Consider the following 576716-nt stretch of genomic DNA (forward strand, 5'->3'; position numbering starts at 1 on the left):
TGCTGGCATGATACTTGCCCTCCAACATATCCTTGTAAAAGGATTTAAAGTGTATTCATTCAAATTAGAGAGACAATTGAAATTAAAAAGCTTAGACCTGCCTCCACCACAGGGGGGCTCGCTCGACCCACCAGCGGACAGGCACCAGTATTGGGAGATGGGGGCTGGCCGTCAGGGTCCACCGCAGCTTTGGCACAAAGCCGGCGACACGGAGGTCGCACGGGCAGGAACGGACTGGCCGTGTCGGCTTCGCACTTTTTTGGTTTTACAAGGGCATGACATGCCTATATCTGTGTCTCCCCCTCCTTTTACTCCTCCACCTCTTTTCTTTTCGCATGACTATATGTACTTGTCACTTTTCCATGTGTTAGTTGTGTCTTCTGAGCAGTTTGTCAGCTTTTGGACACCTTTGAAGGTGTTTTCTATGTGTTTCTATGTGTTTTTGTTTGCCTGCCATTGGTTTTAACAGTGTTCGAAGGTGTTCGACGAACAGTTCGATGAACAGTTCGGTGAACATACGGGTGTTCGACGATCCGAACCGAACTCGAACACTACGGGGGTGGCTCAACACTAATTATAACCAACAAAGATTTGTCAATTACACCAAAGATGCCTTGCAAGGGATAGCTGACCAACTAGAACCCCCATCTACCATGGCTTTCCAAAACAGAATAGCTCTGGATATGTTACTTGCAGAGAAGGAGGGGTATGCAAAATGATAGGTGAGCATTGTTGTACGTATATCCTAGAAAATACCGGCCCCACAGGGAAAATTACTAAGGCTCTCAAAATCTATGAACAAACAGTTGGGAAGTAAATGAGTTTGTAAAGTTAATATCCATATTTCTGTGTTAGGGGTGTCCCTCGATTACCCAGTTATTAGATCTTTTAGGGTCTCCATCCCTTTCCTGTAGGTCTTCGTATGAGTTAGATTTAGGAACGTCGGTGGGTCCGTCTAAAAGGGATGGGGCGCCCGTCACATCGTAGGGTTCCAGATTAGCCTTAACATAGGGTCAATTCTTTTCCCCCTCTGATTTTTAGCATATGGATATTAAAAGCAAATAATTGATTTTAGGGGGGTCTGTCAAGGAAAAATATATATATTATTGAAAATCAATTAGTTTCTTTTAATAGATTACCTAATCAGTGTGAATCAATATAGCGATGATGGAATAATCTATGTGTATGTATGTATGCAAATGTGTATATGCACATGGATTATGTTAATAGTAAATGAATATATAACTAATAGCTTCTATTCTTATTGTAGATTCGAACAACTAAATGATTTCCAGGGAATGACGTATGCATGTGCACGGCTGATAACAGAGAGATTCATGTCGAGTTGGCAAAGATGGCGCTGAGAGACAAACTCACCCCTCCCATCGGAATTCCTAAAGCGTTACAGAGGTCAAAAGATACTTGGACGAACAAATTACTGCGTGCCGAGTTATCAGAAAAGAGCAATAAATTTTACTAATCCCACCTAGAAGGAGAATGCTATTTAACCCCATGTCTACGTAATAAAGTATGCCATTTGCGTGGTTCAGTCTCTGAGTGAAGTTTTTCAACCAGATGAGCAGATTTGGTTAATTAGCTTCTCTGCATGCACTCGGACATCTTTAATTTGGAGGAGAGCAGTTACCTAGTGTATCTTAAATTGGTGAAACCTTCACACGCTCATCTCTAGCGCTAACACATAAACAAGATGGAGCAGGATTATCAGGGTGGGCAGGAGATTTATCAGGTTAGCATAAGTTATTATTTTATCTCGCCTTTAGTCTTTTTCTTTTGTAAATAATGGACAATCCCTTTAAAGAATGGGATAGGTGCATGATACCTGCCGATTGCGCACGCCTTCTTCCTGCTGTCAGTAGACCTGACATCATCTGCACCTCTCACATCATAACATCATTAGGCACAACTGAGACAAGCAAGAATACATTTTTTATGGCATTATGATTTACTCAAGACTTGTCAGAGAACTATTTGTACATAACAATGTAATAGTTTACTACTACCCAAGGAATTTATACCACTTGCCAACTGTCCCGGAACATGAGGAAGGTCACTGGAGTATGAGGATATCTCCCTGTCTCAAAGAAGAGTTTACAAATTGCTTTCCCCAGACTAATTTTGCATTAAATATCTTGGTAACTGATATTCTTGGTGGTTTCTTCATTCAATTTAATGAGGAATTGAGCATTGAGAGATGGGCAATTGGTAGAGATAATAGAACCTGCCGAGATTCAAATTCGGCAAATCACTCAGATTGGATAGGGAAATTTGATTTGCAGTGATGTTATTCTCTGTGAATTGAATGTTCCTCATTATATTCAAGAGTCTTTAAAGACCCTTAAGCATAGTAGAAGTATAATGTAAGAAAAAAATTATAAATCAATGCTCAGCTCACAGCTCCCCTTTTCTGTTATATTCGCAGCCCACTGTCCAGTCCTCCAACAACTTCTTGGTATTAGACCTCACTAATCCCAACATCGTCACTCGGTTGACACGCGTCATGACGAAACAACATGTACTACGATGGCACAGCGCACAGTGACATCAGAGGTCTAGTTGAGCTGGAAGTAAGGACCTAGAGTGAGGCAGGTCGAAGAGGACAGGGGAAGAAAAAAAGAAGAGACACAAAGGACCAAATGGCGGGCAGTAAGGACGGCGGAATGGCGGGATAGTGACGTGGAAAGTGAATATTATTTTTTTGTTTTAACTGTTTGCCTAACTTCCTCTGGTCCAGTGAAATGGTGGCCACAGCTGGCTGCCATTTTGCTAAATTTGCGTTGGGCAAAGTGCAAAACATTCGTATTCTGGAGAAATCCAAATGTTTGCAAAATTCTAGAAGAATTCACTTCCATTGAAATAAATTTGCTCATATCTAGTACTAGTTCAGGGAAAATTTGCCTGCTTAATACTACAAATGGATACAACTCTTTGATGAAAGATGGCAGTTATGGTTTAGAGGAACTGGAACCCCAACCATTGTGCTTCAATGTTTGGAGCATATAATCCTGGTAGATTGAGCAGTTGGTACCTACTAAGATCAATTTTGTGACAATTTCCTGGAGCTTCTGATAATCCTCTCCTGGATGTCTCCAACAGTGAAGTATATCTAAACCCGTGGTGTCAATTGTTTGGGCATTTGCCACTTCCATGCTTCTGACGTGCCCAGGGGATGGGGACGACTCGGCGCCCGGGCCTTGCTGTTAGTTTTGGGGGATGCGGCGGTGGCCGGCTCCCGGGCCCGTACCCTGGGGTCACTCATAAAAAGGGGGGAAAGGTTATTTGGGATAGGGAAATGTTCGTGGCGCCACCCGTGGTGTCTGGTGAGAATCACCAGCGCTGCTGCAGTCCTCTGAGGCCGGTGGTCAGGCAGCTTAGCTGGTGCGGCTCCCCACAGGTGGAGCGGGGCCTCAGGGTAGCGTAAGGAGGAGAGATGCAGGACAGAGAGGACCCAGCCGTGTCAGGAGAAGAACAGGCACACTCACAACAGTTCACTTCAGTACCTTTACTGGTGGTGTTTTCAGGCATGATCCAGGGCACTGTAGGGTGAAGGGTGCATTTCAGGACTCTTCCCAGTGAGCGGGTGTGGGGCCTCCTGTTTCTTGCCTTTTCCTGGTAAGTTTATGACCTGCCTGGAGCTAGGCCTAACTTGGTCTCTGTCTGGCACCTGCTGACCTGGTGGTAGGGCCTTCTGTTTGAGATCACACTCCCTGGTCTCTTGGGCTTCTGTGATTCCTGTCCCTGGGATAACGGTAATCTTCTGGTATTCCTGGGACATGTAGTTTGCCAGGGGTTCCGGTTGTTTCTGCTGGTCCTAGAGATTCTTGCAGACATGGACCCGGTGTCCGGTATATGGTCTTGGGGTGAGTTGGCTAAGCTCCTCTGTCCCCTATGTAGCTCGCTTACTCCACTCGCCTTCGGCCACGCTCAGGGCCCTCACTAGGCTTCACACTGGCAGTAGGCCTCGCTACTCTTCACCGCTCTTATGGCATCGGCACGCCTTGGGCTCACTAACTTGAGCTCCACTCTAGGCTTTCTCACTAGAGGAACTGAACTGAGAACTCTGTCCCTCTCTGGCTCTGAGCAGGAACTCTGTTCTCTAGACTGAGCTCGACTCTGTATTCAGACCTGTACTTGCTGAACTCTCCAGAGGAACTGCCTGCCTAACTCAACCCTCCGTATATATAACCCTATCCGGGCTCCCTCTGGTGGTCTGAGGTGGTAGGGTGGAGGTGTGTCAATGCTATGAGGGCCTCTTGTGGAGAAATCCGTCCATGCACCCATCTAGGATCTGTGGCTCCAATGTGCAGCAGGGCGCCACATTCCCCCCTAGCAAAGCTCAGTACTCCTGGACTGAATTACTTTTTATAACAACAATAACAACTCTTCCCTTTACGGGAGGCACTTTGCTTGAACGTTACATATAAAACATTATAAATAATAAATAGATCTGTACATATAATAAGCAACCCCAGAATTCAAGTCTCTTCCGTCGAGGTTCCTCAACAGAATGTCCATCTCACAGGGTAGAGTACTTGGTAGCTTGAGGGACCTGTCCCAAACCCTCCACGTAGGCCCTGGGGTGGCTGCAGGGCATGGCAATCCTGAGTTGGACCTCTGTTAGTGCCACACCAGACAGGTTTTTCTTCTGAGGTCACCTAAAGGGGCATTCCAGGGAGTGCAATTATTTACAAGAAGCAGTTTTTGGGCTGCACATAGTCCTCAGCTACAAAGTTCTTTATGTACCCTAAGAGGCAAACAAGAAAAGTGTCCATTTCACTTAGATTGTCCATTAGTAAGGCAAAGCACAAGTTAAGAAATTCATATATGAAAATACACAATATAATACCCCAGGGACAACTATCTACACTGTCAGAGTTTCTTCCTTTACTCTCTGTATCTGACTGGGGCCTGACCTCGTGTGCTATGTGTCGATCTGCGTAGTGCGGGGGTCTGGGTGGTATCAATGTCTGCATTGTCAGTTACCCTACCAGTTCTACGTGTGGGTAGGTTGTAAAACTGCCTTAACCTCTCTATGGGACTGGCAAGTGTACCATTGGCTGGGCCTTCTTGCTCTGCTCCAACCGGGCATCCTTCTTCCGGGGATTCTTCTTGAGCAGGCACTTCTGAAGCACTTACAGGTTCTACTTGCTGTGGAGGGTCTTCTGGCTGTTGAAAGAAGTGGATCACAGGTATTATTACTGCTCCTCCTAGTTGAGGCCAATCTGCCGGGAAATCTCCTAAGTCAGTATGGAGTACTGCTTCTTTAAGCTCCTCCGGTACGGTGAGAGGCACTTCTTCTTGGGGCTTTAGCAGGTCTGGACACAACTTCAGATGGTCTCTAGATACCGTTGCAGTCGTTATTCCTCCGTCTTTACTAATCAAACAGGTCTTCTTGTTATCAAATCTTGAGTTTAACACAGTGTAGGGTTCTCTCTCCCACTGGTCATCAAGTTTGTGGTTTCTCCTCTTCCTCTTTAACACCACTTCTCCTGGTGTGAAGGGTTCTGCAGACGCACTTTTATTGTAGTGGGCTTCCTGCTTGTCTCTCACCCGAGTGAGACTGTCTTCCACACAGGCCTGTACTCTTCTGCACTGCTCCTGTCTGGTCGTGTCCCAGTCCTCAGTGGACATATCTGCTTCTGGTTCTATTACACCAAGCTCCAGGTCCATGGGTAACTTCCCGGGTCTGGCTCGCATGAGATATGCTGGACTACAATTGGTGGAACTCACAGGTATATGGTTGTACAGATCTACCAGGTCAGGTAGTAGGTCTGGCCACTGATTTCTCTCCTCTAGTGGTAAGGTCTTCAGCAGGTCGATGACGATGTTGTTCATCTTTTCACAGAGACCGTTGGTTTGGGGGTGGTACGGTGTAGTCCTGATCTTTTTACACCCGTACAGATGGCAGAACTCTTTGAACAGTTCGGCCTCAAACGCTGGGCCTTGGTCCGTCAGCACCTGCTCCAGGTATCCATGGGGTCTGCAGAAGTACGCTTGGAATGTCTTTGCTGCTGTCTCTGCCATCAGATCTTTGACGGGGGCGACCACCAGGAAACAGAAGTAGTGATCCACCATGGTCAGGGCATAGGAGTATCCTGACCTGCTAGGTGACAGCTTGACATGGTCCAGGGCCACGATCTCCAAGGTTTGAGTCGTCTTGATAGGTTGTAGGGGTGCCTTCTGGCTGCTGTATTCATTTCTTCTGAGGATACAGGGTCCACAGTTTCGGCACCACCTCTCAATGGAGCTGCGTATTCCCACCCAGTAGAATCGACACTTCAGCAGGGTCTCTAGCTTTTTCCAGCCAAAGTGTCCCGCCTGATTGTGATAGGCCTCCAACACCATCTGGATGTCTGTCTTGGGCACTACGATCTGCCATACCATCTCATGGGTTTTGGGGTTGATGTACCTCCGGCACAGCTTCTCTCTATAGATGAACAGCCGACTCTTCTCATTCCACAGCTGCTTGGCTTGGAGAGACGCTTCCTTCTCCAGGGAGGAATCTTCCTGGGTTATCAGTTCTTTGATACGGCTGACAACCGGGTCGCTGTCCTGGGTCTCCTTCCAGCTGTGGTGAGGCAGGGGGTTTAACGTCTTTCCGAGAGGCCTCCTGGAGGCTCGTTGCTCGTGGACCATTCTATTCCGATGAAAGGCAGGTAGCTCAATCTCCTCCAGGTCATCCACTTCTTCTTCAGTGTCCAATTGGTGAGGCATCCGGGACAGGGCATCGGCGTTGGCGTTCTTGCGGCCTGCCCGGTACTTAATAGTGAATTGGTAGTTTGACAGCCGAGCCATCCATCGCTGTTCCATGGCTCCTAGCTTGGCTGTCTCCAGATGAGTCAAGGGGTTATTATCAGTGAAGGCAGTGAACTTACTGGAGGCAAGGTAGTGCTTGAACCGCTCGGTGATGGCCCAGACCAGGGCCAGGAACTCCAACTAGAAGCTGCTATAGTTCTCCTGGTTCCTCTCGGTCGGGCGGAGCTTCCTGCTTGCATAAGCGATCACCTTCTCTTTGCCATTCTGCTTCTGACTCAGTACAGCCCCTAATCCTTCGTTGCTGGCATCAGTGTACAGCAGGAACGGTTGGCTGTAGTCAGGGAAGGCTAGGATCTCTTCGCCGGTCAGGACCTCCTTCATCACATTAAAGGATTCAGCTTGCTCCTTACTCCACTGGAACGGGGGGTTTCTGCCTCTCCCAGACTGTCCTACCAGGAGATCTTGCAAAGGCGCCGCTTTCTTGGTATAGTCCTTCACAAACCTCCGTTAATACCCGACTAGTCCCAGGAACTGACGTACCTCCTTGAGGTTCTTCGGCTCCGGCCATTTCTGGATGGCAGTGACCTTCGCCGGGTCAGGTGCTACTCCCTCTGGACTAACAATGTGCCCCAGGTACTGTACCTTTCTCTTGAGCAGGTGGCACTTTGAGGGCTTCAGCTTCATCCCATACCGGGACAGCGACTCAAATACCTCCGCCTGGTGCTTCAAGTGGTCCTCATACGTTTTGGAGTACACTATCACGTCGTCCAGGTATAATAGCACAGTCTCGAAGTTGCGGTGTCCCAGGCAGCACTCCATCAATCTTTGGAACGTTCCGAGGGCGTTGCAGAGTCCAAACGGCATACTATTGAACTCGTAGAGTCCCATCGAGGTGGTGAAGGCCGTCTTCTCCCGATCCTCCTCAGCAACAGCTATTTGCCAGTGCCCACTAGTGAGGTCAAGGGTGGAGAAGTAATTTGCAGACTTTAAGGCAGCCAGGGATAACTCTATACGTGGTAAAGGGTATAAGATAAGATAAGATAAGATATACTTTATTTATCCCGGAGGAAATTGCGGTATCACAGCAGCAGAACACAGATCTCGAACATGACACATATGATAACAAAACATTTGGAATGCTTTAGACATTGCTTTTCAGACATTTGTTAAACACCCCCATAGCTGTTGGAACAAACGATCTCCTGTATTTTTCCTTTTTACACCTTAGTTGTATTAGGCGATTGCTGAATGTGCTCTTCTGTTTCGCAAACAGTTCATAAAGCGGGTGTGTGTTGTTGCCCATTATAGCTCTGCACTTCTTCTTAATCCTATCCTCTACCACCTCTTCAAAAGTCCCAAGCTGTAGGCCCACCGTCGCGCTAGCCTTCTTTATAAGTTTGTTGAGCTTGTTGGCGTCAGCAACACGCACACTGTTACCCCAGCAAATTATTGCCGCAAAGGTGGCACTAGCCACAATGGATTGGTAGAACACCTCAAGCATTTTGCCACACACATTAAAAGACCTTAACTTCCTTAGGAAGTACAATCTACTCATCCCCTTCTTGTAGACCTTCTCCATGTGGCACTTCCAGTCTAGCTTGCTATCCAGGTAAACCCCCAAATATTTGAAACTGTCCACCATCTCCACATCCTGACCGTCAATGGTAACAGGTAGGCATACCTTCTTGCACCTTCCATAGCTCATCACCAACTCCCTGGTTTTCTTAACATTTAGTTCTAGATGGTTAGCCTGGCACCATACTACAAAGTCCGCAACCACCCTTCTATATTCCTCTTCGTCCTGGTCCTTCCCAATACCGCCAACTATCACAGAGTCATCCGAGTACTTCTGGAGGTGACAACGGTCTGATTTATACTGAAAGTCAGCTGTGTACAATGTAAAGAGGAATGGCGACAGCACTGTTCCCTGCGGGGCTCCGACACTGCTCAGTACACTATCTGATGTAGCCGTCCCCCACCTAACAAACTGTGGCCTATCCGACAGGTAGTCAATTATCCAATTCACAAGTCCCTCATCCACCGCCATTTTAATCAACTTTCCTCGCAGTAAGAGTGGCTGTAATGTGTTGAACGCACTAGAGAAATCAAAGAACAAAGCACGCACTGTGGTTCCATCATTGTCCAAAAAGGAATGTACTGTTTGTAGCAGAGACGCTACAGCATCGTCCACACCCAGTCCCTGCCGGTACGCAAACTGAAGAGCATCAGTATGCGCCATCACCCTCGGACACAAGTGAGCAAGTACTATTCTCTCCAAGGACTTCATCGCATGCGATGTTAAGGCCACCGGTCTATAGTCCCCCGGGGAAGCCGGGAAGGTAGTCTTGGGAATCGGCACCAGGCAGGAAGTCTTCCATAGCACTGGTACTCTCTTTGATTGTAAGCTCTGGTTAAAGAGATGCTGGAAGACAGTACATAACTCATTTGCACACACTCTGAGGACACGTGGACTGAGACCGTCAGGCCCTGCTGCTTTGCCAATGGCCAGCTTACTAAACTGGTCCCTCACGTCATTTTTGGAGACCGAGAAATGATCTATTTCACCCCCTGTTAATTTAGCTAGTTGTTCCCCGGCCTCCTCCCCCTTCCCTGCTGCTACCGCACCTTTATTGCTGAATCTATTGAAGAACTGATTCATTTCATTAGCCATTGTAAGTCCACCACCCCCCTGCTCCGACCTTGCCTTAAACCCAGTCACTAGCTTCATTCCAGCCCACACCTCTCTGGAGCTTTTTTGTGCAAATTGATTTTCTAATTTAACTCTGAATGCCTCACGGGCAATCTTAATTTTCCCCTTTAGGTCTCGCTGTATAATTTTCAATGCCTCCTTGTCCTTCCTTTTAAAAGCCAGTTTTTTCATGTTTAGTAAATGTTTCAACTCTTTTGTAATCCATGGCTTATTGTTTGCATAACACCGAATCTCTTGAACAGGTACTACAATGTCCATACAGAAGTTGATGTAATCAGTAACTCTGCCAGTAATCTCATTAACATTACATTTCTCTTTCATGGTACACAACACCTCCCAGTCTGTACAGTCAAAGCAGTCTTGTAACGCCTCCTCTGCTGCTGGACACCACTTCCTTATCTTTTTAATTGTCACTGGTTGTTTGCGGACGTCTGGTTGGTAAGCAGGAGACAATAGTATGAGGTTGTGGTCAGATTTCCCCAGGGGGGGTAATGCAGCCGATGAATAAGCATTCTTAACATTAGCAAAGAGGAGATCCAGTGTGTTGTTGTCCCGTGTAGGACATTTGACATATTGATAGAACTTTGGTATTGCAGATGAGATCTTTACTCGATTGAAATCCCCAGAAATTACAGTTAGAGAGTTTGGGTGTTTAGTCTGAAGCCGGGCCATCACCCCTGACAACACATCCCCAGCAGCCTCTGGGTTCGCAGATGGTGGTATATACATCACAACTACAATAACAAGAGTGAATTCTCTAGGCAGATAGTAAGGCCTGAGGCCCACTGCTAACAGTTCAATATTTGGACAGCAATGTTTCTCCTTAACAGTTACATGCCCCTGATTGCACCATCTGTTGTTAATGTAGAGTATCACTCCTCCACCTTTTTTCTTGCCGCATCTAACTCTCTCTCTATCAGCCCGAACCATTTGAAACCCTGGTACCGAGACACATGAATCTGGGACCTCCTCATGCAGCCAGGTTTCTGTAAAGCACATGAGACTGCATTCCCTAAACTCCTTCTGGGTCTTACTCAGAGCCAGCAGTTCATCCGACTTATTTCCCAGCGATCGTACGTTACCCATGATAATGGATGGGACCACTGGTTTAAACCTTCTCCTCCAGGACTTGATCTTCTTGCCTGCTCTGCAGCCTCTGAAAGGTCTCCTTATTTCCCGTGGAACATTCAGTATTGCCACTGCTGGAGAAGACTTTATCCTGCGCAGTTCCAGAAGACGATCCCTAGAATACACTGCTCGTTTAGCAACAGACCTAGGGTCCACCATCCCGTCATTATTTCCACCCGTCACACCAGTCCTCTCCATGGCAAATCGTATACAGTGACCTCCACCGCTCACATATGGCTGTATCCCTGTCACAGGCTGTGGGTAGCAGCATGCATCCTTCAGTAGCATTAGCTGAGATGGTCCGTATTGCGTGCCCCAGAGTGTCTGTACCTGCAGGAGACTTGTAAGTGGTGGAAGAAGATCCAGGTGCAGATCTCGTGCTGTGTGCCCAGCAGCAGTTGATAGTGTGGGAAGTGTTGTATCTTCCATCCCCAATAGACGAGTATACAGGAACGTTGCAATCCAGAGAAGGTAATAAAATAATAAAATAAAATAACTGTAACAAAACTGTAACTAAAATAAAGTAGAAGCTTCTGCTGCTGCAATGGGCTGCCAGTAGTCCGGCGCCGTATTGTCTCCACAATCTAGCAGAGAGGCAGACAGGCATGTCCACACCCTCCGGAGTCAGAAAGTGAATGGTTAAATGAAAAAGTGGCACATTTAGTACCATTACACATAAAGTGAATGGTATGCATCTTTATGTGTAATGCGATTTACTTGTTTGTAATCTACACACATTCTCATGCTTCCGTCCTTTTTCCTGACTAGAACTAGGGGAGCTGCCCAGGGACTACAACTATTCCTTACTACCCCTGCCTTTTTCATGTTTTTCCTTCGCCTTCTGGTAGTGTGCTGGTGGTATAGGCCTGTAACGTTCTTTGATGGGTGAATGGTCACCTGTGGGGATATGGTGTTGAACCCCCTTAATCCTCCCGAAGTCAAGTGGGTGCTTACTGAATACTTGCTCATATTCCTGAACCACCCGGTGTACACCCTGCTTCTGATGGGCAGGAGTGGTGTCTGTCCCAACATGGAGCTGTTGACACCAATCCTCCACCTGGGTTGCCGGGTCATTATCCTCCACTTCTTCTGGTGAGGTTAAGGACTCCGCCGTGTGTATGGAGTTGTTATTTACTGTGTACAGTTTGGCAACAGTGGCATAGCGTGGTAATCTAACCTCGTCCTCCCCATAGTTTAGGAGGCGTACGGGCACCCTCCCATTGCGTACATCCACTACCCCTTTGGCAGTTAAGAGTGTAGGTCTATGCTCTGAGCTAAGGGGCTCTACTACCGCCTGGTATCTCCGTCCTTTGAGACCTATTGCTGCTCTACACCAAATTAGCATTTCACTCAACGGGGGAATCACAATGGGTACCGGGTCTGTCACCCGTACATTACCAATTTCACCGCCTGTTAGCTTTACCTGTTGCTTGTTCATAAGGGCTCGGATCTCTTTCTGCAGCGCCCTTCTCTGCCCTGGTCTGGCAGTGTCAGCTATCTGTTGGAGCAAGAACAACACTTCTCCCAAACAGTTACTAACAATATTTGTGCCAAGTACCATATACAAGTCTGTATCATCAGGATTAGTCTCTACTACAATTAATCCCTGGTCCTTCAGTTCCACTCCTCCCACCTTTACTGCCACATCCTTAACCCCAATTAGGTTAAGGGGGAGGCCGTTTGAGGCATAGACGGAAAGATTTGGATCTGGTAGGTGAAGTTCGTCTATGGACCAAAACCTCTTGTAGAGGACATCAGGCATGATGGTTACCTGAGATCCTGTGTCCAGCAGAGCGGGTGTCGCGATGCCGTCCAGTACAATGGACAGGAAAGGTCTTTCTCCCACAACCTGCGGTACCAGTTGGATGGGCCTGAGGGGTCTACTCCTGGGTGTCAGCCCTCGGCACCAGGGTTTTCTCATTTAAAGGACAGTTCTGGACGGCGTGACCTGTCTTGTGGCAGCGGTGGCAGACGGGGTCCCTCGGCGGGCAGCGTTGGTCGCTGGTCCTCCCAGGGGGTGGCGTTGTCCTCCTCCTCCTTCTCATCCAGGGGACATTCTCAGAGCTGTCGGCTAGCAGGATCCTTCCTTCTGCCTTGGGCTCCGTCCGCAGCTGCAGGGCACTCAGTACAGTGGTCAGGGTTTTGCTCAACTGACGCACTTCAGAGCGCAGGCTGTCAAGCTAACTAGGGGACGTTGCTTGCACCTTGGCTTCAGTAGCTACCGGGGAAAAGGTGGACACTGCAGGCACTGGGGTGGCCCCACCCTGGTAACATTGGATAGCAGTTGTTTCCAGGGGCTGCAGCCCTTTTATAGCCATGTCCTTAAGGGTGTCAAAGGTGGCATCTGGATGATCCAGGGACCACCAACGTACAGTCCTGCTCTCCTCTTGAGACCTCAGTCCCCGGATAAACTGTTCCTTCAGCATTTTATTTTCACTATCGATGTTGGTTGGACTAACCTGTTTCAGAGCTCGCAGGGCCCCTTGTAAACGCCAGGCATAGTCCCGAACACTGTCGTCCGGTTGCTGAGAGCAGTTGTAGAACCTCATCCGGAGGTCTGTCTCAGAACGATTATCAAAGACAGTCTGTAACTTTTTAAAGATTGCGGACACTGACTCCTGGTCTGCGGCCGCCCAGGTTTCTACTTCTCGCTCCGCAGCACCAGTCAATTGTCCTAATACCACAGCGGCTCTTTGCTTGCCTGTCATAGAGTACATGTCCAGTATACCGCATATTTTCCTTTTAAATCCAGACAGGGTATCTGGTTTGCCGCTGTACTGGGGGAGCCACTTCGCTCCAAGGATGTACGGTAGGGCCATGGGTATGACAGGGTTTACAAGCCCTGCTGGTGGAGCGGCTGCTCCAGCCTGCTCGGGGTCGAGCGTGGGTTGATCATCAGGGTGGCTAACCGGTACTCCGGCGTTGTGCTGCTCTTCAGACATTCTGGCGCCCCCCTAGCGAACCGTGGCCTACCTTCTTTTCTTTTCTTCCGGTAGGCCGCAGCTCCGCAGGCGACGGTCTTCTTCAGGACCTTGTGTCGCTTGCGTCCTACGTCAGAGCGTTCACCGGCGCTCCTTCCAGGACCTGGCGCTTTCTGGTTTGATGTCGAGGCGTGGGGCGTGTCCGAGGCTTCGCGCGCTTCAGCAGGTATGCCTCTCAGTTTTCCCGCGGTTACGCCCTTCTTCCCGCTCGGCGGCCCAACAATGGCGGCAATCTTCGACACAGTTAAATACACAGTTTTTGATTAAAGCCAGACAGTACCCGGTGGCAACGGGCATAACACTCCGTCATTGCAGCGGGCAAAGAATCCTATTCGTGACGCCAGGAAGAGATGACGCGCCCAGGGGATGGGGACGACTCGGCGCCCGGGCCTTGCTGTTAGTTTTGGGGGATGCCGCGGTTGCCGGCTCCTGGGCCCGTACCCTGGGGTCACTCTTAAAAAGGGGAGAAAGGTTATTTGGGATAGGGAAATGTTCGTGACGCCACCCGTGGTGTCTGGTGAGGATCACCAGCGCTGCTGCAGTCCTCTGAGGCCGGTGGTCAGGCAGCTTAGTTGGTGTGGCTCCCCACAGGTGGAGTGGGGCCTCAGGGCAGCGTAAGGAGGAGAGATGCAGGATAGAGAGGACCCAGCCAGGTCAGGAGAAGAACAGGCACGCTCACAACAGTTCACTTCAGTACCTTTACTGGTGGTGTTTTCAGGCATGATCCAGGGCACTGTAGGGTGAAGGGTGCATTTCAGGACTCTTCCCAGTGAGCGGGTGTGGGGTCTCCTGTTTCTTGCCTTTTCCTGGTAAGTTTATGACCTGCCTGGAGCTAGGCCTAACTTGGTCTCTGTCTGGCACCTGCTGACCTGGTGGTAGGGCCTTCTGTTGGAGATCACACTCCCTGGTCTCTTGGGCCTCTGTGATTCCTGACCCTGGGATAACGGTCAGCTTCTTGTATTCCTGGGACATGTAGTTCGCCAGGGGTTCCGGTTGTTTCTGCTGGTCCTAGAGATCCTTGCAGACACGGACCCGGTGTCCGGTATATGGTTTTAGGGTGAGTTGGCTAAGCTCCTCTGCCCCCTATGTAGCTCGTTTACTCCACTCGCCTTTGGCCACGCTCGGGGCCCTCGCTAGGCTTCACACTGGCAGTAGGCCTCGCTGCTCTTCACCGCTCTTATGGCGTCAGCACGCCTTGGGCTCACTAACTTGAGCTCCACTCTAGGCTTTCTCACTAGAGGAACTGAACTGAGAACTCTGTCCCTCTCTGGCTCTGAGCAGGAACTCTGCTCTCTAGACTGAGCTCGACTCTGTATTCAGACCTGTACTTGCTGAACTCTCCAGAGGAACTGCCTGCCTAACTCCACCCTCCGTATATATAACCCTATCCGGGCTCCCTCTGGTGGTCTGAGGTGGTAGGGTGGAGGTGTGTGAATGCTATGAGGGCCTCTTGTGGGGAAATCCGTCCATGCACCCCTCTAGGATCTGTGGCACCAATGCGCAGCAGGGAGCCACACTTCTCATAATCTTCACCTGGATGTCTCCAATAAAGACAGGTGACCGAATATGAGGTGCTTTTTCTTTTTTTTGCCACCGGCTACAGATCCTGTATTTAGCCACTTCCACACAACACCATGTATGCTGTTTTTCATTGGAACAGGAACGTCTGGAAATTGGCCAGCAGAACGCCATGTAAGTATCAGCTGACCGCCCGGGAAGGATATGATGGGCGTCATTCATTCTTTACACTGCTCTGGTAAAAAGCTGAGCTCTGATTTGCTGCTTTGGACAGGAAATATATATATATGTAATGTGCATGTATGTATGTACTGTATGTATATACCGGTGTGTATATATATATATATATATATATATATATATATATATATATATATATCAGACAAAAGGAAATGTTTACTACAATTAATGCATAAAATATCACAGAACACTTGAATAATTTCTCATTTTTGGTGGAGACATTCCAATTTTGCCGCGCACTCTGCATTCATTATCGGCTTTAGCCAGAGAGATCTGCTCAGCGCTGATAATATGAATGTGTTATCAGAGGTGGTTGATTGCTGATTTTGGCTTCGGTACATATTCAGCATCTTATAATAACTTAAGGGCTGATTTACAATATAAAATTGCTGTAAAAATATACTGAATGCAGCGAGTGGAACAACTGCAGACACCAGTATGTCTGTACGGCTGAGGATGCGGGTGCATATAGATTTGTCTGCTTTTTAGGCTCTTCGGGCTCGCTCACACTGGCAAGTAGCCAGCGTGTAACTCGGGCGAGTGCTATCCAATGTTACACTATGGAGTAGTGCCGACTAGCATTTATATTCTCATGCCGGGTTGGCATGAGCAAAAAATTGCTGCATGCTGCAAATGGCAGCGTATATCGGATGGCGCATATCCATGCGAGTCTATGGGTGCGTGCAAAACATTGGACTGTACTCGGATGTCATATATCCGATATGCGCAGACTCACACAACGGAGAAGATGGAGAAATTAAGTTCTCCATCTTCTCCGCACCTGTAATCCAATTGTCACATGTGAGAATCAGATCACAGTAAAATGACACTGGGCTTATGATCAGAGCAGAGTTGGTGCCGAGAAACATTTGCATATAGCATCCGATTCTGTCGCATGAGAGAATCATTGGATGTTACTCGCCGGTGTGAGCGAGCAATTAAATAAAGACTTGGAAGGCTGAGAATGAAACGGTAATGAAAAAGGGACATTAAGAAAAGCAGGTGTTCACATACTTACTCCTCATGCACCCAGCTTTGTGGAACCACTCTGTAATCTACATGCAAGATAGGCATGCGTGTGCTGCTGTACCCTGCTAATCACAAGAAGAAGGGTTGATACTTAAAGGGCTTGTCCAGTGAAATGATCACCTATCAACAGGATCAGAGGGGTCTGACCGCTGGGATCCACAACAAGGAGCAAAATGGGGCACTTTTATCCCTGTTAGAATAGAGAGACAGAGCACATTCTCAACCTCGGCTGCATTCATTTTCAATGGGGCTGTCAAGTGTCATGTTCAGCTTTTTTTGGCAACCCCATAGAGAATGGACGTACTGGGAGTCGGGCATTTGACCTGCCACTCTATTTTGTATCAAGGATAAACGTTCTCTGTTCTGCCTATCTGTGCGAGTCCCATCGGTTGGATCCTCACCGATGGGTTGTCATTAGTGATGAGCGAGCATGCTTGCTACTGCTCGAGATGCTCGGCGCTCGCAGAGTATTTCTGGGGTAGCTCGGCGGGAGCTCGGATCCCTTCATTGCATGTTTGGCGCTCTTTAGCGCCATCCTGTCTTCCACACGGTCAAGTCTCAGTAGCCATGAGTCTGGACCGCATATTCCTCACCCTGATCCTCCTTTCTCCCACCATGTCGAGTACCCAGAGACAACTGATCCCACACTTCGACACTCTGAAGAGCTGTTCACTTTTCCATTCATAGATTCGGGCCACACGCCCGGTCCACTTGGAGCAGGGCAAGAGGAGATCGCAAGTAGCGATGCCCAAATATTTGAGCAGCCACGGTCACACGAAGGTGACGATGGGAAAGTGTCACAAGAGGTGGACAATGATGGAACACAATTGCCAGAAAGGCAGGAGGAGGACCAGAGTGCGGAAGTGGAGGACGAGGTGGTGGATGATATAGTAACTGACCCAACCTGGCAGGAGGAAATGCAGAGCGAGGACAGCAGCACACAGGGGCATGTAGGCAGAGGACCCCAACAGGCCGGAAGAAGCAGTGTGATGGCCACAGACAGAAGGCAGGCAACCGTTCCCCGTAATACCAACACGAAGGAAGTTGCCAGTACAACTGTTAGGTCTTCCCGAGTCTGGTTGTTTTTTTAACCCCTTTCTGACCCAGGGCGTATTAGTACGTATCTGTGCCCTGGGCTTTATGGGCCTGATACGTATTAATACGCCCTGGCGATTTCGCCCGCACACAAGCGGTGCGGGCAAGATCGCCGCCGGGTGTCAGCTGATTGTTACAGCTGACACCCGGTACTATGTGCAGGGAGCGGTCCCGCACCGCTCCCGGCACATTAACCCTGAAATGCTGCAGCATTCCGGTGGCAAGAGGAGGTAAGCGCGATACTTACCTTCTCTGCCGGCGTCCAGCGGCGTCTGAATCCGGTCCCGGATGTTGCCGTGGTGACCCGACGTCATCATGACAACATCCAGGACATCAGGAGACAGGAAGTTGCTTTGGTCATGCGCAGTGCACGACCAAAGTAACTTCTCCCTGTGCAGCGCTGACAGGCTGCATGGCATAGGGAGCTGCTGCTCTCTATGCCATGCAGGCGATCAGGCTGCAAAAAGTGAAAGTCCCATAGTGGGACAATGTGAACAAGTAATAAAAATGTCAGAAAGTGAAAAAAAAATTGTAAAAATATTTTTTTAAAAAATGAAAATAATAATAATAAAAAAATATATATATTATACCCATAAATAGATAATCTTATGGAAAAAAAATAAACAGATAAAAGTACACATATTTGGTATCGCCGCATCCGGAATGACCTGACTTATAAAACTGTCCCACTAGTTAACCCCTTTAGTGAACACGGTAAAAAAAAACAGCAAAAAAAAAAAAAACGAAACATAAAACGATGTTTTATCATCATACCGCCAAACAAAAAATGGAATAAAATGAAATCAAAAAGACGAATGTAAATAAAAATGGTACTGCTGAAAACGTCATCTTGTCCCGCAAAAAACAAGCCGCCATACAGCTCCAACAACAGAAAAATAAAAAAGTTATAGCTCTCAGAATAAAGCGATGCAAAAACAATTCTTTATTCTATAAAATAGTTTTTATTGTGTAAAAGCGCCAAAATATATAGAAAAAAAATAAAAATGCGGTACCACTGTAAACGTACTGACCCGAAGAATAAAGCTACCTTATCAATTTTATCACACGCAGAACGGCATAAAAAGCAAAAAAAAATAACAATTCCTGAATTGTTGGCTTTTGTTTATTCTGCCTCCCAAAAATCGGAATAGAAAGCGATCAAAAAATGTAATTTGCCCGAAAATGATACCGATAAAAACGTCAACTTGTCCCGCAAAAAACAAGCCATGACATGACACTGTCAGCCGAAATATGGCAAAATTATAGCTCTCAAAATATGGCGATACAAAAACTAGTCTTTGCAAAAAAATGCGTCTTTAGTGTGTGACAGCTGTTAATCATAACAACCCGATATGAATCTGGCATCGCTGTAATTGCACCGTCCCGAAGAATAACATCGTCTAACCACACGAGGAACGGCGTAAAAAATAAACTTTAGGGTTAGGGTTGTGCTAGGGTTTGGGTTAACGTTGGACTAGGGTTAAGGTTGGGCTAGGGTTGGGGTTAGGGCTTGGGTTAGGGTTGGGCTAGTGTTGGGGTTAGGGTTGGGCTAGGGTTGGGCTAGGGTTAGGGTTGGGCTAGGGTTAGGGTTGGGCTAAGGTTAGGCTAAGGTTAGGGTTAGGCTAGGGTTAGGGTTGGGCTAAAGTTCGGGTTGGGATTTTTTCAGAAGTAAAGAAAAAAAAATGACGACGATATGGCGACTAGTGAGCGCAAGTACTCGCTACTTGAGTTTGCATTGGGTGCTTGGGTATACACCGAGTAAGGCGGGTGCTCGAGTGACATGCTCGAGTCTCCTCCCCAAATGTTTTGCAGCTGTTATACTGCCAAAAAACCATGCGGGGATTGCCTGCCATGCATGAGCGATCCCCGCATGCTTTTTTTTGGGTGTATAATAAAAAAAAGATGCGGGGCAGGGACTCGAGCATGTCACTTGAGCACCCGCGATACTTGGTGCATACCCTAGTACCTGATGTAAGCTCAAATAGCGAGCACTTGCACTCAAGACTAATGACAACTTATTCAATATGATGACCTAATGTTATCAAATTCTGTGTCATACCTCTGGGTTCAAAATGTTCACTATACCCCTTGATAAAATCCCGGAGGGGTCTAGTTTCCAAAATGGTGTCACTTGTGGGGGGTTTCCACTGTTTAGGCACATCAGAGGCACATCCGCTAATTATTCAAGCAAATTTTACATTCAAAAAGTCAAATGGTGCTCCTACCCTTCCGAACTCTGCCGTGCGTCCAAACAGCGGTTTTCCCCCACATATGGGGTATCGGCTTATTCAGGAGAAATTGCACAACAAATTGCATGGTGCAATTTCTACTGTTACCCTTATGAAAATGCAAAATTGGGCGCTGAAAAACATTTTTGTTGGAAAAATGAGAAAATTTTATTTTTACGGCTCAATGTTATAAACTTCTGTGAAGCACCTGGGGGTTCAAGGTGCTCACCACACATCTAGATAAGTTCCCTAAGGGGTCTAGTTTCCTAAACGGGGTCATTTGCTGGGGGTTCCACTGTTTAGGCACATCAGGGGCTCCTCAAACGCAACATGGTGTCTGTCCGCTAATTATTCAAGCAAATTTTACATTCAGAAAGTCAAATGGCGCTCCTTCCCTTCCAAACCCTGTCTTGCGCCCAAACAGTGGTTTTTCCTCACATATGGGGTATATGCGTGCTCACGGGAAATTGCACATCAAATTTTGTGGTCCATTTTTTCCTGTTACCCCTGCAAAAATGAAAAAATTTGGGTCTAAAGTAACATTTTTGTGAAAAAAGTTAAATGTTCATTTTTTTCTTCCACATTCCAAAAATTCTTGTGAAGCATGTGAAGGGTTAATAAACTTTTTGAATGTGGCTTTGAGCACCTTGAGGGGTGCAGTTTTTAGAATGGTGTCACTTTTGGGTATTTCTGTCATAAAGTCCCCTCAAAGTCACGTCAAATGTAATGTGGTCTCTAAAAAATGGTTTTGTAAATTTTGTTGTTAAAATGAGATATCGCTGGTCAACTTTTAACCCTTATAGCTCCCTACTAAAAAAAAATTTTGGTCCAAAATTGTGCTGTAAAGTAGACATGTGGGAAATGTTATTTATTAACTATTTTGTGTGACATATCTCTTCGATTTAAGGGCATAAAAATTTAAATTTTGAAAATTGCAAAATTTTCAAAATTTTCGCCAAATTTCCGATTTTTTCACAAATAAACGCAAGTGATATCGAAGAAATTTTACCACTATCATGAAGTACAGTATGTCATGAAAAAACATTCTCAGAATCATGGGGATCCGTTGAAGCGTTCCAGAGTAATTACCTCATAAAGTGACAGTGGTCAGAATTGTAAAAATTGGCCTGGTCATTAACGTGCAAACCACCCTCGGGGGTAAAGGGGTTAAAGACTCTGTCGATAACCCCAAAAAGCCATTTGCACCACCTGCCAGGCCAGCATCAGCATGGGTGGCAAAACTAGCAGCCTGACCACCACCAGCATGATCAGGCACATGGTAGCAAAGCACCCGACTTTTTGGGCCGAACCCCAGGGTCCAGGAACAGTGTCTGCGGGTGGCACCATTCCTTCTTCCACTGTTGTGCTGGCAAGCCAATCCCCTATCCATGGTGCATGCGAAGATGCCTCCTGCCCTGCACCTGTCGTTGCACACTCTCAAGTAGCAGCATCAGGAAGCACGTCCATGTCCTTGTCCTAGTGCAGCGTTCAATTGTCCATACCCCAGTCAGCAACTATTTCTCCCGGTGTGCTGTCCTCGCATTACACAAGCACGTGTCCCAAAACATTAGCCGTGCCCTCAACAACGCAGTTACCGGAAAGTTCCCCTAGCCACGGACAAATGGACAAGTGCTTGTGGGCAGGGACGGTACATCTCGCTGACGGCACACTGAGTTAACATAGTGGAAGCCGGGACTCAGTCGGACCTTGGGATGGAACACGTCATCCCGACGACAAGGATTGCAGCCCTAGGTCAATCAGGGTTGCCGCCACCGACTACAGCTCCTGCACCTCATCCTCCTCAGCCTCCTCCTCCTCTTCAGCCTCCATCTCCAAAATGACCACATCAGTCACAAGCTGGAACCACTGCAGCACTGCCTAGGCCAAGCGGCAACAGGCTGTGCTGAAGCTGATATGCTTAGGTGACAAACCGCACAATGCTGGAGAGTTGTGGATAGCTCTGAAAGAGCAGGCAGATCTGTGGCTCACACCACTGAACCTACAGCCAGGCATGGTCGTGTGTGACATTGGCCGGAACCTGGTGGTGGCTCTGAGGCGAGGCGAGCTCACACAAGTACCATGCCTGGCCCATGTGCTTAACCTTGTGGTTCAGCGGTTTCTCAAATCCTACCCAGAGCTGCCGGATCTGCTTGTTAAAGAACGGCGCCTGTGTGCCCATTTTAGAAAGTCAGCTATAGCTTCCGCCACCCTAGCCGTGTTTCAGCAGCGTCTGCAGCTTCCGGCTCACAGACTGGTGTGTGATGTCCCCACGCGTTGGAACTCTACACTGCAGATGATGGGAAGGATTTGTGAGCAGAAGAGGGCAGTTGTTGAGTACCAGCATCAACAAGGCTGTTGGTATTCAGTTCAGACTCCACACATAAGACCTCTAGAGTGGACATGGATGTCACACATATGTACCATCCTCCAAAACTTTGAGGACACCACCAAGATGGTGAGCAGCGTAGATGTCATAATTAGCGTCACCATCCCGCTTCTCTGTCTTCAGAAACGCTCTCTGCTCACAATCAAAGAGGATGCATTGCAGACGGAGCACAATGAGATGGAGCAAGGAACCATATAAGGTGATTACACACAGCCCAGCCTCATCTCATCCCAACATGGATTGGGTGACAATGAGGAAGAGGAGGAGGAAGAGGAAGGACAGGAGCTAGTTTCATGTGCTATAGACGGTACTACCTGCACAGTTGTCATACCGTCTTTTCAGCGTGGATGGCAGAGGACAGAGAGGAGGAGGAGGAGAACATGGTTAGTCATCTTCTTGGTGAGGACACGGAAGTCTTGCCTGTTAGTAGTCTGGCACGCATGGCTGAGTTTATGTTACGCTGCCTTTCCCATGACCCTCGCGTTCTCAAAATTTTGGGTGACAGTCATTACTGGTTGGTGACACTTCTAGACCCACGCTACAAGGAGAACTTTATATCTCTTATTCCTGAGCCGGACAGGCCCTTGTTGGGTAACTATTGAAAAAATTCCCATCTGAAAATGCTGACGGCAGAGGGCACACTTTGTTGGACAACCAAGGAGTACAGGCGAGAGAGACACAACTTCAATCCAGCAGAGGCAGGGGAACACTGTCAAAGTTCTGGGAGAGTTTTCTCAGCCCCTCCCATCGCACAGGCACTGAGGCACGGGGTACTCTCACAAGGAGTGAAAAGTTTGGGAAGATGATGAGGCAGTACCTTGCCGACCGTACCAACGTCCTCCGTGATTCCTCTGTGACTTATAATTATTGGGTGTCCAAGCTGGATACGTGGAATGAACTGGCTCTCTACGCCTTGGAGGTCCTGGCCTGCCCTGCCACCAGCGTTTTATCAGAGCGGGTTTTTAGTGCCACTGGTGGAATTATAACTGATAAGCACATCCGCCTGTCAACTGAAAATGCTGACAGGCTGACTCTTATAAAAATGAACAAGGTTTGTATTGGGCCAGACTTCTCAACACCACCGAATGATAGCAGCGTAACATAAACTCAAATCCAGTGTCTTTTCTGGGGAGGTGTATTCCCATGCACCTTTTCACACCCAGACATGGGTATACTCTTCATTATTTTGGCTATTTGCTCTTGTCCTCCTCCTTCTCCTCATCCTCCACCACCATATCACCAGGGTAACCGTGGTCCGTGATGCAACACCCTCATAATCTTGGGTGTTTATGATGCCCGTGAAAAAAATTTTTTATACAGTATGTTCATGTATACCTTCAGTGGTAAATGTTTGTCAGCTCATACACTTAGTGCATGGGCATTACAAGTATAGGAAGCTCGCTCCTTTCTATTGGGAACATTTTTGCAAGGGTTGCCTCCAAATATTTGGCAACCCTTGCATTCACTGCATAGGCCAACACTATGGGAGACCCACTTCCTAATAATGGGAACATTGTTTTCAGGAGGCCCTCTGACCTCCATGTCTCTTCCAATTGGCATTGAAGTGCCTCGAAATTTTTGGCAGCCCTTGCATTCACTGCATAGGCCAACACTATGGGAGACTCTCTCTTTTCTAACAGCAATTTGTCGTTACTGTGGCCCTTCTCTATGTCTCTTTAAATTGTTAGTGGGGTTTTTCCTAAATTTGGTCAGCCGTCGGACTCACTGCATACCCTATAACTGTATAGCAGACCCTCTCCTTCCTAATGGGAACATGTCGTACTTGTCACTGTGGCCCTACTCTATGTGTCATTCAGAGTCCCTCCATCATCAATGAAACAGGATGTGTCTGATAATGTGTCACACACCACATTGCCAGATAAGGTTGTAAAATGTTAAAATGACATTTCCCGGTCCTTCCCAGTAAGTGTACTGGGGAGGGCACGGGTAATGTTCTGCACCCGTGCTTGTGCAAGGCGGAGACGATACCGGGAGAAACAGTGGCGTCTGGGGACCGAGTATGGACACCCGGCCGCCGCCGGCATGAGGTTATGAAAAGCTTCCGCCTCCACGAGCCTAAAAGGCCACATTTCAAGTGAAAGCAGCTTTAGAGGACTTCCTGGGAGAAATGACAGCTGGGTAGATATGGTTTCCCAAGTCCTTTCACCAAGCTAAAGAATATGGCTGTGGTGAAATACAACTCAGCAAAAAAAGCTGTGGACTGGCTCCGTACCGTCCCTGGCCACATTCACCTGTCCACGTGTTTGTGGTTAGGTGGTCCTTCCCAGTAAGTGCTCTAGGGAGGGCACGGGTAATGTTGTGGGACCCGCGCTTGTGGAAGGCAGAGATGACACCGGGACAAATAGTGGCAGCTGGGGGCTAAGTATGGATACCCGGTCGCCGCCGCCATAAGATTGTGGACAGCTTCCGCCTCCACGAGCCTAAAAGGCCACATTTCAAGTGCAAGCAGCTGTCAAAAATTTGGCAGTATAGTATTGCAGTCTGTGGGTGGGTGGCTGGCTGCATACTTGCGCTTGCAATGCAAGGAATGGGATAGGGACAACTGAACGCTGCACTGGGACAAGGACATGGACAGTGATTGTTACAAGTCTGCAATGACAGGTGCATGGCGGGAGGCCTCTTCGCATGTACCAAGGATCACTTATGATGGGCTCACTTTTAGGCAGTGACCTGGGAGTCAGAGATGCTTCCAGAGGTCTTCCCCATGCTGTTCCCATGTCTTTTCAGCACTGTATGCATGTGTCTGATGATGGGTCATACACCACATGGCCAGATAAGGTTGTAAAATGTTATAATGACATTTCCTGGTGAATGCATTTGTCTTGGTTGAAAGCCATGCAAAAGTGCAAAACGCATCAAAAACGCTACGTGTGAACATAGCCCAAGGTTGTTGACAGCAGTGACCTGGGAGTCAGAGATGCTTCCAGGGGTCTTCCCCATGCTGTTCCCATTTCATTTGAGCACTGTTCCCATCGATTTGGGCAATTTTTAGGCCCTCTGCAGACCGCCGGGTGGAGCCACCTGAAAAATGCTTGAGTTTCCCATAGACTTACATTGGGCTCGTTGCTCGTGTCGAGAACCTGAGTATTACAATGTTCTCGACCCGAGCAACAAGTACCCGAGCATTTTAGTGCTCGCTCATCACTAGTTGTCATCTATATATTGAATAGGTGATAACTTATTTTAACCACACGACCCCTTTAAGAGTGTTTTCAAAAAGTAAATAAAATCTGTGGTAATGCAAACTCAAGCCTTCTCTTTGGAATTAAAAACTAAAGAGAGAATTCTCAGTCTCAACCCATGTGCAGAACAAATGAGGGGAATGAAGCCTTTGTAGCATCAGGGCTACAGGACACAAGTTTCCAGGTGCAATTGCAACTTCAATACCACCTTTGTATGATTGCCAACATCCTGGAGGCTCCTGGAAAAAGGTGAGATCTCTGGGACTCCTCGAAGAGTTGGCAGATTTCCCAGACACCACAGAGGCCTCTCGAAAACTGCCAGTAAGCAGTTCAGTGGTGTTGTGTAGTGAGACACAACCTCAGTATAACTTACAGGATGGACCCGGCTGAGGATTTCCTTCTCTGGATGTCAGAGGCTTGGACACAGCAGAGTCTCATTTAATAGCAGTAACAAAGAACTTTACCCAGATGAGGTACTTGGATTTAAGTACATGTATTTTAATGTGTCTGCAATCCTCCTCCAAAACTCAAGTAGTCTCTTGGCCAAACGACAGCAGGACATGCTTATGTATTTGTCCACTCACGGTCTCCTTGGGAAACTCTTTTGCTGATTTAGCTTCTGGCGCATATCTTCTTCAGCAGGTTCATTAATACACTTGTTCAGCATTCCTCATGGTGGAAACTCCTCACTGGCCACTTACTTCACGATCTCAATGGCTACTCCTCTCCATCCACATACTACACAATCTAAGTAGCTACTCCTCCCCATCCACGTAGTTAACAATCTTAGTGGCTACTCCTTAATGGTCATGTACTTCAACATTCTTCATGATCATGGTGGAAACTCCTCTCTGGCCACTTACTTCACGATCTCAATGGCTACTCCTTTCCATCCACATATTACACAATCTCAGTGGCTAGTCCTCCCCATCCACGTAGTTAACGATCTTAGTGGCTACTCCTCTCCATCCACATACTACACAATCTCAGAGGCTACTCCTCTCCATCCACATACTACAGAATCTCAGTGTCTACTCCTCCCCATCCACAAACTTCACAATCTAAGTGGCTACTCCTTAATGACCATGTACTTCATGATTTGAGTGTCTACTCCTCCCTATCCACATACTTCTATCTATCCACATACTACACAATCTCAGGGGCTACTTCTCTCCATCCACATACTACACAATCTCAGGGGCTACTCCTCTCCATCCACATAATACATAATCTCAGGGGCTACTCCTCTCCATCCACATACTACACAATCTCAGGGGCTACTCCTCTCCATCCACATACTACAGAATCTCAGTGTCTACTCCTCTCCATCCACATACTACACAATCTCAGTGGCTACTCCTATCCATCCACATACTACACAATCTCAGGGGCTACTTCTCTCCATCCACATACTACACAATCTCAGGGGCTACTTCTCTCCATCCACATACTACACAATCTCAGGGGCTACTCCTCTCCATCCACATACTACAGAATCTCAGTGTCTACTCCTCCCCTTTCACAAACTTCACAATCTAAGTGGCTATTCCTTAATGGCCATGTACTTCATGATTTGAGTGTCTACTCCTACCTATCCACATACTTCATAATCTCAGAGGCTACTTCTATCTATCCATGTACTTCAAGATCTCAGTGACATACTCCTCACTGTCCACGAACAGACAGGCCTCTCGGGTGATGCAGCCTAAGATAGTCTCTCTTTACTTCTGACGGAATCCTTTTTTTGTTTTCACACTTATCTCCTCACCCTCTCTCTTTCTCTGGGTGGTCTCTTCATCCTTTCCTTATAAGCAGAATCCGCTTTCTTAACCAGGGTCAGTTACAGAGGCAATCTTTTTCTCCATAACCTGGTGAGACCCACCACTTCAGACGTGGCCTCTTCCCAGTTACAAGTCGTGGAATCTAACAGGCAGAGTAACTCCTGGTAACACGTTAGTTGCCATCTCACCCACACCAGCCTGCAGTCTGCCGGAGCACGGATCCGCTCCACTGCTGAAGATGGAAAACACATGAGGAGAAGGAGGTAGTGACTTTCTTTCATTTAAGGCTGAAAAATTGATTTTTTTAACCATTTAGATGCTGAAGGAACTTGCAAAACAAATGATGGCTAAAAATAAATGGCCCAATAAGCCCGCAACGTCCTTTTAACTCCAGGTTGGGTTTAAATCTTGGTCTGGTAGTCGTACGGAGAGCGGGAAAAAAAACACAGATTCTTTACACTTTGCAATATCTTTTATTGATCTCACATAAACATGATCGAAGGCTGTTGTTTCCCGGGTCCGTTTAAGACCCCATAAGTCTCTTTTATAGGACATAATCACAAGGGGGAAAAAAAAAAGAAGGGCCGTCCAAAGAATTCAGTAACACAAAGGCGCTTTCACAGCGAGGATAACTCAGAAAGGTATATGAGTGTATTTTAGGTTCTGGAGATTTTATCTCTGCTTCACATATTGTGCTGTTTTAAGTAATGGAAGCTGACACTAAACTTCCTTTACAAAACGAGAACTTACAAGCTGCCCGGCGGGCTGTACCCACCACCGGCCCACCACTGGGAATTGGCATGAACGCTGCAAAATAAAGCAGTCTGCTTGTTCTCCGTCTTATCATGTCATCCAACATCATCAGTGTCTGTGGCACCGGGATCCTACAAGGCTTCACCATCTGGCAGAAGGAATTATTCTTAACAAGGGTGGCTGATGAAGCAGCGGTAGATTTGGTTCTGTACCAACTGGTGAAGAGGAGACGTGAGTGGGTGAAGGCAATTATCTGTAATTTCATTCATCGGGTTGTGTGTTCCAGCTAATGTGCTGTTTACACAATATTGTTTCCTTCGCTCAAATATGTATTTTTAATGTTTGATATGATTGAGTGGAGATAATAAATACGGATCGGTATTATACAAGCAAGGTTTTGTTAAAGGGGTTGTCCAGGGGAAATAATAAATAGACTGCATTGCTTACACGGTGACCACTGGCTTCCACTTTTTGGTTCCGTCTCGACACAAAGTTGCAGGAAATATCTGATCAACCAATCACAACCCAGGAAAGGTCACTGCTAAAGCCGATCATTGGCTGAATGGGTATTTCTAATTTCGAATGTATAGAGACGGGACGTAGAAGGAGCAGGAAAGTGGCGAAACAGGGATCGACAAGGGTATTAATTTTGAGCGAACCATTCAGGATTCATACCGGACAGTTAGTGTCCGGTGCGAAGTGCCGAACACAGACTTCTCTCGGAAGTCTGTTGCAATGTTCAGTGTTCCGGGAGAAGAAAAAGAGAGAGATTTGCAGCTCAAAAGTTTGGGTCACCATTGTTTTCAAAGGGGTTCGGGTTCTGGTTTAAGTTCAGGTACAGTTCTGGTACACTAATGGAACTTTGGAATAAAGTTCAGGTCAGGTACCCAAACCTAACTTCCACGGGTCCGCTCATCCCTTGTAAGTATTCTTCTATTTTTTGGCTTTTTAAAAAAATATTTGTATTCCCTGCACATCCTCTTTAAATTTTTCATCACTAGACCAAGCAAGTCTGGTACAATAAGGCAACGTGCACACAGCGTCCGATAAAATGAACATAATGCACAGTAATGTAAAGACGATATTGCTGTGCACATGTTCCATTTTTTGTTACTTTTTTTAAACCTCTTCAGGGTTCGGAATCTGTGAAGCGGTTAAAAGAGGTGACATATTCATTCTTCAGTCGGCTTCCCCTGGAAAGTCGCCAGTTTTTTTTTATTTCACAGCATTATCTCCTGTGTGAATATGTGGCTACTGCTCCATTCACTTCTCTAGGACTGGTGGAGATCACTGATCCATTGGTCCCATAGAAATGAATGTTGAAGTGGTCATGCAAGCACACTTCTGCTCCATTCCCACAGGTGACCTCATTCTTGTGGGGTTCCCAATGATAAGCCCCCCGGTGGTCTTACAATAACTATTACTTAACATGTTGGTATATGAAAATGTATTTAGTGGTGCAACCCCTTTAAGATTCTTTACCTCATTCCTTACCTTTATTCTTGACTTTTCCTTTATTCTTTCCTATATTTTTCTTCTTTATCTTTTTTCTTGACTTGTCATATCCCAAAATAATAGGAGTGAGATGACCAACTTTAAAAGAAAACATGATTTTGCAAAATCAGAGAATGTTTATTCAGTGTGTGACCCAAAAAATTAGCTTAAAGGGTTATTTTCATTGACATAGATGGATACTTTTGGATACTGCTTGTAAAAACAAGCAACTCCGCAATTGACTGTTCATTAAAATTTGAATCTGTTCTCGAAATATTAACACTTTTCTTTTCTTTACAACTTTTTTCCTAGGAGACCGACCACCGCTGCTGTCTAGCAGCAGTGACCGAACATGCACAGTGCTTACAAGCTAATTTCTATTGACCTAGTAAGCACTGCTTTGAAGCCGATGGGATCTCTGGAGCGTGCTGTTGCCTAATAATCACTGCCAGCTTCAGTACTTACAAGCTAGACAGCAGCGGTGGTCGGTCTCCAAGACAACAAACTTATTAAAAGAAAAACGGCTGCAAATTTAAAGAAAAAGTAAATTGCAAAAGTGCTTGTTTTTACAAGCACAATCTAACATCACCAACCATTAATAAAAAAAAAATTGCTCCCTGTGTTCCCCTTTCTACAAAATTAAAGGTTGTGAGATATGCTTACATCCTCTATTCCAAAAATATATTAAGAGGTTAATTGGCATCCTATCCAACTAATAGTGTGATTTTGTGTCTAGAAAATAGGAAAGATAGACTGTGAGTGAGAGAAAGGAAGTTCTGGCACCTATAGTGCACTAAAGAAATTAATTATTGGAAAAAGAATAATAATTAGATAGATAGATAGATAGATAGATAGATAGATAGATAGATAGATAGATAGATAGATAGATACAGTTGTGCTCAAAAGTTTACATACCCCGGCATAATTTTTCCTTTCTTGGCCTTGTTTCAGAGAATATGAATGATTAAAAAAAATCTTTTTCTCCACTCATGGTTATTGGTTGGGTGAAGCCATTTATTGTCAAACTACTGTGTTTTCTCTTTTTAAATCTTAATGACAACCAAAAACATCCAAATGACCCTGATCAAAAGTTCACATACTCCAGTTCTCAATACCTTGTATTGCCCCCTCTAACATCAATGACAGCTTGAAGTCTTTTGTGGTAGTTGTGGATGAGGTTCTTTATTTTCTCGGATGGTAAAGCTGCCCATTCTTCTTGGCAAAAAGCCTCCAGTAGAGATGAGCGTTGTTCTACTCGAACTGTTCGCCAATCTCAAATTCGAGCTGTTTTGGGCGGTGTTCGAGCCGTTCGGCGAACACGAACAATTTGAGAAAAATTCGGCTGTTCGAGGTTATGTTCGATAACTGTTCGTGCACCAAAATCATAACTGGATTTTTTCTCAGTAATGATGAAAATTAATGTTAATACGCAGTTTGAGTGTACAGCGGGGCGGGGGGAGGGGCAGGGGATGGATCTCTGCAGGAACAATGAAGAAATCCATTTTTTTTTCTCTTTCCCGCATTTCCAGTGGGGAGGTGCAATCTGTCAGCCTATCAGCAGCACACACACGGAGCGAAGTGCTTTTTTCACACAAGCAAGGGCATGAGTGATTGGCAGTGTATGTCACATGTCCTTGCCCTATAAGACCAAGCCATTTTCCCCGTCGCCACCATTTTCTCACTGCTGCAGCTGCGTGTTAGACGGCACCGCTGTTGCTGCGTGCGCTATACCTTGTTAATTTCAAGCCAATTTTCGCACAAATCTACAGATAGCTTGGGAGTAGGGAATAGTTGTGATTGCAGTCCTTTTAAGGACTAGGTTACAGCATTTCCTACGACTTTTATCAGGCAGGTCTGTGCTCTTAAATACATAGATTGTGGGAGTAAAGACTAATTGTAATTGGAGTCCTTTTCAGGACTAGGTTACATCAGTTCCTATCAGTTTTTGCCAGGCAGGTCTGTGCCAGTGCTGTGCAAGTTTTTTTCACAGCATTTGGCTGAATCTAGCAAAGCTAATCCTTTTTGGCCTATTGCAGAGTGTGTTAGTCAGTGGAGTAGCCTATCTGTGTTGCAAGATATACCACCTGTGTATAGAATACCAATTTTTTTACTGCACCTAGTGAAGTAAAATCTTTTGGGCATAGCATCATTCTATTAGTCCATCTATACTGACCTCCATCAGGTTGCAAATTGAATATAATTTTTTTCTGCATCTAGCTCTGCAAAAATATTGGGCTTCTAGCTGTGTGTGGGACTTGTATTAGTCCATCTATACTGACCTCCATCAGGTTGCAAACTGCATATATTTTTTTCTTCATCTACCTCTGAAAAAATATTGGGCTTCTAGCTGTGTGTGGGACTTGTTCTATTAATCCATCTATACAGACCTCCATCAGGTTGCAAACTGAATATATTTTTTTCTGCATCTACCTCTGAAAAAATATTGGGCTTCTAGCTGTGTGTGGGACTTGTTCTATTAATCCATCTATACAGACCTCCATCAGGTTGCAAACTGAATATATTTTTTTCTGCATCTACCTCTGAAAAAATATTGGGCTTCTAGCTGTGTGTGGGACTTGTTGTATTAGTCCATCTATACTGACCTCCATCAGGTTGCAAACTGAATATATTTTTTTCTGCATCTACCTCTGAAAAAATATTGGGCTTCTAGCTGTGTGTGGGACTTGTATTAGTCCATCTATACTGACCTCCATCAGGTTGCAAACTGAATATATTTTTTTCTGCATCTACCTCTGAAAAAATATTGGGCTTCTAGCTGTGTGTGGGACTTGTTCTATTAATCCATCTATACAGACCTCCATCAGGTTGCAAACTGAATATATTTTTTTCTGCATCTAGCTCTGAAAAAATATTTGGCCTTCTAGCAGTGTGTGGGACTTTCTCTATTAGTCCATCTATACTGACCTCCATCAGGTTGCAAATTGAATATAATTTTTTTCTGCATCTAACCCAGCCAATAGTTTTGGCCTAATACCACAGTTTGGCCACTCAGCTCTGCTCGGTTCCCATCCATTGTTTTTTTGTGCAAACAACTCCAGAGTTGTTAATTAGTTAACCACCAAAATGAGTGGAAAAAGGCCTGCTGCTGGTGGAAAGGGGAATAGGCGTGTTGGGAAGGGGAAAAAAGGTTGTGTCCGTGGGGTAGGTGTTAAACAACAGTAACATCTGCAGAAGAAAGACCATCTTCCAGCCAAACTAAAATGTCTACTTCTTTTAGCGGACAATGTGATAAGATCCCTTTCTTACGGCCACGCCAATCGCTACAAATTCCAGATGAGGCACAAAAACAGCAGGTGCTTCAACGGATATCAAGTGCTCCTTTAAGTGGGCTCTCCTCCACATCAACTTCAACATCACAAATACTCCAGTCCTCAAAGGTGTCACCCCAATCGCACTTGCTTCCTCACAGCTCCCAAATCTCCAGCTGCCCGTCTGAGTATGAGGTAGAACAGATGGTTGAGTCTGCAGAGCTGTTTACTCCTACTATAGCCTGGGAATCAGAGGTCGACTCCAGCGCTTCTGTGAATCCAGACGAGGAAATGATCTGCACTGATGCCCAGAATCTTTATGAGTCGGATCCAGGACCAGACGCAGAAGGTTCTGACCATAATGTAGACCCTCATTCCCAAACTGTAACTCCTGTTGATGGAGACAATGAGGAAGACGATGATAAGACTCAAATACCTGATTGGAGCGACAACTTTAGTTTTTTGTCAGGGCAGGAACAGGTTGGCTCTGAGGACGACGGGTGTGATAACGCACAGGGTGATGATGATGAGGTTGGAGATCCCACTTACTGTCAACCCACAGTCAGCCAAGAGATGAGGTCAGCAGAGGAGGTGGAGGAAGATGCTAGTGACGACGAGGTCAGGTTGCGCCTTCCTGGACAGAGACGTAGTACTGGAAGCACGTCAACAACTGCATCCTCAAACACAACTCTGCCTCTCACCACAAGTCGTGGTGGCTCTTCAGGTCGCATGGGTGCTAAGCCTTGCATAGCCTGGGCATTTTTTCAGATCGATAAAGATGACCCAACTCGTGTTATCTGTAACATTTGTCAGCAAAAGCTAAGTAGAGGCCAAAAAATACATAGTTTGAGTACTTCATGCATGAACCGGCACATGGACATGAAGCATAAGTTGCAGTGGGAAGCTCAGTGTGCTACAATGCGGCCTAGCCGGCCGGGCCAACCACCGTCTGCCATATCTTGTGCATCCGCGGCCTCTTCATCCTCTGTGACTGGGGGGACAGCAGTCACACCTGTTTTGGGGCGCAGACCTGCCAACCTCTTTACCCGCAACAGCCAGCGTGATTGGCAGGTCATCATTTTCTTTGGAGGTGGTAACACCAGCTGGTGTTGAGCGCTGTCCGACATCGATAGCACCACCTTTGGATCAAGGCAACCTAACATGTTCGCCTGCATCTTCCTCACAGACCGGCAGTTTGCCGGGGACACCCTTATCAACCCCGTCTAAGCACAATAGCCAGCCCTCGGTCCCTCAGATGTGGACAAGTAAAAGACCATTTCCTCCTAGCCATGAGAAAGCTAAGAGGCTGAATTTCACCATCTGCAAGTTCTTGGCTACAGAAATGCTGCCTTTCCGCCTGGTGGACACAGAGGATTTTCGAGACCTTATGTCCGTCGCAGTGCCCCAGTACCAGATGCCCAATCGGTACTACTTCTCAAAGAAAGGTGTGCCTGCGCTCCACCAGCATGTCGCACACAACATCACCGCTTCTTTGAGAAACTCTGTGTGTGACAGGGTGCATTTCACCACAGACACTTGGACGAGTAGGCATGGACAGGGGCGTTACATGTCGCTGACTGGGCACTGGGTAACTATGATGACAGCAGGACAAGGGGCTGCTGTCCAAGTCTTGCCGTCCCCACGAGTTGTGCGTCAATCCTCTTTATGTCAAAGTTCCTCCACTGCTTCTGCCTCCTCAACCTCCTCTCGGTCTTCCACCTGCACCCAAAGCCTGTCTGGTCATGCCACAAGCTTTCTAACTGCGCAGAAGGGATCCTGCACACCTCCTTACTATGCTGGCAGTAGGGCTCAACGTCATCAGGCGGTTTTTACATTGAAATGTCTGGGAAATGTGAGTCACACAGCTGAGGAGTTGTGGTCAGCTCTGGAGAACCAATTTCATGAATGGTTGTCTCCACTGGACCTTAAACCAGGGAAGGCCGTGTGCGACAATGCTGCAAACCTGGGTGCGGCCCTTCGCCGGGGCAATGTCACACACGTTCCTTGTATGGCTCACGTGTTGAACCTGGTTGTCCAGCAATTTTTAGCCCACTATCCCAGACTAGATGGCCTTCTGCAGAGGGCACGGTCGTTGTGTGCTCACTTTCGCCGTTCGCATCCCGCAGCTCAGCGACTTACATCTCTACAGAAGTCGTTGGGCCTGCCACTTCACCGGCTAAAATGCGATGTGCCTACCCGGTGGAATTCAACTCTGCACATGTTGCAGCGACTGTGGCAGCACCGACAAGCCCTGGTGCAATACGTTCTGACGTATAGCCTGGGCCAACGAGATCCAGAGGTGGGGCAAATCACGCTGGAGGAGTGGTCTCAGATCAGGGACCTATGCACCCTTCTGCACAGTTTTGAAATGGCGACGAAGATGTTTAGTGCTGACGATGCCATTATCAGCATGACTATTCCGGTGATTTACATGCTGGAGCACATGTTAAACAGAATTCGGAGTCAGGTGGTGGCACAAGAGGAGGTGGAGGAAGTAGAGGAGGAGGAGTTGTATGCGGAAGGGCTAACATCTGCAAGGTCCAGACGGTCGGCAGCACCAAGGCGGCAGGCATGTGAGGGTGGGGGAGATGGTTTTACCAGGGCGCATGGTAGCAGCCAAACTAGTGAGGAAGGTGCAGGAGCCCAGGAAGAAGTGGAGGACGAACTGATGGAAGACTCATCAGATGAGGGAGACCTTGATCACATTTCTGTTGTGCGAGGTTGGGGGGAGAGGACAGAGGAAGGAAGCATGATTGTTACCTCGCCACCAACACAACAGGGACTTGGTGCTCCTGGATGCGCAACACACATGAGTGCCTTCTTGCTGCACTACCTGCAACATGACCCTCGAATTGTGAGAATTAGAAATAATCCTGACTACTGGGTTGCCACACTGTTAGATCCCCGGTACAAAAGTAAATTTGCAGAAATTATTCCTGCCATAGAAAGGGATGCACGCATGCAGGAGTATCAGCAGAGACTGTTGCAGAATCTTACATGTGCTTTTCCACAAAATACCAGTGGTGCACGTAGTGAATCTCACAGTTCCAACTTGCCAACCGTGGGACCGTCAAGTGTTCAGCACTCAAACCGTAACAGAACCACAGTATCTGCTGGTAACATCAATTTTGCGGAATCATTTCACCACTTTTTTAGCCCATCCTTTGCAAGGCCACAGGAGACAAGAAGTCTGACACATAGTCAACGCCTAGAGACGATGGTACAGGAGTATCTCCAAGTAAACATTGAAGCCATGACTGTGTCACTGGACCCTTGCTCTTTTTGGGCTTCCAATCTGGATAAATGGCCGGAGCTAGCCACTTACGCCTTGGAGATCTTGTCATGCCCCGCAGCCAGCGTTCTGTCTGAACGTGTGTTCAGCGCTGCTGGTGGTGTGCTGACAGATAAGCGCACGCGGCTCTCCACTGATAATGTAGACAGACTCACGTTCATAAAGATGAACAAATCATGGATCCGAAACGACTTTTCTACCCCTGTGTCATCCTGGGGAGAGTAAAAGCTTGATGATTGGTTAAAATCACCCTACCAACCGTTTTAAGCTTTCAAATTACTAATCATGTTTATCTGTATCTTGACTGGAAAATAATTTGGGCTTTGTAGCAGTGTGCAGCACTGATCCTATTAGGCCATCTATAATAATCTTCACCAGATTTAAAATTAAAAATAATTTTTAGCTGCATCTATCCCGGAAAATAATTTTGGGGCTCCGAGATGCGCAAGACACATAAGTGCCTTCTTGCTGCACTACCTGCAGCATGACCCTCATATTGTCAGAATTCGAAGTAATCATGACTACTGGGTTGCCACACTCTTAGATCCCCCAAACTTTTCGATCAACCTTTTCATTTTAATAAAGACCAAAAAAATGATCATTTTTGAAATTATAAGCATTAGCAGGTTGTTAGAAACCGAAATCAAACAGTTTTCAACTCAAAACTTTATTCTAGGTGATGTTACATTTTCACATAGGACCCCTTGTTCGAAAGGAGCTTCTGAACTCTCTCGTCCATTGAATTTGTCAGGTTTTGGATGGTTTCTGCTTCAATTGTTTTGCATGAGGACAGAATACCCTCCCAGAGCTGTTGCTTAGATGTGAACTGCCTCCCGCCATCATAGACACTCCTTTTAATGATGCTCCAAAGGTTCTGAATGGGGTAGAGGTCAGGGGATCATGGGGGTCACACCATAAGTTTGTCCCCTTTTATGCCCATATCAGCCAGAGATGCAGATGTTTTATGTGCAGCATGAGATGGTGCATTATCATGCAGAAAAATGATCTTGCTGTGAAATACACGGTTCTTCTTCTTGAACCATGGCAGGAAGTGCTGTTTGAGAAAATCCACATACATTATGGAGTTCATCTTTAGCGCCTTCAGGGATCCTAAAGGGGCCGACAATCTCTCTCCCCATGATTCCAGCCCAAAACATTACTCCACCTCCTCCTTGTTGGCGCTGTAGCCGTGTTTGCGTGGGGTGTCCATCAACCAGCCATCCTCCACTCCATCCATCTGGACCATCGAGCGCTGCACGGCACTCATCCGTGAACAAAACAGTTTTGAAATCAGTCTTCATGTAATGTTTGGCCCACTGGAGCCGTTTCTGCTTGTGTGAAGTGGATAGAGGAGGTCGACAGGATGGCGTATGCACAGCTGCAAACCTCTGAAGGACCCTGCATCTTGTTGTTCGGGGGACGTTGGAGGCACAAGCAGCTTCAAAAACTTGTCTGCTGCTATGACAAGGCTTTTTTGCCGCTGCTCTTTCAACCTGACGTAATTGCCTGTAGGAAAGAGTCCTCAATTTGCCCTTATCAGCACGCACACGTGTGTACTGTGAATCAGCTACATACTTCTTGATTGCCAAAACACTTCATCCTGATCATCGCACAATGTTGATTGTAGTCATGCCTTGACCTAAACACTCCACAATTTGTTGCTTCTCAGCAGCCGACACATCCTTTTTCTTTCCCATTTTGGCAGAAAATGTAGGCTGCTTAATAATGTGAGAGAGCCTTCTTAAGTAGTCTTGCCTTTCATTGGACACACCTGCCAAACTAATTAGCACAGGTGTCTGCAATTGCTTACAGTGATATAAAGAGCCCTGACACACATCACCATCAATGAGTTTAACTGACAAACAAACAAATTCTTCCCTTATCACTCCTAAACACTTTTTGCATAATAATTTGGAACACAGTGTACATGTGCTTTTCCACAAAACACCAGTGGTTCACGTAGTGAATCTTACAGTTCTAACTTGCCAACCGTGGTCTGCATGGAGTTGTTCAATAAAGGGCCCAAAATTAAGATAACATAGATGGGAGAGGTCTCTATGAATAGGAATTCCTAAGTATTTGATACCCTGTGAGGGCCAGGCAAAGGGAAAGTTGGACTGGATGGAATCCTATATGGATTTGGGGAGGGAGACATCGAGGGCCTCAGACTTCGCTGCATTGATTTTAAAATTTGACCATGTAACAAAGTGATCTATTTCAGCCATAACAGCAGGGATGGATATATGTGATTGAGTGATATATACTAGGACATCATCAGCAAATAGAGAGCACTTGTACTCGGTGCCTCCCACCTCAATCCACCTAATATTGGGGTTATGGCGAATTGATGAGAGCAGGTGCTCCGTCACTAGGATGTATAAGAGAGGGGACAGAGAACATCCCTGCCTTGTCCCATTGGTGATTGTGAAAGGTGATAAAAATGTTCTGACGCGCCCCCTGGGCCTTGGGACACCCGGAGCCGGACCCTTTTTGGTGGATGCTGGTGGTTGTAGTCTCCGTGGCGGCAACCCGGTTCCGTGGCTCAGGGCGGTCAAACCAGTGGCGGAACTATTTATGTGGTTTTGATGTTTAAATGTCTGACTACTCCACCCGTGGATTGCGGTCAGAGTGAACCGCTGCTCCAGGGCAGACCGCTGAGACTGGTGTTGTGGGTGCAGCAGAGCGTAGCATAACTCCCCACGGGAGGAGTATAGCCTCAGGGCAGTGTATGCGGAGGATGGGGGTGATGGTGCAGGGCAGCAGCAGTAATGACACGGAGTCAGTGATGCAGTCCAGGGCCTTTACTCACAGTTCTTATTATCCAGACCACGTCTGCAGGTAACGGCTGCCCACGTCGTACTGTGCTCACCAGGTGAGGGGCTCAGACAACTCCCAGATAACTTTGGAGTGCTTCACAGGACCCCCTTTGTGTGTCCTTTGTCTGGCCTTTCTTACCAACCCTTCTGTCCGGCTGCCTCGGGCCTCCTCTTGGTAAACTTGGCGCCAGTTTCCCTGACCCTATGTGGTGCCTTCCTAGCGGGTGTAGTGAGGGGCTGCGCCACATAAAATGTCACAGCCTCCTGTTTCTAGCTGAGGGTCGTTTCCTGCCTCCACTAGTTTCGGGGACCGGTCTCCCCCTTTGGCCTGACCCCTCCACGCAGGTGGATTCGGGCGTGCGGTGGCGACTCGCCCGTCCGCACCCCTGAGATCCCTTCGTTTCTCGTTCCTGGAGCCTTCTCCGCTCCTCTTCCTTCCTTCTCCCTCTTCCAGGCCTGGGCCTCTGTTACTAGGCCCGCCTCCGGAGCAGAGCTCATGCAGAGCCCCTGCTCCCTGCCACTTCTGCTCAGACTTTTCTGCACTGAACTAAGATGGTGCCCACCTTTTATACTCCCTTCTCAATGCACCCAGGAACTGCTTACTCTCTGCTCCTGCACTACAGGGTTCCCCTTCCTCAGTGTTCCCTCCCCCCACTCCAGCCAGGGACAGGGACTGTCGTGCCCATCTCAGGGGCATATTGGTCGCCCTGCCCCACGGCAATGTGGTGTAATGCATGCAGGTGTCGGGTCCTGATCCACACTACATCCTTACCTGAGAGTGAGATATCACACCTCTGGGTGAGGTGCAATACCTCTGTAGCAACCGAGCCCTCAGGGTGCTACAGTTCCATTTATCTTCAGCCTAGGTGACGTATTGCGATACAGGGCCGTGATTTTGGCTATAAAAGGGTCCCCTAGACCCCTACCCCAAGCTTTTTAAGAGAATCATATATGGCGTGCCAGGAGACTCTATGGAATGCTTTCTCAGCATCCAACACGAGTATCTAATTACAAATTTTTAACTGCATCTAGCCCAGGAAATACTTTGTGCCTAGTAGCAGTGTCTGCTAGTCAGCGGATTATCCCGGCTGTTAAGCAAGCTACACCACCTGTAGTTTGGACACTTAATTTTTTCAAAGGAAATGCTTCAGGACCACGGGATACTCAGTGAAGAGCATCAGGAGGCACCCCAAGGCATAGGGGCTCGGACTGGCAGTAGGATGCCTTGCGGTGGACAGCCGAGCTCGATCCTTATAAAAGCTTTTCAACTGCAGCAGCTTTAGTGGACGCTACTGGAGCTGGAATTACGCGGCTGCTGGCATGAGACTTGCCCTCCAATAGATCCTTGTAAATGGATTTAAAGTGTATTTATTCAAATTAGAGAGACAATTTAAATTAAAAAGCTTAGAGCTGCCTCCACCACAGGGGGGCTCGCTCGACCCACCAGCGGACAGGCGCCAGTATTGGGAGAGGGGGGCTGGCCGTCAGGGTTCACCGCGGCTCTGGCACAAACCCGGCGACACGGAGGTGGCACGGGCAGGAGCGGACTGAACGTGTCGGCTTCTCACTTTTTGGATTTTAGAAGGGCATGACATGCCTATATCTGTGTCTCCCCCTCCTTTTACTCCTCCACCTCTTTTTTTTTCGCATGACTATATGTACTTGTCACTTTTCCATGTGTTAGTTGTGTCTTCTGAGCAGTTTGTCAGCTTTTGGACACCTTTGAAGGTGTTTTCTATGTGTTTCTATGTGTTTTTGTTTGCCTGCCATTGGTTTTAACGGTGTTCGAAGGTGTTCGACGAACAGTTCGACGAACAGTTCGGCGAACACACTGGTGTTCGACGAACCGAACCGAACTCGAACACTACGGGGGTGGCTCAACACTAGCCTCCAGTTTCTGTAAATTCCTGGGCTGTCTAGCATGAACTGCGTGCTTGAGATCTCCCCAGAGTGGCTCAATGATATTGAGGTCAGGAGACTGAGATGGCCACTCCAGAACCTTCACTTTGTTCTGCTGTAACCAATGATAGGTCGACTTGTGTTTTGGATCGTTGTCATGTTGGAACGTCCAAGTACGTCCCATGCGCAGCTTCCGGGCTGAAGACTGCAAATTTGCCTCCAGTATTTGCTGATATCATGCTGCATTCATCTTTCCTTCAACTTTTACCAAGTTTCTTGTGCCTTTGTAGCTCACACATCCCCAAAACATCAGCGATTTACCTCCGTGCTTTACTGTAGGAATGGTGTTCCTTTCATCATAGGCCTTGCGGACCTCTCTCCAAATGTAACGCTTATGGTTATGGCCAAAAAGTTCAATTTTGGTCTCATCACTCCAAATTACCTTGTTCCAGAAGTTTTGAGACTTGTCTCTGTGCTGTTTGGCGTATTGTAGACGAGATACTTTGCGGCATTTGCGCAGAATGGCTTTTTTCTGGCGACTCGACCACGCAGCCCATTTTTCTTCAAGTGCCTCCTTATTGTGCATCTTGAAACAGCCACACCACTAGTTTTCAGAGAGTCCTGAATTTCAGCTGATGTTATTTGTGGGTTTTTCTTTGCATCCCAAGCAATGTTCCTGGCAGTTGTGGCTGAAGTCTTTGCTGGTCTCCCTGACCGTGGTTTGGTTTTTACAGAGACCCTGATTTTCCATTTGTTAAAACGCTGCTGACTGGAATTATCAATTCCTTGGATATGTTTTTGTATCCCTTTCTTGTGCTATACAGTTCAACTACCTTTTCCCTTAGATCCATTGACAATTCTTTTGCTTTCCCCATGACTCACAATCCAGAAATGTCAGTGGCTGGATGAAAGATGCAAGAGTCTGTCTGGATCCCAGAAACTCACTCAGCTTTTATGCACACACACTGATTACAAACAAACAGGTCACAGGTGAGGATGTTACCTTTAGTAGCCATTCAAACCCATTTGTGTCAAATTCTGTGCATGTTATCAGGCCAAAATCACCAGGGTATGTGAACTTTTGATCAGGGTCATTTGGATGTTTTTGGTTGTCATTAAGATTTAAAAAGAGAAAACACAGAAGTTTGACAATAAATGGCTTCACCCAACTAATAACAATGAGTGGAGAAAAACTTTTTTTATCATTCATATTCTCTGAAACAAGGCCAAGAAAGGAAAAATTCTGCCGGGGTATGTAAACTTTTGCGCACAACTGTATATAGATATATATAGATATATATGCATAAAGCAGAAATATATAAAGTGAGAAAATTAAATAGAAAGCCGTTAGATAGCAATGTATATCCTCATATACGATACATCTCCATATACCGGATGAGCATCACTTATAAATCCAGTATAAATCTGTTGTTTGTAAGAGCTTAAAGGGTTTTTGAAGGATGTGATTTAAGTCATGTAAGTGGCTGTTTTGCAGATAAATTGCAGCTAATACTTTACAACAGCTTGACTTGTCATCTTTGACTCTGAATCCAAATGACATTTTCTTGACACATTTACTTTGCAAAGCAACATGCTTTTTCCATTAGTATTTATATCTGGAAAGTCTAGATGAAAAGACGGTACAAACAGAACCTCCTGCAAACCTTGCTCTAGTGCTTCAAATGACAGCATCGCGAGCCTAATTGTTATGTCTAAAAACCACAAATATGCGACTTATATGTACAAGCAAAGGATTGCCGGAAGAGTTCTTTATGAAAGTGTCGAGGAGACGGACGATGGTTATTGACAAGTGAAAGACCTTGCTCAACCTGTCGATTCTACTTGCACATTTTTGGGCAAAATTGACAAAAATGTGCAGCAAAGTGAATCTCAATAACTGGACATGATATATTTTCTTTTTTTCTCTTTGCCTAAATAGGTTCAAGGTTTTCTAATACAGAGCTCAAAGCTAGACATAGAATTGAATGATAACATTCTGACTACCTTCAGCCACCACTAGAGGGAGCACACTGCGTACTGGTTATACATTCGACTCCATTATAATCCAATATGCAGAATATTTCTAAGCTCCTTTTTTTAGGTCAAGGGTAGATAGTAGTTATGTCTATTTAAGGAATTTGGAGCTATTTATAAGGAATATGATCAGGAATCCCTGGATAGAGGGGCATCATGATGGGGGTAATGAGATGATAGGATTAAAGCTTAGTCTTGTTGATTCATGCATTTTGGAGAGGTCCAGGAACTGTCCCAATTCTCAAGTTCTTTAAATTTCCATGCAGTATTACAGTGTGGGTGATTCCCCTTCATTAGTATTCTACCAGAACTTTATGTGCTGGTGCATCCTTTCTTACAATTTTCAGAGTCAGTGGAGAGTAAGTCAGAAGGCTCACCCAGTGGTCGGTACTTTGGAATAATTTTTGTGGTATTTTGTGGCATGGTTATATGTTCCTTCACTGTTATTTTTTTAGACTTTCTTGGGCTTCTTCCTTGTCACAGTTGCAAGGAAAAGGTCTTAGCCACCAAAATACAATAGTTTATGCCATATTTGTTGAAAAAAACTGAATTATGACCGCAATGCACGAATAGTGTGCTCAGACTAACATCCCAAGGGTAGATGAGTTTTGGTTATAATGTGGAGCTGAGCAGCAGCTAGGGACTTGATTTTTGCTGCGACCTATGCTTTCGGATTAAACTGTGTTCATATTTATGCTATTTCAGGTATTTTTGCACTGATGGCACCATAAATTAAGGTAAATAGAAGTAAATGAAAAAGCCTTCGTCCCAATGTCAAGAAAAACTGTGATTATAAGCCTTAATGGCAACCAGTCCGCACTTTTTTACATATAGAAGCAGTATTATACACAGTATTGTGAAAAAGTGTTTGCCCCCTTCCTGATTTCTTATTCTTTTGCATGTTTGTTACACTTAAATATTTCAGATCAGAAAACTAATTTAAATATTATACAAAGATAACACAAGTAAACACAAAATGCAGTTTTTAATTGAAGGTCTTTATTATTAAGGAAAAAAGAAATCCAAACCTACAGGGCCCTGTGGGAAAAAGTGATTGCCCCCACCCCCTTAAAACATAAATTAACTGTGGTTTATCACATCTTTGGGAAGCTGAGTTCAATTTCCCTAGCCACACACAGGCCTGATTACTGCCACACCTGTTCTCAGTCAAGAAATAACTTAAATAGGACCTGCCTGACAAAGTGAAGTAGATGAAAAAATCCTCAAAAGCTAGACATACTGTAATGCTGCGATCCAAAAAAATCAGGAACAAATAAGAAACAAAGTAATTGAGATCTATCAGTCTGGAAAACGTTATAAAGCCATTTCTAATGCTTTGGGACTCCAGGGAACCACAGTGAGAGCCATTATCCACAAATGACAAAATCATGGAACAGTGGTGAACCTTCCCAGGAGTGGCCGGCCGACCAAAATTACCCCAAAAGCGCAGTGACGACTCATCCAAAAGATCACAAAAGATCCCACAACAACATCCAAAGAACTGCAGGCCTCACTTGCCTCAGTTAAGGTCAGTGTTCATGTCTCCACCATGAAAAACAGACTGGGCAAAAATGGTATGCATGGCAGATTTCCAAGACGAAAACCACTGCTGAGCAAAAAGAACATAAAGGCTTGTCTCAGTTTTGCTGGAAAACATCTTGATGATCGCCAAAACTTTTGGGAAAATACTCTGTGAACTGACGAGATAAAAGTTGAACTTTTTGGAAGATGTATGTCCCATTACATCTGGTGTAGAAGTAACACAGCATTGCAGAAAAGGAACATCATACTAACAGTAAAATATGGTGGTGGTAGTGTGATGGTCTGGGGCTGTTTTGCTGATTCAGGACCTTGAAGACTTAATGTGATAAATGGAACCATGAATTCTGCTGTCTACCAAAAAATCCTGAAGGAGAATGTCCAGGCATCTGTTCATGAGCTCAAGCTGAAGCGCACTTGGGTTATGCAGTAGGACAATGATTCAAAACACACCAGCAAGTCCACCTCTGAATGGCTTTAAAAAAGCAAAATTTAGACCTTAGTGTGGCCTAGTTAAAGTTCTGACCTTAATTCGATTGAGATGCTGTGGCATAACCTTAAAAAGGTGGTTCATGCTTGGAAACACTCCAATGTGGCTGAATTACAACAATTTTGCAAAGACGAGTGGCCAAAATTCCTCCAGAGCGTTGTAGAAGACTCATTGCCAGTTATCACAAACGCTTGAATGCAGTTGTTGCTGCTAAGGGTGGCCCAACCAGTTATTAGGTTTAGGGGGCAATCCATTTTTCACACAGGGCCCTGTAGGTTTGGATTTCTTTTTCCCTTAATAATAAAGACCTTGATTTAAAAACTGAATTTTCTGCTTAATTGTGTTATCGTTGTCTATTATTTAAACTTGTTTTGTGATCTGAATCATTTAAGTGTGACAAGCAACATGCAATAGAATAAGAAATCAGGAAGGGGCAAACACTTTTTCACACCACTGTATACCTTATACTTGTATACAGACATTTTAACTTTAACCTTAGCAAAATTATATATTTTTGTAAAGCTCCAATGTACCCATTTTGAGAAATCTAGTGTAGAAGGCATATGCAAATCAGGCAGAAAGTGCACTGTGGGAGTGCAAATGCACTTGAAAGAAGCAGTATAAGTACACCGACACACCCTCAATTCACTTACAGCCTGACTTTTATATGACTTCTACAGGAGATGTATTCTACATCGGATTTCTTCTGAAAACGTATCTTTTTTATATGGGAAAAAGCACCTATTCAACTATACAACTACTCTCTATGTAAAGAACATACTGACTGGTTCCCTTTAATATTTCCATATAAAGAATAAAGCTATGAAACTGCATTAGGTCATCTGTGAGATTTTACTCTATAGGTAGGAATTGATGTAGCAAGATGGTAAGCCCCATTGTGATAGAGATCATACTATAAAATTACATTGGTATAACCTTCAGCACTACTGGAATGTTTTTTATCCCCATGTTCTGGTGCTGTAAGCCTGTATGATCTACTACTTCAGAAGTGCCTGGTGCTCTTAGAAGCTTCCCCCATAGCAGCTCTGATACAAAGTCTCGGAATTTTAGCCAAAATCTCAAGAATTCACTTTAATATTGTGCTATCCTATGGAATACCTTAAGTCTTTCCATAGGACAGAATTATTGTAATGCTGGGTAACCAGTGCTGACAATACTGTAGGTTATTAAGGTTACTGTCATTTCAGTGTAAGCTCATCTGACAACCAATGCAATGACAACAACATTTCATATTGTTTTGTTCACCCACATTTATATTTTTAGCTTGACAACCCACTTCAAAGTGCTGGTGTTGCTCACCTATCTTGGCTGCGCTGTCCTCTGCTCCCTTCTTCAAAGATTGCTGTGCTCCATGTCGGATTTTACAAGGTGTCGTAGTGACATCATCTCCTTAGGCTGCTTAAAGACACATCCCTATGTCTAAACGTTAAGACTATGAAGCTATATCTAGCTTCTACTATTGCTAATATTTTCTCAGAATTTTGTGGTTCTTCATCTTGCACCTACAGCTTTACAAGACCAGCTGGTTAACCCATCATTTGCAGTAAGCATTACGAACTGACATTTAGAGACCACTCACTACGCTGTATTTATTTGTGCAAAAGCCAGTGATATTTTCAAACCCTCTAACCTGCTGGTTAACCCTCAGCTAGCTCTCTTTGGATTTACCCATCATTTGCTGTGGACATCACAAACTACTATTAGAGACTACATGTTTAGCGATTCTGCCACTTACATCTGTGTATTGCTTCTGACCCACCATTATCCTTGTCATCTGCCATCCTGGGTCTGAGACTTCCAGTTTCCTTCCTCACCTTTCTCTCTGCCACCCAGCATAATCAGTTCTCCTGGTCCTGTTATTCCACATACCTTCCAGTCTGCTGTGCCAACGCCCTGGGTCTTTGTGTCCAACCAAACCTGTGGCTTGGTGAATCTGCCTCACTAGGTGGGCCTAACAGCTGGCCACTAGATATCTTCCTTTTGTTTAATTTGCTGAGCACTGTCTGTATTGCATTGTATTTGTTTTGGAACATGAAGGCCGAGATGCTATAACAGATTACAGGAAATGGGGAGGGTCTTTGTCTTTCTATAGGAAGTGGAAGAATCTTTGTCTTTCTACAGGAAGTGGGGAGGGTTTTGCCTTTGCTCAGGAAGAAGGAGGATATTTGTATTTGTACAGGAAGTGACGAGGGTCTCTGCCTTTGTACAGGAAGTGGGAAAATCTTTGTCTTTCTACAGGAAATGGGAGGATCTTTGTCTTTCTGCAGGAAGTGGTAAGGGTCTTTGTCTTTCTATAGGAAATGGGAGGTTCTTTGTCTTTTTACAGGAAGTGAGGAGGGTCTATGTCTTTTTACAGGAAGTGAGGAGGACCTTTTTCTTTGTACAGGAAGTGAGGAGGGTCTTTGTCTTTGTGCAGGAAGTGAGGAGGATCTTTTTCTTTGTACAGGAAGTGAGGGGGTTCTTTGCATTTGTACAGGAAGTGAGGAGGGTCTTTGTCTTTGTACAGGAAGTGAGGAGGATCTTTGTCTTTGTACAGGAAGTGAGGAGGGTCTTTGCATTTGTACAGGAAGTGAGGAGGGTCTTTGCATTTGTACAGGAAGTGAGGAGGTTCTTTGTCTTTGTACAGGAAGTGGAGAGAGTCTGTGTGTTTCTGTTCCTATGCTCCTTTCTGTTAAACTGCATACAGGCATAACAGACAGGCGGATTTTCAGTTTGAGACAAGGTTTTGGACAATGACTGGAGCAATGCATGTTGGAAAAGAAGTTCTAGCTCCTAAAGTGCTGGCAGAATGCTGAAAATATTGGCTGACAAATTACAGAGCATGAGAATCTATACAGCTCCTGCACACATTAGACTGATATATGCACCAAAATAACTTTTTATTTATTGTGGAGAATAGGGGACCACACTTTTAATCTAGATTTGGGTGAAATTGCTGGTACACTTAAATCGATGTATAGTGTTATATAATATTATATTTAATCTTATTACTAGATTTTCAATAATACAATTTTGAAGTTTGATAGCAGCTATATGGAAATTTGTCTGATGGTTTCCTTTCAATTGCCCTTACAGATGGACAGTACATTTCATGGATGGTATACAGCTGATCTGTGTATTACCAAAGAGTCACAGAAACGAGAACACACAAAGGAGCAGAAATCCGCGGTGCAGCATTTCTCCCAGTAACCACCTGATACATAGACAGCGAGGAGGAAACCTCTTTTTATCAGCAAATTAAGAAGTAGTGAACTATAAAATTGCTTAATTATTTGCAAGAAATGACTTTTGAATAAGTTCAGACATCAATCACAGACTTATTAGCTTCTATTAGCAGGCGGCATTTATTCCCTTGGCCTGGATTCATCGTCGAGGACTTGCAGAGCATTGCGGGAGAGTGAAGAGACTGATTTCCATGACCCTGAGTAGATGTACAGGACAATTATAAGTAGGGCAAATTGAATAAATCAGTTTTTTTTTTTTTTGGCATTAAAAACTAAAAAAGGAGAGAAAATTACATGAATTTACAGTGTTACTAAAAAAAAAAAAGGCTAGGGCTCCACGGTGGAAAGTTCAGCAAAATGGAGAACACTGTAGATGTGTCCACCCTTATCTTTCCTTGGGGCCTCCATGCAAAAAAAATCCAATTCATCCTCTCGAGATGCTAGGACTACAATGATGGGCTACAGTTCATATCACAAACCTCACTTATTGACACATAAAGAATAAACATCTCCCGGCAGAGTACCGTTGTAGCATTTCTTATCCTAGCACACAAACTGTGATGCAGAACCTCTGAGTTAACATGTTCAATTGCTTTTTCTATGTTAAGCGTCCGTTTTCTGCAACATGATACTTTTTTTGTGATGTGTTGTGTTATGTTAAGAAATATTATATGTGTATTGCAAAATATTGCCACTTGTCTAGGAATATTTAGCATTCTTTGTCTAACCGTTCAGATGCCACAGTTGCTATGACCATAGCATCTAAAGGGCTATGTTGCCATAGACATGTGGTCAAAATTGTTGGTACCCCTTGTTTAATGAAAGAAAAACCCACAATGGTCACAGAAATAACTTGAATCTGACAAAAGTATTAATAAATTAAAAATCTATGAAAATGAACAAATGAAAGTCAGACATTGCTTTTCAAACCTGCTTCCACAGAATTTCAAAAATAATTAAACTCATGAAATAGGCCTGGACAGAAATGATGGTACCCCTGAAAATAATGTGACAAAGGGGACATGTTAAATCAAGTTGTGTCCACTAATTAGCATCACAGGTGTCTACAATCTTGTAATCAGTCAGTGGCCTGTATATAGGGCTACAGATACTCACTGTGCTGTTTGGTGACATGGTGTGTAGCACACTCAACATGGACCAGAGGAAGCAAAGGAAAGAGTTGTCTCAGGAGATTAGAAAGAAAATTATAGACAAGCATGTTAAAGGTAAAGGTTATATGATGTTCCTGTGACTACAGTTGCACATATTATTCAGAAATTTAAGATCCATGGGACTGTAGCCAACCTCCCTGGACCTGGCCCAAGAGGAAAATTTATGACAAATCAAAAAGACGGATAATACGAATGGTAACAAAATAGCCCAGGAAAACTTTTAAAGAGATTAAAGGTGAACTTCAAGCTCAAAGAACATCAGTGTCAGATTGCACCATCCATCGTAGTTTGATCCAAAGTGAAATTCATGGGACATGACCAAGGAGAACACCATTGTTAAAAAAAAAATCATAAAAAAACAGACTGGAATTTGGCAAACTACATGTTGACAAGCCACAAAGCTTCTGGGAGAATGTCCTATGGACAGATGAGACAAAAATGGAAGTTTTTAGAAAGGCACATGAGCTCTATGTTCACAGACGGAAAAATGATGAATATCAAGAAAAGAACACTGTCCCTACTGTGAAACATGGAGGAGGCTCTGTTATGTTCTGGGGCTGCTTTGCTGCATCTGGCACAGGGTGTCTTGAATCTGTGCAGGGCACAATGAAATCTCAAGACTATCAAGGGATTCTAGAGAGAAATGTGCTGCCCAGTGTCAGAAAGCTTGGTCTCAGTCCAGGTCATGGGTCTTGCAACAGGATAATGACCCAAAACACACAGCTAAAAACACCCAAAAATGGCTAAGAGGAAAACATTGGACTATTCTGAAATGGCTTCTATGAGCTCTGACCTAAATCCTATTGAGCACCTTTGGAAAGAGCTGAAACATGCCATCTGAAAAAGGCAACCTTCAAACACGAGACAACTGGAGCAGTTTGCTCATGAGGAGTTGGCCAAAATACCTGTCGAGAGGTGCAGAAGTCTCATTGACAGTTACAGGAATCGTTTGATTGCAGTGATTGCCTCCAAAGGTTGTTCAACAAAATATTAAGTTAAGAGTGCCAGCATTTCTGTCCAGGCCGATTTCATGAGTTTAATTTTTTTTTTAATTCTGTGGCAGCAGAAAAGCAATGTCTGACTTTCATGTGTTTATTTTCATAGATTTTTAATTTATTATTACTTTTGTCAGATTCAAGTTATTTCTGTGACCATTGTGGGTTTTTCTTTCATTAAACGAGGGGTACCAACAATTTTGACCACGTGTGTATACAAAGTCATCTTTTACCATGGCAGTTAAAGGTGGTTGTCAGCTGTTTAACACAGTTTGCATCCAGATAGCGTCAATCACTCCCACCTGACATGTGTATCATGCATGTCTAGTAGGGATTGGCAGACCGGTGATAGTTCAAGTTCTGGTACCTGATCCAAAAATTGTCAAATGTTCGGTTTGGGTACCCAAACTTCAGCCAAAACCCGAACCCCATTGAAAATAATAGAGACCCAAAACAGTAAGTAGAAAAATTCTCCCTCTCTCTAACCGGACTTACCCCAGAACTCCGAAAATTTCACTTCCGGGAAAGTCCATGTTTGGTGTTTTGCACTGGACAGTTACGTACAGGTATGAGCGTCGAACTTACAAGTTTGGGTTCGCCCATCTCTAATGTCTAGGAATGAGAAGACCGGTGGAAGCTCGGGTTCTGGTACTCAACCCGAATTTTAGTCCAAAGTTTGGGTCGGTGCCAGAACAGTACTCAAACTTCAACCAGGACCCGAAACCCATTGAAAATCTCTCTCTGTGCAACGGACTTACCCCGGAACTCTGAACATTGCAATGTACAGTACAGACCAAAAGTTTGGACACACCTTCTCATTTAAAGATTTTTCTGTATTTTCATGACTATGAAAATTGTACATTCACACTGAAGGCATCAAAACTATGAATTAACACATGTGGAATTATATACTTAACAAAAAATTGTGAAACAACTGAAAATATGTCTTATATTCTAGGTTCTTCAAAGTAGCCACCTTTTGCTTTGATGACAGCTTTGCACACTCTTGGCATTCTCTTGATGAGTCACAAGAGGTAGTCTGTGTTTGGCATTTAGCACCGGACACTAACTGTCCGGTACGAACGCCGAACACTTATGTTCAGGTTCACCCATCTCTATGCATGACACATGTTGAGAAGAACTTTATGTTTTTTTTTATTATTATTATAAATAAAACTGTATGCACCATCAGGCAGTAACATACTGCCAATAATGGCAGATCATGAGATAGCTATGGGGTCCATCATCAGGGCCTGCTTGGTGATGAATGGTCTTACCCTCTACCTAGTGTCCACCAATTTTTCCCAACATACGTAGTAGATGCTGGCTCTGTTACATAGCCCACATCTGCCTCTAACTGCAGCAAGCAGAGCTCCAATCACTGCTGCTATACATTTATCCCCTGCCTGGTGTCCGTCAATTGCTCCCAACATACGTGGTAGAGGCTGGCTGTGTTACATAGACGGCATCTGCCTCTAACAGCTGCGAGCTGAGCTCCTACCACTACTGTTAATCTCCGATAGCGGCAGTGCAATGAAGCAGTTGTGGGGAATAGATGAGCTTCCTGCGGAAGGTCCCCATGGCTTTCATCTTGGTACTCCTCAGAAGCTCATCCACAGGCAGAGATAAACATAAGTTTATAAACATATAACATAAGTGATTAGATGATTGCAGGTATAAGTTCCCTAAAGGAAATAAAAACTAAAGTACCAAAAGTTGGAAAAAGTTTTGAAGCATATAAAAAAATAGAAAAAACATAAAAATGCACATCATCCCCCTTTTTCCACATTAAAAATAAAGAAATTAAAAAAGAAATGTATTTCTTATCGCCACATCAGTAAACGCCCGTCTATCAAATCATTAAATTTATTAACCCAAACAGTAATCGCTTTAAAGAGAAAAGAAAGGATTAAACATTAGAATTATGAGCGAATCTCCCAAAATTTGATTTGGGCAGATTCGCTAAATTTAGGGTGTAAGAAGAGTAGATTGGATTTGCATTGAATAAGTCTGGTGCAATTAAATTCTTCCGGGATGTGGTTAAAAATAATAGTCTCTTCTCTTCTATTCACTCCTTGTGGCCATTCCCTGCCAAATCCTCTGATCAGCTCCTCTTTGGTCTTCTTCTCCTTCGGGCTCTTCTTCTAGCAGGTGCGGCTGTTCACAAGGCCCCATGTAGTCACATGAAGTGTGGCACATGCCATTGACGTGCGTTAGTTCTCCCATGTGACTGTGTGAGGCTAAATCAGTAGTGATGCCCCCTAGGAGCCATGAAAGAAGAAAACCAAAGAGGAGATAATTGGAGGACCAGGCAGGTGGTGGCAGCGGCGGGACAGGTAAGGGTAGGGCCTAGGAGAGTATAAGAAATTATTGTTTCTTTATCCCTTGGGTAAAATTCACAGCAAATTTAATCCGTGCAGAATTGATTTGCTCATCTCTAGTTTTAATAAAATTGCAGGGCCTAATTCAGACGTCCAATTTTTTTGTGTACGAGAAGATCGGGCCGATTAATCTGATCAGGCTTTGATCAGAGTGTGTTACGAGTGTCATCCAATTTTCTCATATGTGGAGAAACTGAAAAAATAAAATTTCTCCATATTTTCCATTCTGACAGTCCATGAAAATTAGACCACACTCGGATGTCATGCCAGTGCAGCCCGATTTTTTTCACGAACCCATTGACTTTCATCGCTGATTTTGATCCGACCCTTGAATCAAAATCAAATTTGTCTTCAACATTTTACGATTACCAGTCAGTCCGAAGAAAAAATTGGACATCTGAATGGCCCCATGGACTATCACAGGTGCGAGCGCTATCCATGAAAAACACGGACTGCACTCGTACGTGAAAATTGGATGCCTGAATGAGGCCTAAGGGTGAATATATGAGTACTTTATATACTGTAGTCATGTGACCTAGAGATTAGGGATGAGCAGACCCATTGAAGTTCAGATTGCTTGAGTTCGGTCGAACTTTAGTCCAAAGAACTTTATCCTGGACCTGAACCCCATGTAAGTCAATGGGGACCTGAACTTTGGTGCTGTAAAGTGGCTGTAAAATGGTCGAATTAAGGGCTAGAGGGCTGAAAAAGGAAACAAAATGGGGGTAAGAGCAGGACAATTGCCCTGAAAACAAATGTGGATAGGTAAATTACTTAAAGTAACAGAATAAAAAAAATATAAAAAATATTAATTTTGAATCAGGATGCGGAGGTCCTAGTGGAGGCGTGGAGCAGTGCCTTGCGTGTGTATTTTGCTGTACTTGTTAATAAATAAATAAAAAAAAACAACGTGGGGTCCCCCTTATATTTAATAATCAGCCAAGGTAAAGCAAACAGCTGTGAGCTGGTCTTATTATGCTGGGAAGGGGCCACTATCTATGAACCTTCCCAGCCTATTAATATCAGCCCCCAGCTGTCTGCTTTGCCTTTGCTGGTTACTAAAAATGGGTACAAAAATATGAGTTAGTGACTACATTTAGATATAATAATACAATTGTGAACGACCATGGCGAGAAAAAAAACATCATTTTTTTTTTGCTTTTGGCCCAAATTTGACAGCAACGTTACACAACATCAGCCCTTTAATATGAACATATTACACTTGTTTTTTTTTTCATACAAGAGTGACTAAATCTCCGAAATAATGCATGCAGCGAATGAAGCTCATTAATAAGATGGGTCGGCTTCATCCCCTGCAGTCCGCAGCTCAGCCTGGAGATGCTGGGCTTTAACTACTGTCGTCGAAGATTACAAGATGATCTATGCCTGTGGCATCTCTTTAAATCTGGCGTCACTCAGTTCTTTACTGCACAATACCCCGATAGCGGCGCACTAACTTCCTAGTCATTACTACAAATAATCAGCTCCTCTCAACAGGCTCCCAGAATGTGAGATGTAACCACTGTGTATAGAAATCTTTGAAAATCAATAAGCACATCCAGTGTCTGAAAATAACTTTTATTTATACAGGATTTTTTTTTTTCTTCCTCCTCAATAAATAGCAATGTTTTATGTGAAAGCGGGTTATGGGTTTTGCTTTCAGTAAGCAGAGCAGCACATGGACAGCTCGAAATAAAAATACAAAACAGAAGCCGTTGTAATCAATACCGCGCCGGGCCGGGGGGGACGGCAATGTTTTTGTCCACATAAATATTTCAAAGGGCTTCTTTCCTTCAGATGCTTCTAGTTTAGAGCCCTACTGCACCATTTATTAGTGCTATGATGTTTGTTTTTTTCCCTCTATAGGGCGTCGTGCACACAGTCATATTGTCTTGTATGGATCTGTAAGTTTTTATGGGTCAACCGTACCTTCCTGTGCCTAGTAGAGGCATCGTAAAGTTACATAGGGAGCAGAGATGAGCAAAGCGGTTGATTCAGATTCACTTCAATTACCATACAAAAAATCAGATTGGTAGGAACCCAAACTTTACGCAATTTGATTCGCTCAAATCAAGCAAAAAGGAGACCTAAATAGATGATAAAAAAGTAGTAAACCGCAGCCTGTTCTTCACACACTGATCTTCACTGCTGCGCTGTCACACACTATCTGTACTGTTTGTTCAGTGTTTTATGGCTTTCTCTCCCAATCTTTATGGCTAAGCTGTGACGTCTTCTCACTATTCTAAATCACTAGAGATGAGCGAACCCAAACGTAAAAGTTCAGGGTTCTACGTCTGGTGCTAAACTCCGAACACGGACTTCTCCCGGAAGTAGACTGCAATGTTCAGAGTTCTGGGGATTTACAGGAGAAAAGAGAGAAAGAGAGATGGAGAATTTTCCAGTTCCAAAGTTCGGGTCCCTATTGTTTTCAATGGGATTCGGGTTTAGGTTCAAGTTCGAGTACAGTTCTGGTACCCTAACCGAACTTTGGACTACAGTTCAGGTTTGGTACCAGGACCCTCTACTCATCCTTATAAATCACCTTAAACTGGATGCTTCATTCCTTGCCTCGACTTTTATAGAGGCTCTGATAGTTCTCTTCTGATTGGCTGTGCTATACCATGTGATGGTTATTGTGGGGAAGATTGCTTTGGTGAATACAAGGTCATGTGAACCTTCTCTGGCTGTTGTAATCTTTGGCAGTATATAAAGAGTAGCCATTTTAGACAAATCACACAAAACACAAATTTTTCGAATTCCTAAAACTTCAATGCACATTTGATTCACATTGTGCCGATCTGCTCATATCCAGGGATGAGTTCGGGTTCTGGTACCGAGCCTAACTTTAGTCCAAAGTTTGGTTGGGGTACCTGAACTGTACCTGAACTTGAACCAGGACTCGAACCCTATTGAAAACAATGGAGACCCGAACTTTCTGAAAAAAAAATTCTCTCTCTTGGACTTTCCCCGGAACTCCGAACACTGCAAAGGACTTCCGGGAAAAGTCTGTGTTCAGCGCTTAACACTGGACACTAAATGTCTGGTATGTACCCCAAAATTTTAAGTTTGAGTTCGCTCATCTCTACTCATATCCAATGATTAAAAAAGTGCATACATAGAAGTAGATACTTTTACCTCTTTGTTAAAGATAGATGATAACTTTCCCATCGCTGGGGGTCTGACTACCGAGGCCCCCAATGACCTCAGGAATCAGGGCTACCCTGCTAAATGGAGCCGTGGTCCATCATGCACACAGCTGCTCCATTCACTCTTAAAGGGACTGCCAGAGATTGCAAAGCATAATAGTATAATCATCTCCTGACAGAATATCAGAAAATCTGTTTTTTTTAAAGTTAAGCATTTTGCAGCACTAAGCTCGAATATGTCTAAGAAATAAGGAGGGCAAAGAAGGACACATTTGTACTATTGGATCAGTTGCAATTTATCCGGAGGATTGGAAGCTGCTGTTTGTTCAAGAGAGAACAAAAATATCTCTAAGCATTGTAGTTCAGAGAGGAGTTCTACATTGTGTTGTACTTAGTATACATCTCTTAGGCTCTCTTTGAAAAGAATGTGTTATTTAAACAATAGGTTACTATTTTTTAACAAGTGGGGTTTTTTATTCATTTTTTTTCTTTATCTCTTGATTGTGTTGACATCAAGACTTGCGCTGCGACACTACTATGTGCACGCTAGGCCAGGACTTCCGCCCCAACAAGACGCAGAAAGTCCCAGGCCGCAGCCGGAAGTCTCAGTCTATTGTGAAAATTCCCTGGGTTTAAGCACGTGGTGGCGGTAAGAAAAAATGTCGAGAAATGTGCGGCATTTGAGCAATGAGATGAATATTATTTTTTTCTACTTCTTATGTTTATTATGCCAGACCCCAGGATATAATAAGGGAAATTCAATATTTAGAGAATAAATTTGCTGTGAATTTAAATTTTTTGGGTAAAATTTGGAGATTTCAATCTCATCAGATCGGCTCAGTGTGGCGGTGAAACCGAGCAGTCATGTGATGTGATATGCATACTTCCGGCCACATTCCGACTAGACGTGCATGTCTAGTATGCATGTGTGCTCGGTCACAAGTCTGCAGTCACGTAGAGTGACAGCAGATTTTCATGATAAGCGTATATAACCTTTTTAACATTCCCTTGAAAAGCAAATGCCACAATGAATATGTATTGGAGTATTCTGCTAACTCATACCTATAGCTGGCCAAAGTCGATGAAATTGACACCTCCCATATTTCACAGCAAGCTGATGGTCAACTAGTAAATACGGCTACTGCATTGACATCATCTCTTGGTCTGAAACATTCACAGGATCTCAAAATAAATAAAAAAATATATACATATATATATATTTTTTGAGGGGGCGACGTGTTGGCACAAAATACAGCGCAGCTCTGCACAATGAAGGCTGAATACGTCAGGACTTCCTCCATCAGAAATGGTCTCTGCGGAGAGAGTACATAAGCCGGCGTTGGAACTTTTCCATTTAATTACTATAGCACAATGGCAATTTCTTGCTACATAATATGAAGAGGCAGAATTCCAGCACACTATTGGAGTTTGACAAATTAATTAACTTGTCACCAGTTATCTTGCAATCTCTACCACACAGGGAGGAGATGCGCCTTTGGCTTTCGCTGATTTACTACTGCAAGGCGCAGCAATTAATGATCAAGCAGTTTGTTGTAATATACTGTGACGGAGAAAGAATTACCAAAAAATATCATGTTCTAGGCTCGGAAAAAAAAAAAAACATCTAACCTTTCCTGACTGGCAGGGTATGATGAGGGGTGTAGTCAGAATGCAAAATAAAAGAGCAAAAGCAGAGAATTTTGGAAGATTTTTCATCACATATGACACCGACCCAATGATGGTGGACATCCTTAATTGGGGTTCAGTGAGTTATCTCATAGGGGAAAAAAAGTCTCAGTTTTTCTCATACGCAAAAAGTAAAAAAATGTAGACTTTTAAAGTTTCTTTTATCAAGCAGTGAGATGGCAGCCGAGCGCTGTCCGATTATTTTCACGGACCCCATAGGGCCTACGGCCACTAGTAACCAACTCGAGGACCCCAGTCTTCACCTACATGCAAATGTGACATTATCCTCAATCACAAATTTATATGAACTGGGTAGATTGTTGCATGAATAAGATGCTGCCTTTGTCTGTACATAGTGATTCAAATACAGTATATTGTACTCAAAAGACATACTAATAGGGAATTTAGATTGTGAGCCCCCATGGGGATATTGCCCAAAATGTCTGTAAAGAGCTGTGAAATTAATGGCGCTATATAAGTGAGTGAAATAAATAAATAAATAAAAAATATAAGAGAGTGGTGGCCCACCAGAGGATTCTCCTGCTCTCCTGTGGGCCAGTCCGAGCCTGAGTAAATGTTTCATTGAAAGGATTGTAGGATATGAGAAAAAATATGGCTGCAATTGTCATGAAAGAGCTGAGCAGATTGAATTGTTTTGTTTGAAAAGATTCAGTAGAACTTGTGTTTTATTCATTTTGAATCCTTAATTTTTCTCATTTTAAGAGTCCAGTGGGTGGTCCTACTTAGTGATTGACATCTCTGTCATGTCATACATATAGATCTATCTCAGAAAGCATGTTATAGAGCAGACAAAGTTGAGTAGATAGTTTGATGGGAAAAGATTCATTGATTTTTTTCTAAGCTTAAGGCTACATTCACACATTGCTTTCTTGCTGCTTTTTTTTCGGCAGCCGAAACCTGTAAAGAAAGCTGCAGACACAATAAAGGCTTTTGCTGCTTTTTTGCTGCTTTTCTTGCTTCGTTTTTGCTGCGTTTTTTCAGAATCCCAAAGGTCAGCTTTGCTTCCACCATACAAGCATGAACAATGCACGGTGTTAGGCCACCAACACAAGATGTCTGTGAAACCATAAAATATTTTTGGAAAAAAAAAGGACAATTTGATCGAAATTAAAACAAATTAGGAAGCATTTTGCAAATTAATGAAATTAAATTCTGGCAAAATAAAAAAAAAATCTGTTTTTTGATCTCAGTTATAATACAGCAACATAAGTCTTGCAAATGTGATACCCCGGGTAACAAAATAAAAATTCAACCCCAGCTCTGAAGATTCACCAATGTTTTAAGCCATATGAATCACTGACTGTCCATACTACTGGAAATTATTCTCCTCCTCATCATCTGCTGCTATTACAAAAAATAAAACAGTGCCACACCTGTCTTCAGGTTGTGCCTGGTATTGCAGCTCAATATTATAAAAAGTGTATGTTCCTGAGCTGCAATACCACAGGCAGCCTTTGGACAGATCTGGCGCTATTTGGGGAGAGAATAGCCATAATATAATTCTGTAAACCTTTTATGACTTTCTAATGCCCAAACTTTATTTTCTTTGGATTGTTGTGTTGCATTAATAAATTAATATAATTTTGTTCTTTTTTGTTGTTGTTTTTTTTAATACTATATTGCACAAACGGCACAGTAAGGTATCTTTTTTTCCAATAAATCTTGATACATAGTGATGAAAATAAAATATACAATAAATATCTGTGCTTCCTCATTGTCTCTGCTGGATAGAACTTTTTTGGCAATACCTTTTTACCCAACCCAAAAAAATAACAAAAATAGTTCAATTTTCTCCTATATTTCCGACAGATATCCTTCCTCTGCCAGGGTTCATGATATATTTCTGTTATTTAGGTGCTTTCAGAACTACATATACAGTAGATAAGGTGGCGTTAACCTGCTTTATAACCTCTATGCCTTAATTTGTAGCAACTGATCACATATTATTTGTGATTAGTCTAGTGCAAGTTCCCTAATTGAAAGGGGGTAAGTGATCTGCTGCTACATTGTACAGCCAAAAAGTGATATTCGCAGGTATCATTCCCCATACAGGTGAGACCTCATGCATACGGCAATATTAAGGCTCTGTGCAAGTTCCAAGTTGGATGGAGATGTAAAACTACACTCATAATGTCTATGGACTAAAGTTATGTCCACCCTTAACTTTTCTTAAAGGGAATCTGTCAGCAGGATTTTGCTACCTCATCTGAGAGCTGCATGATGTCGGCAAAGAGAAGCTGAATCCAACGATGTATCACTTAGAATACTGGGTGCAGCCGTTCCCACACAATCAGAGCTTTTAAATTGAGAATGAAAGCTAACCCCGCCCACACCAGGCTCTCTGTGTACAAAGTCCACAGACAGTGAGCTGCTTATCACAGGAGGGGGCGGAGCTGGACTAGTGATAAATCCTTCACATTTAGTAAACAACAGTAAGCACTTTGAAAAGTGACACATCCCTGAATTCTGTGTTTCGGCCTCTATCTCTTGCTGTCTTCAGATTACATAACCAAAATCTGCTCACAGATTCCCTTTAAATTACGTTCGAAAGCTTGTCCAGACTTTTTTTAGACAACCAGGTCCAGTGTAATCTACTAATAAAGTAAAATGCTCACCTACTGACCCCCACCACTGCTCCATATCACTGCCCAGGTCTGCCACTGGTTTACTTGCTTACTTCTCCTGCAGGAATGGCAAGTGTCCTCTACAGCCAATCACTGGTAACTGCGGTAGTCATTGATTGTCTGCAGCAGTCACTCTCCATTTCACTGGTAGAAAAAGTAAAAATAAAAGCCAGGGACCCAGACAGTGGTAAAAATAATCTAAAAGGGATTGGTGTTAATATACATTTAGATACAGATAGATAGATAGCTAGATAGCTAGATAGATAGATAGATAGATAGATAGATAGATAGATAGATAGATAGATAGATAGATATAGATAATAGATAGATAGATAGATAGATAGATAGATAGATAGGTAGATAGATAGATAGATAGATAGATATAGATAATAGATAGATAGATAGATAGATAGATAGAGATAATAGATAGATAGATAGATAGATAGATAGATAGATATAGATAATAGATAGATAGATAGATAGATAGAGATGATAGATAGATAGATAAATAGATAGATAGAGATAATAGATAGATAGATAGATAGATAATAGATAGATATAGATAATAGATAGATAGATAATAGATAGATAGATAATATATAGATAGATAGATAATATAAGTGTATGTTTTCTTGTTTTTTTTTTCTTTAGATCATGCTGGAGGCGTTTGCATAAGAAAAAACTTCTGGATAACCCCAAGGGCTCGTGCAGACGAACATATTATCGATCTGAGCGCAGTCTGACAAAACATTGGATCGCATCCGGAACAATGTTATTCTATGGGGCTGTGCACATGTCAGATTTTTTTGGCTCAGTCCGAGAAAAAAAATTGCTGCATGACCGAGCTTTAAACAATATTTGGATTGCACTTGGCCATGTAAGTCAATGAGTGTATGGAAATCATTGGATGACATCTGAGTGCAGTCCAATTTCCACACACCGACAGAATGGAGAAGATGGAGAAATTGTTTTTTTCATCTTCTCCTCATCTATGAGTTTGATCAGAGTGTGATTTGCATAATCAATTTGATTTACTTGGATAAGAAAACATATGGCCGTCTGCACCAAGCCAAAAGTTGGTAATCTAGATCAACATATCCCAGTATACGTTGAGCCAAGAGAAAAGGTAAGGAAGGACACATCTGTATGTTCCAAAACACACCGTATTACAGAAATGTTATCTCTTACGAGTGTTGCTTCTAGTAGAGGATATCCTCGTAATACAGAGCCACATAGAGGCCCCATAAGGTGGCACCTTATGGAAGCCGACAGCTTCTAAGAAGCATGGGAATTCCGAGTAGGACCACAAAGGTTCTGAGCCCATAAATGTGCCATATACATGAGCTCTTAACACCTCCCTGCATGTATCATAGTAGACTTTACTGCTCATTATTTTTATAGAAATAATTATTTAATCTTTTCTTCAATTTTTATCTTTTTTTCTGTTATTTGTTGGCAAAATGTTAAATATTCTCTGTACACTGATAAATCTGTCCATAGAGAAGTATATTTTCCGTTAGGGTACACATCCATCCAATGTGTCCATTTTAACTGTCCAGTTCCTCCTTCTCCCATTGAAAATCCTGACCTGTCATTTGATAGAACATAGCATTAAAAGGTTTGTAAAACTTTCTCAGACGCTGGATAACATCAGGGTCAATTTTTGGATGAGTTCGACCCTTGGACTTTCCCAGACATCTGGGTGCCCCTGTGTCTTCAGGCTTCTTCAAACATGGAAAACCTTTAGTTTTATTAAAATAAAAATGCTTATCTGTGATAATCCGTTGGAGACCCAAAAAATCTTGAACTTTGGCCAGTTCTTCCGCAGGGTTACTTATGAGGTGTTCTCCGCTAACAAAAAGGATTTGGGATAGAGGAAAGTACTGCATCCAACTTTCTAAATGAAGAGCGTAGATACCTATCCGCAGCGCACTCCAAGAGGCATCGATCAGTCCTAGGGTCCTGTTTTTGAAGGCAAGGACCTCAAAAGTTGGAATTTCTGGTTTCTTGGAGAGAGTTTGTGTGTAATCAGATATGGCACGTGTGACTGGGTTCCTCACCACCACAATGAGCTTGGTGTCTTTGGCCATTGAATGGATCCTTTGTGGAGCTTCATTTGTAACAAAGTAACTCGGTGTCTTCTCCATGGTTATTTGTCCTTCTACTGTCCGTGGCATCAGATCTCTAGACAAAAGAAAAAGCAAAATGTTAATAGATGGAATTTTGTATAATGAAAATTACAGTTTGTCTACAACCTGTTATTAAACCATGGATTGAGGTCTAAACTATAAGGTAACATTGTGTAGATCCTAAAGGAAAAGGAGATTGCCTAGCTGGGAAGAGGGGGGAGGGATGTTAGTGGGTCGCCACTGGCCTTAGTATTTTTTATTATCCATAAAGCTGTATGATAGTTATTCAAGGGAACAGATTGCTTCAATACATTGTGAACAGAATTGCTCTTTAATGTATGAAGATCAAAGACTGGCATAATAAACCTGAAATAGCTGATGTGATTGCAAGTCACTAAGCCAGTCAAGCATGCTGTGCGTCCTATAACTATGCAAAAAACTGACATTTAAAACCAAAAATGTTTTCTTTATCCCGGTAGGAGAAAAATAGTTCCACAAAGAAAAGTTAGTTGAAGAATGTACAGTGCATGTCATTACTACTTTTCCAAAAATGACTACTGTTTTTCTTCTTACAACATTTTCACTTCATTAATCATAAAAGGGTATAAGAGATCCATTAAAATTTCAAACAAATTCCAAAAGCTCAAAGAGCTATGTGTGTCATGACCATTATATGATTTTGCCCTGGTAAATTAATAAACCTTTTTCCCTTTCCCCTTTTTGCACAGCATTCCCTTTGTCATTCATATTGCATTAACCAGTTATAAGGAACAATAAGTTCCTGTTACAGGACCTGCAGGTTCTCTATTCTGTTCTAAGTAAGCAAAGTTTCATTCATTTATTCATTAAAAAGAAAAGATCTTTGCTGCTCGACCTAGGATTTGCCTTGACCATCCATTTGCCTAGCCCTTTTGTCGTGTTCCTCTACCTTCTTGGAATATTGACCTTGGACTTTTTCCTGCCTACGTCTTCGTCTCACCCCTCTGTCTATGATGTATTCTCTTGGCATTTGACCTCGGACCTCTTGACTACTCAGACTCACAAATTATCCCTGAGTAGTGACTAGCATCATGCCATGTTTAACCTCTTGTTTTCCCAAACAAACACTTTTTTAACTTGCCCCTTTTTGCATAGATTTCCCCATACTATTTTGTCACTCGTGCTGCATTAACACGTCATAAGGCAAAATAAATGTCTGGTACAAGACCCACAAGTTCTGTATCCTACTTCCTACTAGCAAAGCTTCAGTCATTTATTATAATGAATCTTGATCTTATACAAATCTTACACCAAAAAGGGAGCACAATGACACAATAAAAAATACTTTGTGTTACACTACAGATTTTATAGTCCGGTTTCACCTCTTGTTTTTATTCAAAAATTATTCTTCACTTCCTCCTTTTTGCCCTGATTTATTCCTTGTACCCTGTCACTCATGTTGTATTAACCACTCATAATTGGCTGCTACAGGACCTGCAGGTTCTATATCCTGCTTCCATTGCACAAAGCTCAATTCAGTTATACTTTAGAGGTATGATAAATCTTAATATTTTTCACATTTTGTACAAAAAGAAAGCACAATGACATAATAAAGAGATTGTTCATACAAGACTAAAGCTTTTACAGTAAACCATTCATGTTTCACGATGTTTTTCAAAAAAAAAACTTTGTTCGCTTGCCCCTTTTTGCACTGATTTCCCCCTACTATTTTGTCACTCGTGCTGCATTAATTCATCATGCGGTAGAACAAATGCCTGTTACAGGACCTGCAGGTTTTGAATCCTGCTTCCTATTACCAAAGCTTCAGTCATTTATTAAAGAGATAAAAAATCTTGATATTAGCCAATTTTTGCACCAAAACGGTAGCACAATCACATAATGAAAAAAACTGCTACACTGTAGATTATAAAGAAAACCTTTCAGATTTCACCTCTTGTTTTATTTTTCAAAAAACATTCCTTACTACTTCCTTTTTGCCCTGATTTATTCCTACTTTCTTGTCACTCATGTTGTATTATCCAGTCATAAGGCACAAATGCCTGTTCAAGGTCCTTCAGGTTCTGTATCCTACAGGCTCCGTATCCTGCAGGTTCTGTATCCTGCATGCTCTGTATCCTGCAGGTTCTGTATTCCGCAGGCTCTGTATCCTTCAAGTTATGCATGTAACACCTGCACATGGAACTGTCAGGGCAGCTACCAGTATACTGGAACTTACAGCCACTAAGAAGAGCTTTGCCGCTGCTGTTAAACAGGGACCTACAGACATTAACCGTTTTTCCCCTGAGCTGCAGTGGACTACAATTCCCAGGGACCCTTGTTTCAGTCAGATGACACAGCCTGGAAGGATAGAAGGAGAGAGTGGATTGGAGGAGGAGGGACTTGGGGGAGGGAGCTGGGCAGGAAGTGAAAGTTCAGAGGAGAAGGAGCGTGGCAGCTTGCTGTGAAAGACAGAGCGGTGTGGATCTGCATTCCTCTACGCTGCAGAGTGTGGCGGCAAACCCTGAGATACCCGCGCTGCTGGTGAGAGCGCGGTCCTGTCACCCTCTGAAGCAAGTTACATCAAGGACTCGGAGAGTTCTGCCGGCACTCCCACTGTATAAAGGCCTGAATCCTGCCGCCCCCAGCTGGTGTCCAGAGACCCATCCAACTGTTTGAGACACACAGTGAGTGCCCTTCTGAGACTTGTGGTTCTACCAGCGCTTTACAGTGAGTACACTACAACTCAGACTATTGACATTAATATTCATCTAAGTGCACCAACGGTTCTAATTTGCGCTCCAACATCCGCGGCAACTGGGCCCCAACATTTGGACTGAGTTAATTCAAAAAGGGAAAACCTGCTACTTTATATTTGCAGGGTCGGAGTAGAAGTAGATTGTGATGTGTATATGGCTTTTGTAGAGCACCGTTACTTGTATTGTATGTTATTCCTTTACACCCACCTCAATTCTGCTGCATAGTAATAAACCTGTTAAACGGTTTTACTCCTGTTCCATGTGTGTGTACTGAGCTGTGGCAAGGGCTTCCCAAATCAGCCCCTGGCAGAAGATAACCGTCCTTCTGCAGTCCCAGAGAGAGAGCTCCAATCAAGATTTGGGTGGAGGCACTGCGCCCTAGAGAGGTGAGACCCCCCATAACACCCAGTGTACCGTGGTAGCCCTAAAGGGGCGTTACATGTATACTGCAGGTTCTGTATCCTGCAGGCTCTATATTCTGCAATTTCTGTTTCCTGCAGGCTCTGTATCCTGCAAATTCTGAATACTGCAGGTTCTGTATTCTGCAGGCTCTATATCCTGCAGGTTCTGTATCCTGCAGGTACTGTATCCTGCAAGCTCTGAATCCTGCAGGTTCTGTATTCTGCAGGCTATGTATACTGCAGGTTCTGTATCCTGCAGTCTCTGTATCCTGCAAGTTATGTATAGTGCAGGTTCTGTATCCTGCAAGTTCTGTATCCTGGAAGTTCTATATCCTTCAGGTTCTGTATCCTGCAAGTTCTCTCTCCTGCAGGTTCTGTACTCTGCTTTCTTCAGGCAAAACTTTATTCAGCATTTCATGAGAGAGATTAGAAATATTAATATGTTTCTAATTTTGTACAACAAAAGGGTCATAATTAGTGTTGAGCATTCCGATACTGAAATATCGGGTATCGGCCGATATTCGCGGTAGTGTGTGTTTTCTTTTTAACACTTTGTAGGTTAGTAATGGGGGTGTCTTATAGACGCCCATCATTACTAACCTGGGCTTCATTGCAGCTGGCGCTGACATGAACCCCAGCCCCATTACCCCCTGCCACCGCACCAGGGCAGCGTGGAAGAGCGAGGCTGAGTGCCAGAGTTGGCGCATCCTATGGATGCGCCATTTCTGGGGCAGCTGATGGCTGGTGTTTCTACCCTGGGAGGGGGCCAATATTCATGGCACCCTTCCTGGGCTATTAATATCAGCCCCCAGCTGTCTGCCTAGCCTTTGCTAGCTATTAAAATAGGGGGGACCCCACGTCATTTTTTTGGGGGGTCCCCCATTTTAATAGCTAGTAAAGGCTATGTATTCAGCTGGGGGCTGATATTAGTAGCCTGGGAAGCTCCGTGGGTATTACCCCCTTCCCAGGCTTCAAACATCTGCCCCAGCCGTCTGCTTAACCTCCGCTAGAGACTAAAATTAAGGGGAACCCCACGCCAATTTTTTTTTTAAATAAATCCTTTATTTTAACACTAAATGACAAGTACAGTAAGCAACACAGTCACTGTACTTCATATATATGTGACTGACATGTTTCTATCTATCTAATCTATGTATGATTCTCTATTCCTTCTATTCTAAATTGTCGGGTACAGATGCTGAATTGCCGGCCGGCTTTCTTAAAGAGACGGTGCATTAAAAAACTATTATTTTTTTAAATAAATCCTTTACACTAAATGACAAGTACAGTAAGCAACACTGTCACTGTACTTCATATATATGTGACTGACATGTTTCTATCTATCTAATCTATGTGTAAAGCTCTGTTCTGTCTGTTATAAATTGTCGGGTACCGCTGCTGAATTGCCGGCCGGCTTTTTTAAAGAGACGGTGCATGAAAACACTAATATTTTTTTTAATAAATCCTTTGCACTAAATGACAAGTACATTAAGCAACACTGTCACTGTACTTCATATATATGTGACTGACATGTTTCTATCTATCTAATCTATGTGTGAAGCTCTATTCTGTCTGTTATAAATTGTCGGGTACTGCTGCTGAATTGCCGGCCGGCTTTTTTAAAGAGACGGTGCATGAAAACACTAATATTTTTTTTAATAAATCCTTTGCACTAAATGACAAGTACAGCAATCAACACTGTCACTGTACTTCATATATATGTGACTGACATGTTTCTATCTATCTAATCTATGTGTGAAGCTCTATTCTTTCTGTTCTAAATTGTCGGGTACCGGTGTATGCCACTGATAAATTGCCGGCTTTTCGCATAATACATTCTACATTATTCTTAGTTGTTTTACTTCATGTAGAATTAACCTACAAGGAAAGAAAGGGTTTATTTTCATTCCGATATTTCTGTCCCATTGACTTGCATTGGTTTCCGGTATCGGAATCGGCGATATCCGATACTTTTTGAGTATCGGTCCGATCCAATCCGATACGATATTTCCTGATATCGGAAGGTATCGCTCAACACTAGTCATAATCACATCACAAACAGATTGTTACACTGCAGCTTGTAGTATACAAAAGCTCACCCTCCCACAGGTGGGGATATGCAGTTTCCATTTCCAGCAAGTACAGGGATTGGAAACATAGACACTAATTTATCATGTACTTCAGCACAGTGATGAACTTCAGCTATTCAATCAGTGTGTCTAGAATCCTTCTCTGAGTTAGAAACATACTTTCTAAAAGTCTCTCCAATGAGCTATACTAGGTCTGAAAGCTTTTACGTCTAGTAGATAAATTTTATTGATAAGAACCCTATAAAGCCTTGCATTGCCTTCTGACACTGGGTCTAATTGTCTCTTTCCAATAAGACATAGTCTCTGAGTTCAATTTTCCTAAATTGTCCATTTTTTATGACCACAAATGAGAAAAGTTATTTTTTCTGGAATTGAACTTACCGCAGTCCATTTGATTTCAAGCGTAATATTGCAGAGCGGCAACCGTCAAATGTTCTAAATTGGTTTTACCCACTAAACTGCACAACCCCCCCAGACTTCATTGAGAGGGAATCAGGAGTAGTGTAAAATTGTCCCATCAGTGGTCACATCTCAGGTTCCTCTAATCACCACGTGAATAAAAGCAAGTCTATTCAGATGACGAGATGGAGACCAAATGGATCATTGTCTGACAGCGTCTTGCGAATAAACTCTCCCTATCATCAGGCTTATAATACTTTTACAGATATTATGTTTGTGCCTCTGAAAGCATTTTTATATTCTTGATCATAAAAAGTCATATCCATTTATAGGCAGTTAGAGAAAAACACACCGTCTGAGTAGTATATAAATGGTGTCCTGAGCAGAAAGGTCACTCATGAAAGATCCAAATATCAAGCTTTGTAGATGGTTTCATTTTATTCTTTTTTTTACCTTATTTTGTTTCCAACCTGGAATCGGCAGCTACTGGAAAACTACGAGTCACAGCATGTTGTGACAACTTCTACTTCCTTGGGTATTCTGGGGGTTGTATTCTAATGTGTGGAGAGCCATTGAATGGAGACCATTACTCTAATAAACATGTATTGAATAATCTCACCTATGTCTCCACTTACAAGTCTCGGATTAGAGGTGATTTAGAGACCTGACCATTTCTTCACTCATTTTTAAAGGTGAGCTTGGCCACTACATTCATTTTTATGACTGGTATCAATTAACTTGTCTAAGCTCTGCAAAATAACTCTCCATCGTATGGTAAAAAAGTCCTTCTTGTGCTTGTGCCCCATATACAGTGGGGAAAAAAAGTCAGCCACCAATTGTTCAAGTTCTCCCACTTAAAAAGATGAGAGAGGCCTGTAATTGACATCATAGGTCGACCTCAACTATGAGAGACAAAAGGAGAAAACAAATCCTGAAAATCACATTGTCTGATTTGGAAAGAATTTTTTTTCAAATTTTGGTGGAAAATAAGTATTTGGTCAATTACAAACAAGCAAGATTTCTGGCTCTCACAGACCTGTAACTTCTTCTTTAAGAGGCTCCTCTGTCCTCCACTCATTACCTGTAGTACTGGCACCTGTTTGAACTTGTTATCAGTACAAAAAGACACCTGTCCGCAACCTCAAACAAGTCACACTCCAAACTCCACTATGAAGACCAAAGAGCTGTCGAAGGACACCAGAAACAAAATTGTAGCCCTGCTGTGAAGACTGAATCTGCAATAGGCAAGCAGATTTGTGTGAAGAAATCAACTGTGGGAGCAATAATTAGAAAATAGAAGACATACAAGACCACTGATAATCTCTCTAAATCTGGGGCTCCACACAAGATCTCACCACATGGGGTCAAAATGATCTCAAGAACGGTGAGCAAAAATCCCATAACCACACCGGGGGACCTAGTGAATGACCTGCAGAGAGCTGGGACCAACGTTACACAGGCTACCATCAGTAACACACTACGCTGCCAGGGACTCAGATCCTGCAGTGCCAGACGTGTCCACCTGCTTAAGCCATTACATGTCTGGGCCCGTCTGAAGTTTGCTAGAGAGCATTTGAATGATCCAGAAGAGTATTGGGAGAATGTTGTATGGTCAGATGAAACCAAAGTAGAACTGTGTGGTAGAAACACAACTCGTCGTGTTTGGAGGAGAAAGAATGCTGAGTTGCATCCAAAGAACACCATACCTACTGTGAAGCATGGGGGTGGCAACATCATGCTTTGGAACTGTTTCTCTGCCAAGGGACCAGGACGACTGATCTGTGTACATGAAAGAATGAATGGGGCCCCATGTATCGTGAGATTTTGAGTGCAAACCTCCTTCCATCAGCAAGGGCATTGAAGATGAAACGTGGCTGGGTCTTTCAGCATGACAATGATCCCAAGCACACCACCAGGGCAGCAAAGGATTGGCTTCGTAAGAAGCATTTCAAGGTCCTCGAGTGGCCTAGCTAGTCTCCAGATCTAAACCCTATAGAAAACCTTTGGAGGGAGTTGAAAGCCCGAGTTGCCTGGCGACAGCCCCAAAACATCACTGCTCTAGAGGAGATCTGCATGGAGGAATGGGCCAACATACCAGCAACAGTGTGTGCCAACCTTGTGAAGACTTACAGAAAACGTTTGACCTCTGTCATTGCCAACAAAGGATATATAACAAAGTATTGAGATGAACTTTTGTAATTGACCAAATACTTATTTTCCACCAATGTGAAAAAAAATTCTTTCCAAATCAGACAATGTGATTTTCAGGATTTGTTTTCTCATTTTGTCTCTCATAGTTGAGGTCTACCTATGATGTCAATTACAGGCCTCTCTCATCTTTTTAAGTGGGAGAACTTGCACAATTGGTGGCTGACTAAATACTTTTTTTCCCCACTGTAGGTTGTTGGTCTTTACAGAGGGATTAATCTCAAACAGGTAAAACATGAACCCTACACTCTGCATGACGAGGAACAAAAATTCTGATACAGCAATGTCTACTCATTGGTGTCTTTGTTTGGTTTATATGTAGTGGAGAAAAAAATGGGTTAATTCTGTGCTGCCATAAAAGAAAGAATGAAGGATGCCAATCCGAGAAGAAGTGGTTTATTCGTCAACGCGTTTCGAAGTTGTCCTGATGAAGGATGCCAATCCAAGAATAAGTGGTTTATTCGTCAACACGTTTTGAAGCTGTCCTGATGAAGAAGTTGTATACTTCGAAATGCATTGACAAATAAGTCACTTTTACTTGGACTGGCATCCTTCATCCTTTCTTTTACGGCAGCATAGAATTAACCCATTTGTTTCTCCACTACTTATGAATTCATCTTCTTGTGGGTCTACAGCAGCCTTAAGCTTTATCACAGATTGTGTGCACACAACCCGACCAGTTGAGCGCAATTGTGCAATTCTTTTAACATTGTTACCCAGATAAGACCCTATTTTGAACTTTGTTTCTCTCCAGTCTTTCTCTCCCCTGGAATGTCTGGTTTATAGCCACTATTCAAAGCTCTTTGAATGGTTGATATACAGATATGTCCTTCCTTAACACTCCTCTTATCTAAAAATATCTGAAGATAACCAACGTTGGAAAAAAACAGAATACTCTGTCAGGAGATGTTTATGCTAGTGGTGCCTATATTAGGCCATCCAGTGGTTGTGATGTGAATTGCAGCTTGTTGAGAGTTTGGATTGCAAATTTTGATAATATATTAAATTGGAGTTTTTTTATTAAAAATTTACAAAAAGGTAAGGCTGGACACATATAAACAGGTAGACCATCTATTGGTGGCACTAAGAAAACGTTTTGGCCCAAAATCAAAGCTTTATCAAAGAGATTATTCAGTATTCAGGCATAAATAGTTTTGAAAAGTCACAAAATGCACAATGCAAAGTTGCAAATCAATTATGCAACTTTTGCTGGTTTAACACCAGTTTCACCCAGCTCCACCAAAATAGGCAGAACAAGGGAGGGACGGGACATCGCTTCGTAACATTACAGCTTGACTAATTCATGACGATCTCTGGTGTTCATCATGATAAAAATGTAAAAATGGGAGAAACAACAAAATAAAAAGAGATTGAATTCTCAGGATTAGACTGCACAATCTACATAATAGATGATCCTCCAGAGGATAAACCAAACTTCCAGCAAATTATATCCTATTTAAAGGTAACTTTGGAACCAATGATTTGCCACATGTGTCCTACAGAGCATAATCCAAAGCTCCAATAGAAGAAAATTCTTTTGAGGTTGTTTTTAGAGCTAATCATTTGCCACAGGGGTCTGCCAAAGAAAAGCTTCTAACAAAATGCAACTTCATTTTGAGCCATTTATTTGCTAGCAAGGTCCTCCAGAGAATACTACAAAGGTCTAGAAGAAGACAACCAATTTGGAGGTGCCAATCATTTGCCAAGTTGGTTCACCAGAGAAAAGTTTAACAAAAGGAAACCCCACTTAGAGCCAATCATTTTGCCAATAAGTTCCCCCAGAGATTACTCCAAAAGTCCAGCAAAAGACAACTCCTTTTTGGAGATGACTTAAGAGTCAATTATTTGTCAATATGATCCTCGAGGGGACACACCAAAGTTTCATCAGAAGACAACCGATTTGAAGGTAACTTTGAACTCAATAATTTGTCACTTGCGTCCTCAAGAGGATACTCTAATGGTCCAACGGAAGACAATCCATTTGGAGGTGTCTTTGAAGACAATAATTTGCCCATAGGGTCTTCCAAAGAGTGCTCCAGAGGTCAAACAGGAAAAAAACGCATTTTGGTACAATTTTAGGGCTAATTGTTTGACGCTCGTGTCTATTTCTCATGGGATCATTCACAAATAACCTACAGATGCAGCATGTGGCATCCTAACTATGCTACTTATGTACCATGCCATATGAATTTAAGCCATTTGTGCAGCATGACCATTCTTTAATAATGTGTATGAACCCTTTCCCACCCAAACAAATGCATAGAGTTACTAAAGTTATGTCATAATGTGAGCGAGTGATTAGGATGGCACGTGCTACATCTGCACTAGACCTCATGTCCTGTGTGTAGAGGGCAATCAAAAGAATGGAGGTTGGATCCTCGGAGTCATGTCAAAGCACTTTGGCTCATTGTAGAAAAACAGGGATGCAGTACTGCTTTCAATGACACTATGTGCATTGAAACAGCAAAGATAAAACAATCTAGGTTCAGCAGTTGGTCAACCGTTTCGATGGTGCTCACCAGGAAAAAGTCCAAGTAGTAACGTAAGGAGAAAATGGGGCACCACTGCCCATTAAAATAAGCATTATTTATAGTTCCAAATAGAGAATGTGTAGGCAATTCGGCTTATAGCCGTTTCACATGTAAGTCACGCTTCATCTGAGCCAATCTATGTTCAGCAGCTGACCAACCATCTCGATGGTTCCCACCAGGAAAAAGCCCAAATAGTAATGTAAGGAGAAAATAGGGCACTCACCACTGCTTGTTAAAATAAGCTTTATTTGCAGTTCCGAACAGAGATTGTGGAGGCAGTGCAGCTGATAGCCGTTTCGCATGTAAGTCACGCTTCATCTGAGCCAAGCGTAACTTACACGTGAAACGGTTATCAGCCATACTGCCTCCACAATCTTTTTGGAACCACAAATATAGCTTATTTTTTCAGGCATTGGTGGGTGCCCCATCTTTTCCTTGCATTACCAAAGCACTTTAATCTGATGCTCAAATTTCCCCTTTTACATAAAGCATTGTTCATAATATTTTTTTTACAGTTTTCTATGACCATCCTTTTTCATGGTAAAATACCCTTGTAGCAACAAATCTGAAACAGCTAATTTTAATATTCAGAATTTCCATACCGGAAAGTGGGAAGAGTCTCCTAATGCCTGCTGTAACTTCAGTAACAGACGGCGAGATATTTGATACAGATCCAAGATGTCAAGCCATTTACTCAACTATGATTAAAAAAAAAATAAGCAAGCAAGCACCTTGCACCGCACCATATGTATTATAATCCCTGACCCTGGCGCCGAGTCCTTTATAGAGATTGTATGGCTCTGCTTGCTTTAGCAGAATCCTCCATGTTCATCTGCACTTTGCCTAATAGGCTGAGTCTGACGGACAGGGTACAGATGGGATGTGCTAGGCCGCCATTCGGGAACAGTCACTTGAGCAGCGATTCTCTGCCGTGTCCAATGAGCTGCCTATTAGGTATAGGGTGATTGGGAATTTCTCTGTGTATATTTGGCCATGGGATGAGGTAGGACAGTGTTGTGTATGGATGATGGATGGGGTTTGGCAACGGCCCTTGCAGTAGTTTCAAAAGCATCATTTCCAGTCCCTTTAGTATTGGCCGGCGTAGAAAATAACGGCATTAAAGCAAAACTTTCAAGTCAGAGTGATTGATGGGGCCGAGAAACATTGCTGTTTAGCACATATCTGTAAATAAAATTCTAGCCCGCGTCTTTTATAGCTGGTGCCCCAACCTGACCTGTCTGCGGCATGTCTCTCCCTCCGAGTGCCCATCAATTAGAAAGCACAAATGGAATAAAGATTTATATACAGTGCAGGGCATAAAAGGGAAATGTTCTTGATTTTTAACTTTGCAATTCACTATATATCAGCTTTATTAAAAATAAAAGTAAAATTGATGGTACGATTTATTTCCATAAGTATTCAACCTTTCTTTCACGTAAGCTTCAAGTTTATGGAATAACATATACATAGTATAATAATAACATGTTATCATAAGTATTTTCTTGGATTTTTTCTGTGAACATACAGATTGTCCAGATTACCAGATTATCTGCAGTAACATACTCTATCTATCTATCTATCTATTATCTATCTATCTATCTATCTATCTATCTATCTATCTATCTATTATCTATCTATCTATTATCTATCTCAGGGATGTCAAACTTAAAAACACAAAGGGCCAAAATTATACATTTGAACAAAGTTACGGGCCAACCAGTATACATTATAATGAGCGACACATAGTCCTCCGTACAGTATACTGGGCCACACATAGTCCTCAATACAGAATAAGGTCCCCATATAGTCTTCCATCCAGTATAATGGCCCCACATAGTCCTCCATACAGAATAATGGCCCCACATAGTCCTCCATATAGTATAATGGGCACCACATAGTCCTCCATACAGAATAATGGGCCTCACATAGTCCTCCATACAGTATAATGACCCCACATAGTCCTCCATACAGAATAAAGGCCGCACATAGTCCTCCATACAGTAGAATGAGCCCCACATAGTCCTCCATACAGAATAATGGGCCCCACATAGTCCTCCATACAGTATAATGGGCCTCACATAGTCCTCCATATATTATAATGGGCCTCACATAGTGCTCCATACAGTATTATGGCCACCACATAGTCCTCCATATAGAATAATGGCCCCACATAGTCCTCCATACAGTATAATGGGCCCCACATAGTCCTCCATACAGAATAATGGCCGCACATAGTCCTCCATACAGTATAATGAGCCCCACATAGTCCTCCATGGAGTATAATAGGCCCCCCATAGTCCTCCATACAGTATAATGAGCCCCACATAGTCCTCTATAGAGTATAATAGGCCCCCATAGTCCTCCATACAGTATAATGGCCCCCGCATAGTCCTCCATACAGTATAATGGGCCACACATAGTACTCCATACAGAATAATGTCCCCATATAGACCTCCATACAGTATAATGGCCCCCACATAGTCCTCCATATAGTATAATGGCCCCACATAGTCCTCCATACAGAATAATGGGCCCCACATAGTGCCCCATACAGAATAATGGACCCCACATAGTCCTCCATTCAGAATGATGGGTTCCACATAGTCCTCCAAACAGTATAATGGACCCCACATAGTCCTCCATACAGAATAATGACCCCACATAGTCCTCCATACAGTATTATGGGTCCCACATAGTCCTCCATACAGTATAATGGACCCAGCATAGTCCTCCTTACAGTATAATGGACCCCACATAGTCCTCCATACAGAACAATGACCTCACATAGTCCTCCGTACAGTATAATGGGCCCCACATAGTCCTCCATACAGTATAATGGGCCCCACATAGTCCTCCATACAGGATAATGGGCCCCATATACTCCTCCATATAGTATAATGGGTCCAATATAGTCCTCCATACAGAATAATAGCCCCGCATAGTCCTCCATACAGTATAATGGACCCGACATAGTCCCCATACAGTATAATGGACTCCACATAGTCATCCATACAGAATAATGGCCCCACATAGTCCTACACAGAACAAAGGGCCCGACATAGTCCTCAATACAGAATAATGGGCCCCACCTAGTCCTCCATACATAATAATGGGCCCCACATAGTCCTACACACAATAATGGGCCCCACATACTCCTCTATACAGTATAACGGGTCCCACATAGTCCTTCATACAGTATAATGGACCCAGCATAGTCCTCCATACACTATAATGGACCCCACATAGTCCTCCATACAGAATAATGACCCCACATAGTCCTCCATACAGTATAATGGGCCCCACATAGTCCTCCATATAGAATAATGGGCCCCACACAGTTCTCCATATAGTATAATGGGTCCCACATAGTCCTCCATACAGAAAAATGGCCCCACGTAGACCTCCATATAGTATAATGGATCCGACATAGTCCTCCATACAGTATAATGGACTGTACATAGTCATCCATACAGAATAATGGCCCCACATAGTCCTACACAGAATAATGGACCCAATATAGTCCTCCATACAAAGTAATGGGCCCCACATAGTCCTACACAGAATAATGGGCTCCACATAGTCCTCCATACAGTATAATCTGTCCCACATAGTCCTCCATACAGTATAATGGACCCAGGATAGACCTACATACAGTATAATGGACCCCACATAGTCCTTCATACAGAATAATGACCCCACATAGTCCTCCATACAGTATTATGGGTCCCACATAGTCCTCCATACAGTATAATGGGCCTCATATAGTCCTCCATATAGAATAATGGGCCCCACATAGTCCTCCATATAGTATAATGGGTCCCACATAGTCCTCTATACAGAATAATGGCCCCACGTAGTCCTCCATACAGTATAATGGACCCGACATAGTCCTCCATACAGTATAATGGACTCTACATAGTCATCCATACAGAATAATGCCCCACATAGTCCTACGCAGAATATTGGGCCCAACATAGTCCTCAATACAGAATAATGGGCCCACACATAGTCCTCCATACATAATAATGGGCCACACATAGTCCTACAAACAATAATGGGCCCTACATAGTCCTGCATACAGAATAAAGCCCCCCACATAGTTCTCCATACAGAATAATGGGCCCCACATAGTCCTCCATACAGAATAATTGGCCCCACATAGTCCTCCATACAGAATAATGGGCCCCACATAGTCCTCCATACATAATAATGGGCCACACATAGTCCTACAAAGAATAATGGGCCCCACATAGTCCTGCATACAGAATGAAGCCCCCCACAAAGTTCTCCATACAGAATAATGGGCCCCACATAGTCCTCCATATAGAATAATGGGCCCCACATAGTCCTCCATATAGTATAATGGGTCCCACATAGTCCTCCATACAGAATAATGGCACGAGGTAGTCCTCCATACAGTATAATGGACCCGAAATAGTCCTGCATACAGTATAATGGACTCCACATAGTCATTCATACAGAATAATGGCCCCACATATTCCTAAACAGAATAATGGGCCCAACATAGTCCTCAATACAGAATAATGGGCCCCACATAGTCCTCCAAACATAATAATGGGCCCCACACAGTCCTCCATACATAATAATGGGCCCAAAATAGTCCTCCCATACAGAATAATGGGCCAAACATAGTCCTCCATACAGAATAAAGGCCCCCACATAGTTCTCCACACAAAATAATGGGCCCCACATAGTCCTACATACAGTATAATGGCCCCACATAGCCCTCCAAACAGAATAATGGGCCCCACATAGTCCTCCATACAGAATAATGGGCCCCATATAGTCCTCCATACAGAATAATGGCTCCACATAGTCCTCCATACAGAATAATGGCACCACGTAGTCCTGCATACAGAATAAAGCCCCCCACATAGTTCTCCATACAGAATAATGGGCCCCACATAGTCCTCCATACAGAATAATTGGCCCCACATAGTCCTCCATACAGAATAATGGGCCCCACATAGTCCTCCATACATAATAATGGGCCACACATAGTCCTACAAAGAATAATGGGCCCCACATAGTCCTGCATACAGAATAAAGCCCCCCACATAGTTCTCCATACAGAATAATGGGCCCCACATAGTCCTCCATATAGAATAATGGGCCCCACATAGTCCTCCATATAGTATAATGGGTCCCACATAGTCCTCCATACAGAATAATGGCACCACCTAGTCCTCCATACAATATAATGGACCAGAAATAGTCCTGCATACAGTATAATGGACTCCACATAGTCATTCATACAGAATAATGGCCCCACATATTCCTACACAGAACAATGGGCCCAACATAGTCCTCAATACAGAATAATGGGCCCCACATAGTCCTCCAAACATAATAATGGGCCCCACACAGTCCTCCATACATAATAATGGGCCCAAAATAGTCCTCCCATACAGAATAATGGGCCAAACAGAGTCCTCCATACAGAATAAAGGCCCCCACATAGTTCTCCACACAAAATAATGGGCCCCACATAGTCCTCCATACAGTATAATGGCCCCACATAGCCCTCAAAACAGAATAATGGGCCCACATAGTCCTCCATACAGAATAATGGGACCCTTATAGTCCTCCATACAGAAAAATGGCTCCACATAGTCCTCCATACAGAATAATGGCCCCACATAGTCCTCCATACAGTATACAGGGCCCCACAAAGTCCTCCATACAGTATAATGGGCCCCACATAGTCCTCCATACATAATAATGGGCCCCACACAGTCCTCCATACATAATAATGGGCCCAAAATAGTTCTCCTATACAGAATAATGGGCCCCACATAGTCCTCCATACAGAATAAAGGCCCCCACATAGTTCTCCACACAAAATAATGGGCCCAACATAGTCCTCCATACAGTATAATGGCCCCACATAGCCCTCCAAACAGAATAATGGGCCCCACATAGTCCTCCATACAGAATAATGGGCCCCATAAAGTCCTCCATACAGAATAATGGCTCCACATAGTCCTCCATACAGAATAATGGCCACACATAGTCCTCCATACAGTATATAGGGCCCCACATAGTCCTCCATACAGGATAATAGGCCCCACATAGTCCTCCATACAGAATAATGGGCCCCAAATAGTCCTCCATATAGAATAATGGGCCCAACATAGTTCTCCATATATTATAATGGGTCACATATAGTCCTCCATACAGAATAATTGGCCCCCACATAGTCCTCCATACAGTATAATGGACCCAGCATAGTCCTCCTTACAGTATAATGGACCCCACATAGTCCTCCATACAGAACAATGACCTCACATAGTCCTCCGTACAGTATAATGGGCCCCACATAGTCCTCCATACAGTATAACGGGCCCCACATAGTCCTCCATACAGGATAATGGGCCCCACATACTCCTCCATATAGTATAATGGGTCCAATATAGTCCTCAATACAGAATAATGGACCCACATAGTCCTCCATACAGTATAATGGATCAGACTTAGTCCTTCATACAGTAAAATGGATTCCACATAGTCATCTATACAGAATAATGGCCCCACATAGTCCTACACAGAATAATGGGCCCAATATAGTCCTCAATACAGAATAATGGGCCCCACATAGTCCTACACAGAATAATGGGCCCCACATAGTCCTACATACAGAATAAAGGCCCCCACATAGTTCTCCATACAGAATAATGGGCCCCACATAGTCCTCCATACAGTATAATGGGCCCAACATAGTCCTCCATACAGAATAATGGGACCCACATAGTCCTTCATACAGAATAATGGGCCCCATATAGTCCTCCATACAGAATAATGGCCCCACATAGTCCTCCATACAGAATAATGGCCCCACACAGTCCTCCATACAGTATGCAGGGCCCCACATAGTCCTCCATACAGAATAATGGGCCCCACATAGTCCTCCATACAGAATAATGGGCCCCACATAGTCCTCCATACAGAATAATGGCCGCACAAGGTCCTCCATATAGTATAATTGGTCCAATATAGTCCTCCATACAGAATAATAGCCCCACATAGTCCTCCATACAGTATAATGGACCCGACATAGTCCTCCATACAGTATTATGGCCACCACATAGTCCTCCATATAGAATAATGGCCCCACATAGTCCTCCATACAGTATAATGGGCCCCACATAGTCCTCCATACAGAATAATGGCCGCACATAGTCCTCCATACAGTATAATGAGCCCCACATAGTCCTCCATGGAGTATAATAGGCCCCCCATAGTCCTCCATACAGTATAATGAGCCCCACATAGTCCTCTATAGAGTATAATAGGCCCCCCATAGTCCTCCATACAGTATAATGGCCCCCGCATAGTCCTCCATACAGTATAATGGGCCACACATAGTACTCCATACAGAATAATGTCCCCATATAGACCTCCATACAGTATAATGGCCCCCACATAGTCCTCCATATAGTATAATGGCCCCACATAGTCCTCCATACAGAATAATGGGCCCCACATAGTGCCCCATACAGAATAATGGACCCCACATAGTCCTCCATTCAGAATGATGGGTTCCACATAGTCCTCCAAACAGTATAATGGACCCCACATAGTCCTCCATACAGAATAATGACCCCACATAGTCCTCCATACAGTATTATGGGTCCCACATAGTCCTCCATACAGTATAATGGACCCAGCATAGTCCTCCTTACAGTATAATGGACCCCACATAGTCCTCCATACAGAACAATGACCTCACATAGTCCTCCGTACAGTATAATGGGCCCCACATAGTCCTCCATACAGTATAATGGGCCCCACATAGTCCTCCATACAGGATAATGGGCCCCATATACTCCTCCATATAGTATAATGGGTCCAATATAGTCCTCCATACAGAATAATAGCCCGCATAGTCCTCCATACAGTATAATGGACCCGACATAGTCCCCATACAGTATAATGGACTCCACATAGTCATCCATACAGAATAATGGCCCCACATAGTCCTACACAGAATAAAGGGCCCGACATAGTCCTCAATACAGAATAATGGGCCCCACCTAGTCCTCCATACATAATAATGGGCCCCACATAGTCCTACACACAATAATGGGCCCCACATACTCCTCTATACAGTATAACGGGTCCCACATAGTCCTTCATACAGTATAATGGACCCAGCATAGTCCTCCATACACTATAATGGACCCCACATAGTCCTCCATACAGAATAATGACCCCACATAGTCCTCCATACAGTATAATGGGCCCCACATAGTCCTCCATATAGAATAATGGGCCCCACACAGTTCTCCATATAGTATAATGGGTCCCACATAGTCCTCCATACAGAAAAATGGCCCCACGTAGACCTCCATATAGTATAATGGATCCGACATAGTCCTCCATACAGTATAATGGACTGTACATAGTCATCCATACAGAATAATGGCCCCACATAGTCCTACACAGAATAATGGACCCAATATAGTCCTCCATACAAAGTAATGGGCCCCACATAGTCCTACACAGAATAATGGGCTCCACATAGTCCTCCATACAGTATAATCTGTCCCACATAGTCCTCCATACAGTATAATGGACCCAGGATAGACCTACATACAGTATAATGGACCCCACATAGTCCTTCATACAGAATAATGACCCCACATAGTCCTCCATACAGTATTATGGGTCCCACATAGTCCTCCATACAGTATAATGGGCCTCATATAGTCCTCCATATAGAATAATGGGCCCCACATAGTCCTCCATATAGTATAATGGGTCCCACATAGTCCTCTATACAGAATAATGGCCCCACGTAGTCCTCCATACAGTATAATGGACCCGACATAGTCCTCCATACAGTATAATGGACTCTACATAGTCATCCATACAGAATAATGCCCCACATAGTCCTACGCAGAATATTGGGCCCAACATAGTCCTCAATACAGAATAATGGGCCCACACATAGTCCTCCATACATAATAATGGGCCACACATAGTCCTACAAACAATAATGGGCCCTACATAGTCCTGCATACAGAATAAAGCCCCCCACATAGTTCTCCATACAGAATAATGGGCCCCACATAGTCCTCCATACAGAATAATTGGCCCCACATAGTCCTCCATACAGAATAATGGGCCCCACATAGTCCTCCATACATAATAATGGGCCACACATAGTCCTACAAAGAATAATGGGCCCCACATAGTCCTGCATACAGAATAAAGCCCCCCACATAGTTCTCCATACAGAATAATGGGCCCCACATAGTCCTCCATATAGAATAATGGGCCCCACATAGTCCTCCATATAGTATAATGGGTCCCACATAGTCCTCCATACAGAATAATGGCACGAGGTAGTCCTCCATACAGTATAATGGACCCGAAATAGTCCTGCATACAGTATAATGGACTCCACATAGTCATTCATACAGAATAATGGCCCCACATATTCCTAAACAGAATAATGGGCCCAACATAGTCCTCAATACAGAATAATGGGCCCCACATAGTCCTCCAAACATAATAATGGGCCCCACACAGTCCTCCATACATAATAATGGGCCCAAAATAGTCCTCCCATACAGAATAATGGGCCAAACATAGTCCTCCATACAGAATAAAGGCCCCCACATAGTTCTCCACACAAAATAATGGGCCCCACATAGTCCTACATACAGTATAATGGCCCCACATAGCCCTCCAAACAGAATAATGGGCCCCACATAGTCCTCCATACAGAATAATGGGCCCCATATAGTCCTCCATACAGAATAATGGCTCCACATAGTCCTCCATACAGAATAATGGCACCACGTAGTCCTGCATACAGAATAAAGCCCCCCACATAGTTCTCCATACAGAATAATGGGCCCCACATAGTCCTCCATACAGAATAATTGGCCCCACATAGTCCTCCATACAGAATAATGGGCCCCACATAGTCCTCCATACATAATAATGGGCCACACATAGTCCTACAAAGAATAATGGGCCCCACATAGTCCTGCATACAGAATAAAGCCCCCCACATAGTTCTCCATACAGAATAATGGGCCCCACATAGTCCTCCATATAGAATAATGGGCCCCACATAGTCCTCCATATAGTATAATGGGTCCCACATAGTCCTCCATACAGAATAATGGCACCACCTAGTCCTCCATACAATATAATGGACCAGAAATAGTCCTGCATACAGTATAATGGACTCCACATAGTCATTCATACAGAATAATGGCCCCACATATTCCTACACAGAACAATGGGCCCAACATAGTCCTCAATACAGAATAATGGGCCCCACATAGTCCTCCAAACATAATAATGGGCCCCACACAGTCCTCCATACATAATAATGGGCCCAAAATAGTCCTCCCATACAGAATAATGGGCCAAACAGAGTCCTCCATACAGAATAAAGGCCCCCACATAGTTCTCCACACAAAATAATGGGCCCCACATAGTCCTCCATACAGTATAATGGCCCCACATAGCCCTCAAAACAGAATAATGGGCCCACATAGTCCTCCATACAGAATAATGGGACCCTTATAGTCCTCCATACAGAAAAATGGCTCCACATAGTCCTCCATACAGAATAATGGCCCCACATAGTCCTCCATACAGTATACAGGGCCCCACATAGTCCTCCATACAGTATAATGGGCCCCACATAGTCCTCCATACATAATAATGGGCCCCACACAGTCCTCCATACATAATAATGGGCCCAAAATAGTTCTCCTATACAGAATAATGGGCCCCACATAGTCCTCCATACAGAATAAAGGCCCCCACATAGTTCTCCACACAAAATAATGGGCCCAACATAGTCCTCCATACAGTATAATGGCCCCACATAGCCCTCCAAACAGAATAATGGGCCCCACATAGTCCTCCATACAGAATAATGGGCCCCATAAAGTCCTCCATACAGAATAATGGCTCCACATAGTCCTCCATACAGAATAATGGCCACACATAGTCCTCCATACAGTATATAGGGCCCCACATAGTCCTCCATACAGGATAATAGGCCCCACATAGTCCTCCATACAGAATAATGGGCCCCAAATAGTCCTCCATATAGAATAATGGGCCCAACATAGTTCTCCATATATTATAATGGGTCACATATAGTCCTCCATACAGAATAATTGGCCCCACATAGTACTCCAAAGAGTATAATAGGCCCCCCATAGTCCTCCATACAGTATAATGGCCCCCACATAGTCCTCCATACAGTATAATGGACCCAGCATAGTCCTCCTTACAGTATAATGGACCCCACATAGTCCTCCATACAGAACAATGACCTCACATAGTCCTCCGTACAGTATAATGGGCCCCACATAGTCCTCCATACAGTATAACGGGCCCCACATAGTCCTCCATACAGGATAATGGGCCCCACATACTCCTCCATATAGTATAATGGGTCCAATATAGTCCTCAATACAGAATAATGGACCCACATAGTCCTCCATACAGTATAATGGATCAGACTTAGTCCTTCATACAGTAAAATGGATTCCACATAGTCATCTATACAGAATAATGGCCCCACATAGTCCTACACAGAATAATGGGCCCAATATAGTCCTCAATACAGAATAATGGGCCCCACATAGTCCTACACAGAATAATGGGCCCCACATAGTCCTACATACAGAATAAAGGCCCCCACATAGTTCTCCATACAGAATAATGGGCCCCACATAGTCCTCCATACAGTATAATGGGCCCAACATAGTCCTCCATACAGAATAATGGGACCCACATAGTCCTTCATACAGAATAATGGGCCCCATATAGTCCTCCATACAGAATAATGGCCCCACATAGTCCTCCATACAGAATAATGGCCCCACACAGTCCTCCATACAGTATGCAGGGCCCCACATAGTCCTCCATACAGAATAATGGGCCCCACATAGTCCTCCATACAGAATAATGGGCCCCACATAGTCCTCCATACAGAATAATGGCCGCACAAGGTCCTCCATATAGTATAATTGGTCCAATATAGTCCTCCATACAGAATAATAGCCCCACATAGTCCTCCATACAGTATAATGGACCCGACATAGTCCTCCATACAGTATAATGGACTCCACATAGTCATCCATACAGAATAATGGCCCCACATAGTCCTACACAGAATAAAGGGCCCGACATAGTCCTCAATACAGAATAATGGGCCCCATATAGTCCTCCATACATAATAATGGGCCCAACATAGTCCTACACACAAAAATGGGCCCCACATAGTCACTATACAGTATAATGGGTACCACATAGTCCTTCATACAGTATAATGGACCCAGCATAGTCCTCCATACAGTATAATGGACCCCACATAGTCCTCCAGACAGAATAATGACCCCACATAGTCCTCCATACAGTATAATGGGCCCCACATAGTCCTCCATATAGAATAATGGGCCCCACACAGTTCCCCATATAGTATAATGGGTCCCACATAGTCCTCCATACAGAATAATGGCCCCACGTAGACCTCCATACAGTATAGTGGACCCGACATAGTCCTCCATACAGTATAATGGACTCTATATAGTCATCCATACAGAATAATGCCCCACATAGTCCTACACAGAATATTGGGCCCAACATAGTCCTCAATACAGAATAATGGGCCCCACATAGTCCTCCACACATAATAATGGGCCACACATAGTCCTACAAAGAATAATGGGCCCCACAAAGTCCTCCATACAGTATAATTGGCCCCACATAGTCCTCCATACAGAATAATAGGCCCCACATAGTCCTCCATATAGAATAATGGGCCCCACATAGTCCTTCATATAGTATAATGGGTCCCACATAGTCCTCCATACAGAATAATGGCCCCACGTAGTCCTCCATACAGTATAATGGACCAGAAATAGTCCTCATTACAGTATAATGGACTCCACATAGTCATTCATTCAGAATAATGGCCCCACATATTCCTACACAGAATAATAGCCCCAACATAGTCCTCCATACATAATAATGGGCCCCACACAGTAATCCATACATAATAATGGGCCCAAAACAGTCTTCCCATACAGAATAATGGGCCCCACATAGTCCTCCATACAGAATAAAGGCCCCCACATAGCTCTCCACACAAAATAATGGGCCCCACATAGTCCTCCATACAGTATAATGGCCCCACATAGCCCACCAAACAGAATAATGGGCCGCACATAGTCCTCCATACAGAATAATGGGCCCCATATAGTCCTCCATACAGAATAATGGCTCCACATAGTCCTCCATACAGAATAATGGCCCCACAAAGTCCTCCATACAGTATACAGTGCCCCACATAGTCCTCCATACAGGATAATGGGCCCCACATAGTCTCCATACAGTATAATGGGCCCCGCATAGTCCTCATACATAATAATGGGCCCCACACAGTCCTCCATACATACTAATGGGCCCAAAATCGTCCTCCCATACAGAATAATGGGCCCCACATAGTCCTCCATACAGAATAAAGGCCCCCACATAGTTCTCCACACAAAATAATGGGCCCCACATAGACCTCCATACAGTATAATGGCCCCACATAGCCCTCCAAACAGAATAATGGGCCCCACATAGTCCTCCATACAGAATAATGGGCCCCATATAGTCCTCCATACAGAATAACGGCTCCACATAGTCCTCCATACAGAATAATGGCCCCACATAGTCCTCCATACAGTATATAGGGCCCCACATAGTCCTCCATACAGGATAATGGGCCCCACATTGTCCTCCATACAGTATAATGGGCCCCACATAGTCCTCCATACATAATAATGGGCCCCACACAGTCCTCCATACATAATAATGGGCCCAAAATAGTCCTCCCATACAGAATAATGGGCCCCACATAGTCCTCCATACAGAATAAAGACCCCCACATAGCTCTCCACACAAAATAATGGGCCCAACATAGTCCTCCATACAGTATAATGGCCCCACATAGCACTCCAAACAGAATAATGGGCCCCACATAGTCCTCCATACAGAATAATGGGCCCCATATAGTCCTCCATACAGAATAATGGCTCCACATAGTCCTCCATACAGAATAATGGCCACACATAGTCCTCCATACAGTATATAGGGCCCCACATAGTCCTCCATACAGGATAATGGGCCCCACATAGTCCTCCATACAGAATAATGGGCCCCAAATAGTCCTCCATATAGAATAATGGGCCCAACATAGTTCTCCATATATTATAATGGGTCACATATAGTCCTCCATACAGAATAATGGGCCCCACATAGTACTCCAAGGAGTATAATAGGCCCCCATAGTCCTCCATACAGAATAATGGCCCCCACATAGTCCTCCATACAGTATAATGGACCCAGCATAGTCCTCCTTACAGTATAATGGACCCCACATAGTCCTCCATACAGAACAATGACCTCACATAGTCCTCCGTACAGTATAATGGGCCCCACATAGTCCTCCATACAGTATAACGGGCCCCACATAGTCCTCCATACAGGATAATGGGCCCCACATACTCTTCCATATAGTATAATGGGTCCAATATAGTCCTTAATACAGAATAATGGCCCCACATAGTCCTCCATACAGTATAATGGATCAGAATTAGTCCTTCATACAGTATAATGGATTCCACATAGTCATCTATACAGAATAATGGCCCCACATAGTCCTACACAGAATAATGGGCCCAACATAGTCCTCAATACAGAATAATGGGCCCCACATAGTCCTACACAGAATAATGGGCCCCACATAGTCCTCCATACAGAATAAAGGCCCCCACATAGTTCTCCATACAGAATAATGGGCCCCACATAGTCCTCCATACAGTATAATGGGCCCAACATAGTCCTCCATACAGAATAATGGGCCCCACATAATCCTTCATACAGAATAATGGGCCCCATATAGTCCTCCATACAGAATAATGGCCCCACATAGTCCTCCATACAGAATAATGGCCCCACACAGTCCTCCATACAGTATGCAGGGCCCCACATAGTCCTCCATACAGAATAGTGGGTCCTACATAGTCCTCCATACAGAATAATGGGCCCCACATAGTCCTCCATACAGAATAATGGCCGCACAAGGTCCTCCATATAATATAATTGGTCCAATATAGTCCTCCATACAGAATAATAGCCCCACATAGTCCTCCATACTGTATAATGGACCCGACATAGTCCTCCATACAGTATAATGGACTCCACATAGTCATCCATACAGAATAATGGCCCCACATAGTCCTCCATACATAATAATGGGCCCAACGAAGTCCTACACACAAAAATGGGCCCCACATAGTCCTCTATACAGTATAATGGGTACCACATAGTCCTCCATACAGTATAATGGACCCCACATAGTCCTCCAGACAGAATACTGACCCCACATAGTCCTCCATACAGTATAATGGGCCCCACATAGTCCTCCATATAGAATAATGGGCCCCACACAGTTCTCCATATAGTATAATGGGTCCCACATAGTCCTCCATATAGAATAATGGCCCCACGTAGACCTCCATACAGTATAGTGGACCCGACATAGTCCTCCATACAGTATAATGGACTCTACATAGTCATCCATACAGAATAATGCCCCACATAGTCCTACACAGAATATTGGGCCCAACATAGTCCTCAATACAGAATAATGGGCCCCACATAGTCCTCCACACATAATAATGGGCCACACATAGTCTTACAAAGAATAATGGGCCCCACAAAGTCCTCCATACAGTATAAATGGCCCCACATAGTCCTCCATACAGAATAATAGGCCCCACATAGTCCTCCATATAGAATAATGGGCCCCACATAGTCCTTCATATAGTATAATGGGTCCCACATAGTCCTCCATACAGAATAATGGCCCCACGTAGTCCTCCATACAGTATAATGGACCCGAAATAGTCCTCATTACAGTATAATGGACTCCACATAGTCATTCATTCAGAATAATGGCCCCACATATTCCTACACAGAATAATGGGCCCAACATAGTCCTCCATACATAATAATGGGCCCCACACAGTACTCCATACATAATAATGGGCCCAAAATAGTCCTCCCATACAGAATAATGGGCCCCACATAGTCCTCCATACAGAATAAAGGCCCCCACATAGCTCTCCACACAAAATAATGGGCCCCACATAGTCCTCCATACAGTATAATGGCCCCACATAGCCCACCAAACAGAATAATGGGCCGCACATAGTCCTCCATACAGAATAATGGGCCGCACATAGTCCTCCATACAGAATAATGGGCCCCATATAGTCCTCCATACAGAATAATGGCTCCACATAGTCCTCCATACAGGATAATGGGCCCCACATAGTCTCCATACAGTATAATGGGCCCCGCATAGTCCTCATACATAATAATGGGCCCCACACAGTCCTCCATACATACTAATGGGCCCAAAATCGTCCTCCCATACAGAATAATGGGCCCCACATAGTCCTCCATACAGAATAAAGGCCCCCACATAGTTCTCCACACAAAATAATGGGCCCCACATAGACCTCCATACAGTATAATGGCCCCACATAGCCCTCCAAACAGAATAATGGGCCCCACATAGTCCTCCATACAGAATAATGGGCCCCATATAGTCCTCCATACAGAATAACGGCTCCACATAGTCCTCCATACAGAATAATGGCCCCACATAGTCCTCCATACAGTATATAGGGCCCCACATAGTCGTCCATACAGGATAATGGGCCCCACATAGTCCTCCATACAGAATAATGGGCCCCAAATAGTCCTCCATATAGAATAATGGGCCCCACATAGTTCTCCATATAGTATAATGGGTCACATATAGTCCTCCATACAGAATAATGGCCCCACATAGTCCTCCATACAGTATAATGGACCCGACATAGTCCTCCTTACAGTATAATGGTCTCCACATAGTCATCCATAAAGAATAATGGCCACACATAGTTCTACACAGAATAATGGGCCCCATATGGTCCTCCATACAGAATAATGGCCGCACATAGTCCTCCATACCGAATAATGGCCCCACATAGTCCTCCATACAGAATAATGGGCCCCACATAGTCCTCCATATAGAATAATGGACCCCACATAGTCCTCCATACAGAATAATAGCCGCACATAGTCCTCCATAGAGAATAATGACCTCACATAGTCCTCCATACAGTATAATGGGCCCCACATAGTCCTGCATACAGTATAATGGGCCCCACATAGTCCTCCATATAGAAAAATGGGCCCCACATAGTCCTCCATTCAGAATAATGGACCCCACATAGTCCTCCATACAGAATAATGGGCCCCACATAGTCCTCCATACAGAATAATGGGCCCCATATAGTCCTCCATACAGAATAATGGGCCCCACATAGTCCTCCATACAGAATAATGGCCGCACAAGGTCCTCCATATAGTATAATGGGTCCAATATAGTCCTCAATACAGAATAATAGCCCCGCATAGTCCTCCATAGAGTATAATGGACCCCACATAGTCCTCCTTATAGTATAATGGACTCCACATAGTCATCCATACAGAATAATGGCCCCACATAGTCCTACACAGAATAAAGGGCCCGACATAGTCCTCAATACAGAATAATGGGCCCCACAAAGTCCTCCATACATAATAATGGGCCCCACATAGTCCTACACACAATAATGGGCCCCACATAGTCCTCTATACAGTATAATGGGTCCCACATAGTCCTTCATACAGTATAATGGACCCAGCATAGTCCTCAATACAGTATAATGGACCCCACATAGTCCTCCATACATAATATTGACCCCACATAGTCCTCCGTACAGTATAATGGGCCCCACATAGTCCTCCATATAGAATAATGGGCCCCACACAGTTCTCCATATGGTATAATGGGACCCACATAGTCCTCCATACAGAACAATGGCCCCACATAGACCTTCATACAGTATAATGGACCCGACATAGTCCTCCATACAGTATAATGGACTCTACATAGTCATGCATACAGAATAATGGCCCCACATAGTCCTACACAGAATAATGGGCCCGACATAGTCCTCCAGACAGAGTAATGGGCCCCACATAGTCCTCCGTACATTATAATGGGCCCCCCAGAGTCCTACACAGAATAATGGGCTCCATATAGTCCTCCATACAGTATAATCGGCCCCACATAGTCCTCCATACAGTATAATGGACCCAGCATAGACCTCCACACAGTATAATGGACCCCACTTAGTCCTCCATACAGAATAATGACCCCACATAGTCCTCCATACAGTATTATGAGTCCCACATAGTCCTCCATACAGTATAATTGGCCCCACATAGTCCTCCATATAGAATAATGGGCCCCACATAGTCCTCCATATAGTATAATGGGTCCCACATAGTCCTCTATACAGAATAATGGCCCCACGTAGGCCTCCATACAGTATAATGGACCCGACATAGTCCTCCATACAGTATAATGGACTCTATATAGTCATCCATACAGAATAATGCCCCACATAGTCCTACACAGAATATTGGGCCCAACATAGTCCTCAATACAGAATAATGGGCCCCACATAGTCCTCCATACATAATAATGGGCCCCACATAGTCCTACAAAGAATAATGGGCCCCACATAGTCCTCCATACAGAATAAAGGCCCCCACATAGTTCTCCATACAGAATAATGGGCCCCACATAGTCCTCCATACAGTATAATTGGCCCCACATAGTCCTCCATACAGAATAATAGGCCCCACATAGTCCTCCATATAGAATAATGGGCCCCACATAGTCCTCCATATAGTATAATGGGTCCCACATAGTCCTCCATACATAATAATGGCCCCACGTAGTCCTCCATACAGTATAATGGACCCGAAATAGTCCTCCATACAGTATAATGGACTCCACATAGTCATTCATGCAGAATAATGGACCCACATATTCCTACACAGAATAATAGGCCCAACAAAGTCCACAATACAGAATAATGGGCCCCACATAGTCCTCCATACATAATAATGGGCCCAAAATAGTCCTCCCATACAGAATAATGGGCCCCACATAGTCCTCCATACAGAATAAAGGCCCCCACATAGTTCTCCACACAAAATAATGGGCCCCACATAGTCCTCCATACAGTATAATGGCCCCACATAGCCCTCCAAACAGAATAATGGGTCCCACATAGTCCTCCATACAGAATAATGGGCCCCATAGAGTCCTCCATACAAAATAATGGCTCCACATAGTCCTCCATACAGAATAATGGCCCCACATAGTCCTCCATACAGTATACAGGGCCCCACATAGTCCTCCATACAGGATAATGGGCCCCACATAGTCCTCCATACAGTATAATGGGCCACACATAGTCCTCCATACAGAATAATGGGCCCCAAATAGTCCTCCATATAGAATAATGTGCCCCACATAGTTCTCCATATAGCATAATGGGTCACATGTAGTCCTCCATATAGTATAATGGGTCCCACATAGTCCTCCATACAGAATAATGGCCCCACGTAGTCCTCCATACAGTATAATGGACCCGAAATAGTCCTCCATACAGTATAATGGACTCCACATAGTCATTCATACAGAATAATGGACCCACATATTCCTACACAGAATAATGGGCCCAACATAGTCCTCAATACAGAATAATGGGCCCCACATAGTCCTCCATACATAATAATGGGCCCCACACAGTCCTCCATAAATAATAATGGGCCCAAAATAGTCCTCCCATACAGAATAATGGGCCCCACATAGTCCTCCATACAGTATACAGGGCCCCACATAGTCCTCCATACAGGATAATGGGCCCCACATAGTCCTCCATACAGTATAATGGGCCCCACATAGTCCTCCATACATAATAATGGGCCCCACACAGTCCTCCATATATAATAATGGGCCCAAAATAGTCCTCCCATACAGAATAATGGGCACCACATAGTCCTCCATACAGAATAAAGGCCCCCACATAGTTCTCTACACAAAATAATGGGCCCCACATAGTCCTCCATACAGTATAATGGTCCCACATAGCCCTCCAAACAGAATAATGGGCCCCACATAGTCCTCCATACAGAATAATGGGCCCCATGTAGTCCTCCATACAGAATAATGGCTCCACATAGTCCTCCATACAGAATAATGGCCCCACATAGTCCTCCATACAGTATACAGGGCCCCACATAGTCCTCCATACAGGATCATGGGCCCCACATAGTCCTCCATACAGTATAATGGGTCCCACATAGTCCTCCATACAGAATAATGGGCCCCAAATAGTCCTCCATATAGAATAATGGGCCCCACATAGTTCTCCATATAGCATAATGGGTCACATATAGTCCTCCATACAGAATAATGGCCCCACATAGTCCTCCATACAGTATAATTGACCCGACATAGTCCTCCTTACAGTATAATGGACTCCACATAGTCATCCATACAGAATAATGGCCCCACATATTCCTACACAGTATAATGGGCCCCATATCGTCCTCCATATAGAATAATGGCCACACATAGTCCTCCATACCGAATAATGGCCCCACATAGTCCTCCATACAGTATACAGGGCCCCACATAGTCCTCCATACAGAATAATGGGCCCCACATAGTCCTCCATATAGAATAATGGACCCCACATAGTCATCCATACAGAATAATGGCCGCACATAGTCCTCCATAGAGAATAATGACCTCACATAGTCCTACATACAGTATAATGGGCCCCACATAGTCCGCCATACAGTATAATGGGCCCCACATAGTCCTCCATATAGTATAATGGGTTCCACATAGTCCTCCATACAGAATAATGGCCCCACGTAGTCCTTCATGCAGTATAATGGACCCGAAATAGTCCTCCATACAGTATAATGGACTCCACTTAGTCATTCATACAGAATAATGGACCCACATATTCCTACACAGAATAATGGGCCCAACATAGTCCTCAATTCAGAATAATGGGCCCCACATAGTCCTCCATACAAAAAATGGGCACCACACAGTCCTCCATAAATAATAATGGGCCCAAAATAGTCCTCCCATACAGAATAATGGGCCCCACATAGTCCTCCATACAGTATACAGGGCCCCACATAGTCCTCCATACAGGATAATGGGCCCCACATAGTCCTCCATACAGGATAATGGGCCCCACATAGTCCTCCATACATAAAAATGGGCCCCACACAGTCCTCCATACATAATAATGGGCCCAAAATAGTCCTCCCATACAGAATAATGGGCCCCACATAGTCCTCCATTCAGAATAAAGGCCCCCACCTAGTTCTCCACACAAAATAATGGGCCCCACATAGTCCTCCATACAGTATAATGGTCCCACATAGCCCTCCAAACAGAATAATGGGCCCCACATAGTCCTCCATACAGAATAATGGGCCCCATATAGTCCTCCATACAGAATAATGGCTCCACATAGTCCTCCATACAGAATAATGGCCCCACATAGTCCTCCATACAGTATACAGGGCCCCACATAGTCCTCCATAAAGGATAATGGGCCCCACATAGTCCTCCATTCAGTTTAATGGGCCCCACATAGTCCTCCATACAGAATAATGGGCCCCAAATAGTCCTCCATATAGAATAATGGGCCCCACATAGTTCTCCATATAGCATAATGGGTCACATATAGTCCTCCATACAGAATAATGGCCCCACATAGTCCTCCATACAGTATAATTGACCCGACATAGTCCTCCTTACAGTATAATGGACTCCACATAGTCATCCATACAGAATAATTGCCCCACATAGTCCTACACAGAATAATGGGCCCCATATAGTCCTCCATACAGAATAATGGCCACACATAGTCCTCCATACCGAATAATGGCCCCACATAGTCCTCCATACAGTATACAGGGCCCCACATAGTCCTCCATACAGAATAATGGGCCCCACATAGTCCTCCATATAGAATAATGGACCCCACATAGTCCTCCATACAGAATAATGGCCGCACATAGTCCTCCATAGAGAATAATGACCTCACATAGTCCTACATACAGTATAATGGGCCCCACATAGTCCTCTATACAGTATAGTGGGCCCCACATAGTCCTCCATACAGAATAATGGGCCCCACATAGTCCTCCATTCAGAATAATGGACCCCACATAGTCCTCCATACAGAATAATGGGCCCCACATTGTCCTCCATTCAGAATAATGGACCCCACATAGTCCTCCATACAGAATAATGGACCCCACATAGTCCTGCATACAGAATAATGACCTCACATAGGGGTTGTTGTTCTGGTGTCGAGGGCCAAATATAATCACCCTGAGGGCCAGAGTTATATATGTATCATCTGTCTTATAGTGGGTATGGAAAGTATTCAGACCCCTTTAAATGTTTCACTCTTTGTTTCATTGCAGCCATTTGGTAAATTCTAAAAAGTTCATTTTTTCTCATTTAAGTACACTCTGCACCCCATCTTGACTGAAAAACACAAATGTAGAAATTTTTGCAAATTTATGGAAAAAGAAAAACTGAAATATGACATGGTCATAAGTATTCAGACCCTTTGCTCAGTATTGAGTAGAAGCCCCCTTTTGAGCTAGTACAGCCATGAGTCTTCTTGGGATTGATGCAACATGTTTTTCACACCTGGATTTGGGGATCCTCTGCCATTCTTCCTTGCAGATCCTCTCCAGTTCCGTCAGGTTGGATGGTGAACGTTGGTGGACAGCCATTTTCAGGTCTCTCCAGAGATGCTCAATTGGGTTTAGGTCAGGGCTCTGGCTGGGCCAGTCAAGAATGGTCACAGAGTTGTTCTGAATCCATTCCTTTATTATTTTAGCTGTGTGCTTAGGGTCATTGTCTTGTTGGAAGGTGAACCTTCGGCCAAGTCTGAGGTCCAGAGCACTCTGAAAGAGGTTTTCATCCAGTATATCTCTGTACTTGGCCGCATTCATTTTTCTTTCAATTGCAACCAGTCGTCCTGTCCCTGAAGCTGAAAAACACCCCCATAGCATGATGCTGCCACCACCATGTTTCACTGTTGGGATTGTATTGGGCAGGTGATGAGCAGTGCCTGGTTTTCTCCACACATACCGCTTAGAATTATCACCAAAAAGTTCTATCTTCGTCTCATCAGACTAGAGAATCTAATTTCTTATAGTCTGGGAGTCCTTCATGTGTTTTTGAGCAAACTCTATGCCGGCTTTCATATGTCTTGCACTGAGGAGAGGCTTCCATCGGGCCACTCTGCCATAAAAGCCCGACTGGTGGAGGGCTGTAGTGATAGTTGACTTTGTGGAACTTTCTCCCATCTCCCTACTGCATCTCTGGAGCTCAGCCACAGTAATCTTGGGGTTCTTCTTTACCTCTCTCACCAAGGCTCTTCTCCTACGATTGCTCAGTTTGGATGGACGGCCAGGTCTAGGAAGACTTCTGGTGGTCCCAAACTTCTTCCATTCAAGGATTATGGAGGCCATTGTGCTCTTAGGAGCCTTGAGTAATGCAGAAATTCTTTTGTAACCTTGGCCAGATCTGTGCCTTGCCACAATTCTGTCTCTGAGCTCCTTGGGCAGTTCCTTTGAGCTCATGATTCTCATTTGGTCTGACATGCACTGTGAGCTGTGAGGTCTTATATAGACAGGTGTGTGCCTTTCCAAATCAAGTCCTATCAGTTTAATTAAACACAGCTGGACTCCAATGATGGATTAGAACCATCTCAAGGAGGATCACAAGGAAATGGACAGCATGTGACTTAAATATGAGTGTCTGAGCAAAGGGTCTGAATACTTATGACTATGTGATATTTCAGTTTTTCTTTTTTAAAAAATTTGCAAAAATTTCTACATTTCTGTTTTTTTCAGTCAAGATGGGGTGCAGAGTGTACTTTAATGAGAAAAAAAAGAACTTTTTAGAATTTACCAAATGGCTGCAATGAAATAAAGAGTGAAAAATTTAAAGGGGTCTGAATACTTTCCGTACCCACTGTATTATAAAATGAGATATATGTTGCCTTTATGCTTTTACTATTAAAAAAGTGTTATAAAAATGTCAATAATACAATTTTTACTAATAATAGTCTTATTTTTTCCCATCACTTACTGTATCATTGGTGTTTGTTCCAATGTAAGGAGATACATTTCTATTATGAAACATTCATTGGATGGAAACTACTGAGAGATAAACAATGGGAAGGATGCGAGCGAGGTCTGTATTCTGATTAATGCAAAAATACGAGTATCAAATGCGACAGCAGAAGTGACTGTGATTATTCTAGAAACTGTATGAAAGCTAAATAGCATTGCTTGGGTAATTCCAGGCCCTAGACAAGAAGAAGGATTAGACAGATTATAAATAGCAGAGAAATGAAAACAATTAGAAAGAGGGAAGGCAGGCAAGTTAAAATAACTGTGTGCCGCCACTGAGAAAGCCTTTTTGTCAATCACATTTAGAGTGGAAATATAATGAAAGAATAGATTTCCCCGAAGGATGTTCCACTGGATCGGACATGGAGGAGAGAAGCGTGTGATAGATCTGCAGGTTTATACCTCGGCCGGAACCAAAGGGAAGGGAGGACGGCTGTAATGAAGCCGGCTGACGGCTTGTCTGGAGCGTGGTTTTTACAAGCTTGGGAAATAATCAGAAACCCGCGGTCACTGCTGTCAGTCATCGTGGAGGGACGTATGGATGGAAGCAGGGGGATGCCTATGAATTTAAAAACAGTAATATGACAGTGGATTTAGTAGAGATGAGTACACGGTGACAGGCAGCCCAAGCCAGGGGGATTACCAATGCCAAAATATATACATTAATTGGAAACCAATATAAAGTTTCTCAGGTGTAATTTAAAGGGTCGTTCCTGTTATTCAGAGGATAGAAAAAAACTTACTGGGGGTCCCACTGCTGGTACCCCACCAATCTGGAGAATGGGGCTTGTAAGTGCCTCGTCTGGATAGAGCAATGGCCGCACATGTGCACCATCGCTCCATTCATTGTCTATAGAACTGCTGGAGATAGCTGAGCACAACACATGTGCGCCACTGCTCCATTAATTATCTATAGGACTGCTGGAAATAGCCATGAACAGCATATGTGCACCACCGCTGCATTCATTGTCTATAAGACTGCTGGAGATAGCTGAGTACAACATATATGTACCACCGCTCCATTCATTGTCTATAGGACTGCAGGAGATAGCTGAGTATAACACATATGCACCACAGCTCCAATCATTATCTATAGGACGGCTTCAGATAGCTGAGTACAACATATATGCACCACCGCTCAATTCATTGTCTATGAGACTGCTGAAGATAGCTGACTACAACACATATGCACCACCACTCCATTCATTGTCTATAGGACTGCTGGAGATAGCTGAGTACAACACATATGTACCACCACTCCATTCATTGTCTATAGGACTGCTGAAGATAGCTGATTGCAACATATATGCACCACCGCTCCATTCATCGTCTATAGGATGGCTGGAGATAGCTGATTACAACATATATGCACCATTGCTCCATTCATTGTCTATAGGACTGCTGGAGATAGCTGAGTACAACACATATGTACCACCACTCCATTCATTGTCTATAGGACTTCTGGAGATAGCTGAGTACAACATATATGCACCACCGCTTCATACATTGTTGTTAAGACTGCTGGAGATAGCTGACTACAACACATATGCACCACCACTCCATTCATTGTCTATAGGACTGCTGGAGATAGCTGAGTACAACACATATGTACCACCACTCCATCCATTGTCTATAGGACTGCTGAAGATAGCTCATTACAACATATATGCACCACCGCTCCATTCATCGTCTATAGGACTGCTGGAGATAGCTGATTACAACATATATGCACCATTGCTCCATTCATTGTCTATAGGACTGCTGGAGATAGCTGAGTACAACACATATGTACCACCACTCCATTCATTGTCTATAGGACTGCTGGCGATAGCTGAGTACAACATATATGCACCACCGCTTCATACATTGTCTATAAGACTGCTGGAGATAGCTGACTACAGAACATATGTACCACTGCTCCATTCATTGTCTATAGGACTGCTGGAGATAGCTGAGCACAACACATATGTACCACCACTCCATTCATTGTCTATAGGACTGCTGGAGATAGCTGAGTACAACACATGTGTACCACCAATCCATTCATTGTCTATAAGTCTGATGGAAATAGCTGAGTACAACTCATATGCACCATTGCTCCATTCATTGTCTATAAGACTGCTTGAGATGGCTGAGTACAACATATATGCACCACCGCTCAATTCATTGTCTATAAGTCTTCTGGAGATAGCGGAGTACAACTCATATGCACCATCGCTCCATTCATTGTATATAAGACTGCTGGAGACAGCTGACTACAACATATATGCACCACCGCTCAATTCATTGTGTAGAGGACTGCTGGAGATAGCCATGTACAGTGCATGCGCACCACCGCATTGTCTAAGGGAAAGCTAGAGATATCTGAGTATAACACATGCGCACCACCTGTGATGACACATTATCAATCTGGCCACTGGTGTAGGAGTGAATTATTCTTAATTATGCCAGATGAACTGTTCCTTTGTTCAGTAGGTCAAGGAACATAAGCCTTTGTTTCATGTGAGACTGTCCATTGACCACTGTTGTATATTAATTTGTTGAATGCCTGCTGATTACCCATTGAATCAGCCCCCTGCGATGTAATAGTCTGCACAACTTGGATGACAAATATGCAGTCTAACTGAACAATCGAACAATGAGGGATTACCTACCCCCCACTTCCTTCCAATCCTGTGGGATATTATAGGGGCCTGCCCCTTTCAATAATATGATTCTACAGGACATCAGCCCAGGAACCACAGCTCCAGCTGGTGGTATACAGATCTGCTGTACTGCCCGTCACTGAGCCCATGGAGTCACTTGGAGAACCCAGGTTGGGGCAATCAGGTCACCTGCCCACATACCCGCTCCATATGCTCGGTCAGCTTCCTAAGCTTGACGCTACCTCTTCTCTGTGGGTGCCAGCCAAAAGAGAGTTTCTACGGGTTGGAGTAGTTGGCCCTGGTAGCCCCGAAGTTGCGGAGGTTCTAATCCCCGACATGCCAGCAGAAGGCTGAGATTCTGTCATTTACACCATCTTGTGTACTTGCTGGGAATTTACTATATGTTGTTGACTGTTGGTGATCCATTAAAGTCTTACCGGAGTGTGGTACCCTCACCTTGTGTCGTCGGAGTAGTGTTCTGCCCACGGGAATGAGTATGGGCATTCAGTGATATGAGCCCTCTCCTATGCGATCTTTCTAAAGACAGCAAGGCCAGTGGACGAGAGCACCCACTGACCCTTGTGTCTCCAAACCACCGCTCCATTGATTGTCTATAGGACTGCTGGAGATAACCAACCACAATATGACTAGACTGTTTCCGGCCTCACTCAATACACTTGCATTGAATGAGGCCACTTCCATCTAGTTGGATTGGGCCGGGAGTATGCATATCTCATACTTGCAGTCACATTATTGCTGTTCCTGGTGCTGACACCGGAGGATCCTCACAGGTTCCTCGAAAATTTTCAGCCACATAGTAGCACTGCAGACTTGTCGTTTTAGACAAACCCCTTTAGAGACCAACATAAAATGTCATATTTGCGGTCACTAAAGAGGTAAATGTCTCTTAAAAATCTTAGAGCCTTTCTTAGTTTCTAGCCATCTTTCTAAACAAAGTCTCATATAATTAATTTTGGATGTTTGCTGCTTTTAAACCTTGATGTATTTGTCATGTGTTAATTTGCCTTTACGATGATCAAAGGCCATTGCAATCAAGGGTTAAGGCTCATTCAGACATCCATTCAAATCAGCCTAAGATCGGACCACAATGCAGTGACTGGCCGCGGCTCTCCCGACTCTGGTGGGACAGTTTCATAGAAATACATGAATCTGTGACCCTCAGCTTGGGAGACTCGCGACCAGTCCTTGCATTAGCAGTCCGATCTCGGAATAATGTGCATGAATGTCTAAATGAGTCCTTACAGCGGTCTACCAAAAGTCCTCCTATGACACAACAATAGGCCCCTCAAATACTTGGGTTCAAAGGTGCAGAAGAAGACAACCCTATATGTAGTAGACATTTTCTGGAGCTTGTCAACAGTCATGGATCCAAAAAAAGCCAAAATTGTTGATGGACTTGCTCCAAACCATTCAAGGCCAACGTTGACCTCCAAGCTTTCCTGCATCATTAGTGCAACATGTAATTTGATTGATTTTCCATCTGTTTCGGCACGTTGTGATAAGATAGACGCGGCCACCGTGTATTTGATGACGGACCAAAACAACTGATCTGCCAAGCCCATGCAAAAAAAAAAACAGAACAGATTGGGATTAGACCACACATGCTGTTCTACCGACTGCCCCGGTAAGACTTCCTTTCTACTTACACTCGTAGAATTGTTTGAACTATCATGAAATAGACGACCTCGTTCTTTCAGCTTTCCCAGATGTTTTTTCTTTCCCTCATTGTCCATCGTACAAAGCTTTCGTAATACTTCAAACCAACCCTACCGAGAGATTCAAAGCGACCTCCTCCAGGCGGCGGCGTACCCAGCCAAAAAAAAACCTCACCTCAATCCTTTTCGAAAGGGAAGTGTTTGGATAATTGTTCCTTTACACAAGTACAATATAACCGGGGTCCATTGGTGGGTTTTCTTGCCAAAGACCTCTGCGGATTATATAAATCCAGATTATAATGTTTATTTGAGGAATCACAGCTGTCATTTATCTGTGTGTAGTCAGAGCACTTGTTAATTTGATAAGATTTTGCCGCTCTTGAGTCGATTATCCTCTAAAAACAGATCTGTTTTTTTTTCCGGGGAGCCTTTGTGGAGCTACAAAAACCGAGCTCCTTTGGTGTGAAATGAACGGGTTTGAAGTACTTTATATAGTCTTAAATCAACATTAACATAATTATACGGTTTTATTTGTGCGCGGCTATGACTGCCTAATGTACAAAGTAATCCACACACAAAGGCCAAAAATTCATAAACTAATCTGGCAGTGAAGCACAGCACTTAGTGATACAGAAAAATACACTCAATTCTCGAGGCTCCGGTAGGCTGTATTTTACGGTTGCCCTATAATAATAGTATAATATAAGACTTTACAAAAATTATAGGGCAGCAAAAAGAAGATATGTTAAAGTCAATGTCCACTTTTTGACACCCTTTTTTTATTATCTAAAAAAGCCTAACTGAATAAATACATAAAGTAATGACTGCATCATACAAGCAAAGTCATGGTCAGGGTTTACCCGTACCCATGTGTCCAGTATAAGTTGACTTTTATTCATAGGTGAGTAATTGCAACGTACCCACCACCCACCTAGAGCGGAGCTGTCACTACTCTTGACATACATAAGTGGGTGTAAAACCTTTAGAGAGTGTGCAGATTCTATTGTATCCTCCTCCATCAGATCCTTCAAGATGTCAATCATCAGTCATCGTTGGTGCATTACAATAGGTTACTATGTAAAGCATTAGGATGATGATCAGTGCAGTCACTCATCCCTTGATGATTCCATCACCGCAGTTATCACACACGCCATGCTGCCACTCTACTACATGAATCAGCCAACTTTAAACAAAGTTTGTCAGATTATTAAAAAAATAAATAAAAAAAATGCCGCACACTGTCCGCAGGTACTATATGTTATTCCAGCTTAGCCCCAATGGAGTTGAGGTGTAATACCAAGTCCAACCCATGTACAGGTATGGCGCTGTTTCTGTAAGAAAGTAGCCATTTTTCTAATCTTCCATAACACTTACAGTGTGGAAAATAAGTATTTGATACGTTTTCGATTTTCAAGTTTTCCCACTTACAAAGAATGAAGAGGTCTGTAATTTTTATCGTAGGTACACTTCAACTGTGAGAGACAGAATCTAAAAATAAAAAACATAAAATCACATTGTATGATTTTTAAATAATAAAATTGCATATTATTGCATGAAATAAGTATTTGATCAGCTATCAACCAGCAAGAATTCTGGCTCTCACAGACCTGTTAGTTTTTCTTTAAGAAGCCCTCCTACTCGGCACTCATTACCTGCATTAATTGCACCTGTTCTAGTTACCTGTATAAAAAAACACCTGTCCACACACTCAATCAATCACACTCCAACCTCTCCACCATGGACAAGGCCAAAGAGATGTCTGAGGACACCAGGGACAAATTTGTAGACCTGCACAAGGCTGGAATTGGCTACAGGACAATAGGCAAGCAGCTTAATGAGAAGGCAAGAACTGTTGGTGCAATTATTAGAAAATGGAAGAAACACAAGGTGACTGTCAATCTTCCTCGGTCTGGGGCTCCATGCAAGGTCTCACCTCGTGGGGTAAGGATGATTCTGAGAAAGGTCAGGAATCAGCCCAGAACTACATGGGATGACCTGGTCAATAACCTGAAGAAAGCTGGGGCCACAGTCTCAAACATTACCTTTATTACTTTATTAACACACTACACCGTCATGGACTAAAATTCTACAGGGCACGCAAGGTCCCCCTGCTCAGGCCAGAATATGCCGAGGCCCATTTGAAGTTCGCCAATGATCATCTGGATGATCGAGAGAAGGCATGGGAGAAGGTCATGTGGTCAGATGAGATCAAAATACAACTTTTTGATATCAACTCCACTCACCGTGTTTGGAGGAAGAACAAGGATGAGTACAACCCCAAGAACACCGTCCCAATTGTGAAGCATGGTGGGGGAAACAACAAAGTTTGGGGGTGCTTTTCTGCAAAGGGGGCAGGATGTTGCACCATATTGAAGGGAGGATGGATGGGGTCATGTATCGCGAGATTTTGGCCAACAACTTCCTTCCCTCATGTCATCCAGCATGACAATGACCCAAAACACACAGCCAGGGCAACTAAGGAGTGGCTCCATAAGAAGCATTTCAAGGTCCTGGAGTGGTCTAGCCAGTGTCCAGACCTGAACCCATTAGAAAATCTTTGGAGGGAGCTGAAACTCAATGTTGCCCAGCGACAGCCCCGAAACCTTATAGATCTGGAGAAGATCTGTTTGGAGGAGTGGGGAGTGGGCCAAAATCCCTGCTGCAGTGTGTACAAATTTAAGGAAACTACATGAAACGTCTGACCTCTGTAATTGCAAACAAAGGTTTCTGTACCAAATATTAACTTCAGTTTCTCTACTGTATCAAATACTTATTTCATGCAATAAAATGGAAATTAATTATGTAAAAATCATACAATGAGATTTTTTGGTTTTTATTTTTAGATTCTGTCTCTCACAGGTGAAGTGTAACTACTAGTGTTGAGCTCGCATGCTCGACACTGCTCGGTACTTGCCCGAGCATCTCACTACTCGGGATGTTCGGCGAGCACCGAGCATTTTCGGGTTACTCGAGCGGGAGCTCGCATCTCCGCCCAGCATGTTTGGCGCTGTTTACAGAGCCAATGAACATGCAGGGATTGCCAGCCAGTCACTGTAATTCCGCAGCCATGTTGGTTGTGGGCATTACAGTGATTGGCTGGCCGCACACGTCGCCTCGAGTATTTAAAACCGGGCGCCGCCATCTTGGACACAGTCGCTCCGGATCAGACAGTGTAGGGAGAGTGCTGCTGAGCTAGGGAGATATTTATACTGCAAAATATGTAGTGTAGGGTCTCTAAAGCCTGCAAAATCAAACAAGCAGTCCTTCTGAGGACTAATATCCATCCCAGATATCAGGCAGGCAGTCAGGCTGTATAGGAGACGCAGTGGTTATACCAACAAACACTACATTACAGTCCTGTGTGCTGCTGCTGCTCAAATTGCTAGACTTATCCCCAGGTCTCAGGGGCCAGGAAAAATCCTTTTTTTTTCATCTAAATCCTCTTTTTTTTTTTTTCCTCAGTCAGACTGTACAAATACGCGTCTTATTAACCTTTCTGTTTCAGTTTCGTTTTTGAACGTTTTATTTTGAGCCCGTAAAAGTGGCTTAATACCTCTGACCACGTTGTTGACAGCAGTGACCTGGGGGTCAGAAATGCTTCCTGGGGCGATCCCAATGCTGTCCCCATGTCATTTGAGCACTGTAACTATCGTTTTGGGCACTTTTTAGGCTTTCTACAGACTGCCGGGGGTGCCGCCGCACAAATGCTCGAGCACCCGAGTATCACGGTGAGCTCGGGCCGAGCTTCGAGCACCCGAGCATTTTAGTGCTCGCTCAACACTAGTAACTACAATAAAAATTACAGATCTCTCCATTCTTGGTAGGTCGGAAAACTTGCAGCGTCAGTGTATCAAATACTTAGTTATTTTTCCCACTGTATATAATGACAGGCACTATACAGCACTGTTCTGCATTTCCGTTGTCCTGATGCCGATTTTCTACCCAACTGACTCTGACTGCCTGCATCAGCGACCACACTGTCTACACGCAGTAGTGGAAATGGCTGCGGACAACAGTAGAGACGAGCAAGTCGATTCATAAAGAATCTAATATGTTACAAATTTCACAGGAAAATTAGGATTCACCTGATTCTGAACTTTTTGAGATTTGATGAGCTCTAATTACAGCAAAATAGTGGCCCGCCAAACTCCATTTTGCTGACTTCTAAAAGGGTCAAAAAAAATCCTTTACTCATCTCTCGTCCGCCCTCCTTATACCTTTCCCGCTACTGCTCATCATCCCAATTTGTCTTCTATCCTCTGTCTTCCATCGTCTTCTGTTTCTAGACCTCCGGTGCTGCCATTCTTCCACTTCTTTTGCATTTTTATGTGTGTTGTGCCCCATGTTTTTTTTACTCCATCCCGGCAGATTCAATTTGCACTAAATTTATTTGATATGAATCAAATTTTCTGACTGAATTCCATTGAATTTAACATATTTTAATTTTGGGAGATTAGCTCATCCTTAGAGGTCAGTAAAAGAGTTAAGCAAAAAGATTAGCAGGGCCCAGGTCTAGCCGCTGTCTCGGTAGTCCGTGGCCGCTGGATCAGAGCACTGCAAACCTTCCTACCTTCCAGACTCCCTGAAGCCTCTTCTAATTAGCTGACATGGCAGGACATCATGTGTGCCGAAACGCGCATTAGGGGGTTACACCATTCCAGCAGGAGGAGGACACATGGATAATTGTTACTTTCATCTACGCATTACCATCCTGACACCTGGTTTATTACTATTAATAATTTATTCCAGATGTCTGCAATTCAGCCCTGATGATCTGTTGTTATACTTACCTATGTTGAGTTATTCTGCATAATTACCATCTTATTTATTAATACCATTTTACTTGTACTTATTCCTGCTGGGTATGTCACCCTATGTGTGTTCCCCCATTTTAAACCTCTTTTTATAACTTTATATTAATTAAAGATTATTTATACCATCCATCAGACTTTGTACTATTTTTGTAGGTTTTCCAATAGCTGTATAAGAACAAGTACAAAGTGCTACTGAGTGCGTGGAAGAGAAAACAAGGGATAGTTAGTTAGTTAGACTAGTGAGGTAATGTGATAGTGCTAGTCTAAAGAAATGCATTTTTAAAGCACGCTTGAAGCTGTGGATACTCGGAATTAACTGAATTGCCAAGGGTAGCGCATTCCAGAAAACTGGTGCAGCATGAGAGAAGTCCTGGTTGGATTATAGGGGATGTTAGGCTTTGACTAAGCAGAAGAGATGCAAGTAGGAGGAGGTTTACATGGATCTGATCTGGTTGTCAAGTGGCTGCAGGATCAAGCACCTGAATTTTGGTTTTCTCAAGTTTCATCACTAGTAGTTATTCTGTGTATGACATATAACCTGTCCATTACTCAAACAGAGGTGGGTGCCCGGTAATGAGATACCATCTATGAAACCATAAGGAACACAGGGGCCAGTAGTTCATTTGGGAAGGGTGTACTTACATATTAAAGTGTCTTCCAGGGTTCTATTGAATGGTTTATAGGGACTGATGCAACCTGAATGGGCTGATAGAGTGTCTCTTTGGCTTCCATCAGGCCGGTACTTTTTTTTTATTAACTGTGTAGGAAAACACAGACTTATGTAAAAAGAGTAGAGTACATGGTATAAATTTGATATTTTTAGCACAGGTGACAGATGTCACAGTTATCCCCATGAGCAGGTTATAGTGCATTGATTTAGTGAATGCAGTATAGACTGGAATATTGGGGAAATGTTCTTTTTTATCAAAAATCAAATGTTCCGAAAAGTTTTTTTTTAGCAGAATCTTTTCAAGTGCACAATATCCTTAAGTAGCTTTCCTCATTTCCTATTTGCATTAAGCAGCATTTCTAAGACTAATTCCATTCTGTTCTCGAGATCAAAGAATCGCAGTATATCTGGATAATACAGAAGAGCTGCGAGAAATGTGTTCTCATCTAAGATTTGGGACTAGTTCGTGCCCTTTTACTTTGACAGCAAAGGATCAAACTAAGGTCAATGTCTAAAATCCTAGGACATTGTTATTCAAGAGCCAGATGAACAAGAAGAGCGGATGTTGGGTGATTTTCTGCTTTGTATTTTAATGTGGCTCTTGGACGTTCTCCACTGAAATGGCAGCTTATCGGCTCAAACATTCAGAGGATTTCCGAGCTATCCAGTCCCTTTCCATCAGAAAGGGTTTTATAAAAATCATGTATGAGTGTAAGTCAGTTATGAGACTCCTGCCTGTCTAGAATTTATGGGAGAACACACATAGTGACCGCACAGCCACCCGGACTTGTCTCCACTCACATTTCAGGACTGATATTTTCTTATTATAATCATCATTCTTTGGGGAATATATAGGGGTACATGAAATGTATAAATTTTTGTGTAACACATAACCAGTAGGAAAGAAATGTGTGGGAGGAGAAAGAATGGCGGAACATCGGCGGGTCAGTGTGTCATAGCAGGCACAGTGTCATGCTAGGTATGGGAAGGACCCAGTGAATGATGAAGGGAAAAGGGGGGAAGCCCAACAACTAGGGAAAGGGAGAGTGGAGACCCCTAGGCAAATCTAACAACAACCCGACTCCCCTATCATTCCTAAATAGGATCCGCACCTATCGCCGAGCAGGATACCGAATCCCTGGCTGACCCTACAGCTAAGCCGTAGGTAGGAAGGGGAAGGGTTGAGCACTAGTCAGTCCCACTGCAACTAAAGACAAAAAGGGAGCCAGACTGTTACGTTCACGCCCGGACAGACTGGCGTGAGCGTGATTAGTGATCCCACTGTACCATGAACCGAGTAGTGCCTGGAGGTGCGTAACTAAGTATCAACCCGATCCGACTAAGGTCGCACGGAGGCTCAGTCGACTCCATGAACCAAGGAGGAACTGAGCAGAGGGACCAGGTGCTACTCCAGGTCAGACTCCAGTCACAGCTGTTGGCCCACACCGGGGAATGCAGGAACAGGCAGGTTAGACTGGCATACAGGCAGGTGGGTATTGGCAAGTACGGCTAGTATGCAGACAGGTGGATACAGGTAAGCATGGCTGGTATGCAGACAGGTGGGTACTGGCAAGCACGGCTGGTATGCAGACAGGTGGGGATTGGCAAGCACGGCTGGTATGCAGACAGGTGGGCACTGGCAAGCACGGCTGGTATGCAGACAGGTTTGTACTGGCAAGCACGGCTGGAGTGCAGTCAGGGAGATACTGGAAAGCACGGCTGGAGTGCAGACAGGGAGGTACTAGCAGGTTGGAGCGCAGGCTGGATAGGATCCAGTACAGACTGGGAGACAGGAACAGAGCCGCAGATGCGGTAGACAAGCAGAGCAAAGCGAAACTGCCGGAGCGGAGGACAAGGCAAAGCAGAGCGAAACCGCCGGAGCGGTGGACAAGGCAAAGCAGAGAGGAACCGCTGGAGCGGTGAGCAAGCAGAGGACAGTGAAACCGCAGGTGCGGTGGACAAGGCAGAGCAGAGCGAAACAGCCGGAGCGGTGAACAAGGCAGAGCAGAGAGGAACCGCTGATGCGGTGAGCAAGCAGAGCGGAGAGAAACTGCATGTGCGGTGGACAAGGCAGAGCAGAGCAAAACCGGAGGTGCGGTAAGCAAGCAGAGCAGAGTGAAACCGCAGGTGCGGTGGACAAGGCAGAGCAGAGAGGAACCGCCAGAGCGGTGGGCAAGGCAGAGCAGAGATGAACTGCCGGAGCGGTGGGCAAGACAGGGCAGAGAGAAACCGCTGACGCGGTGAGCAAGCAGAGCGGAGCGAAACCGCAGGTGCGGTGGACAACGCAGAGCAGAACAGGGCTGAAGGTGCAGGCAGAGAGGACAGGGCTCTGTTCACATGGAAAAGACTGGAAAATGCAGGAAGATGGCTAGAACACAGAAGGTAGATACGGAGAAGGGAAAAGGGACAAGCAGAACCAGATATACACAAGGTACTTTCTATGAAGTAGCGAGTGGACACAAAACTCACAAACTGAAGTACAGAGACAACGAGTTTGAGTTAGGTGCAGGTTCAGATACTGCAGGAAGGGGGAAGGTACGGACATAGAGACAAACAGGTAACAGGCTAGGATTCAGTTTAGAAAGGAACTGCTACTGCAACGAGATACAAGAACGAGCCTGGGTATACAGCCCCCAGAGTGGCAGAAACAGACTAGAAGTCAGAAATAACAGGCCTGGGTATACAGCCCCCAGAGTAGCGGAACAGATTAGAAGTCAGAGATAACAGGTCTGGGTATGCAGCCCCCAGAGTGGCGGAAACAGACTAGAAGTCAGAGATAACAGGTCTGGCTATGCAGCCCCCAGAGTGGTGGAAACAGACTAGAAGTCAAAGATAACAGGCCTGGGTATGCAGCTGAGTGAAGGTGTTGCTCAGGCACCTCCTTCTGGGTGGAGGGGGTTTAAATATCCAGTGACTCACAGCAATAGGCTGGGGACGCATTAGGAGCGTGCCCACAGCAGCTATAAGAATCAGGAAGTAACCGGGTCGCCGCACTAAGCAATCAGACAAGAGACATGCACACAGCATGAACTGGAGCAAGGTTTGCAGGCTGGACTGACAGGTAAGATTGCGGTCTTGCATAGTGGGAGGTGGTGAACTATGCAAGCATGCCACCAGGGATGTTACAGTTTGCAGGCTGGACTGATGGGTAAGATTGCGGTCTTGCACAGTGGGAGGTGGTGCACTATGCAAGCACACCTCCAAGGATGTTACAGTACCCCCCTCTTTACGCCCCCTCTTCTTCAAGCCTGCAAGGGTCATCTGCAGAGAATTTGGAGGCCAATCCTTCTCTTCAAGAGGAATACTTCTTCTGTCCACTAGAGGAAACGAAACTGGTCTCATCATCTTGGTGACCAGGATGCTTCCTCCTATCAACCCATCCTCAGCAACAGATGAAGTGGGTGAAGTACCAGAAACAGCACACAGAAAAGTCTCTCTCCATTTGTTATCAGGTAGCACCCTGGTGGGTTCAGGAGACAACTGGAGGTCCTCCGCCTGGTGGGAGGGGTGCAGAGACTCGGGGGTAACCACCGCCTTGACGTACACTTTGCCGAGCTTACTGGAAGAAGTGGGCGGCATACCAAGTACCGGGTGTAGGAAAGTCTCTCTCCGTTTATCAGGTAGCACCCCGGGGAATTCAGGAGACAACTGGAGGTCCTCCGCCTGGTTGGAGGGGTGCAGAGACTCGGGAGGAATCACTGCTTCGAAGTACACTTTGCCAGACTTACTGGATGAAGTGGGCGAAGTACCAGGTACAGGGTGTAGGAAAGTCTCTCTCCATTTGTTATCAGGTAGCACCCCAGAGGATTCAGGAGACAACTGGAGGTCCTCCGCCTGCTTGGAGGGGTGCAGAGACTCGGGGGTAACCATCACCTTGACGTACACTTTGCCAAGCTTACTGGATGAAGTGGGCAGCGTACCAGGTACCGGGTGCAGGAAAGTCTCTCTCTGTTTATCAGGTAGCACCCCGGGGAATTCAGGAGACAACTGGAGGTCCTCTGCCTGGTTGGAGGATTCAGGAGACAACTGGAGGTCCTCCGCCTGGTTGGAGGGGTGCAGAGACTCGGGGGTAAACACCGCCTTGATGGACGTAAGACCAGATTTATTAGAGACGGAGGGTCCTTGCTTTGGGACCATCTTCAATCTGGTTTCAGAGATGACATGTCTGTGAGGCGGGACGGTACCTGAAGCCAGATCATTGGTACAATCGTCGAGACTGTGTGGGGACATCGCCTCCGCTTCTCTTCCTTTGGAGACTTCAGCGCACAGCGAGTCAGCGACTAGCAGATCTGGTGAAGAAGAAGAAGAAACTGCTGACTGTCCTGAAGATATGGGGACTGGACACCCCTTGTACCTTAGCAGTCCCCCAGGATACACCATGCAGGATCTCCAGACCTGAGTGGGCACTAGATTTCTCGGCTCTGGATGACCTGTGGGTAAGCCAGTCAGCACCTGGAATGTGAACTTCTTCATGTGTAATGCTCCCATCTGAAGCTTAATTTGTACAGACATATTTTGACTGTTTCTGAGTAGGGCTCGTCCTTCTGCCGACAGTGCCCAAACCAGTTTCTGGAGTTGTCGGACAGGAATCAGACACCGACTCTTCAAGGCTTTAAGCCCGAAACTTCCGGTTAATCCGAGGCCTTCACTTGCCACGGAGACAGTCATGGTCATCTGTGGAGAGGAAACACTAACGCAAAGGGCAGCCTCTCCTACAGGCCTAATATCTTGGGATTCTCCAACCTTCGCTGGACAAAGACCGTCAGGGGGTCCCAAACCACCGCAGTGGGACCGCAATCCGATTTTGTGACTGAGTTCTGGCCTCTGCTTTTCCTGGCGAACATAGTCATCCTTCATGGATTCTGTGTGGAAAGCTCTCTCTACAGGCTGGGGAACAGGAGGTCTTTGGGAGGACAGAACCTGGTGTGACCGTTTACCTCTACGCCTTGCACGTCTGGACTGCCTCTTGAGGTTGGGAAGAGAAGTATTCTGTGGAGCATAGTCATCCTGTGTGGACTCTGGGTGGGCAGCAGTCTCTTCGGGCTGGAGGACTGATAGGTTACCTAAACACATTACCCATCGGGGCTGCTCCGGGATATTGGGAAGGGAAGCTTTAGCAGAGGCTTCAGGATTAGGGTCATCGAAGACCATTAGAAAGGCCACCAGGAAGGCCTGCAGGTCAAAGACGATAGGATCCCATGCTTCCCATAGGGGGGTGATCCATTTCAAGGCATCATCCGCTAGGTAGGACATCATGAATGCTACTTTAACCCGATCAGTAGGAAAATAGTGAGCATAGAACTTGAAATGCAGCATGCATTGCTCCACAAATGCACGACTTCGTTTTGGATCCCCATAGTACTGTGGTGGATCCGCAGGAACGAGTGCTGATAGATCCATTTCGGCTGGTGCGTAAATCGCCTGGGCCAAATCTTGAGAAAAAAATTTTTCTTGGTGCACGTATTCGCTAAACAAGGAATCAAAATGTCTCTGAGAGCGAAAGGCCGTGGGGCTCAACGGGAACCATGGCCTGAGCAAACTGTTACGCTCACGCCCGGACTGACTGGCGTGAGCGTGATTAGTGATCCCACTGTACCATGAACTGAGGAGTGCCTGGAGGGGCATAACTATGTATCAACCCGATCCGACCAAGGTTGCACGGCGGCTCAGTCGACTCTGTGAACCAAGGAGGAACCAAGCAGAGGGACCAGGTGCTACTCCAGGTCAGACCCCGGTCACAGCTGTTGGCCCACACCGGGGAATGCAGGAACAGGCAGGTTAGACTGGCATACAGGCAGGTGGGTATTGGCAAGTACGACTGCTATGCAGACAGGTGGATACAGGTAAGCAGGGCTGGTATGCAGACAGGTGGGTACTGGCAAGCACAGCTGGTATGCAGACAGGTGGGTAATGGCAAGCACGGCTGGTATGCACACAGGTGGGCACTGGCAAGCACGGCTGGTATGAAGACAGGTGGGTACTGGCAAGCACAGCTGGAGTGCAGACAGGGAGATACTGGCAAGCATGGCTGGAGTGCAGACAGGAAGGTACTAGCAGGTTGGAGCGCAGGCTGGATAGGGTCCAGTACAGACTGGGAGACAGGAACAGAGCCGCAGATGTGGTAGACAAGCAGAGCAAAGCGAAACCGCCGGAGCAGAGGACAAGGCAGAGTAGAGCGAAACCGCCGGAGAGGTGGACAAGGCAAAGCAGAGAGGAACCGCTGGAGCGGTGAGCAAGCAGAGCAGAGCGAAACCGCAGGTGCGGTGGACAAGGCAGAGCAGAGCGAAACCGCCGGAGCGATGAGCAAGGCAGAGCAGAGAGGAACCGCCGGAGCGGTAAACAAGGCAGAGCAGCGAGGAACCGCTGGTGCAGTGAGCAAGCAGAGCGGAGAGAAACCGCATGTCCGGTGGACAAGGCAGAGCAGAGAGGAACCGCCAGAGTGGTGGGCAAGGCAGAGCAGAGAGGAACCACCGGAGCGGTGGGCTAGACAGGGCAGAGAGAAACCGCTGACGAGGTGAGCAAGCAGAGCGGAGCGAAAATGCAGATGCGGTGGACAACGCAGAGCAGAACAGGGCTGAAGGTGCAGGCAGAGAGGACTGGGCTCTGTTCACATGGAAAAGACTGGAAAATGCAGGAAGATGGCTAGAACACAGGAGGTAGATACGGAGGAAGGGAAAAGGGACAAGCAGAACCAGATATACACAAGGTACTAACTATGAAGTAGCGAGTGGACACAAAACTCACAAACAGAAGTACAGAGACAACGAGTTTGAGTTAGGTGCAGGTTCAGATACTGCAGGAAGGGGGAAGGTACGGACATAGAGACAAACAGGTAACAGGCTAGGATTCAGTCAAGAAAGGAACTGCTACTGCAACGAGATACAAGAACGAGCCTGGGTATACAGCCCCCAGAGTGGCAGAAACAGACTAGAAGTCAGAGATAACAGGCCTGGGTATACAGCCGCCAGAGTGGTGGAACAGACTAGAAGTCAGAGATAACAGGTCTGGCTAAGCAGCCCCCAGAGTGGCGGAAACAGACTAGAAGTCAGAGATAACAGGTCTGGGTATGCAGCCCCCAGAGTGGCGGAAACAGACTAGAAGTCAGAGATAACAGTTCTGGGTATGCAGCTCCCAGAGTGGCGGAAACAGACTAGAAGTCAAAGATAACAGGCCTGGGTATGCAGCTGAGTGAAGGTGTTGCTCACGTACCTCCTTCTGGGTGGAAGGGGTTTAAATATCCAGCGACTCACAGCAATAGGCTGGGGACGCATTAGGAGCACGCTCACAGCAGCTATAAGAATCAGGAAGTAACCAGGCCGCTGCCCTAAGCAATCAGACAAGAGACATGCACACAGCATGAACTGGAGCAAGGTTTACAGGCTGGACTGACAGGTAAGATTGCGGTCTTGCATAGTGGGAGGTGGTGCACTATGCAAGCACACCACCAGGGATGTTACAGTTTGCAGGCTGGACTGATGGGTAAGATTGCGGTCTTGCATAGTGGGAGGTGGTGCACTACAAGCACACCACCAAGGATGTTACATTACCCCCCTCTTTACGCCCCCTCTTCTTCAAGCCTGCAAGGGTCGTCTGCAGAGAATTTGGAGGCCAATCCTTCTCTTCAAGAGGAATACCTCTTCTGTCCAATAGAGGAAACGAAACTGGTCTCATCATCTTGGTGACGAGGATGCTTCCTCCTATCAAGCCATCCTCAGCAACAGATGAAGTGGGTGAAGTACCAGAAACAGCACACAGAAAAGTCTCTCTCCATTTGTTAGCAGGTAGCACCCTGGTGGGTTCAGGAGACAACTGGAGGTCCTCCGCCTGGTTGGAGGGGTGCAGAGACTCGGGGGTAACCACCGCCTTGACGTACACTTTGCCAAGCTTACTGGATGAAGTGGGCGGCGTACCAGGTACCGGGTGTAGGAAAGTCTCTCTCCGTTTATCAGGTAGCACCCCGGGGAATTCAGGAGACAACTGAAGGTCCTCCGCCTGGTTGGAGGGGTGCAGAGACTCGGGAGGAATCACTGCTTCGAAGTACACTTTGCCAGACTTACTGGATGAAGTGGGCGAAGTACCAGGTACAGGGTGTAGGAAAGTCTCTCTCCATTTGTTATCAGGTAACACCCCGGAGGATTCAGGAGTCAACTGGAGGTCCTCCGCCTGGTTGGAGGGGTGCAGAGACTCGGGGGTAACCATCGCCTTGACGTACACTTTGCCAAGCTTACTGGATGAAGTGGGCGGCGTACTAGGTACCGGGTGTAGGAAAGTCTCTCTCTGTTTATCAGGTAGCACCCCGGGGAATTCAGGAGACAACTGGATGTCCTTCGCCTGGTTGGAGGATTCAGGAGAAAACTGGAGGTCCTCCGCCTGGTTGGAGGGGTGCAGAGACTCGGGAGTAAACTCCGCCTTGACGGACATAAGACCAGATTAATTAGAGACGGAGGGTCCTTGGTTTGGGACCATCTTCAATCTGATTTCAGAGATGACATGTCTGTGAGGCGGGACGGTACCTGAAGCCAGATCATTGGTACAATCGTCGAGACTGTGTGGGGACATCGCCTCCGCTTCTCTTCCTTTGGAGACTTCAGCGCACAGCGAGTCAGCAACTAGCAGATCTGGTGAAGAAGAAGAAGAAACTGCTGACTGTCCTGAACATATGGGGACTGGACACCCCTTGTACCTTAGCAGTCCCCCAGGATACACCATGCAGGATCTCCAGACCTGAGTGGGCACTAGATTTCTCGGCTCTGGACGACCTGTGGGTAAGCCAGTCAGCACCTGGAATGTGAACTTCTTCATGTGTAATGCTCCCATCTGAAGCTTAATTTGTACAGACATATTTTGACTGTTTCTGAGTAGGGCTCGTCCTTCTGCTGACAATGCCCAAACCGGCTTCTGGAGTTGTCGGATGGGAATCAGACACCGACTCTTCAAGGCTTTAAGCCCGAAACTTCCGGTTAATCCGAGGCCTTCACTTGCCACGGAGACAGTCATGGTCATCTGTGGAGAGGAAACACTAACGCAAAGGGCAGCCTCTCCTACAGGCCCAATGTCTTGGGATTCTCCAGCCTTCGCTGGACAAAGACCATCAGGGGGTCCCAAACCACCGCAGCGGGACCGCAATCCGATTTTGTGACTGAGTTCTGGCCTCTGCTTTGCCTGACGAACATAGTCATCCTTCATGGATTCTGTGTGGAAAGCTGTCTCTACAGGCTGGGGAACAGGAGGTCTTTGGGAGGACAGAACCTGGCGTGACGGTTTACCTCTATGCCTTGCACGTCTGGACTGCCTCTTGAGGTTGGGAAGAGAAGTATTCTGTGGAGCATAGTCATCCTGTGTGGACTCTGGGTGGGCAGCAGTCTCTTCGGGCTGGAGGACTGGTAGGCTACCTACACACATTACCCATCAGGGCTGCTCTGGGATATTGGGAAGGGAAGCTTTACCAGAGGCTTCAGGATTAGGGTCATTGAAGACCATTAGAAAGGCCACCAGGAAGGCCTGCAGGTCAAAGACGATAGGATCCCATGCTTCCCATAGGGGGGTAATCCATTTCAAGGCATCATCCGCTAGGTAGAACATCATGAATGCTACTTTAACCCGATCAGTAGGAAAATAGTGAGCATAGAACTTGAAATGCAGCATGCAATGCTCCACAAATGCACGACTTCATTTCGGATCCCCATAGTACTGTGGTGGATCCGCAGGAACGAGTGCTTATGGATTCATTTGGGCTGGTGCGTAAATCGCCTGGGCCATAGCTTGAGAAAAAAACTTTCCTTAGTGCACGTATTCGCTAGACAAGGATTTAAAATGTCTCTGAGAGCGAAAGGCCGAGGAACCAAGCAGAGGGACCAGGTGCTACTCCAGGTCAGACCCCGGTCACAGCTGTTGACCCACACCGGGGAATGCAGGAACAGGCAGGTTAGACTGGCACACAGGCAGGTGGGTATTGGCAAGTACGACTGGCATGCAGACAGGTGGATACAGGTAAGCACGGCTGGTATGCAGACAGGTGGGTACTGGCAAGCACGCCTAGTATGCAGACAGGTGGGTACTGGCAAGCACGGCTGGTATGCAGACAGGTGGGCACTGGCAAGCACGGCTGGTATGAAGACAGGTGGGCACTGGCAAGCACGGCTGGAGTGCAGACAGGGAGGTAATAGCAGGTTGGAGCGCAGGCTGGATAGGTTCCAGTACAGACTGGGAGACAGGAACAGAGCCGCAGATGTGGTAGACAAGCAGAGCAAAGCGAAACTGCCGGAGCAGAGGACAAGGCAGAGCAGAGAGGAACCGCTGGTGCAGTGAGCAAGCAGAGCGGAGAGAAACCGCATGTCCGGTGGACAAGGCAGAGTAGAGAGTAACTGCCAGAGCGGTGGGCAAGGCAGAGCAGAGAGGAACCGCCGGAGCGGTGGGCAAGACAGGGCAGAGAGAAACCGCTGACGAGGTGAGCAAGCAGAGCGGAGCGAAACCGCAGGTGGTGCGGTGGATAAGGCAGAGCAGAACAGGGCTGAAGGTGCAGGCAGAGAGGACAGGGCTCTGTTCACATGGAAAAGACTGGAAAATGCAGGAAGATGGCTAGAACACAGGAGGTAGATACGGAGGAAGGGAAAAGGGACAAGCAGAACCAGATATACACAAGGTACTTACTATGAAGTAGCGAGTGGACACAAAACTCACAAACAGAAGTACAGAGACAACGAGTTTGAGTTAGGTGCAGGTTCAGATACTGCAGGAAGGGGGAAGGTAAGGACATAGAGACAAACAGGTAACAGGCTAGGATTCAGTTCAGAAAGGAACTGCTACTGCAACGAGATACAAGAACGAGCCTGGGTATACAGCCCCCAGAGTGGTAGAAACAGACTAGAAGTCAGAGATAACAGGCCTGGGTATACAGCCCCCAGAGTGGTGGAACAGACTAGAAATCAGAGATAACAGGTCTGGGTATGCAGCCCCCAGAGTGGCGGAAACAGACTAGAAGTCAGAGATAACAGGTCTGGGTATGCAGCCCCCAGAGTGGCGGAAACAGACTAAAAGTCAGAGATAACAGCCTGGGTATGCAGCCAGAATCAGACAAGATACAGGACAGGACCTGGCAATTCAGTTGCAAAGACAAACTGAGTGAAGGTGTTGCTCAGGCACCTCCTTCTGGGTGGAGGGGGTTTAAATATCCAATGACTCACAGCAATAGGCTGGGGACCCATTAGGAGCGCGCTCACAGCAGCTATAAGAATCAGGAAGTAACCAGGATGCCGCCCTAAGCAATCAGACAAGAGACATGCACACAGCATGAACTGGAGCAAGGTTTGCAGGCTGGACTGACAGGTAAGATTGCGGTCTTGCATAATGGGAGGTGGTGCACTATGCAAGCACGTCGCCAGGGATGTTACAGTTTGCAGGCTGGACTGATGGGTAAGATGGCGGTCTTGCATAGTGGGAGGTGGTGCACTATGCAAGCACACCGCCAGGGATGTTACACAGACAAGGGGATACACTTAGCTTTGAGAGGACACCAGAGAGAACACGACAACAATCCACCAAGGAACTCCAAGAATAAACTAGCCGACCGATAGAACTCAAGTCCTGAACAGAGGAAAATACTTCTATCACCGGCGACTCTCTGGAGACACTGAGGTATTTAAACATCAAACAAGGGTGTGTTAATTAGCAGCAAAATGTGGAGATCACTGCTGGGTCTTAGCAAGAGAAGGATATCAGTACACTACAGAGATGAAGGGATCAAGGTGTCTGGAATGCCAAGAGCAGCAACCTTCTACAGCTGGATCCAGAACAACTGTCTGTCAAACCTGATACCCCCGTGACAGACTGTGACAGCAATGATCACCTTGACCTGTTGTGTTGAGATAGGCACAACACTATGAAGCAGGAAAAATAGTGGAAAACACTGCCGGTCCTGTGATCCCACCAGTACAGGCTGTCAACATTACTATGGGTGGAAAATGTAGAGATGAACCATCTGCTACAAACAGGAGCCGACAGGACAACTGGTACCACCCTGATCCACATGGAACAGAACTTTTTTTTCTTGGAAGTAGTTCTTTATTCTTTTTTCAGCGCTTACAAAAAAAACAACGCGTTTTAGTGATCAAAGTCCCATTTAGCAAGTTTACAATGAGCTGAATAAGACATAATACTCATAGCTGATGTTTAAAGTGAAAAAAAGGCCCCATAAACTATCCCTCACCCAACTTATCAGTCAGTGGGAGAGTTAGAGGATGTGAAATAAGACATTCATTCATAAAAACATATTATATATATATTTATTTAATTCACTTATATAGAGCCATTAATTTTACAGTACTGGCATCACAAAATTTACATTATGTGTGGTGTTACATAGGACTGCAGGTCACATCTACTACATTATTTATACTCAAAGAGTTATCACTGTGTTATCTTTGTTGCTGCAAAGGATTGCAGGTCCCATCTAGTATATTATCTGTACTCAAAGAGTTATCACTGGGTTATATGTGGTGTTACATAGGACTGCAGGTGACATCTACTATATTATCAGTACTCAGAGTTATTGATCTGTGTTTTCCGTGGTGTTACATAGGACTGTATTTAACAACTACTACAATATCTGTATTCAGAGAGTTATTACTGTGTTATCTATGGTGTTACATAGGACTGTGTGTGACATCTACTCCATTATCTGTACTCCAACAGTTATCATTGTATTATGCGTGATGTTACATAGGACTGCAGGTGACATCTACTACATTATCTGTACTCAGAGTTATCACTGTTATTTGTTACATAGGACTGCAGATTACATATATTACATTATCTATAATTAGAAAGTTATCACTATGTTTCCTATAGTGTTACATAGGACTGCAGGTGACATCTGCTGCATTATCCATACTTATAGTTATTACTTTCACATGTGATGTTACATAGGACTGCAGGTGACATATGCTACTGTTCTCAGAGAGTTATCACTGTGCTATCTGTCGTGTTACATAGGACTGCAGATGTCAGGGCAACATGCCTCTAATTTTGGTGATTGTTGCTTTATATTATGAGGAATGAATGTGGTTTATAAAAATTGTATTAAGGTGGGTGCAACGTTTATAAAAATGGGACATGGTTTATGTCTATTAAAAAATTAGGTCTATCCGTGATTTTAGGACCGATTGTCAAAAAAACAAAGCTGATGAGCGGGTGGGAAACACTGGTTAGATGCCCACCCATTTGATATTGATGGGCTGTCCTAGGAAAAGGACAACCCCAGTATGAACAGAGGTGTAAATCTATATCAGGTCCCGACATTTAACATATGTGAATTTGGGGGTGCTTGTGGCCCCTTCATCCATCAGGGTCGGGATCTGATTGCTATTTCTGCACTTTTATAGCTTTTTATTCGCATGTAATAAAATAATAAAAACGATATAAAAATATTGTATCCTGGAAATGAAAACCTCCCACCCAGACTGAGGCCGGCTGAGCATTTTTAGCCTGTTATTTCCCTTAGAAGACAAAAAGCAATATGTTGTTTGCTGGGCTGGAACATTCACCTTGAGGATAATGAGGAGTTGCGTCCTGGTGCTTATTTCAGCTGTCAGTTCCGTCCAAGTTTTTATTTTTTTACAAAAATCTGGAAGTTCATAGAGCCGGACTTCAAACAGGTCATTAATACACAATGAATCCATTTTGTCCACTGCGTGAATTTCCATGTTACCGGGGACCCCAGATGGATTATAGAAATCCAGATTATTCTGTTTATTTCGCATCCACAGCTGCCATTTATCTGTGTGTGGCCAGGACGCTCATTAACATGATCAGTCAGTAACCATCCGCTGACTGCGCCGCGCCGCCTGCAATAAACACAATAATAACAATAATCATCGTAATTAGAATCATCACTGATAATATTATTGATTTCCTGAACATGGCTTCTTTCTCACTGCCGCTTTTATGTTAATGCCACGAGCCCAGAGCAATATCCTCGACCAAAAACCCATATATTACACATTGATGTATATAAACTATGCAAAAAAGCAGCATAAAACGACAAAAAATGTAATGCATAGGAGGCGAAGGGCCAAGAGTCTCATGTCTATCGGAAAAATGACTTTAATTATCCCAATTCCCAGCTTCACATTATTACTGTTTTCTTATTTTTTCTGCTGATTAACCCTTTTGATCCGGGGGGGTTTAAAAAAAAAATAAAAAAATTTACAATTACAGTTTTTTTTCTCCAAGAGCCGCCACAACTTTTTTTTTATTTTTCCGTCGTACGCGCGCTTGTTTCTTTTTCAAGATGATTCATAGTTTCATTTGTTTCATTTTACCATAGATTGTACTGTAAAAAGGGGAAAAACAAAACTTGGAGATGACTCAGGTGAGGTGAAGTTATAACTTCAAGCTAATGATTCTACAATTGTTCTTGAGGTTTTATTCTTACGGTGTTCGTTATGTTGCAAAAATGACCTCACAAATACAGATGAGAGATCCCGAACTTAAAAGTTGGGCGTTCGTACCAGACAGTTAGTGTCCAGGTGCTAAACGGCGGACATGGACTTTCCACGGAAGTCCATTGCAAGGTACAGAGTTCTGGGAAAGTCTATTGCAATGTTCATAGTTTTAGGAGTAGTCCGTTGCAATGTTCATAGTTCGGGGGAAGTCCATTGCAATGTTCATAGTTCTGGGGAAGTCCGTTGCAATGTTCATAGTTCTGGGGAAGTCCATTGCACTGTTCATAGTTCTAGGAGAAGTCCATTGCAATGTTCATAGTTCTGGGGAAGTCCGTTGCAATGTTCATAGTTCTGGGGAAGTCCGTTGAAATGTTCATAGTTCTGGGGAAGTCCATTGTAATGTTCAGAGTTCCGGGGGAAGTCCATTGCAATGTTCATAGCTCCAGGGGAAATCCGTTGCAATGTTCATAGTTCCAGGGGAAGTCCATTGCATTGTTCATAGTTCTAGGGGAAGTCCATTGCAATGTTGATAGCTCCAGGGGAAGTTCGTTGCAATGTACAGAGTTCTGGGGGAAGTCCATTGCAATGCTCATAGTTCCAGGGGAAGTCCATTGCAATGTTCATAGTTCCAGGGGAAATCCGTTGCAATGTTCATAGCTCCAGGGGAAGTCTGTTACAATGTTCATAGTTCCAGGGGAAGTCCATTGCAATATTCATAGCTCCAGGGGAAATTCGTTGCAATGTTCAGAGTTCTGAGGGAAGTCCATTGCAAAGCTCGTAGTTCCAGGGGAAGTCCGTTGCAATGTTCATAGTTCTGGGGAAGTCCGTTGCAATGTTCATAGCTCCAGGGGAAGTCTGTTACAATGTTCATAGTTCCAGGGGAAGTCCGTTGCAATTTTCATAGTTCCAGGGGAAGTCCATTGCAATGTTCATAGTTCTGGGGAAGTCCGTTGCAATGTTCATAGCTCCAGGGGAAGTCTGTTACAATGTTCATAGTTCCAGGGGAAGTCCGTTGCAATTTTCATAGTTCCAGGGGAAGTCTGTTACAATGTTCATAGTTCCAGGGAAAGTCCGTTGCAATTTTCATAGTTCCAGGGGAAGTCCATTGCAATGTTCATAGTTCCAGGGGAAGTCCATTGCAATGTTCATAGTTCCAGGGGAAGTCCATTGCAATGTTCAGAGTTCCAGGGGAAGTCTGTTGCAATGTTCATAGTTCCAGGGGAAGTCTGTTGCAATGTTCACAGTTCCAGGGGAAGTACATTGCAATGTTCAGAGTTCCAGGGGAAGTCCGTTGCAATGTTCATAGTTCCAGGGGAAGTCCATTACAAGGTTCAGAGTTGCAGGGAAAGTTTGTTGCAATGTTCATAGTTCTGGGGAAGTCCATTGCAATGTTCATAGTTCCAGGGGAAGTCCATTGCAATGTTCATAGTTCTGGGGAAGTCAATTGCAATGTTCATAGTTCTAGGAGAAGTCCGTTGCATTGTTCATAGTTCTGGGGAAGTCCATTGTAATGTTCAGAGTTCCAGGGGAAGTCCGTTACAATGATCATAGTTCTGGGGAAGTCCATTGCAATGTTCATAGTTCTAGGAGAAATCCGTTGCAATGTTCATAGTTCTGGGGAAGTCCGTTGCAATGTTCATAGTTCTGGGGAAGTCCATTGTAATGTTCATAGTTCCAGGGGAAGTCCGTTGCAATGTTCATAGTTCCAGGGGAAGTCCGTTGCAATGTTCATAGTTCCAGGGGAAGTCCGTTGCAATGTTCATAATTCCAGGGGAAGTCCGTTGCAATGTTCAGAGTTCTGGGGAAGTCCATTGCAATATTCATAGTTCCAGGGGAAGTCCATTGCAATGTTCAGAGTTCCGGGGGAAGTCCGTTGCAATGTTCATAGCTCCAGTTGAAGTCCGTTGCAATGTTCAGAGTTCTGGGGGAAGTCCATTGCAATGTTCACAGTTCCAGGGGAAGTCCATTGCAATTTTCATAGTTCCAGGGGAAGTCCGTTGCAATGTTCATAGCTCCAGGGGAAGTCCGTTGCAATGTTCAGAGATCTGGGGGAAGTCCATTGCAATGTTCATATTTCCAGGGGAAGTCCGTTGCAATGTTCATAGTTCTGGGAAAGTCCGTTGCAATGTTCATAGCTCTAGGTGAAATCTGTTGCAATGTTCATAGTTCCAGGGGAAGTCCATTGCAATGTTCATAGTTCCAGGGGAAATATGTTGCAATGTTTATAGTTGTAGGGGAAGTCCGTTGCAATGTTCATAGCTTCAGGGGAAGTCCATTGCAATGTTCATAGTTCCAGGGGAAATCTGTTGCAATATTTATAGTTCTAGGGGAAGTCCGTTGCAATGTTTATAGTTCCAAGGGAAGTCTGTTACAATGTTCAGAGTTCCAGGGGAAGTCCGTTGCAATGTTCATAGCTTCAGTGGAAGTCCGTTGCAATGTTCAGAGTTCCGGGGAAAGTCCGCTGCAATGGTCATAGTTCCAGGGGAAGTCCGTTGCAATGTTCATAGTTCTAGGGGAAGTCCATTGCAATGTTTATAGTTCTGGGGAAGTCCGTTGCAATGTTTATAGTTCCAGGGGAAGTCCATTGCAATGTTCAGAGTTCCAGGGGAAGTCCGTTGCAATGTTCATAGTTCCAGGGGAAGTCCATTGCAATGTTCAGAGTTCCAGGGGAAGTCTTTTGCAATGTACAGAGTTCCGAGGAAGTCAGTTGCAATGTTTAGAGTTCCGAGGAAGTCCTTTGCAGTGTTCAGAGTTCTGGGGAAGTCCATTGCAATGTTTATAGTTCCAGGGGATGTCCGTTGCAATGTTCAGAGTTCCGTGGGAAGTTTATTGCAATATTCAGAGTTCCAGGGGAAGTCTGTTACAGTGTTCAGAGTTCCAGGGGAAGTCCATTGCAATGTTCAGAGTTCCGGGGGAAGTCCGTTGCAATGTTCAGAGTTCCAGGGGAAGTCCATTGCAATGTTCAGAGTTCCGGGGGAAGTCCGTTGCAATGTTCAGAGTTCCGGGGGAAGTCCATTGCAATGTTCAGAGTACCGGGGGAAGTCCGTTGCAATGTTCAGAGTTCCGGGGGAAGTCCGTTGCAATGTTCAGAGTTCCGGGGGAAGTCCATTGCAATGTTCAGAGTTCCGGGGGAAGTCCGTTGCAATGTTCAGAGTTCCAGGGGAAGTCCATTGCAATGTTCAGAGTTCCGGGGGAAGTCCGTTGCAATGTTCAGAGTTCCGGGGGAAGTCCATTGCAATGTTCAGAGTTCCGGGGGAAGTCTGTTGCAATGTTCAGAGTTCCAGGGGAAGTCCGTTGTAAGAGAGAGAGAATTTTACGGTTCAAATGTCCAGGTCTCAAGTGTTTTCAATGGGGTTTGGGTTCTGGTTCAAGTTTGCCGAGCTTTGGACCAGAACCCGAACTTCCACGGGTCCTTTCATCCCTACTGACTACATGATTCTCCATCTCATTACATTTAGTATGCAAATAGACTCTTAAGAGAGGAAGAGCACTTGAACTCTAGCTCCACCTATTGGAAGTAGCGATCCTAAAACTCAGTTTCCCAGAGGACTATTGCATGGCGTATAAAACTCCTTACACTGACATGTCAGGCATGTCACTCTCCATAAGGAGAAACGTTACCCCTTAAATCCCAGTATATTTAGCCTGATACCAAACACGTACACTTTTTTTTTCTACATAAAGGAGTTGTCCAGGACTATTTTAGTTTTCTTTTATGGTTCTACAAACGCACAGGCAGGTTGTTAACTACCTGCCTGTTGTGTCCAGCACCGATCTCTCCTTGCTCAGTGACCTGCCGGCGATTCTGCTGCTTAAGTCCATAGAGCAGCCCTTCTCTTTTGCTCTGCTCTATTGACAGGATGTGACTGCCGACGTCATGCTGATTGACAGCTGCTTTAGCCTAGACCAGCAGGGAGCCAGCTGTCAATCACCATGACATCAGCAGTCACACCCCGGAAGTCAGCGACCCGGAAGAGCTGCACTGTTGACCAGAAGCAGCAAAATCGCCGGCAATAGAGATCAGCGACTGCTGTGTGCCGGCACCAGATTAAATCGAGCCTATCAGTTTTTATCCTCATGAGAAAAAAATAAAACAGGCCAAGTGCTGAAAAAAGTCAGAATTTTATCAACAAACAAACAAAAAAATTGATCGCCATTTTCTGTGATCGGTAACTTTTTAATCCATTCCCCTCCGTTTATTGTGCATTGGGGTCGGGTTGTACCTCAAAGCATAATAAATGTGTTTTTCGGAGCACCAAATCAAATTTGTTAGCCAAATTGCGTGAATCTTCTGAAAACAACTAAAGACTGGAAAATCTCCCAAAAGTACATTACCCATTTTCACTAAGCCAATGGGACCCCCAACGGTCGCTAATATGGTAGCTCCTACTCCTATGTATAAATTGAGCAAAAGTCAATTATAACTCAGCAATGCCCCATCAGTCTGACCCCATTGATCTATAAGTTATATCCTACAGTATCCAGTAAGTTTGAGAAAATTAGTATTTTTTTCACTAGTGGGATTCCCAATTAATTCTTTACAACTTTCCCACCCGCCTATGTCATCCACAGACCACTGGATAGTTCAGGTTTGCACAGGTCATCAGAGAATCAGCACATGCACTTTATAAGTTCTGTGGGTCTGAGTATTCATTTTCTTTTTGGCAGGCACAGATCCACATGATAACCAGACCGAGCCCAGCAATAAAGTGTTTTTCTTCTGCCTAAAGTGAAGAAGTCACAATGCGCATGCGCCAGATCGATGCTAACCCACACATAGGGAGATCTGTAGCAGCTGGCGGATGACGAGGCAACATCCACTTTCATCAATGATATATGAACAAATTATGGCTAATTTCACATGGGCGTTGCTTTTTTTCAGAGCAGTCATGTCTATAAATTTGTAAGTCGGATGAGATTAGCGCATGTGGCATTTTTTTCAATGCAGACCAGGTCCGGGGGCAGAACAGCCTACATGCACTAGCACATGGTTTATCACTAGAGATGAGCGGACCTGTTGATGTTCCGGTATGTCAGGTTTGATCAAACTTTTGTCCAAAGTTTGGTTCAGATACCAAAACTCTACTGAAGCTTGAACCCGAACCCCAAATCCCATAGAAGGCAATGGGGACCCGAACTGTGGTGCTGTAAAATGGTCGCAGAAAGGGCTAGGAGGGGTCAATCTCTCTCTCTTCTCTCGGAACTCTGAAACTAAAATGGACTTCCGGGAGAAGTCCATGTTTAGAGTTCAGCACCCTACACTAGATGTGCACATAAAGGCTTTATTATTATATAAAATATTAATACATAATTCCAAAATACAATACAAAAGGTGCAAACATGCGGAACAGATGGCCCCACTAAATACCTGAGCCTAAAAATGGAAAAAGAGGCAAGAGAAAATATATAAAAGTCGAATGAAGAGATAGAAAATAGATATCCACTCCCCAGGGAGCCCCAGAGAGCACTATACAAAAGGAAGTGTAGTTTAGAATCGAGTGAACCTATGTCTCAAGTATAATAATAGACTATCATAGACCGTTTCATATTGAGACAGAGTCAACTCACCCAAGAGGTAAGGAAGTGACGCTCAGAGAGGGGACCAGCAGGAGGGCAGGAAGCTGTGGCAAGAGACAGGCCTCGACGCGCGTTTTGCGGGTATGTGTTGCTTTTTCAAGAGGCACTACACTAGATGTCCGGTACGAACCCAGAACTTTACAGTTCGGATTCGCTCATTTCTATTTATCACTGGTCCATGTGCTGACCATGTATTGTCCATTGGACACACAAACAATACATGGACCAAAAATACGCCCATGTGTGAACTTTGCCTTAGGGTTATCGGTTTGCTGGACACTTGGAAAGACTGGGAACGCCCAGCAGACACTTTGTGGTAAGTTACCATAAGTTTTTAGGTGTATAGCATAAAATTTGGTGACAGGTTTCCTATAAAAAGATACGAGCAAACACAACTCAACACAATAATTAAGGACAGGAAAAAATGATAGCTTTTAATAGATTACAATGATATTCATGAAATCTTTAAATCATAGTGTAAACCCAAGCACATTGATCAGAGATAGATCATTCTTTACATCCAAACCTGCAGCCTAAACGCTGACATTTGACCTATTCGTCAAGTGACCTTACGAAAATGTTAATTTACACACAAGCAAAGCAATATAAATTCTATTTTTCATATCTTAATAAGTAAAGCTGCCTTTAATATTGATTTCTTATATTTATTTACCGGTCATTGCGACTCAGTCATTGACATATGAGAATTTACTACATGAAGATAAAGCCTTTCTAATACTGGTAGATCTGAGATGAGTAAAAAAAAATACAATGCGATGTCGATTGTAGGTCCCTAGTATTTCAGAGACCTGGCAATGAAAGGGTGCGACTCTGGATCATCGCCATTTTAGAGTGACATTTATGAACTTCAAGCTGCAGATTGCCAGCGAAAATGTGACATTTAGAAATGTCGAGGCTTGAGAAAGGGTTAAAAAAAAAAATTGAAAATAATAGTTAAATTCTGTGGAATCGCAGCAGTTAAGTATAATAAAACATAAAAGGCGATTCATTGTGTTTGGTTCAAGCAGAATTGTACGGGTGTCCAAAAATATTTGGTAGAAATTTGGTAATCTGTGCTACCATAAAAATGGACATCAAGATCCAGCAGGAACATTTACTACATTTAGAGGATAATGTTTCTTGGGTTCCATGGTTCCGAGGGTTTTTGCTGCATTCGGGTCCGGAGATCTGCGGCCGCTCCTTGCATCATGGTCCATCCTTGGACTATGACAAAAGGATATGGGGCTCTAACCTAAGTGCTACATTGATGACCTTTTTGGCTGTTAATGAAATCCTCCTAGGACTTTCCAAAGGGGTTGCCCACCATTGGAGACATATTTTTTTTACTTAAATGCATATAATTGGGGCTCAAAAACATTTTTGCAATTGGGTTTCTTTAAAAATTTTGCACAATTTTTCTACTCTAGTCTCTGTTGCATTCTCCATTCCTTGCTGCAGAATTAGCTAGCAGAGGATCCATCAGTTGGAGTTGTACGATGGTCGGAGGGGAGACTTTGCAGCTCTTTTATGTGTCTTTCTCTCACCTCCTTTCAGCCAATATATGACAACAGACATCAAAGCAGAAGGTGCAAAGAAACAAAAAAACTTGTAAAAGCCAAAAGGTGAAAAACTTTTAATGAAACCCAACTGCAAAAATTATTTATGACCCCAAATACATGCATTTAAGTAAAAAAAAATTGTCTTGTCCCTAAATATGGACAATCCGTCTAAGCTGCCCTCACTCTTTAGAGCTGATGGCTGAATTGCTATTCCTTCCCATCATAAGTTTCCAAGAATTTTGACAAAGAACGACTCAAAATGCTAATTCATGCTAGCAAAATTACCGAAAAGTCTACAGTCCACCTCAAAACCACTGTGAGGCAACATACAGTATAGAAACATATAGCGTACACATCTCCCGACAGAGTAACAAGAAATCATGTTTTTTTTTTGTTTGTTTTTTCACAGCTTGTCATATCATGATATGTTGAGCTAAAAAGAAAGGTATGGAAGTGCAAATCTGTATGCACATAATCAGCCAAGAGTGAATGTGATTTCAATATGGATATGCAATGAAGCCAAATTGAAGACTGGCAGCAGCAGCGAGCATGTGCTATGTAAACAAAGGATGAGGCATGCTGAAACCCAACATGCCTGATCCTTCCAACCCCCAACATTTGGACAGTCAGAAGACAACTATACATATGAGATATATAGATAGTTGCTTCAAAATTATGGAGTTATGCTATGCCACACTAGCTGCTGTAAAACCCAACGGCTGCAGAACCTCTTTGAAAGACACAAAGTCGTTTTCGTACTTAGGTAATGCTATATCTATGGGATTCCACTGGTTCCAACTGCTGGGAACTCTAAAGAGATTATTAGGGCTGCTGCACTCACATATTGCTAATAATAGGCCATTGAGGATTTTAAGAATAGAAGACTTTTGAAGATATGACATCTTGGGGTATTGACTGATTTAAAGGGCTTAGTTCATCAATGATATAAGCACTCCTCCTCCCATCAAAGTTTTCATCTTCTTAATATATTGCAGTCATCATAATATATAGATTGCACTGTGTACTTACAATTGCTCATTTTACCTTTCTACCCAGCTAATTCTTCTCTTTTTCAGTAAGTCTATGACATCTTGTGATTAAAAACTGACTAACTTAATTCTTCTAAGCTCTATGTAGAAACAGGACGTCTCTTTTTTCCAGCATGAGTCATCATTAAAACTACAATTCTACATCACTGCAAAGTCCCTGGCAGCCCAGCTTCACCTCCTCTTCAACTCCTGACCTAGCTGATCCACCCCTCTCCCCTGCTAGAGACATTGAAGTGGTGTAGAATTATGGTTATAATGATGACTCATGCAGGGAAAAGAGACTTCCTGCTTCTACATAGAGCTTAGAAGCTAGTCAGTTTTTAATCATGTGATGTCATAAGACCTAATGAAAAGGAGAAGAATTAAATGGGTAGAAAGGCAAAATGAGCAATTGTAAGTACACAGTGCTGTATAACATAATGATGTCAACATATTTAGAGGATAAAAACTTTGATGGGAGGAGGAGGAGGAGTGCTTCTTTGATTTTATGATGTATCCAAAGGATAAATGTTTGATCATTGGGCTCCATTACTGGACTTATCAGGCTTGACTAGCGGTCCATTTTCCATCCTTCTCCGTGAGGTTTTGTGGACCTGGGACTTCTGATCTAGTGCTGATCCCAGTGGTGGAAATACAAGAGTTCAAACATTTATCACTTATCCTGAATTATTGGTGGAAAACCCTTTAAAATGTACTGGATGTCTATTTCACATAATTCAATGCAAAGTAGCAATATCCTCAACGTTCACCACATTGTAGTGATGACCCATGAAATCACTCCCCAGGCTACATGGACCATTTCACAAATACTAGCACTGATCAATTATTGACCTCAACCCCAAGGTGATCCCAACCTCTTCATCCTCTCCTCGTAAAGCCCTTCCATGTGTGTTTAGCACTGGTTCCTGTCATTGCTACCTGTCCCCCTAAACTCCCCAGGGTATAAGCTGGACTATAAGCTGTAGGATAGTGAAATACACTGTTATCTGAAGCCACAGAAGTGCCTGACAGTTCTCCGGACATTAAATCACGGCTCGTGGAAGTGATGGGAATCAGTCAGGCAGCTCCGATTCAGCCTCTATGAAAGGCAACAGCATCTCTGGCCTCGGCAGAATGAAAATCATAAATCTTTATTATACGCTGTCCTAGTTGATTTCAACCAAACTTGTTCCACTGGAGATAGTGTATTTTTTTGTCCTTTTACTCGTGTAGAAAAATCTATAATTTTTATGTGTGAACAGAATAACATCGGATTTCATAAAATTATCCGCCACATTCATCCATTCACCGTTAATCAGCTGCTACCTCGAAGAACTTATCATCAAATAATTTTTATTAGTAAAAATATATATTTTACTGGATTTTTTTTAAAATTGGAATAAACCATGAAAAATACTATATGCCTTTAAGTTAGGTAAGTAATTGATGTTTTTGCAAAAAATAATTGGGAAATTAGGCATTTGTCTAATCATTTAGTTCTCATCTTCCTAAGTCAAGGGAATTTAATTAATCTGAATTTTGTGATGACTATAGCCTTTATGTCAGTTTTACCAAACAAAAAGAAAAGTGAAGCAGTCCAAAGGTCATGATACACTTCTCATGTACAATTGATGGATGAATATGAAGACCAAGAAGCATCACAACACCATTCTTTTCTTCTAGAAGACTGACAAGCATAATGTCACCATTTCTTGTAATGGTGGATGAAACAATGTGAGGACCAATTCAACATCATTTTCTTCTACAAATGAAGAACAGGCGTGGAACCCAAATACGAACATTTCACCACACTCTTCAAAAAAAGTTGAGAACTCATCAAGACCAAAAGTCACCATAGCACCCATGACTCCTACAAGAGAGTCATGTTGATTAAATCAAGGACTATTTGTCACGCAAGGTGTGGAAAAGACTTAGTGCAACACAAAGGGAAGAGGGAAAGGGAGCCTAGACTCTAGGGTAAGGGGGAGTGGAGACCTACTGGCTGATAGAATATCACCCTGTCTCCCCTAACGTCCCTATATTGGCTCTTCACCAATCGCTGCACTCGTTCCTCGCCCTGTCTTTCCTTGGCATTTGGCCCTGGCTAGAGGGAAGGAAGAAGAAGAGAACTAGTCGATCCCCACAGAACACTAAAGACAACAAGGGAGGACAAACAAGGGACAACTGCTTAGCTTTAGACTACTGCAGACAAATGCGCACACGTACTCAAGCACCAGAGAGGAAAAAGTGCTGCTGTCGCTCAAGCCTTCACATGGAGTAATGAGTATCGCCGGCACCTCCCTCTGACACTCAGCAAGTATTTATACACCCAGGCCAGGGTGTTAATTAGCCAGAGGAAGGTAGCCGCTGGGTCCTAGAGACAGCCTCTAAGAAGGTGTCTGTAATGCCAAATGTAGAGATCTCCTGCAACCAACTGCAGGGCGACTGTCACTTCTGACACACCCGTGACACTATTGCAACATCCATTCTTTCTACAAAAGTTGAAAAGGTATGGAAATCAAAGACTTTTGCAACATCCTTCTCTTCTAAAAGAGGCAAATGTGTATTTAACCACTAGATAGCACTGTACTCTACTCTTCTACCTGAGATGATACTTTTGTATCCTTGTCGCCTACAAAGATAAGAAGGTATAGAGACCAACAATCATCAAGGCACAAATCTCTCCTACAAAAGATTAAAACACATGCAGAACACACCACTCACCTCTTCCACAAAGATAAAATGTATTAAAACCACCAAGCACACAACACACTTTTGTTCTGCGGGTGCGGAAACCAAATATCATAATTTTGTACTTTAACAAAAGATAAAAGGTTGTGAAGACCAAGAACCATTGAAACACCATTTGGCCTAAAAGAGATGAAATGGTGTGGATGCCAAGAACCTTCAATTCTACAAAGGTCACAGATCGTGAATGCATCTTCTCTCCTATCAAAGATGAGAAGGTGAGAATACCAAGAAATGTTCTAGCAATCATCATTACTCAAAGGATAGAAAGGTGTAATATCAAAGAACTACCACTACACCCCTCTTGCAAAAAGAGATGAGAAGGTATGCCAAGACAACCATAACACTTTTTTCTCCTACAAATATGTGGAAACCACAGAACATCACTGCATCTTCTCTGCTATCAAAGATGAGAAGGTGTGAATGCTAAGAAACATTTCAGCATTCATCTTTACACAAAAGATAGAAAGGTGTGATGACCAAGAACCATGAGAAGACCCTTCTCTTTTATAAAAGAGAAGAAGGTGTGGAAATCAAGGACTTTGCAAACATCTTTCTATTCTCTTCTACAAGAAATGAAAAGGTATGTAAACCTCCAAGCCTCTATATACCTTTCTGAGTTACCAAAGATGAAAAACTGTGGACACCAAGAACCCTTATGATACTGTTCTCTCCTACTAAAGAAGAGAAGGTGTCAAGGCCAAAAATGATCATGATACTTTTCTTTCTTATAAGAGATGAGAAGGTGTGGAGACCAAGAATAATCATGATATTCTTTCTTTCCACAAGATTTTAAAATGAGTGGGTTATGCAAAATACCACTGGCCCATTTCCTTCTTACTAGAGAGGTATAAGGACCAACAAACATTTCTGCATACTTCTCTCTTACGAAAGGTAATCACGTGTAGAGATCAAAATGCAGAGTATACAGAGACAATGGACAGTACGTGAATGAAGGGATGGAAACTTGATGGAACCTCACTCACTTTTGGATACAACAACCCGTTTTGGATGTAGTGCAATGACTGTCAATCATTCGGCAAGATAGACTCTTTTGGTGAAGATATGTAGAGTGAAATGCTCAAATTGTGCTGCCCTGTGAGAAAAGGGTGGTACCAATACAGTACTTTTCTCAAATGTTGTGATATCCTTCTCTTCGACAAGAGATGAAGATCAACAAGCCTCAAGTCCTCTCGATAGAAGATGTGGTGGTGATGCAAACCATCACTAACAGAGGTCTCATTTCGCAATTTGGGAATGCATACCTCCTGAAAACAAGCGAAAAGATTTACAGGTTCATATCTTTGCTGATCAGCCATGTGTTGAATATTTTTTGCTCTGATTAGTGACCATCCTGCCAAATTTCGTGTCCCTGTAGATTGGAAGTTGGCAGCCAGTGACTCTACAGTACTTGCTAAAGTACATTACAGGTTGTCCAAAGCCGTTCCAGAGGGTTAAGATTGCAGGTTTCTGCCAGAGCGACACAGTTTATGCAATCAAAATTCTGCAATCTCTTTCCAAAGCGTTCGCTACATAAAACAGTAATTATGAAAAACACTTAATTAAGGGGTGATGTTTTAAATAAAAAGAATGCGGCATGCGGGAAGGGAAATTAAAAAGCCTGAATCTTATTTGCATGCATAATGTTCAAAAAAAAAAAAGCATGCAGCTAATTACAACCACAAACTGATAAGGAATAAGTCACACTGCTATCTGCAGCCCCCCCAGACTATGTTGGGAGGACAGATAAGAACTCAATACTTACGGCACAAACAATCCCAGAAACACAATCATTTCTAATATATACAATTATATCTATGGCATCCCGATCAGTGCTATTACTCGTTACTAAGGGGATATTGTATTGGGTGCATTCTTCTATAATCATAAAAATGATTTATTGCTACGAAACTGTGTTTGCAAGAAATGTGCTGTAACCATGGTAACAACTTTGTAAAAAAAAATTATATACGGTATATATATATGTGTGTATATACTTACAGAATTTTGTACTAATCTTCAAAGTATATGGTGACTGGAGAAAGAAGAAATGAAGATAGAGGAACAAATGTGATATTAACACTAAGTGCCCTCACTCAAATAGACCCGCTCCCTGCCAACCATATAAACCAGGTCAGCACTAACGTTCAAAATAACCATGCGACACCCCAGGGGTCTGGTTGCCGCAGTAATAGAGATATTATGTCTGAGAGCAAGTGGGAGGTTTCTCTGGTCAGGATCCCTAAACATGCAACACGGCCCACCCAGACCTGGGAGGGGAGGAATCTGCCCTTTTTAAACTGGGTCTGGGGCGGGATTAGAGCAGTCAGAGTGGAGCTGCAGACAGTTCCAGACACAGGGAAAGCAAGAACAGGAGCTCTGTAGGAGTAGTAGCAGAAGTCCAGGGGCTGGAGCTGAGCAGAGTTCGCCCTGGACGAAGATACTAAAGCCGGACACAGGAGTCCGAGGCTGTGGGGACTGATATACACCCAGCAGCAGAAACCAGCCGGCAGGGGATTCCAGGTCCTCTGGCCATAGAAGCCCGGAGGCTCAGTCACAGAGAAGGGACCAGCGCCGCCATCCAGGAGCGGAGGCTAACAGAAGGCCCCAAGTCACCAGCCATACGGGTGAGCACCACACGGTATACTCAGGGACGTGGGCTACTTGTAACCGCTGACAGCAAGGTAGCCAGGAAGAGTGCAGATAGACGGGGAGGCCTACAACTCCACCTGGCCAGGGGAATTCCTGCTTGCTCGCAGACTGACCAGGCCCCTTATACTAGCCAGTACTCCCGGGAGGGTCTGCCTTGTACCATCAGTAAAGACCCTGAACTGCACCACACGTCTCTGTGATTCCTTGCCGCTCCAGCACCATTAGTACTGGGACCCTCACACCATCACTCCCATCATCTTCCACATTAGCTGCCCTGAGGCAATACTTCTCCCGTGGGGAGTCATCCCATACTCGGCTGCGCAAACAACATCAGCCTCAGTGGTCTGCAGCGCAGCGGCGGTCCCCACTGACCGCAATCCACGGGTGGCGTAGTCGGACACTTATTACAACGTTTAGACTGCCACTGGTTTGACCGCCCTGGGCACGGACCGGGTCACCGCCACGGAGAACTACAACCCCCAGCGATCCGGCTCCGGGTATTCCCCCTGCACAGCAGCAGCACAGGCCCAGGGGGCGCGTCAACCACACTAGCCGATTTTTGCTGGCCGGTGTCCTTTGGCTGGCCGATGAAGTTCACAGCTTACTGCAATCTAAGGGGCAATGTTTCTCCATGTGGAGAGTGACAAGCAAGGCCTGGCATGGCAGAGTGAGGATACTTATACACCATGCATGCTCCTCTGGGAAATTAAATATGCAAATTGCCTCTTCAGAAAGGAAGAGGTCTAGAACTTTAGTGCCACCTATTGGAAGCATTGATCCTAAAAGTCACTATTGACCCTTTACCAAGCCTTGCCTTATGAGTTAGGGTAAAAGCTAAATCAGAATCTCAGTTTGTAGATGCAGTGTTTCAGGGTATTGCCCCTCACCAGGGCAAAGCATGAGATATGATTTGGCTAGGTGAGAGGATTAAGACTGAGATCCAAGGGGCAACATTTCTCCTTTTGGAGAGTGCCAAGCCAGGCCTGGCATGGCAGAGTGAGGAGACTTAAATACGCCATTCATGCTCCTCTGGGAAATTAAATATGCAAATTGCCTCTTCATATAGGAAGAGGACTAGAACTCTAGTGCCACCAATTGGAAGCATCGATCCTAAAAGTCACTAATGACCCTTTACCGAGCCTTGCCTTATGAGTTAGGGTAAAAGCCAAATCAGAATCTCAGTTTGTAGACACAGTGTTTCGGGGTATTGCCCCTCATCAGGGCAAAGCATGAGATATGATTTGGCTAGGTGAGAGGCTTAAGACTGAGATCCAAGGGGCAACGTTTCTCCATTTGCAGAGTGCCAAGCGAGAACTGACATGTCAGAGTGAGGAGACTTAAATACGCCATGCATGCTCCTCGGGAAATTAAATATGTAAATTGTCTCTTCATATAGGAAGAGCACTAGAACTCTAGTGCCACCTATTGGAAACAGCGATCCTAAAAGTCACTATTGACCCTTTAACGAGCCTTGCTTTATGACTTAGGATAAAAGCCAAATCAGAATCTCAGTTTGTAGACACAGTGTTTCAGGATATTGCCCCTCATCAGGGCAAAGAATGAGACCTGATTTGGCAGAAATTTTAATAGAAGCCATACCCCTTGTTATGTATACCACCACCCTCTCCTCATCTTGGTCTATGCCTCCTCATGACTCCAGAGAACAAAAAACAAGCCTAAATCACATATTTTTACGAGTTTTCAATCGGTTTCAGTAGAGCTCAGAAGATTTGCCAACTCTTCTACAATATGAAGATTTATACTTCATACTTTCCAATTATCCCAGGCTCTCATAGAAAGAAGCGACCTCCTAGATTACCAGAGGAGTTTTTAGAAGTTGTTCCGTGCCTGATACGGGATGCTTCATATTGCACATTGCAAATTTGAGGACCTATCACCAGATTAAATGTGTTCAATTTTTGCTCTTATTTTACTACTGATCCCCTAAATAATCCATTTTTTATTTTATTTTTCATATATCACCATATGGTTCCAGAAATATGGGCCGTTTTATTTACTGCTAATTGTTATGGCCTTTAAAAAGAGACATTGCTCGCAGGGTAATTAGGCGGAACAGCTAAATGATAAAGACACTCCCTAGAGGATCCTAAACCACACCCCCTTAATAAAGACCATAAAAATTAGCTCTAAACAAAAATCCGTTTTTTTTTATAAATCCACCATACTGATCCAGAGATATTGCTCTCTGGATCAGTATGGTGGATTTATAAAGAAAAAAGATGACTCAGAAGAGCAGCAGGAATAAAACGAGAGCAAAAACTTGCGAAATTTTGACCTGGTGATAGATCCTCTTTAAAAGCAGCATAGCTTCACAGAGGACTCAAACTTTTGAGCAGTCAACTCAAAAACTTGTCAAGTATGCCTTACTTCTAAGTCTTGTGCATAGGCACGATGGTGATATAGCTCTGTAAAGGTCCCAGGTTGTACTGAAATGTAATTTGGTGCCTTTCGGAAGATCCTAGACCCGAAATATACCATTGCATGTCACTAATTTACATTTTTTTCTTTCTATGGCTGCGCTCACATCTATGTCGAAGGTTTTGTTCTGAGTCTTTACCATAAATTCCATCAGATCTGCTGAATCCGTTAATATTCTTCAGCTCATCAAAATAAAAAGGCACCAGAACAGAACCTGACCTATCTCCATGGTAGGTCAATAAAGTCCGTCTGGCACTGATGGTACCTATTTTATGACCGATCTGGCATAGTGGTTTCGCCTCCATGATACAAAGAAACCACAATGACAACATGGTCTTGACCTAATTTATACAGAGCCCAGTAATAAAGGACATCCATGTGTCGTTGGGTGCTGCGGCTCCATCCATAGGGATCCTCTGTGCCGCCATACCGGCTTCGTCCGTGCAGCACTGCCAAGTAAATGAGGTCTTGTATGTGCTGTAGAAAAATAATTCTTGCAATTATTATGTTGGAAATGATCAACACATTTTTATTGATTTTTCTGTCGTGCAGAATACATTGCCCTTCGTACCTGACTGTATTCGATTAATTAACTGCAGAGTTAATAATTATGCTGTAATTTATTAATTGGACCAAAGTTTGCAGAATTAAATGAGAAAATTCATGTTACAACAACTTCTAATAGCTTCCCTTTTCTTAACTCATTCCCTGCTGTATCATTCAGTGACTTGCTCTAGATGTTCCTGCTCAAGTTGGGTGGATTGAGTGACCCGAATATTCAGTATATAATAGAGGTGTTGCCTTATTACATAAAACCCTTTGCTTTGACCAGTTGATCGGTGTGGACTTCTGAGACCTCAGACATACAGCTGTTCCTTCCAAAGGAAATATTGCATAACTTGGCTGCCGTTCAGATGAATGAAAAATATTTTGATTTGAGAGTTTTCAGTGGTCATCCATATAACGCACGGACGCTTGAGTCTACCAAAAAAAAACCTTATATGTTGTTTTTCTTCTTAATTAGGACCTAAAGAAGTTATTATGCATTTTTCAACTCCGCATCAGGAGGTGGGAGGCGCTGCTGATGTGGCATTCATTCACAGATATCTTGTACATATCATATACTAATTAATTGAACCAATAGGTGATAACCACTAGAAGTGCATGAGACTTGACAAGTGGCAACCTGTTAGTCAGTAAAGCTGGATACTCCCTTTAAAGAAGACTTTTCACTCGGTTTTCTGACTTAAATTGAGTAAATTCTCCAACTGCTGCTGCTCCACTGATTCTGGAACAGTTTTTCTTTCTTTTCTGTGCCCATTCATTCCAAAGTTATATCCTTTGGTAATAAAGATGCAAATTTTGCTGTCAATCAACTTAGTATCTCCAACACAACCTTTCTGTAGATACAGCTGTGATTTGAATGGCCAGCATCAGAGAAGAAAAAGTAAGGCCCACAGAGAAGTTTTGTGGTGTACGCCCAGATTGTTGAAGGAAAAATGTGTTATTTACCTGGGGGTATAACTGTGTAATGGAGAAGCACTAAAGAAAAATTGTTCCAAAATCAGTGAAACAGCAGAAATTGGAGGAGGTACTAAGTTTAAGTTAACAAATCTAGTGAAAGGACTTCTTTAAAGCTAATCATACATTTGTTGGGGCATAAGATTATCTGGCTGAAAGCTCTTTCCCTATCACTAATAGGATTGCATGCTCGGCTGAGCGTCCATGTGTTCTCAGTGGGATAAGGCTACTAAATTGCTGCAAGACCACTCGGGTGGCAACTAGAAATGAGCAATTAAATTCGAGTGGTGTCATCACATTTCGTACTTGCGCAGAAACCTCTTAAGCCTCATCAGAGCAAGAAGTCTGGCTCAATGTGAGAGGCCTGGGAATTTTAGCGCGAGCATTGAAAATTAGAAGATGTCACCGGACGGGTGACAATGAGGGGCATAGTGCCCAGAGAGGTGAGCGGTAAGGTGAGTATACAGATTTTTTGTTTTTATTTTATATGTATTATCTCGAGAGACCCCAGAGCATAATAGCAGACATTACACTCCAGATACAATTTCCCAGATAACAGAGTGCGAAAAGGCGAATTCAGATTTTGCCTGATTGAGTCGTCTCTCTAGTGGCAACTTATTTCCTCTGAGATTAGACATATTAAAAAATCCAACATGCCTGATCATTGTGTTCTCCTAATTCCGGTATCAGGGGAAAGTCATGATATAAATTATTGATCAGCGCGTTAGCCAATATTAATCTAATGTGAAAAAAGGAGCAAAGAGCTCACCTTTCCAGGTGCATGGCAAAATACTCCAGTAAAATCAACAGTCCAAATGATAGCCGGCACTCACATCATCTTAAAAGAATTGTTTAATTGATCCAGTAGTGTAAAAGGCACAAAAAATAGTTGAACACAGCAGAACAAAAATTAAAAAGGCATAAAATATATATCCACTGTGCTCCCAGGCAACATGTTTCAGACCTACACGGTCAAGCCAAAGGACTATGTAGGTGTGAAACATGTTGCCTGGAAGCACAGCGGATATTTCTTTTCTGCCTTTTTAAATTTTGTGATGTTGTGTTCAACCATTTTTTGTGCCTTTTATACTACTTAATCAATAAAGCAATTGTTTTAGGAAGATGTGAATGTCAAGGGTGTGTCAGATGTGACTGACAGTCTCCATGCAGTTGGTTTCAGAAGATCTCTTCATTTGGCATTACAGACGCCTTCTTAGATCTGTATCACTCTAGGACCCAGCGGCTACCTCCCTTCTGCTAATTGACACCCAGGCCTGGGTGTTGAAATACTTTCTGTTTGCTACAGGGAAGTGCCATTGATATTCACATTTTCTCTTGTGAAGGCTTGGAGCTATTGCAGTCTGCTTACTTCCTCTCTGGTTTCTTGGAGGATGTTTGGTTTAATCTCTCTGAAGTTGGTTCAAGCTAAGTTACTTTCCCATGTCTTCGTCTCTCTTGTTGTCTTTAGTTGTTAGTGGGAACTAAATAATGATCACCCCCACTTCCCTATCCAGGGTCAAGCTCTAGAGAAATACAGGGTTTAGGTTCCTGTGTGACAATTGGTGAGGAACCAATATAGGGACTTTAGGGGAGACAGGGCTATATCAGATCAGCCTAGGAGGTCTCCACTCTCCCTTTCTCTAGTGTCTGGGCTCCTTTCCCCTCATCCCTTCGTGTTGAACTTAGTCTTTCCTACACCTTGCGTGACAGTGAATGCCGGCTATCGTTTGGACTGTTGCTATTAATCCAATGTGTTTGTCCGTGTACGTCCAGCTGTATCCACAAGGGTTGTCGTAATGACACAACCACATTGACTGTGTGCATTAAAAGAGGGTGTTTATATGAGGTTCGTCTTTATGAGTTTTTTTTTTTTACCAAGCTGGTAATTAACTCCATCCATGAGCGCGGAGCTTTCATTCCATCAATAGTTCAGACTCTGCTCGGGGTTTGTATATACAGATTTACTAGGGTTGGACGGCTCCAGGTCTTGAATTTCCTGATTAGTGTAAATATCACACACAGACCAATTAACAAGCCCTAAGCCTGCTTATCACTTGTCATTTAGTGCCAGAATCCAGCCAGCACTAAACACACAAGTATTGATTTAACATTAACAGACAGAGATCCACTCCAAATAAAATGCAGCACAATGTACGAGGTACAAAGGAGCCTGCGTCTAATGGGCCACACAAGCTGCTCACAGTTATAATTGCTGCGGGTAATGGAGATGAATGCAGGGCGAAGCACAGGGACACAGCCAGTAAAGAAATGATTCTATCCTATTGTGTTCAGGGATATTTTATTGTATCTGCCGTGTGAGCTGATTCCTGTGGGATCACAAAGAAAGTTTTATTTTATTTTTTTATTTCTTTTCTTTTCTTTTCAATCCCGTAAAAGTCATCGTTTAAAAAAAGAAAAAAAAATTGTTGTTTCCTGAAAAAGGCAAAATCTATGATAAAGATTCGAGAACAATCTCCACTGGTTTTATGACCCCTCTATCTTCTTACCGAATCTTAGGAACATCCATAACAGTTATAGACCAGATTAGCAAATTATTATGTGTTATTATGTATTAGCAGCATCTTCGCTACATAATTGTTCTTACCAACATTTGCACCCCCATTCGCAGGCAAAAAGAAAAATTGCAAGAAACACCCACTTATTGTGCGAGAAGGCGAGGAGGTGAGCTATGACATCACTTATTGTGTATGGTGGATCCTGTGTTATCTACTATATATACAGTTAGGTCCATATATATTTGGACAGAGACAACATTTTTCTAATTTTGGTTCTAGACATTACCACAATGAATTTTAAACAAAACAATTCAGAGGCAGTTGAAGTTCAGACTTTCAGCTTTCATTTGATGGTATCCATATTAAAATTGGATGAAGGGTTTAGGAGTTTCTGCTCCTTAACATGTGCCACCCTATTTTTTAAGGGACCAAAAGTAATTGGACAGATTAAATAATTGTAAATTAAATGTTCATTTCTAGTACTTGGTTGAAAACCCTTTGTTGGCAATGACTGCCTGAAGTCTTGAACTCATGGACATCACCAGACGCTGTGTTTCCTCCTTTTTGATGCTCTGCCAGGCCTTCACTGCGGTGGTTTTCAGTTGCTGTTTGTTTGTGGGTCTTTCTATCTGAAGTTTAGTCTTTAACAAGTGAAATGCATGCTCAATTGGGTTGAGATCAGATGACTGACTTGGCCATTCAAGAATATTCCACTTCTTTGCTTTAATAAACTCCTGGGTTGCTTTGGCTTTATGTTTTGGATCATTGTCCATCTGTAGTATGAAACGACGACCAATCAGTTTGGCTGCACTTGGCTGGATCTGAGCACACAGTATGGCTCTGAAGACATCAGAATTCATTCGGCTGCTTCTGTCCTGTGTCACATCATCAATAAACACTAGTGACCCAGTGTCACTGGCAGCCATGCATGCCCAACCCATCAAGCCCAAGCTTTGGATCATGAGCTGTACCACGCCTTCGTCATACTTTTCTCTTTCCATCATTCTGGTAGAGGTTGATCTTGGTTTCATCTGTCCAAAGAATGTTGTTACAGAACTGTGCTGGCTTTTTTAGATGTTTTTTAGCAAAGTCCAGTCTAGGCTTTTTATTCTTGATGCTTATGAGTGGCTTGCACAATGCAGTGAACCCTCTGTATTTACTTTTGTAGCGCCCCAATGGTTCGGCCGCTACAGGGGTATTGTACCTCTGCCAGAGGTGTGATATTCCACTCCCGGGTAAGGATGGAGTATGGACCAGGGCTCAGTTAGCTGCATACAGCACACACACCCGATTTCCGAGGGACAGTTCAACGGTGCTCCCATTAGACACCAATGCAGGCACGACAGAATCTGTCCCTGGTTGGAGTGGGGAGGGGGGAGGAAAACCCAGTGATGTAGGAGCAGAAGGGGACGGTTCCTGAGTGTAGACAGGAGCCCATTGGTTGCTGGTCACCTGGGCTCATGCTTTAGAGGGAGGTATAAAAGGTGGGCACCATCTTAGATCAGGGTCGAGTTCAGTCAGAGAAGACAGGGAGCAGAGGCTCTGTAGGAGCTCTGCTCAGAGGCAGGCCTAGAGAAAAGGCCGGGGCCTGAGAAGAGAAGGAACAGGAAAGAAGGAGAAGAGAGAGAGAGAAACAGAAGGGCTCAGGAACAAGAAGGTGGAAGGGACGCTAAGAACCCATGAGAATACAGAATGAAGGGTCAGGCAGATTAAGGGTACCGGATCCCAAGTTGGTGGAGGAGAAACTACCCTCAGCCAAAGACCGGTCGTCGTGATCATTTATTGGTGCGACACCTCATCAAACCTGCTAGGAAGGCACCATATAGGACAGCGGGGAACGGGGCCCACGTTAACCCGTGCAGATCCGCAGCAGCTGGACAAAAGTGGGTCACTGGTGAGGCAGGCCAGAGAAAGGACAAAAGGGGGTCCTGAGCCAGACTTCTAAACTGCCTGGGAGTTGACTGAGCCCCACACCTGGTGGACGCAGCACGGCTCGGGCGGTCACTACCTGTACAGAAGTGACCCGGAGCACATGAACTGTGAGTAAAAGACATTTGACTGCAGTACGTTGTCTGAGTATTCCTTGCTCCTTCAGCACTAACGGTACTGGGACTCTCGTCACTATCACCTCCACCATCTCCTGCACTGCCCTGGGGTTACACTCTTCCCCTGGGGAGTTACACTACCTCAGCTGCATATACCATCAGCCCCAGCGGACTGCCTTGCAGCGGCGGTTCATAATAACCGCAATCCACGGGTGGCGTAGTCGGACAACATGGACAGCACATAGCAGACAACCATTGGCCTGACCACCCTGAGCCACAGAACCGGGTTGCCACTACTACCCCCATCGTTTCCCGATTGCCTGGCTCCGAGTGCCCCACGGCCCAGGGGGCGAGTCACTTTCATGCAGTCTTCTCTTTATGATAGATTTGGATATTGATACGCCTACCTCCTGGAGAGTGTTGTTCACTTGGTTGGCTGTTGTGAAGGGGTTTCTCTTCACCATGGAGATTATTCTGCGATCATCAACCACTGTTGTCTTCCGTGGGCACCCAGGTCTTTTTGCATTGATGAGTTCACCAGTGCTTTCTTTATTTCTCAGGATGTACCAAACTGTAGACTTTGCCACTCCTAATATTGTAGCAATTTCTCGGATGGGTTTTTCTGTTTTTGCAGCTTAAGGCTGGCTTGTTTCACCTGCATGGAGAGCTCCTTTGACCGCATGTTTACTTCACAGCAAAATCCTTCCAAATGCAAGCACCACACCTCAAATCAACTCCAAGCCTTTTATCTGCTTAACTGAGAATGACATAGCGAAGGGATTGCCCACACCTGTCCATGAAATAGCCTTGGAGTCAATTGTCCAATTACTTTTGGTCCCTTTAAAAACAGGGTGGCACATGGTAAGGAGCTGAAACTCCTAAACCCTTCATCCAATTTTAATGTGGATACCCTCAAATGAAAGCTGAAAGTCTGAACTTCAACTGCATCTGAATTGTTTTGTTTAAAATTCATTGTCGTAATGTCTAGAACCAAAATTAGAAAAATGTTGTCTCTGTCCAAATATATATGGACCTAACTGTAGACATGTTATCAGTCATTGTACAGGAGGAGGAGGTGAGCTGTGACATCATCTATTGTGAATGGTGGACCCTGTATTATCCTCTGTATATAGAGGTGTTATCAGTCATTGTACAGGTGGAGGAGGTGATCTGTAACATCACCTATTGTGAATGGTGGACCCGGTGTTATCTACTGTACATAGAGGTGTTATCAGTCATTGTACAGAAGGAGGAGGAGGAGAGCTGTGACATCACTTATTGTGAATGGTGGATCCTGTGTTATCTACTATATACAGAGGTGTATCCATTGTGCAGGGGGAGAAGAGGTGAGTGTTGATATCACCTAATGTGAATGGTAGATCTTGATATTGTTTTGTCTACTATATATAGAGGTGCTATCAGTCACTGTACAGGAGGTGGAGGAGGTGAGCTGTGATATCACAAATTGATGTTATTTACTGGATATAAAGGTGTTATCAGTCATTGAACTACTGTTTGGGAGACTGCTGAAAAGTGATCTGTATAGGACAGGAAGAATGAGTCAAATATTAGGCTCAAGTTGCCAGTTTGAAAACTGAAAGATTTCATAATGATAAAAAATGTTTAAAAAAATACAATTAAAGAAGCCCTCCTCCGCCTCCTCTTCCCATCAAAGTTTTTATCCTCTTAATATATTGCAATCATCATATTATATAGAACTGTGCACTTACAATTACTCATTTTGCCTTTCTACCCAGCTAATTCTTCTCTTTTCCTTTAGGTCTATGACATCAGGTGATTAAAAACTGACCAGCTGAATCCTTCTAACTCTATGTAGAAACAGGAGGTCAATTTTCCCTGTATGAGTCATAGTCAGGAAGTGAAGAGGGGAATGATTTCTGCAGGGACAAGAGACTTCCTGTTTCTACATAGAGTAAAGAAAAGAGAAGAATGAGCTGGGTAGAAAGGCAAAATGAGCAATTGTAAGTGCACAGTGCTATATAATATGATGGCTGCAATATATTAAGAGGATAAAAATATTGATGGGAGGAGGAGGAGGAGGAGTGCTTCTTTAACACAAAAATCTGATTTAAAAAACAGGACTTTTCTGATGACATATTAAGTCTTTGAATGGAAAATTTGGCTCGCCTATGAAGTTGAAGTCAGATTGATGTAAAAAGGGTTGTCTCCATGGGAAAATCTCTTAAAGTTATGAACATTTTTAGAGAATCTAGTTGGATCAGGGATTATTTAAAAAAAACATAAAATTGAAATATTTTATTTTGTCTACTTATTACTCACGTAAAAGAAAATGTTCATAAAATGAATGAAAACCCAATGCATGTGGTCGTGGTGGAAAAATATCAACATCCATGTGAGCTGATATGTGACGTCCGTCAGCTCTCCTTAATGACTTCCCTTTTTAAAGCCAATTTTATATATATTCACCGTTTTTTTGTAATGTGCATCATTGTAGGAAAAGTTTGGAAAAGTTTTCCAGATATTTCAATTAATTTATCAATTGCGACGTGTTAAAAAGTTACATTTCTCCCCTTTTCCAATATCTCCCTTCCCACCTGCAACGTTTTAGCAGAACATGAAACTTTTTTTTTTTGCAGTTAAAAGTCTCAAAAGAGGTTAAAGACAAAAATAAGGAGATTTTTTTATTTTTGTGAAAAATTTATGAACCGCATGCACCATTTTGAAGAATTTGGGGAGAAAAACATCAACGAATACCGCAAGACAAAAAAAAAAAGGAAAGTGATTTAAAAAACTAATGAATCAGGCCCCTAAGTATTTAGTAAAAACAAAATAATGAAAAAAAAATAACTAAAAAATATTGATGGGTTTTCATCTTGGCAATTATGGAAGTCCCATAGAAATAAATAGAGAGTATTGCACATAAGTGTCGCCCCTCCAATCCACCTACACCTATCAGACTATGGATAAGTCATAAAGGATCAAGATGAGTTGAGATGAGCAAACCCGAACTTAAAAGTTCAGGGTTCATACCGGACAGTTAGCGTCCGATGGTAAATGCAGAACACGGACTTCTACCGGAATGTTCGGAGTTCCGTAGGAAGTTGGTTGCAGAGAGAGAGAGAGAGAGAGCTTTTTTCCCAGCTCAAAAGTTCGGGTCCTCATTATTTTCAATTGTGTTCTGGCTCAAGTTTGGGTAAAGTTCTGGCACCCGAACCAAACTTTAAAGTAAAGTTTGGGTTGGGTACCAGTACCCAAATTTCCACAGGTCTGCTCATCATGAAATTAGGAAAAAAAATGGTGGGGCTATGGACAATAAATTGCAGTATATAGAAGCTATGGGGTGGACATTTTTGGATTTAGTCACGTGATTTCTTTTTGCACTCATAGACTTTAAATAGACCAGTGATGTGACATCTGAGTAACCCAATTAAATAATAATTGTTACGAGTGTTGTCCATGTGAAGTCATTGTTTGTATGGGCAGCACTCATACAGACCCTACAAGTAAGGTGCAAAAATGTTTATCGTTCTACTATTGCATCATGTCTATTAAGGAGATCCAGGCAATATGGGGACCTGTTTCCTCCGAGGAATTGTATCATTACATCCCCATTGACCTGACCATAATATACATTGTTGCCATTGTTTAGTCAACTGGAGCCAATGTTGAACCGTAAAAGAATCTGGCACTCAGAGGTGAGTATGATGAAGTCAAAGGAATTTAAGAGTGGGGTCCACAAACTTTTGGTCACAATTTACCTTTCTCAAACATACACTGTAAAAATTAACAAAAATACCAGTAAATTGTTAAGAAAAAAAGACAAGAAAATTTAAGGAAAAAAAATCAAAATAAATCAACATGACAAACTGAAAGAGATAACAATAAACTAAAAAGTGTTACATATCAAGGCAAGTGACTGGAGAGAAATGGGCTTCTATAGGGTGTACTGAGGCTGTAGGCCATAAGAGCAAATAGAAAAACCCTTTAAGGGTAACAAACTGGTGCTTTACTAGCAAAATATATAGTGTACAAAGAGAAAAATATATACACATAAGAGGAAATTACAATATGGGATCGGCCTTAAATGGATAGCACATTAGATGGTCAACTTTGACCGAAATCATTGGATTTGACCAATATTTAGATTAAAAGTTACCCCCTATTTATATGGATAGGGAAAAAGTTATTAATTGCTTGTGGTCCAACTGATTGATCCCCACCGGCACAGAGAACAGGGCTCTGCAGAGCGGCATCTGAATGGAGGACTGCACCCTGCTCTATTCCTTGTCTATAAAGCTATCGAAATAGCCAAGCGTAATAACCGTCTGAACGTGGGGTCTTGGTAGTCAGAACTCCAGAAATTAGAAAAAATGTCTGAACGTGGGGGTCTTGATAGTCAGACCTCCAGAGATTAGAAAAAATATCTCAATGTGGGGGCTTGGTAGTCAGACCTCCAGAGATTAGGAAAACCGTATGAATGTTGAGTTCTTGGTAGTCAGACCTCCAGAGTTTACAAAAATCATCTGAACGTTGGGGGTCTTGGTAGTAAAACCTCTAGAGATTAGAAAAACCATCTGAACGTGGGGGCTGGGTAGTCAGACCTCTAGAGATCAGAAAAACTGTCTGAACAGGGGGTCTTGGTAGTCAGACCTCCAGAGATTAGAAAAACCAAGTGGGGGCTTGGTAGTCAGACCTCCAGAGATTAGAAAAACCATCTGAATGTTGTGTTATTGGTAGTTAGATCTCCAGAGATTAGAAAAACCATTTGAACGCTGGGGGTCGTGGTAGTCAGATCTCCAGAGATCAGAAAGTTATCTCCTATCCTATGGATAGTGGTAGTTACGTAACTTGAAGCTTGAGGACCCCAATGCAAAAACTTCAATGGGGCCCCCAAGTAGCACAGGTTTTTAAAATTAATAGTCTTTTCATATGGGGTGGGGCAAAGGGACCTTTGGGGGTACCTAGTCTACAGGGTCTGGGTGCGATTGCAACCCCTGCACCTATTTTAGTTACGCTCCAGGATAGGGGCTAATCATCAGTCTCAGTAAAACCTCTTTGAGTCCCAGTAGGCTTGGCTCACAAAATTAGCCTTGCGTCCAGGTCCGCAGCCCTTCACACCCTGCTCACATCCATCGCTTTGCAGCAAACCACTTTGTACGCCGCCTCATGGCTACCCGTGCAGTAGAGGACGTGTATTGCTTTCACCGAGGACACTGTACATTATTGGAAAAATCCCCAAGGATCTGAACACTCTTCGTGTTATAGGAACAATTCTCGTACAATGTCTGAGCTGTATTGGATGGAAGCGACCATCGCTGCTTCATCTCCGCAGAAAAAAAGGAAAGATCTGTCCAGCTAATCCCAATTCGCACCCCATTTTCGCCATCTCATGTAGACGTTGCCCCGACTCCATTCTTCTCCTACAGCCGTCAGATCTAAAGGGTTACTGACTCAATGTCCCAACCCCAGATTTGTCATCAAATCCATTTCTTCTCGGTGCCGCCGGAGGTTACAAACAGCAAATCATCCGAGATACAATCTTTTCCTTGAAACTAATCTTTATTGAAGAACTCATAACCTCTTGTAACCTTCCTCCGCTGCCTCCCAGCTCCTGTCCCGCTTACTGTAAGCCTGACAGCTTTTGGGAAGCATGCCCACAGTGGGATCAGATAAGAGCAGGTCCTCCTCCTCCCAACAAGGTGTCACCAGGCTTCTGTGTGATTTAAGCCCTCCGTTTCTCGCCCACAAGCAGCAGGTAATGTTTGTCCCCTGAAGTTCTTTTAACCACAAATGAACCGTGAACATCAGCAGAGATATAACCCGTGTTGATGTGTTAAAGCAGAGTGGTAATAAAAGGAGATCAAGCCGGTAATGATTTCACTGCAGTTTACAAGCCGCTGCCACCCTTCTGCTATTGACAGTTCAAGGTCCTCCATTGTACTGAAATATCCATGGCTGGCAGGAGAACATTGCTGGAAGCTTTACATTAATACCCGCATCCTGAGTAATGCTAATAGACTGCATGTGATATAAGTGCAGATATTAGGGGATAAGAGGAGCAGTGGGTAAGTGCTCCAGGTAAGATGTGACCCTGAGGAAAATGGATGGGTGGATAGGAAAGAAAGAAAGAAAGAAATAGTGATTTATTTACCGTTTTTATAGATAGATAGATAGATAGATAGATAGATAGATAGATAATGGAGATATGTATAGATAGATAGATAGATAGATAGATAGATAGATAGATAATAGAGATAGATAGAGATAGATAGATAGATAGATAGATAGATAGATAATAGATAGATAGATAGCTAATGGAGATATGGATAGATAGATAATAGATAGCTAGATAGATAGATAGATAATAGAAAGATAGATAGATAGATAAATAGATAATAGATAGATAGATAGATAGATAGATACAGATATATAGATAATAGAGATATAGATAGATAGATGATAGATAGATAGATAGATAGATAGATAGATAGATAGATAGATAGATAGATAGATAGATAATAGCGTTATGGATAGATAGATGAGAGATAGATAGATAATAGATAGATAGATAGATAGATAGATATATAGATAATAGAGATATAGATAGATAGATGAGAGATAGATAGATAATAGATAGATAGATAGATAATAGAGATAGATAGATAATAGATAGATAGATAATAGATTATAGAGAGATAGATAATAGATAGATAGATAGATAGATAGATAGATAGATAATAGCAATATGGATAGATAGATAATAGATAGATAGATAATAGATAGATAATAGATAGAAAGATAGATAGATAATAGATAGATAGATGATAGATAGATAGATAGAAAGATAGAGAGATAGATAATAGATAATAGATAGATAGATACTAGATAGATAGATAATAGATAGATAGATAGATAGATAATAGAGATATAGATAGATAGATAGATAGATAGATAATAGCAATATGGATAGATAGATAGATAATAGATAAATAATAGATAGATAGATAATAGATTATAGAGAGATAGATAATAGAGATATAGATAGATAGATAGATAGATAGATAGATAGATAATAGCAATATGGATAGATAGATAGATAATAGATAGATAGATAATAGATAGATAATAGATAGAAAGATAGATAGATAGATAATAGATAGATAGATACTAGATAGATAGATAATAGATAATAGATAGATAGATACTAGATAGATAGATAATAGATAGATAGATAATAGATAGATAGATAGATATATGGATAGATAGAAGGATAGATAGATAGATAGATAGATAGATAATAGATAGATAGATAGATAGATAGATAGATAGATAGATAGATTACTTGTGTATTGATGTAAAATCTTTAGACTTTTTAGAACTTCTTCATTGTTACCAGTCTTATCCGTAAACCACTGAATATTGCTTTGTCTTGTAAATCCACATGCCGGCTCTTCCTTTCGTTGTGAGTCACAGATACACTTCTAGCTCCTAATATACGGTGTTGTGTCTCGGAGCAGATGTTGATATCTCCGTATCACTGATACAATGTGATCATACACTTATCTTACATTTATAAGTGGCTGCGCTTATTGAAGAGTTGGGTTTCCACAGACGAGCTCATTATTTATAAGATCTGCCTTCGAGTCTTATCTCTTTATCATTTAGTCAACGCAATAGCAGTGTCTTATTTTACGCATAAAATTGTTATTGTCAAAATGAATGGGTGAGTCCTAGTAAGGGGTCAAACTGGGTCATAGAGGTCTCGATTTTCAGCAAATTGTTAGAGCTGGTTGGAAATAAGTAAAGAAAAAGTCTACAGTCAGTCAATATGGTGCCAGGTATAGAAGAAGAAGTAGCCAGAATCCAAGTATTTTTGGTGGAAAATACAAATACTTCAAAAAGTAATTTTCCAGGATGCAGCGAGATGTGTTTGTATCCAAGTTGACTCTCTGAGTAAAAACTGAAAATAAAGTTGTTGTCCATATGGAAGGCAATGCGGGATGCTAGACTGCACAGAGAGCAGCTTGTCCCTTTAGTGGTACTTTACTTTTTTTGGAAAAAGGTATTAAGATCAGTGGATTGGATGGTCAGATGTGGATGACCACTTACACCCAAATTATATTTACTTGTCCTCTACTAAGTTATAAAGTCATATGCGTTTTCATGTAGGTCATTCCTGCTAAATCTCTCATGTTGCTGTATGTACAGAGGGTTATATCTGATACAGGTATTATTATTATTTATTTATATAGCACCATTGATTCCATGGTGCTGTACATGAGAAGGGGTTACATACCAAATACAGATATCACTTACAGTAACAAATAAACAATGATAGACTGACACAGGGGGAAGAAGACCCTGCCCTTGCGGGCTTACATTCTACAGGATGGGGAGGGAGACAGTGGGTTGGGGGGTTGCAGAGCTATGGTGGTGGTGAGGCGCAGGTCTGGTGTTTGTAGGGCAGCAGCTCCAGTGGAGTTGAGGAGGCAGCATGGTCAATGCAGGTTGTAAGCTTTCTTGAAGAGATGGCTTTTCAGGTTCCATCTGAAGGATCCGAATGTGGTGGATAGTCAGACGTGTTGAGGCACAGAATTGCAGAGGATAGGGGATATTCGTGAGATATTCGGGAGGTTCCTGGATATGTCATCACAACTTCGGACCTTCAAATGCTGTTAGGTAAGAAGAGTCCTACCGATTGCTAGATCAGCGAGATCAAACTAGAATGATAGATAGATTGAGACTGATAGATGTCCACTTTTGGGTGGCTTGACACCTCCACTCAGGGGGTCCCTTTGTCTAAATAGATAAACGTTAGATGTCCACTTTTGGGTGGCTTGACACCTCCACTTAGTAGGTCTTTTTGCCTAGATAGATAGACTGATAGATGTCTACTTTTAGGTGGATTGACATCTTCGCTTAGGGGGTCACTTTGTCTAAATAGATAGACTGATAGATGTCCACTTTTGGGTGGCTTGACACCTCCACTTAGTAGGTCTTTTTGCCTAGATAGATAGACTGATAGATGTCCACGTTTGGGTAGCTTGATACCTCCGCCTAGGAGGTCCCTTTGCCTAGATAGATAGACTGATATCCACTTTTTCATGGCTTGATACCTCAACTCAGGGGTCCCTTTGACTAGTGCTTTATCTTGGGCAGTATAAAGACTAGGACTAGAAATTAAATGCTGTATTACCTACAGAGTTATCCTTCCTTCGGTTTCCTCTTGGCTGGATATATCCTGAGGTTAGAGGCATGAAATGACCAACTTTGGGAAAAAAAATGATTTAATGATACCGTGTTGGGAGACGTGTGCACCACATGTGCCTATATGTGTCTGTCCAATGGATGTGATGGGTGTTACTTCCTGCCAAGGATTTTGTTATATTGTGTGACATTTGTATCATGAGAAATTCAAGTCCTATTATTTGCTGAAAGGCAGGCCTGGATACATCTGTACCACCAGTGTCCACGAGACGTCTCACCATGTGTAACCAGATTCATAATACAGTTATGAAAGCACCATGAGCAATTTATCATCCTTATTATCTACAAACCATGCCATAGTCATCTAGTTAGGTTGCTATAGGTTTCTTCGCGTTTTTGTTTCTTTTTTTTTAATCTTCTGAAGAGGTTTTATATAATGGGGTCATTAATGGGGACAACAATTATTCTTCCTTTTCGTGTATATATAAATCCAGACTGCAATTTTTCATCAATTTAATTGGATGCATTAGTGTCCCTAATATTAAGCTCCCACAGGGGACAACATCTGATGATGGTTCCTCCATGAACAACAATAAGCAGAATCTCATAAGTGATATTTTATCCAATTTTTAATTACTGTACAACTCATGCAGTGACTGGATCATATTTCCTCAGTTCCTGTCTACAGGAGTTCACTCGTATTTCATCATCTAAGACCTAAAAGCAGGATCCATGACAGCTATTTTGCCAGAGGCAGGTTTCCTTGCGTCTTCTGCTTGGCAGACCCCTTGCTTTTGTTGGAGAGCAGAGTAGAATTGTTGATTCTGTGAGATTCTTGCTGTGATCTCTGATGAATCGATACTGAAGAGGCTCATTTATCACTGCTACGTCCTCCTGCTCTGTGCAGCCCCTACAGGAACATATCCCTGCAGGAAGGTGGGCAGCTTCCAAATCTATGGTGAAGACCGGTTGTAGATTATTCAGGATTGCTGGTGGTGAAGGTTCCTTGAGCATAATGGGACATTTATAATTCAAGAAAGTCAACTCTGCAGGAAAATGAAAGCTTCAGAATGTCTGCACGATGGTATAAAAGCCTGAACTGATAAAGTAAAAGACTTAAGCCCTCGTCACACTAAGCGAGATCGCTAGCGAGATCGCTGCTGTGTCACGGTTTTGGCGACGCAACAGCGACCTCACCAGCGATGTCGCTATGTGTGACACTTTGCAGCGATCAGGCCCCTGCTGTGAGGTCGCTGATCGCTGCAGAATGTCCTGGACATTTTTTTGGTCGTTGCCCTCCTGCTGGTCAGCAGACATCGCTGTGTGTGACCAGCGGGAGCAGCGATCAGGCTGGTAACCATGATAAACAGCGGGTTACTAGGGGCACACGCGCACCTAGTAACCCGTTGTTTATCATGGTTACGAGCCTGCTAAAGTGAGCGGTAACCTCCCGCTCACCGTAGCAGCGTGGTAACCATGATAAACAGCAGGTTACTAGGTACGCGTGTGCCCCTAGTAACCTGATGTTTACCATAGTTACCAGCCTGCTCCTGCTTCAGCAGGCTGGTAACCAGGAGCAGGACATCGTGGAAAGATTCTTTCCACGATGTCGCTGCTCCCCTGATCGTTGGTGAGCCTGCCTGTTTGACAGCTCACCAGCGATCACATAGCGACGCAGCAGCGATCCCTGACAGGTTGTATTGTTGTCGGGATTGCTGCAGCGTCGCTAAGTGTGACGGGGCCTTAAGGATGCTGGAAGTTGTAGTTGTGCAACAGCTAGAGAGCCTCATTTTGGAGGTCACAGGGTTGTTCCATCCATCTGGGACATTTATGACATATTCACAGAATGTACACCACTAGAGTTAAGCAAAAAGATTCACAGGATTCACACGCCGCAACATCATGATGTCCTGGCGGCATACTTATCAGAAGAGTTGTCAAGGATGTCACAGGAAGGAAAATGTTTGGTTATGTCTTGGAGTCATGTACAATGTGCATGTAAGGAGCGCTATGCCATCCATTAATGTCTGGGTTCAGTATTCTCTTTTGTGACTCTTTACATTTGTCATTATTACCTTCCATTTAGCCTGACCAGCCCCCTGTATCTCTGGCGCCCTTGTTACTACTACTGTGCTAGCCCTCCTACACACATAAAAGTTTTGTATTGTTGATTTTTCATGTATTTAATAAAGTTATTTCATTTTATAAAAAAACCTCAAAACTCCTTATCTGTTGTTTTTTCCATATATATATTAGTTGCATATTATGCAGCTTAGGTTTTCGGACATCATCTTTTGGTGGCGTATTAAAAATATGAACTGGCAGTCCTCACCTGGGCTCAATGATGGAAGGTACCACAGCAATGTCAACCACTTTACTTACGATGGGCTTGTTGCCAGGCAACAGCTGTCTAGCAAAAGCAGAATACATCATGGAGAGTATTCATTAAGGAGCATGAAGGTCACCATCATGATTAAAGGTGGAATTTCACATTTTTCCTAGATTCCATTTAGAATATAGAGCCCTACGGAGAGACATCGGTTACATATCTGGCTGTTTTTTTTTTTGTGTTTTTGGTCTGCCAGTCAAAAAGTCTATGGTTAGTTGGTTGGTACCTTAAGGGGGTGCCCTTGTTAGTTAAATTTGCACAATGAGGACATACAGTATACATTCTTTAAAAAGTTCTAAAAGAAAATGAGCAGAAAAATTAAATGGCCGGACTCTATTTCATATACAAAAACTAGCAAGATCTACAGAATCTTCATAAATTAATAGAATCATAGAATCATAGAATCATAGAATGGTAGAGTTGGAAGGGACCTCCTGGGTCATCTGGTCCAACCCCCTGCTCAAAGCAGGATTCACTAAATCATCTCAGACAGATGTCTGTCCAGCCTCTGTTTGAAGACGTCCATTGAAGGGGAACTCACCACCTCTCGTGGCAGCCTGTTCCACTCATTAATCACCCTAACTGTCAAAAAGTTTTTTCTAATATCTAATCTGTGTCTCCTCCCATTTAGTTTCATCCCATTGCTTCTAGTCTTTCCTTGTGCAAATGAGAATAAAGATGATCCTTCTACAATGTGACAGCCCTTGACATATTTGTAGACAGCTATTAAGTCTCCTCTCAGTCTTCTTTTTTGCAAGCTAAACATTCCCAAATCCTGCAACCGTTCCTCATAGGACATGGTTTGCAGACCAGTCACCATTCTGGTCGCTCTTCTCTGAACTTGCTCCAGTTTGTCTATGTCTTTTTTAAAATGTGGTGCCCAAAACTGTACACAGTATTCCAGATGAGGTCTGACCAAAGAGGAGTAAAGACCGATAATGACTTCACGTGATCTAGACTGTATGCTTCTGTTAATACATCCCAGAATTGTATTTGCCTTTTTTGCTGCTGCATCACACTGTTGACTCATGTTCAGTCTATGATCTATTAGTATACCTAAGTCTTTTTCACATGTACTGTTGCTTAGCTCTATTCCTCCCATTCTGTATATGCTTTTTTCATTTTTATTGCCCAGATGTAGTACTTTGCATTTTTCCCTGTTAAAAAACATTCTGTTGGTTGCTGCCCACTGCTCCAGTTTATTTAGGTCTTTTTGAATCCTCTCTCTCTCTTCTCTAGTATTAGCTATCCCTCCTAGCTTTGTGTCATCAGCAAATTTAATCAGTTTACCCTCAATTCCTTCATCTAAATCATTGATAAAGATGTTGAACAATACAGGTCCCAGGACGGAGCCCTGTGGTACCCCACTTGAGACATTCATCCAGCTGGATGTGAAGCCATTTACAACCACCCTTTGAGTCCGATCACTAAGCCAGTTATGAATCCACCTAACAGTTGCCTGGTCCATTGCATACTTGGTCATTTTTTCAATAAGGATGGTGTGAGATACTTTGTCAAATGCTTTGCTGAAGTCAAGATATACTATATCTACAGCATTTCCCTGATCCACCCAGTCAGTGATTCTGTCATAGAAGGAAATTAAGTTAGTCTGACATGACTTGTTAGTTACAAACCCATGCTGACTCTGGTTAATCACTTCATTCTTATCCACGTACTTACATACATGTTGTTTAATAATTTGTTCAAAGATCTTTCCTGGTATAGAAGTCAGACTCACCGGCCTATAGTTCCCTGGGTCCACCTTCTTCCCCTTTTTGAAGATAGGAACAACATTTGCTCTTCTCCAGATTTCGCAACTTTTCCTCCAACAGGGACACAAGCTTGCATTTCTGGCATGTGAAGTTTGGCTTTTCCACTGGCAAGTCTGTGAACATGTAGCAGGATATGCAGCTCACCAAATGGCTCCTGGACTCTTCCATGTTCTTACTGTTAATGTTCTGAAAACAGTGAAAAAAGCTTAAAAAAAAAAAAAGCTTCAAAATGCGCGCGCCGGTAGGCGCGCGGTTTACCGATGTCCTCTTTTCAGCTCCAACAGCCAAAATCCAGTGTTCTTTGAGCTCGCGGAGACTCTTCACTTACCCCAAAATGCAGTGGGAATATGCAAATTATCTCCTCAGGACTCCTCCCCTGAGGAGTCCTGAGTACACACAAAAATAAGAAACTTTGTAATATATGTAATTAGAGAAATCAGCTTCTTTCTCCTCCTCATCATTCATTCTGAAAATTCTCAATTCACGTGTAAAATGTGTCTTCAGTGAAGACAGATTTTCCCCATTACTGAGATTGGAGATGACAGTTGGTGCTCATAAAGTTCTACGGAAATGGCAGAGAGCGGGTGGACATTCTTTCATGGGGGAACGAACACATCAGTGCAAAGTATGAGATCTGAATTGTAAAGGTGGGAGGGGCACTAGCTCGAAACATTGTGTCTGCAAATTGAGAGTCTGGTTTGGCTTTTATCTTATGTCATATCACAAGGCTCGATAAAGAGTTGATATTGACTTTTAGGATTCCTACTTCCAACAGGTGGCACTATAGAATTATAGTCGCCTTCCTCTCTGAAGAGGCAATTTGCATATTTATTTCCCAGAAAAGCATTTCATGGCCTATAAGTCTCCTCACTCTGACATGCCAGGCCTGGCTTGTCACTCTCCACAAGGAGAAATGTTACCCCTTAGATTTATACGATCTAGAACACTACAAGGGCCCATACATCTGACCAAGATGAATGTGGGGACCCAGGTCCAAATTTTGCACTGAGGAAGAGTAAACTCTAGTTACGCCACAAAGTACAGAAACACGAAAAAGGCCTAAAAAAGGAATAGTAAAGCACCACTCCAGCATTTTTTTACTGCAGCCCTGCAGTGGTGCTAATAATGTAATGTTCCTGCTGCCGTCTTCAGCTGTTCTCAGCGCCACATCGGGCAGCTCTAGCAGTTTGTGACCTGCCGGATTGATCTTCTCTTTGATGGGCAAGTCAGAATTCACTTCTCAATGTAAGTCTATGAGAGCCAGAACGAGGCCAGAACAAGGATCTCATAGACTAGCAATGAGAGCTTGTGACTAAAGATGAGCGAACCCAAACTTAAAAGTTCAAGGTTTGTACTGAACACTCAGAGTCCATGGCTAAACTCCAAATATGGACTTCACCCGGATCCCTTTTCAATGTTTGGAGTTTCGGAGAAAGTCCAGGAAGGGAGAGAGAAAGAAAGGGTTTTTTCCAGCTCCAAAGTCTGGGTCCCCATTGTTTTCAATGGGATTTGGGTTCTGGTTCAAGTTCGGGTACAGTTCTGGTACCCAAACAGAACTTTGGTCTAAAGTTCGGATTGGTACCAGAACCCAAACATCCAGGGGTCCGCTCATCCCTACTTGTGACCATTACCTCTGACTTCTAGGCAGTCAGAAGTTGCAGTCAAAAGATGACTGTGCGGCACTGGGAAGAGCTGAAGACAGCAGCTGGTAAATATAAGACTAAGGTCAGGGAACTTAGATTAGTTGCACAACTCCAGCACTGAAATAAAAGTAACATTAAAAAAAGCTGGAATGGTGCATTAAAGTACGGAAACTAAAAAGGAAAATATGGAAAAGTTAATGAAATCTTAAAATATAGAAGTGTGAATGAGGCCTAACTTTAGATTCCGCTATTCGTTCCATCGAAACTACTAGAAACTCAGATGAATAAAAATATATGGTAGCGCGAATGTAGCATAGAGTCTGTGATCCGGCTCAATGTTTATCTGATTCACATTTGGTTGAACCTTACTTGGTGACAAATTGATGATCAATTTTTATTAGGCCTAAACACTTGGTCTTAAAGGAAAACCTGATTGCATATTAATCCTAATTAAAACTAGGTAATTAAGTCTATTAGGAACATTGGACTTCTTTCCCAATTAACCTCACAGTTCCTTATGATGGATGTTTTGAAAAATGGAGAAAGGTCTCACAGTAACTCATTAATAAGCTAATTACAGAGTGTCCCTCAATTGAGATATCCGGCGATCAGTTGTCATCCGGCGATCAGTTGTCATCCAATGACAGCATGTGTTCAATTCATCTACAGCGCCACCACAGGTCAAGTGAAGGATTACACTTTTCCAACTGAAATCAATGGGCTGTACATGTAATGTGTAGACATGCCAGGTCCTCCAAAGAGCGAGATCATCTTTGTAGCCACTCTTTGAACTCTAATAGCCCTTCTTGATTCAACCATGTAACCCTGTATTTAACGAGTAATGAAGACTCAAACTGACATCATGGAGTTAATGCAAATATTATGGCGTTGAGAAGTAATAGAGCATAATTTTACCGGTAATCTTTGTAAAGTCAATTAATAATCATGAACCTGCGTTTGCCAAGCTCATAAACATTGTATTCATAGTCCCCTGTGATATGCCACAAGGGAATGAAAGGCAGAAAAATGGCTGCTACTGCAAATTATATCACATATATCACAGCAATCAACACGAAGACTTTGTCTAGTCAGCGGATATTGACTTTTAGAACCTTCCAACAATATATCTACCTATGACATCTATATAGTGTACAATGCTGAACATTGACTCCTAATGAATATCAATTGAATTCCCAGCCTTTGAGCGTCTCCATGTTTTTCAATGCTCACTATATTTGTAGTAATGACCTGGGCCTTTCTCTTTAAAGTAAGAATTTGAGAAATCAGAAATCAAAAATATTGTTAAAAAATTACAAATTATCTGATCAATTCGTTAGTGAAAGATACAAAGGGGGGAGGTTTGTGTGCTACATCCTTGCTTCGTCTTGAAGGATTATGGATCTGAGATGAATCTACATAATGTACAACAGACTGATGACTATGGATGTGCCACCCAAAAAGCCCAACAAGAAGGGTAAAATGGACAACTGCCCAGATACCTCCAACAAGTTCCCCCAAGCCATTTCCAGAGTGAAGAAAAAATGACTGTAGCATTAACCAGGTGTCCAGAGATGGAGTACCTGATGAAGGAGTTGGACCAACTTCGAAATGCGTAGTTCCAATAAAACTTTTCCTTCACATCGTCTCTGGCCTTATATTCACTAGCGATGCCCGGTTAATGCTGCAGTCATTTTTTCTTTACTCTGGGATATCTCTTTCGTTCCAGCATTCACGAGCCTCAGAACCAGTGGTCGGAGCAACAGCCATTTACGGTGGATCCACCCTTCCTTCTCACAGTGTTGTGCCTGCCCTGCACAACTGGATCCGGTGAGCAGTGCATGAGCATTCGCAAATATCTAAATTTTCTGATCCACACGTGGAGCGCATTTCTTTTCTCTATATTCCAAGCCATTCAAGATACAATACTGATAACTTAAATTAAATACTAAAAGGGTCCCTAAAACATTGAACAAAATTCGTCTGAACCCACTGATTCGACAATATATGTCCTCTCTTAATTTCCCAAGAATTTCGATAAGTATTCCAACACACTACCATGACATGTTAACAAAACCCTAAAAAGCTGCAATTAGCATCACAATTTCTAACTGGCCACATATGGATACCTATAGCATAAATCTCTCCCGACAGAGTATCATGAAGATTAGTGATGAGCGAGCATGCTCGCTACTGCTCGGTGCTCGCCAGAGCATCTCACTGCTCGAGATGCTCGGCGTTCGCCGAGTATTTCTGGGTTGCTCGGGCTGGAACTCTGGTCCCCTCCCTGCATGTTTGGCGCTCTTTAGAGAGCCAGTGAACATGCAGGGATTGCCTGCCATGCACTGTAATGCCGTAGCCATGTTGGTTGTGGACATTACAGTGATTAGCTGGCTGCATAGAGTCATCAGGTCTATATCAGACCTGGCGCCGCCATGCTCGTCACAGTCACTCTGGAATCAGGCAGAGTAAGGAGAGGTGCTGCTGTGTCAGGGAGAGATTTGATCGTGTATTAGGTAGTGTAGGGAGAAAAACCCAACACATATCCATCTTAACAAACAGTCCTTCTGAGGACTAATCCATCTGCAGAGATATCAGGCAGACAGGGTGTATAGGCAGGCGGTGTATATAGCAGACTGCAGTGCACATAGGACAAGAGGCTCAATTCCAATTCTGCCTTCTGCTGCTGTTAGATATTTCTATACAAAGGCTAAGGTCTCAGGGGTCAGGAATATTTTTCTTTGGATCTTAATCCTCATTATTTACTTAAAAAGCAATCCAGAGAACACCGTTTTTTCTGCGCCATTTGCTTGTTGGCGCTGCAGAATACAGCCAGGTCCTTTCCATATTAGAGCCCTAGAAATCCAGCTATTCAAAACTCTGTTTTCTCCATCACACGGATCACATATACGTTGTCAGAAAATACTGCCATTTCTGGCCTCCATTAAAAATTTCCTTTAGTGTGTCAGTGAAGCAATTCACAGCAGTTTGCTGTTCAAACTACTTACCTGCAGGCCAGGTATTTAAAACTCTGTTTTCTCTGTCACACGGATCACATATAAGTTCGCTCCAAACTCAGTCATTTGTAGTGAGCGTGGAAGATACTGTCCTCCATTTAAAATGGGCAGGGCACGTGGCAAGCGACGGGGAACTGGACGTGATGGTAATGGTGCATGCAGAGGCCGAAGACAAGGCCGTGGGCAAGCCGAAATTGTGCCACAACAAACACACATCTTCTCACCTGACCTTCCTGTCCCAATTTCTAGGGGACCGCAGCACACCACTATTGTACCCAGAGCAGTGTCAAAAGGTTGTTGGTTGGATAGCAGATAATGCTTCCAGTCACTTAGCCACCACCACCACCACCCTGACTCCCACACAGTCAAGTCTCAGGAGCCGTGAGTCTGGACCGCATATTCCTCACCCTGATCCTCCTTCCTACCACCATGCCGAGTACCCAGAGACAACTGATCCCACACTTGGACACTCTGAAGAGCTGTTCACTTTTCCATTTATAGATTCGGGCCTCTCGCCCGGTCCACTTGAAGCGGGGCAAGAGGAGATTGAGTGTAGCGATGCCCAAATATTTGAGCAGCCACGGTCACACGAAGGCGACGGTGGGAAAGTGTCACAAGAGGTGGACGATGATGAGACACAATTTCCAGAAAGTCAGGAGGAGGACCACGGTGCGGAACTGGAAGACGAGGTGGTGGATGATATAGTAACTGACCCAACCTGGCAGGAGGATATGCAGAGCGAGGACAGCAGCACACAGGGGGAGGGAGGCAGAGCACCCCAACAGGCAGGAAGAAGCACCGTGGTGGCCGCAGACAGAAGGCAGGCAACCGTTCCCCGTAACACCAACACGAAGGAAGTTGACAGTACAATTGTTAGGTCTTCCCGAGTCTGGTTGTTTTTTAAAGACTCTGCAGATAACCCCAAAAAGGCCATTTGCACCACCTGCCAGGCCAGCATCAGCAGGGGTGGCAAAACGACCAGCCTGACCACCACCAGCATGATCAGGCATATGGCAGCAAAGCACCCAACTTTGTGGGTGGAACCCCAGGGTCCAGGAACAGTGTCTGCGGGTGGCACCATTGCTTCTTCTGCTGTTGTGCATGCAAGCCAATCCCCGGTCCATGGTGCATGCGAAGACGCCTCCTGCCCTGCACCTGTCGTTGCACACTCTCAAGTAGCAGCATCAGGAAGCACATCCATGTCCTTGTCCCAGCGCAGTTGTCCATACCCCAGTCCTTGGAACGCAAGCGCAAATATGCAGCCAACGCCCCACAGGCCACACTACTAAATTCTTACATTTCACGACTGCTTGCGCTCGAAATGTTGCCTTTTAGGCTCGTGGAGATGGAAGCATTCCGCAACCTGATGGCGGCGGCCGTCCCTCGGTACTCGGTCCCAAGCCCCCACTATTTCTCCCGGTGTGCCGTCCCCGCATTACACAAGCACGTGTCCCAAAACATTAGCCGTGCTCTAAACAACGCAGTTACCGGTAAAGTCCAGCTAACCACGGACACGTGGACAAGTGCTTGTGGGCAGGGACGGTACATCTCGCTGACGGCACACTGGTTAACATAGTGGAAGCCGGGACCCAGTCTGACCTTGGGATGGAACACGTCCTCCCGACGCGAAGGATTGCGGGCCCTAGGTCAATCAGGGTTGCCCTCATGGTCTACAGCACCTTCACCTCATCCTCCTCTTCAGCCTCCATCTCCGAAATGACCACATCAGTCACAAGCTGGAAGCACTGCAGCACTGCCTCAGCCAAGCGGCAACAGGCTATGCTGAAGCTAATATGCTTAGGTGAAAAACCACACAATGCTGAAGAGTTGTGGACAGCTCTGAAAGAGCAGGCAGATCTGTGGCTCACACCGCTGAACCTACAGCTACACCTACAAAAGACAAAAAATATATCTCATACCCTACCAGCTAGGCATGGTCGTGTGTGACAATGGCCGGAACCTGGTGGCGGCTCTGAGGAGAGGCGAGCTCACACACGTACCATGTCTGGCCCATTTCTCAAATCCTACCTGGAGCTGCCGGATCTGCTTGTTAAAGTACGCCGCCTGTGTGCCCATTTTAGAAAGTCAGCTACAGCTTCCACCACCCTTGCAGTGTTTCAGCAGCGTTTGCAGCTTCCGGCTCACAGACTGGTGTGTGATGTCCCCACGCATTGGAACTCTACACTGCAGATGTTGGGAAGGATTTGTGAGCAGAAGAGGTCAGTTCTTGAGAACCAGCATCAACAAGGCCGTCGGTATTCAGTTCAGACTCCACACATAAGACCTCAGGAGTGGACATGGATGTCAGACATATGTACCATCCTCCAAAACTTTGAGGACTCCACCAAGATGGTGAGCGGCGATGACGCCATAATTAGCGTCACCATCCCGCTTCTCTGTCTTCTGAAACGCTCTCTGCTCACAATCAAAGAGGATGCATTGCAGGCGGAGCACGATGAGATGGAGCAAGAAACCATACAGGGTGATTACACACAGCCAAGCCTCATCTCATCCCAACGTGGATTGGGTGATAATGAGGAAGAGGAGGAGGAGGAAGGACAGGAGCTAGTTTCATTCACTATAGACGGTACTACCAGCACAGCTGTCATACAGTCACTTCAGCGTGGATGGCCAGAGGACAGAGAGGAGGAGGAGAACATGGTCAGTCATCCTCTTGGTGAGGACACGGAAGACTTGACCAGTTAGTAGTCTGGCACGCATGGCTGAGTTTATGTTACGCTGCCTTTCCCATGACCCTTGCGTTCTCAAAATTTTGGGTGACAGTCATTACTGGTTGGTGATACTTCTAGACCCACGCTACAAGGAGAACTTTATATCTCTTATTCCTGAGGTGGACAGGTCTAAAAAAATGGGGCAGTACCAGAAGGCCCTTGTTGCGGAACTATTAAAAAAATTCCCAACTGAAAACGCTGGTGGCAGAGGGCACACTTCGTTGGACAACCAAGGAGTACAGGCAAGAGAGACACAACTTCAATCCCGCAGAGGCAGGGGAACACTGTCAAAGTTCTGGGAGAGTTTTCTCAGACCCTCCCATTGCACAGGCCCTGAGGCGTGGGGTACTCTCACAAGGAGTGCAAAGTTTGGGAAGATGCTGAGGGAGTACCTTGCCGACCGTACCAACGTCCTCCGTGATTCCTCTTTGCCTAATAATTATTGGATATCCAAGCTGGATACCTGGAATGAACTTTCTCTCTATGCCTTGGAGGTCCTGGCCTGCCCTGCCGCTAGCGTTTTATCAGAGCGGGTTTTTAGTGCCGCTTGTGGAATTATAACTGATAAGCGCAAACGCCTGTCAACTGAAAATGCTGACAGGCTGACTCTTATAAAAATGAACAAGGGCTGGATTGGGCCAGACATCTCAACACCACCGAATGATAGCAGCGTAACATAAACTCAAATCCAGTGTCTTTTCTTGGGAGGTGTATTCCCATGCACCTTTTCACACCCACACATGGGCATACGCTTCCTGATTTTGTCTATTTGCTCTTGTCCTCCTCCATCTCCTCATCCTCCACCACCATATCACCAGGGTGACCGTGGTCCATGATTCAACACTCACATAATTTTTTTAAAGGGTGTTTATGATGCCAGTGAAAAATTTTTTTTATACAGTATGTTCATGTATACCCCCCAGGGGTAAATGTTTGTCAGCCCATACACTTAGTGCATGGGCATTACAAGTATACAAGTTTCTAATGGGAACATTTTTTTATGAGGCCCTCCTCCATGTCTCTTCCAAGGGGCATTGAAGTGTCTCCAAATTTTGGGCAGCCCTTGCATTCACTGCATAGGCAAACACTATGGGAGACTCTCTCCTTTCTAATGGGAACATGTCGTACCTTGTTACTGTGGCCCTGCTCTGTATGTCTTTAAATTCTTAGTGGGGTTTTTCCTAAAATTGGTCAGCCGTTGGACTCACTGCATACCCTATAACTGTATAGCAGACCCTCTCCTTTCTAATGGGAACATGTCGTACCTTGTTACTGTGGCCCTGCTGTATGTGTCTTTAAATTCTTAGCGGGGTTTTTCCCAATTTTGGTAGCCCTTGCAGTCATAGCATGGGCATTACCACTATAGGAGACCCGCTCCTTTATAATGGGAACATTTTTTTACTGAGACCCTCCTCTATGTCTCTTCAAAGGGGTATTGGGTTGCGTCCAAATTTTTGGCAGCCCTTGCAGTCACTGGATACGCAATAACAGTATAGGAGACCCACTTGTTAATAATGGGAACAACAAAGCATAGCCAGCTGATGGGTCTCTAACAATAGCTAGGGCCGACTGCTGGCCTTTTAAGAATAGTAAGGGCCGTCTGATGTCCCTGTAAAAATAGGCTTTATGACTTTCAGAGTCCCTCCATCATAAATGAAAAAGGATGTGTCTGATGATGTGTCACACACCACATTGCCAGATAAGGTTATAAAATGTTAAAATGACATTTCCAGGTGAATGCATTTGTCTTAAAAAATAACGTAAAACAAACAAAACAATAGGATCTTTCTTTAGTATAAAAAACAGCGTCACCAATTTAATCTCAATGTAATCACATTGTTCAGCTCATGCACCTCCTGCTCCATCTCCGAAATGATCACATCAGTCACAAGCTGACAGCACGGTAGCACTACGTTGGCCAAGCGGCAACAGGCTGTGCTTAAGATAACATGCTTAATGCTTAATTGACAAACAGCCCAGCGCTGCAGAGTTGTTGAAAGCTGTAGCACAGCAGCCTGATCTGTGGCTCTCACCGCTGAACATACAGCCAGGCATGGTCGTGTGTGACAATGGGCAGAACCTGGTGACGGAGAAATGACAGCCGGGGTAGATGTGGTTTCCCTCTATGCCAGTCCTTTCACTGAGCTAAAAAATATGGCTGTGGTGAAATACAACTCCCACTGAGAAGCTGTTTCAGATTGAAAAACATTGTGCTCACCAGAGGATTTGATTCTGTGGGCTAACCTTTCTCACTCGCTCAAGAGCCCCATAGCAGCTGCAAAGTTAGCGCTATAATGAACTCTCCTGAGGTAGAATCCAAGGCACACCAGAGGATTCTCTGGTGGGAACGTCCAAAGCTGCCGAGAATCAGTCCTGGCTAAGAAAAGTGTGTGGGAAGGTTCCGGGACCCTCTACGGCTGTTTTTTTACTGAGGAGGAAACACACACAAACACAGGGAGAACATACAAAGTCCTTGCAGATGTCTTCCTTGCTGGTATTTGAACCCAGGACCCCAGCGCTGCAAGGCCTCAGTGTTAACCACTGATCCAATGTGCTGCCGTTCACCCTCTAATATCTAACAGGCTGGAAAAACTTGCACCTACTGCCACTCTATCTTCAGCTCCTTTGTGAGAAAATGTATTTTGGCAGCCACTCAGTCTACCAAATAAAATTCCTGAGAAGGAAATTGGGGATGGCTTCGCTATTGGTACTGGGGGCAGTGCTAATACCATGGAGTCGTACCATAGTTTGCTGGAAATATTCCAGGCTGGTAGGAGGCAAGCAAATTCCCACAGAAAAGTACCAGCAGTAATGTTCAGGCCACATTTCAAGTGAAAGCAGCTTTAGAGGACTTCCTGGGAGAAATGACACACAGGGTAGATACGGTTTCCCTCTATGCCAGTCCTTTCACCGAGCTAAATACAACTCTCAGCAAAAAAAGTTGTGGATTGGCTCTGTACCATCCCTGGCCACATTCACCTGTTTGTGGTTGGGCGGTCCTTTCCAGTAGGTGCACTGGGGAGGGCACGGGTAATGTTGTGGGACCCGTGCTTGTGGAAGGTAGAGGTGATACTGGGAAATATAGTGGCGGCTGGGGACCAAGTATGGACACCCAGCCGCCGCCGGCATGAGGTTGTGAAAAGCTTCCGCCTCCACGAGCTTAAAAGGCCATATTTCAAGTGCAAAGAGCTGCCCAGAAATCTGGCAGTTTAGTGTTGCTGCCTGTGGGTGGGTGGGTGGGTGGGTGGCTGGCTGCATACTTGCACTTGCATTCCAAATAACAGAAAACTAAGCAGATGGTGTCCTCTATCATCATCGTGGCCTCACCTCGGCACTATGAACTCTCCTGAAGGAGAAGCCAGGGCCCGCCAGAGGAGTCTCCGGTTCTCTGGTGAGCCCGTCCAACCCTGCCAAAAATCAGCCCTGGCTAAGACAAGTGTGGGGGAAGGTTCCCGGACACTCTATGGCTGCTTTTTTAATGTGGATCGGCTATGCTTATGCATGTTATTTCTCAAAACGCATTACAGATCAGGCCATTGTCCAACTCTGTATTCAAGAATTAAATGCGCAAAGAAAGATGTTTGTGTGTGTCAAAGCACCACCGACAAGTGCGAGTTGATGTTGGACGGGCTGCCATTGCTTCTGCAACAAGCTCAATTACAGGACTTCCTGGGAGAAATGACACGCAGGGTTGATAGGGTTTCCCTCTATGCCAGTCCTTTCACCGAGCTAAATACAACTCTCAGCAAAAAAAGTTGTGGACTGGCTCCGTACCGTCCCTGGCCACATTCACCTGTCCACATGTTTGTCGTTAGGCGGTCCTTCCCAGTAAGTGCACTGGGGAGGGCACGGGTAATGTTGTGGGACCTGTGCTTGTGGAAGGCGGAGGCAATACGTGGAAATAAAGTGGCGGCTGGGGACCGAGTATGGACACCCGGCCGCCGCCAGCATGAGGTTGTGAAAAGCTTCCGCCTCCACGAGCCTAAAAGGCCACATTTCAAGTGCAAGCAGCTGTCAACAATTTGGCAGTATAGTATTGCAGCCTGTGGGTGGGTGGCTGGCTGCATACTTGCGCTTGCATTCCAAGGAATGGGGTAGGTACAACTGAACGCTGCAGTGGGACAAGGACGTAGACGGTGATTGTTGCAAGTCTGCAATGACAGGTGCATGGCAGGAGGCATCTTCGCATGCGCCAAGGATCACTTATGATGGGCACACTTTTAGGCAGTGACCTGGGAGTCAGAGATGCTTCCAGAGGTCTTCCCAATGCTGTTCCCATGTCTTTTCAGCACTGTATGCATGTGTCTGATGATGTGTCACACACCACACGGCCAGATAAGGTTGTAAAATGTTAAAATGACATTTCCTGGTGAATGCATTTGTCTTGGTTGAAAGCAATGCAAAAGTGCAAAAACGCATCACAAATGCTACGTGTGAACATAGCCCAAGTTGTGGAGGAGTATTTTTGTTTTTGGTTATTTATTTTGCCTCATGTACATGTCATTACCCTGGAAAGGATGTTCCTTAACATATTTCCCAGGAAAATCGATTTTGTTTTTGTTTTTGTATGTTTTATTGTGAGTCCGTAAAAGTGGTGTAATACTCTGACAATGTTGCTGACAGCAGTGATCTGGGAGACAGAAATGCTTCCAGGGGTCTTCCCCATGCTGTTCCCATGTCATTTGAGCACTGTTCCCATCGATTTGGACAATTTTTAGGCCCTCTGCAGACCGCCGGGAGGAGCTGCCTGAAAAATGCTTGAGTTTCCCATAGACTTACATTGGGCTCGTTGCCTGGGTCAAGCACCCGAGTATTCCAATGTGCTCGACCCGAGCAACGAGTACCCAAGCATTTTAGTGCTCGCTCATCACTAATGAAGATATCTGTCAGCCTGGAAAAACAGGATTGGCAAAAAGCCACCGAGAACATGCCTTCAGATAGTCTTCTAAAATGCTTCATCGCCGACTAGTTTTTGCAGGATTTCAGAGTAAAATATACGGAGTGAGTGTCTAGTTCATGCTGCCTGTTATTCAGTTAGCATAAATCTAATGTCGGACTCACTTTAAGCAAGAAATGAAAGAAATTTAAGGAGTCTGTGAATAATGTGATATGATTATTATTTTATGGAACTACACATATTGGAGGAAAACAACTTTTATTCAACACCTCTCTGTATGAAGGAACCAGGACTAGCCCGGTGAAGTGGTTACTCGCTGAGACTAGTCCGCGTTCAGACGCTACAGCCATGCCCTCTGGATGTGATTGACAGTCCCTGCATTTTCACAGTGTCTCTTCCAGGCACCTTTATTCCCTCCCGACTCCTCCCGGCATCTTTATTCCCCTGACACAGCTCTACTCTGCAGCGAGTTTGCCGAAGCATCTACTTTTGGTTGGACAAGTTATTAGTAGAGATGTGACAAGAGAAGAGAGATGCCAGGAGGAGCGTAAACAGTGAAGACCTGAGCATTGTGGAAACTGTCAATCATATGCAGGGGGTGTGACTGCCGCTACTGAATCCGGACTAGTCTCAGTGAGTAAACGCCTCTACGGATTAGTCCTGGTCCAATAGCATCCAGAGGGTTACAAGGAACAAAATCTAAAAAGCAATGGAATATGGAAATTGTCTCTTCAGAGAGGAAGAGGGCTAGAACTGTAGTGCTACCTATTGGAAGTCAATATCGACTCTTTAACGAGCATTATAATATGACTTAGGATAAAAGCCAAATCACAATCTCAATTTACAGACACGGTGTTTCAGGGCCCCTCATCAGTGCAAAGTATGATATCTGATTTGGCTGGGTGAGAGGCTAAGACTGGGATCTAAGGGGTAAGTTTTCTTCTTATGGAGGGTGACATGCCAGGTCTGGCACGCCAGCATGAGGAGGCTTAAAGAGGTTTTCCCACGAACAAAAGTTAATTTAAAAAATTGTCTGTCTGACCATGTACGGAATATACCACAGCTCCTGGGCAGGGTTTAAGTCTCCTCATAGTGGCGTGCCAGACCTGGCATGTCACTCTCCATAAGGAAAAAACGTACCCCTTAGAAAAAGGCAATGGAGTAACTTGAAGCTCATGGGCCCTAATGCAAAAGATGCAATGGAGCCCCTAATTATTGCAAGTCTTTAATACAAACAGCTTCACTTATGCGCCCCTAGGTGAAAATATAGCTATATGTGCCATGGACAGCTGACTTCACCTGATCTGGCTGGCATGCTCAATCAGCAGACAAAATGTCCATATACATCTAATATCACTGTAAGGGGATAAATGACCTTTAATAACACATCCAGAACCGGAGAAGGTCAGAAGTTGATTGAAAAATCAATTTATTGGAAAAATGTTAAATAAACTTTGCAGAGATTGTTGCTCCATCAACAGACCACTCTATCACATAAACACATTAGATGGATATCACGCAAGCAGCGAAAGGCTTTATCGTGTATCTGCTAAGAAAAAAAAAGTGCCCCCCCTCCCCCGGGGGGCTAAACTTCTGAATGATGACTCAAATTCTGAAACGTATTTTTATGGCAATTTAACTTTATAGGAAATTTTCTCTTATTTCACCACGGGTAATTAAATTATAAATGAACGAAATATTGAATTAATTACTCGATTCATTCTCACATTTGGTATGTTTACACGATAAACAAATTCTCTCCGAAATCATTTACGGCTTTGATGCAATATTAATTATGTTTTGTTTGGCGAAAGGGATCGTAATGATGTGAGAAGGATCGTAAAGTGTATCCAGAGATGGGTTAATAATATTGCGTCTGTGCTGTATTTTATTATGGTGTTTTTTAGTTAACGTGAAGGTTTCCAGTCCACAGCTCCCATGCTGTTATCAAAAAGCCAAGGATCTTGGGAAATATATTGTATTCCTGTCATCGTTCTGGAAGCTAGATATAGTATTTCACTCCATTTCAAGTCTGAGCACATCATCAAGAGATAAGCTACCCTTATCATAGCAGATATTGCACTGATGGTCTATGTAGACTAGACTTTGCCCTCTGTTGATCTCCTCATGGGTGGGGTTATTCTGTAGAGATGCCACCTTAATATAGGTCAAAGATAAAAGCAGTGCTGAAGTCACACCCATGGCCTAGTGGCTCTTCCACAGCATTACAAATTGCATATAATCATTGAAGTATTTTGTTATGGGATTTTTTTAGCACAGGGACATCAAGGGAGGCTTTTGGGTTCAGGCGCAAATAAAGAAAGGAGGTATCAATGCAAAAATGAAAAGCCTTCAAAAGACCAATTTTGCATCAACACCTTAGTTTCTCCTTATGGAGAGTGACATGTCAAGTCTGGCACGCCAGTATGAGGAGGCTTAAATACCTTGCATGCAAGGCGTTTAAGCCTCCTCATACTGGCATGCCAGACCTGACATGTCACTCTCCATAAGAAGAAAACTTATCCTTAGAAAAAGGCAATGGAGTAAATTGAAGCTCATGGGAAACCTTTTTTCTACCAAGGGCCATTTGGATATGTATACCATCCTTTGAGGGACATACAAACCGTGCCCTAACTCCACTTACAAAGTACGTCTTGACCCTGGCACCATAATCTTTCTGTAACGGGTCTGGGAGGCGGAACCTCTGGGCTACTATACAAGGGAGCGGTCCTTGTAAGGGAGCGGGTGGCGACCAGGCAGGCAGTCACAGCAGGTGACCGGGACAGTCTCTGGGTGTACGGGCAGGAGGTCACGGCAAGTGATCAGGGCAGTCTCTGGAAGAACGGGCTGGAGGTCACGGCAAGTGACCGGGGCAGTCTCTGGAAGAACGGGCTGGAGGTCACGGCAAGTGACCGGGGCAGTCTCTAGGTAAAGAGTAGGTACGACCTGTGATGGCTGAACCTCCAGGTAGGCTAGCAAGGCAGATGGAGGATGTGTGCTCCCAGGTGAGCAAGCGAGAGTCTCTGGAATAGCAGGTGGTCACAGCACGTGACGGCGGAGCCTCCAGGTAGGCAAGCAGGCAGGTAGCGGAGAAGCGCTCCCAGGTGAGCGGGCAAGAGTCTCTGGAATAGCTGGTGGTCCCAGCACGTGACAGCGGAACCCCCGGGCAGGCAAGCAGGCAGGTAGCGGAGAAGCGCTCCCAGGTGAGCGGGCAAGAGTCTGGAATAGCTGGTGGTCACAGCACGTGACAGCGGAGCCTCCGGGCAGGCAAGCAGGCAGGTAGCGGAGAAGCGCTCCCAGGTGAGCGGGCAAGAGTCTGGAATAGCTGGTGGTCACAGCACGTGACAGCGGAGCCTCCGGGCAGGCAAGCAGGCAGGTAGCGGAGAAGCGCTCCCAGGTGAGCGGGCAAGCTGGTCCATAGACAGACTGACCGGAGTTGTAAGGCAGACCGTCGGACCTCAGGCAAGCAGGCAGGTAGCTGATGTGCGCTCCCAGGTGAGCGGGCAAGTTGGTCCTTAGACAGACTGACCGGAGTTGTAAGGCAGACCGTCGGACCTCAGGCAGGCAGGCAGGTAACAGGAAATCAGGCAGGATTAGGACAGCAAGCTGGCAGGAATCTGGCAGGTATCTGGCAGGTAACTGGCAACGGGACCTGAGGGCTGAAGCAGAGTAGAACGGTGCAACAACATTGCTCGGGCACCTCCATTTTGGAGGAGGTGCCTTATATATGGTAAAGTCCTCCGGCCATTGGCCGGGGACTCCTTAGGACGGCGCGCGCGGCCCCTTTAAGAGGGAGGGAGGGCGCGCGCGCGCGCCCTAAGCACAGTGGCCGGGAAGGAGCGCGCGCTGCCAGCAGAGCGGGAGAGGGACGCCGGGCACGGAGCAGAGCGGTGAGGGGAACAGCGTCCCTGCCTAGCAGAGGGCAGGGACGCCGGCACTACACTTTCATTGCATGTGACTCAGCGTTCAGTAGTGAAAACTCTGTGTATGTGCTCACAGACCAAGAAGAAATTGAAAGGCCAATTGCTGTCAAAACATAGCTGCCGACCCAAGCACTACTGCCCCCGGAAATTTGTCCAGGGGCTGGGGAAAAGGTCATCGTAGACCGTAAATGACCTGCGGGACTGAGGTTCCCCACCCCTGCCTTAGTCCATTCTTAGGCAATATGGCAAGACCCATGGAGAATGAACTCCAGTGTCAGGACCATCTTGGGCTGTTCTTTTTTATTTCTGGTGGCTTTTTAGCACCAGAGCCATTATGGTTCTTACGCCCTTGGGCATAAACAAGCCCTACTGCAAAAATGGAAAGGCTCCTCTTGTGGAATTAGTTTACAGAACCGGATCTGAAAGACAATTCTTGCCCCAATAACTTAGTCCCATCTTAGGCAATATGGCAAGACCCAGTACTGGCAAGGGACCAACCTGGGCTCGTTATTTTTAATTTCTAAGGGCCCTGTAACACTACTGCCACTATGACGCATACACCCTTGGGTTTATTAAATGCCAGAAATAACCTCAGATCATTATTTATTCTCTAAACAACATGAACTGGCTTGACTGGAAGAGGTATGGGAGGTAAGGGGGAAAGACTTCACAGGAAGAGACATGGCTGTAAGCTGGTAAGGAAGGGCTTGAGATGTACCAATTTGCAGCAAAATATTGGCTCAAAAAATTGGCCTAAAATGAAGGGTATGTTCACACAGTTTTTTTTAAGTTGAGTTCTTTGGTTGAAAAAATAGCCTGCTTCCAAAAGCTAAGTTGTTGGTGTGACCATGTGCATTATATGTATGTTTTGGTACTAATAGGAATAGAAAGCCTAAATCTGTTCAAATGTCCATGCGAAAGAAAGTCCATGTGAACATACCCTACACCAACCAAGAGGTGACGTAAAGTTATAAAAGAAATACAGTGCAACAATAAAACAAGTTTTTGACAGCATTTCTTGCTGGGTTATTTTTTCGCGCACAGACATACCGTGAATTAACACATTTGGGTATATTCGTCCAGTTTTTTAGGAGGATTTGGAAGGGTTTGTGCTGTAAAATTCAAATAAAGAATGGTTCAGATACCCTTTGAATAAAGATGAGTGAACCGGACTTAAAAATTTGGGGTTCGTACCGGAAACTCAGTGTTTGATGCAAAACACCGAACATGGGTTTCACCAAGAAGTCTGTTTTAATGTTCGGAGTTCTTGCGGAGAGAGAGAGAGAATTTTCTAGTTCCAAAGTTCGGGTCCCCATTGTTTTCAATTGGGTTCGGGTTCTGGTTCAAGTTTGAACTAAAGTTCAGGTCGGGTACCAGAACCCAAACTTCCACAGGTCTGCTCATCCCTATATTTAAATACGCTTTTTTTTTTTTAATTTTAGTGGAAAATCCATGCTTTTTGATTATTTTTTCCAACAAGGAAAAAAAAGTGCATTTCTCATGGGATTTTCTTTAAACTTGACACCCCTAAGTCAAAAAAGTTGGAAAACAAAATGTGAAAAAAATATAAAATGCTTCAAAAACGGCTTTAAAACTATTTAAAAAATGCTTTGTAGCCTTCCTCTCTCTTACCCCCCAAAAATTCCCGATGTTAATTCTTCTTGAAAAACTTGTCTAATTTTTCCACCTCCAAAAAAGTTTATGTGAAACTAAACTAAGATGACCAAACTTGTCATTCAGCATAGACATAAACCAAAGGATGAAAGTTTAAAAAAAAGTCCAAAAAGTCCCACATACGAAGGGATGTCCACATATTTTTTGTCCACGAAGGGCAGATATTTTTTGAAAGTATCTATGTAGTCAAACTGCAATTTTCCCTAAAGTCTACGACCTTGCTTTTAACCTGTTCCCTGTAGCTGTCACCCCCAGGGCTGAAGATATTTCTATTTTAATCATTGGTTGACATTTGCATTATATAGTCTGGTGAATAAGACTTCTCCGCTCGCTTGGTAAAGAGAAGTATTGAATGAGTGGCCTCTGTGAAATGAGTCAGACGTTGCTCTCCCCGGCTGTCACTCAGCATAACACCAGGACTCCTGCGCCTGTCACACTATTGTGTTATCACAGAGACGGGTAATGTTTACAGATTAGATCCTTTCAAAGGATCACCTGGAAATATCTATTTTCAGGAGTCGTTGAAGTTTCCTCTGTCCGAAAATGAAAATCTTTATATCTAAGGAGCACTTTTCATCACTCGGCAAGAAGATGAGGAGATGAGATTGTTCTTTGATCTGTGCTCTAATCCTGACATATAAGAGATGTCCGTATACTCAATTACTGTGAATATATGGCTATGAAAATTACATAAGATATCACGACTAGTTAAAGAGAGTCTACTCTACTGGACACTGCCGGTGGGGGGTATGAACAGGACTCCCAAATATGGCTAAATCAGTGACCACCAGAGGAGCACACACCCAGATCCTGGTGCCCCTTTAGAACAATCAAAAACATTAGAATTAGAAATGTCATGGCCTGTTGTTTTAGAGTTTGTATTGGGGTCCAAATCAGGCCAGTATGGAGACCCTGAAATGAGATCCGAGGGGGCTGAGATAGATGCTTGTTTGGTGCACTATCTCCCTTTTATAATTCCTTCTGACTAGACATCAAAACCTAGATCGTTCTGTCTCGAAATGCACACAAGGCTGAAAAAAACGGTGGACCTCCAAGACTTTCAGAAAAGTTCTCAGATCTTTCAGTTGATGTCAAACCATCCTAAAAAGCAATGCATCCTGAAGGTTTCTTGTACTTGACGTCATGGTGTCCAATAGCACGTTAAGGATACATTCCCAAGGTGAGTTTTTGGTGAGTTTTTGATTTTTTTATTCTAGTATCACAATCTGTATTAAAAAAAAAGAAAAATCTTGCTATTTTCAAACTGGCCAATGCTAACTTTTGGCTTCAGGAAGCAACACATTTACATTGGCAGCAATGTCCAGACTCCAACCCTTTATTTTGTATTGAAGCATCTCATGAGCGGGTGCAAAGGTCATTGTGAAGGGAGAGGGAGCAAGGTCGGCTGTGACATCATCTATTGTGATTGGTGGCTCCTGTGTTATCAGCTGTATATAGAGGTATTGGCTGTCATTGTAAACCTGCCTCTGATGCTAATGAGACTGCTGAAAACTCTTCCTGGAAGTATTAGTGTAGAGCAGCCCCATGTCACGCAAGGTGTGGGAAAGACTAAGTGCAACTCGAAGGGAAGAGGGGGAGGAAGCCCAAACACAAGGGAAAGGGGAAATGGAGACCCCTAGGCAGATGTAATATCACCCTGTCTACCCTACCATCCTTATATAGGTTCTACACCTATCGCCGAGCAGGACCTTAAACCCAGTATGTCCCTAGAGCTTGGCCCTAGATAGGGAGGGGTTGTGCACTGGTCAAGCCCCACTTCACGCTAAAGACAACAAGGAAGACAAACAAAGGGGATTAACTTAGTTTGAGCAGACACCAAAGGAGTAATGCCAACTGTCCTCCAAGGGCACCAGAGAAGAAGCTAGCCGACTGCTAAAAAGGTATATAGAATTATCACCGGTGATTCCCTGAAGCAAACTGAGTGTTTTTAACTCCCAGGCAAGGGTGTGTTAATCAGTAGAAGGAGGGATGTCGCTGCTGGGTCCTAAAGGAAGGATTAAGAAGGTGTCTGCAATGCCAAGCGAAGTGACCTTCTACAGCCAGATCCAGAGCGACTGTCTATTACACCTGACACACCCGTGACACCCCAGTGGCCAGTATGAAAATTGTAGGATTTCTTAAAAAAAATAATGTAAAATTCTGATTCAGTGAGGCAGAGAATGGCAGTGTGCAAGGGTAGGAATACACTTGGAAAGGGCATGGATACTGAAATAAAAAACAGTTGGGCAATTGGGAATTTCTTACAGTTCCTAGTGGCCAAAAGTTGTAGCCATAAAACATTCTCTACAATCAGGCAAAGTTTAGACTCTGCTGACAGCGATCCTCATGTGCTGTCTCATGAACAATAATACGATAGTAAAGCTTCCGACAATACTTGTTGCTCGGGTCATGAATCCTTTGCTTATGTATTCTGCAGTGATACAAATACCCGTAAATATAAAAGTGGATTTCACAGTTACAGTTTGGGATGAAATGAAGCCAATTACATCCCGCTGTGTGCCGCCAGATTGGATTCATTAAATGTTAGATAAGAAGTACATAGAATAATTAATTCTCCTATACTTCTGGTAATCCTTTTCTTTTTTTTACTCTTTTTCCTAACTCCCAACAGAAGTTTATTAGAACAATAACATTTTACGAGGAGTAAAACATTTTCACATTACAGTAAAATGCGGAATAGGAAGTGAAATTCATGTTGCTTCATTGCAACCAGAATTGGATAAATTAAATTTGCAATTCTGGAACCAGCCAAGAAATTTTAATAATTAATTGCAAACTAAAGCTCCTGGTTTATTGTAGACTATAATGTATTATTGACTGAGCCATGTTTCTTCATGCTTACTAGTCCCAACCAGCAGTCACCCAGCTATTACTTATCTACAGCTGTCACCGGCTCCGACAGCACAACACTAGTTCACGGGCCGTGCTGGAAAATGCGGCCCAGTCCTGTCTGTGTGAATGGGAACAAGAACATAACAAGGAAACATTGGGCCTCACAGTAAGACTTGGAAAAGGGGCTCGCTCCATCATGACCACCTTCAGCAGCAAGTTAAGGTCATGAAAGGCTTATGATCAGTTTAGTTTTCATAACGCACAGAGATAATGCACATAGTGATATCACAGTATTGGGATAATACACATAGTGATATCACAGTACATGAATAATACACATAGTGATTTCATAGTACAGATATAATACTCACAGTAATGTCACAGTATAGGGATAATGAGCATTGCGATGTCATAGTACAGGAATACTGCACATAGTGATGTCATTATACAGGGATAATGCACATAGTGACATCACAGTACATGGATAATAAGCACAGATATGCCATAGTACAAAGATAATGCACACAGTGATGTCACAGTACAGGGATAATACACACAGTGATGTCACAGTACAGGGATAATACACACAGTGATGTCACAGTACAGGGATAATACACACAGTGATGTCATAGTACAAGAATAATAAACACAGTGATGTCAAAGTACAGGGATAATACACACAGTGACGTCACAGTACAGGGATAATACACACAGCGATGTCACAGTACAGGGATAATACACACAGTTGTATCACAGTACAGGGATAATACACACAGTGATGTCACAGTACAGGGATAATACACACAGTGATGTCACAGTACAGGGATAATACACACAGTGATGTCACATTACAGGGATAATAGACACAGTGATGTCACAATACAGATAATACAGACAGTGATGTCACAGTACAGGGATAATACACACAATGATGTCACAGTACAGGGATAATACACACAGTATTGTCACAGTACAGGGATAATATACACAGTGATGTCACAGTACAAGGATAATTCACATAGTGATATCACAGTACAGGATAATGAGCATTGCGATTTCATAGTACAGGAATAATACACATAGTGATGTCACAGTACAGAGATAATACACAGTGATGTCACAGTACAGAGATAATACACAGTGATGTCACAGTACAGGGATAATAAACACAGTGATGTCACAGTACAGAGATAATATACACAGTGATGTCACAGTACAGGGATGATACACACAGTGATGTCACAGTACAGGGAAAATACATACAGTGATGTCACAGTTCAGAGATAATATACACAGTGATGTCACAGTACAGGGATAATAAACACAGTGATGTCACAGTACAGAGATAATATACACAGTGATGTCACAGTACAGGGATAATAAACACAGTGATGTCACAGTACAGGGATAATGCACACAGTGATGTCACAGTACAGGAATAATAAACACAGTGATGTCACAGTACAGGGAAAATGGCACAATTTCTTCATTCTATCATTTGGAAATGCTCAAGGGGACAAGAGTTTAATAAACAACCAAATAATTTCTGTAATGTTTTAATTGGACAAATATCACTAAACTGAATTCATGTTTTGTAACCTTGGAATTAATTTGGACGATTGGAAACAACATGAATACAAGTCATTTTGCTGCCAGGCACAACGTATTGTACTAGTCCCCCGAGACCCGGGTGACACAACATCTCCTCTTTATATAGTTTGAATCATTCATGTTTTTTAAAGGCTCTTTTATATATTTGGAGGGCACAGTTCTGCTTAAAATGTTTGTGGTGGCTTATAGCCTGGATTCTTGCCTGTCTATTGGGCCAATGATTTTAATGGGAGAAATTCAACAGATAAACACAACCACATGTTCTTTTCTATCATTAACTGTTCTACTAAGAAAACTTTTCTGTAAAGTTTTTTCTCCCCAATAATAAAAGTTATCACCCATTCATTGGATTGCGGATCAATGGGAGATCAACTACTGGGATCACCACTGACCCAAAAATTGGGCTTTGATATACCTTCCCTCCCCCCCAATGCCTCTTGAGAAAGCCAGCATTAGCAGTGGCAAAACGCGCGTCGGGGTGCCAATTCCTTCTGCTGCGGCTCTCCACGCTACCTCCCATTGTATCTAGTGGTAAGCATTACTTAGTGCGATTTGCCATTTGAATTAATGGACCTAATGTTAGGCCAAGCATACTTTTTTGACCTTATTCAGGGCCTCTATTTAATATGATACATGATGTTGCGATGTGGCAATTATTTGGGGGGTGAATGGTAGGGTGCAGCAGTTGTTTCTCCCAGCACAATGCACTTTTTGTCTATTATAATTCCTTGATCACATATCTTGAATTTTATATTTGATTTAAATAAAAAATCTGTTTTATGCCATATCTACTCTCTGTTTCTCCTGGGTTTTTTTTGGAGATACCCCTGTAGAAATGGAGAAGTGGCCAAACGTGCACCACCGCTCCATCCATAGTGTAAGAGCTTCCTAAGTACGGCACTCTGCTTATTCCGGCAGTCTCATAGAAAAGGAATTGAGCAGTGGCTCAGCTTTCCAATGGGGCATATCACTTTAGTGGCAAGTGACTGTCTCCAAAGTCAGCTCTAAATTAGGTAATTTTCTGCATTACTGTTCTAGAACCTCGGCCAGAAGATTCTCTGAGGCTTTTGTGGGCCAATTAAAGAGGTTGCCCAGCACTAAGACATTGATGGACTATCCTAAAGGCTCATGCTGACGACTGTATTTTCAGTCTAAAGGCCCCGTCACACTAAGCGATGCAGCAGCGATCCCGACAACGATACGACCTGTCAGGGATCGTTGCTGCATCGCTAATACATCGCTGGTGAGCTGTCAAACAGGCAGGCTCACCAGCGATCAGGGGAGCAACGATATCGTGGAAAGAATCGTTCCACGATGTCCTGCTCCCGTTACCAGCCTGCTGCAAGCAGGAGCAGGCTGGTAACTATGGTAAACATCGGGTTACTAAGTGCGCGTGTGCCCCTAGTAACCCGCTGTTTACCATGGATACCACTCTGCTACCGTGAGCTGGAGCCTCCGCTCACCGTAGCAGAGTGGTATCTATGGTAAACAGCGGGTTACTAAGTGCGCGCGTGCCCCTAGTAACCCGATGTTTACCATGGTTACCAGCCAGATCGTTGGTCCCGCTGGTCACACACAGCGATGTGTGCTGGCCAGCGGGAGGCCAACGACCAAAAAATGGTCCAGGACACTTTGCAACGATCAGCGACCTCACAGCAGGGGCCTGATCGTTGCAAAGTGTCACACATAGCGACATCGCTGGTGAGGTCGCTGGTGAGTCACCAAAACCGTGACACAGCAGCGATCTCGCTAGCGATATCGCTTAGTGTGACGGGGCCTTTAGTGCTATCCAACAAAATATTGGATCACACTCAGACCAATGTTATTCTATGAGGCTGTGCACAAGTCCTATTTTTTCCTCAGACCGAGTTCAAATGGGGTACCACAAGGCTCTGTCTTGGCCCCAGTGTTGTTCAACAGTTTTGTAAATGATCTAGATAAGGGAACTGAAGGTAAACTAATCAAATTTGCAGACAATGCAAAGCTAGGAGAGATGGCTAAAGGCCCCGTCACACTAGCAGCAGCGATCCCGACAACGATACGACCTGTCAGGGATCGTTGCTGCATCGCTAATACATCGCTGGTGAGCTGTCAAACAGGCAGGCTCACCAACGATCAGGGGAGCAGCGACATCGTGGAAAGAATCGTTCCACGATGTCCTGCTCCCGGTTACCAGCCTGCTGAAGCAGGAGCAGGCTGGTAACTATGATAAACATCGGGTTACTAAGTGCGCGTGTGCCCCTAGTAACCCGCTGTTTACCATGGATACCACTCTGCTACCATGCGTGGGAGGTTACCGTTCACCTTAGCAGAGTCGTATCCATGATAAACATCGGGTTACTAGGGGCACACGCGCACTTAGTAACCCGATGTTTATCATGGATACGACTCTGCTAAGGTGAGCGGTAACTCGGGTTACTAGGGGCACACGCGCACTTAGTAACCCGATGTTTATCATGGATACGACTCTGCTAAGGTGAGCGGTAACCTCCCGTGCACCGTAGCAGAGTGGTATCCATGGTAAACAGCGGGTTACTAAGTGCGCGCGTGCCCCTAGTAACCCGATGTTTATCATGGTTACCAGCCTGATCGCTGCTCCCGCTGGTCACACACAGCGATGTGTGCTAGCCAGCAGGAGGCCAACGACCAAAAAATGGTCCAGGACACTTTGCAGCGATCAGCGACCTCACAGCAGGGGCCTGATCGTTGCAAAGTGTCACACATAGCGACATCGCTGGTGAGGTCGCTGTTGCGTCACCAAAACCTTGACTCAGCAGCGATCTCGCTAGCGAGATCGCTATGTGAGACGGGGGCTTAACACTAGAGAAGACAGAGAAAGTATCTAGATAAGTTTGAACAAAAGGCAGCGACTAATAGAATGGTATTTAACAGAAAGAAATGCAAGATTCTACATCTGGGCAAGAAAAACGAAAATGATATCTACAGAATGGGAGGAATAGAGCTAAGTAACAGTATGTGTGATAAAGACTTAGGTATACTAATAGATCATAGACTGAACATGAGTCAACAGTGTGATGCAGCAGCAAAAAAGGCAAATACAATTCTGGGATGTATTAAGAAAAGCATACAGTCTAGATCATGTGAAGTAATTATCCCCCTCTACTACTCCTTGGTCAGACCTCATCTGGAATATTGTGTCCAGTTCTGGGCATCACATTTTAAAAAAGACATTGAAAAACTGGAGTAAGTTCAGAGAAGAGCTACCAGGATGGTGAGTGGACTGTAAACTATGTCCTACGAGGAACGGTTGCAGGATTTGGGAATGTTTAGCTTGCAAAAGAGAAGACTGAGAGGAGACTTAATAGCTGTCTACAAATATCTGAAGGGATGTCAGTGTAGAGGGATCATCCTTATTCTTATTTGCACATGGAAACCCGAGAAGCAATGGGATGAAACTGAATGGGAGGAGACACAGATTAGATATTAGAAGAAAACTTTTTGACAGGGAGGGTGATCAATGAGTGGAACAGGCGGCCACGAGAGGTGGTGAGTTCTCCTTCAATGGAAGTCTTCAAACAGGGGCTGAACAGACATCTGTCTGAGATGGTTTAGTGACTCCTGCATTGAGCAGGGGGATGGACACAATGACCCTGGAGGTCCCTTCCATCTCTAACATTCTATGATTCTATGTCAGAGGAAAAAAATTGCAGCATGCATGTTTTGCATCGGTAAATCAGATCACGCTCAGCCATGCAAATCAATAAGTCTGTCAAAAAAATTGGATCGTACTCGGATGGTATCTGAGTGCAGTTCAATTTTCACGGATTGACAGAATGGATAAGATGGAGATTTGTATTTTTTTCCATCTCCTCACATCCAAGAAAATTGTATCACACTCTGATCAAACTCTAAACAGTGTGATTAGCGTAATCGGACCAATTTTCTTGCATGAAGCCTTAGGATAGGTCATCAATATAAGATCGGTGGGGTTCGGGTACCTTCCAACAATCAATTGTTACCCGCAGCTGCTAGAAATACACAGTGTATGGAATCGGGGCACCATGGCTCCGTACACTGTTGTGGCCATTTTGGATACAACAGCTCAGCTCCTATTGAAGTGAATAAAAACTTGGCCAAAGTACCCAAAACTGGCCACTATTCTATGTATGTATCTGTAGTATTTCATCTCTATACACTGAGCACTTACGACCTCCAAAACTTGGCAACCTGGGGAGAGTCGGATGTCAAACCTTCACTACTCAAATATTAATGCCTGATATTAACATCATAGTCTAGGACAATCCCTTTAAAATAACTTCTTAGACCCTGCTTCCAGCAAAGAATGTAATACAAGGAAAAAAATATAGAAAGTGACAACATCTTAAATTTTAGGGGGCCTGCAGAAAAAAAAAGATGGCGATAAAAGGGGCTCATAATGACCCAATAATGGCACAATAAAGGAGAGAAAAAATATGTATAAATATACAGTCAGACAAAATCCTAAATCTGTTATTGTAGTGGCAGGGTGATGATCGAGGGTGATGATCGAGAGTGATGATCGAGGGTGATGATCAAGGGTGATGATCGAGGGTGATGATCGAGGGTGATGATCGAGGGTGATGATCGAGGGTGATGATCGAGGGTGATGATCGAGAGTGATGATCGAGAGTGATGATCGAGGGTGATGATCGAGGGTGATGATCGAGTGTGCTCCCTTTCGGAGGTATGGCACCCGTGACCAGGTTTCTGGCTGCTGAGCTGACAGATTAAATAAGTAATGAACAATTTTGAATATGTCGTTGGTTTACTTAAGAATAGATTTATTTTCTCAGGCTTTGTTTTCACTTATCCCTTGCTATAATTTGTAAAATGCCAGCAGGATGAGATTACCAATAAATAATGTTGATTTTATGCAGCTGGTAGGTGCCCCCTGAAACGTAAAAAGCATATTTCACTAATCTGTAAGAGGTTTAATTCTCTGCCATCCTGCTGGACACGAGAGGTTTTGGTAGAAGAACTAATCCAATGGAATGGAGTGTTCATGTAGCGGGAGGGAAGGAGCGATCGGCTCTGTTTGCCCAGAAGATTCTCGCTAATGGTTTGTGAAATGCGGTAGTGTTTTTTCCATTATACAGTGAGTGATCAAAGCATAAACTGGATTCAGATTGATGATATTTGGCCTTGGAATTAATGATTAAGTAATCGGAATACACAGAGAGGTCGCATGCGGAAATTAAGAACATCTTCTAGAAGTCACATCTTATGGGCCACATGGATGAATCTCATCAAACTGGTTAAACTGAATAATAAGAAGGCTGTTTGCTGTCAATAAATCATTAAACAACCCCTGTATGGTCTCTGTGCCTCGTATGTTCTGGTGGTGGATACTTGAAATCCTGTTAAGAAGTCAAGATAGGCAAGGGGAGAATGATGGGAGACCAACTGAGACCTTCACCATTGATCCAGACCCAAGGGTAAACTCAAGAGTAACTTTTTTGTTATACTCTACTTTTAGGATTATTTCAATCTCAGCTTTTTATGAGTGAAATGGGAATAACTCCATTTAGCTCCGACAACGGAAAAGGAGCAATGGAATAAGCCAAGAGTATATAAGTGAAAAGGAGTTTCAGAAACAGTGCAGCTCAGCCGTTCTTGGCTGATTGAGTTACTCCACTTCCAGAGATCACAACTGGACTGGTTGGAGTATGCCTATCTTATTACTTTTGTACTTCAATGCATGCATAATGGTCTAAAAATCATTTTTACAATTTAATTTGCATTAAAAATGACGTTTTTTTATAGCCTGTGCGTTTCGTTGTTCCTTGCTCACTGCAGAATAAGTTAACGGGGTATCCATCAGCAAGTTTGTTATGATGGGAGACTTTGTAATTTTTATCATCCTTCTCCTGACCTCCTCTCAGCTCAATTATGACCAGGTGTAAGTTGAGATGAACTTTGTGGTCATAAATAAGCTAAGGGAAGCTCAGAAGGTTTGGCGACTGCCGCTCGTAAAACTCCACGAATGGAGTAGAATTTGTGGTGAGGAGCACATGGAGATGCACAATACCTGTCTGACGCTCCTGATTCATCAATCAGGAGTGCCGGATGAGTATTGAGCATCTCTGTGCACCTCTGGATCACGAGACGTACACCTCTTCATGCATCGGGAGCATCTTACTTCATTCAGCGCAACTACTCATCAATGTCAGTCTTGATGTATCGGGCCCATACAGTGTCCAGGAAAAAGCTGCAGACCAGAGAGTGACGGGTGAGTAGTATACAGAATTATATCTCTGTGCATACTATCACTAAACAGCCATGTTTAGGCCTACATCAGTACGACAGATTTATTGCCTGTCCTCTGCCGTCTCTGTCCCAGTCTGTACAGCAAATCTGACATGTGAGCTGCAGAAAACATACAATGTCAATCTATTGTGTGTTCTCAGTGTGAAAACTGGAAAACTCCTACATTTCTCTCTGTGGCCACCGAAACGCTGCCTCATTGTCCTACACTCATTTACAGAAGAAAATAATCCTAAAGAAACAACCGAGGCGGAAATGTGGTAATCTCCTACAACAAATCCCAGGGCCTGAAGCATTTTTGTAGTCTATGTTCTCGTGTTTAAAGATTTTCTCCACTCAAAGCTGAACATATTTTTATTTTTTTTTTTATTTTTTATTTTTTTCTATTCGGATCAGAATATGCTCTGAACAGCATGCAGAAGACTCACGAGAGGCAGGTTGGGAAGAAGCTGAATAATAAATAGGATTACTGCCATTTTATGTTAAGCATTCTCGGAGAATAGGAGATGAATGCAAGTCGAAGGAAGGAAAGGGGCCAAGATTTAATCTGTATAGGTTTGATATTGGTGAGTTTTTGGGGGATGGGGAATTTTGAGATTAGAAGGCAAATAAATATAGATGTAGAACAATGGGACAAACATAGGCATTTTCCTACCGGTCCCATAGAGAAGTCTCCTAATGTGCAGGAGTCTGAGTGGGCTGCCGAAGACTTATTTTAGAAGCTGTAGGTGCTGCCGCAGCTGCCGGTGGTGCAGAGAATGTTCTTACTAGCGTGGTTTAACTGTTTAAGAACCGAAGATCACATATGAAAAAAAACAATCGAAAAAAAGTATGTTGGAAGATAAAATGTCCTTTGTCTTATATTATAAGACAGTGGTACAAATGTTAAGTGACGATTGGGAGATGGATCAAGGTCTAGGGGCAGATTGACCATTGGTGTAGTCATTGAAGACCCATGCTCAGAGAGGAGCTAAAGACCTTTTCTTGGTTGCAGCCCTGCCTAAATTAAGTAAAGAAGTGCAAGAAATGCATACAGAGTGTTAATATATCCTGATAGTAGATAAGGGGTTTGTATGCAGTGGCGTAAATAGGGTCCAACAGGCCCCAGAACAAAAACTTCAACTCTCAGTGCCGTGCTCTTTCATTCTTCACCAGCACTCAACACTTCCTGTATTCGTCAGATGTCACAGGCAGTCAGCATACTTTAAAGAGGTTGTCAACTACTTTAACATTGATGAACTATCCTTTGGATAGGTCATCAATGTCTGATTGGTCAGGGTGCAATACTCAGCACTCCGGCCGATCAGCTGTTCTCGGCATTGGCAGCCGCCCGGAAGTGCTCAGCTGCAGAGCGGCTTCATCCACTGATAGTGGCCACAACCAGGTACTGCACATTCACTCCCTATTCAAATTAATAGGGGGTGGGTGTGCTATACCCAGTCACGGCCACTATCAGAAGACGGAGCAGCTCCATAACTGAGCACTTCCGGCAGCTGCCAATGCCGAGAACAGCTGATTGGCGGGGTGCTGGGTGTCACACCTCCACCATCAGACATTGATGACCTATCCTAAGGATAGTTCATCAATGTTAAAGTAGTGGACAACCTCTTTAAGCAACACAGCCACGGGAGCTGGTCAGCTCACATGCACACAACCCTGTAGTCCAGAGTACAGCGCCAGCTCTTATGAGTCGGGTAACCCAACCTGCCCTACTTTTAGCTCATAAACTAGGTCTTTAATTGCATGCATGATACTGCGCTTAACTCCTGCACTGTGCATGCAAGACTAAAGGCACTTGTCTGTCAGTGGGCATGTGGCTCTGTCCCCCTGGTTCTGGTCTTGGTTACAGTCCCCGGATCGCAATCATTACACCCCTGCTCTCATGACCCATGTTGCGAAGACATTTTGACCACTCTTAAATGATCATTCTGCTAACTGCTATCTCTCACGACAACCCCAATATGCAGAGATCTCCTCTGTTCTCTATGAGAGAGATGATAGCTTCTTATATATGTTTTTTTTTACTCCTTCCTGGTACCAATGAGTATATTTCATTGGTTCTATATTTGTTATCATATCTAGTACAATGGATCTCAAGGGTTTTTAGTATACAGATACACTTATACCGTGCTACAAAAATACAGACATGTAAATTAGCCAAACTCCAAAAGGGAAAAAAAACGTACTATTTGGGTATCTATTCCTTTTAGAGACAACTTAGATTTGGCTAAATGTCCAATCAGTCATGTTGCAAGACTTGTTAATAAGTAGAAAACTGACTTTTAGGGTAGCTCTGCTAGAGAGACAACTTCCAAGTTCCTTCCTCCTGGAGAGGAGCTAATCTGCTTCTCTTTTTCCCAGTCGGCATTGCCCCATCGATAAGTCTTCTTTTTCTAGCTTAAAGGTTTCCACAAGGAGAAACAGTCCACTCTAGACTGACAATGTGAAAGTACAACTGTAGTAAAATTTTGTCTAGTTATTATTGTAGTTTTTATAAGCAGCGTAGATTTGTAACAATAGTTCAAAAATGAGCAGAGTGAAGTGAACCATCATGTAAAAAGAGCCAAGTAAGGTTGGGAAGGGAATCCTTGATGGTAATGGAGTTCTGGATATCCGCACCCTCACGTGGACCTCTTTTCTGTGCAATCGTGTTTGTTGGACTCTGAAAGTAAAGAGAGTATCTTTCGGCGGGTTTATCTTTCCCTTATTCCTCTACGGGAGGTTGGACAGCTCCTACCTTTACAACTGGATAACTCTCTGGTTCTATGGGACTGTTGTTCTATTTGTGAGAATGTGCCAAATGGAGTGACTTAGAAGGACTCTGTCAACACGGTATGAATGTTCAAACCAAGTACAGATGTTTGATTGGCTACACCTTTGTGCCATGAGGGGCATTACTTAGTTTGAACAGTCATTCTGTGCTGACAGAGTCCCTTTAAGCCCGGTTTATGGATAACCAAGACCATCTACAAGCTCATCAGAGCCAAGCACTTAATGGATACTACTCCAAAGCTCCCTGGTGACACAATACAGACTAATATGACTCATGAAATGTTGACCAAAGGGCATCATGGATGACAGGGCGGACTGGCTGTCCGATTATTTATGCGCGCCTGGAACCTGTGCAAAACCCTTTACTGATTAAGAAGCACCTTAGTAGAGGAAACACCTATGAAGGTCATTAGGGATTGCTGCTTTACACAGGACTTGTTGGACACCCTACAGCTTGACTTTAAAGATCCTTTTCTCAGTAGGAGCCTATCATATCACTTAGTACTTTACAGACTATTCCCCAGGGTTCATTCTGTTGGAACCATATGAACCATTTGGCTTCACAGGAACTGACTTAATTTGCAGAGGGACAGTTTGTCCATTTGGGACTGATCCACAGCCGGCTCAGAGACTATTTCATCTTGGACTGGACAGTCCGGGTGTGATTCCCCATCTCTATCCCCTCAAACTGCCTCTCTCTAGTTATTTGAAAACTGTAACTTCCAATATCCTTGATGGTTTGGGGCTGTTGAGGAATATTGGCTCCTTATTAATAATAATTTAATGGCCTTCGGCTCGATTTCGGGCCATGGCGACTTGATGGATGAACGCTCTGTAGGAAGATCGATCTTGTACAAGCCGAAATAGGTCCACCAGGGTCTTCTCCACTCTTATCTTAATAGCATCAAGCCATTGGGTTGCTGGTCTTCCTCTTCGCCTTGTTCCTTCTATTCTTCCGACCATGATGTCCTTCTCCAGTGATTGCTTTCTTCCGATGTCAAGTCTAAAGTGGGCAAGTCGTAGCTTGGTGATCTTTGCTTCAAGTGACATGTCTGGATTGATTTGTTCCAAAATTGATTTGTTTGTTCTTCTTGCCATCCATGGTATTGAGAACATCCTTCTCCAGCACCACATTTCGATTCTTCTTCTGTCTTGTTTCTTTATCATCCAGGTTACACATCCGTACGTTACTACAGAAAAGACCAAACTACCGTATATTTGAGCCGTATCTTCGTCGCCAGTGAAATGGTCCTTGATTCAGCACTGAACATATCTATTTTTATAATTTTTGTTGCGATGGTTCGTGGTGTCTAACTAGCGATTTTCCAGATTTTCAAAACTACATCTCCCAGGGCTTAGTACAATGGGAGCTGTAGTTTTGTGACAACAAGGGAGTCACAGGTTAGAAGGCCGTGTTACAAATGAAGATGGTCATGGTCAAAAAGGCAACAATGTCAGACATTGGGTTCCTGCTTCTAATAAGTTGCATACAAGCATCTGCAGTTGCAGGGAATACTTCAATTTATATTTTATTTAACAAGTAGCAGATTTGCTGGCTGTAAATGTTGAGATAATCAAGATCAATATACAAGGCAGCACGTTCATTTTCACTAGAATATGAAATGCCTTTTTAAATAAAATCCAAGGTTGTACAATGATTTCTATTCAGCAGCCCCTCGCTTTGCACACAAGGTCACTCTGTACCATCATATGTACTGATCTCCTTTTGTTTTTTTTAGATTTGTTGCTGAACTGAACTGTCATTTTTTTTCTATTTTATTGTAATGTAGGGATTTACATCTTAAAGGGATTCATTCTTTTGTCTCTGCTCAAAAATATCAGCCATTTTAACACTCTTTCTTCTACCAAACCTCTTTCTAGCTGTAAGGCAACTGGCTGATGCAGTAGCCCTCCCCCACTGCTTAGCTTTAGAATATTGAAGGTTTATCTCTTCAGGTGGGAATATCTGCATCTATGTGCCCGCTACAAGTGGTCGGATCTACTGAAACAACCAAAGGGCTACACTACGCTGCGTCTGTAACTTCCATATACCATAAGTGAAGGGGAGTTACGGAAACAATGTAGCACATCGAGCTACAATGTTTCCAGAAATCCCAATGGGGCCAATACAAAAACACAGATATTCCCATTTCAGCCATGAATGGCTGAGATGTGAATAAATCTTTAAAGCCTACTTAATCCCATCCCTCAGTAAAAAATGGAAGCTATGCGAAAGAAATCAGCACTCGTACTCTTTGCATGATTATTACAAGACTGAAACTGCAGAAAAGCCGAAAAAAACTTTTGCAATATATTTTATTACCGATATTTAGGAACTGTCAACTGGAAGGATAAATTCTATTAATTCATCTTATTAGTGAATATCTATGCTTCTATGACTAGTACTTTGAGTACACAAGGGTGCAATGTTCTAAACGGACAGCTGGCATTATTGACAACAATATAAAACAATGTTTGATTTTATATTTCTTTAGTGTTTGGATCTGTTGTTTAAATAAAAGGTAAAGGTGTGATCTATGAGATTCTACTACGAAAATTTGATTCACGGTGAATAGAATGGTGGCTCAGTGGTCAGCGCTGGGGTCCTGGGTTCAAATCCCACCAAGGACAACATCTGCAAAGAGTTTGTATGTTCTCCCCTTTTTTGCGTGGGTTTCCTCCGGGTTCTCCGGTTTCCTCCCACACTCCAAAGACATACTGATAGGGAATATAGATTGTGAGCCCCAATGGGGACAGTGATTATATGTATGTTAAACATTGTGGAATTAATGGCGCTATATAAGTGAGTAAAATAAATGAATATAAATAAATAAATTTGTGAGCATACTGATAAATACGACCCTCAAGTACAGCTAGTGTGTAGATTTGCAGGACCCGGTCCATCGGCCACCTCGGTAATTTATGGTTGCTTGATGCCAGCCCTGAGAAACATCTCTTACCTGATGGTATATGTCTCCTTTTTTGATTAGTCAGCCAGCCTGGTGGGATGTCATCATTGTGGCGGTACACCAGGCTGGCTAATCAAAAGAAGAACCATGGATGCCAGTAAGTAGGAGGTAGTTCTCAGGACTCTCGTTCAGCAACCACAGATTATTGACTTGGCCAAAAGACTGGATCCTGCTCGATTTGCACCAACTCTACCCTAAAGTAAGTAACATTTCAATGAAAATATCATTGGTCAACAAAGCAGCTCTGTTGGTGCCCAAAGCAGTGGTTCCAAGAAACATCTTGACATCTTCTGTTCTTGAAATTCAATATGATAGATGGTCAATCAAGTAGTCTTCTGTTGTAAACCTATAAATTGCCCTCATGCCGCAATAAAGACATCCTAGTGGCCAAATCTTCATCCAATGCCCAACCAATGGATCAAAGTCACCCTAAAGAGAGGGGTTGCATATTGGTGTTTGACAACTTTCTGACCAATATTGGGGACTTTTGGTCCAATATTGTCAGAACAAAAGTAGACATTGTAGAAGACAGGTCTCCTTTATTATGCTGTAAATCTAGGAATTAATTGACAACTTGGCATTGCCATCCCCACTGGCAATATGAGTTGTCCCTAACTGTGGTGTAGTTTGGAAGAACAGGGGTAGATGTCTCATGTGCCAAAGTCCACAAGAGTGGAAAATGTTACCCCCAATGTTAAGTGATTGGTGCTGGCAAGTAGAGATGAGCGTTGTTCTACTCGAACTGTTCGCCAATCTCAAATTCGAGCTGTTTTGGGCGGTGTTCGAGCCGGTCGGCGAACACGAACAATTTGAGAAAAATTCGGCTGTTCGAGGTTATGTTCGATAACTGTTCGTGCACCAAAATCATAACTGGATTTTTTCTCAGTAATGATGAAAATTAATGTTAATACGCAGTTTGAGTGTACAGCGGGGCGGGGGGAGGGGCAGGGGATGGATCTCTGCAGGAACAATGAAGATCTCCATTTTTTTTTCTCTTTCCCGCATTTGCAGTGGGGAGGTGCAATCTGTCAGCCTATCAGCAGCGCACACACGGAGCGAAGTGCTTTTTTTCACACAAGCAAGGGCATGTGTGATTGGCAGTGTATGTCACATGTCCTTGCCCTATAAGACCAAGCCATTTTCCCCGTCGCCACCATTTTCTCACTGCTGCAGCTGCGTGTTAGACGGCACCGCTGTTGCTGTGTGCGCTATACCTTGTTAATTTCAAGCCAATTTTCGCACAAATCTACAGATAGCTTGGGAGTAGGGAATAGTTGTGATTGCAGTCCTTTTAAGGACTAGGTTACAGCATTTCCTACGACTTTTATCAGGCAGGTCTGTGCTCTTAAATAGATAGGTTGTGGGAGTAAAGACTAATTGTAATTGGAGTCCTTTTCAGGACTAGGTTACATCAGTTCCTATCAGTTTTTGCCAGGCAGGTCTGTGCCAGTGCTGTGCAAGTTTTTTTCACAGCATTTGGCTGAATCTAGCAAAGCTAATCCTTTTTGGCCTATTGCAGAGTGTGTTAGTCAGTGGAGTAGCCTATCTGTGTTGCAAGATATACCACCTGCGTATAGAATACCAATTTTTTTACTGCACCTAGTGAAGTAAAATCTTTTGGGCATAGCATCATTCTATTAGTCCATCTATACTGACCTCCATCAGGTTGCAAACTGAATATAATTTTTTTCTGCATCTAGCTCTGAAAAAATATTTGGGCTTCTAGCAGTGTGTGGGACTTGGTCTATTAGTCCATCTATACTGACCTCCATCAGGTTGCAAATTAAAAATAATTTTTTTCTTCATTTAGCTCTGAAAAAATATTTGGGCTTCTAGCTGTGTGTGGGACTTGTTCTATTAGTCCTTCTATACTGACCTCCAGCAGGTTGCAAACTGAATATAATTTTTTTCTGCATCTAGCTCTGAAAAAATATTTGGGCTTCTAGCGGTGTGTGGGACTTGGTCTATTAGTCCATCTATACTGACCTCCATCAGGTTGCAAATTAAAAATAATTTTTTTCTGCATCTAGCTCTGAAAAAATATTTGGGCTTCTAGCAGTGTGTGGGACTTGGTCTATTAGTCCATCTATACTGACCTCCATCAGGTTGCAAATTAAAAATAATTTTTTTCTTCATTTATCTCTGAAAAAATATTTGGGCTTCTAGCAGCGTGTGGGACTTGTTCTATTAGTCCATCTATACTGACCTCCATCAGGTTGCAAATTAAAAATAATTTTTTTCTGCATCTAGCTCTGAAAAAATATTTGGGCTTCTAGCAGTGTGTGGGACTTGGTCTATTAGTCCATCTATACTGACCTCCATCAGGTTGCAAATTAAAAATAATTTTTTTCTGCATTTAGCTCTGAAAAAATATTTGGGCTTCTAGCAGTGTGTGGGACTTGGTCTATTAGTCCATCTATACTGACCTCCATCAGGTTGCAAATTGAATAAAAAAAATTTCTGCATCTAGCTCTGAAAAAATATTTGGGCTTCTAGCGGTGTGTGGGACTTGGTCTATTAGTCCATCTATACTGACCTCCATCAGGTTGCAAATTAAAAATAATTTTTTTCTGCATCTAACCCAGCCAATAGTTTTGGCCTAATACCACAGTTTGGCCACTCAGCTCTGCTCGGTTACCATCCATTGTTTTTTTGTGCAAACAACTCCAGAGTTGTGAATTAGTTAACCACCAAAATGAGTGGAAAAAGGCCTGCTGCTGGTGGAAAGGGGAATAGGCGTGTTGGGAAGGGGAAAAAAGGTTGTGTCCGTGGGGTAGGTGCAGAAGAAAGACCATCTTCCAGCCAAACTAAAATGTCTACTTCTTTTAGCGGACAATGTGATAAGATCCCTTTCTTACGGCCACGCCAATCGCTACAAATTCCAGATGAGGCACAAAAACAGCAGGTGCTTCAACGGATATCAAGTGCTCCTTTAAGTGGGCTCTCCTCCACATCAACTTCAACATCACAAATACTCCAGTCCTCAAAGGTGTCACCCAAATCGCACTTGCTTCCTCACAGCTCCCAAATCTCCAGCTGCCCGTCTGAGTATGAGGTAGAACAGATGGTTGAGTCTACAGAGCTGTTTACTCATACTATAGCCTGGGAATCAGAGGTCGACTCCAGCGCTTCTGTGAATCCAGACGAGGAAATGATCTGCACTGATGCCCAGAATCTTTATGAGTCGGATCCAGGACCAGACGCAGAAGGTTCTGACCATAATGTAGACCCTCATTCCCAAACTGTAACTCCTGTTGGTGGAGACAATGAGGAAGACGATGATAAGACTCAAATACCTGATTGGAGCGACAACTTTAGTTTTTTGTCAGGGCAGGAACAGGTTGGCTCTGAGGACGACGGGTGTGATAACGCACAGGGTGATGATGATGAGGTCGGAGATCCCACTTACTGTCAACCCACAGTCAGCCAAGAGATGAGGTCAGCAGAGGATGTGGAGGAAGATGCTAGTGACGACGAGGTCAGGTTGCGCCTTCCTGGACAGAGACGTAGTACTGGAAGCACGTCAACAACTGCATCCTCAAACACAACTCTGCCTCTCACCACAAGTCGTGGTGGCTCTTCAGGTCGCATGGGTGCTAAGCCTTGCATAGCCTGGGCATTTTTTCAGATCGATAAAGATGACCCAACTCGTGTTATCTGTAACATTTGTCAGCAAAAGCTAAGTAGAGGCCAAAAAATACATAGTTTGAGTACTTCATGCATGAACCGGCACATGGACATGAAGCATAAGTTGCAGTGGGAAGCTCAGTGTGCTACAATGCGGTCTAGCCGGCCGGGCCAACCACCGTCTGCCATATCTTGTGCATCCGCGGCCTCTTCATCCTCTGTGACTGGGGGGACAGCAGTCACACCTGTTTTGGGGCGCAGACCTGCCACCTCTTTACCCGCAACAGCCAGCGTGATTGGCAGGTCATCATTTTCTTTGGAGGTGGTAACACCAGCTGGTCTTGAGCGCTGTCCGACATCGATAGCACCACCTTTGGATCAAGGCAACCTAACATGTCCGCCTGCATCTTCCTCACAGACCGGCAGTTTGCCGGGGACACCCTTATCAACCCCGTCTAAGCACAATAGCCAGCCCTCGGTCCCTCAGATGTGGACAAGTAAAAGACCATTTCCTCCTAGCCATGAGAAAGCTAAGAGGTTGAATTTCACCATCTGCAAGCTCTTGGCTACAGAAATGCTGCCTTTCCGCCTGGTGGACACAGAGGATTTTCGAGACCTTATGTCCGTCGCAGTGCCCCAGTACCAGATGCCCAGTCGGCACTACTTCTCAAAGAAAGGTGTGCCTGCGCTCCACCAGCATGTCGCACACAACATCACCGCTTCTTTGAGAAACTCTGTGTGTGACAGGGTGCATTTCACCACAGACACTTGGACGAGTAGGCATGGACAGGGGCGTTACATGTCGCTGACTGGGCACTGGGTAACTATGGTGACAGCAGGACAAGGGGTTGCTGTCCAAGTCTTGCCGTCCCCACGAGTTGTGCGTCAATCCTCTTTATGTCATTTTTCCTCCACTGCTTCTGCCTCCTCAACCTCCTCTCGGTCTTCCACCTGCACCCAAAGCCTGTCTGGTCATGCCACAAGCTTTCTAACTGCGCATAAGGGATCCTGCACACCTCCTTACTATGCTGGCAGTAGGGCTCAACGTCATCAGGCGGTTTTTACATTGAAATGTCTGGGAAATGTGAGTCACACAGCTGAGGAGTTGTGGTCAGCTCTGGAGAACCAATTTCATGAATGGTTGTCTCCACTGGACCTGAAACCAGGGAAGGCCGTGTGCGACAATGCTGCAAACCTGGGTGCGGCCCTTCGCCGGGGCAATGTCACACACGTGCCTTGTATGGCTCACGTGTTGAACCTGGTTGTCCAGCAATTTTTAGCCCACTATCCCAGACTAGATGGCCTTCTGCAGAGGGCACGGTCGCTGTGTGCTCACTTCCGCCGTTCGCATCCCGCAGCTCAGCGACTTACATCTCTACAGAAGTCGTTGGGCCTGCCACTTCACCGGCTAAAATGCGATGTGCCTACCCGGTGGAATTCAACTCTGCACATGTTGCAGCGACTGTGGCAGCACCGACAAGCCCTGGTGCAATACGTTCTGACGTATAGCCTGGGCCAACGAGATTCAGAGGTGGGGCAAATCACGCTGGAGGAGTGGTCTCAGATCAGGGACCTATGCACCCTTCTGCACAGTTTTGAAATGGCGACGAAGATGTTTAGTGCTGACGATGCCATTATCAGCATGACTATTCCGGTGATTTACATGCTGGAGCACATGTTAAACATAATTCGGAGTCAGGTGGTGGCACAAGAGGAGGTGGAGGAAGTAGAGGAGGAGGAGTTGTATGCGGAAGGGCTAACATCTGCAAGGTCCAGACGGTCGGCAGCACCAAGGCGGCAGGCATGTGAGGGTGGGGGAGATGATTTTACCAGGGCGCATGGTAGCAGCCAAACTAGTGAGGAAGGTGCAGGAGCCCAGGAAGAAGTGGAGGACGAACTGATGGAAGACTCATCAGATGAGGGAGACCTTGATCACATTTCTGTTGTGCGAGGTTGGGGGGAGAGGACAGAGGAAGGAAGCATGATTGCTACCTCGCCACCAACACAACAGGGACTTGGTGCTCCTGGATGCGCAACACACATGAGTGCCTTCTTGCTGCACTACCTGCAACATGACCCTCGAATTGTGAGAATTAGAAATAATCCTGACTACTGGGTTGCCACACTGTTAGATCCCCGGTACAAAAGTAAATTTGCAGAAATTATTCCTGCCATAGAAAGGGATGCACGCATGCAGGAGTATCAGCAGAGACTGTTGCAGAATCTTACATGTGCTTTTCCACAAAATACCAGTGGTGCACGTAGTGAATCTCACAGTTCCAACTTGCCAACCGTGGGACCGTCAAGTGTTCAGCACTCAAACCGTAACAGAACCACAGTATCTGCTGGTAACATCAATTTTGCGGAATCATTTCACCACTTTTTTAGCCCATCCTTTGCAAGGCCACAGGAGACAAGAAGTCTGACACATAGTCAACGCCTAGAGACGATGGTACAGGAGTATCTCCAAGTAAACATTGAAGCCACGACTGTGTCACTGGACCCTTGCTCTTTTTGGGCTTCCAATCTGGATAAATGGCCGGAGCTAGCCACTTACGCCTTGGAGATCTTGTCATGCCCCGCAGCCAGCGTTCTGTCTGAACGTGTGTTCAGCGCTGCTGGTGGTGTGCTGACAGATAAGCGCACGCGGCTCTCCACTGATAATGTAGACAGACTCACGTTCATAAAGATGAACAAATCATGGATCCGAAACGACTTTTCTACCCCTGTGTCATCCTGGGGAGAGTAAAAGCTTGATGATTGGTTAAAATCACCCTACCAACCGTTTTAAGCTTTCAAATTACTAATCATGTTTATCTGTATCTTGACTGGAAAATAATTTGGGCTTTGTAGCAGTGTGCAGCACCGATCCTATTAGGCGATCTATAATAAGCTTCACCAGATTTAAAATTAAAAATAATTTTTAGCTGCATCTAGCCCGGAAAATAATTTTGGGGCTCCGAGATGCGCAAGACACGTAAGTGCCTTCTTGCTGCACTACCTGCAGCATGACCCTCATATTGTCAGAATTCGAAGTAATCATGACTACTGGGTTGCCACACTCTTAGATCCCCCAAACTTTTCGATCAACCTTTTCATTTTAATAAAGACCAAAAAAATGGTCATTTTTGAAATTATAAGCATTAGCAGGTTGTTAGAAACTGAAATCAAACAGTTTTCAACTCAAAACTTTATTCTAGGTGATGTTACATTTTCACATAGGACCCCTTGTTCGAAAGGAGCTTCTGAACTCTCTCGTCCATTGAATTTGTCAGGTTTTGGATGGTTTCTGCTTCAATTGTTTTGCATGAGGACAGAATACCCTCCCAGAGCTGTTGCTTAGATGTGAACTGCCTCCCGCCATCATAGACACTCCTTTTAATGATGCTCCAAAGGTTCTGAATGGGGTAGAGGTCAGGGGAGCATGGAGGTCACACCATAAGTTTGTCCCCTTTTATGCCCATATCAGCCAGAGATGCAGATGTTTTATGTGCAGCATGAGATGGTGCATTATCATGCAGAAAAATGATCTTGCTGTGAAATACACGGTTCTTCTTCTTGAACCATGGCAGGAAGTGCTGTTTGAGAAAATCCACATACATTATGGAGTTCATCTTTAGCGCCTTCAGGGATCCTAAAGGGGCCGACAATCTCTCTCCCCATGATTCCAGCCCAAAACATTACTCCACCTCCTCCTTGTTGGCGCTGTAGCCGTGTTTGCGTGGGGTGTCCATCAACCAGCCATCCTCCACTCCATTCATCTGGACCATCGAGCGCTGCACGGCACTCATCCGTGAACAAAACAGTTTTGAAATCAGTCTTCATGTAATGTTTGGCCCACTGGAGCCGTTTCTGCTTGTGTGAAGTGGATAGAGGAGGTCGACAGGATGGCATATGCACAGCTGCAAACCTCTGAAGGACCCTGCATCTTGTTGTTCGGGGGACGTTGGAGGCACAAGCAGCTTCAAAAACTTGTCTGCTGCTATGACAAGGCTTTTTTGCCGCTGCTGTTTCAACCTGACGTAATTGCCTGTAGGAAAGAGTCCTCAATTTGCCCTTATCAGCACGCACACGTGTGTACTGTGAATCAGCTACATACTTCTTGATTGCCAAGACACTTCATCCTGATCATCGCACAATGTTGATTGTAGTCATGCCTTGACCTAAACACTCCACAATTTGTTGCTTCTCAGCAGCCGACACATCCTTTTTCTTTCCCATTTTGGCAGAAAATGTAGGCTGCTTAATAATGTGAGAGAGCCTTCTTAAGTAGTCTTGCCTTTCATTGGACACACCTGCCAAACTAATTAGCACAGGTGTCTGCAATTGCTTACAGTGATATAAAGAGCCCTGACACACATCACCATCAATGAGTTTTACTGACAAACAAACAAATTCTTCCCTTATCACTCCTAAACACTTTTTGCATAATAATTTGGAACACAGTGTACATGTGCTTTTCCACAAAACACCAGTGGTTCACGTAGTGAATCTTACAGTTCTAACTTGCCAACCGTGGTCTGTATGGAATTGTTCAATAAAGGGCCCAAAATTAAGATAACATAGATGGGAGAGGTCTCTATGAATAGGAATTCCTAAGTATTTGATATCCTGTGAGGGCCAGGCAAAGGGAAAGTTGGACTGGATGGAATCCTATATGGATTTAGGGAGGGAGACATCGAGGGCCTCAGACTTCGCTGCATTGATTTTAAAATTTTACCATGTAACAAAGTGATCTATTTCAGCCATAACAGCAGGGATGGATATATGTGATTGAGTGATATATACTAGGACATCATCAGCAAATAGAGAGCACTTGTACTCGGTGCCTCCCACCTCAATCCACCTAATATTGGGGTTATGGCAAATTGATGAGAGCAGGTGCTCCGTCACTAGGATGTATAAGAGAGGGGACAGAGGACATCCCTGCCTTGTCCCATTGGTGATTGTGAAAGGTGATGAAAATGTTCTGACGCACCCCCTGGGCCTTGGGACACCCGGAGCCGGACCCTTTTTGGTGGATGCTGGTGGTTGTAGTCTTCGTGGCGGCGATCCGGTTCCGTGGCTCAGGGCGGTCAAACCAGTGGCGGAACTATTTATGTGGTTTTGATGTTTAAATGTCCGACTACGCCACCCGTGGATTGCGGTCAGAGTGAACCGCCGCTACAGGGCAGACCGCTAAGGCTGGTGTTGTGGGTGCAGCAGAGCGTAGCATAACTCCCCACGGGAGGAGTATAGCCTCAGGGCAGTGTATGCGGAGGATGGGGGTGATGGTGCAGGGCAGCAGCAGTAACGACACGGAGTCAGTGATGCAGTTCAGGGCCTTTACTCACAGTTCTTATTATCCAGACCACGTCTGCAGGTAACGGCTGCCCACGTCGTACTGTGCTCACCAGGTGAGGGGCTCAGACAACTCCCAGATAACTTTGGAGCGCTTCACAGGACCCCCTTTGTGTGTCCTTTGTCTGGCCTTTCTTACCAACACTTCTGTCCGGCTGCCTCGGGCCTCCTCTTGGTAAACTTGGCGCCAGTTTCCCTGACCCTATGTGGTGCCTTCCTAGCGGGTGGAGCAAGGGGCTGCACCACATAAAATGTCAGAGCCTCCGGTTTCTAGCTGAGGGTCGTTTCCTGCCTCCACTAGTTCGGGGACCGGTCTCCCCCTTTGGCCTGACCCCTCCACGCAGGTGGATTCGGGCGTGCGGTGGCGACTCGCCCGTCCGCACCCCTGGGATCCCTTCATTCCTCGTTCCTGGAGCCTTCTCCGCTCCTCTTCCTTCCTTCTCCCTCTTGCAGGCCTGGGCCTCTGTTACTAGGCCCGCCTCCGGAGCAGAGCTCATGCAGAGCCCCTGCTCCCTGCCACTTCTGCTCAGACTTCTCTGCACTGAACTAAGATGGTGCCCACCTTTTATACTCCCTTCTCAATGCACCCAGGAACTGCTTCCTCCCTGCTCCTGCACTGCAGGGTTCCCCTTCCTCAGTGTTCCCTCCCCCCACTCCAGCCAGGGACAGGGACTGTCGTGCCCATCTCAGGGGCATATTGGTCGCCCTGCCCCACGGCAATGTGGTGTAATGCATGCAGGTGTCGGGTCCTGATCCACACTCCATCCTTATCTGAGAGTGAGATATCACACCTCTGGGTGAGGTGCAATACGTCTGTAGCAACCGAGCCCTCGGTGCTACAGTTCCATTTATCTTCAGCCTAGGTGACGTATTGTGATACAGGGCCGTGATTTTGGCTATAAAAGGGTCCCCTAGACCCCTACCCCAAGCTTTTTAAGAGAATCATATATGGCGTGCCAGGAGACTCTATGGAATGCTTTCTCAGCATCCAACGAGAGTATCTACTTACAAATTTTTAACTGCATCTAACCCAGGAAATACTTTGTGCCTAGTAGCAGTGTCTGCTAGTCAGCGGATTATCCCAGCTGTTAAGCAAGCTACACCACCTGTAGTTTGGACACTTAATTTTTTCAAAGGAAATGCTTCGGGACCACGGGATACTTAGTGAAGAGCATCAGGAGGCACCCCAAGGCATAGGGGCTGGGACTGGCACTAGGATGCCTTGCGGTGGACAGCCGAGCTCGATCCTTATAAAAGCTTTTTAACTGCAGCAGCTTTAGTGGACGCTACTGGAGCTGGAATTACGCGGCTGCTGGCATGAGACTTGCCCTCCAATAGATCCTTGTAAATGGATTTAAAGTGTATTCATTCAAATTAGAGGGACAATTTAAATTAAAAAGCTTAGAGCTGCCTCCACCACAGGGGGGCTCGCTCGACCCACCAGCGGACAGGCACCAGTATTGGGAGAGGGGGGCTGGCCGTCAGGGTTCACCGCGGCTCTGGCACAAACCCGGCGACACGGAGGTGGCACGGGCAGGAGCGGACTGGCCGTCTCGGCTTCTCACTTTTTGGATTTTAGAAGGGCATAACATGCCTATATCTGTGTCTCCCCCTCCTTTTACTCCTCCACCTCTTTTCTTTTCGCATGACTATATGTACTTGTCACTTTTCCATGTGTTAGTTGTGTCTTCTGAGCAGTTTGTCAGCTTTTGGACACCTTTGAAGGTGTTTTCTATGTGTTTCTATGTGTTTTTGTTTGCCTGCCATTGGTTTTAACGGTGTTCGAAGGTGTTCGACGAACAGTTCGACGAACAGTTCGGCGAACACACGGGTGTTCGACGAACCGAACCGAACTCGAACACTACGGGGGTGGCTCAACACTACTGGCAAGTTCTGCTTCTCCTCTGAGCATTGCAGCAAGTTCCTTCCCAATACAGCAATGGAGATGTGTTTGTTATAGGCTGCTCTGCATAGGAAGCGACCTAAGTGACACGGCTCACTTCATTGTACTGACAGTTTTGCAATTTGGTCGCTATGTCGAGCAGCCTCTGACAAAGACATCTCTAGCAACTGAGATATGATTAGAAACTAATGAATGAAGACAGCATTTAATCATGAGCACTGCACCTGATTTAATACTGATTTCATTCATTACTACGAGCTGCTTTTATCCTTTTAGATTTTTTCGAACTCTAACTAGGGTTATGTTCAGGGTTAGACTCTTAGGGTTAGGGTTAGAGACAGGCATAGGTTTAGGCTTAAGCATATTCCTCGGGTTAGAAATAGTCTTAGTGTGATAATAAGTGTAATAAAAGATGTAAAAAATATATAATGTGTACATTTGAATCTCAATACTGAAAAGCTTGTAATATACATGGGAAGGATGAGAGAGAGAACCGTGTTGACCATTAGCGCTCGCACTCTACAGGAGAGAAAGAGAGAGGACCCCACTGACCCCACTGACAATAAGAGCTTACACTCTACAGGAAGGAGAGAGGACCCCACTGACAATAAGAGCTTACACTCTACTGGAGAGAGAGAGGACCCCACTGATCGTAAGAGCTTACACTCTACTGGAGAGAGAGAGGACCCCACTGATCGTAAGAGCTTACACTCTAGTGGAGAGAGAGAGGACCCCACTGATCGTAAGAGCTTACACTCTACAGGAGAGAGAGAGAGGACCCCACTGACCGTAAGAGTTTACACTCTACAGACGAGATGACCCCACTGATCGTAAGAGCTTACTCTCTACAAGAGAGAGAGAGAGGACCTCAGTGACCCTAAGAGCTTACACTCTACAGGAGAGAGAGGACCACGTTGATCATAAGAGTTTACACTTCACAAGAGAGATCGGACCCTACTGATCATAAGAGCTTACACTCTACAGGAGAGAGAGGACCCCACTGACTATAAGAGCTTACACTCTACAGGATAGAGAGGACCCCACTGATTGTAAGAGCTTACTCTCTACAGGAGAGAGAGAGAGGAACTCAGTGACCCTAAGAGCTTGCACTCTACAGGAGTGAGAGGACCACGTTGATCATAAGAGCTTACACTCCACAGGAGAGATCGGACCCTACTGATCATAAGAGCTTACACTCTATAGGAGAGAGAGGACCCCACTGATCATAACAGCTTGCACTCTACAGGAGAGAGAGGACCCCACTGATCATAAGAGCTTACACTCTACAGGAGAGAGAAAGGACCCCACTGACCATAAGAGATTACACACTACAGGAGAGAGAGGACCCCACTGATCATAAGAGCTTACACTCTACAGGAGAGAGAGGACCCCACTGATCATAAGAGCTTACACTCTACTGGAGAGAGAGAGGACCCCACTGATCGTAAGAGCTTACACTCTAGTGGAGAGAGAGAGGACCCCACTGATCGTAAGAGCTTACACTCTACAGGAGAGAGAGAGAGGACCCCACTGACCGTAAGAGTTTACACTCTACAGACGAGATGACCCCACTGATCGTAAGAGCTTACTCTATACAAGAGAGAGAGAGAGAGGACCTCAGTGACCCTAAGAGCTTACACTCTACAGGAGAGAGAGGACCAGGTTGATCATAAGAGTTTACACTCCACAAGAGAGATCGGACCCTACTGATCATAAGAGCTTACACTCTACAGGAGAGAGAGGACCCCACTGATCCTAAGAGCTTACACTCTACAGGATAGAGAGGACCCCACTGATTGTAAGAGCTTACTCTCTACAGGAGAGAGAGAGAGGAACTCAGTGACCCTAAGAGCTTACACTCTACAGGAGAGAGAGGACCACGTTGATCATAAGAGCTTACACTCCACAGGAGAGATCGGACCCTACTGATCATAAGAGCTTACACTTTACAGGAGAGAGAGGACCCCACTGATCATAAGAGCTTATACTCTACAGGAGAGAGAACCCCACTGATCATAAGAGCTTACACTCTACAGGAGAGAGAAAGGACCCCACTGACCATAAGAGATTACACACTACAGGAGAGAGAGGACCCCACTGATCATAAGAGCTTACACTCTACAGGAGAGAGAGGACCCCACTGATCATAAGAGCTTACACTCTACAGGAGAGAGAGGACCCCACTGACCATAAGAGCTGACACTCTACAGGAGAGAGAGGACCCCACTGATCATAAGAGCTTACACTCTACAGGAGAGAGAGGACCCCACTGATCATAAGAGCTTACACTCTACAGGAGAGAGAGGACCCCACTAATCATAAGAGCTTACACTCTACAGGAGAGAGAGGACCCCACTGATCATAAGAGCTTACACTCTACTGGAGAGAGAGAGGACCCCACTGATCGTAAGAGCTTACACTCTAGTGGAGAGAGAGAGGACCCCACTGATCGTAAGAGCTTACACTCTACAGGAGAGAGAGAGAGGACCCCACTGACCGTAAGAGTTTACACTCTACAGACGAGATGACCCCACTGATCGTAAGAGCTTACTCTATACAAGAGAGAGAGAGAGAGGACCTCAGTGACCCTAAGAGCTTACACTCTACAGGAGAGAGAGGACCATGTTTATCATAAGAGTTTACACTTCACAAGAGAGATCGGACCCTACTGATCATAAGAGCTTACACTCTACAGGAGAGAGAGGACCCCACTGACTATAAGAGCTTACACTCTACAGGATAGAGAGGACCCCACTGATTGTAAGAGCTTACTCTCTACAGGAGAGAGAGAGAGGAACTCAGTGACCCTAAGAGCTTACACTCTACAGGAGAGAGAGGACCATGTTGATCATAAGAGCTTACACTCCACAGGAGAGATCGGACACTACTGATCATAAGAGCTTACACTCTATAGGAGAGAGAGGACCCCACTGATCATAACAGCTTGCACTCTACAGGAGAGAGAGGACCCCACTGATCATAAGAGCTTACACTCTACAGGAGAGAGCAAGGACCCCACTGACCATAAGAGATTACACACTACAGGAGAGAGAGGACCCCACTAATCATAAGAGCTTACACTCTACAGGAAGGAGAGAGGAACCCACTGATCGTAAGAGCTTACACTCTACTGGAGAGAGAGAGGACCCCACTGATCGTAAGAGCTTACACTCTAGTGGCGAGAGAGAGGACCCCACTGATCGTAAGAGCTTACACTCTACAGGAGAGAGAGAGAGGACCCCACTGACCGTAAGAGTTTACACTCTACAGACGAGATGACCCCACTGATCGTAAGAGCTTACTCTCTACAAGAGAGAGAGAGAGAGGACCTCAGTGACCATAAGAGCTTACACTCTACAGGAGAGAGAGGACCACGTTGACCATAAGAGCTTACACTCCACAGGAGAGATCGGACCCTACAGATCATAAGAGCTTACACTGTACAGGAGAGAGAGGACCCCACTGATCATAAGAGCTTATACTCTACAGGAGAGAGAGGATCCCACTGATCATAAGAGCTTACACTCTACAGGAGAAAGAATGGACCCCACTGACCATAAGAGATTACACACTACAGGAGAGAGAGGACCCCACTGATCATAAGAGCTTACACTCTACAGGAGAGAGAGGACCCCACTGATCATAAGAGCTTACACTCTACAGGAGAGAGAGGACCCCACTGACCATAAGAGCTTACACTCTACAGGAGAGAGAGGACCCCACTGATCATAAGAGCTTACACTCTACAGGAGAGAGAGGACCCCACTGATCATAAGAGCTTACACTCTACAGGAGAGAGAGGACCCCACTGATCATAAGAGCTTACACTCTACAGGAGAGAGAGGACCCCACTGATCATAAGAGCTTACACTCTACTGGAGAGAGAGAGGACCCCACTGATCGTAAGAGCTTACACTCTAGTGGAGAGAGAGAGGACCCCACTGATCGTAAGAGCTTACACTCTACAGACGAGATGACCCCATTGATCATAAGAGCTTACTCTCTACAAGAGAGAGAGAGAGAGGACCTCAGTGACCCTAAGAGATTACACTCTACAGGAGAGAGAGGACCACGTTGATCATAAGAGTTTACACTCCACAAGAGAGATCGGACCTTACTGGTCATAAGAGCTTACACTCTACAGGAGAGAGAGGACCCCACTGATCCTAAGAGCTTACACTCTACAGGATAGAGAGGACCCCACTGATTGTAAGAGCTTACTCTCTACAGGAGAGAGAGAGAGGAACTCAGTGACCCTAAGAGCTTACACTCTAGAGGAGAGAGAGGACCACGTTGATCATAAGAGCTTACACTCCACAGGAGAGATCGGACCCTACAGATCATAAGAGCTTACACTCTACAGGAGAGAGAGAACCCCACTGATCATAAGAGCTTATACTCTACAGGAGAGAGAGGACCCCACTGATCATAAGAGCTTACACTCTACAAGAAAGAGAAAGAACCCCACTGACCATAAGAGATTACACACTACAGGAGAGAGAGGACCCCACTGATCATAAGAGCTTACACTCTACAGGAGAGAGAGGACCCCACTGATCATAAGAGCTTACACTCTACAGGAGAGAGAGGACCCCACTGACCATAAGAGCTTACACTCTACAGGAGAGAGAGGACCCCACTGATCATAAGAGCTTACACTCTACAGCAGAGAGAGGACCCCACTGATCATAAGAGCTTACACTCTACAGGAGAGAGAGGACCCCACTGATCGTAAGAGCTTAGTCTCTACAGGAGAGAGAGAGAGGATCTCAGTGACCCTAAAAGCTTACACTCTACAGGAGAGAGAAGACCACATTGATCATAAGAACTTACACTCTACAAGATAGAGAGGACCCCACTGACCATAAGAGCTTACACTCTACTGGATAGAGAGGACCCCACTGATTGTAAGAGCTTACTCTCTACAGGAGAGAGAGAGAGGAACTCAGTGACCCTAAGAGCTTACACTCTACAGGAGAGAGAGGACCACGCTGATCATAAGAGCTTACACTCCTCAGGAGAGATCGGACCCTACTGATCATAGGAGCTTACACTCTACAGGAGAGAGAGGACCACGTTGATCATAAGAGTTTACACTCCACAAGAGAGATCGGACCCTACTGATCATAAGAGCTTACACTCTACAGGAGAGAGAGGACCCCACTGATCAAAAGAGCTTACACTCTACAGGATAGAGAGGACCCCACTGATTGTAAGAGCTTACTCTCTACAGGAGAGAGAGAGAGGAACTCAGTGACCTTAAGAGCTTACACTCTACAGGAGAGAGAGGACCACGTTAATCATAAGAGCTTACACTCCACAGGAGAGATCGGACTCTACAGATCATAAGAGCTTACACTCTACAGGAGAGAGAGGACCCCACTGATCATAAGAGCTTACACTCTACAGGAGAGAGAGGACCCCACTGATCATAAGAGCTTACACTCTACAGGAGAGAGAAAGGACCCCACTGACCATAAGAGATTACACACTACAGGAGAGAGAGGACCCTACTGATCATAAGAGCTTACACTCTACAGGAGAGAGAGGACCCCACTGATCATAAGAGCTTACACTCTACAGGAGAGAGAGGACTCCACTGACCATAAGAGCTTACACTCTACAGGAGAGAGAGGACCCCACTGATCATAAGAGCTTACACTCTACAGGAGAGAGAGGACCCCACTGATCGTAAGAGCTTACACTCTACAGGAGAGAGAGGACCCCACTGATCGTAAGAGCTTAGTCTCTACAGGAGAGAGAGAGAGGATCTCAGTGACCCTAAGAGCTTACACTCTACAGGAGAGAGAGGACCACATTGATCATAAGAACTTACACTCTACAAGAGAGAGAGGACCCCACTGACCATAAGAGCTTACACTCTACTGGATAGAGAGGACCCCACTGATTGTAAGAGCTTACTCTCTACAGGAGAGAGAGAGGAACTCAGTGACCCTAAGAGCTTACATTCTACAGGAGAGAGAGGACCACGCTGATCATAAGAGCTTACACTCCACAGGAGAGAGAGGACCCCACTGATCATAAGAGCTTACACTCTACAGGAGAGAGAGGACCCCACTGATCATAAGAGCTTACACTCTACAGGAGAGAGAGGACCCCACTGATCATAAGAGCTTACACTCTACTGGAGAGAGAGGACCCCACTGATCATAAAAGCTTACACTCTACAGGAGAGAGAGGACCCCACTGATCATAAGAGCTTACACTCTACAGGAGAGAGAGGACCCCACTGATCATAAGAGCTTACACTCTACTGGAGAGAGAGGACCCCACTGATCATAAGAGCTTACACTCTACAGGAGAGAGAGGACCCCACTGATCATAAGAGCTTACACTCTACTGGAGAGAGAGGACCCCACTGATCATAAGAGCTTACACTCTACAGGAGAGAGAGGACCCCACTGATCTTAAGAGCTTACACTCTACAGGAGAGAGAGGACCCCACTGATCATAAGAGCTTACACTCTACAGGAGAGAGAGGACCCCACTGATCTTAAGAGCTTACACTCTACAGGAGAGAGAGGACCACGCTGATCATAAGAGCTTACACTCCACAGGAGAGATCGGACCCTACTGATCATAGGAGCTTACACTCTACAGGAGAGAGAGGACCACGTTGATCATAAGAGTTTACACTCCACAAGAGAGATCGGACCCTACTGATCATAAGAGCTTACACTCTACAGGAGAGAGAGGACCCCACTGATCATAAGAGCTTACACTCTACAGGATAGAGAGGACCCCACTGATTGTAAGAGCTTACTCTCTACAGGAGAGAGAGAGAGGAACTCAGTGACCCTAAGAGCTTACACTCTACAGGAGAGAGTGGACCACGTTGATCATAAGAGCTTACACTCCACAGGAGAGAGAGGACCCCACTGATCATAAGAGCTTACACTCTACAGGAGAGAGAGGACCCCACTGATCATAAGAGCTTACACTCTACAGGAGAGAGAAAGGACCCCACTGACCATAAGAGATTACACACTACAGGAGAGAGAGGACCCCACTGATCATAAGAGCTTACACTCTACAGGAGAGAGAGGACCCCACTGATCATAAGAGCTTACAATCTACAGGAGAGAGAGGACTCCACTGACCATAAGAGCTTACACTCTACAGGAGAGAGAGGACCCCACTGATCATAAGAGCTTACACTCTACAGGAGAGAGAGGACCCCACTGATCGTAAGAGCTTACACTCTACAGGAGAGAGAGGACCCCACTGATCGTAAGAGCTTAGTCTCTACAGGAGAGAGAGAGAGGATCTCAGTGACCCTAAGAGCTTACACTCTACAGGAGAGAGAGGACCACATTGATCATAAGAACTTACACTCTACAAGAGAGAGAGGACCCCACTGACCATAAGAGCTTACACTCTACTGGATAGAGAGGACCCCACTGATTGTAAGAGCTTACTCTCTACAGGAGAGAGAGAGGAACTCAGTGACCCTAAGAGCTTACACTCTACAGGAGAGAGAGGACCACGCTGATTATTATTATTATTATTATTATTTATTATTATAGCGCCATTTATTCCATGGCGCTTTACATGTGATAGGGATATACATAACAAAAGCATTTACATAATCTTAACAAAACGAGTCAGCGACTGGTACAGGAGGAGCGAGGACCCTGCCCGCGAGGGCTCACAGTCTACGAGGGATGGGTGAGGATACAGTAGGTGAGGGTAGAGCTGGTCGTGCAGTGGTGTTTACTGCAGGTTGTAGGCTTGTCGGAAGAGGTGGGTCTTCAGGTTCCTTTTGAAGGTTTCCACGGTCGGCGAGAGTCTGATATGTTGGGGTAGAGAGTTCCAGAGTAGGGGGGAAGCACGGGAGAAATCTTGTATACGAGTGTGGGAGGAGGAGATAAGAGGAGAGTAGAGCAGGAGATCTTGTGAGGATCGGAGGTTGCGTGCAGGTAAGTACCGGGAGACTAGGTCACAGATGTATGGGGGAGACAGGTTGTGGATGGCTTTGTATGCCATGGTTAGAGTTTTGAACTGAATTCTCTGGGCAATAGGGAGCCAGTGAAGGGATTGACAGAGAGGAGAGGCCGGGGAATAGCGGGGGGACAGGTGGATTAGTCGAGCAGCAGAGTTTAGGATAGATTGGAGAGGTGCAAGAGTGTTGGAAGGGATGCCACGGAGCAGGAGGTTGCAGTAGTCGAGGCGGGATATGATGAGGGCATGCACTAGTGTTTTTGCAGAGTCTTTGCTGAGGAATGCACGGATCCGGGAGATGTTTTTGAGTTGGAGTCGGCAGGAGGTGGAAAGGGCTTGAATATGTGGTTTGAAGGAGAGATCAGAGTCCAGGGTTACCCCAAGGCAGCGAGCTTGTGGGACTGGGGAGAGTGAACAGCCATTGATGTTGATGGATAGGTCAGATGGGGGATGTGAATGAGAGGGTGGAAAGATGATGAACTCTGTTTTATCCATGTTGAGTTTTAGAAACCTGTCGGAGAAGAAGGATGAGATGGCGGACAGACATTGTGGGATTCTGGTTAGTAGGGAGGAGATATCGGGTCCAGAGAGGTAGATCTGTGTGTCGTCAGCATAGAGGTGATACTGAAAGCCGTGAGACTCTATGAGCTGTCCCAGGCCGAAGGTGTAGATGGAGAAGAGCAGGGGTCCTAGAACTGAACCTTGGGGGACACCGACAGATAGGGGGCGAGATGAGGAGGTGGTGCGTGAGTGGGAGACGCTGAATGTCCTGTCTGTTAAGTATGAGGAGATCCAAGATAGAGCCAAGTCCGTGATGCCAAGAGATGAGAGAATCTGGAGTAAGAGGGAATGGTCCACTGTGTCAAAGGCAGATGACAGGTCCAGAAGGAGGAGGATGGAGTAGTGTCGCTTGGATTTGGCATTTAGTAGGTCGTTTGTGACTTTGGTCAGGGCAGTTTCAGTCGAGTGATGCGGTCGGAAGCCAGATTGTAGACGGTCGAAGAGGGAGCAGGAGGAGAGGTGGGAGGACAGTTCAAGGTGGACATGTTGTTCTAGAAGTTTTGAGGCAAAGGGGAGAAGTGATATGGGGCGGTAGCTGGTCAGAGAGGAAGGGTCAAGGGAGGGCTTTTTGAGGATGGGTGTGATTGCGGCATGTTTGAAACATGAGGGGAAGACTCCGGTTGTTAGTGATAGATTGAAGAGGTGGGTTAGGGTTGGGATGAAGACTGAGGTGAGGTTAGTGATGAGGTGGGATGGGATTGGGTCAAGTTCGCAGGTGGTGAGGTGTGATTTGGAGAGTAAAGAGGAGACTTGACCTTCTGTAATGGTGGAGAAGTGGGGTTTGGAGGAGGATGGTTGAGTAGATATGAGGAGGGGTTGTGTGGACTTTAGGCCAAAGTTTTGTCTGATGGTGTCAATCTTCTGTTTGAAGAATGAGGCAAAGTCGTCGGCTGAGATGAGGGAAGAGGGAGGAGGTGCTGGGGGACGAAGGAGAGAGTTGAAAGTGTTAGATAGCTGTTTAGGGTTGTGAGATAGGGAGGATATGAGAGATGAGAAGTAGGTTTGTTTTGCTGTAGTGAGTGCGGACTTGAAATTAGTGAGGGATTGCTTGAATGCCATGAAGTGCTCGATGGAGTGAGACCTTTTCCATCTCCGCTCCGCAACCCTGGAGGCCCGGCGCAGTTCTTTGGTAAGTTTAGTGTGCCAGGGTTGCCTGTTGAATGTGCGAGGTGTGGTGTGTGTGAGAGGGGCGATCGAGTCTAGAGCTGCAGCTATTGTGGTGTTATATGAAGCAGCAGCAACGTCTGCATCGTGCAAGGAATTTATGTCTGTGAGAGGAAGGAGGGATTCAGAGAGAGAGTGTAGGTCAAGGTGTTTGAGATTTCTGCGAGGGTGTGTGAGTTTGTGGAGTGGGGATTGTGCACCCGGAGAGGAGAGGGTAGAGAATGTGAGGAGGTTATGGTCAGAGAGAGGGAGTGGTGAGTTAGAGAGGTTAGATAGGGAACAGAGGCGGGTGAAGATGAGGTCCAGTGTGTGGCCATCTTTGTGGGTGGGTGTGGAAGACCATTGAGTGAGTCCAAAGGAGGAGGTGAGGGATAGGAGCTTAGAGACAGACGAGTGGGGAGTGTCAATGGGGATGTTGAAGTCACCCATTATGATAGTGGGGATGTCAGTGGAAAGGAAGTGAAGCAGCCAGGTAGTGAAATGGTCTAAGAAGGTGGTGGCTTGCCCTGGGGGTCGGTAAACGACGGCCAGTTGGAGGTTGGAGGGGGAATAGATGCGCACACAGTGCACCTCAAAAGAGGGGAGTGTAACGGAGGGTGGCAGTGGGATTTTGGTGAAAGCGCAGAGTTCCGATAGGAGGAAACCTACGCCTCCACCATGTTTGCCATTGGGGCGGGGGGTGTGGGAAAGGTGGAATCCGCCATATGAAAGGGCAGCTGGGGAGGCTGTGTCAGAGGGGGTGAGCCAGGTTTCAGTGATGGCGAGGAAGGAGAGTTTGTTTGTAATGAAAAGATCGTGGATGAAGGAAAGTTTGTTGCAGACAGAGCGAGCGTTCCATAGAGCTCCTGTTAGTATAGCTGAGGAGGTGGGTATTAGTTGGATGGGTATGAGGTTAGAAGGGTTGCGACAGTTTGAGGAAGGTCGTGGATAGGAGGTAGAAGTGACTGTGGGGATATGGCGAGGAGGACCAGGATTTGGAGAGATATCTCCAGCAGTGAGGAGGAGCAGAGAAAGTGTTAGCAGGTGGGAGCAAGAGAGAGCATGAGGTGGTTGTCTGTGTTTGGAGATCCAGGATTGAATGCTGAGGAATAAGAGCTTACACTCCACAGGAGAGAGAGGACCCCACTGATCATAAGAGCTTACACTCTACAGGAGAGAGAGAACACCACTGATCATAAGAGCTTACACTCTACAGGAGAGAGAGGACCCCACTGATCATAAGAGCTTACACTCTACTGGAGAGAGAGGACCCTACTGATCATAAGAGCTTACACTCTACAGGAGAGAGAGGACCCCACTGATCATAAGAGCTTACACTCTACAGGAGAGAGAGGACCCCACTGATCATAAGAGCTTACACTCTACTGGAGAGAGAGGACCCCACTGATCATAAGAGCTTACACTCTACAGGAGAGAGAGGACCCCACTGATCTTAAGAGCTTACACTCTACAGGAGAGAGAGGACCCCACTGATCGTAAGAGCTTAGTCTCTACAGGAGAGAGAGAGAGGATCTCAGTGACCCTAAGAGCTTACACTCTACAGGAGAGAGAGGACCACATTGATCATAAGAACTTACACTCTACAAGAGAGAGAGGACCCCACTGATCATAAGAGCTTACACTCTACTTGAGACAGAGGACCACGTTGATCATAAGAGCTTACTCTCCCCAGATGACAATTTATTCTTAAATTTCGAAGTCAATCAGCACAACACAAACTTTTAAGAAAAAATGATCCAGAATTGTTGTTTTATATGAAAAAATAAATGATTTGTCCTGAGTTATAAGATGTATAAGCATCCGAGAGCGTGACAGGAATACATCGGAAAGAAAAAGGGGATTTGGATGCACATCTGTAATAAGAGTTGGAGACGCCATTAGATTATCCCCGTCCCTTCACACACAATATTGCAATAAAATGCTTGAAAATCACTATCCACTAATGTACGGGAAGGGCTGCAGGTTTTCCTAGATGACAGGATTGCATGGCTGTGACTCAATTATCATTTTTTATGGCAAATTAAAAAGAAAATGCAAATCCCAAAATAAAATATTTTTTTCACAGCATCATAAGAAATGAAAGCTGAATTGTGATTGGTTGCTATGGGAAACACGTACAGTTTTAATAAATCTGCCCCAAATATATACCACTCTTACATGTGTTATATACTACACCTGTGTATGTTATATCCTGCACCTAAACCCTCCTGTATATATTGTGTACTACACATATACAACACCTGTGTATATTATATACTACACCTGTATATGTTATATACTACACATATACTACACCTGTATAGATTACAGTATATACTACACGTATTCTACACCAGTATATGTTATATAGTATACGTATACTACACCTGTGTATATTATATACTACACCTGTATATGTTATATACTACACATATACTATACCTGTGTATATTATATACTATACCTGTGTATATTATATACTACACCTGCATATGTTATATACTACACATATACTATACCTGTGTATATTATATACTATACCTGTGTATATTATATACTACACCTGTATATGTTACATACTACACATATTCTACACCTGTGTATATTATATACTACACCTGTATATGTTATATACTACACATATACTATACCTGTGTATATTATATACTATACCTGTGTATATTATATACTACACCTGTATATGTTACATACTACACATATTCTACACCTGTGTATATTATATACTACACCTGTATGTGTTATATACTACACATATACTACACCTGTATATGTTATATACTACACCTGTATATGTTATATACTACACATATACTATACCTGTGTATATTATATACTACACCTGTGTATATTATATACTACACCTGTATATGTTATATACTACACATATACTATAACTGTGTATATTATATACTACACCTGTGTATATTATAAACTACACCTGTATATGTTATATACTACACATATACTATACCTGTGTATATTATATACTACACCTGTGTATATTATATACTACACTGGTATATGTTATATACTACACATATACTACACCTGTGTATATTATATACTACACCTGTGTATTTTATATACTACACCTGTATATGTTATATACTACACATATACTATACCTGTGTATATTATATACTACACCTGTGTATATTATAAACTACACCTGTATATGTTATATACTACACATATACTACACCTGTGTATATTATAAACTACACCTGTATATGTTATATACTACACATATACTACACCTGTGTATATTATATACTATACCTGTGTATTTTATATACTACACCTGTGTATATTATATACTACACCTGTGTATTTTATATACTACACCTGTATATGTTATATACTACACATATACTATACCTGTGTATATTATATACTACACCTGTGTATATTATAAACTACACCTGTATATGTTATATACTACACATATACTACACCTGTGTATATTATAAACTACACCTGTATATGTTATATACTACACATATGCTACACCTGTGTATATTATATACTATACCTGTGTATGTTATATAAAACACATATATTACATCTGTATATATTATATACTACACCTGAATATGTTATATACTACACATATAATACACCAGTATATATTACACATATACTACATATGTTTATATTATATACTACACATATACTAAACCTGTGTGTTATGTACTACACCTGTATAATATATGTATTATATTACATGTATGCTGAACCTGTGTATGTTACGTACTACACCTGTATATGTTGTGTATTGCACATATAAAACACCTGAGAATTGTAATATACCACACATATACTACACCTGAGTATGTTTTATACTACATGTATACTGCACCTATATATGTTATATACTACATGTATACCGCACCTGTATATTATATTACCTGATTCATCAAGACTTGCATTTTGCACACTACATCGGGGACTTTTGGGATGAATTCTGAATCTTTGGGCTGAGCTCACTGACTTCCCCTCACAGGTAGACTCTACCTACTTTTCATGGAGTTAATGGCACTCGTTGGCATTGGAGTTAAATGCCAAAACTTGCAAACATTTCTGAACAATCTCGATTTCTACAAAAATTGTGCAACATTTCAATAAGTTTTCCATTGTTATCTTGGGAAGAATCGCTTGGTGAACCGGGTGTAACTGAGTCCTCTGCCTGTTTCCTCTCTACACCTAATACTCCTGAATATTCTACATGGGATCAACTTCATTATTACATTTTGTTTTCTTATTTTTTATTGAAAAAAAAAAAAAAACTTTTGAAATTGAATCTGTGAAAAGGAAACAAGAGTAAAAAAAAAAAAAAACCTGTCAAAGAAACAGACACTTCATTTCTCCGAAATATAGAGGCAACCCTCGCTCCAAAAATATCCGCTCTTATTTCAGAAAGTAAAGGGAGACGACATAAACCTGTAATAATCATCCGCCAGACACAAAGCAGCCGATACACACAGCGCCACTGACATCTCTTTTATTTGTGCTCTCTCCTCCGTTTGCCGGGAGAGCGACTTTTGGAAAGATGAAAATCATTTGACATCATTCTCTATAGCTCTCTGACAAAAGGCAGCGCTCGGCGTAAAGTCACAACTCATTGAAAATTATTCTCTGCTTTCATCAGAATTTCCAAAATGTTTCTTTTGTTCTAGAAAAAGACAAAATTTATATTGGCTCGGATCCTACAGAAGAGCTCTGTTGTGGTTTTATCATCCCTGAAAACAAAAGGATTGGGCATGTTGAAATCCATCAGCCCAATCCTTATCTTATAAACGATTAACTTCCATCAGTTGATCCTGCAAACAAGATATGGTACGTTATAAATTATTGCACCACTAGTCCCTTCGGTTTCAGCATTTGTCAAATGCGCAGTTGTAAAAATCTTAAAGTGACATACTACCCCCAGTAATAGCTAGAGAATCCATCTTACCATTTACAATGACCCTTCGGCCACACTATCCTCATTAGTCCGACTTCTTATCAACTAGCAACCATGGACGCCCGCTTGCCATTTTTAGTGATTTTATGTTTTTAATTGTAATTTCAGCACATTCTATATAATACCGCCATATAGTTGCAAGATATTACTGCCACATATGGCTAAATATTACTCCATATAGTGCAGAAATAATGTGTAAAATAAAATATACAGTGCCTACAAGTAGTATTCAACCCCCTGCAGATTTTGCTGGTTGACACATGCGGAATTAACTTGGCATTGTGACATTTGTACTGTAGATCAGCCTGGAAGTGGGAAATGCACTGCAGCAAATTTTGTTTTTGTTTTTTTTTTTTTTTTTTTTTAAAACGTAAAAAGTTAATTCAGAGTGTCATTTATTAATCAACCCCTCAAACCACAAGAATTCTGTTTGGTCCCCCTAAAGTATTAAGAAGTAGTTCAGGCACCAAGAATAATGAGCTTCACATGTGTGGATTAAAGATCTCTTTTGCCAGCCTTTTCTGACTATTTAAGACCCTCCCCAAACTTGTGAACAGCACTCAGACATGGTCAACATGGGAATGACAAAGGAGCATTCCAAGGCCATCAGAGACAAGATCGTGGAGGGTCACAAGGCTGGCAAGGGGTACAAAACCCTTTCCAAGGAGTTGGGCCTACCTGTCTCCACTGTTGGGAGCATCATCCGTAAGTGGAAGGCTTATGGAACTACTGTTAGCCTTCCACGGCCAGGACAGCCTTTGAAAGTGTCCTCCCGTGCCGAGGCCAGGCTTGTCCGAAGAGTCAAGGCTATCCCAAGGACAACAAGGAAGGAGCTCCGGGAAGATCTCATGGCAGTGGGGACATTGGTTTCAGTCAATACCATAAGTAACGTACTCCACCGCAATGGTCTCCGTTCCAGACGAGCCCGTAAGGTACCTTTACTTTCAAAGGGTCATGTCAAGGCTCGTCTACAGTTTGCTCATGATCACTTGGACGACTCTGAGACAGACTGGTTCAAGGTTCTATGGTCTGATGAGACCAAGATCGAGATCTTTGGTGCCAACCACACACGTGACGTTTGGAGACTGGATGGCACTGCATACGACCCCAAGAATACCATCCCTACAGTCAAGCATGGTGGTGGCAGCATCATGCTGTGGGGCTGTTTCTCTGCCAAGGGGCCTGGCCATCTGGTCCGCATCCATGGGAAGATGGATAGCACGGCCTACCTGGAGATTTTGGCCAAGAACCTCCGCTCCTCCATCAAGGATCTTAAGATGGGTCGTAATTTCATCTTCCAACAAGACAACGACCCAAAGCACACAGCCAAGAAAACCAAGGCCTGGTTCAAGAGGGAAAAATTCAAGGTGTTGGAGTGGCCTAGTCAGTCTCCTGACCTTAACCCAATTGAAAACTTGTGGAAGGAGCTCAAGAATAAAGTCCACATGAGACACCCAAAGAACCTAGATAACTTGGAGAAGATCTGCATGGAGGAGTGGGCCAAGATAACTCCACAGACCTGTGCCGGCCTGATCAGGTCTTATAAAAGACGATTATTAGCTGTAATTGCAAACAAGGGTTATTCCACAAAATATTAAACAAAGGGGTTGTATAATAATTGACCCACACTTTTATGTTTAAAATTTAATAAAATTCAACTGAGCAACATAACTTTTTGGTTTGTAAGATTTATGCTTCTGTTCATAAAACCTACTCTCGTTTGCAGTTTGAAGGCTCGAACTTATTTGCATCTTATCAAACCAGCTAAATCTGCAGGGGGTTGAATACTACTTGTAGGCACTGTATCTTCCTTTAAGATACAACCGAATATTGCAGATTTACTCCCAAATAATACCACTTTTCATTTTACATTTAATGTCACCAATATATTGCTAAATAATACCGAGTTTTATTTCTGCTGCTGATTCCTGTCCCTGGAAGCACCTATGGAAAGCATCCACTCTTTAAAAAGAATCTGTCACCAGGTTTTTCCCACCAAATCTGAAAGCAGCATGATGTAAGGACAGAGACCCTGATTCCACCGATGTGTCACTTACTGGGCTGCTTGCTGTAGTTTTTATTAAATCACTGTTTTTATCAGCAAGAAAGTATTACTAGAGGACTAGTAAACCTGCTACCAGGTGGTCCAACCCCGCCTCCAGCACTGAATGGCAGTGTGCACAGAAAGCTGCCAATCAGAAGTGAGGGCGGGGTTATACAGAGCTCAGCATTTTGAGCTCTGCAAAATCTGCAGCAGATAAAACTATGATTTTATCAAAACTACAGCTAGCAGCCCAGTAAGTGACACATCGCTGGAATCAGGATTTCTGCCTCTACATGCTTTCAGATGGTGTAGCAAAAACCTGTTGATAGATTTTTTTTTAAACCAGCCTTATCCAGTGTCTGTCCAGTACTTGTTACAATGATATTAGTATTAGCCAAAGTGTCTCGTATCACTTACTTCAACCCTAGCATTACAAAGAGCGCCCCCATTCACACTGCCCTTTAAGTACCTGGTGCAGAGTCTCCAGTACCTGCCACCATACACTTATCATCAGCAACAGTGTCCCCAGTATCACACACAGGGTCCATAGGACCAGGAACAACAGTGCCCTTAGTATCAACTATCGTGCCCCAATCACCTGTAGCACCCCACTGACCGCCACTGCGTCAGACCCTAGTGTCGCTCTGAAGGTTCCTTTGGCCCAGATAAGAAGACCAATTCTATTAAAGACCCATGATAGTTGGGGGGCACAATGGAGATTGATGCTCTGGGGCATAAACCTTATTCTGGTCAGCAGGAGACAACACTTCTCCATGTTCTTCTTTAATATGACCCAAAAAAAGAAGTTACCATACAACGTCATATAACTTTCCCAATCGTAAAAGGTTTAGATAAAGAGATCCGTAATGTATTACTTCTGCTGGGACCAAAGATCGAAGTCCTTCAACAGGTCATTTCTTCATCAAGAATCATCCGTCTTAGGCCCCCTTGTTTTGGATCAGTGTGTCATCAGTGTTTTGGATCAGTGTGCCATTAGTGTTTTAGATCACTGTGTCATCAGTGTTTTGGATCAGTGTGCCATTAGTGTTTTGGATCAGTGTGCCATCAGTGTTTTGGATCAGTGTGTCATCAGTGTTTTGGATCAGTGTGCCATCAGTGTTTTGGATCAGTGTGTCATCAGTGTTTTGGATCAGTGTGTCATCAGTGTTTGGATCAGTGTGTCATCAGTGTTTTGGATCAGTGTGCCATTAGTGTTTAGATCAGTGTGCCATCAGTGTTTTGGATCAGTGTGCCATTAGTGTTTTGGATCAGTGTGCCATCAGTGTTTTGGATCAGTGTGTCATCAGTGTTTTGGATCAGTGTGCCATCAGTGTTTTGGATCAGTGTGTCATCAGTGTTTTGGATCAGTGTGTCATCAGTGTTTTAGATCAGTGTGTCATCAGTGTTTTGGATCAGTGTGTCATCAGTGTTTTGGATCAGTGTGTCATCAGTGTTTTGGATCAGTGTGCCATTAGTGTTTTAGATCAGTGTGTCATCAGTGTTTTGGATCAGTGTGTCATCAGTGTTTTGGATCAGTGTGTCATCAGTGTTTTAGATCAGTGTGTCATCAGTGTTTTGGATCAGTGTGCCATTAGTGTTTTAGATCAGTGTGTCATCAGTGTTTTGGATCAGTGTGTCATCAGTGTTTTGGATCAGTGTGTCATCAGTGTTTTAGATCAGTGTGTCATCAGTGTTTTGGATCAGTGTGTCATCAGTGTTTTGGATCAGTGTGTCATCAGTGTTTTGGATCAGTGTGCCATTAGTGTTTTGGATCAGTGTGCCATTAGTGTTTTAGATCAGTGTGCCATCAGTGTTTTAAATCAGTGTGTCATCAGTGTTTTGGATCAGTGTGCCATCAGTGTTTTGGATCAGTGTGTCATCAGTGTTTTGGATCAGTGTGCCATTAGTGTTTTAGATCAGTGTGCCATCAGTGTTTTAGATCAGTGTGCTATCAGTGTTTTGGATCAGTGTGCCATTAGTGTTTTAGATCAGTGTGCCATCAGTGTTTTGGATCAGTGTGTCATCAGTGTTTTAGATCAGTGTTTCATCAGTGTTTTGGATCAGTGTGCAATTAGTGTTTTAGATCAGTGTGTCATCAGTGTTTTGGATCAGTGTGCCATCAGTGTTTTGGATCAGTGTGTCATCAGTGTTTTCGATCAGTGTGCCATTAGTGTTTTAGATCAGTGTGCCATCAGTGTTTTAGATCAGTGTGTCATCAGTGTTTTGGATCAGTGTGCCATTAGTGTTTTAGATCAGTGTGCCATCAGTGTTTTGGATCAGTGTGTCATCAGTGTTTTGGATCAGTGTGTCATCAGTGTTTTAGATCAGTGTGCCATCAGTGTTTTGGATCAGTGTGCCATTAGTGTTTTAGATCAGTGTGCCATTAGTGTTTTAGATCAGTGTGCCATCAGTGTTTTGGATCAGTGTGCCATTAGTGTTTTGGATCAGTGTGCCATCAGTGTTTTGGATCAGTGTGTCATCAGTGTTTTGGATCAGTGTGTCATCAGTGTTTTGGATCAGTGTGTCATCAGTGTTTTGGATCAGTGTGCCATTAGTGTTTTAGATCAGTGTGTCATCAGTGTTTTGGATCAGTGTGTCATCAGTGTTTTGGATCAGTGTGCCATTAGTGTTTTAGATCAGTGTGCCATCAGTGTTTTAGATCAGTGTGTCATCAGTGTTTTGGATCAGTGTGTCATCAGTGTTTTGGATCAGTATGTCATCAGTGTTTTAGATCAGTGTGTCATCAGTGTTTTGGATCAGTGTGCCATTAGTGTTTTAGATCAGTGTGTCATCAGTGTTTTGGATCAGTGTGTCATCAGTGTTTTGGATCAGTGTGTCATCAGTGTTTTAGATCAGTGTGTCATCAGTGTTTTGGATCAGTGTGTCATCAGTGTTTTGGATCAGTGTGTCATCAGTGTTTTGGATCAGTGTGCCATTAGTGTTTTGGATCAGTGTGCCATTAGTGTTTTAGATCAGTGTGCCATCAGTGTTTTAGATCAGTGTGTCATCAGTGTTTTGGATCAGTGTGCCATCAGTGTTTTGGATCAGTGTGTCATCAGTGTTTTGGATCAGTGTGCCATTAGTGTTTTAGATCAGTGTGCCATCAGTGTTTTGGATCAGTGTGCCATTAGTGTTTTAGATCAGTGTGCCATCAGTGTTTTGGATCAGTGTGTCATCAGTGTTTTAGATCAGTGTGTCATCAGTGTTTTGGATCAGTGTGCAATTAGTGTTTTAGATCAGTGTGTCATCAGTGTTTTGGATCAGTGTGCCATCAGTGTTTTGGATCAGTGTGTCATCAGTGTTTTCGATCAGTGTGCCATTAGTGTTTTAGATCAGTGTGCCATCAGTGTTTTAGATCAGTGTGTCATCAGTGTTTTGGATCAGTGTGCCATTAGTGTTTTAGATCAGTGTGCCATCAGTGTTTTGGATCAGTGTGTCATCAGTGTTTTGGATCAGTGTGTCATCAGTGTTTTAGATCAGTGTGCCATCAGTGTTTTGGATCAGTGTGCCATTAGTGTTTTAGATCAGTGTGCCATTAGTGTTTTAGATCAGTGTGCCATCAGTGTTTTGGATCAGTGTGCCATTAGTGTTTTGGATCAGTGTGCCATCAGTGTTTTGGATCAGTGTGTCATCAGTGTTTTGGATCAGTGTGTCATCAGTGTTTTGGATCAGTGTGTCATCAGTGTTTTGGATCAGTGTGCCATTAGTGTTTTAGATCAGTGTGTCATCAGTGTTTTGGATCAGTGTGTCATCAGTGTTTTGGATCAGTGTGCCATTAGTGTTTTAGATCAGTGTGCCATCAGTGTTTTAGATCAGTGTGTCATCAGTGTTTTGGATCAGTGTGTCATCAGTGTTTTAGATCAGTGTGCCATCAGTGTTTTGGATCCGTGTGTCATCAGTGTTTTGGATCAGTGTCCCATCAGTGTTTTGGATCAGTGTGCCATTAGTGTTTTAGATCAGTGTGCCATCAGTGTCTTAGATCAGTGTGTCATCAGTGTAATGGATCAGTGTGTCATCAGTGTTTTAGATCATTGTGCCATCAGTGTTTTGGATCAGTGTGTCATCAGTGTTTTGGATCAGTGTGCCATCAGTGTTTTGGATCAGTGTGTCATCAGTGTTTTGGATCAGTGTGTCATCAGTGTTTTGGATCAGTGTGCCATTAGTGTTTTAGATCAGTGTGCCATCAGTGTTTTGGATCAGTGTGTCATGAGTGTTTTAGATCAGTGTGTCATCAGTGTTTTGGATCAGTGTGTCATCAGTGTTTTGGATCAGTGTGTCATCAGTGTTTTGGATCAGTGTGCCATTAGTGTTTTAGATCAGTGTGTCATCAGTGTTTTGGATCAGTGTGTCATCAGTGTTTTGGATCAGTGTGTCATCAGTGTTTTAGATCAGTGTGTCATCAGTGTTTTGGATCAGTGTGCCATTAGTGTTTTAGATCAGTGTGTCATCAGTGTTTTGGATCAGTGTGTCATCAGTGTTTTAGATCAGTGTGTCATCAGTGTTTTGAATCAGTGTGTCATCAGTGTTTTGGATCAGTGTGTCATCAGTGTTTTGGATCAGTGTGCCATTAGTGTTTTGGATCAGTGTGCCATTAGTGTTTTAGATCAGTGTGCCATCAGTGTTTTAGATCAGTGTGTCATCAGTGTTTTGGATCAGTGTGCCATCAGTGTTTTGGATCAGTGTGTCATCAGTGTTTTGGATCAGTGTGCCATTAGTGTTTTAGATCAGTGTGCCATCAGTGTTTTAGATCAGTGTGCTATCAGTGTTTTGGATCAGTGTGCCATTAGTGTTTTAGATCAGTGTGCCATCAGTGTTTTGGATCAGTGTGTCATCAGTGTTTTAGATCAGTGTGTCATCAGTGTTTTGGATCAGTGTGCAATCAGTGTTTTAGATCAGTGTGTCATCAGTGTTTTGGATCAGTGTGCCATCAGTGTTTTGGATCAGTGTGTCATCAGTGTTTTCGATCAGTGTGCCATTAGTGTTTTAGATCAGTGTGCCATCAGTGTTTTAGATCAGTGTGTCATCAGTGTTTTGGATCAGTGTGCCATTAGTGTTTTAGATCAGTGTGCCATCAGTGTTTTGGATCAGTGTGTCATCAGTGTTTTGGATCAGTGTGTCATCAGTGTTTTAGATCAGTGTGCCATCAGTGTTTTGGATCAGTGTGCCATTAGTGTTTTAGATCAGTGTGCCATTAGTGTTTTAGATCAGTGTGCCATCAGTGTTTTGGATCAGTGTGCCATTAGTGTTTAGGATCAGTGTGCCATCAGTGTTTTGGATCAGTGTGTCATCAGTGTTTTGGATCAGTGTGTCATCAGTGTCTTGGATCAGTGTGTCATCAGTGTTTTGAAACAGTGTGCCATTAGTGTTTTAGATCAGTGTGTCATCAGTGTTTTGGATCAGTGTGTCATCAGTGTTTTGGATCAGTGTGCCATTAGTGTTTTAGATCAGTGTGCCATCAGTGTTTTAGATCAGTGTGTCATCAGTGTTTTGGATCAGTGTGTCATCAGTGTTTTAGATCAGTGTGCCATCAGTGTTTTGGATCCGTGTGTCATCAGTGTTTTGGATCAGTGTCCCATCAGTGTTTTGGATCAGTGTGCCATTAGTGTTTTAGATCAGTGTGCCATCAGTGTCTTAGATCAGTGTGTCATCAGTGTATTGGATCAGTGTGTCATCAGCGTTTTAGATCCTTGTGCCATCAGTGTTTTGGATCAGTGTGCCATTAGTGTTTTAGATCAGTGTGCCATTAGTGTTTTAAATCAATGTGTCATCAGTGTTTTGGATCAGTGTGTCATCAGTGTTTTAGATCAGTGTGTCATCAGTGTTTTGGATCAGTGTGTCATCAGTGTTTTGGATCAGTGTGCCATTAGTGTTTTGGATCAGTGTGCCATCAGTGTTTTAGATCAGTGTGCCATCAGTGTTTTAGATCAGTGTGTCATCAGTGTTTTGGATCAGTGTGCCATCAGTGTTTTGGATCAGTGTGTCATCAGTGTTTTGCATCAGTGTGCCATTAGTGTTTTAGATCAGTGTGCCATCAGTGTTTTAGATCAGTGTGCTATCAGTGTTTTGGATCAGTGTGCCATTAGTGTTTTAGATCAGTGTGCCATCAGTGTTTTGGATCAGTGTGTCATCAGTGTTTTGGATCAGTGTGTCATCAGTGTTTTAGATCAGTGTGCAATTAGTGTTTTGGATCAGTGTGCCATTAGTGTTTTAGATCAGTGTGCCATTAGTGTTTTAGATCAGTGCGCCATTAGTGTTTTAGATCAGTGTGCCATCAGTGTTTTGGATCAGTGTGCCATTAGTGTTTTGGATCAGTGTGCCATCAGTGTTTTGGATCAGTGTGTCATCAGTGTTTTGGATCAGTGTGCCATCAGTGTTTTGGATCAGTGTGTCATCAGTGTTTTGGATCAGTGTGTCATCAGTGTTTTGGATCAGTGTGTCATCAGTGTTTTAGATCAGTGTGCCATTAGTGTTTTAGATCAGTGTGCTATCAGTGTTTTGGATCAGTGTGCCATCAGTGTTTTGGATCAGTGTGTCATCAGTGTTTTGGATCAGTGTGCCATCAGTGTTTTGGATCAGTGTGTCATCAGTGTTTTGGATCAGTGTGCCATCAGTGTTTTGGATCAGTGTGCCATTAGTGTTTTGGATCAGTGTGCCATCAGTGTTTTGAATCAGTGTGTCATCAGTGTTTTGGATCAGTGTGTCATCAGTGTCTTGGATCAGTGTGTCATCAGTGTTTTGGATCAGTGTGCCATTAGTGTTTTAGATCAGTGTGTCATCAGTGTTTTGGATCAGTGTGTCATCAGTGTTTTGGATCAGTGTGCCATTAGTGTTTTAGATCAGTGTGCCATCAGTGTTTTAGATCAGTGTGTCATCAGTGTTTTGGATCAGTGTGTCATCAGTGTTTTAGATCAGTGTGCCATCAGTGTTTTGGATCCGTGTGTCATCAGTGTTTTGGATCAGTGTCCCATCAGTGTTTTGGATCAGTGTGCCATTAGTGTTTTAGATCAGTGTGCCATCAGTGTCTTAGATCAGTGTGTCATCAGTGTATTGGATCAGTGTGTCATCAGCGTTTTAGATCATTGTGCCATCAGTGTTTTGGATCAGTGTGCCATTAGTGTTTTAGATCAGTGTGCCATTAGTATTTTAAATCAATGTGTCATCAGTGTTTTGGATCAGTGTGTCATCAGTGTTTTAGATCTGTGTGTCATCAGTGTTTTGGATCAGTGTGTCATCAGTGTTTTGGATCAGTGTGCCATTAGTGTTTTGGATCAGTGTGCCATCAGTGTTTTAGATCAGTGTGCCATCAGTGTTTTAGATCAGTGTGTCATCAGTGTTTTGGATCAGTGTGCCATCAGTGTTTTGGATCAGTGTGTCATCAGTGTTTTGCATCAGTGTGCCATTAGTGTTTTAGATCAGTGTGCCATCAGTGTTTTAGATCAGTGTGCTATCAGTGTTTTGGATCAGTGTGCCATTAGTGTTTTAGATCAGTGTGCCATCAGTGTTTTGGATCAGTGTGTCATCAGTGTTTTGGATCAGTGTGTCATCAGTGTTTTAGATCAGTGTGCAATTAGTGTTTTGGATCAGTGTGCCATTAGTGTTTTAGATCAGTGTGCCATTAGTGTTTTAGATCAGTGCGCCATTAGTGTTTTAGATCAGTGTGCCATCAGTGTTTTGGATCAGTGTGCCATTAGTGTTTTGGATCAGTGTGCCATCAGTGTTTTGGATCAGTGTGTCATCAGTGTTTTGGATCAGTGTGCCATCAGTGTTTTGGATCAGTGTGTCATCAGTGTTTTGGATCAGTGTGTCATCAGTGTTTTGGATCAGTGTGTCATCAGTGTTTTAGATCAGTGTGCCATTAGTGTTTTAGATCAGTGTGCTATCAGTGTTTTGGATCAGTGTGCTATCAGTGTTTTGGATCAGTGTGTCATCAGTGTTTTGGATCAGTGTGTCATCAGTGTTTTGGATCAGTGTGCCATCAGTGTTTTGGATCAGTGTGTCATCAGTGTTTTGGATCAGTGTGCCATCAGTGTTTTGGATCAGTGTGTCATCAGTGTTTTGGATCAGTGTGCCATCAGTGTTTTGGATCAGTGTGTCATCAGTGTTTTGGATCAGTGTGCCATCAGTGTTTTGGATCAGTGTGTCATCAGTGTTTTGGATCAGTGTGCCATTAGTGTTTTAGATCAGTGTGCCATCAGTGTTTTAGATCAGTGTGCTATCAGTGTTTTGGATCAGTGTGCCATTAGTGTTTTAGATCAGTGTGCCATCAGTGTTTTGGATCAGTGTGTCATCAGTGTTTTGGATCAGTGTGCCATCAGTGTTTTGGATCAGTGTGTCATCAGTGTTTTGGATCAGTGTGTCATCAGTGTTTTGGATCAGTGTGCCATCAGTGTTTTGGATCAGTGTGTCATCAGTGTTTTGGACCAGTGTGTCATCAGTGTTTTGGATCAGTGTGTCATCAGTGTTTTAGATCAGTGTGCCATTAGTGTTTTGGATCCGTGTGTCATCAGTGTTTTGGATCAGTGTGCCATCAGTGTTTTGGATCAGTGTGCCATTAGTGTTTTAGATCAGTGTGCCATCAGTGTCTTAGATCAGTGTGTCATCAGTGTATTGGATCAGTGTGTCATCAGTGTTTTAGATCATTGTGCCATCAGTGTTTTGGATCAGTGTGTCATCAGTGTTTTGGATCAGTGTGCCATCAGTGTTTGGATCAGTGTGTCATCAGTGTTTTGGATCAGTGTGTCATCAGTGTTTTGGATCAGTGTGCCATCAGTGTTTTGGATCAGTGTGTCATCAGTGTTTTGGATCAGTGTGTCATCAGTGTTTTGGATCAGTGTGCCATTAGTGTTTTAGATCAGTGTGCCATCAGTGTTTTAGATCAGTGTGCTATCAGTGTTTTGGATCAGTGTGCCATTAGTGTTTTAGATCAGTGTGCCATCAGTGTTTTGGATCAGTGTGTCATCAGTGTTTTGGATCAGTGTGCCATCAGTGTTTTGGATCAGTGTGTCATCAGTGTTTTGGATCAGTGTGTCATCAGTGTTTTGGATCAGTGTGTCATCAGTGTTTTGGATCAGTGTGCCATTAGTGTTTTAGATCAGTGTGCTATCAGTGTTTTGGATCAGTGTACTATCAGTGTTTTGGATCAGTGTGTCATCAGTGTTTTGGATCAGTGTGTCATCAGTGTTTTGGATCAGTGTGTCATCAGTGTTTTAGATCAGTGTGCTATCAGTGTTTTGGATCAGTGTGCCATTAGTGTTTTAGATCAGTGTGCCATCAGTGTTTTGGATCAGTGTGCCATTAGTGTTTTAGATCAGTGTGCCATTAGTGTTTTAGATCAGTGTGTCATCAGTGTTTTGGATCAGTGTGTCATCAGTGTTTTAGATCAGTGTGTCATCAGTGTTTTGGATCAGTGTGTCATCAGTGTTTTGGATCAGTGTGCCATTAGTGTTTTGGATCAGTGTGCCATTAGTGTTTTAGATCAGTGTGCCATCAGTGTTTTAGATCAGTGTGTCATCAGTGTTTTGGATCAGTGTGCCATCAGTGTTTTGGATCAGTGTGTCATCAGTGTTTTGGATCAGTGTGCCATTAGTGTTTTAGATCAGTGTGCCATCAGTGTTTTAGATCAGTGTGCTATCAGTGTTTTGGATCAGTGTGCCATTAGTGTTTTAGATCAGTGTGCCATCAGTGTTTTGGATCAGTGTGCCATTAGTGTTTTAGATCAGTGTGCCATCAGTGTCTTAGATCAGTGTGTCATCAGTGTATTGGATCAGTGTGTCATCAGTGTTTTAGATCATTGTGCCATCAGTGTTTTGGATCAGTGTGTCATCAGTGTTTTGGATCAGAGTGTCATCATTGTTTTGGATCAGTGTGTCATCAGTGTTTTAGATCAGTGTGTCATCAGTGTTTTGGATCAGTGTGTCATCAGTGTTTTGGATCAGTGTGTCATCAGTGTTTTGGATCAGTGTGTCATCAGTGTTTTGGATCAGTGTGCCATTAGTGTTTTAGATCAGTGTGCCATTAGTGTTTTAGATCAGTGCGCCATTAGTGTTTTAGATCAGTGTGCCATCAGTGTTTTGGATCAGTGTGTCATCAGTGTTTTAGATCAGTGTGTCATCAGTGTTTTGGATCAGTGTGCCATTAGTGTTTTAGATCAGTGTGCCATCAGTGTCTTAGATCAGTGTGCCATCAGTGTTTTGGATCAGTGTGCCATTAGTGTTTTGGATCAGTGTGCCATCAGTGTTTTGGATCAGTGTGTCATCAGTGTTTTGGATCAGTGTGTCATCAGTGTTTTGGATCAGTGTGTCATCAGTGTTTTGGATCAGTGTGCCATTAGTGTTTTAGATCAGTGTGTCATCAGTGTTTTGGATCAGTGTGTCATCAGTGTTTTGGATCAGTGTGCCATTAGTGTTTTAGATCAGTGTGCCATCAGTGTTTTAGATCAGTGTGTCATCAGTGTTTTGGATCAGTGTGTCATCAGTGTTTTGGATCAGTGTGTCATCAGTGTTTTAGATCAGTGTGCCATCAGTGTTTTGGGTCCGTGTGTCATCAGTGTTTTGGATCAGTGTGCCATTAGTGTTTTGGATCAGTGTGCCATTAGTGTTTTAGATCAGTGTGCCATCAGTGTTTTAGATCAGTGTGTCATCAGTGTTTTAGATCCGTGTGTCATCAGTGTTTTGGATCAGTGTGCCATTAGTGTTTTAGATCAGTGTGCCATCAGAGTTTTAGATCAGTGTGTCATCAGTGTTTTGGATCAGTGTGTCATCAGTGTTTTGGATCAGTGTGTCATCAGTGTTTTAGATCAGTGTGCCATCAGTGTTTTGGGTCCGTGTGTCATCAGTGTTTTGGATCAGTGTGCCATTAGTGTTTTGGATCAGTGTGCCATTAGTGTTTTAGATCAGTGTGCCATCAGTGTTTTAGATCAGTGTGTCATCAGTGTTTTAGATCAGTGTGCCATCAGTGTTTTGGATCCGTGTGTCATCAGTGTTTTGGATCAGTGTCCCATCAGTGTTTTGGATCAGTGTGCCATTAGTGTTTTAGATCAGTGTGCCATCAGTGTCTTAGATCAGTGTGTCATCATTGTATTGGATCAGTGTGTCATCAGTGTTTTAGATCATTGTGCCATCAGTGTTTTGGATCAGTGTGTCATCAGTGTTTTGGATCAGTGTGCCATCAGTGTTTTGGATCAGTGTGTCATCAGTGTTTTGGATCAGTGTGCCATCAGTGTTTTGGATCAGTGTGTCATCAGTGTTTTGGATCAGTGTGTCATCAGTGTTTTGGATCAGTGTGCCATTAGTGTTTTAGATCAGTGTGCCATCAGTGTTTTAGATCAGTGTGCTATCAATGTTTTGGATCAGTGTGCCATTAGTGTTTTAGATCAGTGTGCCATCAGTGTTTTGGATCAGTGTGTCATCAGTGTTTTGGATCAGTGTGCCATCAGTGTTTTGGATCAGTGTGTCATCAGTGTTTTGGATCAGTGTGTTATCAGTGTTTTGGATCAGTGTGTCATCAGTGTTTTGGATCAGTGTGCCATTAGTGTTTTAGATCAGTGTGCTATCAGTGTTTTGGATCAGTGTGCTATCAGTGTTTTGGATCAGTGTGTCATCAGTGTTTTGGATCAGTGTGTCATCAGTGTTTTGGATCAGTGTGTCATCAGTGTTTTAGATCAGTGTGCTATCAGTGTTTTGGATCAGTGTGCCATTAGTGTTTTAGATCAGTGTGCCATCAGTGTTTTGGATCAGTGTGCCATTAGTGTTTTAGATCAGTGTGCCATTAGTGTTTTAGATCAGTGTGTCATCAGTGTTTTGGATCAGTGTGTCATCAGTGTTTGAGATCAGTGTGCCATCAGTGTTTTAGATCAGTGTGTCATTAGTGTTTTGGATCAGTGTGCCATCAGTGTTTTGGATCAGTGTGCCATTAGTGTTTTAGATCAGTGTGCCATTAGTGTTTTAGATCAGTGTGTCATCAGTGTTTTGGATCAGTGTGCCATCAGTGTTTTAGATCAGTGTGCCATCAGTGTTTTAGATCAGTGTGTCATTAGTGTTTTGGATCAGTGTGCCATCAGTGTTTTGGATCAGTGTGTCATCAGTGTTTTGGATCAGTGTGCCATTAGTGTTTTAGATCAGTGTGCCATCAGTGTTTTAGATCAGTGTGCTATCAGTGTTTTGGATCAGTGTGCCATTAGAGTTTTAGATCAGTGTGCCATCAGTGTTTTGGACCAGTGTGTCAACAGTGTTTTGGATCAGTGTGTCATCAGTGTTTTAGATCAGTGTGCCATCAGTGTTTTGGATCAGTGTGCCATTAGTGTTTTAGATCAGTGTGCCATTATTGTTTTAGATCAGTGTGCCATCAGTGTTTTGGATCAGTGTGCCATTATTGTTTTGGATCAGTGTGCCATCAGTGTTTTGGATCAGTGTGTCATCAGTGTTTTAGATCAGTGTGTCATCAGTGTTTTGGATCAGTGTGTCATCAGTGTTTTGGATCAGTGTGCCATTAGTGTTTTAGATCAGTGTGCCATCAGTGTTTTAGATCAGTGTGTCATCAGTGTTTTGGATTAGTGTGTCATCAGTGTTTTAGATCAGTGTGCCATCAGTGTTTTGGATCCGTGTGTCATCAGTGTTTTGGATCAGTGTCCCATCAGTATTTTGGATCAGTGTGCCATTAGTGTTTTAGATCAGTGTGCCATCAGTGTCTTAGATCACTGTGTCATCAGTGTATTGGATCAGTGTGTCATCAGTGTTTTAGATCATTGAGCCATCAGTGTTTTGGATCAGTGTGTCATCAGTGTTTTGGATCAGTGTGCCATCAGTGTTTTGGATCAGTGTGTCATCAGTGTTTTGGATCAGTGTGTCATCAGTGTTTTGGATCAGTGTGCCATCAGTGTTTTGGATCAGTGTGTCATCAGTGTTTTGGATCAGTGTGTCATCAGTGTTTTGGATCAGTGTGCCGTTAGTGTTTTAGATCAGTGTGCCATCAGTGTTTTAGATCAGTGTGCTATCAGTGTTTTGGATCAGTGTGCCATTAGTGTTTTAGATCAGTGTACCATCAGTGTTTTGGATCAGTGTGCCATCAGTGTTTTGGATCAGTGTGCCATTAGTGTTTTGGATCAGTGTGCCATCAGTGTTTTGGATCAGTGTGCCATCAGTGTTTTGGATCAGTGTGTCATCAGTGTTTTGGATCAGTGTGTCATCAGTGTTTTGGATCAGTGTGCCATTATTGTTTTAGATCAGTGTGTCATCAGTGTTTTGGATCAGCGTGTCATCAGTGTTTTGGATCAGTGTGCCATTAGTGTTTTGGATCAGTGTGCCATTAGTGTTTTAGATCAGTGTGCCATCAGTGTTTTAGATCAGTGTGTCATCAGTGTTTTGGATCAGTGTGCCATCAGTGTTTTGGATCAGTGTGTCATCAGTGTTTTGGATCAGTGTGCCATTAGTGTTTTAGATCAGTGTGCCATCAGTGTTTTAGATCAGTGTGCTATCAGTGTTTTGGATCAGTGTGCCATTAGTGTTTTAGATCAGTGTGCCATCAGTGTTTTGGATCAGTGTGCCATTAGTGTTTTAGATCAGTGTGCCATCAGTGTCTTAGATCAGTGTGTCATCAGTGTATTGGATCAGTGTGCCATCAGTGTTTTAGATCATTGTGCCATCAGTGTTTTGGATCAGTGTGTCATCAGTGTTTTGGATCAGAGTGTCATCATTGTTTTGGATCAGTGTGTCATCAGTGTTTTAGATCAGTGTGTCATCAGTGTTTTGGATCAGTGTGTCATCAGTGTTTTGGATCAGTGTGTCATCAGTGTTTTGGATCAGTGTGTCATCAGTGTTTTGGATCAGTGTGCCATTAGTGTTTTAGATCAGTGTGCCATTAGTGTTTTAGATCAGTGTGCCATTAGTGTTTTAGATCAGTGTGCCATCAGTGTTTTGGATCAGTGTGTCATCAGTGTTTTGGATCAGTGTGTCATCAGTGTTTTGGATCAGTGTGCCATTAGTGTTTTAGATCAGTGTGCCATCAGTGTCTTAGATCAGTGTGCCATCAGTGTTTTGGATCAGTGTGCCATTAGTGTTTTGGATCAGTGTGCCATCAGTGTTTTGGATCAGTGTGTCATCAGTGTTTTGGATCAGTGTGTCATCAGTGTTTTGGATCAGTGTGTCATCAGTGTTTTGGATCAGTGTGCCATTAGTGTTTTAGATCAGTGTGTCATCAGTGTTTTGGATCAGTGTGTCATCAGTGTTTTGGATCAGTGTGCCATTAGTGTTTTAGATCAGTGTGCCATCAGTGTTTTAGATCAGTGTGTCATCAGTGTTTTCGATCAGTGTGTCATCAGTGTTTTAGATCAGTGTGCCATCAGTGTTTTGGATCCGTGTGTCATCAGTGTTTTGGATCAGTGTGCCATCAGTGTTTTGGATCAGCGTGTCATCAGTGTTTTGGATCAGTGTGCCATCAGTGTTTTGGATCAGTGTGTCATCAGTGTTTTGGATCAGTGTGTCATCAGTGTTTTGGATCAGTGTGCCATCAGTGTTTTGGATCAGTGTGTCATCAGTGTTTTGGATCAGTGTGTCATCAGTGTTTTGGATCAGTGTGTCATCAGTGTTTTGGATCAGTGTGCTATTAGTGTTTTAGATCAGTGTGCCATCAGTGTTTTAGATCAGTGTGCTCTCAGTGTTTTGGATCAGTGTGCCATTAGTGTTTTAGATCAGTGTGCCATCAGTGTTTTGGATCAGTGTGTCATCAGTGTTTTGGATCAGTGTGCCATCATTGTTTTGGATCAGTGTGTCATCAGTGTTTTGGATCAGTGTGTCATCAGTGTTTTGGATCAGTGTGCCATTAGTGTTTTAGATCAGTGTGCTATCAGTGTTTTGGATCAGTGTGCTATCAGTGTTTTGGATCAGTGTGTCATCAGTGTTTTGGATCAGTGTGTCATCAGTGTTTTGGATGAGTGTGTCATCAGTGTTTTAGATCCGTGTGCCATCAGTGTTTTGGATCCGTGTGTCATCAGTGTTTTGGATCAGTGTGCCATTAGTGTTTTAGATCACTGTGCCATCAGAGTTTTAGATCAGTGTGTCATCAGTGTTTTGGATCAGTGTGTCATCAGTGTTTTGGATCAGTGTGTCATCAGTGTTTTAGATCAGTGTGCCATCAGTGTTTTGGGTCCGTGTGTCATCAGTGTTTTGGATCAGTGTGCCATTAGTGTTTTGGATCAGTGTGCCATTAGTGTTTTAGATCAGTGTGCCATCAGTGTTTTAGATCAGTGTGTCATCAGTGTTTTAGATCAGTGTGCCATCAGTGTTTTGGATCCGTGTGTCATCAGTGTTTTGGATCAGTGTCCCATCAGTGTTTTGGATCAGTGTGCCATTAGTGTTTTAGATCAGTGTGCCATCAGTGTCTTAGATCAGTGTGTCATCATTGTATTGGATCAGTGTGTCATCAGTGTTTTAGATCATTGTGCCATCAGTGTTTTGGATCAGTGTGTCATCAGTGTTTTGGATCAGTGTGCCATCAGTGTTTTGGATCAGTGTGTCATCAGTGTTTTGGATCAGTGTGTCATCAGTGTTTTGGATCAGTGTGCCATCAGTGTTTTGGATCAGTGTGTCATCAGTGTTTTGGATCAGTGTGTCATCAGTGTTTTGGATCAGTGTGCTATCAGTGTTTTGGATCAGTGTGTCATCAGTGTTTTGGATCAGTGTGTCATCAGTGTTTTGGATCAGTGTGCCATCAGTGTTTTGGATCAGTGTGTCATCAGTGTTTTGGATCAGTGTGTCATCAGTGTTTTGGATCAGTGTGCTATTAGTGTTTTAGATCAGTGTGCCATCAGTGTTTTAGATCAGTGTGCTCTCAGTGTTTTGGATCAGTGTGCCATTAGTGTTTTAGATCAGTGTGCCATCAGTGTTTTGGATCAGTGTGTCATCAGTGTTTTGGATCAGTGTGCCATCATTGTTTTGGATCAGTGTGTCATCAGTGTTTTGGATCAGTGTGTCATCAGTGTTTTGGATCAGTGTGCCATTAGTGTTTTAGATCAGTGTGCTATCAGTGTTTTGGATCAGTGTGCTATCAGTGTTTTGGATCAGTGTGTCATCAGTGTTTTGGATCAGTGTGTCATCAGTGTTTTGGATGAGTGTGTCATCAGTGTTTTAGATCAGTGTGCCATCAGTGTTTTGGATCCGTGTGTCATCAGTGTTTTGGATCAGTGTGCCATTAGTGTTTTAGATCACTGTGCCATCAGAGTTTTAGATCAGTGTGTCATCAGTGTTTTGGATCAGTGTGTCATCAGTGTTTTGGATCAGTGTGTCATCAGTGTTTTAGATCAGTGTGCCATCAGTGTTTTGGGTCCGTGTGTCATCAGTGTTTTGGATCAGTGTGCCATTAGTGTTTTGGATCAGTGTGCCATTAGTGTTTTAGATCAGTGTGCCATCAGTGTTTTAGATCAGTGTGTCATCAGTGTTTTAGATCAGTGTGCCATCAGTGTTTTGGATCCGTGTGTCATCAGTGTTTTGGATCAGTGTCCCATCAGTGTTTTGGATCAGTGTGCCATTAGTGTTTTAGATCAGTGTGCCATCAGTGTCTTAGATCAGTGTGTCATCATTGTATTGGATCAGTGTGTCATCAGTGTTTTAGATCATTGTGCCATCAGTGTTTTGGATCAGTGTGTCATCAGTGTTTTGGATCAGTGTGCCATCAGTGTTTTGGATCAGTGTGTCATCAGTGTTTTGGATCAGTGTGTCATCAGTGTTTTGGATCAGTGTGCCATCAGTGTTTTGGATCAGTGTGTCATCAGTGTTTTGGATCAGTGTGTCATCAGTGTTTTGGATCAGTGTGCCATTAGTGTTTTAGATCAGTGTGCCATCAGTGTTTTAGATCAGTGTGCTATCAATGTTTTGGATCAGTGTGCCATTAGTGTTTTGGATCAGTGTGCCATCAGTGTTTTAGATCAGTGTGCCATTAGTGTTTTGGATCAGTGTGTCATCAGTGTTTTAGATCAGTGTGCCATTAGTGTTTTGGATCAGTGTGCCAATAGTGTTTTAGATCAGTGTGCCATTAGTGTTTTGGATCAGTGTGCCATTAGTGTTTTGGATCAGTGTGTCATCAGTGTTTTAGATCAGTGTGTCATCAGTGTTTTGGATCAGTGTGTCATCAGTGTTTTGGATCAGTGTGCCATTAGTGTTTTGGATCAGTGTGCCATTAGTGTTTTAGATCAGTGTGCCATCAGTGTTTTAGATCAGTGTGTCATCAGTGTTTTGGATCAGTGTGCCATCAGTGTTTTGGATCAGTGTGTCATCAGTGTTTTGGATCAGTGTGCCATTAGTGTTTTAGATCAGTGTGCCATCAGTGTTTTAGATCAGTGTGCTATCAGTGTTTTGGATCAGTGTGCCATTAGTGTTTTAGATCAGTGTGCCATCAGTGTTTTGGATCAGTGTGCCATTAGTGTTTTAGATCAGTGTGCCATCAGTGTCTTAGATCAGTGTGTCATCAGTGTATTGGATCAGTGTGTCATCAGTGTTTTAGATCATTGTGCCATCAGTGTTTTGGATCAGTGTGTCATCAGTGTTTTGGATCAGAGTGTCATCATTGTTTTGGATCAGTGTGTCATCAGTGTTTTAGATCAGTGTGTCATCAGTGTTTTGGATCAGTGTGTCATCAGTGTTTTGGATCAGTGTGTCATCAGTGTTTTGGATCAGTGTGTCATCAGTGTTTTGGATCAGTGTGCCATTAGTGTTTTAGATCAGTGTGCCATTAGTGTTTTAGATCAGTGTGCCATTAGTGTTTTAGATCAGTGTGCCATCAGTGTTTTGGATCAGTGTGTCATCAGTGTTTTGGATCAGTGTGTCATCAGTGTTTTGGATCAGTGTGCCATTAGTGTTTTAGATCAGTGTGCCATCAGTGTCTTAGATCAGTGTGCCATCAGTGTTTTGGATCAGTGTGCCATTAGTGTTTTGGATCAGTGTGCCATCAGTGTTTTGGATCAGTGTGTCATCAGTGTTTTGGATCAGTGTGTCATCAGTGTTTTGGATCAGTGTGTCATCAGTGTTTTGGATCAGTGTGCCATTAGTGTTTTAGATCAGTGTGTCATCAGTGTTTTGGATCAGTGTGTCATCAGTGTTTTGGATCAGTGTGCCATTAGTGTTTTAGATCAGTGTGCCATCAGTGTTTTAGATCAGTGTGTCATCAGTGTTTTCGATCAGTGTGTCATCAGTGTTTTAGATCAGTGTGCCATCAGTGTTTTGGATCCGCGTGTCATCAGTGTTTTGGATCAGTGTGCCATCAGTGTTTTGGATCAGCGTGTCATCAGTGTTTTGGATCAGTGTGCCATCAGTGTTTTGGATCAGTGTGTCATCAGTGTTTTGGATCAGTGTGTCATCAGTGTTTTGGATCAGTGTGCCATCAGTGTTTTGGATCAGTGTGTCATCAGTGTTTTGGATCAGTGTGTCATCAGTGTTTTGGATCAGTGTGCTATTAGTGTTTTAGATCAGTGTGCCATCAGTGTTTTAGATCAGTGTGTTCTCAGTGTTTTGGATCAGTGTGCCATTAGTGTTTTAGATCAGTGTGCCATCAGTGTTTTGGATCAGTGTGTCATCAGTGTTTTGGATCAGTGTGCCATCATTGTTTTGGATCAGTGTGTCATCAGTGTTTTGGATCAGTGTGTCATCAGTGTTTTGGATCAGTGTGTCATTAGTGTTTTAGATCAGTGTGCTATCAGTGTTTTGGATCAGTGTGCTATCAGTGTTTTGGATCAGTGTGTCATCAGTGTTTTGGATCAGTGTGTCATCAGTGTTTTGGATGAGTGTGTCATCAGTGTTTTAGATCAGTGTGCCATCAGTGTTTTGGATCCGTGTGTCATCAGTGTTTTGGATCAGTGTGCCATTAGTGTTTTAGATCAGTGTGCCGTCAGAGTTTTAGATCAGTGTGTCTTCAGTGTTTTGGATCAGTGTGTCATCAGTGTTTTGGATCAGTGTGTCATCAGTGTTTTAGATCAGTGTGCCATCAGTGTTTTGGGTCCGTGTGTCATCAGTGTTTTGGATCATTGTGCCATTAGTGTTTTGGATCAGTGTGCCATTAGTGTTTTAGATCAGTGTGCCATCAGTGTTTTAGATCAGTGTGTCATCAGTGTTTTAGATCAGTGTGCCATCAGTGTTTTGGATCCGTGTGTCATCAGTGTTTTGGATCAGTGTCCCATCAGTGTTTTGGATCAGTGTGCCATTAGTGTTTTAGATCAGTGTGCCATCAGTGTCTTAGATCAGTGTGTCATCATTGTATTGGATCAGTGTGTCATCAGTGTTTTAGATCATTGTGCCATCAGTGTTTTGGATCAGTGTGTCATCAGTGTTTTGGATCAGTGTGCCATCAGTGTTTTGGATCCGTGTGTCATCAGTGTTTTGGATCAGTGTGTCATCAGTGTTTTGGATCAGTGTGCCATCAGTGTTTTGGATCAGTGTGTCATCAGTGTTTTGGATCAGTGTGTCATCAGTGTTTTGGATCAGTGTGCCATTAGTGTTTTAGATCAGTGTGCCATCAGTGTTTTAGATCAGTGTGCTATCAATGTTTTGGATCAGTGTGCCATTAGTGTTTTAGATCAGTGTGCCATCAGTGTTTTGGATCAGTGTGTCATCAGTGTTTTGGATCAGTGTGCCATCAGTGTTTTGGATCAGTGTGTCATCAGTGTTTTGGATCAGTGTGTCATCAGTGTTTTGGATCAGTGTGCCATTAGTGTTTTAGATCAGTGTGCTATCAGTGTTTTGGATCAGTGTGCTATCAGTGTTTTGGATCAGTGTGTCATCAGTGTTTTGGATCAGTGTGTCATCAGTGTTTTGGATCAGTGTGTCATCAGTGTTTTAGATCAGTGTGCTATCAGTGTTTTGGATCAGTGTGCCATTAGTGTTTTAGATCAGTGTGCCATCAGTGTTTTGGATCAGTGTGCCATTAGTGTTTTAGATCAGTGTGCCATTAGTGTTTTAGATCAGTGTGTCATCAGTGTTTTGGATCAGTGTGTCATCAGTGTTTTAGATCAGTGTGTCATCAGTGTTTTGGATCAGTGTGTCATCAGTGTTTTGGATCAGTGTGTAATCAGTGTTTTGGATCAGTGTGCCATTAGTGTTTTGGATCAGTGTGCCATCAGTGTTTTAGATCAGTGTGCCATCAGTGTTTTAGATCAGTGTGTCATTAGTGTTTTGGATCAGTGTGTCATCAGTGTTTTGGATCAGTGTGTCATCAGTGTTTTAGATCAGTGTGTCATCAGTGTTTTGGATCAGTGTGTCATCAGTGTTTTGGATCAGTGTGTAATCAGTGTTTTGGATCAGTGTGCCATTAGTGTTTTGGATCAGTGTGCCATCAGTGTTTTAGATCAGTGTGCCATCAGTGTTTTAGATCAGTGTGTCATTAGTGTTTTGGATCAGTGTGTCATCAGTGTTTTGGATCAGTGTGCCATCAGTGTTTTGGATCAGTGTGTCATCAGTGTTTTGGATCAGTGTGCCATTAGTGTTTTAGATCAGTGTGCCATCAGTGTTTTAGATCAGTGTGCTATCAGTGTTTTGGATCAGTGTGCCATTAGTGTTTTAGATCAGTGTGCCATCAGTGTTTTGGATCAGTGTGTCATCAGTGTTTTGGATCAGTGTGTCATCAGTGTTTTAGATCAGTGTGTCATCAGTGTTTTGGATCAGTGTGCCATTATTGTTTTGGATCAGTGTGCCATCAGTGTTTTGGATCAGTGTGTCATCAGTGTTTTGGATCAGTGTGTCATCAGTGTTTTGGATCAGTGTGTCATCAGTGTTTTGGATCAGTGTGCCATTAGTGTTTTAGATCAGTGTGTCATCAGTGTTTTGGATCAGTGTGTCATCAGTGTTTTGGATCAGTGTGCCATTAGTGTTTTAGATCAGTGTGCCATCAGTGTTTTAGATCAGTGTGTCATCAGTGTTTTAGATCAGTGTGCCATCAGTGTTTTGGATCCGTGTGTCATCAGTGTTTTGGATCAGTGTCCCATCAGTATTTTGGATCAGTGTGCCATTAGTGTTTTAGATCAGTGTGCCATCAGTGTCTTAGATCACTGTGTCATCAGTGTATTGGATCAGTGTGTCATCAGTGTTTTAGATCATTGAGCCATCAGTGTTTTGGATCAGTGTGTCATCAGTGTTTTGGATCAGTGTGCCATCAGTGTTTTGGATCAGTGTGTCATCAGTGTTTTGGATCAGTGTGTCATCAGTGTTTTGGATCAGTGTGCCATCAGTGTTTTGGATCAGTGTGTCATCAGTGTTTTGGATCAGTGTCCCATCAGTATTTTGGATCAGTGTGTCATCAGTGTTTTGGATCAGTGTGTCATCAGTGTTTTAGATCAGTGTGCCATCAGTGTTTTGGATCCGTGTGTCATCAGTGTTTTGGATCAGTGTCCCATCAGTATTTTGGATCAGTGTGCCATTAGTGTTTTAGATCAGTGTGCCATCAGTGTCTTAGATCACTGTGTCATCAGTGTATTGGATCAGTGTGTCATCAGTGTTTTAGATCATTGAGCCATCAGTGTTTTGGATCAGTGTGTCATCAGTGTTTTGGATCAGTGTGCCATCAGTGTTTTGGATCAGTGTGTCATCAGTGTTTTGGATCAGTGTGTCATCAGTGTTTTGGATCAGTGTGCCATCAGTGTTTTGGATCAGTGTGTCATCAGTGTTTTGGATCAGTGTGTCATCAGTGTTTTGGATCAGTGTGCCATTAGTGTTTTAGATCAGTGTGCCATCAGTGTTTTAGATCAGTGTGCTATCAGTGTTTTGGATCAGTGTGCCATTAGTGTTTTAGATCAGTGTGCCATCAGTGTTTTGGATCAGTGTGCCATCAGTGTTTTGGATCAGTGTGCCATTAGTGTTTTGGATCAGTGTGCCATCAGTGTTTTGGATCAGTGTGTCATCAGTGTTTTGGATCAGTGTGTCATCAGTGTTTTGGATCAGTGTGCCATTAGTGTTTTAGATCAGTGTGTCATCAGTGTTTTGGATCAGTGTGTCATCAGTGTTTTGGATCAGTGTGCCATTAGTGTTTTAGATCAGTGTGCCATTAGTGTTTTAGATCAGTGTGCCATCAGTGTTTTAGATCAGTGTGCTATCAATGTTTTGGATCAGTGTGCCATTAGTGTTTTAGATCAGTGTGCCATCAGTGTTTTGGATCAGTGTGTCATCAGTGTTTTGGATCAGTGTGCCATCAGTGTTTTGGATCAGTGTGTCATCAGTGTTTTGGATCAGTGTGCCATTAGTGTTTTAGATCAGTGTGCTATCAGTGTTTTGGATCAGTGTGCTATCAGTGTTTTGGATCAGTGTGTCATCAGTGTTTTGGATCAGTGTGTCATCAGTGTTTTGGATCAGTGTGTCATCAGTGTTTTAGATCAGTGTGCTATCAGTGTTTTGGATCAGTGTGCCATTAGTGTTTTAGATCAGTGTGCCATCAGTGTTTTGGATCAGTGTGCCATTAGTGTTTTAGATCAGTGTGCCATTAGTGTTTTAGATCAGTGTGTCATCAGTGTTTTGGATCAGTGTGTCATCAGTGTTTTAGATCAGTGTGTCATCAGTGTTTTGGATCAGTGTGTCATCAGTGTTTTGGATCAGTGTGTAATCAGTGTTTTGGATCAGTGTGCCATTAGTGTTTTGGATCAGTGTGCCATCAGTGTTTTAGATCAGTGTGCCATCAGTGTTTTAGATCAGTGTGTCATTAGTGTTTTGGATCAGTGTGTCATCAGTGTTTTGGATCAGTGTGTCATCAGTGTTTTAGATCAGTGTGTCATCAGTGTTTTGGATCAGTGTGTCATCAGTGTTTTGGATCAGTGTGTAATCAGTGTTTTGGATCAGTGTGCCATTAGTGTTTTGGATCAGTGTGCCATCAGTGTTTTAGATCAGTGTGCCATCAGTGTTTTAGATCAGTGTGTCATTAGTGTTTTGGATCAGTGTGTCATCAGTGTTTTGGATCAGTGTGCCATCAGTGTTTTGGATCAGTGTGTCATCAGTGTTTTGGATCAGTGTGCCATTAGTGTTTTAGATCAGTGTGCCATCAGTGTTTTAGATCAGTGTGCTATCAGTGTTTTGGATCAGTGTGCCATTAGTGTTTTAGATCAGTGTGCCATCAGTGTTTTGGATCAGTGTGTCATCAGTGTTTTGGATCAGTGTGTCATCAGTGTTTTAGATCAGTGTGTCATCAGTGTTTTGGATCAGTGTGCCATTATTGTTTTGGATCAGTGTGCCATCAGTGTTTTGGATCAGTGTGTCATCAGTGTTTTGGATCAGTGTGCCATTAGTGTTTTAGATCAGTGTGTCATCAGTGTTTTGGATCAGTGTGTCATCAGTGTTTTGGATCAGTGTGCCATTAGTGTTTTAGATCAGTGTGCCATCAGTGTTTTAGATCAGTGTGTCATCAGTGTTTTGGATCAGTGTGTCATCAGTGTTTTAGATCAGTGTGCCATCAGTGTTTTGGATCCGTGTGTCATCAGTGTTTTGGATCAGTGTCCCATCAGTATTTTGGATCAGTGTGCCATTAGTGTTTTAGATCAGTGTGCCATCAGTGTCTTAGATCACTGTGTCATCAGTGTATTGGATCAGTGTGTCATCAGTGTTTTAGATCATTGAGCCATCAGTGTTTTGGATCAGTGTGTCATCAGTGTTTTGGATCAGTGTGCCATCAGTGTTTTGGATCAGTGTGTCATCAGTGTTTTGGATCAGTGTGTCATCAGTGTTTTGGATCAGTGTGTCATCAGTGTTTTAGATCAGTGTGCTATCAGTGTTTTGGATCAGTGTGCCATTAGTGTTTTAGATCAGTGTGCCATCAGTGTTTTGGATCAGTGTGCCATTAGTGTTTTAGATCAGTGTGCCATTAGTGTTTTAGATCAGTGTGTCATCAGTGTTTTGGATCAGTGTGTCATCAGTGTTTTAGATCAGTGTGTCATCAGTGTTTTGGATCAGTGTGTCATCAGTGTTTTGGATCAGTGTGTAATCAGTGTTTTGGATCAGTGTGCCATTAGTGTTTTGGATCAGTGTGCCATCAGTGTTTTAGATCAGTGTGCCATCAGTGTTTTAGATCAGTGTGTCATTAGTGTTTTGGATCAGTGTGTCATCAGTGTTTTGGATCAGTGTGTCATCAGTGTTTTAGATCAGTGTGTCATCAGTGTTTTGGATCAGTGTGTCATCAGTGTTTTGGATCAGTGTGTAATCAGTGTTTTGGATCAGTGTGCCATTAGTGTTTTGGATCAGTGTGCCATCAGTGTTTTAGATCAGTGTGCCATCAGTGTTTTAGATCAGTGTGTCATTAGTGTTTTGGATCAGTGTGTCATCAGTGTTTTGGATCAGTGTGCCATCAGTGTTTTGGATCAGTGTGTCATCAGTGTTTTGGATCAGTGTGCCATTAGTGTTTTAGATCAGTGTGCCATCAGTGTTTTAGATCAGTGTGCTATCAGTGTTTTGGATCAGTGTGCCATTAGTGTTTTAGATCAGTGTGCCATCAGTGTTTTGGATCAGTGTGTCATCAGTGTTTTGGATCAGTGTGTCATCAGTGTTTTAGATCAGTGTGTCATCAGTGTTTTGGATCAGTGTGCCATTATTGTTTTGGATCAGTGTGCCATCAGTGTTTTGGATCAGTGTGTCATCAGTGTTTTGGATCAGTGTGCCATTAGTGTTTTAGATCAGTGTGTCATCAGTGTTTTGGATCAGTGTGTCATCAGTGTTTTGGATCAGTGTGCCATTAGTGTTTTAGATCAGTGTGCCATCAGTGTTTTAGATCAGTGTGTCATCAGTGTTTTGGATCAGTGTGTCATCAGTGTTTTAGATCAGTGTGCCATCAGTGTTTTGGATCCGTGTGTCATCAGTGTTTTGGATCAGTGTCCCATCAGTATTTTGGATCAGTGTGCCATTAGTGTTTTAGATCAGTGTGCCATCAGTGTCTTAGATCACTGTGTCATCAGTGTATTGGATCAGTGTGTCATCAGTGTTTTAGATCATTGAGCCATCAGTGTTTTGGATCAGTGTGTCATCAGTGTTTTGGATCAGTGTGCCATCAGTGTTTTGGATCAGTGTGTCATCAGTGTTTTGGATCAGTGTGTCATCAGTGTTTTGGATCAGTGTGCCATCAGTGTTTTGGATCAGTGTGTCATCAGTGTTTTGGATCAGTGTGTCATCAGTGTTTTGGATCAGTGTGCCATTAGTGTTTTAGATCAGTGTGCCATCAGTGTTTTAGATCAGTGTGCTATCAGTGTTTTGGATCAGTGTGCCATTAGTGTTTTAGATCAGTGTGCCATCAGTGTTTTGGATCAGTGTGCCATCAGTGTTTTGGATCAGTGTGCCATTAGTGTTTTGGATCAGTGTGCCATCAGTGTTTTGGATCAGTGTGTCATCAGTGTTTTGGATCAGTGTGTCATCAGTGTTTTGGATCAGTGTGCCATTAGTGTTTTAGATCAGTGTGTCATCAGTGTTTTGGATCAGTGTGTCATCAGTGTTTTGGATCAGTGTGCCATTAGTGTTTTAGATCAGTGTGCCATCAGTGTTTTAGATCAGTGTGTCATCAGTGTTTTGGATCAGTGTGTCATCAGTGTTTTAGATCAGTGTGCCATCAGTGTTTTGGATCTGTGTGTCATCAGTGTTTTGGATCAGTGTCCCATCAGTGTTTTGGATCAGTGTGTCATCAGTGTTTTAGATCAGTGTGCCATCAGTGTCTTAGATCACTGTGTCATCAGTGTATTGGATCAGTGTGTCATCAGTGTTTTAGATCATTGAGCCATCAGTGTTTTGGATCAGTGTGTCATCAGTGTTTTGGATCAGTGTGCCATCAGTGTTTTGGATTAGTGTGTCATCAGTGTTTTGGATCAGTGTGTCATCAGTGTTTTGGATCAGTGTGCCATCAGTGTTTTGGATCAGTGTGTCATCAGTGTTTTGGATCAGTGTGTCATCAGTGTTTTGGATCAGTGTGCCATTAGTGTTTTAGATCAGTGTGCCATCAGTGTTTTAGATCAGTGTGCTATCAGTGTTTTGGATCAGTGTGCCATTAGTGTTTTAGATCAGTGTGCCATCAGTGTTTTGGATCAGTGTGTCATCAGTGTTTTGGATCAGTGTGCCTCAGTGTTTTGGATCAGTGTGTCATCAGTGTTTTGGATCAGTGTGTCATCAGTGTTTTGGATCAGTGTGCCATTAGTGTTTTAGATCAGTGTGCAATCAGTGTTTTGGATCAGTGTGCTATCAGTGTTTTGGATCAGTGTGTCATCAGTGTTTTGGATCAGTGTGCCATTAGTGTTTTAGATCAGTGTGCCATTAGTGTTTTAGATCAGTGTGTCATCAGTGTTTTGGATCAGTGTGTCATCAGTGTTTTAGATCAGTGTGCTATCAGTGTTTTGGATCAGTGTGCCATTAGTGTTTTAGATCAGTGTGCCATCAGTGTTTTGGATCAGTGTGCCATTAGTGTTTTAGATCAGTGTGCCATTAGTGTTTTAGATCAGTGTGTCATCAGTGTTTTGGATCAGTGTGTCATCAGTGTTTTAGATCAGTGTGTTATCAGTGTTTTGGATCAGTGTGTCATCAGTGTTTTAGATCAGTGTGTCATCAGTGTTTTGGATCAGTGTGTCATCAGTGTTTTAGATCAGTGTGTCATCAGTGTTTTTGATCAGTGCGTCATCAGTGTTTTAGATCAGTGTGCTATCAGTGTTTTGGATCAGTGTGCCATTAGTGTTTTAGATCAGTGTGCCATCAGTGTTTTGGATCAGTGTGCCATTAGTGTTTTAGATCAGTGTGTCATCAGTGTTTTGGATCAGTGCGTCATCAGTGTTTTAGATCAGTGTGTCATCAGTGTTTTGGATCAGTGTGTCATCAGTGTTTTAGATCAGTGTGTCATCAGTGTTTTGGATCAGTGCGTCATCAGTGTTTTAGATCAGTGTGCTATCAGTGTTTTGGATCAGTGTGCCATTAGTGTTTTAGATCAGTGTGCCATCAGTGTTTTGGATCAGTGTGCCATTAGTGTTATAGATCAGTGTGCCATTAGTGTTTTAGATCAGTGTGTCATCAGTGTTTTGGATCAGTGTGTCATCAGTGTTTTAGATCAGTGTGTCATCAGTGTTTTGGATCAGTGTGTCATCAGTGTTTTGGATCAGTGTGCCATTAGTGTTTTAGATCAGTGTGCCATCATTGTTTTGGATCAGTGTGCCATTAGTGTTTTGGATCAGTGTGCCATCAGTGTTTTAGATCAGTGTGTCATCAGTGTTTTGGATCAGTGTGTCATCAGTGTTTTGGATCAGTGTGCCATCAGTGTTTTGGATCAGTGTGCCATCAGTGTTTTGGATCTGTGTGCCATTAGTGTTTTAGATCAGTGTGCCATCAGTGTTTTGGATCAGTGTGCCATTAGTGTTTTGGATCAGTGTGCCATTAGTGTTTTGGATCAGTGTGCCATCAGTGTTTTGGATCAGTGTGTCATCAGTGTTTTGGATCAGTGTGTCATCAGTGTTTTGGATCAGTGTGCCATTAGTGTTTTAAATCAGTGTGCCATCAGTGTTTTGGATCAGTGTGCCATTAGTGTTTTGGATCAGTGTGCCATCAGTGTTTTAGATCAGTGTGTCATCAGTGTTTTGGATCAGTGTGTCATCAGTGTTTTGGATCAGTGTGCCATCAGTGTTTTGGATCTGTGTGCCATTAGTGTTTTAGATCAGTGTGCCATCAGTGTTTTGGATCAGTGTGCCATTAGTGTTTTGGATCAGTGTGCCATCAGTGTTTTAGATCAGTGTGCCATTAGTGTTTTGGATCAGTGTGTCATCAGTGTTTTAGATCAGTGTGCCATTAGTGTTTTGGATCAGTGTGCCAATAGTGTTTTAGATCAGTGTGCCATTAGTGTTTTGGATCAGTGTGCCATTAGTGTTTTGGATCAGTGTGTCATCAGTGTTTTGGATCAGTGTGTCATCAGTGTCTTAGATCAGTGTGTCATCACTGTTTTGGATCAGTGTGTCATCAGTGTTTTGGATCAGTGTGTCATCAGTGTTTTGGATCAGTGTGCCATCAGTGTTTTAGATCAGTGTGCTATCAATGTTTTGGATCAGTGTGCCATTAGTGTTTTAGATCAGTGTGCCATCAGTGTTTTGGATCAGTGTGTCATCAGTGTTTTGGATCAGTGTGCCATCAGTGTTTTGGATCAGTGTGTCATCAGTGTTTTGGATCAGTGTGTTATCAGTGTTTTGGATCAGTGTGTCATCAGTGTTTTGGATCAGTGTGCCATTAGTGTTTTAGATCAGTGTGCTATCAGTGTTTTGGATCAGTGTGCTATCAGTGTTTTGGATCAGTGTGTCATCAGTGTTTTGGATCAGTGTGTCATCAGTGTTTTGTATCAGTGTGTCATCAGTGTTTTAGATCAGTGTGCTATCAGTGTTTTGGATCAGTGTGCCATTAGTGTTTTAGATCAGTGTGCCATCAGTGTTTTGGATCCGTGTGTCATCAGTGTTTTGGATCAGTGTCCCATCAGTGTTTTGGATCAGTGTGCCATTAGTGTTTTAGATCAGTGTGCCATCAGTGTCTTAGATCAGTGTGTCATCATTGTATTGGATCAGTGTGTCATCAGTGTTTTAGATCATTGTGCCATCAGTGTTTTGGATCAGTGTGTCATCAGTGTTTTGGATCAGTGTGCCATCAGTGTTTTGGATCAGTGTGTCATCAGTGTTTTGGATCAGTGTGTCATCAGTGTTTTGGATCAGTGTGCCATCAGTGTTTTGGATCAGTGTGTCATCAGTGTTTTGGATCAGTGTGTCATCAGTGTTTTGGATCAGTGTGCCATTAGTGTTTTAGATCAGTGTGCCATCAGTGTTTTAGATCAGTGTGCTATCAATGTTTTGGATCAGTGTACCATTAGTGTTTTGGATCAGTGTGCCATCAGTGTTTTAGATCAGTGTGCCATTAGTGTTTTGGATCAGTGTGTCATCAGTGTTTTAGATCAGTGTGCCATTAGTGTTTTGGATCAGTGTGCCAATAGTGTTTTAGATCAGTGTGTCATCAGTGTTTTGGATCAGTGTGCCATTAGTGTTTTGGATCAGTGTGCCATTAGTGTTTTGGATCAGTGTGCCATTAGTGTTTTGGATCAGTGTGCCATTAGTGTTTTGGATCAGTGTGTCATCAGTGTTTTAGATCAGTGTGTCATCAGTGTTTTGGATCAGTGTGTCATCAGTGTTTTGGATCAGTGTGCCATTAGTGTTTTGGATCAGTGTGCCATTAGTGTTTTAGATCAGTGTGCCATCAGTGTTTTAGATCAGTGTGTCATCAGTGTTTTGGATCAGTGTGCCATCAGTGTTTTGGATCAGTGTGTCATCAGTGTTTTGGATCAGTGTGCCATTAGTGTTTTAGATCAGTGTGCCATCAGTGTTTTAGATCAGTGTGCTATCAGTGTTTTGGATCAGTGTGCCATTAGTGTTTTAGATCAGTGTGCCATCAGTGTTTTGGATCCGCGTGTCATCAGTGTTTTGGATCAGTGTGCCATCAGTGTTTTGGATCAGCGTGTCATCAGTGTTTTGGATCAGTGTGCCATCAGTGTTTTGGATCAGTGTGTCATCAGTGTTTTGGATCAGTATGTCATCAGTGTTTTGGATCAGTGTGCCATCAGTGTTTTGGATCAGTGTGTCATCAGTGTTTTGGATCAGTGTGTCATCAGTGTTTTGGATCAGTGTGCTATTAGTGTTTTAGATCAGTGTGCCATCAGTGTTTTAGATCAGTGTGCTCTCAGTGTTTTGGATCAGTGTGCCATTAGTGTTTTAGATCAGTGTGCCATCAGTGTTTTGGATCAGTGTGTCATCAGTGTTTTGGATCAGTGTGCCATCATTGTTTTGGATCAGTGTGTCATCAGTGTTTTGGATCAGTGTGTCATCAGTGTTTTGGATCAGTGTGTCATTAGTGTTTTAGATCAGTGTGCTATCAGTGTTTTGGATCAGTGTGCTATCAGTGTTTTGGATCAGTGTGTCATCAGTGTTTTGGATCAGTGTGTCATCAGTGTTTTGGATGAGTGTGTCATCAGTGTTTTAGATCAGTGTGCCATCAGTGTTTTGGATCCGTGTGTCATCAGTGTTTTGGATCAGTGTGCCATTAGTGTTTTAGATCAGTGTGCCATCAGAGTTTTAGATCAGTGTGTCATCAGTGTTTTGGATCAGTGTGTCATCAGTGTTTTGGATCAGTGTGTCATCAGTGTTTTAGATCAGTGTGCCATCAGTGTTTTGGGTCCGTGTGTCATCAGTGTTTTGGATCATTGTGCCATTAGTGTTTTGGATCAGTGTGCCATTAGTGTTTTAGATCAGTGTGCCATCAGTGTTTTAGATCAGTGTGTCATCAGTGTTTTAGATCAGTGTGCCATCAGTGTTTTGGATCCGTGTGTCATCAGTGTTTTGGATCAGTGTCCCATCAGTGTTTTGGATCAGTGTGCCATTAGTGTTTTAGATCAGTGTGCCATCAGTGTCTTAGATCAGTGTGTCATCATTGTATTGGATCAGTGTGTCATCAGTGTTTTAGATCATTGTGCCATCAGTGTTTTGGATCAGTGTGTCATCAGTGTTTTGGATCAGTGTGCCATCAGTGTTTTGGATCCGTGTGTCATCAGTGTTTTGGATCAGTGTGTCATCAGTGTTTTGGATCAGTGTGCCATCAGTGTTTTGGATCAGTGTGTCATCAGTGTTTTGGATCAGTGTGTCATCAGTGTTTTGGATCAGTGTGCCATTAGTGTTTTAGATCAGTGTGCCATCAGTGTTTTAGATCAGTGTGCTATCAATGTTTTGGATCAGTGTGCCATTAGTGTTTTAGATCAGTGTGCCATCAGTGTTTTGGATCAGTGTGTCATCAGTGTTTTGGATCAGTGTGCCATCAGTGTTTTGGATCAGTGTGTCATCAGTGTTTTGGATCAGTGTGTCATCAGTGTTTTGGATCAGTGTGCCATTAGTGTTTTAGATCAGTGTGCTATCAGTGTTTTGGATCAGTGTGCTATCAGTGTTTTGGATCAGTGTGTCATCAGTGTTTTGGATCAGTGTGTCATCAGTGTTTTGGATCAGTGTGTCATCAGTGTTTTAGATCAGTGTGCTATCAGTGTTTTGGATCAGTGTGCCATTAGTGTTTTAGATCAGTGTGCCATCAGTGTTTTGGATCAGTGTGCCATTAGTGTTTTAGATCAGTGTGTCATCAGTGTTTTGGATCAGTGTGTCATCAGTGTTTTAGATCAGTGTGTCATCAGTGTTTTGGATCAGTGTGTCATCAGTGTTTTGGATCAGTGTGTAATCAGTGTTTTGGATCAGTGTGCCATTAGTGTTTTGGATCAGTGTGCCATCAGTGTTTTAGATCAGTGTGCCATCAGTGTTTTAGATCAGTGTGTCATTAGTGTTTTGGATCAGTGTGTCATCAGTGTTTTGGATCAGTGTGTCATCAGTGTTTTAGATCAGTGTGTCATCAGTGTTTTGGATCAGTGTGTCATCAGTGTTTTGGATCAGTGTGTAATCAGTGTTTTGGATCAGTGTGCCATTAGTGTTTTGGATCAGTGTGCCATCAGTGTTTTAGATCAGTGTGCCATCAGTGTTTTAGATCAGTGTGTCATTAGTGTTTTGGATCAGTGTGTCATCAGTGTTTTGGATCAGTGTGCCATCAGTGTTTTGGATCAGTGTGTCATCAGTGTTTTGGATCAGTGTGCCATTAGTGTTTTAGATCAGTGTGCCATCAGTGTTTTAGATCAGTGTGCTATCAGTGTTTTGGATCAGTGTGCCATTAGTCTTTTAGATCAGTGTGCCATCAGTGTTTTGGATCAGTGTGTCATCAGTGTTTTGGATCAGTGTGTCATCAGTGTTTTAGATCAGTGTGTCATCAGTGTTTTGGATCAGTGTGCCATTATTGTTTTGGATCAGTGTGCCATCAGTGTTTTGGATCAGTGTGTCATCAGTGTTTTGGATCAGTGTGTCATCAGTGTTTTGGATCAGTGTGTCATCAGTGTTTTGGATCAGTGTGCCATTAGTGTTTTAGATCAGTGTGTCATCAGTGTTTTGGATCAGTGTGTCATCAGTGTTTTGGATCAGTGTGCCATTAGTGTTTTAGATCAGTGTGCCATCAGTGTTTTAGATCAGTGTGTCATCAGTGTTTTGGATCAGTGTGTCATCAGTGTTTTAGATCAGTGTGCCATCAGTGTTTTGGATCCGTGTGTCATCAGTGTTTTGGATCAGTGTCCCATCAGTATTTTGGATCAGTGTGCCATTAGTGTTTTAGATCAGTGTGCCATCAGTGTCTTAGATCACTGTGTCATCAGTGTATTGGATCAGTGTGTCATCAGTGTTTTAGATCATTGAGCCATCAGTGTTTTGGATCAGTGTGTCATCAGTGTTTTGGATCAGTGTGCCATCAGTGTTTTGGATCAGTGTGTCATCAGTGTTTTGGATCAGTGTGTCATCAGTGTTTTGGATCAGTGTGCCATCAGTGTTTTGGATCAGTGTGTCATCAGTGTTTTGGATCAGTGTGTCATCAGTGTTTTGGATCAGTGTGCCATTAGTGTTTTAGATCAGTGTGCCATCAGTGTTTTAGATCAGTGTGCTATCAGTGTTTTGGATCAGTGTGCCATTAGTGTTTTAGATCAGTGTGCCATCAGTGTTTTGGATCAGTGTGCCATCAGTGTTTTGGATCAGTGTGCCATTAGTGTTTTGGATCAGTGTGCCATCAGTGTTTTGGATCAGTGTGTCATCAGTGTTTTGGATCAGTGTGTCATCAGTGTTTTGGATCAGTGTGCCATTAGTGTTTTAGATCAGTGTGTCATCAGTGTTTTGGATCAGTGTGTCATCAGTGTTTTGGATCAGTGTGCCATTAGTGTTTTAGATCAGTGTGCCATCAGTGTTTTAGATCAGTGTGTCATCAGTGTTTTGGATCAGTGTGTCATCAGTGTTTTAGATCAGTGTGCCATCAGTGTTTTGGATCTGTGTGTCATCAGTGTTTTGGATCAGTGTCCCATCAGTGTTTTGGATCAGTGTGTCATCAGTGTTTTAGATCAGTGTGCCATCAGTGTCTTAGATCACTGTGTCATCAGTGTATTGGATCAGTGTGTCATCAGTGTTTTAGATCATTGAGCCATCAGTGTTTTGGATCAGTGTGTCATCAGTGTTTTGGATCAGTGTGCCATCAGTGTTTTGGATTAGTGTGTCATCAGTGTTTTGGATCAGTGTGTCATCAGTGTTTTGGATCAGTGTGCCATCAGTGTTTTGGATCAGTGTGTCATCAGTGTTTTGGATCAGTGTGTCATCAGTGTTTTGGATCAGTGTGCCATTAGTGTTTTAGATCAGTGTGCCATCAGTGTTTTAGATCAGTGTGCTATCAGTGTTTTGGATCAGTGTGCCATTAGTGTTTTAGATCAGTGTGCCATCAGTGTTTTGGATCAGTGTGTCATCAGTGTTTTGGATCAGTGTGCCATCAGTGTTTTGGATCAGTGTGTCATCAGTGTTTTGGATCAGTGTGTCATCAGTGTTTTGGATCAGTGTGCCATTAGTGTTTTAGATCAGTGTGCAATCAGTGTTTTGGATCAGTGTGCTATCAGTGTTTTGGATCAGTGTGTCATCAGTGTTTTGGATCAGTGTGCCATTAGTGTTTTAGATCAGTGTGCCATTAGTGTTTTAGATCAGTGTGTCATCAGTGTTTTGGATCAGTGTGTCATCAGTGTTTTAGATCAGTGTGCTATCAGTGTTTTGGATCAGTGTGCCATTAGTGTTTTAGATCAGTGTGCCATCAGTGTTTTGGATCAGTGTGCCATTAGTGTTTTAGATCAGTGTGCCATTAGTGTTTTAGATCAGTGTGTCATCAGTGTTTTGGATCAGTGTGTCATCAGTGTTTTAGATCAGTGTGTTATCAGTGTTTTGGATCAGTGTGTCATCAGTGTTTTAGATCAGTGTGTCATCAGTGTTTTGGATCAGTGTGTCATCAGTGTTTTAGATCAGTGTGTCATCAGTGTTTTGGATCAGTGCGTCATCAGTGTTTTAGATCAGTGTGCTATCAGTGTTTTGGATCAGTGTGCCATTAGTGTTTTAGATCAGTGTGCCATCAGTGTTTTGGATCAGTGTGCCATTAGTGTTTTAGATCAGTGTGTCATCAGTGTTTTGGATCAGTGCGTCATCAGTGTTTTAGATCAGTGTGTCATCAGTGTTTTGGATCAGTGTGTCATCAGTGTTTTAGATCAGTGTGTCATCAGTGTTTTGGATCAGTGCGTCATCAGTGTTTTAGATCAGTGTGCTATCAGTGTTTTGGATCAGTGTGCCATTAGTGTTTTAGATCAGTGTGCCATCAGTGTTTTGGATCAGTGTGCCATTAGTGTTATAGATCAGTGTGCCATTAGTGTTTTAGATCAGTGTGTCATCAGTGTTTTGGATCAGTGTGTCATCAGTGTTTTAGATCAGTGTGTCATCAGTGTTTTGGATCAGTGTGTCATCAGTGTTTTGGATCAGTGTGCCATTAGTGTTTTAGATCAGTGTGCCATCATTGTTTTGGATCAGTGTGCCATTAGTGTTTTGGATCAGTGTGCCATCAGTGTTTTAGATCAGTGTGTCATCAGTGTTTTGGATCAGTGTGTCATCAGTGTTTTGGATCAGTGTGCCATCAGTGTTTTGGATCAGTGTGCCATCAGTGTTTTGGATCTGTGTGCCATTAGTGTTTTAGATCAGTGTGCCATCAGTGTTTTGGATCAGTGTGCCATTAGTGTTTTGGATCAGTGTGCCATTAGTGTTTTGGATCAGTGTGCCATCAGTGTTTTGGATCAGTGTGTCATCAGTGTTTTGGATCAGTGTGTCATCAGTGTTTTGGATCAGTGTGCCATTAGTGTTTTAAATCAGTGTGCCATCAGTGTTTTGGATCAGTGTGCCATTAGTGTTTTGGATCAGTGTGCCATCAGTGTTTTAGATCAGTGTGTCATCAGTGTTTTGGATCAGTGTGTCATCAGTGTTTTGGATCAGTGTGCCATCAGTGTTTTGGATCTGTGTGCCATTAGTGTTTTAGATCAGTGTGCCATCAGTGTTTTGGATCAGTGTGCCATTAGTGTTTTGGATCAGTGTGCCATCAGTGTTTTAGATCAGTGTGCCATTAGTGTTTTGGATCAGTGTGTCATCAGTGTTTTAGATCAGTGTGCCATTAGTGTTTTGGATCAGTGTGCCAATAGTGTTTTAGATCAGTGTGCCATTAGTGTTTTGGATCAGTGTGCCATTAGTGTTTTGGATCAGTGTGTCATCAGTGTTTTGGATCAGTGTGTCATCAGTGTCTTAGATCAGTGTGTCATCACTGTTTTGGATCAGTGTGTCATCAGTGTTTTGGATCAGTGTGTCATCAGTGTTTTGGATCAGTGTGCCATCAGTGTTTTAGATCAGTGTGCTATCAATGTTTTGGATCAGTGTGCCATTAGTGTTTTAGATCAGTGTGCCATCAGTGTTTTGGATCAGTGTGTCATCAGTGTTTTGGATCAGTGTGCCATCAGTGTTTTGGATCAGTGTGTCATCAGTGTTTTGGATCAGTGTGTTATCAGTGTTTTGGATCAGTGTGTCATCAGTGTTTTGGATCAGTGTGCCATTAGTGTTTTAGATCAGTGTGCTATCAGTGTTTTGGATCAGTGTGCTATCAGTGTTTTGGATCAGTGTGTCATCAGTGTTTTGGATCAGTGTGTCATCAGTGTTTTGTATCAGTGTGTCATCAGTGTTTTAGATCAGTGTGCTATCAGTGTTTTGGATCAGTGTGCCATTAGTGTTTTAGATCAGTGTGCCATCAGTGTTTTGGATCCGTGTGTCATCAGTGTTTTGGATCAGTGTCCCATCAGTGTTTTGGATCAGTGTGCCATTAGTGTTTTAGATCAGTGTGCCATCAGTGTCTTAGATCAGTGTGTCATCATTGTATTGGATCAGTGTGTCATCAGTGTTTTAGATCATTGTGCCATCAGTGTTTTGGATCAGTGTGTCATCAGTGTTTTGGATCAGTGTGCCATCAGTGTTTTGGATCAGTGTGTCATCAGTGTTTTGGATCAGTGTGTCATCAGTGTTTTGGATCAGTGTGCCATCAGTGTTTTGGATCAGTGTGTCATCAGTGTTTTGGATCAGTGTGTCATCAGTGTTTTGGATCAGTGTGCCATTAGTGTTTTAGATCAGTGTGCCATCAGTGTTTTAGATCAGTGTGCTATCAATGTTTTGGATCAGTGTGCCATTAGTGTTTTGGATCAGTGTGCCATCAGTGTTTTAGATCAGTGTGCCATTAGTGTTTTGGATCAGTGTGTCATCAGTGTTTTAGATCAGTGTGCCATTAGTGTTTTGGATCAGTGTGCCAATAGTGTTTTAGATCAGTGTGTCATCAGTGTTTTGGATCAGTGTGCCATTAGTGTTTTGGATCAGTGTGCCATTAGTGTTTTGGATCAGTGTGCCATTAGTGTTTTGGATCAGTGTGCCATTAGTGTTTTGGATCAGTGTGTCATCAGTGTTTTAGATCAGTGTGTCATCAGTGTTTTGGATCAGTGTGTCATCAGTGTTTTGGATCAGTGTGCCATTAGTGTTTTGGATCAGTGTGCCATTAGTGTTTTAGATCAGTGTGCCATCAGTGTTTTAGATCAGTGTGTCATCAGTGTTTTGGATCAGTGTGCCATCAGTGTTTTGGATCAGTGTGTCATCAGTGTTTTGGATCAGTGTGCCATTAGTGTTTTAGATCAGTGTGCCATCAGTGTTTTAGATCAGTGTGCTATCAGTGTTTTGGATCAGTGTGCCATTAGTGTTTTAGATCAGTGTGCCATCAGTGTTTTGGATCAGTGTGCCATTAGTGTTTTAGATCAGTGTGCCATCAGTGTCTTAGATCAGTGTGTCATCAGTGTATTGGATCAGTGTGTCATCAGTGTTTTAGATCATTGTGCCATCAGTGTTTTGGATCAGTGTGTCATCAGTGTTTTGGATCAGAGTGTCATCATTGTTTTGGATCAGTGTGTCATCAGTGTTTTAGATCAGTGTGTCATCAGTGTTTTGGATCAGTGTGTCATCAGTGTTTTGGATCAGTGTGCCATTAGTGTTTTAGATCAGTGTGCCATTAGTGTTTTAGATCAGTGTGCCATTAGTGTTTTAGATCAGTGTGCCATCAGTGTTTTGGATCAGTGTGTCATCAGTGTTTTGGATCAGTGTGTCATCAGTGTTTTGGATCAGTGTGCCATTAGTGTTTTAGATCAGTGTGCCATCAGTGTCTTAGATCAGTGTGCCATCAGTGTTTTGGATCAGTGTGCCATTAGTGTTTTGGATCAGTGTGCCATCAGTGTTTTGGATCAGTGTGTCATCAGTGTTTTGGATCAGTGTGTCATCAGTGTTTTGGATCAGTGTGTCATCAGTGTTTTGGATCAGTGTGCCATTAGTGTTTTAGATCAGTGTGTCATCAGTGTTTTGGATCAGTGTGTCATCAGTGTTTTGGATCAGTGTGCCATTAGTGTTTTAGATCAGTGTGCCATCAGTGTTTTAGATCAGTGTGTCATCAGTGTTTTCGATCAGTGTGTCATCAGTGTTTTAGATCAGTGTGCCATCAGTGTTTTGGATCCGCGTGTCATCAGTGTTTTGGATCAGTGTGCCATCAGTGTTTTGGATCAGCGTGTCATCAGTGTTTTGGATCAGTGTGCCATCAGTGTTTTGGATCAGTGTGTCATCAGTGTTTTGGATCAGTGTGTCATCAGTGTTTTGGATCAGTGTGCCATCAGTGTTTTGGATCAGTGTGTCATCAGTGTTTTGGATCAGTGTGTCATCAGTGTTTTGGATCAGTGTGCTATTAGTGTTTTAGATCAGTGTGCCATCAGTGTTTTAGATCAGTGTGCTCTCAGTGTTTTGGATCAGTGTGCCATTAGTGTTTTAGATCAGTGTGCCATCAGTGTTTTGGATCAGTGTGTCATCAGTGTTTTGGATCAGTGTGCCATCATTGTTTTGGATCAGTGTGTCATCAGTGTTTTGGATCAGTGTGTCATCAGTGTTTTGGATCAGTGTGCCATTAGTGTTTTAGATCAGTGTGCTATCAGTGTTTTGGATCAGTGTGCTATCAGTGTTTTGGATCAGTGTGTCATCAGTGTTTTGGATCAGTGTGTCATCAGTGTTTTGGATGAGTGTGTCATCAGTGTTTTAGATCAGTGTGCCATCAGTGTTCTGGATCCGTGTGTCATCAGTGTTTTGGATCAGTGTGCCATTAGTGTTTTAGATCAGTGTGCCATCAGAGTTTTAGATCAGTGTGTCATCAGTGTTTTGGATCAGTGTGTCATCAGTGTTTTGGATCAGTGTGTCATCAGTGTTTTAGATCAGTGTGCCATCAGTGTTTTGGGTCCGTGTGTCATCAGTGTTTTGGATCAGTGTGCCATTAGTGTTTTGGATCAGTGTGCCATTAGTGTTTTAGATCAGTGTGCCATCAGTGTTTTGGATCAGTGTGCCATCAGTGTTTTGGATTAGTGTGTCATCAGTGTTTTGGATCAGTGTGTCATCAGTGTTTTGGATCAGTGTGCCATCAGTGTTTTGGATCAGTGTGTCATCAGTGTTTTGGATCAGTGTGTCATCAGTGTTTTGGATCAGTGTGCCATTAGTGTTTTAGATCAGTGTGCCATCAGTGTTTTAGATCAGTGTGCTATCAGTGTTTTGGATCAGTGTGCCATTAGTGTTTTAGATCAGTGTGCCATCAGTGTTTTGGATCAGTGTGTCATCAGTGTTTTGGATCAGTGTGCCTCAGTGTTTTGGATCAGTGTGTCATCAGTGTTTTGGATCAGTGTGTCATCAGTGTTTTGGATCAGTGTGCCATTAGTGTTTTAGATCAGTGTGCAATCAGTGTTTTGGATCAGTGTGCTATCAGTGTTTTGGATCAGTGTGTCATCAGTGTTTTGGATCAGTGTGCCATTAGTGTTTTAGATCAGTGTGCCATTAGTGTTTTAGATCAGTGTGTCATCAGTGTTTTGGATCAGTGTGTCATCAGTGTTTTAGATCAGTGTGCTATCAGTGTTTTGGATCAGTGTGCCATTAGTGTTTTAGATCAGTGTGCCATCAGTGTTTTGGATCAGTGTGCCATTAGTGTTTTAGATCAGTGTGCCATTAGTGTTTTAGATCAGTGTGTCATCAGTGTTTTGGATCAGTGTGTCATCAGTGTTTTAGATCAGTGTGTTATCAGTGTTTTGGATCAGTGTGTCATCAGTGTTTTAGATCAGTGTGTCATCAGTGTTTTGGATCAGTGTGTCATCAGTGTTTTAGATCAGTGTGTCATCAGTGTTTTGGATCAGTGCGTCATCAGTGTTTTAGATCAGTGTGCTATCAGTGTTTTGGATCAGTGTGCCATTAGTGTTTTAGATCAGTGTGCCATCAGTGTTTTGGATCAGTGTGCCATTAGTGTTTTAGATCAGTGTGTCATCAGTGTTTTGGATCAGTGCGTCATCAGTGTTTTAGATCAGTGTGTCATCAGTGTTTTGGATCAGTGTGTCATCAGTGTTTTAGATCAGTGTGTCATCAGTGTTTTGGATCAGTGCGTCATCAGTGTTTTAGATCAGTGTGCTATCAGTGTTTTGGATCAGTGTGCCATTAGTGTTTTAGATCAGTGTGCCATCAGTGTTTTGGATCAGTGTGCCATTAGTGTTATAGATCAGTGTGCCATTAGTGTTTTAGATCAGTGTGTCATCAGTGTTTTGGATCAGTGTGTCATCAGTGTTTTAGATCAGTGTGTCATCAGTGTTTTGGATCAGTGTGTCATCAGTGTTTTGGATCAGTGTGCCATTAGTGTTTTAGATCAGTATGCCATCATTGTTTTGGATCAGTGTGCCATTAGTGTTTTGGATCAGTGTGCCATCAGTGTTTTAGATCAGTGTGTCATCAGTGTTTTGGATCAGTGTGTCATCAGTGTTTTGGATCAGTGTGCCATCAGTGTTTTGGATCAGTGTGCCATCAGTGTTTTGGATCTGTGTGCCATTAGTGTTTTAGATCAGTGTGCCATCAGTGTTTTGGATCAGTGTGCCATTAGTGTTTTGGATCAGTGTGCCATTAGTGTTTTGGATCAGTGTGCCATCAGTGTTTTGGATCAGTGTGTCATCAGTGTTTTGGATCAGTGTGTCATCAGTGTTTTGGATCAGTGTGCCATTAGTGTTTTAAATCAGTGTGCCATCAGTGTTTTGGATCAGTGTGCCATTAGTGTTTTGGATCAGTGTGCCATCAGTGTTTTAGATCAGTGTGTCATCAGTGTTTTGGATCAGTGTGTCATCAGTGTTTTGGATCAGTGTGCCATCAGTGTTTTGGATCTGTGTGCCATTAGTGTTTTAGATCAGTGTGCCATCAGTGTTTTGGATCAGTGTGCCATTAGTGTTTTGGATCAGTGTGCCATCAGTGTTTTAGATCAGTGTGCCATTAGTGTTTTGGATCAGTGTGTCATCAGTGTTTTAGATCAGTGTGCCATTAGTGTTTTGGATCAGTGTGCCAATAGTGTTTTAGATCAGTGTGCCATTAGTGTTTTGGATCAGTGTGCCATTAGTGTTTTGGATCAGTGTGTCATCAGTGTTTTGGATCAGTGTGTCATCAGTGTCTTAGATCAGTGTGTCATCACTGTTTTGGATCAGTGTGTCATCAGTGTTTTGGATCAGTGTGTCATCAGTGTTTTGGATCAGTGTGCCATCAGTGTTTTAGATCAGTGTGCTATCAATGTTTTGGATCAGTGTGCCATTAGTGTTTTAGATCAGTGTGCCATCAGTGTTTTGGATCAGTGTGTCATCAGTGTTTTGGATCAGTGTGCCATCAGTGTTTTGGATCAGTGTGTCATCAGTGTTTTGGATCAGTGTGTTATCAGTGTTTTGGATCAGTGTGTCATCAGTGTTTTGGATCAGTGTGCCATTAGTGTTTTAGATCAGTGTGCTATCAGTGTTTTGGATCAGTGTGCTATCAGTGTTTTGGATCAGTGTGTCATCAGTGTTTTGGATCAGTGTGTCATCAGTGTTTTGTATCAGTGTGTCATCAGTGTTTTAGATCAGTGTGCTATCAGTGTTTTGGATCAGTGTGCCATTAGTGTTTTAGATCAGTGTGCCATCAGTGTTTTGGATCCGTGTGTCATCAGTGTTTTGGATCAGTGTCCCATCAGTGTTTTGGATCAGTGTGCCATTAGTGTTTTAGATCAGTGTGCCATCAGTGTCTTAGATCAGTGTGTCATCATTGTATTGGATCAGTGTGTCATCAGTGTTTTAGATCATTGTGCCATCAGTGTTTTGGATCAGTGTGTCATCAGTGTTTTGGATCAGTGTGCCATCAGTGTTTTGGATCAGTGTGTCATCAGTGTTTTGGATCAGTGTGTCATCAGTGTTTTGGATCAGTGTGCCATCAGTGTTTTGGATCAGTGTGTCATCAGTGTTTTGGATCAGTGTGTCATCAGTGTTTTGGATCAGTGTGCCATTAGTGTTTTAGATCAGTGTGCCATCAGTGTTTTAGATCAGTGTGCTATCAATGTTTTGGATCAGTGTACCATTAGTGTTTTGGATCAGTGTGCCATCAGTGTTTTAGATCAGTGTGCCATTAGTGTTTTGGATCAGTGTGTCATCAGTGTTTTAGATCAGTGTGCCATTAGTGTTTTGGATCAGTGTGCCAATAGTGTTTTAGATCAGTGTGTCATCAGTGTTTTGGATCAGTGTGCCATTAGTGTTTTGGATCAGTGTGCCATTAGTGTTTTGGATCAGTGTGCCATTAGTGTTTTGGATCAGTGTGCCATTAGTGTTTTGGATCAGTGTGTCATCAGTGTTTTAGATCAGTGTGTCATCAGTGTTTTGGATCAGTGTGTCATCAGTGTTTTGGATCAGTGTGCCATTAGTGTTTTGGATCAGTGTGCCATTAGTGTTTTAGATCAGTGTGCCATCAGTGTTTTAGATCAGTGTGTCATCAGTGTTTTGGATCAGTGTGCCATCAGTGTTTTGGATCAGTGTGTCATCAGTGTTTTGGATCAGTGTGCCATTAGTGTTTTAGATCAGTGTGCCATCAGTGTTTTAGATCAGTGTGCTATCAGTGTTTTGGATCAGTGTGCCATTAGTGTTTTAGATCAGTGTGCCATCAGTGTTTTGGATCCGCGTGTCATCAGTGTTTTGGATCAGTGTGCCATCAGTGTTTTGGATCAGCGTGTCATCAGTGTTTTGGATCAGTGTGCCATCAGTGTTTTGGATCAGTGTGTCATCAGTGTTTTGGATCAGTGTGTCATCAGTGTTTTGGATCAGTGTGCCATCAGTGTTTTGGATCAGTGTGTCATCAGTGTTTTGGATCAGTGTGTCATCAGTGTTTTGGATCAGTGTGCTATTAGTGTTTTAGATCAGTGTGCCATCAGTGTTTTAGATCAGTGTGCTCTCAGTGTTTTGGATCAGTGTGCCATTAGTGTTTTAGATCAGTGTGCCATCAGTGTTTTGGATCAGTGTGTCATCAGTGTTTTGGATCAGTGTGCCATCATTGTTTTGGATCAGTGTGTCATCAGTGTTTTGGATCAGTGTGTCATCAGTGTTTTGGATCAGTGTGTCATTAGTGTTTTAGATCAGTGTGCTATCAGTGTTTTGGATCAGTGTGCTATCAGTGTTTTGGATCAGTGTGTCATCAGTGTTTTGGATCAGTGTGTCATCAGTGTTTTGGATGAGTGTGTCATCAGTGTTTTAGATCAGTGTGCCATCAGTGTTTTGGATCCGTGTGTCATCAGTGTTTTGGATCAGTGTGCCATTAGTGTTTTAGATCAGTGTGCCATCAGAGTTTTAGATCAGTGTGTCATCAGTGTTTTGGATCAGTGTGTCATCAGTGTTTTGGATCAGTGTGTCATCAGTGTTTTAGATCAGTGTGCCATCAGTGTTTTGGGTCCGTGTGTCATCAGTGTTTTGGATCATTGTGCCATTAGTGTTTTGGATCAGTGTGCCATTAGTGTTTTAGATCAGTGTGCCATCAGTGTTTTAGATCAGTGTGTCATCAGTGTTTTAGATCAGTGTGCCATCAGTGTTTTGGATCCGTGTGTCATCAGTGTTTTGGATCAGTGTCCCATCAGTGTTTTGGATCAGTGTGCCATTAGTGTTTTAGATCAGTGTGCCATCAGTGTCTTAGATCAGTGTGTCATCATTGTATTGGATCAGTGTGTCATCAGTGTTTTAGATCATTGTGCCATCAGTGTTTTGGATCAGTGTGTCATCAGTGTTTTGGATCAGTGTGCCATCAGTGTTTTGGATCCGTGTGTCATCAGTGTTTTGGATCAGTGTGTCATCAGTGTTTTGGATCAGTGTGCCATCAGTGTTTTGGATCAGTGTGTCATCAGTGTTTTGGATCAGTGTGTCATCAGTGTTTTGGATCAGTGTGCCATTAGTGTTTTAGATCAGTGTGCCATCAGTGTTTTAGATCAGTGTGCTATCAATGTTTTGGATCAGTGTGCCATTAGTGTTTTAGATCAGTGTGCCATCAGTGTTTTGGATCAGTGTGTCATCAGTGTTTTGGATCAGTGTGCCATCAGTGTTTTGGATCAGTGTGTCATCAGTGTTTTGGATCAGTGTGTCATCAGTGTTTTGGATCAGTGTGCCATTAGTGTTTTAGATCAGTGTGCTATCAGTGTTTTGGATCAGTGTGCTATCAGTGTTTTGGATCAGTGTGTCATCAGTGTTTTGGATCAGTGTGTCATCAGTGTTTTGGATCAGTGTGTCATCAGTGTTTTAGATCAGTGTGCTATCAGTGTTTTGGATCAGTGTGCCATTAGTGTTTTAGATCAGTGTGCCATCAGTGTTTTGGATCAGTGTGCCATTAGTGTTTTAGATCAGTGTGCCATTAGTGTTTTAGATCAGTGTGTCATCAGTGTTTTGGATCAGTGTGTCATCAGTGTTTTAGATCAGTGTGTCATCAGTGTTTTGGATCAGTGTGTCATCAGTGTTTTGGATCAGTGTGTAATCAGTGTTTTGGATCAGTGTGCCATTAGTGTTTTGGATCAGTGTGCCATCAGTGTTTTAGATCAGTGTGCCATCAGTGTTTTAGATCAGTGTGTCATTAGTGTTTTGGATCAGTGTGTCATCAGTGTTTTGGATCAGTGTGTCATCAGTGTTTTAGATCAGTGTGTCATCAGTGTTTTGGATCAGTGTGTCATCAGTGTTTTGGATCAGTGTGTAATCAGTGTTTTGGATCAGTGTGCCATTAGTGTTTTGGATCAGTGTGCCATCAGTGTTTTAGATCAGTGTGCCATCAGTGTTTTAGATCAGTGTGTCATTAGTGTTTTGGATCAGTGTGTCATCAGTGTTTTGGATCAGTGTGCCATCAGTGTTTTGGATCAGTGTGTCATCAGTGTTTTGGATCAGTGTGCCATTAGTGTTTTAGATCAGTGTGCCATCAGTGTTTTAGATCAGTGTGCTATCAGTGTTTTGGATCAGTGTGCCATTAGTCTTTTAGATCAGTGTGCCATCAGTGTTTTGGATCAGTGTGTCATCAGTGTTTTGGATCAGTGTGTCATCAGTGTTTTAGATCAGTGTGTCATCAGTGTTTTGGATCAGTGTGCCATTATTGTTTTGGATCAGTGTGCCATCAGTGTTTTGGATCAGTGTGTCATCAGTGTTTTGGATCAGTGTGTCATCAGTGTTTTGGATCAGTGTGTCATCAGTGTTTTGGATCAGTGTGCCATTAGTGTTTTAGATCAGTGTGTCATCAGTGTTTTGGATCAGTGTGTCATCAGTGTTTTGGATCAGTGTGCCATTAGTGTTTTAGATCAGTGTGCCATCAGTGTTTTAGATCAGTGTGTCATCAGTGTTTTGGATCAGTGTGTCATCAGTGTTTTAGATCAGTGTGCCATCAGTGTTTTGGATCCGTGTGTCATCAGTGTTTTGGATCAGTGTCCCATCAGTATTTTGGATCAGTGTGCCATTAGTGTTTTAGATCAGTGTGCCATCAGTGTCTTAGATCACTGTGTCATCAGTGTATTGGATCAGTGTGTCATCAGTGTTTTAGATCATTGAGCCATCAGTGTTTTGGATCAGTGTGTCATCAGTGTTTTGGATCAGTGTGCCATCAGTGTTTTGGATCAGTGTGTCATCAGTGTTTTGGATCAGTGTGTCATCAGTGTTTTGGATCAGTGTGCCATCAGTGTTTTGGATCAGTGTGTCATCAGTGTTTTGGATCAGTGTGTCATCAGTGTTTTGGATCAGTGTGCCATTAGTGTTTTAGATCAGTGTGCCATCAGTGTTTTAGATCAGTGTGCTATCAGTGTTTTGGATCAGTGTGCCATTAGTGTTTTAGATCAGTGTGCCATCAGTGTTTTGGATCAGTGTGCCATCAGTGTTTTGGATCAGTGTGCCATTAGTGTTTTGGATCAGTGTGCCATCAGTGTTTTGGATCAGTGTGTCATCAGTGTTTTGGATCAGTGTGTCATCAGTGTTTTGGATCAGTGTGCCATTAGTGTTTTAGATCAGTGTGTCATCAGTGTTTTGGATCAGTGTGTCATCAGTGTTTTGGATCAGTGTGCCATTAGTGTTTTAGATCAGTGTGCCATCAGTGTTTTAGATCAGTGTGTCATCAGTGTTTTGGATCAGTGTGTCATCAGTGTTTTAGATCAGTGTGCCATCAGTGTTTTGGATCTGTGTGTCATCAGTGTTTTGGATCAGTGTCCCATCAGTGTTTTGGATCAGTGTGTCATCAGTGTTTTAGATCAGTGTGCCATCAGTGTCTTAGATCACTGTGTCATCAGTGTATTGGATCAGTGTGTCATCAGTGTTTTAGATCATTGAGCCATCAGTGTTTTGGATCAGTGTGTCATCAGTGTTTTGGATCAGTGTGCCATCAGTGTTTTGGATTAGTGTGTCATCAGTGTTTTGGATCAGTGTGTCATCAGTGTTTTGGATCAGTGTGCCATCAGTGTTTTGGATCAGTGTGTCATCAGTGTTTTAGATCAGTGTGCTATCAGTGTTTTGGATCAGTGTGCCATTAGTGTTTTAGATCAGTGTGCCATCAGTGTTTTGGATCCGCGTGTCATCAGTGTTTTGGATCAGTGTGCCATCAGTGTTTTGGATCAGCGTGTCATCAGTGTTTTGGATCAGTGTGCCATCAGTGTTTTGGATCAGTGTGTCATCAGTGTTTTGGATCAGTGTGTCATCAGTGTTTTGGATCAGTGTGCCATCAGTGTTTTGGATCAGTGTGTCATCAGTGTTTTGGATCAGTGTGTCATCAGTGTTTTGGATCAGTGTGCTATTAGTGTTTTAGATCAGTGTGCCATCAGTGTTTTAGATCAGTGTGCTCTCAGTGTTTTGGATCAGTGTGCCATTAGTGTTTTAGATCAGTGTGCCATCAGTGTTTTGGATCAGTGTGTCATCAGTGTTTTGGATCAGTGTGCCATCATTGTTTTGGATCAGTGTGTCATCAGTGTTTTGGATCAGTGTGTCATCAGTGTTTTGGATCAGTGTGTCATTAGTGTTTTAGATCAGTGTGCTATCAGTGTTTTGGATCAGTGTGCTATCAGTGTTTTGGATCAGTGTGTCATCAGTGTTTTGGATCAGTGTGTCATCAGTGTTTTGGATGAGTGTGTCATCAGTGTTTTAGATCAGTGTGCCATCAGTGTTTTGGATCCGTGTGTCATCAGTGTTTTGGATCAGTGTGCCATTAGTGTTTTAGATCAGTGTGCCATCAGAGTTTTAGATCAGTGTGTCATCAGTGTTTTGGATCAGTGTGTCATCAGTGTTTTGGATCAGTGTGTCATCAGTGTTTTAGATCAGTGTGCCATCAGTGTTTTGGGTCCGTGTGTCATCAGTGTTTTGGATCATTGTGCCATTAGTGTTTTGGATCAGTGTGCCATTAGTGTTTTAGATCAGTGTGCCATCAGTGTTTTAGATCAGTGTGTCATCAGTGTTTTAGATCAGTGTGCCATCAGTGTTTTGGATCCGTGTGTCATCAGTGTTTTGGATCAGTGTCCCATCAGTGTTTTGGATCAGTGTGCCATTAGTGTTTTAGATCAGTGTGCCATCAGTGTCTTAGATCAGTGTGTCATCATTGTATTGGATCAGTGTGTCATCAGTGTTTTAGATCATTGTGCCATCAGTGTTTTGGATCAGTGTGTCATCAGTGTTTTGGATCAGTGTGCCATCAGTGTTTTGGATCCGTGTGTCATCAGTGTTTTGGATCAGTGTGTCATCAGTGTTTTGGATCAGTGTGCCATCAGTGTTTTGGATCAGTGTGTCATCAGTGTTTTGGATCAGTGTGTCATCAGTGTTTTGGATCAGTGTGCCATTAGTGTTTTAGATCAGTGTGCCATCAGTGTTTTAGATCAGTGTGCTATCAATGTTTTGGATCAGTGTGCCATTAGTGTTTTAGATCAGTGTGCCATCAGTGTTTTGGATCAGTGTGTCATCAGTGTTTTGGATCAGTGTGCCATCAGTGTTTTGGATCAGTGTGTCATCAGTGTTTTGGATCAGTGTGTCATCAGTGTTTTGGATCAGTGTGCCATTAGTGTTTTAGATCAGTGTGCTATCAGTGTTTTGGATCAGTGTGCTATCAGTGTTTTGGATCAGTGTGTCATCAGTGTTTTGGATCAGTGTGTCATCAGTGTTTTGGATCAGTGTGTCATCAGTGTTTTAGATCAGTGTGCTATCAGTGTTTTGGATCAGTGTGCCATTAGTGTTTTAGATCAGTGTGCCATCAGTGTTTTGGATCAGTGTGCCATTAGTGTTTTAGATCAGTGTGCCATTAGTGTTTTAGATCAGTGTGTCATCAGTGTTTTGGATCAGTGTGTCATCAGTGTTTTAGATCAGTGTGTCATCAGTGTTTTGGATCAGTGTGTCATCAGTGTTTTGGATCAGTGTGTAATCAGTGTTTTGGATCAGTGTGCCATTAGTGTTTTGGATCAGTGTGCCATCAGTGTTTTAGATCAGTGTGCCATCAGTGTTTTAGATCAGTGTGTCATTAGTGTTTTGGATCAGTGTGTCATCAGTGTTTTGGATCAGTGTGTCATCAGTGTTTTAGATCAGTGTGTCATCAGTGTTTTGGATCAGTGTGTCATCAGTGTTTTGGATCAGTGTGTAATCAGTGTTTTGGATCAGTGTGCCATTAGTGTTTTGGATCAGTGTGCCATCAGTGTTTTAGATCAGTGTGCCATCAGTGTTTTAGATCAGTGTGTCATTAGTGTTTTGGATCAGTGTGTCATCAGTGTTTTGGATCAGTGTGCCATCAGTGTTTTGGATCAGTGTGTCATCAGTGTTTTGGATCAGTGTGCCATTAGTGTTTTAGATCAGTGTGCCATCAGTGTTTTAGATCAGTGTGCTATCAGTGTTTTGGATCAGTGTGCCATTAGTCTTTTAGATCAGTGTGCCATCAGTGTTTTGGATCAGTGTGTCATCAGTGTTTTGGATCAGTGTGTCATCAGTGTTTTAGATCAGTGTGTCATCAGTGTTTTGGATCAGTGTGCCATTATTGTTTTGGATCAGTGTGCCATCAGTGTTTTGGATCAGTGTGTCATCAGTGTTTTGGATCAGTGTGTCATCAGTGTTTTGGATCAGTGTGTCATCAGTGTTTTGGATCAGTGTGCCATTAGTGTTTTAGATCAGTGTGTCATCAGTGTTTTGGATCAGTGTGTCATCAGTGTTTTGGATCAGTGTGCCATTAGTGTTTTAGATCAGTGTGCCATCAGTGTTTTAGATCAGTGTGTCATCAGTGTTTTGGATCAGTGTGTCATCAGTGTTTTAGATCAGTGTGCCATCAGTGTTTTGGATCCGTGTGTCATCAGTGTTTTGGATCAGTGTCCCATCAGTATTTTGGATCAGTGTGCCATTAGTGTTTTAGATCAGTGTGCCATCAGTGTCTTAGATCACTGTGTCATCAGTGTATTGGATCAGTGTGTCATCAGTGTTTTAGATCATTGAGCCATCAGTGTTTTGGATCAGTGTGTCATCAGTGTTTTGGATCAGTGTGCCATCAGTGTTTTGGATCAGTGTGTCATCAGTGTTTTGGATCAGTGTGTCATCAGTGTTTTGGATCAGTGTGCCATCAGTGTTTTGGATCAGTGTGTCATCAGTGTTTTGGATCAGTGTGTCATCAGTGTTTTGGATCAGTGTGCCATTAGTGTTTTAGATCAGTGTGCCATCAGTGTTTTAGATCAGTGTGCTATCAGTGTTTTGGATCAGTGTGCCATTAGTGTTTTAGATCAGTGTGCCATCAGTGTTTTGGATCAGTGTGCCATCAGTGTTTTGGATCAGTGTGCCATTAGTGTTTTGGATCAGTGTGCCATCAGTGTTTTGGATCAGTGTGTCATCAGTGTTTTGGATCAGTGTGTCATCAGTGTTTTGGATCAGTGTGCCATTAGTGTTTTAGATCAGTGTGTCATCAGTGTTTTGGATCAGTGTGTCATCAGTGTTTTGGATCAGTGTGCCATTAGTGTTTTAGATCAGTGTGCCATCAGTGTTTTAGATCAGTGTGTCATCAGTGTTTTGGATCAGTGTGTCATCAGTGTTTTAGATCAGTGTGCCATCAGTGTTTTGGATCTGTGTGTCATCAGTGTTTTGGATCAGTGTCCCATCAGTGTTTTGGATCAGTGTGTCATCAGTGTTTTAGATCAGTGTGCCATCAGTGTCTTAGATCACTGTGTCATCAGTGTATTGGATCAGTGTGTCATCAGTGTTTTAGATCATTGAGCCATCAGTGTTTTGGATCAGTGTGTCATCAGTGTTTTGGATCAGTGTGCCATCAGTGTTTTGGATTAGTGTGTCATCAGTGTTTTGGATCAGTGTGTCATCAGTGTTTTGGATCAGTGTGCCATCAGTGTTTTGGATCAGTGTGTCATCAGTGTTTTGGATCAGTGTGTCATCAGTGTTTTGGATCAGTGTGCCATTAGTGTTTTAGATCAGTGTGCCATCAGTGTTTTAGATCAGTGTGCTATCAGTGTTTTGGATCAGTGTGCCATTAGTGTTTTAGATCAGTGTGCCATCAGTGTTTTGGATCAGTGTGTCATCAGTGTTTTGGATCAGTGTGCCATCAGTGTTTTGGATCAGTGTGTCATCAGTGTTTTGGATCAGTGTGTCATCAGTGTTTTGGATCAGTGTGCCATTAGTGTTTTAGATCAGTGTGCAATCAGTGTTTTGGATCAGTGTGCTATCAGTGTTTTGGATCAGTGTGTCATCAGTGTTTTGGATCAGTGTGCCATTAGTGTTTTAGATCAGTGTGCCATTAGTGTTTTAGATCAGTGTGTCATCAGTGTTTTGGATCAGTGTGTCATCAGTGTTTTAGATCAGTGTGCTATCAGTGTTTTGGATCAGTGTGCCATTAGTGTTTTAGATCAGTGTGCCATCAGTGTTTTGGATCAGTGTGCCATTAGTGTTTTAGATCAGTGTGCCATTAGTGTTTTAGATCAGTGTGTCATCAGTGTTTTGGATCAGTGTGTCATCAGTGTTTTAGATCAGTGTGTTATCAGTGTTTTGGATCAGTGTGTCATCAGTGTTTTAGATCAGTGTGTCATCAGTGTTTTGGATCAGTGTGTCATCAGTGTTTTAGATCAGTGTGTCATCAGTGTTTTGGATCAGTGCGTCATCAGTGTTTTAGATCAGTGTGCTATCAGTGTTTTGGATCAGTGTGCCATTAGTGTTTTAGATCAGTGTGCCATCAGTGTTTTGGATCAGTGTGCCATTAGTGTTTTAGATCAGTGTGTCATCAGTGTTTTGGATCAGTGCGTCATCAGTGTTTTAGATCAGTGTGTCATCAGTGTTTTGGATCAGTGTGTCATCAGTGTTTTAGATCAGTGTGTCATCAGTGTTTTGGATCAGTGCGTCATCAGTGTTTTAGATCAGTGTGCTATCAGTGTTTTGGATCAGTGTGCCATTAGTGTTTTAGATCAGTGTGCCATCAGTGTTTTGGATCAGTGTGCCATTAGTGTTATAGATCAGTGTGCCATTAGTGTTTTAGATCAGTGTGTCATCAGTGTTTTGGATCAGTGTGTCATCAGTGTTTTAGATCAGTGTGTCATCAGTGTTTTGGATCAGTGTGTCATCAGTGTTTTGGATCAGTGTGCCATTAGTGTTTTAGATCAGTGTGCCATCATTGTTTTGGATCAGTGTGCCATTAGTGTTTTGGATCAGTGTGCCATCAGTGTTTTAGATCAGTGTGTCATCAGTGTTTTGGATCAGTGTGTCATCAGTGTTTTGGATCAGTGTGCCATCAGTGTTTTGGATCAGTGTGCCATCAGTGTTTTGGATCTGTGTGCCATTAGTGTTTTGGATCAGTGTGCCATTAGTGTTTTGGATCAGTGTGCCATCAGTGTTTTGGATCAGTGTGTCATCAGTGTTTTGGATCAGTGTGTCATCAGTGTTTTGGATCAGTGTGCCATTAGTGTTTTAAATCAGTGTGCCATCAGTGTTTTGGATCAGTGTGCCATTAGTGTTTTGGATCAGTGTGCCATCAGTGTTTTAGATCAGTGTGTCATCAGTGTTTTGGATCAGTGTGTCATCAGTGTTTTGGATCAGTGTGCCATCAGTGTTTTGGATCTGTGTGCCATTAGTGTTTTAGATCAGTGTGCCATCAGTGTTTTGGATCAGTGTGCCATTAGTGTTTTGGATCAGTGTGCCATCAGTGTTTTAGATCAGTGTGCCATTAGTGTTTTGGATCAGTGTGTCATCAGTGTTTTAGATCAGTGTGCCATTAGTGTTTTGGATCAGTGTGCCAATAGTGTTTTAGATCAGTGTGCCATTAGTGTTTTGGATCAGTGTGCCATTAGTGTTTTGGATCAGTGTGTCATCAGTGTTTTGGATCAGTGTGTCATCAGTGTCTTAGATCAGTGTGTCATCACTGTTTTGGATCAGTGTGTCATCAGTGTTTTGGATCAGTGTGTCATCAGTGTTTTGGATCAGTGTGCCATCAGTGTTTTAGATCAGTGTGCTATCAATGTTTTGGATCAGTGTGCCATTAGTGTTTTAGATCAGTGTGCCATCAGTGTTTTGGATCAGTGTGTCATCAGTGTTTTGGATCAGTGTGCCATCAGTGTTTTGGATCAGTGTGTCATCAGTGTTTTGGATCAGTGTGTTATCAGTGTTTTGGATCAGTGTGTCATCAGTGTTTTGGATCAGTGTGCCATTAGTGTTTTAGATCAGTGTGCTATCAGTGTTTTGGATCAGTGTGCTATCAGTGTTTTGGATCAGTGTGTCATCAGTGTTTTGGATCAGTGTGTCATCAGTGTTTTGTATCAGTGTGTCATCAGTGTTTTAGATCAGTGTGCTATCAGTGTTTTGGATCAGTGTGCCATTAGTGTTTTAGATCAGTGTGCCATCAGTGTTTTGGATCCGTGTGTCATCAGTGTTTTGGATCAGTGTCCCATCAGTGTTTTGGATCAGTGTGCCATTAGTGTTTTAGATCAGTGTGCCATCAGTGTCTTAGATCAGTGTGTCATCATTGTATTGGATCAGTGTGTCATCAGTGTTTTAGATCATTGTGCCATCAGTGTTTTGGATCAGTGTGTCATCAGTGTTTTGGATCAGTGTGCCATCAGTGTTTTGGATCAGTGTGTCATCAGTGTTTTGGATCAGTGTGTCATCAGTGTTTTGGATCAGTGTGCCATCAGTGTTTTGGATCAGTGTGTCATCAGTGTTTTGGATCAGTGTGTCATCAGTGTTTTGGATCAGTGTGCCATTAGTGTTTTAGATCAGTGTGCCATCAGTGTTTTAGATCAGTGTGCTATCAATGTTTTGGATCAGTGTGCCATTAGTGTTTTGGATCAGTGTGCCATCAGTGTTTTAGATCAGTGTGCCATTAGTGTTTTGGATCAGTGTGTCATCAGTGTTTTAGATCAGTGTGCCATTAGTGTTTTGGATCAGTGTGCCAATAGTGTTTTAGATCAGTGTGTCATCAGTGTTTTGGATCAGTGTGCCATTAGTGTTTTGGATCAGTGTGCCATTAGTGTTTTGGATCAGTGTGCCATTAGTGTTTTGGATCAGTGTGCCATTAGTGTTTTGGATCAGTGTGTCATCAGTGTTTTAGATCAGTGTGTCATCAGTGTTTTGGATCAGTGTGTCATCAGTGTTTTGGATCAGTGTGCCATTAGTGTTTTGGATCAGTGTGCCATTAGTGTTTTAGATCAGTGTGCCATCAGTGTTTTAGATCAGTGTGTCATCAGTGTTTTGGATCAGTGTGCCATCAGTGTTTTGGATCAGTGTGTCATCAGTGTTTTGGATCAGTGTGCCATTAGTGTTTTAGATCAGTGTGCCATCAGTGTTTTAGATCAGTGTGCTATCAGTGTTTTGGATCAGTGTGCCATTAGTGTTTTAGATCAGTGTGCCATCAGTGTTTTGGATCAGTGTGCCATTAGTGTTTTAGATCAGTGTGCCATCAGTGTCTTAGATCAGTGTGTCATCAGTGTATTGGATCAGTGTGTCATCAGTGTTTTAGATCATTGTGCCATCAGTGTTTTGGATCAGTGTGTCATCAGTGTTTTGGATCAGAGTGTCATCATTGTTTTGGATCAGTGTGTCATCAGTGTTTTAGATCAGTGTGTCATCAGTGTTTTGGATCAGTGTGTCATCAGTGTTTTGGATCAGTGTGCCATTAGTGTTTTAGATCAGTGTGCCATTAGTGTTTTAGATCAGTGTGCCATTAGTGTTTTAGATCAGTGTGCCATCAGTGTTTTGGATCAGTGTGTCATCAGTGTTTTGGATCAGTGTGTCATCAGTGTTTTGGATCAGTGTGCCATTAGTGTTTTAGATCAGTGTGCCATCAGTGTCTTAGATCAGTGTGCCATCAGTGTTTTGGATCAGTGTGCCATTAGTGTTTTGGATCAGTGTGCCATCAGTGTTTTGGATCAGTGTGTCATCAGTGTTTTGGATCAGTGTGTCATCAGTGTTTTGGATCAGTGTGTCATCAGTGTTTTGGATCAGTGTGCCATTAGTGTTTTAGATCAGTGTGTCATCAGTGTTTTGGATCAGTGTGTCATCAGTGTTTTGGATCAGTGTGCCATTAGTGTTTTAGATCAGTGTGCCATCAGTGTTTTAGATCAGTGTGTCATCAGTGTTTTCGATCAGTGTGTCATCAGTGTTTTAGATCAGTGTGCCATCAGTGTTTTGGATCCGCGTGTCATCAGTGTTTTGGATCAGTGTGCCATCAGTGTTTTGGATCAGCGTGTCATCAGTGTTTTGGATCAGTGTGCCATCAGTGTTTTGGATCAGTGTGTCATCAGTGTTTTGGATCAGTGTGTCATCAGTGTTTTGGATCAGTGTGCCATCAGTGTTTTGGATCAGTGTGTCATCAGTGTTTTGGATCAGTGTGTCATCAGTGTTTTGGATCAGTGTGCTATTAGTGTTTTAGATCAGTGTGCCATCAGTGTTTTAGATCAGTGTGCTCTCAGTGTTTTGGATCAGTGTGCCATTAGTGTTTTAGATCAGTGTGCCATCAGTGTTTTGGATCAGTGTGTCATCAGTGTTTTGGATCAGTGTGCCATCATTGTTTTGGATCAGTGTGTCATCAGTGTTTTGGATCAGTGTGTCATCAGTGTTTTGGATCAGTGTGCCATTAGTGTTTTAGATCAGTGTGCTATCAGTGTTTTGGATCAGTGTGCTATCAGTGTTTTGGATCAGTGTGTCATCAGTGTTTTGGATCAGTGTGTCATCAGTGTTTTGGATGAGTGTGTCATCAGTGTTTTAGATCAGTGTGCCATCAGTGTTCTGGATCCGTGTGTCATCAGTGTTTTGGATCAGTGTGCCATTAGTGTTTTAGATCAGTGTGCCATCAGAGTTTTAGATCAGTGTGTCATCAGTGTTTTGGATCAGTGTGTCATCAGTGTTTTGGATCAGTGTGTCATCAGTGTTTTAGATCAGTGTGCCATCAGTGTTTTGGGTCCGTGTGTCATCAGTGTTTTGGATCAGTGTGCCATTAGTGTTTTGGATCAGTGTGCCATTAGTGTTTTAGATCAGTGTGCCATCAGTGTTTTAGATCAGTGTGTCATCAGTGTTTTAGATCAGTGTGCCATCAGTGTTTTGGATCCGTGTGTCATCAGTGTTTTGGATCAGTGTCCCATCAGTGTTTTGGATCAGTGTGCCATTAGTGTTTTAGATCAGTGTGCCATCAGTGTCTTAGATCAGTGTGTCATCATTGTATTGGATCAGTGTGTCATCAGTGTTTTAGATCATTGTGCCATCAGTGTTTTGGATCAGTGTGTCATCAGTGTTTTGGATCAGTGTGCCATCAGTGTTTTGGATCCGTGTGTCATCAGTGTTTTGGATCAGTGTGTCATCAGTGTTTTGGATCAGTGTGCCATCAGTGTTTTGGATCAGTGTGTCATCAGTGTTTTGGATCAGTGTGTCATCAGTGTTTTGGATCAGTGTGCCATTAGTGTTTTAGATCAGTGTGCCATCAGTGTTTTAGATCAGTGTGCTATCAATGTTTTGGATCAGTGTGCCATTAGTGTTTTAGATCAGTGTGCCATCAGTGTTTTGGATCAGTGTGTCATCAGTGTTTTGGATCAGTGTGCCATCAGTGTTTTGGATCAGTGTGTCATCAGTGTTTTGGATCAGTGTGTTATCAGTGTTTTGGATCAGTGTGTCATCAGTGTTTTGGATCAGTGTGCCATTAGTGTTTTAGATCAGTGTGCTATCAGTGTTTTGGATCAGTGTGCTATCAGTGTTTTGGATCAGTGTGTCATCAGTGTTTTGGATCAGTGTGTCATCAGTGTTTTGGATCAGTGTGTCATCAGTGTTTTAGATCAGTGTGCTATCAGTGTTTTGGATCAGTGTGCCATTAGTGTTTTAGATCAGTGTGCCATCAGTGTTTTGGATCAGTGTGCCATTAGTGTTTTAGATCAGTGTGCCATTAGTGTTTTAGATCAGTGTGTCATCAGTGTTTTGGATCAGTGTGTCATCAGTGTTTTAGATCAGTGTGTCATCAGTGTTTTGGATCAGTGTGTCATCAGTGTTTTGGATCAGTGTGTAATCAGTGTTTTGGATCAGTGTGCCATTAGTGTTTTGGATCAGTGTGCCATCAGTGTTTTAGATCAGTGTGCCATCAGTGTTTTAGATCAGTGTGTCATTAGTGTTTTGGATCAGTGTGCCATCAGTGTTTTGGATCAGTGTGTCATCAGTGTTTTGGATCAGTGTGCCATTAGTGTTTTAGATCAGTGTGCCATCAGTGTTTTAGATCAGTGTGCTATCAGTGTTTTGGATCAGTGTGCCATTAGTTTTTTAGATCAGTGTGCCATCAGTGTTTTGGATCAGTGTGTCATCAGTGTTTTGGATCAGTGTGTCATCAGTGTTTTAGATCAGTGTGTCATCAGTGTTTTGGATCAGTGTGCCATTATTGTTTTGGATCAGTGTGCCATCAGTGTTTTGGATCAGTGTGTCATCAGTGTTTTGGATCAGTGTGTCATCAGTGTTTTGGATCAGTGTGTCATCAGTGTTTTGGATCAGTGTGCCATTAGTGTTTTAGATCAGTGTGTCATCAGTGTTTTGGATCAGTGTGTCATCAGTGTTTTGGATCAGTGTGCCATTAGTGTTTTAGATCAGTGTGCCATCAGTGTTTTAGATCAGTGTGTCATCAGTGTTTTGGATCAGTGTGTCATCAGTGTTTTAGATCAGTGTGCCATCAGTGTTTTGGATCCGTGTGTCATCAGTGTTTTGGATCAGTGTCCCATCAGTATTTTGGATCAGTGTGCCATTAGTGTTTTAGATCAGTGTGCCATCAGTGTCTTAGATCACTGTGTCATCAGTGTATTGGATCAGTGTGTCATCAGTGTTTTAGATCATTGAGCCATCAGTGTTTTGGATCAGTGTGTCATCAGTGTTTTGGATCAGTGTGCCATCAGTGTTTTGGATCAGTGTGTCATCAGTGTTTTGGATCAGTGTGTCATCAGTGTTTTGGATCAGTGTGCCATCAGTGTTTTGGATCAGTGTGTCATCAGTGTTTTGGATCAGTGTGTCATCAGTGTTTTGGATCAGTGTGCCATTAGTGTTTTAGATCAGTGTGCCATCAGTGTTTTAGATCAGTGTGCTATCAGTGTTTTGGATCAGTGTGCCATTAGTGTTTTAGATCAGTGTGCCATCAGTGTTTTGGATCAGTGTGCCATCAGTGTTTTGGATCAGTGTGCCATTAGTGTTTTGGATCAGTGTGCCATCAGTGTTTTGGATCAGTGTGTCATCAGTGTTTTGGATCAGTGTGTCATCAGTGTTTTGGATCAGTGTGCCATTAGTGTTTTAGATCAGTGTGTCATCAGTGTTTTGGATCAGTGTGTCATCAGTGTTTTGGATCAGTGTGCCATTAGTGTTTTAGATCAGTGTGCCATCAGTGTTTTAGATCAGTGTGTCATCAGTGTTTTGGATCAGTGTGTCATCAGTGTTTTAGATCAGTGTGCCATCAGTGTTTTGGATCTGTGTGTCATCAGTGTTTTGGATCAGTGTCCCATCAGTGTTTTGGATCAGTGTGTCATCAGTGTTTTAGATCAGTGTGCCATCAGTGTCTTAGATCACTGTGTCATCAGTGTATTGGATCAGTGTGTCATCAGTGTTTTAGATCATTGAGCCATCAGTGTTTTGGATCAGTGTGTCATCAGTGTTTTGGATCAGTGTGCCATCAGTGTTTTGGATTAGTGTGTCATCAGTGTTTTGGATCAGTGTGTCATCAGTGTTTTGGATCAGTGTGCCATCAGTGTTTTGGATCAGTGTGTCATCAGTGTTTTGGATCAGTGTGTCATCAGTGTTTTGGATCAGTGTGCCATTAGTGTTTTAGATCAGTGTGCCATCAGTGTTTTAGATCAGTGTGCTATCAGTGTTTTGGATCAGTGTGCCATTAGTGTTTTAGATCAGTGTGCCATCAGTGTTTTGGATCAGTGTGTCATCAGTGTTTTGGATCAGTGTGCCATCAGTGTTTTGGATCAGTGTGTCATCAGTGTTTTGGATCAGTGTGTCATCAGTGTTTTGGATCCGTGTGCCATTAGTGTTTTAGATCAGTGTGCAATCAGTGTTTTGGATCAGTGTGCTATCAGTGTTTTGGATCAGTGTGTCATCAGTGTTTTGGATCAGTGTGCCATTAGTGTTTTAGATCAGTGTGTCATCAATGTTTTGGATCAGTGCGTCATCAGTGTTTTAGATCAGTGTGCTATCAGTGTTTTGGATCAGTGTGCCATTAGTGTTTTAGATCAGTGTGCCATCAGTGTTTTGGATCAGTGTGCCATTAGTGTTTTAGATCAGTGTGCCATTAGTGTTTTAGATCAGTGTGTCATCAGTGTTTTGGATCAGTGTGTCATCAGTGTTTTAGATCAGTGTGTTATCAGTGTTTTGGATCAGTGTGTCATCAGTGTTTTAGATCAGTGTGTCATCAGTGTTTTGGATCAGTGTGTCATCAGTGTTTTAGATCAGTGTGTCATCAGTGTTTTGGATCAGTGCGTCATCAGTGTTTTAGATCAGTGTGCTATCAGTGTTTTGGATCAGTGTGCCATTAGTGTTTTAGATCAGTGTGCCATCAGTGTTTTGGATCAGTGTGCCATTAGTGTTTTAGATCAGTGTGTCATCAGTGTTTTGGATCAGTGCGTCATCAGTGTTTTAGATCAGTGTGTCATCAGTGTTTTGGATCAGTGTGTCATCAGTGTTTTAGATCAGTGTGTCATCAGTGTTTTGGATCAGTGCGTCATCAGTGTTTTAGATCAGTGTGCTATCAGTGTTTTGGATCAGTGTGCCATTAGTGTTTTAGATCAGTGTGCCATCAGTGTTTTGGATCAGTGTGCCATTAGTGTTTTAGATCAGTGTGCCATTAGTGTTTTAGATCAGTGTGTCATCAGTGTTTTGGATCAGTGTGTCATCAGTGTTTTAGATCAGTGTGTCATCAGTGTTTTGGATCAGTGTGTCATCAGTGTTTTGGATCAGTGTGCCATTAGTGTTTTAGATCAGTGTGCCATCATTGTTTTGGATCAGTGTGCCATTAGTGTTTTGGATCAGTGTGCCATCAGTGTTTTAGATCAGTGTGTCATCAGTGTTTTGGATCAGTGTGTCATCAGTGTTTTGGATCAGTGTGTCATCAGTGTTTTAGATCAGTGTGCCATCAGTGTTTTGGATCAGTGTGCCATCAGTGTTTTGGATCTGTGTGCCATTAGTGTTTTAGATCAGTGTGCCATCAGTGTTTTGGATCAGTGTGCCATTAGTGTTTTGGATCAGTGTGCCATTAGTGTTTTAGATCAGTGTGCCATCAGTGTTTTGGATCAGTGTGCCATCAGTGTTTTGGATCTGTGTGCCATTAGTGTTTTAGATCAGTGTGCCATCAGTGTTTTGGATCAGTGTGCCATTAGTGTTTTGGATCAGTGTGCCATTAGTGTTTTGGATCAGTGTGCCATCAGTGTTTTGGATCAGTGTGTCATCAGTGTTTTGGATCAGTGTGTCATCAGTGTTTTGGATCAGTGTGCCATTAGTGTTTTAAATCAGTGTGCCATCAGTGTTTTGGATCAGTGTGCCATTAGTGTTTTGGATCAGTGTGCCATCAGTGTTTTAGATCAGTGTGCCATCAGTGTTTTGGATCAGTGTGCCATCAGTGTTTTGGATCTGTGTGCCATTAGTGTTTTAGATCAGTGTGCCATCAGTGTTTTGGATCAGTGTGCCATTAGTGTTTTGGATCAGTGTGCCATTAGTGTTTTGGATCAGTGTGCCATCAGTGTTTTGGATCAGTGTGTCATCAGTGTTTTGGATCAGTGTGTCATCAGTGTTTTGGATCAGTGTGCCATTAGTGTTTTAAATCAGTGTGCCATCAGTGTTTTGGATCAGTGTGCCATTAGTGTTTTGGATCAGTGTGCCATCAGTGTTTTAGATCAGTGTGTCATCAGTGTTTTGGATCAGTGTGTCATCAGTGTTTTGGATCAGTGTGCCATCAGTATTTTGGATCTGTGTGCCATTAGTGTTTTAGATCAGTGTGCCATCAGTGTTTTGGATCAGTGTGCCATTAGTGTTTTGGATCAGTGTGCCATCAGTGTTTTAGATCAGTGTGCCATTAGTGTTTTGGATCAGTGTGTCATCAGTGTTTTAGATCAGTGTGCCATTAGTGTTTTGGATCAGTGTGCCAATAGTGTTTTAGATCAGTGTGCCATTAGTGTTTTGGATCAGTGTGCCATTAGTGTTTTGGATCAGTGTGTCATCAGTGTTTTGGATCAGTGTGTCATCAGTGTCTTAGATCAGTGTGTCATCAGTGTTTTGGATCAGTGTGTCATCAGTGTTTTGGATCAGTGTGTCATCAGTGTTTTGGATCAGTGTGCCATCAGTGTTTTAGATCAGTGTGCTATCAATGTTTTGGATCAGTGTGCCATTAGTGTTTTAGATCAGTGTGCCATCAGTGTTTTGGATCAGTGTGTCATCAGTGTTTTGGATCAGTGTGCCATCAGTGTTTTGGATCAGTGTGTCATCAGTGTTTTGGATCAGTGTGTTATCAGTGTTTTGGATCAGTGTGTCATCAGTGTTTTGGATCAGTGTGCCATTAGTGTTTTAGATCAGTGTGCTATCAGTGTTTTGGATCAGTGTGCTATCAGTGTTTTGGATCAGTGTGTCATCAGTGTTTTGGATCAGTGTGTCATCAGTGTTTTGTATCAGTGTGTCATCAGTGTTTTAGATCAGTGTGCTATCAGTGTTTTGGATCAGTGTGCCATTAGTGTTTTAGATCAGTGTGCCATCAGTGTTTTGGATCAGTGTGCCATTAGTGTTTTAGATCAGTGTGCCATTAGTGTTTTAGATCAGTGTGTCATCAGTGTTTTGGATCAGTGTGTCATCAGTGTTTTAGATCAGTGTGTCATCAGTGTTTTGGATCAGTGTGTCATCAGTGTTTTGGATCAGTGTGTAATCAGTGTTTTGGATCAGTGTGCCATTAGTGTTTTGGATCAGTGTGCCATCAGTGTTTTAGATCAGTGTGCCATCAGTGTTTTAGATCAGTGTGTCATTAGTGTTTTGGATCAGTGTGCCATCAGTGTTTTGGATCAGTGTGTCATCAGTGTTTTGGATCAGTGTGCCATTAGTGTTTTAGATCAGTGTGCCATCAGTGTTTTAGATCAGTGTGCTATCAGTGTTTTGGATCAGTGTGCCATTAGTGTTTTAGATCAGTGTGCCATCAGTGTTTTGGATCAGTGTGTCATCAGTGTTTTGGATCAGTGTGTCATCAGTGTTTTAGATCAGTGTGTCATCAGTGTTTTGGATCAGTGTGCCATTATTGTTTTGGATCAGTGTGCCATCAGTGTTTTGGATCAGTGTGTCATCAGTGTTTTGGATCAGTGTGTCATCAGTGTTTTGGATCAGTGTGTCATCAGTGTTTTGGATCAGTGTGCCATTAGTGTTTTAGATCAGTGTGTCATCAGTGTTTTGGATCAGTGTGTCATCAGTGTTTTGGATCAGTGTGCCATTAGTGTTTTAGATCAGTGTGCCATCAGTGTTTTAGATCAGTGTGTCATCAGTGTTTTGGATCAGTGTGTCATCAGTGTTTTAGATCAGTGTGCCATCAGTGTTTTGGATCCGTGTGTCATCAGTGTTTTGGATCAGTGTCCCATCAGTATTTTGGATCAGTGTGCCATTAGTGTTTTAGATCAGTGTGCCATCAGTGTCTTAGATCACTGTGTCATCAGTGTATTGGATCAGTGTGTCATCAGTGTTTTAGATCATTGAGCCATCAGTGTTTTGGATCAGTGTGTCATCAGTGTTTTGGATCAGTGTGCCATCAGTGTTTTGGATCAGTGTGTCATCAGTGTTTTGGATCAGTGTGTCATCAGTGTTTTGGATCAGTGTGCCATCAGTGTTTTGGATCAGTGTGTCATCAGTGTTTTGGATCAGTGTGTCATCAGTGTTTTGGATCAGTGTGCCATTAGTGTTTTAGATCAGTGTGCCATCAGTGTTTTAGATCAGTGTGCTATCAGTGTTTTGGATCAGTGTGCCATTAGTGTTTTAGATCAGTGTGCCATCAGTGTTTTGGATCAGTGTGCCATCAGTGTTTTGGATCAGTGTGCCATTAGTGTTTTGGATCAGTGTGCCATCAGTGTTTTGGATCAGTGTGTCATCAGTGTTTTGGATCAGTGTGTCATCAGTGTTTTGGATCAGTGTGCCATTAGTGTTTTAGATCAGTGTGTCATCAGTGTTTTGGATCAGTGTGTCATCAGTGTTTTGGATCAGTGTGCCATTAGTGTTTTAGATCAGTGTGCCATCAGTGTTTTAGATCACTGTGTCATCAGTGTTTTGGATCAGTGTGTCATCAGTGTTTTAGATCAGTGTGCCATCAGTGTTTTGGATCTGTGTGTCATCAGTGTTTTGGATCAGTGTCCCATCAGTGTTTTGGATCAGTGTGTCATCAGTGTTTTAGATCAGTGTGCCATCAGTGTCTTAGATCACTGTGTCATCAGTGTATTGGATCAGTGTGTCATCAGTGTTTTAGATCATTGAGCCATCAGTGTTTTGGAACAGTGTGTCATCAGTGTTTTGGATCAGTGTGCCATCAGTGTTTTGGATTAGTGTGTCATCAGTGTTTTGGATCAGTGTGTCATCAGTGTTTTGGATCAGTGTGCCATCAGTGTTTTGGATCAGTGTGTCATCAGTGTTTTGGATCAGTGTGTCATCAGTGTTTTGGATCAGTGTGCCATTAGTGTTTTAGATCAGTGTGCCATCAGTGTTTTAGATCAGTGTGCTATCAGTGTTTTGGATCAGTGTGCCATTAGTGTTTTAGATCAGTGTGCCATCAGTGTTTTGGATCAGTGTGTCATCAGTGTTTTGGATCAGTGTGCCATCAGTGTTTTGGATCAGTGTGTCATCAGTGTTTTGGATCAGTGTGTCATCAGTGTTTTGGATCAGTGTGCCATTAGTGTTTTAGATCAGTGTGCAATCAGTGTTTTGGATCAGTGTGCTATCAGTGTTTTGGATCAGTGTGTCATCAGTGTTTTGGATCAGTGTGCCATTAGTGTTTTAGATCAGTGTGTCATCAGTGTTTTGGATCAGTGCGTCATCAGTGTTTTAGATCAGTGTGCTATCAGTGTTTTGGATCAGTGTGCCATTAGTGTTTTAGATCAGTGTGCCATCAGTGTTTTGGATCAGTGTGCCATTAGTGTTTTAGATCAGTGTGCCATTAGTGTTTTAGATCAGTGTGTCATCAGTGTTTTGGATCAGTGTGTCATCAGTGTTTTAGATCAGTGTGTCATCAGTGTTTTGGATCAGTGTGTCATCAGTGTTTTAGATCAGTGTGTCATCAGTGTTTTGGATCAGTGTGTCATCAGTGTTTTAGATCAGTGTGTCATCAGTGTTTTGGATCAGTGCGTCATCAGTGTTTTAGATCAGTGTGCTATCATTGTTTTGGATCAGTGTGCCATTAGTGTTTTAGATCAGTGTGCCATCAGTGTTTTGGATCAGTGTGCCATTAGTGTTTTAGATCAGTGTGTCATCAGTGTTTTGGATCAGTGCGTCATCAGTGTTTTAGATCAGTGTGTCATCAGTGTTTTGGATCAGTGTGTCATCAGTGTTTTAGATCAGTGTGTCATCAGTGTTTTGGATCAGTGCGTCATCAGTGTTTTAGATCAGTGTGCTATCAGTGTTTTGGATCAGTGTGCCATTAGTGTTTTAGATCAGTGTGCCATCAGTGTTTTGGATCAGTGTGCCATTAGTGTTTTAGATCAGTGTGCCATTAGTGTTTTAGATCAGTGTGTCATCAGTGTTTTGGATCAGTGTGTCATCAGTGTTTTAGATCAGTGTTTCATCAGTGTTTTGGATCAGTGTGTCATCAGTGTTTTGGATCAGTGTGCCATTAGTGTTTTAGATCAGTGTGCCATCATTGTTTTGGATCAGTGTGCCATTAGTGTTTTGGATCAGTGTGCCATCAGTGTTTTAGATCAGTGTGTCATCAGTGTTTTGGATCAGTGTGTCATCAGTGTTTTGGATCAGTGTGCCATCAGTGTTTTGGATCAGTGTGCCATCAGTGTTTTGGATCTGTGTGCCATTAGTGTTTTAGATCAGTGTGCCATCAGTGTTTTGGATCAGTGTGCCATTAGTGTTTTGGATCAGTGTGCCATTAGTGTTTTGGATCAGTGTGCCATCAGTGTTTTGGATCAGTGTGTCATCAGTGTTTTGGATCAGTGTGTCATCAGTGTTTTGGATCAGTGTGCCATTAGTGTTTTAGATCAGTGTGCCATCAGTGTTTTGGATCAGTGTGCCATTAGTGTTTTGGATCAGTGTGCCATCAGTGTTTTAGATCAGTGTGTCATCAGTGTTTTGGATCAGTTTGTCATCAGTGTTTTGGATCAGTGTGCCATCAGTGTTTTGGATCTGTGTGCCATTAGTGTTTTAGATCAGTGTGCCATCAGTGTTTTGGATCAGTGTGCCATTAGTGTTTTGGATCAGTGTGCCATCAGGGTTTTAGATCAGTGTGCCATTAGTGTTTTGGATCAGTGTGTCATCAGTGTTTTAGATCAGTGTGCCATTAGTGTTTTGGATCAGTGTGCCAATAGTGTTTTAGATCAGTGTGCCATTAGTGTTTTGGATCAGTGTGCCATTAGTGTTTTGGATCAGTGTGTCATCAGTGTTTTGGATCAGTGTGTCATCAGTGTCTTAGATCAGTGTGTCATCAGTGTTTTGGATCAGTGTGTCATCAGTGTTTTGGATCAGTGTGTCATCAGTGTTTTGGATCAGTGTGTCATCAGTGTTTTGGATCAGTGTGCCATTAGTGTTTTGGATCAGTGTGTCATCAGTGTTTTGGATCAGTGTGCCATCAGTGTTTTAGATCAGTGTGTCATGAGTGTTTTGGATCAGTGTGTCATCAGTGTTTTGGATCAGTGTGCCATTAGTGTTTTAGATCAGTGTGTCATCAGTGTTTTGGATCAGTGTGTCATCAGTGTTTTGGATCAGTGTGTCATCAGTGTTTTGGATCAGTGTGTCATCAGTGTTTTGGATCAGTGTGCCATTAGTGTTTTGGATCAGTGTGTCATCAGTGTTTTGGATCAGTGTGCCATCAGTGTTTTAGATCAGTGTGTCATCAGTGTTTTGGATCAGTGTGTCATCAGTGTTTTGGATCAGTGTGCCATCAGTGTTTTAGATCAGTGTGCCATTAGTGTTTTGGATCAGTGTGTCATCAGTGTTTTAGATCAGTGTGCCATTAGTGTTTTGGATCAGTGTTCCAATAGTGTTTTAGATCAGTGTGCCATTAGTGTTTTGGATCAGTGTGCCATTAGTGTTTTGAATGAGTGTGTCATCAGTGTTTTGGATCAGTGTGTCATCAGTGTCTTAGATCAGTGTGTCATCAGTGTTTTGGATCAGTGTGTCATCAGTGTTTTGGATCAGTGTGTCATCAGTGTTTTGGATCAGTGTGTCATCAGTGTTTTGGATCAGTGTGCCATTAGTGTTTTGGATCAGTGTGTCATCAGTGTTTTGGATCAGTGTGCCATCAGTGTTTTAGATCAGTGTGTCATCAGTGTTTTGGATCAGTGTGTCATCAGTGTTTTGGATCAGTGTGCCATTAGTGTTTTAGATCAGTGGGTCATCAGTGTTTTGGATCAGTGTGTCATCAGTGTTTTGGATCAGTGTGTCATCAGTGTTTTGGATCAGTGTGTCATCAGTGTTTTGGATCAGTGTGCCATTAGTGTTTTGGATCAGTGTGTCATCAGTGTTTTGGATCAGTGTGCCATCAGTGTTTTAGATCAGTGTATCATCAGTGTTTTGGATCAGTGTGTCATCAGTGTTTTGGATCAGTGTGCCATTAGTGTTTTAGATCAGTGTGTCATCAGTGTTTTGGATCAGTGTGCCATTAGTGTTTTGGATCAGTGTGCCATCAGTGTTTTAGATCAGTGTGCCATCAGTGTTTTGGATCAGTGTGTCATCAGTGTTTTAGATCAGTGTGTCATCAGTGTTTTGGATCAGTGTGTCATCAGTGTTTTAGATCAGTGTGTCATCAGTGTTTTGGATCAGTGCGTCATCAGTGTTTTAGATCAGTGTGCTATCAGTGTTTTGGATCAGTGTGCCATTAGTGTTTTAGATCAGTGTGCCATCAGTGTTTTGGATCAGTGTGCCATTAGTGTTTTAGATCAGTGTGTCATCAGTGTTTTGGATCAGTGTGTCATCAGTGTTTTAGATCAGTGTGTCATCAGTGTTTTGGATCAGTGTGTCATCAGTGTTTTAGATCAGTGTGTCATCAGTGTTTTGGATCAGTGCGTCATCAGTGTTTTAGATCAGTGTGCTATCAGTGTTTTGGATCAGTGTGCCATTAGTGTTTTAGATCAGTGTGCCATCCGTGTTTTGGATCAGTGTGCCATTAGTGTTTTAGATCAGTGTGCCATTAGTGTTTTAGATCAGTGTGTCATCAGTGTTTTGGATCAGTGTGTCATCAGTGTTTTAGATCAGTGTGTCATCAGTGTTTTGGATCAGTGTGTCATCAGTGTTTTGGATCAGTGTGCCATTAGTGTTTTAGATAAGTGTGCCATCATTGTTTTGGATCAGTGTGCCATTAGTGTTTTGGATCAGTGTGCCATCAGTGTTTTAGATCAGTGTGTCATCAGTGTTTTGGATCAGTGTGTCATCAGTGTTTTGGATCAGTGTGCCATCAGTGTTTTGGATCAGTGTGCCATCAGTGTTTTGGATCTGTGTGCCATTAGTGTTTTAGATCAGTGTGCCATCAGTGTTTTGGATCAGTGTGCCATTAGTGTTTTGGATCAGTGTGCCATTAGTGTTTTGGATCAGTGTGCCATCAGTGTTTTGGATCAGTGTGTCATCAGTGTTTTGGATCAGTGTGTCATCAGTGTTTTGGATCAGTGTGCCATTAGTGTTTTAGATCAGTGTGCCATCAGTGTTTTGGATCAGTGTGCCATTAGTGTTTTGGATCAGTGTGCCATCAGTGTTTTAGATCAGTGTGTCATCAGTGTTTTGGATCAGTGTGTCATCAGTGTTTTGGATCAGTGTGCCATCAGTGTTTTGGATCTGTGTGCCATTAGTGTTTTAGATCAGTGTGCCATCAGTGTTTTGGATCAGTGTGCCATTAGTGTTTTGGATCAGTGTGCCATCAGTGTTTTAGATCAGTGTGCCATTAGTGTTTTGGATCAGTGTGTCATCAGTGTTTTAGATCAGTGTGCCATTAGTGTTTTGGATCAGTGTGCCAATAGTGTTTTAGATCAGTGTGCCATTAGTGTTTTGGATCAGTGTGCCATTAGTGTTTTGGATCAGTGTGTCATCAGTGTTTTGGATCAGTGTGTCATCAGTGTCTTAGATCAGTGTGTCATCAGTGTTTTGGATCAGTGTGTCATCAGTGTTTTGGATCAGTGTGTCATCAGTGTTTTGGATCAGTGTGTCATCAGTGTTTTGGATCAGTGTGCCATTAGTGTTTTGGATCAGTGTGTCATCAGTGTTTTGGATCAGTGTGCCATCAGTGTTTTAGATCAGTGTGTCATCAGTGTTTTGGATCAGTGTGTCATCAGTGTTTTGGATCAGTGTGCCATTAGTGTTTTAGATCAGTGTGTCATCAGTGTTTTGGATCAGTGTGTCATCAGTGTTTTGGATCAGTGTGTCATCAGTGTTTTGGATCAGTGTGTCATCAGTGTTTTGGATCAGTGTGCCATTAGTGTTTTGGATCAGTGTGTCATCAGTGTTTTGGATCAGTGTGCCATCAGTGTTTTAGATCAGTGTGTCATCAGTGTTTTGGATCAGTGTGTCATCAGTGTTTTGGATCAGTGTGCCATCAGTGTTTTAGATCAGTGTGCCATTAGTGTTTTGGATCAGTGTGTCATCAGTGTTTTAGATCAGTGTGCCATTAGTGTTTTGGATCAGTGTTCCAATAGTGTTTTAGATCAGTGTGCCATTAGTGTTTTGGATCAGTGTGCCATTAGTGTTTTGAATGAGTGTGTCATCAGTGTTTTGGATCAGTGTGTCATCAGTGTCTTAGATCAGTGTGTCATCAGTGTTTTGGATCAGTGTGTCATCAGTGTTTTGGATCAGTGTGTCATCAGTGTTTTGGATCAGTGTGTCATCAGTGTTTTGGATCAGTGTGCCATTAGTGTTTTGGATCAGTGTGTCATCAGTGTTTTGGATCAGTGTGCCATCAGTGTTTTAGATCAGTGTGTCATCAGTGTTTTGGATCAGTGTGTCATCAGTGTTTTGGATCAGTGTGCCATTAGTGTTTTAGATCAGTGTGTCATCAGTGTTTTGGATCAGTGTGTCATCAGTGTTTTGGATCAGTGTGTCATCAGTGTTTTGGATCAGTGTGTCATCAGTGTTTTGGATCAGTGTGCCATTAGTGTTTTGGATCAGTGTGTCATCAGTGTTTTGGATCAGTGTGCCATCAGTGTTTTAGATCAGTGTATCATCAGTGTTTTGGATCAGTGTGTCATCAATGTTTTGGATCAGTGTGCCATTAGTGTTTTAGATCAGTGTGTCATCAGTGTTTTGGATCAGTGTGCCATTAGTGTTTTGGATCAGTGTGCCATCAGTGTTTTAGATCAATGTGCCATCAGTGTTTTGGATCAGTGTGTCATCAGTGTCTTAGATCAGTGTGCCATCAGTGTTTTGGATCAGTGTGTCATCAGTGTTTTAGATCAGTGTGCCATTAGTGTTTTGGATCAGTGTGTCATCAGTGTTTTGGATCAGTGTGCCATTAGTGTTTTAGATCAGTGTGCCATTAGTGTTTTGGATCAGTGTGCCATTAGTGTTTTGGATCAGTGTGTCATCAGTGTTTTGGATCAGTGTGTCATCAGTGTCTTAGATCAGTGTGTCATCAGTGTTTTGGATCAGTGTGTCATCAGTGTTTTGGATTAGTGTGTCATCAGTGTTTTGGATCAGTATGCCATTAGTGTTTTGGATCAGTGTGTCATCAGTGTTTTGGATCAGTGTGTCATCAGTGTTTTGGATCAGTGTGCCATCAGTGTTTTAGATCAGTGTGTCATCAGTGTTTTGGATCAGTGTGTCATCAGTGTTTTGGATAAGTGTGCCATTAGTGTTTTAGATCAGTGTGTCATCAGTGTTTTGGATCAGTGTGCCATCAGTGTTTTAGATCAGTGTGCCATCACTGTTTTGGATCAGTGTGCCATTAGTGTTTTAGATCAGTGTGTCATCAGTGTTTTGGATCAGTGTGCCATTAGTGTTTTGGATCAGTGTGCCATCAGTGTTTTAGATCAGTGTGCCATCAGTGTTTTGGATCAGTGTGTCATCAGTGTCTTAGATCAGTGTGCCATTAGTGTTTTGGATCAGTGTGTCATCAGTGTTTTAGATCAGTGTGCCATTAGTGTTTTGGATCAGTGTGTCATCAGTGTTTTGGATCAGTGTGTCATCAGTGTTTTAGATCAGTGTGCCATTAGTGTTTTGGATCAGTGTGTCATCGGTGTTTTAGATCAGTGTGCCATTAGTGTTTTGGATCAGTGTGCCATTAGTGTTTTGGATCAGTGTGTCATCAGTGTTTTGGATCAGTGTGTCATCAGTGTCTTAGATCAGTGTGTCATCAGTGTTTTGGATCAGTGTGTCATCAGTGTTTTGGATTAGTGTGTCATCAGTGTTTTGGATCAGTATGCCATTAGTGTTTTGGATCAGTGTGTCATCAGTGTTTTGGATCAGTGTGCCATCAGTGTTTTGGATCTGTGTGCCATTAGTGTTTTAGATCAGTGTGCCATCAGTGTTTTGGATCAGTGTGCCATTAGTGTTTTGGATCAGTGTGCCATTAGTGTTTTGGATCAGTGTGTCATCAGTGTTTTGGATCAGTGTGTCATCAGTGTTTTGGATCAGTGTGTCATCAGTGTTTTGGATCAGTGTGTCATCAGTGTTTTGGATCAGTGTGCCATCAGTGTTTTAGATCAGTGTGTCATCAGTGTTTTGGATCAGTGTGTCATCAGTGTTTTGGATAAGTGTGCCATTAGTGTTTTAGATCAGTGTGTCATCAGTGTTTTGTATCAGTGTGTCATCAGTGTTTTGGATCAGTGTGCCATTAGTGTTTTAGATCAGTGTGTCATCAGTGTTTTGGATCAGTGTGTCATCAGTGTTTTAGATCAGTGTGTCATCAGTGTTTTGGATAAGTGTGCCATTAGTGTTTTAGATCAGTGTGCCATCAGTGTCTTGGATCAGTGTGTCATCAGTGTCTTAGATCAGTGTGCCATTAGTGTTTTGGATCAGTGTGTCATCAGTGTTTTAGATCAGTGTGCCATTAGTGTTTTGGATCAGTGTGTCATCAGTGTTTTGGATCAGTGTGTCATCAGTGTTTTAGATCAGTGTGCCATTAGTGTTTTGGATCAGTGTGTCATCAGTGTTTTAGATCAGTGTGCCATTAGTGTTTTGGATCAGTGTGCCATTAGTGTTTTGGATCAGTGTGTCATCAGTGTTTTGGATCAGTGTGTCATCAGTGTCTTAGATCAGTGTGTCATCAGTGTTTTGGATCAGTGTGTCATCAGTGTTTTGGATTAGTGTGTCATCAGTGTTTTGGATCAGTATGCCATTAGTGTTTTGGATCAGTGTGTCATCAGTGTTTTGGATCAGTGTGTCATCAGTGTTTTGGATCAGTGTGTCATCAGTGTTTTGGATCAGTGTGTCATCAGTGTTTTGGATCAGTGTGCCATCAGTGTTTTAGATCAGTGTGTCATCAGTGTTTTGGATCAGTGTGTCATCAGTGTTTTGGATAAGTGTGCCATTAGTGTTTTAGATCAGTGTGTCATCAGTGTTTTGTATCAGTGTGTCATCAGTGTTTTGGATCAGTGTGCCATTAGTGTTTTAGATCAGTGTGTCATCAGTGTTTTGGATCAGTGAGCCATCAGTGTTTTGGATCAGTGTGCCATCAGTGTTTTAGATCAGTGTGCCATCACTGTTTTGGATCAGTGTGTCATCAGTGTCTTAGATCAGTGTGCCATTAGTGTTTTGGATCAGTGTGTCATCAGTGTTTTAGATCAGTGTGCCATTAGTGTTTTGGATCAGTGTGTCATCAGTGTTTTGGATCAGTGTGTCATCAGTGTTTTAGATCAGTGTGCCATTAGTGTTTTGGATCAGTGTGCCATTAGTGTTTTGGATCAGTGTGTCATCAGTATTTTGGATCAGTGTGTCATCAGTGTCTTAGATCAGTGTGTCATCAGTGTTTTGGATCAGTGTGTCATCAGTGTTTTGGATTAGTGTGTCATCAGTGTTTTGGATCAGTGTGTCATCAGTGTTTTGGATCAGTGTGCCATTAGTGTTTTGGATCAGTGTGTCATCAGTGTTTTGGATCAGTGTGTCATCAGTGTTTTGGATCAGTGTGTCATCAGTGTTTTGGATCAGTGTGTCATCAGTGTTTTGGATCAGTGTGCCATCAGTGTTTTAGATCAGTGTGTCATCAGTGTTTTGGATCAGTGTGTCATCAGTGTTTTGGATAAGTGTGCCATTAGTGTTTTAGATCAGTGTGTCATCAGTGTTTTGTATCAGTGTGTCATCAGTGTTTTGGATCAGTGTGCCATTAGTGTTTTAGATCAGTGTGTCATCAGTGTTTTGGATCAGTGTGTCATCAGTGTTTTAGATCAGTGTGTCATCAGTGTTTTGGATAAGTGTGCCATTAGTGTTTTAGATCAGTGTGCCATCAGTGTTTTGGATCAGTGTGTCATCAGTGTCTTAGATCAGTGTGCCATTAGTGTTTTGGATCAGTGTGTCATCAGTGTTTTAGATCAGTGTGCCATTAGTGTTTTGGATCAGTGTGTCATCAGTGTTTTGGATCAGTGTGTCATCAGTGTTTTAGATCAGTGTGCCATTAGTGTTTTGGATCAGTGTGTCATCAGTGTTTTAGATCAGTGTGCCATTAGTGTTTTGGATCAGTGTGCCATTAGTGTTTTGGATCAGTGTGTCATCAGTGTTTTGGATCAGTGTGTCATCAGTGTCTTAGATCAGTGTGTCATCAGTGTTTTGGATCAGTGTGTCATCAGTGTTTTGGATTAGTGTGTCATCAGTGTTTTGGATCAGTATGCCATTAGTGTTTTGGATCAGTGTGTCATCAGTGTTTTGGATCAGTGTGTCATCAGTGTTTTGGATCAGTGTGTCATCAGTGTTTTGGATCAGTGTGTCATCAGTGTTTTGGATCAGTGTGCCATCAGTGTTTTAGATCAGTGTGTCATCAGTGTTTTGGATCAGTGTGTCATCAGTGTTTTGGATAAGTGTGCCATTAGTGTTTTAGATCAGTGTGTCATCAGTGTTTTGTATCAGTGTGTCATCAGTGTTTTGGATCAGTGTGCCATTAGTGTTTTAGATCAGTGTGTCATCAGTGTTTTGGATCAGTGAGCCATCAGTGTTTTTCCGTTATGGCAAAAGCAAAAGACATTCCAAAGCTTCTCCTATACTTTGCAATGTTAAACCCCTGCAGCACACATATGGTGCATGGACGCCATCCATGTGCTGAAGGTGTTTTTCATGGACCCATAGTTGTGTATTGTCCCTTGTCATCTGTGCAGACAGTAAAAAATGGTCCTGTGCATAGCACCATAGGTTATAATGGGAACGTTTGCCATCCAGGAAAAAAACGCATACCACACTTACTGCAAACACGGACATGTGAAGGGGGTCTTAAACAATGGTGTAACTTGAAGCTCATGGGTCCCGTTGCACAATTTCCCACAGGGCCCCCCAATATCACTGGTCTTTAATAGTATTGGTAGTCTCAGATTGGCCAAAGAGTTCTTTGAGACTGAAACCTCTGTACCTGCCATAGTTACACCTCTGGTCTTAAATAGGACTAAGTTACAATACTATACAAAATCCACAAATGGCGCTGTGTATGGACCCAAAACAGACACTTAAAGGGGTTGTCCACTAATAGGACAACCCCTTCTTTAAATGTTTGGCTCCAATAAAATAAAAAAAACTATACTTGCCTCCCGTGCCGGCGCCGTTCCAGTGGTGTGAGCACTCGTGGTTCTGGGGATGTGATGCGGTGGAATGGCACTTGGTGCCCGGTCTCCAATCAGCGCTGGCGTCACTGTCTCCGCCTTCGGACAAATTGAACATTCAGAGGAAGTTCGGGCTGCAGCAGATCTCTGACTTCTTCTTCATGTTCAATTCGATAGGAGGCGAAGACAGTGACCCAGCGCTGATTTGGCACCGTGCACCACGTGTCATTACACCGCATCACAGTCCCAGAACCGCGTGTGCTGACACTGCTTGAATAGCGCCGGCACGGGAGGTAAGTATAGGCTTTTTTATTTTATTGGGGCCAAACATTTAGTTAAAGATGAGGTTGTCCTAGTAGTTGACAACCCCTTCAACATAATCTCAGACAATGCCCCACATGCCAGATGTTAGATGTATCCTACACCCACCATCTAGGAGGAAAGACAGCAATCTGGAATTAATGAGGAGCTGTAACCTGTTCTAGGTGAGAAGATGTAATTTTATAAGGAGGTCAGAGTGACATTTCTGCCTTCCTGGACTCATTATTACAGAATATAAATAATAGACAGGAGAAGATGGCGTCATATCGGTCAGTAATGTCTTTAGTCATTACCGGCATAGGTCAACGGCAGAATCATCCCACCAGCATAAACCAATTATAGCTTTTCTGACGAGACATCCACCTCTTGTGCATTTGATTCCTATATGGCCACATCCCCTCATGGATGTGGGAGGGAGGGCTAGAAATTATTATTCATATGGCTTGTAATATGTTGTAGAAAACTGCAAACTTTTTTGGCAGAGCAAAGTGCGCCTAGGTTTAGTAATTCCCAATTAATTCCCATATTGTAAGTGCTTTATTATACTGTGCTTCATTAGTCATTAAATAGGAAAGAAAAAGCGACATCAAGGCCATGTTTACACAGAGCTTTTAAAGTGTTCACAAATTATGACTTCTACTAATGGGAACGACCTCAGGAAGTGATTCATTGTTGTGGACTATTTGGAGGAGGGGCCCTAAAAGTCCCTTTGTCCCATAGGAAAGACTTTTACTGTTAAAGACCTATGTTAGTTCAGGGCCCCATTAGAGATTTTGCATTGGGGCACACAAGCTTCAAGTTATGCTACTGGTCGTGACCATCAATATATAAGCTACTGCATTGCCTTGCACATGGGGTAAGCAAATAATTATACTACATTTCTAATTGGAGCAATTTGTTAATATTCTTTTTATTATTACAACTACTACAGTTAAAAAAGAAAAGTAACTTAAAAAAATGCAAATGATGAATCAAGCCCATGGTGTGCAATTCATTGATTAAAGAGTAAAAATCAGCTAGAACACAGGGGGAGGATATGCGGAGAAGGGAAATGCGTGACATGTAGGGTAAATTGACATTGGGGGTCTGCCCCTAATTAACTTCAAGGGCGATAATGGGCATTCTAAAACTCTTGGGCGCCAAGGGAGCTTACGGGTGTATCAGGTTTGACAGACAGTCGTTCTGGATCCAGCTGTAGAAAGTCGCTGTGTTTGGCTTTGCAGACACCTTCTTGATCTTTTCATCATCCTTCTCTCACTAGGATCCAGTGGTGATCTCCACCTTCTGCTGCTAATTAACACACCCTTGCTTGATATTTAAAAACCCTCAATATCTCCAGAGAGTCGCCGGTGATAGAAGTATTTTCCTCTGTTCAGGCTTAGATTTCTAGCAGTCGGCTAGATTCTTCTTGGCGTTCCTTGGTGGATTGCTGTTGTGATCTCTGTGGTGTCTTCTCAAAGCTAAGTGTATCCCTTTTTCTGTTTGCCTTGTTTGTCTTTAGTTGCATTTGGGCTGACTAGTGCTCACCCCTTCCCTTCCTTATCTAGGGCCTAGCTCTAGGGTCAGCCAGGGATTAGGTATCCTGCTCGGTGAAAGGTGCGGAACCTATTTAGGGATGATAGGGGAGTCAGGGTGTTGTTAGAACTGCCTAGGGGTCTCCACTCTCCCTTTCTCTTGCTGTTGGGCTTCCCCCCTTTTCCCATCATCGTACACTGGGTCCTTCCCATACTTAGCATGACATTGTCCTTATCCTGCCCAATGGGCTTCAGAGGGACTAACTCTGTTAGAGAGACCTCCTTGACTTTAGGGACCAATATGTTTTGTCTTGATTTAGATCCAAGAGACTCTTCTCCAAAAACACGATTTCATTTTACAAGACGAGATAATTAAAATTGTCAAAATGAAATGCCCTCCTGGGGGTTGTAGAGCGTATTTTGCTCATTCAAAGAACGACGGCCATTGTTTATGAAAAGTGATTACATTTCACGAAAAGCTACATCTCCAGCATTACAAGCAGGTCTTCATACAAGACAGCGTAAAATACAAAAAAAAAAAAAAAAAAGCTGACGCCTGTGGAAAAAACAAAAACCCTGCAGGGACTTAATATCATAAAGGCATGAGAAAATGGAAACAAAAAAAAAATTGGTATCTAGGTTTCCTCTAGTTTACTGGGTAAAAATGAGGCCTGTCACTGACGGCTCTGGCAGCCCAACCTCGTAGGCATGTGATGAATTGATGTCTATAAAGGAAGAGAACTGAATTCCATATTTCTCTCAGTTGAAAACGGTGGCAAGAAAAATTGTGATCCTCGAGGAACATCTGAAAAATATTTTCCAAGGAGCAGATTAGACGTTCTTGCCCCTCCGCGTTGACTGGCACCTTCAAAAAGAGCAGTTATTAAAGAAGTAATGGATGTCATTATGTATTGTGCATTGCAGGTAATGGACGCTTAGACGCCAATAACACCGAGATGACTCCGGCTAGTACATTATACTAATGAACTGCTGCTGATATTGAAGTTTGCAGGGGTTCTGTTTACCGCAGGGCTGCCGGGGCCTCTGACAGTTTTCCCGCACCGTCGCGAATGCTAATACCTCTAGAGATTGTATTCTTTCAGTCTAATAAACGCCACTATCTTTTTTTTTTATTATTATGTGAGACGACCTTCAAATCTTTATTGCTTTTTTTTTTTATATAAATATAAATAAACACAGAGAAGATGACATGAAATAACACGTCACGGGTGCTTTACCACCGGCCAGTCGAAAGCATAGCTGTGAATTTTTACTATACGATTGCCACGGGGCATTCTAGAATGAAGGAGCGATGATGATCTGACATTTATTTGTAAGTTGATTAAAACCTAAATTTGGTCTTTACTCTTTACAGCATGCCGGACTTGACTTTTAAATGCTTTACGGTTAAATGGTTACTGATGAGTGCAAGTGCTCGCTACTCCAGTTTGTCTAGGGTGCTCGGGTATTCTCAAGCTAGGTGAGAGAAAGAACTAGTGTGCAACAAGGGGAAGAGGGGGAAGGGAGCCCAACAACTAGGGAAAGGGGGAGTGGAGACCCCTTAGCAGATCTAATATCACCCTGACTACCCCATCGTCCCTAAATAGGTTCCTCACCTATCGCCGAGCAGGAAACCTAATCCCTGAATGTCCCTAGAGCTAGGCCCTAGGTAGGGAGGAGATGAGGTGAACACTAGTCAGGCCCCACTATAACCAAAGACAACAAGGTAAACAAACAAAGGAGATACACTTAGCTTGTGAAGACACCAGAGAGTTAATGCCAACTGTCCTCCAAGGGAAGTCCAAGAAGAAACTAGCCGACTACTAGTACTCCAGGCATGGACAGATGAACATAGAACTATAGCCGGCGACTCTCTGGAGACACTGAAAGTTTTTAACTACCAAGCAAGGGTGTGTTGGTTAAAAGCAGAAGCTGAAGGTCGCTGCTGGGTCCTAAAGGAAGAAGGATATCACTACACTACAGAGATGAGATGATCAAGAAGGCACCTGCAATGCCAAGCGCAGAGACCTTCTACAGCCGGATACAGAGCGACTGTATGTCACACTTGATACACCCATGACAGGTATGCGCCGAGTATCGTGGGTTCTTGAGTGATGTGTTCGAATTCCAGCGGCTGCTGTTAGACAGCCACAAAACGTGCGAGGATTGCCTGACAAACACAAGAAATCCCCACATGTTTTGTGGCTGTCTAACAGCGGCTGCGGAGATTCAAACACATCACTCGAGCTCCCGCGATACTCAGTGCATACCCAAGCACTCTAGGCAAACTCGAGTAATGAGCACTTGTGCTCATCACTATAAATGATTAAGAACAAAGGGGTAAATGCAATTTTTAAAGGAAGGGGCTACCAGACATGTTGGTGCCTAAGGCGGAGATGGTAAAATGCATTTAATGTAGTTAACTTCTTATAAATGGCTTACAAGAGGCTGTCTGAACACCCACCATTGAGGGCACCCCAGGAGTATATATCAAACTGGTATCCATAATAATGTGGGGCAGATAAGTAGTCATGGAGAACTGATGTGTCCATCCTAAAGAGCTCCATTCATATTAGACTAAAGTTGGCGAACCTGGTGGGATCGGCACCAAGTATCTGGTGAGAGAAGGATCTAGCATGTTTGATTTCCAACGGCTGATCCTTTTGTTCTATGAGAGATAAGTAGTTACAAGAGGTCTTTAGTAATAGCTCTCTCATGGAAAACACAAGGCTGAGCCGATGTCACGGGTGTGTCAGATGTAATAGACAGTCACTCTGAATCTGGCTGTTGAAGGTCACTGCGCTTGGCATTGCAGATACCTTCTTAATCCTTCTTCCTTTAAGACCCAGCGACGACCTCCTTCCTGCTGCTGATTGACACACCCTTGCATGGGAGTTAAAAACTCTCAGTTTGCTCCAGGCAATCACCGGTGATACTTCTATGTACAGGCTTGGAGCACTAGCAGTCGGCTAGCATTTTCTCTGGAGCCCTTGGAGGACTGTTGGCGTTACTCTTCTGGTGCCTTCGCAAGCTAAGCTAATCCCCTTTGTTTGTCTTCCTTGTTGTCTTTAATTTGTAGTGGGGCCTGACCCATGCTCACACCTTCCCCTCCCTATCTAGGGCCAAGCTCTAGGATCATCCAGGGTTTAGGGTCCTGCTCGGTGATAAGTGTGGAACCTATATAGGGACGGTAGGGTAGGCAGGGTGGTATAACATATGCCTAGGGGTCTCCACTCCAACTTTCCCTAGTGTTTGGGCTTCTTCCCCTCTTCCATTCCTGTTGCATTTAGTCTTTCCCACACCATGCGTGACAGTCGAGCCTTCTTGCATGTAGTGAAGTCGCGGGGGATAGCAGTTGTCCATCAGCTGTATAATGTATACCAGCCTATGACTTTCATTTTGGCTGGAAATATCCCAAATATAAGATTCATTAGAGCAGTGTTCTCAAACTCCGGTCCTCAAAATCAACCCACAGGTCATGTTTTCAGGATTTCCTTAGTATTGCCCAGGTGATGCAATTATTACCTGGGCAATACTAATAAAATCCTGAAAACATGACCTGTTGGTGGTTCTTGAGGACCAGAGTTGGGGAAAACTGCATTAGAGACTTCTGGTTCAATTCTAAGCCAAACCTAAGAGTAAATTGGTGCATCTACATTGTTAACCAGAGGTTTGGCTATTACAGAAACAAATAATTGATTAAAACAAATATCATTAGGTTTTTACTCTGTAATCTGAGAGCAACACGTTATAGGGGCTGAGACCTGGATACCAGCGATGTATCACTTGCTGGGCTGCTTGCTGCAGTTTTTGATACAATCACAGTTTTCTTTGCTGTAGATCTAGCAGAGCTCGGAATGCTGAGCTCTGTATAAGCCCACCCACACCACTGATTGGCAGCTTTCTGTGTACACTGTATATTAATAGAAAACATCCAATTAGTGGAGGGGGCGAGGTTATACAGAGCAGTTGACTAGTAAGCATGAGACACCTAGTCTTGCAGTGATAATCTCCTGCTGATAAAACACTGATTTTATTGAAACAGCAACACACAGCCTAGTAAGTGACACATTGCTGGAATCAGGCTCTTAGCCTCTATATTATGCTGCTCTCAGATTACATAGCAAAACCTTGTTGACAGATTCCCTTTAAGAGTTTTTCAACATCTCCTAAATGAAAAAAGTTACAACTTATTCTCAATATGATGATTAATGTGAAAAACAGTGCCACACCTGTGCACAGGTTGTATGAGGTATTGCAATTTATCCCCATTCATCTGAATGGAACAGAGTTACAATATAAGACACCACCCATAAGCAAGCCTGGCACTGTTCTTGGAAAAAAAGTACCAATGTTTTTCTAATCGTGAACAATCCCTTTAAGCTTACGGCATCGTTACAGACTTTGGTAGGTCATTTGCTTCCTTATCCCTTTGTTTGAACTCAAATTGCAAGTCAGTGATAAAACTTCACTAGATTTTGTGTCTCATTGACCAGATAGAAATTACTTTGCGCTGATGAAGGCAACAACCTCATGGACAATGGCCAGCCAAGTCCCCTGGTACGGTAATTGTGTTCATCAATACCGATGGTCAAGAAGCAAGCGGTTCATTTTAATTGAGTAAAATCGATTAAAATTGTATTATGTAAATCCATAATGTCCGACACTTTGGCCCAAGTGAATGGACAGTCATCAGGGAGAGGTTAATGGAGAACTGCAGGGTCAGGTATTATGGATTTCTGATAATACAATTTACTTAGATTGTTCTATCTTAAAGTGCTGGCATATTATTCATTGGCAATTTTTAAAGTTTGTTTTAAAAGGAAGATGCTTTAAGATATTCTCTTAAAGGGGTTGTCTCAATAGGCCATCCACCTAAATATCCACCACATTATAGCACATTTGGATGACAACTAGTTTCCTCCTCCACAAATTCATCTATTTGCCCAAGCGGAGCAAAAGCTACCAGTGGTGATCAGCTTGTCATGGCCATGGCCGTATTCTCGAAAGAGGTTGTCTCATTATACACAAGATAAACTGATACTGAGTTACTTCCAGTGTCATACTGCAGAGCTGCACTCACTATTCTGCTGGTGCAGTCACTGTGTACATACATTACATTACTGATCCTGTACTGATCCTGAGTTACATCCTGTATTATACTCCACAGCTGCACTCACTATTCTGCTGGTGCAGTCACTGTGCACATACATTACTGATCCTGAGTTACCTCCTGTATTATACTCCAGAGCTGCACTCACTATTCTGCTGGTGCAGTCACTGTGTACATACATTACATTACTGATCCTGTACTGATCCTGAGTTACATCCTGTATTATACTCCAGAGCTGCACTCACTATTCTGCTGGTGCAGTCACTGTGCACATACATTACTGATCCTGAGTTACATCCTGTATTATACTCCAGAGCTGCACTCACTATTCTGCTGGTGCAGTCAGTGTGTACATACATTACATTACTGATCCTGAGTTACATCCTGTATTATACTCCAGAGCTGCACTCACTATTCTGCTGGTGCAGTCACTGTGTAGATACATTCCATTACTTACATAGGTAAATCTTGCAGCGTATTTATGGTGTCTCAGCTTCTCCGTAGATCAGTTATATTGGGAGACAATGAAGCAATGTCTGCGGTGGACACTGAAGCGTCCTAGAGCTGGGATTTATTATAGGGGCTTATTCATTTCCATACTGATGCAGTTGACAGTCATTAAGTGGCTTTCCATTGAATAGCAATTAATGATCAATATGTGCTCTAGTAAATAGGGAATCGACGTCTTCTCCGTGCTATTAATTCAGCAATTTGCATTTTCAGTGTTTTCTTTCCTTGCCTTGTTTTGCATGGCTAACTGAAGGAACATGTGAAATTATTGGTGTCACAATGAGCTGTGGACGTGGCGCCGCGCTCTGAATCTGCTCATTAACCAGACATATGAAATCATTGTGCCGGAAACTGCAGCAGAAATGAAGACGTTTCCTGTAAATATTCATTTTATATCTTCTGTGTATCGTAACATTGCAATATTTCTGGCTTTTTATCAGGTTGTTCGGTTCTGAAAACTTGATTAAAAAAAAAAAAAAAGTCCATTAAATTTAATGAGAAGTATGTAATGCTTCATCTCTCCTGTGGAGGCACTGCAGGGAAAAGGAAAACTCGCTGTCAGATTTCTTCATAGATAGTTGCTGGAGGTTCAAGTTGCAAAGAACCCTGTGATCAACGAATCATGTTGGTACGCTTCTAAATGGAGATTGGCGATCCCGAACTTACGTTGGTACTGGACAGTTACTTTCCCTGGAAGTCTGTACCAGTGTTTGGAGTTCAGAGAGGAGAGAGGAAAGAGAGACAGGGAAGAGAGAGAAAAAGAGAGGAGGGAGAGGAGAGAGGGTGAGAGAAGAGAGGGGGGGAGAGAGGAACGAGAGAGAGAGATGAGCGAGACTGAGGGAGAGAGAGGGAGAACGAGGGTGAGAGAGAGAGGAGCGAGAGAGAGAGGGAGAGGAGAAAGAGAGGAGCGAGAGGGAGAGGAGAGAGAGAGATGAGCGAGACTGAGGGAGAGAGAGGGAGAACGAGGGTGAGAGAGAGAGGAGCGAGAGAGAGAGGGAGAGAGAGGAGTGAGAGGGGGAGAGGGAGGAGCGAGAGAGAGATGGTGAGAGAGAGGGAGGAGAGAGAGGGAGAGAAAGAGAGGAGAGAATGAGAGAGAGGAGCGAGAGAGAGGGAGAGAGAGGGTTAGAGAGCAGAGCGAGAGAGGGAGAGAAAGAGAGGAGTGAAGGGGAAGAGAGTGGAGCGTGAGAGAGGGAGAGAGAGGGTGAGAGAGCGGAGAGAGAGAGGGAGAGAGAGGAGAGAGAAGGAGAGGAGAGAGAGGGTGAGAGAGAGATAGGGGGAAAGAGGGCAAGATAGAGGGAGGAGATATATAGGAAGAGAGAGCGAGAGAAAGAGAGGGGAGAGAGGGAGAGGAGAGAGGAGAGAGAAGAAGAGAGAGGAGAGAGAGAGGGAGATGAGAGAGAGGGGGGAGAGAGGAAAAGAAAGAGTAAAAAAAGGATGAGAGAGGAGTGAGAGTGAGAGAGACAGGAAGAGAGAGAGGGGGAGAGAGAGAGAAGAGAGAGGGAGAGAGAAGAGAGAATGGAAGAGAGAGGAGAGAGAGGGGGAGAGAAAGAGGAGAGAGAGAGGAGAGAAAGGGGGATAGAGAAAAGAGAGAGGAAGAGAGAAGAGAGAGGGGAATAGAGAGAGAGAGGGGGACAGAGAGGGGAGAGAGAAGGAGAGAAAATAGAGAAAGGGGAGAGAGAGAGGAGAGATAAGGGAGAGAAAAGAAAGAGAGAGGGTGAGAGAGAGAGGGGAAGAGTGAGAGAGAGGGTGAGAGAGGGAGAGAGAAGAGAGAGCGAGGGGGAAGAGAGAGAAGAGAGTGAGGGGGAGAGAGAAAGAAGAGAGAGAGGGGGGAGAAAGCGAGGGGGAGAGAACTAGAGAGAGAGAGAGGGAGAAAGAGAGAGAGTGAGTTTGAAAGTAGTGCATTTTTAATAGTCCTGCTTTGGAGTAAATACAAGCATTGCTTAAAAATACCAATTTTATATATTTTTTTATGTTTTGCTACATTTTCAAAATAAAGCAAATTTTGTTTTTCAATATTTTTTCTTACGCAATTTATCATGTGGGGTAATGTAAAATCATATAGTTTGGATTTGGAGATACCAAACTTATTTTTTTTTACCATATTAAGACACTTATTCCAGGTTTTTTTTTTTTTTTCATTTTTTCTTTAGGCAAAAAAAAAACATTGACTCTTTTTCTACCATTTTTTTTAAATAAAATCATGGAAATTGACCATGTGATATTTTTATCATCTGTACATTACAAAGATGGTAGACCTATCAAACATGGAGCAAGAGTGCATATGGAATGGCAGTGGGAGACTTCTTCTATGTCCAACCACTTAGTCCTCTTTCACAGGTCCTGATATTTCCGGTAGTGGAGAAACCAGTACAAGAGATATCAGTGTCCGTGAGTCCGTGTGCCACCCCTGTGCCGCATCAGGAGCACACGTACCGATGCTTGGGAATCAGCTTTACAGTTAGCACTGTTTCCAAGCACTGGGTGCTGAACACTGCCCTCATAATGGTTCCCTGCTGGCGCTGCGATCAGCACCAGCACGGGCAATGATGAGAGTAGTATTCTTCTCCTGCAGTGTCCAACTGTAAAAATAAGAATAAAATTGAAAAAAAACTTATATTTACCTGTCAGAAGATGTCCCCCACTGTAATCCATGCTACCGATCACGCCAAGGAGACAGGGAGAATGACTCCTGCAGCGAGCAGGCCCCGCAGCTGCGCTCAGCGAGTGGTGTTCTGTCACTCACTGAGCTCAGCACAACTCCGGGGGCCCACTCGCTGCAGGAATCATTCTTCTCTGCTCCTCGGCATGATCAGTCACATGGATTACAGCAGGGGACACTTGGGACAGGTTAGTATAATGTTTTCTTTATTTAATCTTATTTTTACAGTTGGACAATGCGGGAGCAGACACCACTACTCTCATCATTGTCCCTGCGACCCGTGCAGCGGGTAAAAAAACAGACATGTCAGTGTATTTTGCCCACGGACACGCAGTCCATGGAAACACACTGACATGTGCGCAGAGAACGGGTCTACTTGTGTCAGGGTCTCCAGTACGTGTGTGTCAGTGTCTTCTCGGACGTGTGAAAGAGCCCTTAGATGCTGCATTCCCTGTTGACACGTCCAAGGCTGTATGTTACAGCTGAAATTAGCTGCTATCAACACAAACTGTTCTATCCCAGTGATAAGCATTTAGTGTGTGTTCTCACAAAGTTTTTTGAGATGGACAAATTAAGCATATGTGCACACAACATATTCTAAACTCAGGTTTCAAGTTTTTCAAGAAGAAGTCACATAAGAAACGCTGACATTTTTCCCTTTTTTGTGTCATTTTTACGTCTGTTTCCTAAGCGTTTTGACTTTTGACAGCTGTCGGTTTTTTGTAGAATTTTTCCATGATTTGTGACATTATTTTTGCTGTATTTTTTGTCCATTTTTCATTCCATAGAAACCACTAGTGTTTTTTTCAACTGCTTCCCAAACAGGCGATGTTCCATTTTTGTGCTCTTATTTTTTCCTCCCTTTCTTCCATGAGCCATAACTTTTTTTTTTTATCCTCAACACCTTCGCATAAGGTTTTTTGTGAGATGAGTTGTAATTTTGAATGGCACCATTGATTTTATCATCTGATGTACTGGAAAGTGGCAAAAAAAACTTCCAAGTGCGGCAAAATTGTAAAAAAAAAAAAATACAAATCCGCAATTTTTTTTTCAATTATGTTTTTACAGGCCTCATTATACGATAAAAATAACCTGTCAGTATAATTCTCCACAGATTCTCCAAAAATTAGTGGAAAATTTCGTAAAAAAAAAAATTGCTTGTGTTCCAATTTTCTAAACTGGAGTTTTGTGTGGAACTGTAATTTTTTATATTATTTTGCTGTAGGTTAAATATTTTCTTCGCCTTTTATTGCATTTCTTTGTGGTCCTGTAATTCTGGCGCTTTGATTTTTTCTCTTATTACAACATTTACCAATTAATTCATTTTATGTTTTTGATAGACTGGACATTTGTAGACGTAATGGTAGTACATATGTATATTATTTGTATTATATATATATATATATATATATATATATATATATATATAATCATTTATATAAAAAGGGGTGATTCGAACATTGATATTTTTTATTTTTTTGATATTTTGAAAAGCATTTTTTTTAGTTTTTAATGTATTTTGTAGTATCCTTGGTTCAGCTGTACAGTGAAAGAAATGAGTATTTAAACCCTTGCTGTTTCTGTACGTTTGCCCACTGACAAAGACATGAACAGTCTATAATTTTAAGGGTAGGTTAATTTTAACATTGAGAGATAGAATATCCCAAAAAAATCAAGAAAATCACATTGTATAAATTAGATAAATTTATTTGAATTTTGCAGTGAGAAATAAGTATTTGATCCCTCTGGCAAACAACACTTAATACTTGGTGGTAAAACCCTTGTTGGCAAGCACAGCAGTCAGATGTTTTCTGTAGTTGATGATGAGGTTTGCGCACATGTCAGGAGGAATTTTGGTCCACTCCTCTTTGCAGATCATCTCTAAATCATTCAGATTTTGAGGCTGTCGCTTGGAAACTCGGAGCTTCAACTCCCTCCATAAGTTTTCTATGGGATTAAGGTCTGGAGACTGGCTAGGCCACTTCATGACCTTACTGTGCTTCTTTTTGAGCCACTCCTTTGTGGCGTTGGCTGTATGTTTTGGGTCATTGTCTTGCTGGAAGACCCAGCCATGACCCATTTTTAATGTCCTGGTGGAAGGAAGGAGGTTGTCACTCAGGATTTTACGGTACATGGCTCCTTCCATTCTCCCATTGATGCGGTGAAATAGTCCTGTGCCCTTAGCAGAGAAACACCCCCAAAACATAATGTTTCCACCTCCATGCTTGACAGTGGGGATGGTGATTTTTGGGTCATAGGCAACATTTCTCTTCCTCCAAACACAGTGAGTTGAGTTAATGCCAAAGAGCTAAATTTTTGTCTCATCGGACCACAGTACCTTCTCCCAATAACTCACAGAATCATCCAGGTGTTCATTGGCAAACTTCAGACGGGCCTGCACATGTGCCTTCTGGAGCAGGGGGACCTTGCGGGCCCTGCAGGATTTTAAACCTTTAAGGCGTAATGTGTTACCAATGGTTTTCTTAGTGACTGTGGTCCCAGTTGCCTTGAGATCATTAATAAGTTCCCCCCATGTAGTTTTAGGCTGATCTCTCACCTTCCTCATGATCAAGGATACCCCACGAGGTGAGACTTTGCATGGTGCCCCAGATTGATGTCGATTGACAGTCATTTTGTATTTCTTCCATTTTCTTACTATTGCACCAACAGTTGTCTCCTTCTCACCCAGCGTCTTACTTATGGTTTTGTAGCCCATTCCAGCTTTGTGCAGGTCTATGATCTTGTCCCTGACATCCTTAGAAAGCTCTTTGGTCTTGCCCATGTTGTAGAGGTTAGAGTCTGACTGATTGAGTCTGGGGACAAGAGTCTTTTATACAGGTGACTATGTAAGACAGCTATCTTTAATGCAGGTAACGAGTTGATTAGGAGCGTCTAACTGGTCTGTAGGAGCCAGAACTCATAATGGTTTGTAGGGGATCAAATACTTATTTCTCACTACAAAATGCAAATAAATGTATCTAATTTATACAATGTGATTTTCTTGAATTTTTTTTTTGATATTCTATCTCTCAATGTTAAAATTAACCTACCCTTAAAATGATAGACTATTCATGTCTTTGTCAGTGGGCAAACTTACAAAAACAGCAAGGGATCAAATACTTATTTCCCCACTGTACATGGGAAAAATCAGTTTCCCATGCTTTTGAGCATTTTCTGATAAGTTTATCAGGAGGTTTTTTTTGCAGCAGAATCCGCCTGAAAAAGAAATAATGTGCACATACACACGATAAGTTTATCAGGAGGTTTTTTTTGCAGCAGAATCCGCCTGAAAAAGAAATAATGTGCACATACACATACGCTTAACTTAGTGTTTAATACAGGGTGGGCCATTTATATAGACACACCTAAATTAAATGGGAATGGTTGGTGATATCAACTTCCTGTTTGTGGCACATTAGTATATGGGAGGGGGAAAACTTTTCCAGATAGGTGGTGACCATGGTGGCCATTTTGAAGTCGGACATTTTGGATCCAACTTTATTTTTTTCAATGGGAAGAGGGTCATGTGGCACATCAAACTTATTGAGGATTTCATAAGAAAAACAACGGTGTCCTTGGTTTTAACGTAACTTTATTCTTTCATGAGTTTTTTACAAGTTTATGACCACTTATAAAATGTGTTCAAAGTGCTGCCGATTGTGTTGGATTGTCAATGCAACCCTCTTCTCCCACTCTTGACACACTGATAGCAACACCGCAGAAGAAATGCTAGCACAGGCTTCCAGTATCTGTTGTTTCAGATGTCAAAACGATGTCAAGTCAAAAGGCTGTAAAACACTGTGTGGGAAAAAAAACTCTTCAAATACATCTTCAAAACTGCTTTAAAAAGATTTAGAAAGAAAAAAAAAGCCTAAAACTAAAAACCGAACAATACAAAAAAAAAAAACCTTTATTAATGCGTATTCCTCTTAAAAAAAAAATTTAATTGCTTTTTATGGCCATATAAAAACTTCATGGGAACCTAGCCTCAGGGTGCTAAACAGTGAATGACAGTGACAGAATCATAAATGCAAGGAAAGAGGTGGCAAGGGGTTAAATTTAATTTACTATACATAGTAACTTCAACCAAAATATATATTTGGACTTGAAGAAACCTTATTGGGATTGTGTCACCAGGTTTTGGTTATGTTTGCTGGTAAGCTTGCAGTCATTTTCATACAATCACAGTTTTCTCTGCTGCAGATCTAGCAGAGCTTGGAATGCTGAGCCCTGTATAACCCCGCCCACACCACTGATTGGCTGCTTTTTGTGTACACTGTGCATTGGTAGAAAGCTGCCAATCAGTAGTGTGGGCGGGGTTAGATAGAGCAGGAGGACTACATTGCACAAGACACCTAGTCCTGCATTGATAATATCCTGATAAAAAACTGATTGTATTGAAACAGCAAAGTACAGCCCAATAAGTGACACATCACTGTAATCAGAGTCTCTTCTCCTATATTATGCTGCTCTCAGATTACATAGTCACCTCTGCTGACAGATTCCCTATAAAGGGTTCTCAAGATTAGGGTTCTACAAGCTGTGAACATAAATTGGTGGAATATCCCTATGATTTTATCACAATTTTGGAGATAATTTGGAGAAAATATACTTTTTCATAATAATCCACTGGACGTCGCTTCTACTTTATTTCGTTTTTGGATGTAGGACGTAACGTCTTGTAGCGTCACGTCCGTTGACCCACACGTTGAGCTGGTGTAAAGCCTCAAAGGGATTCTTTCCTTAGTTCTGTAGAGGACATTTGATGACGATCACGCGTAAAGTAATTAATCTCTTTCCTTTAGCCTCCATCTTGCTATCTGTACATAAGATCTTCAGGTTGGTGCTGATGTTATGATAGCCGTAACATTATCCTGCTTTCTTTGTGTAGCTTGAGAGCAGAATTTATTCCCAGGATCTGAACAAGCATTAATGTCTCCTTCGTGTGTTCAGCCTGGATTAAGAAGCTTTCATTCACTGTTTTTGGAAGGTTTGCCTTGATAAAATAAATTGAATCGCTGATAATCATCTGGCAAGTACGCAATGAACATAGGTCACCCACCACCCGGGCATGGGAGGAAGCAGATTTTGCTGTGATATTCTAGGCTTTTTAGAAGGGCAGGTGAACATATGTCATTTTATTTTACAGCTTTTTGATGTGTAGGTCTAAGATCTCCAATGGTTTCTAAGAAAGGTCTACCAAGCGTCCTACCTTTTGAGCTTGATCTAAAGCTGACCATAAACATTAGAAGCATATTGTCCAAATTCGTCAATTTTAGAAGAATCGGTCAATCATCTAATTCATATGAAGGCATTCTGACTCTCACCCAATGACAATGGGAGACAAAGATATCTGGAAAGGGCTTACATCTTTTTTCCTACCTCGGAACATGGACAATCATGTGAGCTGAGTAAGCATGAGCGTAGGGGATTGGCAGCAAAAGCAGTTGGCCGACAGCTATCTATTGGGTATGGCCAGCCATAATATTGTAGACAACATCCAACTATGTTGTTTCTGATGAATATAAAAAATCTACATAAGATGTCCAAGCCATAGGAGAAGATTTTGTGGCTCTTGGGAGATGAAGCAATGGCTGATCTTGTACTTTTTGTTATAGAGTGGCAAGAATCTCGAGAATCTCTTCAGATAAACAACATTTTTGGGAATACTTTGGACTTGTTTGTAGGAGAACCACTTAAACTAGTCTTAAGTTGGACACGAAATGGGAAAAGAAACATGGTCAACCTAGAAAACCCTGCTCAAGAGATGAAGAACCCTACTGCTAATAATGATGCCAGGCAACAATAATAGTGGCCTCTAATGCAATTCTAGTTGCCATTGGTCAATAAACTAATATGATCCTAACCTAAATTAGCAACATCTTGGAGAGCTAAGATATAACAATAATAGACATGTCCATCCTTACCTTTCCGCAAGTTTGGCTAAAGGAGTTGTCTTGATGGAACAAGTTATTGACTAGCTTTGGAAAAGGTAATAACTTGCAGATTGGTAAGGGTCCAACTGCTGGGGCTAACACTGATCGGCAGATAGAGGACCTTTTCTACTTAACGGGGAACTTTTATCACTTTTACAAGATGGCGCCGCAGATCAGATACCTGACTACCACTCCATTCATTCCCTATAGGGCAGCTGTAAAAAAACTGAATGGAGAGCTAAGCAGCCCCATATTAAATGAATGGAGCACAGGTCACAGATGCGCACTGCTGCTCCATTCTTACTTGGATAAAAGTCCCCCATTCTGCCAGTAGGTGATAACTTATTTCACTCGGACAATCCCTCCAAGGACTTCAACAAAATCAATAAATTAGTTCAATATGCTAGGAAAACCCTCAACAACCTGTAATTCATATCCAGCCAAATATATATAGCATAAACATCTCCTGACAGAGTATTGTGAAATCTTTTTTTTTTTCTAAAAATTGGCATCACTCAGGTTAAGATCAAAGGTAGAATATGTCTCTTCCAAGGATGGAAACCTATAGCATAAACATCTCACAGAGTATTGTGATTTTTTTTTGTAAATGCCATCACTCAAGCCAAGATCAAATGTAGAATATGTCTTTTCCAACGATGGAAACCTATAGCATAAACATCTTCTCACAGAGTATTGTGAAATCTTTTTTTTTGTAAAGTTGCCATCACTCAGGCCAAGATCAAACGTAGAACATGTCTCTTCCAAGGATGGAAACCTATAGCATAAACATCTCCTGACAGAGTACTGTGATTTTTTTTTTTCAAAGTTGGCATCACTCAAGCCAAGATCAAAGGTAGAATATGTCTCTTCCAAGGATGGAAACCTATAGCATAAACATCTCCAGACAGAGTATTGGGAAATCTTTTTTTTCTAAAAGTTGGCATCACTCAGACCAAGATCAAAGGTAAAATATGTCTCTTCCAATAAACATCTCCTGACAGAGTATTGTAAAAAAAATTTTTTTCAAAGTTGGCATCACTCAAGCCAAGATCAAAGGTAGAATATGTCTTTTCAAAGGATGAAGGATACAGCCAAAACATGAATCTTATTCCTCTTAACACAGAACATAATGCTTTCATCATCGGGACAATTCCTGCCTTAAAAAGTAGCACCATTATTTTTATCAATTTGTTCAGGGAGAAATACTGAACGATGATTTAGTACAATACAGACGGATCCTTCCTATGCTATGGTCTATGATTACGATACCTTTCTGATGGATTATGAGACTCGTAGAGATTACGGAGACATTTCTAGAGCTCAGTCTGTGTCTTATGACTCTATGTAAATAACGTCCTATTAATCGTGCCGGCAATTAGAGGATTGACGTCATACGCTAAAGCCTATAGACGTTCCATGTTCTGTATCCTTGTGATTAAATGCAGTCCAATCGCATATGAAATATTCATTCTAGGTCATTACTGTATATAGGAGTAGCTTCACATCATGCGTGGGTATGTTTGTCTACAGGCAATAAAAGATGGCTAGTTTATTGCACCAATAAAAGTGGTCAACAGGTTAATATATTATTGATGCTGATGGAGGAGGGAAGGGGGAGTCAGTTATTTTCACAGTAATAGATTGCAGGTCCATCCAGATGCAGATCGGATAACCCCGTCACCACCCAAGGGACTTGCATCCAATACACAGCCATGCATCACATTGCATACGCCAGATTCTTACTTAACGGTCATTTGGTTAGAGCCTGTGGTTGAGGCTAATATCTGTATACGAGTCACTATGGATGAAAATAACATTGGTAATGATACATCAAGGTCCTATGATTGATTTATAACAACAGTCTGAGTTTTAGAGCCACATACATCAATTCCGTCGTCATTGACATTTTCGAAGGCTGTATTGACGTCAGGTCATTTTTTTAAGCTTTACTTTATGAAAAAAAAAATCATACTAATGCTTTAAAGGGAATCCATCAGCAATTTTTTTGCTATATAATCTAAGAGAAGTATGATTGCAGAGACCCTGATTGCAGTGATGTGTCACTTACTGGGTTGTGTTTTACTGTTTCAATAAAATCAATGTTTTATCAGCAGGAGATTATCACTTACAGGACTAGGTGTCTCGTGCCTCCTGGTCCAACCCAGACACACCACTGATTATAATCAGCAACTTTCTGTTAATATACAATGTACACAGAAAGCAGCCAATCAGTGATGTGGACGGGGTTGTACAGGGCTCAGCATTCGAGCTCTGCTTGATCTGCAGCAGAAAAAACTGTGATTGTATCACAACTGATTCCAGTGATGTATCACTTATTGGGTTGTGTTTTGCTGTTTCAGTGCTCTATCAGCAGGAGATTATCACAGCAGGACAAGTTGCCTGGTGCCTTCCAGTCCAACCATACCCCCAGCACTGATTGGTAGATTTCTGTCAAATCACTTGTGTGGGCGGGGTTATACACAACTCAGCATTCAGAGCTCTGCAGTAGAGAAAACAGGGATTGTGTCACAGCTGCTGCACCCAGTAAACTAAGTGATACAATGCTGGAATCGGGGTCTCTACCCCTACATCATGCTGCTGTCTGATTACATAGCAAAAACCTACTGACAGATTCTCATTAAAGACTATTACTTTGTAGGATGCACAAAGGGGTCCTTATTACTTTTTGTTTGACTCTTATTGCTGTCTGAAAAACACAAAGGAGGCATCATTACCGTATGTGAGCACAAAGGGGGCACTAATACTATGTGGGGCACTGAGAGGTGCACTATTACTGTGTGAGGCACAAAATATGACACCTTTAGTGTTAAGGGTAAAGTTTGCACAGCTATTTGACTGCTCTTTACTTTGTCATAATGTAGCGTACTGATATGGGAGTATTGGACTGATTACTATTTTTACTGTCACATCTCCAACAGGACCTGCACTTGTGACGTCTGCTTCTGTCGTCGTATTAATTTTGTGGGTGGAAGTGATTATAGAAGAGACATCAGAACTAGAGGCTCTAGTCGGGCAAACATTAAGATTAGAGTGTCTGGGAGCTGCAGTATCATCCAGTGTCGGCAAACATTAAGATTAGAGTGTCTGGGGGCTGCAGTATCATCCAGTGTCGGCAAACATTAAGATTAGAGTGTCTGGGAGCTGCAGTATCATCCAGTGTCGGCAAACATTAAGATTAGAGTGTCTGGGGGCTGCAGTATCATCCACTGTCGGCAAACATTAAGATTAGAGTGTCTGGGAGCTGCAGTATCATCCAGTGTCGGCAAACATTAAGATTAGAGTGTCTGGGGGCTGCAGTATCATCCAGTGTGACAGTGGATTGCACTGTAACAAGTAATTGGAGAGCACCACACCCTACTTAAGCTTCCTGCTTGATAGACTTGTGTTCCTCTGGTTTAGCCCTGTCTGTTCAGCTCCTGTGTAGCCTGTGTAGTGTATTTGTTTCCTGCTTTGACCTCAGCTTGTTTTATTGATTATTCTTGCATGTTCTGATTAAATACTTCTCCTGCCCTCTTGGTTCTGACCCGGCTACCTGACCACTCCTGCCAGCCTGCACCACCGCACAGCAGCTTACTCCAAGGCCCTAGCCCAGAGCTCCCTGTTTAAGTTCAGATCCCTGTACAAGGATTAAAGGGTGAAGGCCAGGGTAACCCAAGGGATCTGGATAGCAGAGTGGCTTGGGATAAGCCTGTCCATGGTAGCCATTTTAGAGTATCTAGGCGTCCACTGATAGAGCCACTTTACGCACATGATTCACTAAACTTAGATGACCATAGTGTCCTATTGTTTGTATTTCTCGAGCTGGAGATCTAGGCACAATGATATTTTACAGCATCGAGGACTGTGATAGATGGGAAGGAACACCAAGATGTTCACACGTCTGCACAATCTGGAGTTTTCCTAAAAGCTTACGTTCCTCATTCAGCCTGTCACTGCCTGCTTATAAATGATCCTCTCCAGTTAGATTATATCTTTACTTATGTCTGTCATGGTAGATTTCCAGCTGCGGGGAGAGCTCCATTGATAATAGGTGGAATTTCTATTTATTTAGCGTCTCAGAATACATTCCTCATTCCCTCCATGGTCTCGGCTGCTGATCCCTTGTTCTCATGCATGGGATTGACTGGACTCTGTCTTCTAAATATGTAATGGATTTGGAAAGGATTCCCTGAGGGATGCGAGCTAGATATAATATGTGAGGCCAGGCTTCTCGTATTGTAACCAGAATACGCTGGATGGTCCTTCTGAAGGCCATACGTCTATGCAAATTATGGGCAATCTCGGGGATTATTTGGCATTGCCCATGTGTTATATTTACTTACATTATGTAAACCCTCATTAGAATATTTTTTTAACAAAATATTCGAAATTCCTTGGTATGCTAAGCCCACGATGAGTCCCTCAGTCAAGATTAAGAAGCATCTAAGGGCTTCGAAATGCCTCAAAGTTGGCAAGTAAAATGAGAGTTATTGGTTTTCAAATCCTCTCCTGTTAGAGAGGAGCAAATAAATCTGAGTGGAACTGAATTTTATTCGAACTTTACAAAAATCTGCATTCACCAAAATGCTATTTTTTTTTTGTAATTCGCAACCATACTGCTGGTCACCATTTTTCTGAGCCATAAAAGGCCATAAAAATGTAGAGGAGAATTCTCATACTCACCTCACTGCTCACTTCTTCATCCTCTACGTATCACCCGTCTTGCCCATCTTCAAATTTCTGTATCTTGCTCTGAATTTCCCGTGACCATACGCAAGCGCAGAACCCTTCTGGGCCACATCAAAGCCAGAAGTCCCGGCCCAGTGAGAGAGAGATTCATGGGTTTCAGAGCGACGGCGATCTGAAGATGCGGCAATTACTGGACAGATGACAGTGAAGAACAAAGGGGCAGAAAATTTGAGCAGTGAGGTGATCATAAGTATTTTTTTATCCTTTACATCTTATGATTATTATCTCAAGAGCATCATAAAGGACATTAAGGGAGAAGTTATTCTGTGCGAATCAAATTTCCTGGAAAAAAACATCCAGACACGCAAAATCGATTTTTTCTTGCTCCGCTCATCTCTACCTGCTATTCTTATGTAGATTTTTTCCTATGTTTCCTTGATGGTCCATATTTATAACCCATCAGTGATGATGTCAACACCAGTACAAAAAAATAGAATTATGGAAGCATGGAAAAACCTCCAATACTTCAGTAAAGGTGAGAAGAGTCTGGAGCCGCGTAGAAAAGAACCCAACTCATTGCGATGTCCTCCAGTGCAACTTCGTCAGGGATTGATAATAGTGTTAAGAATTATACCTACATATACTACTCCTAAAGTAGTTTCACATCGTATGCAACCCCGCAGTGCAAAAAAAAAAAAAAAGTTTATACAGATTGACTATTCCAGTTTTTTGGGGTATACTAAAAACCTCATTATGTGGTCAGAAAAATAATCTTTAAAAAAGTCAAAGGTCAAGCTGTCTAGTGTGGGGACCGGTTTTTTACTCACAGCAGCTCCTTTAACTGTCTACATCAATAAGAAAAGGGATCAATAGTTTAGATATGATGTGCAATGACTGAGAACAGGAAATTTATGTAAGGCTTTGTGCATGTGGGTTCAGAGTAGGAAAATGTCACTCGTTGACTTTTATGGGTCCTATCGTTCCCCTGAATTCAGATCATCAAATGCACATTTACTAACAGTCCTGGAATTGTTACGATTTTTAATTAAAGCACCACTCCAGTGGTTTTTTTATTGAAGCACTGGAGTGGTGCAGTAAAGTAAGTTCCCTGTGCCTTGTCTTATACTTACCAGCCGCCGTCTTCATCTTTTATCGCCAACACTCTGGTCGGTCTCCAGCAGTTGGGACCAGCTGGAGTGATTTGGAAGTCACAACTCAATGTAAGTCTATGAGAGTCAGAACGAGGCCAGAATAAGGCTCTTATAGACTTACATTGAGAGCTTGTGACAGTCAGAAGATGGTGTCACAAGATGGTGGTACAGGAACGGAGAGGCACTGAGAAGAGCAGAAGACGGTGGCTGGTAAGTATCAGACTAGGATCAAGGAACTGAGATTAGAAGCACCACTCCAGTGCTGAAATAAAAAAAAACTCTGGAGTGGTGTTGTAATAGCCCCGGAAAATTTGGAATATACTGGAATCAAAAAGGGTTGGACTTATGCAACCTTGCCCAAAAATGGGTAGTCTCAAGTGGATTAGGACAGTCCTTGGCAGGACTAAAATGTCCCATGTTGGTAGCTATGTAGACGGTAGATGTGGTACAGTGAGCAGGAGCCTGGCTGAGGAACCTCCTGGGCGAGTATGTTCTATCGTTGAGGTGGATGGATGGCGCACCCAAAGGGGTTGGAGGATTTTGGCTTTGCTGTAAAACACCACGTTAAAGAAAATTAAAGCAGCCAGTACTTTCACATCTGGCTGGAAATGAAGACTGGGATGAACACTTAGTGAATCACAAGATTCCTACATCTTCATTAAAGTCCACCTAATTGACATTGCGATTTTGTTGGCTTTAGTCCCCGATACATTCATTCTGTCTCATCCTTACAATGTGCCTGTCTGGCACCATCCATTTCACTTTTATGTTTTGCAGATATAATAAATGATTTGCTGCTGGAGGGAGCAGCACATCCAAGTTTTTCCTGGCAGAGACCGCACCAAAATACCTTTTTATCTAGTTTTCTAAGTTGCCGTTAGTTTCGCCTTAAACCAATCAGCGCAGTTACCGCAAAGTCATTTGTTTCAGGCTGTTCCCTGCTTGAGAGAAAGTAATATTGTTTTTATGTTTTGTTATTTTATTTTTATGTGACGCCAGCCACATGCAATGCCAGCCATATGCTCCAAACCGCACAATGAAAACTTATGAGCGATTGAAGGACAGATGGAGAGGTACAGAAAAAAAAAAGACCCTTAGCCCAAGGACCTACTCATCACTGGCTCTACCAGAAAATATTTTATGGTGGTGACTATTCTGGAGGTCAACAAGTGTTTTGAGGTCTCCTAATAAAATAAAGTCTCTGTTTTGAAGATTTATGAAGCACTTACAAACAGATTTCAACGCTGAACAAATAGCTGAACATGCTGAAAGAGCCCTAATCATATCGACGTGTGAAAAAGGAAGTACGGGGAAGTTCTAGACTAGTCATTGGAGCCATCATTAATGGTCCATGAGCTGGGGACTAATTAGTGACAAAAATTAAGGGGCTACTGTCTCAAATGTACCATTTATCACAAGATTCGTGCTGCCCAAACAACGTGCAGCATGCCCGAATGAAGCCAGGTACACCCCTCTATGAAACGCACCCGCGTTTATAGTTAGAATATCCGTCCGGGGACCATAGTCAGAGACTAGGTTGACACCGCTCCAGGCCGGCTTTTCCCAGCGTCGTTGTTCCTGATACTATCCATTTCTCTCCTATAGCAAGGGACCTGTCAGTCACCTGGATTTTCTGGATGTCTCTCCTAAGCGGGAGACCTATCAGTCACCTGGATTTCCTTGCAGTCTCCCCTATTGCGGGAGACCTGTCAATTACCTGGATTTCCAGGCTGTCTCTCGTATAGCAAGAGATCTGTCAATCACCTGGATTTCCTTACTGCCTCTGCTTTTGCGAGAGACCTGTCAATAAATCGGAGTGGTGCTTAAATAAGCCAACAAGAGGTGGTGCCGGACTAGTCAAGTCTCTGGCCTTGGTCTTTTTTTCTGAAACGCTCTTGGTTGCAATTGCACAGCCAGGCTCAGAATCATGCTGCCCTTAGTTTGGGCAGCATGAATACCACAAGAGGTTCCCTTAAAGGCAATATCCAAAGTATCACGTTCAAGGGACCCTCTGTCCATTGACCAAAGCCATCTATATCCTTGGTATAGTGGTTGGTAATTGAATTTTATTGCCTTTTGGACAAGTTTGCTCCAATTTCTTCATTTTTGGTGACTGGTTGGGTATCAGCTCAAGAGCTAAATCAAAGACATCTCATGATGTCTAATGACGTCTAAAGATCTCTAATAAAGATGCCTACATCATCTACATCTTGACTAGAAATGGATGATTCATGATGTGCTGCTGGAATAAAGTGTCCTTCTACAGTGGTTGACTAAAGGATTTTTTATTCACTATGTGTTTCAGCACTGGATCGATCGGCACCTTTTTCAAGTAAAAAACTAATTTATATGCCCGATCAATGGTCAGGAAAGGAGCAGCAGCTGAGAGCCGGTAACTCTTCAAGCCTTGTACCTGCAATTGTCCAACCACAGAAGATGAGCACATGCTCCACCAATCTACCTACATCTCTACCCTCTGTTGGGTTTATTACGCTAAGAGCCTCCGTTCTATTTTTTCCCCAGCAACTATTAAAAGAAATCTGTCAACAGTTTTTATTGCTATGTTATCTGAGAGCAGCATGATGTAGGAGCTGAGAACCTGATTCCAGTGATGTATCACTTACTGTGCTGTGTTTTGCTGTTTCGATAAAATCAGTGCTTTATCAGAAGGAGATTATCGCTGTAGGACAACCTAGTCCAACCACGCCCCCAACACTGATTGGTAGAATTCTATCAAATCAGTGATGTGGGCGGGGTTATTCAGAGATCTGCTAGATCTGCAGCAGAGAAAAAAGTGATTATGTCACAACTGCTGCACCCAGTAAACTAAGTGATACATCGCTGGAATCAGGGGTTTTGCCCTTACATCATGCTGCTGTTAGATTGCATAGCAAAATCTGCTGACAGATTCACTTTAACTTTTAATGTTGGGATTAACCCTTTACGGTTTGATCTGTTTTTTTTTTTTAAAGTCATACGCTGTTTGATAGCACGGCCAATTTGCAGCCTGTATGGCACACTGGTCCAAAAGAGGGTGGGAGATGGAAAGATGTGACCAGATATGTCCCTTATCATCCTCCATTGAAACACATTGCACCTTCGAACTGTGCTGGTGCCTTAGGGAATCTAGACCCATCACTATGTAAGACGGAATATATAATCCTATTTATCTTAATCATAAAAATTTTTACAATATTGCTTTTAGGAAAAGAATAACGAAAACCTGCATAATATAATAAGCAGACTGTGAAATAATAGTAATATTGTCAAGTAGATTATATAAAAAACCCTGAACTGTACTGTATGGTAAGTCAGAACTCCCCGGAGATCACAGTAGCTGCACTAACACGGGCTAATCTGACCTATGGGTCATCTCGACTTGACAGTTGTATTACTCAATGTCTCCACAGGTTAGGAGTGAAGGAGGAATAGGACTGATAATGTATTTTGCAGGTATACTCACTTATCTAATGCAAAAAGTGTGGAGGAAGGAAGAAAAAGGCTTGTGAAGCTTTGGTGCAAGATGCTTAGAAAATGATCTTTTATTGATTGCCGCAGTAATACAGAAATCTTTACAATCCTGGAGGTATTCAGGTCAGAGGATATCTTGACTGATTCGGTTTTGGGGATATTAGTCTATATTAGTAAGCGTCAGCTGCGGAGGGTTCACCACCACTGATCCGTTACACAAATATAAGACCATTTTAGACAAAACTAATTCTGGTTACAAAGTCAATTGTGGGTTTCCAGGTTTGGCGACGCTCTTAAATTTTGGAAGACTTTATCACTCACTGTTACTCCTAAAATCTGGCTATGAATGATAAAAATACATGGAATAAATACCCATGTGGTTGATATTTTTTAGTCAATGGGAGACTAAGGAGGTAACTACGGCTTACACCCTGCTTACCGCATTTCCTGATTCCCGGCCCCTGCTCCACATAGATATCCTTGACAAAGTTCCCGCTCGAAACGTTGGACAAGATCTGTTTTTGACTCCTTGCAGGATCAAAATAAATTTACACTGCAGCAAGATACACAGTCTCATTTCATGTTCTTTTGTGGTGCTGAGGTTCCAACGTCAACAAGTTTGGACCACGAGTCCTTTCCTCAAGCACATAATTCTTTCAAAAGGACAGTGTGCTGGTCTTTCTCCTTCTAAGGCGTTAACTAGAGATGTGTCCATCTTTACCTTTCCATGTTGGGTCAAGATATCCCAAGATGATTGGCACAAGATGGCTAAAAAAAAATTATATTTCCGACATAGAGATTAATCAATTCACAGGATCCCTGGAAACCACATCTATCTGCTGCCATTTCTTTTGATTAGCCAGCCACGAGCCACATCATTGAGTAGAGGCTGTTTTTATTTTATTTGGGCGAATATAGTAATTAAGACAGGGTTGCCCAGTAGTTGACAACTGTATCAAATGTATCTTCTGTTTTAGTCTTCTTCTACTTCTCTATAGAGATTAGATATTAGAAAAAACTTTTTGATAGCAAGGTTGATCAATGAGTGGGACCGTCTACCATGAGAGTTGGTGAGTTCTCCTTCAATGGAAGTCTTCAAACAGAGGCTGGGCAGTCATCTGTCTGAGATGGTTCAGTGAATCCTGCATTGAGCAGGGGGATGGACACGATGACCCTGGAGATCGCTCCAACTCTAACATTCTAGGATTCTGTGATTCTACCCTGGAGGATCTAACAAGTCTATGCAGTAGATGGAAAGAGCTTTCACTTCAATGTGCAATGTGCACTGCTTCATTTTTCCTGTGATTTTGCCATAGTAAAATTAAACACTTGCTTCCAGTTCTCGGGACAAATTCCATCTGTCTTGTAACTCTGTGATCACTGCCATTATGAGATCACCTTGATCAAGGGATCACTTTATGGTCAAGAAAGCCTCTAATTACCTCTACCGCCATCATTGTCTCTATTGGCAGATGAGGAAAGAGGTTGGCCACTGGTCCGCAACACCGGAACATGGATGTCTCAGTGTATATGTTGGGAAGATCTGGATGGGACAAATGTGCACAGAGCAGAGCAGTGTCGTAAGGAGCAAGATGGGGGTAAGGGTGATGGTAGCGCTCCCCTGTAAGAGTTGTGTATGGACATAAAACCTAAAGACTGATGTACTGTAGTTACAGCTCCTGGAGTTGAGTATCATCTAGATAGCAGTTTGGCAAAGAGGAGATTATCACTCATGTGAAGGATGAGATCCGGAGAGTATGAGCAAGGTTTTTATTCACAACAACGCATTTCAGCACCAGAACGGTGCCTTTCTCAAGGTAAAAAAACAAATGAGGTTTCTTTACTTTGAGAAATGGGCCTATCCACCTCTGTGTATATGTTGTAATATTCTGGATTTAGGTGGGTAGAAGTTTGTCATTGAGGGGGTCCTTTCTCCCACTCTGGAAGACCTAGCAGGTCTACGCAATAGATGAGAAGTGCGTTGAATTCAATATACCCTGTACTATGTTTCATTTCTCCCATAATGCTGCTTGTAGGACAGATTCCAATTGTCATAAAAGTCGTCATAAATGTTGATTACGATGGCCATGTGATCGCTGTGATCATGTGATCAGTTTATCATCAAAAAATTGACCACAAAGTCATACTTGATTGTAAGATTGTTGGCTTCTGTCAATGATGGACCACCATGATTTCCACTATTGACGCCGGAGGAAAGAAGATGACCACCAGTTACGATCAATGGAGCATCAATGTCTATTTTCTGGTTTTCATTAGGTAAAAAAGAAGTAGGATCTTCGGCCACTGGTTTCTTTTATCATATCTCCTCCTACAGTGCTCAACTATTACTGGTGTCCTGTTTTTTTCAGCTAGACCTGTCAAGATTGCTACAATCCTAATGGAAGACCGTAAATGCCGACTGAATTGTTATGCTACTTGGAGTCTTCACCTTGGATCGGGTCTCTCCTGTTTTAATTATACAATTCTGTTTGCAGACATCAGTTATGTTTTAGTGTCTTATGGGGTATGAATATTTAAGGGGAATGTGTTTTTTTTTTTTTTTAAGGCAAACATGTTTAAAAATTAATCAATCATGTAATGTTAGATTTCTGTTTTCCAGTTTGTAGAGAAGGGATTTAAAGTGTTTCTAGAGGATAAGTTTCCAAATAATGATCAATGTCAATCTTCAGCGGCAAATGTAAGGCTGAATATAGAGCACGTAGGTGCGATGTTTACATGAAGGGTTAGCCAACAAATATTACTATGTCCTGCAAATAAGCAGTATATTAAAAATGTACAGAATTATATCTAGAGTATATAGTGCACAACCCAAAGCCAGATGCTAGAAAATAGTGAGTTTATTGTATCACTTTATGATCAAGTTGGATCCCCAAGCTCCTGAGAATGAAAGAATTGTAGGACTTCTCCAATTGACCCAGATTGCCATGAGAGGTTCTTCAAGACATGAATCATCTATGCTAAGCTGTTTGCCCAGACATCTTTGGTGACTCACTAAGTTATTTTCAATTCTTCACTTTTTCATTCCTTTCCCACCTTCTAAACCCTTTTACCAGTTTCAGACTGAAGAACATTGGGCCCACCAGAGGATATGATTCTGAGGGCCCACCTTTCTCCCTCACTCAAGAGCCCCATAGCAGCTGCAAGGTTTGCACTATGAACTCTCCTGAAAGAGAAGCCAGGGCCCACTGGAGGATTCTCCGGTTCTCTGGTGGGCCAGTCCAACCCTGCCTTTTACCCATCCTGGTGCCCCAACAGTTATAGTGTATCATGTTGGTATCCATAATACCAAGCCAGTTGTTGTGATGCCCAGTGCCCTACCACATAGTTCCCACCCAAATAATGTCCTAACTGTAATTCCCTCAGAGTATCAAAAATAGTGGCAAATTGTTTGGGCTGTGGAGTTGGAAACAGTTTTGGATGGAGCCAGAGTTGGTAGAAATGTACTGACGCCAACTTCAGCTTTAAAATACAGACATTTCTAATATTAATTAATTAATTCAATAACTTTATAGAATTTTAGACAAGTTTAGAAATGTTAATAATATAAATATATTTTATGTTCTATCAATCTAAGGGTCCTATTTCTCAATAAGAAATGGTGATTCAGCGATGTTATCATGTACTACAGTACATTTATTATTAATTATTAATTAATAATTACAATAATTATTGAGGATTTATGTAGGCGTTGGATTCGGAACCTTGGATTATTGAATTCACAGCCCTGGAGTCCACAGTGCCCCCCCAAAAAAATAACTATGCCAAACATAGTTATCCCATAGTGTCCCTGATGTGAATAATGTACAAAGAAGTGGGGATTTTTCAAGGCTTTTTTTCACCAGTTTTCTGATGTCAAAATGTTGTACATTTTGAAACAGTTTTTTGAGGGCAAAAATGTGAACATTTTTGATATTATATTCTTCTCTCTTCACATTAAAGGGAATATGTCAGCAGTTTTTTTTCTATATAATCTGAGAGCAGCATGATGTAGGGACACAGACCCTTAAAGGGGTTATCCACTACTTGGACAACCCCTTCACATTTCTCATATTTGGCCCAGTTAAAATAATAACACCTATACTCACCTCATGTGCCAGCGCCATTCCAGACGTGTCGGCACTTGCGTTCCCAAGGCTCACTTGTCATTGTTATGTCACGTGAGCCCTGCAACCAGTCATCATTGGCGCAGACCTTTAGACGAATCAAACATCAGGAGGAAGTGATAGAGCAGCCGCAGACCTGACTTCCTGTTGATGTTCAATAAGTCCAAAGGCAAGGCCAGTGAAGCCGGTGATGATTGGGCATAGGGCTCACGTGACATAATAACCTCACGTGAGGCCCAGGAATGTGAGTACTGACACCTCTGGAATGACTCCAGCATCAGAGATGAGTATAGGTGTTTTTATTTTAATGGGGCCAAACATGAGGAATGAAAAGGGGCTGTCCTAATAGTGGACAATCCCTTTATTCCAGTGATGTGTCCCTTGCTGGTCTGCACACTGTCATTTTGAAACAATCACAGTTTTCTCTGCTGTAAAGCTGGGAATGCTGAGCTGTGTATAACCCCGCCCACACCCTTGATTGGCAGCGTTCTGTGCACTCTGTATATTGACAGAAAGCTGATCATCATTGGAGGGGGCGGGGTTACAGAGTAGTTGACTAGGAGACACTAGACACCTAGTCCTTCAACAATAACCTCCTGCTGTAAAACACTGATTTCATCGACACAATAACATAAAGCCCAGTAAGTGACAGTGCTGGAATCAGGCTCTCCGCCCATATATCATGATGCTCTCAGATTACAGAGCAAGGTCTGCTGACAGATTCCCTTAAAAAAAAAAAATTAGGAAAAAGTGTGCAAGGGTATATACGCAAATAGATTTTTTTTAAAAATTCACACAAAGGCCACAATTTTTATTCCTATAGGAATTTGCAAAGATGCAACAAATTTATCAAACATCATGCAATATCTTGGTAAACCTGGCACTAGTTTAGTAAAGCGGCCACTAGAGAAGCCGACTTAACAATTGCCAACATGATCAATCCTCCAACTCACCATGGAGATCACTAAAATATCTGTGCAGTCAAAGTAGCACCAGCATGCTCCTAAGGCCGCGGCCCCACTATCAGTATTCGGTCAGTATTTTTCTCAGGAGTGGGAGCCAAAATCAGGAGTGGGTGATAAATGCAGAATTGGTGACTTGTTTCTATTATACCTTTTCTCTAATTCTTCCTCACCTGGTTTTGGCTCCCACTCCTGAGAAAAAATAAAATACTGACCAAATACTGACCAAATACTGATAGTGGGACCTAAAATTAATGTCCAAATTAACTTTGCCAAACACAAAGCTGCCACAGTGCTCCAAAATTAAGAGCTCTATCATATGCCCCAGCAAGCAATTAAGACCCCAAATAAGTTCGGAAAACCCTCTACACCAACAACAACAACAAAAAACTCTAATTCTCACCTATTCTTGTCCCCATCCCTGGCTGTCCTGTGGGGTTGTCTACAAACCAATAAGGAAAGAGTCAGCGAGACACTGATGACGCCATCATACCTGTCTACCCTGGAGACCTGAGCTCTCATAGACCACAAGGCTGAAAGCTAAATGTGAAGGAATAGAGCTTAATAGGGCTTCCAAGCTCCGCGGAAACTTTAGGACATGGATAAAATTAAAAATTGGAAAAAGTGCCAAAAAATGCAAGTGCCACAATACCCTTTTCATTTACAAACTGAGTTTTTAACTATTGTTTATAAGTGGATTATCATTGGATATTGAATTTAAGGATCTTTCCTATATCCGGCGTTGACGTATGTACATCAGATCTGGCCATGGGCTATGATGTCTCATCATACATTGTACATTGCTATAGTACGGACACTGTTTTATCTTCCTCATGGGTAATTTGACCTTTGTGGTGTTAATATTTACAATGACCCCTTTAAATTTAGATGAAAAACTCTTGGGAGCCCCCCATGTTAGGTCATTAATTCTTGTATATCCTCACCATTACAGGTCATGTACTACTGTGATATCCAATGACAGAACTGATCTCCTGGAGAATATCATGTCACTAGTTGACCTTTCGAGAAATTCTTCCTTGGAGTGATCTCTTGGTTTATATTATGTCAGAGGAAGACCATTAAGTGATTCCTTTGTGGCGTTCGGACCCTATGGGAGAATCTCAGTTACAATATAATTATTTGGTAAGTTATCCTGGACTCCCCTGTGACCGTCCAGGCTTCTCTAAGAATCGTGCAGCAATGAGATCTCTTAGGGACTCTCCTCTTAAACCACAGATGAGCAAACTCATTATTTTGAGCTACCAATGAATATCCGGGCAGAGGTGTAAAAGAATAGATTCTGTCTTTTATCTGTTTTTTGCACACAGCGATAAATCTCTTAACTCCGTAGGGTAGCGTAAATCAATGGGAAATCGCAGATACCAATGATATCAAGGTCAGATACCAAAAGGCAAACTCAACCTCAGGTTTTCATCATCTGTATGTATATTAAAGGGTTGTCCAATCTTGGATAATGGTAGCATATCTACAGAATATGCCAAAATGTCCAATAGATGTCGGTCCCAGTGCTGGAATGGAGATCGGGGCTCAATTGTTCTCCGCTGTTAGTGGAGGGGTGGCTGTATATTCATCTCTTTCCATTCATTATTATTGAAGTTTCTAAAATTGTAGAGCTGGAACATTCTGGACCAGTAGGGCTGGGTCATCTCCTATCAAGGGTTCCAGAATAGCAACATGGTATTGTGTGGACCTCTTCTTGACCACAAAATGACCAAGTGTTATAGAGTTATTCCCAAAATAATAAGTTATCAACTATCCTTAAAATAGAGGATAAATTGCTTGTTTTTGGTGTCTGACACATGGGACCCTCAGCGATCCAAAGAATGGGGCTATGAAACTACGAAAGTGTTGTACCGCAGACCCATCTTGAATGGAGATGCTCAACATCTGCTCCATTCGTTGTCTATGGGAGTGTTGCAGAAAGTCGAGTACGGCACTTGCCAATTCCCACAGTCCCATTGACAATGAATGGCGTAGAGGTTGAGCATGTGCACTTCCACTCCATTCAAGATATGGCTGCAGTGTCCCTTTCCTGAGTTCCAATACCTCATTCACAGAATTGCGCAGGATCAAGTGGTCAAACTGTAAGGGTGGTGGACTGTGCTTTTGCATTCCTACACCTGAAAATACCAATCGCGTTTAATGTTGTGTATTTTGAAGAGTGTCTTGCATCTTTTGTATATATTGTGTCATGTGAATAGTGTTATAGGTAGTGTAATGTATAGGAATGTAGATAGTTGACTATAGGGTAAGATAGAGTTAATGTTTGTGGCTAGTCCCCAGGGGGAGGGGTTAGTGCTAGGAAAAGTGACTGTTTCTGGCTAGTTAGAAGATAGGTTTTGAAGTGCTAAGTGAGCAGTGCTGCAATTAAAGGGTGACCCTGAGTGAGAGGAGACCCAAGAAGGAGGTATAGCGTGATACTAATAAAAAGTGACCGAAGAGACAGAGTGACTTTCCGGTACAGGTCCTAGGAGTGGACGCCTTGCCACAAGATCTTGAGATGTAACGGAGAAAGTAACGGGCTTAGCAGGACTGAGAGACGGGGCCTAGAAAAGGGTCCTAGAGGGAGATCCAGGGAGACAGAAGTGGAAGAAATAGGACACGGAAGCCCTGTGCAAGTAAAGGAGACTTAAGAATCAGGACTGAGGCATTAAAGCTGGGTTGTGGCGGAGTAGGGAGAAACAATGTGCCTTGAAAGCCCTGGAGAAGACTACAGAGGAAGGATATTGTGTGGAATAATGCTTCATACTGTGAAGGGAACATCTATAAGACTTTGTACCCGCTATCCCTTTTATATAACCCTTACCAAGTTACTGTTCAGTAAAGAGTTTATTTTGGAAAGATGGTCTCCCTCATTGAACTATGAAATATCTGATTCTAGCAAGCCCATAACATTGACTAAATGCAGCCTGCATGGGCGTAAGGCCCTCACAACAAAAGTCCACACACCCAGCCTTGACCCACACTTTCATGTAACGTACCCACACTGCGCCACATTACAAAACCCTCAGTGATCAGCAACTTATCCTCTATCCTAGTTTTAGAATGTCCTTTAAAAAATAGTATTACCTCCTCGAGCAGTTGTACTAAATACAATCCTGAATATTGGTTTCAGGAAAACCTTGAAGGGTTATAAGGACATCAAATTGTAGGTTTCATATGTAGAATAAAGAAACACTCCTTTTTTTTCCTTTGGGAACTGCATTGATTACGTATCATGTTGTTCCTATAATCCTATGTGATTCTACCACTGAGTTGTGTCAAAGTCAACCCTATTTCATCTGTCAAGTTCACTCTGTGTTAGATATATAACACATGATTTTGGGATACTCTGTCTAGAGAAGTTTATGCTATATGTGCCTATATTTGAAAATAAGGTAGCCGGAAAATACAATAGCGCAATAGGGTCTTATCTCAATAACAAATAAAAACAGTAGTAGGGAGTTTGCTCACCTTGCAAAGTTGTGTGACCACAATAATATAATTGCGAATGGAAATGGCTGCTGCAGACCCAAAAGATAATCCAGGATAAGTAAAATGAGGAATGGGGTTTTTCTCTGCGCTGCCAAGAAACCCAATATTGAGACCAGAAATCGTGGGGTGTCAGATGACTTATCAGGAGTTACTTCAAAGTTTGTCAAGAGAAAAAAAGTTTGTCAAGACAAAAACTTCAGATGTAAACTTTTTTTTTCTCTTGACAAACTTTATTAGAAGTAACAATTGATAGGTCATCTGACACCCCATGTGGTTCTCTTTTTTTGTGCACTTATTTGAACGGATTGTCTATCTATACTTGCACATGGATGTGTCGTGTTATTGTAGTTTGTCCTGAAAAAGAAGTGTGTGAACTTTGAAACACGTTGACAATAAAACCGCACTTGAACTTCTCTGGGTTTCCTGGGTCTTATTCATCCACGATCTCTGGTCTCAATATTGGAATTCTTGGCCGCGCAGAGAAAAAAACTCATACCTCATTTTACTTCTCCTATATGTGTCCAGCCAGTGGTTATTATGTGAATTGCTGCCTATTGCATCTTTTACTAGAGTTTTATGATTTTTTTTTACATTTTTCTTATTATTGAGAAATTACGGACCTAAATGAAATTTGCACAATTGTATAGCCACATCTGTATGCAATCGTAGCAAATTGGTGGCACGGTGAGAAACCGTGAGATTTACATAAGAACCTTAATATGTAAATTACCTCTTCAGGGAGGAAGAGGACTTGAACTCCATAGCGCCACCTATTGGAAGCAGCAATCCTACAAGTCACTTTCAACCCTTTATCGAGCCTTGCAACATGACTTAGGATAATAGCCAAATCAGAATCTCAATTTGCAGACACAGTGTTTTAGGGTACTGCCCCTCATCAGTGCAAAGTATGAGATCTGATTTGGCTAGGTGAGAGGTTCTGTACTGAGGTCTAAGGGGTAACGTTTCTCTTTGTGGAGAGGGACATACCGGCTCTCGCATGCCAAGGTAAGGAGGCTTATTCACCCTGCAATGCTCCTCTGGGAAATTTAATATGCAAATTGCCTCTTCAGAGGGGAAGAGGACGTGAACTGTATAGCTCCACCTGTTGGACGCAGCGATCCTTCAAGTCACTTTTGTCCTTTTATCGAGCCTTGCATTATGACTTAGGATAAAAGTCAAATCAGAATCTCAGTTTGCTGAAACGGTGTTTCGGGGTATTGCCCCTCATCAATGCAAAGTATGAGATCTGATTTGGCTAGATGAGAGGCTCTGGACTGAGGTCTAAGGGGTAACATTTCTCCTTGTAGAGAGTGAAATACCTTCTCTGGCATGCCAAGGTAAGGAGACTTATTCGCTGTGCAATGCTCCTCTAGGAAATTTAATATGCAAATTGCCTCTTCAGAGAGGAAGAGGACCTGAACTCTATAGCGCCACCTCTTGGAAGCAGAAATCCTACAAGTCACTTTTGACCCCTTAACGAGTCTTGCAACATGACTTTGGATAAAAGCCAAATCAGAATCTCAATTTGAGACAGGGTCGAGAGTGACTTGTAGGATTGCTGCTTCCAACAGGGGGCGCTATAGAGTTCATGTCCTTTTTCTCTCTGAAGAGGAAATTTGCATATTAAATTTCCCAGAGGAGCATAGCATAGCAAATAAGCCTCCTAACATTGGCATGCCAGAGCCGGTATGTCACTCTCCACAAGGAGAAACGTTAACCCTTAAACCATAGGAACCTTGTAATGCATCTGAATAATAGGGATGAATGATATGGCAATTTGACAATGTTTTCAGGCTACGGGAAGAACAAAACATAATAGTATGTAAAGATCTGTAAAATGTAGATACATTTCATGCAGACATAGCCTCTGTCCAAACGAAAGTCATGCATGGTACCAGTGCACCAAAATATCAAAGGCTCAGAAAAATGATTGCTTAGCTAATGTTATATATGTGCATTTAGACTATATTTATCTTATCTTCCAAACTCCACAAGTTGAATTAAGTAATGCATGGAACAGACTCCAGCTGACAAGTCTCTGCCTTCTCTCCGATCACATAGGTTTGGCAGATACATAAACCCCTGACCAGAAGCATCCAGGGAGGTTGCGGTTACTTGGCTCTCGGAATAACAGGCACATTTCAGCTTCTGCTGAAGGTCAATCACTGAGCATAGGATGAAAGGGGATCCTCTTGGGACCCCCATGGAGAATAAAGCTCTGGTGTGTATGTTTCGCCTAATTGCAGATCTGACATTTCAGGTTGAAAAGTCACACAGATGAGCAGTGCCCAGCATGGATAAGTGTTCACAACGCGGGAAGTCAACTTGTCAATATTGCTGATCACAAAGGTAGAAACTCGGGAGGGATAATTTTGCCCAACTTGTAGATTAAATTCCTATGGAGTCGACACTGACTGCTCTGTAATTTTCTTTTTTTTGGTGGGAGGGGTAGTGCAGACGGAGATTATTCTCATTGATCTTAGAAACCTTCTATGGGCATTTAATAGGCATGATCGTATCTCACCATTTGTAAAAAAAAGCACACTGATCCAACATTAAGAAAAAAAATAGACTTCTACATCTGGTCATTAGGGATGAGTGGACCCGTGGAAGTTCGGCTTAGTCCAAAGTTCGGTTACCAGAACTGTACCCAAACTTGAACCTTAACCCGAACCCCAATGTAATCAATGGTGACCCGAACTTTGGAAAATCTCTCTCTCTCTTTGTCTCTCTCCAGACTCTCGAATAGTAAAACGAACTTCAAGTAGAAGTCCATGTTCGGAGTTCAGCATCTAGTGTCCGGTATGAACCCCAAACTTTACAGTTCGGGTTCGCTCATATCGACTGACCATATACTCTACTGTGGTGGCTGAAGCTGACAATTTTAATGGGATTGGCCAACCATTTAATCTGTATGAGGTTCTCCCGACTTTCCCTGACAACAAAGGTTGAGGAAAAGAACAATGGGGCAGTTAGATTTCGAAATGCCCAATCTTTTTGTTTTCAGGGAAGATAAGGATTCTGGCAGAGGCTCCATGGGACCCCATAAAAAACTCATTGCTGCGACTTTCAGATACTTTACAGCAATAGTGTTGAGAGAAAAGGGACATTTATTGTAAATACCACCCAATTTCTGGTTAGGAAATCCTTCAGTCCCACCTCCAGGACCATTTACTCAGCCTCTTTATAGTCCAAGACAATCCAGTTTTGCCTAAAATCAGATAGAGTCCCCACACATTTAAGATTGCTGACAACTAAGTTTAGGTTTTCTGGGCCCCAATGTAAATGTTTTGCTTCAGCTATACCTCTTATATCTACACCCCTGTAAAATCCCCAGTAAACATGGCATTATACAACTTTTACTTACTGTCCTATGTTTAAGGACAAGTCACTATGTTTACGCAAAATAGAATTGATTGAAGCCACCTAAAGCAAGTTTTGACCATAATTAGATAAGAGTTTTCTAACAATTCTTAAAGAAGCACTCCTCCTCCTCCTTCCATCAAAGTTTTTCTCCTCTTAATATATTGCAATCATTATATTATATAGCACTGTGTACTTACAATTGCTCATTTTGCCTTTCTACCCAGTTAATTCTTCTCTTTTCCATTAGGTCTATGACATTGCATGATTAAAAACTGACTAGCTGAACCCTTCTAAGCTCTATGTAGAAACAAGAGGTCAATTTTTTTTCTGTATGACTCATCAGTCACTGCAGAAGTGGCTGGCAGGGGGAGGAGGGAGAAGCTGGGTCAGGAGTTGAAGATGTGGATGATAAATGCAGGGACAAGAGACTTCCTGTTTCTACATAGAGCTGAGAAAAGAGAAGAATTATCAGGGTAGAAAGTCAAAATGAGCAAGTGTAAGTACACAGTGCTGTATAATATGATGACTGCCACATATTAAGAGGAGAAAAACTATGATGGAGTGCTTGTTTAAATTACTGTTGAACTGATAAAGCCATTTTATTTCATGGTCTGAAAATTAAAATGATTGTCTAATCATTTAGATCAGCCTCCAATATTATTATAGAAATGTAAAAATTGTATAAAATACATGATACAAATGCTGAATTTATTTCGGATGCGGAATTTGATCAGATACGTAGCAAGGACCTGTTAATATATGTCACATGCACATGCATTTGGCATAAATGGTGCTGATCTTCATGTAATATGGGGACTTCTATATATTTATATGAAGAGAATAAGCCAAGGCTGCTCATGCATGTATGCTGTCTGCGAGGAGTCGAAGGACTGATGGTTAAAGGCAGGAGCCATGCCGCATACGAATGAAGACAGGGGAGTTTATTCTGCACAGAAATTGGAATGTTTTTTTTTTTCTCTCCGTGCCTGAGTCTCTTCACCCAATCATAATATGCACCATCTTTATAGTAATAATCCCCTTGCCAGCTCCTATCACTTTGTGGTAATGTTTCCTAATGCCTATGCAAAGTTCTCATCAGATGTAAAATCCATATTTAGATTTCTCCACCCTGGAATCATCCTGTAATCACAGATAAGTGGTTAACCGGTTCAGCACTTCGGAGGCTTCAGAGATGCCGCTGACTTTATAAGTAAGAGTAGAGATGGGTTTCCAAAGACAAGACGTATGGCTTGTGTGTTGACAGCCTCAACGATGATGTGGTAGACCTAGACATCACTGGGCAGACGTCTGTATCAATGAATGAATGATTGCGTTAACGGATAGATGGATAATTTTATAAATGGACAGCCCATCGAAAAAATAACAGGAATATGGCTCAATTGATTACACCGGTGCCTTGCTTCGTTCCGAGGGTCAACAACAACATGGAATTTAAAGGAGTTGGTCCGTAAACAACTTATTTAATGTTAAATCTACGATCACTAGGAATTCCAACATTGCGATCCCCACCGATCACCAGAACAGGAGTCATAAAATCTCAATGAGCATGTGTGACCACTGCTCCGTTCAGTGTCTATCGGAGTGGTGGTACTCCGGTGCCTTGCTACAATCCGAGGGTCAACAACAAAATGGAATTTAACGGAGCTGGTCCAAAAACAACCTATTTAATGATAAATCTACGATTACTAGGAATTCCAACATTGCGATCCCCACTGATCACAAGAACAGGAGTCATGAAGTCTTAATGAGCATGTGCGACCACTGCTCCGTTCAGTGTCTATCGGAGTGGTGGTACGCCAGTGCCTTGCTTCAATCTGAGGGTCAACAACAACATGGAATTTAAAGGAGTTGGTCCAAAAACAACCTATTTAATGATAAATCTATGATCACTAGGAATTCCAACATTGCGATCCCCACCGATCACAAGAACAGGAGTCATGAAGTCTCAATGAGCATGTGCGACCACTGCTCCGTTCAGTGTCTATCGGAGTGGTGGTACGCCAGTGCCTTGCTTCAATCCGAGAGTCAACAACAACATGGAATTTAAAGGAGTTGGTCCAAAAACAACCTATTTAATGATAAATCTATGATCACTAGGAATTCCAACATTGCGATCCCCACTGCTCACAAGAACAGGAGTCATAAAGTCACAATGAGCATGTGCAACCACTGCTCCGTTCAGTGTCTATCGGAGTGGTGGTCGCACATGTGCAATAGCGCTTCATTCATATTGAGCACTTACTTTAGCCCCCATTTTTCTGGATCAGTGAGGTTTTTAGAGGCTGAGCCAATATTTTAGAAATTCACAAAATTTTAGAAAACATTCTCCTTTTGCTACATCAGGGATGGTCAATTCATTTTCTCAAAGGGCCACATGAGAAACTGGGACTGTTATGAAGGGTAACATGAAAAACCAATAGACTGAACTTAATTTTAGCATTTAAAAGGAACCTGTCAATAGATTCATGCTGCTCGATCCATGGGCAGTATGAAGCAGAGCACAGGGACACAATTACAGCCGAGTATGTTTGACTCTGAAATACTGCCATTGTTCACAAAAATTATAGTTTGAAAAAATGGAAACTTTTCAGACGAGACATGATTAGTCCCATAACGTCCCCAGCCGGCTTCTCTTCGCCCTGCTTCAGTTGATTTACAGGTCTCTCCCCATGTACACATATGGGTGAGAGCTGTCAGCCAACTGGAGCAGGGTGGGCAGAGGCCGGCCGGAGAAGAGATCAGACTATTCAAGTCTCTCTCAATAGTCCATGTCTTCTCAGAAATGCCGCAGCATTTGGAATAAAACATACCTGGCGGCAATCTCAGAACCAGGCTCTGATTCATGCTACCCGTGGATCAGGCAGCATGGGTCTAATAACAGGTTCCCTTTAACATTAAGCAGAATTAAGTACGTTGATTAACAGCTATTGCTAATACCTAGTCCAAAACCATATAATTTACTGCGTTTTCTAAAGTTTATATATAGCAGTAAATGATATGGCTGCCACTGGTAAGAATACGTTATGATAAGCCTTATCGTTACATGTATTAGCAGCAGCTAATCAACATAATTTAGCAAATTGCAAAACGTAATTTTTTTCTGTATTATTTTTGATTTGTAAAGGTTAAAGAGGTTGTCCACTATTTTTGCAATGATTTGTGCAGTACCCAGCGGTGGCCAAAACAAGTAGACAGAGCAGCTCGGCTGACACCGATAACATCTAATTGGCGGGGGTGCCGGGTGTCGGACCTTGGTCATCAGACATTGATGACCTATCCTATCAATTTAAAAGTAGTGGACAACCTCTTTAAGATTTCACTATGCCTGCTGAAGGTGTCGATCTGGTGCTAAAACGTGTTGCATCGACTTTTTACATCCCACTTTATTCCTGTTTGCTGTTTTTATATTTTTGAGTATTTTTTACACATCTTTAGACCACATCCTGCTTGATCCATTTTGTATTCCCTCTGGACTTTGTCAACCTGAAGCAACCAAAGCACAGTATTTTTTTCAGTACTTCATAGGGCACAGGTATTGTTTCTGCACTGCTCCTCTCAGTTTACACTCTGCATCCTTTTCCTAATGGCTATAGCTCACCCTATCCAGTGAAAGTTGGCAGCCAAAAAGGACAGTCAGTGATTAGAGATGAGCAAACCCAAACTTTAAAGTTAGGGGTTCGTACCAGACACCGAACACAGACTTCTCCTAGAAGTCCGTTTTAGTGTTCGGAGTTCCGGGTGAAGGAGAGAGATAGAGGGAGAGTTCGGGTTCAAGTTTGGGTATAGTTCTGAACTCAACTTTGGTCTAAAGGTCGATCCAACCCAACGACCTCAAACTTCCGTGGGTCCACTCATTCGTATCAGTAATTCAACGGGAAAAAAATCATGTCCAATAGGAAGGGGGAATGCTCTTGCCTTGTAGTATGCTGCTCTCAGATTATATAGCCAGGGGCAGACATATCATTGGTACGGCCCGGGGCCCAAGAGAGGAGGGGGCCCACATCCAACTCCAATCCAGGTGGAATTTTGCATTCTGATAAATTATTGGACTCCCAAGGGTCCATAAATTGTTCTTGTACAGTGGTCCTCTTCTGTCTGTATCCGCCACTGTATATAGCAAAAACCTGCTGACGGATTCCAATTAATGCACCATTTTGTGCCTTTGTGCCTGAACACACTTCCAACGTCACTGGCACTGGACTATCCCTGGGCAGTAGAGGAAAGGGGAGCATGGTTCAGACTCACCACATTGCTCTTAGATCGACGGTCATGGCAATTTTTGATACTGAGGACGGAGGCCAAGAACTTCCGAATTGCAGCAGGTATCGAAAAGAGGGAACCTTGTAAAGTGACTTTACACTAGTAATGTGTAGGGAAATTCTGTGTCTGGGATGGAGGCTTGCTTTAAATTTATATCCTGAACAACCCCTCTAAGACACCATGTAAAAAATCACTACAGTTCAACCAACACCATGTACACGACCCCATGTAATATATCTTATCGTATTTTTAGAGTTTTTGTATTTACAAATATGAAAGTGTCAATCAATGTCTTAGCTCTGACAGCTCTATAAGACGTGAGTATTAAGCATGTAGCACTTAAATTACCTTCATTACTTATTGCTAATTAAGTGAATTAGCAACAAAGTGATGCATTACTCTTTGATCCAATTAGGTATGTCAGCATTTTACTTAATTTTGTTTCTTGAAGGAATATTTGAGTCTGGATTAATCTCCTTTGATGTGAGTCTTTCTGAATTACCACTTCTCCACTAATCCCCTATTTTCTGATGGATCTCTTGACAAGGAACTTTTTGCAGTGTAATTGAGCCGTAGTCTCAATCACCTTCTACCGGGGTTTCGAGGGACCTAGTTAGGGGTTCTTGAGAAGATATCAGAAAGAAGAGGTGTCAACCTCATAATGATGGGGAGGTTGATGGGGAACAAATATGCTAACGAGTCTTCCATGGAAAAAAAGTTAACCAATGCCAAACAAAGGATCGAACATGTTGAGCTCAATGCCAAAACAAAGGACCAAACATGTTGAACTCAATGCCAAAACATAGGATCTAATATGTTGAAATCAATGCCAAAACAAAGGACTGAATATGTTGAAATCCATGCCAAAATAAAGGATCGAACATGATGAAATCAATGCCAAAAGAAAGGGTCGAACATGATGAAATCAATGCCAAAACAAAGGATCAAACATGTCGAAATCACTGTTAAAACAAAGGATCAAACATGTTGAAATCAATGCCAAAACAAAGGATCGAACATGTTGAAATCAATACCAAAACAAATGATCAAACATGTTGAAAGCCAACGGGATCAATCACTTTTTCCACTGATGTCTATTGTCGGGGAGAAGTCTCAAGATTGTAATGTATCATATGTGCCAACTCTTCCAGAATATGCTCCGGATACTCCCGGAAAAAGAGGAGACTTCAAAAGAATTGTCAGATTGCCCAGGCACTTCCAAAATCTCCAGGAAAGGAGAAACACTGCTGGAAGTGTTTTTTGTGCATGACACCAGGATGCGTTGTCATTCGACATTGCCCTGGTGTAGGATTGCTCATGCAGAGGGAGTATAAGAGGAGCAGTTGAGGGGAAGTGTTGGTCACCTAAAAAAGAGACATGGCTAAGGGGGAGCATTTTTTGGAAGCATGCTGTGTGCCATGATTGATGTCCACCCGAATGGGCATCTCATGTAGTTTCCTAGTCACATGCCATGATTTTTTTCTTAATGTTGAATACCATTAAAAGCCCCGTAGACCGGTTAAGGCTTGTGTCTCAAACCATTGTGCTTTAAGACTCGGCTCAGTAGGCAGAATGAACGTGTGATGTATAAACCCATAGAATTTTTACCTATATAATAGTGAGTGCTCGCTCATGCAAGAGCTGAGGACTTCAGCACTGGTATAAATGATCTCTGCTGAAATTGGACAAGGGTACAATGCAACAATCCCAAAATATTTTAAAAAATACATTTTTAATTCCCAAAACTTTAAAAACACAATGACAAAAATCAGGGCAAAAAGAAGATAATAAAATCACAAAGGCGACGCATTTCGCACTGCATAGCCTATTTTAGAAATGACAGTCTAGCGTATTTATATTTCATTTATATAATATTTATATTGCTCTACCCAAGAACCGGCTGGAATTCATTTTTTGTTTATTCCTCTTCATTATTTGGGAGTCAGACCAAAACTTTGGGAGAGCGGATGAGCAAATATCTAACAAAAATTGAGTTGTCCTTTAATATCTTTGCCACATTTTGACATGCAGCCTCTGGATAAACTAAAAATTTCTCATTAGGTGACATCATCAATATGGACATTTTGTTTGGAGTAATTTCTGGTAGACCTACACGCAGATTTGAGACCCACGCTTTGCCAGTTGGGATCTGGCGTTCAGGAATCGGTGTCCCTCTTTGGTCTTGGTAGCAAGGGCATAACTACAATAGCTGCAGGGGTTGCAATTGCACCCGAGTCTCTTTCACTTATATGAAAAGACCAATACTATCAAAGACTTGCAATAATCGGGGGCCCTGATGAAGCTTTTGCAATGGGGCCCATGAGCTTTGGGTTTCGCCGCTGCTTGTAGACAGCAATACACATGATTCATCGAAAGTAATTCTTACTAATGGAAAAAATTGTTCTGAGTCTCCCCCTTGTACTTACCCTCTATACAGAGGCCCTATAGGCAAGAGTGGCCCATGCCACAATTAAGCACACCACGGTGCCCCTGACTCATAAGTACCGATGGGTTCTGATCCATCAGATGAAAGCTTGACTTAAAGTGAAGGACTACGGAGCTCTATAATAAGCCTGTCACTCATGATAAATTAGCTGTGAAACACAAGGGGCCGACATAATACTGGGGCCCCCTACTGGCTATGTCCACCTCTGCTTCTACGTGACTAGTGAAGCAGCATCATCTAACCTAGGCTCGTAAAGTGACAGATGTGAAGCTCATTTACACCAGGCGAAACACTCCATTTTCCAAACCTGTTGACATCTGTCAGACGCAAACCCTAGGAGCCCATTGTCTGCACACATTACTTTTTCATTAGGCTGTTTTGGTGGAAGATGCATCTCCTAGTTTAGCCTGCTAGCATTTCTCTGCTCCAATTCACACAGGCAAGGAACATTAATGCAGCCACAGTTGGCTGCTTTGTGTAGACCCCACACTGCTCCTAATTCTTTAGGAGAGGCAGCAGTTAATGATTATGGCTGTGATTATTTGATTGCGTATATAGCAGCATGCACAGCATGTTATCCTGAGACATAGCCGCCATTGATAAATGAACAGGTCTGGCTGTGAACGTAGAAATGCTACAATACATTACATTTCCAGACATGGCATAAAATATATATATACAAACTCATGAAATAGACATCCCTGCAAAGCGCGAAGACAAATAGCTCCAACCTGCCTGGAATACCTGGGATTAAATATACTAAGGCATACTCATACAATTAGCTGGAGAACAGAGCACTTCTCTCTCTGGAGGACCCAAAAAATCCACGCGTTACAAAATCAACCCATTGCTTTACTATGAGCACAGTGCAATACTTCATTTCTCCTGTGGTGTCACTGTGGAGAAACCAAGTATCTGACCCTTTAGGGATGAGAAATCATACTAACAAATTACCCAAAGGGTAAGTAGACCCAACTTTAAGGATAAAAGATTAAAAATTGGCTTTTATTTGAATTATTTAATATGGTCTAACAAATAAAGATTAAAATTACTCAAGTGGTATTGCCATGTAAGATTTTTTTGGGATTCCTTTATGGGATGTCACTCTCCTAAAGCTAATAATTCTACCTAGATTGATGGCTGCAGTCCACTAGCTAGGAAAACTTTTTTAAGGATCATCTATAGGTATCAATTGCAAGACCAGTGAAGCTGATTTAAGATTTGCTCAGAGCCTCCCCGACATGTTTCGCCATGACTGGCTTCATCAGGGGACTGTAAAAAAAAATCATACACTTGTTTTCGCCTAAGGTCCTAAAAGCAGAAATTCATGGGGTCAGCTTAGTTTTAAGAGGCTTTTTCAAGAAAAATAGATTTTATAAAGTAGACGTTTGCATTGCAATTTAAATTAATTTTGTTTTTCGAATTCTAAAAATCAAAAATTTCAGAATTTTTGTCATTCTTTAATATTTTGTGACTTAAAAGTTGACAGTTGAGGACAAAAAATACAAAAAAATTAGAGTTCACAGAAATACAGTTTAAAGGGGCCGAGAAAATCAGACGAAAATGGATTTGCCTGAATTTGGCCTGGATATTTGTTTGGTGGCAAATTTATTTGATGAAAATCCAATTGCTGGTACAACTCTGTAAACCCCAGGGCATAATAAATGGAGGGGTCAAAAAATCATAAAATATTATATTCACCTGTCCTGGTCCTTCGCTGACTCGCTTCCTCCCTCCAGTTCCAGACTTCTTTTCTGTCTTCACTCTTCTTCATTCTTCGGGACCTACTAGACCTCTCATGACATCATATCACCACTAGAGGCGCCGAAGAGTGAAAAAGGAAGAAAAGATCGAAAACAGAGTGAGAAAGTGAGCCAGTGAAGAACTAGGTGGGGAGCTGTAACGCCAAGACCGGTGAGGGGCTAGATGGGGATAATTTTTTATTTTTATTGTTTAACCTTTTCTTGTTTCCAGATTGCCAAAATTTTAGGTTAAATTCAAAGTGAATTTGATTTGTCTTAAATTGATTCAATCAAAAAAAAAGAAATACTCGGGTCCCCACTATAGGACAGTAATTAGCGGTAATCCGTGTGCCGTCCCTGTTGCTCGCCTACGCATTTTGTAATAGCCCCCCTTGTGCACTTTATGCTAACACTCCGATTTGCTCCTGTTTGAACCTTAATTATTCACACCCACTCACTTAAAATCAGGTATTATTGCACTAAATTGAATATACATGTTTTTTTTTTATATAACGTGGCGCCCTATTGTAAATGAACCTTTCAATGCTACGTGTTAAAGCAATTAGAATTTAGATTTCGACAAAACCTGTTCAAGAGAAACGACGGCCTGAAAATAATGTCGGCGATATTAGTAAACAATGTATCGTTTATCATAATCGGAGCCGTATTAAATCTTTCAAAGAACCAAACAGTTATTGTTACTCTAAATGCCAACGTTGTGAAATGAGCTGAACAAGGGGGAATTAAGTCATTAAGTTATTTCCTTGCTGTGCACGGATTTATTACAACATAAAGGCTTGCAATTTGCATAATGCAAACCAATCAGGACTAAACAGAAAGTTATCTTAAAGAGATGGCCAAGACTTTAAAACCTTAGAATCGGTCAGTGATATCAGATCAGTGGAAGGTCCAATGATCATCTGTTAGCATTTCCCGTGGCCACCATACATAGTACAGAGCTAGATTACCACGGCGCCATACATTGTGTAGTGGCCACTCTGGGTACTGCAGCTCAGCGCCTATTGAATTGAGTGGGGCCTGAGCTGTAATGCTCAAAAATATCCACTTTAGAGTGTATGGAGCTGTGGTTTTCCATCTATATATACTGTATATTTCTGGCGGCCTTGCTATCAGCTTATCAGTGGGAGGGACCAAGGTTTGGACCACCACTGATCTGATATTGATGACTAACACTAAAAATATCCATAATGGTAATTCCCTATGCACCACTCCACAGGCTCCCAGCATCCTTGGGGCAACTTCCCTCCATATTACTAGCAAATCCAGAGACAGATTGTTTCCAAGGCACCAGAGAGGTAATTGATACCTTTTATTTGTCCAAAATCATCAAGGCAACGTTTCGGCCAACAAGTGGCCTTTTTCAAGCATAAGCAAAATGGCACATAAAACGAACACATCAAGGGCTCGTGCAGAAAACTGTTGTGTGATCCGTCAAACAATCAGATCACTCTCGGCCATTAAAGTTTATGGGTTCGTGAAAAAAATTGGACCACACTCAGATGACATCCAAGTGCTGCCCGATTTCTACGGACTGACAGAATGGAGAAGATGGAGAATTTTTTTTCATTCTCCACATCCGAGAAAAATGGATCACACACTCATCAAACTCTGATCAAACTCTCATCGAACTCTCATCAAACTCTCATCAAACTCTCATCAAACTCTCATCAAACTCTCATCAAACTCTCATCAAACTTTCATCAAACTTTCATCAAACTCTCATCAAACTTTCATCAAAGTCTCATCAAACTCTCATCAAACTCTCGTCAAACTCTCGTCAAACTCTCATCGAACTCTGATCGAAAAATGATCGAACTCTCATAGAACTCTCATCGAACCTTCATAGAACTTTCATCGAATTCTGATCAAACTCTCATCAAACTCTCATCAGAGTGTGATTGGCATAATTGGATCATTTTTCTCAGAAGAAGAGAAAACGATCATGTGATTCTAGGCTAAGGACAAGTCATAAATATCATGGTCTCCTGGACAGTAAATCTGACTTATCAGGTGGGGAATCCATAAAATAAAAGACTCATGGAATTGAAGGATAAAGAAAATAAATATACTTACAATTTAACAGTCTATGTATGGAATGATTTACTTATCTTGTACTGATCTGAAATTTCTGCCTGCGTTATACTCCAGAGCAGCAATCATAATTCTGCAGGCTGCTGAGACAAATACTTCAAGGTGACTAAATGTCTGGTCATTTAAAATATCATAAATGCCATATTTACATCAATCATTGTACAATAATTCTTATTTTCAGACCCAGGTAATACTAATGATACTTACATGGTGGATCCCAAAAAATATTGGCCACCAGTCAAAACTCCAGACTGAGTGGAGATATTTGTATGGCTTTCTTAGGCTGTTGAACAAAGTTAATTCTCTGTCATTATAATAGAAGAAAACGAGAAATGAGAACAATGAGAACAGTATAAAGGTCGCTAGGAAGAATTTTCCTTCTTCTCCTTAAACGATGTTGCCTATAGGGTATGTAAGGAAATTGCACTTGTTCTAGTTTTCCGCACATTCATTCCAATATGACATTGAAAGCCGTCATAAACTTCAAGGCTGTCATCGAATTCAGTCAACGGCACAAATAAAATGAATAAATGATCCAACGATGAAAAATAAAAATAGAGAGAGAGTGATTTCTCTAAGGTCAGATCACTTAAAGGGGTTGTCCATGATGGAGGCAAAATAGACCGATGAGATGAATGTAATAAATAAGAATGGAAAAATTTGCTTTTATACCCCCATCACTCTAGTGCAGCTGTTCTGGGGCTTCCCACCAATTTTTGATTACCTGGCTGCAGTGATGATACCCAGGACTGTGCAACCAATCCCTAGTCTCTCTAGTGTGATCACTGAGATCAGTGATTGGCTGCTGTGGTCCCATATGTTGGCAAAATATCATTGCTGTAGCCAAGTAAGCAAAGCCCAACAGGGATCACAGGAGATCACCAGTCATCATCTTGAATATTTATTGCAGACCTGATAAATGATTGCCCCACTTTTGGGAGCCATACATACAGTATCTCCAAAATGGGGGTCCCCAAACCCTGTCCTGTCTCATAAAGCTTCCATTGGCTACTCTGTCTAGATAGAATGTGAATGGAGAGGTGGCTACTAGTTTTTTGTTTTTTTTCAGGACTCCTATAAATGAAAATGGAGAGAATCACATACTGTATAAGCCCGATGATTACCTCTCCGTCCATTCTCCATCTAGATGCAATGGCTAGCGGAACACGAATTGGAGGACCCCAATTCTGGTGATAGATGAGGGTCTGTCCTCTGGGGCCAGCACCTATTAGACCTTTCTAGAAAATCCTGTGGATATGCCATAACTTTCATGGAACTCCATGGAACTTAATTGCACATGTGTACATGGGGAGCGTTAATGTGTATAGGGCAGTCGGGAGAGATAGCTGTCAGCCCAATGAGCCCATCGTGTAGAGGGGTCTTCACCTCTCACTTTACAGTCATATTGACTTCTTGATAGGGTACATCTACACAGGACATCTCCACTGTGCAAATTCATCTCCACTCATTGTGCAAATTCTGTTACGGAAAATCAGCAATAGCAAAATTTGCACCAAATAGTGCACATTTTGCTACAGAACTGCAGAGCAATTGCCCCTGATTTCCCCATTTGCATTGCATCATCATAAATCAAAATGTTATGGGTTTCATTTCTCCACCACTGAAGATTATTTTTTTACTCTAAACGTGGAAGAAATTTACATAAATCTCATCCAATTTTCTAGTACGGGAATGCACTGCATATTTTCCACCTGTAAATCTTCAGCATGGCATTCACATGGTGCAGATTTGTTGCAGACTCTTCTGTATGTGAATGGAACTGATTTGGTAGCAAACACATGGATTTCTACAAAGTCTGTTTAGATTAATGGAGCAGTGACGCAACAAATCTGCCATGTATGAATTTACTCTTTCCAGTAATTTCCTTGATCATCATGAAAAACAGATTAGTTGTGATTGTGATCTGACACCTTGCCCCTCCACTAATTAGCTGTTTCAGGGTCCTCCACTTCAATAGGAGTTGAGTTGTGGTACCCAAGAATAGCCACTACACTGTGCTGTTCAGCTCCGGTCACTGTTTACTGACAGCCGCATCCAAAGCTGAAAACTGCTAATCAGTGGGGTTTCTGGCTGTCGGACCCTCGCCGATCTGATATTGATGGCTTATAAGAAGATAGGTCATCGATATATTAATCCCTTTAAGGGCATTGTGTTTTCTTTCCAACTACGGATTTCTCTACAGATTTGGTCCTGAATGGACACATCCTTTTAAGCCTTCCTTTTCACCGGTAAAAAGGCAAGTGTCCTACACAGGGGTCTCCAGAGACCTTGACCCATTTTCATTCCCCTAGTACATTTTCCAAGGGCCTCATCTGTCTAAGGGCCCCATAAAACTGTCTCTAGCACTTGCAATTTTCTTGTTTCAGCAATCTTTCAAAACGCAAGAAATCTGTATCGGGTGTGCAGATAGAATCATCTCGTCCAATAACATCGAACAGTATCATTAAGGAGAAAGGATTTAGTAAGAAACTATTTTCATTATCGTTATCCAACGCCGATCTGTAACCAGTGTGACACGACGTTGATCCCTGCAGATGTACGCAGCCAACCTCTGCCTAATCCCACTTCTCCCGGTCTCACACTACGCTGCTTACTGTACATTGCAGGGATTTTCTTCTGTTTGCAGTTATTAACCATGTTTGTTTTCCACTACTAGGCTGTTTGTGAAGAGAAATCCCCAGTTACATCTCTCATAGATCAAGACAGTACAGGCTGTGTACAGATACGTCCTTCTTTACCTTTCCCCATGACTCAACATATCCAGGAATAAATGGCTAACCTGCTTTTGCAAAATGAACATGTTACACAACACTCTGTCAGGAGATGTTTATGCTATATGTGTCTTTATGTTGACGCCCAGTGGTTGTAATGTGAACTACACTCTGTCGGGAGATTTTTATGCTATATATGTCTCTATGTGGACGCCCAGTGGTTGTGATGTGAACTACACTCTGTCTGGAGATGTTTATGCTATATGTGTCTCTATGTCGATGGCCAGTGGTTGTGATGTGAACTACAATCTGTCGGGAGATGTTTATGCTATATGTGTCTCTATGTCGACGCCCAGTGGTTGTAATGTGAACTACACTCTGTCGGGAGATTTTTAGCCTATATATGTCTCTATGTGGATGTCCAGTGGTTGTGATGTGAACTACAACCTGTCTGGAGATGTTTATCTTATATGTGTCTCTATGTCGATGTCCAGTGGTTGTGATGTGAACTACAATCTTTGAGGAGATGTTTATACGATATGTGTCTCTATGTCGACGCCCAGTGGTTGTGATGTGAACTACACTCTGTCGGGAGATGTTTATGCTATATGTGTCTCTATGTGGACGCCCACTGGTTGTGATGTGAACTACACTCTGTCGGGAGATGTTTATGCTATATGTGTCTCGATGTGGACGCCCAGTGGTTGTATTGTGAACTTCAGCCTGATGAGGATTTTGCCATCATATCGTGATAATGTATTGAACTAGTATCGTGTAAAATTGGGGTCCTTAAAGGGGCTGTCCACTATTCAGATAACCCATTGTTTCCCCTTTGTAGAATAATAATACCTATACTCACCTCCAGTACTGGCGCTATCCCAGTGGTGTCGACACTGGCTAGCCCAGGGATTGCATGACTTTGCAACAGTCATGCGATTTGTCCAAAGGAGAGTAGAGTGAAGCCAGCACTGAACACAACAAAGTCTCACGACCCCCAGGATAGCCCGTTTCGAAACCTCTGGAATGCCGCCAGCACCGGAGGGGAATATAGGCGATATTATTTTACAAGGGGGAAACATAGGAATTGAGTAGTGGAAAATACCTTTAATGAAACTGGCAGAATAGGTGATAAAAAAGCAGCTTGATCCATACGGTCATCTCCAGCTCTTTGAGCTTCATCTCAGAATAGATGAAAAAAAAATGGCACCAGTCAATATCAGGATGAATAAGCAAGAACAAGACCATAGCCCTGGCATGAAAATAGGTCCCTGTCACTGTAGGGTTCACGAGGACCTGCAAAGTTTACTATGCAATTAAAGGGGACATGCAGAAACGTAGGTATGGGGATGCGGATGGAGCTGCCTCACTTACTCTTGGTAGAAAAAATTCTGGAACTCTGCATTGTGCTGTTCCTCTGTTATTCCTTCTTGAAATCTATGAATAAATTGACTTCTGGGTGTTATTCTTTATAAAAGGGGTGTGTCCATACACAGTCTGATATTGTGAGCTCTGATTGGACAGTGTGAGATTATTTTAGACACACCTCCAACTGGTACCGACCAACAAGCAATTTATTCCTACATTTCTAGAAGAAATAACAGAGAAAAAGTACAACGGAGAGTTCTAAAAAAAATGATCCAGAATTGTTATTTTTTTGAAGAACATAATTATTTCCTAAAACTGACATTTCAGAAAAAGCAGACACATCCCCTTTAAATGTATCATTGACCGCTATCATGGTGAACTTTAACTCGGAATGATAAAGGGTTGGCTATGTGCATTCTGAAACCAATGCCCTGGGTGCTTGTAACATCCATGAATGACTTGGGAGCAAGCTTGGACTGGCTCACAGGAAAACAGGAAAATCCTCTGGTGGGCCCCTGTGCAGGAGTGGGCCACCATCCTCTTATATGAGCAGTACTTGGCACAATATTCTTGAATCACTATGTACAGACAAAGGCGGAATCTTATTTATTTAACCCCTTTATGACCCGATGGGTTGGCATTAGTGATGAGCGAGCACTAAAATGCTCGGGTACTCGTTGCTCATGTCGAGCAAATAGGAATACTCGGGTGCTCGACCCGAGCAACGAGCCCAATGTAAGTCTATGGGAAACTCGAGCATTTTTCTGGCGGCTCCCCCCGGCGGTCTGCAGAGGGCCTAAAAATTGCCCAAATCGATGGGAACAGTGCTCAAATGACATGGGAACAGCATGGGGAAGACCCCTGGAAGCATCTCTGACTCCCAGGTCACTGCTGTCAACAACATTGTCAGAGGTATTACGCCACTTTTACGGACTCACAATAATACATAATAACACAAAACCAAAATGGATTTTCCTGGGAAATATGTTAAGGAACATCCTTTCCAGGGTAATGACTTGTACATAAGGCAAAATAAATAACCAAAAAGAAAAACACTCCTCCACAACTTGGGCTATGTTCACATGTAGCGTTTTTGATGCGTTTTTGCACTTTTGAATTGCTTTCAACCAAGACAAATGCATTCACCAGGAAATATCATTTTAACATTTTACAACCTTATCTGGCCATGTGGTGTGTGACACATCATCAGACACATGCATACAGTGCTGAAAAGACATGGGAACAGCATGGGGAAGACCTCTGGAAGCATTTCTGACTCCCAGGTCACTGCCTAAAAGTGTGCCCATCATAAGAGATCCTTGGCGCATGCGAAGATGCCTGCTGCCATGCACCTGTCATTACAGACAATCACCATCCACGTCATTGTCACAGTGCAGCGTTCAGTTGTCCCTACCCCATTCCTTGGAATGCAAGCGCAAGTATGCAGGCAGCCACCCACCCACCCAAAGGACGCAACACTAAACTGCCAGATTTCTGGGCAGCTCTTTGCACTTGAAATATGGCCTTTTAAGCTCGTGGAGGAGGAAGCTTTGCACAACCTCATGCCGGCGGCGGCCGGGTGTCCATACTCGGTCCCCAGCCGCCACTATATTTCCCGGTATCGCCTCCATTTTCCACAAGCACGGGTCCCACAACTTTACCCGTGTCCTCCCCAGTGCACTTACTGGGAAGGACCGTCTAACCACAAACACGTGGACAGGTGAAAGTGGCTAGGGACGGTATGGAGCCAGTCCACAACTTTTTTTGCTAAGAGTGGTATTTAGCTAGGTGAAATGACTGGCATAGAGGGAAACCGTATCTACCCTGCGTGTCATTTCTCCCAGGAAGTCCTCTAAAGCTGCTTGCACTTGAAATGTGGCCTGAACATTACTGCTGGTACTTTTCTGTGGGAATTTGCTTGCCTCCTACCAGCCTGGAATATTTCCAGCAAACTATGGTACGACGCCATGGTATTAGCACTGTCCCAGTACCAGTAGCAAAGCCATCCCCAATTTCCTTCTCAGGAATTTTGTTTGGTAGACTGAGTGGCTGCCCAAATACATTTTTTCACAAAGGAGCTGAAGATAGAGTGGCAGTAGATGCAAGTTTCTCCAGCCTGTTAGATATTAGAGGGTGAACGGCAGCACATTGGATCAGTGGTTAGCACTGAAGACTTGCAGCGCTGGGATCCTGGGTTCAAATCCCAGCAAGGATAACAACATCTGCAAGGACTTTGTATGTTCTCCCCGTGTTTGCATGTGTTTCCTCTTCAGTAAAAAAGCAGCCATAGAGTGTCCGGAAACCTTCCCACACACTTTTCTTAGCCAGGACTGCTTCTCGGCAGGGTTGGACGGTCCCACCAGAGAATCCTCTGGTATGCCTTGGCTTCTTCCTCAGGAGAGTTCATGATAGCGCTAACATTGCAGCTGCTATTGGGCTCTTGAGCGGGTGAGAAAGGTTAGCCCTCAGAATCAAATCCTCTGGTGGGCACAATGTTTTTCAATCTGAAACAGTTTCTCAGTGGGAGTTGTATTTCACCACAGCCATATTCTTTAGCTCAGTGAAAGGACTGGCATAGAGGGAAACCGCATCTACCCCGGCTGTCATTTCTCCGTCACCAGGTTCCGCCTATTGTCACACACGACCATGCCTGGCTGTATGTTCAGCGGTGAGAGCCACAGATCAGGCTGCTGTGTTACAGCTTTCAACAACTCTGCAGCGCTGGGCGGTTTGTCAATTAAGCATTAAACATGTTATCTTCAGCACAGCCTGTTGCCGCTTGGCCAAGGCAGTGCTGCAGTGCTGTCAGCTTGTAACTGATGTGATCATTTCGGAGATGGGGAAGGAGCTGCATGAGCTGAACAATGTGATAACATTGTTGTTAAATTCGTGACGCTGTTTTTTATACTAAAGAAAGATCCTATTGTTTTGGGGTTTTTTTTACGTTATTTTTTAAGACAAATGCATTCACCGGGAAATGTCATTTTAACATTTTACAACCTTATCTGGCAATGTGGTATGTGACACATCATCAGACACATCCTTTTTTATTTATGATGGAGGAACTCTGAAAGTCATAAAGCCTAATTTTATAGGGACATCAGACGGCCCTTACTATTCTTAAAAGGCCAGCAGTCGGCCCTAGCTATTGTTAGAGAGCCATCAGCTGGCTATGCTTTGCTGTTGCCATTATTAACAAGTGGGTCTCCTATACAGTTATTGCATATCCTGTGACTGCAAGGGCTGCCAAAAATTTGGACGCAACCCAATACCCCTTTGAAGAGACATAGAGGAGGGTCTCAGTAAAAAAATTTTTCCCATTATAAAGGACCGGGTCTCCTATAGTGGTAATGCCCATGCTGTGACTGCAAGGGCTACCAAAATTTGGGAAAAACCCCACTAAGAATTTAAAGACACATAGAACAGGGCCACAGTAACAAGGTACGACATGTTCCCATTAGAAAGGAGAGGGAACGCTATACAGTTATAAGGTATGCAGTGAGTCCAACGGCTGACCAATTTTAGGAAAAACCCCACTAAGAATTTAAAGACACACAGAGCAGGGCCACAGTAACAAGGTACGACATGTTCCCATTAGAAAGGAGAGGGTCTGCTATACAGTTATAGGGTATGCATTGAGTCCAACGGCTGACCAATTTTAGGAAAAACCCCACCTGTCCGCCTCAGGAATAAGTTTTCCTTATAGCGTGGGTCTAAAAGTGTCACCAACCAGTAATGACTGTCACCCAAAATTTTGAGAACGCTAGGGTCATGGGAAAGGCAGCGTAACATAAACTCAGCCATGCGTGCCAGACTACTAACAGGCAAGACTTCCGTGTCCTCACCAAGAGGATGACTGACCATGCTCTCCTCCTCCTCCTCTCTGTCCTCTGGCAATCCACGCTGAACAGACGGTATGACAGCTGTGCAGGTAGTACCGTCTATAGTGCATGAAACTAGCTCCTGTCCTTCCTCCTCCTCCTCCTGTTCCTCATTGTCACCCAATCCACTTTGGGGTGAGATGAGGCTTGGCTGTGTTTAATCACCCTGTATTGCTCCATATCATCGTGCTCTGCCTGCAATGCATCCTCTTTGATTGTGAGCAGAGAGCGTTTCAGAAGACCGAGAAGTGGGATGGTGACGCTAATTATGGCGTCATCGCCGCTCACCATCTTGGTGGAGTCCTCAAAGTTTTGGAGGACGGTACATATGTCTGACATCCATGTCCACTCCTGAGGTCTTATGTGTGGAGTCTGAACTGAATACCGACGGCCTTGTTGATGCTGGTACTCAACAACTGCCCTCTTCTGCTCATAAATCCTTCCCAATATCTGCAGTGTAGAGTTCCAATGCGTGGGGACATCACACACCAGTCTGTGAGCCGGAAGCTGCAAACGCTGCTGAAACACTGCAAGGGCGGCAGAAGAAGTAGCTGACTTTCTAAAATGGGCACACAGGCGGCGTACTTTAACAAGCAGATCCGGCAGCTCCGGGTAGGATTTGAGAAACCGCTGAACCACGATGTTAAGCACATGGGCCAGGCATGGTACGTGTGTGAGCTAGCCTCGCCTCAAAGCCGCCACCAGGTTCCGGCCATTGTCACACACGACCATGCCTGGCTGTAGGTTCAGCGGTGTGAGCCTCATATCTGCCTGCTCTTTCAGAGCTGTCCACAACTCTTCAGCATTTTGCGTTTTTTCAGCTAAGCATATTAGCTTCAGCACAGCCTGTTGCCGCTTGGCCGAGGCAGTGCTGCAGTGCTTCCAGCTTGTGACTGATGTGGTCATTTCGGAGATGGAGGCTGAAGAGGAGCAGGAGGCTGAGGAGGATGAGGTGCAGGAGCTGTAGACCGTGGGGGCAACCCTGATTGACCTAGGGCCCGCAATCCTTGGCGTAGGGAGGACGTGTTCCGTCCCAAGGTCCGACTGGGTCCCGGCTTCCACTATGTTAACCCAGTGTGCCGTCAGCGAGATGTACCGTCCCTGCCCACAAGCACTTGTCTACGTGTCCGTGGTAAGGTGGACTTTACCGGTAACTGCGTTGTTGAGAGCACGGCTAATGTTTTGGGACACGTGCTTGTGTAATGCGGGGTCGGCACACCGAGAGAAATAGTGGCGACTGGGGACCGAGTACCGAGGGGCGGCCGCCACCATAAGGTTGCGGAATGCTTCTGTCTCCACGAGCCTAAAAGGCAACATTTCGAGCGCAAGCAGTCGTGTAATGTGAGAATTTAGTAGTGTGGCCTGTGGGGCGTTGGCTGCATATTTGCGCTTGCGTTCCAAGGACTGGGGTATGGACAACTGAACGCTGCGCTGGGACAAGGACATGGACGTGCTTCCTGATGCTGCTACTTGAGAGTGTGCAATGACAAGTGCAGGGCAGTATGCATCTTTGCATGCACCATGGACAGGGGATTGGCTTGCTTGCACAACAGCGGAAGAATCAATGGTGCCACCCGCAGACACTGTTCCTGGACCCTGGGGTTCGGCCCACAAAGTCGGGTGCTTTGCTGCCATGTGCCTGATCGTGCTGGTGGTGGTCAGGCTGGTCGTTTTGCCACCCCTGCTGATGCTTGCCTGGCAGGTGGTGCAAATGGCCTTTTTGGGGTTTTCGGCAGAGTCTTTAAAAAACAACCAGACTCGGGAAGACCTAACAGTTGTACTGGCAACTTCCTTCATGTTGGTGTTACGGGGAACGGTTGTCTGCCTTCTGTCTGCGTCCACCACACTGCTTCTTCCTGCCTGTTGGGGTGCTCTGCCTCGCTCCCCTTGTATGCTGCTGTCCTCGCCCTGCATGTCCTCCTGCCAGGTTGGGTCAGTTACTATATCATCCACCACATCGTCTTCCACTTGCGCACCCTGGTCCTCCTCCTGACTTTCTGGCAATTGTGTCTCATCATCGTCCACCTCTTGTGACACTTTCCCACCGTTGCCTTCGTGTGACCGTGGCTGCTCAAATATTTGGGCATTGCTACACACAATCTCCTCTTGCCCCTCTTCAAGAGGACCGGGCGAGAGGCCCGAATCTATAAATGGAAAAGTGAACAGCTCTTCAGAGTGTCCAAGTGTGGGATCAGTTCTCTGGGTACTCGGCATGGTAGTAGGAAGGAGGATCAGGGTGAGGAATATGCGGTCCAGACTCACGGCTACTCTGACTTGACCTTGTGGAAGACAGGGTGATGGTGGTGGTGGTGGCTAAGTGACTGGAATCATTATCCGCTATCCAACCAACAACCTTTTGACACTGCTCTGGGTTCAATAGTGGTGTGCTGCGGTCCCCTAGAAATTGGGAAAGGCAGGTCAGACGAGAAGATGTGGACCATCACGTCCAGTTCCCCGTCCCTTGCCACGTGCCTTGCACATTTTAAATGGAGAACAGTATCTTCCACGCTCACTACAAATGACTGAGTTTGGAGCGAACGTATATGTGGTCCGTTTGACGGAGAAAATACAGTTTTAAATATCTGGCCTGTAGGTAAGTGTTTTGAACAGCAAACTGCGGTGAATTGCTTCACTGACACACTAAAGGAAATTTTTAATGGAGGCCAGAAATGGCAGTATTTTCAGACAATGTATATGTGGTCCGTTTGATGGAGAAAACACAGTTTTAAATAGCTGGATTTCTAGCGCTGTAATATGGAAAGTACCTGGCTGTATTCTGCAGTGCCAACAAGCAAATGGCGCAGAAAAACGTTGTTCTCTGGATTTCTTTTTAAGCAAATAATGAGGACTAAGATCCAAAGAAAAGTATTCCTGGCCCCTGAGACCTGGGACTATTTCAAGAAATATCTAACAGCAGCAGAAGGCAGAACTGGAATGGAGCCTCTTGTCCTATGTGCACTGCAGTGTGCTATATACACTGCCTGCCTATACACCCTGCCTGCCTGATATCTCTGCAGATGGATTATTTCTCAGAAGGACTGTTTGTTAAGATGGATATGTGTAATGTACGGTTTTTCTCCCTACACTACCTAATACACAAGCAAATCTGTCCCTGACACTGCAGCACCTCTCCCAAAACAAGCAAATGGCGCAGAAAAATGGTGTTCTCTTGATTGCTTTTTATGCAAATAATGAGGATTAAGATCCAAAGAAAAGTATCCCTGGCCCCTGAGACCTGGGCCTTTGTATAGAAATATCTAACAGCAGCAGAAGGTAGAATTGGAATGGAGCCTCTTGTGCTATATGCTCTGCAGTCTGCTATATACACCGCCTGCCTATACACCCTGCCTGCCTGATATCTCTGCAGATGGATTAGTCCTCAGAAGGACTGTTTGTTAAGATGGATATGTGTAATGTACGGTTTTTCTCCTTACACTACCTAGTACATGATCAAATCTCTCCCTGACACAGCAGCAGCTCTCCCTACACTGTCTGATCCGGAGTGACTGTGACGAGCATGGCGGCGCCAGGTCTGATATAGACCTGATGACGCTGTGCAGCCAGCCAATCACTGTAATTCCACAACCAACATGGCTACGGCATTACAGTGCATGTCAGGCAATCCCTTCATGTTCATTGGCTCTCTAAAGAGCGCCAAACATGCAGGGAGGGGACCCGAGCTCCCGCCCGAGCAACCCGGAAATTCTCGCTGAGCGCCGAGCTTGTCGAGCACCGTGATGCTCGGGCGAGTACCAAGCAGTGGGGAGCATGCTCACTCATCACTAGTTGGCATGACAACCCTGGGTCTGCAGCAGACCCCTGTGGTTGTCATGTTCTGATTGCTATGGTCGGCGCTCATAGCAAGTGAGCTCATTTGCTGAATACAGGCGATCTGCTCGTCGCCTGTATGCAGCACAGGCGACCTGACAAGTGCTGCTTCTAGTCTCCTTTGAAAACTATTGAAGCAAGCAAAAAGTGTAAAAAAATATGTTTTTAAAAATATAAAAAATATATAAAAGTTTAAATCCCCCCCCCTTTCGCCTTATTCAAAATAAAATAATCGCCCGATCTATCAATATAAAAAAAAGAATTAATCCGATCGGTAAACGGCGTAACGACAAAAAAATTCTAAATGTCAGAATTACGTTTTTCTTGTCCGTCGCAACATTTTAATAAAATGCAATAACGGGCGATCAAAACATAGGATCTACCCCAAAATAGTATCAATAAAAACGTGAGCTCGCCGGGAAAAAATAAGCCCTCACCCAGCCCCAGATCCCCAAAAATGGAGACTCTACGAGTCTCGGAAAATGACGCCATTTTTTTTTTTTTTTAACAAAATTTGGATTTTTTTGTTCACCACTTAAATAAAAAGAACCTATACATGTTTGGTTTTTGCGAACGTGTAATGACCTGGAGAATAATAATGGCAGGTCAGTTTTAGAATTCAGTGAACGTGGTAAAAAAAAAAAATGGAGGAATTGCATTTTTTTGCAATTTGACCGTACTTGGAATTTTTTTCCCAATATCCAGTACACGGTATGGTAAAACCATTGATGCCATTCAAAAGTACAACTTGTCCAGCAAAAAATAAGCCCTCACATGGCCATATTGACCAAAAAATAAAAAAAGTTATGGCTCTGGGAAGAAGGGGAGCAAAAAATGAAAACGCAAAATCGGAAAATCGCAAGGTCATTAAGGGGTTAACAATCTGCCCAATTTATAGAAATTTGTGAATGTGGATAAAGTCATGTAGCTGAAAAGTGGGCCCCTTGAGTTGATGTTTCTGGTGGGCCTTGGCACCATAGTCCGACACTGTCTGTGACCATAAATTGACTCAGAGGAGCGCTCTCCTATGTGGTGCCTAATGGTTTGTGAGTACCACCACATTGGTGTCCACCACTAAAAAGGCATCCTAGAAACAGGTAGACGTTGTGTAGGTTCATAAGGGTTTGTGTGGGGCCTCAACTTTGCTGCTTGGGAAACATTGAACATTGAACATCTAAACCACAGTTCCTGTCACTTTATTCATTTGTAAAGTCCTATGATGACCTACAGAACTCTATAAATCAACCCCTCACCCTAGTAAAGCCCTATGATGACCTACAGAACTCTATAAATCAACCCCTAACCCTAGTAAAGCCCTATAATGACATACAGAACTCTATAAATCAACCCCTCACCCTAGTAAAGCCCTAGTAAAGCCCTATGATGACCTACAGAACTCTATAAATCAACCCCTCACCCTAGTAAAGCCCTATGATGACATACAGAACTCTATAAATCAACCCCTAACCCTAGTAAAGCCCTATAATGACATACAGAACTCTATAAATCAACCCCTCACCCTAGTAAAGCCCTAGTAAAGCCCTATGATGACCTACAGAACTATAAATCAACCCCTCACCCTAGTAAAGTCCTATGATGACCTATGGAACTCTATAAATTCCCCTCCCCTTCCATCCTCCCAAAAAAACTTGGAAAAGTTTGGAAAACTTGGGCTTACTTTAACCATGATCAGCGCTACTGATGACTATAGACTGTCATGTATTGCGATGATGTAAGTTGGCCGATATGCAATACCAGGCGCAGCCTCTAGACGATACTGGCACTGTTTCTTATCTCATACAACCCCTTTAACCCCCCCCCCTAAAAAAATGGCAAATTTTCACAGCTTTATGTAACTCACAAAATCAAATATTTCTAATTTTAGCAAGTCAATTAATTAGCATTTGCATTACCATATGCATTCTTTTGCTCCAATGCCGTCTGCAGAGATTTATTATTCATTGACGGTGCTAATTGTTTTGTTATGACAGAACATCATATGAAAACAATTAGTAGAATCAGAATTGTGTTTTTATCTACAGCAGAAAAAAAAAAAAAAAAAAATGTGAGATTCAATTCAATTATAATCCTACGGTAAAACATTATTTATAAAAAGTGAAACCAGCTGGCATCCATACAAATCCGGGGAAAATAATAATTGAGCAAATGTAGCCTAGACCTTCATGTATGAAGAGACAGGAGAGACGGTATTGATAACCCTCTTCATTTTCCAAAAATGCTAAGGACTCGCTAACAAGCCGGTTACCATGACGACGAGAATCCAACGAGGTTAGGATGGTAGTTGGCAATGAGGGCAAAGGCCATGGAAGAACGGAGTGTACAAGGTGGCATTCAACCCGCGGTCCGCCTAGGATTAATGTCTATTGGAGACTTTCTTCTCTACGTTACAGTCCTGGATATTGCAGCACATTCAGGGAGAAATCGTTTTTTTACTGGAAATATTTTTCCTTCGACTTCCACCAATATATTTATGCCTTTGCCCATGGTTGTGGATGTAGCACATCCAGTATCTGCCATGTAACATTAAAGGGTGATTATGCCCAACTTGGAAAAGTTATCACTTCTGGCTGATATGACACCCAATGATCTGAAATCCCAAATTCCCTATTCCGGGTATTAAAGCACCCCACCAGCTACATACTACATGGTAGTCTCATTGTCCAAAGTAGCACATAGCAACCCTTTGTAGGGATCAAGGAGGATACCAATGGTCAAAAGGTCAGAGAATAACAAGTTATCACCTATCTGTAGGAGTTAGGCTCACTAGCTGAGGTGAATCCCCAAAGCCCAAGGTCCGGGTGGGCACACGGGCTATGGTCGTCGGTGCAGCAGGGAGTTAAGGCACACGTAAACAGGTAGCAGAGCTACAGGAGACCGCAGACAGACAGGAGTCCAGGAACAGGCAGCAGTGGGCATGGAGACCAGAGGCAGGTAGAAAAGGTCCTGAAGATCAAAGACAGGAAGCAGACATCCTGGAGACCTTAGACAGGTAACAAAGGCCCTGAAGATCACAGACAGGTAGCAAAGGTCCTGCAGATCAAAGACAGGTAGCAGAGGTCCTGGAGACCTTAGACAGGTAGCAGAGGTCCTGAAGATCACAGACAGGTAGCAGAGGTCCTGCAGACCTCAGACTGGTAGCAGAGGTCCTGGAGACCTCAGACTGGTAGCAGAGGTCCTGGAGCCCACACTCAGATAGGAGTCCAGGAACAGGTAGCAGAGAACCGGAGACCACATACAGGTAGCAGACAGCAGGTAGCATAAATCATGGAGACTGCAGAGAGGTAGCAGAGGTCCCGGTGCACAGACAAACCATGAGTCTTCACTCACTTTGGATCAGGCTTCTTCAGTCTTCCAACACTCACTAGGTCTCACATATTCGTTTTAAGACCTTATCAGCATGGGAAAAAACAGAAGACGACTCCAAAGAGAAGTCGGAAGAGAAAACTGATGTGAGGCAAATGGCGTACTGGATGCGGAGCTGTGACAGCAGGACATTTGAGGAGCAGTTAAGCAAAATGGCAGTAGGCTGGCTTCCAGTGCAAATAAAGTTACCCAAAATTCGGATTCTGGCAAATCTGATTTTTTTTTGGGGGGGGATTTGACTTGTTATGCATTAATTCACTCATATCTAATAGCATATATGGGAAGTTTAAATCCATCACATTCTCTATGGTAATTGGATGTCAATTGTCCGGTAAGAACTTTTGACAATAAACCATATCCAGTCCTTCACTTTTGCTCTTCAGTGACATGTGTAGTGGTCCTTTAGGTCATATTGTATGCATGTATTGTAGAGCAAAGGGAAAGGTTGGGGGGAATTTACTCATAAAAACCTAGGACTTTTGAACTTTAGCTAAACAAATGTCATCTAAATAAAATGTGGATTTTCCAGAGATATTTCCTGGGTCTCACAGCCCCTATGAGGCCATTCGATAATTCTTCTTGCTCTTATAAAATAAATAGAATTGATGGAATGCTAAGGAAATCCTAAACTTTTGGGCTTCTTGGACATGATAATTGAAAAACACTGAAATGACCTGGACTGATCATCCTTTAATTATCTCTAAACTTTAACCTTCTCCTGTGTTGATCCATAAAGACAACCTGTCTAAATGCCATAGAGGATCTTCTGACACGAGTGGAGAGCCACTATTTCCAAGTCTGGCAGACCTGGTAATGTATTACAAGCCCGGACATTCATATAAAAGCAATATTACATCTCCTCGGCAGTGGTCCATCATGGCTTTGGGTGCTGATAACAACTTATGTCTAAACCAACCTACGATCTTCTGATTTTCCAGTCCAGCTTCTATTTAGAGGATGGTCTTCATTACGCAGCCTTTTTACTATCAAGGATTGGGTTTCCCACCTTATGCTCCCATAAGTAAGGAGCTTAAGTGGAAAAACTCATATATAGTTGATTGTATATTTTGTGGATTGTAATATATATGCTGCTTCGAAATTTTAATTTTATGATACTGCCCTCATTGGCTTTTTACCGTTGTCCGTTTACTCCGTTGACCGGAATTATAGAACTAATAGCTGAGGATTGCGTTACTTAACGAGCCTGCTCTGTCATTCTCTCCCATTATTTGGTTATTTTTTTTTTCCACTCTCTTTCGATCGAGGCGGTGTAAATAGACGAGACCGTTGTAATGACTTAATTGAGCTACACAAGTGATACTATAGAAAAGAGTGATATATCTATCAGCGGACGCCTCTCGGACGGAGATGCTCTGGCAGAGGCACAACAGAGCTGAACGAACACGGGTATCAGTCAATAAGACAATCAGCGTTTAAGAGTACATCCCGCTGCTCTGAAATCCGCACCATCAGGGGTTTTGCTTTGAACTTATGGTCTGAAAGTGAAATCCTGTTCTAAGCAAATGAAGGAGGAGATGGGCTGCTGCCCAATATTGAGAAGTGCTATACATGGGTGTAGACGGCAGAGCCGCTGGCATAGAGGCAAGCAGCCAAACGAACCTACCTTTACTTAGAGGAGAAATGCATTTATTATTACAGATCACTGGCAATGTTCCCTTTAAGCCTTTGTTAGGGATCTGGGAACTGTTCCCTGTAAACCGGAGAATCCAAAACATAATCAAATTAATATTGCCAAATGGTGCCAACATACCGCTAATAGTGCAAATTGCCATCTATGCTGACAGTAAAGATATGAATAGTCTTCTAGGCTCTAGCTAGACATTGCACCTACAGAATTAGTAGGACAGCCATTTGACTTCTTGGTAATTTATTTGCCTCAATGTGCTGTTTTGTGTTATTGATGACAATCCTAATTGTATAGGGTATTGGAAAGTTAACATTAAAAATGGCCAAATCCAATAATCTTTGGCACAGAGCTTGCAAGCACTAAAGCAATGAGCTTGCAAGTGCTGCGCTCCTTGCCTGGAAATCTGGCCACCTCCGATGGACTGCAGAGGTTGTTGGTAACCTAGGCAAAAAATGTAAACTATAGAATTAAAAATAGCTTCGTACTAAGAACAGAGAGGATTTTTAATAGGAGGTACAATTGTAAAATTGCTTTTGTTTTTGGATCATCAAGATTAAGGGTTTCACTACCTGAAGCTAGTTGATTTATCTACTACCATGGCATTTTAAATTCACCAACTGCAGTGTTTTCCATTCACACCAATAAAGATGAATTTTTGGGATTTTCTTGGAGCTGGATTTATCTTTCTTTGCATTCATTCACATTCAAGGCACGGATGCTTCCTCTGCTCCAGATATTCAAATAGTGCATGTGAGTGAGCTGGACTCTATCTTTACCCTGACTTTATAATTGTACCCACTTAACAAGATGAGACAATCATTTTAAAATGACCAGAAATAACCCCAATTTGGGGTATGATATGACTAAGTCTTGCCCCCTTGGCGGCACTATTTGTAGGAATGTCATGGTACAATTGCCATGTTGGTAAGTTGAGTTGAGATCAATATCCCTTGTAGTCCAAGGCATGGCAGGAGAAAATACAAGATTTTCTGGTGGCAGAGGAGAGTAGAGATCATTTTATAGGTAGAAAAATGCCAAACAATACCTATGATATAGTTCATATAGTGCTCAAATAATATACAGTACAGACCAAATGTTTGGACACACCCCCTCATTTAAAGATTTTTCTGTATTTTCATGATTTTGAAAATTGTACATTCACACTGAAGGCATCAAAACTATGAATTAACACATGTGGAACTATATACTTAACAAAAAAGTGTGAAACAACTGAAAATATGTCTTATATTCTAGGTTCTTCAAAGTAGCCACCTTTTTGTTTTGATGACTGCTTTGCACACTCTTGGCATTCTCTTGATGATCTTCAAGAGGAAAGTCAAAACAGGAGTTGAGATCAAGGGTGAGGACCAGGTCAAGAAGAACTTATAACTGGCAACTAATGGTAGAAAGTCAAGGGATTAAATTGTGTGAGTCCCACCCAGGGCTCATTGAAGGAAGTTCATTAGATAACACAGATAGCCCTATTGGATGGCTCTAAACTCTTTGTCTCTATGGCATCACTAATCCCAGGATAACAAACCAAACTGTTGCACTGTTGCCTAGAATCGACCGTAACAGTAACAAAGGCATGGCCCGGAGACAGATGGAACAAACATGGAACAAGATGCAACATACCGGCTGATTGAGAGTTCTATTCCAATTGAGGTCATGGGTTCCCCCTATGGCTGGTACTACCTTCTGCAATGTGTAAAATGACAGGGATCATTTTAGACAATTTGTGCAAAGCGAATGAAAAATTGTTCCATTTCAGCAAATTCTTACAGGAAAAATATATGTATTTGTACCATGTTAGCCAGGAGATAGAAAAATATTAAGATGTGAGAGTCCTCAAGGGTTGATACCGTTTAATGGCTAACTGAAAAGATGGTAACAAATTGCAAGCTTTTGAGACTACTCAGGTCTCTTCATCAGGCATAAAATTCCATGCCTGATGAAGAGACCCTAGTAGTCTCGAAAGCTTGCAATTTGCTACCATCTTTTCAGTTAGCCATTAAAAGGTATCAACCACTGAGAACTCTCAAATCTTAATATATTTTCAGTAAATTCCTAAAAATTCAACCCAAATTTAGAATATATATTCATAACTATTAATTTCTTAGGACAAAAGTGAAAAGAAAATATCTTCCCCTTTATAACCAAGGCTATTTCACACCTTCACTCAGACTCTACGCCAACACAAGTCTCTATTATTAATCCAAATGGTCTTGTATGACCCCCACCCCCTCCATAAGCTACAAGAGGGATTAAGGATAACGCCATTGAACGCTTTGTCTCAGACACTTTTCTATTTTCTCGGCAGCATATGCCTTTGTCGCTACTGTTGAATAGAGTGAAAAACAATGCTGTTACTTAAAGGCTTTAACCCCTCTTCTACTGGACGGAGAACCAAGTGGGCAAACGGTTAACCAGCCTAATCCCGATTCACTTCTTTATTCTCCCTAGGAATCCTCTGCAAAAATAAAAGGAAAATCCTGCATGGCATGCACCGGGCTGGTCCCGCCGGCTCCCGCATGCTGCTTAATTTGAATCATTTTGATGCAATTAAAAAGCTGAAAAGGATTTAAAAGGATTTGAAAAGCTGTAAACAAATTGCAGATTGGAGTGCTGTGTTTTTCAGCCGAGCGCTTTATGTTTGGAAACAATCTGTTAAACATAAAAAGCCCTCAGCCCTTATTCAAACAGAGCCGGCAACCTTGAATTATCAGCAGCGAGAACCTTTCCATTATTTATTAGCGGGATCGGTCTGCCTGTTCCATGTGTCGAACGCCACTCATACATGTGCGCATAAAGAGGAGGCGAGAGGGCAGATGAGACCTGTTCATTGTTAATAAACTCCATGGATACTGATTCACCCAAGATCAAGACCTTTTCTCTATGAAATGAATAAATGATTGGATGAATACACGTCAGGAAACATTTACCAAGTTGGTTGCATAAGTATTTTTTTTTTAGAAGGACTTATGATGTTTTGTCCCCAAAAAAATAACTGCATTGTCGCAGGTGTGTCAGGTGTAATAGACAGTCGCTTTGGATCTGGCCGTAGAAGGTCACTACGCTTGGCTTTACAGATGCCTTCTTAATCCTTCTTCCTTTAGGACCCAGCGGCGACCTCCTTCCTGCTGCTGATTGACACACCCTTGCCTGGGAGTTAAAAACACTCAGTTTGCTCCAGTGACTTGCCGGTGATACTTCTATGTACCTTTGTGCAGGCATGGAGCACTAACAGTCGGCTAGCTTAGTTTCTGGTGCCCTTGGAGGACAGTTGTCATTGCTCCTCTGGTGTCTGCTCATGCTAAATTTAACCCCTTTGTTTGTCTACCTTGTTGTCTTTAGTTTGTAGAGGGGCCTGACCAGTGCTCACCCCTCCCCCTTCCTATCTAGGGCCAAGCTCTAGGGACATACAGCGCTTAGGGTCCTGCTCGGCGATACGTGTGGAACCTATATAGAGACGGTAGGGTTGGCAGGGTGATATTAGGTCTGCCTAGGGGTCTCCACTCCCCCTTTCCCTAGTGTTTGGGCTTCCTCCACCTCTTTCCTTCATGTTGCACTTAGTGTTTCCCACACCTTGTGTGAGATGCATGCACCATACCCGACACTCGGAAGTGGGCATTGGTAAGTGGAGTCACTGTCATGTACAATTTTTAGGTACAAATGAAAGTCCCAAAGTCAGCCAACTACGTTAGCCATAAGGCAAAGTTTCTAAGAGAGTTCTCCACTATGATAAATTTGGCACATCTACAGGTGGCTTGGATCTAATTTATGCAGTCTAATGGCCCCCAGGTTTTTTAAGCCACTTTTCTTTTTCTTGTCCTATGGTATTTGTTGGTGTTTCTTTTTGCATCAAATTGAATGCATTTTGCTCAAAATTTGAAAATGCTCTTCATTTTTGTTTTTGGAAGGATACCAGGGTAGGGTGGATTTTGATCTGCTCTGACGATTTACAAGGCAATCCAACAATAAGGATCAAATGTTTTCGGTCCAGCACTGTGCCGCAGGGCTTGTTGGGTTTATCTAGCTTCATTTTTGTTTAACTATTTTTCAATATTTTCTGCAGCAAAAAATAAATCACATGTTCTGGAAAAATTTGTGCAAAAAAATTCAAAAATACATGAAATAACTCAAACGAAGGAGTTGAGTACATTTGCACAAAAAATTTACGTCTTTTTAAAAATTTGCAATTAATGAATTAGCCAAAAACATCTAAAAACGCCAATTCTAAAACACATATAAAAATAGCCTTTAGAAAAGGGGCAAATTAAGAATAAAACACAAATGAAAAACAGGTAAAAGACAAAAGAATCTAAGCAAAAAGATGTCAATGCAATAATAAATCATGTTATATATATTAGAAATGATAGTAAATGTTTGTTACATTCTTATCTGGAACTGCTCCAGCGATGTCTTCTTTTATCTCAGCACTGGTGATGGAGGAGCTATTGTTTCTAGAACTTATTGTCCCTGCTGCTCAGTAGGGTTATCAGCTCCCTGCTGTAGTTTGTGGTGCAGTACCACACCCTATTTACACTCCAAACAGTCTGATAGGAGTTGTCATTTATTCTATTTCGTTCCCTGGAGGTGTGCTTTTACGGTTCACTATTCCTGATCCTGACCCAGCTTGTGAGTCCAGCTTCGTCTTTTTTTTGCATTTTTTGCCTGATCCTGACATCAGCTAGTTTGACCCTTCTTTGACTGACCTCCTGGTACCTCATCTCGGCTATTTCCCTGATTAAGTTTTGGTCTCTTATTTCAGTGCCTGGTTCTGTCTCTCCTGTTACCAACCCAGCTAGCTTGAATTCTCTTGTCTTGTGAACACTCCTCCAGCCAGCAGCCACCCCATGGCCGTGACCCAGGTGGGTCCTGTTATAATTCTAGATATCTACATTAAGTTAAGGACTGCCTCTGATACTTGCTGCTCAGCACCGGACCCCCCTCCCTCCACTGTCATCTCAATTTTAGCAGTGTCGGCATCCTCAGTACACAGATATCATTGAATAGACTAGTAGATCAGGGAGCCGGTGGCTCTGTGATCCAATATTCAGCCTGTGAATATGAGTCTGGGACTCCATGCACTGCAGGCGTGATAACTTCACAACTGAGCTGGTGGGGGCCATCATACTGAAAGTGGGCTGGTGGGGGCCAATCATACTGAATGGGGGGCTAGTTGGGGTCATCAAAATGAATGGCAAGTTGGTGGTGACCAATCATACTGAGTGGGCCATTGTACTGAGCATGTGGCTGTGGGGGCCATAACACTGAGTAGGAGGCTGGTGGGGTCCATTATACTGAGAGAGGGCCATGATACCGAGTAGGGTGCTGGTGGGGGCCATTATTCCAAATGGGAGGCTGTGGGAACAATAATACTGTGAGGGACTGTGATGAGTTAGGATCTGTGAGGCCCCCCCATACTGAGTTGGGGACAGTGGAGACTCTCATTCTGTGTGGGGGGCTGTGAGAGTAATCATTCTGTGGGGGGGTTATGGTGGCCTTAATACTATGTAAGGGGCTGTGGGCACCTTATGCTGAGTGGTGAGCTGTGGGGACCATGATACTGAGTGGATAGTTGTGGCGGCCATTATACTAAGTGGTGGGCTTTGGGGACCCTCATACTGAGTGGAGAGTTATGAGGGCAATCATCCTAAGTAGGAGCTGTGGGAGCCCTCATTCTGTTTGGGGGGTGCTGTGGAGACCTTTATACTGAGTAGGAGACTGTAGGAGCCCTCGTTCTGAGAAGGGGTGTGTGGATCCATCATACTGTGTGGGGGCTATGATACTGTGTGTGGGGCAGGGACTATGGGGATATCATACTGTAGGGGGGTACTTTAGGGGCATCATGCAGTGGGGTATTATACCGTGTAGTCAGTCCTATAATGTATATGTGGGGTAAAACTATGTGTGAGGGGGCGGATTCATGCTCAGTATAGGTAGGTAGAATAGTAAGGGGCTTCAATAGGGTCAGAATTATTGTGTATGTACCACAGTACATGTATAAAAGTTGGGAAATATGTATCAAAATATATATGTATATATATATATATATATTTTTTTTATTTTTTTTTGGGGGGGGGGGATTAGAACTTTTGCTATGGGGTCCTGTGATTTCTATGTGCGCCCCTGGACATGACAATACCAGATATGGATAGTTTTCCTATGAGACGGCATTATATATAGCAGATGGGATTGAGCAGGATATTGCCTGTGTGTCAGACCTGGAGAATGAAGCCCTAGACCGGAGCACATCATATAGTACATGATTAATTCTCCGAGCAGAAGACTGTACATAAATGCAGTGTGAACAGCCACTTGTGCAGTGCAGTCACATTGGAGCAATCACGTTATTGTGGAAACAGTCCGTGTCATTTACTCTATTGGAGAAATACATGCTAAATAAAAAAAGTGATTTACAGGGAGATAAATACACGTGTGAATATTTATAAGCCACCGAGAGGGGAACTTTGACTGCGGGAGACGCTGTGGAGTGATCAGTGTCGCCAGCCTCCATTAAACAGTGATTAATTAAGCCTGAGATCTGCATATGCTAATTAATTAGGCTGCAGTGTTTATAAAGTTTGCAGCTGATTATTTAGCAAATCAATGTCACATAAAGCAAAGTTTTCTGGCCTCGGAGCCTGACGGACACGTACAAGGGAGTTCACCCACTATTCCCTATTCACCGAGGGTAAATTGATCAGGGGTTTCGTTAATTCATGATAAGGACACTCAGATATTACATTCTTTATTTGGCGACGGGGGGTCTTGGCTCTTGATACCTTAAAGAAGACTTTTCTGTTCTGTAAAATTTGACACTGACAGCAAGGATTACATTCTATATATATAATTGTCTTATCCCATCTGTCTGTCTGTCTTTCTGTCTGTCTGTCTGTCTGTCTGTCCAGGAATTCCCACGTCGCTCATTGGTCCGGCAGCGGCCAATCAGCGCCGCGGGATTTCTGAAAAAAGATGGCGGCCTTTAGCGGCTCATCTGCCGGATGGAGGTCAGCGGCGATGCAGCGGGGAGATGAGCGGCGCTAGCAGCACAACTACCCCGACCGGCGCCGCTGACCTCCATGCGGCTAACGTCGGAAGATCAGCGGCTTGGCCCGCTGATCTCCCGACAGCAAGAGTGAACGGAGGACCGGGGAGCGGCGCCGCCGGTCGGGATGCTTCTGCTGCGAGTAGCGGCTCATCTCCCGCAGCGCCGCTCCCCGGTCCTCACTAATACGGAGCCGCACAAGCAGCGCCGCTCCCGGGCCCACACTAATACGACGCTGATTGGTCGCGGTGGCCGGCCGCGACCAATCAGCGAGATGGGCGGCAAATTTAAACGCCGCTCTGCTGATTGGTCGCGGTGGCCGGCCGCGACCAATCAGCGAGATGGGCGGCAAATTTAAACGCCGCTCTGCTGATTGGTCGCGGTGGCCGGCCGACCGCGACCAATCAGCGAGATGGGCGGCAAATTTAAACGCCGCTCTGCTGATTGGTCGTGGTGGCCGGCCGACCGCGACCAATCAGCGAGATGGGCGGCAAATTTAAACCCCGCTCTGCTGATTAGTCGCGACCGCTGGCCGTGACCAATCTGCGATATAGGCGCCAAATTTTAACACCGCTTTGCTAATTGGTCGTGGTTGCGGGCCTCGACCAATCAGCGATTTTGGCGCCAAATTTAAATACCGCTCTGCTGATTGCGCCCGGTCGGCCGCATACCTATTCTAGAATACCCGATGCGTTAGAATCAGGCCACCATCTAGTATAATATATTCATCCATTTCCAGGAGGAACAGTAGAGCAACAATAAAATGTTCCTCTATAATTCCTCCTGGAAATGTATGAATAAATTTACAACTGATAGTCCCACCCCCTCCCCGTTAAAGTGACATATCTCAACAGTCCAATCTATTAATGCATTTCCAAAAGGAACAATAAAGGAAATGTTCCTTTATTATTTCAACTGGAAATGGTAAGAAAATATGTCCCAGAATGATTATTTTATAGGTTACACAAGTATTCACTAAAGCAGGAATACAGAGTTATGTGCATTGCACCATGCTGGCTCCAACCAGGACAGGCCAATACTTTAAGGGGTTGTCCATCGGCCGCATCTCTTGTAAGGAGGATCCATTCCGATAAGCTGATTATAAAGAGACGCTTTACTGGAACCACAGCGATAAACTACAATCTGTGGGAAACCAAGATTGTAGAAGATATGGGATAGATATATAGATAGATAGATAATAGATAGATAGATATATAATAGATAGATAGATAATAGATAGATAGATAATAGATGGATAGATAGATAATAGATGGATAGATAGATGATAGATAGATAATAGATAGATAGATAGATAGATAGATAGATAGATAATAGATGGATAGATAGATAGATAGATAGATAGATAGATAATAGATAGATAGATAATAGATAGATAATAGATAGATAATAGATGGATAGATAGATAGATAGATAGATAGATAGATAGATAGATAGATAGATAGATAGATAGATAGATAGATAGATAGGTGGGTTATGGATGGATAGATAATAGATAGATAGATAGATAGATAGATAGATAATAGATAGATAGATAGATAGATAGATAGATAGATAGATAGATAGATGATAGATAGATAATAGATAGATAGATAATAGATAGATAGATAGATAGATAGATAGATAGATAGATACATAATAGATAGATAGATGGGTTATGGATGGATAGATAATAGATAGATAGATGATAGATAGATAGATAGATAATGATAGATAAATAGATAGATACAGATAGATACATAGATACAGATAGATAAATAATAGATAGATAGATAATAGATAGAAAAATAATATATAGATAAATAATATATAGAAAATTCGTTCTTTTATAAATATTGATTGCAGCAATCCCTCAGTGCAGTTTCTTGTTCTGCAGTTCCCCCATATACTGTAGCAGGAGCCCCCCATCCCCCATAGCTGCTGGCAGTGCGGCCCCCCGTACAGGGTATATTGGATATCTTGGTCAGGAGCGGCCGCCCTTTATACTTTATTTCCCTGCGGCTGCTTTGCTGTAATCTCCCATTTACAATTAAGCAGATATTCCGGCTGACGCTGCAGGTGAATTATTTATATGGGCAGGAGAATCCCTTCCACTGCCGAGACCTTCATCTTCCTCATCCCTGACCATGATCTAAGGCTAAAGAAGAGCAAAACATTATTTCAGGAGCATCACTCCGTCCGGCCACTTATCCACAGAGGTAGTTGGACTATGTCACCATCATAGACGAGAACATCATCATTATTAGGACGAGATCTCCGCAGAGATGTATAATAGAAATATGGAGTTTTCTGGGGTGACGGTGGATGTGCGCCGTGCCCGTACATAGCAGCACACAGAATATTCCTAACAATGCAGAACATACTTTCTGTACTTTGTACCCATTGTTATCAGCTCAATTTACCTGGTAATCATCACTCTTAAATCCATGAAGGACATTTATGGCCATGGCAAGAAATGCTCATCTCACTACTCTAGAAGATTTCTAAAAGAAAATCAGACATCTAATCACTGATAAAGAACCTCCACCCTGATAATACAATGTATCTGTCATAGTTGCACCTTTCCTGGTAATAGACAGTATTTGACATTTTTTGAACATCAGAGTTTTCTTCCATCTATGGTCACCCGGTCACCAAAGGTCTGTTCTTTCATACCCTCACATTGGTACCACATAGTTGTTAACCCATAATGCCTTAAAATTAAGTAAGTCACTGTAATTTCAACAAACTTTGCATAAATCAATGATACAAGTGAATATAAGAAACTTACTAATATACCTTATCAGATAAAATTGCTTGTTTCTGTCCCTCTCTCACTTTCCGCCTCTCATGGACACTGAAAAACAGCTAAAATCTGTCATAGTCTAAACACTATGGAGTGCTAGGAAATTACTGATGTCTATAAAATATGAAGGAGGTAGGAGCAGAGAGACACTGATGCACAAATATGCGACTATCTTACCCTGGATGCACAGCTACACTGCTCAGTACTTGTGTATAATGTGCACCATGCTGCTGCTGCTTCTGAACATATGCTACAAAGAGACAGGAGAGCAGAACTCTCACTGACACTGAAAAACAGCTAAAATATGTCATAGTTTAAACAAGATGGAGTGCTAGGAAATTACTGATGTCTATAGAAAGAGGATGAGGTAGAAGCAGAGAGACACTGATGAACAAACATGTGTCTATCTTTCCCTGGATGCACAGCTACACTGCTCAGTACTTGTGTATAATGTCCACCTTGCTGTTGCGGTTTCTGAACATATGCTACAAAGAGACAGGAGAGCGGAACTCTCACTGACACTGAAAAACAGGTAAAATCCGTCAAAGTTTAAACAAGATGGAGTGCTAGGAAATTACTGATGTCTATAGAAAGAGGAGGAGGTAGGAGCAGAGAGACACTGATGCACAAATATGTGACTATCTTACCCTGGATGCACAGCTACACTGCTCAGTACTTGTGTATAATGTCCACAATGCTGCTGCTTCTGAACACGTACAAAGAGGCAGGAGGGCAAAAATCCCCCATGTCTGTGTGTGAGGTGTATGGGAGACATCATAGCAGGTGTACGGGACCCATTAACACAGAGACAGCTGAAAATTAGAGCTTGACCCCGCAGAGGTGAAATCTACGGAAAAATGCAAAATACAAGTCATAGAATTTTCAGAAACAGGTATGTTTTAACCCCTTCACCTTCTTGGGTTTTCCGGTTTTGTCTTTTGCGCCCCTTCTTCCCAGCACCATAACTTTTTTATATTTCAGTCAATATGGCCAGGTGAGGGCTTGTTTTTTGTGGGACGAGTTACACTTTTGAACGACACCATTGGTTTTACCATACCATGTTCTGGAAAATGAGGAAAAAGTCCAAGTGCGGTGAAATTTAAAAAAAAAATGCAATACCATAATTTTTTTTTACCACGTTCACTAAATGCTAAAACTGACCTGCCATTATGATTCTCCAGGTCATTACGAGTTTGTAGATACCAAACATGTATAGGTTCTTTTTTTATTTAAGTGGTGAAAAAAAAATCCAAAGTTTGTAAAAAAAAAAAATGGCGCCATTTTCCGATACCTGTAGCGTCTCCATTTTTCGGGATCTGGGGCTGGATGAGGGCTTATTTTTTTGTGTGTTGAGCTGATGTTTTCATTTATACCATTTTGGTGTAGATACAATGTTTTGATCGCCGTTATTGTATTTTATTGCTATGTTGAGGCGACCAAAAAAACGTAATTCTGGCTTTTTTTTTCTCGTTACGCCGTTTACCAATCAGATTAATTCCTTTTTTCTATTGATAGACAACAGCTTCCTGTTTCACCATTATTATCAACCGTATCTGCAAACTGAGGATCCATTCAGCACCATTATCTGCATACTATTTGGCTCCGGGCCCCCTTAACTCATGGGCCCTATAACGGTTACGTGGTCTGCTGCTATTGGCTGTATGTTGTCTCCCTGCTCCACCATTCAGCCTGTGCGCTGAGTCTCAGTCTACACCCTGCACAGACCGGAGCAGCGGATGGAGACAATGGGGCTATGTGAGTATTTTTTTTTATTTTCTTAGTCAGTATATGTTTTTGGGTGGCACTGTGGAGACTCAAAATGTGCAGGAGGGACTGTGGGGGGCATCACTGTGGGGGTATCATAATGCGTGGTAGTCACTGTAGAGCATCATACTGCGGCATTGTACTGTGCTGCAACACTGCAGGAATATCATACTATATTAAGGAAACTATTGGGGCACCATACTGTCTCCCCCAGTACCTGACTGTACCTTATCTGACTGTACCTATGTACTGTAACTCTGCCTACTCCACCAAATATTTTATTTATTTTAATGTTTATGTGTTTTTTTGTTTTTGGGAGGTGGAAGGGGGGGGGCTTTTTCTGCACTTTTGCTATGGGGAAGCCTGATTTCTATATATGCCCCTGATAGGGACTTTAAAAACTGAAGTCAATTAAAAGTAGCAATAAGACCTGAAGCATGGTGATTGGTTCCGCACCCATGTTCAAAAGTGGTGAGAAACATGTAGCTGGGTCCTTAAGGGTATTGTCACAGGTTTACCGTGACAGAGTGGAGACAGAAGACCGCAGCGTCTGAGTTCACGTACTTCTGCATCGCATAGAAGTATTTTTCCCTCTTATTAAATGCTGCTAGTTTCTTTCAGTAGTGCAGGAGCTAAACTGCTCAGCTTGGAGTCTCTGTAGCTTCCTTCTTGGAAGTTCTCAGCTGTGCAGTATCAGCCACTCTCTTCTTCTATATAGTCTCTCCTCTGGCAATCTGAATTGCCAGTGTTAGTTTCATACTGCATGGTGTGGAGAGGAGGAGTCGGTTGTTGGTAGAGGCGTTTAAGGAGAGTTGTTCTGTGACTGTTGCTTGGTGTTTTGGTTGTGCGCATAGTCCCTTCCTCTTCTATTTTTGTTTACCTTCCTAATCCCTTCAGTGTTTCCCTGTGTTGTCTGTGAGTGCACATTTTGCATGTTTGCTATTTTCAGTTATCCCTGTACGTCCTCCCCTTTTGGTTTGTTGGTGTATTTATGTACACTATTCCTCCCCTCTTTTTCCCTGGGTGGAGAAGGATACAGAAAAGAGCTGGTTCAGGAGAACAGCAAAGTATGTGGCCCCAGCATCTTCACCATCAGAAGTAACCTTGGGAGCAGGGATAGCAAGGGCGTCCCTAGCGTTAGGGACAGGGTAGGAGCCCCTGGTCCTGGATTATGAGACAACAGCATTGTGACAGATATAAGACCTAGAAGTATTAAAGTAGGCCCTAAGGTCTGTAGTAGTTTTAGGCAACAACTGACTTCATTACTGAGTACAAACCCTAGTTATGTCTCTAAGCCACAGAAGGATGTGGTGTGCTCCTCTGAGTAATGCTCTACCGTCTCCATCTGGTTGTGAGGAGGTCACCCTCGTCTGAGGTTTAGCTGATGTCGTTAATAGCTATATAATATGCCATTAGTGGATATATTACACAAAATGGATGTAAGCTATTTATAAGTACATTCAGCTGCAAATATGGGTCATTAGATGGTGGTTAACACTGAAGACATGCCTGCCATTTCAGTAAATGAATTAATATAAATTACAGCCGTAATTAAATAAATACTGATGACAGTCGTAATTAAATGAAAGCGATTTCAATTTATTTATTTATTTTTTTAGCACTGGAAATATACATCACGTCATGTAATGTCCCCATCCATGGCAGTATATATAGTATATCCATTAGATTACATAGCAAGGGCGGACAAATCATTGGTGGGTATTCCCGAAGCTGAAAATGCTGTGATCGTGATATTTTATGATAATTCTCCCAAGATAACCCCTTTTTTATTCCAACATTTTTTTTGTTGCTGCAAATATTATATACAATTATTAATGCATGGTTTTAAAAAACTGCAAATGTGTTCATCATAGGTTCATGCGTAAGTACATATGATGTAGGTTTTAAGCACTGTTTGCTAATATGACGATTATTTCGAGGGAATGTCGATTTTTGCAATTCATTTTCTATATTTTTTTAAAGGAAGTTACCCGATTACAGACAGGTATGTTTGACTATGAAATGAAAAACATACTTTAAGACTCAGCAGGGAACCGAGCCGAATGAGTGATTAGTCAGAAAGAGGCTTCTCCCCACCCGCTGCCAGCAACTAACAGGTTGGTTCCTATACACGAACACAGGGAGAGACCTGTCACTCAAGGAGAGTGGGCAGGGAGAAGCTGCCAGGGACCGGCCTACATGACTAATCTTTCATGTGGCTCGGTCCCTGACGGTAGATTTTAAACCTTTCCCGATGTGTTGGGTCCCTGACTTTGATGCGGATCACAAGCCGAGCACACATTTCCCGGCAGATGTATAATACAAGCAATTGGATGGTTGCAGGTTCAAGTCCCCTTGGGACTAAGAAATACAGTAAAAAGTGGAAAAAAAATAAAAAGATAAAAAAAAAAAAATTCAAATCACCCCCCTTTTGCCCCAATAAAAAAACAATTAAAAAATGTAGACATATTTGGTATCTCTACGATCGTAAAAGTCCGATCTACCAAAATCTAAAATAAATGAATCCGATCGGTAAAGGGTGCAATGAGAAAAAAATGTGAAATGCCAGAATGACTGTTTATTTGGCCGCCGCAATAGTGCAAAATATTGTAAGAGGTGATCAAAACATCATATCTACCAAAAATTGCATTAGTACAAATATTAGCTCAGGGAGCAAAAAATAATCCCAATAATTTCAAAAATTGAAAACCTTTCAGTTCTTTGGGAAATGGCGACAATAGCAAAAAATAATTTTTCATAATTTTCTGAATTTTATTCAGCACTTACCAAATATGTATAGTTTTTTTATCTACGTACTCAAATTGACCTAGAGAATCAAATTCCCAGGTCAGTTTTACCATATAATGAACATAGTAAATTAAAAAAAACTATTTGGGAATTGCATTTTTTTGCAATTTCGACACATTCGGAATATTTTTCCCACTTTCTAGTGCACCATATGATGAAATGAATGACGTCATTCAAAAGTCCAATTCGTCCCCAATAAGCCCCCATAAGGCTATGTGGATGGAAAAATAAAAAAGTCGTGGCTCTTGGAAGAACAGGAGGAAAAAATGAAAATGAAACACGTGGATTGGCAAATTTCCTAGATTAAAAATATCCTACGTTTTGTGTATGCAGCTCTTATGCAGACCTATGTATTTGAATATTGTAAACAATAAGTAAACCTTAAGTGGGACATGTATGGAATATTAACAGGATATGCTATACCTGTCTAATAGATGGGGGTCCCCAAAATTTGGTGAACAAACATGGTCATAAATTATTGGAACTGCCATATAAATAAATGAAGAGAGCTACGCATGAGCGACCACTCCTCAATTCCTGATAACACAACATGGATCCCTGTTCCTAAGACAAATGTAGATCCCAGCAGTGAGACCATCATCTATTTGACATGTCCCCAATGGGATAAACTTTGCGTCTAGTCTGACCCTAAAGTCCTGTATCACTCCACTCCCTCTGTCATAAAGTAGAGGAGTGACACGGTATATCGGTGCAAGATCAGACTACACTGGGTTTGTTTGTAGTCTGTAACCATAGAAAAACATAGGTCTGCAGAGGAGCTGTAAACACAAAGAAAAAGTATAATTTATTTTTCCTAAATGATCACTTTTGTTTAATCCTGTCAATTTAGCTGGTTTGCAGTACATCCCGTACGAACCTTTTAAACCTTTCGATTCAGAACATCTCGCATGGATTTAATCACTAGAGAGAAGACTGGAAACATCAGCTACCTGACAGCTCTACCGACTGTAACAGAAATATCGACCGATTTCTCCACATAAATCAATGCAATTATTTTAAGTTAATTGAATTAATAGTTGATTTGTTCCATGTAGTAAACGTCCCGACTCATCAATAATAAGATAGACTAGTTACTTTTACTTAAGACGGAACTTTCGTGGAACGTTCGTAGGGAAAGATCATTGCACAAACGATCGCAGCTAAATATTTAAAAGCCCGCACGGTAGCCGTCGTAGGCTCATTAGTAAGCTGCGGCGGTAACAAGCCGGTTTTCAGGCTGCCACGAAAGGTTACTGACTGTGTTGTGCAAGAAGTACATTGTCTGAAGTGCCAAGGTACATGTGCAGTTCTCCCGGGGGTCATGGAAAATGAAATTAAACAGTAGGCTTGGGAACTTGATGTTACGCCATGTGTGATATGTACGACTACCCCGGGAGGGAACGGCAGCGCATAGCAGGAGCTAAGAGCTAATTAGGACAGACTGGAGACCTGGACGGCGAGATTCAAACCATGCCAAGTACAAAATAAGTAGCCTGGAAGCAATATCAAGACTACAAAACAGTCTTTAAGGGGTCAAAGAGTTAAGTGGTATTGCAGCGCAAAGGGGTTGTCTTATCCCAATGGATAGGCAAAATTGCAAAATACTCTCCATTCTCAAGAAAGGAGGGACTAGAAATTGTAGTATTTTATGTTGCAGTCTGTTTTCTGGTGCTGCAGTCTATTTGTTAAATAAGGAGCTCAGCATTTACAAGCTTTCTCCAGTAAAGCTTGTAAGCTCTGCTCTGGATTGATCGCTCCTACGTTCCTCCAATGCTGCAGAGGCAAGGTTGCATCTGTTTGCTGCTTCGATGCTGCAGAGGCATGGTTGCATCTGTGTGCTGCTCCGATGCTGCAGAGGCAAGGTTGCATCTGTTTGCTGCTCCGATGCTGCAGAGGCAAGGTTGCATCTGCTTGCTGCTCCGATGCTGCAGAGGCAAGGTTGCCTCTGCTTGCTGCTCCGATGCTGCAGAGGCAAGGTTGAATCTGTTTGCTGCTCCGATGCTGCAGAGGCAAGGTTGCATCTGCTTGCTGCTCCGATGCTGCAGAGACAAGGTTGCATCTGTTTGCTGCTCCGATGCTGCAGAGGCTAGGTTGCATCTGTTTGCTGCTCCGATGCTGCAGAGGCTAGGTTGCATCTGCTTGCTACTCCGATGCTGCAGAGGCAAGGTTGCATCTGCTTGCTGCTCCGAAGCTGCAGAGACAAGGTTGCATCTGTTTGCTGCTCCGATGCTGCAGAGGCAAGGTTGCATCTGTTTGCTGCTCCGATGCTGCAGAGGCAAGGTTGCATCTGTTTACTGCTTTGATGCTGCAGAGGCAAGATTGCATCTGCTTGCTGCTCCGATGCTGCAGAGGCAAGGTTGCATCTGCTTGCTGCTCCGATGCTGCAGAGGCAAGGTTGCATCTGTTTGCTGCTCCGATGCTGCAGAGTCTAGGTTGCATCTGTTTGCTGTTCCGATGCTGCAGAGGCTAGGTTGCATCTGCTTGCTGCTCCGATGCTGCAGAGGCAAGGTTGCATCTGCTTGCAGCTCTGATGCTGCAGAGGCAAGGTTGCATCTGTTTGCTGCTCCGATGCTGCAGAGGCAAGGTTGCATCTGTTTGCTACTTCGATGCTGCAGAGGCAAGGTTGCATCTGTTTGCTGCTCCGATGCTGCAGAGGCAAGGTTGCATCTGTTTGCTGCTTCGATGCTGCAGAGGCTAGGTTGCATCTGCTTGCTGCTCCGATGCTGCAGAGGCAAGGTTGCGTCTGCTTGCTGCTCCGAAGCTGCAGAGACAAGGTTGCATCTGTTTGCTGCTCCGATGCTGCAGAGGCAAGGTTGCATCTGTTTGCTGCTCCGATACTGCAGAGGCAAGGTTGCATCTGTTTGCTGCTCCGATGCTGCAGAGGCAAGGTTGCATCTGTTTGCAGCTTTGATGCTGCAGAGGCAAGGTTGCATCTGCTTGCTGCTCCGATGCTGCAGAGGCAAGGTTGCATCTGCTTGCTGCTCCGATGCTGCAGAGGCAAGGTTGCATCTGTTTGCTGCTCCGATGCTGCAGAGGCTAGGTTGCATCTGTTTGCTGTTCCGATGCTGCAGAGGCAAGGTTGCATCTGCTTGCTGCTCCGAAGCTGCAGAGACAAGGTTGCATCTGTTTGCTGCTCCGATGCTGCAGAGGCAAGGTTGCATCTGTTTGCTGCTCCGATGCTGCAGAGGCAAGGTTGCATCTGTTTACTGCTTTGATGCTGCAGAGGCAAGATTGCATCTGCTTGCTGCTCCGATGCTGCAGAGGCAAGGTTGCATCTGCTTGCTGCTCCGATGCTGCAGAGGCAAGGTTGCATCTGTTTGCTGCTCCGATGCTGCAGAGGCAAGGTTGCATCTGTTTGCTGCTCCGATACTGCAGAGGCAAGGTTGCATCTGTTTGCTGCTCCGATGCTGCAGAGGCAAGGTTGCATCTGTTTGCAGCTTTGATGCTGCAGAGGCAAGGTTGCATCTGCTTGCTGCTCCGATGCTGCAGAGGCAAGGTTGCATCTGCTTGCTGCTCCGATGCTGCAGAGGCAAGGTTGCATCTGTTTGCTGCTCCGATGCTGCAGAGGCTAGGTTGCATCTGTTTGCTGTTCCGATGCTGCAGAGGCTAGGTTGCATCTGCTTGCTGCTCCGATGCTGCAGAGGCAAGGTTGCATCTGTTTGCTGCTCCGATGCTGCAGAGGCAAGGTTGCATCTGTTTGCTGCTTCGATGCTGCAGAGGCAAGGTTGCATCTGTTTGCTGCTCCGATGCTGCAGAGGCAAGGTTGCATCTGTTTGCTGCTTCGATGCTACAGAGGCTAGGTTGCATCTGCTTGCTGCTCCGATGCTGCAGAGGCAAGGTTGCATCTGCTTGCTGCTCCGATGCTGCAGAGGCAAGGTTGCATCTGCTTGCTGCTCCGATGCTGCAGAGGCAAGGTTGCATCTGTTTGCTGCTCCGATGCTGCAGAGGCTAGGTTGCATCTGTTTGCTGTTCCGATGCTGCAGAGGCTAGGTTGCATCTGTTTGCTGCTCCGATGCTGCAGAGGCAAGGTTGCATCTGCTTGCTGCTCCGATGCTGCAGAGGCAAGGTTGCATCTGTTTGCTGCTTCGATGCTGCAGAGGCAAGGTTGCATCTGTTTGCTGCTTCGATGCTGCAGAGGCTAGGTTGCATCTCCTTGCTGCTCCGATGCTGCAGAGGCAAGGTTGCATCTGCTTGCTGCTCCGAAGCTGCAGAGCCAAGGTTGCATCTGTTTGCTGCTCCGATGCTGCAGAGGAAAGGTTGCATCTGTTTGCTGCTCCGATGCTGCAGAGGCAAGGTTGCATCTGTTTGCTGCTCCGATGCTGCAGAGGCAAGGTTGCATCTGTTTGCTGCTTTGATGCTGCAGAGGCAAGGTTGCATCTGCTTGCTGCTCCGATGCTGCAGAGGCAAGGTTGCATCTGCTTGCTGCTCCGATGCTGCAGAGGCAAGGTTGCATCTGTTTGCTGCTCCGATGCTGCAGAGGCTAGGTTGCATCTGTTTGCTGTTCCGATGCTGCAGAGGCTAGGTTGCATCTGCTTGCTGCTCCGATGCTGCAGAGGCAAGGTTGCATCTGCTTGCTGCTCCGATGCTGCAGAGGCAAGGTTGCATCTGTTTGCTGCTCCGATGCTGCAGAGGCAAGGTTGTATCTGTTTGCTGCTTCGATGCTGCAGAGGCAAGGTTGCATCTGTTTGCTGCTCCGATGCTGCAGAGGCAAGGTTGCATCTGCTTGCTGCTTCGATGCTACAGAGGCTAGGTTGCATCTGCTTGCTGCTCCGATGCTGCAGAGGCAAGGTTGCATCTGCTTGCTGCTCCGATGCTGCAGAGGCAAGGTTGCATCTGTTTGCTGCTCCGATGCTGCAGAGGCAAGGTTGCATCTGCTTGCTGCTCCGATGCTGCAGGGGCAAGGTTGCATCTGTTTGCTGCTCTGATGCTGCAGAGGCAAGGTTGCATCTGTTTGCTGCTCCGATGCTGCAGGGGCAAGGTTGTATCTGTTTGCTGCTCCAATGCTGCAGAGGCTAGGCTGCATCTGCTTGCTGCATGGGAGAGTGTACAGTTCGGGCCAGTGGCATAGCCATACTGCTGGTGTGGACTGTCAATCATCAGGAGTGCTCCGCCTCCCCCTGCAAACAAGAAGCTGGGAGGTTGGGGAGCAGTGTGCTCTTGAAGGTAGCAGAATAGAGAACACCTTTATCCATAATCGTTTCCATGAAGCCATGATACAATACTATATACAAACGATGGACAGGTGCGGTGCTGTTTTTGGAAGACAATAGCCCATTTTTCTAAAAATACATTTTTTCCATATGATACATTCCTTTCTAATAAGCTTTTCATAAGATATCCCTCTGCGATAATGTCTAGCAATCATCCATAAACCATGGGGAATACTGGCAACAAGTGTTTCATTGCCCCACAGCTCCTCCACTGGTGAAGTGCAGAACTGCACAGGTTCTATTGAAAGTAATAGCCTGCCTGCGCATTACATGAGTGCTGGGTCCTCCAGAAGGAAAGTTGAAGCTGAAGTTGCTCTCTACTGTGGCTAGTAAATGAGGGTCCTGAAAATTTAGTTTCTAACCCTGTAATAACATAATAGGGTATTTCATTCCTTTGTTGTAGTTTACGGACGTGTGAATCTGCAAATCCGAAAACTGATGAATTGGGTAAAACAAATAATCTCTATATTTTTAACCCATATGCTAAACCCAGGGGCGTAACTATAATAAGTGCAGGGGTTGTAATCGCACCCGGACCCTGGAGCCCAGGGGGCTCAAAAAGTCCCTTTGGCCCATATGAAAAGACCATTACTATTAAAGACTTGCAATAATTGGGGGCCCCGTTCGAGCTTTAAGTTTCAAGTTACACCACTGACTACATGGTGCCACACAGCTTAATGGGATTGTATCTGGCATTACGGCACAGCTCCAATGAAGTAAATGAGACTGAGTGGTCAACCTTTGAACAAGCATACTGCCATGTTTCCCAATCCCTTTAAAGAAACAATTAAAACTTAGAAATATATAAAAAAAAATCTACTACTTTCTCAAGAACTAAGCCCAGTCTTCCCTATCTCTGTCTTTTTGTCTTGTGTCTGGCCGTAAGACAACTGGCTGCAGCAGGAGCCTCTCCCCTCTGCACTGTCTGTGGTGAGATGGAAAAATCATTAAGCCTCACTTTCCTGGCTTTAACCATTCACCAGCCAAAGTTGGAATTAATTTTTTCTGCCGGATTTCTACAAAACGGTTTTCAGATCATACAGAATGCTGCAGCCTAACAAACAGTGAGGACGACTATATTTCTTCTTGTATTTAAATGATGCATCTTATGATATTAATGATATGTAGCACGAGACGTTACAATATATAAAGTCATCTCTGGTGGGTTATTTAGCTATAGTGAATTTTGGTTGTTTTTGATTTTTTTTCCATTTTTTTTTTCTTTCTAAATTCTATAAAATATCGCCAAGCTACAGGAATATTTACCTACCATGATAAGAATTAAGAGAAAGAAGCAGCTCAGGTAAATACATGCAATGGAATATTCTTTACTGCCCGAGGAGCCATGAAATAGTAAACAGCTTTCTCAAGGGGCTTTTACTGCAAAAAAATACAAACTCTAGAATTCCAGGGCTGCTAAAAAATGCAGAATAAAAACATGGAAAAAGACGGTCTAATCACATAGAATAATGCCAAAACATACAAACAATAGCGATGAGCCCCAAGGTTAATGAAATAGTTAAAAAAAGGAATCATATTTGCATTCAATCAACTCTATGAAGCTGCGGAAATGTAAGAATCCCTTAATAGAGATGATGTGACTTTAGCTCCCGATTGCAGTCACTATGGACAACATTTTACCATAGTGGGGACTAGTTATTGTCACCATAGTCAGGTCATGTTGTCCCAATCGATGACATTTTACAAGATACAGCTAGAGATGGTGCAGAATGAAGAATTAATAAGATGAGACTATTGAACCCCATAAGCACCCACTTGGAAATTTCCTGAAAAGTGCATGAAGTTGGTCTTACAAGTAATGGCAATATTTTAGCAGATCACTTAATTAGATATTGAGCTATTGGAGTAATTTGTTGTTGTGGCCTGGTTATTCAGTTGCCAATTTTACTCAAAGGAGTCACTTGGTGTTACGATACTGGTATAGCACTGCTGGAATCCAAAGGCTGAAGGACCACAAGCAGGCATAGCAAGTGGTGGTAGAAGTTCTTGTAGTTAGCAAAGGAGTTGTAGGAAACAATCCATAGATGGGTGAGAACAGTCTGGGTAAGACAGTTCAGGAGCTGGAGACTGGAAACAGCTAGACTAGACTAAACAGCTAGACACAATACTCAAGCAATGAATGTGAGATCCATACAGCTTTAAGTAGGCCCAAACAGGAAACAAGATGGATTCCACAGGTTCAGAGTCTGCCATCTTAGTAAAGGGCAATTGCATAACACAGCAGCAGCCTTCAGTGGTAAGAAGTGGAATTGCAGCACAATTATTAAAATGAACAATAGCAGCCACTAGTGGTCAAACTGTAGAAGGACAACAGAAATCCTGATATTTGGATACTTATGGACCCTAAAGCAAAGTATTTTAAGAAGGCTCCAAAACTCTATGTGCCATTCATAAAGGGAAACCTGTCATGTCCCTAAACGCTGTTTAACCTGCAGATATGGGGTTAATCTGCAGGTGATTAGCCTCCTAAAGTCATTTGGTCACCGTAGTGAAAGCCCAGCTACCGGGAGGAAATTAACTTTATTACCCCCGGCAGCCTCCAGCTTTTAGTCATAGAGGCATGGCCGGATAGGCTTCTGTCACCGCTCATTATACAGTAACATGTGGTGGTAACCGTGCCCCGGCACTGACTGACTGACGTCTGCACTGATGCGCTGCATACTGTATACTGAGAGGTGACTGAATCCGTGCCGGCTGCATCTCTATGACTGAAAGCTGGAGGCTGCCGGGAGGAATACAATTCATTTCTTCCCAGTAGCCGGGCTTTCATGGCAGTGGACAGTCAGCTTTCAAACTCTCTTAACCTACAGATTGACCCCATATCTGTAGGTTAATAGAGTTTCGTTCAAAGAGGTTGTCTTACAGGGTAGGTGACAACTTGCTTTTCGCTAGAGGTCTGAAAGCTGGGACCCAAACACTGATCCTGAGAACAGGGCTCTGAAATGCCCTATTAGAATGGATGCCCATCACCTCCCATATATAGGAGACAGCTAACTACAACATTCGGCTATCTCCAGAAGTCACGTAGACAACAGAGATGAGCAAAAATATGAAAACTACCTGTGGTGGCATCCAGTTCAGTTTTTCATGGCAGCATTGCAATTCTCTGCCTGGCATCCTGGGCACCTATGACACTTACTAGACCTCACATGATGTCATGACATGTTTCACACCATGACATCATCATGATGTCATGGAGGCCAAGTAAATGGCAGAGGTGCCCAGGACGCCAAGAAGAGAACTACCGGCACAGAAGTGAACATTGAACACAGAAGTGAAATCTTTTTACCCACTTCTTATAGACGATGAACTGAGCAGTGACATACGGTGTTAAAGGGACATTTTGAAGCCCCTATTCTTGGGATGATATGAGTGGCCATAGGTGTATCTTAAAGAGACATTTTGGAGTCCCATTCCTTGGTTAAGTAGAGATCCCAATGGTAATACTCCAGTGATCTGCAAGTTATCCTGTGGCTTGTTGAGAACTTGTCGAACTGAGACATCTGTTTTCAAGAGGAAAGAGACCTTTGGGCCTCCCCTAGGCCCCATGACTTGTGCACAACTGCTATCTCTGGACCTCCTGGTCATATTTTATATCAAACAGGGTGCCAAATGTCAAGGTGTCACTACATACGTATACATTTTTCATATATGTTTCTCACAAACCAATGGTCTGTCCTCCTTGTAAAATGATATTGAGCTGCCGGTGTGATAAGGAGAGATGTCGTATATAAGCAATCAATAAGTTAAATATTTCAAACTGATCTGTCCTGCCGGAGTGAGCTGAACAGAGCATCAAGAGATTGATTTTCAGTTTAAGGGTTTGTCATAAATCATGAAAGGTTTTCAATCCTCATTTGAACTAAGGGCCAGAGCCTGCTGACTCCCAGGGCACCGCTTCCTTTGAGCTGATGTTGCAGAAGATCAGCTATCTCTAATGGTAAAGTCTACATGTTTGTGATGGGCTCCTCTGGGGTGTAAGCTCTCAGATAACTTTGATGGTTCATTGGTACTTTGTGTTTGTGATTCTCCATAGCTGTGGTCAGGGCAGATGTCTCTGATCTTCAGCTCCTGTTCCACTGAGTTTCTTCAGCTTACATGGACTATATTGTAGAAAATGGAAATAAAAGGAAAGAAAAATCCCCATGTGTCATTATAAAGGCTCAGCTCCTGATGCGTCAAGAGATTGAGAAATTATGGTAGGACATGATTTTTCTCTACATTTTAGCTATGATTTTATGTGTCCCAAGAGACCTCAATTCATGTTTACGTGAGCCATGTTGATCAATCTGTAGTCATCTGTTCTGGCTCATGATGGACCACTAGAACATATGTGTCCAAGCTTATTTTTTCGGGCTCTTCTTTCTCAAGATACAAATTCAATGCTTCGTTATAAAATGCTAGCAAAATCTTTGGCAGGCTGTACAACCCATCACAACCACTGGGTGACACAAATAACACAAACATCTCCTGACAGAGTATCATGAAGTCATGTTTTTTTCACCATCTTGATTCACTTATCTCAGGATATGTCCAGCCAAGAGAAAAGGTAAGGAAGGACACATCTGAATGGACTACAGTGTCTTAATCTCTTTATATGAAGCATAAGCCCAGAAAAATGTTAAAGGGGTCTTCATTCTGAACAATTCCTGTCTATATAATCTAGAAGGCCATATTATTTGATAAAGTGGGTGTCTCTCTCCTAGAACCCACTGTGCCAATAAAATAGAAAATCTAGCTCTGATGGACTCAGCACGACTATGGCTGCCATATAACATTACTTTGATAAGTGGCAGTGAGTATCGTTCCCCTGGGATAATAGCTGGTCCCTTGGCGATAGAGAGAAGGAACTTGTGACAATTTTCCAGTTGAGAAAATCCCATGTAGTGATGACTGAAACAGTGTTATCATTTAGAATGGGCTGGACATTTTTGTTGATTCTAATGGTCGAAGAGTTCTAACTAAAAAGGTCGTCCAGAGGGCTTAGACTGGGTAAAAAAAAAAATAACGCAATAATTACACAAATTTTTTCCCAATTCAATGCTTCCCCAACCTCCACTGGTCTTTAATGACTGGTCACATCTTGACACATCTAAAATGTAGAGATGAGCGTTGTTCTACTCGAACTGTTCGCCAATCTCAAATTCGAGCTGTTTTGGGCGGTGTTCGAGCCGTTCGGCGAACACGAACGATTTGAGAAAAATTCGGCTGTTCGAGGTTATGTTCGATAACTGTTCGTGCACCAAAATCATAACTGGATTTTTTCTCAGTAATGATGAAAATTAATGTTAATACGCAGTTTGAGTGTACAGCGGGGCGGGGGGAGGGGCAGGGGATGGATCTCTGCAGGAATAATGAAGATCTCCATTTTTTTTTCTCTTTCCCGCATTTGCAGTGGGGAGGTGCAGTCTGTCAGCCTATCAGCAGCGCACACACGGAGCGAAGTGCTGTTTTTCACACAAGCAAGGGCATGTGTCATTGGCAGTGTATGTCACATGTCCTTGCCCTATAAGACCAAGCCATTTTCCCCGTCGCCACCATTTTCTCACTGCTGCAGCTGCGTGTTAGACGGCACCGCTGTTGCTGTGTGCACTATACCTTGTTAATTTCAAGCCAATTTTCGCACAAATCTACAGATAGCTTGGGAGTAGGGAATAGTTGTGATTGCAGTCCTTTTAAGGACTAGGTTACAGCATTTCCTACGACTTTTATCAGGCAGGTCTGTGCTCTTAAATAGATAGATTGTGGGAGTAAAGACTAATTGTAATTGCAGTCCTTTTCAGGACTAGGTTACATCAGTTCCTATCAGTTTTTGCCAGGCAGGTCTGTGCCAGTGCTGTGCAAGTTTTTTTCACAGCATTTGGCTGAATCTAGCAAAGCTAATCCTTTTTGGCCTATTGCAGAGTGTGTTAGTCAGTGGAGTAGCCTATCTGTGTTGCAAGATATACCACCTGTGTATAGAATACCAATTTTTTTACTGCACCTAGTGAAGTAAAATCTTTTGGGCATAGCATCATTCTATTAGTCCATCTATACTGACCTCCATCAGGTTGCAAATTGAATATAATTTTTTTCTGCATCTAGCTCTGAAAAAATATTTGGGCTTCTAGCAGTGTGTTGGACTTGTTCTATTAGTCCATCTATACTGACCTCCATCAGGTTGCAAACTGAATATAATTTTTTTCTGCATCTAGCTCTGAAAAAATATTTGGGCTTCTAGCAGTGTGTGGGACTTGTTCTATTAGTCCATCTATACTGACCTCCATCAGGTTGCAAACTGAATATAATGTTTTTCTGCATCTAGCCCTGAAAAAATATTTGGCCTTCTAGCAGTGTGTGGGACTTTCTCTATTAGTCCATCTATACTGACCTCCATCAGGTTGCAAATTAAAAATAATTTTTATCTGCATCTAGCTCTGAAAAAATATTTGGCCTTCTAGCAGTGTGTGGGACTTTCTCTATTAGTCCATCTATACTGACCTCCATCAGGTTGCAAATTGAAAATAATTTTTATCTGCATCTACCTCTGAAAAAATATTTGGGCTTCTAGCTGTGTGTGGGACTTGTTCTATTAGTCCATCTATACTGACCTCCATCAGGTTGCAAACTGAATATAATTTTTTTCTGCATCTATCTCTGAAAAAATATTTGGCCTTCTAGCAGTGTGTGGGACTTTCTCTATTAGTCCATCTATACTGACCTCCATCAGGTTGCAAATTAAAAATAATTTTTTTTCTGCATCTACCTCTGAAAAAATATTGGGCTTTTAGCTGTGTGTGGGACTTGTTCTATTAATCCATCTATACAGACCTCCATCAGGTTGCAAACTGAATATAATTTTTTTCTGCATCTACCTCTGAAAAAATATTTGGGCTTCTAGCTGTGTGTGGGACTTGTTCTATTAGTCCATCTATACTGACCTCCATCAGGTTGCAAACTGAATATAATTTTTTTCTGCATCTAGCTCTGAAAAAATATTTGGCCTTCTAGCAGTGTGTGGGACTTGTTCTATTAGTCCACCTATACTGACCTCCATCAGGTTGCAAATTCAAAATAATTTTTTGTCTGCATCTAGCTCTGAAAAAATATTTGGCCTTCTAGCAGTGTGTGGGACTTTCTCTATTAGTCCACCTATACTGACCTCCATCAGGTTGCAAATTCAAAATAATTTTTTTCTGCATCTAGCCCTGAAAAAATATTTGGCCTTCTAGCTGTGTGTGGGACTTTCTCTATTAGTCCATCTATACTGACCTCCATGAGGTTGCAAATTAAAAATAATTTTTATCTGCATCTAGCTCTGAAAAAATATTTGGCCTTCTAGCAGTGTGTGGGACTTTCTCTATTAGTCCATCTATACTGACCTCCATCAGGTTGCAAATTGAAAATAATTTTTATCTGCATCTACCTCTGAAAAAATATTTGGGCTTCTAGCTGTGTGTGGGACTTGTTCTATTAGTCCATCTATACTGACCTCCATCAGGTTGCAAACTGAATATAATTTTTTTCTGCATCTATCTCTGAAAAAATATTTGGCCTTCTAGCAGTGTGTGGGACTTTCTCTATTAGTCCATCTATACTGACCTCCATCAGGTTGCAAATTAAAAATATTTTTTTTCTGCATCTACCTCTGAAAAAATATTGGGCTTTTAGCTGTGTGTGGGACTTGTTCTATTAATCCATCTATACAGACCTCCATCAGGTTGCAAACTGAATATAATTTTTTTCTGCATCTACCTCTGAAAAAATATTTGGGCTTCTAGCTGTGTGTGGGACTTGTTCTATTAGTCCATCTATACTGACCTCCATCAGGTTGCAAACTGAATATAATTTTTTTCTGCATCTAGCTCTGAAAAAATATTTGGCCTTCTAGCAGTGTGTGGGACTTGTTCTATTAGTCCACCTATACTGACCTCCATCAGGTTGCAAATTCAAAATAATTTTTTGTCTGCATCTAGCTCTGAAAAAATATTTGGCCTTCTAGCAGTGTGTGGGACTTTCTCTATTAGTCCATCTATACTGACCTCCATCAGGTTGCAAATTGAAAATAATTTTTATCTGCATCTATCTCTGAAAAAATATTTGGGCTTCTAGCTGTGTGTGGGACTTGTTCTATTAGTCCATCTATACTGACCTCCATCAGGTTGCAAACTGAATATAATTTTTTTCTGCATCTAGCTCTGAAAAAATATTTGGCCTTCTAGTAGTGTGTGGGACTTTCTCTATTAGTCCATCTATACTGACCTCCATCAGGTTGCAAATTAAAAATAATTTTTATCTGCATCTACCTCTGAAAAAATATTTGGGCTTCTAGCTGTGTGTGGGGCTTTTTATATTAGTCCATCTATACTGACCTCCATCAGGTTGCAAACTGAATATAATTTTTTTCTGCATCTATCTCTGAAAAAATATTTGGCCTTCTAGCAGTGTGTGGGACTTTCTCTATTAGTCCATCTATACTGACCTCCATCAGGTTGCAAATTAAAAATAATTTTTTTTCTGCATCTACCTCTGAAAAAATATTGGGCTTCTAGCTGTGTGTGGGACTTGTTCTATTAATCCATCTATACAGACCTCCATCAGGTTGCAAACTGAATATAATTTTTTTCTGCATCTAGCTCTAAAAAAATATTTGGCCTTCTAGTAGTGTGTGGGACTTTCTCTATTAGTCCATCTATACTGACCTCCATCAGGTTGCAAATTAAAAATAATTTTTATCTGCATCTACCTCTGAAAAAATATTTGGGCTTCTAGCTGTGTGTGGGACTTTTAATATTAGTCCATCTATACTGACCTCCATCAGGTTGCAAACTGAATATAATTTTTTTCTGCATCTATCTCTGAAAAAATATTTGGCCTTCTAGCAGTGTGTGGGACTTTCTCTATTAGTCCATCTATACTGACCTCCATCAGGTTGCAAATTAAAAATAATTTTTTTTCTGCATCTACCTCTGAAAAAATATTGGGCTTCTAGCTGTGTGTGGGACTTGTTCTATTAATCCATCTATACAGACCTCCATCAGGTTGCAAACTGAATATAATTTTTTTCTGCATCTACTTCTGAAAAAATATTTGGGCTTCTAGCTGTGTGTGGGACTTGTTCTATTAGTCCATCTATACTGACCTCCATCAGGTTGCAAACTGAATATAATTTTTTTCTGCATCTAGCTCTGAAAAAAATATTTGGCCTTCTAGCAGTGTGTGGGATTGTTCTATTAGTCCACCTATACTGACCTCCATCAGGTTGCAAATTCAAAATAATTTTTTGTCTGCATCTAGCTCTGAAAAAATATTTGGCCTTCTAGCAGTGTGTGGGACTTTCTCTATTAGTCCATCTATACTGACCTCCATCAGGTTGCAAACTGAATATATTTTTTTTCTGCATCTACCTCTGAAAAAATATTTGGGCTTCTAGCTATGTGTGGGACTTGTTGTATTAGTCCATCTATACTGACCTCCATCAGGTTGCAAATCGAATATAATTTTTTTCTCCATCTAACCCAGCCAATAGTTTTGGCCTAATACCACAGTTTGGCCACTCAGCTCTGCTCGGTTCCCATCCATTGTTTTTTTGTGCAAACAACTCCAGAGTTGTGAATTAGTTAACCACCAAAATGAGTGGAAAAAGGTCTGCTGCTGGTGGAAAGGGGAATAGGCGTGTTGGGAAGGGGAAAAAAGGTTGTGTCCGTGGGGTAGGTGTTAAAGCAACAGTAACATCTGCAGAAGAAAGACCATCTTCCAGCCAAACTAAAATGTCTACTTCTTTTAGCGGACAATGTGATAAGATCCCTTTCTTACGGCCACGCCAATCGCTACAAATTCCAGATGAGGCACAAAAACAGCAGGTGCTTCAACAGATATCAAGTGCTCCTTTAAGTGGGCTCTCCTCCACATCAACTTCAACATCACAAATACTCCAGTCCTCAAAGGTGTCACCCCAATCGCACTTGCTTCCTCACAGCTCCCAAATCTCCAGCTGCCCGTCTGAGTATAAGGTAGAACAGATGGTTGAGTCTGCAGAGCTGTTTACTCATACTATAGCCTGGGAATCAGAAGTCAACTCCAGCGCTTCTGTGAATCCAGACGAGGAAATGATCTGCACTGATGCCCAGAATCTTTATGAGTCCGATCCAGGACCAGACGCAGAAGGTTCTGACCATAATGTAGACCCTCATTCCCAAACTGTAACTCCTGTTGGTGGAGACAATGAGGAAGACGATGATGAGACTCAAATACCTGATTGGAGCGACAACTTTAGTTTTTTGTCAGGGCAGGAACAGGTTGGCTCTGAGGACGACGGGTGTGATAATGCACAGGGTGATGATGATGAGGTTGGAGATCCCGCTTACTGTCAACCCACAGTCAGCCAAGAGATGAGGTCAGCAGAGGAGGTGGAGGAAGATGCTAGTGACGAAGAGGTCTGGTTGCGCCTTCCTGGACAGAGACATAGTACTGGAAGCACGTCAACAACTGCATCCTCAAACACAACTCTGCCTCTCACCACAAGTCGTGGTGGCTCTTCAGGTCGCATGGGTGCTAAGCCTTGCATAGCCTGGGCATTTTTTCAGATCGATAAAGATGACCCAACTCGTGTTATCTGTAACATTTGTCAGGAAAAGCTAAGTAGAGGCCAAAAAATACATAGTTTGAGTACTTCATGCATGAACCGGCACATGGACATGAAGCATAAGTTGCAGTGGGAAGCTCAGTGTGCTACAATGCGGCCTAGCCGGCCGGGCCAACCACCGTCTGTCATATCTTGTGCATCCGCGGCCTCTTCATCCTCTGTGACTGGGGGGACAGCAGTCACACCTGTTTTGGGGCGCAGACCTGCCACCTCTTTACCCGCAACAGCCAGCGTGATTGGCAGGTCATCATTTTCTTTGGAGGTGGTAACACCAGCTGGTGTTGAGCGCTGTCCGACATCGATAGCACCACCTTTGGATCAAGGCAACCTAACATGTCCGCCTGCATCTTCCTCACAGACCGGCAGTTTGCCGGGGACACCCTTATCAACCCCGTCTAAGCACAATAGCCAGCCCTCGGTCCCTCAGATGTGGACAAGTAAAAGACCATTTCCTCCTAGCCATGAGAAAGCTAAGAGGTTGAATTTCACCATCTGCAAGCTCTTGGCTACAGAAATGCTGCCTTTCCGCCTGGTGGACACAGAGGATTTTCGAGACCTTATGTCCGTCGCAGTGCCCCAGTACCAGATGCCCAGTCGGCACTACTTCTCAAAGAAAGGTGTGCCTGCGCTCCACCAGCATGTCGCACACAACATCACCGCTTCTTTGAGAAACTCTGTGTGTGACAGGGTGCATTTCACCACAGACACTTGGACGAGTAGGCATGGACAGGGGCGTTACATGTCGCTGACTGAGCACTGGGTAACTATGGTGACAGCAGGACAAGGGGCTGCTGTCCAAGTCTTGCCGTCCCCACGAGTTGTGCGTCAATCCTCTTTATGTCAAAGTTCCTCCACTGCATCTGCCTCCTCAACCTCCTCTCGGTCTTCCACCTGCACCCAAAGCCTGTCTGGTCATGCCACAAGCTTTCTAACTGCGCAGAAGGGATCCTGCACACCTCCTTACTATGCTGGCAGTAGGGCTCAACGTCATCAGGCGGTTTTTACTTTGAAATGTCTGGGAAATGTGAGTCACACAGCTGAGGAGTTGTGGTCAGCTCTGGAGAACCAATTTCATGAATGGTTGTCTCCACTGGACCTGAAACCAGGGAAGGCCGTGTGCGACAATGCTGCAAACCTGGGTGCGGCCCTTCGCCGGGGCAATGTCACACACGTGCCTTGTATGGCTCACGTGTTGAACCTGGTTGTCCAGCAATTTTTAGCCCACTATCCCAGACTAGATGGCCTTCTGCAGAGGGCACGGTCGCTGTGTGCTCACTTCCGCCATTCGCATCCCGCAGCTCAGCGACTTACATCTCTACAGAAGTCGTTGGGCCTGCCACTTCACCGGCTAAAATGCGATGTGCCTACCCGGTGGAATTCAACTCTGCACATGTTGCAGCGACTGTGGCAGCACCGACAAGCCCTGGTGCAATACGTTCTGACGTATAGCCTGGGCCAACGAGATCCAGAGGTGGGGCAAATCACGCTGGAGGAGTGGTCTCAGATCAGGGACCTATGCACCCTTCTGCACAGTTTTGAAATGGCGACGAAGATGTTTAGTGCTGACGATGCCATTATCAGCATGACTATTCCGGTGATTTACATGCTGGAGCACATGTTAAACAGAATTCGGAGTCAGGTGGTGGCACAAGAGGAGGTGGAGGAAGTAGAGGAGGAGGAGTTGTATGCGGAAGGGCTAACATCTGCAAGGTCCAGACGGTCGGCAGCACCAAGGCGGCAGGCATGTGAGGGTGGGGGAGATGGTTTTACCAGGGCGCATGGTAGCAGCCAAACTAGTGAGGAAGGTGCAGGAGCCCAGGAAGAAGTGGAGGACGAACTGATGGAAGACTCATCAGATGAGGGAGACCTTGATCACATTTCTGTTGTGCGAGGTTGGGGGGAGAGGACAGAGGAAGGAAGCATGATTGTTACCTCGCCACCAACACAACAAGGACTTGGTGCTCCTGGATGCGCAACACACATGAGTGCCTTCTTGCTGCACTACCTGCAACATGACCCTCGAATTGTGAGAATTAGAAATAATCCTGACTACTGGGTTGCCACACTGTTAGATCCCCGGTACAAAAGTAAATTTGCCGAAATTATTCCTGCCATAGAAAGGGATTCACGCATGCAGGAGTATCAGCAGAGACTGTTGCAGAATCTTACATGTGCTTTTCCACAAAACACCAGTGGTGCACGTAGTGAATCTCACAGTTCCAACTTGCCAACCGTGGGACCGTCAAGTGTTCAGCACTCAAACCGTAACAGAACCACAGTATCTGCTGGTAACATCAATTTTGCGGAATCATTTCACCACTTTTTTAGCCCATCCTTTGCAAGGCCACAGGAGACAAGAAGTCTGACACATAGTCAACGCCTAGAGACGATGGTACAGGAGTATCTCCAAGTAAACATTGAAGATATGACTGTGTCACTGGACCCTTGCTCTTTTTGGGCTTCCAATCTGGATAAATGGCCGGAGCTAGCCACTTACGCCTTGGAGATCTTGTCATGCCCCGCAGCCAGCGTTCTGTCTGAACGTGTGTTCAGCGCTGCTGGTGGTGTGCTGACAGATAAGCGCACGCGGCTCTCCACTGATAATGTAGACAGACTCACGTTCATAAAGATGAACAAATCATGGATCCGAAACGACTTTTCTACCCCTGTGTCATCCTGGGGAGAGTAAAAGCTTGATGATTGGTTAAAATCACCCTACCAACCGTTTTAAGCTTTCAAATTACTAATCATGTTTATCTGTATCTTGGCTGGAAAATAATTTGGGCTTTGTAGCAGTGTGCAGCACTGATTCTATTAGGCCATCTATAATAAGCTCCACCAGATTTAAAATTACTAATCATGTTTATCTGTATCTTGACTGGAAAATAATTTGGGCTTTGTAGCAGTGTGCAGCACTGATCCTATTAGGTCATCTATACTAAAGCTTCACCAGATTTAAAATTAATAATAATTTTTAGCTGCATCTAGCCCGGAAAATAATTTTGGGGCTCCGAGATGCGCAAGACACATAATTGCCTTCTTGCTGCACTACCTGCAGCATGACCCTCATATTGTCAGAATTCGAAGTAATCATGACTACTGGGTTGCCACACTCTTAGATCCCCCAAACTTTTCGATCAACCTTTTCATTTTAATAAAGACCAAAAAAATGGTCATTTTTGAAATTATAAGCATTAGCAGGTTATTAGAAACTGAAATCAAACAGTTTTCAACTCAAAACTTTATTCTAGGTGATGTTACATTTTCACATTGGACCCCTTGTTCGAAAGGAGCTTCTGAACTCTCTCGTCCATTGAATTTGTCAGGTTTTGGATGGTTTCTGCTTCAATTGTTTTGCATGAGGACAGAATACCCTCCCAGAGGTGTTGCTTAGATGTGAACTGCCTCCCGCCATCATAGACACTCCTTTTGATGATGCTCCAGAGGTTCTGAATGGGGTAGAGGTCAGGGGAGCATGGGGGTCACACCATAAGTTTGTCCCCTTTTATGCCCATATCAGCCAGAGATGCAGATGTTTTATGTGCAGCATGAGATGGTGCATTATCATGCAAAAAAATGATCTTGCTGTGAAATACACGGTTCTTCTTCTTGAACCATGGCAGGAAGTGCTGTTTGAGAAAATCCACATACATTATGGAGTTCATCTTTAGCGCCTTCAGGGATCCTAAAGGGGCCGACAATCTCTCTCCCCATGATTCCAGCCCAAAACATTACTCCACCTCCTCCTTGTTGGCGCTGTAGCCGTGTTTGCGTGGGGTGTCCATCAACCAGCCATCCTCCACTCCATCCATCTGGACCATCGAGTGCTGCACGGCACTCATCCGTTAACAAAACAGTTTTGAAATCAGTCTTCATGTAATGTTTAGCCCACTGGAGCCGTTTCTGCTTGTGTGAAGTGGATAGAGGAGGTCGACAGGATGGCGTATGCACAGCTGCAAACCTCTGAAGGACCCTGCATCTTGTTGTTCGGGGGACGTTGGAGGCACCAGCAGCTTCAAAAACTTGTCTGCTGCTATGAGAAGGCTTTTTTGCCGCTGCTCTTTTAACCTGACGTAATTGCCTGTAGGAAAGAGTCCTCAATTTGCCCTTATCAGCACGCACACGTGTGTACTGTGAATCAGCTACATACTTCTTGATTGCCAATACACTTCATCCTGATCATCGCACAATGTTGATTGTAGTCCTGCCTTGACCTAAACACTCCACAATTTGTTGCTTCTCAGCAGCCGACACATCCTTTTTCTTTCCCATTTTGGCAGAAAATGTAGGCTGCTTAATAATGTGGGACAGCCTTCTTAAGTAGTCTTGCCTTTCATTGGACACACTGCCAAACTAATTAGCACAGGTGTCTGCAATTGCTTACAGTGATATAAAGAGCCCTGACACACATCACCATCAATGAGTTTAACTGACAAACAAACAAATTCTTCCCTTATCACTCCTAAACACTTTTTGCATAATAATTTGGAACACAGTGTACATGTGCTTTTCCACAAAACACCAGTGGTTCACGTAGTGAATCTTACAGTTCTAACTTGCCAACCGTGGTCTGTATGGAGTTGTTCAATAAAGGGCCCAAAATTAAGATAACATAGATGGGAGAGGTCTCTATGAATAGGAATTCCTAAGTATTTGATACCCTGTGAGGGCCAGGCAAAGGGAAATTTGGACTGGATGGAATCCTATATGGATTTGGGGAGGGAGACATCGAGGGCCTCAGACTTCGCTGCATTGATTTTAAAATTTGACCATGTAACAAAGTGATCTATTTCAGCCATAACAGCATGGATGGATATATGTGATTGAGTGATATATACTAGGACATCATCAGCAAATAGAGAGCACTTGTACTCGGTGCCTCCCACCTCAATCCACCTAATATTGGGGTTATGGCGAATTGATGAGAGCAGGTGCTCCGTCACTAGGATGTATAAGAGAGGGGACAGAGGACATCCCTGCCTTGTCCCATTGGTGATTGTGAAAGGTGATGAAAATGTTCTGATGCACCCCCTGGGCCTTGGGACACCCGGAGCCGGACCCTTTTTGGTGGATGCTGGTAGTTGTAGTCTTCGTGGCGGCGACCCTTTTCCGTGGCTCAGGGTGGTCAAACCAGTGGCGGAACTATTTATGTGGTTTTGATGTTTAAATGTCCGACTACGCCACCCGTGGATTGCGGTCAGTGTGAACCGCCACTGCAGGGCAGACCGCTGAGGCTGGTGTTGTGGGTGCAGCAGAGTGTAGCATAACTTCCCACGGGAGGAGTATAGCCTCAGGGCAGTGTATGCGGAGGATGGGGGTGATGGTGCAGGGCAGCAGCAGTAACGACACGGAGTCAGTGATGCAGTCCAGGGCCTTTACTCACAGTTCTTATTATCCAGACCACGTCTGCAGGTAACAGCTGCCCACGTCGTACTGTGCTCACCAGGTGAGGGGCTCAGACAACTCCCAGATAACTTTGGAGCGCTTCACAGGACCCCCTTTGTGTGTCCTTTGTCTGGCCTTTCTTACCAACCCTTCTGTCCGGCTGCCTCGGGCCTCCTCTTGGTAAACTTGGCGCCAGTTTCCCTGACCCTATGTGGTGCCTTCCTAGCGGGTGTAGCGAGGGGCTGCGCCACATAAAATTTCAGAGCCTCCGGTTTCTAGCTGAGTTTCGTTTCCTGCCTCCACTAGTTTCGGGGACCGGTCTCCCCCTTTGGCCTGACCCCTCCACGCAGGTGGATTCGGGCGTGCGGTGGCGAGTCGCCCGTCCGCACCCCTGGGATCCCTTCATTCCTCGTTCCTGGAGCCTTCTCCGCTCCTCTTCATTCCTTCTCCCTCTTGCAGGCCTGGGCCTCTGTTACTAGGCCCGCCTCCGGAGCAGAGCTCATGCAGAGCCCCTGCTCCCTGCCACTTCTGCTCAGACTTCTCTGCACTGAACTAAGATGGTGCCCACCTTTTATACTCCCTTCTCAATGCACCCAGGAACTGCTTCCTCCCTGCTCCTGCACTACAGGGTTCCCCTTCCTCAGTGTTCCCTCCCCCCACTCCAGCCAGGGACAGGGACTGTCATGCCCATCTCAGAGGCATATTGGTCGCCCTGCCCCACGGCAATGTGGTGTAATGCATGCAGGTGTCGGGTCCTGATCCACACTCCATCCTTACCTGAGAGTGAGATATCACACCTCTGGGTGAGGTGCAATACCTCTGTAGCAACTGAGCCCTCAGGGTGCTACAGTTCCATTTATCTTCAGCCTAGGTGACGTATTGTGATACAGGGCCGTGATTTTGGCTATAAAAGGGTCCCCTAGACCCCTACCCCAAGCTTTTTAAGAGAATCATATATGGCGTGCCAGGAGACTCTATGGAATGCTTTCTCAGCATCCAACGAGAGTATCTAATTACAAATTTTTAACTGCATCTAGCCCAGGAAATACTTTGTGCCTAGTAGCACTGTCTGCTAGTCAGCGGATTATCCCGGCTGTTAAGCAAGCTACACCACCTGTAGTTTGGACACTTAATTTTTTCAAAGGAAATGCTTCGGGACCACGGGATACTCAGTGAAGAGCATCAGGAGGCACTCCAAGGCATAGGGGCTGGGACTGGCAGTAGGATGCCTTGCGGTGGACAGCCGAGCTCGATCCTTATAAAAGCTTTTTAACTGCAGCAGCTTTAGTGGACGCTACTGGAGCTGGAATTACGCGGCTGCTGGCATGAGACTTGCCCTCCAATAGATCCTTGTAAATGGATTTAAAGTGTATTCATTCAAATTAGAGAGACAATTTAAATTAAAAAGCTTAGAGCTGCCTCCACCACAGGGGGGCTCGCTCGACCCACCAGCGGACAGGCACCAGTATTGGGAGAGGGGGGCTGGCCGTCAGGGTTCACCGCGGCTCTGGCACAAACCCGGCGACACGGAGGTGGCACGGGCAGGAGCGGACTGAACGTGTCGGCTTCTCACTTTTTGGATTTTAGAAGGGCATGACATGCCTATATTTGTGTCTCCCCCTCCTTTTACTCCTCCGCCTCTTTTCTTTTCGCATGACTATATGTACTTGTCACTTTTCCATGTGTTAGTTGTGTCTTCTGAGCAGTTTGTCAGCTTTTGGACACCTTTGAAGGTGTTTTCTATGTGTTTCTATGTGTTTTTGTTTGCCTGCCATTGGTTTTAACGGTGTTCGAAGGTGTTCGACGAACAGTTCGACGAACAGTTCGGCGAACACACGGGTGTTCGACGAACTGAACCGAACTCGAACACTACGGGGGTGGCTCAACACTACTAAAATGGTCTAAAAATGACTTGTCAGCTAATCATTGGCTGCAGTGAAAATTGGATTTAGCATCCGATTGTCTGTGCAGATATTCCCAGAGAGTACAGTTGTATCAAGATGGTGCAAGGAAGAAGAGACCAGCAAGGACCACAATAGAATCTGCAGGGGATGAGTGTGAGAGGTTATTATTAATATATTAGTCTGAGCCCTTTTAAGGTTGTAGAAAGAATGTTTCGTTGATCCAGGGGAATTATCAGACTCCTACATGGTGTCAGGAGGGTTCCCCGTGTGAGTCAAAATTGGCTACAATTAATCTGTGGTGGTATTTCAACAATTTTTGAACAAACTTCCAGATTGGACAAGCATTTTTTCTCAATAATGGAGGAATATAGGACCCATTGAAACTTTTATGCAAAGATATATACAGCGAAACCTCTATAAGAAGACCACCCAACGTTGTATTGAAGAACGGTCTCCTACTTGGGGTGGTCAACCCAATGAACAAGACAATATATATAGGATAAAGGGGAATTGAAAACTTTTCACAGAAAAGTATGGTCTAAATCAAGGAGGTCTTCTCCAAGAGGTGGTCCTTTTGGAAATTTTCGCTATATATCATTGACTAAGGTGCTGATATTAGTTGAGCAAAAAAGACCCTACGAGCTGGTCTATATTGATGACAGCGCACCAAGCCTACTTATCAGTGGAGATCCTCCTGATACCAGCAGGTAGAAGAAGGTTCGTAGGGCTCTGGTCCAACAGCCAGAGGCCATCGATGATGTGGACTAGGGTCCTGCAGATCTTTTTGCAAAACTCTTAGATATATGTATTTGTATGAGCAATAGATGGCTCATATTTAACATCTTCCCGTCGAGCAGAAACACAAGTAAAGCTAGCACAAAAACTAGCTCAGACCTTGAGCTACAACATCTGATAACGGTCTTACAATGGTTGTCTCTTCAGAACAATCAGCCGTCATCATGTATTTTCAACACAATGGCAAATGTATGAAAAAGGAAGGGTTCGCAGATAACTGGAATTCATCAGAAAACATTGTTTGCTGCTAAGGAACAGAGTCGTCTGTGTTACCTCACTGGAGGTTAAATGTGGAAACTCTAATGAACATCGTTGGAGACAAAGTTGACAAATTAGTGGAGTGTACGTGGAGAGCGCGGCATTATTCTTAGAAGTCTCGGCCACCTCTGTCAGATGCGTAGTTAATAAGCCTTTGCTATACTGGATTATTAAATGCTTTATTTAAGGGCAATTATGCAAAAAAATGGCATGTGAATGGTGCTCACCGTTTCTGGTAAGCGGTGACCTCTATTGAAAGAGCATTTTTCAACGGCTTGAAATGAAATTGTAAAATAGACGGCAACTGAATAATTGTGAGTAATCATTACAGATACATTAAATTCCCTAAAATATTCTGCGCTTTTACACTATATCCCTTTCCCATGTACCAAAATAAGATTACCTAAGCATGGTGGCCACCCTCTAGTGCTAAGGGTTAAGTGTAATAGCTTGATGACCATGCCACGGGAAGCAGTATGCTTTTATTCTAAACTAGATGGTGGCCCGATTCAAACGCATCGGGTATTCTAGAATATGTATGCGGCTGACCGGGCGCAATCAGCAGAACGTTGTTTAAATTTGGCGCCAAAATCGCTGATTGGTCGCGGCCGGCAACCGTGACTAATCAGCAAAACGGTGTTTAAATTTGGCGGCAATATCGGTGATTGGTCACGGGTGGCGGCCGCGACCAATCAGCGAACTGTGTTAGTGAGGACCGGAGAGCTTGTTTAAATTTGGCGATAAAATCGACCAATCAGCAGAGTTTTGTTTAAATTTGCAAGCAATCGCGCTGATTGGTCTCGGCCGGCCGGCGGCCGGGACCAATGGGCAGAGCGGTGTTTAAATTTGGCGCCAAAATCGCTGATTGGTAGCGGTCGCCGGCGGTCGCGACCAATCAGCACAGCGGTGTTTACATTTGGCGCCAATCTCGCTGATTGGTCGCGGTCGGCCGGCGGCCGCGACCAATCAGCAGAGTGGTGTTTAAATTTAGCGCCAATCTCGCTGATTGGTCGCGGTCGGCCACCGCGACCAATCAGCAGAGCGGCCTTTAAATTTGCTGCCTATATCGCTGATTGGTCGCGGCGACCAATCAGCAGAGCGGCGTTTAAATGTGCCACCCATCTCGCTGATTGGTGCGGCCTGCCACCGTGACCAATCAGCAGAGCGGCGTTTAAATTTGCCGCCCATCTCGCTGATTGGTGCGGTCAGCCACCGCGACCAATCAGCAGAGCGGCGTTTAAATGTGCCGCCCATCTCGCTGATTGGTCGCGGCCTGCCACCGCGACCACTGAGCAGAGCGGCGTTTAAATTTGCCGGCCATCTCGCTGATTGGTCGCGGCCGGCCACCGTGACCAATCAGCAGAGCGGCGTTTAAATTTGCCGCCCATCTCGCTGATTGGTGCGGTCAGCCACCGCGACCAATCAGCAGAGCGGCGTTTAAATTTGCAGCCTATATCGCTGATTGGTCGCGGCCGGCGACCGTGACCAATCAGCAGAGCGGCGTTTAAATTTGCCGCTGATATCACTGATTGGTCGCGGTGGCCGGCCGCTACCAATCAGCAGAGCGGCGTTTAAATTTGCCGCCCATCTCACTCATTGGTCGCGGTGGCTGGCCGCGATTAATCAGCACAGCGGCGTTTAAATTTGCCGGCCATCTAGCTGATTGGTCGCGGTGGCCGGCCGCGACCAATCAGCAGAGCGGCATTTAAATTTGCCACCCATCTCGCTGATTGGTCGCGGCCAGCCACCGCGACCAATCAGCAGAGCGTCGTTTAAATTTGCCGCCCATCTCGCTGATTGGTCGCGGTCGGCCGGCCACCGCGACCAATCAGCAGAGCGTCGTTTAAATTTGCCGCCCATCTCGCTGATTGGTTGCGGCCGGCCACCGCGACCAATCAGCAGAGCGGCGTTTAAATTTGCCGCCCATCTCGCTGATTGGTCGCGGTGGCCGACCGCAACCAATCAGCGTCGTATTAGTGTGGGCCCGGGAGCGGCGCTGCTTGTGCGGCTCCGTATTAGCGAGGACTGGGGATCGGCGCTGCCTGTGCGGCTCCTTCTGCTGCGAGAAGCCGGGAGATGAGCGGCTACTCGCAGCAGAAGCATCCCGACCGGCGGCGCCACTCCCCGGTCCTCCGTTCACACTTGCTGTCGGGAGATCAGCGGGCCAAGCCGCTGATCTTCCGACGTTGGCCGCATGGAGGTTAGCGGCGCCGGTCGGGGTAGTTGTGCTGCTAGCGCCGCTCATCTCCCCGCTGCATCGCCGCTGACCTCCGTCCACCAGATGAGCCGCTAACGGCCGCCATCTTTTTTCAGAAATCCCGCGGCGCTGATTGGCCGCTGCCGGACCAATGAGCGACGCGGGATTTCCAGGACAGACAGACAGATAGACAGACAGACAGACAGATGGGATAAGACAATTATATAGTAGATAATGCAGGCACAGATAGTACTTTCTCCCTGTCTCTTTATATAAATGTTGTAATTAAAAGAGTACTATTTACTTTTCTTAACATGTGTATGATGTAGGTTCAGTTAGTACTGCCTTCATGTAAAAAATATAGGCTCATAAAGTGCTGCCTTCCTTTCTCTTTAAATGATGCATGCGCAGATCGTACTGTTTTCCTTTCTCTTCAATTGTTGCATGCGCAGATTGTATTGCTTTCCTTTCCCTGTAAATTATGTAGACATACCCTGTAAATGATGTAGGCACAGAGAGTACCTGCTTCTATTCCCTGGTAGCTATAGTACTGCCTTCCTTTAACTCTAAATTATGCAGGCACAGATAGCACTGCCTTCCTTTCCTTGTAATACAATGGAGGCACAGATAGTACTGGGTTCCATTCCCTGTAATGATGTTGGTACATATAGTACTGCCTTCCTTTACCTCTAAATTATGCAGGCACAGGTAGTACTTGGTTTCATTGCAAATTATGTAGAAACAAATAGTATTGCCTTTCCCTGTAAAATGATGTAGACACTGATATTGCTGTCTTCCTTTTCCTGTAAATGATAAAGGTACAGACAGAACTCCTTCTCTTTCCCTGTAAAATAATGCAGGCACATATACTACTGCCTTCCTTTCTGTGTAAATGATGTAAGCACAGATAGTACTGCCTTCCTTTCCATGTAAATTATGTAAGCACAGATAGTACTAGCTTCCTTTCCATTTAAATGATGCAAGCACAGATAGTACTGCCTTCCTTTCCATGTAAATTATGTAAGCACAGATAGTACTAACTTCCTTTCCATTTAAATGATGCAAGCACAGATAGTACTGCCTTCCTTTCCATGTAAATTATGTAAGCACAGATAGTACTAGCTTCCTTTCCATTTAAATGATGTAAGCACAGATAGTACTAGCTTCCTTTCCATTTAAATGATGTAAGCACAGATAGTACTGGCTTCCATTCCATGTAAATGATGTAAGCACCGATAGTAATGCCTTCCTTTCCATGTAAATGATGTAAGCACAGATAATACTGGCTTCCTAAAGTAAATGATGTAAGCACAGATAGTACTGCCTTCCTTTCCATGTAAATGATGTAAGCACAGATAGTACTGGCTTCCTTTCCCAGCAAATGATGTAGGTTCAGATAGTAATGCCTACTTATTTCACCCTGTACTTGATCTAGGCAAAGATAGTATTTTTCCCTGTTTCTCACAGTAAACAATGTGGAAAAATATAGTAATGATTTCCCTTTTCCAAGATTTTTCACAATTTCACACCAATTGGATTTTTTTTCCAATTTTTAAGTACATGATATGGTAAAATAAATTGTTGAATTGAAAACTACAACTATTACTCATGCCTCAGAAAAGAAGCCCTCAAACACACAGTATATGTCGATGGAAAGATAAAAAAAAAAGTTATGGCTCTTGGAAGAAGAAACAAAAAAAGCAAAAATAATAAAAAAAAATGAGAAAAAAAATTATGCAAACTCAAATTTTGGAATTGAATTAAAATTCTTTAATTGTGAGACTTTTCGCTACCCCATTTGAGAGCAGGAGGAGGTAGGGGCAGAATCCCTGATTCCAGGGATTGATTACTTACTTGGCTGCTTGCTGCAGTTTTTATAAAATCACTGTTTTCTTTTTTTTTTCAGAACTACCAGATCTCTGAATGCTGAGCTCTGTATAACCCCGCCCACACCACTGATTGGCGGCTTTCTGTGTCTACTGGGCATAGGCAGAAAACTGTTAATCTGTGGTGGAGGCGGCGTTTCCCTGAGCAGGAGGACTACATGGCACGGGACAACTAGTCCTCTAGTGAAAATCTGCTGAGAAAACACTGGTTTTATATAAACTATAACAAGCAGCCTAGTAAGTAATAGATCCCTGGAATCAGCGTCTCTGCCCCTACATCATGCTGCTGGAAGATTAAATAGAAAAAGTCTGCTGACCGACTCCCTTTAAGTGAGAAAATACAGCCATATCGCCTCCATTTGTATTTCTCTATGAAACTCTTCTTGTTGCTGATGCGGCTCGATGCCTCGTCCCCAGGTCTCACCAGATTCTTCCTATCAGTCGGAAACCTCCATATAAAGACAATCTAGTTTCCCTCTTAATGCATTATGTTGGCGTGCAATCCCTTCTGAATGGAGTCTGCATTTGCATTTTCTCGAGCTCATCGCCGGCGTGATATTATGTCTCTTTATGTCACACGTTAAATCATCCTGAATTTCCTCTTTTCTGTTTAGTAAGATTTTAAATGTTCCATTTCCGATATGACAATGTGCACATTTTAACAGCCACAATGGCTGCAAATATTGAGTAGAGACGGCAAGATTTATAAAGGTATTTCCAGCTACAGAGCAACACAATTACACATGTAAGACTTTTCCAGAAGTGTAAATTTAATAGTAAACCATAAATTCTCCCGGTATTATAGAGTATGGGTAGTTTTATCAACTCTCCGAGAAAGCTCGGGCCTCACAATAGATTTCTTCATAAACTGCATACTGATCGTCGCATCACATGGTCGTATCACATGGTCGTACCACATGGTCGTACCACATGGTCGTATCGCATGATTTGAGAGAAAGTGTGAGACTTCACATTAAAAGGTTAATCCTTTAAAGGGTTGTTCCAGACTTGGAACGTCATCCAGGTGATTGCTGATCACCTGGGGGTCCCTCATCGATCTCAAGAATGAGGTTCTGAAACTACCTGCTGAAATGGGGGGGTATGACTGCTGGAGAAAGCCAAATATTACGCTCAGTTATTTCCAACAGTCTCATATAAAATGGTCACTACTCACAGGACTCTTTGTCTAGATCAGAGGAACCTCTAGCGATCAACAAGTTATCAACTCTCCTGTGACCACCATCGATCTTGACGATGGAGCTATGAAATGCGCTGTTGGGACTTAGCAGTGACCGCGCATATGCACCATCCTTCTATTCATTGCCTATGGGACTGATGAAGGTAATTAAGCGCTGTACAAAGCTCTCTGGAAGTACAACTGCCGTGCTCCATTGGGACATTTCAGAGCTTAATTCTCAGGATCGTAGCATTTATTGGGACCTCCTGACTCCTGAAAAGAAAAAAAAAGATTGGGTACATCGGATTTTTGAAAGATGGTTCTTTTGATCTCTGGCAGATAAACCTCTGGCAGAAGAGTCTGGCAGCTGCTTTTTCATAGAGAGTGTAAGAGCTTCTTTGTTTGGAGCAATCGGGGAGATCTGTCAGCTATCTATTGTGCATGGAAGAGCGTAATCCTTTAAACGGGTGGTCTCATTGCATACATTGGTGGTCTATCAATAGGATATACCACCAATGTCAGATTGGTGATGCTCTGACTACTGAGTAGGGATGAACGAACCTGAACAGAAATATTTGGAGTTTGTACTGGATAGTTTCTGTCTGGGGATGAACGCCGACAGACTTTCACTGGAAGTCCGTTGAAGTGTTCAGAGTTTTCGGGGTTAGTCCGTTGCAGGGAGAGAGAGGGAAATAGAGAAAGAGAGTATTTTTGTTTACTAGTTCGAGTCTCCATTGTTTTTAATGGGGTTCGGGTTCTGATGGAAGTTCGGGTATTGTTCTGGTACCCAAACCAAACTTTCTCAAAAGTTTTAGGACAGATAACAGAACCCAAACTTCCACCGGTCCCCTCATCGCTAATGAGCGGACCCATAGAGGTCGAGTTCGACCAAACGTTAGTCCAAAGTTCGGTTCGAGTAGCAGAACTCTACCCGAACTTCAACCAGAACCCCATCAATGGGAACCTGAACTTGGAGAGGGAAAATTCTCTCTCTCTCCCTCTCTCTTCCAGAAGTCCGTGTTTGGTATTCAGCACCGGATACTAGGTGTCCGGTACGAACCCCGAACTTTACAGTTCGGGTTCACTCATCTCTACTACTGAGTACCAGAATATCCTGTTAGTTGTCCCCTTTTTATGCTCATGTAATACCACTGCTGTCATCACTGTGAGGCCTGATAATCATTATAGTGACTGTAAGGCTTCATAATGGTCTGAATAGTGGCATACACAAGAGACAAGCCACCGACGTACTGGACATGATTAGACAACCCCTTACAATCAATCCAGGATGGGTTTGGCTACGTTGTCAACTGCATCAGTGCTGCTGTTTATAATGGGAGATACGACGCATTATGTGATCCTTTATGTGAAAGATGGCCAACAGAAACAATCAGCTTACAATGGGGTCTGCATCATTCCTGAAGCGCTAATAATCCTCCAATTGCAAATAAAAGCTACAAAAAATAATAAAGAAGCCTTAAAAAAAATGCTTTTTTTTAATAAACAGTGCCACACTTCTCTACTGGCTGTGACTGGTATTGCATCATGATGATCTGCAAAACCTGGCACATACTATAGGAAAGGTGGTGCTGTTCACTATCTGAAAAGAAAAAAATAAAACTCTTAATTTCAATCCCCGAACAAGCCCTTTTAATATGTCTTTCCAGACTTTCTCCCATTTTAGATGATATTAAATGTTTTGAATATTAATTGAAATATAGCAAGAAATAGGAGAATGAGCTAATCCTCTTTTTTTATCTTCCCGAGCAGGAAACCACCAGACGATTCTGAATTTGAATATTACAGCGATGTCCGGCTTACCCACGCGCTTCGCTCACATCATTAAGCATTTTTACTAGTCATGAAATGCAGCGGTTAATCAGAAAAATACAGTCATATGTATTCCTGCCTGCAAAGTTGGTGTTTGAAGAAGAGACTTATCAAACGCAGCCTTTCTCAGATGGATTATGGAATTATATATGATCCACCATCACAAAACACTTCTAATATCAGTGAAGGTTTCCTATCAGAATGTGTTACTTGCAGGTGCATAATACAACAAATAAAGCACATCTCCACAGGTCATACACTCGATGAAGTTGTTGGTTTAAAGGGAATCTGTCGGCTGGATTTCACTCCCCAAGCTTTCTATATGCGCATGCAGCACTTGTAAAGACAAGTCCAGCAACACTTTTACATGGCCGGTCCATTCCTCCATTACTGAGAAATCAGAGTTTAAAGCTGATATGCAAATGAGGCTGACGAGCTATTCGTAGATCTAAAGCCTCTGTCACTCCAGCTCTATTCCCCGCTGACTCTCATATATATATATATATTATATATATATATATATATATATATATATACATATATATATAGTACAGTACCAGCTCTCCTGCCCTGTATGATGGGTGTACTTCTCAGTATCTGTATTATTCTGTATATATACCCTACACAGTACCACTTCTCCTGTCCATTATGATGCATATAATTCTCAGTATCTGTATTATTCTGTATATATACACTGCACAGTACCACTTCTCCTGCCCTGTATGATGCATATAATTCTCAGTATCTGTATTATTCTGTATATACACACTGCACAGTACCACTTCTCCTGCCCTGTAGGATGGATATAATTCTCAGTATCTGTATTATTCTGTATATATACACTGCACAGTACCACTTCTCCTGTCCTGTATGATGCATATAATTCTCAGTATCTGTATTATTCTGTATATATACACTGCACAGTACCACTTCTCCTGTCCTGTATACTGGGTGTAATTCTCAGTATCTGTATTATTCTGAATATATACCCTTCACAGTACCACTTCTCCTGTCCTGTATGATGGATATAATTCTCAGTATCTGTATATATACACTGCACAGTAGCACTTCTGCCCTGTATGATGCATATAATTCTCAGTATCTGTATTATTCTGTATATACACTACACAGTACCACTTCTCCTGCCCTGTATGATGCATATAATTCTCAGTATCTGTATTATTCTGTATATACACACTGCACAGTACCACTTCTCCTGCCCTGTAGGATGGATATAATTCTCAGTATCTGTATTATTCTGTATATATACACTACACAGTACCACTTCTCCTGTCCATTATGATGCATATAATTCTCAGTATCTGTATTATTCTGTATATATACACTGCACAGTACCACTTCTCCTGCCCTGTATGATGCATATAATTCTCAGTATCTGTATTATTCTGTATATACACACTGCACAGTACCACTTCTCCTGCCCTGTAGGATGGATATAATTCTCAGTATCTGTATTATTCTGTATATATACACTGCACAGTACCACTTCTCCTGTCCTGTATGATGCATATAATTATCAGTATCTGTATTATTCTGTATATATACACTGCACAGTACCACTTCTCCTGTCCTGTATACTGGGTGTAATTCTCAGTATCTGTATTATTCTGAATATATACCCTTAACAGTACCACTTCTCCTGTCCTGTATGATGGATATAATTCTCAGTATCTGTATATATACACTGCACAGTAGCACTTCTGCCCTGTATGATGCATATAATTCTCAGTATCTGTATTATTCTGTATATACACTACACAGTACCACTTCTCCTGCCCTGTATGATGCATATAATTCTCAGTATCTGTATTATTCTGTATATACACACTGCACAGTACTACTTCTCCTGCCCTGTAGGATGGATATAATTCTCAGTATCTGTATTATTCTGTATATATACACTGCACAGTACCACTTCTCCTGTCCTGTATACTGGGTGTAATTCTCAGTATCTGTATTATTCTGTATATATACCCTTCACAGTACCACTTCTCCTGCCCTGTATGATGGATATAATTCTCAGTATCTGTATATATACACTGCACAGTACCACTTCTCCTGCCCTGTATGATGGGTGTAATTCTCAGTATCTGTATTATTCTGTATATATACCCTTCACAGTACCACTTCTCCTGCCCTGTATGATGGATATAATTCTCAGTATCTGTATATATACACTGCACAGTACCACTTCTCCTGCCCTGTATGATGGGTGTAATTCTCAGTATCTGTATTATTCTGAATATATACCCTTCACAGTACCACTTCTCCTGCCCTGTATGATGGATATAATTCTCAGTATCTGTATATATACACTGCACAGTACCACTTCTCCTGCCCTGTATGATGGGTGTAATTCTCAGTATCTGTATTATTCTGTATACATACCCTTCACAGTGCCACTTCTCCTGTCCTGTATAAGGGGTGTAATTCTCAGTATCTGTATTGAATTTACAAATTGTTTAGGTGTCTTTTTTTCATTCTTCCATGCTGTACATGTATTGAGGAAATCAAAAAGGTTACAAAGTATACAAAACCTACTTAAATATCTGTTTGTTGAACATGAAGGCTTTTGTGCATTAATTACTGCACAGAAGATGTTCACTTTGTCTAGCATTTGCTGTTTTATTCCATTTATTGGATCCCGGACTGATTTCGATGTGATCTGCGAGCATGTACCACTTTAATTGCTTTCTTAGCTGTCCATAGAAATTCATGTCTTATTTCCAGTACAGAGGGAAGAAATGTGAAGTCTTCATCCTGCCGACAAGTTCTTCTGAATCTGTGATTGGTAACAAATCCTGGCACGAATGCATCCGTCTCAATACCAAGTGCCGTGCAAATACAGATAAATATAAGAGCATGTTTATTGGATTCTACCATTCGCCGTCTACCATCATTTGTCAGTGGAAATTTATCTCCAAAGCTCAAAGTACCAACAATTGGATCAAACTGCTCAGATGGAAATGAAGAGTATTTAACAATTCGAGCCCCGGGCACCGACAAGTCCTGATCTCATAGGAACAAGAACTCTGTATATATCTGCATGTCTGCTTTATGCAGCTTCTCCAAATCCAAGGCATCCCGATGATGACTCATGCAGCTTATTAGCCAACTTCCAAATCAAACGTAGAAATAACTGAAAATATCTTAAATATGCAGAAGAAATAATAGTTGATATAAAAGTTTTCTTATTAAAAGGCGCAAATAATATTAAGGATTGCAGAGAGGATGTCCAATTTGGACTATCTTTCTTTGCTAAATGGTTGACCTGATAATAAGGCTATGAGAAGTTTTTTGGAGGAGATCCACTGAAAAAAATACTCCTAAAAAAAACACTTAGAATTTTAGCTTTAGGTTATGTGCACACAGAGTCTTTTAGCAGAGTTTTTGAGGCAGAAACCAAGGAGAAACGCAAAGTTTTTGAGACGTTTTGATTTTTAGAGGTGGATTTAGAGAGTTTCCGCTCAGTTTCAACTAAAAAAACCTTCTTACTGAAGATATTTCGGAGCAGAAACTGAGTAAAGGCTTCAAGTTTTTGAGGAGTTTAGAGTTCTTATGGGGGATTTGGAGAGTTTCTGCTCAGTTTTTGCTACGAAACCATCTTACTGAAGAGATTTCGGAGAAGAAACTGAGTAAAGGCTTCAAGTTTTTGAGGAGTTTTGAGTTTTTATGGAGGATTTGGAGAGTTTCTGCTCAGTTTCTGCTACAAAACCATCTTAGTGAAGAATTTTCAGAGCAGAAACTGAGCAAAGCCTTCAAGTTTTTGAGCAGTTTTGAGTTCTTATGGAGGATTTGGAGCGTTTCTGCTCAGCTTCTGCTCCAAAATCATCTTATTGAAGAGTTTTCAGAGCAGAAACTGAGCAAAGCCTTCAAGTTTTTGAGGAATTTAGAGTTCTTATGGAGGATTTTGAGAGTTTATGCTCAGTTTTTCTACAAAACCATCTTAATGAAGAGTTTTCGAAGCAGAGACTGAGCAAAGCCTTCAAGTTTTTGAGGAGTTTTGAGTTCTTATGTAGGCTTCGGAGAGTTTCTGCTCAGTTTCTGCTCCAAAACCATCTTATTGAAGCGTTTTCAGAGCAGAAACTGAGCAAAGCCTTCAAGTTTTTGAGGAGTTTAGAGTTCTTATGGAGGATTTGGAGGGTTTCTGCTCAGATTTTGCTACAAAACCATCTTAATGAAGAGTTTTCAGAGCAGAAACTGAGCAAAGCCTTCAAGGTTTTTGAGGAGTTGTGAGTTCTTATGGAGGACTTGGAGAGATTATGCTCCGTTTCTGCTCAACAGCTTATGCACTTAGACTTTAAAGTTGAAAGAAGACACAGGTTCGTGATTTTCAACTAATTACCTAAGTTGTTGATTTAGAGGAAAATGAAAACCCCATAAAGAAAATGCTAATTGCTCCATATGGCTTTGTGTTTTTATTGAAGTTTTGGAGCAGAAACTAAAAAAAATCTCCCAAGTATTTAAGGAGCTTAGAGTTTTGGAGGTGGATTTGGAGAGTTTCCGCTCAGTTTCTGCTCAATTTCTGCTCCAAAGCTAATTACAAAAACCTGTTTGTGCACATACCCTTAAAGGAATGTAAAGCCAGTTTTTTTTTCCCCAAAGTTTTCAGATCAAAAAAATTGAGCAGAACCTCAATGTTTTAGAGGAGTTTTGAGTTTTATGGAAGATGGGAAGAGTTTCTACTCAATTACTGCTCAAAAACCTGTGCACATAACCTTTAAAGTTGAAAGAAGATACAATGTCATCATGTTTAACCTATAAAATAAGGTATTGATCTAGAGAAAAGTAAAAACCCCATGAGTCAGATGCTAATTTCCCCCTCTGGCTTTGTGCACATGGAGGGATTTTTACTTAGTTTTCAGAGGAGAAACTGAGCAGTAACTCCATGTTTTTGAGGAGTTTTGAAATTTGAAGGAGGATTTGGAAAGTTTCTGCCCAAAAAGATCTGCCCATAGCCTATTAGGGGAACAATTACATGCTGATTCACATATGGCAATAAAACTTGTTCCCTGGATCAACATCCCATCAATTAAAAAACTTTTGAAAAACTAGTTCTATTCATAGCTAATTCAAATCTACCTTGCGGCTCATTTCTCTGAATGCTGAGCCCTGTATAAACCCGCCTCCATCACCGATTGGCAGCTTTCTGTGTACACTGTGCATAGGCAGAAAGCTGCTAATCAGTGGTGGGGGCGGAGTTACACAGATTAGTAGGACTATATGGCACGAGACAACTAGTTCTCTAGTGATAATTTCCTGCTGATAACACTGATTTTACTGAAACTACAACAAGCAGCCCAGTAAGTGACACATTGCTTGAATCAGGGTCTCTGCCCCTGCATTATTTTACTCTGAGATTACATAGAAAATTTCAATTTCAATTTTGCGCTTTTGTTTTTTTCTACCCTCTTTTAAAAGCCATAACTTTCTTCATTTTTCTCTCAGCATTGCCGTCCGATAACTTGGTTTGTATGGATCATGCTGAATGATACCATTCATTTTACCATGTATTGTAGTAAAAATTAGGGAAAAATGCAATTCCACCATTGTTTTTTTTTCTTTTGTTTTATTTATATGGTGTCCATCCAGTGGCAAAAGTGACCGAAACCTAGGATTACGCAGATCTGTACGATTCAAAAAGATTCAGAACTTTATAAAATGAAAAATGTTACTTTTGTCGCAATTTTTGGTGATTGATAACTTTTTAATTATGTCGCTTGATCTGTGTGGGGGCTCGTACATTGAGCTCTAGTTTTTACTGAAATCATTTTGCTACTTATGACATTTCGGTCACTTTTTATTATATTCTTTTTGGAAAGTTTAGCAAACCAGAAAAATGGTTATTGGGGCATTTACATTATTTTTTTCATTTCAGTAATTCCCTTATGGTATATATAGATATATTATTAATTTGGGCAAATATGTTATTTTTTTTATTTTTTTGCATTTTGTTAGTTCCCTTTGAGCGAAAGGCGGTTGATTTAAACTTTTTTTTATGTTTTCAATACTTTTAATTTAGCGTTTAAGGAGCCTCTGCGATCTTTTGATCTCCTGTTTAATACACGGCAATACTGTAGTATTGCATTGTATTGTGAATGTCATAACCCCCTATAAAGTCTAGACAGAGGGGGGCTTCTATTATGGCAAAAACTGGACACTTCAGTGAGCCCCCAGCTGCCAGGTCAATTAATTGGCGTTGCGTGGTGGCAGCGATGGCCATCAGAAGTGACCGATGCCATTTTAATGGCTGCTACATGTTGCTGTCATGCTTTCCAGAGGTACTTAAGACGTTAAACTGTTGTTTTAGAGGTAGCTTTGATTGCATCAACTACTCTCAGGTGCCAGCTGTACAGTAGTCTTGGCGCCTGCACTGCCTGGAGCAGGTTCAGTACCTGAGCCTGCTCAATATAGGCACTGTCACCTAGGTGTTAAAGGGAACCCATCAGCAGATTTTTGCTATGAAATCTGACAGCAGCATTATGTAGGGACAGAGACCCTGATTCCAGGTATATGTCACTTACTTTACTGGGTGCAACAGTTGTGATACAATCACAGTTTTTTCTGCTGCAGATCTAGTAGAGCTCGGAATGATGAGCTCTGTATAACTCCATCCACATCACTGATTGGCTGCTTCCTGTGTACAGTGTATGTTATCAGCTGCCAATCAGTGGTGGGGGTGTGGTTGGACCAGGAGGCACAATACACCTAGTACTGCAGTAATAATCTCCTGTTGATAAAACACTAATTTTATTGATATAACAACACACAGTCCAATAAGTGATATATCACAGGAATCAGGGTCTCAGCCTCTATAGCATACTCCTCTCAGATTACAAAGCAAAAAAACAGCAGACAGATTCCCTTTAAAGATATTTAAGTCAAAAGGAAGAGACGTTCATGTGTGGACAGCATAGCTGCCTTTAGGTGGCACTGGAGACAGTTTCCTACCTTTGAAGAAGAGCTCATTTGCATACCTTTTCCCAGAGTTCATTGCCTGCACTTTTCGGTGATCATTAGGGCCACTAATTGGTAGAGGGGGCAGCACATGACTTTCTATTAGCTTTACCTGGAGGGTCCCTTTAACTACATCAGTATGCAAATTTCTGTTGCAACTTTTTGTTTATCCTTTGTGTGTGATGAACGGCAAGCAGGCGGCCTATCAATTCACCGGGAGACGTGTGCCTCATGAATATTAATCAGATGTCATGAGCATTACTTATAGAGTGCAGCAGTGATGCCTCTCTTTTGATTGCAGCCAATTATGGCAATTTCCACTTGTTATCTGTAATCTGCTTCACATATCAACTGATGGTCTAGATGGAGATAAATCTATGTGAACCCTTAACCCCTTAAGCGTGCTCATACTGGATGGCAGAGGGGGACGCGTCCCTTACACCTACCTTAATGTGATGCTTCTGTCGCTAAAGTTCTTTCTGCAAAACTCCCCACTTGATAAGAAGCTGTGGGAAAACATGGATCTAAATATAGGAGAAGGATTCACACCGATGTCGGAAGGAAAACAGAAATTCTATCACTTATCCAGGGTGGGAAACGTCTCCACTGTTTACTGGGATAAAACCCCCCAGGGCAATAATCTGTAGTCTGCACCGTATATACCACCAGGGCAATAATCTGTAGTCTGCACTGTATATACCCCCCAGGGCAATAATCAGTAGTCTGCACTGTATATACCCCCCAGGACAATAATCTGTAGTCTGCACTGTATATACCACCAGGGCAATAATCTGTAGTCTGCACCGCATATACCACCAGGGCAATAATCTGTAGTCTGCACTTTATATACCACCAGGGCAATAATCTGTAGTCTGCACCGTATATACCAACAGGGCAATAATCTGTAGTCTGCACTGTATATACCACCAGGGCAATAATCTATAGTCTGCACCGTATATACCACCAGGGCAATAATTTATAGTCTGCACCGCATATACCACCAGGGCAATAATCCGTAGTCTGCACCGTACATACCACCAGGGCAATAATCTGTAGTCTGCACTGTATATACCACCAGGGCAATAATCTGTAGTCTGCACCGTATATAACACCAGGGCAATAATCTGTAGTCTGCACCGCATATACCACCAGGGCAATAATCTGTAGTCTGCACTTTATATACCCCTCAGGGCAATAATCTGTAGTCTGCACTGTATATACCACCAGGGCAATAATCTGTAGTCTACACCGTATATACCACCAGGGCAATAATCTGTAGTCTGCACCGTATATACCACCAGGGCAATAATCTGTAGTCTGCACTTTATATACCCCTCAGGGCAATAATCTGTAGTCTGCACTGTATATACCCCCCAGGGCAATAATCTGTAGTCTGCACCGTATATACCACCAGGGTAATAATCTGTAGTCTGCACTGTACATACCACCAGGGCAATAATCAGTAGTCTGCACTGTATATACCCCCCAGGGCAATAATCCGTAGTCTGCACTGTATATACCCCCCAGGGCAATAATCAGTAGTCTGCACTGTATATACCCCCCAGGGCAATAATCTGTAGTCTGCACCGTACATACCACCAGGGCAATAATCTGTGGTCTGCACTGTATATACCACCAGGGCAATAATCTGTAGTCTGCACCGTATATACCACCAGGGTAATAATCTGTAGTCTGCACTGTATATACCCCCAGGGCAATAATCTGTAGTCTGCGCTGTATATACCCCCCAGGGCAATAATCTGTAGTCTGCACCGTATATACCACCAGGGCAATAATCTGTAGTCTGCACTGTATATACCCCCAGGGCAATAATCTGTAGCCTGCGCTGTATATACCACCAGGGCAATAATCTGTAGTCTGTACCATATATACCACCAGAGCAATAATCTGTAGTCTGCAACGTATATACCACCAGGGCAATAATCTGTAGTCTGCACTTTATATACCCCTCAGGGCAATAATCTGTAGTCTGCACTGTATATACCCCCCAGGGCAATAACCAGTAGTCTGCACTGTATATACCCCCCAGGGCAATAATCTGTAGTCTGCACCGTATATACCACCAGGGTAATAATCTGTAGTCTGCACTGTACATACCACCAGGGCAATAATCAGTAGTCTGCACTGTATATACCCCCCAGGGCAATAATCTGTAGTCTGCACTGTATATACCCCCCAGGGCAATAATCAGTAGTCTGCACTGTATATACCCCCCAGGGCAATAATCTGTAGTCTGCACTGTATATACCACCAGGGCAATAATCTGTAGTCTGCACTTTATATACCACCAGGGCAATAATCTGTAGTCTGCACCGTATATACCAACAGGGCAATAATCTGTAGTCTGCACTGCATATACCACCAGGGCAATAATCTGTAGTCTGCACCGTACATACCACCAGGGCAATAATCTGTAGTCTGCACTGTATATACCACCAGGGCAATAATCTGTAGTCTGCACCGTATATACAACCAGGGAAATAATCTGTAGTCTGCACCGCATATACCACCAGGGCAATAATCTGTAGTCAGCACTTTATATACCCCTCAGGGCAATAGTCTGTAGTCTGCACTGTATATACCACCAGGGCAATAATCTGTAGTCTGCACCGTATATACCACCAGGGTAATAATCTGTAGTCTGCACTGTACATACCACCAGGGCAATAATCAGTAGTCTGCACTGTATATACCCCCAAGGGCAATAATCCGTAGTCTGCACTGTATATACCCCCCAGGGCAATAATCAGTAGTCTGCACTGTATATACCCCCCAGGGCAATAATCTGTAGTCTGCACCGTACATACCACCAGGGCAATAATCTGTGGTCTGCACTGTATATACCACCAGGGCAATAATCTGTAGTCTGCACCGTATATACCACCAGGGCAATAATCTGTAGTCTGCACCGTATATACCACCAGGGTAATAATCTGTAGTCTGCACTGTATATACCCCCAGGGCAATAATCTGTAGTCTGCGCTGTATATACCCCCCAGGGCAATAATCTGTAGTCTGCACCGTATATACCACCAGGGCAATAATCTGTAGTCTGCACTGTATATACCCCCAGGGCAATAATCTGTAGCCTGCGCTGTATATACCCCCAGGGCAATAATCTGTAGTCTGTACCATATATACCACCAGAGCAATAATCTGTAGTCTGCACCGTATATACCACCAGGGCAATAATCTGTAGTCTGCACTTTATATACCCCTCAGGGCAATAATCTGTAGTCTGCACTGTATATACCCCCCAGGGCAATAACCAGTAGTCTGCACTGTATATACCCCCCAGGGCAATAATCTGTAGTCTGCACCGTATATACCACCAGGGTAATAATCTGTAGTCTGCACTGTACATACCACCAGGGCAATAATCAGTAGTCTGCACTGTATATACCCCCCAGGGCAATAATCTGTAGTCTGCACTGTATATACCCCCCAGGGCAATAATCAGTAGTCTGCACTGTATATACCCCCCAGGGCAATAATCTGTAGTCTGCACTGTATATACCACCAGGGCAATAATCTGTAGTCTGCACTTTATATACCACCAGGGCAATAATCTGTAGTCTGCACCGTATATACCAACAGGGCAATAATCTGTAGTCTGCACCGCATATACCACCAGGGCAATAATCTGTAGTCTGCACCGTACATACCACCAGGGCAATAATCTGTAGTCTGCACTGTATATACCACCAGGGCAATAATCTGTAGTCTGCACCGTATATACAACCAGGGAAATAATCTGTAGTCTGCACCGCATATACCACCAGGGCAATAATCTGTAGTCAGCACTTTATATACCCCTCAGGGCAATAGTCTGTAGTCTGCACTGTATATACCACCAGGGCAATAATCTGTAGTCTGCACCGTATATACCACCAGGGCAATAATCTGTAGTCTGCACCGTATATACCACCAGGGCAATAATCTGTAGTCTGCACTTTATATACCCCTCAGGGCAATAATCTGTAGTCTGCACTGTATATACCCCCCAGTGCAATAATCTGTAGTCTGCACCGTATATACCACCAGGGTAATAATCTGTAGTCTGCACTGTACATACCACCAGGCCAATAATCAGTAGTCTGCACTGTATATACCCCAAAGGGCAATGATCCGTAGTCTGCACTGTATATAACCCCCAGGGCAATAATCAGTAGTCTGCAATGTATATACCCCCCAGGGCAATAATCTGTAGTCTGCACCGTACATACCACCAGGGCAATAATCTGTGGTCTGCACCGTATATACCACCAGGGCAATAATCTGTAGTCTGCACCGAATATGCCACCAGGGCAATAATCTGTAGTCTGCACCGTATATACCACCAGGGCAATAATCTGTAGTCTGCACCGCATATACCACCAGGGCAATAATCTGCAGTCTGCACTTTATATACCCCCCAGGGCAATAATCTGTAGTCTGCACTGTATATACCCCCAGGGCAATAATCTGTAGTCTGCGCTGTATATACCCCCCAGGGCAATAATCTGTAGTCTGCACCGTATATACCCCCCAGGGCAATAATCTGTAGTCTGCACCGTATATACCACCAGGGTAATAATCTGTAGTCTGCACTGTATATACCCCCAGGGCAATAATCTGTAGTCTGCGCTATATATACCCCCCAGGGCAATAATCTGTAGTCTGCACCGTATATACCACCAGGGCAATAATCTGTAGTCTGCACTGTATATACCCCCCAGGGCAATAATCTGTAGTCTGCACTGTATATACCCCCAGGGCAATAATCTGTAGCCTGCGCTGTATATACCCCCCTGGGAAATTATCTGTAGTCTGCACCGTATATACCACCAGGGCAATAATCTGTAGTCTGCACCATATATACCACCAGGGCAATAATCTGTAGTCAGCACGGTATATGCCACGAGGGCAAAAATCTGTAGTCTGCACCGTATATACCACCAGGGCAATAATCTGTAGTCTGCACCGTATATACCACCAGGGCAATAATCTGTAGTCTGCACTGTATATACCCCCCCGGGCAATAATCTGTAGTCTGCACTGTATATACCCCCCAGGGCAATAATCTGTAGTCTGCACCGTATATACCACCAGGGCAGTAATCTGTAGTCTGCACCGCATATACCACCAGGGCAATAATCAGTAGTCTGCACCGTATATACCACCAGGGCAATAATTTGTATTCTGCGCTGTATATACCTCCCAGGGAAATAATCTGTAGTCTGCACTGTATATACCACCAGGGCAATAATCTGTAGTCTGCACCGTATATACCACCAGGGCAATAATCTGTAGTCTGCACTGTAAATACCCCCCAGGGCAATAATCTGTAGTCTGCACTGTATATACCCCAAGGGCAATAATCTGTAGCCTGCGCTGTATATACCCCCCTGGGAAATAATCTGTAGTCTGCACCGTATATACCACCAGGGCAATAATCTGTAGTCTGCACCGTATATACCACCAGGGCAATAATCTGTAGTCAGCACGGTATATGCCACGAGGGCAATAATCTGTAGTCTGCACCGTATATACCACCAGGGCAATAATTTGTATTCTGCGCTGTATATACCCCCCAGGGAAATAATCTGTAGTCTGCACTGTATATGCCACCAGGGCAATAATCTGTAGTCTGCACCGTATATGCCACCAGGGCAATAATCTGTAGTCTGCACCGTATATACCACCAGGGCAATAATCTGTAGTTTGCACCGTATATACCACCAGGGCAATAATCTGTAGTCTGCACTGTATATACCCCCCAGGGCAATAATCTGTAGTCTGCACCGTATATACCACCAGGGCAATAATCTGTAGTCTGCACTGTATATACCCCCCAGGGCAATAATCTGTAGTCTGCGCTGTATATACCCCCCTGGGCAAAAATCTGTAGTCTGCACCGTATATACCACCAGGGCAATAATCTGTAGTCTGCACTGTATATACCCCCCAGGGCAATAATCTGTAGGCTGCGCTGTATATACCCCCCTGGGCAATAATCTGTAGTCTGCACCGTATATACCAACAGGGCAATAATCTGTAGTCTGCACCGTATATGCCACCAGGGCAATAATCTGTAGTCTGCACCGTATATACCACCAGGGCAATAATCTGTAGTCTGCACCGTATATACCACCAGGGCAATAATCTGTAGTCAGCACGGTATATGCCACGAGGGCAATAATCTGTAGTCTGCACCGTATATACCACCAGGGCAATAATTTGTATTCTTCGCTGTATATACCCCCCAGGGAAATAATCTGTAGTCTGCACTGTATATACCACCAGGGCAATAATCTGTAGTCTGCACCGTATATGCCACCAGGGCAATATTCTGTAGTCTGCACCGTATATACCACCAGGGCAATAATCTGTAGTCTGCACCGTATATACCACCAGGGCAATAATCTGTAGTCTGCACTGTATATACCCCCCAGGGCAATAATCTGTAGTCTGCACCGTATATACCACCAGGGCAATAATCTGTAGTCTGCACTGTATATACCCCCCAGGGCAATAATCTGTAGTCTGCGCTGTATATACCCCCCTGGGCAAAAATCTGTAGTCTGCACCGTATATACCACCAGGGCAATAATCTGTAGTCTGCACTGTATATACCCCCCAGGGCAATAATCTGTAGGCTGCGCTGTATATACCCCCCTGGGCAATAATCTGTAGTCTGCACCGTATATACCAACAGGGCAATAATCTGTAGTCTGCACCGTATATGCCACCAGGGCAATAATCTGTAGTCTTCACCGTATATACCACCAAGGCAATAATCTGTAGTCTGCACTGTATATACCCCCCAGGGCAATAATCTGTAGTCTGCACCGTATATACCACCAGGGCAATAATCTGTAGTCTGCACTGTATATACCCCCCAGGGCAATAATCTGTAGTCTGCGCTGTATAAACCCCCCTGGGCAATAATCTGTAGTCTGCACCGTATATACCAACAGGGCAATAATCTGTAGTCTGCACCGTATATGCCACCAGGGCAATAATCTGTAGTCTGCACCGTATATACCACCAGGGCAATAATCTGTAGTCTGCACCGTATATACCACCAGGGCAATAATCTGTAGTCTGCACTGTATATACCCCCCAGGGCAATAATCTGTAGTCTGCACCGTATATACCACCAGGGCAATAATCTGTAGTCTGCACTGTATATACCCCCCAGGGCAATAATCTGTAGTCTGAGCTGTATATACCCCCCTGGGCAATAATCTGTAGTCTGCACCGTAAATACCACCAGGGCAATACAATAATCTGTATTCTGCGCTGTATATACCCCCCAGGGAAATAATCTGTAGTCTGCACCGTATATACCACCAGGGCAATAATCTGTAGTCTGCACTTTATATACCCCCCAGGGCAATAACCTGTAGTCTGCACTGTATATACCACCAGGGCAATAATCTGTAGTCTGCACCATATATACCACCAGGGCAATAATCTGTAGTATGCACCGTATATACCACCAGGGTAATAATCTGTAGTCTGCACTGTACATACCACCAGGGCAATAATCAGTAGTCTGCACTGTATATACCCCCCAGGGCAATAATCTGTAGTCTGCACTGTATATACCCCCCAGGGCAATAATCAGTAGTCTGTACTGTATATACCCCCCAGGGCAATTATCTGTAGTCTGCACCGTATATACCACCAGGGCAATAATCTGTAGTCGGCACTGTATATACCACCAGGGCAATAATCAGTAGTCTGCACCGTATATACCACCAGGGCAATAATCTGTAGTCTGCACCGTATATACCACCAGGGCAATAATCTGTAGTCTGCACCGTATATACCACCAGGGCAATAATCTGTAGTCTGCACCGCATGTCCCACCAGGGCAATAATCTGCAGTCTGCACCGTATATACCAACAGGGCAATAATCTGTAGTCTGCACTTTATATACCCCCCAGGGCAATAATCTGTAGTCTGCACTGTATATACCCCCAGGGCAATAATCTGTAGTCTGCGCTGTATATACCCCCCATGGCAATAATCTGTAGTCTGCACCGTATATACCACCAGGGCAATAATCTGTAGTCTGCGCTGTATATACCACCAGGGCAATAATCTGTAGTCTGCGCTGTATATACCACCAGGGCAATAATCTGTAGTCTGCACTGTATATACCTGCACCGCATATACCACCAGGGCAATAATCTGTAGTCTGCGCTGTATATACCACCAGTAGTGTTGAGCCACCCCCGTAGTGTTCGAGTTCGGTTCGGTTCGTCGAACACCCGTGTGTTCGCCGAACTGTTCGTCGAACTGTTCGTCGAACACCTTCGAACACCGTTAAAACCAATGGCAGGCAAGCAAAAACACATAGAAACACATAGAAAACACCTTCAAAGGTGTCCAAAAGCTGACAAACTGCTCAGAAGACACAACTAACACATGGAAAAGTGACAAGTACATATAGTCATGCGAAAAGAAAAGAGGTGGAGGAGTAAAAGGAGGGGGAGACACAGATATAGGCATGTCATGCCCTTCTAAAATCCAAAAAGTGAGAAGCCGACACGGCCAGTCCGTTCCTGCCCGTGCCACGTCCGTGTCGCCGGGTTTGTGCCAGAGCCGCGGTGAACCCTGACGGCCAGCCCCCCTCTCCCAATACTGGTGCCTGTCCGCTGGTGGGTCGAGAGAGCCCCCCTGTGGTGGAGGCAGCTCTAAGCTTTTTAATTTAAATTGTCCCTCTAATTTGAATGAATACACTTTAAATCCATTTACAAGGATCTATTGGAGGGCAAGTCTCATGCCAGCAGCCGCGTAATTCCAGCTCCAGTAGCGTCCACTAAAGCTGCTGCAGTTAAAAAGCTTTTATAAGGATCGAGCTCGGCTGTCCACCGCAAGGCATCCTAGTGCCAGTCCCAGCCCCTATGCCTTGGGGTGCCTCCTGATGCTCTTCACTGAGTATCCCGTGGTCCCGAAGCATTTCCTTTGAAAAAATTAAGTGTCCAAACTACAGGTGGTGTAGCTTGCTTAACAGCCGGGATAATCCGCTGACTAGCAGACACTGCTACTAGGCACAAAGTATTTCCTGGGCTAGATGCAGTTAAAAATTTGTAAGTAGATACTCTCGTTGGATGCTGAGAAAGCATTCCATAGAGTCTCCTGGCACGCCATATATGATTCTCTTAAAAAGCTTGGGGTAGGGGTCTAGGGGACCCTTTTATAGCCAAAATCACGGCCCTGTATCACAATACGTCACCTAGGCTGAAGATAAATGGAACTGTAGCACCGAGGGCTCGGTTGCTACAGACGTATTGCACCTCACCCAGAGGTGTGATATCTCACTCTCAGATAAGGATGGAGTGTGGATCAGGACCCGACACCTGCATGCATTACACCACATTGCCGTGGGGCAGGGCGACCAATATGCCCCTGAGATGGGCACGACAGTCCCTGTCCCTGGCTGGAGTGGGGGGAGGGAACACTGAGGAAGGGGAACCCTGCAGTGCAGGAGCAGGGAGGAAGCAGTTCCTGGGTGCATTGAGAAGGGAGTATAAAAGGTGGGCACCATCTTAGTTCAGTGCAGAGAAGTCTGAGCAGAAGTGGCAGGGAGCAGGGGCTCTGCATGAGCTCTGCTCCGGAGGCGGGCCTAGTAACAGAGGCCCAGGCCTGCAAGAGGGAGAAGGAAGGAAGAGGAGCGGAGAAGGCTCCAGGAACGAGGAATGAAGGGATCCCAGGGGTGCGGACGGGCGAGTCGCCACCGCACGCCCGAATCCACCTGCGTGGAGGGGTCAGGCCAAAGGGGGAGACCGGTCCCCGAACTAGTGGAGGCAGGAAACGACCCTCAGCTAGAAACCGGAGGCTCTGACTTTTTATGTGGCGCAGCCCCTTGCTCCACCCGCTAGGAAGGCACCACATAGGGTCAGGGAAACTGGCGCCAAGTTTACCAAGAGGAGGCCCGAGGCAGCCGGACAGAAGTGTTGGTAAGAAAGGCCAGACAAAGGACACACAAAGGGGGTCCTGTGAAGCGCTCCAAAGTTATCTGGGAGTTGTCTGAGCCCCTCACCTGGTGAGCACAGTACGACGTGGGCAGCCGTTACCTGCAGACGTGGTCTGGATAATAAGAACTGTGAGTAAAGGCCCTGAACTGCATCACTGACTCCGTGTCGTTACTGCTGCTGCCTTGCACCATCACCCCCATCCTCCGCATACACTGCCCTGAGGCTATACTCCTCCCGTGGGGAGTTATGCTACGCTCTGCTGCACCCACAACACCAGCCTTAGCGGTCTGCCCTGTAGCGGCGGTTCACTCTGACCGCAATCCACGGGTGGCGTAGTCGGACATTTAAACATCAAAACCACATAAATAGTTCCGCCACTGGTTTGACCGCCCTGAGCCACGGAACCGGATCGCCGCCACGAAGACTACAACCACCAGCATCCACCAAAAAGGGTCCGGCTCCGGGTGTCCCAAGGCCCAGGGGGTGCGTCAGAACATTTTCATCACCTTTCACAATCACCAATGGGACAAGGCAGTGATGTCCTCTGTCCCCTCTCTTATACATCCTAGTGACGGAGCACCTGCTCTCATCAATTCGCCATAACCCCAATATTAGGTGGATTGAGGTGGGAGGCACCGAGTACAAGTGCTCTCTATTTGCTGATGATGTCCTAGTATATATCACTCAATCACATATATCCATCCCTGCTGTTATGGCTGAAATAGATCACTTTGTTACATGGTAAAATTTTAAAATCAATGCAGCGAAGTCTGAGGCCCTCGATGTCTCCCTCCCTAAATCCATATAGGATTCCATCCAGTCCAACTTTCCCTTTGCCTGGCCCTCACAAGGTATCAAATACTTAGGAATTCCTATTCATAGAGACCTCTCCCATCTATGTTATCTTAATTTTGGGCCCTTTATTGAACAATTCCATACAGACCACGGTTGGCAAGTTAGAACTGTAAGATTCACTACGTGAACCACTGGTGTTTTGTGGAAAAGCACATGTACACTGTGTTCCAAATTATTATGCAAAAAGTGTTTAGGAGTGATAAGGGAAGAATTTGTTTGTTTGTCAGTTAAACTCATTGATGGTGATGTGTGTCAGGGCTCTTTATATCACTGTAAGCAATTGCAGACACCTGTGCTAATTAGTTTGGCAGGTGTGTCCAATGAAAGGCAAGACTACTTAAGAAGGCTCTCTCACATTATTAAGCAGCCTACATTTTCTGCCAAAATGGGAAAGAAAAAGGATGTGTCGGCTGCTGAGAAGCAACAAATTGTGGAGTGTTTAGGTCAAGGCATGACTACAATCAACATTGTGCGATGATCAGGATGAAGTGTCTTGGCAATCAAGAAGTATGTAGCTGATTCACAGTACACACGTGTGCGTGCTGATAAGGGCAAATTGAGGACTCTTTCCTACAGGCAATTACGTCAGGTTGAAAGAGCAGCGGCAAAAAAGCCTTGTCATAGCAGCAGACAAGTTTTTGAAGCTGCTTGTGCCTCCAACGTCCCCCGAACAACAAGATGCAGGGTCCTTCAGAGGTTTGCAGCTGTGCATACGCCATCCTGTCGACCTCCTCTATCCACTTCACACAAGCAGAAACGGCTCCAGTGGGCCAAACATTACATGAAGACTGATTTCAAAACTGTTTTGTTCACGGATGAGTGCCGTGCAGCGCTCGATGGTCCAGATGAATGGAGTGGAGGATGGCTGGTTGATGGACACCCCACGCAAACACGGCTACAGCGCCAACAAGGAGGAGGTGGAGTAATGTTTTGGGCTGGAATCATGGGGAGAGAGATTGTCGGCCCCTTTAGGATCCCTGAAGGCGCTAAAGATGAACTCCATAATGTATGTGGATTTTCTCAAACAGCACTTCCTGCCATGGTTCAAGAAGAAGAACCGTGTATTTCACAGCAAGATCATTTTTCTGCATGATAATGCACCATCTCATGCTGCACATAAAACATCTGCATCTCTGGCTGATATGGGCATAAAAGGGGACAAACTTATGGTGTGACCCCCATGCTCCCCTGACCTCTACCCCATTCAGAACCTTTGGAGCATCATTAAAAGGAGTGTCTATGATGGCGGGAGGCAGTTCACATCTAAGCAACAGCTCTGGGAGGGTATTCTGTCCTCATGCAAAACAATTGAAGCAGAAACCATCCAAAACCTGACAAATTCAATGGACGAGAGAGTTCAGAAGCTCCTTTCGAACAAGGGGTCCTATGTGAAAATGTAACATCACCTAGAATAAAGTTTTGAGTTGAAAACTGTTTGATTTCAGTTTCTAACAACCTGCTAATGCTTATAATTTCAAAAATGACCATTTTTTTGGTCTTTATTAAAATGAAAAGGTTGATCGAAAAGTTTGGGGGATCTAAGAGTGTGGCAACCCAGTAGTCATGATTACTTCGAATTCTGACAATATGAGGGTCATGCTGCAGGTAGTGCAGCAAGAAGGCACTTATGTGTCTTGCGCATCTCGGAGCCCCAAAATTATTTTCCGGGCTAGATGCAGCTAAAAATTATTTTTAATTTTAAATCTGGTGAAGCTTATTATAGATGGCCTAATAGGATCAGTGCTGCACACTGCTACAAAGCCCAAATTATTTTCCAGTCAAGATACAGATAAACATGATTAGTAATTTGAAAGCTTAAAACGGTTGGTAGGGTGATTTTAACCAATCATCAAGCTTTTACTCTCCCCAGGATGACACAGGGGTAGAAAAGTCGTTTCGGATCCATGATTTGTTCATCTTTATGAACGTGAGTATGTCTACATTATCAGTGGAGAGCCGCGTGCGCTTATCTGTCAGCACACCACCAGCAGCGCTGAACACACGTTCAGACAGAACGCTGGCTGCGGGGCATGACAAGATCTCCAAGGCGTAAGTGGCTAGCTCCGGCCATTTATCCAGATTGGAAGCCCAAAAAGAGCAAGGGTCCAGTGACACAGTCGTGGCTTCAATGTTTACTTGGAGATACTCCTGTACCATCGTCTCTAGGCGTTGACTATGTGTCAGACTTCTTGTCTCCTGTGGCCTTGCAAAGGATAGGCTAAAAAAAGTGGTGAAATGATTCCGCAAAATTGATGTTACCAGCAGATACTGTGGTTCTGTTACGGTTTGAGTGCTGAACACTTGACGGTCCCACGGTTGGCAAGTTGGAACTGTGAGATTCACTTCGTGCACCACTGGTATTTTGTGGAAAAGCACATGTAAGATTCTGCAACAGTCTCTGCTGATACTCCTGCATGCGTGCATCCCTTTCTATGGCAGGAATAATTTCTGCAAATTTACTTTTGTACCGGGGATCTAACAGTGTGGCAACCCAGTAGTCAGGATTATTTCTAATTCTCACAATTCGAGGGTCATGTTGCAGGTAGTGCAGCAAGAAGGCACTCATGTGTGTTGCGCATCCAGGAGCACCAAGTCCCTGTTGTGTTGGTGGCGAGGTAACAATCATGCTTCCTTCCTCTGTCCTCTCCCCCCAACCTCGCACAACAGAAATGTGATCAAGGTCTCCCTCATCTGATGAGTCTTCCATCAGTTCGTCCTCCACTTCTTCCTGGGCTCCTGCACCTTCCTCACTAGTTTGGCTGCTACCATGCGCCCTGGTAAAATCATCTCCCCCACCCTCACATGCCTGCCGCCCTGGTGCTGCCGACCGTCTGGACCTTGCAGATGTTAGCCCTTCCGCATACAACTCCTCCTCCTCTACTTCCTCCACCTCCTCTTGTGCCACCACCTGACTCCGAATTCTGTTTAACATGTGCTCCAGCATGTAAATCACCGGAATAGTCATGCTGATAATGGCATCGTCAGCACTAAACATCTTCGTCGCCATTTCAAAACTGTGCAGAAGGGTGCATAGGTCCCTGATCTGAGACCACTCCTCCAGCGTGATTTGCCCCACCTCTGAATCTCGTTGGCCCAGGCTATACGTCAGAACGTATTGCACCAGGGCTTGTCGGTGCTGCGACAGTCGCTGCAACATGTGCAGAGTTGAATTCCACCGGGTAGGCACATCGCATTTTAGCCGGTGAAGTGGCAGGCCCAACGACTTCTGTAGAGATGTAAGTCGCTGAGCTGCGGGATGCGAACGGCGGAAGTGAGCACACAGCGACCGTGCCCTCTGCAGAAGGCCATCTAGTCTGGGATAGTGGGCTAAAAATTGCTGGACAACCAGGTTCAACACGTGAGCCATACAAGGCACGTGTGTGACATTGCCCCGGCGAAGGGCCGCACCCAGGTTTGCAGCATTGTCGCACACGGCCTTCCCTGGTTTCAGGTCCAGTGGAGACAACCATTCATGAAATTGGTTCTCCAGAGCTGACCACAACTCCTCAGCTGTGTGACTCACATTTCCCAGACATTTCAATGTAAAAACCGCCTGATGACGTTGAGCCCTACTGCCAGCATAGTAAGGAGGTGTGCAGGATCCCTTCTGCGCAGTTAGAAAGCTTGTGGCATGACCAGACAGGCTTTGGGTGCAGGTGGAAGACCGAGAGGAGGTTGAGGAGGCAGAAGCAGTGGAGGAACTTTGACATAAAGAGGATTGACGCACAACTCGTGGGGACGGCAAGACTTGGACAGCAGCCCCTTGTCCTGCTGTCACCATAGTTACCCAGTGCCCAGTCAGCGACATGTAACGCCCCTGTCCATGCCTACTCGTCCAAGTGTCTGTGGTGAAATGCACCCTGTCACACACAGAGTTTCTCAAAGAAGCGGTGATGTTGTGTGCGACATGCTGGTGGAGCGCAGGCACACCTTTCTTTGAGAAGTAGTGCCGACTGGGCATCTGGTACTGGGGCACTGCGACGGACATAAGGTCTCGAAAATCCTCTGTGTCCACCAGGCGGAAAGGCAGCATTTCTGTAGCCAAGAGCTTGCAGATGGTGAAATTCAACCTCTTAGCTTTCTCATGGCTAGGAGGAAATGGTCTTTTACTTGTCCACATCTGAGGGACCGAGGGCTGGCTATTGTGCTTAGACGGGGTTGATAAGGGTGTCCCCGGCAAACTGCCGGTCTGTGAGGAAGATGCAGGCGGACATGTTAGGTTGCCTTGATCCAAAGGTGGTGCTATCGATGTCGGACAGCGCTCAAGACCAGCTGGTGTTACCACCTCCAAAGAAAATGATGACCTGCCAATCACGCTGGCTGTTGCGGGTAAAGAGGTGGCAGGTCTGCCCCCCAAAACAGGTGTGACTGCTGTCCCCCCAGTCACAGAGGATGAAGAGGCCGCGGATGCACAAGATATGGCAGACGGTGGTTGGCCCGGCCGGCTAGGCCGCATTGTAGCACACTGAGCTTCCCACTGCAACTTATGCTTCATGTCCATGTGCCGGTTCATGCATGAAGTACTCAAACTATGTATTTTTTGGCCTCTACTTAGCTTTTGCTGACAAATGTTACAGATAACACGAGTTGGGTCATCTTTATCGATCTGAAAAAATGCCCAGGCTATGCAAGGCTTAGCACCCATGCGACCTGAAGAGCCACCACGACTTGTGGTGAGAGGCAGAGTTGTGTTTGAGGATGCAGTTGTTGACGTGCTTCCAGTACTACGTCTCTGTCCAGGAAGGCGCAACCTGACCTCGTCGTCACTAGCATCTTCCTCCACCTCCTCTGCTGACCTCATCTCTTGGCTGACTGTGGGTTGACAGTAAGTGGGATCTCCGACCTCATCATCATCACCCTGTGCGTTATCACACCCGTCGTCCTCAGAGCCAACCTGTTCCTGCCCTGACAAAAAACTAAAGTTGTCGCTCCAATCAGGTATTTGAGTCTTATCATCGTCTTCCTCATTGTCTCCACCAACAGGAGTTACAGTTTGGGAATGAGGGTCTACATTATGGTCAGAACCTTCTGCGTCTGGTCCTGGATCCGACTCATAAAGATTCTGGGCATCAGTGCAGATCATTTCCTCGTCTGGATTCACAGAAGCGCTGGAGTCGACCTCTGATTCCCAGGCTATAGTATGAGTAAACAGCTCTGCAGACTCAACCATCTGTTCTACCTCATACTCAGACGGGCAGCTGGAGATTTGGGAGCTGTGAGGAAGCAAGTGCGATTTGGGTGACACCTTTGAGGACTGGAGTATTTGTGATGTTGAAGTTGATGTGGAGGAGAGCCCACTTAAAGGAGCACTTGATATCCGTTGAAGCACCTGCTGTTTTTGTGCCTCATCTGGAATTTGTAGCGATTGGCGTGGCCGTAAGAAAGGGATCTTATCACATTGTCCGCTAAAAGAAGTAGACATTTTAGTTTGGCTGGAAGATGGTCTTTCTTCTGCACCTACCCCACGGACACAACCTTTTTTCCCCTTCCCAACACGCCTATTCCCCTTTCCACCAGCAGCAGGCCTTTTTCCACTCATTTTGGTGGTTAACTAATTCACAACTCTGGAGTTGTTTGCACAAAAAAACAATGGATGGTAACCGAGCAGAGCTGAGTGGCCAAACTGTGGTATTAGGCCAAAACTATTGGCTGGGTTAGATGCAGAAAAAAATTATTTTTAATTTGCAACCTGATGGAGGTCAGTATAGATGGACTAATAGACCAAGTCCCACACACCGCTAGAAGCCCAAATATTTTTTCAGAGCTAGATGCAGAAAATTTTTTTATTCAATTTGCAACCTGATGGAGGTCAGTATAGATGGACTAATAGACCAAGTCCCACACACTGCTAGAAGCCCAAATATTTTTTCAGAGCTAGATGCAGAAAAAAATTATTTTTAATTTGCAACCTCATGGAGGTCAGTATAGATGGACTAATAGACCAAGTCCCACACACCGCTAGAAGCCCAAATATTTTTTCAGAGCTAGATGCAGAAAAAAATTATCTTCAATTTGCAACCTGCTGGAGGTCAGTATAGAAGGACTAATAGAACAAGTCCCACACACTGCTAGAAGCCCAAATATTTTTTCAGAGCTAGATGCAGAAAAAAATTATCTTCAATTTGCAACCTGCTGGAGGTCAGTATAGAAGGACTAATAGAACAAGTCCCACACACCGCTAGAAGCCCAAATATTTTTTCAGAGCTAAATGAAGAAAAAAATTATGTTTAATTTGCAACCTGATGGAGGTCAGTATAGATGGACTAATAGACCAAGTCCCACACACTGCTAGAAGCCCAAATATTTTTTCAGAGCTAGATGCAGAAAAAAATTATTTTTAATTTGCAACCTGATGGAGGTCAGTATAGATGGACTAATAGAATAAGTCCCACACGCTGCTAGAAGCCCAAATATTTTTTCAGAGATAAATGAAGAAAAAAATTATTTTTAATTTGCAACCTGATGGAGGTCAGTATAGATGGACTAATAGACCAAGTCCCACACACTGCTAGAAGCCCAAATATTTTTTCAGAGCTAGATGCAGAAAAAAATTATTTTTAATTTGCAACCTGATGGAGGTCAGTATAGATGGACTAATAGACCAAGTCCCACACACCGCTAGAAGCCCAAATATTTTTTCAGAGCTAGATGCAGAAAAAAATTATATTCAATTTGCAACCTGCTGGAGGTCAGTATAGAAGGACTAATAGAACAAGTCCCACACACTGCTAGAAGCCCAAATATTTTTTCAGAGCTAAATGAAGAAAAAAATTATTTTTAATTTGCAACCTGATGGAGGTCAGTATAGATGGACTAATAGACCAAGTCCCACACACTGCTAGAAGCCCAAATATTTTTTCAGAGCTAGATGCAGAAAAAAATTATTTTTAATTTGCAACCTGATGGAGGTCAGTATAGATGGACTAATAGACCAAGTCCCACACACCGCTAGAAGCCCAAATATTTTTTCAGAGCTAGATGCAGAAATTTTTTTTATTCAATTTGCAACCTGATGGAGGTCAGTATAGATGGACTAATAGACCAAGTCCCACACACTGCTAGAAGCCCAAATATTTTTTCAGAGCTAGATGCAGAAAAAAATTATTTTTAATTTGCAACCTGATGGAGGTCAGTATAGATGGACTAATAGACCAAGTCCCACACACTGCTAGAAGCCCAAATATTTTTTCAGAGCTAGATGCAGAAAAAAATTATTTTTAATTTGCAACCTGATGGAGGTCAGTATAGATGGACTAATAGAATGATGCTATGCCCAAAAGATTTTACTTCACTAGGTGCAGTAAAAAAATTGGTATTCTATACACAGGTGGTATATCTTGCAACACAGATAGGCTACTCCACTGACTAACACACTCTGCAATAGGCCAAAAAGGATTAGCTTTGCTAGATTCAGCCAAATGCTGTGAAAAAAACTTGCACAGCACTGGTACAGACCTGCCTGGCAAAAACTGATAGGAACTGATGTAACCTAGTCCTGAAAAGGACTACAATTACAATTAGTCTTTACTCCCACAATCTATCTATTTAAGAGCACAGACCTGCTTGATAAAAGTCGTAGGAAATGCTGTAACCTAGTCCTTAAAAGGACTGCAATCACAACTATTCCCTACTCCCAAGCTATCTGTATATTTGTGCGAAAATTGGCTTGAAATTAACAAGGTATAGCGCACACAGCAACAGCGGTGCCGTCTAACACGCAGCTGCAGCAGTGAGAAAATGGTGGCGACGGGGAAAATGGCTTGGTCTTATAGGGCAAGGACATGTGACATACACTGCCAATGACACATGCCCTTGCTTGTGTGAAAAAAAGCACTTCGCTCCGTGTGTGCGCTGCTGATAGGCTGACAGATTGCACCTCCCCACTGTAAATGCGGGAAAGAGAAAAAAAAATGGAGATCTTCATTGTTCCTGCAGAGATCCATCCCCTGCCCCTCCCCCCGCCACGCTGTACACTCAAACTGCGTATTAACATTAATTTTCATCATTACTGAGAAAAAATCCAGTTATGATTTTGGTGCACGAACAGTTATCGAACATAACCTCGAACAGCCGAATTTTTCTCAAATTGTTCGTGTTCGCCGACCGGCTCGAACACCGCCCAAAACAGCTCGAATTTGAGATTGGCGATCAGTTCGAGTAGAACAACGCTCATCTCTAACCACCAGGACAATAATCTGTAGTCTGCACTGTATATACCACCAGGGCAATAATCTGTAGTCTGCACCGTATATACCACCAGGGCAATAATCTGTAGTCTGCACTTTATATACCCCTCAGGGCAATAATCTGTAGTCTGCACTGTATATACCCCCCAGGGCAATAACCAGTAGTCTGCACTGTATATACCCCCCAGGGCAATAATCTGTAGTCTGCACCGTATATACCACCAGGGTAATAATCTGTAGTCTGCACTCTACATACCACCAGGGCAATAATCAGTAGTCTGCACTGTATATACCCCCCAGGGCAATAATCTGTAGTCTGCACTGTATATACCCCCCAGGGCAATAATCTGTAGTCTGCACCGTATATACCACCAGGGCAATAATCTGTAGTCTGCACCGCATATACCACCAGGGCAATAATCTGTAGTCTGCACTTTATATACCACCAGGGCAATAATCTGTAGTCTGCACCGCATATACCAACAGGGCAATAATCTGTAGTCTGCACCGTATATACCACCAGGGCAATAATCTGTAGTCTGCACCGCATATACCACCAGGGCAATAATCTGTAGTCTGCACCGTACATACCACCAGGGCAATAATCTGTAGTCTGCACTGTATATACCACCAGGGCAATAATCTGTAGTCTGCACCGTATATACCACCAGGGCAATAATCTGTAGTCTGCACCGCATATACCACCAGGGCAATAATCTGTAGTCTGCACTTTATTTACCCCTCAGGGCAATAATCTGTAGTCTGCACTGTATAAACCACCAGGGCAATAATCTGTAGTCTGCACCGTATATACCACCAGGGTAATAATCTGTAGTCTGCACTTTATATACCCCCCAGGGCAATAATCTTTAGTCTGCGCTGTATATACCCCCCTGGGAAATAATCTGTAGTCTGCACCGTATATACCACCAGGGCAATAATCTGTAGTCTGCACCGTATATACCACCAGGGCAATAATCTGTAGTCAGCACGGTATATGCCACCAGGGCAATAATCTGTAGTCTGCACCGTATATACCACGAGGGCAATAATCTGTAGTCTGCACCGTATATACCACCAGGGCAATAATCTGTAGTCTGCACTGTATATACCCCCCCGGGCAATAATCTGTAGTCTGCACTGTATATACCCCCCAGGGCAATAATCTGTAGTCTGCACCGTATATACCACCAGGGCAGTAATCTGTAGTCTGCACTGTATATACCCCCCAGGGCAATAATCTGTAGTCAGCACCGTATATACCACCAGGGCAATAATCAGTAGTCTGCACTGTATATACCCCCCAGGGCAATTATCTGTAGTCTGCACCGTACATACCACCAGGGCAATAATCTGTAGTCGGCACTGTATATACCACCAGGGCAATAATCAGTAGTCTGCACCGTATATACCACCAGGGCAGTAATCTGTAGTCTACACTGTATATACCCCCCAGGGCAATAATCTGTAGTCAGCACCGTATATACCACCAGGGCAATAATCAGTAGTCTGCACTGTATATACCCCCCAGGGCAATTATCTGTAGTCTGCACCGTACATGCCACCAGGGCAATAATCTGTAGTCGGCACTGTATATACCACCAGGGCAATAATCAGTAGTCTGCACCGTATATACCACCAGGGCAATAATCTGTAGTCTGCACCGTATATACCACCAGGGCAATAATCTGTAGTCTGCACCGTATATACCACCAGGGCAATAATCTATAGTCTGCACCGTATATACCACCAGGGCAATAATCTGTAGTCAGCACGGTATATGCCACCAGGGCAATAATCTGTAGTCTGCACCGTATATACCACGAGGGCAATAATCTGTAGTCTGCACCGTATATACCACCAGGGCAATAATCTGTAGTCTGCACTGTATATACCCCCCCGGGCAATAATCTGTAGTCTGCACTGTATATACCCCCCAGGGCAATAATCTGTAGTCTGCACCGTATATACCACCAGGGCAATAATCAGTAGTCTGCACTGTATATACCCCCCAGGGCAATTATCTGTAGCCTGCACCGTACATACCACCAGGGCAATAATCTGTAGTCGGCACTGTATATACCACCAGGGCAATGATCAGTAGTCTGCACCGTATATACCACCAGGGCAATAATCTGTAGTCTGCACTGTATATACCCCCCAGGGCAATAATCTGTAGTCTGCACCATATACACCACCAGGGCAATAATCTGTAGTCTGCACTGTATATACCCCCCCGGGCAATAATCTGTAGTCTGCACTGTATATACCCCCCAGGGCAATAATCTGTAGTCTGCACCATATACACCACCAGGGCAGTAATCTGTAGTCTGCACTGTATATACCCCCCAGGGCAATAATCTGTAGTCAGCACCGTATATACCACCATGGCAATAATCAGTAGTCTGCACTGTATATACCCCCCAGGGCAATTATCTGTAGTCTGCACCGTACATACCACCAGGGCAATAATCAGTAGTCTGCACCGTATATACCACAAGGGCAATAATCTGTAGTCTGCACCATATATACCACCAGGGCAATAATCTGTAGTCTGCACCGTATATACCACCAGAGCAATAATCTGTAGTCTGCACCGCATATACCACCAGGGCAATAATCTGCAGTCTGCACCGTATATACCAACAGGGCAATAATCTGTAGTCTGCACTTTATATACCCCCCAGGGCAATAATCTGTAGTCTGCACTGTATATACCCCCAGGGCAATAATCTGTAGTCTGCGCTGTATATACCCCCCATGGCAATAATCTGTAGTCTGCACCGTATATACCACCAGGGCAATAATCTGTAGTCTGCACCGTATATACCACCAGGGCAATAATCTGTAGTCTGCACTGCATATACCCCCCAGGGCAATAATCTGTAGTCTGCGCTGTATATACCCCCCTGGGCAATAATCTGTAGTCTGCACCGTATATACCACCAGGGCAATAATCTGTAGTCTGCACCGTATATACCACCAGGGTAATAATCTGTAGTCTGCACCGTATATACCACCAGGGCAATAATCTGTAGTCTGCACTTTATATTCCCCCCAGGGCAATAATCTGTAGTCTGCACTGTATATACCCCCAGGGCAATAATCTGTAGTCTGCGCTGTATATACCCCCAGGGCAATAATCTGTAGTCTGCGCTGTATATACCCCCCAGGGCAATAATCTGTAGTCTGCACCGTATATACCACCAGGTCAATAATCTGTAGTCTGCACTGTATATACCCCCCAGGGCAATAACCTTTAGTCTGCACTGTATATACCCCCCAGGGCAATTATCTGTAGTCTGCACCGTACATACCACCAGGGCAATAATCTGTAGTCAGCACGGTATATGCGACCAGGGCAATAATCTGTAGTCTGCACCGCATATACCACCAGGGCAATAATCTGTAGTCTGCACCGTTTATACCACCAGGGCAATAATCTGTAGTCTGCACTGTATATACCCCCCAGGGCAATTATCTGTAGTCTGCACCGTACATACCACCAGGGCAATAATCTGTAGTCGGCACTGTATATACCACCAGGGCAATAATCAGTAGTCTGCACCGTATATACCACCAGGGCAATAATCTGTAGTCTGCACCGTATATACCACCAGGGCAATAATCTGTAGTCTGCACCGTATATACCACCAGGGCAATAATCTGTAGTCTGCACCGCATATACCACCAGGGCAATAATCTGCAGTCTGCACCGTATATACCAACAGGGCAATAATCTGTAGTCTGCACTTTATATATACCCCTCAGGGCAATAATCTGTAGTCTGCACTGTATATACCCCCTGGGCAATAATCAGTAGTCTGCACCGTATATACCACCAGGGCAATAATCTGTAGTCTGCACCGTATATGCCACCAGGGCAATAATCTGTAGTCTGCACCGTATATACCACCAGGGCAATAATCTGTAGTCTGCACCGTATATACCACCAGGTCAATAATCTGTAGTCTGCACTGTATATACCCCCCAGGGCAATAATCTGTAGTCTGCACCGTATATACCACCAGGGCAATAATCTGTAGTCTACATTGTATATACCCTCCAGGGCAATAATCTGTAGTCTGCGCTGTATATAACCCCCTGGGCAATAATCTGTATTCTGCACCGTAAATACCACCAGGGCAATACAATAATCTGTATTCTGCGCTGTATATACCCCCCAGGGAAATAATCTGTAGTCTGCACCGTATATACCACCAGGGCAAAAATCTGTAATCTGCACCGTATATACAACCAGGGCAATAATCTGTAGTCAGCACTTTATATACCCCCCTGGGCAATAATCTGTAGTCTGCACTGTATATACCACCAGGGCAATAATCTGTAGTCTGCACCGTATATACCACCAGGGCAATAATCTGTAGTATGCACCGTATATACCACCAGGGTAATAATCTGTAGTCTGCACTGTACATACCACCAGGGCAATAATCTGTAGTCTGCACTGTATATACCCCCCAGGGCAATAATCTGTAGTCTGCACTGTATATACCCCCCAGGGCAATAATCAGTAGTCTGCACTGTATATACCCCCCAGGGCAATAATCTGTAGTCTGCACCGTACATAACACCAGGACAATAATCTGTAGTCGGCACTGTATATACCACCAGGGCAATAATTAGTAGTCTGCACCGTATATACCACCAGGGCAATAATCTGTAGTCTGCACCGTATATAACACCAAGGCAATAATCTGTAGTCTGCTCCGTATATACCACCAGGGTAATAATCTGTAGTCTGCACCGTATATACCACCAGGGCAATAATCTGTAGTCTGCACTTTATATACCCCCCAGGGCAATAATCTGTAGTCTGCACTGTATATACCCCCAGGGCAATAATCTGTAGTCTTCGCTGTATATACCCCCCAGGGCAATAATCTGTAGTCTGCACCGTATATACCACCAGGGCAATAATCTGTAGTCTGCACTGTATATACCCCCCAGGGCAATAATCTGTAGTCTGCACTGTATATACCCCCCTGGTCAATAATCTGTAGTCTGCACCGTATATACCAACAGGGCAATAATCTGTAGTCTGCACCGTATATACCACCAGGGCAATAATCTGTAGTCTGCACCGTATATACCACCAGGGCAATAATCTGTAGTCTGCACCGCATATACCACCAGGGCAATAATCTGTAGTCTGCACCGTATATATCACCAGGGCAATAATCTGTATTCTGCGCTGTATATACCCCCCCGGGAAATAATCTGTAGTCTGCACCGTATATACCAGGAGGGCAATAATCTGTAGTCTGCACCGTATATACCACCAGGGCTATAATCTGTAGTCTGCACCGTATATACCACCAGGGCAATAATCTGTAGTCTGCACCGTATATACCACCAGGGCAATAATCTGTAGTCTGCATTGTATATACCCCCCAGGGCAATAATCTGTAGTCTGCGCTGTATATAACCCCCTGGGCAATAATCTGTAGTCTGCACCGTAAATACCACCAGGGCAATACAATAATCTGTATTCTGCGCTGTATATACCCCCCATGGAAATAATCTGTAGTCTGCACCGTATATACCACCAGGGCAAAAATCTGTAATCTGCACCGTATATACAACCAGGGCAATAATCTGTAGTCAGCACTTTATATACCCCCCTGGGCAATAATCTGTAGTCTGCACTGTATATACCACCAGGGCAATAATCTGTAGTCTGCACCGTATATACCACCAGGACAATAATCTGTAGTATGCACCGTATATACCACCAGGGTAATAATCTGTAGTCTGCACTGTACATACCACCAGGGCAATAATCTGTAGTCTGCACTGTATATACCCCCCAGGGCAATAATCTGTAGTCTGCACTGTATATACCCCCCAGGGCAATAATCAGTAGTCTGCACTGTATATACCCCCCAGGGCAATAATCTGTAGTCTGCACCGTACATACCACCAGGACAATAATCTGTAGTCGGCACTGTATATACCACCAGGGCAATAATTAGTAGTCTGCACCGTGTATACCACCAGGGCAATAATCTGTAGTCTGCACCGTATATAACACCAGGGCAATAATCTGTGGTCTGCACCGTATATACCACCAAGGCAATAATCTGTAGTCTGCTCCGTATATACCACCAGGGTAATAATCTGTAGTCTGCACCGTATATACCACCAGGGCAATAATCTGTAGTCTGCACTTTATATACCCCCCAGGGCAATAATCTGTAGTCTGCACTGTATATACCCCCAGGGCAATAATCTGTAGTCTTCGCTGTATATACCCCCCAGGGCAATAATCTGTAGTCTGCACCGTATATACCACCAGGGCAATAATCTGTAGTCTGCACTGTATATACCCCCCAGGGCAATAATCTGTAGTCTGCACTGTATATACCCCCCTGGTCAATAATCTGTAGTCTGCACCGTATATACCAACAGGGCAATAATCTGTAGTCTGCACCGTATATACCACCAGGGCAATAATCTGTAGTCTGCACCGTATATACCACCAGGGCAATAATCTGTAGTCTGCACCGCATATACCACCAGGGCAATAATCTGTATTCTGCACCGTATATATCACCAGGGCAATAATCTGTATTCTGCGCTTTATATACCCCCCCGGGAAATAATCTGTAGTCCGCACCGTATATACCAGCAGGGCAATAATCTGTAGTCTGCACCGTATATACCACCAGGGCTATAATCTGTAGTCTGCACCGTATATACCACCAGGGCAATAATCTGTAGTCTGCACCGTATATACCACCAGGGCAATAATCTGTAGTCTGCTCCGTATATACCACCAGGGTAATAATCTGTAGTCTGCACCGTATATACCACCAGGGCAATAATCTGTAGTCTGCACTTTATATACCCCCCAGGGCAATAATCTGTAGTCTGCACTGTATATACCCCCAGGGCAATAATCTGTAGTCTTCGCTGTATATACCCCCCAGGGCAATAATCTGTAGTCTGCACCGTATATACCACCAGGGCAATAATCTGTAGTCTGCACTGTATATACCCCCCAGGGCAATAATCTGTAGTCTGCACTGTATATACCCCCCTGGTCAATAATCTGTAGTCTGCACCGTATATACCAACAGGGCAATAATCTGTAGTCTGCACCGTATATACCACCAGGGCAATAATCTGTAGTCTGCACCATATATACCACCAGGGCAATAATCTGTAGTCTGCACCGCATATACCACCAGGGCAATAATCTGTAGTCTGCACCGTATATATCACCAGGGCAATAATCTGTATTCTGCGCTGTATATACCCCCCCGGGAAATAATCTGTAGTCCGCACCGTATATACCAGCAGGGCAATAATCTGTAGTCTGCACCGTATATACCACCAGGGCTATAATCTGTAGTCTGCACCGTATATACCACCAGGGCAATAATCTGTAGTCTGCACCGTATATACCACCAGGGCAATAATCTGTAGTCTGCACCGTATATACCACCAGGGCAATAATCTGTAGTCTGCACCGTTCATACCACCAGGGCAATAATCTGTAGTCTGCACTTTATATACCCCCCAGGGCAATAATCTGTACTCTGCACTGTATATACCCCCCAGGGCAATAATCTGTAGTCTGCACTGTATATACCCCCCAGGGCAATAATCTGTAGTCTGCAACGTATATACCACCAGGGCAATAATCTGTAGTCTGCACCGTATATACCACCAGGGCAGTGATCTGTAGTCTGCACCGTATATACCACCAGGGCAATAATCTGTAGTCTGCACTGTATATACCCCCCAGGGCAATAATCTGTAGTCTGCACTGTATATACCCCCAGGGCAATAATCTGTAGTCTGCGCTGTATATACCCCCCAGGGCAATAATCTGTAGTCTGCGCTGTATATACCCCCCTAGGGCAATAATCTGTAGTCTGCGCTGTATATACCCCCCAGGGCAATAATCTGTAGTCTGCGCTGTATATACCACCAGGGCAAAAATCTGTAGTCTGCACTGCATATACCCCCCAGGGCAATAATCTGTAGCCTGCACTGTATATACCACCAGGGCAATAATCTGTAGTCTGCACCGTATATACCACCAGGGCAGTAACCTGTAGTCTGCACTGCATATACCCAACAGGGCAATAATCTGTACTCTGCACTGTATAAACCCCCCAGGGCAATAATCTATAGTCTGCACCGTATATACCACCAAGGCAATAATCTGTAGTCTGCACTGTATATACCGCCCAGGGCAATAATCTGTAGTCTGCACTGTATAAACCCCCCAGGGCAATAATCTGTAGTCTGCACCATATATACCACCAAGGCAATAATCTGCAGTCGGCACTGTATATACCCCCCAGGGCAATAATCTGTAGTCTGCGTTGTATATACCCCCCAGGGCAATAATCTGTAGTCGGCACTGTATATACCCCCCAGGGCAATAATCTGTAGTCTGCGCTGTATATACCCCCCAGGGTAATAATCTGTAGTCTGCACCGTATATACCACCAGGGCAATAATCTGTAGTCTGCACCGTATATACCACCAGGGCAATAATCTGTAGTCTGCACCGTATGTACCACCAGGGCAATAATCTGTAGTCTGCACCGTATATATCCCCAGGGCAATTATCTGTAGTCTGCACCGTATATACCACCAGGACAATAATCTGTAGTCTGCACCGTATATACCACCAGGGCAATAATCTGTAGTCTGCACCGTATATACCACCAGAGCAATAATCTGTAGTCTGCACTGTATATACCACCAGGGCAATAATCTGTAGTCTGCACCGTATATACCACCAGGGCAATAATCTGTAGTCTGCACCGTATATACCACCAGGGCAATAATCTGTAGTCTGCACTGTATATATCCCCAGGGCAATTATCTGTAGTCTGCACCGTATATACCCCCCGGTCAATAATCTGTAGTCTGCGCTTTATATACTCCCAGGGCAATAATCTGTAGTCCGCGCTTTATATGCCCCCAATGTCTGCCAGCTGCAGAATACAACCTACATGTTACACGTATTGTCTGTAATTAATATTCCTATGTTCATCACATCTCCTGATCATTATACACTGGTGTCTCGCACCCGAAAGTTCCTTCCTCTGCTCCAATTATTGATTGTCTGACAATGACACCTCTCTTTAAAAATGAGGTTCTTCAGCAGCTGCAATGTAAATTATGCAGTTATATGAAAAAGAGGTGATACACACCTCAGCTGCTGCAGAACCTCATAATACACCACTCAGCTGCTGCAGAACTTCATAATACACCTCAGCTGCTGCAGAACATCATAATACACCTCAGCTGCTGCAGAACATCATAATACACCTCAGCTCCTGCAGAACCTCATAATACACCTCAGCTGCTGCAGAACCTCATAATACTCCTCAGCTGCTGCAGAACATCATAATACTCCTCAGCTGCTGCAGAACATCATAATACACCTCAGCTGCTGCAGAACCTCATAAGACACCTCAGCTGCTGCAGAATATCAAAATACACCTCAGCTGCTGCAGAACATCATAATACACCTCAGCTGCTGCAGAACATCATAATACACCTCAGCTGCTGCAGAACCTCATAATACACCTCAGCTGCTGCAGAACCTCATAATACACCTCAGCTCCTGCAGAACATCATAATACACCTCAGCTGCTGCAGAACCTCATAATACTCCTCAGCTGCTGCAGAACATCATAACACACCTCTGCTGCTGCAGAACATCATAACACACCTCAGCTGCTGCAGAACATCATAACACACCTCAGCTGTGCAGAACATCATAATACACCTCAGCTGCTGCAGAACCTCATAAGACACCTCAGCTGCTGCAGAATATCAAAATACACCTCAGCTGCTGCAGAATATCATAATACACCTCAGCTGCTGCAGAACCTCATAATACACCTCAGCTGCTGCAGAACCTCATAATACACCTCAGCTCCTGCAGAACATCATAATACACCTCAGCTGCTGCAGAACCTCATAATACTCCTCAGCTGCTGCAGAACATCATAACACACCTCTGCTGCTGCAGAACATCATAACACACCTCAGCTGCTGCAGAACATCATAACACACCTCAGCTGTGCAGAACATCATAATACACCTCAGCTGCTGCAAAACATCATAACACACCTCAGCTCCTGCATAACCTCATAATACACTTCAGCTGCTGCAGAACATTATAATACACCTCAGCTGCTGTAGAGCCTCATAATACACCTCAGCTGCTTCAGAACCTCATAATACACCTCAGCTGCTGCAGAACCTCATAATACACCTCAGCTGCTGCAGAAGATCATAATACACCTCAGCTGCTGTAGAGCCTCATAATACACCTCAGCTGCTGCTGAGCCTCATAATACACCTCAGCTGCTGCAGAACCTCAGAATACACCTCAGCTGTTAAAATGAAATTTGACATTTTGTAATTTTAGCTTATAGATGGGGTGGTGGACACTGCACTCCTGGGTCCACAAAGATGCAGTAATGACATGGTAGAAACCCCCATTATTGATGAATGTTAACTGATCCATAAATTAATTAACTCTCATCTAATACATATAAATTTGATTTTTTTCTGATATTCTGTATATTTTTGGACCAGACACGTTACGTGTCACCGTGGACTGGCTGCACTGCCGGCTCATTGTTTTGGAGGGAGCCGGATGTGCTGCGTTCAGGGTCTGATCGGAAACCTCTCTACATTTCTCTCTTGCTGTTCTTTCTGTCAGAAATGCACTGAGGATATCACTGAAGATATCACTGAGGACATCACTGAGGCCATCACTGAGAACATCACTGAGGACATCACTGAGAACATCACTGAGGACATCACTGAGAACATCACTGAGGACATCACTGAAGTCATCACTGAGAACATCACTGAGGACATCACTGAAGTCATCACTGAGGACATCACTGAGAACATCACTGTGGACATCACTGAAGACATCACTGAGAACATCACTGAGGACATCACTGAGAACATCACTGAGGACATCACTGAGAACATCACTGAGGACATCACTGAGGACATCACTGAGAACATCACTGAGAACATCGCTGAGGACATCACTGAAGACATCACTGAGGACATCACTGAGGACATCACTGAAGACATCACTGAGGACATCACTGAAAACATCACTGAGGACATCACTGAAGACATCACTGAGAACATCAATGAGGACATCACTGAAGACATCACTGAGAACATCACTGAGAACATCACTGAGGACATCACTGTAGACATCACTGTGGACATCACTGTGGACATCACTGTGGACATCACTGTGGACATCACTGAGGACATCACTGAGGACATCACTGAAGACATCACTGAGAACATCACTGAGGACATCACTAAATACATCACTGAGAACATCACTGAGGACATCACTGAGAACATCACTGAAGGCATCACTGAGGACATCACTGAAGACATCACTGAGAACATCACTGAGGACATCACTGAAGACATCACTGAGGACATCACTGAAGACATCACTGAGAACATCACTAAAGACATCACTGAGGACATCACTGAAGACATCACTGAGAACATCACTGAGGACATCACTGAAGACATCACTGAAGACATCACTGAGAACATCACTGAAGACATCACTGAGGACATCACTGAAGACATCACTGAGAACATCACTGAAGACATCACTGAGGACATCACTGAAGACATCACTGAGAACATCACTGAGGACATCACTGAAGACATCACTGAGGACATCACTGAAGACATCACTGAGAACATCACTGAGGACATCACTGAAGACATCACTGAAGACATCACTGAGAACATCACTGAAGACATCACTGAGGACATCACTGAAGACATCACTGAGAACATCACTGAAGACATCACTGAGGACATCACTGAAGACATCACTGAGAACATCACTGAGGACATCACTGAAGACATCACTGAGGACATCACTGAAGACATCACTGAGAACATCACTGAAGACATCACTGAGGACATCACTGAAGACATCACTGAGAACATCACTGAGGACATCACTGAAGACATCACTGAGGACATCACTGAAGACATCACTGAGAACATCACTGAAGACATCACTGAGGACATCACTGAAGACATCACTGAGAACATCACTGAGGACATCACTGAAGACATCACTGAAGACATCACTGAGAACATCACTGAGGACATCACTGAAGACATCACTGAGAACATCACTGAGGACATCACTGAGGACATCACTGAGAACATCACTGAAGACATCACTGAGGACATCACTGAGAACATCACTGAGGACATCACTGAAGACATCACTGAGGACATCACTGAGGACATCACTGAGAACATCACTGAAGACATCACTGAGGACATCACTGAAGACATCACTGAGAACATCACTGAGGACATCACTGAAGACATCACTGAGGACATCACTGAAGACATCACTGAGAACATCACTGAAGACATCACTGAGGACATCACTGAAGACATCACTGAGAACATCACTGAGGACATCACTGAAGACATCACTGAAGACATCACTGAGAACATCACTGAGGACATCACTGAAGACATCACTGAGAACATCACTGAGAACATCACTGAGGACATCACTGGAGACATCACTGAGAACATCACTGAGGACATCACTGAAGACATCACTGAGGACATCACTGAAGACATCACTGAAGACATCACTGAGGACATCACTGAAGACATCACTGAGAACATCACTGAGGACATCACTGAAGACATCACTGAGAACATCACTGAGGACATCACTGAGGACATCACTGAAGACATCACTGAGAACATCACTGAGGACATCACTGCCACCCTGCTCTTAGATGGGGATATTACCAGCGTTTGTGGGGCAGCGCTATCTCCCACATGTACAGTAAATCTTCCCTGGAATCCCTTTTTTGTGCTGCCGAGGAATAACACGCTGAATGAAGAGTTTCACTACCACCGTAATCATTACATGGTGCGGAGGGAGTGGGAAACTCATTTATTCCTCATGGCTTTAATGGTAATAGTTTCAACCATTAGTGGACGATGAGAACTTACCAATGCTTGGAATAAAGCTTAGACCAGAATTAAAGGGGTTGTCCACTGTGGAAGCTTTCTATTTGAGGTTATACCCCCCCCCATCATCCTGCCCCCATGATATAATAATCACTGATGTTGGGGAACCTGACAGTAAGTATTAAAGGGTTCGTCCTACTAAATACATTCATCATCCATCCATGGGAGATGATAAGTTATGATCTCTGAGGGTCTGACTACTGGGACCAACACTGATTGGAAGAACAGGGGTCCTGAAGTGAATTGTTTGAACGGTGCAGTGGTCGCCATACTTGAAGAGGTTGTCCACTACTTTTACATTGATGGCCTATACTTAGGATAGGTCATCAATGTCTAATCAGCCAAGGTCTGACACCCGGCACCTCCGACAATCAGCTGGTATTGCCATCGGCGGCCGCCAACCGGAAATGCTCACTTCCCAAGCTGCTCGATCTACTTGTAGTGGCGGGGGCTTGGTACTGCACATCCACCTCCTATTCAAATCAATAAAAGAAGGATGTGTAGTACCCTAGAGTGGCCACTATCAGAAGATGGAGCAGCTTGGTGAGTACTTCCTGCCGGCGGCCACCGATAACAGCTGATCGGCGGGGGTACTGGGTTTCGGACCTTGGTCGATCAGACATTGATGACCTATCCTACGGATAGGCCATCAATGTAAAAGTAGTGGACAACCTTTTTAACTATCACCGTCTTCCCTTCTATGGGGCTGTCAGAAAGACCCACATCAAATTTCAAGAACAGCACTCCCAAAGTCCATGTGTGAATAGAGGTGTACTGTATATGCTTGAGCATTGCACCCCACTTCTATGGGAGGTACAGAACATCTGATTCTGTCTATCCCATAGACGTGAATGGAGCAATAGTCAAGAACATGTGTCATTGCTTCATTCACACAGGGGAATTTAGCACACTTTTTTTCAGGATCAGTGGGGGTCCAAGCTGTCAGACCCCCAGTGTTTATTTCTTTCTTTCTATTAAGGTATATAGTGAGAAAACCCCTTTACATGGTTATTAAAAAAAAAAAACGAGATATCACCCATCCATAGGAAAGAAGATCACTTTAGGATTAGTTGGGGTCCAATAGTTGAGACCACCATCTCCATAATGGGACTCTCTAATCCCGAGAACAGGGCTCGGCAGCACTTGAATGGAACAGAGGTGCGTATGTTAACCTCCGCTCTATTCATTCACTATGGGACTTCTGGGGAAGCTGTGTGCTCTATTGCACTTTCTTTGGCAGTCCTATAGACAATGAATGGAGTGGAGGTTGAGCATGCACACCTCTGTCTCATTCAAGTGCTGCCGAGTCCTGTTCTCGGGGTTAGATAGCCCTATTCTTGGGATAAACTCCCAGCAATCAGCAAGAATAGGGAATAGGGAATGACTATTTTTTTTTTGGGGGGGGGATGCTTTAATTCCCCTCGCAGTTTTTAACACAGTTCTTGTTACAATTCTCCATAGCACGATAGACCCTTTTTATTCACCCACAGAAGATGGTCTTATATAGGGATTTAATTTATTCATTCAGTGGTATATCAAAATTAGACATCCCTTTTAAGGGAATGTGACACCTGGAAAGGACCTATTGTTTAAATCAGATTTTTGTGTTTACTGTATTATTTAAATTTTTTAAAATATTTTTTTCCATGTCACAATCAATATGAAAAATAATAAAAAAAAAAATATTGCATTTCTCACACCGGCCTCTGGGGATTTTTGTAGACTTTAACTTTCTACTGTTTCAGGAAACAACACGCGTACATTAACCACAATGGTCGAATCTTGACCCTATCTTTTGTATTGAAGCATCAAATGAGCATGTGTGTAAAAATCACTTTGCAGGGAGGTAGAGCAGGGGAGCTGTGACATCGTCTATTGTGATTAGTGGATCCTGGGTTATCAGCTGTGTATAGAAGCGTTATCAGTCATTATAATCCTGCCTCTGATGATAAGGAGCCTACTGAAAACTCTTCCTGAAAGAACAGGAAGTATGAGTGTAAAAAGCCCTCAGTGGACAGTGTGAGAACTGCAGGATTTTTTTTTTTTTTCATAAATATCGTAATCACACCTAACATTTCATGAGCTTTGTAATCTGCCTTACAGAATGCAGACATTCATCGTAGTAAAGGAAGATAATTAAAAATTGACTGACCCGGAGGAACTACTGGATGTTGAAAAATGGGAAAATCATCTAATAGTTTTGTTCTTGAGGCCCCCATACACGTTAGATGGCTTCGGCTGATCATTCGGCCATCAGCCATTCCAGCCAGCTCTCCCGTACATAGGAGCACTCCTGTGTCCTCTATGAGAAAGCTGCCAATTAAACAGTGTTTTGAAAAAGTATTCATACCCCGTGAACTTTTCCACATTTTTTAATGTTACACCGACAAATTTAAATGCATTTTACTGGGATTTTATGTGATCTACCAACACTAAGTACCAATTATTTGTGAAGTGTAAAGGAAATGATACATGGTTTTCTAAATATTTTACAAATATAAATCTCCCCAGATCATTAGTCCGCCTGCGCCACCATACACATTAGACTGTCGGCTGAACCTGTCGATAGCGGTTTAGTATAATGTGTTTTGGGGGCTTTAGTCTGCGCTGGGGTCCTGGGTCCTGTATGTTCTCCCTGTGTTTGCGTGGGTTTCCTCTGTGTGCTCCGGTTTCCTCCCACACTCCAAAGACATACTGATAGGGAATGTAGATTGTGAGCCCCAATGGGGGCAGTGATGATAATGTCTGTAAAGCGCTGTGCAATTAATGGCGCTATATAAGTGAGTAAAATAAATAAATAAAATAAGTTGAGGATCATTCGTGAGAAAAGCTAATGTGCAATTGTCCTACTTGCAACACTTCTGTCTATGGTGTTATTATAGGGATGCTGGATGGCTTATTATTAGGGATGAGCAGATCCGTGGAAGTTCGGGTTCTGGTTCCTGACCCAATATTTAGTCCAAAGCTTGGTTTGGGTGCCAAACGTGAACCCCATTGAAAATAATGGAGACCCGAACTTTGGATCTGGAAAAAAATCTCTCTCTATCCTCCCAGAACTCCGAACTTTGCAAAGGACTTCCGGGATAAGTCCGTGTTCGGCGTTTAGAACTGAATGCTAACTGTCCGATACCAACACAGAACTTTTAAGTTCAGGTTCGCTCATCTTTACTTATTATCCAATCAAAATGCAATTACTCAGCCTTCATTTAGCCACCACAGTCGGACAATCACTTTTTAGCTTCAGTGATATTTCAGCCTAAGGATTATCCCTAACTTACAGAGTTGCTGAGTTCACTCAATGCCACCATCCAGTCGTTGGGACTTTTATCTGCACTAGGTTCCACTGGGGCTTAATTTTGGTCCAATCCATAATCTATAACAAAGTCCCCAATTATTAGACCATATATCATTCTGGTCTCCTCAAATTGTGCAGAGGAACCCTTGAGCAAGTGCTACCTTTGCCTACCCTATAGCTGTGCCCTTGGGGAAGCAATGGAGTAAAGGAATTTCAGGTTGCATCTTGAATGACTTTCCTATAGGTGGTATATAGCTTGGCTCTACATTTCTTGCAGAAATACAAAACTCATCCTTCTTCTACATTTTGCTCATAGTTGAAGGAATCTGTCTACTAAGTTGAGGTTCCGAAGAAAAATTGGACTGTTTAGTTGTGCATCTGGGGAAAGCTCATGTGTCAGGGCCGACTATCACTATTATTCCTGAGTGCATTGTTGGTTTATAGAAAAGACATATAAAAAAAGCATCGGCCTGGAAATCGTCACATAGGAAGCGAGAGTCCTGGACCCCAAAGCTTCATGCACACGATTGGACTGCGACTGCATCCCAAGTTATACAAACCCGTAATGCAGCAATACTGTACATACATCGGGCTTTTAATTTAATCTTTTCTGTTGGGGGCATATAGAAAAAAATGTGCCGTATTACTAAGAATACTTCCGTAATATGGTGTAGTATTGAGTCACAACATGGCACCGTATGAAGTACCAATAGAGCCACACCTGCTGCATGTACGTGGCTCGGCGATGGCACCATGCAGGAGCCCTTAGCCTTAGTACATGATCTATTAACGTAATTGCCAACTCCACAAGTGTTTTGTATCATTGGATGAGAACGATTGATAGCACTAATGAAATTGCACTAACCTTAAAGTTCAGCAATCAGGAAAGCTTAATAAAGCCCATACAAGCTCTGCGTGACTGCCACTTATCTCCACCCAGGTAAATGATGTTTTTGCATACTAAATATATTACTATAATAATATTACTTTCAGTGGAATGGGAATCAGATGCTCTGGAAACTTTCCTCTACTTTTAGTTCCAGGGGAGCCAAAAATTCATTGTCACTTCACCTCCTCATCACTAAATCACACAGTCGGGACAGTTTTGGCAACCAAAGTACAAGAAAGTCAAGAGGGACATTCAATTTAATACAGTTCTGGGTACAATTTTCAAGGCTCTGTTCAGAATAGCCACCAACTTTATGACTTCCTGACAAGCTCTTGTCACCTCAAACTCAGAAATATTTCCAGATTTCGTCCTTTCCTCAATCCTGAATCTACTAAAAAGTTGATGTAGTCCTCATCATCTCCCGCCTAAACTACTGCAGTATCCTCATCTGTGGGCTTCCTACTAACACTCTCGCACCTCTCCAGTTCGCTGCCCAATTAATCCACCTCTCTTCTTGCTATTTCTCCTCTTCTATCAATCCCCTCACTGGCTTCCAATTCCCTAGTGAAACCATTTTAAAGTGCTAACCATGACATACAATGACGTCCATGATCTGTCTCCTCCATACATCTCCAAACTAATCTCTTGAAACCTCCTTGTGATCTCTGGTCCTCACAAGACCTCCACTGTTGTATGTTCCTCACCCAATCTCCTCCAAGATTTTTCCCAAGCATCCTCTGGAATTCAGTGTCCCATCATGTCCGATTGTCTCACACTTAGGACCTTCAGACGCAACCTGAAAACGCATCTCCTCAGGAAAACTTACAGCCTGCAATAACCTCACTGCTAACTCTCCACCACCAGAGGTTCAAACCAAGTTTAAGAGCACAAAAAGCACTTGAAACTCATCCCAAATCCCCCCTCACATCTGTAGATTGTTGGTGTACATACCCTTGATGTTTTAAACTTCTTTGAAGTAAAGAAAAACTTTTATATATACCTCGGACAGGAAGCCGCATCATTTCTCCCTTCACTAAATAATGCTGCAGCTGAGAAGTTGGTGGCTGTTACATCTATATATTGCTATAACAATAGATATCCATCGTTTCTAAAGAAAAAGGAGTTTTTACCACTAGTACAAATGGGGATTCTTTACAGTAAGAGCAGTGACACTATGCAGCTCTCTGTCAGAAAATGTCGCGAGGGTTGGCATTACTTCTGGTCACCATATCTGAAGTCAAAGAGGCATTTCCTCCCTAAAGTACTACTTTCTTCTGGCCTTTAATTGGAGGTACTGTATATATTGGAAGTCATTATCTGATGTATACTTCCAATGTAAATATGAGGCTGTGTATGTAAACAGTTCTGTACGTGATACATAGGTTGAAGAAATCGTACCACAATATATATTTTTTTGCAAAATATTTCCCCTGCATTATTCTCTATAGCAAAAAATAAGGTATACCAACATATGCCGGCCAGACGAAAACCACAAATTTGCTATTTCTGCATTTTTCGAGTGAATAAAGCCCTTTAAATGCCTCATGACCCTTCCCAGTGTATATGATGTGAACGGAGCCTTACTGCATCAGTCCAACAATCCCTCTCCTAATTAGTGCAATATATATAAATATATATATATATGTGTGCAGAATTATTCTAATTTACTATGTAAAGTCAGCACAGTTTATAATTCCTGACTTGCCCAACCAGGTATATCCCGAATCAGCTTTTTCTCAGCTAAATGAATCTGGAGCATGAAGAGTTAACCATTGCCGCCATAACTTACCGAGAAGTCACTAGAACGCTTGCTTAATATACTCTCAGCTTTTTTTTTTTCCTAGCTGACATAAAGACATAAAGCTCCTTGGGGCATCGCCGGCCTCTCGTGAAGACGTATTTCTAGGTGTAAACTTGGTCTTATGGAAATAGAAATCGCAAATTTGGTAATATAGAAAAAAGAAAAAGCTTTGGCATTAGGTAATGTCCAATGTGGGATCAGACAAAATCCAAAAATTGAACACCTTCATATCGATTTAATCATATGATGGAGTAATAGGATAATGGGAGAACAGAAGACAGAAAGTGACATACATGCTGATCAAAGACTGTATACAGTACTCTATGCTTTATATATACAGTTTATATCCATATGTAACTGCAATGGTCAACAGCGTAACAATACGTTGTTACATTTTCTATATATGCACCTCGGTAACTTTTACAAGAATCACCGTTCCGTCCCTAATGGAGTATAGCACTGAGATCTGTATAATACCTAATGCAGTGTATACATCCATGAATAATTTACTATATGAGATCTATAGATATAAATATAGACTGCCATAACAGCACTTGCTGATTTTACGTAATCATAAGATAAGCTGACACTCGTGATTTCAACCACCAAGTGCATTCGGATGGCAAATTGCCCCTATAAATTAGGAATGCTGTATTACGTTCTATAGCTCCAATGCTACACTACCTGGGATGAGATTATTCCTATCTCCAACCCTAACCATTGCCATTAATTGCATATATACCATTATATAACTGCCTTTTAGGTACATTGATGGGTTAAATATTGGTGCATTATAGCCGGAAAGCTCATGTCGTAGAGTAACGGTAAAGCAACCACATGTACAGTGATGTATCGAGAGCTGCCAAACAGATAGTGACCCTTCTCCGCGTGCTCATCCCAAAAGAACCTCTCCTGCATTAGGGTTCCAGCGCACATTGAAACCATCCACCATTAATATGATGTATACCATAAAAATCAATAGTATGCAAGGTTGGATTGTATATTAATGCAGCACTTAGCCTTTTTCCAGCTGCTCTGAATAACGAAACGGCCAACTGGAGAGGTTACGGTTAACACTATGAGCTCTGCAATAGTGAGGAACTTACCGGTACCACTCCAGCCCTTTCTCGTAGTTCCTATCAAAGAAATGAGGTTCTACACCAACCGCCCTGACGTCAGGATGGGCTCTTAAAGCTTCCAACAAAGCGCGAGTGCCCCCTTTTTTCACCCCAATAATAATCGCCTGGGGCAGTTTTTTGTCTCCATACTCTATAGTGCTGTTGAGGGACAGTCTACGGCTGAGCTCTTCCTCGGTGGTGCTGGATTCCTGAGTTTCTCTCTCGAAATACCCAGTGTGAGATTGTGGGATCATTTCAGTGGCAGCTAATGGAGTTCTATTCCAGGTAGAGATCCCCTTTAAGGGTGAATGCATGTCATTCCCTGTAAAATCTGAGGGTCTGGTGATCTCTCCTTCACTAACTATTCTAGGATGAGTTTCTCTAGTCATGTAGGTATCCTGATGACTTGTGTGAATTGGAGCAGTGTCAGCAGGACTGAGGTCATTCAGCCTGGGAGACACACTGGGGATAGTGGTGCTGATGCCGAAGGTTTGCTGGTTGGATTCCTTAGTCACCTTAGCTGATCCTTGGAGTGAAATGTCAGCAACTACATCTTGGGAAAGGCGGATTTTCAGGGAACTTTCCAAGGTGCTGAATCCTTCTGGGGAGGAAGAGATGGGAGTGCTGTCCAAAGTGCTGAACCCCTGATCTCTTACAAAGGGAGTGCTGTCTTCTATGCTGAACCCCTGTCTTCTTAAAAATGGAGCTCTGTCCTCTGTGCTGAATCCCTGCCCTACTACAGAAGGAGATCTGTCCTCGGTGATGAACCCCTGCCCTACTACAGAGGGAGCTCTGTCCTCGGGTCTGAACCCCTGCCCTACTACAGAGGGAGCTCTGTCCTCAATGCTGAACCCCTGCCCTACTACAGAGGGAGCTCTGTCTTCTGTGCTGAACCCCTGCCGTACTACAGAGGGAGCTCTGTCCTCAGTACTGAACCCCTGCCCTACTACAGAGGGAGCTCTGTCTTCAGTGCTGAACCCCTGCCCTACTACAGAGGGAGCTCTGTCCTCAGTACTGAACCTCTGCCCTACTACAGAGGGAGCTCTGTCCTCAGTGCTGAACCCCTGCCGTACTACAGAAGGAGCTCTGTCCTCAGTGCTGAATCCCTGCCCTACTACAGAGGGAGCTCTGTCCTCAGTGCTGAACCCCTGCCCTACCACAGAAGGAGCTCTGTCCTCAGTGCTGAACCCCTGCCCTACTACAGAGGGAGCTCTGTCTTCAGTGCTGAACCCCTGCCCTACTACAGAGGGAGCTCTGTCCTCAGTGCTGAACCCCTGCCCTACTACAGAGGGAGCTCTGTCCTCAGTGCTGAACCCCTGCCCTACTACAGAGGGAGCTCTGTCCTCAGTGCTGAACCTCTGCCCTACTACAGAGGGAGTTCTGTCCTCAGTGCTGAACCCCTGCCCTACTACAGAGGGAGTTCTGTCCTCAGTGCTGAACCCCTGCCCTACTACAGAGGGAGCTCTGTCCTCAGTGCTGAACCCCTGCCCTACTACAGAGGGAGCTCTGTCTTCAGTGCTGGACCCCAGCCCTCTTATAAAGTGAGCGCTATCCTCAGTGCTGAATCTTTCAGTTTTAGCAATGGGAGCACTATCCAAGGTGCTGAACTCCTGAGATGTTACAATGGGTGCACTATCCAAGGTGCTGAACTCCTGGGAGGTTTGGATAGGGGTACTGTCCAATGTGCTAACACTGACAGCAGTAGATGGAATCTGAGCAATAATCCAGGAACTTTTTCTTGACACTGTGGAGTCCACAGGACCAAGAGCTTTGTGTTTTTGGAAGTCAATAGCCCTGAGTCTCTGGGGCTCAGATTGCACTGGACTACTGGTCCTTACCGTGGGCCACCCGGGTTGTAGAACAGTATTGAAGGTCCTGATCCTGCTGAAAGTTGTGTGTGAGGACACAGAATTGCTTAATTCCTCCAGTGCTGAAGCAGACAGGGGATCACTGACGCCTCCAGAGGACTTCTGAGATCCAGACTCCAGATTGTCACCATTCCTGTCTATGCTGCTGCCAGGGCTGGGTGACAGATAGGAGTCCAGGCTGCTTCTGCTCCTAGGAGAGGAGGACAGAGAAGATCCAGACTCAGGGTAGCTGGGATCTGGCTTTAGAGAAGCGGTTCTGATGGCATCCACTGGATCTGGCTGCAGGTAGATCCCAGCCTCCTGCAATGGAAACTGCAGGGAAGTGTAGCAGCTGAGCAGGCTGTAGAAGACGTAAGTGACGGACAAGGACAGTGTGAACAGGAACACAAGTTTCCGAGGAGCCTTAATGGAGAGCAGAGAAGTACCTGGCCACCACGGGGCCATCGCTGATCGCCAGCCCCAGACCACAAGACATGGTTTCAGCCGAAATCGTGCATGGAGCCGCCTGAAGAAACAGCCCCTGGAAGAGGAAATGTCCCGGGGATCGTGAAGAACAGTCCAGATGTCAAGATGCAAAAAAACAAAAAAAAAAACTTGGGGTGAAAATCTCCAAGACTTTAACGTATTTTGTTCCCCCACCTCCAGGCAGAAAGCTTCTTCACATCTCCCTGCAAGTCCCGGCAGAGGAGGAGAGGAGACATCACCGACAGATGGATCCCGACCCTCCGCTGCTCCAGCTTCCCCACCGATCGGCGGTGCCAGGCTCGTCCTGCAGCATCTCCAGCGCTCTGATCGTCAGCAGCCGCTCCGCCTGTTGCAGAAAAGCCAGCAGTCTGAACAGCAGCAGCAACTTTAAATCGAGGGAGAAGCGTCTGTAGGTCCAGATCTGCTCTGCAGGAGGAACCGAGCGAGCAGAGCGCCGCCTCATCCTCAGAGTCTCGCCCACCTATGTGTCTGGCAGAGCCCCCCTCACCTGCTGCCTATCAGTGGCCAGTGTGAGGGCGCCGTGCCCGGGGTCTGCAATCAGCACAGGCTCCGGGGGCTCAGAGACAAGGAGGGTCCTTATCAATATTGCAAAACAGCAGCAATGGCACCGACCAATCCTGGAGACCACGTCATACACAGTTCTGCAATATTTATTTACTTTCTTTCTTACTGTTTTGCTTTTATTTAATAAATATAAGGATTCTTTTCAGTATTCCTTAGGCTATGTTCACACCTTGCGTTTTTTAAGTCTTTTTAATGTGCATTTTTCAGTACCAGCAAAGTCTATGAGATTTCAGAAATCTCATTCACACACCATTTTTTTTTCCTGAACGCTTTGTCAAAGTGCTGCATTTTTGCAGCATGTCACTTCTTTGGCTATGTTCACACTAGGCATTTTTTTCTGCATTTTTGCTGCATTTTTTATGCTAATTTTCCGCTGTGGTTTACAGTACAAGCAAAGTCTATGAGATTTCAGAAATCTCATGCACACAGCTTGGTTTTTTTGTCCTCAGTATTTTGTGATTTGCAAGGATTTTTGCTCAATAGAACATGTCACATCTTTCAGCGTTTTTGCAGCGTTTTTCACAGTTGAAAAACACTGAAAAAACACTGCAAAATGCATGTATCAGGTTTTGCTGCATTTTTAGTGAAAAAAGCAAGTACAGCAGTATGTGAAACCCATTGATTTTTGTGATTTACCCAAGTTTACCATCTTGTCTTGGTCACCTGAGATGGCAGTTAGGATTAGTACAGTTTAATTAAATTAGTGATGTGTACCAAGGTGTGAGATTGAACAATACCTGTGGCCAAGCAAGGTGTGAAATTGAACAATCTGAGCAACTCAATGGCCAACCACAATGTAAACGTAAACAGAAACAGTGTCCTACAAACTCAATGCTCTGCCTGTCTCTAAAGTAAACGATTCTTGAACAGTTCACCTCCCCACACTGTTATATTTGTAATTCTGGTTAATATGGTTTCACATACAGTATGTCTTGCATTGGTGACCTGTGTTCATGCTTCTGTGGTGGAAGCAAAGCTGAACTTTGGGATCCTGAAAAATGCAGCAAAAAACGCACCAAAAATGCACCAAAATCTCAATTTTTGACGCTCATTTTCTGCTAAGAGAGCAGGTTTCTCTGCAGAAAAAAAAAACGCAGCAAAAACGCCCCGTGTGAACATACCCTTTCAGTATTTTTTGCAGTGTTTTTCACCCATAGAAAAAAGCAATGAGTAGTGCAAAAACGCTGCAAAAATGTAGCAAAATGTGCAAGTATCAGGTTTGGCTGCATTTTTGGTGCCAAAACCTGATGAAGTCGAATCAGGTTATTTTTTTATGTACTAAACTTTATCAATATGCACAAGAGACAAATGTACCCTGACAAATCCGCAGTAAAAACTAAGCTAAACCTGCTTTTTTGACATTGCCTCTTTACTGCCAAGAGAGCAGGTTTTGCCTGCGGGAAAAAAAAAAACGCATCAAAAACGCAACGTATGAACACAGCCTTACAATCAGCATTGCATCCCAGGAAAAAAACAGTCATCAGCACCGAATAACATGGGTCAGCGGTCCTATCCGAAAAAAAATCAGATAGCGCTCATCTAATTTATATACTTGTGTGCACGAGTCCTAACTGTGAAATCTAAGAATGAGTTTGGCAATGTGGCTAATGGTGAATGGCACGGGCAGGTGCCGACGGCTGTATATTCTCTCGTCCGAGAGAATCGGGCCGATTATGCAAATCACACTCTGATTAAAGTGTGATCTGATTTTCTAGAATGATGAAAAGATGGAAAAAAAAATTATCCATCTTCTCTATTCTGTTAGTCAGTGGCTATCAGACTGCACTCAGATGTCATCTGAGTGCAGATCTATTTTTTATATGGACTCGTTGACTTGCATGGTTGAGTGTGATTGAAATATCAGATCAAACTCAGACATGCAGAGATCTTTTTCTTTGGAGATTTTTGTTCCAGTAAAAAATTGGACCTGTGCACGGCCCCATAGAATAATATTGGTCTGAGTGTGACTCGATCTTTTGGTAGATCAGCAAATACTCTCATAGTCACATGACCGTAGATTCTCTTATCACATTGATTTAATTAATGACACTCAGATCAAACTCTGATCTGACTGTCAGCTTAGTGTGGTCCGATAGTCTCAGATGAGGAGAACTGGAGCATAGGGGTGGAGACATCAGACTGCACTCGGATGACATCTGAGTGCAGTCTGATTTTGCAGATTCACAGAAATGGAGAAGATGGAGAAATGTTGTTCTCCATCTTCTCCATTCTGTGAATCCAGAGAATCAGGCTGCACTCAGATGTCATCCGAGTGCAGTCCGATATTTTCCACACACACCCATAGTCTTGAATGGCCGAGTGCGATCCGATTTACACTGCTATTTTTTTTTTCTCATGCCGAATCAGTATGAGATAAAAACCACCCCATAGTATAATATTGGTCGATAGAACATCAGATAGCACCTGTCTGATATATACGCTTGCGTGAGCGAACCCTAATGGAGATTCACTCTGATGAACTTTGAAGGTAGGAATCTTTAATTTGCACAAATAGATACAAAATCTGCATCATTGTAATTAATCTTTTACAGTATAATGTCTATGCTTTGTTATGGTGGATTTTGCTGTCTATAGTAGATGGCGTTTGCAATAATATATTAGCTTCCAAGGAGCCAGTTCCTTCAGCGACATACAGCCCCCTCTTTTCCATATGTCTTTATAGCTGCAGTAAAATGGAAAGCTGCAGAAATAAAAGAGAGTTATGTAATATTATATTACAGCACCACTCCAGCGTTTTATTTTATTGCAGAGCTGGAGTGGTGCTACTAATCTATGTTCCTTGCCCCTAGTATTATACTCACCAGCCATCATCTTCATCTCTTATCTGCGCCACTCTGGTCAGTCTTCTGCTGACCTGCCAGATCGCTTCAGTGTTTTCTGTGCGGACCGGAAGTCACTACTGAATGTAAGTCTATGAGATCCAGAACGAGACCAGAACAAAGCTCATAGATTTCCTTTAAGAGCTTGTGACTGTTACCTCTTCCGGTCAGTCAGAAGTTGTGGTCACAAGCTGGTGGCATGAGACCGGAGCGGCATTGAGAAGAGCTGAAGATGGCTGCCGGATCGCTTCAGTGTTTTCTGGGCGGACCGGAAGTCACTACTGAATGTAAGTGTATGAGAGCAAGAACGAGACAAGAACAAAGCTCATAGATTTCCTTTAAGAGCTTGTGACTGTTACCTCTTCCGGTCAGTCAGAAGTTGTGGTCACAAGCTGGTGGCATGAGACCGGAGCGGCATTGAGAAGAGCTGAAGATGGCTGCCGGATCGCTTCAGTGTTTTCTGGGCGGACCGGAAGTCACTACTGAATGTAAGTGTATGAGAGCAAGAACGAGACAAGAACAAAGCTCATAGATTTCCTTTAAGAGCTTGTGACTGTTACCTCTTCCGGTCAGTCAGAAGTTGTGGTCACAAGCTGGTGGCATGAGACAGGAGCGGCGTTGAAAAGAGATGAAGATGGCAGGTGGTGAGTATAATGCTAGGATCAGGAATCTTAGATTAGAAGCACCACTCCAGAGCTGAAATATAAAAAGTGCCGGAGTGGCGCTTTAATGTAATTTAGAGGGTTTGTCTCAGATTAAAAATGGGTCTGCCCTTCTTTTTTTCAATCAACAGCAATACTCAGGTTGAAAGGGGTTTGATCTTTGTAAGGCCTTATGTAATGATAGCATTAAACTCCAAGCAGTAATAGCAATAATAGTGAATGTTAGGGCTGAACAAATCTTTTCAAATTCAAATTCGCCAAGATCACTTAATTTTTAAATTGCAGCAAATCGATTTGCCTTAAAATGCAGTATTGCCTCCATTGGCCCTAATGTCTGTGACACTCTGGGGTCTCCTAGGATTGTATGCAACCCCATTAAAGCTCTTTAACGCAAACAAAGCCTTTGTAATGCCAAAGTGACCTCATCATAGAAATGGATCGTTATTGGTAGTAATCAACAGACGATTTAATAATATGGCTTACTGACAGACAGAAGATGGCTCATGTACAAGAACAATAAGTGGGACCTTTTCAGTCCAATAGTTCATCATAATGCACAATTCCATCTGCTTTGTGGGTGGAAGTGGGCTCCCTTACTTTTCGGGCCCTTGTGCAGCTGAACAGGTTACATCAATGGTATATCTGTCCTTGCTGTGCAGAACACTGATTGATACTGACGGTGTCACTGTCAGAGGTAACATCAGCTTGCTGAGACTAAGACGAGTGATGTCCTATATACTCTATAACGTCCTTTGCATCCTCCCCATTAAAACACTTGCTGGAGGCAAAGGAAGCCAATTATTGCCTGCGTCTGGTAGTCCAACTGTATGGAGCCAGTATAGAGGTTGTGCTTCTGATGCTACCTGCTCCCATGTTCTTAGCCATAGTATGTATTTTTGTTTTCCTTTTTACATTATCCTGTTCATTGTCATTGACACTTTTTCATTTACCATACATTTTGTACAACATCATAATGAACTTTAACTTTAGAATTCACCAGTACATGCAAATTTTAATAAGTTCAACATGATTTTGATTCATTGGAAATCAATGCGCTCAACTTTACGCTTTAATTCACTGGATCCTATTCTTAAAACGATTGTCCACTACTGGGACAACCCATTCTCGATCTGAATGTTTGCCCCCATGAAAAGAAAAATGTGAGCCCTGCGAACATCACTGGAACGGCGCCGACACAAGAAGTACGTGTAAGCTTTTTTATTTTCGCAGTGGTAAACATTCAGATAGAGAAGATTTGTCCTAATGTTGGACAACTCCTTTAAGTACTGTTTTCACTTATTTACCGAAGGCCAACTAGGAAAGTTCATATATCCTGAGATCTTTTGCATTCTTCCTTTTTGTAGCTCAATGTGCAGTCTCTTGGTTGGTAGTTCAACTATTAGACAAATCACAGATATCGTTGGAGAAGCATGAGCATCATCAAGGGTTGTTTCGGGGAAGTCATTGCCCCTTTCTCAAGAGTTCTCCAAGATGTCAGTTGTTGCTGCCATTGATGCTCCAATGCTTTTTCTGAATCACATAGCATGCCTTTGATAGGGATAGTATACGGTGCACAAATTAAGCAGCTCTTAAGTCAACGGAATGTTTGGCACTTCCTACATTTGTATGTGTAGATGAAAGGGAACACGGAACCTCAATGTGGAAAACTGATAAACACAAGTTTACCTTGACAAATAGTGCACTATCTTGACATCTGTATATATATAAATATATGTATTTAGTCACTTTATATATAGATAAGTGTGCAGGATTTTTAGCAAGGTTCAGAAACAAGCAATATTGCATAAATCTTGCAGACACAGCAGGAGCACTCTGCTCCAAGACTGGAGATGCGAATGTCAGAAGTGGACAAATCTATTGAAACCGGAAGTTAGGAAAGAAACATCTTCACTCATACTAATAATGCAGGGGCCAAAAGCAAAGAATTAGTGCAGCTCCAAGGCAAGAATCAACCCTGGAATAGAGGAGTTCTATATTGTGTACAATGGTAATTGTGTTTCTTCCCTCCTTTGTACTGCACCATTGTCAGTCAAGTACAGCCTGCTGGTGGACTATGTGTAGTACTGATGGCGTCACCATGTGTGCACCACTGCTAATATTAATATTACTACTTTTAAAACTATTAATACTACAGCTGGTACTTATACTGTAACTTTCTGGGGCTTTTGTTAACCCAAGAGATTCTTTCCAAAAAAATGTATAAGTACAAATTATGCAGCCCAAATTCAGTCAATACCGATAATAAGCTCACTTACACCAACATTAGAAGGCGGGAAAACATGGCTGCATCCTCAGAGAAGAATATACTGTTTTTCTATTTTATGTTTCATGTTTATCAGCTGTGATCTACACAGAAGAGGACAAGGATGAAGGAAAAGAAGAGGAGGAAGAAGAAGAAGAGGAGGAAGAAGAGGAAGAAGAAGAGGAGGAAGAGGAGAAAGATGATGAAGAAGAAGAGGTGAAAGAAGAAGAGGCGAAAGAAGAAGAGGAAATGAAGAAGAAGAAGAGGAAGAAGAAGAGGAAGAAGAAGAGGAAGAAGAAGAGGAAGAAGAAGAGGAAGAAGAAGAGGAGAAAGAAGTGGAAGAAGAAGAAAAGGAGGAAGAAGAGGAGGAGAAAGAAGAGGAGGAAAAAAGAAGAGGAGGAGGAAGAAGAGGAAGAAGAAGACGAAGAGGGAGACGAAGAAGAAGAGGAGGAAGAACAAGAAAAGGAAGAAGAAGAAAAAAAAGAAGAGGAAGAAGGAGAAGAGAAAAAAAAGCGGAAGAAGAGGAAGAAAAATAAGTAATTGTGGTAGGGTGTTTGCTGTCCTTTTTCCTTGCTTGGATTGTAAGTGTAGTTGTCCTTTAAAGCCCCGCTCTGGTACATATGTGTGTGGTGTTACAGCTTAGCCTAATTGAAGTAAATGCTGCAATACCACACACAACCTATCAACTAAAGTGATGCTGTTGTATTTTTTTCTAATCTTAAAGAACACCTTTAATTGGCAAATCACATTTATAGCTTTGACAGGAATCTGTCACCAGGTTTTTGTCACCTAATCTGAGAGCAGCATAATGTAGAGACAGCGACCCTTATTCCTGTGATATGTCACTTACTGGGCTGCTTGCTGTAGTTTTGATATAATCACTGTTTTAACAGCCAAAGATTATCACTAGTAAACCTGCAGCCATACAGTCCTCCATATTCATGAGCTCTGTATAATCCCACCCCCACCACCGATTGGCAGCTTTCTGCCTATGCACAGTGTACACAGAAAGCTGCCAATCAGTGGTGTGGGCAGGGTTATACAGGGCTCAACATTTTGAGCTTTGATAGAACTGAGAGAAAACTGTGATTTTATCAAAACTGCAGCAAGCAGCCCAGTAACTGATACATCACTGGAATCAGGGTCTTTGCCCCTACATCATGCTGCTCACAGATGGGGTGGCAAAAACCTGGTAACAAGTTCCCTTTAAAGGATCGCAACACAAATTCAAACAATGAAACAGACTAGAAAACAAATCTCAATCTCCTATAAAAAAAAGTTTTACTCTATCTCCGCCGGTGTGTGTTTAGATAAGGCTTATTATACCTACAGTAGGTGTTTGCCTGGTTTTCGCACTTCCAGCTCCTCTCTTCTTCCCGGGACCAGATTTTCTATTCTGTACGGAGAAGCTTTGCCAAATAAAAAGATAATTCCCCATTTGTGACCCTATTGTGTCTTCACTTGTTTAGCTGGAAATTACACGTTGCATTTTATAACCCAGATAGGAATAGGAAGTGCTAGAAGAGAAAATTGTATTAGCCATATATATGCCACGCAATGTTTTCCCTGAGATTTACGGTTTATTCTTCCCCTCTACAAACACATGGATTATGGCCAGTTTAGGGATCTGTGCACTGAGCAGAAACAATATCCAAATTGTTGTTCCAGGAGAAACCGGATCACCTTGTTTGCTAAGAGCCTGGTAAAAGGACACCGTGTCGCTGTCCCCTTTAACTGTTAAAGCTATAGTGTTAAAGGGATGACATTAAAGACCATGTAAAAAATGCTACATGCAGAATATATTGTTAAATTGATAAACCCCTCATAATATTTTTGTCAGTACTTCAGGACCCTGGGATAGGTCATCAGATAGATGGTAGTTACGACATCCGGCATCCCCCCACTGCCATCTGTATGGAGTTGGAAAATCACATCTCTGTACACCGCCTAGTGGCCGTTCTTGGGTACTGCAGTTCAATTTCCATTAAAGTCCTACAGATAAGTCATCATTCCTGGACAACCCCTTTAAAGAAATGCATATAATTAAGGAGCAGGCTGAGAAAAAATAGATACACTTTGGGCTTAAATAGTTGCAGTTGGACACAGGGATTTTATATTTAATATTTGATATAGTTTTGCTCCAGTAATCAACCCAATTCACTCTTTATAAACAGCGAATGATTACATTGAGTGTCTCTAGCTCCAGAGAATCCAGCTCAGACAGTCTATTGATTTCAATGAAAACTGTGTAATATTTTGTTTCTCCTGTGGTGGCGCTACTGGGCAATTAAAAACTTGTTACCATATTCCCCCACAGATTACAGCTGAGTGTTTGGGGTTACCGCAGCATATTAGATGGTTCATTCTTGCTTCATGGCCTTTGACCTTTTTGTCTTATCCCGTTGGAGAATGGCTCAGAGAAATGAGTAGAACTTGACACGGATAAAGAGAAGACTATCATTGCTGAAGGATTGGAGTGGTCATTCTGGAGTGGAGGTGGATTGGACAGGAAATAATTTCATGTTTGTTTTGACAACTTTATTTTTAAATATCCACAACCCCTTTAAATCTTAAAGAAATATGGCTTCATGCAGCTGCCAATAGAGGGAGTCTAAAATCTTATTACAATTCAATTGGAAGTGTATTAGTCTATATGTCTCGAGCTCCTCCGAGTGGTAGCTGAGGGTAGCACAATTATTCAATTTTACAATATGAATTCATCGGAGCTCTGCAAAATATTTAGATTTGAGAGTCCTCAGTGGTTGATACCTTTTAATGGCTAATTGAAAAGGTGGTAACAGATTGCAAGCTTTCGAGACTACTCAGGTCTCTTCATCAGGCATGGTATAACCCAAAATCAGAAGAGCCACATATTTATACACAATAGGACACAGAAATAATGCAATAGATGAGACAGGTGATGAAAAGCAGAGCTATTACTATGGGAGAGATAAACCTTTCTGGCTGTAAATATTTTAGAAGTTCATAGATAAGGACTGTGAAAGTTTTATTGTTTGGTGCAGTGTTGTGATGACCCCAAAAGTCTGATGGGCACATTCCTTAGTTGATGTAGAATGACATAAATCCATGCGACACATTCATTCCTGCTCTGAAGGTGTCAAAGGTCACCATGAGTTTATATTCCAAGACTCTCCTTTCTCTCTGAGATATGAAGATACCTTTTAATACCAGCAATTTCATGTCTTTGATGCTGTGATCAGGGGAACAAAAATGCTTGGCTACAGGTAGATCTATTTTTCCTTCTTTTATTGTGTGGCGATGAGAATTCTTCCTTGTCCTAAGTTTTTGCCCTGTCTCCCCTACATACAGACCCCCAGATGGACATTTGGTACATATAATTAAGTACACTACATTAGATGTGATGCAGCTGAAAGTACCTGGGATCGTATAGTCCTGATGTGAGTTGGGTATCTTCTTCTTGTCTGTGGTCATTATAAATGGACAGGTTTTACATTTATTCTGGTTGCAGGGAAAGGTACCTGTAGCCGGAGGAGATGACAGGGAGCTTCTGACAATGATGCTTCTTAGATTTGGGGGCTGCCTGAAACACAGAAGTGGGGGAACTGGAAATATGGATTGTAATCGGGCATCTTTTTGTAGTATAGGTTGTAGTCTCTCCTTAGCGCCTCCAGATTTGGACTGTAAGTGACTGGTGGAGGCACCCGGTTGCTTTCTTGTTTGGTTTTGTAATGTAGGAGATGATTCCTTGATATTCTGGCGGCTCATGTAATCTGGTTCTCAATTGTTCTGAGATGGCATCCCCGATGTACCGGAAGCCAATCGACCGTCCAACATACCTTAAATGGGACAGTTTCCATCCGAAACACATAAAAAACTCTATAGTCTACAGCCAAGCCATCCGATACAATCGGATATGTTCCAACCCTATGGACAGAGACAAACACCTTGGTGGCCTCAGAAAGACCTTTTTGAATCAGGGCTACCATCCAAGAACAATTGAGAACCAGATTACAAGAGGAGCATTTGTAGCATCTTGTTAAAAGGTGGTGTCGCGGAAACCCCTCTTTAAGGAGAGCTTTGGGGCGACGCAAGGGATTTTTGCACAAAACAAACTATAAAATATTAATCATATGAGTGGCCATTCACTTGTTTGTTCCCTATGTCTGAAGCCATGACAATATTTCTTTTTTTTTCCTGCTTCTCACTCCATCAACTATATATCAATAGCCACTTATTGGCCCCATGTAAAGTCTCTGTCTCTTCTTGAATGCCCAAGTCACACTTCAGACTTCAGGGAAGCCATGTATGTAGACAATTTCCATTCAATGCTTTTAGTTTCTCCTCAGTTAATTGCAGTGTTATCTGTCGGTGCACACATTGTTTAGCCAAACCGGGGTTCTTCCTTATCTTGCAGGCTCTCTACAGTCGCTGCCCCCAGGATACCCTTTTGGCCTCTCTATTACTTGTGTGATTAAGTCAACCTATTAATAATGACAATTTGCAAAGTTGTGTTATGAATAGAGATGAGCTGACGGCTCCTGCAGGTTTGCGCTTAGCATGGAAATTAAGGCATTTATGAGGTTTGAATGACGTCATGAGAAATAAATCAGACTATCGCAACTTTTTTTTTTTTTCGTGCATTATAAATTAAATAACACATGGCCCTTAAGTTTGAACATTTAGAAATAATTCTGCAGATGCACCTGAGTCCTGAAGCCCGAGGGAGTCCAACAACCTCTCTGTCACTTTGTTAAAAATTTCATTTTCTCTCAATAGAAATTCAATACATTTTTGTGAAAAAGTAATAGGTTGCAATTCACATCATAACCACTGGGTGGCCACATATAGACATCCATAGCACACACATCTCCCAACAGAGTACTATGATGTCAGTATATATATATTTTTTCCGAAGTTGGTCTTCTTGTGCAGCTCATTTTGTGACACAGTAATAGGATGCAATTCCCATAATTACCACTGGGTGGCCACACATAGACAGCTATAGCATACATCTCTCCCAACAGAGTACTGTGAGGTCAGTTTATTTATTTATTTTTTTCGAAGCTGGTCTTCTTGTGCCGCTAATTTTGTGACACAGTAATAGCTTGCAATCCCCATCATAACCACTGGGTGGCCGCACATAGACAGCTATAGCATACATCTCTCCCAACAGAGTACTGTGACGTCAGTTTATTTATTTGTATTTTTTTCGAAGCTGGTCTTCTTGTGACGCTCATTTTGTGACAGTAATAGGTTGCAACTCCCATCATAACCACTGGGTGGCCACACATAGACACCTATAGCATACACATCCCCCAACAGAGTACTGTGATGTCAGTTTATTTATTTTTTTTCCGAAGTTGGTCTTCTTGTGCCACTCATTTTGTTACACAGTAATAGGTTGAAACTCCCATCATAACCACTGGGTGGCCACACATAGACACCTATAGCATACATTTCTCCCAACAGAGTACTGTGACGTCAGTTTATTTATTTTATTTTTTCGAAGCTGGTCTTCTTGTGACGCTCATTTTGTGACACTGTAATAGGTTGCAACTCCCATCATAACCACTGGGTGACCACACATAGACGCCTATAGCATACACATCCCCCAACAGAGTACCGTGACGTCAGCTTATTTATTTATTTATTTTTTCTAAGCTGGTCTTCTTGTGCCGCTCACTTTGGGTTGAACCCTGAAGAAAAATAAGGAAGGAGTAATAAAATAATAATTTTAATAATTTAATAATAAATGGGGCGGCCTGTTAAAGATTTTACATTGGGGTGCAGAACATTTATGTCACGTCTTTGCTGAAATTTTATGCAAAAGTGCAGAAATTAACTTCTGACTCATTTTGCACCCTTTAGGGAACTAGAAGTCCCAGCAGCTAGCCAGAAGAAGTGTTCTTGATTTGTTAGCCCACCACAATCATCAGTGATTTTCTTTCCCTTTATCTGTGTACCCACAGAAGTAAAGTGTTAAATCTCATTCCAACTTGTGAACATGTGTGCTTTGCCGCAGCGCCCATTAAAGGGAATGCTGTAAAATTATGGGACCAATGACATAAGTAACTACTAGTCACACACCGGCCTGATGGGAAGTGACACGAGATGCACTAACAAGTTGCATCCAGCATGGATGCCTGTTCTTTAGCTGGAATATAAGCTCTTTGCTGCTCCCCGCTGGACACAGTCTTCTCCATCGCTGCGCAGATCAGATGCTTCTCCTATTTCTTCCAGTCTATGATGTATATAGTCAATTTTTTGGAATGGTTGGCCGGGGGATTCATTGATAGCAGGGGTCTTCCATGCACTGGAGTTCTCTCCAAGTACATTCATGAATATTTGATGGCCAGCATATGTCTAGTAAGCCTTGATTACGGTATCTATAATGTACAATGCAATGAGTCTGCCTCTAGCTACAGTATTGTACCGGAGGAGGCGACATTTTTACGAGAAGGGCAGAACACCACGAAGATTATCCATTCCTTCCTGTCTATGAGATTTGGTTTTATTCTATGATCAGTGCAAAAGAAATTGATATAGAAATGCAAAAGAACAGGATAAATTTTTGGGGAGGATTATGGGGTCAAAATTGTCCCCTTCTTGCCTCATTAATTGCCAATTTCTACTACAAGCTATCTGCTGCGGTCACCACAAGAGGGAGCAATCCTAATATATATTTAAACAGCTCCTACTGACTTAAAGGGGTTGTCCGGCCTTAGTCTACAAGTCTACAGTCACTCTATGTGACTGCAGACTTGTGAATCCTCGAAGATTCTCCAGTGCCGTCACCGGGAGCAGTGGAAAGAAGACTGCAAGTATGTGATTTGCATAAATGTGGACACTTGCCAGCTAGACGTGCGCAGCCTCGCTGAATGCAAGTGATTTGAGTAAGGCTGGACACGTCTAGTTGGAATGTGGCTGAAAGTATGCAAAATGGATAATTGTAGTCACATGATCACCCGCTCCCTGTGCTGGCACCAGAGAATCCTCATAGCAGGTAATGTACGCGATGTGAAGAGTCACATTATGTGACTGCAGATTTGTAGACTAAGGCCAGACAATCCCTTTAATTCTGGTCATATAACATTAGAAATCCATATGCAGTGAGCTCCCTCTAGTGGCCATACCGTTAAAATCTTATCATGAGACTCCATGGCAAAGAATGTAGGTTTAGAGGTAGAATTATGTTTTTTTTTCTGAAAAATTAAGCTTTTTAACACTGCTTTAAAACTTTTCCTTCACGGGACTATTAGGAATTGCCAATAAAGATAATACAATCCAAACTCTGCTGCCATGTGGGTCTTCTGCTTTTGGCACCCATCATTAAAAATCAACCATCATATTATTTAAAGTAGAGAAAGGTAAAATGTACCTAAAAAAGGTCATTTTATGTAGATAAAAAATCTAAAAATATGAAATTCTGCTATAGCATATTCTGACCATTCACTTTGATGGAATAGGTGAGGATTTCCCTGGGAAGCCACAAAGGCTGCTTCTGCATGTGGTGGTGGTATAATACCCATGGACCTCATTCTTTTTCAATCTATGGGACTTGAGATATCCCAAGGTATGTGGTGTGACAAGACCAGCTTTGAATAAAAAATATATTTCTTGATAGTTGGGAGATATTTATGCTATATGTGTCTGTGTGGCCACCTAGTGGTTGTGATTTGTATTACAGCCTGTAAAGGATTTTGCTGGCAGGTCATGATATATTATTGGATTTGTAGGATGAGAGTTTGGACAGTTTAAAGGAGTTTCCCCAAGTTTTCCATTCATTGTCTATGGGACTGCTGGTAAAAGCTGTGTGTTGTTCTTAGATATCTCTGACAGTCACATAGACAATGAATGGAGCAGAAGTGTGTATGCTCAGCTTCTGCTGCATTCAGACAGTACTAAAGAGCTCCCCATTTTTAGGGTTATTGATGGATCCAGCACTTTGACCTACAGTGATCAGTAAATGATCCCCTTTTCCATGGTTAAGGGATAGCTTATTATTTTGGTAAAAAAACCTTTGATAAAATGTAAGGAAAGGAAAGGATGAGCATATTTATAACCCAAAAGTGGCTCTTGGGAAACACTTGCAGTGTTAATCTCCCTTTAACACGTGAGTTTTTATATGAGGACTACAAAATGAACTATCTAAGCCCAATATGGGCAAATGGTCAAAACTCCTGAACGTCCTGTTGCCCTTTGTCCGCCAATCTCCATCTATGTTACATTGTAAATCTTTACAAACAATAAAATAACATATGACCAAACTGCAAACTGTAGGTCCCATATGTTATATTGGTCCTTGGGTAAAAAGGACCAGAATAATAATTGTGACCTTCACATTTACTGTTATGGGAAAAAAGGTCACCACTATGGGAACCAGGTTTTCACATCATTACCTTTTAAAGGGAATACGTCAGCATGTTTTGACTATGTAATCTGAGAGCAGCATAATGAAGGGACATAGACCCTGATTCCAGCAATGTGTCACTTGCTGGTCTGCCTGCTGTCAAATTGATGCTATCTATGTTTTGTCTAATAGAGCCCAGAATGCTGAGCCGTGTATGACCCCGCCCACACCACTCAAGCTGCCAATCAGTGGTGAGGGCGGGGTTACACAGAGCAGTTGACTAGGAGGCACAAGAGAACTTGTCCAGTAGTGATGCTGATAAAACACTAATTTTATTGAAACAGCAACACACAGCCTAGTAAGTGACACATCGCTGGAATCAAGATCTCAGCCCCTACGCAATGCTGCTGTCAGATTACATAACAAAAACATGCTAAAATATTCCCTTTAAATAAAAAATAATTGGGTAACTTCTGTTTAGAGATTGTCAAGTAATGGGAGATGAGGCAGCCCACAGGTAGGCGTAAATGACGGACATCAGTGCCACCAGTACGTTCCTTGACATTCATGTTTGATGTAAAGCAAAAAATACTCTATACTATTAATGACTGTACACAAGGTATACCGAATGATCCCCATAAAAACTGAGCAAATACAAATCTAATCTAATAAATCATTGCCCCCTAGAAGTCTCGTCTTTAGATCTACATGCCGGCCATGTGTTGACAGACACTTCGTAGAGATTTTCTTCTAACCCCAAACCCTGCACTGTTCAAGAAATGGAATTAAATGAATTGTTCACACAATATGTTAAGCAAACCGAGGAATACGCTTCCTGCATGTAAAGTGCCAGCTGGTCCATCAGAAGATTGTTAGGAATTTCAAGTAGAAAGAGATATGATATATACGGAGATTGCTGTCGCGGACAAGCAGCGGAAAGCCTGAAAGCCGTATCAGAACTGGAGCCTATTAGGTAGCGTGATGTCCTGAGCGAGCAATTAAGTCGAGGTGTTAGAAGAACAGAGAAAGCTCTCGGTTAATCCTTGGTATTGTCATTAATAAAGTGAATTGCTGTCTCTGCACCTTCTGGTCCGACATTAAGCTGGCTGCATCAGGCGAGGCTTTCAATCAATTAGTTTGCATTATTCACGGCGCATCATTAAATAATAAACAACAGCTTAGTTTGCTTGAAAGATCCCTAAAGAATATTGTTGGTAAGATGTCTGATTGTGAAAGGGAAAGACTAAAAGAAATGTGTCAGGATGACTATTTCTTCCTTAAAGTGTAATTAATTATCTTTACAACTTTTTTTTTTTTTTGCCTAGATCAGTAGTATGTGTTAAGAAGATCTGAAACTTTGTAAAAGTCTTATTAGTAAGTGACTTCTTCCTCACTTCCACCTTGAACACTGCTCTATTTAAATGTCCACAAACCTCCTCAGTCACCCAAAGTTCATCAAGAGTAGAGATGAGCGTTGTTCTACTCGAACTGTTCGCCAATCTCAAATTCGAGCTGTTTTGGGCGGTGTTCGAGCCGTTCGGCGAACACGAACAATTTGAGAAAAATTCGGCTGTTCGAGGTTATGTTCGATAACTGTTCGTGCACCAAAATCATAACTGGATTTTTTCTCAGTAATGATGAAAATTAATGTTAATACGCAGTTTGAGTGTACAGCGGGGCGGGGGGAGGGGCAGGGGATGGATCTCTGCAGGAACAATGAAGATCTCCATTTTTTTTTCTCTTTCCCGCATTTGCAGTGGGGAGGTGCAATCTGTCAGCCTATCAGCAGCGCACACACGGAGCGAAGTGCTTTTTTTCACACAAGCAAGGGCATGTGTGATTGGCAGTGTATGTCACATGTCCTTGCCCTATAAGACCCAGCCATTTTCCCCGTCGCCACCATTTTCTCACTGCTGCAGCTGCGTGTTAGACGGCACCGCTGTTGCTGTGTGCGCTATACCTTGTTAATTTCAAGCCAATTTTCGCACAAATCTACAGATAGCTTGGGAGTAGGGAATAGTTGTGATTGCAGTCCTTTTAAGGACTAGGTTACAGCATTTCCTACAACTTTTATCAGGCAGGTCTGTGCTCTTAAATAGATAGGTTGTGGGAGTAAAGACTAATTGTAATTGGAGTCCTTTTCAGGACTAGGTTACATCAGTTCCTATCAGTTTTTGCCAGGCAGGTCTGTGCCAGTGCTGTGCAAGTTTTTTTCACAGCATTTGGCTGAATCTAGCAAAGCTAATCCTTTTTGGCCTATTGCAGAGTGTGTTAGTCAGTGGAGTAGCCTATCTGTGTTGCAAGATATACCACCTGTGTATAGAATACCAATTTTTTTACTGCACCTAGTGAAGTAAAATCTTTTGGGCATAGCATCATTCTATTAGTCCATCTATACTGACCTCCATCAGGTTGCAAATTGAATATAATTTTTTTCTGCATCTAGCTCTGAAAAAATATTTGGGCTTCTAGCTGTGTGTGGGACTTGTTCTATTAGTCCATCTATACTGACATCCATCAGGTTGCAAACTGAATATTTTTTTTTCTGCATCTACCTCTGAAAAAATCTTGGGCTGCTAGCTGTGTGTGGGACTTGTTCTATTAATCCATCTATACAGACCTTCATCAGGTTGCAAACTGAATATATTTTTTTTCTGCATCTACCTCTGAAAAAATATTGGCCTTCTAGCAGTGTGTGGGACTTTCTCTATTAGTCCATCTATACTGACCTCCATCAGGCTGCAAATTAAAAATAATTTTTATCTGCATCTACCTCTGAAAAAATATTTGGGCTTCTAGCAGTGTGTGGGACTTGTTCTATTAATCCATCTATACTGACCTCCATCAGGTTGCAAACTGAATATAATTTTTTTCTGCATCTACCTCTGAAAAAATATTTGGCCTTCTAGCAGTGTGTGGGACTTGTTCTATTAGTCCATCTATACTGACCTCCATCAGGTTGCAAACTAAATATATATTTTTTCTGCATCTACCTCTGAAAAAATATTTGGGCTTCTAGCTGTGTGTGGGACTTTCTCTATTAGTCCATCTATACTGACCTCCATCAGGTTGCAAATTGAATATAATTTTTTTCTGCATCTAGCTCTGAAAAAATATTTGGGCTTCTAGCGGTGTGTGGGACTTGTTCTATTACTCCATCTATACTGACCTCCATCAGGTTGCAAATTGAATATAATTTTTTTCTGCATCTAGCTCTGAAAAAATATTTGGGCTTCTAGCAGTGTGTGGGACTTGTTGTATTAGTCCATCTATACTGACCTCCATCAGGTTGCAAATTGAATATAATTTTTTTCTGCATCTAACCCAGCCAATAGTTTTGGCCTAATACCACAGTTTGGCCACTCAGCTCTGCTCGGTTCCCATCCATTGTTTTTTTGTGCAAACAACTCCAGAGTTGTGAATTAGTTAACCACCAAAATGAGTGGAAAAAGGCCTGCTGCTGGTGGAAAGGGGAATAGGCGTGTTGGGAAGGGGAAAAAAGGTTGTGTCCGTGGGGTAGGTGTTAAAGCAACAGTAACATCTGCAGAAGAAAGACCATCTTCCAGCCAAACTAAAATGTCTACTTCTTTTAGCGGACAATGTGATAAGATCCCTTTCTTACGGCCACGCCAATCGCTAAAAATTCCAAATGAGGCAAAAAAACAGCAGGTGCTTCAACGGATATCAAGTGCTCCTTTAAGTGGGCTCTCCTCCACATCAACTTCAACATCACAAATACTCCAGTCCTCAAAGGTGTCACCCAAATCGCACTTGCTTCCTCACAGCTCCCAAATCTCCAGCTGGCCGTCTGAGTATGAGGTAGAACAGATGGTTGAGTCTGCAGAGCTGTTTACTCATACTATAGCCTGGGAATCAGAGGTCGACTCCAGCGCTTCTATGAATCCAGACGAGGAAAGGATCTGCACTGATGCCCAGAATCTTTATCAATCGGATCCAGGACCAGACGCAGAAGGTTCTGACCATAATGTAGACCCTCATTCCCAAACTGTAACTCCTGTTGATGGAGACAATGAGGAAGACGATGATGAGACTCAAATACCTGATTGGAGCGACAACTTTAGTTTTTTGTCAGGGCAGGAACAGGTTGGCTCTGAGGACGACGGGTGTGATAACGCACAGGGTGATGATGATGAGGTTGGAGATCCCACTTACTGCCAACCCACAGTCAGCCAAGAGATGAGGTCAGCAGAGGAGGTGGAGGAAGATGCTAGTGACGACGAGGTCAGGTTGCGCCTTCCTGGACAGAGACGTAGTACTGGAAGCACGTCAACAACTGCATCCTCAAACACAACTCTGCCTCTCACCACAAGTCGTGGTGGCTCTTCAGGTCGCATGGGTGCTAAGCCTTGCATAGCCTGGGCATTTTTTCAGATCGATAAAGATGACCCAACTCGTGTTATCTGTAACATTTGTCAGCAAAAGCTAAGTAGAGGCCAAAAAATACATAGTTTGAGTACTTCATGCATGAACCGGTACATGGACATGAAGCATAAGTTGCAGTGGGAAGCTCAGTGTGCTACAATGCGGCCTAGCCGGCCGGGCCAACCACCGTCTGCCATATCTTGTGCATCCGCGGCCTCTTCATCCTCTGTGACTGGGGGGACAGCAGTCACACCTGTTTTGGGGCGCAGACCTGCCACCTCTTTACCCGCAACAGCCAGCGTGATTGGCAGGTCATCATTTTCTTTGGAGGTGGTAACACCAGCTGGTGTTGAGCGCTGTCCGACATCGAAAGCACCACCTTTGGATCAAGGCAACCTAACATGTCCGCCTGCATCTTCCTCACAGACCGGCAGTTTGCCGGGGACACCCTTATCAACCCCGTCTAAGCACAATAGCCAGCCCTCGGTCCCTCAGATGTGGACAAGTAAAAGACCATTTCCTCCTAGCCATGAGAAAGCTAAGAGGTTGAATTTCACCATCTGCAAGCTCTTGGCTACAGAAATGCTGCCTTTCCGCCTGGTGGACACAGAGGATTTTCGAGACCTTATGTCCGTCGCAGTGCCCCAGTACCAGATGCCCAGTCGGCACTACTTCTCAAAGAAAGGTGTGCCTGCGCTCCACCAGCATGTCGCACACAACATCACCGCTTCTTTGAGAAACTCTGTGTGTGACAGGGTGCATTTCACCACAGACACTTGGACGAGTAGGCATGGAGAGGGGCGTTACATGTCGCTGACTGGGCACTGGGTAACTATGGTGACAGCAGGACAAGGGGCTGCTGTCCAAGTCTTGCCGTCCCCACGAGTTGTGCGTCAGTCCTCTTTATGTCAAAGTTCCTCCACTGCTTCTGCCTTCTCAACCTCCTCTCGGTCTTCCACCTGCACCCAAAGCCTGTCTGGTCATGCCACAAGCTTTCTAACTGCGCAGAAGGGATCCTGCACACCTCCTTACTATGCTGGCAGTAGGGCTCAACGTCATCAGGCGGTTTTTACTTTGAAATGTCTGGGAAATGTGAGTCACACAGCTGAGGAGTTGTGGTCAGCTCTGGAGAACCAATTTCATGAATGGTTGTCTCCACTGGACCTGAAACCAGGGAAGGCCGTGTGCGACAATGCTGCAAACCTGGGTGCGGCCCTTCGCCGGGGCAATGTCACACACGTGCCTTGTATGGCTCACGTGTTGAACCTGGTTGTCCAGCAATTTTTAGCCCACTATCCCAGACTAGATGGCCTTCTGCAGAGGGCACGGTCGCTGTGTGCTCACTTCCGCCGTTCGCATCCCGCAGCTCAGCGACTTACATCTCTACAGAAGTCGTTGGGCCTGCCACTTCACCGGCTAAAATGCGATGTGCCTACCCGGTGGAATTCAACTCTGCACATGTTGCAGCGACTGTGGCAGCACCGACAAGCCCTGGTGCAATACGTTCTGATGTATAGCCTGGGCCAACGAGATCCGGAGGTGGGGCAAATCACGCTGGAGGAGTGGTTTCACATCAGGGACCTATGCACCCTTCTGCACAGTTTTGAAATGGCAACGAAGATGTTTAGTGCTGACGATGCCATTATCAGCATGACTATTCCGGTGATTTACATGCTGGAGCACATGTTAAACAGAATTCGGAGTCAGGTGGTAGCACAAGAGGAGGTGGAGGAAGTAGAGGAGGAGGAGTTGTATGCGGAAGGGCTAACATCTGCAAGGTCCAGACGGTCGGCAGCACCAAGGCGGCAGGCATGTGAGGGTGGGGGAGATGGTTTTACCAGGGCACATGGTAGCAGCCAAACTAGTGAGGAAGGTGCAGGAGCCCAGGAAGAAGTGGAGGACGAACTGATGGAAGACTCATCAGATGAGGGAGACCTTGATCACATTTCTGTTGTGCGAGGTTGGGGGGAGAGGACAGAGGAAGGAAGCATGATTGTTACCTCGCCACCAACACAACAGGGACTTGGTGCTCCTGGATGCGCAACACACATAAGTGCCTTCTTGCTGCACTACCTGCAACATGACCCTCGAATTGTGAGAATTCGAAGTAATCATGACTACTGGGTTGCCACACTCTTAGATCCCCCAAACTTTTCGATCAACCTTTTCATTTTAACAAAGACCAAAAAAATGGTCATTTTTGAAATTATAAGCATTAGCAGGTTATTAGAAACTGAAATCAAACAGTTTTCAACTCAAAACTTTATTCTAGGTGATGTTACATTTTCACATAGGACCCCTTGTTCGAAAGGAGCTTCTGAACTCTCTCGTCCATTGAATTTGTCAGGTTTTGGATGGTTTCTGCTTCAATTGTTTTGCATGAGGACAGAATACCCTCCCAGAGCTGTTGCTTAGATGTGAACTGCCTCCCGCCATCATAGACACTCCTTTTGATGATGCTCCAGAGGTTCTGAATGGGGTAGAGGTCAGGGGAGCATGGGGGTCACACCATAAGTTTGTCCCCTTTTATGCCCATATCAGCCAGAGATGCAGATATTTTATGTGCAGCATGAGATGGCGCATTATCATGCAAAAAAATGATCTTGCTGTGAAATACATGGTTCTTCTTCTTGAACCATGGCAGGAAGTGCTGTTTGAGAAAATCCACATACATTATGGAGTTCATCTTTAGCGCCTTCAGGGATCCTAAAGGGGCCGACAATCTCTCTCCCCATGATTCCAGCCCAAAACATTACTCCACCTCCTCCTTGTTGGCGCTGTAGCCGTGTTTGCGTGGGGTGTCCATCAACCAGCCATCCTCCACTCCATCCATCTGGACCATCGAGCGCTGCACGGCACTCATCCGTGAACAAAACAGTTTTGAAATCAGTCTTCATGTAATGTTTGGCCCACTGGAGCCGTTTCTGCTTGTGTGAAGTGGATAGAGGAGGTCGACAGGATGGCATATGCACAGCTGCAAACCTCTGAAGGACCCTGCATCTTGTTGTTCGGGGGACGTTGGAGGCACCAGCAGCTTCAAAAACTTGTCTGCTGCTATGACAAGGCTTTTTTGCTGCTGCTCTTTTAACCTGACGTAATTGCCTGTAGGAAAGAGTCCTCAATTTGCCCTTATCAGCACGCACACGTGTGTACTGTGAATCAGCTACATACTTCTTGATTGCCAAGACACTTCATCCTGATCATCGCACAATGTTGATTGTAGTCATGCCTTGACCTAAACACTCCACAATTTGTTGCTTCTCAGCAGCCGACACATCCTTTTTCTTTCCCATTTTGGCAGAAAATGTAGGCTGCTTAATAATGTGAGAGAGCCTTCTTAAGTAGTCTTGCCTTTCATTGGACACACCTGCCAAACTAATTAGCACAGGTGTCTGCAATTGCTTACAGTGATATAAAGAGCCCTGACACACATCACCATCAATGAGTTTAACTGACAAACAAACAAATTCTTCCCTTATCACTCCTAAACACTTTTTGCATAATAATTTGGAACACAGTGTACATGTGCTTTTCCACAAAACACCAGTGGTTCACGTAGTGAATCTTACAGTTCTAACTTGCCAACCGTGGTCTGTATGGAGTTGTTCAATAAAGGGCCCAAAATTAAGATAACATAGATGGGAGAGGTCTCTATGAATAGGAATTCCTAAGTATTTGATACCCTGTGAGGGCCAGGCAAAGGGAAAGTTGGACTGGATGGAATCCTATATGGATTTGGGGAGGGAGACATCGAGGGCCTCAGACTTCGCTGCATTGATTTTAAAATTTGACCATGTAACAAAGTGATCTATTTCAGCCATAGCAGCATGGATGGATATATGTGATTGAGTGATATATACTAGGACATCATCAGCAAATAGAGAGCACTTGTACTCGGTGCCTCCCACCTCAATCCACCTAATATTGGGGTTATGGCGAATTGATGAGATCAGGTGCTCCGTCACGAGGATGTATAAGAGAGGGGACAGAGGACATCCCTGCCTTGTCCCATTGGTGATTGTGAAAGGTGATGAAAATGTTCTGATGCACCCCCTGGGCCTTGGGACACCCGGAGCCGGACCCTTTTTGGTGGATGCTGGTGGTTGTAGTCTTCGTGGCGGCGACCCGGTTCCGTGGCTCAGGGTGGTCAAACCAGTGGCGGAACTATTTATGTGGTTTTGATGTTTAAATGTCCGACTACGCCACCCGTGGATTGCGGTCAGAGTGAACCGCCGCTGCAGGGCAGACCGCTGAGGCTGGTGTTGTGGGTGCAGCAGAGCGCAGCATAACTCCCCACGGGAGGAGTATAGCCTCAGGGCAGTGTATGCGGAGGATGGGGGTGATGGTGCAGGGCAGCAGCAGTAACGACACGGAGTCAGTGATGCAGTCCCGGGCCTTTACTCACAGTTCTTATTATCCAGACCACGTCTGCAGGTAACTGCAGCCCACGTCGTACTGTGCTCACCAGGTGAGGGGCTCAGACAACTCCCAGATAACTTTGGAGCGCTTCACAGTACCCCCTTTGTGTGTCCTTTGTCTGGCCTTTCTTACCAACACTTCTGTCCGGCTGCCTCGGGCCTCCTCTTGGTAAACTTGGCGCCAGTTTCCCTGAGCCTATGTGCTGCCCTCCTAGCGGGTGTAGCGAGGGGCTGCGCCACATAAAATGTCACAGCCTCCGGTTTCTAGCTGAGGGTCGTTTCCTGCCTCCACTAGTTTTGGGGACCGGTCTCCCCCTTTGGCCTGACCCCTCCATGCAGATGGATTCGGGCGTGCGGTGGCGACTCGCCCGTCCGCACCCCTGGGATCCCTTCGTTCCTCGTTCCTGGAGCCTTCTCCGCTCCTCTTCCTTCCTTCTCCCTCTTCCAGGCCTGGGCCTCTGTTACTAGGCCCGCCTCCGGAGCAGAGCTCATGCAGAGCCCCTGCTCCCTGCCACTTCTGCTCAGACTTCTCTGCACTGAACTAAGATGGTGCCCACCTTTTATACTCCCTTCTCAATGCACCCAGGAACTGCTTCCTCCCTGCTCCTGCACTACAGGGTTCCCCTTCCTCAGTGTTCCCTCCCCCCACTCCAGCCAGGGACAGGGACTGTCGTGCCCATCTCAGGGGCATATTGGTCGCCCTGCCCCACGGCAATGTGGTGTAATGCATGTAGGTGTCGGGTCCTGATCCACACTCCATCCTTACCTGAGAGTGAGATATCACACCTCTGGGTGAGGTGCAATACCTCTGTAGCAACCGAGCCCTCAGGGTGCTACAGTTCCATTTATCTTCAGCCTAGGTGACGTATTGCAATACAGGGCCGTGATTTTGGCTATAAAAGGGTCCCCTACCCCAAACTTTTTAAGAGAATAATATATGGCATGCCAGGAGACTCCAACGAGAGTATCTAATTACAAATTTTTAACTGCATCTAGCCCAGGAAATACTTTGTGCCTAGTAGCAGTGTCTGCTAGTCAGCGGATTATCCCGGCTGTTAAGCAAGCTACACCACCTGTAGTTTGGACACTTAATTTTTTCAAAGGAAATGCTTCGGGACCACGGGATACTCAGTGAAGAGCATCAGGAGGCACCCCAAGGCATAGGGGCTGGGACTCGCAGTAGGATGCCTTGCGGTGGACAGCTGAGCTCGATCCTTATAAAAGCTTTTTAACTGCAGCAGCTTTAGTGGACGCTACTGGAGCTGGAATTACGCGGCTGCTGTCATGAGACTTGCCCTCCAATAGATCCTTGTAAATGGATTTAAAGTGTATTCATTCAAATTAGAGAGACAATTTAAATTAAAAAGCTTAGAGCTGCCTCCACCACAGGGGGGCTCGCTCGACCCACCAGCGGACAGGCACCAGTATTGGGAGAGGGGGGCTGGCCGTCAGGGTTCACCGCGGCTCTGGCACAAACCCGGCGACACGGAGGTGGCACGGGCATGAGCGGACTGAACGTGTCGTCTTCTCACTTTTTGGATTTTAGAAGGGCATGACATGCCTATATCTGTGTCTCCCCCTCCTTTTACTCCTCCACCTCTTTTCTTTTCTCATGACTATATGTACTTGTCACTTTTCCATGTGTTAGTTGTGTCTTCTAAGCAGTTTGTCAGCTTTTGGACACCTTTGAAGGTGTTTTCTATGTGTTTCTATGTGTATTTGTTTGCCTGCCATTGGTTTTAACGGTGTTCGAAGGTGTTCGACGAACAGTTCGACGAACAGTTCGGCGAACACACGGGTGTTCGACGAACCGAACCGAACTCGAACACTACGGGGGTGGCTCAACACTAATCTGGAGTAACAAATTAAATAGCAGTAATGGAGGAGGGAGATGGAGATGCAGTTTCTCTCCATTGTTTGCTAAGAATAAATGCTGTGAGAGGGAAGAAGGACACAGAATATGCAGGTTACAATCATTAAAGTGCACCTGTCAATGGTGTGTCAGGTTTGACAGACTGGCTGTAGAAGGTCACTGCATTTGGCCTTGCAAACAGCTTCTTTATCCTTTCATCATCCCTCTCCTTTTAGGATCCAGCGGTGATCTCCACCTTCTGCTGCTAATTAACACACCCTTGCTGGATCCTTAACCCCTTAATAACATCTGACGTACTAATACGCGTCTGTGCCCTGGGACTTAAGAGCCAGACCCGTATTAGTACGTCATGGCGATCGCGCGCGCACACAGGCTGTGCGGGCGTGATCGCCGCCGGGTGTCAGCTGATTGTCACAGCTGACACCCGGTACTATGTGCAGGGAGCGGTCCTGCACCGCTCCCAGCACATTAACCCCCGCGATGCTGCGATCGAAGTCGGCTTCCAGCGCAGTCTGCAAAGGCTTCCCGGGTGTTGCCATGACGACCCGATGTCATCATGACAACATCCGGGTCACCAGAGAGCAGGAAGATTGCTTGGGCATGCGCAGTGCATCTCCAAGCAATCTTCACACTGTGCATTTCTGACAGCCTTCATGGCATAGGGATGGTGCTTCATTCCTGTGCCATGCAGGCGATCAGAAAAAAAAAAGTGAAAGTCCCAGAGTGGGACAAAGTAATAAAGTGTATAAACTGTGTGAAAGTGGAAAAAAAAAAAAAAAAAATGTGCAAAAATATTATAAAAAAATAAAAAAAATAATACACCAAAAATAAAAATATAATGTACCCATCAATAAATATTATTATAAAAAAAACAAAACAATAAAAGTACACATATTTGGTATCGCCGTGTCCGGAACAACCTGACCTATAAAACTGTCCCACTAGTTAACCCCTTCAGTGAACACGGTGTAAAAAAAAAAAAAAAAAACGAAGCAAAAAACAATGCTTTATCACCATACCGCCAAACAAAAAGTGGAATAACACGCGATCAAAAAGACGCATATAAATAAAAATGATACCTCTGAAAATGTCATCTTGTCCCGCAAAAAACAAGCCGCCATACAGCTCCATCAGCCGAAAAATAAAAAAGATATAGCTCTCAGAATAAAGCGATGCTAAAAAATATTTTTTTCTATAAAATAGCTTTTATTGTGTATAAGCGCCAAAACATAGAAAAATGATACAAATGTGGTACCGCTGTAAACGTACTGACCCGAAGAATAAAGCTGCCTTATCAATTTTACCACACGCGGAACAGAATAAAAAAAAAAACAATTCCTGAATTGTTGGTTTTTGTTTATTCTGCCTCCCAAAAATCGGAATAGAAAGCGATCAAAAAATGTCACGTGCCTGAAAATGGCACCAATAACAACGTCAAGTCATCCCGCAAAAAACGAGCCGTCACATGACTGTCTGACAAAATCTGGAAAAATTATAGCTCTCAAAATATGGCGATGCAAAAACTAGATTTTACAAAAAATGCGTCTTTTAGTGTGTGACAGCTGTCAGTCATAAAAACCCCATATGATTCTGGCATTGCTGTAATCACACCGACCCGAAGAATAAACTCGTCTAATCACTTATACCGCACAAGGAGCGGCGTCAAAAATAAACTCTTGGGTTAGGATTGGGTTAGGGTTAGGGCTGGGTTTGGGGCTAGGGTTGTGCTGGGGCTAGGGTTGTGCTGGGGCTAGGGTTGTGCTGGGGCTAGGGTTATGCTAGGGCTAGGGTTGTGCTAGGGCTAGGGTTGTGCTTGGGCTAGGGTTGTGCTAGGGTTAGGGCTGGGGTTGGGATTTTTTTCAAAAGTAAGAAAAAAAGATGACGATATGGCGACTAGTGTTGAGAGCAAGTGCTCGCTACTTGAGTTTGCATCGGGTGCTCTGGTATGCATTGAGTATCGTGGGTATTTGAGCGGATACCATGTTGCATTTAGAGAGTCCCTGTGTGCCCAAACATTGGAGCTCCCCCACAAGTGACCCCATTTTGGAAACTAGACCCCCCAAGGCACCTATCTAGATGCATAGTGAGCACTTGGAACCCCTAGGTGCTTCACAAATTGATTCGTAAAAATGAAAAAGTGTTTTTTTTTTTCACTTTTTCATTTTTACGAATCAATTTGTGAAGCACCTGGGGGTTCCAAGTGCTCACTATGCATCTAAAAAGGTGCCTTGGGGGGTCTAGTTTCCAAAATGGGGTCACTTGTGGGGGAGCTCCAAAGTTTGGGCACACAGGGGCTCTCCAAACACAACATGGCATCCGCTAATTATTCAAGCAAATTTTACAATCAAAAAGTCAAATGGCGCTCCTTCCCTTCCGAGCCCTGCCGTGCGCCCAAACAGTGTTTTTTCCCCAAGTATTGGGTATCTACGTGCCCAGGGGAAATTGCACAACAAATTTTGGGGTCCATTTTTTCTTGTTACCCCTGTGAAAATAAAAAAAATTGGGTCTAAAGTAACATTTTTGTGAAAAAAGTTAAATGTTCATTTTTTTCTTCCACATTCAAAAAATTCCTGTGAAGCACCTGAAGGGTTAATAAAGTTCTTGAATGTGGTTTTGAGCACCTTGAGGTGTGCAGTTTTTAGAATGGTGTCACTTTTGGGTATTTTCTGTCAAAAAGACCTCTCCAAGTGACTTCAAATGTGATATGGTCCCTAAAAAAATGGTTTTGTAAATTTTGTTGGAAAAATGAGAAATCGCTGGTCAACTTTTAACCCTTATAGCTCCCTAACAAAAAAAAATTTTGGTTCCAAAATTGTGCTGATGTAAAGTAGACATGTGGGAAATGTTATTTATTAACTCTTTTGTGTGACATATCGCTCTGATTTCAGGGCTTAAAAATTCAAATTTTGAAAATTGCAACATTTTCAAAATTTTCGCCAAATTTCCGTTTTTTTCACAAATAAACGCAAGTGATATCGAAGAAATTTTTCCACAATCATGAAGTACAATATGTCACGAAAAAACAATCTCAGAATCAGGGGGATCCGTTGAAGCGTTCCAGAGTAATTACCTCATAAAGTGACAGTGGTCAGAATTGTAAAAATTGGCCCGGTCATTAACGTGCAAACCACCCGCGGGGCTTAAGGGGTTAAATACAGGGAGTTGCTGGAGATAGAGTAAATTCCTCTTTTCAGTTCTGAATTCTAGCAGTCGGCTAGATTCTCCTTGGAGTTCATTTGTGGATTGTAGTCATGATCTCTCTGGTGTCTTCTCAAAGCTAAGTATATCTCCTTGTCTTTTTCCCTTGTTTATCTTTAGTTGCAGTTGGGCAGGCTAGTGCTCACCCCTCCCCCTCCCTACCTAGGGCCTAGCTCTAGGGTCAGCCAGGGCTAAGGTATCCTGCTTGGCGATAGGTGCGGAACTTATTTAGGGAGGATAGGGGAGTCAGGGTGTCGTTAGATCTGCTTAGGGGTATCCAGTCCCCTTTCCCTAGTTGCTGGGCTTCCCCCCTTTTCCCATCGTCATACGCTGGGTTCTTCCCATACCTAACGCGACAGCACCTGTAGATTCAAGTGACTTTTTAGAGTGAATTATTATGAGGAACAACACTCTTTTTACTCATTATATGACTTATATCTCGTAATGTTTGACCAATTCTCTCCACTGAAACCTTTATATTAAATTTTCAGTTCTCTCTGAGCTAGTAGGTGGAGACTAGTTTCTTTGGCTTTATGGTTATCAGTTTTGCTTTGTAGCTTAGGGGTCTTGGGTTCAAATGCGTTATGTGTCAGAGGCCACAGGCTCAAAAAGGCTACCTAAGGCAGGCTTAGCACAAATTCCAGATGAATCCTGACTTTCAACCTTTAACCCTTGTACTGAGATCTGATGTGACGCTGGACTCATGGACAAGACTTGAGACAAGGGAGTAAAGGAGCCCGGGGCCAAATACCAGGAGAGCACATCAAAGGGAAAAGGGTAAGGCAAAAGAATGGTAGGAAGGCATAGTCCAAGGTCAGTGAGTAAAGGTCAGAGTACGTCAAAGGCAAAGGGGCAATACAAAGGAATGGTTATAAGAAAAAGTCTGAGCTCAGGCAACAAAGATCAGAATAGAAGAACTCTAAGCACAAGGCACACACACCACTGAGCAAAGCTACAACTGTCAATGGTCCGACCATTGTCAGCTAGCTTCTAACATCCTTGGCGGCGTGCTTGCATAGCGCACCACCTCCCACCATGCAAGACCGCAGTCTTACCCATCAGTCCAGCCTGCAAACCTTGCTCCAGTTCATGCGGTGTGCATGTCTCTTGTCTGACTGCTTAGGGCGGCGGCTCGGTTACTTCCTGATTCTTAGAGCTGCTGTGGGCGCACCCCTAATGCATCTCCAGCCTATTGCTGTGAGTCACTGGATATTTAAACCCCCTCCACCCAGAAGGAGGGGCCTGAGCAACATCCTCACTCAGTTTGTCTTTTCAACTGTATTGCCAGGTCCTGTCCTGTATCTAGTCTGTTTCTGCCACCATGGGGGTCGCATACCCTGGCCTGTTATCTCTGACTTCCAGTCTGTTTCTGCCACCCTAGGGGCTGTATTCCCAGGCTCTTTCCTGTATCTTGTTGCGGTATCAGTTCCCGTCTAAACTGTCTCCTAGCCTGTTACCTGTTTGTCTCTATGTCTGCACCCTCCCTTTTCCTGCAGTGTCTGAACCTGCCCCTAACTCCAACTCGTTGTCTCTGTACTTCTGTTTGTGAGTTTTGTGTCCACTCGCTACTTCATTGTAAGTACCTTGTGTGTATCTGGTTCTGCTTGTCCCTTTTCCCTTCCTCTGTATCTACCTCCTGTGTTCCAGCCATCTTCCTGTGTCTTCCAATCTGTTCCATGTGAACAGAGCCCTGTCCTCTCTGCCTGCACCGTCAGCCCTGTTCTGCTCTGCTTGCTCACCGCTCCGGCAGTTTCGCTCTGCTCTGCCTAGCCCACCACTCCGGTGGTTCCTCTTTGCTCTGCCTTATCTACCGCACCTGCGGTTTCGCTCTGCCCTGCCTTGCTCACCGCTCCGGCGGTTTCGCTCTGCTTTGCATTGCCCACCGCTCCGGCGGTTCCTCTCTGCTCTGCCTAGCTCACCCTCCGGCGGTTCCTCTCTGCTCTGCCTTGTCCACCGCACCTGCGGTTTTGTTCTGTTCTACTTGGTCACTGCGCCAGCAGTTTCTCTCTGCTCTGCCTTGCCCACGGCTCCGGCGGTTCCTCTCTGATCTGCCTTGTCCACCGCACCTGCTGCTTCTCTCCGCTCTGCTTGCTCACCGCTCCGGCAGTTTTGCTCTGCTCTGCCTTGTCCACCACACCTGCGGTTCCTCTCTGCTCTGCCTTGTCCACCGCTCCAGCGGTTTCACTTTACTCTGCTTGTCTACCGCATCTGCGGCCCTGTTCCTGTCTCCCAGTCTGTACTGGACCCTATCCAGCCTGCGCTCCAACCTGCTGGTACCTGCCTGTCTGCACTCCAGCCGTGCTTGCCAGTATCTCCCTGACTGCACTCCAGCCATACTTGCCAGTACCCACCTGTCTGCATGCCAACCGTGCTTGCCAGTACCCACCTGTCTGCATACCAGCCGTGCCTGCCAATACCCACCTGTCTGTACACCGGTTTAACCTGCCTGTTCCTGCCTTCCCCAGTGTGGGTCAACAGCTGTGACCGGGGTCTGCCCTGGAGTAGTACCTGGTCCCTCTGCTCGGTTCCTCCTCGGTTCACGGAGTCGACTGAGCCGCCGTGCGACCTTGGTCGGATCAGGTTGATACTTAGTTACGCCCCTCCAGGCACTCCTCGGCTCATGGTACAGTGGGATCGCTAATCACGCTCACGCCAGTCAGTCCAGGCGCGAGCGTAACATAGCTGAATAGCCAGGCAATCACCCTGGACGAGTGACACCTGGAGGAAACCCAGCAGGCCCGGCAAAATTGGGCAACTGGGCTGTCACTCACAATATTGACAGCCCAGCATGCCCCTGACTCATTGGATGGCTGGGCTGTCACTCACAATATTGACAGCCCAGCATGTCCCTGATTCTATAGAGCGACTGAGCTGTCACTCACAGCATCCCTAGGACATCGTGAGTGGTGGAATTGTGATATCTGGTTTTTCAATGGGGTCCACTAGATTGTTTCGATGAAAGATCTGCCGTCCGGAGGAGCGAACCAGAGGTAGGAAGGGTCACCAAGAATGGTCAAAGCCAAGAGGTAACTTAAGAGACAAAATCATAAAGCTAGTTAAAAATGAAGCCAAAGTCAAAGAACGGAAATAATCTGGACAAAACACAGGAGCAGAGCACTGAGGTATATACCAGGACAGCAGAACTATTGACTGGCAGTGGGAACTGATTCTCAAGGGTTTAAATAGTTGCAACATCTGCAAGGACTTCATATGTTCTCCACATGTTTGTGTGGGTTTTCTCTGGATACTTGGGTTTTCTCCAACACTCCAAAGACATACTGATAGGGAATCTAGATTGTGAGCCCCAGTGAGGGATAATTATGATGATGTCTGTTGGTAGCTAAAATAAATGTATACATGATAAATGTCTTCCATACACTGTGCACACCACATAGATATGAGAGATTCCTGCTCTCCTGCCTTCATGTACTGTAGTTCATGTACAGAAGAAGCAACAACATGGAAGACATTAGACAGCGGTACTGTGCTGTGTGGCTGTGGATCCAGCACAGGAGTGAAACAAAATGTGGAAGAAGTGTAGCACCCCGAGGGCTCGGTTGCTACAGAGGTTATTGCATCTCAACCAGATGTGTGATATTTCACTTCCAGGTAAGGATGGAGTGTGAATCAGGACCCCGACACCTGCATGCATTACACCACATTTCCGGGGGACAGGGCGATCGATATGCTCCAAGCAGAGCGCGACAGCCCCTGTCCCTGGCTGGAGTGGGGGGAGGGAACACCAAGGAAGGGGGAACCCTGTAGTGCAGGAGCAGGGAGAGAGCAGTTCTTGGGTGCACCTAGAGGGAGGTATAAAAGGTGGGCACCATCTTAGATCAGGGCTCAGAGTGAGAGGAGAAGACAGGGAGCAGAGCCTCTGCATGGGCTCTGCTCCGCAGGCAGGCCTAAGAGAGAGGCCGGAGTCTGGAGGAAGCAGAAGGAAGGAGAAGGAAGAAAGAGGAGTGGAGGAGGCTCCAGGAACAAGGAACGAAGGGACCCCAGGGGTGTGGACCGGCGAGTAGCCACCGCACGCCCGAATCTACCTGCGTAGAAGGGTCAGGCCAAAGGGGGAGACCGGTGCCCGAAACTAGTGGAGGCGAGGAACTACCCTCAGCTAGAAACCGGAGGCTGTGACATTTCACATGGCGCAGCCCCTCGCTATACCCGCTAGGAAGGCACCATATAGGGTCAGGGAAACTGGCGCCAAGTTTACCAAGAGAAGGCCCGAGGCAGCCGGACAGAAGCGAGGTCACTGGCGGGGTATGACAGGCCAGAGAAAGGACACACAAAGGGGGTCCTGTGAAACACTCCGGAGATACCTGGGAGTCGGCCGAGCCCCTCACCTGGTGAGCACAGTACGACGTGGGCAGCCGTTACCTGCAGAAGTGGTCTGGATAATAAGAACTGTGAGTAAAGGCCCTGGACTGCATCACTGACTCTGTGTCATTACTGCTGCTGCCCTGCACCATCACCCCCATCCTCCGCATACACTGCCCTGAGGCTACACTCCTCCCGTGGGGAGTTGTATTACACTCTGCTGCACCCACAACACCAGCCTCAGCGGTCTGCCCTGCAGCGGCGGTTCATCCTGACCGCAATCCACGGGTGGCGTAGTCGGACATTTAATATCATAAAAACCACATAAATAGACCGCCATTTGAGTTGACCACCCTTAGCCACGGGACCGGGTCCCCTCCACACGAAGACTACAACCCCCAGCTTCCGCAACGGGTCCGGTTCCGGGTATCCCCTCACATGTGCGGCCCATGGGGCGCATCAGAAGCTTCAGCTCAATCTTCCTCTGTCTGCCTGGTTTCTCACCATGCGAAGTGCTCTTAACTCATCCTCTGCCCTCTCCTCTCCTTAGAGATTAATAGGTAGTGATGAGCAAACGTGCTCGCCACTACTCGGTACTCGCCCGAGGTCCCCTCCCTGCATGTTTGGTGCTCTTTAGAGAGCCAATGAACATGCAGGGATTGTCTGCCACACACTGTAATGCAGTAGCCATGTTGGTTGTGGGCATTACAGTGATTGTCTGGCCGCACAGCGTCATCAGGTCTATATCAGACCTGGCGCCGCCATGCTCGTCACAGTCACTCCGGAATCAGACAGTGTAGGGAGAGCTGCTGCTGCGTCAGAGAGATTTGCTTGTGTATTAGGTAGTGTAGGTAGAAAAACCGTACATTGCCCATATCCATCTTAACAAACAGTCCTTCTGAGGACTAATCCATCTGCAGAGATATCAGGCAGGCAGTGTATATAGGCAGGCAGTGTATATAGCAGACTGCAGTGCATATAGCACAAGAGGCTCTAGTCCATTTCTGTCGGCTGCTGCTGTTAGATATTTCTGGAAATAAGCCCAGGTCTCAGGGGCCAGGAATAATTTTTTTTTGCATCTTAATCCTCATTATTTGCTTAAAAAGCAATCCAGAGAACATTGTTTTTCTGCGCCATTTGCTTGTTGGCACTGCAGAATACAGCCAGGTCCTTTCCATATTACAGCGCTAAAAATCCATCTATGTAAAACTGTGTTTTCTCCATCACACGGATTACATATACTTTTTCAGAAAATACTGCCATTTCTGGCCTCCATTAAATTTTTTTTTCAGTGTGTCAGCAAGGTTTTTTACACTGGTTTGCTGTTCAAAACAGTTACCTACAGGCCAGGTATTTAAAACTGTGTTTTCTCCGTCAAACGAATCACATATACGTTGTCAGAAAATACTGCCATTTTTGGCCTCCATTAAAAATTTCTGTCAGTGCGTCAGTGAAGCAATTCACAGCAGTTTGCTGGTCAAACTACTTACCTACAGGCCAGGTATTTAAAACTCTGTTTTCTCCGTCACACGGATCACATATAAATTCGCTCCAAACTCAGTAATTTCTAGTGAGCTTGGAAGATATTGTCCTCCATTTAAAATGGGCAAGGCACGTGACAAGGGATGGGGAACTGGGCGTGATGGTAATGGTGCATGCAGAGGCCGAGGACAAGGCCGTGGGCAAGCCGAAATTGTGCCACAACAAACACCCACATCTTCTCGCCTGACCTTCTTGTCCCAATTTCTAGGGGACTGCAGCAAACCACTATTGAACCCAGAGCAGTGTCAAAAGGTTGTTGGTTGGATAGCGGATAATGCTTCCAGTCACTTAGCCACCACCACCCTGTCTTCCACATGGTCAAGTCTCAGTAGCCGTGAGTCTGGACCACATATTCCTCACCCTAATCCTCCTTCCTCCCACCATGCCGAGTACCCAGAGACAACTGATCCCACACTTGTGTAAGGAGGAAGACCGGGGTGTAAGTAATTTCAGAGCAAGGGATCCGGAACTGTCAGGGCCGTGCCTCTGGTTGCAGGGGGAAGATAGATTGCGAGCACAGGAGTCAGGTGACTGGGAAGCTAGGGGCGTGTCCAGAGTGAGAGCTGGGAGGTCAGGTGACCAAGAGACTGGTGGCGTGGGTAGAGAGAGGAAGAGACGAGGACGTTTGTGCGGGAAAGCGGAGCTGGATCCTGCTCAGCAGAGCAGTGTGAGAGGGTCCAGGCTCCAGGACTGGGAGCAAGAGCCGAGTGCAGTGGACCGGAGGAGTCAAGCCGACTAGAGAAGAGACGCAGGGTCGGTGGAGCCGGGCACGTGAGGTGCCGTGTTATGGACTAGAGGCTCAGCGGGTAAAACCGGAGACCGCCCGCTGCCGCCAGATGACGGAGCATTGTTTGGGCGGGGACGCCTGAAGAAATCAACACCGGCCTCAGCTGGCAACTGCCTTGTGGAGGAAAAGAGTAGGCTAAGTGTAAAAACTGTCGTTTACAACCGGTTCAACTCTGCTATATCTAGTTAAACTGTGAACTGTCAGTTAAAGACTTTTACCTGCCACTTTCCTTGTTTTCCCCCATATTTTCCCCTGTTACTCCCTGCGTGGAGAGTGACCCTGTTATTATAAACTTCCCCTGTTTATTAATCCTGTATTGGCTGCTCTGTGTTTCTGTGTCACTGCATCTAAAGTACCTGTGTTACATTTGGCGTAGTCAGCAAGATGCAGTTGTTAGACACAGACACTGCAGAGCAGTCCATCCTGGGAGCCCCTAAATCTAGCTTGCCACTGGGGGCCATGCTCAGCAATCTCCTAAAGTTCACCAGGGACAATATGATGCTGTGGGACTGGATTGAGAAAGTTAGGAGCATGTTACGTATGCATCCGATGAACTCAGCTATGCAAGCCGAAATAGCCTTACTGGCCCTGGACGGCGAGGCCCGACAATCCGTGATGTACCACCCTCCCCATGACCCGGATACTGTAGAAAAAGTGGTGCGGATACTGGAGGAGATGCATGGGGATCCCACCAATGTAGGAGAGCTGAGGATATGGCTGTTTCACCAAGTGCAGCAGGAGGGGGAGACTGTGACGCAGTATGTTAATGCCTTACAGAGGGTGCAAGCCTATATCACTAGAAAAGACGACATGGAGAATTTGGGAATGGGCCTCCCTGACGTGATCTTAAGGGACCAGTTTGTGGCAGGCCTCAGGGATGTGCAGCTGAAGCAGGCCTTGCGGGAGCACCTGCGCGCCAACCCACGTATGACTTTTCTAGAAGTGGGGGCGGAGGCACGTGTGAGAGAGCAGGAGATGGGGGTGACGGCCCAGGCAGGGATGGTCCGGAATAATGAGGTACCCACCCCGCCTGCAGCTGAACCGGAATGGGCTCGAGAGATGCGAAAGGAGATACAGGAGATGCGGGATGAATGGTCCAGTCTCAAGAAGACTCCTGCCCCGACACCAGAGATACCCAGATCGATTGGTCCAGTTATGGAAAGAATTGAATTCAGGCCCCACACTGCTGGAGAGTTCCGTAGGGGAGTGAGGCAGCCCTACACAGACAGAGAAACGACCTGCTGGAAGTGTGGAGGCGCAGGACATTACGCCAGGGGCAGTGCTAACCGAGGGCGGCCCCTGTCGCAGCAGCCGTTAAACTAGCGGGCTCCGTGTTTGGGGGACACAGCCCGGAGCCTGAGGAAGGGGAAAGAAAAAGAGGAAGTCCCAAGGACTTGGTTTCCACCAACCCGACTGTCTGGGCCGAAATAAACAGTCGGGCTGTTCACTGCCTGATTGACACGGCATCCCAGGTGACTACGATGACAGAAACTACTTCCAACAGCGATTTCCCGAGATAGCGCGGCCTGAATGGGGACCAGTAATTAGACACACAGCAGCTAATCAATTACCCATCCCGGTCGCAGGGGTGGTGTGGATGAAGATCCGAATGTGTGGAAAAGATGTGGGGAAAAAAGGAGTCGTCCTGGTCGCAGGGGGAACCGGAAGTGGACCCCCGGTGACCCTCGGAATGAATGTGCTGAAAGAGATCGGGCAAATCCTGATTAGTGAGCCGAAAGAGATTCCTCTGGACCAGTGGGACCCGCAAACCCTTCAAAGGAGGGTCTTTCAACAACTAATCCGAGTTGACCAGGCTCAGGAGATGTCGAGTGAAGGGAAGGTCCAGGGGAAAATAATAGTGCCAGCAGCTACAGTGATCACCTTACCGCCCGGACAAACTGTACTCACGTTATCCGCACGGGCCTGCACACCTCTTGAGGGGGTCGAAGCTCAGATAGAACCAACATCGATGGACAAAGTACCCCCTGGACTCTTGGTGGCTCTGACACTGGTCACCGTTCGGGGTTTGGCAATGTTATAGTGCGGTGTGTTAATCTGGGCGAAGATGATCTCACACTCCCTCCCAGGGCGGAAATAGCCCAGATTCTGGGAATGCCAGAGAAGTTGGTGTGACCTGATGTGGTACAGCTGTCCGCTATACGAGGAGACCCCTAGACTCAGGCGGTCACCGTGCCGCCGGAATCCCACCGGGCTAGTGTGAATGGGGAACGAAGAATCCTAGAACGAATATGAGCTGAATTGACAGGACTTACAACTCGACAGGTGCAGCAGGTTGAAGAGGTGCTGGAGCGGTACCAGGAACTCTTTGCTCGCCATGAGGATGATTTTGGTTGCACCGAAGCCATTATCCACGAGATTCCCATGGGGAGCGCTGCCCCAGTGCGGGAGAGATACCGGCAGATAATTCCCCAGATGTATAAAGAGGTTAAGGAGATGCTAGCCCATATGTTACAGAATGGTGTGATACGGGAGAGTCAGAGTCTGTGGGCATCCCCGATTTCCTGGTTGGGAAGAAAGATGGGACCCTGCGCTTCTGTGTGGACTATAGACGACTGAATGCCTGTACAGTACGGGACTCTTTCCCACTACCCCGAATCGAAGAGTCCCTGTCGGTTTTAGGGAAGGCAAGGAACTTCTCCTCCTTGGATTTGGCCAGTGGGTACTGGCAGGTGCCCGTGGCCGAACATGACCGTGCGAAGACTGCGTTCATATTTCCCATGGGACTATTCGAGTTCAATCGGATGCCCTTCGGCCTGACTAACGCCCCCGGGACGTTACAGCGTCTGATGGAGAGGTGCCTGGGCGATTTAAACTTCGAGGCGACACTGATTTACCTTGACGACATAATTGTCTATGCCGCCACCTTCGAGGAGCACCTCCAGCGACTGGAGCAAGTACTGAGTCGCCTACAGAGTCATGGCCTAAAGGTGAAGCCCCAGAAGTGCCACCTGTTCCGCAAACAGATCGAATATCTCGGTCATACTGTGTCCAGTGAAGGAGTCAGGCCCACCCAGAAAAAGGTGGCTGCCTTACAGGAGTGGCCTACCCCAAAGACAATGAAGGACGTTCGGGCCTTCCTGGGACTTGCTGGGTACTACCGAAGATTTGTGAAGAACTTCACCAGCATAGCCCACCCATTGCTGGAACTACTTAATGGAGTGCCGGCGGGCTCCAAGAATCAGGCGATTCGGTGGGGAAGCAGCCAGGAAGAGGCCTTGCGTGCCCAAAAAATGGCCCTGACCGATGCCCCAATACTTGCCTATGCGGATTTCTCACAACCCTTCATACTCCACACTGATGGGAGCCTACATGGTCTGGGAGCCATGTTATTCCAAGTACAGGAGGGAAAAGATCGCGTGATTGCGTACGCCAGCCGCTCCCTTCCCGACTCCGAGAGGAACCCGGATAATTATAGCTCTTTCAAATTAGAGTTCCTTGCTCTGGTTTGGGCAATGACCGAGAAGTTTGCAGAGTATTTGTCCGGGTCCGAAATACTGGTGAGAACAGATAACAACCCGCTGGCCCACGTGGAGAATGCGAAATTGGGGGCCCTGGAGCTGCAATGGGTGGCCCACATGGCTAGGTACCGGTCTAAGATCGCCTACCGGTCTAAGGCAGAGAATACTCACGCCGATGCCCTCTCCAGAGTGACCTATGAACAGCCTGATCATGACCGCGATGAAGATTTGGAGGCGGATGAGACCCCTAGCTTCCGAAGTTTCATGGGACCGCTGGCCGCGGCGCAGAACAGCTCGGAGGGACGTCGGAAGAACCAGTGCTAGGGCGGCCAAGAGATGACTGGATCTGACTTCAACAGACTGACAGAGAAGTTGCTCAATTACATCAATGGGTGGCTTTGCGGCAAGTCCCCAGTCAAGAAGAGAGGAGTACCCTGTCCCCGGGAGCACTGAAGATGCTGGGACAATGGGAGAGACTGTGTTTGCGAGACGGGCTGCTGTACCGATGGGTGCAGCTACTGCAAGAGTTCGGGACCACCTGGCAAGTGGTGATCGCAGAGAAGTTGGTCGGCGTAGTGGCTAAGGAGGCTTATGAACGAGGGGCTCACTTCGGACCAGAGAAGACGTTTCAGTGGTTGCAGAGGCTGGTGTATCATCCCCGACTGCGAGCAACAATAGAAGACACTTGTCGAAGATGTCGGAGCTGTGAGCTGGTTAAGCCCCCGGAGCAGCGGGTCCCCATACAAACTATTGTGACTTCTGCCCCCTTGGAGGTGCTGATGATCGACTATTTGACTGTTGGACCGGCGCATCTCGGGTATGAACATTGCCTGGTAATGACAGACCACTTCACAAAGTTAACGAAGCAAGTTGCCAGTACAACTGTTAGGTCTTCCCAAGTCTGGTTGTTTTTTAAAGACTATGCCAATAACCCCAAAAAGGCCATTTGCAACACCTGCCAGGCCAGCATCAGCAGGGGTGGCAAAACGACCAGACTGACCACCACCAGCATGATCAGGCACATGGCAGCAAAGTACTGGACTTTGTGAGCCGAACCCCAGGGTCCAGGAACAGTGTCTACGGGTTGCACCATTGCTTCTTCCGCTGTTGTGCAAGCAAGCCAATCCCCTGTCCATGGTGAATGCGAAGATGCCTCCTGCCCTGCACCTATCGTTGCACACTCTCAAGTAGCAGCATCATGAAGCACGTCCGTGTCCTTGTCCCAGTGCAGTCCTTGGAACGCAAGCGCAAATATGCAGCCAACGCCCCACAGGCCACACTACTAAATTCTCACATTTCACGACTGCTTGCGCTTGAAATGTTGCCTTTTAGGCTCATGGAGACGGAAGCATTCCGTAACCTGATGGCGGCGGCCGTCCCTTGGTACTTGGTCCCCAGCCGCCACTATTTCTCCCGGTGTGCCGTCCCCGCTTTACACAAGCACGTGTCGCAAAACATTAGCCGTGCTCTCAACAACGCAGTTAACGGTAAGGTCCACCTAACCACGGACACGTGGACAAGTGCTTGTGGGCAGGGACTGTACATCACACTGACGGCACACTGGGTTAACATAGTGGAAGCCGGGACCCAGTCGGACCTTGGGACGGAACACGTCCTCCCGACACCAAGGATTGAAAGCCCTAGGTCAGTCAGGGTTGCCCCCACGGTCTACAGCTCCTGCACCTCATCATCCTCAGCCTCCTCCTCCTCTTCAGCCTCCATCTCCGAAATGACCACATCAGTCACAAGCTGGAAGCACTGCATCACTGCTTAGGCCAAGCGGCAACAGGCTGTGCTGAAGCTAATATGCTTAGGTGAAAAACCACACATTGCTGAAGAGTTGTGGACAGCTCTGAATGAGCAGGCAGATCTGTGACCCACACCGCTGAACCTACAGCCAGGCATGGTCGTGTGTGACAATGGCCGAAACCTGATGGCGGCTCTGAGGCGAGGCGAGCTCACACACATACCATGCCTGGCCCATGTGCTTAACCACGTGGTTCAGCGGTTTCTCAAATCCTACCCGGAGCTGCTGGATCTGCTTGTTAAAGTACGCCGCCTATGTGCCCATTTTAGAAAGTCACCTACAGCTTCCGCCGCCCTTGCAGTGTTTCAGCAGCGTTTGCAGCTTCCGGCTCACAGACTGGTGTGTGATGTCCCCACACATTGGAACTCTACACTGCAGATGTTGGGAAGGATTTGTGAGCAGAAGAGGGCAGTTGTTGAGCAGTAGCATCAACAAGGCCGTCGGTATTCAGTTCAGAATCCACACATAAGACCTCAGGAGTGGACATGGATGTCAGACATATGTACCATCCTCCAAAATTCTGAGGACTCCACCAAGATGGTGAACGGCGATGACGCTATAATTAGCATCACCATCCCGCTTCTCTGTCTTCTGAAACGCAATCTGCTCACAATCAAAGAGGTTGCATTGCAGGCGGAGCATGATGAGATGGAGCAAGGAGCCATACAGGGTGATGACACACAGCCAAGCCTCATCTCATCCCAATGTGGATTGGGTGACAATGAGGAAGAGGAGGAGGAAGGACAGGAGCTAGTTTCATGCACTATAGACGGTACTACCTGCACAGCTGTCATACCGTCTGTTCAGTGTGGATGGCCAGAGGACAGAGAGGAGGAGGAGTAGAGCATGGTCAGTCATCCTCTTGGTGAGGACACGGAAGTCTTGCCTGTTAGTAGTCTGGCACGCATGGCCGTGTTTATGTTACGCTGCCTTTCACATGACCCTTGCGTTCTCAAGATTTTGGGTGACAGTCATTACTGGTTGGTGACACTTCTAGACCCACGCTACAAGGAGAACTTTATATCTCTTATTCCTGAGGCGGACAGGTCTACAAAAATGGGGCTGTACCAGAAGGCCCTTGTTGTGGAACTATTGAAAAAATTCCCATCTGAAAACGCTGGCGGCAGAGGGCACATTTCATTGGACAACCAAGGAGTACAGGTGAGAGAGACACAACTTCAATCCAGCAGAGGCAGGGGAACACTGTCAAAGTTCTGGGAGAGTTTTCTCAGACCCTCCCATCGGACAGGCCCCGAGGCGCGGGGTACTCTCACAAGGAGTGCAAAGTTTGGGAAGATGCTGAGGGAGTACCTTGCCGACCGTACCAATGTCCTCTGTGATTCCGCTGTGCCTTATAATTATTGGGTATCCACGCTGGATACGTGGAATGAACTGGCTCTCTATGCCTTGGAGGTCCTGGCCTGCCCTGCCACCAGCGTTTTATCAGAGAGGGTTTTCAGTGCCGTTGGTGGAATTATAACTGATAAGCGCATCCGCCTGTCAATTGAAAATGCTGACAGGCTGACTCTTATAAAAATGAACAAGGGCTGGATTGGGCCTGACTTCTCAACACCACCGAATGATAGCAGCGTAACATAAACTCCAATCCAGTGTCTTTTCTTGGAAGGTGTATTCCCATGCACCTTTTCACACCCACACATGGGTATACGCTTCCTGATTTGGGCTATTTGCTCTTGTCCTGCTCCTTCTCCTCATCCTCCACCACCTTTTCACCAGGGTGACTGTGGTCCATGAAGCAACACCCACATAATTTTTGTAAGGGGTGTTTATGATGCCCGTAAAAAAAAAAATTTTATACAGTATGTTCATGTAAACCCCCAGGGGTAAATGTTTGTCCGCCCATACACTTAGTGCATTTGCATTACAAGTATAGGAGGCCCGCTCCTTTCTAATGGGAACATTTTTTTATGAGGCCCTCCTCCATGTCTCTTCCAAGGGCCATTGAAGTGCCTCCAAATTTTTGGCAGCCCGTGCATTCACTGCATAGGCCAACACTATGGGAGACTCTCTCCTTTCTAATGGGAATTTGTTGTTACTTTGGCCCTGCTCTATGTCTCTTTAAATTGTTAGTGGGGTTTTTCCTAAAATTGTCAGCCGTTGGACTCACTGCATACCCTATAACTGTATAGCAGACCCTCTCCTTTCTAATGGGAACATGTCGTACCTTGTTACTGTGGCCCTGCTCCATGTGTCTTTAAATTCTTAGTGGGGTTTTTCCTAAAATTGTCAGCCGTTGGACTCAATGCATACCCTGTAACTGTATAGCAGACCCTCTCCTTTCTAATGGGAACATGTCGTACCTTGTTACTGTGGCCCTGGTCTATGTGTCTTTAAATTCTTAGTGGGGTTTTTCCCAAATTTTGGCAGCCCTTGCAGTCACAGCATGGGTATTACCACTATAGGAGACCCGCTCCTTTATAATGGGAACATTTTTTTTACTGAGACCCTCCTCTATGTCTCTTCAAAGGGATATTGGGTTGCGTCCAAATTTTTGGCAGCCCTTGTGACTCACCCAGGGGGGATATGGGGAGAAACACGGAACCCGGGCCTTGACCTTCTATGGGATGTCATGGCATTCGGCTCCCGGGCCCATACCCTGGGGTCACTCTTTAAGAAGGGGATTGTTAACAGTTTTGTCTCGTGACGCCACCTGTGGTTCCCGGGAATGAGTACCGGCGCTGCTGCAGACCTCCGTGGGTGATGGGATGGCAGCTGGGATGTTTCTGCTCCCCACAGGCGGAGCGGGCCCCCGGAGCAGAGTTGATGGAAGGGATGCCGGTGAGAGGTGACCCAGCCGGGCCAGGGGAGAATAACAGACACGCACACAGGGGGTTCGCTTCAGTACTTTTACTGGTGTAGACGACAGGTACGGTCCAGGGTACTTGATAGGAAGAGTGCACTTCTGGACTCTCCCCAGTGAGCGGGTATAAGGCCTCCTGTACTGTTTCTTCCTCTCTCTCTGAAGCTTCTGACCAGCCTGGAACTAGGCCTAGCTCCTGTACTCTTTCCCTCTCCTCACCTGCATACTTGGTGGTAAGAACTTTATTCTGGCTACCACTATCCCTGGACGCTGGGGCCGTCGTGGTTCCTAGTTCTTTAAATGATTGTAGCTTCAGGCTGACCAGGGGTTTAGAATCCTCCTGGTATACTGGTTATTCCAACTGGGCGTAGAGGACCCTGTAGGCGCGGACCCAGTGTCCGGCTTGTGTTCTGGGGTGAGCCTAAGATGCTCCTCTGCCCCCATAACTCCTCACTCCTCTCCTTGCCTCGGCCGCACTCTAGGCCCTCAGGGCTTCAGCATGTGCTTTAGGCCTTGGCTGGCCCTCAGCACAGCAGCTCACATGCTGCTTCTTTACTGATCTCTAGTGCCAGCACACTCTCTGAACTTCTCACTCTCTGACTCAACATCCTGGCTCCACCCTCCATTTATATATCCCTATCAGGGCTCACTCTGGTGGTATGAGGTGGAAGGGTGGAGGTGTCTGCATGTAATGAGGGCCTCTTGTGGAGAAGTCCATCCATGCACCCTTTTGGGTCCTGTGGTACCTGTGAAGAGCAGGGTGCCACATTCCCCCCTAGAACAATTCAGTACCCCTGGACTGAAGCATTTTGTAACAGGTTACAACAATAACAATAATTATAATAACAATAACAATAACAAAGTTACAGTAAGTCCCGTAACCCGGTGTCCATTTCACCGAAGAACGCGTAAAAATGAGTAACATGAGGGACCCGCCTGAAAACCCTCAACGTAGGCCCTGGGCGTGGCTACAGGGCATAAGTGATCCAGGTGTTTGACCACATCTTCAGCCACGCCAAACGGGTTTTTGTTCAGTGGTCAAATAAGGGGGGCACTTTTGATGAGTGCAACTATTTACAAGGACAGTTTTTGGCTGCTCACAGTCCTCAGCCTACAAGTCTCTGTACCCTGACGGGTAACTAGAGGCACACATTACCCGGTGGCAACGGGCACGAAATCCTGTTCGTGACGCCAGGAAGAGTATGACTCACCCAGGGGGGATATGGGGGGAAACTCGGTACCCGGGCCTTGACCTTCTATGGGATGTCACGGCAGTCGGCTCCCGGGCCCGTACCCTGGGGTCACTCTTTATAAAGGGGATTGTTAACAGTTTTGTCTCGTGATGCCACCTGTGGTTCCCGGTAATGAGTACCGGCGCTGCTGCAGACCTCCGGAGGTGATGGGATGGCAGCTGGGATGTTTCTGCTCCCCACAGGCGGAGCGGGCCCCCGGGGCAAAGTTGATGGAAGGAATGCAGGTGACAGGTGGCCCAGCCGGGCCAGGGGAGAATAACAGACACGCACACAGGGGGTTCGCTTCAGTACCTTTACTGGTGTAGACGGCAGGTACGGTCCAGGGTACTTGATAGGAAGGGTGCACTTCTGGACTCTCCCCAGTAAGCGGGTATAAGGCCTCCTGATCTGTTTCTTCCTCTCTCTCTGAAGCTTCTGACCAGACTGGAACTAGGCCTAGCTTCTGTATTAATTCCGTCTCCTCACCTGCATACTTGGTGGTAAGAACTTTCTTCTGGCTACCACTATCCCTGGACGCTGGGGCCTTTGTGGTTCCTAGTTCTTTAAATGATTGTAGCTTCAGGCTGACCAGGGGTTTAGAATCCTCCTGGTATACCGGTTATTCCTACTGGGCATAGAGGACCCTGTAGGCGCGGACCCGGTGTCCGGCTTGTGTTCTGGGGTGAGCCTAAGATGCTCCTCTGCCCCCATAACTCCTCTCTCCTCTCCTTGCCTCGGCCGCACTCTAGGCCCTCAGGGCTTCAGCACGTGCTTTAGGCCCTGGCTGGCCCTCAGCACAGCAGCTCACATGCTGCTTCTTCACTGATCTCTAGACCCAGCACACTCTCTGAACTACTCACTCTCTGACTCAACTGCCTGGCTCCACCCTCCATATATATATATCCCTATCAGGGCTCCCTCTGGTGGTATGAGGTGGAAGGGTGGAGGTGTCTGCATGTAATGAGGGCCTCTTGTGGAGAAGTTCATCCATGCACCCTTTTGGGTCCTGTGGCACCTGTGAACAGCAGGGTGCCACACTTGCAGTCACTGGATACGCAATAACAATATAGGAGACCCACTTGTTAATAATGGGAACAACAAAGCATAGCCGGCTGATGGCTCTCTAACAATAGCTAGGGCCCACTGCTGGCCTTTTAAGAATAGTAACGGCCGTCTAATGTCCCCATAAAAATAGGCTTTATGACTTTTAGAGTCCCTCCATCATAAATAAAACAGGATGTGTCTGATGATGCGTAACACACCACATTGCCAGATAAGGTTGTAAAATGTAAAAATGATATTTACCAGTGAATGCATTTGTCTTAAAAAAAAAAAGCGTAAAAAAAACAAAACAATAGGATCTTTCTTTAGTATAAAAAACAGCGTCACCAATTTAACAGCAAAGTAATCACATTGTTCAGCTCATGCACCTCCTCCTCCATCTCCGAAATGACCACATCAGTCACAAGCTGACAGCACTGCAGTACTGCCTTGACCAAGCAGCAACAGGCTGTGCTGAAGATAACATGCTTAATGCTTAATTGACAAACCGCCCAGCGCTGCAGAGTTGTTGAAAGCTGTAACACAGCAGCTTGATCTGTGGCTCTCACCGCTGAACATACAGCCTAGCATGGTCGTGTGTGACAATGGACAGAACCTGGTTACGGAGAAATGACAGCCGGGGTAGATACGGTTTCCCTCTATGCCAGTCCATTCACAGAGCTAAAGAATATGGCTGTGGTGAAATACAACTCCCACTGAGAAGCTGTTTCAGATTGAAAAACATTGTGGCCATCAGAGGATTTGATTCTGAGGGCTCACCTTTCTCACCCACTCAAGAGCCTCATAGCAGATGCAAAGTTAGCGCTATTGTGTCACCCTGGCCTGGATGCCACAAAATGTATTAAAGCTGTGTCTGAGAGCAAGGGGGAGGTTCTCTGGTCAGGGGAACATTAGCATGCAATGCCTCCTGTCTCAGGCCAGTAGGGGGAGCTGGCTGCCCCTATAAAAGCTGGTACTGGGGGCAGGGTTAGGGAGAACTGCATTGCCTGTCTCAGCCCTGAGACGTGTCCCAGAGTGGAGCAGGGACAGAAAGTTGTGTTGCACCTAAGAGGAAGTGTGGCAGGAGGAGAGCCACAAGCCAGAGACAAGAGGCGAAGAGAGCCTGTCTTGGCAGAGAAAAGACTTAATTTTACCAGACTTTGGTGTCTGAGGCTGGAAGGATTCCACATCCCCCAGCAGAGAACCAGTCCGCAAGGGACTGTATATTCCTTGGCCTAAGAAGCCTGGAGGCCCTGCCACAACAGAAGGGACCAGCAAAGCCGTACAAAGCTGGGAGCAGAAAGGAACCCACGTCGCAGGCCATACAGGCGAGAATACACGGAAAGCTTGGAAACGTGGGCTGTTACCCTATAACGAGGAGATAGCCAGAAGGAGCGCAGAAAGCACGGTAGGCCTACACCCTCACCCTGACCAGGGCCAATTTCCCCGTTGCTCTCAGACATCCAGATCCCCTCCTAGCTGGGACTATTTATGGGTCAGTTTACCTGTTTCAGTAAAGACCCTGGACTGCAACCTATTGTCTGTGTGCTCCTTCGCGCCTCCAGCACTACCGGTACTGAGACTCTCACCACCATCACTCCCACCATCCACTACACTGCCCTGGGGCCGCACTCTTCCCGTGGGGAGTCACACCATCCCAGCTGCACACCTCATCAGCCCCAGCGGTCTGCCTTGCAGCGGCGGTACCTAATGACCGCAAATCCACGGGTGGCGTAGTCGGACATTATCAATAGCACATAACGGACTACCACTGGCCTGACCACCCTGAGCCACGGAACCGGGTTGCCACTACTACTCCCACCGTTTCCCTAATTGCCCGGATCCGAGTGCCCCACGGCCCAGGGGGCGAGTCACTATCATGAACTCTCCTGAGGTAGAAGCCAAGGCACACCAGAGGATTCTCTGGTGGGACCGTCCAACCCTGCCAAGAAGCAGTCCTGGCTAAGAAAAGTGTGTGGAAAGGTTCCTCTATGGCTGCTTTATTACTGAGGAGGAAACACATGCAAACACGGGGAGAACATACAAAGTCCTTGCAGATGTTGTCCTTGCTGGGATTTGAACCCAGGATCCCAGCGCTGCAAGTCTTCAGTGCTAACCACTGATCCAATGTGCTGCCGTTCACCCTCTAATATCTAACAAGCTGGAGAAACTTGCACCTACTGCCACTCTATCTTCAGCTCCTTTGTGAGAAAATGTATTTGGGCAGCCACTCAGTCTACCAAATAAAATTCCTGAGAAGGAAATTGGGGATGGCTTCACTACTGTGACTGGGGGCAGTGCTAATACCATGGCGTCGTACCATAGTTTGCTGGAAATATTCCAGGCTGGTAGGAGGCAAGCAAATTCCCACAGTAAAGTAAAAGCAGTAATGTTCAGGGACCCGCGCTTGTAGAAGACGGAGACAACACCGGGAGAAATAGTGACGGCTGGGGATCGAGTATGGACACGAGGCATGAGGCATGTGGTTGTGAAAAGCTTCCGCCTCCACGAGCCTAAAAGGCCACATTTCAAGTGAAAGCTGCTTTACAGGACTTCCTGTGAGAAATGACATGCAGGCTATATACGGTTTCCCTCTATGCCAGTCCTTTCACCGAGCTAAATACAACTGTCAGCAAAAAAAGTTGTGGACTGGCTCCGTACCGTCCCTGGCCACATTCACCTGTCCATGTGTTTGTAGTTAGGCCGTCTTTCCCAGTAAGTGCACTGGGGAGGGCATGAGTAATGTTGTGGGACCCGTGCTTGTGGAAGGCAGAGGCGATACCGGGAAATATAGTGGCGGCTGGGGACCGAGTATGGACACTCGGCTGCCACCGGCATAAGGTTATGAAAAGCTTCCGCCTCCATGAGCCTAAAAGGCTACATTTCAAGTGCAAGCAGCTGTCAAACATTTGGCAGTATAGTATTGAAGCCTGTGGGTGGATGGGTGGGTGGCTGGCTGCATACTTGCGCTTGCATTCCAAGGAATGGGGCAGGGACAACTGAACGCTGCAGTAGGACAAGGATGTGGACGGTGATTATTGCAAGTCTGCAACGACAGGTTCATGGCGGGAGGCATCTTAGCATGCGCCAAGGATCACTTATGATGGCCACACTTTTAGTCAGTGACCTGGGAGTCAGAGATGCTTCCAGAGGTCTTCCCCATGCTGTTCCCATGTCTTTTCAGCACTGTATGCATGTGTCTGATGATGTGTCACACACCACATGGCCAGAAAAGGTTGTAAAATGTTAAAATGAAATTTACTGGTGAATGCATTTGTCTTGGTTGAAAGCAATGCAAAAGTGCAAAAACGCTTCAAAAACGTTAAGTGTGAACATAGCCCAAGGTGTGGAGGAGTATTTTTGTTTTTGGTTATTTATTTTGCCTTCTATACAAGTCATTACTCTGGAAAGGATGTTCCTTAACATATTTCCCAGGAAAATCCATTTTTGGTTTTGTTTTTGTATGTTTTATTGTGAGTCCGTAAAAGTGGCGTAATACTCTGACAAAGTTGTTGACAGAAGTGACCTGGGAGTCAGAAATGCTTCCAGGGGTCTTCCTCATGCTATTCCCATGTCATTTGAGCACTGTTCCCATCGATTTGGGAAATTTTTAGGCCCTCTGCAGACCGCCGGGGAGAGTCGCCTGAAAAATGTTCGAGTTTCCCATAGACTTACATTGGGCTCATTGCTCGGGTCGAGCACCCGAGTATTCCAATGTGCTCGACCCGAGCAACGAGTACCCGAGAATTTTAGTGCTCGCTCATCACTATTACTAGGAGCTGTGACCTGATACTTTGGCAGTACGTCTAGGTTTGACCTGTTCTTCAAAGTGGATGGCGAGTTCAGGAGGCAAGAACAAAGGGAAGACTTGGATCATGAGTGGACAAAATAGTAAGAATACAAGCATGGTGACAGTGACTAGCAGAGAGAACAAAGACCTACACTATGCAGGTTAGACACAGCAAAAATGCTTCAGGCTGCAAACACAAATTGGCCAATTTGTGCCTTAAATACCTCCATTATATCATTTTATTCTATATGGCATTAATGCAGTATAAATCCATATATTCAATGTTTGCATATATCTTGGTGCACACACGGTGTTGCTGTACCCTGCGGTATGTACAGTACAGACCAAAAGTTTGGACACACCTTCTCATTTAAAGATTTTTCTGTATTTTCATGACTATGAAAATTGTACATTCACACTGAAGGCATCAAAACTATGAATTAACACATGTGGAATTATATACTTAACAAAAAAGTGTGAAACAACTGAAAATATGTCTTATATTCTAGGTTCTTCAAAGTAGCCACCTTTTGCTTTGATGACTGCTTTGCACACTCTTGGCATTCTCTTGATGAGCTTCAAGAGGTAGTCACCGGAAATGGTTTTCACTTCACAGGTGTGCCCTGTCAGGTTTAATAAGTGGGATTTCTTGCCTTATAAATGGGGTTGGGACCATCAGTTGTGTTGTGCAGAAGTCAGGTGGATACACAGCTGATAGTCCTACTGAATAGACTGTTAGAATTTGTTAATGGCAAGAAAAAAGCAGCTAAGTAAAGAAAAGCGAGGGGCCATCATTACTTTAAGAAATGAACGTCAGTCAGCTCAAAAATTTGTGAAAACTTTGAAAGTGTCCCCAAGTGCAGTTGCAAAAACCATCAAGCGCTACAAAGAAACTGGCTCACATGAGGACCGCCCCCGGAAATGAAGACCAAGAGTCAACTCTGCTTCTGAGGATAAGTTTATCTGAGTCACCAGCGTCAGAAATCGCAGGTTAACAGCAGCTCAGATTAGAGACCAGGTCAATGCCACACAGAGTTCTAGCAGCAGACACATCTCTTCAACAACTGTTAAGTGGAGACTTTGTGCAGCAGGCCTTCATGGTAAAATAGCTGCTAGGAAACCACTGCTAAGGACAGGAAACAAGCAGAAGAGACTTGTTTGGGCTAAAGAACACAAGGAATGGACATTAGACCAGTGGAAATCTGTGCTTTGGTCTGATGAGTCCAAATTTGAGATCTTTGGTTCCAAGCACCGTGTCTTTGTGCGACGCAGAAAAGGTGAACGGATGGACTCTACATGCCTGGTACCCACCGTGAAGCATGGAGGAGGAGGTGTGATGGTGTGGGGGTGCTTTGCTGGTGACACTGTTGGGGATTTATTCAAAATGCTATTCCATCCGGTTTGCGTTTAGTTGGACCATCATTTATTTTTCAACAGGACAATGACCCCAAACACACCTCCAGGCTGTGTAAGGGCTATTTGACCAATAATGAGAGTGATGGGGTGCTGCGCCAGATGACCTGGCCTCCACAGTCACCAGACCTGAACCCAATCGAGATGGTTTGGGGTGAGCTGGACCGCAGAGTGAAGGCAAAAGGGCCAACAAGTGCTAAGCATCTCTGGGAACTCCTTCAAGATTGTTGGAAGACCATTTCCGGTGACTACCTCTTGAAGCTCATCAAGAGAATGCCAAGAGTGTGCAAAGCAGTCATCAAAGCAAAAGGTGGCTACTTTGAAGAACCTAGAATATAAGACATATTTTCAGTTGTTTCACACTTTTTTGTTAAGTATATAATTCCACATGTGGTAATTCATAGTTTTGATGCCTTCAGTGTGAATGTACAATTTTCATAGTCATGAAAATACAGAAAAATCTTTAAATGAGAAGGTGTGTCCAAACTTTTGGTCTATACTGTATGTGCAATCAACGCAGTTTGCATAAATTTATGCAACAATGTTAGGAGGTGCAGGTCAGATTTTTCTTTTGTGGCATACATGCTGACTGCCTCCATATTTGTCTGAGTGTCTCTGATCACTCAAAGGCTGTTTTTAATTAGAGCTAGTTCCTATCTGCCCTTTAAATTTGTAGATCTCTGCCCAGGAAAGATAAGTCTGGTAGAGTTGGGGTAAGATCGCCTTGTCGTGGCTGATGGGTTTACACAAATTCTGCTCTAAGTATCTTAATTTTATATGTACTGTATAATCTACATGTCAGTAATGACTCCATATATATTGTACATATACCTACAGGCAGAGCACCTCGCCCTGGTTTACATTTGATTCATTCTGTTAGGAGGCGCTGGTCACAATTGTATATATTAATATGTACATAAAAGAAATGATTTCCCCTAGAAAAGTAGTATTTATATCTACATGCCGACTAGGTGTTGACAGGCGCTTCGTAGAGATTTTCTTCTGACCCAAAATCTTGCACTGTTCAAGAAATGAAATTAGATGAGTTCTCCACGCAATATGTTAAGCAAACCGAGGAATATGCTTCCTGCATGTAAAGTACCAGCTTTATTCATATACACATTCAGTGGTGGCCAAAAGTATTGGCACCCCTGCAATTCTGTCAGATAATACTCAGTTTCTTCCTGAAAATGATTGCAATCACAAATTCTTTGGTATTATTATCTTCATTTAATTTGTCTTCAATGAAAAAACACAAAAAGAATTGTCCTAAAGCCAAATTGGATATAATTCCACACCAAACCTAAAAAAGGGGGTGGACAAAAGTATTGGCACTGTTTGAAAAATCATGTGATGCTTCTCTAATTCGTGTAATTAACAGCACCTGTAACTTACCTGTGGCACCTAACAGGTGTTGGCAATAACTAAATCACACTTGCCGCCAGTTAACATGGATTAAAGTTGACTCAACCTCTGTCCTGTGTCCTTGTGTGTACCACATTGAGCATGGAGAAAAGAAAGAAGACCAAAGAACTGTCTGAGGACTTGAGAAACCAAATTGTGAGGAAGCATGAGCAATCTCAAGGCTAGAAGTCCATCTCCAAAGACCTGAATGTTCCTGTGTCTTCCGTGCGCAATGTCATCAACAAGTTTAAAGCCCATGGCACTGTGGCTAACCTCCCTAGATGTGGACGGAAAAGAAAAATTGACGAGAGATTTCAACCCAAGATTGTGCGGATGGTGGATAAAGAACCTCAACTAATATCCAAACAAGTTCAAGCTGCCCTGCAGTCCGAGGGTACAACAGTGTCAACCCGTACTATCCGTCGGCGTCTGAATGAAAAGGGACTGTATGGTAGGATACCCAGGAAGACCCCACTTCTTACCCCGAGACATAAAAAAGCCAGACTGGAGTTTGCCAAAACTTACCTGAGAAAGCCTAAAACGTTTTGGAAGAATGTTCTCTGATCAGATGAGACAAAAGTAGAGCTTTTTGGGAAAAAGCATCAACATAGAGTGTTACAGGAAAAAAAAAGAGGCATTCAAAGAAAAGAACACAGTCCCTACAGTCAAACATGGCAGAGGTTCCCTGATGTTTTGGGGCTGCTTTGCTGCCTCTGGCACTGGACTGCTTGACCGTGTGCATGGCATTATGAAGTCTGAAGACTACCAACAAATTTTCCAGCATAATGTAGGGCCCAGTGTGAGAAATCTTGGTCTCCCTCAGAGGTCATGGGTCTTCCAGCAGGACAATGACCCAAAACACACTTCCAAAAGCGCTATAAAATGGTTTGAGAGAAAGCACTGGAGACTTCTAAGGTGGCCAGCAATGAGTCCAGACCTGAATCCCATAGAACACCTGTGGAGAGATCTCAAAATGGCAGTTTGGAGAAGGCACCCTTCAAATATCAGGGACCTGGAGCAGTTTGCCAAAGAAAAATGTTCTACAATTCCAGCAGAGCATTGTAAGAAACTGATTGATGGTTACCGGAAGCGGTTGTTCGCAGTTATTTTGGCTAAAGGTTGTGCAACCAAGTATTAGGCTGAGGGTGCCAATACTTTTGTCTGGCCCATTTTTGGAGTTTTGTGTGAAATGATCAATGATTTGATTTTTGCTTCATTCTCTTTTGTGTTTTTTCCTTGCAAGCAAATTAAATGAATATAATAAGACCAAAGAATTTGTGATTGCAATCATTTTCAGGAAGAAACTGAGTATTAACTGACAGAATTGAAGGGGTGCCAATACTTTTGGCCACCACTGTATATATATATATATATATATATGTATATATATACAGTACAGACCAAAAGTTTGGACACACCTTCTCATTTAAAGATTTTTCTGTATTTTCATGACTATGAAAACTGTACATTCACACTGAAGGCATCAAAACTATGAATTAACACATGTGGAATTATATACTTAACAAAAAAGTGTGAAACAACTGAAAATATGTCTTATATTCTAGGTTCTTCAAAGTAGCCCCCTTTTGCTTTGATGACTGCTTTGCACACTCTTGGCATTCTCTTGATGAACTTCAAGTGGTAGTCACCGGAAATGGTCTTCCAACAATCTTGAAGGAGTTCCCAGAGATGCTTAGAAAAATCTTTAAATGAGAGGGTGTGTCTAAACTTTTGGTCTGTACTGTAGCAGATGACAGTGGATGATCCTTTGGGCTTCCTGCAGCAGGTTCTGTACATAGGAGTAGCCTATCTTTGGGTGACCTGCAGTACAATTTGAAGTATAAATTCACTCCCTTTCAGAAGGGAGAAAGCAGGCTGTCTTTTTAGTGCCAATTATTGAATGTAATTGCTACAGCAGATCAAAAAGATATGTATGACCTTGGTCCAGTGGCCAAGGAATAAGAGCCCTTCGAACCCCCACCCTGGTCCAGTGGTCATGCCAATAGTCTGTGGCCGCCGAATCAGAGCCCTGCGATCCGCCTCCTACATGCTCAGATCACTGCCCTCTCTTCTGATTCGTAGGCATGGCTAAACGTCATACGTGCATCATGCCACAAGGATGAAGTGGCACCAGGCCTGCTAAACAGAAGAGACACTGGGGATTCTGGCAAATAGTTGGAGGTTTGCATGGACTATTGATATGGCTGCTGGTCCAGGGTCCTGAAAATCATTTGCTGAACACTATTAGACAGCCTTTAACATCCAATGTAAAAGGCCACACTTGAAAACCAGTAATATTCCTACTGGATGAGAGCTAATTTATATAGATATTTCAATGGAGCATTGCCCAGATCAGCTGGATCTCCTACATGAGAAGCCGTAATGCCAAGGCTGTATCTATGGCATCCAGTGACCCTGCGCTCTACTCATGTGGTACAACTCAACTGAAACAGGGATCCACAGATGGCTTTCTGGTTGGTTTATAACCCTAATCATGTTGTAAGATTTGTTAAAGGGTCAGACATTGACTTTTGAGATAGTTACTGCCAATCGGTGGAACTAGGGAGACCGGCTTCTTAATTCTACAGAACTGCTGAAATGCATATACCTTTCCCCCATTTTTCCCATACTTTTGCTGGTTCTTCTTAACTCTAACTGTAATACCTCCCCCAGGGCTTTAACAATTTCAAAAAGTAGATTTCTAACCCAGACAAGAATTTTAGGCTGAACTTTAAATGGATTGTTTAATTTAAGAAACCCATTAATCACAAGCCTAAAGAAAAATTGCAGAATGGGAAATGACAGCACAAAAGAACATCTCTTTCTCTAGAGGAACTCAACATGTCCTACCATTAAACAGACATCTCTTTAATTTCATTAAGAAGAGTGCAATACTCCATTTCTCCTGTGGAGGCAGTGCAGGAAAATAGACTACTTACTACCAAAGAACATCACTTTCTCTAGAGGAACCCAACATGTCTTGCCATTAAACAGACATCTCTTCCATTTCATTAAGAAGAGTGCAGTACTCCATTTCTCCTGTGGAGGCAGTGCAGGAAAATAGACTACTTACTACCAAAGAACATCACTTTCTCTAGAGGAACCCAACATGTCCTGCCATTAAACAGACATCTCTTCCATTTCATTAAGAAGAGTGCAGTACTCCTTTTCTCCTGTGGAGGCAGTGCAGGAAAATAGACTACTTACTACCAAAGAACATCACTTTCTCTAGAGGAACCCAACATGTCCTGCCATTAAACAGACATCTCTTCCATTTCATTAAGAAGAGTGCAGTACTCCTTTTCTCCTGTGGAGGCAGTGGAGGAAAATAGACTACTTACTACCAAAGAACATCACTTTCTCTAGAGGAACCCAACATGTCCTGCCATTAAACAGACATCTCTTCCATTTCATTAAGAAGAGTGCAGTACTCCTTTTCTCCTGTGGAGGCAGTGCAGAAAAATAGACCACTTACTACCAAAGAACATCTCTTTCTCTAGAGGAACCCAACATGTCCTGCCATTAAACAGACATCTCTTCCATTTCATTAAGGAGAGTGCAATACTCCACTTTTCCTGTGGAGGCAGTGCAGGAAAATAGACTACTTACTACCAAATAACATCTCTTTCTCTAGAGGAACCCAACATGTTCTGCCATTAAACAGACATCTCTTCCATTTCATTAAGAAGAGTGCAGTACTCCATTTCTCCTGTGGAGGCAGTGCAGGAAAATAGACTACTTACTACCAAAGAACATCACTTTCTCTAGAGGAACCCAACATGTCCTGCCATTAAACAGACATCTCTTCCATTTCATTAAGAAGAGTGCAGTACTCCATTTCTCCTGTGGAGGCAGTGCAGGAAAATAGACTACTTACTACCAAAGAACATCACTTTCTCTAGAGGAACCCAACATGTCCTGCCATTAAACAGACATCTCTTCCATTTCATTAAGAAGAGTGCAGTACTCCTTTTCTCCTGTGGAGGCAGTGCAGAAAAATAGACCACTTACTACCAAAGAACATCTCTTTCTCTAGAGGAACCCAACATGTCCTGCCATTAAACAGACATCTCTTCCATTTCATTAAGGAGAGTGCAATACTCCACTTTTCCTGTGGAGGCAGTGCAGGAAAATAGACTACTTACTACCAAATAACATCTCTTTCTCTAGAGGAACCCAACATGTTCTGCCATTGAACAGACATCTCTTCCATTTCATTAAGAAGAGTGCAGTACTCCATTTCTCCTGTGGAGGCAGTGCAGGAAAATAGACTACTTACTACCAAAGAACATCACTTTCTCTAGAGGAACCCAACATGTCCTGCCATTAAACAGACATCTCTTCCATTTCATTAAGAAGAGTGCAGTACTCCTTTTCTCCTGTGGAGGCAGTGGAGGAAAATAGACTACTTACTACCAAAGAACATCACTTTCTCTAGAGGAACCCAACATGTCCTGCCATTAAACAGACATCTCTTCCATTTCATTAAGAAGAGTGCAGTACTCCTTTTCTCCTGTGGAGGCAGTGCAGAAAAATAGACCACTTACTACCAAAGAACATCTCTTTCTCTAGAGGAACCCAACATGTCCTGCCATTAAACAGACATCTCTTCCATTTCATTAAGGAGAGTGCAATACTCCACTTTTCCTGTGGAGGCAGTGCAGGAAAATAGACTACTTACTACCAAATAACATCTCTTTCTCTAGAGGAACCCAACATGTTCTGCCATTAAACAGACATCTCTTCCATTTCACTAAGAAGAGTGCAGTACTCTAATTCTCCTGTGGAGGCAGTACAGGAAAATAGATGACTTACTACCAAAGAACATCTCTTTCTGTAGAGGAACCCAACATGTCCTGTCATTAAACAGGCATCGCTTTCATTTCATTAAGAATAGAGCAATACTTCATTTCTCCTCTGGAGGCAGTGCAGGAAAATAGACTACTTACTATCCGGTTTCCACATGGATTAAACCTGATCGCTGGGAATCTTAGCAGTGGAAAAAATACTCTGATATTTAAGTTTCAAAGTACCGTTTTAGCAACAAAAAAAAGAATTGTTAAAAGCAGATAACTCCTTTAAAGTGCTTACGAGCAGGTAATACTTCAGGCAGTCATTGAATTTGCAGTTTTACACCATCCTGTTTTCTGTTGGTAAGTGCATTGTCTCCATTTCCTAATGTGAATTAAATCAAATGTGGGTGTCTGACTCAAAGAAGAATGAGTAGATAGCCCAAGGCTGGGTGGCAAGTGATACATGGAATCGCCTTCTTCAGGATTATCCACTTTAAACCTGATCATTCTCCTGAGCTCCTTAAAATGAACATCAACCTCAGCGTAATCTTGTTTTATTTCTTTCAATAGCTGTCAAGGATTAATTCAATGATGCTTTTGCCGATATCCCTACTCTGTCTTGCAAGGGATATTCTTGAAAATTAAAATCAACTTTAATTGGTTCTCATAAAAGGTCACAAGAAAAAAAACGTGAAGATGTTCTTCCGACCATTATTAAAGGTGATGAGTCACCAATTTATGTGTATATCTTGCTCATGACGTATCAATTCAGGGGCATGTTTTTTAAAACTTAAAAATTCTGCCTTTCCCTGTTTGTCCTCCTGGAAATGTATGACAATTTTGACTAAGCATTATCTTGTCCTGTATTAAGGGGTGTGCCGCCACCCAACTGACATTGCTCGATCAGTGATTACAGTGCGGCCGGTACATATCCTTTGGATGAGGGGAATGGAAATGCCCAGTTTTAGTTATTCATGCATTTTCAGGAGGAATAACAGAAGGATGGCACCACAAAGAGTTGTGATTTCATAAAGAAAAAAAGTATTAATAAAAACATTTTAAGAAAAACACAGCAAAAACTTAGCAAAAAAAGCCAGCAAAACCTGCTTTTTTGTCTGCAGCTTTTCTACTGCCAAGAGATCAGGTTTTGGCTGCAGAAAAAAAGCAGCAAAAAAGCAAGGTTTGAACATAGCCTAACAGCGTTTTCAACCTGCCCGGCGCCTGCACTTAGAGCCACACTGCAGGGAGAACATGAATTTTATTCCTCCTGGCAGCGTTTGGTTTATAGTCACGGGGGTGGTGCTATCATGGGTTCAGTCAATGCTCTATATGTAGAGAGGGGCAGCTGTAACCGCGCCCCAGCACTGACTGACAGCAGCCCAGCAATAGAGCCGTCTATCAGTCAGTGCCGGGGGGAGAGAGGTACAGACGCCCCTCTCTATATATAGAGCAGCGACTGAACCTGCGCCGCTTCCGCCTCTGTAGTTGAAATCCGAATGCTGCTGGGGGGGAATGAAGTTAATTTCCTCCGAGCAGGGAGGGTCTCAGCGCAGGCGCCGGGCAGAATCAGAATGGTTTTAACCTGCAGATTAACCCCACATCTGCAGGTTTATAGCATTATTTTAATATGACAAGTTCTTTTTAAACAACAGGTAATTTTCAGATGACACAATCCCTTTAAGTCTCCCTTACACCCTCCAAGGCATGCCTTATACAATATCAAGTAACAAAGGGGAAAAAGACCCTGAAGCCTCTTTGTGCTTGAATCCGAGGCTGCTCCGGCATCACTTTTGTTGTTCTGTTAACTGCTATTTTTCCCATCATAGACCATATGGCGCAGAGTAGAGAGTGTATTTAGCAACTATTAAAGCAGCAATTCAAATCAATGTATTCTCGCAGAGTCTGGAGGCTCCCAGTGGCTTTCTATTTCCTTTTTGTACAGTGCTTTTATTATTCAAATCTTATTGCTATTATTTTATGGGGTCCATTGAGATGAGATTAGAGAATGGGAGGGATGACGATGACCTCTTGACACCACAGCCCACGCAAGATACTTCTTAGGTTTACAATTGTTATTTCCACACCCTAATGATAATAGGAACAATTACCTGCCAACCTTTCAACATTCTCCATATGGTATCATTGCTCCTAAAGCAAAGTTCTCTCCTCTTTCCAACCTATAAACTGAAGCAGTAGTCACACTTGGCTTATGGGAGCAGCATGGGGCTACAAACATTAGATCAGGTTAACCCAGTATGCATCCCTTGTTACATTTCCCTGTGACCTTGGACAAGTTTCTTTATGTAGCAAAAAAAGCAAAAGTAGTGGTGAGTTTGGATTTGGAGAAAGTCTGATCTGAAGTGTATGACTGACTCAGTCTGATAGTATGCAATGTTGGAGTATAAAACAGCTGCAGGCTTATGCTTCTTTGACTATATTAAGTGGTCAGCAAATGGCGCTGTTTTAATTGTTATGGTTTATTGATATGTGGATTAATTCCACTGGACCAGACCACCTACCTCCTTCTGATGCGCCCCCTGGGCCAGTGCTGTTTGGGGATTACCCGGAGCCGGATCTGATGGGGGTTGTAGTCTCCGAGTGGCGGCGACCCGGTCCGTGCCCAGGGTGTCAAACTCAGTGTGTGGCAGTCTTTACAGATGTTGTTAAAGGCCCTTAGTGTCGACTACGCCACCCGTTGATTTGCGGTCACAAGGCCGCCGCTGCAGAAGGGTCCGCTGAGGCTGGTGGTATGTGTGCAGCTGTGGTAGTATAACCCCCAACGGGAGGGGTATAGCCTCAGGGGGTCAGGTGTAGAGGATGGTGGTTGTGAAGGTGCAGGATGTTCAAGCAAGAAGACTCAGAGTCGGGCTGTGCAGTTCAGGGGTCTTTACTTACGGGTGTTCTTATGGTCACTCTGGCCTGAAGCGACCACCCGAGCCGTGCTGTGTCCACCAGGTCCTGGACTCGGCTAACCCCCAAGCGATTCTGGAGCGTGGTCCTGAGCTCCTGTCTGACTTTCCCTCTCTTCTGGCCGTTCTCACTAGGGATCCACTTATGTCCGGCTCCCTCGGGTCTCTTGGTGGGTACACCCCTTCTGGGTTCCCTGACCCTATACTTGGTATGCCCTCCTAGTGGATTTAGTGAGGGTCGTGGCAGATCCTGCCCACGACCTCCGGTTCCTGGCTAAGGTGTGCTTTTCTCTCTGCCAGCTTGGGATCCGGTACCCTGGGTGCCAACCCTTCACCCTGCTGCTTGTTTTCTGGGGTCTTGGGGTTCCTTCTCCTTCTCTCTGGGTCCTTCTGACTCCTCTCTCTCTCTCTCTCAGTCTTGGCCTTGGAGCTGGGCCCAGCCGGAACCACAACTCCCTGTCAGCCCTTCTGGCTGAGCTTCTCTGCTCTGCTCCTCTGACTCAACTCTGACAGACTGACCCTGATCTAAGATGATGCCCACCTTATATACTCCCTCTATTTGTGAGCTCAGGTGACCAGCACCCAATGAGCTCCTAGCCTTACCCAGACTGCTCCCCCTATCTGCCCCTACACTACTGGGATGTTCCACCCCCCTCCCACTCCAGCCAGGGACAGACACTATCGTACCTGCACATAAACTGGTGGGAGTACCGTCGATCTGTCCCCCGGAAATGGGATGTATGTAGTGTATGCAGCTATCTGAGCTCAGTCCCACACTCCATCCTTACCCGGGAGTGGAATACCACACCTCTGGCTTGAGGTGTAATACCCCTGTAGCAGCCGAATCCTCAGGGTGCTACATTCCCCCCTGGTAAATCACAGCACGTCCTCGGGCTGTAAAAGAATAAAAACATCCACAAACATAAATTTTTTTTTCATAAAATATAAACATATAAAACATCATATATTATCAACATAAACTTTTTATATAAAGCTTTTCATAAATAACACTCTTGTTCCTCCGGCCACGGTGCAACTTGTGACCGTGTAAGGTTCGACAGTCTCTTGTAGTAAAAACAACAGTTTCCTATAAAACCGGTAGGGGGCGCCTTAGAAAGCGCAACTATATACAAGGGAAGGTATGGCCGCTGTCAGTCCTCGGCCAGTGGGATTAGGGATGGCTGTTCACAGTCCTCAGCCTATGGGGAGATGGGACACACTGGAACAGTTCACACTTGTCCCAATGGGGAACATGTTTAAATTAGCAGCATGGCATATACCCTGACGGGTAACTATGTACAGTCTCTTTACCGTACTTTAATGACGGCGTACTCCTGCTCCTCCTTCAGACCCGTCCGGATCCTCTTGCTCCTCTTCACACCGTAGCTCCTCCTCCGTCAGCCGGTGTACATGGAGGGCGTAGGGTCCTTTGGCACACTTGTGCCGGGTGAACGTGACCTCGTCCCCTACATATAGGTCACGACCTCTGTGTCCCTCCGGCAGATGGGACTCCACGTCTCTGCGGGTGGCAAAGACGTCGCCGGGGGTGTGATGATCCCTGATGAAACCCCAACCGTGCTGCAGTTGGAATTTAATTACAGTCCCGGTGGCACGGGGACCATGGGCTGCACGGGGGTTCCTCCTGGTCCGGCTCTTCTGCTCTGCACTCTGTTCCTGCAGCCGCTGCTCTCGGACCCACCTCTCTCTTCGCTCCCGGTCGAAGACCTCTAACTGCTGCCGGCAGCACTCCGCACGCTCAGCTGCGGCTGCCCGAGTCTCTTGGGTGAATCCCATGAGGTCTCCTCCGGTAGGGTCCCACGCAAACTGCGCTTCCTCCAACGAGAGTGGGGTGATCTTAACGGGCTTCGGAACCGGAATCAGGGGCTCATCTAGGGGTCTTTCTTTCCGGAGTCGGGGATGGTGGAACTCCGGTGGCCACACAAAGGGCTGCCCATCCGGGCACGTGTGCTGGGCAAACAAGTCTTCACCCAGGTGCGGCACGGTGGACGTTGAGGGCGCGGTGGTGGTAGCGGCGCCCGGGTTCACTAGGCCTTGCGACCAGGCTTGGGGCACCCTGAAGGTAAAGGGCACCGTGAAGACGGCGGCGCCCGGGGTTACTTGGCCCAACGACCAGGCCGGTGGCTCAGTGGAGGTAGAGGGCGCTGTTGGTACTGCGGCGCCCGGGGGTACTAGACCTTGCGACCAGGCCGGTGGTGTTTCCTGCTTTGCCGCGCTCAGGGTTGAGGCGCGTGACGTCACAGGGGTCGCGGCCGCGGCTTCTGCTTGAGGCCTTGTCTGGAGCGGTGACGATGCAGCGACGGGCACGGCAGGGGGAATTTCGGGCTCTGCGACAGGGAGCTGGGGCAGGCACGCGGTTTCTCGGCTCGGGGTAGTGACGTCCCCTTTACCTGCCTCCATCTGTTCAGCTCCCTCTTCGGCGCCGTCTCCGGCCTTCACTCCTCCTGCACCATCCTCAGAGGCGGTCTGTCTCCTCGTCTCGGGTGGCGTGCTTCGCTGGCGGGTTCTTGCCTGCAGGGCCATCTCTCGGCTCCACTCCGTCAGCGTCTCTCGCTGCACCTGGGCCATCCTCCATGCGAGGCGCTCCAGCGCGGTCTGCGCACACTCCTGGTCTCGGGGGAGCTGTGCCAGGATCTCCACTAAGCCTAGTGGGGTTGTTGCTTGCAGCAGGCTCCTGACCACAGGGTCGGTGCTGCCTGACTCTCCTTCCATCTCCGGGTACGACTTCTCCGGAGTCCTCTCCAGACTTCTTGTCTCCGGGTGCGCTCTCTCCAGACTCCTCCAGGCTGCACCCATCTTCACTCTTTTGTTCTGTCTCCGCCCACATTGAAGGTGGTCCCGGGGCAACTTTGTGATTGTCAGTTCCAGGGGCAGTTCTCTCACGCTGATGGACATCTCCAGCATCACAGTCTCTGTTGGTGGGGGCGGTTTCCGCTTTTGGCGCCATTCCTTGACCTGACCCACGATGGGAGGTGACCTCTTGCCACCCTCTGGCACGCCCATAATGGCGTCCGCTCTTCCAAGGCGGGAAATCTTCTGGAAATGGCGGGAATCGTCTCCCAGTGGCGGGAAACTCCGTGGATGGCGGGAAAAGGCTGCAGATAGCGGGCAACCGGCGGGAAACGATCCGTGATGGCGTCCCATGGCGGGGACCCTCTGAAACCGACGGGAGACTTCTTCTTAAGGTAAATTTGAACTTCTCTTCAGGCACGCAGTACCCGGTGGTTGTGGGCACGAAATCCTGCCGACTACGCCAAAGTTGACGCGCCCCCTGGGCCAGTGCTGTTTGGGGATTACCCGGAGCCGGATCTGATGGGGGTTGTAGTCTCCGAGTGGCGGCGACCCGGTCCGTGCCCAGGGTGTCAAACTCAGTGTGTGGCAGTCTTTACAGATGTTGTTAAAGGCCCTTAGTGTCGACTACGCCACCCGTTGATTTGCGGTCACAAGGCCGCCGCTGCAGAAGGGTCCGCTGAGGCTGGTGGTATGTGTGCAGCTGTGGTAGTATAACCCCCAACGGGAGGGGTATAGCCTCAGGGGGTCAGGTGTAGAGGATGGTGGTTGTGAAGGTGCAGGATGTTCAAGCAAGAAGACTCAGAGTCGGGCTGTGCAGTTCAGGGGTCTTTACTTACGGGTGTTCTTATGGTCACTCTGGCCTGAAGCGACCACCCGAGCCGTGCTGCGTCCACCAGGTCCTGGACTCGGCTAACCCCCAAGCGATTCTGGAGCGTGGTCCTGAGCTCCTGTCTGACTTTCCCTCTCTTCTGGCCGTTCTCACTAGGGATCCACTTATGTCCGGCTCCCTTGGGTCTCTTGGTGGGTACACCGCTTCTGGGTTCCCTGACCCTATACTTGGTATGCCCTCCTAGTGGATTTAGTGAGGGTCGTGGCAGATCCTGCCCACGACCTCTGGTTCCTGGCTAAGGTGTGCTTTTCTCTCTGCCAGCTTGGGATCCGGTACCCTGGGTGCCAACCCTTCACCCTGCTGCTTGTATTCTGGGGTCTTGGGGTTCCTTCTCCTTCTCTCTGGGTCCTTCTGACTCCTCTCTCTCTCTCCCTCAGTCTTGGCCTTGGAGCTGGGCCCAGCCAGAACCACAACTCCCTGTCAGCCCTTCTGGCTGAGCTTCTCTGCTCTGCTCCTCTGACTCAACTCTGACAGACTGACCCTGATCTAAGATGGTGCCCACCTTATATACTCCCTCTATGTGTGAGCTCAGGTGACCAGCACCCAATGAGCTCCTAGCCTTACCCAGACTGCTCCCCCTATCTGCCCCTACACTACTGGGATGTTCCACCCCCCTCCCACTCCAGCCAGGGACAGACACTATCGTACCTGCACATAAACTGGTGGGAGTACCGTCGATCTGTCCCCCGGAAATGGGATGTATGTAGTGTATGCAGCTATCTGAGCTCAGTCCCACACTCCATCCTTACCCGGGAGTGGAATACCACACCTCTGGCTTGAGGTGTAATACCCCTGTAGCAGCCGAATCCTCAGGGTGCTACACTTCCCCCCTAACTACACTGTGTGGAGAGTCAGTGCACTAGAGAAAAGCACCGAGGGAATGGGAGCGAGGTGAGTATGTGTTGTTTTATATGTGTATGGGATGTGTGCCTGTATATAGGGGGCTATGTGAGGGCTCATACTGAACACAGGGAAGCTAAGTGGGGGCACATACTGTATATAGAGCACTACATGCGCACTCATACTGTAAATAGATGGCTCATACTGTATATAGGTACTATGTGTAGGCTCATACTGTATATAGGTCCATGTGGTTGCTCAAACTGTACATAGGGGGCTCTTTGGGAGCTCATACTGTACATAGAGAGGCTATATGGGGGCTCATACTGTATATAGAGAGGCTTTGTGGGGGATCATACTGTATATAGAGGTACTGTGTAGGGGGCTCATACTGTATATAGGGAGTTATGTGGGGCTCATACTGCATATAGGAGGCTATATAGGGGCTCATACTGTATATAGGGGCTATGTGGGAGCTCATACTATATATAAGGGGCTATGTGAGGGCTCACACTGTATATAGGGGCCTATGTGGGGGATTATAGTATTTATAGGGAGCTATGTGAGAGCTCTTACTGTATATAGAGGGCTATGTGGGGGCTCATACTATATAAAGGGTGCCTGTCTGCAGGTTGCTACTCTATATAGGGATGTGTCAGCATACTTAATTCTGCTCAATATTTAGTGATATAATTATTATTAACTTAACATAATTACTATTAATATTGGGCAGAATTAATTTCAGAATATTGGTTCGGCCTTACGCAACAGTCACAGTGTCTCTTGTGGCCCCTCGGTAAAATTAATTGCCCTCCCCTGCTCTAGACTGAACTGTTTACCTCTCAGTTTTGCTTGTGTTAGTTCTTCCTTTCAATCCTCCATTTGCTGATGATGAAGATAATTATTGCTGTATGTCAAAACTGTCCGATCTCCCACAAAGTCTGAGTACTACATGAGTCTTTTGAAAGTGAGACTCTGCAATGTGTAACTCGTATGAAAGCACTGTTCAATCATGAGTGACCTTTCATCAGTCTAATACTGCGATACTATATGGAGTCTTTGACATTTGGACCCCTGTCTACTTCGCTATTGGATCGGTATACAGATGTGTTCCCCTTGACTTTTTCACAAGGACTCCAATTTCATGAAAATATACCCACAACTCACACCATACACATTGGATAGCCATGTATAACAGAAACAACTCCAAACTGAGTATCTCAAAATCAGGTTTTATTTTATCAGAGTTTTTTTGCACCAGTCATCCCAGGATATAAATCACCAACAAGTAGCAATGCAGGACTCTATAGTGATAAAATATCATTTATCTTAAAATAAAATACATAAAACATCTTCTAAAACCCACACATATAAAGGGAAAAAAACAGAGTGTGCAAGTGATGCAGCAGGTAACTGGACCTATATATGTATTTTATAATGTTTACTGCAGTTAGTTCGGTTTGTAAAACCCTCAAGCATTTCACCTAATTCCCCTCCAGAGGAAATCCTGCACATACTGGTAAATCCAATAAACTGACTCGTTTTATCGCCATCATCAGTGTCCCTCTATGGCCATTTCACGTGTATGGATGTATGCGCTTTATTGAACAGTAAATGATGAACGGAAAACAAAAGTTACATCTAAATAACAATCCTCACTGCTGATTCCCTATAGCAGATCCAGATATTCATGTAATTCCTTCTTGTGTAGTATATACGCTATTATACTGGTTTTAAATGATAGATAGATAGATAGATAGATAGATAGATAGATAGATAGATAGATAGATAGATAGTACATCCTACAAAATGAAATTATTAATGGCTGCTTAAGGAATGTTCTGCTTCACTAAAGGCATTTGGGCAACAAATCATCAAGATCTGCTGCTGGCAGCTCCTTTGAAATTGCCAGCCAATAACATCCCAGATGTATGCAGTTGGAGACAAGTCCTGAGACACTACAGGCCATGGTAAGACTAGGACTCTTTGGTCACACAGGCTGCTCACAGTAACACAAGCAACATGTGGCCTGGAGTTGTTGTGATGAAAAACGACTCCTACAACACTTTGGAGTAATGTCTGTGAAAAATATAAAGATTACATTTATTGGGGGTGAGAGATAGGAGAGGTTCCAGCAGGAGTACCAGACTCACTGTGATTCATCAGTGATATGGTCTAGTTGGCATATGTTCTGCTGCATCTGAGCTACAATTGCACATGTTATTCTCCCTTCTTAATTCACTAGAAAGCAACAGCAAGGCAGTGCAATGCTTTTTATAGAAAAAAATCTGAACTTAATGTCTGATTGCAGTGAGAGTATGATTGATAGTCATAAGAGACTGAACTGAGCTTTTGCATTTTTTATGCAATTCTCAGTGGAGTCCTCTCTTTTTCTTTCACTCTCAGCTGTAAAGTATAAGCTCTTATGGTCAACAATGCTTCCTCCCACATGTATTTTATGTGCAATTATAAGCTTTCCAGTATTGAAATTTTGTGTGGTCCAATTCTGCAGTCCTGTGTTACTCCACTGATTCTGCCACCACCTCTAATGTCTATGGGAAATTGAGAAGAAGTAAGAATTGACGTAACATAAGACTATAGAATCAGACTACACAGCGTTTGTTTGTAGTCTGTAACCGTAAAGAGACATATGTCTACATAGGAAAACAGCATCTTTTCTTAGATATTGTGTTTAAAGAATTGAAATATAGTCAGCATAGAAGGGGAGAGTTAGAAGGGACCTTTAGGGTCATCTGGTCCAGCCCGCTGCTCAATGTAGGATTTCGAGGATGACAGAAGCCAACACCCGTTCCTTCAGAATAAATTAGATTAGATTAGAAATTGATTTGTTAAACTTTATTTCCCCAAAGATATCAGTGAACCTCAAACAATTTATTTTCCTACTTTCCACTGCTGGGATTCGCTTCCATTGTGACCTAAATATCACCATGTACTATAACTATTGTAGATATGTACAGTAGTGATGAGCGAGCACTAAAACGCTCGGGTACTCGTTGTTCGAGTCGAGAAAATTGGAATACTCGGGTGCTCGGACCGAGCAACGATCCCAATGTAAGTCTATGGGAAACTCGAACATTTTTCAGGCAGCTCCCCCCGGTGGTCTGCAGAGGGCCTAAACATTGCCCAAATCAGTGGGAACAGTGCTCAAATGACATGGAAACAGCATGGGGAAGACCCCTGGAAGCATTTCTGACTCCCAGATCACTGGTGTCAACAATGTTGTCAGAGGTATTATGCCACTTTTACGGACACACAATAAAACATGCAAAAACAAATCCAAAACAGATTTTCCTGGGAAATATGTTAAGGAACATCCTTTCCAGGGTAATGACTTGTATATAAGGAAAAATAAATAACCAAAAACATAATGCTCCTCCACACTTTGGGCTATGTTCACACGTAGCGTTTTTGATGCATGTTTGCACTTTTGCATTGCTTTCAAAGGTGAAAAAAACATTTACCAGTAAATGTCATTTTAACATTTTACAACCTTATCTGGCCTTGTGGTATGTGCCACATCATCAGACACATCATGTTTCATTTATGAAGGAGGGACTCTGAAAGTCACAAAGACTATTTTTATAGGGCCATCAGGCGGCCCTTACTTTTCTTAAAAGGCCAGCAGTCGGCCCTTGCTATTGTTAGAGAGCCATCAGCCGGCTACACTTTGTTGTTCCCATTATTAACGAGTGGGTCTCCTATACTGTTCTTGCGTATGCAGTGACTGCAACGGCTGCCAAAAATTTGGAGGAACTCCAATGCCCCTTGCAAGAGACGTAGGGGTCGGAGGGCCTCCTGCAAAAAAAGCTTCCATTATCAGGAAGTGTGTCTTCCATATTGTTTGCCTATGCAGTGAAGCAATGGCTGCCAAAAATTTGGAGGAACTCCAATGCCTCTTGCAAGAGACGTAGATATGTTGCTATGGTACATATGGTGGTGATATGGTGGTGGAGGATGGGGATACAGAGAAGGAGGAGGACAAGAGCAAATAGACAAAATCAGAAAGCGTATACCCATGTCTGGGTGTGAAGACAGAGGTGCATGGGAAGTTAGACCTCCCAAAAAAAAGATACTGTATTTGAGTTTATGTTATGCTGCTATCATTCGGTGGTGTTGAGAAGTCTGGCCCAATCCAGCCCTTGTTCATTTTTATAAGAGTCAGCCTGTCAGCATTTTCAGTTGACAGGCGGATGCGGCTATCGGTTATTATTCCACTGGCGGCACTAAAAACCCGCTCTGACAAAACGCTAGCGGCAGGGCAGGCCAGGACCTCCAAGGCATAGAGAGCCAGTTCATGCCATGTGTCCAACTTGGATACCCAATAATTATAAGGCACAGAGGAATCACGGAGGATGTTGGTACGTTCGGCAAGGTACTCCCTCACCATCTTCCGCATGTTCTCCCTCTGTGAAATAGTACCCAGCGCATCAGGGCTTGTGCGATGGGAGGGTCTGAGAAAACTGTCCCAGAACTTTGACAGTGTTCCTCTGCCTCTGCTCGATTTCATTTGTGTCTCTCTTGCCTGTACTTCTTGGTTGTCCAATGAACTGTAACCTCTGCCGCCAGCTTTTTAAGATGGGAATTTTTAAAATAATTCCGCAACAACGGCCTTCTCGTACTGCACCATTTTGTTAGGCATGTCCTGCAATACAATGATAATAGGAGACAGAAAGTTCTCCTTGTAGCGTGGGTCTAGAAGTTTCACCAACCAATAATGACTGTCACGAAAAATTTGGACAACGCGAGGGTCACTGGAAAAGCAGCGTAACATAAACTCAGACATGTGTGCCAGACAGCAAAGAGGCAAGACTTCCGTGTCCTCAGCAAGATGATGACTGTCCATGCTCTCCTCCTCATTCTCCTTCTCTTCCTCCTCCTCACTGTCCTCAGGCCATCCACGCTGAACAGACGGTACGACAGTTGTGCAGGTATTACCGTCTATAGTGCAGGAAAATAGCTCCTGTTCTTCCTCCTCCTCCTCTTCCTCATTGTCACCCAATCCACGTTGGGATGAGATGAGGCTGGGCTGTGTGGAATCACCCTGTATGGTTCCTTGCTCCATCTCATCATGCTCCGCCTGCAATGCATCTTCTTTAATTGTGAGCAGAGAGCTTTTCAGAAGACAGAAAAGTGGGATGGTGACGCTAATTATGGCGTCATCGCCGCTCACCATCCATGTCCACTCCTGAGGTCTTATGTGTGGAGTCTGAACTGAATACCGATGGCCTTGTTGGTGCTGGGAGTCAACAACTGCCCTCTTCTGCTCACAAATCCTTCCCAACATCTGCAACGTAGAGTTCCAATGCATGGGGACATCTCAGATCAGTCGGTGAGCTGGAAGCTGCAAATGCTGCTGAAGCACAGCAAGAGCGGTGGAAGCTGTGCTGGTTTTATAAAATGGGCACACAGGCGACGTACTTTGACAAGCAGACCCAACAGATCTGGGTAGATTTTGACCGACACACTGCAACGGAATGAAAATGGAAGAAATGTCTGATTTCTGAACACTCTTATAGGTGTTATGTCTGACAGAGAACCACGGTTTTAAATAGCAGGCCTGTTATTTGCTAATACTATCCTTCACAGACACTTAGTGTGAATAGCTTGACCGACACACTGCAACGGAATGAAAATGGAAGAAATGTCTGATTTTGGAACACTATTATAGGTGTTATGTCTGACAGAGAACCATGGTTTTAAATAGCAGGACTGTAGTTTACTAATACCATCCTTCACAGACACCTAGTGTGAATAGCTTGATCGACACACTGCAACAGAATGGGAAAGGAGGCCAATATTTTCCACGTTCAGTTTAAATTTCTGGATTTTTATTGCTGAAATATGGAACAGATCTGGCTTTATTCTGCAGTGAGAACAAGCAAATGGAGCAGAAAAATGGTGTACTCTGGATTGCTTATTAAGATAAAAAAAAAATTTCCTTGGCTCCTGATATCTGGGGCTATGTCTACAAATATCTGTAAGAACAACAGCAGCAGGAACTTTGAATGGACCCTCTTGCACTATATGCACTACAGTCTGCCACATACACTGCCTGCCTGCCTAACTCTCGCTATCACCCCTGAATATATGCAGCAGGATTAGTCTTCAGAAGGACTGTTAGTTCAGATGTGTATATATATATATATATATATATATATATATATATATATATGTTGTGGAATACCTATATTAACAGGATGTTCAATGGACCCTCTTGTGCTGTATCATGAACTGCAGTCTACCACTTACACTGCCTGTCTGCCTGCCTAACTCCTGCTATCACCACTGAATATATGCAGCTGGATTAGTCCTCAGAAGACTGTTAGATCAGTTGGATACATATATATATATATATATGTTGTGGAATATCTATACTAACTATGAAGAAGCAAATCTCTCCCTGACGCAGCAGCAGCTCTACCTACTCTACCTGATTCCGGGGTAGACTGTGACGAGCATGGCGGCGCCCGGTCTTAAATACACTTGATGACACTGTGCGGCCAGCCAATCACTGTAATGCCACAACCAACATGGCTACGGCATTACAGTGTGTGGCTGACAATCCCTGCATTTTCATTGGCTCTCTAAAGAGCGCGAGACATGAAGGGAGGGGACCCGAACTCCCGCCCGAGCAACCTGGAAATACTCGCCTTGCAGGGAGCTCGTCGAGCACAGTGATGGTCGGGCGAGTACCGAGCAGTGGCTCATCACTAATGTACAGTAGTTATAGTACATTGACAAAAATGTAGAGCCTTATGTTATTTATATGCACTACTGCTTTCAATTATTTACTTACAGCAGAGTATATGTTCATTTTTTGTTTCTATCTTAGGTTTAGTTTGTTTAATGGCCAGTGTGAGCATGCTCCTATATTTTGCATGCATACCAACTTATACTCCAGTTAATTTTTTTTTCGGTGAACTTTCAGGTTTCTGCACTTGGTGCAGGTGAGGGTGTGGTGTCCCTTTCTTCGAGCTGGATGTTACGTTTATATAGCTTCCCATTTGTTGGGTATCCATACTGGGGACCTGGTCCTGCTCAGCCCTTATTGACATTGACATTACTTTGACACATGTTAAAGTTTTAATGCAAGAGGTTAGGACCATCCCGATTTGGGTACACCTTGAAGCCGGTGGGGTGGCTTTTACGCATTTTTTAATCAAAAACAATGTTTACTGTGTTCCCTGTGATATTTAAATGCACTATTGCTTTTTCTTATTTACTTATTTACAGGGTATATGTTCATTTTGCTTCTATCTTAGGGTTTATGTAGTGTTCAGTCATCAAAGAGCTAATTTGCACCTTTCTGGAGGGGGATTAAGTGTTGAAAACCCTCCGATGAGTTACGCCCCAATAAAATTGCACTTGTAATGGTAGATATGTGATACTCTCGACCATTTATGACATTTCATGCCCCACTGGAAAGCTTTTATGATGAAGTCATTCTAAAATCTAGCGATCTGCGGTTCCACATAAAACATTATGCCAGGTGTCAGTCCCGGGACACATTCAGGCTCCAGTTTTCGAAACTGATCAGAATCTTTATTGTTGCATTAAGAGAAATGTCAGTAAGGGATTTATCATCTATATTTCTTTTATGAGCATTGTTTCTTTTTAGAACTTGTTTTGGCTACATAATTTATTGTATTTTCATCCGCAGTATAGCCGGACTTACAGAGGGATATATAAATCTCACACACACATTAGGTCTTGTTACATTGCACAATCGTTTAGGATGTTAGATCTTCAGCATCTAGTATGGAAACCTGATCCCGCAATACGGTACCAGGCGGGATGACTGCGATGCTTGATTATGGCTGTCTCTAAAACCCATAGGGATATATATCTTGAATGTTCTCCAGTATGGAAATACAGAAATCCGAGAATACACCATGAAAGGGATGCTTATCTAATGAACATAGTAACGTTCCAAATTGGTGAGGATTGTGAAAGGCGGCAGTATGGTCTCACCTGGCGGTGTTTTGTGAAGGCACAACACCTGTAGACATGTGTGACTGCGTCTGCGGCTACCTTGAGAATGGTGCCAATTCGGCACCAAAACGCGTTGAGAGAATACATAACTATTTTGGAAAACAAAAGGCTTCTCATTTACTGTTCAACCTAATATTGTCCTTCTCTACGAAATATAAGACAGGGAGCACTCATGCTGGCTGAAGAGTACTGAAGAGACCCTGTGTATCCAAAATGTGTGGTTGTGGACCACTTCACAAGAAATACACATATCAGTCCTGGTATGCATTTTTAAGAGTGTACTGTATTTCTGTCAGTTGTATGTGTGGGTCAACTCAGTTGGTTGACTCGTTTGTCTTTTTTTGTCCTTTTTGGTCTATTTTTTCTTTCTCTATATTTTAATTTCCTCACATAGTGCTAGTAGAGATATATATACTGTGAGATAGGCAGTGATTTTTGGGCAATTTCCCGTTTGATCAAGATCTGCTAAGTTCAAAAACTTAATTCTAAAACGTATTAAAAAATGACAGTCCCGGTACATCCAAGTGTTATGTGCTCTTTCCTACGCGTTTCAGACTAAAACTAAATCCTTAATCATGGATAAAGCTTCTACCAAATATTCCCTGCTTAAATAGAAAGTCGGAAAAGCGTAGGAAAATTGAATATTATTTGATGTACCAGGACTGCCATTTTTTAATAAGTTTTAGAATAAAATTTTTGAACTATTTCAATCTGAAAAACGGCTGGAATATCCTTTATCATATGATCACTATTCAGCCACATTGGGCAGGAGTGACGTTTCCTTGAGGAAGATCATGTCTATTGGTTTCCTGTTCTGACCTCAGCCCATTTACTGACTACTCTTTCGTACCATTTCTGCCATCCTGATTCAGACCAAGCAACCTTACAACTCCAGCCATCCTGCACCACCGGCCAGCAGCCTACTCCATGGCCACAACCCAGGGGCCCCTGTGTTAGTCCAGATCCCTGTAAAGGGCTTGGAAGGTGAAGGCCAGGAAGATTCCTGGGATCTGGTATATAAACTATTTAGTGCTACGCCTGTCCATAGTAGCGACCATGAACAAAGCCCCATTACATTCGGCAGTCACAAGCTGTCCTCTGAAACATGGTCCTCCTGTCAATCAATCGCTAATTTCACATTCACCTCCAAGGGATTTGACATCAGCAATACAGTATAATACAAAATAAACACTTTACACAAAAAGTCGAATAAACCGGTAGCGAAATGAACTCTTGTAAATTTCACCCTGTGACCGTGTAACCTTCAGATCGGTGAGACTTTAATCATAAACTGTGCATAATATTCTCCGCTCAGAAAACACGATAAAAAAAGTGTCTGGCTGTAGCGTGCCTTATCGCAGCTTATTATATTATAACTCACTGTGGAATTCCCAGAGTCATTTAAATACAGCCAAGCAGAAAAATATATTTGTGTAATAAAGTCTATTAGTTGTGTAATGAGAAAATAACACACACACATGGGATTTCCAACTTATTACAACCTGCGCAGGATGCAAGCTGACAATATTGTCACCCCCAGGTTAACAGCTGGGATTATCTTTATATCCATTAGTGCGTAATTACAATGAAGCATGCTCAGCCACACACTGCGCTGCCATTTTACATGTACTTTTATTATGTGTATGGGTTAACACTGCATATTAATTCTCAAGAAGTATAAAGGGCGTTTCTTTTTTGCTCCTTTTATCTGAGATGAATCTTGCAAAACCTGCAACCGGACCCCCAACATACCATAAACCAATTATAATACCACTATCGCTACATCCACTATTGCTACATATACTTTTAGATGGATTTTCACAAAAAAAATTTGAAATCTAGATTGATAGTAGATATAAACCTTACCCCCATTGAAGAATTTTGCTCTTTCTTGACTAGTTCAGCTTTTCAGGTTTTTTTGTTTGTTTTTTACATGTGCTCATCAAATGGCTATAGACTTTTTTTTATTCTATTAAGTTATTATTAGTTTCTAAGGATATAATAATATTCAACCTTTTTTTTTATGTTTAGAGCTGGTGAACACAGCAGTGGCTCCTACTGTAGCTATAGCACTACAGCTTAGACCCCTATTGCACTATACACAGAGCCCCTGATGAATCCTGTGGAGGAAACGCGTCGGGACTCTTGCTATTCATAAAAGGAAAGTGCAGGGCTAACTATTGTAGCTTTAGCTGTGGACTGCTCTTGTTAGGGCTGGAGCAAAGGGGAAACAGGCTATTGCAGACCCCTTAGGGATTTCTAGGGGCAGCATCATTTGCCATTCCAAATGTATCTACTGTATAACACCTGTGAAGTACCCCTGTTTGACCATCATGAATCCATCAATGGGTGAGGACGTTTCATTTTTTTCTATTATTTAAATACTCTGATCCACCATTGGGGTGGTTGTAAATGCACTTCATTTACTCATTATCTACATGAATGTTTTGCATTTTTTATATATATGACTGAACATTTATTGAGCATAGATATATGTACTGTGTATATGTGCGTAATATTATATTTATCAAAAAAGGAATCCATGACCTTCTTGAATATTAGTAGTGAATCACTCATTACAACAACATATGGGAGAGAGTTCCACAGTCTCACTGCTCTTACAGTAAAGAATCCACAGTCTCACTGCTGTTAAAGTAAAGAATCCATAATCTCACTGATCTTACAGTAAAGAATCCATAATCTCACTGATTTTACAGTAAAAAATTTATAATCTCACTGCTCTTACAGTAAAGAATCCACAGTCTCACTGCTCTTACAGTAAAGAATCCATAATCTCACTGATCTTACAGTAAAGAATCTGCATCTGTGATTATCATTAAACCTTCTTTCCTCTAATTGTAGAGGATGCCCCTTGTCCCCATCGCAGGACTAACTGTAAAAGATCATTAGAAAGATCTCTGTACTGTCTCCTCATATATTTGTACATTGTAATAAGATCGCCCCTAAGTCTCCGTTTTTCCAAACTGTGCAACCGCAAATTTAATAACCTGTCTTGATATTGCAGTCCAATATGAGCCCTCATATTTTCTAGCACAATTTAATCAACCGTCATGTAACAGCAGAGCTCCATCTGCGCCTGTTAACCTGTTAAATCCCACTGTCAATCTCTGACAGTGGAACTTAACACCCACAGACAGGGGCACGCGTCATTCCACTCTCCCATCGGCGCGTTTGTGGCGTGTGGCTAGCGGTCATAGGAGATTGTGATTTCTGAAACCCTCCTATGTGTAGCACAGGCGATCGGATGGTCGCAGCTTCAAGACTATCAAATACAGTAAAAAGTTAATGCCCCATTGAAAATACAACAATTTAAAAAAAATACACATATTTGGTGTCACCGAGTTCAGAAACGCCCGATCTATCAAAATCTAAAATAAATTAATCTGATTGTTAATGAGCGTAACGAGGGATAATATTGAAATGCCAGAATTATAGTTTTTTGGCCACATTGCAATAAAATGCAATAATAGGCAATCAAAAGATTGTACCTTCCCCAAAATGGCATCAATGAAAACGTCAGCTCAGGAATCAAAAAATAAGCTGTCATCCAGCCCCAGATCATGAAAAATGAAAACATTTCGGGTCTCGAAAGATGGGAAAAAATTTGAATGAAAAAAAAAATTTTCATACAAATTTCAGATTTTTTTTTCACCATTTAAATAAAAAATACCTGTACCGTATATACTCGAGTATAAGCCGACCCGAGTATAAGCTGAGGTACCTAATTTTACCACCAAAAACTGAGAAAACTTATTGATTCGAGTATAAGCCTAGGATGGGAAATGCATCAGCTACTGGTAAATTTCCCCATCCTGGTATGCATGGCCCCCTCATCCCCAATCCTGGTATGCACGGCCTCCTCATCCCCATTCCTGGTATGCATGGCCACCTCATCCCCAATCCTGGTATGTATGGTCCCCTCACCCGCAATCCTGGTATGCATGGCACCCTCATTTCCAATCCTGGTATGCATGGCCCACTCATCCCCAATCCTGGTATGCACGGCCCCCTCATCACCAATCCTGGTATGTATGGCACCCTCATCCCCAATCCTGGTATGCATGTTCTCCTCATCCCCAATCCTGGTATGTATGGTCCTCTCACGCCCAATCCTGGTATGCATGGCACCCTCATTTCAAATCCTGGTAATGCATGGCCTCCTCATCTCCAATCCTGGTATGCATGGCCCCCTCATCCCCAATCCTGGTATGCATGGTCACCTCATCCCCAATCCTGGTATGTATGGTCCCCTCACCCCCAATCCTGGTATGCATGGCACCCTCATTTCCAATCCTGGTAATGCATGGCCTCCTCATCTCCAATTCTGGTATGCATGGCCCCTTCATCCCCAATCCTAGCATGCATGGCACCCTCATCTCCAATCCTGGTATGCATGGCCCCCTCATCCCCATTCCTGGTATGAATGGCCTCTTCATACCCAAATCCTGGTATGCATGGTCCCCTCACCCCCAATCCTGGTAATGCATGGCCCCTTCACACCCCAATTATTGTATGCATGGCACCCTCATCTCCAATCCTGGTAATGCATGGACCCCTCATCCCCCAATCCTGGTATTCATGGCCCCCTCATCCCCCAATCCTGGTAATGCATGGACCCCTCATCCCCAATCCTGTTATGCATGGCCCCCTCATCCCCCAATCCTATTAATGCACGGCCTCTTCATCCCCCAATGCTGGTATGCATAGCACCCTCATCCCCAATCCTGGTATGCATGGCACCCTCATCTCCAATCCTGGTAATTCATGACCCCCTCATCCCCCAATCCTAGTATGCATGGCCTCCGCATCCCCTAATCCTGGTATGTATGGCCCCATCACTGCACACATAAAAAAATAAACACTTATACTCACCTTCCTTCCTCCCTCTGCTCCAGCGCTGCATCCCGTTATGCTGCAGCTGCTCATGTCAGTTTCTGAGCAGCACATGGCGTACTGCCATGTGCTCTCAGACGCTGTTGTGACCTGCCGGCATATTCACTCCTCTCCACACCGGGACTATGGGTGTGGAGAGGAGCGAATATGCATTCTCTTTAGTAGTGAGCACTGTCAACAGGAGCAGCAGCTAAGCGCTCCTCTGTGGCCGCTACTAAAGAGAATGAATATTCATTCTTCTTCACGCCCATAGTTGCGGCGTGGAGAAGAGTGAATATTAATTTCCATTTAGCAGCGAGCACACGTGGCAGCTGCAGCAGCCGGCTACTGAGTGTGCCCCGCTCCTCCGCTGCAGCAACCCCCCCCCCAATACTATCCACTAACGGAATATGTACCAGTATGTACTCGAGTATATACCTGAGTATAAGCTGAGAGGGGCTTTTTCAGCACAAAAAATGTGCTGAAAAACTCGGCTTATACTCGAGTATATACGGTACCCCTGCAATTCTGTCAGATAATACTCCGTTTCTTCCTGAAAATTATTGCAATCACAAATTCTTTGGTATTATTATCTTCATTTAATTTGTCTTCAATGAAAAAACACAAAAAGAATTGTCCTAAAGCCAAATTGGATACAATTCCACACCAAACCTAAAAAAGGGGTGGACAAAGGTATTGGCACTGTTTGAAAAATCATGTGATGCTTCTCTAATTCGTGTAATTAACAGCACCTGTAACTTACCTGTGTCACCTAACAGGTGTTGGCAATAACTAAATCACACTTGCAGCCAGTTAACATGGATTAAAGTTGACTCAACCTCTGTCCTGTGTCCTTGTGTGTACCACATTGAGCATGGAGAAAAGAAAGAAGACCAAAGAACTGTCTGAGGACTTGAGAAACCAAATTGTGAGGAAGCATGAGCAATCTCAAGGCTACAAGTCCATCTACAAAGACCTGAATGTTCCTGTGTCTTCCGTGCGCAGTGTCATCAAGAAGTTTAAAGCCCATGGCACTGTGGCTAACCTCCCTAGATGTGGACGGAAAAGAAAAATTGACGAGAGATTTCATCGCAAGATTGTGCGGATGGTGGATAAAGAACCTCGACTAACATCCAAACAAGTTCAAGCTGCCCTGCAGTCCGAGGGTACAACAGTGTCAACCCGTACTATCCGTCGGCGTCTGAATGAAAAGGGACTGTATGGTAGGATACCCAGGAAGACCCCACTTCTTACCCCGAGACATAAAAAAGCCAGGCTGGAGTTTGCCAAAACTTACCCGAGAAAGCCTAAAACATTTTGGAAGAATGTTCTCTGGTCAGATGAGACAAAAGTAGAACATTTTGGGAAAAAGCATCAACGTAGAGTGTACAGGAAAAAAGAGGCATTCAAAGAAAAGAACACGGTCCCTACAGTCAAACATGGCGGAGGTTCCCTGATGTTTTGGGGTTGCTTTGCTTCCTCTGGCACTGGACTGCTTGACCGTGTGCATGGCATTATGAAGTCTGAAGACTACCAACAAATTTTGCAGCATAATGTAGGGCCCAGTGTGAGTAAGCTGGGTCTCCCGCAGAGGTCATGGGTCTTCCAGCAGGACAATGACCCACACTTCCAAAAGCACTATAAAATGGTTTGAGAGAAAGCACTGGAGACTTCTAAGGTGGCCAGCAATGAGTCCAGACCTGAATCCCATAGAACACCTGTGGAGAGATCTCAAAATGACAGTTTGGAGAAGGCACTCTTCAAATATCAGGGACCTGGAGCAGTTTGCCAAAGAAGAATGGTCTACAATTCCAGCAGAGCATTGTAAGAAACTCATTGACGGTTACCTGAAGCGGTTGTTCGCAGTTATTTTGGCTAAAGGTTGTGCAACCAAGTATTAGGCTGAGGGTGTCAATACTTTTGTCTGGCCCATTTTTGGAGTTTTGTGTGAAATGATCAATGATTTGATTTTTGCTTCATTCTCTTTTGTGTTTTTTCCTTGCAAGCAAATTAAATGAAGATAATAAGACCAAAGAATTTGTGATTGCAATCATTTTCAGGAAGAAACTGAGTATTATCTGACAGAATTGCAGGGGTGCCAATACTCTTGGCCACCACTGTATTTAGTATCTACGTACTCGTAGTCACATGGAGAGTCATAAAGGCAGGGCAGTTTTACCATATAGTGAATATAGTAAATAATAAAAAAAACAATTGTGGATTTGCACTTTTTTTTGCAATTTCACAGCACCTGGAATTTTTTCCCGTGTTCCAGTACACTGTATAGTAAACTGAATGATGCCTTTCATAAATACAACTTGTCCTGCAAAAAAAACAAGCCCTCATATGGCTATATTGATGAAAACATTAAAACATTATGGCTCATGAAAGAATGGAGGAAAAAACGCAAACGAAAAAATGGAAAATGGCCCAGTGGTGAAGGGGTTACGATACAGCAGTTTTTTTCTTTTTTGGAATTTCTGTTGGGTAAAAAAGTGAATATACAGTCTTCTCATGATCTAACAAATTTTCTAATGATAAAATCCTATTTTTTTTCCCATTGTTCGATAGTTATTTTGAAATTATCTATTTATGAAGGCAAGGCTTTTTTTTGGTGTGCTTAGTTTTAAGCATGATTTTTTTAGATTGTTCATTTATTTTTTACATTTCCTTTTTATTATATGATTCCTAAAAAAGGCAAAAAAAATCTTTAAGGACTTGATTATTTTTTTCTTTTTAAATCTTTTTTTTTTGCCATAACAGTCCCAATTTAGGTTTTTGTACAGAACATCTTTTTCAGGCAGATTCCACACTGACATCTGCCTGAAAAAGCACCCAGAAAATGTTCAAAGGAGTGAACATATGCATTTCTATGTAATAACGACTTGCTGTTTATATGTTCAGTCTTTTGAGCATCTGCCAAGCGGTAAAATAAAGTGACCGGACTAATTCTACAGGAGTTTACTGCTTGGAAGACACTCTATCATTTACAAAACAAGTCAATGAGAAAGCTTAAAAGATGCCTGGAAGACACCTGGATATCTGTTTGAGCTTTTTGCCAGCATTTTTGTTTTAAAAACCTCAGTTTCTTGGTTGTTGAATAAATTTAAAAAAAAAAAACAACCAGTAAAAATAGTGTTATAAAAATTTCTGGAAAAATGCTATATAAAGAAAAAAATACGCCGACAGTCAAAAACATTGAAAAAGTGCTCAAGTGACCAAAAACGCTCTAAAATAGATACTTTAGGGTAAAACAAAAAAAACTAATCATCTTCCTCTTGGCGGAAATGGTAAGATACAGTCAGAATCCTGACTCACTATGCATCATCTGCTGGGAAGTCAGCATTTTTGAGCCCCATAAAAAAATAAAATTAGTCTAAAATAAAGGTGAATAACGGCCATCGTAAAAAAAAAGTCTTTTTGTGGTCATTAAGTGGTTGAAGATTCTGCCTATTTTTTTGTTAGACTTCAAGCTAATTACGGCTCCTTCCTTTGTTGGGGCCACAAGTGATATGCTGCAATTCATTGCCCTGAAAGTTATCTGATTTCAATGGAAACTGTGTAATGCTTCATTTCCCCCTGTGGGGGCAGTGTAGGGAAATTGAATAGCTGGGAATAAATGCCTACAGCTGATCTCTAATGGTCCCAGCAGAACAACCTGTGATCAGCTTATCACCAGTGGACTTTTTTTTTACCAAAAAGAGACTGTGAACACAATTCATTGCCCTGAAAGTTATTTGATGTCAATGGAAACTGTGTAATGCTTCATTTCCCCTTTTGAGGCAGTGTAGGAAAATTGAACAGCTGAGAATAAATGTCTACATCTGATCTCTAATGGACCTAGCACAACAACCTGTGATCAGCTTATCACCAGGGGACTTTTTTACCAAAAAGACCAAAAAGAGACTGTGAACACAATTCATTGCTCTGAAAGTTATCTGATTTCAATGGAAAATGTGTAATGCTTCATTTCCCCCTGTGGGGGCAGTGTAGGGAAATTGAATAGCTGAGAATAAATGCCTACAGCTGATCTCTAATGGACCCAGCACAACAACATGTGATCAGATTATCACTAGTGGACTTTTTTTTTTTACCAAAAAGAGACTGTGAACACAATTCATTGCCCTGAAAGTTATCTGATTTCAATGGAAAATGTGTAATGCTTAATTTCCCCTGTGGGGGCAGTGTAGGGAATTTGAATAGCTGAGAATAAATGCCTGATCTCAAATGGTCCCAGCAGAACAACCTGTGATCAGCTTATCACCAGTGGACTCTTTTTTACCAAAAATAAACTGTGAACTGCACAAAGTGGACACCGCCTTTAAATATACTTCTGTGCTTCGAGAAGAAATCTGGTGCTGTATTCATTCATTCTGCCTTTGCTTTTTTTACCTCTTTTTCCAAATCTATGATTTTCTATGAAATCATAGAACGATGCTTGTCATGGAGACTCCCAAGAACTACTCTCGTGGCGTAAAACATTGATTTTCTATGGATTTCCAGGCATTTCTAAAAGTAAAATAAGCTGTAATTGTGAACAGAGTTAATGTTCCTTTTTCAGTAACTGACGTTTGCTAAGGAGTTCAAGGAAAAGAAGAAATTCATGTTTTCCCTTTTATTAGAAGGAATAGAAATATCTTACGGCGCTGGTACAATAAGAAACAATACACACAAAGGACTTTGGAGACCTAAGTAAAAGTGGGTCAGCCTTAATGATTAACTCTCCTTTATTTAATAAAAGACATATTGTATTTCTCTTCATAAGAACTTGTATTTTCAGGAGTTATGACCTAGAACATGGTGAGAAATGAAAGTTGACATTGTCAGAGGCAGCAACAGGTTTTGTCCTTGAAACTGCCCCTGGAAACTAAGTTTCAACCTTGAGATGCAAAGTAGTAAGATAATTAAGCAAAACTTTTCTTTCTTTTTTTTAAGTATTTCCACCAGAAGTCTTATTTGGCAGCTCTCCTCAAAAACTACAGTGCTGGCCAAAAGTATTGGCACCCCTGCAATTCTGTCAGATAATACTCAGTTTCTTCCTGAAAATGATTGCAATCACAAATTCTTTGGTATTATTATCTTCATTTAATTTGCTTGCAAGGAAAAAACACAAAAGAGAATGAAGCAAAAATCAAATCATTGATCATTTCACACAAAACTCCAAAAAAGGGCCGGACAAAAGTATCGGCACCCTCAGCCTAATACTTGGTTGCACAACCTTTAGCCAAAATAACTGCGAACAACCGCTTCCGGTAACCATCAATGAGTTTCTTACAATGCTCTGCTGGAATTGTAGACCATTCTTCTTTGGCAAACTGCTCCAGGTCCCTGATATTTGAAAGGTGCCTTCTCCAAACTACCATTTTGAGATCTCTCCACAGGTGTTCTATGGGATTCAGGTCTGGACTCATTGCTGGCCACCTTAGAAGTCTCCAGTGCTTTCTCTCAAACCATTTTATAGTGCTTTTGGAAGTGTGTTTTGGGTCATTGTCCTGCTGGAAGACCCATGACCTCTGCGGGAAACCCAGCTTTCTCACACTGGGCCCTACATTATGTTGCAAAATTTGTCTGTAGTCTTCAGACTTCATAATGCCATGCACACGGTCAAGCAGTCCATTGCCAGAGGCAGCAAAGCAACCCCAAAACATCAGGGAACCTCCGCCATGTTTGACTGTAGGGACCGTGTTCTTTTCTTTGAATGCCTCTTTTTTTTTCCTGTACACTCTATGTTGATGCTTTTTCCCAAAAAGCTCTACTTTTGTCTCATCTGACCAGAGAACATTCTTCCAAAACGTTTTAGGCTTTCTCAGGTAAGTTTTGGCAAACTCCAGCCTGGCTTTTTTATGTCTCGGGGTAAGAAGTGGGGTCTTCCTGGGTATCCTACCATACAGTCCCTTTTCATTCATACGCCGATGGATAGTATGGGATGACACTGTTGTACCCTCGGACTGCAGGGCAGCTTGAACTTGTTTGGATGTTAGTCGAGGTTCTTTATCCACCATCCGCACAACCTTGCGTTGAAATCTCTCGTCAATTTTTCTTTTCCGTCCACATCTAGGGAGGTTAGCCACAGTGCCATGGGCTTTAAACTTCTTGATGACACTGCGCACGGAAGACACAGGAACATTCAGGTCATTGGAGATGGACTTGTAGCCTTGAGATTGCTCATGCTTCCTCACAATTTGGTTTCTCAAGTCCTCAGACAGTTCTTTGGTCTTCTTTCCTTTCTCCATGCTCAATGTGGTACACACAAGGACACAGGACAGAGGTTGAGTCAACTTTAATCCATGTTAACTGGCTGCAAGTGTGATTTAGTTATTGCCAACACCTGTTAGGTGCCACAGGTAAGTTACAGGTGCTGTTAATTACACGAATTAGAGAAGCATCACATTATTTTTCAAACAGTGCCAATACTTTTGTCCACCCCCTTTTTTAGGTTTGGTGTGGAATTATATCCAATTTGGCTTTAGGACAATTCTTTTTGTGTTTTTTTCATTGAAGACAAATTAAATGAAGAGAATAATACCAAAGAATTTATGATTGCAATCATTTTCAGGAAGAAACTGAGCATTATCTGACAGAATTGCAGGGGTGCCAATACTTTTGGCCAGCACTGTATATATAACAGTCCTTGTCCCGTCAATGGAGTTGACTAATTGCTTCTCTTTGGCACATACATAATATAGGGAAAAGAAACCCACTTATCCTCTGGACTACCTGCAAGGTGTAGGCGAACATAGAAACTGGTGGAGGTGAACTCAGGACTAGGGATGACTGGACCCGTGGATGTTTGAGTTTGTCGAGTTCGATCAAACTTTTGCCCAAAGTTCGGTTCAGGTACAAGAACTCTACCCGAATTTGAACCCGAACACCTTAGAAGTCAGTGGGGACCCGAACTTTGGTGCTGTAAAATGGTTGAACTTCGAACACTAAAATGACCTTCCATGTTCGGAGTTCAGCACTGGTCACTAGGTGTTCGGTACAAACCTCAAACTTTACAGTTCGGGTTCGCTGATCTCTACTCAGGTCTCCAACGTTGTAAAATAACAGTGTTGATGGCTAAGCTCTCACAAGAATTTCAATGGTCACTGTCATTTTAACAATCTTTGCATAAATAAGTAGAACAAGACAATATAAGAAATCTTCTATTATATCTTATAAGAGAAATATGGTTCTTTGTACACTTATGGACTACTTGTACCCACTCCTGAATTCACCATCCACTCTAGTGATGGGCGAACCCCTGACTGTTCAGGTTCGGCGAGTTCAACCAAGTGCCGAACAGTTTATTAAAAGTTCGGGTTCGAGTACCAGAATAGTACCTGAACCCGAATCCGAACACAGACCCCATTCACATGAATGCGAGACCCGAACATTGGGTGTTTGCCACTTTACTGTTCGGGTTCACTCATCTCTAATCCACACTGAGTATCAGCTCACATCTGTCTGCTTATGGTAGTACTGTGCAACCATTTGCCCTACTTTAGGAGGGACAGTGGGGTCCATCATGCCATGAATTGGATTGTTGGTGCTATCATACTGTGTACTGGACTGTGGGAGGCCATCATACAGTGTATTGGACTGTGGGGGCCATCATACTGTGTATTGGACTGTGGGGGCCATCATACTGTGTGTGAGACTGTTGGGAGCCATTACACTTTATGTAGAACTATAGGGGCCATTATACTCTGTGTGGGACTCTGGGGCATCATAATTAGAGATGAGCGGTGTTCGACTAGAACTGTTCGCCAATCTCAAATTCGAGCTGTTTTGGGCGGTGTTCGAGTTGTTTGACGAACCCGAACGATTTGCAAAAAATTCGGCTGTTCGAGGTTATGTTCGATAACTGTTCGTGCACCAAAAGCGTGTCCTGCATGTCTGGCGCTATTTAGAGCACCAATCATGCAGGGATTGTCTGCCACTCACTGTAATGCCACAGCCATGGTGGTTGTGGCAATACAGTGATTGCCCAAATCGATGGGTACAGTGCTCACAGTGAAACACGAAAAGCCGGCAATTCAGCAGCGGCATACACCTGTACCCGACAATTTAGAACCGAAAGAATAGAGCTTCACACATAGATTAGATAGATATAAACATGTCAGCCACATATATACGAAGTACAGTGAAAGTGCTGCTTACTGTACTTGTCATTTAGCGTAAAGGATTTATCAAAAAAAATATTAGTGTTTTCATGCGCCGCCTCTTTAAAAAAGCCGGCCGGCAATTCAGCAGCGGCATACACCGGTACCCGACAATTTAGAATAGAAGGAATAGAGAATCACACATAGATTAGATAGATAGAAACATGTCAGTCACATATATTTGAAGTACAGTGATAGTGTTGGTTACTGTACTTGTCATTTAGTATTAAAATAAAGGATTTATTATTAAAAAAATTGGCGTGGGGTAATATTAGTCTCTAGCGGAGGTTAAGCAGACAGCTGGGGCAGATGTTTGAAGCCTGGGAAGGGGGTAATACCCACGGAGCTTCCCAGGCTACTAATATCAGCCCCCAGCTGAATACATAGCCTTTACTAGCTATTAAAATGGGGGACCCCCCCAAAAAATGACGTGGGGTCCCCCCTAATTTAATAGCTAGCAAAGGCTAGGCAGACAGCTGGGGGCTGATATTAATAGCCCAGGAAGGGAGCCATGAATATTGGCCCCCTCCCAGGCTAGAAACACCAGCCGTCAGCCGCCCCAGAAATGGCGCATTCATAGGATGCGCCAATTCTGGCACTTAGCCTCGCTCTTCCCACTGCCCTGTAGCGGTGGCAGTGGGGTAATAGGGCTGGGGTTGATGTCAGCTTATAATGCCAGCTGACATCAAGCCCAGGTTAGTAATGGAGAGGCGTCTATAAGACACCCCCATTACTAACCCCATAGTCAAAGTTAAACAAAACACAAACACCCAGAATAAAGTCCTTTAATTGAAATAAAGACACAATTCTTTATTGTTCTAAATTAAACCATACTTACCGTCACGCCCATTCCAGCTGAAGCCAACGATCTCCTGTAATAAAAATAAAATAATAAAGCAACCTCATCCTTACCTTTCCATGGTTCCCACGACAGCTTCAGCTCTGCTACATCGAGATGACAGGCTGGAGCGCAGCAGAACGCTGCCTTCCAGCCTGTCATCCCGCAGACACTGAGAAGAGCAGGCTTGCTTGCGCTCCACAGTGTCTCTCTGTGACGGCATAAAGATGAGCCGAGGTCATGTCCAATGAACTCGGCTCACCTCATGCACGTCACTGACAGCGTGGGAGAATTCTCACGCTGAAGCGCTGAGTGCAGGAGAATTTTCCCACGCTGTCAGTGACGTGCATGAGGTGAGCTGAGTTCATTGGACATGACCTCGGCTCATCTTTATGCCGTCACAGCGACACACTGAGGAGCGCAAGCATGCCTGCGCTTCTCAGTGTCTGCGGCATGACAGGCTGGATGGCAGCGTTCTGCTGCGGTCCAGCCTGTCATCTCGATGTAGCAGAGCTGAAGCTGTCGTGGGAACCATGGAAAGGTAAGGATGAGGTTGCTTTATTATTTTTCTTTTATTGCAGGAGATCGTTGGCTTCAGCTGGAATGGGCGTGATGGTAAGTATAGTTTAATTTAGAACAATAAAGAATTGTGTGTTTATTTCAATTAAAGGACTTTTTTCTGGGTGTTGTGTTTTTTTCAAATACTTTACTAGAAATTCATGGTGGTCATGTCTAATACTGGCGTGACCCCATGAATTTTGGGCTTGGGGCCAGCTGATAATACCAAGCTGGCCCTAACCCATTTATTACCCAGTGAGCCACCGCACCAGGGCCCTGGATGAGTTGGGTACAGCGCCAGAAGATGGCGCTTCTATGAACGCGCCATTTTCCGGGGTGGCTGCGGACTGCAATTTGCAGCGGGGGGGGCCCAGAAAGCTTGAGCCTCCCTGCGCTGCAGATTCCAGCCCCCAGCTGCCTAGTTGTACCTGGCTGGACACAAAAATAGGGCGAAGCCCCACGTATTTTTTTTTTAATTATTTCATGAAATTCATGAAATAATTAAGAAAAAAAGGGCTTCCCTATATTGTTGTGTCCGGCCAGGTACAAATAGTCAGCTGGTGGTTGGGGGCAGCCCGGTCCTGCCTGCTGTACCTGGCTGGACACAAATATAGTGCGAAGCCCCACTTCAATTTTTTTTAATTATTTCAGGAAATTCATGAAATAATTAAAAAAAAATTGACGTGGGGCTTCGCACTATATTTGTGTCCAGTCAGGTGCAGCAGGCAGGAACGGGCTGCCCCCAACCACCAGCTGCCTATTTGTACCTGGCCGGACACAACAATATAGGGAAGCCCTTTTTTTCTTAATTATTTCATGAAATAATTTAAAGAAAATTGACGTGGGGCTTCGCCCTGTTTTTGTGTCCAGCCAGGTACAACTAGGCAGCTGGGGGCTGGAATCCGCAGCGCAGGGAGGCCCAAGCTTTCTGGGCCACCCCCGCTGCAAATTGCAGTCCGCAGCCACCCCGGAAAATGGCGCGTTCATAGAAGCGCCATCTTCTGGCGCTGTACCCAACTCATCCAGGGCCCTGATGCGGTGGCTCACTGGGTAACAAAGGGGTTAGGGCCAGCTTGGCATTATCAGCTGGCCCTAAGCCCAAAATTCATGGGGTCACGCCAATATTAGACATGACCACCATGAATTTCTAGTAAAGTATTTAAAAAAAACACAACACCCAGAAAAAAGTCCTTTAATTGAAATAAACACACAATTCTTTATTGTTCTAAATTAAACCATACTTACCGTCACGCCCATTCCAGCTGAAGCCAACGATCTCCTGAAATAAAAGAAAAATAATAAAGCAACATCATCCTTACCTTTCCATGGTTCCCATGACAGCTTCAGCTCTGCTACATCGAGATGACAGGCTGGACCGCAGCAGAACGCTGCCATCCAGCTTGTCATCCCGCAGACACTGAGAAGCGCAGGCTTGCTTGCGCTCCACAGTGTCTATCTGTGAGGGCATCCAGATGAGCCGAGTTAATGTCCAATGAACTCGGCTCACCTCATGCACGTCACTGACAGCGTGGGAAAATTCTCCTGCACTCAGCGCTTCAGCGTAGGAGAATTCTCATACTGAAGCGCTGAGTGCAGGAGAATTCTCCCACGCTGTCAGTGACGTGCAGGAGGTGAGCTGAGTTCATTGGACATGAGCTCACCTTATGCACGTCACTGACAGCGTGGGAAAATTCTCCTGCACTCAGCACTTCAGCGTGGGAGAATTCTCACGCTGAAGCGCTGAGTGCAGGAGAATTCTCCCACGCTGTCAGTGACGTGCAGGAGGTGAGCTGAGTTCATTGGACATGAGCTCACCTTATGCACGTCACTGACAGCGTGGGAGAATTCTCCTGCACTCAGCGCTTCAGCATGAGAATTTTCCCACGCTGTCAGTGACGTGCATGAGGTGCGCCGAGTTCATTGGACATGAACTCGTCTCATCTTTATGCCGTCACAGCCAGACACTGCAGAGCGCAAGCAAGCCTGCGCTTCTCAGTGTCTGCGGGATGACAGGCTGGATGGCAGCTTTCTGCTGCGGTCCAGCCTGTCATCTCGATGTAGCAGAGCTGAAGCTGTCGTGGGAACCATGGAAAGGTAAGGATGAGGTTGCTTTATTATTTTTCTTTTATTGCAGGAGATCGTTGGCTTCAGCTGGAATGGGCGTGACGGTAAGTATGGTTTAATTTAGAACAATAAAGGATTGTGTCTTTATTTCAATTAAAGGACTTTATTCTGGGTGTTTGTGTTTTCTTTTAACTTTGACTATGGGGTTAGTAATGGGGGTGTCTTATAGACGCCTCTCCATTACTAACCTGGGCTTGATGTCAGCTGGCATTATAAGCTGACATCAACCCCAGCCCTATTACCCCACTGCCACCGCTACAGGGCAGTGGGAAGAGCGAGGCTAAGTGCCAGAATTGGCGCATCCTATGAATGCGCCATTTCTGGGGCGGCTGATGGCTGGTGTTTCTAGCCTGGGAGGGGTCCAATATTCATGGCACCCTTCCTGGGCTATTAATATCAGCCCCCAGCTGTCTGCCTAGCCTTTGCTAGCTATTAAATTAGGGGGGACCCCACGTCATTTTTTTGGGGGGGTCCCCCATTTTAATAGCTAGTAAAGGCTATGTATTCAGCTGGGGGCTCATATTAGTAGCCTGGGAAGCTCCGTGGGTATTACCCCCTTCCCAGGCTTCAAACATCTGCCCCAGCTGTCTGCTTAACCTCCGCTAGAGACTAAAATTAAGGGGAACCCCACGCCAATTTTTTTTAATAATAAATCCTTTATTTTAATACTAAATGACAAGTACAGTAACCAACACTATCACTGTACTTCATATATATGTGACTGACATGTTTCTATCTATCTAATCTATGTGTGATGCTCTATTCTTTCTGTTATAAATTGTCGGGTACCGCTGCTGAATTGCCGGCCGGCTTTTTTAAAGAGACAGTGCATGAAAACACTATTATTTTTTTTAATAAATCCTTTACACTAAATGACAAGTACAGTAAGCAACATTGTCACTGTACTTCATATATATGTGACTGACATGTTTCTATCTATCTAATCTATGTGTGAAGCTCTATTCTGTCTGTTATAAATTGTCGGGTACCGCTGCTGAATTGCCGGCCGGCTTTTTTAAAGAGACAGTGCATGAAAACACTATTATATTTTTTAATAAATCCTTTACACTAAATGACAAGTACAGTAAGCAACACTGTCACTGTACTTCATATATATGTGACTGACATATTTCTATCTATCTAATCTTTGTGTGAGGCTCTATTCCTTCTTGTCTAAATTGTCGGGTACCGGTGTATGCCGCTGCTGAATTGCCGGCCGGCTTTTTTAAAGAAAGCGTCTTCTGAGCAGTTTGTCAGCTTTTGGACACCTTTGAAGGTGTTTTCTATGTGTTTCTATGTGTTTTTGTTTGCCTGCCATTGGTTTTAACGGTGTTCGACGGTGTTCTAAGGTGTTCGACGAACAGTTCGACGAACAGTTCCTCGAACATCCCGGTGTTCGACGAACCGAACCGAACCCGAACACTACGGGGGTGGCTCAACACTAATCATAATACTCTGTATGGGACTGTGGGGGCCATCATACTGTATGAGAGGGCTACAGGGCAATCATACTGTATGGGGACTCTGGGAGCCATAATACTGTTAGAGGAGTTGTATGATACATCATACTTTAATAGGGGGAACTGTGAGTGCCATCATATTGTCTGTGGGACTCAGGGGGGCTATCATACAGTGGGGGGAGTCTATGGGATCCATTTTATTTTGCCTTGGACTGTGGAGGCCAAAATACTGTCTGGGGGGGGGGCACAGTATTAGGGGGGTTAGAGTGCATCATAGTGTGCAGATGGACTGGGGATTTCATAATGTGCGGGAAGAACTGTTAGCTCATTATACTGTGGGGTCATCATATTGTGCGGTCATCACACTGTTTGTTGGAGGGAATCACTGTAGGGAATTATACTATAGGTAGAGGGTATTTTTGAGGCACCATACTGTATGAGCTGGGCAGTCCGCCTGATCTAATAGTATGGGTGTCATCAATAGGCTATAATCCAGACACTGTGCATCACACGTACCTGTATGACTGGCACACAATGCAAGTCTCATCTATCTGCATTTTTAATACAAGGCAACCATCTCCTCCATGAATTGGTACGATGTAAGTGGTTGTTTCATCAGTATTTTTGACCTATGTTGCCCCACCTTTATCATGGGGGTCTGCTGCATCCTGTTAGTGTATTAGTAATCTATCCTGGTCTTGATAAGGCTGTTTTTCTTTTTCTGTGATGTTTTCAGAATTAAATTGACTCTTCCAATAGACTGGTTGTCCATTATGGATTGTAGAGGTGGAAAGAGGTCCCACAGGACATATGGACAGGGCATATGGACAGGTACTAACTAGAGATGAGCGTTGTTCTACTCGAACTGTTCGCCAATCTCAAATTCGAGCTGTTTTGGGCGGTGTTCGAGCCGTTCGGCAAACACGAACAATTTGAGAAAAATTCGGCTGTTCGAAGTTATGTTCGATAACTGTTCGTGCATCAAAATCATAACTGGATTTTTTCTCAGTAATGATGAAAATTAATGTTAATACGCAGTTTGAGTGTACAGCGGGGCGGGGGGAGGGGCAGGGGATGGATCTCTGCAGGAACAATGAAGATCTCCATTTTTTTTTCTCTTTCCTGCATTTACAGTGGGGAGGTGCAATCTGTCAGCCTATCAGCAGCGCACACACGGAGCGAAGTGCTTTTTTTCACACAAGCAAGGGCATGTGTGATTGGCAGTGTATGTCACATGTCCTTGCCCTATAAGACCAAGCCATTTTCCCCGTCGCCACCATTTTCTCACTGCTGCAGCTGCGTGTTAGACGGCACCGCTGTTGCTGTGTGCGCTATACCTTGTTAATTTCAAGCCAATTTTCGCACAAATCTACAGATAGCTTGGGAGTAGGGAATAGTTGTGATTGCAGTCCTTTTAAGGACTAGGTTACAGCATTTCCTACGACTTTTATCAGGCAGGTCTGTACTCTTAAATAGATAGGTTGTGGGAGTAAAGACTAATTGTAATTGGAGTCCTTTTCAGGACTAGGTTACATCAGTTCCTATCAGTTTTTGCCAGGCAGGTCTGTGCCAGTGCTGTGCAAGTTTTTTTCACAGCATTTGGCTGAATCTAGCAAAGCTAATCCTTTTTGGCCTATTGCAGAGTGTGTTAGTCAGTGGAGTAGCCTATCTGTGTTGCAAGATATACCACCTGTGTATAGAATACCAATTTTTTTACTGCACCTAGTGAAGTAAAATCTTTTGGGCATAGCATCATTCTATTAGTCCATCTATACTGACCTCCATCAGGTTGCAAACTGAATCTAATTTTTTTCTGCATCTACCTCTGAAAAAATATTGGGTTTCTAGCTGTGTGTGGGTCTTGTTCTATTAATCCATCTATACTGACCTCCATCAGGTTGCAAACTGAATCTAATTTTTTTCTGCATCTAGCTCTGAAAAAATATTGGGCTTCTAGCTGTGTGTGGGTCTTATTCTATTAATCCATCTATACTGACCTCCATCAGGTTGCAAACTGAATAAAAAAAATTTCTGCATCTAGCTCTGAAAAAATATTTGGCCTTCTAGCAGTGTGTGGGACTTGTTCTATTAGTCCACCTATACTGACCTCCATCAGGTTGCAAACTGAATATATTTTTTTCTGCATCTACCTCTGAAAAAATATTGGGCTTCTAGCTGTGTGTGGGTCTTGTTCTATTAATCCATCTATACTGACCTCCATCAGGTTGCAAACTGAATCTAATTTTTTTCTGCATCTAGCTCTGAAAAAATAATGGGCTTCTAGCTGTGTGTGGGTCTTATTCTATTAATCCATCTATACTGACCTCCATCAGGTTGCAAACTCAATATAATTTTTTTCTGCATCTAGCTCTGAAAAAATATTGGGCTTCTAGCTGTGTGTGGGTCTTGTTCTATTAATCCATCTATACTGACCTCCATCAGGTTGCAAACTGAATAAAAAAATTTTCTGCATCTAGCTCTGAAAAAATATTTGGCCTTCTAGCAGTGTGTGGGACTTGTTCTATTAGTCCACCTATACTGACCTCCATCAGGTTGCAAACTGAATATATTTTTTTCTGCATCTACCTCTGAAAAAATATTGGGCTTCTAGCTGTGTGTGGGACTTGTTGTATTAGTCCATCTATACTGACCTCCATCAGGTTGCAAACTGAATATATTTTTTTCTGCATCTAGCTCTGAAAAAATATTGGGCTTCTAGCTGTGTGTGGGACTTGTTGTATTAGTCCATCTATACTGACCTCCATCAGGTTGCAAATTGAATATAATTTTTTTCTGCATCTAACCCAGCCAATAGTTTTGTGCCTAATACCACAGTTTGGCCACTCAGCTCTGCTCGGTTACCATCCATTGTTTTTTTGTGCAAACAACTCCAGAGTTGTGAATTAGTTAACCACCAAAATGAGTGGAAAAAGGCCTGCTGCTGGTGGAAAGGGGAATAGGCGTGTTGGGAAGGGGAAAAAAGGTTGTGTCCGTGGGGTAGGTGTTAAAGCAACAGTAACATCTGCAGAAGAAAGACCATCTTCCAGCCAAACTAAAATGTCTACTTCTTTTAGCGGACAATGTGATAAGATCCCTTTCTTACGGCCACGCCAATCGCTACAAATTCCAGATGAGGCACAAAAACAGCAGGTGCTTCAACGGATATCAAGTGCTCCTTTAAGTGGGCTCTCCTCCACATCAACTTCAACATCACAAATACTCCAGTCCTCAAAGGTGTCACCCAAATCGCACTTGCTTCCTCACAGTGTCACCCAAATCTCCAGCTGCCCGTCTGAGTATGAGGTAGAACAGATGGTTGAGTCTGCAGGGCTGTTTACTCATACTATAGCCTGGGAATCAGAGGTCGACTCCAGCGCTTCTGTGAATCCAGACGAGGAAATGATCTGCACTGATGCCCAGAATCTTTATGAGTCGGATCCAGGACCAGACGCAGAAGGTTATGACCATAATGTAGACCCTCATTCCCAAACTGTAACTCCTGTTGGTGGAGACAATGAGGAAGACGATGATAAGACTCAAATACCTGATTGGAGCGACAACTTTAGTTTTTTGTCAGGGCAGGAACAGGTTGGCTCTGAGGACGACGGGTGTGATAACACACAGGGTGATGATGATGAGGTTGGAGATCCCACTTACTGTCAACCCACAGTCAGCCAAGAGATGAGGTCAGCAGAGGAGGTGGAGGAAGATGCTAGTGACGACGAGGTCAGGTTGCGCCTTCCTGGACAGAGACGTAGTACTGGAAGCACGTCAACAACTGCATCCTCAAACACAACTCTGCCTCTCACCACAAGTCGTGGTGGCTCTTCAGGTCGCATGGGTGCTAAGCCTTGCATAGCCTGGGCATTTTTTCAGATCGATAAAGATGACCCAACTCGTGTTATCTGTAACATTTGTCAGCAAAAGCTAAGTAGAGGCCAAAAAATACATAGTTTGAGTACTTCATGCATGAACCGGCACATGGACATGAAGCATAAGTTGCAGTGGGAAGCTCAGTGTGCTACAATGCGGCCTAGCCGGCCGGGCCAACCACCGTCTGCCATATCTTGTGCATCCGCGGCCTCTTCATCCTCTGTGACTGGGGGGACAGCAGTCACACCTGTTTTGGGGCGCAGACCTGCCACCTCTTTACCCGCAACAGCCAGCGTGATTGGCAGGTCATCATTTTCTTTGGAGGTGGGAACACCAGCTGGTGTTGAGCGCTGTCCGACATCGATAGCACCACCTTTGGATCAAGGCAACCTAACATGTCCGCCTGCATCTTCCTCACAGACCGGCAGTTTGCCGGGGACACCCTTATCAACCCCGTCTAAGCACAATAGCCAGCCCTCGGTCCCTCAGATGTGGACAAGTAAAAGACCATTTCCTCCTAGCCATGAGAAAGCTAAGAGGTTGAATTTCACCATCTGCAAGCTCTTGGCTACAGAAATGCTGCCTTTCCGCCTGGTGGACACAGAGGATTTTCGAGACCTTATGTCCGTCGCAGTGCCCCAGTACCAGATGCCCAGTCGGCACTACTTCTCAAAGAAAGGTGTGCCTGCGCTCCACCAGCATGTCGCACACAACATCACCGCTTCTTTGAGAAACTCTGTGTGTGACAGGGTGCATTTCACCACAGACACTTGGACGAGTAGGCATGGACAGGGGCGTTACATGTCGCTGACTGGGCACTGGGTAACTATGGTGACAGCAGGACAAGGGGCTGCTGTCCAAGTCTTGCCGTCCCCACGAGTTGTGCGTCAATCCTCTTTATGTCAAAGTTCCTCCACTGCTTCTGCCTCCTCAACCTCCTCTCGGTCTTCCACCTGCACCCAAAGCCTGTCTGGTCATGCCACAAGCTTTCTAACTGCGCAGAAGGGATCCTGCACACCTCCTTACTATGCTGGCAGTAGGGCTCAACGTCATCAGGCGGTTTTTACATTGAAATGTCTGGGAAATGTGAGTCACACAGCTGAGGAGTTGTGGTCAGCTCTGGAGAACCAATTTCATGAATGGTTGTCTCCACTGGACCTGAAACCAGGGAAGGCCGTGTGCGACAATGCTGCAAACCTGGGTGCGGCCCTTCGCCGGGGCAATGTCACACACGTGCCTTGTATGGCTCACGTGTTGAACCTGGTTGTCCAGCAATTTTTAGCCCACTATCCCAGACTAGATGGCCTTCTGCAGAGGGCACGGTCGCTGTGTGCTCACTTCCGCCGTTCGCATCCCGCAGCTCAGCGACTTACATCTCTACAGAAGTCGTTGGGCCTGCCACTTCACCGGCTAAAATGCGATGTGCCTACCCGGTGGAATTCAACTCTGCACATGTTGCAGCGACTGTGGCAGCACCGACAAGCCCTGGTGCAATACGTTCTGACGTATAGCCTGGGCCAACGAGATTCAGAGGTGGGGCAAATCACGCTGGAGGAGTGGTCTCAGATCAGGGACCTATGCACCCTTCTGCACAGTTTTGAAATGGCGACGAAGATGTTTAGTGCTGACGATGCCATTATCAGCATGACTATTCCGGTGATTTACATGCTGGAGCACATGTTAAACAGAATTCGGAGTCAGGTGGTGGCACAAGAGGAGGTGGAGGAAGTAGAGGAGGAGGAGTTGTATGCGGAAGGGCTAACATCTGCAAGGTCCAGACGGTCGGCAGCACCAAGGCGGCAGGCATGTGAGGGTGGGGGAGATGGTTTTACCAGGGCGCATGGTAGCAGCCAAACTAGTGAGGAAGGTGCAGGAGCCCAGGAAGAAGTGGAGGACGAACTGATGGAAGACTCATCAGATGAGGGAGACCTTGATCAAATTTCTGTTGTGCGAGGTTGGGGGGAGAGGACAGAGGAAGGAAGCATGATTGTTACCTCGCCACCAACACAACAGGGACTTGGTGCTCCTGGATGCGCAACACACATGAGTGCCTTCTTGCTGCACTACCTGCAACATGACCCTCGAATTGTGAGAATTAGAAATAATCCTGACTACTGGGTTGCCACACTGTTAGATCCCCGGTACAAAAGTAAATTTGCAGAAATTATTCCTGCCATAGAAAGGGATGCACGCATGCAGGAGTATCAGCAGAGACTGTTGCAGAATCTTACATGTGCTTTTCCACAAAATACCAGTGGTGCACGTAGTGAATCTCACAGTTCCAACTTGCCAACCGTGGGACCGTCAAGTGTTCAGCACTCAAACCGTAACAGAACCACAGTATCTGCTGGTAACATCAATTTTGCGGAATCATTTCACCACTTTTTTAGCCCATCCTTTGCAAGGCCACAGGAGACAAGAAGTCTGACACATAGTCAACGCCTAGAGACGATGGTACAGGAGTATCTCCAAGTAAACATTGAAGCCACGACTGTGTCACTGGACCCTTGCTCTTTTTGGGCTTCCAATCTGGATAAATGGCCGGAGCTAGCCACTTACGCCTTGGAGATCTTGTCATGCCCCGCAGCCAGCGTTCTGTCTGAACGTGTGTTCAGCGCTGCTGGTGGTGTGCTGACAGATAAGCGCACGCGGCTCTCCACTGATAATGTAGACAGACTCACGTTCATAAAGATGAACAAATCATGGATCCGAAACGACTTTTCTACCCCTGTGTCATCCTGGGGAGAGTAAAAGCTTGATGATTGGTTAAAATCACCCTACCAACTGTTTTAAGCTTTCAAATTACTAATCAGGTTTATCTGTATCTTGACTGGAAAATAATTTGGGCTTTGTAGCAGTGTGCAGCACTGATCCTATTAGGCCATCTATACTAAAGCTTCACCAGATTTAAAATTTAAAATAATTTTTAGCTGCATCTAGCCCGGAAAATAATTTTGGGGCTCCGAGATGCGCAAGACACATAAGTGCCTTCTTGCTGCACTACCTGCAGCATGACCCTCATATTGTCAGAATTCGAAGTAATCATGACTACTGGGTTGCCACACTCTTAGATCCCCCAAACTTTTCGATCAACCTTTTCATTTTAATAAAGACCAAAAAAATGGTCATTTTTGAAATTATAAGCATTAGCAGGTTGTTAGAAACTGAAATCAAACAGTTTTCAACTCAAAACTTTATTCTAGGTGATGTTACATTTTCACATAGGACCCCTTGTTCGAAAGGAGCTTCTGAACTCTCTCGTCCATTGAATTTGTCAGGTTTTGGATGGTTTCTGCTTCAATTGTTTTGCATGAGGACAGAATACCCTCCCAGAGCTGTTGCTTAGATGTGAACTGCCTCCCGCCATCATAGACACTCCTTTTAATGATGCTCCAAAGGTTCTGAATGGGGTAGAGGTCAGGGGAGCATGGGGGTCACACCATAAGTTTGTCCCCTTTTATGCCCATATCAGCCAGAGATGCAGATGTTTTATGTGCAGCATGAGATGGTGCATTATCATGCAGAAAAATGATCTTGCTGTGAAATACACAGTTCTTCTTCTTGAACCATGGCAGGAAGTGCTGTTTGAGAAAATCCACATACATTATGGAGTTCATCTTTAGCGCCTTCAGGGATCCTAAAGGGGCCGACAATCTCTCTCCCCATGATTCCAGCCCAAAACATTACTCCACCTCCTCCTTGTTGGCGCTGTAGCCGTGTTTGCGTGGAGTGTCCATCAACCAGCCATCCTCCACTCCATCCATCTGGACCATCGAGCGCTGCACGGCACTCATCCGTGAACAAAACTGTTTTGAAATCAGTCTTCATGTAATGTTTGGCCCACTGGAGCCGTTTCTGCTTGTGTGAAGTGGATAAAGGAGGTCGACAGGATGGCGTATGCACAGCTGCAACCTCTGAAGGACCCTGCATCTTGTTGTTCGGGGGACGTTGGAGGCACAAGCAGCTTCAAAAACTTGTCTGCTGCTATGACAAGGCTTTTTGGCCGCTGCTCTTTCAACCTGACGTAATTGCCTGTAGGAAAGAGTCCTCAATTTGCCCTTATCAGCACGCACACGTGTGTACTGTGAATCAGCTACATACTTCTTGATTGCCAAGACACTTCATCCTGATCATCGCACAATGTTGATTGTAGTCATGCCTTGACCTAAACACTCCACAATTTGTTGCTTCTCAGCAGCCGACACATCCTTTTTCTTTCCCATTTTGGCAGAAAATGTAGGCTGCTTAATAATGTGAGAGAGCCTTCTTAAGTAGTCTTGCCTTTCATTGGACACACCTGCCAAACTAATTAGCACAGGTGTCTGCAATTGCTTACAGTGATATAAAGAGCCCTGACACACATCACCATCAATGAGTTTAACTGACAAACAAACAAATTCTTCCCTTATCACTCCTAAACACTTTTTGCATAATAATTTGGAACGCAGTGTACATGTGCTTTTCCACAAAACACCAGCGGTTCACGTAGTGAATCTTACAGTTCTAACTTGCCAACCGTGGTCTGTATGGAGTTGTTCAATAAAGGGCCCAAAATTAAGATAACATAGATGGGAGAGGTCTCTATGAATAGGAATTCCTAAGTATTTGATACCCTGTGAGGGACAGGCAAAGGGAAAGTTGGACTGGATGGAATCCTATATGGATTTGGGGAGGGAGACATCGAGGGCCTCAGACTTCGCTGCATTGATTTTAAAATTTGACCATGTAACAAAGTGATCTATTTCAGCCATAACAGCAGGGATGGATATATGTGATTGAGTGATATATACTAGGACATCATCTGCAAATAGAGAGCACTTGTACTCGGTGCCTCCCACCTCAATCCACCTAATATTGGGGTTATGGCGAATTGATGAAAGCAGGTGCTCCGTCACTAGGATGTATAAGAGAGGGGACAGAGAACATCCCTGCCTTGTCCCATTGGTGATTGTGAAAGGTGATGAAAATGTTCTGACGCGCCCCCTGGGCCTTGGGACACCCGGAGCCGGACCCTTTTTGGTGGATGCTGGTGGTTGTAGTCTCCGTGGCGGCAACCCGGTTCCGTGGCTCAGGGCGGTCAAACCAGTGGCGGAACTATTTATGTGGTTTTGATGTTTAAATGTCCGACTACGCCACCCGTGGATTGCGGTCAGAGTGAACCGCCGCTCCAGGGCAGACCGCTGAGGCTGGTGTTGTGGGTGCAGCAGAGCGTAGCATAACTCCCCACGGGAGGAGTATAGCCTCAGGGCAGTGTATGTGGAGGATGGGGGTGATGGTGCAGGGCAGCAGCAGTAACGACACGGAGTCAGTGATGCAGTCCCGGGCCTTTACTCACAGTTCTTATTATCCAGACCACGTCTGCAGGTAACGGCTGCCCACGTCGTACTGTGCTCACCAGGTGAGGGGCTCAGACAACTCCCAGATAACTTTGTAGCACTTCACAGGACCCCCTTTGTGTGTCCTTTGTCTGGCCTTTCTTACCAACACTTCTGTCCGGCTGCCTCGGGCCTCCTCTTGGTAAACTTGGCGCCAGTTTCCCTGACCCTATGTGGTGCCTTCCTAGCGGGTGTAGCGAGGGGCTGCGCCACATAAAATGTCAGAGCCTCCGGTTTCTAGCTGAGGGTCGTTTCCTGCCTCCACTAGTTCGGGGACCGGTCTCCCCCTTTGGCCTGACCCCTCCACGCAGGTGGATTCGGGCGTGCGGTGGCGACTCGCCCGTCCGCACCCCTGGGATCCCTTCATTCCTCGTTCCTGGAGCCTTCTCCGCTCCTCTTCCTTCCTTCTCCCTCTTCCAGGCCTGGGCCTGTGTTACTAGGCCCGCCTCCGGAGCAGAGCTCATGCAGAGCCCCTGCTCCCTGCCACTTCTGCTCAGACTTCTCTGCACTGAACTAAGATGGTGTCCACCTTTTATACTCCCTTCTCAATGCACCCAGGAACTGCTTCCTCCCTGCTCCTGCACTACAGGGTTCCCCTTCCTCAGTGTTCCCTCCCCCCACTCCAGCCAGGGACAGGGACTGTCGTGCCCATCTCAGGGGCATATTGGTCGCCCTGCCCCACGGCAATGTGGTGTAATGCATGCAGGTGTCGGGTCCTGATCCACACTCCATCCTTACCTGAGAGTGAGATATCACACCTCTGGGTGAGGTGCAATACGTCTGTAGCAACCGAGCCCTCAGGGTGCTACAGTTCCATTTATCTTCAGCCTAGGTGACGTATTGCGATACAGGGCCGTGATTTTGGCTATAAAAGGGTCCCCTAGACCCCTACCCCAAGCTTTTTAAGAGAATCATATATGGCGTGCCAGGAGACTCTGTGGAATGCTTTCTCAGCATCCAACGAGAGTATCTAATTACAAATTTTTAACTGCATCTAGCCCAGGAAATACTTTGTGCCTAGTAGCAGTGTCTGCTAGTCAGTGGATTATCCCGGCTGTTAAGCAAGCTACACCACCTGTAGTTTAGACACTTAATTTTTTCAAAGGAAATGAATCGGGACCATGGGATACTTAGTGAAGAGCATCAGGAGGCACCCCAAGGCATAGGGGCTGGAACTGGCATTAGGATGCCTTGCGGTGGACAGCCGAGCTCGATCCTTATAAAAGCTTTTTAACTGCAGCAGCTTTAGTGGACGCTACTGGAGCTGGAATTACGCGGCTGCTGGCATGAGACTTGCCCTCCAATAGATCCTTGTAAATGGATTTAAAGTGTATTCATTCAAATTAGAGAGACAATTTAAATTAAAAAGCTTAGAGCTGCCTCCACCACAGGGGGGCTCACTCGACCCACCAGCGGACAGGCACCAGTATTGGGAGAGGGGGGCTGGCCGTCAGGGTTCACCGCGGCTCTGGCACAAACCCGGCGACACGGAGGTGGCACGGGCAGGAGCGGACTGGCCGTGTCGGCTTCTCACTTTTTGGATTTTAGAAGGGCATGACATGCCTATATCTGTGTCTCCCCCTCCTTTTACTCCTCCACCTCTTTTATTTTCGCATGACTATATGTACTTGTCACTTTTCCATGTGTTAGTTATGTCTTCTGAGCAGTTTGTCAGCTTTTGGACACCTTTGAAGGTGTTTTCTATGTGTTTCTATGTGTTTTTGTTTGCCTGCCATTGTTTTTAACGGTGTTCGAAGGTGTTCGACGAACAGTTCGACGAACAGTTCGGCGAACACACGGGTGTTCGACGAACCGAACCGAACTCGAACACTACGGGGGTGGCTCAACACTAGTACTAACTTCAAAACATCTTCACTGATCCTTCTCTAAACCCTGAAATCATGGTCGTCTTCGACTATGAAGGACAAACAGCATCTTCATAAGAGAATCAAATATTGCTCATTCTGTGCATTTCTTTATGGCTGTCCACATATATCTGTACAGTTCTCGTCTACTAGAAAGGGAGTAACTCTCACAGGCTGGCTGCTAATTGTAGTTCAGAGAGAATTGTAGTTCCCTCATGGATTCAGTAGAGTTTTCTTGGGTCACCATGGGGGAGATGTGTAATTTTGTGGTGACCATTCAAATTAATAAGTTGCCTTGTATGCAAAGATGGCTCAAGTCCACCAGAAAAGGAGATGGGCTACAGAGTGTTTCTTCATTTTGGTTCACAGAGGTAGGTTCCCTGTGGGGCACCTCCCATAAAGGATGTATAGACAAATATGATGATATAAGAAAATACAGTGCATATTTTATATTTCTGATTGGCGGTGTACTCCATTTGAGTCTGCCAGAATAAGAGCTGCTCTTACTGCATGACTGGCCATTATGGCTATTGGGCTATGTTCACATGTTGCGTTTTTGCTGTGTTTTTATGCAAATTAAAAGCTGCATTCTACAGTACCAGCAAAAGCTATGAGTTCACAGAAATATCATGCACACACATTTTTTTTCCTGATTGAATTGTAAAACTGCTGCATTTTTGAAAACTGCAGCATGTCACTTCTTTCATCATTTTTGCATCATTTTGTCACCCATAGAAAGCAGAGTTAGTGCAAAAAGCAGCAAAATGCAGGGATCAGTTTTTGCTGCATTTTTTGTGAAAAAAGTCGGTGCAGCAGTATGTGAAACCCATTTTTTTTTTGGAATTTTACCAATTTTAAACCATAATGTCTTTGTCTCCTCACCTGAGAATTGCAGTTAGGATTAGTACAGTTTAATTAAATTAGTGATGTGTGCAAAGTAAACATTGGCTGACCAAAGTGTGAAATTGAATAATACCTGACCATCTCAAGGGCTGACCAAAGTGTGAAAGTAAACAGTGTCCTACAAACTCAATGCTCTGCCAATGTCTTAGGTAAACTATTCCTGACCAATTCACCTTCCCCTGCTGTTACATTTGTAATTGTGTATTCTTTCATGAACTGATGTGAACTTTTTTGTTCACTATTTTTTCAAACATAAAATATATTTCCATTAAATAATTTGATCAAATTGCCTTTTTTTTTTTTTTACAAAATTATGGTTTCACATACTGTAGGTTTTGCATTGGTGACCCGTGTTCATGCTACTGTGGTGGAAGCAAAGCTGAACTTTGGAATCCTGAAAAATGCAGCAAAACCTGTTTTTCGTAAGCTGCTTCTTTACTACCAAGAAAGCAGGTTTTGGCTGCAGAAAAAAAATGAAGCAAAGACGCAACGTGTGAACAAAGCCTTTGAGAGGAGTCCCTTTCCATGATGTCCATCTGCTTTAATAGGGCTATTATATTGTAGGATAATGTGTATTGCTCGTTGTATATCTATTCATTAAATAATCTGTTTTGCAAGCAAGTTTGGCATTTTTTCGAGGCTTGGAAGTCCCCGCACTGTGCCAATGATCTATCCTCAGACAAACAGCCCGGTGTTATGTGGCCGGCAATGCTGCCCTCCTGCACTTTGAAGTCCTACGAGAAGCATTTTTGTCGTTGTTAAGAAGAGAAATGTCCCGCTGTCCCATAAAGTGAATTGCTCGATGTTATCTAAACACTATGAAATGATGATACAATAAAGGACAATACAAAGCTTTTGGCTGGAATATGTTTCCTGGCAGATAGAGAATGGGAAATAAGTGGAGTATATGTTGCACTCCAGAGAGTACGCTTTAGTGTTTCGACATCCATCTCGCAGAGATACAATGTGACACCGTGCCATTAGAGACTCGATGCCACTACAGCTACTGGCGCTATTTACTATCAGCCATTGTGATTTTCATTTCCAGCTGTTTCCATATAGACTTCAAACTCTGATCATTCCCTTCATATTACAGAAGGAAATCTAAGCTATGAGGAACTGAAGACTGTAAATTCAGAGGTTTCAAGGAAAACTGTCTGACAACAACCAATATGCTGAATAATCTGAAAGAGTAGTCTTCAGTGTCTACTGGAAAATGACGTCATGTGGGCATAACTACCAGGGAACATAGCATTGGGCGCAGTGAGGGAATACTATGCTTAATTACAAACTTCCTGTGTCTGTTGTATACCTCACAACCGTCCTGGATACATCGAATCTGAGGAGCTGTCACACTGTCCAGGGAGGTCAGGGGTATATCCCGACTTTACAGTAATTTTGTCCTCAGGAGACAGATACAGAACACAATTGTGGAAGAAAGGAACTGTCAGATCTCTACTTCACCATGTACTGTGCCATCATTATATTAAATTTCCTTGTGCTGTGACATCATGTTGCTTACTTTCCATGTACTGTGACATCACTGTGTGTATTATCCCTGTACTGTGACATCACTGTGTATTATCCCTGTACTGTGACATCACTGTGTGTATTATCCCTGTACTGTGACATCACTGTATGTATTATCCCTGTACTGTGACATCACTGTGTGTATTATCGCTGTATTGTGATATCACTGTTTATTATCCCTGTACTGTGACATCACTGTGTGTATCATCCCTGTACTGTGACATCACTGTGTGTATTATCCCTGTACTGTGACATCACTGTGTGTATTATCCCTGTACTGTGACATCACTGTGTGTATTATCTCTGTACTGTGACGTCACTGTGTGTATTATCTCTGTACTGTGACATCACTGTTTATTATCCCTGTACTGTGACATCACTGTGTGTATTTTCTCTGTACTGTGACATCACTGTGTATATTATCCCTGTACCGTGACATCACTGTGTGTATTATTCCTGTACTGTGACGTCACTGTGTTTATTATCCCTGTACTGTGACATCACTGTGTGTATTATCCCTGTACTGTGACATCACTGTGTTTATTATCCCTGTACTGTGACATCACTGTGTTTATTATACCTGTACTGTGACATCACTGTGTGTATTATCCCTGTACTGTGACATCACTGTGTGTATTATCCCTGTACTGTGACTTCACTGTGTTTATTATCCCTGTACTGTGACATCACTGTGTGTATTATCCCTGGTACTGTGACATCACTGTGTTTATTATCCCTGTACTGTGACATCACTGTGTGTATAATCCCTGGTACTGTGACATCACTGTGTGTATTATCCCTGTACTGTGACATCACTGTGTGTATTATCCCTGTACTGTGACATCACTGTGTATATTATCCCTGTACTGTGACATCACTGTGTGTATTATCCCTGTACTGTGACATCACTGTGTGTATCATCCCTGTACTGTGACATCACTGTGTGTATTATCCCTGTACTGTGACATCACTGTGTGTATTATCCTTGTACTGTGACATCACTGTGTGTATTGGCATGTCAGGCATGTCACTCTTCACAGAGAAACGATACCTCTATAAAAAAGCAATTCAATTCTTAACCTATAGAATCACCCTGAGCTATTCCTTTTTTATTCCTCCTGGAAATTTATGATTTAATTGACATCTGGGATGTCACCATTCTTGTCAAAAAGCATGTCTCTACAAAATGACACTATTAGCACTGATTGCGCAATGTCAGACTGTGTACAGACTTCGAGACACATCCCAAACTGATAACATCTAGTTATCATTTTCAATGAGGAATAACAGATGAATAGCACAAAGTAGAATTCGGGAAATAAAATATTATTTAGAATTGTTATTCAAAGGGGAATAGAAGTATTTACTAAAACGGACCTGTTTGGTGTGATCACCGGACCCCTTTTATATAATAGCTGAGATTAGATGTGTCTAGTTCTGTATGCATTACCCAACAATCCAGTGAAGACTGACACACAGACAGCCCAGGAGAAGAAATCAAACATGGAGTATACGTAACTGTGTATATCTAATTTAGGAAGATGACAATCCCCACAGGCCCGGTGATATTTGTGGCCATTAATATGCAATAACTTCAATACAGCCATAGGGAATAATGGAAATGATCACATAAAAGGAGGTCGGATTTCATTTTTTAAAGGGTCATCTTGATGAGGAATAAATGTCTCCTTAAGAAGGATGGATGAATTAATATCTTATCCATCTCAAAGAAAACAAGGGCTTAAGGTTATCTTAAAAGGCTTGGGCCAAAGGCAACGTCAATGTATTATTTTTTATCTATTTTAGTATTATTACAAATGCTGTCCTGGGAAACTGTTTCAAAGCCATCATAAAAATGTGGCAGGCAGTGTTTGGTAATTTGCATTTCATTACCCAGGATTCCTAGCCCCAGTGAGAGCAGGATTTCATGATATGTGATTATGTAGGAAAGCACACCTGGGACCTGTCTGAACCATCAGAATATTCTCATAAGTGCTCCTTTTATATCATTACTGTAATTTGTATTCGGAAAAGATCTATTACTTTTATTCTCACCATAATGTTTGTGTTCAGAGGTTTTTGTTTTTTTTTCTAATCTGCTCTCTAAAAACAAACAATCGCGTCATGGCACATATATAAATATATCCATCTGCTGCCAAGTATAGAAAGGTGAGACAAGCTAAAAACAAAGCTAATACACAGCCTTCCGGCAAGAGAAGCTGCCAAATTCCAAATGTGACCAATGTGTGAAGTCAATATTTCCATACGGAGTTAAGTATACTTTTTTTTTATTTTAAATATCAGCCAAGAATTGATAAAAGCCTTCAAAGAAATGTCTTTTATCTTGTTTCTTTATCTAAAAGTGATGTTGTCTCACTCCCAAAAGATTACTCCAAAGTTCCGTCAACAAGGTTTCTCCCTCTCGTCCAACTTGCTGTCCACCGACTCATGTCTAGTGCACTCTGTCTCTAGTGGCAGAGAAGCCGAGAAGATTACAGGAAGTGGGGACGGGTCTTCGTCTTTCTAAAGGAAGTGGTGGTGCGTTTTTGTCTCTCTACAGGAAGTAGGGGTGGGTCTTTGTCCTGCTACAGGAAATGGGGCAGGTCTTTGTCTTGCTGCAGGAAGTGGTGGTGGGTCTTTGTCTCTCTACAGGAAGTGGGTGTGGGTCTTTGTTCTGCTACAGGAAATGAGGCAGGTCTTTGTCTTGCTGCAGGAAGTGGGGGTGGGTCTTTTTGAAGCGACACGAGGTGGGTCTTTGTCTAGCTGCAGAAGTGGGAGCAGGTCTTTGTCCTGCTGCAGGAAATGGGGCGGGTGTTTGTCTTGCTGCAGGAAGCGGGGGTGGGTCTTTTTCCTGCTACAGGAGGTGGGTGGGTCTTTGTCTTGCTGCAGAAGTGGGAGCAGGTCTTTGTTGTGCTACAGGAAGTGGGGGAGGATTTTAGTCACTAGAGGAAGTAGGAGCAGATCTTTGCCTCTTATGGGAATTGGGGGCAGGTCTTTGTCTACTAAAAGTGGGTGTGGGATTTTGGGGGTGGGGGTGGATCTTTATCCTTCTAAAAGAAGTAAGGTCAAGTCTTTATCTCTCTACAGAAAAAGGGGGTGAGTTTTTGTCTCAATACAGGAAGTGGAGGCAGGTCTTTGTCTCAGTAAAGGAAGTAGGGTGGGATTTTGTCTCTCTACAGGAAGTGGGGGCTGATCTTTGTCTATCTACAGGAAGTGGGGGCAGGTATTTGTCTATCTACAGGAAATTGGTGAAGGCATTTATCTTTCTACTCTGAAGTGGGCATTCAGTTTAGGGCAGAAAGAGTTAATATTTCCGCTCACCTGTTTTACAGCACAGTTCATAAGCCAACATAAGTAAGTCCAAAAAAATCGATCAGCAGAAGGGCTTGCAATAAAATCCATAGATTTATTGTTGAATTTTTTGTACAAGAGTAAAAAACACCACACAGTGTGTACATAAAATAACATAGGAAAGAAACACAGGTTACACGTTTCTGGCCCTCAGGCCCTTAGTCTCTATTCAGTTTAGGGCAGTTAAACCTTTGGCAGTGTCACGGGTGTGTCAGAGGTGACAGACAGTCGCCCTTCGGTTGGTTGCAGGAGATCTCTATGTTTGGCATTTCAGACATCTTCTTAGAGGCTGGCTGTCTCTAGGACCCAGCAGCTACCTCCCTCTGGTTAATTAGCTATCTGGTCTGAGTGTATAAATACCTGGTGTGTCTGAGAGGGAGGGGTCGGCGATATTCATTACGACTTGTGAGGCTTTAGCAAGAGCAGTACTTCGTCCTCCATGGAGCATGAGGCCGTGCGCTCATTTGGCTGGAGTCTTCTAAAGCTAAGCAATCCCACCCTGTTTGTCTACCCTTGTTGTCTATAGAGTTTAGTGGAGATCGACTAGTGCTCATCTCCTTCCTTCCCTAGCCTTAGCCATATGCCAAGGAAAGTCAGGGCGAGGCACGCGTGTGGCGATTGGTGAAGAGCCAATATAGGGACAGTAGTTGAGACAGGGTGACACTAGACCAGACTAGGAGGTCTCCACTCCCCCCTTTCCCTAGTGTGTGGGCTCCCTTTCCCTCTTCCCTCTGAGTTGCACTAAGTCTTTCCCACACCCTGCGTGTCATTATCGCCAGCCGAGCACGTTTTGAAAAGGGAAAAGAAAACAAAAAAATACTGACTTTTTTTTGTTTCTGTGTGTTTTTGGGCATGCACCTTTTTTATTTTCCTTTCTCCCTTGGTATGGCTTCAGTTGTAGAGCTTGCAGAGCGGCTGCACAGGCTGTCTCTGGAGTTGAATGACCTCCGCGGTGAGGTACAGCAGCAGCTCAGCTGCTACAGGTCGCCAATGTGAGGGTCTCTGCAGGTAGGCCTGTCCAGCCTGAACCCAAAGTTGCCCTCCAAGACAGGTTCTCTGGAGGTAGGGACACGTTTTTTGTATTCAAGGAGGCCTGCAAACTGTATTTTACACTTCGTCCCTATTCCTCCAGAAATGAGGAGCAATGGGTTGGTATTGAGATCTCTCTATTGCAGGGAGATCCTCAGTCATGGGCATTTTCGTTACCACAGGACTCGGTTTGTCTCCAGTCTGTGGAGGTTTTTCTTGGAACTCTAGCTCTCATCTATGATGATCCTGACCGAGTTGCCTTGGCTGAGTCTAGGCTATGTGACCTTCAGCAGGGGAATTGATCAGTGGAGACGTACAGTTATGAATTCCGTAGATGGGCATCAGATTCCAAATGGAATGACTCAGCCCATAAAGTCCACAACATGTTCCATAGGTTCTTACTTAAAAAATCTTTGTGGAACCTCTTGAGCCTTCACCTCTATCACCACCCCCAGTAATGGTTGATGGTAATCTAGAGTTCCAGATTTCGAGGATTGTAGATTCTCATCTCCAACGTTGTTCTCTACAGCACTTGGTGCACTGGAAGGGCTATGGTCCAGTGAAGAGGATGCGGGTTACAGCAACAGAGGTGAACACTAACAGATAGGTTCGCTCATTTCACACCTCTTTTCCTGAGAAACACGGTCCTGAGTGTCACTCATAGAGGGGGGGCTGTCACGGGTGTGTCAGAGGTGAAAGACAGTCGCCCTGTAGTTGGTTGCAGGAGATCTCTATGTTTGGCATTACAGACATCTTCTTAGAGGCTGGCTGTCTCTAGGACCCATCGGCTACCTCCCTCTGGCTAATTAGCCCCCTGGCCTGGGTGTATAAATATCTGGTGTGTCTGAGAGGGAGGTGCCAGCGATAATCATTACTACTTGTGAGGCTTTAGCAAGAGCAGTACTTCGTCCTCTCTGGAGCTTGAGGCCGTGTGTGCATTTGGCTGGAGTCGCCTAAAGCTAAGCAATCCCACCCTGTTTGTCTACCCTTGTTGTCTACAGAGTTTAGTGGAGATCGACTAGTGCTCATCTCCTCCCTTCCCTAGCCTTAGCCATATGCCAGGGAAAGTTAGGACGAGGCACGCGTGAGGCCATTGGTGAAGAGCCAATATAGGGACGGTAGTTGAGACAGGGTGACACTAGACCAGACCGGTAGGCACAATACTTTCTGGGGAAACAAGGTTCCAGCACCATGACAGAGAGAAAGATCCCCCATCCCACTGGATGGAAAGTTACAGAGCATTGCAATTTTTTCTAAGCTTTCTGTTTACTTCATCCTTACCTTGGTAAGCAAAGAGAATTCAAGGCTGGCCAGAAAGGTCACCTTGCCCAAACGCAAAACTGTTTGTTTTTTCTCTATTTTACCAGTCACCTCCATTAGGGTTTTACAGTATATGGGAAGTGCTAATGTAAACCAGCAGTCTGGGGAGTAAAGGAATATCTATCGGTAAAAATCTGACCAGAGGACACAATGTGTTCTCCAGGTAAAGTGACTGGTTTTAAAAATTATAGTCACGGTATATAACAAAAAACGTCTCTTAGAGGCAATTAGCAGATCACGAGGTTTTCTTGTCATGGGCCCCAGTGGTTTAGGACAAGTTATCACTTGCAGAACTTTTTTTTTATAGCTATACCTGGAAATTAGAAACATGGGAACTTATTTTATTTTGGATTATTTTAACACATTAGTAGTAATAAAGCGTCAATGTATTTTTATATCATAAACCCATATATATCTTCCTATCCCCGTGCAGCTATGAGTCTAGCTTCTTGACAATGGCACCTGTAGGGCAATGTAGGTACCTAAATTAGGGGCAAGGTCCAATACTGTGTGGTAATAAAGTGCTAAAAATGTCCCTGATTAAGTTATAAGGATTAGAGATGAGCGGTGTTCGACTAGAACTGTTCGCCAATCTCAAATTCGAGCTGTTTTGGGCGGTGTTCGAGTTGTTCGACGAACCCGAACGATTTGCAAAAAATTCGGCTGTTCGAGGTTATGTTCGATAACTGTTCGTGCACCAAAAGCGTGTCCTGCATGTCTGGCGCTATTTAGAGCACCAATCATGCAGGGATTGTCTGCCACTCACTGTAATGCCACAGCCATGGTGGTTGTGGCATTACAGTGATTGCCCAAATCGATGGGAACAGTGCTCACAGTGAAACATGAAAAGCCGGCAATTCATCAGCGGCATACACCGGTACCCGACAATTTAGAACCGAAAGAATAGAGTATCACACATAGATTAGATAGATAGAAACATGTCAGTCACATATATAAGAAGTACAGTGACAGTGTTGGTTACTGTACTTGTCATTTAGTGTAAAGGATTTATTAAAAAAAATATTAGTGTTTTCATGCACCGTATCTTTAAAAAAGCCGGCCGGCAATTCAGCAGCGGTACCTGACAATTTAGAATAGAAGGAATAGAGAATCACACATAGATTAGATAGATAGAAACATGTCAGTCATATATATATGAAGTACAGTGACAGTGTTGATTACTGTACTTGTCATTTAGTGTTAAAATAAAGGATTTATTTAAAAAAAAATTGGCGTGGGGTTCCCCGTAATTTTAGGCTCTAGCGGAGGTTAAGCAGACGGCTGGGGCAGATGTTTGAAGCCTGGGAAGGGTTAATACCTATGGAGCTTCCCAGGCTACTAATATCAGCCCCCAGCTGAACACCTAGCTTTTACTAGCTATTAAAATGGGGGACCCCCCAAAAAAATGACGTGGGGTCCCCAGTATTTTAATAGCTAGCAAAGGCTAGGCAGACCGCTGGGGGCTGATATTAATAGCCCAGGAAGGGTGCCATGAATATTGGCCCCCTCCCAGGCTAGAAACACCAGCCGTCAGCCGCCCCAGAAATGGCGCATCCATAGGATGCGCCAATTCTGGCACATAGCCTTGCTCTTCCCACTGCCCTGTAGCGGTGGCAGTGGGGTAATAGGGCTGGGGTTGATGTCAGCTTATAATGCCAGCTGACATCAAGCCCAGGTTAGTAATGGAGAGGCGTCTATAAGACACCCCCATTACTAACCCCATAGTCAAAGTTAAGAAAAACCACAAACACCCAGAATAAAGTCCTTTAATTGAAATAAAGACACAATTCTTTATTGTTCTAAATTAAACCATACTTACCATCACGCCCATTCCAGCTGAAGCCAATGTCTTCTGCAATAAAAATAAAACAATAAAGCAACACCATCCTTACCTTTCCATGGTTCCCACGACGGCTTCAGCTCTGCTACATTCACATAACAGGCTGGACCGCAGCAGAACGCTGCCATCCAGCTTGCCATGCCGCAGACACTGAGAAGCGCAGGCATGCTTGCGCTCCTCAGTGTCTCGCTGGACGGCATCCAGATGAGCCGAGTTCATGTCCAATGAACTCGGCTCACCTCATGCACGTCACTGACAGCGTGGGAAAATTCTCCTGCACTCAGCGCTTCAGCGTGAGAATTCTCCCACGCTGTCAGTGACGTACATGAGGTGAGCTGAGTTCATTGGACATGAGCTCACCTCATGCACGTCACTGACAGCATGGGAGAATTCTCACGCTGAAGCGCTGAGTGCAGGAGAATTTTCCCACGCTGTCAGTGACGTGCATGAGGTGAGCTGAGTTCATTGGACATGAACTCACCTCATGCACGTCACTGACAGCATGGGAAAATTCTCACGCTGAAGCGCTGAGTGCAGGAGAATTTTCCCACGCTGTCAGTGACGTGCATGAGGTGAGCTGAGTTCATTGGACATGACCTCGGCTCATCTTGATGCCGTCACAGCGAGACACTGAGGAGCACAAGCATGCCTGCGCTTCTCAGTCTCTGCCGCATGGCAAGCTGGATGGCAGCGCTCTGCTGCGATCCAGCCTGTCATCTCGATGTAGCAGAGCTGAAGCTGTCCTGGGAACCATCGAAAGGTAAGGATGATGTTGCTTTATTATTTTTCTTTTATTGCAGAAGACATTGGCTTCAGCTGGAATGGGCATGATGGTAAGCATGGTTTAATTTAGAACAATAAAGAATTGTGTCTTTATTTCAATTAAAGGACTTTATTCTGGGTGTTTGTAGTTTTTTTTTAACTTTGACTATGGGGTTAGTAATGGGGTGTCTTATAGACGCCTCTCCATTACTAACCTGGGCTTGATGTCAGCTGGCATTATAAGCTGACATCAACCCCAGCCCTATTACCCCACTGCCACCGCTACAGGGCAGTGGGAAGAGTGAGGCTAAGTGCCAGAATTGGCACATCCTATGGATGCGCCATTTCTGGGGCGGCTGACGGCTGGTGTTTCTAGCCTGGGAGGGGGCCAATATTCATGGCACCCTTCCTGGGCTATTAATATCAACCCCCAGCTGTCTGCCTAGCCTTTGCTAGCTATTAAAATAGGGGGGACCCCACATCATTTTTTTGGGGGGGTCCCCTATTTTAATAGCTAGTAAAGGCTAGGTATTCAGCTGGGGGCTGATATTAGTAGCCTGGTAAGCTCCATGGGTATTACCCCCTTCCCAGGCTTCAAACATCTGCCCCAGCCGTCTGCTTAACCTCCGCTAGAGCCTAAAATTACGGGGAACCTTACGCCAATTTTTTTTTTAATAAATCCTTTATTTTAACACTAAATGACAAGTACAGTAACCAACACTGTCACTGTACTTCTTATATATGTGACTGACATGATTCTATCTATCTAATCTTTGTGTGATGCTCTATTCTTTCTGTTATAAATTGTCGGGTACCGCTGCTGAATTGCCGGCCGGCTTTTTTAAAGTGACGGTGCATGAAAACACTAATATTTTTTTTAATAAATCCTTTACACTAAATGACAAGTACAGTAACCAACACTGTCACTGTACTTCTTATATATGTGACTGACATGTTTCTATCTATCTAATCTCTGTGTGAGGTTCTATTCCTTCTTGTCTAAATTGTCGGGTACCGGTGTATGCCGCTGCTGAATTGCCGGCCGGCTTTTTTAAAGAGAGCGTCTTCTGAGCAGTTTGTCAGCTTTTGGACACCTTTGAAGGTGTTTTCTATGTGTTTCTATGTGTTTTTGTTTGCCTGCCATTGGTTTTAACGGTGTTCGACGGTGTTCTAAGGTGTTCGACGAACAGTTCGATGAACAGGTCCTCGAACATCCCGGTGTTCGACGAACCGAACTGAATCCGAACACTACGGGGGTGGCTCAACACTAATAAGGATTAATATGATGGGGAAAATTCACTTATAAGACCACCTCATAGTCTTATCACTCCTAGCGCACCCACCCAACTTAGATTGGCATCCAACCTGGCATATTAATCAGCATGTTCCTAATTTAGATATGTACATAATACTGAGAGGTTTCCTCCAAACAAGTGCGAATTTGGGACCAGAGTGTCTGGAACAAGCCTACAAAAATGTTGGAAGAACATGAAAAGTTAATCTGAATTACTATAGATGGATTTGAACCTAGTCTCCATTGGATTTGTCTTACAGAAGTACAGAATTTTCCATAATTACCTTTCTGTGAATTTCATTAAAGTAGTACTGCAGTGATTTCTTTTATTATTATTTATTCTGTCACTAATATCCCAATATATAAATTCAGCTAGTTTTATGCTATTTAGTTGCTTATTTATGTCTGAAAATTCGTGGTATGCTTATTAGTTATGTAATGTGATCTCATAGTGGCCTCAGGCAATTACATCCCTTTATGTTCTCTGAAGAAGGTCAATATCTCAGTCTCCAAAATTTCCCATATGATGATACTGTATTGACTGTGTCACAGAAACTGCTATCACAGCTACTGATGATAATTTTGCAGCTCCTGTCATACCATTATAGTAAAGGAGAGCCCAGTTCAGCCTTCCTGACAATATAATTATAATCTATTGACTTATTTATGGGTATACAAAGGAGAGGATAATCACAGTGTTATCCCAGTAGGCAGAGATGGTATTGGGTCCAGCTGCCCATGTGATAATTTACTGATGTTTCATAGGATTTAAAGCAGCAAAATAAAATACAGAAGGAAATCCGAGAGTGAAGATGGAGTCTGGATAGAAGCAAAGAGAAAAGTAAGTCTAGTAAACATAAAACAGATGACAATCACGTGTGGGATGAAGGGATAAGAAAGAATTTAGCTCAGTGCTTCTTTAAAGAGGTATTCTGGTTGGTAAAAGTTATCACCTATCCATATGATGTAATGACTTCAAGGTTTCTAAGGGTAAGATTGATGGGATCCCCCCGACTGCCATAATGGAGCACTATTATCTGAATTAGATTGGAGTATGGCCACTGACGCACCATTCATTCTCTATAGGACTGCGGGAGAGCTGTGCTCAGCATTCACAAACAGTCCTATAGAGAATGAATAGAGCAAGGATTGATCATGCTCACTTCCTCTCCATTTTGGCAGGGATACAAGTTTCTTATTCTAATGATCAGTGAAATTCCCAGCTGTAGAACCCCCACAGATCTAGAAGTCATCATCTATACTGTAGATAGGAGATAACTTCTTCCAACTGCAATACTCTTTCAGAGACTTCATATTTGTTACCCTTCAAACTCAATACATTATTGCAAGATGCTAGATAAACTCCAAACAAGCTACTACTCTCATCACCACCATTGGGTGGCCACATATAGACACATATATGACGCGCCCAGGGGATGGGGACAACTCGGTACCCGGGCCTTTGCCTGGTTTGGGGATGTCACAGTGGTCAGCTCCCGGGCCCGTACCCTGGGATCACTCTTGAAAAAGGGGATTGGAACTTAGATAGAAAATAAAAATAAAGTAAATAGTTCGTGACGCCACCTGTGGTACCTGGTAAGGATTACCAGCGCTGCTGTAGAACTCCGGGGGGTGATGGGATGGCAGCTGAGGTGTTTCTGCTACCCACAGGTGGAGTGGGTCCCCGTGGCAGTGTGGAGTTTGATGGGTGGTGATGCTGGGACTTGTAGTGCAGGCGGGATGGCGCAGCAGGAGTAATTGACAGAGACAGGGGATTCGCTTCAATACCTTTACTGGTGCGGATGTCAGGTACGGTCCAGGGTACTCAGTAGGATGGGTGCACTTCAGGACTTCTCCACAGTGAGCGGGTATAAGGCCTCCTGGTTCGTGTCTGCCTCTCTGTATGCTCCTGGCCAGCCTGCAACTGGGCCTAGCTTATGTGTCGTGCTGTTCCTTCACCTGTCGCTCGGTAGTAGGACCTTCTGCTGTTCCACTATCCCTGGTCGCCGGGGCCTTCGTGGTTCCTGGTCCTGTGATGGGTTTAGCTTCAGGTCTGCCAGGGACTTGTAGTCCTCCGGGAATGCCGGTGGTCCCTACTGGGTACAAAGGACCCTGTAGGCACGGACCCGGTGTCCGGTTTGTATATTTGGGGTGAGCCTATGATGCTCCTCTGCCCCCTCAACTCCTCTCTCCTCTTCTCCTTGCCGTCGGCCACACTCGGGGCCCTCAGAACTCAGCAGCTGATGACGCGCCCCCTGGGCCGTGGGGTACCCGGAACCGGGCCTGTAGATGCTGGGGGTTGTAGTCACAGTGGTGGTGACCCGGTCCGTGACCCAGGTGGTCAATCTAAGGGTAGTTTATGTATAGGTTTATAATGTCCGACTACGCCACCTGTGGAGTGCGGCTAATGAGGCCGCCGCTGCGGAACAGTCCTCTGAAGCTGATGGGTTGGCAGCAAGGGTGATATAACTCCCCACAGGAAGAGTGTAGCTTCAGGGCAGTGTGCGTGGATGATGGTGGTTGTGCAGGGCGTTCCAGTGCAGTGAGTGCTGGCGCAGCAAGGAACACAGAGACAAGATAGTGCAGTCCCAGGGTCTTTACTCACAGTTATTGCAGTTCAAGTTACAGTCGTCCAAGCAACTTCTCACGTCGTGCTGCGCGTACTCAGTGAGGGGCTCAGTCCACCTTCAGGTATCTCTGGAGTATTTAGCAGGACCCCCTTCTGTGTGTCCTCTCTCTGGCCTGCTCCCTGCACCTCACACCTAGCGACACTTCTATCCGGTACCCTTGGGCCTTGGCGGGCGACGTATGTTCCGTCCCTTGGGTCCTATGTGGCTACCTTCTTAGTGAAGCTGGCGTGGACTTCTGACTTACAGCACATGAAACACTGCAGCCTCCGGTTTCTAGTTGAGCCTTCGTAGTTTTCTCCACTAGTTGAGGGACCGGCTCCCCTTATCTGGCCTGACCCCTCTACCTCCTGGTAGCAGCGGGCATACGGGTGGCTTGCTGCACAGCCCGTACCCCTAGGGTCCCTTCTCTCCTCATTCCTGGAGCCGTCCTGCTCCCTCTCCTTCTTTTCCCAGACTTGGGCCTCACTGTCCAGGCCCGCCTCTGGAGCAGAGCTCATACAGAGCCTCTGCTCCTGTCACTTCTCCTCCTCTCACTGTCTGACTGAACTAAGATGGTGTCTCTATTTTATATTCTCCTTGTCATGTGCTCCCAGGATCTACGTCCTCCACCCCATCCACTACATGGTTCCTCCTCTCTAGGTGGTTCCCCCCACTCCAGCCAGGGACCAGGGATTGTGCTCTCCCGTAGGAGCAATCTCGCCCTGTCCCCCGGAAATGTGGTGTAGTGAATGCAGGTGTTAGGGTCCCGAGCCATACTCCTTCCTTACCTGAGAGTGAGATACCACACCTCTGGGTGAGATGCAGTACCTCTGTGGAGACTGAACCCTCAGGGGCGCCACACAGACATGCTGCGTCTTCGCTGCTCTCAGCGTCAGCACGCTCTCCAACAACTAACTGAACTGCCTAGCTCCACCCTCCATATATATATATCCCTAAAGGGCTCCCTCTGCTGGTATGAGGTGGAAGGGTGGAGGTGTTTGTATGTAGTGAGGGCCTCTTGTGGAGAAGTCCGTCCAAGCACCCTGGGTCCTGTGGTACCTGTGAACAGCAGGGTGCCACATATAGCATAACCATCTCCCAATAACATTTTGAAACCTGATGGTCCCACTTTACTCATCTGAGGACATATTAAGTAAAACCAATGCAGTCCCTGCATTGTGACTTCACAGGGAATATGACACAACACATCTGAATCCTCACATAGGTACATTATGCATTCAAAGAACGTTTCAATGTTTATATTGGCCACCATGATGAAAATGTCTCCTTCGAATGCATTTTTATCCAATTGTATAAATTTCTACATCCATACTGTAAGTACTTAAGGGACTAAGGCTAAAGTGAAGGATGTTTTTCAAGAAGACAAAGATATCAATTTAGTTCATCATGATGAAATTTTTTTTTTTTTTAAATACATAAATATCGAATCGAAAGACGACGATGATCCTGTGTCCCAAGCCGGTCATCGATACCCATTCACCATCTCACCATCGCCTCGCGTAGATTCTTACAGCAGTTGGTGAGCGTGTTCAATCTGATTTCTTGGTCAAGTAAAGCTGCTTCTTTTCATTTACACAAAACCTAATTTCATATATATATAGCCTGTTGTCCTTTCCATCCCCAGCATACAAATAATGGAGACTTGTACGACGGCGCTGAGCTCTAGCCACATTCTCAATTCATCCCACCTTCCAGCTCTAATTCCCCCAGAGAGCCTGCATGCGGGGACACAGAGCCAAACTCAAGGTTATTTTTTGTATGTCTCGAAGACACGTATTTGGCTTAAGGTTTCTCTGCAGATATTGTCTTGTAACTCTTCCACAAAGAAGTCGCTTTCAAAGAACAAAAACACTACAGAACCAGTCCGATCTTTTGATCAGGATCCAGCTGGGCACAGCTTGCTTTGGCGTCCTACAAAAAAAAAAATAAAAAAAAAAATAAAAAAATAAACTCAACAACCTTTATTGTAAGGATCAGAGAACAAGTGCGGAGTTGTAAGGGCTTACACTGGCTAGGCAACGACCGGTCATCCCTGATATATCATCCCTTAAATAAACAACAAGTCTCCGCCGGCAATATGCAAGACCGTTCATGGGTTTTTTTTTTGTACATTGTTTTTTTTTTTTTAATGAACTCCCAATGTGTGTCATTACTGGTACACGACTTACACTCCGCACATCAATGATTAAGTAAAATGGGTGTTGTTGCATGGATAATCACCAGAAGCTAATGCCGGCACTGCAATAACATGAAATTAATATAGATGCAAATGTGATGCAATTGCTTGAAATGAACTGTTTACATTGGGGATTTTAATTCATACGGATATGAGAAAAAAATGAAAAAAAAAAAAACATAAATGAGAAAATATTAAGCAATCAAAGACATTCACGATATACAGACATCATTTTGTGTAATATAGCAAAGACATGCTTTAATGGTGCAAGTAAGCCGCTTTATGCCATAGTCGACGGCATGAGAATTAACTTATTCTGGCATTAACAGGAAGCAAGGGGATCATTTGTTCAGGTACAGAACGCCATTTACTGGATGGGTGTGGGTGTTTTGCTTCATGTAGTATGCTGTTGGCTCACATATGATTGGAAATGAAAAGCAATAAAAGTCTAAATAAAATTAAGAAGTGGAGGTACCCCTGGCATTAAAGGGGTTTACCTTATGAATAATCAACATTTCAATCGATAGATCTTGGACTAATAATATGTTCCACAATTGGATGTGTTTTAAAAAAAATGTTCCTGTGCTGAGATAATCTTATACATGTGCCCCTGCTGTGTACTGTGTAAAGGCTGTGTCTGACCGTGCAGGAACATGGTCTGATCATACCACAGCTCCTGGGCATGGGAGGAGGCAAAGGAGAGGATACAGACAGGACATTTCCAGAAAATGTTACACTGAGCAAAACTATTTGTCATGAGTCGCAAGTACTGCAATGCCTCCAATTTGCCTGAACACATGTGTGTAACACTCTGAGGTCTCCTAGGACTGTAGTAAACCCCATTCAAGCTCTTTAGGGGTGGTCTGAAACAGAATTAATTTTCATTCTAAATCCCCATCTATTTAATGCAATAATCTAATCTATTTTCTAATATACTTTGATTAAAAAGTCCCTATCCTTCCCTATACTATCTAACTGCTTTTTTTTATTACTTCCTTTTTCATGATGCTTTGTTTGAGAATCCCAGTGCTTTTTAATAAAATATTTGATTTTATAGTCATAATATACTTTCTCTTATTTTGGCTCCTCCATTTTGTATTTTTGATACGTAATTGAAGTTCTGTCCTGCTCACTTTAGAGTCTGAGTTGAGGACTTAACCCCTTCTTTCAACTTTGTAAGTAAATTCATCCGCTTTCCCCAAAAAAATTACATAATGAGAAATGTTAGTTAGGTACATGTCCAAAAAGTCAGAACCTGCCACAGGGCATTGCATTGGGGTAGCACATATGGATGGAAAATTTGATGAGTAAAACAGGTGTGCAAAGAAAAAATAAAATGTGTAACATGCACACTCCATGAAGTCACAGTTAAATTAGCAAAATTTATTTTGTGCTTATAAAAAACAATGATTCCCCCTTCAAAAAAAGAATTGCACAAAAAATGCAAAATCTCAATATAGTCACTTGTGACAAGAAAGCACGCTGTCTCTGACTGACATTGAATTAAGATTTTTTTTCTGCAATAAATATTGCATTGTCTTCCTTCTGCTTACTAGTGCAGTAAAAATGAAGAAAAAATGTGTAATTCAAATGGAGCAGGAAAAATGCCAGCTACATCACATTACAGAGTCTGGCACTGCTGTTGGAACTTCTATTTCTCAATCCCCTATCACTTGAATCTCTGCATTATTCACAGACTTCTACTCTTCAGTGCTGTAGTAGTACAGCAAGGCATATTTGTGCAATAGTTTAGGACTTTCTCTCTTTATCTCAATTGCAAAGCTGATGTCAGCAACTCTATCCAGAATCAACCTAAAATGGCCTCTGCATTACCTGCCTCAACTTTTATATGGGCTTTGATAATCCATCCTGTTTGTCTACACTATATAATGTTATGTGATAGCTGCAATACAATATGGGGAAATCCGCAAGATGACGCCTGAGTAGGGATGAGCGGACCCATGCATGTTTGGGTTCATCAGATTTGACCGAACTTTAGTCCAAAGATCAGTTTGAGTATCAGAACTCTACCCAAACTTGAACCAGAACCCAAAGTCAACGGGGAGCCGAACTTTGGTGCTGTAAAATTCACTCTCTCCTCTCCCGGGAATCTGAACACTAAAACGGACTTCCGGTAGAAGTCTGTGTTCAGAGTTCAGCACCAGACACTAGGTGTCCAGTATGAAACCCGAACTTTACAGTTTGGGTTCGCTCATCTCGATGCCTGAGGTCCAGTATGCCTTCTGCAGTGTGTAAGATGGTGGCCACATTTATTTGGCGATTCGCATGAATCGAATTGCAAATTGTTCAAATTTGCCGCTATCTGCAAATTTCATAAACTTTTACACAAATTTAATTTGTATAGAGTTTATTTGCTCATCTCTATCTAATACCAATGATATTAGAAGTTGGGTATTGAATGGTCTACAAAATTTTAGAAATTGTATAACCCAATATTTTCTAAAACACATCCTCAAATTAGTTCATCAATCCGTACATGGTTGTTATTAACAATCATAATATCCTTAGCATTGCTATACTAGGTCAGGTATGGATAACTGGGGTATCTTCTCTAGGCAGCATAGAAGCCACCACCAAACCATCTCCCTTATTCTTCAACCTACCTCCAATAGGAGACATATAAATGATTTTTTTTGGCTAAAGAGAGCTAATTTGCATACTTTTTTTTTACAATGGAGCACTGCCAATAGACTCTATACTTAGCTGGTTTCCTTAAAAAGAGCAAGTTCCTACCAAGACTTGGAAAAATAAAAATAAAATCATCTTGACTCAACAAGGACACAACTCGTTAATTCCTAATAACTTCAGACAGAATATCTCTTTCCTGAAATTTTGATTTGCTTTATTAATAGATTAGAAAACTGTCAATTATTCCGTGAGCACAAAGTCTATTATCCATTCATCAATTCATGTTTTCCTTATGAAGGATGACACGATGCAATCTAAGCCCAACGATGGAGAGAAATGACAGCCGGACTCACCACGCTTTCTCAAGAACAGGGCAAGAATCACTTCAAGGTACTTTCAGGTAATATGAATACCAATACACATATGTTTCATATCTGTATTTTGAACCATTTTTTTCTCTCCAAATAAATTCATAAAACATGGGTAGGGAAATTATAAAGTCGCAATGCAGTTTCGGAAAAAAACGTCTGGATTTTTCAGGTCAGTGGATCCATCCTATTAATGTGATGGGCATAGGCAAATTGAAAAAAATAAAAGAAACGGAAATCAATTTTAAGGAATCTATCTGTGGAAAACACTGGCTACGCCAGGCTGCTCAACCATATGACATAAGCAGTCAGCCTGCTTGAGAATTCCAGTGATAGAAATGTCTGCCGAGGCTCAGATCCAAGGGAGAGGGTAAACATTTCTTCTTCCAAATTGCACTTGTCCACTGTGAAGCTGGAGACACATCAGCTCTGTCTGATGAACATATTTATGCAACTTGGATTAAAGTGTCCATATTAAATAGGAAATAGGAGAATACATGCATTTTAATTGCTGGAGAATCTATTCATCTTACCCATGATGTCTGGCTTAGGAAACCATTATGCTATTAGAATATTTTTGTCACGATTCCACCTCTCAGTGTGTCTTGGATGCAGTGATTGAAAGCACAGTTGTCCAATCTAGTGCAAGGGCGTGCTGAGCTGTCGGTATTTTGAGTGACAGCTCGGCCATCCAATCTGGGACTGAGAGGTGCTGAGCTTCCTTCAGGTGTTCCCTGTTCCAAGTGATTACCCAGCTACTTAACTAAGCTGTCTGTTCCAGATAGCTGCCAGTCGTAGCTTTCAGCTCTATGTGGTTTGTCCTCTGTGCTTTGTGCTCTGAATTCAGACTTTCTAATCTTCTGTTGCAGGACCTTGGATTTACCTATTGACTACCCGTTTGTATTACCCCTTTTGTCTACACGCACTCCGTCCTTGGAATTCTGACTCTGGACTGTGACTTGACTACGCCTTTTGCCTTACCCCTTTGTATATGATGAGCCCTCTTGGTATCTGACTCTGGACCTCTTGACTACCCAAGCCTCTGGGCTTGCCCATAAGTAGTGACTAGGGTCACAATTTTGAGTTAAAGTGGTTGTCTCAACTTCTTACATGGGTAAATTTGCAATGTGCTTCTAAAAACAAGCAAATTTGCAATTTACCTCTACTTAAAACTCCTCTTTTATTTTTACAGTTTACTGCTCATTGCCTAGTTTACTGGCCACCTCTGAAGTCTATCAGCAGTGGTTGGTTTTCTAGACAAGGAGCACACTGGATATGGGCAGCTTTAGTGCCTCTTAAAGGGAATCTGTCACCCACTGGGAGATATGAAACCTCTAATATGGGCATACAGGTTATAGAAATGTAAATCTATACATACCTGTATGTCCCATATTAGTGGTCTGATTGCAGAGAAATATCTTTTTATGAAATTCTTTTTCCTAGGCTTGGCGACCGGGGGATGCTAAAAAAATGTCCACCTATCTGCTTAATTTAAATATTCTCCTCCTCCCCTCTAGGGCTGCACATCCCTCGCATGCGCAATGTACCTATAGCTTGAGGCACATTTTTTTTTCTCGCTGCCCTATCTCACTGCCCTATTTTACTGCTCTGCTCTAGTGCGCAGGCGCCGGGGAGTCACTGTGACTTCCGCTCCAGTGACCTGCGGCATGCGCAATAATGATGTTTGGTCCCCACTTTCTACCGGCATCCTGCTATCCTGGAGGAAGGGGGACCAAACTTCATTGTCACGCACATCGGAGGTCACTGGAGTGGAAGTCACAGTGACTCCCCGGCGCCTGCGCACTAAAGCAGAGCAGTAAAATAGGGCAGGGAGAAAAAAAATGCGCCTTAAGCTATAGGCACATTGCGCATGCACGGCATTGCAGATCTAGAGTGTACGTAACAGGCAGGGAAGGGGGGGAATATTTAAATTAAGCAGATAGGCGGGCATTTCTTGGCGTCACCCAGTCGCCAAACCTAGGAAAAATGATTTTATAAAAAGATATTTCTCTGCAATCAGACTGCTAATATGGGACATACAGGTATTTATAGATTTACATTTCTATAACCTGTATGCCCATATTAGATGTCTGATAACTCCCAGGGGGGTGACAGATTCTCTTTAACACCTTTTAGTGGCCTCAGCAGTGTTGGAGAGTGCATAGTGTGGACCAATGGTGCAACCATGCCACTTGTCTGAACTGTCAACCTTCAGGAGCGTTCCACCCCCTGGCAAACAAGAAGTCAGGAGGCAGGGGAGTGGTGTGCTTCCAAAGAAAGAAGATGTGACAACGTCTTTAATTGAGAATGGTTTTATAATGTGCAGTATACTGATAAGGGTTATCCAGGACTAAAGTATTTTTTTACTATGATCCAAAAAACTAACATGCAGGTAGTTCTATCCAGTGCCAGCTCAGAAGGGTGATTGACTGCTCCTGCCAATAATTCTGCCAATTCAGCCGCTCCACATCAACAGAGCAGCTCTTCTTCTTCTGAGCTGCTCTGTTGATGGGCTGTAACTGCCGACGTCATGTTGATGATTAACACCCAGTAATTATGCAGCGGGGAGTCAGCTGTAAATCAGCATGACATCGGCAGTCACACCCCATCAACAGAGCGAAGAAAAAGAAAAGCAGCTGCTCTGTCGACGTGACATCAGCAGAAGCAGCTGAATTGCCGGCAGGAGCAGTCTGTGACCGCTGGGTGCCGTCAGAGATCTGTGCTGGGCAGAACAGGCAAGTAGGTAGTAACTACCTGCCTTTTAGTGAGGTGCCCCTTGGGCCGTGGGGTACCCTGTGCCCCCGGTGCTGGGGGATGTCACAGTGGCGGTGACCCGGTCCGTGACCCAGGGCGGTCAATAAAAAGGGGTTATTGATTGGGGATTTATAGTGATTGTATAAAGTTCATGACGCCACCTGTGGTATGTGGCTAAGGGAGCCGCCGCTGCGGAGCAGGTCCTCTGGAGCTGATGTTACTGCAGCAGGGATGGTGTGGCTCTCCACAGGTAGAGCTTAGCTCCAGGGCAGTGTAGATGTTATGGGTTATGCTGGGCGTTGTAGTGCAGGGATTGATGGCGCAGCAATAATTAGTCCACAACTTAGTGGCGGTTTCCTCTTAGCTTTACTGGTGGTGATTAGACAAGCCAGGACTAGGGAACTGGCTAGAAGTGGAAGTCCGGGCAGCCTGGAAGCAAGTAAAGAATCCTCCTCGCCAGGTGGAGTTGTAGGCCTTCCCTTTCTATTGAACTCTTTGGCCATGCTGTTTGTAGCTGTGCGGTGGCCCTCGTCGCTGAGTGCAACGTTTCTGTGCTCACCCGTATGGCAGGCAGCTCGGGCCTTGCTGGTGCGTCGCTCCCACGTGGCGGTGCTGGGCCCTCTGTGCTGCTGAGCCTCCGGGCGTCTGATGGGGCCAGGAGACCTGCAGTCTCCTGCCCTCCGGTTTCTGCTGCTGGGCCTTCGGTGCCCCACAGCCTCGGACTCCGGTGTCCGGTTCCTCTGTGCTGGTCCTTCTGGGGTGAGCTGCCGTGCAGCTCCACTCCCCAGCTCCTCTCTCTTCGAGGTCCTGACTTCAACTCCTCACACTAAGTCTAACTAACCCCGCCTCCAGATCCCAGTTGCTAAGGGGAGGAACTCCCCTTGCTGATCTGGAGCCAGGAAAGTGTTGCATGCTTAGTAAAACCTGATTAGGGGACCGCTGCTTGCTTCCAGGCATGGCATCACCTCTTGTGAGGGAGACAATGCCACTGTGACAACCAGACCCCTGGGGTGCCACATTCCCCCCTAGTTAACTTCAGTACTCCCGGACTGAGGATACCTTTTAAAATTAACAGTCAACAATTCACATTACAAACAGTGTAACAAATCAAAAATTACAAAAACCCAACAAAAACTTAAAGCAGTCACTGCGGCGCTTAGTCCTTACGCCACAATCCTGGTGACTGTAATTTGGCTGGTGGGAACGGCATCAACTCACTTTGTGCATCGTCCCTGGGCACTCTTTCGTTGGCCTGGTCTTCAGCCACGCCTGCGGTTTATTTTCTAGGCCTATAAGTAACTATATTCAATATTGTCCTGACCACACCTAGTCCTGTGGTCCAATTGTCCATAAATTTAACAAATATACTTTTCCAAGACTATTTAACAGGTACAACTACAGTGGTGGCCAAAAGTATTGGCACCCCTGCAATTCTGTCAGATAATACTCAGTTTCTTCCTGAAAATGACTGCAATCACAAATTCTTTGGTATTATTATCTTCATTTAACTTGCTTGCAAGGAAAAAACACAAAAGAGAATGAAGCAAAAATCAAATCATTGATCATTTCACACAAAACTCCAAAAAAGGGCCGGACAAAAGTATTGGCACCCTCAGCCTAATACTTGGTTGCACAACCTTTAGCCAAAATAACTGAACAACCGCTTCCGGTAACCATCAATGAGTTTCTTACAATGCTCTGCTGGAATTGTAGACCATTCTTCTTTGGCAAACTGCTCCAGGTCCCTGATATTTGAAGGGTGCCTTCTCCAAACTGCCATTTTGAGATCTCTCCACAGGTGTTCTATGGGATTCAGGTCTGGACTCATTCTGGCCACCTTAGAAGTCTCCAGTGCTTTCTCTCAAACCATTTTCTAGTGCTTTTGGAAGTGTGTTTTGGGTCATTGTCCTGCTGGAAGACCCATGACCTCTGAGGGAGACCCAGCTTTCTCACACTGGGCCCTATATTATGCTGCAAAATTTGTTGGTAGTCTTCAGACTTCATAATGCCATGCATACGGTCAAGCAGTCCAGTGCCAGAGGCAGCAAAGCAACCCCAAAACATCAGGGAACCTCCGCCATGTTTGACTGTAGGGACCGTGTTCTTTTCTTTGAATGCCTCTTTTTTTTCCTGTACACTCTATGTTGATGCTTTTTCCCAAAAAGCTCTACTTTTGTCTCATCTGACCAGAGAACATTCTTCCAAAACGTTTTAGGCTTTCTCAGGTAAGTTTTGGCAAACTCCAGCCTGGCTTTTTTATGTCTCGGGGTAAGAAGTGGGGTCTTCCTGGGTATCCTACCATACAGTCCCTTTTCATTCAGACGCCGACGGATAGTACGGGTTGACACTGTTGTACCCTCGGACTGCAGGGCAGCTTGAACTTGTTTGGATGTTAGTCGAGGTTCTTTTTCCACCATCCGCACAATCTTGCGTTGAAATCTCTCGTCAATTTTTCTTTTCCGTCCACATCTAGGGAGGTTAGCCACAGTGCCATGGGCTTTAAACTTCTTGATGACACTGTGCACGGAAGACACAGGAACATTCAGGTCTTTGTAGATGGACTTGTAGCCTTGAGATTGCTCATGCTTCCTCACAATTTGGTTTCTCAAGTCCTCAGACAGTTCTTTGGTCTTCTTTCTTTTTTCCATGCTCAATGTGGTACACACAAGGACACAGGACAGAGGTTGAGTCAACTTTTAT

At 43.9% G+C, this 576716-nt stretch overlaps 1 protein-coding gene across 1 annotated transcript; it reads right to left on the reverse strand.

The window, feature by feature from the left end:
- Positions 1-57382: 57382 nt before the first annotated feature.
- On the reverse strand, positions 57383-450391 carry LOC141162251 (uncharacterized). The gene is made up of 2 exons (XM_073648153.1): positions 447494-450391; positions 57383-62113 (listed from the first exon to the last, which is right to left on the reverse strand). Exons 1-2 carry the CDS (start codon positions 449815-449817, stop codon positions 61477-61479), a joined length of 2961 nt encoding a protein of 986 aa, XP_073504254.1. The 5' UTR covers positions 449818-450391; the 3' UTR covers positions 57383-61476.
- Positions 450392-576716: the final 126325 nt, after the last annotated feature.

This window comes from Phyllobates terribilis, unplaced genomic scaffold (assembly GCF_046119375.1).
Source record: "Phyllobates terribilis strain yellow unplaced genomic scaffold, ASM4611937v1 Scaffold_9__5_contigs__length_417890890, whole genome shotgun sequence".
In the NCBI taxonomy this organism is placed as follows: domain Eukaryota; kingdom Metazoa; phylum Chordata; class Amphibia; order Anura; family Dendrobatidae; genus Phyllobates; species Phyllobates terribilis.

Bases quoted from the DNA above. Each gene is read 5' to 3' on its own strand.
- LOC141162251 (XM_073648153.1), bottom strand. From the start codon at position 449,817: ATGGCCCCGTGGTGGCCAGGTACTTCTCTGCTCTCCATTAAGGCTCCT. The intron at 62,114-447,493 runs GTAAGTTCCTCA...TCTTTTGTCTAG, and splicing joins AAAGGGCTGGAGTGGTACCG to AGATCTGATGCCACGGACAG.